General features: G+C 36.2%; 1 protein-coding gene and 1 pseudogene across 1 annotated transcript; both read left to right on the top strand.

Moving 5' to 3' along the window:
• Positions 1-91,920: 91,920 nt before the first annotated feature.
• COL25A1 (collagen type XXV alpha 1 chain) lies at positions 91,921-525,093 on the top strand. The gene is made up of 37 exons (XM_033106318.1): positions 91,921-92,245; positions 93,338-93,407; positions 315,958-316,002; positions 318,243-318,250; positions 346,778-346,795; positions 371,020-371,046; positions 371,192-371,218; positions 404,421-404,480; positions 406,077-406,184; positions 408,825-408,860; positions 423,843-423,869; positions 425,871-425,915; positions 443,037-443,090; positions 445,041-445,067; positions 447,442-447,486; positions 453,979-454,011; positions 454,444-454,479; positions 459,059-459,103; positions 472,429-472,491; positions 476,418-476,486; positions 478,863-478,907; positions 479,832-479,909; positions 485,395-485,418; positions 486,030-486,074; positions 489,503-489,547; positions 491,773-491,853; positions 492,735-492,797; positions 493,419-493,469; positions 495,492-495,518; positions 498,779-498,859; positions 501,388-501,423; positions 503,048-503,101; positions 507,766-507,819; positions 510,301-510,354; positions 513,917-514,003; positions 516,401-516,439; positions 519,993-525,093. The coding sequence occupies exons 1-37, from the start codon at positions 91,949-91,951 to the stop codon at positions 519,993-519,995; spliced, it is 2,007 nt and encodes a 668-aa protein (XP_032962209.1). The 5' UTR covers positions 91,921-91,948; the 3' UTR covers positions 519,996-525,093.
• On the top strand, positions 97,501-99,277 carry LOC117022575 (suppressor of SWI4 1 homolog; annotated as a pseudogene).
• Positions 525,094-527,859: the final 2,766 nt, after the last annotated feature.

Raw genomic sequence — 527,859 nt, 5'->3', positions numbered from 1 at the left:
GACTTCAGAATAGGATCTAGCAAAATGATATTTCTGTTGCGATTAGTCTATTGAATTATGTAAAACACAGTGTGTTGATCATTCTAGAATAATGCAAAGCTTTCCTTTAGTTGTCGCCATGAATCAGTGATCTCTGGTGCTTCAAAATACACCAAATGAACTACAAAAGGATTTCAGTAGTTGGATTTGTATTCTTTGAGTTAGGACTTTCAACAGTACATCATGCTCCCTATACACAAAAAGAGCAAGCCCTTTTCCACAGGCTTTCCAGCTTCTCCCCAGAAACCTAAGCCTTCATGACACAAGGTCACGCTCTGCTTCATCAAGGAGATTACACAATTACAGGTCCCAACACTTCCCAGGAGTCCTTTGAAAACTGGTTCAGAAAAAATCTGGATTAAGGCCTACCATTATGTGCATAAGGGAATAACTGGACAGTTGGCTTTCTGCCCCTGGAATGTATCCTCCTGGGTGTAAGAAGCCCATTGTAATCAGAGTGTGTGGAATGAAGGTGAACCCCATCTCTTTTGGAGAAACTCCTAAAGAGGAGGACCGGAACCGTGTTCTTTAACGGATCTTCCCCACAATCTTTATCACCTAAGCTGTTTCCACATGTCCACTGATTCACCATAGTATTTTTTTCTAGCACGTTTAGAAGAGTCTTTTGAATGACAGATCCTACAAACTTTATGAAAATGTTTTTTCCCTCGATTTCTTTGTATTCCATGACTCCTGTCAGTGAAGAAAAGGAGGAAAAAGATGAAGGATTGAATGCTTACCATGTACCAGTCACTGGTCTAGTCACTTTAGGTATATTTTTTTCCATTTAGTCCTCGCAATAATTCTGGAATTTTTTTTTTCTCTTATCCCCATTTTACCAGTGAGGAAACTAAGGCTTATAGATTTCAAGTAATCTTAGTAAAAATCATGACCCTATAAATAGCAGAACCAAAGATCAAAACAATGTCTATTTAGCTCCAAAATCTTTGCTGTATTCCCTACAAACAGTAGTGGGTTCATTTACATCTTTCTTCATAAAGCTATGCTAATCGTGATGTACTATTTTGCTTATCAAAAGATTTTTAGTTTTACATATTTAGACTATGTTGCACTGTTCTTTAGAATGGTGGATTCTCAGAGTGTTTGAAATGCAAATTCTCAGGTCCCATCCCAGACCGACTGAACACTGGAGGTGGGACCCAACAGCAAGCTCTTCCAGTGATTCTGATGCACAGAAATTTGAAACCTATGGCTTTTAAATAGCAAAGTTAAGCAGAATGGTTGGGATATGATAGTGGGACATAATGGTGCTTTCCTTCAGGGCATTTCTCCGATCTTTGGCTAATCATTAAATGTGATAGTTTGTAGATGTGTGATTATAGTGCCAGGAGTGCCACATGTGATAGTTCCTATGTCAATTTTGGTTGATGAGCAGCGTTGAGGGAAATGCTGAGGCCAAGTTTGTGTTCAATGGGAAAGAGTGCTATTGAAACCAGAGGCCAAGTGAGCCGGGGACTCGTGCTGCCCGACATAGGAGTTGGGCCATAAGATAAATGTTTATTATCAGAGCACTGTGGTCTGAGAAGGCAGCAGGTTAACACCTTCAAAAACTGCCTTCACTTGCAGATTGGGGCAGCCATTATGGAAATCAGTATGGAGGTATCTCAAAACACTGGAAATGGAACTACCTTATGACCCAGGACCCGGGAATTCCACGCTTAGGTATCTATCCAAAGAAATCCAAGATGCCAATTCAAAAAAATATATGCACCCCTATGTTTATTGCATTAGTTAAAACTTTTTTTCGCTATGGGAACAACCAAAATGTCCATCGGTAGACGACTGGATTAAGAAACTGTGGTACATTTACACAATGGAGTGTTACTCAGCTATAAAGAAGAATGAAATCTTAACCATTTGCAACCATATGGATGGACCTAGAGAACATTATGCTAAGTGAAATAAGTCAGACAGAAAGACAAATACCATATGATCTCACTTGTGTGGAATCTAAAGAACTGAGTAAATGAGCTGAGTAAAAGAACTGAGTAAACAGAAACAGTCTTAGAGATATAGAGGGAAAACTGATGGTTGCTAGATAGGAGGTGGGTGGGGATGAGGGAGAAGGGGAAAGGATTAGACAGTACAAATTGGTAACTACAAAATTGCCACAGGGATATGAAAGACAGTTTGGGGAACATAATAAAGATTTTGTAGGGTGTCAGATGGGCACATATCTTATTAGGGAGACCACTTCATAGACAGTGTAGATGCTTAACCACTGCACTGTACACCTGAAGCTGAATAATGTATGTTAACTATAATACATATATAGTCACAGGATGTGGAGTGCAGCATTGGGAATAGAGTCAGTGGAATTGTAATAGATATGTACGATGCCAGAGGGGCAATAGATTGGGGGCAGGGGATTATCACTTTGTGAGCGGTGTACATGTCTGACTGGTACATTGTTTTGTTTAACCTGAAACTAATTTAAAAAAAGAAAAGAAAAATCTGCTTTCACGTTCTCAGACAGGTTTGTGGTATTTACGGAAAAATCTGGGCGTTCCTCCAGAGGCTATGTGAAGGTTCTGGGTGTCTTCATGGAGCCTTCCCTCTGGCAGTGTGATTCTCTGGTGGTGTCAGCAACCCAGGGACAATGATGGTAGTAACCTGGAAAGAATGCTAGACTACAGAGATGGTGATTAATAAGCATAAAAGTATTATGCTCAGAGAACTGCTGAGAATATTCTGAGCTCAAGCCACAGGGGGATGATCTATCCTTAAGCTACAGGTCAAGGAAAGGTGAGGCCAGGATGTTGCAAGGCCTCTGTTACAAGGGTCCCAACCAGCCCTGCTTCACTATCACTGAAATTAACCCTGCCACAGTTGCAGGAGGGACATTTTTCTGAGTGTCAAATTGTGACACGTGTGGTCACCCCCAACTTAAGACTCATATTCTCTATAGCAAGTTGTGGGAGGTTTAGGTGACTGAATGCCTATCTCTATTCAGAAAATGATAGTCCATTTATTTTTCTATTGTAACCTTGCTCCCCATCTTCCTCAGCCAGTTTTTTAATTATCTAGTTTTTAAGTCACATTTGACCTTTGTACAACACCTTTTGTCTTTTAGTGGCATTCCCTCTTAGTCCCTCTCCCAATGAAAAGAAATAATTTTCTTCCTTCTCCTTTTTATGTTATATTTATATATTGCATTTTTAGTTGGACTGGTGTTAGGGATTCAAAGATGAAGAAGATATAATTTGTCCCCAAAGATCCCATGCAGGATCTTTTACGTGTATATTCCTACTGACTTTCTTATATTTGGATTTCTTGATTTTTTCCCCCCACAAATTTGCTATATATTTTTTTCTTCTTGTGAATTTTTGTATTTCATAATGGCAGTCTAAGTTGAGGTCCACGAGTCATAATGATGGGAAGAAATAATTTCACTGACATTTATATTATTTGATTACTGATGCTGATGTCAATTTAAATATCAACTGTCTATGACACAACTAAGATCCTAAAAGAAAAAAAAAAAAGGATGGGATTATTAGGCAAATAATTACCACAGAGCCATAACCACTTAAAGGACATTCTCTCAAGTTCTCACTTAGAATATTTGGCTATTTTAAACATACTGTGATTTCTGTAGTTATCCATTTATCCAGCCTACAGCAGGTTAGAAATAAATCACAAGGCAGGGGAAGGAAATGCTGTTGGTAATAGACACATTGAGAGCCACAATCACCATTAGTTGGCAGAATAAGTACAAAAATGACAAGGTAATTGGGAAAATGGAAAAACTGAAAATGCACAGCAATCTGAGATAGTTAAGTTGAACAACCCTGTATATTCTGCTGGTAATATGATAAACATCCCACAAGTGCCTGCCATCTAAGAATTTCTAGCCTGTTATTCTGAAGGCAGTTGAATGAAGGAAATACTCATTTACTGAGCACCTATTATATAATTTGTAAGCTCTTTAGGACATCACTGTATATATACAGATATTTATAGCTTTGGCTGTCAATTACAAAGAAAAACTAAATTATGCTCTGCACTCTGTTTCAGAAGACAGCAGGTATATACAAACTTTGAAACTTTCACATATGAAACTTTTACAGGTTAGGTTCTCAAAGCTCCATTGTTTAGGAGTCCCAATATTCACAAGTCCAGAGTCAGTGGAAGAGGTTACCCTCCTAGGCCACATCTGCATTTCCACCAAACAGAAAGGTGAGCCAGTACTTTGCAGCTTTAAAACCAAGCTTACTCTTTTTTATTTTCTGCCTCTATAAGTTGTAAAGTGGTGCCTTTCAAACTTTAATGTAAATGTGAGTCACTTGAAGATCTTGTTAAAATGCAGATTCTGATTTGGTAGGTATGGGAAGACCCGAGATTCTGCATTTCCAACAAGTTTCCAGGTGATGCTGCTGGTCTGGTCCATGCACCACACTCTGATTAGCAAGGTTCCCAAGGGCATCTTTTTATTTACAGGTGAAAGTCCATTGAGAAAGAAATGTTCCTTCCCAACCTCTTAGGAGCTGTAGTGTATTCCTCAAACTGGTTACCAGTCAAGTTAATGTGATACAGACTAATATGGGCCTGGCAATTCCCTGGCTTTCTACAGCAGCAGTATTTTCTGAGGTCGTTAAGATATTGAACCACCTCCTAATGGGTAAATAGGAGCTGGATATTGATACTGATACCTTGACACACATTCAACAGTGTTTCTATTTTGTGAATTACTTTTCCTCTTACTGATTATTGTTTGTTGTAGAAAAATGGTGTACTAACTCATGCTGCCATAAACAAAATACTATAGACTGGGTGGCTTAACCAACAGACATTTATTTGCCACAGTTCTGGATACTGGAAGTCCAAGATCAGGGTGCCAGCATGCTTGGGTTCTGGTGAGAGCTGTCCTGACTTGCAGACTTCCGCTTTCTCACTATGACTTCACATGGCAGGGAGAGATTCTCTAGTGCCTTTTCTTATAAGGATGCCACTTCTATCAGATCAGGGCTCCACCCTTATGACCTCATAACCTTAATCACCTCCTTGAAGGTTCTATCTCCAATACAGTCAGATAGAGGTTTAGGGCTTCAACATCAGAATTGCGGGGGAACAGTTTAGTCCATAGCAAACGGCATTTTCTCAATGGCGTAATTCATCCTTTGCCCTTCAGAATTGTTCCTACCTTCAAACGGTTAGTCCTAATTCACTGTATTTTTCATTATCATGAGTTCCCATTTTAAAATCTCTAATTTTGTCATCGTCAAATTCTTTTTACTCAAAATACCTTCAAAATACTCACTGTTCTCTCACTAACATAAATGTTGGGATTAATATTTATAGATAAATTTTAAAAACATAAACTTAGTACAGGTTCCAAATTAATAAGAAGATGACCTAGATCAGAACTTCCCAACCAACATACCAGGGCATGTTATGGGTGGTAGTGCAGTAAAAGATGTGCCAAAATATCAGTCCTCCTCATACCTTGGGACAGCCAGAGGTGGCTTTAGGTGACCCGTAGGCTAGTCTTCTTTGGCTGCCACACCCTTGTTTATTTATTCCACAAAAATAGTCTTATTTTCTAGCTGTGCTATGACATGAAACCGCTGGGAAGCACTCACCTGGACTAAATAAACTTTCTGTGTACAATCTGCAGTGCCATCTGCTGGAAGAAGGGAAAATTGACACGCTGTTGCACCAGACGGCTGATTTACATTTACTTATGAAACTACAGAAGTTAAAACATAAGAAGGGGTGTTTGTGTATTACTGAAGATTGAGTTAATTTTTTTACTAGTTGAGGATAAACTTTAATTACATGGAAAAATCAATGTGCAAAACACAATTCTTTTTTCAAAAATAAGCCAGATCAAAAAAAAATTTGTTGCACATACTAATTCAGACACTTTTTAAAAACCACTGTGATGGCAAGATGTTTAAATGGCTTGTCCTATTAAAAAAAGTCAAAGAATTGGACTACCACAGATAAGATCATGGGAAAATGATAGACTTTTTAAAATATTTGAAAGCTGTCTTCTGAAGAATGATAAGTATGTTGCTTCAGATGGCAAAACAAAGACAAATGAATAAATTTTGATACATGAGCTATGTTAAAGTAGAGGAAGTTGGGGATCCTGGAAAAAATATCCTCACGTTAGGAAGAATGTTTAACTCCCTGTACTCTAAACTTTCTCCCAACTCCAGATTCCATACCCCGTCGTTCAATTTGCCATTTGGATTTTATTTAGTTCAATATTTTCAGTAATTACAAAACCTTTTAGGACTATCCTTAGTCCTTAAAGCAGGGGTGTCCAAACTTTTTTCAACATTTTTCACCAAGGGCCATACGCGGTAAAATACACAAACAGCCGGGCCACTCACTCGAAGTGAAGTACGTATTGCCTCACCTGGTTTATTTAAGTAAACTAAATATATTTTTGGAATTTGCTGCAGGCCAATAAAAAAAAATGGATCACGGGCTGCAGTTGGCCTGCGGGCCGCAGTTTGGACACCCATGCCTTAAAGGTATATCCAACTATAATTCCAATATAACTTAAATCTCTGTTATGGGCTCAATTGTGTCCCTTCATACGAGTATGTGGCAGTCCTAACTCCTAATATTTCAAAATTGACTATATTGGGAGATAGTGCCTTTAAAGAGGTAACTAAGGTCAAATGAGGTCGTATAAGTGGACCCTAATCTAAAATGGCTGGTGTCCTTATAAGAAGAGATTGGGGCACAGATATGTGTGCACAGAGGGAAGACGATATGAGGACACAGTCAGAAGGCAGCCATCTGCAGACCAAGGAGAGAGGCATATGAAGAAACGAAACCTGCTGAAACTTTGATCTTGGACTTCTAGCCTCCATAACAGAAAATTAATTTCTATTGTTTAAGCCACCCCTTCTGTGGTATTTGGTTGTAGCAGCCCTAGCAAACTAATAACATATCTTTCCTGTGGAGTCCTTCCTTTCCTCTATATTTTATTTAAGGATCAAAGTAGATTATTTTTGGTTTAAAATCTCGTTCAGACAGAATTTTTTTCTTGTGATAACTTTCTTCTTCCTAATGAAAAGTAGATATATCACATGGATTCCTGTACCCAGTTGCTATATAATAGGCTAAAACAAGTTCTTATTATACTCTAGCCCTATATTATAGGGCTGGAGCTACAGGAGACCTAATATGGGACAGGGTGATTTTAAACAGGAATTTCTCCTATGAGATTTTCTCCTTTTAAATATAACAAAGTGGGGAAAGTTATTCCCCAGAAATTCTCTATGATAAAATTTATCTTGAAAACAATATTCAGTGAGAGAAAAACATACATTCTAGAGGAGAAGTAGTGTAGGGAGGCCTGTAGCTGTTCTTTACTACAGCTGAGGGGCAGTGACACAAGAGTTGATGGCTTCTCACTTGTACACCATGTGGGAAGAAAGTAGTGAAAAAAGTAGAAGAAAAACTGAGAGAACAACATGTAGGGATTAGGGATAAAAAGAGGAAGAGGAGAATTTTAGTTGTCATGAGTAGGGAACTTTGGAGAGAGGAAAGATATAGAGGTATTGTAGGAAGTTTTAGATTTTATATTTTCTGTGAACAACTTCTATATCACATCTTTAAGAAAATTTATACTAAAGATCTTTATTATTTAGCAAAATTTGTCTCTATCTTTGTTTTTTATTTGCATTTTTACTTATTTTTTTAATTTAAATTTACTGGGGTAACATTGGTTAATAGCATTTTTATATAAGTTTCAGGTGTACAATTCTCTAATACATCATCTGTATGTTGCATTGTGTGCTAACCACTCAGAGTCTAGTCTCCTTCAATTACCATATATTTGACCCCCTTTACCTTCTTTTTCCTCCCCTCACCTCTTTCCCCATTGGAAACAACCATACTGTTGTCTGTGTCTATGAGTTTGTTTGTTTGTTCATTTGTTTCTTTCTGTTTTATATCCCACAGATGGGTGAAATCATATGGTTCTTGTCCTTTTCCACCTGACTTATTTCACTTAAGATTTTACTCTCAAGATTCATCCGTGTTGTCACAAATGACAGTATTTCATTCTTTCTTGTGGCTGAGTAGCATTCCATTGTGTATATGTACCACATCTTCTTTATTCAATCATCTGTTGACGTACACTTAGGTTGTTTCCATGTCTTGACTATTGCGAATAATGCTGCAACGAACATAGGGGTACGTATATCTTTATGAACAAGTGTTTTCAAATTTGGGGGGGCAGATACCCAGAACAAGGATTGCTGAGTCACATGGTAATTCTATTCTTAATATTTTGAGAAACCTCCATACTGCTTTCCTTGTGGCTGTACCAATTTACATTCCCACCTGCAATGTACTGTGTCTCCCCAAAAATAAGACTGGGTCTTATATTAATTTTTGCTCCAAAAACTGCATTAGGGCTTGTGTTCAGGTGATGTCATCCTGAAAAATCATGCTAGGGCTTATTTTCCAGTTAGGTCTTATTTTCGGGGAAACACGGTATGAGGGTTCCCTTTTCTCCAAATCCTCTCCAATTTCGGTCATTTCTTGTTTTGTTGATAATAGCCATCCTAACAGGTGTGGGGTGATACTTCATTGTGGTTTTCATTTGCATTTTCCTAATCGCTAGTGAGGTTGAGCATCTTTTTATATATTTTTTCCATCTGTATGTCTCCTTGAGTAAAGTGTCTGTTCATGACATCTGCCCATTTTTTAAAAAAGATTTTTATTAAAAGTATAGTAAACACACAATATTATATTAGTTTCAGGTATACACAATAGTTATTAAACGTTTATATACCTAAAGAAGTGATCACCATGATAAGTCCAGCAACCGTTTAACACCGTACTGTGCTATCACAATATTACTGACTAATGTATTCCCCATGCTGTACATTACATCCCCATGACTTATCTGTTTTATACCTGGAGATTTGGACCTCTGATTACCCTTCACCTTTCCCCCCTTTTTAATTTTTCAGTTACAGTTGACATTCAATTTATTTTATATTAATTTTAGGTGTACAACATATGGTTAGACATTTATATAATTTAAGAAGTCATTCCTTTGACTAGTCTAGTACCCACAGGCACTATACATAGTTATTACCATATTATTGACTATATTCCCTATGCTTTACTTTACATCCCCATGATTATTTTGTAACTACCAATTTGTACTTCTTAATCCCTTCACCTTTTTCACCTGGACCCCCAACCCTCCTCCCATCTGTTACCCAGATGCAGTACCCTTCTGACACCATACGTAGTTATTACAATATTATTGACATCCCCATGACTACTTTATAACAACTAATTTGTGTTTCTTAATCCCTTCCCCTTTTCACACACCCCCTCAATCCCCCTCCCATCTGGCAACCAGATGAGTCTGTTTCTGTTTTGTTTATTTTGTTCTTTAGATTACAAATATAAGCAAAATCATATTGCATCTGTCTTTCACTGTCTGACATACTCCACTCAGTACAATATACTCCAGATCCATTCATGCTACTATGCTTGAACATCCTTATAACCATTGTTTTGAACTCTGTATCTGGTAGGTTGCTTGCCTCCATTTTGTTTAGCTCTTTTTCTGGAGTTTTCTCCTGTTCTTTCATTTGTGACGTATTTCTTTGTTTTTTCATTTTGACTGCCTCTTTGTGTTTGTTTGTATGTATTATGTAGGGCTGCTATGTCTCCTGGTCTTGCCAGGTGGCCTTATGTAGTATGGGTCCTGTGGGGCCCAGTGGCACAGTCTCCCTGGTCACCTAAGCCAGCTGTTCCAGGAGTGTCCTTTGTGTGGGTGTGTGTGTCCTTCTGTTATAGTTGAACCTTGATTGCTGTTGGCATGTCAGTGGGTGGTATTGACCCTCAGGCTGGCTGGCTGCAGGGTTTGGCCATGTCTACAGTTTATGGACTGTTGTGCAAGGGGCTCCAGGAGACTCTGGTGCCTGTTGAGAATGCTCTTTGCGTGTGCTGCTTGTGGGGCTGATTGCATGGTGCTCTGCTATGGTCTGAAGCTATCCTCCAAGTATGTTGCTCCTTGAGTCTCTTGGGAGGGGCTTCAGTGCAGGCCCAGGTCAGCCACTGCCTACGACTGGCCGGGGAGTACCTGGTAGAGGTTACAAAGTGATCCACAGTTCACAGATCCAGCTGCCTGTGCTGTACCTGGGGACACGTAGAAGCGGCCACGCTTTGAACTGAGAACTGCTGCTACCAGTACCATGTCTGGGATAGCTCCACAAAAAGCCAGAACATTCTGAGGCCTGCTGCCAATTACAGGCCCCTATATGGTTCAGCTGCTGATAAAGCCTCTGGCAGTAGGGAAATTGGGTAAGGCAGGATCTCAGTGAGTCAGCAGGGTGGAGCAGTGGAGCTCACCAGGCCAATCAGATTCAGATTTAGCCTGTGGGGGCGGGCTCAACACAGGAAAGATGGCGTCCACCTGCTGGCTGCATAGGAGAAGGACCCCACATAGGGAAAATGGAAACTGTCCCTCCAGTCCTCACCCTGAAATTACACAACTCAGTTGCTTCCCACACGTCTTCGACACCCCTAGAGTCACTGTCCATCTGCCGAAGCCCAAGGTGAGTGCCTATGGGGCCCTTTAGGAGGATGTCTGGGTTTCCTGCAGCCTTCTGCCCCACCCAGCTAGTCAGAATCCTCACGGTTTTTCACAGCCAGAAGTTGTGAGTGCTCCTCTTCTTGACACCAGTACTCTGGGCTAGGGATCCTGGTGTGGGGCGCTAGTGTCCCTTGCTCCTCCATTGGGAAAATCTGTGGCTGAGCTATCTCTTCCAATTTTTATCTGTTACACGGAGGTTTGGGGCCTCGCCATTTCACGTCTCCGCCCCTCCTAACAGTCTCGATCTGGCTTCTTTGTGTCCTTAGTTGTAAAACATCTGTTCAGCCAGACTTCAGATAGTTCTCCAGGTTGATTGTTCTATAATTTAGCCATAATTTTATGTGTTCACAGGATGAGGCAAGCACAACATTTATCTACTCTGCCACCTTGGACCTCCCTCTGCCCATTTTTTTTTTTAATTTGATTGTTTTTGTTGTTGTTCTTATTGTTGAGTTGTATGAGTTCTTTATATATTTTGGGTATTAGCCCCTTATTGTAGGTGTTGTTTGCAAATATCTTCGCCTATTCCGTTGGTTGCCTCTTTGTTTTGCTGGTGGTTTCTTTTGTTGTGCAGAAGCTTTTATTTGATATAATCCCATTTATTATTTATTTATTTATTTATTTATTCTATAAATTTTATTGGGGAGCAGTGTGTTTCTCCAGGGCCCATCAGCTCCAAGTAGTTGTCCTTCAGTCTAGTTGTGGAGGGTGCAGCTCAGCTCCAATTCCAGTTGCCATTTTCAACCTTTAGTTGCAGGGGCGCAGCCTACCATCCCATGTGGGAATTGAACCGGCAACCTTATTGTTGAGAGCTCGCACTCTAACCAACTGAGCCATCTGGCTGTTCCCTTTGGAAGCTCAGCAGCAGTTCGTTGTCTTCAATCTAGTTGTGGAGGACGCAGCTCAGTGTCCCATGTGGGATTTGAACCACAACCCTGTTGTTCAGAGCTCGCGCTCTAACCAACTGAGCCATCTGGCCGCCCCCCCCCCCCATTCATTTATTTTTGCTTTTACTTCCCTTGCATTTGGGGTCAAGTTCACAATAACCCCTCTGAGACCAAGGTCCATAAGTTTAGTGCCTATTTTTTCTTCAGTGTATTTTATTTTTTCAAGTCTCATGTTTGAATGTTTAATACATTTTTAGTTAATTTTTGTGTATGGTGTCAGATAGCAGTTTAGTTTTATTCTTTTTTTATATGGCTTTCCAATTTTCCCAACACCATTTATTGAAGAGGCTTTCTTTCCTCCATTGTATGTTTTTGGCTCCTTTGTTGAAAATTAGTTGCTCATATATGTGTGAGCTTATTTCTGGGCTCTTAATTTTATTCCATTGGTCTGTGTGTCTATTTTTCTGCCAATACCATGCTGTTTTGATTATTGTCACTCTGTGGTATAATTTGAAATTAGGGAATGTGATACCTCCAGCTTTGTTCATTTTTTCTCAGGATTGCTTTGGCTATTTGGGGTCTTCTGGGGTTTCATACAGATTTGATGATTTTTTGTTTACTTCTTTGAAAAATGCCATTGGGATTTTGATGGGAATTGCATTAAATCTGTATATTGCTGTAGATAATATAACCATTTTAATTCTTCCAATCCATGAACATCTTTTCATTCCTTTGTGTATTCTTCAATTTCTTTCAACAATGTCTTAAAGTTTTCAGTGTATAGGTACTTCACTTCCTCTGTTAAGTTTATTCCTAGATATTTTATCCCTTTTGTTGCAATTGTAAATGGGATTGTTTTCTTCATTTCTTTTTCTGATATTTCATTGCTAGTATATAGGAACACAACAGATTTTTGTGCATGGATTTTATATCCTGCAACTTTACTGTATTTGTTTATTGCTTGTAGTAGACTTTTTGGTGGGGTCTTTAGGGTTTTCTATATCTAGAATCATGTCATCTGCCAAAAGTGGCAGTATTACTTCTTCATTCCCAACTTCGATGCCTTTTAATTCCTTTTCTTGTCTGATTGTTCTGACGAGGATTTCCAGTAATACATTGAACAATAGTAGTGAGAGTGGACATCCTTGTCTTGTTCCTTATCTTAGAGGAAAAGCTTTCAGTTTTTCACAATTAATTATGATATTAGCTGAGGGTTTGTCATATATGGCCTTTATTATGTTCAGGGATTTTCCTTCTCTACTCATTTTATTGAGTGTTTTAATCGTAAATGGGAGTTGTAAATTGTGAAATGCTTTTTGTGCATCTGTCAATACTATCATATGACTTTTATCTTTTATTTTGTTAATGTGGTATATCACATTAATTGATTTGTGTATGTGAACCATCCAAGCATTACTGGAATGAGCCCCACTTGATTGTGATGTATTATCTCTTTAATGTATTGTTGTATTTGATTTGCTAGTATTTTGTTGAGAATTTTTGCATCTGTGTTCATCAGAGATATTGGCCTGTAATTTTCATTTTTTGTGTTGTCCTTGACAGGTTTTGGTATTAAGGTAATGTTGGCCTTGTACAATTATGTAGGAAGTATTCCCTCTTCTTCAGTTTTTTTGGAGGAGTTTGAGAAAGATAAGCATTAAGTCTTCTTTGAATGTTTGGTAGAATTCACCAGTGAAGCCACCTGGTCCTGGCCTTTTGCTTCTTGGAAGGTTTTTGATTACTGTTTCAATTTCCTTACGGTTGATTGATCTATTTGGGTTTTCCAGTACTTTATGGTTCCATCTAGGAAGGTTATATATTTCTAAGAATTTGTCTATTTCTTTCAGGTTATCAAATTTGGTGACATATAGCCTTTCATAGTATTCTTGTATAATCCTTTGTATTTCTATGGTGTCCATTGTAACTTCACCTCTTTCATTTCTGATTTTATTTATTTGTAGTCTCATTATCTTTGAATGAGATTCCCCACAGACACTGGGTTATATGGTGCCCAGTGATAGTTTGCACAAACTTAATTTAAAAGGCCTAGCTCTTCTTATTTGCTAGATCTAGGACATTTATGATATATGAATGAAGTGGGGATAATTCTTAGTCTGTTTTCCATGGAACTCCAGTGGAACTATAAGTTGTATAGGTGAAACCAGGTCATATGATACATGTATTTTCTACATAACGAAGGGCAGAGAAAGTCAGCAAGTCTGGTATCTATTATTTTCCCCCCTGTAATTGAAGTTTGGGAAATATGAGCTTTGAGACACACTCTGGGCTCTGGGCTTAGCTAACCCTTGGGGTGTGTGTGTGTGTGTGTGTGTGTGTGTGTATTTGGTGTGTATTATGCTGTTGTAATCAGCCACCCAGGCTAAAGCAACAAAAAATGGCTGCAAATATACAAGTTCTTTATAGAGAGAATATAGACATTTTTGATAGTTAGTCTGCACATATATAAACAACAGGCAGAGTCATAATTTTATTCCATGATCATTAGGCACAAATGATGAAAATGGTACACAAATTACTACAATTAAGTCACATGTTCACTTTCAAAATAAGGTAAAAGGCAAAAATATCAATTGTTGCCATTTTTTGAGCACCTACTATGTGCCAGGCATTGTTTTAAGTTCATTAATACATTATTTCCAAGAATAATAGGCATTTAAAAATAATTATATAGGGGAGAAATCTGAAAGTCAAATAGATTAAGATCACAATTATCTCAATAATTCAGTGAGAGGGAGGAGAAATGGGAGAGGTCATAGAGAAAGAAGGGAAGGTTCCCTGAAAGACTCCAGAAATCCAGGTGCAAAGGTGGCTGATCCAGTCTCCAGCAGCTGATGATGTCCATTAAGAGGACTTCTTTTGAATGCTTTAGTTCGGTATGAGTTTCAAGTATAAGTTTTCAAGCATATTGAAGAATGCCACTCTCTATTCCTTCTCCAGCAAAAAAGCTTCAATAAGATCACTGAGAAGTTCTTAAAAAAATATCTTAGTGAGCTTTATTCAGGCAATGGTGTTCAGAACCATTTTGTTTCATTAAAAGCATCAACAGAAAATATAATCTAGTGAGATTATTAAAAACACCTGTCATTAACATATCTTTCAAAAAATGTTTTTAAATTGTGCTTTTTTCAAAGTCCAATATCTGAGGCTCTGAAATGTACTAGCCCTCTTGGATTTTACAATTAGGTTTAAAAAGAGATTAGAAAGTCCCACCTTCTTCTTTGTGGTATGAAGTGTCGGTGGGCTTTCACCGCCACCTGGTGGACAACTTGTAGATGTGCTCGGATTTGAGAAAACTGCCCGGCATGGAGAGGAGTGTGATTCATGATAAGTTTCGTAGACATGCAATTAATCTGAAAGGAATGCATGGGAATATAAAAATTAAATGGATAAAGAATAGCTTACTTCTTGGTTATCAGAAAAGGGAACAATTTTTAGGTGTTGGATTACAAACTTGGATGATATGGAACAAAAGTAATGACAATATTTCTTAACTACTTCTGTTAGAATTCTTCAACTCCACATTCTGTAGTATATAACACTTCATAAACAATTCCAGCACCAGGAGCCACTTAAATAAAGATGTTTACCCCACGGTCTTGTTTGAGAGGATAGGAAGTTCTGTATCTACATCCATTTCTATTTCTAGCATCCCACTTCTTCTACACCTAGAATTTGAACATTAAGGATCTATTCCTTTCTGATAAGATTGTCCTATTTCCTTTAATTTTAAAATGCTGATAATCCAAATAAATAAATAAGTAAATAAGAAAGTAAGTAAATAAATAAATAACAGGTAATCCTTATGGGTCTAACACCTCCTTAAAGTGTTGAGGCGGAGATGTTTGAGAATGTGTGTGGCAAAGGAAAAGCAGCCTGTCGTGCTTGGTCACTGAGTAGTTCTTGCTGTCTGTCTTTCAGTATATGGTTAGATTGCACTTGGTGTTTAGAATGGCCATGGGTCCCTTTCTGGTCAATGAATTAAGAGTTCAGTTTATAAAAGTCCACGTGATTCAAGAAAAGTAGTTAATAATTGACAAAAGACAGCAGTGTAGATCAGAAAATTCAGGGTTTTTTTTTTTGTTGTTGTTGTTAATTTCCTTTGTCATTTTTCCATTAGTAAAGCAAATGAGGCATTAAATATACAGCTTATTTAATGCCATCTTCTCCTGTCATAAATATGTGACAAGTGGTATGAGACGTGATAAAATATAATGAAATTAATTTTTTTGTACCAAAACGTATTTAGCTATGTAAATGCTGCCTTTCAAAGCAGTCAGTTTGGGTAATGATGTGCTGTTAGTACACAAAACACACCAGAAATCATAAGCCCCCATGTGTCCCCAGCCACAGTGCCTTCACCTGCTGGCCAGCCTTCACCAATCGGCAGGACACTACTAAGCAAATGCGAGCTGACAAAGAAGCTCCAGCCCGTAAGTGGTCATATCGAATGTGACTAGGCCCTTCATGTCTGCCAAGTCACATCAAACCTGATCCTACCCTATCCATGTTGTATTGCTGACTATTAAATTGAGACCAACCCTATAGTTGTATAGAATCTACCCCTCAGGCCCCACCCCACCCTGACTTGGATTCCTCTTTTTAAACTCTGACCTACGTGGCTCAGGGTAGTGGATAATGTATGAGCCTTCTTCTGTCTAGTTCCATTTAATTTCCTTCCCTTCCTAACCTCCACCCTTACTCCCCCACCCACATAGTCATAGGGATAACTCGCAGCCATGCTTTTGCTACATGACCCTACAGTTGATTGAACTGGGAGTAGGCCGCCAGACACAAACTGGTTGAATCAGAGTTCCTTCACTCTCAATTTGGGACTGAATAAGATCATTCAATGTCACTGTGGAATCTCTGTTGAATGGAATAGCTGCAAATTCTGGAGCTCTAGATAGCCATGTTCAACCTTAGGGAGCGCTTAACAGCATTTGCCTGAACTTCCTTGTAATGTTATCATTGTTATCAGTGAAGAAAGGAGGAAAAGGATGAAGGAATCAATGAAAGATCACAGCAAGGAAAAGGACTGAAGCAGAGAGGAAGGACAGAGAGTCATGTAGAATGTTCCTGCCAGAGATGAAATACCCAGGGCTAACCCATTCCAGAGTTTCAACAGCAGTCCCACTCCTTACAATGAGAATCTCTCCTGCTTTCTATAATATGAGAGCTGATTTGTTTCTTGCAGCCAAATGAGTTTACGCTAACATCCCCATGGTTCTTGCATGCTTTCTGAGAAAGTTATAAGGAAATGTCTTCAGAAGCAGTTCATAAGCCAATCATAAAATCAGTTTTACTATATTATAATCACCGTTTATGAATTTGGTGACATTTAATATAGCAAATATTCAGAAAATTCTTACTCTGTGCAATGCACAGTGCTTGTAAATCACAGGCATGCAAAGATTAGTGAGAGCTAATAGTTACTTTGGGAGAGGAAACAATATACAAAAATAATAACAGGTAATAAATTCCATGACACAGGTATAAGTAAAGTGGTTTGGAACAGAGAAAAGAGAGCAATTTATTTAGATTAAAAAGAAAACTTTATCAAATGCTGAAAGGCTGCCAAGCATGCTGAGAAGTGTGTTATAATCTGGAGATACAATGAAGAATAAAACATAATCTCTCATTTCAAGGAGCTTAGGTTTTATCACAAGGGTAAGTGTAAGTGCGTTTGACATTCAAAGGAGCACCTAACCATGTGTTGGAGGTAGGGTTGGAAAACTGGAGATTTGAGAAGGCATCCAGAAGAGGGGATCGCTACATCGATATTGGAAGGCATAAAGGTGAAATGGGATCTCACAGAAGAAACTGCAAATATAAAAAACGAGTACTTAGACAGTTCTCTTAGCCACATTAGACATTAACACTCAGATTCTGTTACTCTCCACTTTTCTGTTTTTCCTCTTACCTGTTTGGCTCCTTCTCAGTTCCCTTCCCTTCTCTTTCCTCATTCCCTTGCTAGGAGTGTTTTAACTAACCAGTACATATCTTGAGACCTGAGCTGTGGTCAGTGAGTCCGGTTGATCAGCTGGGGTGAGTGTCCTCCACCATGTTTCTCTGTCATCCAGCAGTGGGCTGCTGAGATGTGTGGCCTCCAGCAGTTCCATTGCCACCAGCAGCCACATTTCTCCTTGGAGGTCTGAAAGTCAGCCATGGTGGGGAGATGTCTCCTCAGAATTTCAATATTTCCTTCCTGTTCATTCTCTGTTGGTTTTGGAGGTAGTAGTGGCCATCTGCTGTTGCTATTTCTGTACCTCTTAGAATTCTCTTTTATCTCTTTCAGTAGTTCACCACATTTTACTACTTAGCAATGGTTTATGTTACCCTTTTCTGTTTAAATAGCTGATGTGGTTTCTGTTTCCTGATTGGAACCTGGCTGATATAATGAGGCAGGAGCTGGGAATGACTCTACAAAAAGCACAAATCATAACATAAAGAATTAAATAATTTTATTTCATGAAAATTAAAGACTTCTGTTCATAGAAAGTCATCATTGACTCTGAGTGGTGAACACACAATATGTATAATATGTAGATGATATGTTACAGAATTGTGCACCTGAAATCTGTGTAACTTTACTATTGTCACCCCAATAAACTTTAATTAGAAAAATTAAATTAAAAATCAGTGAAAAAAATTAAAAAGCAAGTCAGTCGAGTAGAAAATACTTGCAATTCATATATCTGACAAAAGAATTGTATATAGAATATACAAAGTATCTCAAAAATAATAAAATTGTGTTAGTCTGCTAGGGTGACCATAGCAGAATACCATAGACTGGGGGGCTTAAACAATTGAAATTAATTTTCTCACAGTTCTGGAGACTAGAAGTCCAATATCAAGATGTCGGCAGGTTTGGTTTCTTCTGAGGCCTCTGTACTTGGCTTGCAGATGGTGCCTTCTCTCTGTGTCCTCTCGTGGTTTTTCCTCTATACACATATGTCTATGTCCAAGACCCTCTTCTTATAAGGACCACCAAGACACCTGCAGTTCGTATGGTCAGAGTATTCTCTCTATTGCAATAGTCCCTCTCCTCCTATTGCAGTAAACCTTTTAAGTAAAGTTGATCCTTACCTATGTCCAGATTTGTTTTTATTTTACATTTCTTTCTTGCCTTCTGTGTGTTCAGGAGTGGGGCAATCTAGTAGGAATTAAGCAAGTAAATAGTCAATTACAAACCAGTAAGGAATGTATTATGTAAGGCCTGCTACATAATTTGAGGAAATCTGTAAAATGAAAATGCCAGGTGCCTTGTTCAAAAGAACAGGGAAAAGGTGTTAATAAAGGTACTAAAACGTTTTCTTTTTTCTTCCATGATCTCTTTGAACTTATTGTAGCATCTTGTATTTTTTATTTAATGTTGTTCTAAATAAAGAAAAACTAAACTTTTTAATTATTAGCATGAATTTTACCATTCATCTTTATATTGTACAAAACCAGTTTAAATGTAAATATAAGAGCATTTAACTTGTGGAATCACCAAACTTATACAATTTGTACTTTAAAAAAGATTTTTATTAAAATAAAGCTAACATATAATATTATATCAGTTTCAGGTATACGCCATAGTTACTCAATATTTATATACCTAAAGAAGTGATCACCGTGATAAGTGCAGGAACCATCTGACACCGTACCACACTGTCACAATATTTTTTGCTATATTCCCCATGCTGTACATTACATCCCCATGACTCACTTGTTTTATACCTGGAAATTTGAACCTCTTGTTCCCCTTCACCTTCTCCCTCCTTTTAAAATTTTTTCAATTAGAGGTGACAGTAAATATTATTTTATATTAATTTCAGGCATTCAGCATAGTGGTTAGATATTTATAAGACATTTAGGTAATTATATAGTAAGTGTCCTGTGGGGCCCCATGCATAGTCTTCCTGGTCACCAGATCCGGGTCCTCTAAGTGTGTCCCTTGTGTGGGTTGTGTGTGTCCTCCTGTTGTAGTTGAGCCTTGGTTGCTGTTTGCATGTCATGGGAAGGGTTGACTCTCGAGCTGATTGATTGTGAGGACTGGCTGTGACTACGATGGAGAAGTTGTGGGGCAGGGCCTGACCCCACAGAGCAGAATTCACTTTAGCAGGGCTCTGGTGCCTGCTGGGTCTGCTCTTTGGGTGTGTCATCCTTGGAGGCAGCCAGATAATTCTCTGGCTTGGTGTGAAGCTCGCCACTGGGTGTGCCAGCTCTGGGACTTCCTGGGAGGGGACTCACTGCAGACCAATTTCAGCTGCAGCCTGTGCCCTGCCCAGGGCCACCTGGAATGAGCCACAAAGAAATTCTGCCTGTGCTGTGCTTGGAGGTGCATTGAGAGACCAACCCATGAAACAAAACCAGCTGTTGCTAGTTTCAGGCTTAGGGATCCACAGCCAGAAGTAGGGGACATGCTGAAGCCAGATGCTGCTTGATTGGGTTTTGTGAACTTTTGAGAGATTTTGGGAAAGTCTTCAGCATGAGCCAGGGCAGGCCTTTGTCCAGAAAAGCCACTGGAAGCATCTTGGGTGTGTTGGAAAAGTTGGGTAGGAGGGGGTCTCAGAATCACCAGGGCAGGGCGAATGAATGGTGTTAGATAGATCGATGGAGACTCAGATATGGTAGCTGCCTGTGTCTGCACGCTGGGAAGGGGAAGGAGTCAACAAAGAAACAATGGCCTCTGCCAGCTCCTTTGTGCAGGAGAAAGCTGCCCCATCCAGCCCTCGTCCTGAAACCAGATAACTCAGTTCCTCTCTGTATGTCCCTGGTGCCTTTCAAGCTGCTTCCCCAACACTGGAGCTCAGAGGGAGTGAGTCCTTCAGTGGCTAAGTCCAAGCATGGGCCCTTTAAGAGGGTCTCCTGTGAGTGCAGCCACCCATCTCACTCAGCCACAAATGCTGCTGGTTTTCACAACCAGAAGTTATGGGGACTTCTTCCCCCAGTACTGAAATCCTGGACTAGGTAGCCTGGTGTGGGGCTGGAATCACCTGCTCTTCCAGGAACCTCTGCAGCTGAGATACCCTCTTGATTTTGAATGGTCTCACATGGGTGTGGGACAAGCTCATTCTGGATCTCCACCCCTCCTACCAGTCTTGAGGTGGCTTCTTCTGCATGTCCTTAGTTGTAGGACTTCAGTTCAGCTAGACTTCAAGCGATTGTCAGTGATGATTGTTCTATAGTTTAGTTGTAATTTTGATGTGGTTGTGAGAGGAGGAAAGCACAGCATTTACTTGCTCTGCCATCTTGACTAGACATCCCCTACAATTTGTACTTTTTAGCTCGTACATGCATATGCATTTTGTTCTTAATAGAAGAGTGAAAATGCTGCACAAAACGGACTCAACTTTTTCGCCAATTATTTATATGTTCAATCCTACCAATAGTCTCTGCTTTCAGTTTCCTGATATATAAGAATGGACTAAAAGGAAAAAGAACTATGGGTCCCCATTTATGTCCCTCTCTTTCTATGTTATCATTTTCAATGTAAGTGATTGCCTAATACCGGGAAGCTATGTGAATAAGAGAGGAGATGGTAGGGTTCCTTAGTTGTTTCTTAGCGTGCCATTGCCTTCTTTCTGCTCTATTTACTTAAAGAAAGTTCTTGTGTGAAAACTGGCTTATTGGGACTATTGCTACCTCCCTCTGCCGAATCACAGCTTAACATACTTACCTTGTACAGGCATTGAGTCTCTCTGAAACTCCATCTCCTCCATTTCACCCCCACCCAAGTGCCAGCTGCCATCTTCTATCAAAAGTGACATCTTTTTCTGTCACTGATATAGTCCTTGCTTATATATACTGAAATAATCTACTGACTAGTCTATCTGCATCCATTCTTGTTTCTGTAATCCATTCTACACACTGCAGCCAGAGTGATCTTCTCAATACCAAATCTGGTCACGTTATCCCCAAATAAAAACCCTTTAATGCTTTGATAATAAAGACAAAACTCTTTTATATGACCTAAATTTCTGCAAATTTTGCTTTTACATTTTTTTCCAGTTTCAGTTTGCAGCATGCTTCACATGTGCACTCCCCGTTCCTGAACACTGACCTTGCAGTTCTTCGATCACCCCATTTCTTTTGACTTTTTCTTTTTCTTAGAGAACTCTTCCCCACCTCTATCCCAGCCTCTCCTTTACCCAGTTAAACTGCACTCATTCTGATTAGAGTTCAAATATCTCTTCCTCAAGGAAGCTATCTCTTAACTCGGACAAGATCAAATCTTCTAATTATTTTTTCATAGAACCACTTACCTCTCCTTGCAACACTCATAACAATTGCAACATTATATTTATTTTTGTGTTTATTTGATTTTTTTCCTATCTTTTCTAGTGCATAAATAAATGAAAGAGAAGAAACTACTTTTCTACATGTCTTTTTTGTTTGTTTTTGTAATAGTTATTGTAGGTGGTGGTTGAGCAATTACTCAGGAGATTACTTGAAACGTGTCTTCCACACAGACCATGTCTGTTTGTTTATTATTCCCACCACCGGGACCTAGAATCTTTCCTGATACATACTAAAGAGTACGTATCAACATACTCATTCAACAACAAATAATCATTGAATGAATGATAGAAAACTTGATCAGACTTTTCCTTCTAAATGCCAAAGAAGTGTTGATTTCAATGAGTGCCAAGTAGCAGTGCAAATAAACATATTTTCCTGATGTCTGAACATTCCCTCCTTTTTTCGTTTTTTAAAATTTTATCTTAGTCTCACAATCGCAACTGCAAGATAGATGCAATCCTCTGTTCCTTTGAGGTGAGAAGTTTGAAGGATTCACACTATCTTGCTTTAATGTGCTTCTCAGCTTATCTCTCTTTATAACCACTCACCTATGGGCCCCTCCTTTTTCTGTCACTGATATAGTCCTTGCTTATATCCCAACTTCCATTTCGTTTTAGGCCAGACTCAGTGTTTCCAACATCTGTTATGGTTTAGAGGGACTCTTGAAATAGAAGTTCTTTCTGGGCCATGATACACAAAATCAAGAGATTGATTTTTTAGTAAAAACAAATGAATGAATATATAGCAAGGAACAACATTTCATAAGGAAGTTGTCCTGGAAGTGGGCTGCTGTTATAAAGTGAGGCATTTGCCTGTTATTTCATCCCCAGAAGCCTGACCACTTCTGCCCAATCAGGACTTCCCATCACATTGTGTGCTTTGCTGTTCCATCCTCCACAGACCGTGTGGGTTACAATGTGTACATTGGCACTTGTTATACAGCAAGTGCAAACAGCTGACTTTCTTGCTGTTCATCCAGCGCCAAGATATTATTCCTCATAAGACCTTTTAACTGCTTTTGCAGTTAGTAACGTCAGTGACTGGGAAATCAAACATTTTATCTAGTGTTTTGTTAACATAAGGCTATTTTCCAGATGTTTTCTAGAACTGTTCTTCCGATGCTGATTTGTGGCAGCGTTGATATTTTCTTTCTATAGCATTTTATTATTTTTGAGCAGTAAAATTTAATTTAGTTAGGGGAAATGTCTTTTCCAAACTCCTTGTTTCTGATGACACACAGTTATTTAGTGCCTCGTGTTAATCCCACGAACTATAGGACTTGGCCCAATTATAGACATAACTAGACAATAGAAGCTTTAGAAAAATCACTGCATCAGACCTTCACATCTATGGTGGCTACCAGATACACTGATGGATGATAGGCCGAGGGAATTTTAGGGCCAGGGGGATTATTTACTCAGATTCCCACTTTATTCATAAAACATAACTGGAACTCATAGACGCTAAGTGATTTTATCCTGGGCCACACATCTGGTTGCTAGTAAAATAAGAACTAGAACCTAGGTCTCCTAGATATTATGGAGGGGAAACCTTTTTACTATGCCTTTCACCTGGAGGTGTATATGCAGATTTGCTTGCCCCTTCAGTGGCCCAGGGATGCTTTATTGGCAAGGAAATCTCTTGACAGCGTTTTGAAGAGGCAGAGCAAACTCATAAGCCAGTCTTCAGGAACCATCGCTCTTTCCCAGTGACCAGTCCTGTGATGTGGCATGCTGCCAGCCCTCTCTTCTTACAGGCTTGTACTGAGTTATCACATGATGGAATGACTTCTGTGCAAAGCCATTTTACCAGGAATCATTTTTGTTTCTCTACTCTGCAATCCCTTCTTTCTCCCCATAAGCTCCTCCTATCATACAAACCTTTAAGGGCCTCTCAAAGGTTTGTGATCATCTGTTTCTCCATCCACAGTGAAAGAAAGAGGGGAACGAATCAAGTTCAGGATGTTGTGAGACCAAAAGTTTTGAGAGTTTGACAGCAGTTTATAAATAACTCAGGATAGATATTGCTGACAATGGGAAGTATATGTGGGAAATGCCATCATAAATAAATGTATTCTTTGAAAATGAAGAGTGACAGCATACAGTCCAAACCTCCCAAACCTTAACAGAAATTCTCATAAAACTGTAAGTAGGCTTACATTATATTACACAAATTTTAAACTCTGGATCATGGCCGAAAACATCACCTGCTTTAGGTCTTCAAATAGACGCTAAAGAGCTACAGAATGATATAATTGACGAGCAAAACAGTTTAAGATTTGCTTGTAATCTATAGACTGTCAACTTGGTGGTAACTGGTAAAGTAATTTGTGGTCCCTTTTTGTCTTTTTTAATTAGTGATATTTCTCTGCAGCTAGCCTTACAGGACAAATTGAAACACAGCTGCTGCATTGTAAATCACAAAGTGAAATAAGCAATGTCCAGTGAATAACAAGAAGGCCCCAGAATAGCTCCTCTAACAATCCTGCTTGATTTCTCGACTGGACTCTTTCCTTGTGGGCTCAACGATGACTCATGCATGGAGGGCTGTGGGGCTTGGGATTCAAAGGCACAATAGGGCAGAGAGGAACCCAAACTTGCTGTTGGGAATTGCACCAGATGAGTCAACAACAACAAAGGAGGCCTGGAATACCAGCTTCAAAATCTGAGTCAAAACTTGAGTTTTGACTTCCAGGTCAGGGAAGGTAAACTGTTGAGTTTCCAGATGTCACCACCCTTTTAGAGGACAATTCCTGTGGATTGTAGACCCGGTATGTCACCTTGTGTGGGCATTGTTGCCAGCACCTCTTTCACTCAATCCCAAACCTCTGACGTTTTTATTCAGATGAAATTCTGTTAAAATAAATACCAAGTAATGACTTCATCAAGAGAACCAACACTGGGACCTTTAATTTATAAGTGGTGTGTGTGTGTGTGTGTGCGTGTGTGTGTGTGTGTGTGTGTGTGTGTGTGTGTGTGTGTGTGTTGGTACAAGGCTGGGGAAAAATTAGAGGGACAATGTCATGGAAAAGCACTATTTAGCCTGAGAGGGCCTGTGGAAACAAGAGGTGATGTTGCCAGACCATTTACCCTTCTTCTTGCACTACTCAGTGATTTTTGGAAAGAATGTAGATAGAAACTTGAACAACATTCTTTACATCTCTCTTTTCCACTGTGTTCTGTCTCCCCTCTAGTTCCAATCATTGTCATCTCGGATCTGGATTATTGTTAATCGTCTCCTGATTTACTTTTCTGCCTCTAGTTCTCCTTCCTCGAATTCATCGAACAACATATCCTTGTCAGACTAATCTCCCCAGAGCATTGGACTGATTGTGCCAATTGCTTAGTCATAAATGTTCAGTCGCATTTATTTAAATTCCCTCTTTTTCCTGTAGTTCAGCACTCAACGCCACCCAGGGTCTCCCTCTAACCTGAGTTTCCTACTGATCTCCCAGCACTTCCTTTATGCACATTCTCCTCCTGTTAAATAGGACTCACTTCTCTCCCAACACCCTCCCCGCCCCCCCACAATGCTTCTATGTCCAGGCTCTTCCACAGCTGGTTGTCCTGTACGACAATGTCACATATTGAAATCATTCCCATCTTTCAAGGCTCAATTTAAAAGCTGCCTTGTCCATGAAATCTTTCTGAAACATCCATCCCTTTGGAAGTGTTATCTGTACCTCTGTTTTTCCACAGCATGTTGCGTTTTTGTTTTTTGCAACACTTCCGTACAACTTTCTATCTTTCGTCATTCTTACTGTGAACCTTAAATGCTCTGGGTCAGCCAGCCTGGATTTTAATCCTAGGTCTGGTCATTCATGGGATCTCGGTTATTAACCTTGTAGAGTCTTGGGATCTTCCTTGGTAAATTGGTAATAATTGTAACTATCTTTTGAGGACGATTAAATGAGACAATGATTGTAATATACTTGGTGCTTCACATACAGTAAATGGTCAAAAAATTATGTTATTTTGTTTATTGTTATTGTTTTAATATCCTTTCCAGACTAACTTCATTGAGGGTTAAATCTCTCTATATAGCAGGCATCAACAAACTTTTTCTGTAAAAGGCCAGACAGTCAATATTTTAGGCTTTGCAGGCAATGCATATATCTGTCACATTGTGAAATAACAGGAAAAATGATATATATCCGTCTCTACCCTGCACCCCCTCCCCACCTTCCTGGCACAGAGCTCCTAACACTCTTACAGTTTCCTAAGAGATAAGAGCACTAGCAGCACTTTGTTCTAAGACTCAGTCTTTGACTTCAGTTCCTGACATGGGCCTGCTAAAACCATTGTACATTCTTGTGTCTATGATAGGAGCAGTTTCTTGTTCTAATGAGGTGACTCTAGGTGGGCCTCTGGAGGGCTCCTGTGTGAGGGCTGGTCACCAGGACAACCAATCACTGATTCGAAGCTTGGAATTTTCAGCTCCCCCACCCCAACCCCATCGTCCAGACAGGAGACCGGGATGGAAATGGAGCTAACAACTGGTTGTGCTGATGTGAGGAAGCCTGCATAAAAGTCCCCAAAGTAGAGGGTTTGGAGAGCTTCCAGGTGGGTGAACACATCCTTGTGACACAACTCCATGGGGACAGAAGCTCCTGCACTGGGGACCCTGCCAGACCTCGCCCTATGTCTCTCTTCAGCTGACAGTTAATCTGCATCCTTTATCATATCCTTTAATTAACTGGTAAATGAAAGTCAGTGTTTCCCTGAGTTCGGTGAGCCACCCTAGCAAGTCAATGAAAGCTGAGGTAGGGATTGTGGGAACTTTTGCTTTGTAGCCAAGTTGGACAGAGGTTGTGGATAACCTGGGGACCTGGGGACCTGGGGACCCACTGCTTATCATTGGCATCCAAAGTGCGGGGTTGTTTCAGGGGACTGAGCCCTTAACCTGTGGGATCGGATGCCATTTCTGGGTAGAGAGTGTCAAAATTGAGTTAAATTGTAGGACACCCAGCCGGTTCTCTACAGAGAACTGCTTGGTGTGGGGAAACCTCCACGCAGAAATGTTATGAGTGTGGTAGTAGTGTGAATGTAACTAAGACTCATAGAAGGAAAGAAATTCGTTTTTCCAAATACACACATTCTTTTCTTTCTGTTTTGTTTCTCTTTTTTCTTCTTTGAAAATGTAAGATTCATCCCTAGCTCACAGGCTGTGCAAAAATAGGCCACAGGCTGGCTATAGTTTGCTGACCTCTGCTATGTAGTCTGCAGTGCCCAGATCAGTGCTTCATGGGTACAGAAGTTCACTGAGAAATGCTGTCTGATTAATTAAATGAGTGATTACATGATTGATCTCTACTGAGTGCCTCTGTTCTTTTTCACCTTTTGCAAATGACTCCATTTTGCTACCTTCACCTCTGCGCCATTCAGAGTCCTGAATATTTCCAGCATGTCTGGTTCTAAGACAAGCTGGATGAAAACCCCAAAGCATGGAGCCAATAGTGAGTTGCCCTTTTACACAGCTCTGACTCTCTGTATTGGCAGATCATCTCTAATCCAATCTAACAGAGAAGCTGTACATACAGTCAGTGAGGTTGAATTATTCTTGGGAGGAGCGTGGTGAGAGTATCAGAACAATATTAAATACTGTTGTATTACATTTAGAAGGGAGCTATTTATGTTTCTCGATGTGTGTGTCAGATCTTCTAACCCATGTTTGTTTTAATTCAATGTCTGACAGATCCAAAAATAAGAATGGTGGTATTAGGGTGGTTTTTAATCCTTGGTAACTGCACTGACATATCAACTCTTGGGATAGTATACATCATTTTTTCCTTTGTGCCTTGGTTTTAGCACAATTGTATCAATTACCTCTATTAGGCATCTTTCCACAGATATACAAGGAAGAAAGTGAGAATGAATGGCTTAACTCTGACAATTTTTATTACTGGCAATTCAGGCATTGGCTCTTCTTCTCTTAAAAATCTATTTTAGACAATAATTAATATGGCATACTACATTTCAAGCACAGACTATATCTTCACATTTGTTTTAAATACTCCTCTCTTTAAATAATAATTGAGGCTGATTATCATTCTTTATGGTAGGAGGACTCTATAAATGTACATGTTTACTTACCAGAGCAATATTAAGACATAGAATCATCAGTAATATCCATACAAATTGCAGTCCTTAAAACAAGACAATTTCATATTTTGAAAGGTAGTGAAAAGATTCTTCACATACAAAAATATCCACTAGGTAGTGCTGTTGTGCACTGAATTAGCCAAAGGAGCCTAAAGAAATACAAAGTAACAATAATTCCACCCACAAATTCATGATCATAATTGTTTAAGCAATTATTATTGGGAAGACAAATAAAAAAAATAAATGGTACATAATTTAGTTTTATATAATTTTGAAGATGATGTCATTTGTAACTTTTATTTCATATATAGAAAGAAAAATAGGAGAGGAGTGAAAAAAAATCAATACTAATTTTTATTTTTTTATAAAACAACCAAAAGGAATATATAAAAATAGGCTATTTAAGGAATGCAAGAAAATCAGAGATAAAATACACATATAGACACTTGACAACGCTATCTTTTAATAATATTACAAAACTTTTGGTTAATACACCAATTAATTATTAATCTGGAAATTTAGTAAAAATTCCATAGCAATCAAGCAAAGTCTTAAAAGAAAGAGAAAAACTTAATTTCGATTCTGGTTCAAAATTCAAGCCCTATTCATTTTATTTCCAGGCTTATAGAAAAGTGATAGCGGCCAAAATAGCAAGCATAAACTATAAATTTTATGAACCATGCTTTCATTTACCTTTTAGGATTGACACATTGAAAGTTCAGTGGTGTTGTTGGTTATGACAATACCCAAGATTAGTTCAAAAAGTCTAGAGGGCAGTGAGATCTTCCCTTCTATGAGTGTGTAGTCGCTATAGTTGTTAGGGAAAGGTAAAGTTGAAACAACGTGTTAAAAGGAATATTTCTCTTTTAACATTAGTTTCCTTTTTTTTTTCAACCTATGGGGGGAAGAGAGTTATCTGAGCTGTACACTGTGTACCTTTTCCCTGCTGGGCAGCAAAGCTCACAAGGAGAGTATTACTGCTTCTCTGGTACTTCGCTCTCATGGAACAAATTTGCAAGGTCTGTGGCAGTGATTCATAGCTCAGGAAAGACACACCTTCCAGGAGCAAAGATGAAGAAAGAAGGATATTATATGTTTAGTCTTTGCTATTTTTATCCTTCTGGTTTTTAGTTAAGCTGTAACTTACAATCGTTTGGTTATGGTGACCCATTAATTCACCAAGCAGAAGTTCCATCTGAGTCAAAGACTCCTTTTTTTTCCAAACTTAAAAGAAAATGAATCTGTATGTTCATATGTTTTCCTGGTGGTGTGTTCCGTCATTTTACTCATGCTCAAAGTCTATCCAACAGTCCTGGACTCGTCTTGAATAAAAATTTAGAGTTTCACATGAATAGAGAAATAGTGTTGAAATGAACCAACATAAAAAGCAAATTAGTTTTTTTTCTCGGCCCTTGTTTATAATATGCACTAAAAGTTATGATTGTTCTTGGGAAATATTTTTAAGATTAAAGCTGACTTTACTGGTACTGAAATATTTGGACCTTCTGGTGTGTCATATGGCAGGAACCTTGTGCCATATAAAAACAACCATTTATATATTTAATTGTGCACATTTTCTTTAACATCTGCCTCTCCTACTGGACCACAAACACCCCTAGGACTGTTTTATAAACAGTGTCTATACAAATAGGTGCTTAAAAATTTTTGTAGAATGAACTAGCATATGAATAAATAAAGATAAACATTGCTGAATTAAACAAATGAAATATCAGCCAAGCATAAATTCAATCTTGGTTCAAAAATAATTTGTGAACTGTGAGTTAACCAGAATATTCCTAAGACTAAGTGCAGCAGTCCACGAGTAAGAGAAGCATTTAGGATCTAAGGAACTTGTCATCTTGATTGTTTCCTAAATTTTCCAGATCCTCAATACTTCTAGAATTTAGTTTTCAGCACCTTGTTGCTTGACTCTTCTATTTCATAGTGATGAATCTACAGTTGGACAACTGACAGCTGCATAGTACTTTCAGGTTTCATCTCTGGCCTCCAGTCACACTAGTTATGCCAAGTCCATGGGAACACCAAGTGATTTAATTAATGCCAGTAAGTATCGAATGCTTTCTTGAGCTTGGTTCTGTGGTATATTCTAAACACCATGGTGATTTATTCCTTTGTGCCTTTGTTAATGGCAATTTTTCTACCTTGAATTTTCTCCCTTTCCTTCATCATCAGTGCAAACACTACACTTTCTTTAAGACTCATCTCAGGCCTCACATACCCCATAGAACATTTCCTGAGCCATAAGCCTCGGGTCCCATAAGATATTATGCACAGCTCTGTTACAGAACTTATTTTATTTTACTACATATGAACTTTATCTGCTTATTATCCATATCCCCCACTAGTGTATGAGCCCCTCAAAGTAAATCAATCAGAAGCAATCTGAAGAGAACTAGCTATTATTTCCACCATCAAATGTACCCCACCTACCCATATCTGCACTCAAATCCTCTGACTTATTTCTTAGTACAATGGATGAACTGCCATTGATTCATCTAAGGCCAGTCTATCTACTTGGACACTTCCTTGCCCTTGATTTACACTTTGTCTTATGTATATAGAATTCTAGTTTGGAAATAATTTTCTTTTAGAATTTTGAAGACATCACTCCATTGTCTTTTTATTTGCAGTGTTGCTGAGAAATCCAAACCATTCTCACTATCCCTTTTTTAAAACTTCTGCATTATAGAAAAATTTAATATCTACAAAGAGAGAATAATATAACGAATCCCCACATATATATCACTCTGCTTCCGCAATTATCAATTCATAGCCATTCCAAGCCCTGAGTGGATTGCAGAGGGTCCTAGGGCAACATGGTTGCAGTTATAGACAAGAGTTCCTCAATGTACAGCTCCGTAACTGGAAAAGGAAGACGTCCTTCCTGACTTAAATTCTGGGATACCACACTGGCCTGTTTAGTTTTTCCTGACCTCACCAGGCACCCAGTTAGAAACAAGCATTTAAGAAATACTTTTTGTAGTGTTTTCTAAATGCCAGGCACTGTTTACGATAACAGCAAACAATAGTGAACAAAACAGACAAGTTTATGTCCTCATGGGACATTTTTCCCTTTGCCTTTGCAAGGCTCATCCTTTTTCTGACCTCTGAATTATGTAGGGCCCCAGGGCATGGTCCTTAGACTTTTTTGTTTTTCCTAAGTGATCTCATTGAGTTTCATGGCTTTGAAAACATAAAGTGGTAACTCCAAATTTATATTTCCAACTCTGATTACTTCCCTGAATTCTAATCTCATATACCATTGTCTGCTCAACCTTATCATTTGAAGTCAGTAGTGGACTGAATTGTGGCCCCACAAAATATGTCTGCTTCTAATCCTCAGACCACATTATTGTTACCTTATTTGGAAAAAGAGTTTTTGTAGCTGTAAGTAAAGATTTTGAGATGAGGAGATCGTCCTGGATTATCTAGATGAAGCCTAAATCCAATGACAAATATCTTTCTAAGGGACACTCAGAGGAGAACATAGACCCCAAAACATGGCAATGTAAAGATGGAGGCAGAGATTGGAATGATGTGACTGCAAGTCAAGGATGCCAAAGAATGCCAAAAGCCACCAGACATTGAAAGAGGGAAGGAACACATTCTTCCCTAAAGACTTCAGAGGGTGTGTGACACCTTGATTTTGACTCTGGCCTCCAGGACTGTGAGAGAATAAATTTCTGTTGTCTTAAGCCACCAAGTTCATGCTAATTTATTATGGCAGCCTCAGGAAACGAATATAATGTCTAATAGACATAAAACACTTAAATATCCAAAACAGAATTTTTTGTGTGTGTTGGCCTTCTTGATCCCAGCTCTTCTTCCTTCTCTGGTTCTTCTTGAATTCTTCTCCATTTGATAAATAGGGTATCCCATCATGACTTTGAAGATTTTATTCCATTGATTTTTAAATAATTTTTGTTTAATATCCAATTTACAGAAAATTTTCAAAAAAGCACAAAGAGGCAAAGACATCATAAGAAAACAACAGATGAATGTCCCTTTTGAATATAGACACAAAAATCCTCCACAAAATAATACCAAACCAAATTCAGAAGTATATAAAAAGGTTATACCATGACCAAGTGGGATTTATACCAGGAATGCAAGGTTATTTCAACATAACAAAAATCAAGCAATGTAATACATCATATCAATAGAATAAAAAACAAAAAATGCATTAATTCTCTCAATATACATGTAGAAAAAGTATTTGACAATATCCAATACCCTTTCATGATAAAAACTCTTAACAAACTAGGACTAGAAGGGAAATTCCTCAACCTGAGAAAAGGCATCTACAAAAACTTACAGCTAAGATCATGTTAATGACGAAAGACTGCTTTTCCCCTAAGATCTGGAACAAGATAAGATTTCTTTTGCCACTCCTCTTCAACATTATGCTGGAGGTTCTAACCAGGGCAGTTAGGCAAGAAAAAGAATGAAAAGTCATCCAGGTTGGAAAGGAAGAAGTAAAGCTATCTCTCTTTGCAGATGCCATGATTGATCTCGTATAAAGAAAATTCTAAGGCAGCTACTAAAAACTGTTGTAATTAATGTAGTACAGGAAAGTTTAGGAAGTTTTTAGTATATAAAATCAATACACAAAAATTATTTCTATTTTTATGTCCTAGTAATAAACATTTTGAAAATGATAGTAGGGAAACAATTCTATTTATAATAATGGCATTGAAAAGAATAAAATACGTAAGTATACATTTAACAAAATAAAGTGCGAGTCATACACTGAAAATTACAAAACATTGTTGAAAGAAAGAGAGTTTGAATAAATGGAAAGACATCCCATGTTCATGATTGGAAGATTTAGTATTTTTAAACTGGCATTATTTCCCAAATTGTTCTACAGATTTAAGACAATCCCAATCAAAATCTTAGCTTTTTTTTTTTTTTTGCATAAAATTGACAGGCTGAGTTTAAATTCATATGGAAATACAAGGGAGCCTGAATAATCAAAACAATATTTAAAAGAAGAAGTAAGTTGGAAGATTAACATTTCCTGATTTCAAAATTTACTGCAAAACTACAGTAATCAAAGCTTGAAATTCTACATATCTATTTCTTGGTCAAGAAATAAATCTCAGTTTGGTTAAAAAATGTTTTTTTGAGACAAAATGTAACAAGTGGGTGTGCTGTGGGACAAAAATAGTGTGTTCCTGTATCTATCTGTCAATTCTCACCAGGTGGGAGCATGCCACATTCTTTCCAGGTGTGCTTAAGTGACAGTTGCTGGTGACAGAGGATTGGAGGGCTGGAATGGATTACTCTGGAGCCAGCAGCTCGAGGTCACTGCCCCTTTGGCAAGCCTACCTGTAATACCCCATTGAATTGTACACTTTAAATGGGTACGTTGTATGGTATGGTGCTTCAGCTCACGAAGCCCATTCCAGGAGGCGGGGTGATGTCACCTTTCGATTTCAGGAGCTGTGATTAAGGTGGAGTGAGTGCATGGGGAACTGGCCTGTGGCTTTCTTTTTCTGCTTTTTTTTTTTTTTTTTTTTTAAAACAACACCCCAAAGACATTTATCTTTCCCATTTCACCTGTATATAAAATTTTAGTTCCTTGGGGACTGAAACACACACACACACACACACACACACACACACACACACATTTTATCAATTTTTAATTTGCAATTGTTTCCTTCCATACTTGCTCTTCGGACAGCTGTGGATGTGAGTGTGTGAGTGCTGGGGCCGGCAGAGGGGTGAGCTGCTTTTCTTCTGTGGAGGCGGCTTCCTTTCTCTCATCCCACCCTAATCTTCCCTTTTCTGTTTGCTGTTCAGAGAACTCAAAGGGAGTTGAAATTCACAGACCAGGGCACATCTTTTGTTTATTTAATTGTGTTGCCCAACAGAACTTGGTTGTAAATAAAGAAGAAATCTGCTATATACTTAAAAAAGAAAAAAGACGTATGGTACTGGTATAAGCATAGACATATATGTTAATGGAATAGAATTCGAAGTCTAGAAATAAACCCTTACATTTATGCTCATTTCAATTTGACAAGGGCCTTAAGACCATTCAATGGGAAAAGAATAGTATTTTCAACAAACGGTGTTAAGAGAACTGGATAGCCACATGGAAAAGAATAATAAAATTTGGACCTTTACCTCTCACCATAAATAAAAATTAACTAAAAATGGAATACTTAAATATAAGAGCTAAACTTATCAAACTCTTGGAATAAAACACTGGAATAAATTCTTGAGACCTTGGGTTTGGCAGCACACAAACAACAAAAGAAAAAGTGGATAAATTGGACTTCATTAAAATTTTAAACTTTTGTGCTTCAAAGACACCATCAAGAAAGTGAAAAGACAATCTATTGGATGGGAGAAATATGTGCAAAACATATCTGACAAGGGAATTATATCCAGAATATATAAAGAACAACTCAATAGTAAAAAGACAAATAACATCTTAAAAATGGGCAAAAGATTTCAACAGCTACTCTGGTAGGCAAAATAAAGGTCCCCCAAATATGCCCCATGTCCTAATCCCTGGAAACTATGAGTATACTAAAAAACATTGAATTGTACACTTTAAATGGGTATGTTGTATGGTCTATGAGTTTGATCTCAATAAAGCTGTTTTTTTACAGAATACTTCAATGAACTCCCATATATATATCATATATATATATATATATATATATATATATATATATATATATATCCCAATCTTACCAATTACTTACATTTGCTTTCATTTGCTTTATCAGATTCTCCCTCTCTCTCTTTCTTTGGATGTACATATATATGTATGCATATACATATATCTTTTCTGGATCCATTTGAAAATCATTTGAGATGATTGTGGAATACTACTTAGAAAAAATGAACTATTGATAACACAGCATTAGATGAATCTCATAATGATTATGCAGAGTGAAAGAAGCCAGACAAAAAAAGAGTATATACTGCATATTTTCATTTACATAAAACTATGGAAAATGCAAACCAATTAATAGTGGCAGAAAGCAGATCTGTTGTCATTTGGGGGATGGGATGGGAGGCTGAGGGGAGCAAGAGAAGGATTGCAAAGGGGCATATCCACCCAAAACACTTTTGGGGGTGATGACTATGTTCATTATTTTGATTGTGGTGATAATTTCACGAGTGTAGACATAGGTATAAGTTTACCAAATTGTATACTTTAACTATGTACAGTTTATTGCATGTCAATTGTACCTTAATAAAGCTGTGAAAACTTTTCAAGTTGTTTGTACACTTTAAATATAAGTAGTTTATTGTACGTCAACTGTATCACAATATAGCTGTTAAGGAGATGAAAGAAAAGTAAAAAAAAAAAGTTTTAAATTTAAGCCAAGAGCTTATAATATAATTGCCTCTTAAACCTAAGAAAAGATATTCAACCTCACTCATAAAAAGAAAATTTCAAATTAAAGCACCACTGACACGACTTTTAAATGGGCAAATGTGCAAACATTTCATAAAACACTGTACTGGCATAAGTTTGGGGAAACAGGTAGTAGTTTCCCCCATAGATGGTGGTAAGTGTATTGACTGGTGAACAGCTAGGAAGGATACTTAGACGATATGTATCTGATTGGTGTATCCTTCTACATAGCTAGACCACTTTTTTCCTATAGGTATACTTGTGTAAGTGCAAAATTACCTATGTTCAATGTTATTCATTGAAGTCGTATTTGTAGTAGTTAAAAGACTGGCAACAATCTGAATGCCTGTCCATAGGAGACAGGTGAAATAGGTAAAAAAAAAAAAAAAAAAAAGAGAGAGGGAGAGAGAGAGAAAGTTCTTTATAAGTATGGATAAAATCAATTAATCTTAAGTGAAAAAAGCAGGGTGCAAAACAGTGTGTATAGCATTCTACTATATGGATTAAAAATAAATCTACAAATGAACACTTGCCACAATCAACATAAGATTGTGTGGAAAGACACACAAGAAACTGGTTAACAACGGTTTCCTCTAGGGAATGGTTTGAGGAAAGATTTGGGAATAAGTCTTTCTTACGTATTTTTTTAATGACTTGAATTTTGAATAATTTGAATGTATTTCCTACATTTTAAAAAAGCCTCTTGATTACTGATACTAATGAACCCTTCTGGGACTGCCAAAGTCTTAGCTCATAAGTGAATTTGGTTTTTTTACAGTTCTACCCCAGTTCTCCCTCCCTCCCCTCATTCTTTTCCCCAGTACTTAAAAAAAAAAGAAGTTTATTTTTAATCCAACATGTCTGGATTTTTGCATCACAAAAACCTTTCTTATTTTCAGATTACATAGTTCATAATAATTGTAGATATTGAAGTTTTCATTATTTCTTAACATGTTTCTGAAGATAACAGCTGGGTGGAAACGGTCTAAACATTTTTAACACTTGGGAAGTATATGGCCAAATTGCTCCTTGAGAGATTAACCAATTTACATTCTCACCTGCAAGTAATGGAAATGCCCCTTTTCTTAAATTCTCATTAACACTTGTGCTGTCATTTTTAAAAATTCCAATTTGATGGGCTAAACTTACATCTCATTATGTTAATTTGCATGTTCTAAGTTGTAATGAGTTGGAACACTTTTTCAAAGTTATACTAGTCATTTGAGTTCTTTTTAATCTTTTTTGTTTTTTCAATTCCATAAGTAAAACATTGATTGCATTTTCATGATACATGATTAAAATCATATTGAAATATACAAATATATGTTAATATATAGTGTTAGGTAAGGACTCTGTATTTTTCCAGTGTTAACAAAAATTTTAAGCAACGATTTATTAAAAATGTACTCTTTCTATATAGATTATAAAAGTGCTTCACTAATTATAAGTCCTTATATATTCTTCGATATATCACAGATTTTAGAATCTGTTTCATTGACTTACACATCTGTTTAGTATCATGCCAGCATTACAATTAGTTATTTATGCTTAAGAGCTTTAATTCCATTTTTTTATCCTTTTATTATATAATTTTGGAACTGAAACTTGAAATGGAGTTGTATTAAATTTATAATGAAATGTAAGAGATTTGAAATTTTAGAATGAATATTCTTCTCATTTGAGAACAAGGTATTTTCCTCCATTTATTAAGAACCACCTTTATATTTCTCAGTAAAATTTTGTATTTCTTTTTATGTCGGCAGTACAAACTTCTTGTGAAGTGTACTCCATTTGGAATTTATAGCCCCTTCCCCAATGATTAGATTACCTTATTGTGCTCTTTCAACTTTCTGTCATATTATATCACTCAGCATCCTTCAGCTCTTGGCAGTTCCCCTGCTGTCAGAGTGGTTGATGGGAGTTTGAATGCCATAGGTCTGATGGATATGATTTATTCTTCTTGTGCTTGAATTGACCACCTCTTAGTCTCCTTTTACAGCCTGTAGAGAGTTTACAGTGACCCACTGCTGGACCAAAGATGAGAATCTGGAGTAGCTCTTCTTCATTTACATAAACAGCTAACTGGTTGCCTGCCAGATTTTTTAGTGCCACCCCACAGAGAGCTCACCACTTGTGCTTCTGATCCCTTCTTGGATATCTGATTCCAGGCACTTCCTTCCTCACAGGGCTTATCCCCACCCAGGGCCCCCTGAACAACCTAGAAAAAAGTCAATTACTTGTTTCCGTTTGAACCCAAGAATCGTTCCTATATTGATTAAATACCTATATGAGCTCACAGAACGTAAAAGAGCCTGGTCCTCAATCAGAACATGTAAAAAAAGAAAGAGTAAATCAAAGACAATAGCCCCTTTCTATCGAAGCTCTCTAGGCCAGGCACTTTCTAAGTTTTTTTAAGGTAAAATAAAATCTTTTATTCAAAACATTTTCTTTTCTATTTTTTTCATTTTTTAAAAATTTGTGGTAAAATACACACAACCAAATTTACCACTTCAAGCAATTTTAAGTGTACCATTCAATAGTGTGAAGTACATGCACGTTGTTGTGCAGTTGATCCCCAGAACATTTTCATCTTGCAAAACTGAAACTCTATAGCCATTAAACAACAACTTCCCGTTTCTCTCACGGCCACCCAACCGCAGCCCCTGGCAACCACTATTCTGCTCTGTTTTTAGGAGTTTGACGGCTCTTGATACTTCATATAAGTGAAATCAGATAGTATTTGTCTTTTGGGGACTGGCTTATTTCATTTAGCTGAATGTCCTCCATGTTTAGCATGTGTCAGAATTTCCTTCTTTTAAAACTGAATAATATACCACCGTATGTACATACCACATTTTGTTTATCCATTCCTCAATTGATGGACACTTGGACTTCTTCTACCTTTTGGCTATTGAGAACAACGCTGCTATGAAAATGCATGTACAGATACTTCTTCAAGACACATGCTTTCAATTACTTTAAGTGTTTTACTAGATTTATCTCTTTGATCCTTACTACAGTTTTATGAATCAGGTACTATTAATATCCCAGCTTTACAGGTGCAGAAACTGAGGTACATAGAGGTTAAGTAACTAAGTAATTGTAATTCTAGAACTCTCATGTTTAATAGCACTCTGTACTGTTTTCTAAAAGAGGCATCTAGGTGTCTTGCATGAGAGAATGGAAAATAAGGAAAATGAAAATCATATTTGCATTGGTAGTCTATAAAGTAAGAGGCAGGTATTAATTTTTACCATTCACTATATTCAAAGAACAATACAATAAAAAAAATAATATTTGGGTTATTTCTGTTCCAACACAATGAATTATAAAGTTGAGAGCTATCCAGGTAATTCAGGAAAACATCCTGCTTTTGAGTTGCCTTTCAAAAAAATTACTCAGCTAATTGCTTTGATATATGAGTAATCTAGTAAGGTTATTTCTTATTTTCATTAGCAAACACATTCTCAATTTTCTGTATTTATAAACACAGCCATAATGAGATAGATAAGATGAAAATTTTAAAAGGTGACTAGTCTGTGAAAATCTTATGAAATGGAGATCCTTTTTTAGATTGTTAATATCCACAAGTATTACTTTCAATGTATATCTTATATACTAAAACGTCCTATGGAATGATTTGAAATATTACTCTAGGAAGGAAAAATGAGCCTGCACAATAGACTCTTCATAGTTAAATAGCCAGTGTGCAGTAATAGAAAAACTGGTGATGGCAGTCATTCTATGATCTGCATTCCTGGTCCTTGATTTGATTATGTCTTGACTTGCATATACCTTATCTAAGCTTTTGCAGTATAAATTCCAAGAGAAAAACAACATGAGAAATGTAAAAATGTTTTGTGCGGAATATTTTTTAATGGGTTATCTATAAAGCAGGAGTGCAAGCCCTGGCGCGCGTGCGTGCGTGTGTGTGTGAGTGTGTGTGTGTGTGTGTGTGTGTGTGTGTGTGTGTGTACTGCATATATCTTGATATTACTTCTTTTTCATTTTTTTCAACTTAGCTGCACATTAAAATCATCCATCTTCCTTGGGTCTCGAAACACTGCTGTGTCCTCAGGATCAGGAAATAAATATGATTTTGTTTCCTGCCCCCCAAATAAATTATTTGAGTTGTTGTTTTAAGCTAAATTTTATTTCACTTCCTTTTAGGCTTTTTTTTTTTTTTAACCTCTGACATTTTTTTCGTTATTGTAAAGTTTATACATAGCAAACACATTTTAAAAATATGTAAAGTCCTTTCTAGAGATAGGAATCATTGAATAATTTTTCCCCCCACAAAATTATCCTCAAGGTAGATGAAGAATGTTTTGGTTGTACAAATATATACACAGTAGTGGATGAATAAAGAAAATATTTGAGGAAATTAAAAAATGGCCTCAATTTAAAAATAAGTAAAACACTATCCTACAATGGAGATATTAGAGTTAAAGTTTTCATCATTGTTACTCTACTTTGATCACTTTTATATGATGGGATTTTAGGGTAAATGTATTGGTATCTCATTATAGGGGAGTACATGGTAATATCATAGTAAATGTAATTGTCAGGATTTTCTTTTTTTTTTTTTTTTTTTTGCTACATGACAGAAAACCAGCTCAAATTTATTGAGATATAAAATATAAAGGTGATTTTAATTGCTCACTGAATCTTAGACAGGGATGAACAGACAAAGCTGGGGCCTGGGCCTCAAGAACTGCTGGAAACTGGCTCTCCAGCTGCCATTATATTGTCTCTTTATCGGCAAGTCTACTTCCTTCTCTTTAGCTGTAGACCAGGCTCCTCCACATGGCAGGAAGCAGAGCCCACTGACAGCTCCCTAAAATCCCAACCATTAACCACTGTACCAGATGCTGTTTCTGCCCTGGCCACGTGTCGCTGGCCCATCTGTGAGGCCTCCTACAATTGGGGAATTGCTTCTCTACCTGTCCCAGGCTTCCTACCTCAAGCACCTGCATCTTTCTGCCTGAGGACAGTGACTAGGGAGTGAGCTGGGATAGCAGGTAGGGATAAGCCAAAAGTGCCAGGTGGTTAATATACCCAGGAATAACTAACCTTCAGCCAAAATGGGATGAGAATTGGTGCATAAATACCTTACTTCCTCCTTCTTTGTTGGAGCTGTGGCAGGCGTGGGGGTGGGGCGTAATTCTGAGTTTTGTTTTATAGGCCTTTTAAAGGGTCCCCAGAAGGACTCAACACCTTTTATTATTGCTTTCTTCCTTTCCCTGTTTCACTTCCAACTCTCATTACTATGCTGCTAGGGATCATCTCTCACATAAACAACTTGTACCCAAATCTTTGTTTCAGAATGTTTTTGGGTGAGAATCCAAACTAAGACAACCACCTAACAGTAACTGATTTTGGTTTCCTTTGTGACCCAGTGCAAACACCATGGAGAGATTTTTTAGATTGGCCCATCTTGGGTCAAATGCTTCCCCATTGGCCAATCAGATGTTAGCCCTGGGGCAAGGATGTGGCAACCATCCCATGGCTAGAATAGGGGTATAGTCAGGGCTAACAGGAGTGAAGGGAAGGAGCAGGTCTAAGACTTAGCAGGATGCTCTTTGCAGAAGATAGGATATGTGTTGGGTGATGCACTTTTGGGTATATAAAACAGTAGCTCTTTACCCATATGGTAGTTAATAGCATGTTTATAACATGCTTGTACTGAGCCAATTTTTTTTGTAACTTTGTTTTAAAATAATTTCAAATTTACAAAAAAGCAACAAGACTTGTATGAAGAGCTATCATATACCTATTGCCCAGATTTACCAATATTTTAAATTTTGTCCCTTTTTTTAGTTTTCATTTTTATTTTCTTTCTTTTTTATTGAGTTATAACTGACATAAAACATTATATTAATTTCAGGTGTACAACATAATGATGTGATATTTATATATGTATGTCCCATTTGGTTTTATAATATTCTCTCTCTGTGTATATATGTATATATCTAATTATATATCCAATTTATCTAATATATATATACATACACACACTGGGGTACCAAAAAAATGTATACAAGTGGACACTGATCAACGTTGCTCAAGCAACAGTTCTCCGTAATCAGAAGTGTCTGGACACTGATGGTAACCACTTTGAGCACCTCTTGTAACTGCGGAAGTCAAACGTGACTTGTATTCATGTTTTGTTATCGGTATATATTGAGTATTACAATATTAATAGTTTTCTCCTTTCTTAAAATGTATATACTTTTTTTGGCACCCTCTGTGTACATCTCTCTCTCTCTCCCTCTCAATAGATAGATACATACATACATACATACATACATACATACATACGTACAGTTGACCCTTGAACAACATAGGTTTGAACTGTGTGGGTCCACTTATATGCAGATGGTTTACGGTAAGTACAATCAGCCCTTTGTGTCTGGGGGTTTCACATCCTCAGATCCAACCAAGTGTGGATGGAAAACAGTATTTTTGCATTTTCAACCATGGATTCCCAGCCATAGATCCCCGACTGCAGATCGAAATTACTGTTTTTGATCAGTGGCTGGTTGAATTGTGGATGCACAGGGCTGACTGTACTTAAGTTTTTGGGGAGTCAAAAGTTATACCTGGATTTCCAACCGTGTTAGGAGGGATGTGGTTAGAGCCCCTAATTCCTGCATTGTTCAAAAGGTCAACTGTATACACATGTACTCATACATATGCCTTTACATGTACGGATACAGTATATGTATATATGTATGAATGTATGTATCATATATTTTTTTCTCTGAATCATTTTAGAGTGTTAGAGGTATCTTGCCCCTATACCCCTAAATACTTCAGTGTGTATATGCTCGGCGCAAGAAAAAGTATCCTCTTACATAATTTAAGTGCAGTCATAAACTCAGGAAATTTATCATTGATTTTACACTGTTATTTAACCTATAGTTCATATTCAAATTTTATCAATTATTTCAATGGTATCCTTTATAGCTACATGTATTTTCTCCCTAGTCTAGGATCCAAGAGCACGTATGGCATTAAACTATCAAGTTTCTTTACTCTCTGTTGATCTGTAATGGTTTCATCAATCTTTCCTTGATCTTGGCATTTTTTGAAAATGACAAGCCAGGTATTCAATAGAATGTCCTTTAGTTATGAAACCAATATATTTTTAACTGGTGGGTATGTGGGAAATAGAGTGAGAAGTGGCAGTGAGCAGAGGCTCCACAGATAGCCTTGACAGTCAGCTCATTAACTTTGAAGTGGTTTCCATTCTACCTTATATTATACTTAGCTCTGGAAAGACTAAATCATCAGAGAGAATGTTCACTGATTTAAGCTAGACAATGCAGTATTATTGGAACATGTAGGAACATGTGGATATAATTAAAGTGTCAGTGATGAATTCCTTAAATCATTCTTTTTTAAAAAGTATAATACTGTTCAAAGGTGGTCTCGAACCAAAACTTCTACATAGTGAGTGGGTATGTTGAATATATCATAGAAATTTATAGCTGAGTGGGGCTAGATATTATTTCGTGCATTTTACAGAACAAGAACTTTAGATTTACTGAGCTTAAGAAATTTGACTATGGTCGTCAGTGGAAAGCCAAGGTTAGATCTCACATCATCCTGATTCCTTGGCCAGAGCTCTTTTCTATTTTGCAGCAAATGATCAAAACTATGCTACTCATTGTAGTTGTCATTATGAATCTCATTTGTGATTGGGTGCTGATCCAATTATTAATGTATTTGATTCATCTCTTTAATAAAACAAATGAAACTTGACCAGGGAAGTCCTCACTTTAAGGGCTACTACTTAAAATTGTCACTAAAATTAGCAATTCTTTTGTACCTCGAAACATTCATTCTGCCAATAGAAATGCTTCCATAGCTAAATGAACAACCATTTTAATACATTAATTTCTGTTGTTTAGAGTTTTATATTTTAGTTATTGTTTCTAAGTAGAAAATGGAATCTCCTCTAACTGTTTTAACAGAGTGTGGACCCCGTCATCTTATTTGTGACAAAAATTTTATACAGAGCTCTCCCTTCAACAGGGAGAAATGGTTGAAAGGCAGTTTAGTGTAGGCTAGAAGAGCATACGTTTTAATCAGTCAAATGGAGTTTCAGATTCTGTGGCAGCCAATTCTTCCGTATTTCCCCTAAAATAGACCGGGTCTTATATTAAGTTTTGCTCCAAAAGACGCATTAGGGCTTATGCCCAGGGGATGTCCTCCTGAAAAATCACGCTAGGGCTTATTTTCCGGTGAGGTCTTATTTTCGGGGAAACACGGTAGCAGTATGGCTTGGGCAAATTCAATAATATTCCTGAGATTCCTCATCTATGTGATGGGAGAAAGAACATCAATTATTGGAGTCTCTGGCATGTCATGACTTATGCGTCAGGATGTCAGAAAATGTCTTTTAAAGTGTCTGATGTGGTGGAAGTGCTCAATCGTGATTATTTTCCACTGGCTCATTACCCAAATCCTGTGCTCTGAGGGGGTACTCAGGAGCATCATTAGAGAGTGAGGAAGTCGATCCTACCAGCTAGAGCTAAAAATAATCCAGGACAGTCATCAGCAGTCCCTACAGTTATCCCTCAGAATTGCTTTGCCCCAGGTTGGAGCCAGTAGTTACCAACAGCTTACCCTGCTTTGTCCCACTTTTCTGGTGAATTAGTTGCATTAAAAGAAATAAAACTTCTTTCATTCTTCAAAGCCGCCCTAGATTTTTATTTCTTCTGGGTTCACTGGCATAAAAATGTTTTGGGGCAGGGGTCTTTATAGCAGGACTTGTTCTGCACTCCTCTCGGGTGTCCATTGCTGTATTTATGTATTCCTTTCGTAATTTGAAAATATGACCCAAGTGTCCATGGTATGTTAATGAAACTAGACTGGTAAAGAGATGTCTTGGAATTTTCAATCATCTCTGTGCTTTTGCTTCTCTATTAGTTTTCTCATCTCTAAAGCAAAGTGGTAAAATACATTTCATAGTCTTTCATAGAAATGTTTCTTCCTTGGTTAAAGTCAGAAATGTCAAGTTAGGCATGAATTACAAAAATCTAAAAATGGAACCTATAACGGAAACTACAACTCAACCATGTAACAACAATATCGCAAATGTGAAGCTGATACAGATTCAGTCACTGCTAGAATGAATTTCCCTGCTTTCAAGTCCCATGGAGTGGATCCTCTCTACTCTTCTCTTCCTGTTTGAACAGAAAAGATACCAACAGTATCAGCAATGATCTGTATGAATCAGCTGCTTTTGAGTTTGACAATTTTCTTGGGAAAACACTTTAAAAGCAATTTGCCCAGCACATGAAGATTACAGGATTGTTAATTTGGGAGGAGCAGGGGCGTCATGGGTCCAGCCTCCAGTTGCAGCAAGCATTCCCTCTGCAGTCGCTCTAACAGATGCCCAACCAGGCTCTTTATCATTCAAAATGATAAAAGAAGTCATTCTAAAGAAAAAGGTGAAGTTCTATATTTTGAGCCCCGCAAACCTTTCCACTTTATTTTAGTCATTGTCTTCCAGGAACAGAAAATATAAAACGAAAGCAAAGTAGAATACTGTATTGAAATGTATCTATACAATTGAAAGAAGACGTGCCTTTTGCTCTTCTTTTTATTACACTAATTTTTATTTTCTAATGGCATACACACAAACAAATTTATGCCAATAAAGAATACACGCACAAAAATATACACATATGCCAGTGAAAAAAACACATGGACACAAACACATACACATTCATATGCTTTATTTCAGGCCACCTCAAATTATTTTTATAAAGAGTATTTAAACTATTACATAAAAAACGTGGTATGAGAGTGCTGAGCCTGATAACGAGGATTGGAACTTCCACAGGCAGGCACGTGCTACACACAACAGTGTCTCAATCCCCAGGTGAGATTTGCTTGCTCTTTCAGGGAGCGCTCAATCATTTGCTGCACTGAGGTCCCTCTCCTGGGGTCTCTATTTAAAAAAGAGCCCAGAAGGGAAAGCTGTAACAGCTGAAAACAGAGCCAAATATGACAAAAAGCACAAGTAGCTTTTTGGTGGCACGTTGTAAGCTTTATTTCTTGGTAGTCTCATGTAGTAGAGAATATTTTTTTCTGCCTGCTCTGTTATCTGTCCCTTGGGAGATGTACTGATGATCAGTCATGGTCTGAGATTGAGCCTTCTGGCCAAACACTACTGCTGACGTTGGGCTGCAGTTTCTGCAAGTGCCTCGTTTTGCACAGGGACGGTGTGAGAGGTGGAGGAATGATGGCAGAGAGCCAGGACGCAACAGCTGTCTGTCACATAGTAAACAGGGACGGCTGCAGATCAAGGCCACGCTGGAACACATGGCAGGCTGTGGGACAGAGCAGAGCTGCTGAAAATTGAATCCTTCCTCCTAGCTCCTGCCCCTATCAAATCACAAAGCAAGAGTTATTCTTTTGGAGTTAGAGTTCCTAAAGTTTATTTTCTCCACACATTTTTGCTTTGATTTTACTCCTAGTAACGAAAATAAGGCCTGAAAAGCAAAGAGATTACTATCTCAGGAGTATGAGGGCAAAAGTCTCCACAAAAACCTCACTATGCTAACTAATAGGCACTCACAGAATTCAGTTATATTTTCCACAGCTTGAGTCTCGTAGTGCCTACCTTTAGAATGCATGTTCTTATGCCATATCTATTATTAGCATTTAGCGTACCTTACAGTAATTACTGTTTATTATCTACCAGTGGGCCATAAAAATGAAAGATTCAGGTCACTATATATTTACTTGCTTTTGAAGATGATTTAAAAACAAACAAACAAACAACTCAGTGACTGCAGAAATGAACTGTTTAGTTATTCCTGAACACTGACTGATGCAGCCAGAGCAACCTGGTTTCAACGTTTTTAGACACTGACTACTTTCAGGACTCAAAAAATTCTGGCGATTCATGCTGGCTTAGGGTTGTCCCACCAACTCACAGGGTGATTCTACCCATCAACCACAGTGTATTAACAGTCCTTCGTGTGCCAGGCCCTCCACTGGGTACTTTGGAGAATTACAAAAGAATAGAAGACACAGTTTAAATTGTAAACTCTTGGGGAGTTTATGATTTAATGAAAGAACCAGAGAAAAACAATAGGTACCTGTAAATATAATAGGCAAAACAAAATTGAGCTAGTGTACTTGGTGCCCTTAGCAATAGATGTGTTAGTCCTACACCAAGGGCACTGATAACACATACTGTTGGGTGTTCAGGAAATAAAAGCCTTCTCAGTATTTTTCCTCTCTTATCCTAAAAGTGGTAAATGGAGTACCATAGTTCCTAATTCATAAGGGATGCAACACAGCTTTGACTGAAAGTAGCAATGTTCTCAAGTATCAAAAATGATGCTTGGACTTGCCAAGGCAGTCAGTCCCAATCATGCAGTGAGCCTGCTCTGCTCTGGAACTAAATGGCTTGAATAGCATATGTGGGATTCTGAGGTTAGACTCGGCGAGTCCATGCATCCAAGCTAGGCTTGTCAATATAGTTCATTCAAAAAACATTTGAGTGTCAACTACCTTCCTAATAGTCTTCTAGACCTTGGGGATTTAATAATGAATAACAAAGATGCCTGTCTCTCAGTGAGCTCATAGTGTAGGTGTGTGTGGGCAGGGGTGGGGGAAGTTTGGGTGGGGAGCAAGTAAGCAGAAAATTGCATTAGCATATGAGTTTTCTCGTTTTGGATTTTGGAGTACAGGCGGTTGGTAGCTGTAGAGCTACTAAAATTTCAGGAGGCGGGGATTGTGAGTGACAGAGCTGTTGCTAGGTATGGGCTTTGAGAGTGATAGAATTAAGAAATAAAATAGAGTGAGGCTTACGGAGGAAATTCTGATATTCTGAGGGTAGTGAGGTTCTCAGGCATGACCATAAAGTGGAAACGAGTCCGTAACAACCACTGTTAGTGCCTGGCCCAATTTCTCTTCACCTTACCACTGTAGAAACCACTGTGGCTGACTTCTGACAGCCTGAAGGTTTTCTTGTAGTCTTCCGGGGGGATAACTCGGAGACTTAACTCACAGAGTTCTAGAGAGAGATTAAACTGGTGAAAGCTTTTAGGTGATCCTAGACAGTTAATAACGGTAATTATATTCATATTAACTCCTCTCCATCCCTCAATCCTCCTTAACCAATCCAATTTTCCTTTCCTCTACTGGATCCAAGCAGGGTAAGAAATTTTCACAGGTGAATGTCCACAGATGAACATGCATGTTCTAAAGGATATCCCACGGATCCCAGCTGAGTAAAGCAGATTTTCAAAATTTTTCACATAATTGGTCAAGGTTTATATCATATAACCTTGCCTTCTTGGCTGTAAATTAGATAGATCTAGAATGGGCCAGTCTATGAGTTGGCCTAAATGAAGCATTCGTTCAAAACATACTTGAGAATATACAGTGTGCCAACCACTATGCTAGGCATTATGAGTGTAGCTATAAATAAGGTACATCTAAATTCATCCTTAATTAGGCTTTGGATGCAACACTTATAGAGATGGCAAGCAGGAAGTGGTGGCAAAAGCTGGGAGGTACACAATGGATGTGTCACAGAAATGCAGAAGCCACAGGAGGGAGAGACTTACGCCCGTTCTCAGTGGGAGAAGTTAAGACACAGAAGCAGAGACAGAGAGTGGCAAAGTCATGGCAATGTTACGACTAGAATTGGCACCCCACAAGCCTGCTGATGAGATGGCGGCAAGGTAACTGGGTTGTAAAAGCTGCATTGGCTTCTAAGGACCACCTCGTTCCCAAACTCCATTTGTCTCTGAAAGCAGGCTCTGCTGGAGGTCCTGTTTGTCCATGTCTTTGGGGTCTAAGATTTTGGTTTCTTATTTACTGGTGCATTATTATTTTTATTATTTTACAGCAAGCCTTCATTAATTAAGGAAACTCGTGATGAATTCCTTTTCATTTTAAAGCTGATTAACACAGAGATGAGAACATGGAATTAAGTTCTCACTTTTAACAGATGAAGGAACCTGAGCTCTGGTGAAGCAAAGTGATTGTTTATGACGAGAAACCCCTGCCTCCAAATTCACATTTTAGATTTGTCAAGAGCAAACACTAATAACCTCACTTATTGTGAGGAGGCTTAGAAACAAAGACGTCTCTTGGGTAGAAAGCATCCTAACCTGGCCTTCTACATAGTTTTCAGATATATTAGACTCATTAAAATCTGTATATTTCACTAAATTTGTGCTGGTCCAACCACACTTATCCGTGTCATTCTCTAATCTTCCTATTTATTCTTTTGATTCGTTTTGTACTACTCCATATATCTTTAGGCCAATAGCATCAGCATCACCTGGGAACTTGTTAAAAACGCAAGGTATTGGGCCCACCCCAACTTACTGAATCAGAAGCTCAGCAGTTTGTTCTGATAAGCCCTTTGGGTGATTCTTATGGCAAGTTAGTGTCTGAGAATCACTGCTTTGGGCTAAGAAAATGCCTGGCTCCACTTGCAGCAAATGTTCAAAGTGTTTCTCCAGATTTCCATGGAAACATTTAGAAAAGAAGAGAGAGTATATCCTTTTAAAAACTCATCTCTCTGTTTGATGCGTATTAGGCTTATTTTGCTGTTGTCATTGTTGTTGATGGTGACGATGTGTCTTTGTATCTGTGTGTGTGTTTCAGTTCTAAGTACATCAATTCCAGTGGTGTGCTGGTAAATGTTTTACAACCAGCAGTCTGAAAAAAGAAAAGGAAAGCCCTCATTAATAGGATTTGCTAATTTCTGTGGTGTAAATACTCCCACCGTGGCCAATTTCAAGATACCAACATGACATCACTGAAAATGGAGCTGGGAAGAGATGAGTGTAGTTGACTCTGATAAGTCAATACTTGCTCAACCCATCAATTTTGCTTCTACACATTGAAGCATAAATCCCAGGACATAACTGTATTTACATGTTTGCTGAATGAATTATGAGAGAGTAAACTAAGGATATAGGGCTAGAATTTTATCTTGTGGGTAAAGACAAATTTAGTGTGATTGAAGACTTTATTTAGCATCTCATATTATTCTTCCTTGATTTTAATGACTCACAAAGGTAACAACAGAAAGAAAACTTAAACATATATTTATGTAAAATATATTCTCTAAATAGCTCTTTTTATTACATACTACAACAAATCAGCCTATTAAAATAGAAGCCATTTTCAACATAGCACTTTATGGCAATAAAATACTTTGCAAATCAATTTTATTGTTCCGCTCTACAGCCTCAAAAGGTAATAGATATGAGTTCCTCATTTTTCAGATGAAGAAAGTAATGCAAAATGAGATCCTCAAACTTTCACATAGTGTGCTAGTAGGAAAACTGGGATTAGGACTCGAGTCCTGGAATTTCCCAGCCTAAATAGTTTATAAGGTTCTATTTTCTAAAATGTAAATAATTTAAAATTAGACTTTAATTGGCTTTGGTCTGCAGGGGTGACTCTGATTTCTGTTGGCACAATGTACCAGACCTAAGATTCACGCTGATACTTGCCATGTCCCTTCTGCCATCCTTGACTTCCCATTGTCCCTGTCAAGAAGGACGTTAGAGGGCCAGCTTTCCTCCACATTCCTAAACCCATCCATCCCCCAAACCATAACTACCTGGGTTAGAGCTGGACACCAGACCTAAGGGTGGCCAATCAATAGGTTGGCCTGTGGCCCAAACAAAATAGGACAGTTGTACTCTTTGTCTCTAGAACTCGGAATAACAAAAGATGCAAAAATTTGCATGGGAACTGAAAGTTAAATGTTATGATATAAACATTTGCAGGAAAGGCCATGGAAGATTGTGGGTAAACTAAAGTTATGAGAAACAAAAATTACTGGTAAGTAGACTATTTGGTTTAGAGAACAAATATAGTGATCAGATAAGGAAGAAAGAAGTTAGAGAAAGGAAAATAAATAAATGTTTAGGAAAAAAAATACACCATGAGAAACAGACTATGTAGCAATTGGGTGAGAGGGAGAGATGGAGAAACCAGCCAGTTTCTGGGGCTGCTCTGGTGATTGGCAGCTTTCCAGCCTCTATCCATGTATATATGTATAAGTTCTACTGCGTGGAACAGGAACTCTGCATTAGTGACTTAGTTCAAAGGGGGTCTGTAGTCTTCACAGAAAACTGTAGTCTGGAGGCAGGCAGTTCAGGGCTGGAGCAGCAGCTCCACACCATGACATACAAGGCTCCTCTAGCTTTATTTGTCACTACTCTTGACAGGTAGTGTTCATCTTTCTATTTGTCATCATATGGCCTCCAGCATCACATCCATTCCACGCCAGAAGAAAGAAATGATAAAGAGGAATGTATTTTCCATATATAAGTATCAGGAATTCAAAACTTCTGTTTTTGTCTTGTTGGCTTGGACGGTAAAATGGACTCCTAGCAACAAAAAAAGGGTAGGGAATATAGTCTTCCTTCCTTCCTTCTTTCCTTCCTTTCTTCCTTCCTTCCTTCCTGCCTTCCTTCCTTCCTTTTTTCCTTCCTCTCCCCCCCTTCCTTTCTAGCTTAGCACATTGCTGCCCAGGACAAAAATGGGAGTCCAGCTAATAAGGAAGAAGGGGAGAACTGGGCAAGCAATTCACAGTGTTTGCCCAGTATCTTATATGTAGGCCTCTACCATTTGGGTAACTTGAGTGAGTCTTGAACTAAATTAGGACCAGCATGGAAGAGCTTGGTTGGCCTATCAGCCATTATAATTCTGCTACCCCCCACCTTAAGTGAATATAGCTGGCCTATCCAGAAGAGTTAAAGCACTTAGAAAAAACCCCCAAACATTAATTGCTAATAACAATATAGATTTGTTAACAAATCATGTCAAACTAACTTTAAAAAAATGTTTTTTAATTAGTTTGAAAAGATTAAGAAACTGTAGACATAGAGTATCTTGCTTTTAGCAGGGCATTTAGTAAATTGTCTTAATGTCATTGCAAAAGAAGATGTTTTACCACCATTTAACTTGCTGGTGGTAGAGTAGCTGAACTTAAAGCTGGTTAAATATATGTACCTAGTATATTGACAAACTGATTAATGTTATGCAGCCAAGAAGTCTTTAGAAGTGAGCCAGTAGACGCTCCCCTTGACTTTGTCTACTTCAATTATTTCTGGTGGTGACTGGAAGAAGAGATAGACGTTCACTGATCCAGAGTTGGAAGGACAGCTATTACAATAGGTGATGGAATAAAAATACATGCACAGAATGGACAGCCTTAGGTTCGGTAGAATCAATCATATAAATATAGCAAAGAGAGAATCTGACTTAATAGCAGTTTGTGGGGGAAAAAACCAAAAGGACTACATTCAGTCCAAGTCAACTGCGATGATCTTCTTGCCCCTCTCTCTCCTTTATCCAACTCAGCAAATCCACAACCCGGGGTAAACCCAACCCTTTCTACCCTACACTTGCACCTGTGCAGCTGAAAGTGGCTGGAAGAAAATACAACCACACTGAAAGTCCTCACTTCAAATTCATGAACAAATAGGCCTTTAATGCTGCTTGGTAGTTATAGAACCATATAAACGCTCCTGGGTGCGCTAGCTAGGACTTTTCACTGGCTTACTGGCCTCTCTCTTCAGATCCTCAGCGTCTCCTCCCTCATCCTCCTTCTCAGCTGATGCTTACGGCTGCTACTTAACGGGAAAAACTGAAGCAGTCAGAAGAGACCTTGCATAGACGCCCTGCCAGCATGTGTACCCGCCCCTCAGTATCTCTACCCACCTGTTCTTGCCAGCAACAGAATACTCTCCAGCACCTGCCTCTATTTGTGCAGTGGATCCCTCCCCTCTTGCCTCCAGAGATATCATCCTAGCAATTCTCCCTTCCTTGTCTGCCTTAATTGTTCCCTCTCTGTGGGCAATTGCCACCAGCATTAAGTCATGTTGTCACTACTCTGTGAACTACTTCTAGTCCTGTGTGATCTGAGAATTGTGCCTCTTCCTCCTTATCTATGGTTCTTTCCTTGGCATCCGGGGGTTTCCTCTTCACAACATGTGCTATGCGGTCCCCAGCTGAAGCTCCTCTAGTGGGATCCCCTGCAGAGTTCCAGAATTTTCTCTCTGTGCTGTTTCTCTCTTCCTCTCTGCTGCTCTGCTCTGTGTGTCCTTGCATTGCTTGTCCTCCCTGAATTCTCAGCTCCGTCTCCTCAACTCAGAAGGACCTCGGAGGTCTGTTTGGTTCCCCCCTCCAGGCTGTGGCCAGAAACTCTATAGGATATAAACTGGTGCAGGGATCACTGACCCGTGTTGCCTATTTTCTAAATCTGAAAACTGTTGTTTCATGTGTTTTGTCCAGTTTTTTAGGCGTCTAAAGTGGGAGGGTAAATCCAGTCTCTACTGCTTCACTATGGCTGGAAGCATAGGAAGGGAGACTGCTGCCCCTAGCATATCCTCTGAACTTCTCTCTTCTGGGTCATCACTGATCTCTAGGGAGTGAAACCCAGTTATCAGTCCCTGCTCTGCTTGGCCTGTAAGCTGCTTGGCTGCATTTGAATGCTCTCTTCCACTTGCTGCATCTCTTCCTTTGGCTTTCAGGACAGCACTTTCCTTCTCTTCCCCATGGTACTGCTTATTTCCTCTCAGTCTCCTTTTCGAGTTCCCTCTTTTCTCCCTTGACCTCTGAATGTTTGAGTCCTGGGACTTAGTCCTTGGGCTCACTCTTCACCCAGTCCACTCTCCCTCCTGGCTGATCTCATCTAATCCATGAGATGTGCCCACATTTATGTCTGTAGCCCAGACTTTCTCCCCTCCTCGAGAGGTGCACACTCAGCTTCTTGCTCTACACCTCCATTTTAGGTTCAGTTATAGCTAAAACTCATCATGCGCTGAGTGGGATGCCTGCTTTTTCTCTCTAAGTTTCTCCGCTAGCAGCCTTCCTCAGCTCTGTGGCAGCAGCTCCAAGCTTCTGACTATCCCCGGAAACTTGCAGTAATTGACTCTTCTTTGTCTCATACCTTCTGTCTCACCCACCAGAAAATCCTATTGACTCCGCCCAGCGCCTGACTACCTCTCATCTCCTTCAGGCTGCCACCCTGGTCTACGCCATCGTAGTCTCTCCCTCAGTAGAGCACCAATCTCCTAATTCGTTTTCTCTTCAGCGAGTTACGAGGGGAAGGAATCTATTTAAGTCTTTTCTCAAATCATGCAGAATGATCTATTTAAAATACAACTCAGATCATTGACCTTTCAAAACTGCAGAGGCTCTGGGTGATCCTCCCCTTCCTCCTTACCTCTGGGGCTTCCTCTATTCCTGCTCTCCCCTCACTCATTGTGCTCCAGCCACGATGGCTTACTTGTGTTCTGGGGACATGCCAGGTGGGTCCCACCTTAAAATCTGTGCATCGCACTGCTGGAACACTCTTTTTCCCGATATACCTCCCCATGGTTAGCGCCCTTGCTTCCAGTCTTTGAGCAAAGAGGTCTCCCCTCAGGAACCTGTTTAGTACAGCATGCTTCCTCACCCCCCACGTCACCAGTCCCTCCACTTGCCCACAGTAGGAACATAATAAATAGTTGCTGAATGGAAGAGTGAATGATGGCTGTTTAGAAAGCAAATGGAGTTTTGGAGTACTTTAGTAGAATCACAAATTCCACACAAGAAATATATAGTCTTATTGTGCTCTGCAATAACGGTAAGTGGTAATTTTGTTTGAGACTTTACTATGTGCATTATAACCATTATTATACCACATATTCACAGCAGTATTTTAAAGTAGTACTCTGTTATGTTGATGAAAAAAATGGGACACAGGAAGGTTAAATGAATTTTCCCATTCACATGGCTAAGAACTGGTAGAGAACCAGGATTCACATTTAGGCAACTGACTCTGGAACCCATTTTTTTAACCACCCACTGCAGCCGGTGTATATCAAGAGTAAAATGACTGAATTCTAGAAAACCTGCTATGTGACAGAAGGCTGAAGGAACTGGCATTTTCCTGAGAAAAGAGAATGCTTGTTGGGGACATGACAATTTTCCAGTGTGTGAAGGGATGAGGTGAAAGAAGGATGAAATTTTTATATTACTACAGAAAGGGAAAACTAGAGCTTGTGATAGAGAAAATACAGAGAAAAAGATTATAGCCTAATATTAAGAACTTAAAAAAGTTAAAACTACTGGAGCTATAAAACATTAATATGATCTACTATTCAAAGTGACTACTTCTCTATCACAAAGTTTATGCTGACCTTGGATGACCATCTCTTGGGGATAACATTCTTTTTTTTTCCTTCTTTTTTCCTTTATAAAATTCTTGACGTAGAAGTTCAGACTTACCTTTCCAACTTGCAGATTTTTTAATTCACCTGTCCTTTATCTGATGTCCTCCTTAGATGTCCAGAGCAGTGTAAGAAAGGGACCCTTGCTGGAGACTAGAACTGCTTCACTAGCATGAGAAAGAGAAGCACTTCCTTTTCATTTACAGCAGCCTGCATTCCACAGGCATCTAGAGGTCGGGGAGGGACCATTTTCTATTTCCTAAATGAAAAATGGTGTTCCCAGTATGAATGCACTGAGATTAAATTCACATAACAATTGTACTTTGCCCTTATTGGGAAGAGGGCATGTGTTAATTGGACTCACAGGAAAACTCATTGCTCAGGATGGAGGAAACTTCATTAAACAAAGCATCCCGCTTAAAGAAAAGAACTCATCCATTCGATGTGTCAAAAGAGGGTGCATCTGGAGGGTGGATGTGTAGTAATGTTTTGGAAGGATGGGGGTGGAGCAAGTATAGGAAGCTTAGAGAAACAAAGCCCCAATTTTTCTATTTCACAAATTTTCCAATGTGTGGGACCTACTTTATTCCTTATTTTTGGTCCAGCAGGGCACTGCCTGCAGTTTGTCTGAGTACCAGTCTGATCTGAGTTCTAATCCTGACTGTCACGCTTAGTTGTGAGACCATGGGCTAGACCGTTCATTAGCCACTGAGTCTGTTTCAGAGTGTCCATTAACAAGTACCTCAGAAGGTTGATTTCAGCATCAGAGGGAAAGAATATAGACAAAACTAAGTTTGGTTTTGTTGCTCAAAAATGTGAGTTCCCTTCGTCTTCTGAATTTAAGGAGGGAAATCCAGAACTGTGTTGTCCAAACAGTAGTTTAGTCTGTTGCTAGTCCATGAACAGTTGTTACCGGTTAGAGATGAAATGAGCAGCTTGAACCAGGGTATAAATCATGTGCACGGCTTCTTTCATTCAGGAGACCTATGCCCCTCCCCCACAAAAACATTGGCTGAACTGAACAGTGCGTTTGGTGACATAGCCATCATGTTCTGCTGTGAGAGCCTCACCTCATTGTGGATCAGTAATAAATATTGCATGACTAGCACTTTGAGTAGCACTGTATGTAGAGACTCTAAAATAAAGATTAAGGACTTAGCAACTAGATCCTACGGCCAGAACTGACTCCTAGGTTCAAACCCTGGTTTCACTGCTCAGTAATTTTGGGCCAGTTACTTACCTCCTTGGTCGTCAGTGAGCTCATCTGCAAAGAGCACATTAATTGAATGTCTGAGTTACTACCTGTGAAACCTTTATAACAGAACCTGGCATAAAGTAAATACCACATAAGATTTTGCTATTGTTATTATCGGAGAATCTTTAAAATTAAGTTTTGGTCTTATAGGCACTAAGGCAGTTTGTTTTCGCTCTATTAGAGATGACTTACCCTTTTGTGGATCTTTGTTTTTTTGTTTTTTCCCTCCCTTCCTCCGTCCTTCCCACTCTCCATCTCCCCTTACTCCTCTTCTTTCTCCCTTTCCCTCTCCTCTTCCCTTTCTCTCTCCCCATCCCTTTCTTTTTACTGTTGAAGTAGATGACATCATGACCTTTTCTGCTAGTGCTAAAGTTATATTCAGCCCTTGATGAATTCACTCAGCAATGTTAATAATATTTTGGAAGCTTGGCTTGTAGTGGGTTGTGACTCAATGTACTTGTCCTGGGGTGAAAAAGATCTCTACATCATTTTTTCAGGGAAGAGAAAGCTTTTGTGGTTTCCCTCAGGGAAGTAGATTTGTTGCCCTGTCTCGTTCCTGTTGATGAGGACAGTGATCTCTGTTCTTTTTTTAAAAAATTTTTTATTAAATTTATTTGGGTGACATTGGTTAGTAAAATTGCATAGGTTTCAAGTGTACAATTCTACAATACATCATCTGTATATTACCTTGTGTGTTCACCACCCAAAGTATGTTCTTCCATCACCATATATTTGACCCCTTTTTCCCTCTTCTACCAGTTCCCCTCCCCCCTTACCCTCTTCTAACCACTAAACTGTGGTCTCTGTCTACGCATTTGTGTTCCTTTGTTTGTTGTCTTGTTCGTTTATTACTTCGATCACGACCACACCAGCATCTTGAATGCATTCCCTTTGCTCCTCTACTTCTGCGCCTTAGTCCAGGTCATTGTTAGCTCCAGTCTGGGTTCTTGCAAATAGCTTCTAATTGGTCTCTCTGCCTTTAATCCTTGCTCCATACTGAGGCAAGAATAATCTTATGAAATGAAAATATGATGACACTAACCTGCTTAAATCCCCTCCCCGCCTTCCTATTGCCTTCAGGGTAAAGACCAAATTCCTTAATTGGCTGAAAAAAGCCCCTCCAGACCTGGCTGCTGTCCATTCCTCCAGTATGGCCACTAACCGCTCTCCTCCTTCTCTTGAGTTCTTTTTTGTTTCTCAAACTCACTTCGCGTTCTCATATACATTTTTTTTTTCTGTCAGGATCATTCTGCCCCTTCTCTTCACCTGTTGAACTATCCCTTCAGGTCTCAGTTTAAATGCTCCTTTGTCATAGAGGCAGACTCTCTGGTTAGATGCCTGGCTATATATAATGCTTTTATGAAATGTTTGTCTTCTCTATTCGACTGTAAGCTTCAGGAGGACTAGGGCCACATCTGCCTTCTTAGCTCCAGAAGTGGTCAACAAATATTTGTTAAGTGAGTGAGTAAAGTGATTAGCTCATCGTCTGGCACATAGTAAGCAGTTAATGAATGGCAACTAGCTACATCTCCAACTAGACCCATACCAATTCACACACACATGTGGCATGGCAATGTTAATAAAATAGTCTTGCTGTATATAAAATAGATTTACAATGAAGACAGTGATAGGAAGGATACAGTCTATTTATTTTTTGAAATTATTGAATGTGTATAAATTGGCTCTCCAACCAAACTGGAAAATAATCTTATAAATAAACATGTTCCCGCTTTGCTAAGACTTAAATTTGAATGAGCTTTCTGTGCCATGGAGGTGGTAGAAAAGTCCACGTGCAGTGAAACGTAAGTAGCCCGTATTATATGAACATACTCAGAGGTTGTGGTGAACACATGTTTCAGTTATTACTATTTAACATGTACGTGTGGCACTGAGTGCTCACGTTGTGCCTGGGTACAGGGTATAATTTAAAAGTAAATGTGCTTCCTTGGCCGGTGGAGTTATGTGTTCTGATTCAGGAGAGGATATAACAGGTTTAGGTTTTGTTAAACCTAAGCCCTACTACAAAGTTCTTCCTGGCTCCCTGCCATGTGTTAGAAGTGCATGGCATTCCAGGTGAAGGCAGTGGTGAAGTGAGAGGCCATGAGCCTGTAAAGTGAGAGGAGATGAGCAGTGTGAATTGAGGGGAATAACTGAAGGGGACTAACCTTCAGCTGCTGGCTTCCAGTTGCTACTTCCTCTCCAAAGGAAACAGTGGTATGCATAACGAAAAACCAATTAGGGAGTCAGAAAAATCACAGCCTGTGACATTTGCATCACTTTCCATGATTGAAATGTTGAGAACCGAAAGTGACTTTCCTAGCCAATTTCTCATTGATAAGCTGATTCAGGAATAGCTAAGCTATATGGAGTCAAAAAATGTAATTGCTTTCCTTCATTACTCTCTCATCTCAGTGTCAGCAGAACAAGAGTATGTGTTCACGAGGCTCTGTGAGTCTTCAGTATGTTTTCTCCAAGGTATACTCACTTTAACCTCTCAAATATGGAAACACATGTTTTCTTTCTTAAAAATTAGAAAGATCTCAAAGATCAAGGTATATCCAAATTGGATAAATACAGTTATTCACTCACTCTCTAGAGCTCAATCAAATCTGTCAATGGACACCATCTCTAAAGATTGTACTCTAAAGGAGGGCGGACTGTGCTCTGTTAAGTGTCTGTTCCCCATGACTCTATGTTATAGTAGTTCTGTGTTAGTATGTATAATACATCTTGATTTAGTCTATTGGCTCTTATTGCTCTTTTGTATTTTAATTATTGCAATGGCATGGCATAAGATCTTTGTTATATGTGGCTTGGGCATGAGCATTGTTAAGAGACGTGAAAAGGATGTCCTTTCGGAAATTGATCTATGTATGATCAAAATTAATAAAATCAGCACCCACAATACCTAACTTGATGAGGTCTTTTGGTTCCTAAGTAAGAGCCATGTGGTGTTGGGAAGTATAGAAATCAATTTTCTTTCTCTTCTCAAATTCTCCATTGAGAGGGTTCGAATACATAACTGTTTTGCAAAGCTGTTTTAAGCAGCAGCAGTAGCACCATCTATTTGCTACAGAGACAGCCATGGAATAAGGAAAGTACTCCGAAATGTGTGATGACTTCCCCACTACGCCCCAACCATGACCCATTTGAAACCTCACATTGTCCGGTTCTGGTTTCTGCAGAGTGGCATTGCATGTTGAGCCACAGCTGGAACCAGGTTGATTCCTCACTCTCCAGTGACACTCTTTAGACCCCAAAGGAATTTTAGGTAAATCCACTCTTCAATTTTAGGCACAAAATTTGAGATTATGTAAAATATCATGATACAGTACTTTTCTTCCAAAGAGCTTAACATTTATTTTGTATGTATGTCATAATCATTTCCTCCTATTAACGATCTGATGAAAAGAGAGACATATTTTCAAATATAATTTGAAAACTGAAACAAAATCCACGAAAGATTTATACATTTTCAAAATATATTTGGTATTAATAGTATGTTAATAAGCATATTATACAAAAATATTTTCTTTTCTACTATAAAAGAAAAAGCCTATACCCATGACATATATAATGATACATATTCACTTTCTATTTATGAGAAATCATCTTAATTTGCTGATATACTGTTTGTATAAATTATATCTGTGAATATCTCTCTCCTCTTATCATTCTCTTTTTTAAGGGGGAGGGGTTTACTTGAAAAATAAAATTCACACCCAATGAATTGAATACAGAAACAATTCCTAAGAATATGTGTCATGGCTGTTCATAGTACTGCACAGCTGTTATTATATTTAAATATCACAATTTTAAAGAGACGCCGTCATCCTGGGACATATGATGCATGCACGGGGTATAGCTGCTCTAGAAAGAGTCAAGGCAAATCCCATTTTTATGGCTTTAGATTTTAAATCCCAGGGAGACTTTACAGAAAGAGACTGACAAGAGGGACAGGTGGATATTGGTTCCAACTTGGTGACAAGTTTTCAACCTCAGCTGCATTCTTACAACAGGGGAGTGAAGAGCAGCTGGCGGCTTGGGAGCCACTGTTCTACAGATGGAATTCTTGTGGCAGAGGGAAGAATGTTCTATCTGGCTCCTCATGCTTTATGAACAAAGAGCACAACTTAAGAGCTTGAAGCTACTGTTTGATCTAAATGGTGGAGCTTTACTCCCCCTTTCTTCCTTCACATCTTTTGTATGATAGGCCTAGTGATTTATGTTTAGAAAAGAGTGTAAAGTTTCCCAATTTATTGTTACTCAATGATTTCTCTGAACTCTAGACGTTCTTCTAAGGCCCACCCCTCACATTTGTGAAGTTTGAGGCAAGAATATAAATAGAGACTCACAGATCACATATCTAAATATTTATAAGTTATAAATCAAGTTAGCAAACCGTTTCGTAGGAAATGTTCTTTCTCCTAACCTGGCGTTCCCACCAGAGCACGGAGATGTGAAGGGAGCTGATCCCTTTCTCTCTCTTCACGGGCTCTGTCCCGCACTGCATGGGGCTTCCCGTGTACATGTGCGGACACCCCAACTCACAGATCCAGGCTCCATCCACACCCCGTTGCTGATAGCTGCCCTTTGGGCACCCTTAGGAAGCAGGTTGAAGATTATTTGGACAAGGAGTTTGGTGGTCATGGATTAGAAAGTAGTGCAGAAGGGAGAGCTCAGGCTTGGAGAGGGCAGGTCCCCCTCACTGGCAACATGGGGACGGGGAGGGCTGGAGGAGGGCCAGAGTGGGATGTTTAGCCGCGGGGCTCAGGACAAGCGTTCTTTTACCTGGGTCTAAGGACAATGCTTTTCTTTCAAACCTCAAAGTGTGCAACCCCTCTATGACCAGAGAGGGAGAGGACTGTGGTTCACTTCTAAGTTCTCCATTTAATTAAGAATGCTTAAAGTCAGTGATTATTTACCTGGTGTTTATGGCCCATCTGCTCTCAAACTAGGAATGATTTCATTGAGGACAAGGTAAACGCTTTAGTGCCGCACGTAAAATGTGAAACGTAGTGGTTCAACATGGAGGTCATTCTGCCCCTGCATTTCTGTAGCCTTGGGAAGGGTGACTGCAAATGTGGAATGGCATCCTTCTAGTTATATTTGACAGGACTTTGGTCTGAAAGGTAAATGGTAACCATTATTCTAATCCTATAAATAAGGGAACTTGGAAAAACCTTTCGCTTTATGGTTACTTCAAATACACAATAAACTAGTGAAGGAGCTTGTAGCTGATGCAAGAGTTTTTACCTGTGCTTAGAAATCAATGAAATACAGGTTGAGATAGAACACAGAACCAAAAAGATCTACATAATATTGCCTCTTGGTATATCTAACAGAATGTAAAAGAAAGAGCAGAAGAAGGAATCCCCATTTGCATTATTCACAGAATTACCCATAAATTAGTGGCATGATGTAGGTGGAAAACCCCACATAGTGTGAGTAGGAAAGCTAATATTACATAGATTTTGACTTTAAGGTCCGGGGGGACCCAGCCAAGTGGAAAAATAGCTGAGTTATGGTGGAAACCAGTCACCTTGTTAAAACTGAACAACCAGGTGTTTAGGAAAAGAATGGTATGAGAGACTGGTTTATTTCTTGCTGAACACAACCATTCACTGTGAATACACAGAAAAGAAATCTTTGTTATAAGATTTTTTTTACAAGAATTACAAGAATCTTTGCTACAAGCATAGAGGAAGATAAAATTTCGTGTATTTGAATGTTTAATAACTAACCTGTTTCACAAGTCCATTTTGGGGTTCACAATGTAGCAAGTAGAGCTACTGTGAGCTGTGCCCTCCACAACTAAATTGAAACACTACTTGACTTGTAGCTGATGGATCCTGGAAAAACACACTTACAATAAATAAAAGTTAAAAAAAAAGGATACAGATCATTCTCATTGCAAAAAACAAACAAACAAATAAACAAAAAAAATCCAGGCGATTATTATGACAGTGGATAAGAGAGGTTTAGAGTACAAAATCATAGATCTTGGCTTAAAAAATAGTATTACCAAAAAATTACAGAAAAATGTAAAGAATATTTACATCCATAAATATAAAATAAATACTCTCAGGTGGCCTCCTGTGGCTTTGGGGATAAAAAGCTGGCATGATCTGGCCTCCCTGCCAATCAGCCTCATTTCCCAAATCTGTCTCTTTGCTCGGTGCTAACCACGTAGGACTTCTCTTTGTTCCTGCAACACCATGCTCCTTTCTCTCATTCACAGTGTGGGATTGTCTTCCCTCTCCTGGCTAATCTCTTCTCCTGCTAGTCTCAGCTTAAATGTTATTTTCCCAGGGATCTTTTTCCAGGTTACCAGACTGGTTACGTCTTCCTATTGAACACTTCCATTAAACCTTTCCTTCTGTGCAGAAATAAAACATTGTATCATAGGATGATCCTAGCCTCTTCCTTCTCAACTGCTAAAGAGTGTGCTTGTTTGTCTATTCCACTCTCCCACCTTCAAGGAGAATTTGGGCATGCTGTGCAGGAAGATAGAAGTGGAGAAGAAACCAGGAGGTGAAAAAGTAGAAATAAAGGGATTGATGTGGCCTCAGGCTAGAGGATGAGATGTTTTGTGGCTCCAAGGAGTGAGGCAAGTGACTGAGGAGATGGACTTGGTGGAAGTGTTACTGAGGATGAGTATTTCCTACTCGTAGTTATGCTGGAATTACCTGTTTGTTCCAGAACTGCTTTCTTTGCAGCAATGCTGAGACTGGATCACATGTGTCCTGGTATTAGAAACACTTCTTGAAATGTACCCCGTTTATAATCGTACAGTTGGTTGTATAATTGTTTCATGCTCTTCTCTTCTTCCTCTCCCCTCAAGACCACAGGCGGGGCTCATATCTGTGTTGTTCAGAGCTAAATCCCGAGTGCAGAGGACAGCTTCTGGCCCATGGTAAACACCCAGTAAGTGATAACTGAAGGGGGTAAATGAATAGAGGAATGTGTCAGTCCATTCTGTTTTAGATTTCTAATCTCTAAATATCACTGTTCTCAGTGACAAAATTATGCTCTCCTCAGACAAAGCTCTCTAGAAGAAGGTGTCCTGAACTGGTTTTTAAATGCCTATAATTAGAAACTTTTAAAATGAGTTATTTTTATTTTGCTTACCACATTCCTATGATTTTAAGAGGTACAAGGATTGAATATTAATATGATTCTTGTAACTGAAATAAAACTCACCACATAAATTATTTTTAAAGTATATTAAAATATTTGCTGAAATAACTGTATTTTTGTTTACATATTAGCTAAGAGTTTCTCTCTGTTAAAGAGAAAGACAAAGCCAGACAGTATATATAATGGCAGCCACTTACTGAGACTTACCGTGGACCTAGCACTGAGGTATTTGCTCTACACAGATTATATCCTTTAAACACATAAACAATATATTTTTAAAGAACTTTTATTGGGCAATATTGGGGAACAGTGTGTTTTTCCAGGAGCCATCAGTTCCAAGTCAAGTTGTTGTCTTCAATCTAGTTGTGGAGGGCGCAGCTCACTGGCCCAATAGCTTGAGGTAGGTATTAGTTCCTGATTTTGCCGATAAGGGAACTAAGGTCGCCTGGGACTGCTCAATTAGGAAATTATGGAGCTGGGGTTCACACCTGGGTCTGCTGAGTCCAGAGCTACTGCTGGTGAGCACAGCATCCATTTTTTAATTTTGAGGAATAAACTGAGAGTTTATTTAACTTATAATTTTAACAGGAAGTCTGAGTTCACAGGCCTGCTCTGCCTTCTCTTTTGCAGAAATCAGCTCCCCTCATCCTGCCTTCAGTTCACACTACCAATTCTGGAACTTGACTGCTATTTACTACAGTGCTAGATACAGACCATGCATAGTTAACGCACTTCACAAGGAGACTTACGGTTGTTGAGTCACTTGACAGAAGTTTAAAACAACATAAAAGAACCCTCTCTCATATAGGAATTCCTAGTTGTCACGTTAGTCCACCAGCTATTGCCAATTCCTCTGGGATGGCAGTTCCAGCTCCATTTTAAAGTGGTTCAGTTTACATTATTTTTTACACGATGTTTTTATCATGGCTCATTCATTCCTTCATTTAATTAGAAACCTTTTTTGTGTACCTACTCGGTTCCAGGCCTTGTGAGGATCCAGCAGAGAAGAAAGACATGGTCTCTTCCCTTACATAATTTAATGTTAGTTTATAAATTGATAATATAAGCTATTTAGTTTAGAATTATGATTGGCTTTATATAACTTAAAAAATACAAATTAACAGTGCTTTAAGCAGGATAGAAATTTATTTCTCCTTCACATGAACAGAGCCTGGATGTAGGTGGCCCAGGGTTGCTATGACAATTCAATGGTCATCAGTGACCCAGGCTTCTTCTATATGACTGCTCTGTCATCTTAGCATGCTGTTTGTGGTCCAAGACAGCTGGTCCAAGTTCCAGGAATCCTGCCTGCATTCCAGCCAACAGAAAGGAAGGAAAGGGAAGGAGAACACTCTTGCCTCATCTTGAGAGGTTCTGTACATTCCACACTTACCTTACATCTCATTTACCAGAATTTAGTTACATGTTTATACCTAACTCCAAAGGAGGCTGGGAAGTACAGTCTGTTAGCTTAGTGGCTACATGCTCAGCCAAAATCCAGTTTCTAGCTCTATTTCCAAGGTAAAAAGAGGAGAAATGTACTTGGGAAGCAATGAGCAAGCTTACACACACATAAAAACATATTTTCTCCTGCCTGTTTTATTGAGAAAAGTGGATATACATTACTATATAAGTTTAAGGTATATAGCATGATTGTTTGATTTATATGTATTGTGAAATGATTAACACAATAGGTTCAGCTAACTTCTGTCTTCATATATATATATATATATATATATATTCATTAACCCCCTTCAGTTATCACTTACTGCATATTTATAATAAGTAATAAGGATACAATGTACAACACGATGTGTATAGCCAGCACTGCTGTAGGACATATGGAAAAGCTGTGTTTATATATATATATATATATATATATATATATATATATATATATATATATATATGTATATATATGTATATAATATACATATATAGATATAATATACATATATATATATATATAAAAGAAAAGAAAAAGGAAACAAATTTCTCCTTGTGATGAGAACTCTTAGGATTTATTCTGTGAACAGCTTTTCTGTATGTCCTACAGCAGTGCTGGCTATATACATCCTGTTGTACATTGTATCCTTATTACTTATTTATCTTATAACTGGAAGTTTGTATCTTTTGACCACCTTCCTCTAACTGCCCCTCCCCCCACCTACTGCCTCTGGTAACCAAAAGTCTGATCTCTTTTTCTACGAGTGTGGTTTGTTTTTAAAAACATTTTCTAACCTCAAATAGCTTTATAAAAGTCAAAGCATATTATTGAATAGAGTTGGATTGTAGCTGCTTTCCTTTGACATTGTCTAATGGTCTTCAGTTTTTTATTGTAGTGATTTTTGTGTTCTTTAGGGCCCTAGGGTTTTTATCTGGTTTCTTCAGCAACTCCAATATCCCTGAATTTAGACTCATCCTCTTTGATGTGTTTTGGAAACAAGAAAGCTAGATGCCTTCATATATATTTTAGCTAAAAAAATTTTATGTAATGTTTTCTTTTGGCATTATACCAAAGTGAAATCATTCAAAATGCCCTCAAGAGGTAAAAATAATATTTTGGAGGATAGTTAAAAACTTAATATTATAAAATTTAAGAAGATTGAAATCATATCAAGCATCTTCTCTGACCACAATGGTATGAAACTACAAATCAATTACAAAAAAAAAAAAAAAAAGAAACTGAGAAATACGCAAACACATGGTGGCTAAATAACATGCTACTAAACAATGAATGGTTTGATGGTTTAACAATGAGACTAAGGAGGAAATCAAAACATTCCTTGAGACAAATGAAAATGAAAACACAATGACTCAAAATCTATGGTACACAACAAAAGCAGTCCTAAGAGGGAAAATTATAGCAATATAGCCTTACCTCAAGAAACAAGAAAAATCTCAAATAAACAATCTAATCTAACACTTAAAGGAACTAGAAAAACAACAGAAAACAAAGCCCAAAGTAAGTAGAAGGAAGGAAATAATAAAGATCAGAGTGGAAATAAATGAAATAGAGTTGTCTAAAAAAACAATAGAAAAGATCAGTGAAACCAAGAGCTGATTATTTGAAAAGATAAACAAAATTAATAAACCTTTTAGCAGACTCATCAAGAAAGAAAGAGAGAGGACCCAAATAAATAAAATCACAAATGAAAGAGAAGTGACAACTGACACCAGAGAAATACAAAGAATTATAAGAAAATATTATGAACAATTATATGCCAATAAATTGGACAATCTGGACAAAATGGATAAATTCCTAGCAACATACAGTCTTCCAAAACTGAATCAAGAAGAAACAGAAAATCTGAACAGATCAATTACTACAAATGAAATCAAATCAGTAATCAAAAAACTCCCAACAAACAAAACTCCCAACCATCAGCTTCACAGGTGAATTTTACGAGACATTCAAAGAATTAACACTTATCCTTATAACTATTCCAAAAAATTCAATTGGAGAGAAAGCTCCCCAACTCATTTTACAAGGCCACCATTACCGTGATGCTAAAACCAGACAAAGACATTACAAAAAAAGAAAATTATAGGTTGATATCCCTGAACATAGATGCAAAAATCCTCAACAAAATATTAGCAGTACATTAAAAAGATCATACACCATGATCAAGTGGGATTTATTCCTGGGATGTAAGTTTGGTTCAATATCCTCAAATTGTTTATGTGATACACCACATAAACAAAATGAAAGATAAAATCATATGATCACGTCAATAGATGCAGAAAATGTATTTGACAAAATCCAGCATCCATTTATGATAAAAACTATCAGCAAAGTGGGAATAGAGGGAATAATGTCAACATAATAAAGGCCATATATGACCAACCAAAGCTAATATTATGCTCAATGGGGAAAAGCTAAAAGCATTCCCCTGAAGATCAGGAACAAGACAAGGATGTCCACTTTCACCACTTTTATTCAACATAGTACTGGAAGTCTTAGCCACAACAATCAGACAAGAAAAAGAAATAAAAGACATCCAAATTGGAAAGGAAGAAGTAAAACTGTCATTATTTGCAGATGACATGATACTATATATACCGTGTTTCCCCGAAAATGAGACTTAGCTGGACAATTAGCTCTAATGCGTCTTTTGGAGCAAACATTAATGTAAGACCTAGTCTTATATTATGTTAGGTAAGACCTGGTCTTATATTACAGTAAAATAAGACCGGGTCTTATATTAATTTTTGCTCTAAAAGATGCATTAGAGTTGATTGTCCAGCTAGGTCTTATTTTCAGGGAAAGATGGTAGAGAACCTTATAGATTCCACCAAAAAACTATTAGAACTGATAAATGAATTCAGTAAACTAGTAGGATACAAAATTAATATTCAGAAATCAGTTGCATTTTTATACACCAATAATGAACTATCCGAAAGAGAAATTAAGAAAACAATCCCATTTACAATTGCATCAAAAAAAAAAGTTAAATACTTAGGAATAAATTTAACCAAAGAAGTAAGACACCTTTACTCGGAAAACTATGACACCGAGAAAAGAAATTGAAGAAGATACAAATAAATGGAAGCATATAGCATATTCATGGATAAGAAGAATTAGCATTGTTAAAATGTCCGTATTACCCAAAGCAATCTATAGATTCAATGCAGTCCCTATCAAAATACCAAGGGCATTTTTCACAGAACTAGAACAAATAATCTTAAAATTAATGTGGAACCACAAAAGACCCTCAATAGCCACAGCAATCTTGAGAAAGAAGAACAAAGCTGGAGGCATCACGCTACCTGATATCAATCTATACTACAAGACTATAGGAATCAAAACAGCATGTATTGGCATGAACACAGACACATAGATCAATGAAATAGAATAGAGAGCCCAGAAATAAACCCATGCCCATATGGTAATTAAACCTATGACAAAAGAGGCAAGAATATACAATGGGGTAAAGGCAATCTATTCAATAAATGGTTTTGGACAGATACATGAAAAAAAAATGAAACTGGACCACCCTCTTATACCATATACAAGAATAAAGTCAAAATTGATTAAAATTTTAAATGTAAGACCTGAATCCATAAGATTCCAGAAGAAAACATAGGCAGTAAACTCACTGACATTACTCATAGTAAATTTTTTTTTTGATATATCTCCTCGGGCAAGGGAAACAAAAGAAAAAATAAACAAATGGAACCATACCAAACTAAAAACTTTTTGCACAGCAAAGAAAACCACCAATAAAACAAAAAGACCACCTACTAAATGAGAGAAAATTGTAGCCAATGATACATCATTAAAACCACAATGAGATATTACGTCACTCCTGTCAGAATGGCTATCATCAATAAATCAACAAACAAAAGTGTTGGCGAAGATGTGGAGAAAAGGGATCCCTTATGACCTGTTGGTGGGATTGCAAATTGGTACAGCCACTATGTGGGACAATAGTATGGAGTTTCCTCAAAAAATTAAAAACAGAACTTATCTTATGACCCTGTAATTCCACTTCTTGGTATTTATGCAAAGAAATCCAAAACACTGATTCGAAAAGATACATGTAATCCTATGTTTATTGTAGCATTATTTACAATAGTCAAGATATGGAAGCAAGCAACCTAAATGCCTATCAATAGATGATTGGATAAAAAAAAAGATTTGGTACACGTATACAATGGAATATTACTTAACCATGAAAAAGAATGAAATTTTGCCATTTGCAACAACATAATGGACCTAGAGGGTATTATGCTAAGTAAAATAAGTCAGTCTGAGAAAGACAAATACCATATGATCTCATTTATATATGGAATCTAAAGAACAAAATAAATGAACACACAAAACAGAAACAGACTCATAGATACAGAGAACAAACCGATGGTTGCCAAAGTGGAGGGAGGGTGGGGGTATGGGTATATAAGGTGGAGGGATTAAGAAATACAAATTGGTAGTTACAAAATAGTCACAGGGATGTAAATTGCAGCATAGAGAATATAGTCAATAATATTGCACGAAGTATATATCATGCTAGGTGGGTACTAGACTAATTGGGGGGATCACTGCATGTTATGTAACTGTCTAACCAGTATAGTGTACACCTGAAACGAATATAAAATAATATTGAATGTCCTCTGTAACTGAAAATAATTAAATAAAAAAAGGGGGGAAAAGTAACATTATAATTAAGATATTTTTAAGAACCTGTATAAAAAAGCTAGAAAAAAAGGAAGCCACTGTTTTGAAAGAAATTGAGTTTTGCACTGTCTACTCAGAAAAGAAATAAGTATTAGGGTACTTTAATTATATAAAAATTTCAGATAAACGGTTCTTTTTCTTTTTTTTTAACCTGTATAATCCAGAGATTGCCTCAAATGACCGTTTTATCATTTGTGCATGTATCAATCAATGTCCTGGTAGATAACACATTCAAAGGTAAGAATTAAAGAAAGTCTAATGGAGGTTTAGACTATTTACAGAGGCATAGGCATGTGTTATGGGTGGAATGTTTGTGTGTCCCTCCGCTCCCCAAACCATTTGTATGTTGAAGCTCTCACTCCCCAATGTGACTTGTCCGGAGATAGGGCCTAGCAGGAGGTAATTAAGGGTAAATGAGATCATAAGGGTTGAGCCCTGATCCTACAGGTTTAGCATCCTTATCTCATTCCCCTGGCCCCCAACTCCAGCAAAATGAAGAGGTTATATGAGCACACAGCAGGATGGCAGCTCAAGGGGAGAGCCCTTACCAGAAACCAAACCCCACTGGATTTTGATCTTGGACTTCCAGTCTCCAGAACTGTGAGAAAATAAATTTCTGCTGTGTAAGCCACTCAGTTTGTGGAATTTTTGTTATGGTAGCCCTAGCAGACGAATACAGCATAGTTAGGAGAACCCACGAGGAAGGGTGACTATCTGGGGCCTAGCTGTCACAGCCCTGAGACCTGAGGGGCAAGTGGAAGAAGTTGTTTTCCCGGACGCTTGTGAGAGCTGTAGCCATGTCATGAGTACCACTCAACAGGAGCTGTGGCCTCACGCAGAGTAATGCAGCCACTGTCAAGCTGGAGCCTGGCAGGGAGGAAGAGGGAGTTGGGCAGGAAGGGATGTGGAATGTATCCCCCAACTTCTCCCTCCTCCAGCTCTCTCTGATCTTCTGGAAGTGCTTCCTATTAGAGAATGGATCTGTAGGGTAAATGAACAACCAACACAATGTGCAAAGGTCATTTGAATACACCCACATGTCAGTCATTCTTACTAATTAGTGCTTCCTGACATCAATATTATGCACTAATTTTCCCAACCTGGCTGCCGTTTAGCTTTTCAAGTGACAATTTCAGATACACGTTTCTAATTTCAGAATTTGTTACCTATTTTCATTGTTCTGATTTTGGCTATACTTGTCCCTGGAAATGCCCACAGTTTTAGAAACTTTCATGCTAATATATACCATCTTTCCCTGAAAATAAGACCGGGTCTTATATTGATTTTTGCTCCAAAAGACGCATTAGGGCTTATGTTCAGGGGATGTCATCCTGAAAAATCATGCGAGGGCTTATTTTCCAGTTAGGTCTTGTTTTCGGGGAAACACGGTAAACTTGGTGGAAGTAGAACAAAACACACCTGATCTCCTCGACTTGACCATTAAGATCAATCAGGTGGGTTTCTAGCTCTGAACCCTTTTTCTATCACGTCAGGATGTTAACGAGGAATTGGTACAATCCGTGATAGATGAATTAGTGCTGTTTCAGAAAATTCTCCAAAATTATCTCTGTCCTCAAAGAGTTCTTCCATCTATTTTTTTGCCACCACCTCCTACTTGATGTGATATTCCCATCATTGGATACCACTCTTTTGGACCAGAAAAATGTAGAAAGAGGCCCAATGATGAGAACTAGGAGAGAGACATATATTTACTTCTCCCATTAGCCAAGGGTTTGGTTTCTTTACATATTCCTTGGTTTTCTTTTGACACACATAATGAAACAAATGCTAAGGAATCTCGGACAAGTAAGTTTTAATGTTTGGTTTACAGAAAATGAGCACAGGCCTGAGCCAAAATGACCCGGCTGTGTGAGTGATCTGGAGAGTCGGAGAAAAGAGGCCCGAGGAGGTATGTTTCACAGGAATTACTTCATTTTTCTTATTTGATCCTCACCGTCACTCAGTGGGTTAGCTAGAAAATAGATGATCTCTTTTAAGAAAAGTTAAAGATTCTAAAACAAACAAAATAAAACTGAGGCCGAGATAGGGTTAAGTAACTTACCGAGGCAATATGGCTCAGCAGGCCAGGCCACGCACAGGAAACCATACATCTTCCCCATACTTATTGTGTGGCTTAGGGTAGACCGCTTTGCTATCTGTGGTTCATTTCCTTTTCCTCCTCGTGGTATAAAAGAGTCTCAGAAATATACAGAGAAAAGTTCTACAAATCCCTATTACAAAACAAAACAACACAAAACAAAAAAGCTTTGCATCAAATATTACTCACCCAGCTTTCTAGTCCTTTAGCTTAAGTCAAGACCCAGTTAAGACTTATTTTCCTTTCTCTCACTCACCCTGGGCGATGACAACAGTGGGAGAGCTGGGGGAAGAGCTGTCGATGAGGGCACTGGGCGCCTGGGCTGGAGTGTGCTTGGACACAGCCTCACAGTCTTCCAAGAATCCCTGCTCTTCCTGGTGCCTGGATTCTGCTGGTGGGATGATCAACCATCCCAGCTTGCCTGGGAGTAGGGGGCTTTCCAGGAAGCAGGACTTTTAGTACTAAAACCAGGAAAGTCCTGAGCAAACCAGCATGAGGTGTGCACCTGAGTCCAGTTTTCTCTCTTTTTTTTTTTTTACATAAGCTATTTTTCAATTTCCCTCCATCTTTAGGAACGATCAGTTTTTCTTCATTAAGAACCACATGCAGGAACCACCATAGCCAGCTTTATTTGTGAAACAAGGCAATACAGGCTGACTTCTCTTAAAAAAAAAAAGAAAAGAACCTGTTTGGCTTGCATTTAGGGGCCATTGTATGAAAAGCATCTATCTTTAAATAATAGGCTCATGCTCAGTCTGGGAGTTCATAGAGGAGAGGCTCATAGCATGAGAAAGTGTCAGGAACAGAATTACGTCCTAGGAAATAGCAGATCCCACTCGGGCTTGAGCTTACATGGGCTGATAAATTCATACAGGACTGGCTGTGGAACTACAGGCCTCCTTTAAATTGGTATTTATCTTTTCACTATTCCCACTCGTTGTTCCATGGGCATGTATAATTAAATTCACATGAATTAAATCCCTCTTCTGAAAGAGGCCTCAGTATATAGAAGACTAATCCAGCAGTTAAAGACCTTAGGGGATGTGGAGAATGGCTCAGCGGTGAGCACTTGTAGAAACAAGTGTGACACAATATAAGATAGGACACTTCAATCACAGTTTTGGCTGAAGCTCCAAAGGCTGAGAATAAAACAGCACATGCCTAGTCACCACTAAGCACCAAGGGATGTGCTGGATTATCTGCCTCTTCATGACATGCTGCATGATGGAGACCAAAGAGGCTGGGAGAGAAGATTCCTTTGGGGTGACTTGTGGTATGGCTAGCCAGTCCTTCCATGAGAGAAGGGAAAGAAGGAGGTAAAGTTAGGAGGGCGAGCAGAAGCTGACCCTTCATATTCCCTCCCACACTGACATACAAAGCCTTCCAGGTCTCATGGGTTTTAAGCTAGGGGACAGGAAAATCTCTATGTTAGCTAAAAGTTAGAAAGTTTGATGATTTCTTGCTACTGGATATTTTAATTACTCAAATATAACTTCTTGGGTCAGAGAGTGATTGTAGTCACCAAGAAAATTCTGGAAAAGTTATAGGACCAGTTCATGATTTTATCCAAGGGATCAGAAGAAACAAATTCTTAGGTTGGATTTAAAGGGACTGTGTGTGTGTGTGTGTGTGAGAGAGAGAGAGAGAGAGAGAGAGAGAGAGAGAGACAGAGAGTCTGCTTAATGATAGATAGCTGGCATTCACACAATGCTTATTCTGTTTCACGTGTTGAGTCCTTTAATGCTTTCAGCAACTCTGTGAAACAGGTACTATTATTACCCTCATTTTACAGATGAGGAAATTGAGTCCCAGAAAGGTTAAGTAATTTCCCAAGGTCACACACCCAATAAGAGAGAAGTTGGCATTTAAACCCAGGCTCAGGAGTTCATATTCCTAATCACACTATGTTTTGCTTGTTTTCTGAGAAAACGTTTACAGAAAGATGCTGTGAGACTTATAGGTGTAGGGTGTTTGAATGAGTTAGTAGAGCAATGGTCTGCAGCAGCAGTTATGTAGTAGGAGGACGCCAGGTGCCAGCATATTGGAACTCCAATTGGAACCTGCGTGCAAGGTTATTCTGGGACTACTGTAGGTTTTCACCCCAGAGGATTCTCACAAGACCTGGGATGGTGAGCTGCCAGTTCTGACCAAAAGAAAAAATATTCTTAGACATGGATCCGTTGATGGTCTCTCTTTTTGAATATTACCTAATCTGTTTTTCCCATTTTTGAATTATTTTGCTTCTGCTCTGGCCCCCATTATCTGGACTTCTTTCTCTTTTGAGTCATCAAAGGGCTAATACTAAAGGCCACTATTTAGTTATGATCCTCCTTCAACTCCAAGACTGAATTTAAAAACATTTCTGATTAAATAAGTATGAAGTACCATATTTCATGCATAATGCTCACCTTTGTATGCAAGGCCTCCAAACGTCACAGATCCAGGATGTGCCCCAAACTATTTCATCTGATTCATTATTCTAATAAAGACTTATTTCCATAATACATTAGACATAATGGAGAATACATTAATTAGAAAAAAGTGTAGATACATTATTGCAGAGTTAAAATTTTCCAACCTTGTCTGTCAGAATATACAAAGTCATAGTTTTCATAAACTCTATTACCCTCTCACACTTTTTATATCACTACAATTTAATGAACGTTATTTTATTGCATGAATGCACAATTTAAGGTCAAAATAATGAAGCTACATTGAGGCTGACAGCAGGAAAACTAAGGAACTTGAGTGCATTTTTCTTCATCCATTCTGGTTATAACACTTATGGTGCCCCGATCCACCCTGCTAGTCAGCTGAGAGAAGGTGGTTGGAAATAGTGAAAAATTGCAGAAAAAAAGATTGGGAAGTCATATTAAAGTCATCTAGAAGGGGGCTGGATTCTCTTCTTTTCTCACTATAACCTCTCACTGTCCAATTTAGGGTTGAGTCCTCAAAAGAGTAAAAGTTGGACAGGTTCAATATGAAATTCAAGTTTTTCTAAATCAATTTTTATTTTTATCAAGTTAATACATGCACATAGTTAAAATGCAAATGATATAAAATCCCACATAGCACTCTAAACTGAGTCCAAAAAAATTCAATTAGGTATAATATGGGGTTGCAGTCTTCTGAAGTTAACAAATAATAAGGGTGAGTCTAGTACAGAGCATAGGAACCAACCACCAGTTCATTCAATTACATTGCAATTCATGTGGTTGTGGGGCGTATAAATGAAAGGGTTTCCCCATAGTTGTACAATTCATAGTTAAAAGCAGCCGTCCTCCCCTTGACCTTCCACACCCCTAGTTCCACTCCCCAGACACAATCTCCTCCAACGTTTTGAGCTGTTCTTGGTGGTATTGACATTTATATTTTTAGATAATATTTTAGGATAAATCAGTAGTATTATATTATTGTAATATCTCAATATTATTCACTGAACAGGTAAGTAACATATGACGATTTTGATTCTTTTCTTGCATTATGGTTTTTCTGAACTTTTATTCTGTTTTTCATATGTTTATCCTCAATTCTTTCCGCACGCACTATCAGATCTATCATGTATCAATTTCATTTTCCAAATACTCAAATGTGAATATCATCTCTTTATAATGTAAAGTTTAAGCTTACCTTCTGAGAAGCAACTACTACCAGGCTTGCTGTTACACCAAAAAAATGAATGAGAAAACAACAGAGACTAGTCAGTTTAGGAGTTTTATTCCATTAAATGATTGAAACAGTCCATGCTTAATGTATATTTTTCAGTACCTCAGACTAATTACTCTATATTTTTAATTTTTGAAAATAGAATAAAAACTAAAATCTAGACTTGAAAGAGACTTCATTCATTCATTCATTCATTCATCATTAATTTTTTAACAGAAGTTTTCAATAGATATTTTTCAACCGTTTTTGACCTACCAAAATGGCAATTTCATGTGATTCGAATTACTGCTATATGTCTGTCACTCTGCAAGGCCCAAAGTCATAGTTGTCCTATTCAGTCCCTCATTTTACAAATGAGAAAGGAAAATGAAGCTGACTTGTAAAGTCCATTGATAAAGCTATTATAAGAACAATAAAGAATAATACATTTCTAAGCGCTAAACAAAAATATGATTGTTAGTAAATGCTTTGGAGGCATAGTTTACTTCCTGCGGATTTGTGGTTCCTAGGGCACAGTTTATTTTCCTGTTACTTTACTGTTCTAAATTTGAACATGTTGCTGAAATCTTATGTCATAGGTACTTAAAAAATGGAAAAAAAACAAAAAAACAAAACCCTCCCTAAAGTGTAAACAAATAAAAACATTATAAAGTGGGAGAGTCTGAAAACATGCCTATTTATTTTCACGTTATGGTGGAAAACTTTTTAGCCTCCTGGGTAAATAGTCATTATCTTAATGTACTTCTGGCTAGTCAAGTCTTCAGGAGGATAAAAAAATAGTCTGTGGGTTAAATATGTTTGCTGGAAACTACAGGGCTGGAATGAAAGCAACATCTGAATTTCACTCTGAAACCAGAAAATCTAATGCAGTAGTAATGATTTAGTCATGCTGCTTTTTCCAGGAATGATCAATAAAAGAGGGGAAGTCAAGTCCTACTTGGAGCACTGGAGCTCAATAAAGAATAAAGTATAAGAGCTGAAAAAGAAATCAGAACTGCATTATTTGGAAGCACACACTGGTAAGGGAAAGTCCAAACAGGAGTGTGAAGAGGAATGGAAAGAAACAAAACTGTTCCATTAAAAAGGTGTTTAAGGGGCTTATTCTCCCTCAGCGTGCATGCATATAAATTCCATTAGTGTTAATGGGACCTAAATGCATGGCTCAAGGGTAGAAGAGAGTGACTTGTGTATATGTAATTAAATGAAGTCTAGGAAAAGTCAATTAAAAACCACAAATGGTAGTTTGGGAGTCTAATAGACTTATAGATATCTATAAGAGAGGCATTTAATTTTAATCGATGGAATAATGCATTTTTCTTTTGCTAAAGACAAAAGTTATAAAAATGGCAAACGGAAAATAAGCCCAAATTGAACTCTCAAAATTATTGCTTAAAGTTAAGGGATATAGTCTTGCATTCCAGATGGTAAAATTGACCCCTTGTGAAAGATTTATAATTTGCATTCAGATTGGAATGTTGAGTTATATAAAGAATTCAAATCCACTGCCCATTTTTCCTAGCTTTCACAGTGAGAAAGAAGAAACAGACAGAAGAGAGAAACAGAGAGAGATGGAGAAAGAGAGAGAGAGAGAGAGAGAGAGAGAGAGAGAGAGAGAGAGAGAGAGAGAGATTTACACAGAAACAAAACTCTGTTCTTTGGTTACTTAGGAAAGGGAGCATAATCAAACCAGATTTTTTTTTTAAGTGCCTAATTGTACAGAAACTAGTAGGTGGGAATCTCTTAATCAAGGAAGAAATTGTTTCTGGAAGAATAATTTGAGATTACCTTGCTGTAGTTCAAGTGAACAATAAAATTCTTTATCAAGAAGAGACAGAAAACCAAGAATGTTTTTCTTTATAGCAAAAAAGTTGGGGGTTATGAATAAAGTCTTTATGAGTATTTATTACTTATGTCTTATAAGCCATACGTTATTTCAAACCAGGCATGTTGTAATCCTCTACTTTATTCCTCATAATTCTATGTGTATTAAATAGGTGCTCAAACATTTAACTAAAGAAGAATACATAAACATGAAGGTAGATTTCAAAAAGAAAACAATGTCTTACCTAAAGTGTTTTCTTTGAAGTGTCTCAGCTATCCTCTGGTTTTGGAAAAGGCTGAATTTAGCACTGAGAAATGCTTTAGAAGGAAATTAAATACGTAAGAATTTATGTGATCTCTTCTCTAGTAAAAGAAACTACATTTAGGAAGAAGAATGTGAGTGAATTCTCCTTTGGCTGACTTTAATAAGAAGCAGATCTTAGAGAGATCTTAGAAGGACTTGATATCATATACTTGCATTAAACTTTAATCCTTTACTCTATGATAGCTCCAGTATTATGGCACTGAAGTCATACTGCTTCCCGTTCACTTTATTTTAATCATTTAAAAGAGTTCTTTACATTTGAGGATCTAACACAGCAATATTTTTGAAATAAAAGGGTTATAAAATTCACACATTCCCAGGACTGGCACCAGGTGTGAGGACACGTCTATGACTGCTCAGATCAACTTGCTCCAAGGTAGGAAAAGTTAAATATGGGTAGTCTGAGAAGAATACATAATGTGCAATGTCATTTCTGTACTGCTGGTGCATATAAGGTCATAGCGGAACCCAAAGGGTGTATTTAGTTTTAATGTAAATGCTAATTAGTGCAGTGACACTGCTGAGATGGAGCTGTCGGGTGCAGGAATAGAGGGTGGAATGGGAACCTGAAAACTGTCTCTATACAGTGAGAACTAGGTGATCTGTGCAGCATCAATGAAAAGGGCTCTGCAATACGAGGTGTTTGGAGGATTTAGAGCAGCTAGAACTCTCAAACATGACTGGTGGTAGTGTAATTGTTGAGACCATTTTGAAAAGCTGTGTGGCAGTATCCACTAAAGCTGAACATTTGCAAATCATATGAACCAGCCATCTCCTAAATATATATGCAGAAGAAATGTGTAGATACTCATTAAAAGCTGAGCAAGTATGTTCATAGCAACAATATCTGTAATAGCCAGAAATTGGATCCATCCTCCAAACCCATCCATAATAAAATGGATAAATTGTGTTATATTTAAGCAAAGAAATACATCCAGTAACAGGAATAAATATGCATATCATTTGCAACAGTATGAATGACTCTTACAAACATAGTATTGAGCAAAGAAGTCCGAGGAAGACAAGTTTGTATTGTTTGATTCCATTTTTAGAAAGTTAAAAAGAAGGAGGTGAATCTGAACTATGTTTAGCTTGTAGTTTTCTAATGGGGAATGGAAGAGGGAGTTGTGATTCTTTCCTAATTTGGGCATGGATTACCCAGGTGTGTTCATTTTGTAAAAATTTATGGAGCTGTACATGTATGATTTGTGCAATTTCTACTTTTGTATGTGGTCTGCAATAAAAAGTTTACCCTCCTCCTCAAATAAATATAGGCCCTGTGAAAGCTTGGAAACTCAAGTCATCAGGGAAGAACTTTAGGCAGAAAGGGTGATGTCAAGCTTCAAACAAGAAAAGTTCGGAGGGTGGTGTGGTCTTTGCATCCAGTCTTTAATCAATTAAGGGGATAGAATTCGAATTTGGGTAAAACTGTAGGTCATAATAAATAACAATATAGACTGACCATTAATATTCAAAGATCTGAAGAGATCCAAGCTTGAGTTGAGTCAGAATAAACACAAATATGGGTTGCAAATGAATAAGACTAGAGACAGGGGCAGGCTGGAATGCCAGAGTTCAGAAAGCATAATCGTTGAGGTATGAGCGGCATACCACACAATAGCTTGGAATGGCCTGCCAAACCCTGCTTGGGTTTCAAGTTCTCTTGCCCATGAATGAGGCCTTGGCAACTTTGTGTGGTTTATATGGAAGGCTAGAGAACAAAATAACATGGCTTACCATTTTATTTATAAATCACTTACTCATATAGTCATGCTCTGTACTTGTAAATTTTCCAGTTTTTCAAGCTATGTTCTGACTTCTACATGTAAAACATGATGTAACAAGTACATCAGCTTTTATCTATTCATTTAATTTCCAGTTGCTCATCAATGCAAGGGTGGAATTAAGATTGGCAAAGACCCAAAGTAAGATACTTACTGATTTCTGGACCCTATGCAAAGTGAATCGTTAAGAAAACAAAATCAGTAACAAAAACATTGAATACTTGCTGTGTACTAGGCACTGTCCTCAGAACTTTGCATATATTGTCTTGTTTAATCCTGACAACTACCCTGAAACTCAGAGAAAAAGGCACATGATGATGAGCACAGAGTGAGGGTTCAAGGCCAGGTTTGTCTGACTTTACACTGTATGCTGTTCTATCTTGTGAACTATATACAAGTATTTAACCATCAGACATAAAAAATGCTTTGAAATCTCAGTGAATGTACCTGTAAGGCTCCCTTAGCTCAGCCCTCACCCGAAAGAGAAGGCTATCTGCATACCCTGCTAGACCCCTTTTTTCAATTACAAGAGCTGGAGCGTATCCACAGGAAATACTCAGAAGGTAATGAAGGCAGTGGGAGATTTTTCTCACGGAAAGACTGGGCGATCAGTTGGCAAAGAAATCAACACAACATAGCTCCTGCCCCCTGGAGTGGTGCCCTCTCTGTGCCGTGGGCCTTCACCTCTCTCCATTCCCACGTGCAAAGTCCAGTTTTCCAGTTATCACTCCTCAAGGCACAAGGTAATCTCTTCTTTCTCGAATAGTCTATGAAAAATAGAGCCCGAGTTTTTTCTTTTTGAGAGAACAATGCGTGGGGAAACTTTAAATACATATCTTGTGGGGACAGGATAAAAACATGGAGGTCATAAACTTAAACACCTCCAGAAAGGATATTTAAATAACTGAAAGTGGTGGTGGTGAGGCCTTTCAGTAAGATTTTTTTATATAGAAAAGTAGGATTAAAATGTGTGTGTTTTCTAATGTGTGTGTGTGTGTGTGTGTGTGTGCATGCATGTAGGAGGCTGTGGATTTGAAGGCCTAAAATTTGCAATTGGAGTTTTCCAAGGAGAAGGGCTGAAAGCTGCATTTATATAGCACTTTCATTAGACTGAGAAAGGGAAACATGCGGGGTGTGAAGGATGGTGGTGGAGAACTGGTGGGAAATATGGTGAACTGAAGAAATTAAGCTCTCCCTAAGGAGGCAGCTTCTACTTAGCTCCAGCTGATGGTTGCCAGTTGGCAATGAAGACAGTTGCCAGATCTTCTGAGTTTTCAGAAGATGGAAATCCAGATTTTTTTTTAAATGGGAAATCTCCTATTTTTAAAACACTGTGTGGGCCAAACCAAACACGTTTGTGGGCTGAATCCAGTCTGTGACCTACCATCTTGAGACATTTGATTTATAGTCCTCACAAAACATGACATTTCTGTTCCAATTTGTAATCTCAGGCTTCTTACTTCCAGCCTCAGTTTATTTTCTGTATTCCACCTTCCTCCTTCGCTTCTTTATTATTTACATGCATGTCTGACACCCCCTCAAGATTATACATTTTTTTGATGGTATAACTGCATCTTTTTCAATTTTGCATCTTCTCCATGGGTTACTCTAGTGCTTAAATAGTGTAACACTCAGTAACTACTGGTTTAACAGGTATTTATTAAATAATGCCTTTTCAAAGCTAGTCACAAGAAAGTTGAATTTCTACTTGGGTCCATTCATTCACTGAATCACAATTTGCCAAAAAACAAATATCTTAAAGTCATTTTGGGATTTCCACTTCCAGGAATAGTCTACTATAATTCAGCCTGACTTTCTTGCAAACTAAACTAGCATATCTTGACAAAATATAGAAAACATTTTATTAATAGCATCAAAGACCTAACAAGATAGTGAGGAATTGCTTTGAGAGAATAGGGAGAGGGTAAGAGCATACGTTGGTGAATTGATATGTATTTTATCCTGGGGCATTTGCCATGCATAGCAGGTGGCAGAGGAGAGAAGGAAGGGTCATAAGTGGGCTAGGACAGCAAAACAAGATGGACACCTTGGAGACTTGGAGACACCTTCTGCCCTTTGGTTGGAACTCTCCCTGTGTCCTTACCTCTCCTGCATCCAACATTCAGTATGTGACCTTTCTGGGGAAATAGCTGAGCAATGCTTTGGGCTTCCGAGGGACAAGAGTAGAAGCTCAGAAACATCTAAGGTCAGAAACCTTATGTAACATACCCTGGAACAGCTTGGTGACTTGACTTTTCCCACTCAGCTTCTTTCTCTTGTAGCTCTTTCTGATAAGGCTAATCTTAAGTGAAATGATTCTTGAATCTGTGGTCAATGGAACTGTTAAAGCTCTATGAAGTGTGCTGAATGTTAGCTTGAGGCAGCGCCACTCTTACTCTCTGACCTCACCTTTTCAGAGCCTCTGTTTGGATCCTCCTGCAGTTAACCCAATCCCTACAGAGTGAAGGGTCCTCTGGGCCAATGGACTATGCCCACCTAGTGCTGGTTCGGTACTGTGTCCCTATCTCCAGCCATGTTCAGGGTACTAGACAGTGAAATTCCTCACCAAATGGTACCAAAGCCCATTCCCCAGGCTTCCATGGGCTTCCTTCTCAGTCCTGTCTGCCAAAGGGCATGCCTTGCCATTGGGGTGTGCATTACTAGGTCCCAAGGGTAACCAAAGGGTAGGTTGTAGGTGTGTGTGTGTGTGTGTGTGTGTGTGTGTGTGTGTGTAATTTGGGGTTGGATGCCCACACGATCCCACATAGTGCTGGGTTATAGATTACTGAAAAGAAATAGTCATTCTAGGAACTTAGTGAAGCTGAGGTTTGTAAGAGTCCCTGAATTGGACTAGTTGCTACGATAACATGAGAGCAGCCAACTCATGTTGACAAAATTGTACTTAACATCAGTCTTGTTGGAAGACTTGGATTCCCAAATCAGGGAAAGCTCTTATTTGGGTGTGAGATGTATAATAGATGCCTATATAATGGGTGGCCTGGAAAATTTAACAAACGAGGTGATTAAAATATTATATATAGCCTGCTTGGATCTTTGCCCTCAGCCTACTGCCAGACCCCTCCTGATGCCACACTCTAACCACTTGCAAAGATTTCCATCTTATACTAACTTCTAGGAATTTACTTAATCACATCTTAGATCCAGACATACTAGTGACAAGAGTAAGAACATGTACATCATGTTAGCAATGAGCTAAAAATCCTATTAATTATAGTAAATGACATCTCAAAGAGTGAGGCCTCAAATATTTTTTGTGGTGTCAACACGTTCCAGAAAAAACTATATACTTTTCACAAATGAGCACTTTTGCCTTTAATAATAATCACTTTTAGGAATGTTGGAACAACATGTCAAATACATCATGTTGGGAGAACTGAATAAAATTTGTTAAAAAAAAATTTCCCCTAAAATGCTATAAACTCTAACTACTTATTCTATTCTACTTCAATTTTTATACATGTCTGTGATGGATATGTTGTATGAACGAGACTCTAAACTTTCATTTTTTTAAAATGTTCTCATTCTGTTGAATATTTGTTTTAATGAAAAGAGAGTTTTAATAGCCAAGTTTTTGTTTTTAAATTGAAATAAATTTTCGAAACTTAAAATTAACCATTTTCAAATGTATGATTCAGTGTCATTTAGTGTATTCACAATGTTATGCAACCATACCTCTCTCTAGTTTCAAAATGTTGTCATCACCCTGGAGAAAAACCTGTATACTCATTATGTAATCATTCACCTTTTCCCTCCCCCGTCTCTGGTAACTACTAATCTGCTCTTGGTCTCTATGGATTTGCCTATTTTGGGTATATCACATAAAACGACTCCTATAATATGCGACCTTTGTGTCTGGCTTCTTTCATTTAACATAGTGTTTTTGAGGTTTATCCAAGTTTTAGCATTTATCAGTACTTTGCTCTTTTTTATGGCAGAATAATATTCCATTGTACGTATACATAACAATTTGTCCATTAATCGGTTGACAGGCATTTGGGTTGCTTTTTCTTTTTGGCTATTACGAATATGCAATAAACGTGTATGTACATGTTTCTGTGTGGATATGTGTTTTCATTCTCTTGGGTACATACCTAAGAGTGGAATTGTTGCATTATATGGTAATTTTATGCTTAACTTTTTGAGGAACTGCTAAAATATAACCAAGTTTTGTATACTCTGATTACCTTTTTTTTTTTTTCAGGAGGGCTTTTCTTTTTTTTTTTTTTTTTTTTTAATTTTATTTTTTAAATTTATTGGGGTGACAATTGTTAGTAAAATTACATAGATTTCAGGTGCGCAATTCTGTATCACATCATCCATAAATCACACTGTGTGTTCACCACCCAGAGTCAGCTCCCCTTCCATCACCATACATTTGATCCCCGTCACCCTCATCCCCCACCCCCCAACCCCCTTACCCTCTGGTAACCACCAAATTACGTTCCCCAGATTAATTTTCAAACCCGTGGCCATCCTGTGATCACCGACGGCCCTCCAATCCCCTCACCCTCCCCCCACCCCCCACCCCTCCCGCTCATCTAGCAACCCTCAGTTTTTCCTCTTTGTCTCCAAAACTGTTTCTGATTAGTTCATTCACTTATTCTTTTCTTTAGATTCCGCAAATAAGTGAGATCATATGGTACTTATCTTTCTCTGTCTGACTTATTTCACTTAACATAATGTTCTCTAGGTCCATCCATGTTGTTGCAAATGGTAAGATTTCTTTCTTCTTTATGGCTGCGTAATACTCCATTGTATAAATGTACCACAGTTTCTTAATCCAGTCATCTACCGATGGGCATTTTGGTTGTTTCCATGTCTTAGCTATTGTGTATAGTGCTGCAATAAACATAGGAGTGCATAAAGATTTTTGAATTGAAGTTTTGGATTTCTCCGGATAGATACCTAGGAGTGGAATTACTGGATCATAGGGTGGTTCCATTTTCAGATTTTTGAGCTACCTCCATACTGTTTTCCATAGTGGCTGCACCAATCTGCAATCCCACTACCTTTGATTTTTAAACATAGTGTATCTTTTCTTTTAACAGCTTTATTGAGACCTAATTCACCCATTTAAAAAGTTCATCCATTTAGAGTATACTATTCAATGGCTTTTAGGATATTCCCAATGTGAATGAACCTTGAAAACATTATACTAAGTGAAAGAAGCCAGTCACAAAAGACCATATACTATACTGTATAACTCCATTTATATGAAATGTCTGGAATAGGCAAATCTGTATATAAAGTAGATTAGTGATTATCTGGGCTTAGGGGTAATGGAGGAGATGAGAGATGACTGCAAAAGAGTACTAAGTGATAAAAATGTTTTAAAATTGTAGTGATGGTTGCACAACGTGGGGGAATATCCTAAAAACCATTGAATAGTATACTCTACAACCATCACTACAATTTTAAAACATTTTTATCACTTAGTACTCTTTTGCAGTCATCTCTCATCTCCTCCATTACCCCTAAGCCCAGATAATCACTAATCTGCTTTATATACAGATTTGCCTATCCTGGACATTTCATATAAATGGAGTCATACAGTATACGGTCTTTTGTGACTGGCTTCTTTTACGTAGTATAATGTTTTCAAGGTTCATCCACATTGTAGCATATATCAAGTACTTTATTCCTTTTATGGCTGAATAATATTTCATTGTGTGACTATACCATATTTTATTTATTCATTCATCAGTTGATGGGCATTTGGGCTGTTTCCACTTATTGGCTATTATGAATAATGTTACTATAAACATCTGTGTACAAGTTTTTGTGCAGATGTATGTTTTCAGTTCTCTTGAGGATATACCTGGGAGTGAAACTGCTGGTTCATATGGTAATTCTGTTTAAGTTTTTGAAGACATTCCAGACTCTTCCAAAGTGGCTGTACTGTTTTGCATTCCCTCCAGAAGTGTGTGAAGGTTTCAATTTCTCCATATCCTTGATAACATTTTTTATTTGTCTTTTTTATTATAGCCATCCTAGTGAGTGTGAAGTGGTATTGTGTTGCAGTTTTGAGTCACGTTTCCTTGATGGCTAATGATGTTGTGCATCTTTTCATGTACTTTTTGGCCATTTGTGTATCTTCTTTGGAAAAATGTTCATTCAGATCCTTTATCTACTTTTTAATTGGGTTATTTTGTCTTTTTATTATTGAGATGTAAAAGTTCTTTGTATTTTGTAAGTGCAAGTACCTTATCAGATGTGCAATTTGCAAATATATTCTCCCAATTTGTGGATTGTCTTTTTACATTCTTGATCTTTGAAACACAAAAGTTTTAAATTTGATGAAACCCAATGTACCTATTTGTTTCTTTTGTTGCTTGTGCTATTGATGTTCTATCTAAGAAGTCATAGCCCAAACCAAAGTCATAAAGATTTACTCTTCTGTTTCTTCTAAGGACTTTATCAATTTAGGTCTTTGATTATTTCAGGTTAATTTTTGTACCATGTGTGAAGTAGAATCCAATTCATCTTTTGTATGAAATTTGGATATCCAGTTGTTCAAGTCATATTACATCTTCATATTACTTTTTCCTAAAAATCTGAGTATGTTTTTCTGTGTGAATATATAATTACACCACATAATTGATTGAAAGTCCATCTTTTTCTCACTACTCTTCAGTGTCATTTCTTTCCCATTTTAATGCCAACATGTGGGTTTGTTTCCAGTCTCTTTATTCTATTAGGTTGGTGCAAAAGTAATTGCAGTTTAAAAGGTTAAAAAGAATTGCAAAATCCACAATTACTTTGCACTAACATAATATTTCTTTAATTTCTTCTGTCCCTGCAATAATCCCAAACTGTCGATTACTATACCTTCATAATATATTCTGGTATCTGACAGAACCAAGTCCTCTTTTTATTCTTCTTTATAAAAAATATCTTAGCCATCTCTAAATGAAAAAAAATTGTTTTTTTTAAATATACAAAATAAGAAACTTGTATATGAATATTCATAGAAACTTTGTTCATATAGCAAAAAACTGGAAACAATTCAAATGTCCACCAACAATTGAATATATAAACAGGTTGTGGTATACAATGGAATATTACTCTGCAATAAAAATAAACAAAACAGTGTTACATACAACACTAAATAAATCTCAAAAACATTATGTTGAGCAAAGGAAGCCAGCTACATAAGAATACATACCATATGCTTCAATTTATATGAAGTTATTGAACAGGCAAAACTAATCTAAGATAACATAAAACCCATCAATGGTTGCCTGGGATAGAGAATTCTTTAAATCATCTAAGAGCTGAAAAGTGGCTCTGACACTATTTTATTTTTGTAAAATGAGATAGGACTAAATCATGATTAGGACACATAGGTGCCTGATAGTATAAGAATGTACCTTTTCTTGCCCTTGAGTACCTATGTATCAGTAGATTGACACTTTTAAAGCAAAAATAATAACAGCACCTGTAAGAGCTAAAATTTATATTGCACTTAATGTTTACTAGGCATTGTAATGCTTTACACATATCATTCCATTTATTCACCCTGAAAAACTTTATGAGTATTATTATCTTTGTTTTATAGATGAAAAAACCGGGGCACAGAAAAGTTAACTAATTTACCCAAAGTCACACAGTTATTAAATGGCAGAGCTGGATTATTAATCTAGGCAGTCTGGCCTCAGAGTCTGTACTTGTAACCATGATCTGAATCAATGCTACAGACACATTCTATCTACATAGCATTACAACAAAATATTAATTTGGTAAGTTCAATGAAGAATTGCGCCTTGTTAGAATTAGCAGTATAATTGGCAAATTTGGGGGAAAATCCAAATGGGGTTATTATCTTGTTACTTAAGATTTGAGAAAAAAAATCACCTCCTCTCTTCAAATAAAACAAATCAGAAACAAAACAACAAACATAAAACTGACTTCGTAGAGAGGAATGGGATTTGGGGGGCTTGTATTATCCAGATTATTGGATCCTACAGTTGTAAACCTCTTGCTTAAACAGGCTTGTGTAAAAGGGATCCGATCCTTGATATGTCTGAAAGAGAATTTCTTCAGCCTGTTACTAAGAGCCAAATCCTTCTCTTCTACTCGTAGAGATACTTATAATCTGTGATTTATTGAAATTCACCTGGCGGTGGGAGAACTGCATCTCTTAAATTCACTTCACTGCCTACTTCATTCTATTTGGAAAACTTTGTCTTCTTAAAAGATGTTCCTCTGAGAACACATTCTCATCTGAAGTTTATGAAATAGCATGCTCCATACAGCACACAGTTCTATAATTTTCTTTATTAAGTGGCTGGTTGTGGGTGTACAAAGATAGCCACAAATCCCCTCAGACATTTGTTTCTGTTTAATAACTTGGGTGGTGAATATTGGTTAAAATTGTGGTTTTAGGAACCTAATTAGCCTCAAAAATTAGTGGTGCTAAAAGATATTTTCTAACCAGACTTAAATATATTTTTCTGTCATGTAATTAATATCTAAAGACAGCATAATATGTTTATCCCAGTTACTTATTTTGGTCAGAGAATCTTTCTAAATACATATGACATTAAAATGTTGAATATGTGCTAGTTCTCCTCTATGTTATTATATAGTTCCTATTGATCAGCCTCTTAGATACATATAGGAGTGGATTATGCCTTTTTAAAACATTAACATTTCTACCTAGTTGAAAAACTCTTTTCGTCTACCTTATTCATTTTTTCTCCTTATCTTGTTTTTCTCCCAGTCACTTTCTTTCTCACTTTAACTTCCTGCCATGTCTCTGTCAGAAGTCTTTGTTTATTTGCCTTTTCCTGGGGCCTGCAGATTGGTAACAGTTGTGCTAGCAGTGATATTGAGTCCCGGGTCAGAATCGTGGCTGGGCCAGCATTAGCTGGGAGGAGAGATGAGAGTGGCTGTACAGCTTGACTGGTTTATTATTTTTGAGTTACACCAATAGGAGACATCAAAGACACAGAACACATTTTATTCAGTTGAATATGCCTCAGTAGAGGGCATCCTAATTTTACATGACATGGGAGAAGGCATATCTCTCCAATTCTTTCCCAATGGGCATGTCAGTGAAACAGGAATGCATAAACATTTCGGAGACAGGGATTGTTATGACAGGGCCTGCTGGAGTTATAGGGCATTACGGTGGTTACAATACTGCTTATGATGCTGTAGCAGATGAAAACCGATTTCTTGTGATTGTGATTCTATTAGTTTCTCATTGCTGTTGTAACAATTACCACAGACTCAGTGACTTAAACAACACAAACTTATTAATTACAGTTCTGATGTTCAGCAGTCCTAAAATGAAAGGGATGGCAAGGCTTCATTTCTTTTGGAGGTTCTTTGGGAGAATTTGTTTCTTGACTTTGTCAGCTTTTAGAAACTGCCCATATTCTTTGGCTTCCATCTTCAAAGCTAGTATTCACATCACTCTGACCTCTGCTTCTGTCATCACATCTTCTCTCTGAGACTCTTATAAGAACCCCTGTGGTTACATTGGGCCCACCCACATAATCGAAGAGAATATCCCCATCTCAAGATCCTTCGCTTAATCACATCTGCAAATCCATTTTATCAAGTAAGGTAACATTCCCCACTTACAGGTTTTGGAGATCACAATGTGGACATCTTTGGGGGTCCATTATTCTTCCCATCACATATGAATACTTGTTTTACAATCAGCTGCCTGCCTTTTACTACTATTGATATCAGTCTTAGATAAATTGGAGTCAGCTGGACTGTACCATTTTTAGTGCTATTTTTACTTTTTTGAATCCTTCTCCATATAAGAACCAACAACTGTGGTGTGCTGAATCTACAGAACTACGTGAGTTCAAATCCCCAGAGCCTTCTTGATCCACGCATTCTCTGGGCTTGATGCAGAGAATCTACTGGGTTTTGAAACCTTAGTGTTAATGACAGTACATTTCTGAGCTATTGTGCCCACTAAACAAATAAAGCAAAATTAATCCTCTGGATAAAGGTACCAAATCCACAAAATTCCAACTCTATCTTTCCACTAAGATCTGACAGTTCTGAAAGCTTGCAGGAGTTGTTAATGTATTTTCTTATGGCCAATTTACACAAAGCATGATACAAAAACATTGTACCATCAAATTAAATCTGTGGCTTACTGTCTGCATCAGTCAGCAGGGAAAAGGGGCTTTCTACTGACATTTGAAGAGAGAAGTGTTTGCCGTGCCCCCAAATTTCTTCATTCTCTTTGTTCCCATACTTTCATTAGAGAAACTGGTGTGGAAAGTGTGAGGGGAAAGATGAGTAATGAGGAAGGAGACATGACAGACACCAGGCGGTGACTTGTAAGCGATATGATTCTGCTCTAAGGACAATAGGCGGTATTGAAGAAATTTAGGTAGATGAGGAGGGCAAGGGAGAAGTCCAGGGTTATTACTGAGTATTTGGCTTGAGGCACCTCCATTTATTGAGGTGGGAAACAAAAGAAGAAGAGCAAGGTTTGGAAGTAAGACAGATTAAGTTGGAACTGCTTAGGGGACATCGAAGGGGAGATGGCAGACTGGCAATTGGCTACACGGGTCTGAGGCTCAGGACAGAGATTTGGGCTTGCAATATGAGTTTAAGACTCATCAGTGTAAGGTGGTAATTGAGAGCACTACTGGAGATAGTGTACACTTAGAAGATGGAGTAAGATAAGAGACCTGAGGAGTGCCAACATTTAGAGGACAGGCAGAGGAAAAGCCTGCAAAGGAGGCTAAGGAATGGTTAGAGACGTAATTGGAAAATCAGAGTTGACATATGAAAAAATTTGTACCTATTCCTTGGGTGCTATTATTGGAAACACATTTAATCACGATTACATGTGACTTGAAAATTGTTTCCTAATATATAAAATGGGACCAATACTTTCATCACAGGCTCATGAGGTTCACATGAGAAAAATGTATTTGAAACTATTTTGTGAAGTGTTACACCAGTGTTCCCAAACATTTCATGTGCATCAAAATCATTAGGAAGACTTTCGAAGACACAGATTGTTGTGTTTCTGATTCAGTAATAGCAGTAGTTGCTGATTCAATAGATCTGTGGGGTGGGGCCCAGAATTTAAATTTTGCATAAATTCTCAGATAATGTAGATGTTTTTGGTCTAGGACCACCCTTTGAGAGCAGAGCAACTGTGTAATACAAATATAAGGAATTCACTTTTGCTTTTATAGCAATATTCACTGAGTTGTCCTCCAATGTTGTATGTTTCATCCCCTAATTGTTTTCATTCCTGTATCTTCCATCAGCAGATGTTGAAACATTTTTACTCTGTTTCATACCTAGCAATATGCGTTGACGTATGTGAAAGATCAGCTTAGTGCAGTATTTTGCTGGTTGTTTACATTAACGAGCAAAACTTGAGGTTAGCTTGATTAAGAAGGATAAGAAAAATATACGGTATTTCTTGTGGGGAGGAGGGCATAAGAAGAAACTCGTTGGAGTAAGAGGTGGGTTTTTTTTTTTCCCCCAAAGTCAATTAGATGTAGAATGCTACTTGTTACCTACTTTCAAAAATCCCATTAGAGAACTCGTAATTTGATCCAGAGGGAACAGCATGAGGAGAGTCAGGTAAGAGGAAAAATTGACCTCATTCTTCAGTCCTTTCCTAAATCCTGAGAAATGTGTACCTCAACACTCCCTTTTTCAATCCCACAAAACAGGGAATCAGGAAAACGCATTAGCACCCTAGTACAGACTAGGAACACGAAGCGGGGAGGAGACTCGGCCCCGTCAAGACAGAAGGAAACTGGGGGAGGGGAGAAAAAACTTCCGTAGGCGGAGAATCTGCAGCGGCCGTGGGAAGAGAAGGGAAGTGGGGAAATGTACCTCGGGCGTCAGCCAGACCCTTTGCCTCTGGGCATGTGGAAAAGTGAAGGAGGCGGGAGAAAGGCTACCCAGAGCGAGATCCCGCCGCTGCTTTGGAGTGAAGATCTGGGGAGCTGGAGCTTTCTGCTCCACTTCTTCCCTCCTGGAGGCCGTTTCCCCAGATTTAACCGCGATAAAGAGAGGGCGCTGGGCCGAGTCAGTCCAAGCCAGAGTTGCCGCCTGGTCCACAACACCCCACTTCGGCCCCTGGCCTGGGCGGGAGAAGTGGCCTTCGGGGACGCTGAAGTTACTCTATGGAGGGGGCGGAGTCGTCAAGCTCCTCTCCAATCACGGCGGCAGCTCGATTTGCATACATTATGCTAATATAGACCTCCTGCTCAGCTCCCCAACCCAAGGGGGTCTGGGGCCGGAGCGGGCCGGGCGAAGGTGAATATATTAGGATAATGAGGCAGGCTCCGGTCGGGCTTAGGCGGGGGACGCGCTGCCGCGGGGCCGCCGGCCCAAAGCCGGGGCGGGAGGGGGCGGAGGCGGGACGTCGGCTCCGGGCGCGCGCGCACTCACACACTCACAGACTAGCATCCCGAAGGGTATTTAAGGCTCGCACGCGCGGGGCTGCGGAGAACCTTGGGGCAGTCGTGACATCGGCTTCGCTGCTTGCTTTTGCTCCTGGGTTATTTCGTTTCCTCTTTCCTCTCTCGCTCAGCCAGCCTTTTAGCGCTGCGCTCCCGCCTTCTCTCAGCGGTTTTGCCTGGAACCGAGTCCAGGTGGGAAACAGGTCGGCGTGCAGAAAAACACCGACTAGGTAGAAATAAGGCGAACTAACAGACGCAACAGGTCCGCACTCCCGGGCGAGGCGAGCGGCGGCCCCAGCAGCTCTCTCGCCCGCTGGCCCCAGGCCCCCTGCGCGGCCGCTCGCGGGGACCTCGGAAGAGGTGTCTTCCTCTTGGGGGGCCAGCAGGGCCATCTGGGTGGGTTTCATTCCGGTTTTTACCTTATTGTCACCAATCCCCGGACTGAGGGTGCTTTTCACCCCTAGCTAGGAGGGAAGAAGGCGCAGGACGGTCCACGACTGCTGTTCTAGGCGCTGAGGAGAGTAGGGGTCCGTCTCCGAGCCCCGGCTCCCACTCTGCCAACTAGTTGTGTGGCCACCGGGACTGAACTTTGGAGGAATCGTCCTTTTTCTTTCCTTTTAAGATTATTGGAAGTGGTAGAGGGTGGGAGGCGAAGCCGAGGCAGCCGACCCCGCCACGATGCTGCTGAAGAAGCCTGCGGGAAAAGGAGGCGCCCTGGAGCCAGGCTCCGAGGACCCGAACCCCGCTGGGCAGCGTTGTGCCCGGACCGTGCCCCCGTGCGCAGCTTTGGCGGCCCTCCTGTCAGTGGTGGCCGTAATGTCTTGTCTGTACCTGGGCGTGAAAACCAACGACCTCCAGGCAAGGATCGCCGCTCTCGAATCCGCCAAAGGGGACCCTTCCATCCATCTGCTTCCTGATTGTCTGGATCAGCTGAAAGCAGTGGTGCAAGAGAAAGTGGAGCGACTTCTGGCTCAGGTGTGAAAGGCTGGGGTATTTTGCATGTGGATAACATTTTGCACAGGGGTTATTCTGTGTACACGACCAGCCTCTACTCTTACTGTCCGCATTCTTGATGTGGCTGTGTGTGCATATGCTAGGCGACCATCTCATTGTATCACACGTTTGTATATGCACATCCTTTGATATTACCCTCTGTCTGTATCATCTTCCCTCACTCTTCTGAATGTTTGCATGTTATGTTTATACAGAAGTCTATCTAAAAGGGGGAAGGGTGGCCAGAATGGCAGGGTGGTATTTTATCTCCTTTTACTTTCCCAGAATCACACGTGAATCTTTTCTAATTTTGTGCAGACCATTCCTCGAATAGATAACATCTGTTATGTCCTTCATATGTTCTAAGAAGGTTAGGGCCATAGGTGTTTTTAACATACAAATGATAACCACTCTTAAAAGTAAAATAACCCTAAATGTGATTTAACTTCAGTCATTTCACACATTGAATGTTTTCATATTAAGTGTTTAAAAAGAAAAAAATAGTAGCTTGATTTTTTTGTCAAAGATGCAGTTCCAGGAGTGTTTATGAATGCAGAGCTATTGGACTTGAGAGTTGAAAGGAATGCGCATTATGTTTATCAAAACCAGGGGCAGCTTTAGATTAGAGTTAGGAGGGAGGTTTTCTGGAACTTGCTCTCCCAATAGAGAGGCTGTTTGGCAGTAGTTGCAGCACAACATGATTAGCAGTTGACCTTCATGTATAAAATATTGACTGTTTCAAAACCCGTAGCTTACCTAGAACTGCAGCATGTTAATGCCAGGTGTTTGCACTGATTGCATAGCTTGAGCTGAGAGAGTGTGAAGGTAGGTAGTTGAAGAAAGATGTTATGTAAGTCCAGCAGGCTTGATATTATGTCAACGGTCATTTTCTTTTTTCAGGGGTTGGGTAATGTTACCTTTCGATTAAAGTCCAAGTACATATGTAAACTTTAGTTATGCAGGTTATCAAATGCTGGTAAATCAAGCGTATGGCCAGAGTCCCTAAAGAACCCATTTTTTTTTTTTTTACCATGCTACTGATGATTCTTAAAACGTCTTTTTTTCCCCCTGCAGAAATCCTATGAACATATGGCTAAAATAAGAATTGCAAGAGAAGCACCTTCAGAATGCAACTGCCCAGCAGGTAAAATGGAACTTATTTAACAAGGTTTGCTCCATAGCAGAACATTTTAAAACAAAAGTCCTGTGTCTGTCAAGTCTACCTGTAATAATAGTAAAGAAACAATGCAGACCCAACTTACTTTAATAAAATCAACATGTCTCAGTCAAAAGAATGGCAAATAAAGCTCCAAATATTATTTTAAGCAACATACCAAGGTCTGTTATGGGAAAGCAAAGGAGAGAGAGATAATCGCCAAGGAAAATAGAGACAAGATGATGTACAAAGATGAAGTTCTTAGATTCACAGATTGAAAAATATTCTTTAATTTTATTCAGTTTTAATGTCTAAGGTGAAAAGGACTGCAGAACACGTTAGATTCCAAAGTCTCTGGTGGCTAATGTTGGATTAGTACAGGTTTCCGTTTGTTCCTTTTGACATATGATTATGTTACTAAACCACCTTAATTTCCTCTCCTGCTTTTATTCTTTTCTATCAAAATACACTGTAGGTTCTCTCTCCTGTCCTATAGCTAAAGGAAATTAGTTTTTTATCTTGAGCTTCCCATTGCAAACTACTGCATTCTCAATGACCTCTCAGAAAAGGCTCTTTTATTTTTACCATTTTTCTGTGCAGCTTAAGTGAACTATATAAATGACAGCATATTAGTAGAAGGATGGAAAAGAGAGACATTAATGAATAAAACCCCTAGGTAATCAATAAGTCTTCCTTCATACCTCTGAGACTTGATAGTCACCTGTAGATCTAACAATTTAGAAGCCCTTGGAATATGTCCATTGAAAAACCTCTAGTGGATTCACTGCTAAAAGCCATGAAAAGCTCCCAGGAGTCGAGACTTTTATTTCGGATAAATGTTAATTTGTGAAAATTTAATTTCTTTTATCATCACTTGTGGAAAATAAAAGAAACTACATTTTCTGTAATGTTCAGGAACATACTTATATATGGAAAGGCTAGTTCCTGTATTTTTTCATATTCTGAAGTATTTTTCTCACAATAACTTGTTTTTTCCTCCCAATAACACAGCTAAACTAGGCACCATGTTTAGACATTTTCAATGTCAACTCCCAGTTGTACATCATAAAAGTTGTACTATTTATCTTCTACATTGCTGATAATAATGGAGCTGTATTTTTTTTTTAAATGAAGCAAGCCCTTTCAATTGAGAAGGCATATACATTAGGTAACAGGAAAACAAAGAGTTAATGTTTGACATTGTAGGTTTCATTCTTGGTTGTTTTAAGCTGGGAAAGACCTCAGAAGTCAAAAATTCAAGGAAGGCACTTTTCTAGCGCAGGAATTAACTGGCAACAACCTCATCAGCTTGTAGGGATTATTTAAATTCCCAGGACAGTTGGTATAGCACTTCACTGATCATACTACATAAGAGTCGAGCATTTTCTCTATACAGTATTCTTGGTAGCTGTGTGAACAATAACTAATGTTTAATAGGATTCTTAGTGAACTTAGTAAAAAATAGAAAAGTGATAACTACGACACTTTTTTTTCTGGATTTAACTGCTTCATGTTTGATGTAGGCTAATTGTTGAGGTCTAATTTGTAATCTGAAAGTTATCACATTTAGAGTTTACCTTATATTATCTTGGAAGGTCAGTTGGAACTATCTTTCTTCTTAACATATTAATTGAATAACAAATGGTGATTTCACCATAATAACGAATAAATTAATAATATTAATGGTGAGTTCCTTGGCTTTTTTGTTGGTTCTCACTAATGGCTGCTTTACTTTCTTGCCACCACTAGAGCTCCACATTACATCAGTTTTCACCAGGTTACTTGAGAGGTAAATATTTGAAGGTGCACATTCAATTCACAGAATCAAACAAGTTTCTTGCAGACAAATCACTATTATAGAAACACTCTCTTCTGCTTGTAGAATAATTAGACATCCTCAAAATAAAGGCGTTATGTTGAAAATAGTATCCTGGGGGAAAACTAGTTATTTTGAATGCTAGTCAGTGGAGTATTGTTTTAGGGAATGAATGGGCTTGCCAAGAGGATTAGAAAGGAGATATAGCACTTCCCACCTGGTTTGGCTCTAACCCTGGTTTGCAGTGACTAAGAGTTGTCACCCAGACATCTGTTTGTAGGGCAGAATGAGACAAGTCTGTGACCTCAGCTTGCTCAGTTCCTGTGGACAGATGCCCACCCCTTGAAGTTGACACTCTTGTTGACAGTCCCCGTCACAGAGCCAAGGACTGATAGCAAAGGACTAATGCTGTGTTGTTTGTGTTCACTTTAATTGCTTTTGATAGAACTCAGTCCCAATAAGGTTTATCCAGGTAGGCTACAAGGAAATCATAGACTTTATAGATTTTTTAAAAACACAGCAAGGAACTTGTGTGGGAGAGGGAGGCAAAAGACTATAATTGAATAGTTTCTAATTGTAGGGGAAGCGCTCTCTCATTTAATCTTCACAACAACCCTGAGAGTTAAATATTAGTGATCTCATTTTATAGGTGAGGTAACTGGACTCAGAGAAGGTGACTAACTTAACATAGTAAATAAAGGCAAGGTCAGGATTCATACCCACATCTGACAGAATCAAAAGCCCAGTCTAATGAAGAATAGAGAATGAGTATAGGCTTTGGAGTTGGACAGTTTTGGATTGGAATTCTGTGTCTGCTACTAAATAACTATGTGACCTTGGTCAAACTAATGAACTCTATGAGGAAACTTCCGGTTTCCTCATCTTCAAAAAAGTAGCTAATAATAACTTCCTCATAGTATGATAATTTAAACAGTCTGGCGTATTGGTGGCTATTCATTAGATGGTAGCAATTACTATTTTTTTTTATTATATTATGTGCTGCTTAACTCTTATCTGGTCTACAGGGACACGTGATATAGGTGGGAAAACCGAGGTCTGGAGATGTGTGTATAACTTGCTCAAAACCCAAAGGCTAGTTAATGGCAGGTTTTGGACTTGAACACTGTGCTTCATTAAACAAATATATCTGTAGATCATTCATGCAGATAATCAATCAAAGAACTCAGTATCTATTGGTGCTACACCAAGATATTTACATTAGTCTACTAAATTATTTTTACCAAAATTGCAGGAAAAACTTTTGACCTTGTAGGTAAACTGTGATTGAAGTAGATAAAACCTGGGCTTATAAGAATGTGGGGATATTTAAGAATGTCTTTACAGTTTTGATACCAGATGTTTGCAAAAAGAAATGCTTTAACTATCTGACTCATTTTCACACTTATTTTTAACAGGTTTCTTGAAGTATAATTTATATATTTACCCAGTTTAAGTGTATAACTTAAAGATTTTAAAAATAAATTTACAGAGTTGGGCACAATCCAATTTTAGAGCACCTTCCTCACCCCTGAAAATTCACATTTACTTTTTTCATATGCTGAAGAAAAGTTCTATTTTTTTGAATATTTGCTTTAAAAAAAACCCCCAAAATAAAATTTAAAAACCATAAAGTTGGAGCTGTGTTTAGCAGAATATTTGATTTAGCAGCAGCTGAACCATAGAAATTCAGGTGGCATATGTGGCTTGGTCTCTGTAAAACTTGACCCTCCTATTTGAGGATAAATTGGCTGTTTGCTCTGGCTGTAGAATTCCATTTTGGGTTCTGTTCTTGGAGTCTTACGTAAAGTATATGTAAACCAGGCATATTTATGGGAGGGTTTCTATGTTCCAATTGATCCAGAACACTGGGAGCCAGGCAGCCAACCAAATGATGTTTAGATCACAAAGATTCGGTGCCTTACTCATCAGTAGTGTTGCCTGCTTAGGGTGTTAGGAATATGAACCTCTGTGGTGTAATGGGCAGAGAATGTGAATGGGCAATAAAGAATCCAGAATTCTCATCCTGTCTTTGTCTTTAACATGTTATACAATCTGGGGCAAGTCATTTCTAAGAATGACTTTTATAGATTCTATTTTCATATCCTCAAAATAGGATTGTTGGACTAGAATGATTTTGAAGGGCATTTGTCAGTTCTCCAGGTATAAAGAGCCTTCAGTGTGCCACATATCAATAGATAGTTGGAATATACTGATGAACAAGGCAGACCTGGTATCTGTCCTCATGGAGCTTACATTTCAATGAGGATGACAGACATTTATTTAAATTTGACAAGAATTTACGGGTGTGACAAGTGCAGCCAAGGAAGAAAACAGTGTGATTTGGAGCACGTGCCCAAAAGTTCTTCCATGTAAATACTAAGGATTTCTTTTTCTTTTCTCTGGGGAAAAAAAGACATTCACAGTAGGAGAAAATCATATGAGAAAACCTGACTTCTGATTACAGATAAAGCTGTAGCAAAGGGGAAAAAGCTAATTGGCATAGCCTTACCTGGCTTTTGGCTTTCCAAGAATTTATGGTCAGGTGAAAGTACATAGACACCTAGTTTACCTGCACTGATACACAACTGAAACAAAAAAAGTGGCTTTAATGTAGGTCTAAGGGGTTGGCCGCAGCACCGGAAGTGGCGGGCAGAAGGGGCTTTGTGGGGAAAATGGCCGCAAGCGTCAGTCGGGGCGGCCCAGGCACCAGAAGCGCTGGCGCACCCCGGTGCAGCTCCACAACCTCAAGGCCTACCTTGCATAGCCCCACTTGTTTTTGTTCACTCTGGGCAGCACGGTTTATGGTGTCTGGCAGCTCAGCCTGGCCTTACGGTGGGTCATAGAGCTGCCACTGCCATCCGCCTGCAAGTATGCAAGAAAAATTCTCTAAAGGACTGTGTAGCAGTGGCTGGGCCCCGTGGGGTCCCACATTTCCTGATCTGGAGCAAAACGGAGACCAATATCTACTTTAAGCTGGTGCACCTCCCAGTAGGCCCCACCTTGATCTTTGGGATCAACAAGTGCACGCTGTGCACGCACCGCATGCATGAGTGGCAGTTCACCCTCTCGCCCGTCTGGTGCTCAGCAGCTTGGCAGCGTGGCCGCCTGGTGTGCACATGAGGCTCATGGCCGCCGTGTTTCAGAACCTGTTCCCCTCCATCAGCATGCACAAGGTGAACCTGAACACCATCAAGGCTGCCTACTCATCAACTACAACCCCAACTCCCAAGAGCTGGACTTCCGCCACTATAGCATCAAAGTTGTTCCCGTGGGAGCAAATCGCGGGATGAAGAAACTTCTCCAGAAGAAGTTCCCCAACATGAGCCGCCTGCAGGACATGAGCGAACTGCTGGCCTCGGGCGCAGGGCTATCGGAGAATGAGGCACAGCCCAATGGCGAACACATTATGGAGCTGTCCCAGGCTGTCGCTGGTCATGGCCCAGCGGAGCACGGTTGGGCTCACTGAGATTGGGCCTCGGATGACGCTGTAGCTTATTAAGATCCAGGAGGGCGTCAGGGAGGGGAACATGCTGTTCCGCAGTTTAGTAAACCGAGATGGAGGAACTGTGGGCTATCCTGGCTGCCAAGGAGGAGAAGCTACAGCTTGAGGCCCAGAGGCAGGCCCAGCAGGTCCAGAATGTCCACTGCAAGCAGGAGCAGCGACAGGCCCACAAGAACAAGAAGCTGGAGAGCATGAAGCGGGCATGGGCAGAGTCTGATGGGGACAGCAATGCCAAGGAGCCTGGGGCCCTCCCAGAGGCAGAGGGGGCAGGTCAACAGGAGAAGGAGGAAGCTGAGTATTTCCTCACCAATGGGTGAGGAGACTGACAAAGACATATTCCTGAAGGCCCAGCGGAGAGGACCCACTGGGCCTCCAAGTAAGAAGGGGCCAGTAAAGGAGCGGAAGTTGGACGGTGGCAGTGATGGGAGGCCTCCACAGCACCAAGGGCAGGTGCTGGGGGCCCAGGCCAAAATAAGGCCTGGAGGGGCTGCTCAGGACAGTGGGCGGGGCCTAGCAGGGCCACCTAAGAGAGTGGCTTGAGGCCATGCCTGAGCAGAGGATGGAATGTCCCAGATTGGAGCTTGAAAAGTGCTGCGCTGGGCTCCTGCCTAGGGGTCTGTTTGCAGCCCTCAGTTTCCTTTCCTAAAGGAACTAGTTCCCCAATCTCCCACTTTAATAAACATTGATTTCCTGTGGGGTAAAATATATGTTGTGACAGACAGGATGTAATTTATTCTTCTACCTTTCTCCTGAAAACAGTGAGATTTGAGTTGAATAAGATTTGAAACTTCTTGCCTGATGGTACTGAACAGTGCCAGTGGACCTGGACCTGGCTTTTCTACATTCACTGATAATGATGAAATGTAGCACAGCTAGTCATCTGCTTGGCAAGTTTGGATAGAGATAAAAAACGATACACCACATAATTTCTGAGGTCCTTATATACCTCCAAGTCTGTGAAAATGTATACGAAATAAGAATAAAAGTAGCCAAGTAAAGTCCGTCTGATTCATAAATGTTAGTGATAATAGCCTCTGGTGACGGGCTTTGTGGCATTTTCTCAATTTGGGGTGGAAATAAATGTTAACTGTATCTTTAAGGTTGTATATCCTTTCCCATTGTATGAGAAGGTCTTTAAATTACCTTGCTAGCATAAATTTATCATGTAAAACTCGTATTACCCACTAACGTGGTTTTTCACTATTGTTGTATATTATTCCTAACCAACAGCACAATGAATGGAAAGAGTACATCTAGTTAGGGTGTAATAATGTGTAGATTTTCAATTATCTGAGATAAACAATAGTCAGAAACGGATTGCAGAAAGAAAGCAAATTAAAATGCTATAAATGTTACTTAAATGAGAATAACAGGCAATCTCCTCTTCTTGTAAGGCTGAACAATACCATGTGACATCCAAGTGCCTCAAAGTGTTCATGGTAAATGGTTTCAGTCATAATAAGTACAACAGTTTGGGTATAACACTTTCAGTTGATCCAGTAGTGACAGCTTGCAAAATGCCCTGCCAGCCAAAGAACCGGGGGAAAATTGCCTCTTGAAGTAGTGTTCTTGTTTCTTACCTTCTCTTTCTCTTGTCTAAAAGTTATTAATAAGCTAATTTTTCAAATATTCTTTTTCTTACCTTATTAATTCTGTTTTTCTATGAGCTGGAAATTATTTAAAAGAAGGGCATAAATTCTGCATAGGTGTTAATTCTTTCTAGCTTGTTGGAAAAATGTATAAGTTCAAATAGCTTCTCAGAGTCATAATATCCCACTGCTTTTGATTGGTTTGTAAATGCAAAATCAACTACATGACATTAACAAAAAACAAAAGCATTTGAAGTCAAAGTTAGGTCTAGGAATGGAGAACGAGGGCATTCTTTTATTAACAAGATTAGGTAAATGGGAGGCTGATGGGGAAATATGCCAGAATCAGGACTGTTTTACCGTCCATGGGGGCATTTTCTGTTGCAAGGGAACCTTACTAGACATTCATCAAAATAACAGCAATCTATGTTACCTTGAGTGGAAACCATCCAAAACATATAATGAAAAAGTGTTTTTTTTCTATCCTTGATGAACATTACTTGGTGCTTTGTTGGAAGCTGAGAATGTGAAAACACTGACTGAGTCAGCCTGGGCTGCAGGCTGTAACCCAGGATGGGACACTAAACATAGAAGCTGCCCTGCCCTCCCTGGTTTGCCAGCCTGGGTGAAGTTCCACACAGTGGTTTAATGCACCATAATAGTTAACGCTTTTTTTTTCCAAATTGTGTTGAAAGTGGTATTTGCATACTGGCATACTGAATTCTTAGACATGTATAGTTACTGTTTCATTTGGAATGTGTCCAGTGGTCTTGCAAAATTAAAAAATATTTTAAAATCCACTTGAAAAAAGGAGGAAATGCACACGAGTGGGAAGCAGAAGTGGAAATCACTTACCAATTAAGACAGAGCACTTTTCATTGGCATCATATATTCCTTCAAATGACTATTCTTAAGTCATTTAAATAGTAGGAATCCCTGAAGAAATGCCACCAGATGGCAGGCACCTTCCCTTGGTGACCACAAGGAGGAGGAACTGAGCTTAATAGTGGGACTTCCTCTGTTCTTCCATATCCTCAATTAAATTCCTAGCTGACCTCTGTTTCTTGACTTCTGCTTGCAGGATTTCTAGAGAAAGCAAGTAATTTCTTCCATCTTATATTTGAAAACTAAAATGTCCTACCTAAGCACCTTTAAGATGTTTAAAACAATTTACTAAATTTTACATTTGTATTAGTCAAAAGGTTTAGTTATTTAGTAGATAAACTCACAGATATGAACTTGAGGCTGGTAGTTCAATAGCTAGAAATAATGAACTAAATGTAATTGAATTTATCAGTTTGGGATTTTGTGCTTACGTTTTGTAATTTCTCAGAATCAAGAAATCATTTGTAATCACTATCATTCTTTTGACATGATTTCATCCGGACTCTCCATTTCAACCTGTTGCCACATAATATGACGGTTGAAATACGTTCTTTATTTTTCTCATGTTGTGTTCTTTAGTCTGATTGCTTTCTGATTTGCCAGGAATGCCAAAAACTGTTTGTTCATTTGGATATTAATAATTTAGATTTTAGGTGCTCTAGGCTTCTGGATTATGTGCACAAAGCTTTTATTATATTTGAAATGTGGTCAGCACATGTTTAATACAATTTTCACATTTAGGCCAAATGGCTGAGTAAACTGTATGACTTGGGGTCAGTTCTAGTTTGTGAGTTATGGTAATATTGAGAGTCTGAATGCATCTAACTAGAAGTAGCCTGGTTGTGAAACCAGAGGGCAACCGAGTCCGGGGCTTGTGCTGCCTGCACCACTCAGCCAGTAGACCAACACAGGAGTTGGGCTATAGAATGAACGTTTATTGTCAAAGCATCGGTGGTCTGAGAAGGCAGCAGGTTAACACCTTCAAAAACTGCCTTCATGTTCTCAAGTCTGGCTTGGGGTATTAAAGGGAAAATCTGGGCGTTCCTTCAGAGGCTACGTGAAAGTTCTAGGGGTCTGCATGGAGCATTCCCTCTGGCAGTGTGGTTCTCCTCTGGCATCAGCAACCCAAGAACAATGATGAGAGTAGCCTGGAAAGAATGCTAGACCACAGAGTTTGTGATCAATAAGCCTAAGGAGCTTTAATCATAAGTTTCAGGGTAATTTTCTAAAAATAGAAACCGGGACAGGGGACATTCCTGTCCCAAGCTGCAGGGGGATGATCTATGGTTAAGTTATAGAAGTAGGTCAAGGAAAGGTGAGGCCGGCATGTCCCGCTGCTGTGAAGCCTCTTCTACGGGGGTCCCAGCTGGGCCCTGCATCAGTGGCAGGGGAAGAATCTGGTTTTCCTTTCTTTACCAAAGGGTTCACATGTAAGGTGAGTAAAAACAGGAGGAAAGAGTCAGCCATGTCCTCTAATCTCTCGGAATCCCATCTCTTTACCATGATACTTAACAAGCCTGGCATTTTAGAGTTCCTATTATAATGGAAATCTGGACAATGGTTTGAGAGTCGGAGGAATTCTCCACTATATCTTTGTCTCCAGCATCCTTTTTGCTCTTGTAGCAGCTAATGGGAGAGAAAGATCTCATAGGTGCCTCTCCTTCAAGTCTATTATGAGGCCAAAATGGTGTCCTTACTTTTGATCCTTAAGATGCTAGAATTAAATATGCCCAGAAAGTTGACAGAGTGATTTTCCAATATTTCTATATCTTAGGTCAATTCTGGCAGCTATGAAAGATAAGTTGTTTGTATTAGCCTTCTAGGAATTATGAAAAACTCTAATGTGTGTCTTTGGGGCTTTAGAATCTAGCTGGCATTTGTTTTAGATGTACATGATATGATCACAAGATGAAACATTTCCACAAACCAACCTTTTGACTTTAAAATCATGCTAGAAATGATGGCAAGTTCTAGGGCTTTGCCAGTGAACTTTGGAATACTAAAAATTGTTTTTTTTGTTGTTTTTTTTTAATTTATTGGGGTGACAATTGTTAGTAAAATTACATAGATTTCAGGTGTACAATTCTGTATTACATCTAAAAATTGTTTTTTTCTGAAAGAATTAGTGCTCAAGGTCAGAGCAGAGGAAGTTTGAATGGAAACAAACTTCTTAAATAACTGCCTTTCTGAGGATGGTTATCAACCTCGTTGGAGGTGGAGTGAGTTAAGTGGTTCAAGGATCAGGTGATCCTCCTGGGCAGATCCTGGTGCTAACTGTTAAGTGTTCTCATGGTATAATTGCATTCTACTTCCTGAGGGAATGGGTTAGGAGTCCAGTCTACCAATCTCATTTACGCATTCCATGGCCGGGTTTCTGGTTTGTATCTGTGTATCTCTAGGGCTTATTATAGAGTTCTCTATAGAAGGTTCTCTATAAAATTCATAATGGTCATAATGAGGATCTGTCAACCTGACTTGGTTGAGAACTTTTTATTGTGGTTTATCTCTTTACATACACAAATAGTCTCATCCCTGTGTTTTTTAAACGTTTTCTCTAAGGACTTTGTGAGCTAAAACACATTAAAACTAAAACAAATCTTGGAGATCAAGTAGTTCAGGCGTTTTCCATCATTTCTTAAAGAGGCTGAACCTTTTTAAAAATGAAATTTTATGAGAAAATCTGGTATAAGAAATCGGAAGCAATGTTAGTTACACACTGATTGACCTTCAGGTTTAGAGGGGACAGAGACCAAAACCCTATATACTCTTTCTTTCTGCTGCCCTCCCCTCTCCCCCTTGATGGCCCCTGAGATATCTCCACAAAGAATTTTAGGACTCCGTAAGCTACTGTTAGAAAATTACTGTAAGTTTAGTCCCCATCATGATCCCAGTTGCTATATCTTGAGATAGCATATATTTGTCAATACAGAAATCATCTCCAAAATTCTGTAACTAGAAACATTACTAGGCATAACGGAAGCAAAATTATTTATTAATATGAGAGGAATCTAGAAATGACTATAGTATAGTATTGTTCTTTAATGAATTGTAGTAGTCCAGCAAAGGAGATGTTATTTAGATGTCATTTAGTCCAGCAAAGGAGATGTAATATTAGTAGTAACACCAGAAATCTGGGAAAATGTACTATGTAACTGAGCAGGGTACTATTCATCAGGAAATCAACCTCAGCCTTTTTCTTAAAGTCACTTATTTATTTTTTATTGGGAATTGGGGAACAGTGTGTTTTTCCAGGACCCATCAGCTCCAAGTCAAGTTGTCGTTTTCAATCTAGTTGTGGAGAGCGCAGCTCACTGGCCCATGTGGGGATCAAACTGGCGACCTGGGTGTTATGAGCACTGCGGTCTAACCAACTGAGCCAACCAGCCACCCGAAAGTCACCTATTTTTTAAGCCTTCAAGTTACAATATAATTCTTGTTTTTAATGACAGTCTTCTGTGTTTTTTTTCAAATTTCTTCCTTCGTATTTTTACTTTTTAATTCTATACATTAATGTGGGGCTTTAACACTAAGTAACATCACTCCATTGCCTTTTAAATATATTTATTTAAAGCAATTGATTTTTAAGTTTAAAAGTAGTTAATACTTAGGTTTGCCAATAGTATATGAAAAACAACTATCCCCAAATTGTATTATTTATAGAAAATTTATATTGTGAGAAAGTTATTAAAGTTGCTTTTAAGATCTTTGAGATTTTCTTACTTGATTTGATTCTTATTTATGTTAAGCTCATGATGTCTATGTATTGAAATTTAAATTGACAGTGCAAAGAGAATATATGAATTGTGCATCTTTGTTTAAATAATAATAGAAAAAATTTCAGGAATTAACATTATTCTAGCCCATCCTGAGTGATATATGTAGTACATTTCAGAGAGAGAGTGTAAATCGGAGTGCAGTCATACTGTAACAAGTACTGCAAATGGAAATTTGAAAGACAATACTCTAGCTCCCATCAAAATGAATGTCCACTGTCATCAGCAGTGCTATTTACTGTTTGAGTAGCTAGTTGTGGACAGTAGTTTGGCCGAGTACAACACCTTCCTCAAGTGTCCTATTGGACAGATAATAGAATGACACAGCAACAGTTCAAGTTATTGAGCTTTGGTGAGCAATTTATTTTCTCCTTAATACACAGCCTCACCCTGTGGACTTCCAGGAAGTCTGGAAGAGAAAAATGACTTTTTTTTTTTTTTAAAGCTACTTTAGTTACTTTGCCTTTTGAGAAAAGGCAATTATCAGTAAAGCAGCGAAGATAGGAAGGCTGACCAAGTACTGAAGGCTGGAAAGGTGGTGTATGCCAGTCAGAGCTATTGTAAGTTGCAAAACAGGTTCAACCAAACCAACTGTATTCCCTAAATTTACTTCCGCAACCCTTCCAGACATACTGACAACTTCCCAGGAGTTTAAGTAGCAAGCTTGACAAGATGGCTTAGTACTACTATACATGTTATACATCTGGAAGTTTTTAATGAAAGAAAAACTCTACCATTGAGAAATTACATCCGTAAAGAAACCAGAGCTTTTATGTTCTTGTATATAGTTTCCTTTTGTGAAAAGTTATTTAATGCTCTAAATTTCAGTTACGTCTGAGGATATGTTCCTGAATATTGGTTTGGTTCTACAATCAAGATTTGTACGAGGAATGCTATGTGTCAAATGTATATTATTTTTAGAATATTAAAAAACTAATTTTTTGTAATGGCAAGAAGTATTCTTGAATTGAGAGGTCTGAGGTATACTTTCTGTTCTCTACATGTGAGCCCAGGACATGAGACTCAGAATGTGTTTTATTCTTTTATGCCTTTATCTGAGCAGAAAACCCATGCTTTCAGCATCCAATTTCAAGAAGAAATTCTAGGCAGAGAGGAAGTTTATAATCAGTCACATTTATCCCCTATGTATGTATATCATACATCATTTTTTTCACATTTTCAATCTTTTACAAGTCTTCACTTTTGTTTAATTGTAATCATAGGCCACTAGCATTTTTTTTTTTTTTTTTACATTTACCAGTTTATTATAAAGAATACATAAAGGATACAGATGAGCAGCCAGATGAAGAGGCACATAGAGGAAGGTCTGGAAGGGTCCTGAGTGCAGGAGCTTCTGTCCCCATGGAGATGGGGTGCACCACCCTCCCAGCATATGGATGTGTTCAACTCAGAAGCTTTCCAACCCTGTTGTTTAGGATTCTATGGAAGTTCCATTACATAGGCAAGATTGACTGAAGCATTGGCCATTGATGATTAACTGAATCTCTGGACCTTCTCATCCTGGAGGTTGGGGGTGGGGCTGAAAGTGCCAAGCCACTAATTAGATGATTTGATTCCTCTGGCCACCAGCCCCCATCCTGAAGCTTTCTAGTCTCCCCCTCCCCCAGTCACCTCATGAGGGTACGATAAAACTTTCTTATCATTCTGGAGAGGCCAAAGGTCTTAGAAGCTCTTACGTCAGGAACCAGGGATGAAGACAAAGTATATACACATTTTTTCTTATATTACAATATTACTAAGTCCTTTGCTCATTTTTAATCAAGTGATTTGTTTTGTTGAATTGTCAGAGTTCTTCATATATTCTTGCTAGTAACACCTTATCAGATACATGAATTGTAAATATTTCCTGAGTTTTCACTCTGTTAAGTGTGTCCTTTGTTGAACCGTCTTTAATTTTGATGTAGTTCAATTTATCAATTTTTTCTTTTATTGCCTGTGCTTTTGGTGTCATAGCTGAGAAATTATTGTCAAATATAATGTCATGAAGTTTTCTAAGTATTCTATAGTGTTAGTTCTTATATAGTGTTAGTTCTTTGACCCATTTTGAGTTAATTTTTGTATATGGTGTAAAGTAAGAGTCCAACTTCATTCTTTTGCACGTAGATATCCAGTTTTCTCCACACCATTTGTTGAAAAGACTGTCCTTTCCCCATTGAATGGTCTTGGCACCCTTGTCAAAAATAACTTGACCATATATGTGAGGGTTTCTTTCTGGGCTCTCTGTCCCATTCCGTTGGTCCACATTTCTGTCTTTATGCCAGTACCACTATTTTGATACCATCGCTTTGAAATTAGGAAGTATGAGATCTCCAACTTTGTTATCTACTGACTGATTTTTTTTACTGTCTCCATAGTTTTGCCTTTTCCAGAATGTCATACAGTTGGAATCATACAGTGTGTAACTGCTAGCATTTTGAACATTCACACGGCATTCACAGTTATAGGATTTGGTAAGATTAATAATGTTCATTGAACTTCTGAAAACGAAGAGTGAACACAGCAAACACACAGATAGAAATGATGCTCTGTCAGGCAGTCAGTCAGTGAGCAAGTATTGTCCTACTGCAATCTGTTACTCGCAAACAGAGTGGACAGGATTGTCTTTGGGATGTAGTCATGTGTTCATGAAACTACGATAATCTTCTGTACTGCTCAAGAAGAACTCTCATTCTAGTCAGACTCTCCTCTCTATACTCCCTCCCCTTCTCTAGTACAAATAGAAACTCTTTTGCCTCCATTCTATTAATGAGAATCTACTTGTCTTACTGTTCACCTCTGATTTGATTAGTCAGGGTCTTTATTATCCTTAGGTCCCCCAAACTCGAGGCCTTTCCAGGGCAATAGCTATACTTATGATTAAACCCAGCAACATAACTAAGAAAACATGACTGGTAAATATCAGTACTTCTCCCAAATTTTAAAAAGTTACTAATTGTTTTCTCAAAAATTACTGATAAAAAATAATTATCAAAAGTAAAATTATGACTTTTATGCAGGTATAAAATGAGCGTGTGTTAAAGATTTTACTGAATCACTAAAGAAGTAATTGGCAAGATGTCATAACCTGTTCAATTGGGAATTTAAAGACAGACATACTTATAGTTGCAGAATATTGAAATCAGTGTATAATGGAGGCAAAACTGGATTTTTCCACAGTGAGGGAGGGAGTCATTTTCACTAAGTCAGAAAGAATTTGCATGTCTATAGATGCCTACAACCTTACCAAGTTTTAAAACAGCTCACAAAGAATCAGAATCAGTTAAGTGGGAAGGGTGCATTCTAGACAATGCATAGTTTTCCATTGGAACACATATTTTCTCCTATATTCCTAAAGCAACTACACCCGGAAAAGTTTTCAGGTAAGAAAAAAAAAATTGCTTTTACTCTTCAATGTAGTAATGGTTGTTATTCTACCTCCTTCCATGTTCCGTGGGGATAGCACTGATTGCCATGCCTGTATTATTGGCATGATTTACATAAAGTGTCCTTTAAAATTATAATACTGAAAATTTGTTTAATGTAGAGACCACTTTGGAAGACTCAGCTTCCTGTGTTTTGATGTCAGTGAATAGTTCCACTAATGTTAAAGACAGAGTGGCTGACCTTGCCCTTGTGGTTTGGGATATTACGCCCAGGCTATTATATTATTTACCCAGGCCACATATGGTTCTGGGATCCTGTGCTATTTTGACAATTCTGGCTTTGACTTTAGAGATCTTATCTACTAGTTTGGCAACTTGGACATTCATCCAATTCCCGTATGTTCATTCTGCTTCAGACAACTTATCTTTAGTCAATACTTCTAAGACTTACTCACCTATTCTTGGTCAGTTACCTTTTCTGGTGACCCCTGCCTTGTTTGATCTCTACCTTTACTGTTACCTAGGCACAATGTTCATTTTACTAGTACTTTAAACAGTTCAGCCCTTCGCCGCCCAGGTATGGATGCTTGTCTTTGCTCCTACTTGTTTCAGTTGCTGCTACCTTTTATCAGAGCCCACTTGGGTTTTGGTAGAAGAATGTCTCACACTAGATATTGGCTAGATATTGGCCCTGCCTATACATCCTACGAAGAAAACATGTCAGAAAGGGGGTGAGGGTGGGTGGGAATATGTTGAAACTGCATAGTGATTGGTGTTTTATTGTAGGGAAATATTTACCTTCTCAGAAGCAGCTTATGTTCTGGTAGCCTCATATTACTATATGGAGGACAGGATTCATTATAAATATTAAATATTTTGGATATTAATGTCTAAAAATTATTTACTGTGGGTGGTAACTTATCTCTGGTATTACCTAACTCAACTCTTGCAAAAATTAAAAAGCCACATGTATAGTAGTCTTTAAAAAATCTTTTTATTCAATTAACTAATAAAGAAATGTATTGCAATTCACTATGGGTAAGACCCTGTGCCATATGCCTTACCGTTTAAAGAAATAAGTAGGCTGCTAAGCTCTTGTGAAGGAATCGTGGTGTCAGATATGCAGACAGAAGACTGCAAGAAAAGTAAAAGCTATAAAAGTATCTCCTGTAGCCAACCGCATCCAATTTTAATGGATTTAAAACTACAGTGATAATTGGTATTTGGAGTCTTAATTCCACTTCATTTACTTTTCATGATTTAAAAAATAGTAACATGTTATTAGAGAAGTTGGTATTTGATTTTTTTCTTTAAAGAAAATGGAAAAGTTCTTTAATGAGTATTACGATACTTTGCAGAAATGCTGGTAACACACCAATTAGATGGTTTTCCTGAAGAAAAATAATCTCTGTCAGTTAGGTCAAGTGTAACATTTTTAACCCCTCCCCAGGCTACCTTTCATGGCAGTTATTTTTAAGGAGCCATGTGGGTTCGCTTTAACATCAGTTCAGAATCTCTGGCCATATTTTTTAGTGAAGATCCTGGCTAGACAGTCTTGGGTAATAAAGAACAGAGATCCTCTCGGGTGGTCTTTAGTAACAGTGGTGCAGGGAATACTCTACTTTGTCACTATTGACATTTTGGGCTGGATACTTCTTTGTTGTGGGAGGCTGTCTTGTGCATTGTAGGTTCAGCAGCATTCTTGGCCTTTACCCACTAGATGCCAGTTGCACCTCTTAATTTCTACAACCAAAAATGTCTCCAGATATCCCCTAGTGGTAAAAATCACCCCTGGTTGAGTACGTTTCTTCTAAGGATACCCAGGGAATAAGGAAGGCAGGAATATCTCCTCTGGGCAGGCTCCCGGAGAAAACAGGAAATGGATGGCAGCCGGAACAATCAGGATGCAGAGTACATCCTGCAGGATGACTGTACTGTCTTCTCAGCAGGAGGCATTCAGTGCCGTGCCCTCTGGGCTTAAGAAGTTTATCTCTGCTTCTGCTTTTGTCAAGCCTCCTCTCCTCTTCTCTCTCACTTGTGGATGCTTCTGTTCGTTGCCTTGGGTCAAGATATTACTCATGGTTGACCCCCTTTTTTGTGTTTGATTATAACATTGTTGTTATAATTATTAAAATAATACATGCATGTGCCACAAATGCAAACATTTGAATGAAAAATGGTAGCTAATATCCCATCTCTCTCCACAGAGGAGTCTAGTGTTAGTAATGTGTTATGTGTCTTCCCAACACAGATTGATTTACATCATTCTTTTTAAAGGCTATAGAATATTCTACTGTATAAATGTACTACCACAGTGGATTCAATAAGAAGGCAGATCACTTTTGCAAGTTCAGATACTGCTTTCCATTTCTGATTTTCCTGTTTCTGGAGGAGGAGATTTCTTTGATTCCTATTTCTATTCCACACATCCTCAAGCTGTACATGTATGTATGGAAGATTAATAAATACATATGGACAAAATATATTACTGATGTCGTGTGCCAATGACAAATATTTTACAACTGTGCTCAAGAGAAGCCCTGACTTGTAGCATCAGGATATAACTCTTCCACAAGGGTTGATTTCAAGTTAACAAAGTGACATTAGGAAGTGTTTGTTAGCTTTGTTTTTAATAGTTTTTTTTATTGTAAATTTATATAATTTGAATTTTAATATTGACTGTGGTCAGCAATGGTCTTACAAAATCCTGAAAATTGAATAGTCAGCTCTTCTGAGTCAGCTTCCAGCACCCACTGGCCCTGATATCCTAATGTCTCTAAGTGGTGATGCTGCTTCGTAGTATTTTATTATCTCAGTGTTGGGAGGATCTTTAAAGCTTATCTAGACTTATGTTGCATCTGATATTTGAATGCTCTCAGTGACATTCTGGTTAAATGGTCATGCAACTTATGATTGTCTCTTGAATAGACCATTCAGTCTTTGGACGGGTTGTTAAAAAGCTTCGTGTTTTTGTGAGGTTTTAATTCATCTCCTATGAACATCTACCATTTGGTTCTTCACACCATCCCCCCTACGTCATAAAAAAATAAATTGAATACCTCTGTACTCTTCAAATGTTTGAACTCACCTGTTATATTTCCTATTGATGTTTTTGTTTTTGGAATAAATGTCCTTAGCTTGTTCCAGTGTTCTACTTTGTCTACTTCTTTCTCAAAGTGCTGTACATTGATTAGAATACAGCTCCAGATGGGGCCTGATAGGAGAGAGTGAGAGAGAGAGAGAGAGAGACTCCCTAGTTCCAGATACTGTACTGCTAACTAATGCAACCTAAAGTTACAGTGATTTTTCTGGGTAATTCTATTGACTGACACTGAGTTTAGTATTGATGAAAACTCCTAAGTATTTTTGTACACGCTACTATTAAGTTCTGTCTTCTTTATCCTTGGTCGTATAGTATTTGTTTTTGTTTTTTTGAAAGGGGAAGATTAATCAAGACTTTATATTTATTTTCATTAAAATTTCACCTATTTTATAGACCCCCCAATTCTAGCTTTTTCAGGAGTTGTTGGGATCACGATTCTTTCAATAAATTTCCAACTCCTCTTGGATTCATATAATTTAGAAATTTGATGAACTGACCTACAGTATTTTCTTTTGATTCTTTGATGAAATGTCTGAGCATGAGAGTACAGGACAGAGCATAGTGGCTTTCTAGTAGTCTTTTCATTTTGGTTGCCATTAATCTGTTTAAGAGCACCTTTGGAATTGTCTTACTACCCGGGATCCTTCCACTCCGTTGTCTTTCCTGTATTACAATGCGTCCAACTGTGTTCCTCAGAACACCATTTCTTTTTCATGTTCACAAATGTTCTGAGGAAGAAAGTTTTCAAGACAAATTAGAGACACACTGGGTTAAACAGATTTATTTACTGTAGGATTTATGTATTTATCACAATACATAATTCACCATTATGTATTGTGACTCTCCAAAATGCGGATTATAATGTATCATGTTTTCTAAGCTTTTTTGTTCATGGAAAACTTTTTTCCTTTTAGATGAAATAATGTGGCTAAGAGCAAATTATTCTGTGGGTTGATAAATGTTTTTCACCGGGGCAAAATATAGAGAAGTAGTTTGGGGGTTTTCTGAACTTTAGGTGAGATCGTCCAGGGTTAATGAGGAACGTGGTTCCCAACTTGCAGAAGTAAAGTTTGATGAGTATGTAGAAAAGAGGAGATGGAGGAGAAGAAAGAGAACAAAATATAGGGTAAATGGGAGCTAAGACTTAAGTCTAAAGCCAGAAGATAAATTCAAATACCAGATGAGTAATGTACAATGTTTGTTAGACTGGGGTGTCCTGTTATCAGATGGGAGATAAGACCGACCTAAAAGCATTCAGATAACTTTTTAAAACACTTTGCCAAATAAAGCAAGTCTTTGGGTGCTATTTAGTCTGGTCAAAATGCTGAACTTCACGATAACAGCTACCTACCTCAACTACACACAGAGGTACTCATTTCATTTTTGGAGAAAAATTGCATAACATGTTTTATATAAACTTTTTTTTTCAGTACCATAATCCTCCCTAGTTAATGCTGTTTAGTTTTGTTTGTGACACATTTCAGAGTATCAGATTGTTCTTAAGCTGATTAAGAATATTGTAATATTTTCCTTTCCTTAAAAGTGATTGTCATCCTTTGTTTCTTCAATGCTGCACCACGAATTGAGCAACAATAATAGAACTTATGTAGTAACTAGACATAAGTTACAATAAGCATTTAAGTTACATCAAAACCTCTTATGTAAAGTCTGAATCAAGTAACCTAATATTATATGGGTCAAATGAATGTTCTAAAGACTTCAAATATATATTGAAAAGACAGCAAACTTAAAATTTTTTTTCTTGTAAAAGTAGAAAAATAGTTTCTTATAATGGCATTATATAGTCATTATAAAACCATGCTAAATCTCTATGTGATAGTCATGTGGATTGCCCATAATTTAACAGTTTCTCTTTTTATATCTCTAGATTATTTTCAATGCTTTTATAAATAACTTTACAGTGAATAATCTGACACGTCTTGGTGTGCGTCGCTGATAATTACCTATAATGATTCCAATTTTATGAACATGTTACAGCCCATGATGCGTACAGTTTACATTAAAAAGTGAATGAAAGTACTGATCTCCTGGCACTCACTGGCATTATAGGGAACTCTTGAAGGGGAGGTGATAAAACCATAATATCAGAAATAAACAAATTATGTTTAGGAATATTTTTAACTGTTCTTGATTCTATAGTTACTTGAAATCTTCTCAGAATTCTTTCCAAAGGGTTTTAATTTTTTACCCTTTGGCTCAAGTCAATAATTTTTGGTGGGTACAGTCTTTTATATATATATATATAGATAGATAGATAGATAGATAGATAGATAGATAGATAAGTAGATAGATATAATATATTGTCTCATATAATTTAACAACTTTAGTTCTTTTCCACTTCTGGCTTATGGTTCAATTTTTGTGCTGTAGAGGGAAAAAATATTGTACTTTTTTCTAAGTACAAAAGAATATTCTAATTATAATAATCATTCTTGAAGCACTTTTGTTGTTCTTGAAGTTTTGTCCTGAAGGCTTTGCAGAAACTGTTTTTGTTCCTCTTATTCTTTGGGGAGCTGGATTAAAAACCTAGCCAAAAATCCATCAACATTCTACTGTATTTTTTGGAGTAGCTGAAGAATTGCTTAGTATGAACTTTAGTGTTCATATAAAAACACGATTTTATTGAGAGATGAACTAGTTTTAAAAACATACGTGAAGCAAAAATATAATTTAACTGCATGTGACATTGTTTCCCCATTAGCTTGGTATTGTGCTGTCTGCAGGATTGCATATTGGCACACCCCACAAGCTTGGCTAGCAGAGTTTATGGTTATATTAATCACAGTACGTTTGACTGTAACTTAGAACAGTCGCTCTTCTTGGGGTTTTCAAGGAACTAGGGGTTTTGAGGAAGAAAGTTCTGGCAGTGTAACTAGCAAAAATACTTATTTTGCTGTAAAATAAAGCTATAACCTTTAAAAGAAGGTTGCACTCTGTTGCACTGTTTGTTTTAGTGTTGCACTTATTAATGGGCTAGATACAGCCTTTTAAACAAGTTTTGTTGGATATAACCAGATTGATAAGCATTTAAGAATGTGGAAGTAGCTTTCTCTGTTTTTGAATTCTATGGTGTTTCCTGCGTGTAAAATATGGTTTTGAGTAAATTATTAGTAGTTAACAACTGTTAAGTTGTCCCTTTAAGTCACAACCAACTCATATCCAGGTGCCTTCTGGAATGGACCACCTGGTCACCTAAACGTTCTAAATCCATTTTGAGGGGTGGAGTGCTAATCCTTTATAAAGTTAGATTTTCTAATGTTTCGTTACAAAAGGAATCTAAAATGTCAAAATAACTGCACTTCCCATACCTCCCACTTTCTAAAAATACCTTACTTATTTGGAATCAAGGTTTTCTTTACCTTTTTTGTAAAGGAGAGGAATTTGAAAAATACAACCAGCTGATTTCGAGGGTTTGTTTAAGATAGAAATTCTCAGAGCATGACAAAGTCAATTCATAGCACCCTCTTATACTCTGTAGTTGCTGGATCGCATTCCTGATAAGGAAAGAAAAGTCAAGCAGCGTCCTGCAAAGTTTTAGTTTTTTTTAGCTTTATTAAGGTACAATTAAAAAAAAAATTGTGTGTATTTAAGTTGCACAAAGTTATTTGTTAAGGTGAACAACATTATGATTTAATATACAGTGTGAAATCATCATCATCAAATTAACAATTTTAGTTTTGATTATAATTTTTTTATTTGTAAACTAGTGAATGGTGACTAGTATGTAATAATTTGTAGTTTACTATATTTAGAAGAGCCCTCTGTACACCAAGTTTGATAAAAGTAGCGCATGTTGTCTTACAGAAAAGTATTGTAAAATGTTTTATTGTACTATCTCAATTAATATTTTTCCTGTTTAATATCTAAATCTAACATTTTCCTATATGTGCTTTCTGTATCTATGTATTTACATCTATATTATATACCTTTATAGTTATGTGTGTGCGTTTTGTTGAACTGTTTGAATGTAAGATGTAGATATTATGATACTTCACCACTAAATATTTCAGCATAAATTTTCTAAGAATAAATATACTGTTATCATACCTAAGAAAATAATTTCCTAATGTCATCTACTATCATATATTATATTTGAATTTCTCCAGTTTTCTTGAGAAATGTCTTTTTTAGAGGTCAAACTTTCTTAATTTTTTAAAAACATTAAATCATTTTTAAAAAATTATAAAAATAGTATATTTTCACTAAACAAAAACATCAGAAATGGAGAAAAATATATGAAAAAACACAAAACAAATAATCCAGAGATAGACTCTTGTATATTAGGCCCATATTTTATATACAGATTTATGCCCCATCCTTTCCTAGTAGTATCATATTATAAGATTATCATTTATTTTAAACTACATTATTCTGTTTTAAGTTTATTATTAACAAATAGTTAATATCACGAAAGTACTATAATTCTTTCAAATGTTTTCTTATTGTTGTATGTTCAGATACAATTTCTAATTTTTCCCTGTTATAAATAATGCCATGATGAACATTGTTCCACATTGAGAATATCTTTTCTAGCTACCATTTTTTCTTCTAACCAAATCAATTCAAGATTTATGCATTGCGTTTGGTTGCTATGTTACTCCAGTTCCTTTTAGGGTAGAAGATTTTCTCTCCTAATTTTTTTTTTTTTTTATGACTAACTTTTTGAAGACACTGGGCCAGTTGTCTTGCAGAATATCTCACGTTCCAAATTTATCTATTTGTGCATGGTGTTATTTCACTCTATTTCTTGTGTTTCCTGTAAACCTTCTCCGCCCCCCCCCCCAAAAAAAAAATAAGATGTTTTATTTGTCACCATTAGAAGTCTCAGTTTTGGACTGGTGGCTCATATCCATCACCTTGTTGAACATTAGCCCCTGTCTTATCCCCAGTAGCTTTTTCAGAATGTCTGCCTTTACCAGGAAGCGCCGTGAGTTTTCCTAATTTGAACTTGGGCTTCTTCAGCTTTTTTACTTTTCTAACAATGACATCATGGAGCCAATAAATAGATTGGCAAGCCTTTTCTACATTTTTTTCCCAATGTTGTCTGGAATCAATTTATTGACCACTCCATTCAGGTCTTTTGTCTGCACCTCTTTCGTCATAATTTCTATCTTGTTCTTCTGATTTTGGCAGAACTGTTGGTGCTGATCATAAGAGGTCTTCTGAATGTGATTGTTCCACTTTTTAGTACAACCAAGACAGAGCAGACAAAATAAATATCAGTAAACAGTCTTCACATTAACATGAGCTTCAATCATGGTCTGCCATTCTTTGACCATAGAGCACATTTTGTCTTGGGTAAGATCCATGCCGTGGAGTTAAGTAGTTTTTTCCCTGACCATCCTCAGTAATTAGTTTGGCTTTTCTAAATGCAACTTCATCATTCTGTAGATCAGCACGGCTCACTTCAAAAACACAACCCTTGTTGCCATCACATGCAACTTTGGTTCCTTGAGTTCTTGTGACGCGTGTTTTCCCAACATTTCTTATATTGAACATAGCTGGTGCTTCCACAGCGTACCAATCTTTCTTAGAAAATGGATCAACCACTTTTTCTTGGCTCCCTTTCTGCTGCCTTTTAAACGTGCTTGTTTTTGCTGACTGCCATGGTGCTGCTCAGAGAGCCAAACAGTGTGTTTCCTGTAAAATCAATAAGATTCAGGTTACACATTTTTGGCAAAAATATTTTATAGGTGATATTGTCTCATCTATTGTTGCTTTAACAGCTGAATAGAATTCCATTGAGTGGATTTGTATTTAAAAAATACTGTCAATGGATCGACATTTGGGTTGTTTCTTGTCTTAAAACCTCTTTTAAACATGCAGTAATGCGCTTTGTTGAAGAGAAGGGAATACTCAAAATATGCTCACGTTTTCATCTTCCTTGTTCAGTCCTGTTCAATCCTTTTGAAGTGCTTAATATTTTTATATTTTCTTAGGTTTATAGACGATATAGAGAATTGGCATTCACTTATGTGAAAGACACCAATTTTAAACCAAGGCAAATACTTGAATCTGAGTGTTAAAAGGATCATCACCATATAGTGAAGTGTTTTCACATTGGCTCTAATCCGAAGGCTTTTGTGAGAACATCCTCTCTCTGAAACTGGGGGTGCAGATCACCTTGCGGAAGAGCTCCAGGAACCCTAGCTTCCTCATAAGATGATGTAGACCCTTTGCTAGATCCTAGACCCTAACCCATCTTTCAATAACCACGGAGATTGGAATTTCTTTATTAGAACAGACTATTCATATTTGTACTCTTAATGTTATGATTTCCAGAACTGGTGTAGTCTGCAGAAAACATGTTTTATAAAATATCTTTTATATTAGGTTATTTGTTTTTATACCCGTTTTATTTTTCAAGAAGTCATAGTTTGCTTCTAATTATGGGAGAGGTATATTTAAAAATATGTAATATTATCTTCTTCATGGCTAAACAGTGAGTCAGTTGAATTCCTTGGTCCTTAACTATGAAAATCTTATAGCCATAATTAAGGCAGAATTTGAAATTGAATGTTAAACCAGTTGTAACAAATTGGAGGATCAGTTTACTTTAAAAAAAAAAAACCACTTGTTGAGAGAATTCTTCAACGAAAATGAACATTTCCAAGTCACCAAATTCTTCATGAACAGAATTGAAGCTGGAAGGTGTTCCATGGGGACACTGTTCTCATTTTAAATACATCATTAACAGAAAGCAATTTCTCACAATTAGTCGGACCTTAGTACTCAGTGTAGCATATTGTAAATTTTCATAAGAAATGCATTTCTCATCTATTTGGCACTATATTTAGTTCTTCAGACTTCTGTAGGAGCTGGTAAATGGCCATTCAGCTCCACAAATATAACTTTCATATGAAAAACAGATAAAATATTTTCCAAGGACTTATAGAACAAAATTCAATAAAAATGAATAGTTTAAGGCATCCAGCCTTTTTCTTTGGTGAAACTGCCAAATATTTCTTATTTTAATATACAATCTCAACATGAGAAAAATGAATGCTAGACAGAGGGTATAATCATTGTACATTTATAAAACTACATAGTTGCATGCTGTCTGAGTAGTAGAGTATATAAGGTTTGAAATTATATAGATCGAGTTATTGTGCTGCAGAGAGGTGGCCTGAATTGATGTGCTAATTCACCTCATGTTCATTGAAATAATAGCACAGATTGCCATTCTAGAAATGAAAAAAAGTATTCACATGCAAGTCATGGTGTAAAATAATCATAATAATAAAAAAAGTAATAATAATGTAATAGATATTAATTGGGCCAGAAAACCCTTAATATTACACTGAAAGGCAGTGTAATCTCCAGATACATGGAGATGATGTACAATCTAACTTATCTGAAAGATTCCCAAGATATTTACCATTGAGTGAAATTTTTCTGTGATCTATATGTTAACATTTTCAACACTCTATTGATTAAAATATATGAAAACACAAGGTTTCTTGGGACATTGTTCTGATATTTACATGCAGGAAAAATCCAAATTAGTTGATAGATACTTTGAAAGAAGAAAGTTTTAAAAATTCTATTTCAAAAATGAGGAAATCAGTATGATTGTCTCCTTTCCCCTGGCCCCACTCCTGGCCTGCCTCTTGTCTTTCAATCAGGCTAATTAGTTGAAGCAACTGCTTATAATCTTGTGCTTTTAAGAAAAGCTCTAAATGAGGATGAATGTGTGGATGATGATGGACAGGGGTTTCCTGTCTGCTTGATTAAACACAGTGGTCACTGAGCAAACAGAGTTCCTAATCCCATTGAAGTTTTCGATCACCTTTCAGGAGCGTGGATGGAGGGATACCAAGGAGAAAGCTGAGGGGGAACATTTAATGGTGCACCAAGAATGCTGTTATGCCTGGAACAAAGTTAGGTAGTATTTCTGCCATGTGATGCACAGTTTGAATCACGCATTCAGTTTTTTGTTTAGTTTTAAAGGAAATATTGAGAAGCTAAAGAAGTTCTAGAGGACAGCAATGAGGATGAAGGGCGTCTAAAATTTACCTTGTAAATTTTAGGAATGACAGAAGAGGAAACTGGGAGCATTTAACTTGAAAAAGACAAGAGCTAGAGATTGTGGTGGTGGTGTTAAGGAAAGCAGGGTAGTTGTCTTCGGATACGTGGTGGGCTATTTCTACTTAGCACTACAGGGCAAAACTTGGAGCCAGGTGTGGAAGTTAACAGGAAACAGGTTTCTGTCATCTGCCAAGCCCCCTCCTGCTTGCCCCGCCCCCAATAAGATTATTTAAAAATGTCTTCCTTTTGATGTGGTAGCTCTCCATCATTGAGAGCTTATCATCTAGTATGAGGATACACACATATAGTAAGAATAATGAAATGTTATAAGTACTATGAGAGCAGCACATGTGGAAGAGAACAGTGAGCTCAGGAAGACTTTATAGAAGAGATTTTCCTTAACATTGAACAATGCATATGTTGGTGTTTGCCCAGTAGAGGAAGGTTGAAAGGAAGGAAAACACTTGCATGACTTCCTGTCAAAGACTTTGTGGGAGGCTTTTGCCATTTTGACATCGGGGTGGCAGGTATGTAACCCCAAGGATATATAATAATTCTACAACTCCACCAAGTGATTGCCTTCTAAAAAAAAGTTTTAGAGAGAAACCTGACATTGTACTCTATCCTTAATTTTGCCTGGGGTTCAATAGAAATTGTCATTTCTATTAATATATCTTGTATAAAGAGTGAAGGAGACAAAACCATTAAAACTCTTTGGGAAAACGCCTGATGGCATTAAAGACAGATTCCAAGTGAAGACAGATTCCCTCTCCAACCCTCTATTCTTCTCCCTCGGGCGCTTCTGCATATTCTGTAGTTGACTACATTCACTGTGTGGCAAGATGCTACAAAGAGGGTCACTCACATCTCTGTCTTGCTTTGTGCCCAGACACACTAATCTTTTTGTTAAGCCATCGTTGGTCACCTCAGACTAACCCCTATGAAACCTCTGGGGAAAGTGGCTTGAGAGGAACTTTTTGTGACAGACAGCTATCAGTTCAAAGCCTATGCAGTGTCAGGGTTGAAGGGAACTCTAATGGTCCATGAGAGGAGGCTCACAGGGGGTCCTTTTTGCAGGGCAGAAGAACGAATGGTTTGCTCCACTTGAGATCATACACAATACACAATAGATTCAAGACTTGTTTCCCTACCATACTTTACGCACTCCTTCTTCACATGGGAACATACACTTTTTATAAACCCAGCGGGGGCACATTTACTCGTTGCTACTGTTCTTTTCAGTTGTTTTGTTGGTAGGCAAAGACTACCCTTTTGTAGTGTGACAAAAAGGGGATTTAGTAAAACATTGACTCCATAAAGAGGGCCATTGTGTATACATGTACCTTCTTAATAAAAACTAATTTTGTATTTTAAACACAATCAGAGGAAAGTTCAACAATTAATAACTCTGGGTCTCAATTATTTGTAGTAAAATATAATCAATGGTTTTTACTATGCTAACACATACTGAAAAGTTTCACAGAGAAGGTAAATCATCTGGGTGTTATATAAGAATATCTACCTTATCGTGTTCCTAGAAAATTTGTAAGTATTATAACCACATATTCTGCACCAAGTACTTAAGTATCCATTATACCAGTTTTACTTGCTAAATTTGGTAATTATTTTCCAGTTATAAATAGAATGTGATTTTTCCATTAATATTTTCAAGTCTTAAGTACCTAAGATTTTAAAAGTTTAAATAAAAAATTAACTTTCAATTTTTTTTGTTTATTTCCCTGAATTCGTAAACTATTTGTTTTAACAGAAATTAATTGGTGAGATAATTTTTAGCATTTTAAGTGATTACTTCTTTCCCCTAGGATATTTTGCCATATTTTCTACATATTCAATGTTATGGAATATTACGTGAAAGGACCTTTATTATGTACTCATTATGTTGAAGGCAATAACATGCTTTTCCATTGTTATCAGCTAATCTGTGGAAATGATTTCTTCCTTGGTAAACCAGTTTAAAGCTAAAAGGAGTAGCTGTTAATTTATTAGAATCTTATTAAATCATTAGAATCTTATTAAATTTCTTTTTATTATATCAAAAATTAGAAATTTGCGATGAAAGTAATCTGTACACAAATTAGGGTATTTTTAATAATGAATCAAAAAAGATTTTTAATTGAGTTTTGATTATCAAGATTTTTTAAATAAAAAAATAGAACATTTGATTGACAGGAAAATCAAATGTGCTTTGAAAAATTTGGAATTGTATAATGTATATACAAAGAAACATAACATAATACGTGATTTTTATAGTGAGTTGTACTGACTGTACGTGCTATGAATTCAGAGGAAAGAAGATTCAGGTCTGTGTGTCAGGTAATCTGCTATTTGCCACATAAAGAAGCAATGCCCTTTAAAAATCCTTTAGTTTATTTTTATGGTTTCGTTTTACAGTTTATAATTAATCTCACATTAATTATGTCGTTTGACCTCTGTAGTAACCTGGAGAGCAGATGTGATAGTCATTACTATCACAATTTGCATGTAAGAAAACTGAGACCCAGAGGCCATGTCACCTGCCCAAGGTGGAGGTGTTAGCCTTTATTTTTCTAATTATTAGGATGCACAGAATGATCTGCTGATGCACAGAATGATTGTTTCCTTAAACTAGGATTGCTGCTGCTGCTCCGAAAAGATGGTGTTTAGAACTTTTGACAATATCGGAAACCATGGGGTCAGGCATAATTGCTTTCAATCAGAAGTAATAATCATATGAAAACATTATTTTGAAAACTTAGCCATTTTATTGTCTTTTGGCAAGCAAGAAATGCAAAAATTACATTCATTTTCTGTATATTAATGATTATTCCACAGCCCAATTTGCTGATGTACGTCAGTGCCAGTTTGGTCCTTCAACAGGACTATATAAGGCTCTGCGTGGCACTTAGTTAATTTGAGTTAAATGAAAAATTTCAATTATTAGCATCTAATTCAATTATTTTTAGTTTAAAAATATTATTACCTTTTATTGGAAGACTTTTGCATAGTAAATCAGACAATGGCCATAATCTTAGTTCTTGTATAAATTGAGAATCTGGTGAGCATGAAGTATTTTAGTGGGCTGATGGGTTACTGGGGTGCTTCAGAGAGGTAGGCAATCCTACATGTGGCCTCTGATCTCTCTTTATCCTCTTTTTCATAGTTCAGATGTCCTCCCTTTCCACTCCTGTTTCCCTCTCCCAGTCGAGCACATATTGAGACATTTCTAAAATGCAAATCTTTTAAAAATATCATATCACATGTTCATTAATTCAACAAATATCTATTGAGCAAATATCTGCTGTGCCAGGTATTGGTGTAGGTAGTGAGGATAAAACAGTGAGTCAGATAAACATTTGATATAAGTCGGGCAGTTTTAAAAGCTACTGGGGGTGATGGTAACATGCTATATCTTGATAGAGGTTTAGGTTACATACAAAGATACATGCATTTGTGAAAACTAGAGTTTAATATTTATTTATAGTTTTTTCCTTTTGATGTACAATGTACATATAATGACATACGCAAGTCTTAAATGTTTGCTGAGTTTTGACAAATTCACAATCATTACGATGCTGCCTCCCTCCATTGTCAGCAATGGATATAACCTTGCCCCCTACTTCACTGAGAAAATAGAAGCCATGAGACAGTCCCCTTCCCTCAATTTATAAATATATCTGCAGTCATATCTATCCTATTTTCCTTCTCTTCTGTTATTGTGGACAACATGTCCCTCCTCCTAGCTGAGCCCAATTCCTTTCCATTTTTTTAAATTTATTTTTCAATTACACTTGACATACGATGTTATGTTATAGTTTCAGGTGTACGACATAGTGATCAGACTTGCGAAGTGATGACCCCAATAAGTCTAGTACCCATCTGACACCACACATATTTCTTACAATATTACTGACTATATTCCCTATGCTGTATTTTACATCTCCATGACTGTTTTTATAACTGCTGATTTGTACTTCTGAATCCCTTCACCTTTTACCCATCCCCTAGCACCCTCCCGTCTGGCGACCAGCAATTTGTTCTCTGTATCTATGGTTTGTTTCTGTTTTGTTTGTTCATTTATAAAATACAAATCTTACGTCATGCTAAAATACTTCCATCATTCCCATTGCTTTGAGGATGGAGCCCCCTTCTCACAGGGCTTAGTATCTGGCCACAGGAAGCCCTCATTCTTTCAGACATGCTGGGTACCTACTGTCTTTGCTTCTGCCAGGAACTTTCTTCATTCTTGTTCCCTGCCCGGTAAATGCCTACCCATCCTTCAAGATGCACTGAAATAGTTAGACTCACTCAAATAGTTAGAAGTTCTATGAGAACTTGATATATCACTCTCGTAGTGATACCTTTGTAGCTCAATTATTTCTGGACCTGCCTATCCTACGCTGTGCCTTCCTCATAGTATATGCTCAATATGCATTTGATAGAAAACATCTTTCAAAGAACTTTATGAAGAATTGGGAAACAAATACAAGTATCAATGAACCCGTATTACGAAGAAGATTATTTGGTTAATCCTAGATAACGCTCTCACAATTACCTCTGTTTCTATGTCCTTTAAATAATAGAGTTAGCTTAAATAATTTCCAAAGTATATTCTTGCTTTAAAATTCGGCCTTGTGAGGGCAGTAACCATTTGGTGTCTTTTAATAATAGCATGCAGAAAGTGGTAGTTCATTTGCACACTGATGCACACATTAATGAAACCTTTATCCCTTTCCATGATTTTATAGTGGTGTAGCTGGAAAGAGACTCCTTGAAACTTCTCAAAAATTTCCAAAAATATACTGCATGCCAAGTTGAGAATTTTCTGAAAAAAGGATTTACAATAAAAACATTGCTAGAATTTTGAAAGGATTTGAGATTTTGTTTTCCCTGCTAATTCTTTGGAAAAGTTTAACATGAATGCTTTAAAAGTTATATGTGCTCTCCCTAGGTTCTCAACCCCATGTTAAAATTTGAAGTAAAAAGTAGTAACTCATTAGTATGAAAAATAACTATGGGTCCAGGGTTGAAGTTTTTTTTATATAAAGAACTCCCTTGAAAGGTGCTGGTCAAATTTCTTTTCTACATAGTTCATAGCATGTAACTGGTACTCAATAATATTTAATATAATTAGTTACAGAGGCTTTGAAAATTTAGGCCTCTGAAGACCAAATCCAAGATGGTAGATGGGATTTTCACATTACTGTGAAGACAAGGTAGAAGTTGATATAGTTGGTCTCCTGGGGGTGCTTCGCCACATAAGTGAAAGAGCTATATTCATCTAATTTATTTTAGCAAGGGAAAAGACTGTTCTCTTTAATAGCCACTTATTTAAGGCCAAAGAGAAAAGAAGGCTAGAGGAAATAATATCATTTTAAACTAGGTAAAATAGAATTTAGTACACTATAAAATTTGGCATTTTTTTCCTATCATCTTTCTTTAACACCCAACATTATTTTCTTTGCCTTTATTAAATTTACATTTTAGTTTTGCTTTTCTATGTTGTTAGGAATTTTGCATTTAAGGGTTTTTTGAGTAAAAATAATAATAAAAAGGAAAAATAGTACTATATTCTAAATCAACACAAAAACCAGTGTTGGTTATTTTCCACTGAGGCAGCATTGGTGTAGCCAGTAGGAGGAGCTCAGGCTTTGGAACTAGACAGAACTGGCCCTATTTCAGGCTCGGCCGCTTACCAACTGTTTGGCCTTGGGCAAATAACTTAAATCCTTCCAGCCTCAGTTTCCTCATTTATAAAATAGAAATATTAACATCCATTAAGAATTAGAAACAATGTACAACAGGCATCTAATAAAACACTGGCACATAGAAAGGTATTCAATAAATGGAATATAATAATTACACTGGCTAAGTCTTAGATAATTATGATCTTTGTTTATTAAAAGCATTATATGCCATAGATCTTTTTAGTGCCGAACACAAGGCCTGACACATGGCAGAGTCTCGATAAATATTTACTGAGTAAATGAACTAGTGTAATTTTGTGCAAAAGGGGCTTGATCACATATACCATTAGTGTCATGTAGCAGAAATATGAAATAGGGATAACTGCAGAGAAACTCAAGAGTGGGAAAGTGGCCTAAAATCCCTGAGCTGTCACATTGTAGTGCTGGACAGCATCCTCCCGGGGCTGCTCCAGGAAAAGACCTGCCCCTCAAGGCTTTATGTACTTCCAGGATGGGTGGAGAGGCAGCGACAGTGAGGTAACTGTGAAGGAGGGAACCGAGGGAAGCCTCCTGGTTTAGGAAGTGGTTTCCATCAAAGGGGACTATTCAGATTTCAGAGGCTGGGCATCATGTCCTGTTGTGCCAGCTCATACCTGTGGAGCCAGCTTTTGGCTGAGCCTTGGGGCATCTGGATTTGTCTTCCTGAGTAGGCGAAGTAGTCTTGTTTAGCAAATATCCGTTATGGTTTATACATATTAGATTGTTGTGATTGGCCTGTCATCTTTTTCTGTTTCATAAACAACAGTATTAAATATGTGCATGTCTTTGGCTCCAAACATTTAATTACAGAATATTTTGTTATTTTTGAATAGGTTACACAGGCTCATTGTACAAGAATAAAAAAGATTGTCTTTTTTCCACCCCATCACTAACTTAAACTTCTCATCTGTTCAGAAGAAATCACAATAATGTATTTATTGTGTATCTTTCCAGTGTTGGTCTATGCATGCAAGTATATTATGTTCCATATGCTTTAAAAACTTCGACAATGGTCACCACTTTCTGACCTCACAACAGCAGTAATTTACAGCATAAAATATACCGTGTTTCCCTGAAAAGAAGACCTAGCCGGACCATCAGCTCTAATGTGTCTTTGGGAGCAAAAATTAATATAAGATCCAGTCTTATATAAGACCCGGTATATCATATCATATCATATCATATCATATCATATCATATCATATCATATTATATTACATTATATTATATTACATTATATTATATATCTGGTCTTATAGTAAAATAAGACTGGGTCTTATATTAATTTTTGCACCCAAAAGCCGCATTAGAGCTGATGGTCTAGCTAGGTCTTATTTTTGGGGAAACATGGTACACAACCACCGTGATTAAATGTGCATAAATACTTGTCCTAATTATAACTGTCTCTTGAAAAGAAAACAAAACAAAGAGAAAAGGACAGTGCTCATAATTGCCGACATCCTTTGGTCATCCAAATGTCTTAATGCATATGCTGTTACGTGTGGTGAAAATAATTGTGCTTTGTTAAAACAATGTTCCCTTTCAGTATATTGTAGATATTCACATCTTTCTTTTAAAAAATGTTCAAAAGTGAGTTTCAATCACTTTGATAATTTACTTGCAGTCCAGATTTTATGGTAAATTAAATTTAGCATTTTAAGTTTTAGATATTCCCCCAAATAATCTTTCTCACAATGCACAATTTTTCCATACTAGTGAAATAATCTTGATGAATGGATGTCATAAGTAAGAAAAGACAGTATGGGCTAAATCCAAACCTCAGATGAAGTCAGATTTGATTAAAGGTCTTTTAGGCGATTTTATACTGTGCTATCCATAAGGGAGATATACAAAACCATATTGACTAAAGGAAAAAAAAAGAAGAGTTAAAATTTCTTGTTTGATTTTTCTACTCAAAACTTACAATGGAATTTTGTTTCATTTGATCAAGGGCATGGAACATTTTCTTTTAATTGGGTGATTTTCTAGTTTCTTTTCTTTCTTAGATCCCTGGATCTTTATTTATATACATATATGAATAGGAAAGAACATGCCATATTTGAATGTGAAAATTTATTTTGTTTACTATCAATTTGGAAAACTTTTATTCAAATAACAGGTAAATATGGGACTTCACCTGATTTATTGGGCCTTATTATTTTGTCAGTTATAGGAATGAAAATTTGTCACCAGTTGTGCTAAATAAATGAGTAGGGGTTTCTGACCGTCTATTTGGAAATGTGACTAAGTTGACCATTTTTAAAAACCCACAGAAAAAACTCTGTAGACTTTTCCCATTTGGTTTTAAGAGCTATAGCTCAGCATTTGGGTTCATTAGCTTCTCCACCACGTGATTTAGGATGATCTCAGAATCAAGTGATGCAATTTAATCTAATTAAGACACAGTGCAGAATAAACTTGGAGGGCAATGGTGAAGGGTCTCCGAGGACTCCCAAAAGGCTGACAGCACAAAAATCATGGGTTGGGTTTATAACTATAATTGCTACTTGGTTTTCTCTTGAAAAAAACATGTAGTTCAACTGTACAGAAAAAGATTTGTATCCACATTTTTTATGTCATTATTTTCCCCACGGTTGGGAATAATCTTTATCTTCTCTTTCTACAGTGAATACTTTTTTTAGAGGGTAGTAAACATTACAAATTGAGGAGGTCATGCTGACCAGTCAGGGGGCAACCATTTATTTATGAAAGCCAGTCCTAGATTATTACTGCGTTCTCCCTTGGCCTGTCTTGGTAACTTTAGTGCCAGCAACATAAACAATCTGTAAAGTATATTTTGGGGTCAATGGGGCCTTTTTAGGATACTGGAAGTTATGTGCTTAAAGCGTAAGCTTGATCTTGGCATTCTTTCTTCACACCACTCCGTTGTTGTGTGAAGATTTCTGAAGATCATTGATCTTCACCTCATTATTTCCAGAGAATGATTGTAGATTGTCCACTTCTCCAGCTGCTCATCCATAGCTTTTCAAGCAAATATAAAAATAATAGCTTATATTCATTATGCTGAGTGCCAAGCATTTTTTTTTTAAGCATTTTTTTTTTAAGCATTTTTTTTCATGCATTTTCCCAGTTAATCCTTACAGCACCCTATTCACCCAATTTTATCGGTGGGACAAATGAGCCCCAAAGAGGTTAAATAACTTCCACAGATCATGTACCTTTGGAAGTAGAGGTTAGCTCAGTCTTAATTCCAGAATTCCAGAATCCAAACTTTTAGCTCCTAACTATTACACCTATTCCTGAAGAGAAGACCCTATTAAAACATCTTTAGCAAAGGAAATGGAGGTAGAATTAGCAGGAAGGATGGGTAGGGAGTAGAACAGTACCAGGGAGAAGAAAAGGACTGTGGGAAAGCATTCCATTAATATGAGAGGAACCAGAGAAAGGGTTGTGTTCATCGATATGGCGTGATTGTAGTTTCTGTTGTTTTAAACAAGTATACCAGTAAAATTTGTTACATTATTTAATTCTTTTTTTTTTTTTTTTAGGTCGACTTTCTAAGTGCTTATTTTTGGGACGTTGCTTGTTTTTAATAGCCATTTAGCAGGTAGATAATCAGAAAAAGCAGATCAAATATTCTGAAAGTAAAATTCAGGAAGGTCTGGTGGTATGTAGCGTAGGGTCTGGTGGTATGTAGCGTAAGGCCACAACAAAGGCTATTCTGGAGAAGAATCCTGACATTGGGATTCTGAAATTGTTATATCTTTCATTCTTTATGTGTTTTAAATGGCACAAAAGCACAAAGACGTCTTGCTTCTCTTTAGTATATACTGTGTTATTACATCAAGAAAACACATGCAAGAACAAGTTCATTTTGATGAAAAAAGTATGAGGAAAATTTCACTATTAATTGAAAAAAAATACTAAAGAGAAAGCATAGTCAGTTTGTTTAAAGAAAGTGGTGCTCTTTAAATTGTCCCTTGGTCTTCATCTCAGTATTATTGCAGATATGATCATTAGTCCAAAGTTTTAGCTCATGCTGAATACTTTGTAGTGTCTCAGTTCTTTAATAGATAGGTTAATAGATTAGGGTAAGAGAGTTGAACCAATATAGCTCATGGTTTGCCCTGAAAACTTGAGGATTTTCTAATTAAATACTAGATGATCAGTGAGCTTTGCTCAGCTTACTAAATCATGAATTTTTCCATCTTAGTGACAGGGTTAAAATTAGAAATGTCAAAAATGTCTGAACAAGAGCATGATTCATGGATTTGAACTTGAACTTGCTTTTAAATTTCTTTATTAGACAAAAGGCATTATAAATAGATTAACCAGAAATTATGGTAAATTAATCTGTCTTTTAGCAAGACTGTGTTTCTAATTTGGAAAACATGTACTTCTTTCAACTAAGGTGATGTTGGTCTCTCAAAAATATATTAAAATTAATTAATTACCAATATCAGAGACAAAAACTACGTGGTTCAAAATAACAGAAGTCAGAACTCACTAGTGTGAATGAGTGGGATTGCTGAAGATGTTTGTGAACCTGGTGCTGCCAATAATACCACATGTTGCTGGGTTTCATTTGAAATCTCCTTAGAGGCATTTAATCAGCAGGCCTGATTTTCAGTTGGGCATCTCAAACTCAAAATGGCTCAGACTGACATTTATCATTCCCCTTTCTCAAGCTACTTTGCTCCTACCTCTGCACGTCTGTCAGTGAATGGTGGTTATTGTCCAAACCAGACACTTGAGAACTATCCTTGACTCCGCCTGCACTCCCTATAATTTTTCATTTACCAAATCCCATCTATTCTCCTAAATTTCTCATGTCTGTCAGCTTTTCTCTGATCTTTCTGCTCCCACTCTAGTCTTGCCCACTAGTTTCTTTCCTTGGGGTTGGTAACAGCCTACTATTCCTTTATTGCTCTTCTCCAAGTCCATTTTCCACACGGTAGCCAGAGTGCTTCTTCTAAAATAAAATTTGATAAATCCTGAAGCATATTTAAACCTACACAGATAACACGGTCTTTGACAGGACCTCCATCAGCCTTCCCAGCCCCCTCTCTCCTCTCCTGGTTGCCCTGGAGCCATAATGCACCATTTCCACTTCTCTCCTGTTGTATTCTTCAGTTGAATTCTTCAATTCCAGCTTAAACTTCTCTTCCATCCTGAAGCTTAAGTTCTCCTGCTTATGCATGTCTGTCTGGATTCCATAGAACTCAGTACTTTTAAAAAAATTGTACTTATACTCCTTTTTTTTGTTATTTCTTGTTAGATGGTTTGTTCCATTAGACTCTAAGGTACCCACAGGAAGGGATTCTCTCTTGCCCATCACTGTATGCCAAGAATTTCTCATGGTGCTTGGTCCATAGAGGACATTTAAAAAATATTTATTTAATGAATGATTGAGGTGTGCTTTTTGTGTTCTGTTTTGTTTTTTGATGGATCAGTATCTCCTATGTTACTCTGCAAAGTATATTCTCAAGGTAGCATGAACGAAGAGAATTTAGAAAATGTAATTAGTAGAGTGCATAGGGCTCAGTGATAGAAAATGAGGCAGGAATATAGTATAAAATTCCAGAGGCAGAGAGGGCTTTGTTTTAAACATTGTTCAGATTATCAATCTATCCATCAACCTCATACCAGTTTCCAGTGGAACAAAGTCTATAGTTTTCCACAGTAGTGCATTGTAGGAGCCAACAAACTTCAAATTAAACAGTTCTTTTTAATAGCTTACATAAACTTGTATTTGTTATAATATAAACTCATTTCCAAACTATGTACATACTTGTGTTATTACCACATTTTTTCTGTTCTCCAAAATCCAAGGTTTTTCCCCCTTTTATATCAATCTTATTTTTCTAATCTTTTAATTATTTTTATTGCTCATATTTGAACCGTTCTGAGTTTGCCACCCTTGAAGTGGCAAACCAGGATTATCAATACTTGATTAGTACTGAATACAGTGAAAAGTGAACCTTATAAAGGCTCATTATTGTGCTCTTTTGAAATATATCTCCAGCAGGTCTCCACATGATATATTGTAAATGATTTAATAGTTTGTGATTAAAAATATTATTGCCCTTAGTCTGAAAGCTTTGATGGACAAATTACCAGAAAATAATTCCTTCAATAAAATATTACTATGCATAAAGAGCTTAAAATCACCTTGTGTGATCCATGGCGATGTTAATACATATCCTTATTTCAGTGTTTTGTCCAGATTGGACTTAATTATGACCCTTTTGTCTAAGAAACTCTAAAGGAAGGAATATGTACTTTGAAAATTGGATGCCACTCTTTTCTTGAAATCAATAACTTTTGCTAATGACCTAAGAGGAATGGCTCTTTCAGGCCTGTAGTGGTTATACGTATGATGCTGTATTATATACTATAATCTTTATTTTTCAATAGGTAAAGTTGGTTATGACTTTAAGATGGGAGAGTTTTAGAGCTTGCATTATATCATGCATTTAAGAATATAGTAGGTAAATGTATGGGATAATGGGGGAAATGCTCTGAAAATGTACAGGTCAGCAGTCAAGCTCATGCTGACCGTAAGGCACATTCTCTTACCACTTATTCTTACACTGAGCACCGGTGCTTTATTATAGGGAACCAAAGGGAAATAACATGGCCCAAGTCTATTTTAAATTACTATATATCAGAATATTAGATGGCTATACTATTATTACCTCAGTCATGATTTGCTCTGAGAGCACCTTGACAGGTGCTTACAGAGCTGCTCACCAGGGCGAATGCTGCTTATTAGGGGGGAACACAATTTCTTTATATTGATAAAAGCGATTTAAATTCAAGAAGTATTTATTTAATACTTATGATGTGTCTAGCATTAAACTGTATACTGTGAAGAATTCTATTAAATTTTTTTTTCTTGTGAGGAGAGGAACTTTTAAGATCTATTCTCTTAGCGACTTTCAAATGTACAGTATACTATTGTTAATGATAGTCACCATCTGGTTTTATATTTTTAAACTAGATTGTCCAATGCGTCCATCATAGATGATCCCCAAATCCTACGTTAACAAACACTGCTTTATTTTTCCCTTTCCCCCTTCCCTAACAAAGCATTCCTCACAGCTACCCATACTGACTTCTTCGTCGGACTCTGGAGGGGCTTATTGACCTCTGATGTAGCCCTGAGTAGTTTGTCTTCTTGCATTCTTCTTTATTTCATGTGGTTAGATCTCATTTCTGAACTAGATTGAACATGCTAGGGAGGAACCCCATGTCTTGAATGATGGTATAGAAATGTACAATAACCATTAAATAATATTGGCATGAGGAATGCTATTTTTGACTTTAAGATGTTAAAGATAATCACATCTCAAAGAAATATAATACTTGAAAATACTATAATTTGAAATAAGGTGGCTTAAACATTTTTATTACCTTCCAGTTTTCGTAGGAAATCTCCCTTAGTTGCTTTATTTTTAAATGATAATAGTAATAATAATAATTTGTGTCATTCTTTGTAACTTACAGATTACATTTAGGAATAGAAATGAGTTGGGCTAGCACTTTACATTTGAACTAAGTTTTGAAAATCTTTTTTTTTTAGTATTGAAAATATACTTATTTTCTTATAGTAATTAGGAATACTCCTCTCCCCTTATAGAGGTAATATAAGCTTGTTGAGGAAAAATATAGAATGTAAGAACTTACAGAAAACATAGTTCTACCAACCCAAGGCAGTGACTGTTCATGTTTAAACGTGTTTCCTTTTTTTTTTTAAATGTTAAATATGGTTTACATAGTTGGGAGTGTATGCTATAGATAAAATTGTATTTTATTTTTCACTTAACATTGTTCAATAAACATTTCCCATGTTATTAAAAATCTTTATGAACATCATTCTCAATATTTACATGGTAAAGATATGCCATGATTTCTACAATACTTCTACCTGTTTACATACATTTTTTTCTTATAATCAGACATTTAATAAATAGTATCGCCTCAAGGTAAGATTTGTGGAAGAAATAAGATATATTAAAAACAATATTGGTTATTTGTATAAGTAGAAGTATTTACTTCCTGTTTAAGTTCCCAAAACTTAGTAGTTCTTCCCCATTTTACCTAATTCTTTTAATTTGATTCAACTATTTTTTTCTCTCTTCACTTTACTATGTAGCTCTCTCCAAATTAAGGAAGCACATTATGAAAAATCTCTCTTCTCTTGCCCCCTGTTACTCAGTACTCATTGAATAAAAAGATATTTCAAAGACTTTACAGTATGATATCCAGTAGTTCAAAGAAAACATCTTAAAAATCTTGATGTGGACAACACAGGCAGCTTTGTAAAAGGAACTGGGTTAAACTCAGGAGAGTTTTCTCGCCTGTTCTCATGTTGTACCTGGTGCAGCTGCACCTTGAGTCATAAATTGGAATTCCAGCTTAGTAAAAATTTCAGAAAGAGTTCATTCATCTCTTGTTAGTCACACACTAACTCTTTATTTATTTTTAAGATTCTCCCTACAGTACATGCAATGAATGAATGATACGGCAGCTTCTCGTTATATTGCTTGTTTTTTCCTTTCTGTTTTTCTTTTGTTGTTGGTTTGAAACTAGGATTAAATGGAGAAAGACGACACAGATAGCTACTATTAAAAATGGAAATGGGTAGTAGCTCTCTGCTTGCACGCATATCAATGATTATTTATATTAATGTAATTACTTAGCAGTATGAACATGAATATATGTCTCATCTGTGAATTCATGCTTTTGGTAATCCTAACTGCCGCCCTTGGGGGGTGTCCAAAAGTCTTGGGAAGATTCTGCTGTTGTACTTTAATGTGTCATTCCTATTCATCACAACTAAGGCAATCCCTTATATAACTGAAATTAATCAACATAACCTTTGGGCCTTCTCCATTAAAGCAAAATAAAGACTCAAGAAAGGAAAATGCCATTAGTCTCAGTGACAGAATCGTAGTTCCTTCCTACAGACTCTTTCTTTTAGTTACTGTGGCAACGAAGCCCCATTTTTCTAGTAATTAGGAAGTCTCAACGGTATTTGGAAGAAACAGATGCTAGTTTGCAGCAAGAGACATCTTAAATGAAAATTGAGTTTTTTGAAACAGGAAAGTTATTTCTTTTTTATTTTATTAAATTTATTGGGGTGACATTGGTTAATGAAATTATATAGGTTTCAAGTGTACAATTCTGTAATACGTCATCTGTGTATTGCATGGTGTGTTCACCACCCAAAGTCATTCTCCTTCCATCATCATATATTTGACCCCCTTTTCCTCTTCCTCCCCTCCCCACTTACCAACTCTGGTAACCACTAAACTGTTGTCTGTGAGTTTTTGTTTGTTTGTTTGTCTGGTTCATTGGTTGCTTTTAATTTTGTATCCCACCTATGAGTGAAATTAGGTGGGACTTTTTTTTCTGACTTAATTCGCTTAGTATTATAATCTCAAGATCTATCCATATTGTCACAAATGGCAGTATTTCATCTTTTCTTATGGCTGAGTAATATTCCATTGTATATATGCACCACTTCTTCTTTATCCAATCATCTATCAAAGGACACTTTAGTGGTTTCCAGGTCTTGGCCACTGTGAATAATGCTGCAGTGAACATAGGGGTACATATATCTTTACAGATAAACATTTTCAGATTTTTTTTGGTAGATACCCAGAAGAAGGATTGCTGGATCATATAGTAGCTCTATTCTTAATTTTCTGAGGAACCTCCATACTGTTTTCCATAGTGGTTGTACCAATTTATATTCCCACCAGCATTGTATGAGGGTTCTTTTTTCTCACAACCTCTCCAACACTTCTTATTATTTATCTTGTTGATAATAGTCATTCTAACAGGTGTGAGGTGGTATCTCATTGTGGTTTAGATTTGAATTGCCCTAATAGCTAGTGTCGTTGAGCATTTTTCATTTATCTGTTGGCCATTTATATGTCTTCTTGGGAGAAGTGCTTGTTCAGGTCCTCTGCCCATTTTTTAATTGGATTGTTTGTTTTTTTGTTGTTGAGTTGTATGAGTTCCTGATATATTTTGGATATTAACCCCTTATTGGAGGCACTGTTTGCAAATATCTTCTCCCATTCATTTGGATGCCTGTTTGTTTTGTGGGTGGTTTCTTTTGCTGTGCAGAAGATTTTTAGTTTGATGCAGTCCCACTCATTTATTTTTGCTTTAACTTCTTTTGCCTTTGAGGTCAAATTCATAAAATCCTCTCTGAACCCAAGGTCCATAAATTTAGTACCTATGCTTTTTTCTATGCAATTTTTTGTTTCAGATCTTATGTTTAAGTCTTTGATCCATTTTGAGTTAATTTTGGTGAATGGTGACAGATAGCAGTCTAATTTCATTCTTTTGCATGTGGCTTTCCAATTTTCTTAGCACCATTTATTGAAGAAGATTTCTTTTCTCTGTTGTGTGTTTTTGGCTCCTTTGTCAAAAATTATTTGCCCACATATATACGTGAGTTTCTTTCTGGGTTCTCAATTCTGTTTCATTGGTCTGAGTGTCTGTCCGTTTTTCTGCCAATACCATGCTGTTTGGATTATTGTTGCTTTGTAGTATAATTCAAGGAAAGTTATTTTATAAAGAAAAACAGGATTTTGTATCTAAACACTTTGATTAAATTTTCTCACCATGAAAATTAATTTGGTTTCTTTCCCAATCACTCTATTGAAACTGCTTGTACATGGGAACCACCGACCTCCCTGCAGGTACCTGTGGGATCTGTTCTTTGTAAGGCATGGTATTAGCATATGCTGAAGTTACTCAGAAGTGTAAGTCCCCATCCCTGCCTTCAAGGGCCTGAGCCAGAGAAATAAAACAAAGGAACTGATATATTTGGAAGTGATTTGTAAACTTTGAAGTAATATAAAAATAGAGTTAGTTATAATTATAACTTAAATTTTAGTAATGATGAATTAATGTGTCACAAAAAAATAAAGAAAAAAGTGCAAATGGAATTCAAAATAGTATACCATAGCCAGTTTGACTGGAAAGCTCAGAGAAGATGACTTGAAAAGGGTGGTAATTAGACTGGATTTTTAATGATTATACTTAAGAAATTGATTATTTGAGAATGGAAGGATCCTTCAGATAGAAAAAATAGTAAGAACACATGCTTGAAATTACAGTTTAGAGGCAGCAATCCAACCAATTCTTTTTAGCATTATAGCATAGTGGTTAAAGCATAACTCTAGAGTCAGATTGCATGCATTCAAATTTTGGTGTCACTACTGCTATTATTTTCATTATTGTTAATAACATGTTGGAGTGTTGTACAATATTTGTCTGAAAAGGTAGTAATAAAACCAATAATTTTACTACAAATTATTAGTAAGACAATAAAAATGATAATGATTGTTAATATATATTGAGCACTTGTTAAACAGTGCAGTAACTGTTTTAAGAGTTTTACATATATTCGTTTTATTGTCAAAATAATTATATGAGGTAAGTATTATTATTTGTTCCCATTTTATACATGATAAACTGAGGCACAGATAGTCTAACTTGCCCAAGATCAAACAGCTAGTATAATGATCATAGAGCTCATAAGTTTAACAGGGGCCATACTAGGGAGCAGTTTATTTATTTATTATTTTTTCAACTCTTTAACTATTTTTTTATTTTTTCCAGTTCTATTGAGATACAATTGACATCAGTTTAAGGTGTACAGTATAATGGAGAGCAGTTAAATATAAGAATGCACGTGGGTAACTGAAAAGACTCTGAGGATGAATATTGTACGGTTAGGAGAAAGCCATTTTGATTTCTGCACAGAAGAGTAATATGCTCAGACAGTATTTTAGGGAGATTAATCCAGAAAGTATGAAGGAGAGGGATTGGAAGCTGTAAGACCAAGCCACTGCAGTTTTCAGCTGTGACATTATAAGGGTCTGAGGTTGGGTGGGGCCAGGAAGAATGGACAGGAAGGGCCTGAAAGGAAGATTCCGTTGGGCTCTGTTACTAATTGGTGAGGGAGAAGAAGGCGTCAATGATGATTTAAGGTGTTTTACTTAGGTTAATGGCGGTATCATTAATAGGTAGTCTGTCCTCATACTTAACCAACTTCTGAATGCCTAACATTCAAGCCACCTTTTGAAGTTCTCTTTCCTTCTTTATTTTGGTGACTATTTTTAAGCCTCGGTTCTCCTCTTACCTAATTCCTCCTTCAGAGTTCTTTCCCGTAGTGCACAGCCTTCGAAGCCTCATTTCTCTTTCTTTTACTGACCCACTTCAGTACAGACGGTGTATGCTGTCCCGTTGCCTTTAATGTGGAGGCAGGGTAACCTCATGAAAGGAGAAAGCTGGGCCTGAATCCCAACTACACATTACTAGCTGTGGAATAACAATTTCTTTGATCTGAGTTTGCTCATTTCTAAATGGGAATGGCACCTACCTTATGGACTTATTATGAGCACTAAGTGAGTCTAGGAAAAAGGCTCAAGACACAGTAGTCCCTTACCTAGTTTTCTTTGCTCCTTTTGTTCCCTTTGCTCCTATTGGAATATTTCCCTTTGGTTCAGGTTGCTTCCCTGATGGGGGCTTTCCTACATTAAGAGGAATAGTCATGATTTTCTGCCAGATGGTACGCTGTACATTATCATCTTTCATGGATAAATAGCACAGCAATTGTCTTTCTGTTTTAAACATGGAATGAGTTAATACTCTAAAAATATAAGATATGAACTACAAAGCGATGTAATAATATACTGGTTTTATGTGAAATTACATTTCAGACCGGGCGTGAAAATGTATCTTCAAATTGGATTCTTAAGTGCGGAAGATAAGCTGTGGAAACATGATATATGAAATATAAAATGTTCTAAACCCCTTACATATCTAGAGAATTTACTTGTACAGATGTTATGAATGATACAATGACTGATCTTTTATGTAGCAATTAGAATAGGGATTTTATTTGATTCAACAGATGCTATTGTGAAGAGAATGTATCTCAGCAAAATACTGACTCATACAAAATGAGAGGAAGCATCTTTTTTATAAATAGATGAGCCAATATAATACTTGCTATGGGTAACTAGTCAAAATGGACAAGTTAGCTAAGTTCTTGTCAGGGATTTGGAAATGACCCTCAGGAGAGGTTTCCCTGATCCATTTAACTTGCAGGGACTCCAATATCTGAAGGGCAATATATTACAAAATAAGAAAATATTAAATATAATCTCAGAACATAGAGGAGGTTTTAGGTTTAATCTAGTGCAACCACTTTGTTTTAGAGAGGAAGAAACTGGGCCTAAAGATTGAAAGAGACTTGCCCAAGACGTCGCATAACAATGGTGACAAGTCAGAGATCAAATTTAGGTCTCTTACCTCCCAGTGTTCTTGCCACTTTGCAACAAAACCCCATGGGCCTCTAAACATTAATTCAACAAAACCCTGGCCTAGAAATGAGGTTTCTGTGAAATTGGAAAAAAATAAATAATAGGACTTGGAACTAAAGCTTCTTTAATCATTATTTCTGATGACTTTCTATTCCATATTTCTGTAAAAATAAATTTAAAACTTTTTTAGATCACAAAGGTTTAGTTATTTTTCAGATATTCACGTGAAATGGATGTTTTAGGAGTATACATCATGTTGGTATGCTGGCACTGACATTCTGCTGGGGGATGTGACCTCGGGTTTGAGAAGATTCCACAAAGGACACTTAATGGCCAAGCTAGTCGTCATTGTACGCATTGCCTCAAGGTGAATTTGATCTGAAGAAAATGAACTGTTTATACATTGTCTAAATGAACAAATCTTACCATGTAACTGTTGGACAAATTTATTTTATTTAGGAAATTATTGGAAATACATTAGCACCACAAAGTATCTGTTTATAGTTTCTCTATGTGACTCCTTTCCAAAAGGCTTCGAGTGAGAAGAGATGAGATTAACGTCGATGAACAGACAATGTGGGAACTAGGTGTGCTCTGTTCTAAAGCCCGGCTGTGACTTTTGGACTGTCTCTTGAAATCTGGAAAATGCTTGTTTTACGTACCTAAGTAAAGATATAGAGCAAAATGGAATAGAAACGTTGATGTGTCCAATACTCAAAGCAAATTGTGTTAGTGTGTACAACAGATGCCGTATTCGGTGTGAGGTAAATATACATGAAATTGTCAGAAGGCGTTAATATTTTGAAGTTAGTATTTTAGTGAGAGGAATTTATTCGTTATTACTACCTTGATTTTTCATCAGCTTCTTACTTCTACTTTCCAGGTTTGAGGGGAAATCAGAAAAAAAGTAAAGAGGTTTTTAAAACAGTCGAGTATATAATAATGACGATTACTTGAATGAATGAGTAAGCAGTGGTTCTCCTTTGGGAGGCGGTATAGTTGCTGGGAGGGAAGGGGCAGCACATGAGAATTATCTAGGTAGCCTGCCCAACCACAAATATTCACCCTCTTTCCCATTCTGAGATACTCTGCCCTGGGGGAGAACCACGGCTTCGGAGCAATGAGTTAAAATATATTTGGAAAGCACCCAAACCATGAAGCCTGTGAGCTTTGCACCAAATTTTCAACTTCAGTGGAGTCTGGGTTTATTTTAGCAATGTGGCAGTTTTTTGGTTTCATGATTTAAGTTTTATTTTTAAATTGAATTGTAGTATAAGTTGAAGTCACACTTGAAATATATGAGTTTAAATCTTCCAAGGATGCTATTTATGAGCAAAATAATTTTTCATTATGGCTAAGCTCAGAATTCTTGAAAAATTGTGGAAGTCATATTCTTATTGTTCCAAGGGAGAGAGCTCTCCCAGCAAGTAAAAAATTCACTGAGAGGAGGTATTGTCCCTCCCAAACAGGATACTTCCTTTTTTAAAGAGTTCAACTGCCAGATTTCATAAACCTTATAGAAAAAGGTAGCATTTTCTTTGCCTATGACTCCGATTCATCCCTAATGGATGAAATTTTGTAAGCCTTATATCTGCATTAGTGTTTTTGGAAAGGAAGAGAATTCTGTGAAAACAGTACAGTTCCCAGTGCATGACAGAAGCTCAAGAAATGCTAATTTTCTTTCTCCCTTTTCTTCCTTCTCAAGAGATATTAAGAGATGTACAGAATTTATTTCAAGAAATTAACATGTTTATTGATTTGGAAACCCTGTTAAAAAATTGAAAACTCTCCCTCTGGGCAACATGTCTCATTTTCAAGCATATGGATCAACATGTAGTAACAGGCAAGCTTATTAAAGGAATTTCATTCAATTGAGCTCAATTTAACCAAATTTTATTTGCTATCTACTATACACAAGGCACTAATATAGACGTTATAGAGAAAGCAAAGATGAGTACAACATTGCTCCTGTGTTCAAGGAGTTTATAATCCAAAGTAGGTGAATGTGAGTGGGCATATATTCAGTACAGCATATACACACACACATTCACACACATATATTCATATAAACATATATACATAGCACCCAGGTCTCCAAACTTCTAACCCATTATTCTTTCCACTATACCACATGCCTCTTCTACTGGATGCCCAGTTCCTCGAGAAAGAAGGTGGGTTTTAGTCTCACCTCCCATTTACTTAGTGTAGCCTGAAAATGATTCAGTATATCTCCAAAACGTTAGCCTTTTCTCACTAAATTAGAACATTTGAAGGAAGCATGCATGAATTAGCAAACTGTATGTATTGTAGATTATTTATAAAGCAGCATACATTTTAAAAGGTTCGAGTACATACACTAACCCAATTTCCTTGGTACAAATGTTTTATTGATAAAGTAAAAATCTCATTGGTCCTGCTTCAAGGAACACATACAACTCTCATTTAATTAATATTCTAAAATACTTAAAAACAGTTCACCTAGAAAGTTTAAGTAGGTCATGCATATTTATGTTAGTAATTTTTTTGTTAAATAGATGCAAAGGTGAGGTTAAATCTTATCTTGATCAAAGTGTAATAAATTCAGTATTATTGGTATTGGAATTATTATTACTGTGTTGCACTTATATATGTAATTTTTAAAATTTATTTTGTCTCTCCTTTTAAGATTGTAAAATTCTTTTTTGTGCTGTAGAGAATAAGACATTGTTTTCTCCCTAAGCGTCTAATCTGTGCTGGGCCAAGGGGGACAGCAGGTAGCTCATTAATATAGTTATTAGGCAAGTAACTGCATTATGAAGATGCAGAGGAATTAAGATGCAGAGGATCTTAATTCTCCTCTGCAGAAGATGCAGAGGAATATCCTGAGGAATATGAAGATGAAGGGGATATTAAGATGACATGACCTTGCTTCTTACTCATTGTCTATTAGGAGATGGTCCATATGAATAATTACCATGTTCCAAAAAAGAGGTCCAAATAGAGTGTTTTGAGAATTTAGAGAAAAGAGTTGTTACTTTTGTCTGGGAGACTGAAAGGACACCTGGCATTTGAGCTGGGCTCTTAAAGGCGAAGCTGGGTTTGAGCAAAAGGGAGATATTTCTGAGCAGTTTCTACCAGTTGTATGAGTTAGTTAAGGTGGTTAAACGATCTGATTCTTATTACAACATCCGGCACCCAGTAGGTGTTCAATAAATTTATGCTGAATAAGTGCATGAACTACACAGTTAATTGTATGCCGCTAGCCAACTGTCTTCCTTATATGAAAGCTGTCAGAAAACTGGAAACTTTTTGCCCACGTGTTGCCTTGAGCAGTGCCTCTGCATTTATCAAGGACTTTAACTGCTTCGTTTCCCTACATTCATCTTCTCAGCAACATTCACCACCTTGCTTTGTCCCTGAAAATGGTGCAGCTGCTTGATGGCTATGTCACCCACCCTTCACTAATCAGCTGTTCACCAGCGAGCTGGATTGACATCTGACACAACAGATGATTGCCTGCAGGGAAGGCGAGGAAGAGTAGCCGGCCACTGGGCGGTGACTGGTGCTCAGGTTTGTTTGGCTTTATTGTAGAGCGTGGGTGGAGACTGGTGGATGCTTATTTGCAAGCCAGTTGTGACGATAGGGAGATGCGGATAATTTTTGTGTGGGACGGCTCTGAAATGCTGTGTTCAGGAAGCCAAGCGGAGTGCGGAAGCTAATGCAATGCCACTGAGGGTTCATGTGCCTTCACTGCTGCTAATCGAATGAGTAGCTGAGGTAGGGGATTGTCCAACACACCTGCCCGGATAACTGATGAAGATTTCGTCCTCCATGGCAGATCAGGATATATTCTGGACACACATGCGAGCGACACAAACTTTTACCATAGTTGAATATCCACGCGTATATTGATAGAAATGATAAGAGTCTGAAAAAAGAAAGTACTAATCATCTTTTTACTAATTATAACTCTGAACAAGCTAGATGAAGAATAAAATGTTTTGAATTACCCTGGCTAAAGACTAGAGATAATAGTAATTATAATCCTAAAAATAATTTTCCATGGGGCTGTGTAGAGGGTAAAACATTCTCACATATTATCTTGACCGTTGAACAAGGTAGCCTGTTCCGCATTCTCATTCTTGTCAACTTTCTTAGCATTTCACCCTGTTGACTACAACTTCTTCTGTAAACTTTCTTGCCCTTGGCATCCATGACAGTCAGCTCTCTTGATTCTCTTCTTTCTTTGCTCTCTTCTAGATCCCCTTATTTCGTCTGCTGGCTAAAAGTACCTCATGATTATTTACTTGGATCTTGTCGCTTATATCTTTACATTTTTTTTCTTGGTGTCATCTGTTCTGGTGAATCCCTTATCTTTACTTTTAACTCTGATCTTTCGAGCTGCAGCCCCATATTTTTACCTGCCTGGTGGTTATCCTACGCAGAATGCCTTCGTTTTACCTCACACTTAGCATGTCCAAGATGAACTTCATCTGCTAAATCTGCTCCTCCTGTTGTCTACCTACTGGTTGTTTGTTCCTGACAACATCTAGGTCTTCCTTTCATGTGTTTCTCCTGTTCATTATTTTGAATGTCCCTGCAATTGTACCTAAACAGTGTTCCCCCTGCCCTAATTCAGGCTCACATTACCACTAATAGTTTTTCAGCTGGTTGTAATTGCCGTTTGCTTTGCTATATAAAACCAATTTACTTCCTTACCTTCATCGTTTCTTACCTGACATTCGGACCCTTCCATGATCAGGCTCCTTTCTACCTTTTCAGGTCTCTCTCTCTTTATTTCCTTTCCTCTGTATCATATGCCCCCCGCCCAATCTGGACACTAAATATCTCAAATATGCAGACATCAAGCCTCTCATTTTAGGGTTTTGATTACATACATTCTTTTATTCCCATCTTTTAGAGCCCATTTCAAATGCAGGTCTCCCAATTTAGAGATAATTCTTCAGCATCTGAACGTTTAGGGCACCAATTCTGTTTCGTTTTAGTGACAGTTGTTATGGTCTGCCTTGCATTCTGGTGCTCATTTCTGTGCATGTTCCATGTAAGCGTCTTGAAACTCACACTCACCTGTGGTTTTATCTTTGTGCCCCTCACACACCCCAGAACAGAGGCCTCTTCCTAGGTAATTGAACACATTTGTAAAATGAATAAATACATAAATGAAAAAGTTTAACAGAGAGAGAATAAATCGGAGAAAGAGGATAGACTTATATATGGAGAAAAATGAGCACAGACGTGTCAACTCTATGGAAGAATTAAATTGAAATACAATTGAATGCCAAAATATTTATAAAATTTTAAGTTTTGTTGAGTGTTTTTTCAGAGATATTTTAATTTAGCTATAGATAAAGATTCAGATATACTAATTTATAATAAATATGTTAAGAAAGTGCACACAGTAAGATCTTAAATCACTCCAGAGAAAACAAGAATGCCTTGAGATATGATGGGGTAATCACTCATCACCAATTAGAGTACCTTTTACTTTTGTTACATTTGTTTGAATATCTAATGATCAGAATTTTAGTGATGTAAATGACAATGATTTAGTCTCAAAAACTTACTTTTACTTTAATGATTTATTTACTGCTAGAATTAGTAGTTCTTTGGCTCTATCATATGCTTACTATATGATTTACCATTTGCATTTAATGTCTGTGCTTGATTTTATAAGAAGAGATGGGTGTTTGTATGCACTATCTTAAGGAAAATCTGAATATCGATCACTATAATCATCACTGTTTTAAAATGTGGCTTCTGAGCAGACTTAGGGAATTTGAGATAGCTGCTTGTGATAGTGTATCTTCCTGCTGAAAAATGAGCTCCTGTCACTTTGGATATCCTTATTGCTGTTAGTATTTTCATTTTGTGTATTACTTACGCTTTTTCAGCAAAATGTTTGTTGTTATTTATTAAAATACAACTAGAGGGTCATCTGTTAAAAAAATCCAGTGGCTGTGAGGTGCAGCCTCTGCCTACCTCCCCACCCCATGGTCTTAGTTCTTAGTACAGGCTTTATCTTCTTTAGGTTTGATCCTTACTTTGTGCTGTAGTTTTGGTAAATGATCATTTGCTTTATTTTTACCCGATACCCTTTGCCGTAACTACCACTGTGCTCTGGTTCCTCAGTCTCTGTAGCCAGGGTTAACATAGTAGGTGTTCATTTAATATTTGTGCAGTGATTGGATGACTGGATCCAGCTCTTGAATTGCAGTCAAACCTGCTGCTTGCTGATTGTGTTCCCTGCTTGTTGGAGTTTTTCCTGTGTTTTCTTTGCCCAGCACTATGGTCTGCCCGTATGGTAGGATTCTTGTGTTATTTCAGGTTGGGCCTCCATAGTTGCTGGCTTCTCTGGAGTGGTCTTTTGATAGATACTTTGACCTTCCAAATAAACTTTCTTTCCACTCCTTCATACCAGTGAATTATCTCCTGCATACCTGTCTCCACACAGAGGGCCGAGTCCCTGGAGACCTTGCAGGCTTCTTTGGCCCTAACACACCAAATCATGTTGCTCTATGATAGGAGTGTCCATGTTTCCAGGTCTGCCTACAACGGTTCTGGGTTTTACCTGCTGTTCTGGTTTGTTTTGATTTATAAATTGTTTTTATGAATAGGTTTGTATTTATTAATAAATTATATAATATGGCCACGTAACCTCTTCCTAAGATATGATAGTAACTGAACTTTTTAAATTTTGTCTTATCTATGTCAGTTTTAGTGTCATAGTGAGAAACTCTGAGCTTTAGTTTTTTTTAAATCAGATCACATAAGGTATCTAGTTTAAGTGATTTTGAATTTATAGCTATTTGAATAGAGATTATAAACTATAAAAATATCAGATGGACAAATCATGACACAATATTTTTCTCAAGGCTCATACCTTTATTGTACATTATATCATCATAGGCTTAAGAATTTTTGGCAAATCAATTTTAAAGGAGTTGTTTCATGCCCTTCATCGAATATTCTGTTAACCAATACACTGCCTAAGACACTTAATCTTGAGTGCCTTTATTGTATCTGTTTACTTATATAAGCTCTTTTGGGGACCATATAGCAAGTGCTATAGTTATTGAATCACTCAAGTGAGGAATGATAACAATTCTAAAAATATAGCATCTCAGGGTATTAAAAAAAAGCGATAATATGCCTTTCATGTGCAGTGGAGCAGAAAATAGCTAGGCCCTGATAATTATTCTCAGGGCTGCTGTCTGTGAGTTAAGGCTTACCTGCCTTGAATTTCAGATGCTCCAGCTCCTTGTCATTCACTTATAAAGTCCCCTAAAACTGTTGCAAATTACTGCAATAGAAAGGGAACAGTGGGCTCTTGTGACTACATTTAAATGAAATATAATCATATTAAGGCCTACAAGATGACTCAGCAATTTTTCTGATCAATTCTGTGAACTTTACAGATATTATTTTGCTTTTCCTAATGTTTTGATGGATAGTAAGAGATTGGAAAAAGGGAAAAGGTCACCCTCAGTGTAGACACTATGTCTTTCCATTGTGCATGGCTAACTTACTTTGACTTAGGGAATTAAGTGTCTATGTTTGGGCTATTTTTCTTGATGAGGAAAAAAAAATCTTCTCTTTTTTCATTTTTTGTATCCTTCTGCCTATTTCAGGATAGGTAAAGATGAGGGTGTTTTTATATGAGTGTTAAGATCAACAAAGGCAGTTTACTGGAGCCTGGGGCTTTTCATGTAAGATCTGAAAATCCTTTATGTAGGAAAGAGTCTCTGTCTCCTAGACCTGTTTTGACTTTGACTTCTAACTTCACTGCCTCTAGTACTTTTTTACATTAGTAATTGTGTATTAAAGGAGAAAAGAACCTGACTCAAAATCATGATTTTACAGGTATAGAAGGGACAGGAGGAGATTTTTCCTTCTACCTTCTGTTAAGCACCCTGACTCCCCCTCCAGGAAGATGGTCATCTAGGTCAGCTTGAAGACTTTTAGAGAGGTTCATCCCTTCCAATATTAGATAACCTCTCTCTCTGAGAAATCTTTCTTAGATCTAACCCAAGTCCTTCATATTGGAATTTAAGGCCATTTCCTTGGGTTCTGTCCTTACTGTAGACAGAGAACAGCTGGTCACTGGAATAACTGATCAAATACCTTAAGAATGTGATTAACTCATCCATCAGTCTTCCCCTCACCAGGCGCAATAATCTCAGCTCCTTTAATCTTTCCCCATAGATATTACTTTCCAACCCTTTAATCATCTTTGTGGCTCTTCTCCACTTTAGTAGAGTTAAATTTGAACCCTACAAATTGGGCACAGGTTTTAGAAAAAACTGTTCCTTTTAGAATAAAGAGTAACTCTCTGGTCCTACAAAGATTTGGCAGAGTTATAGCTGCACCCAGAGGCCCCTTTCATCCCAGAAACAGACATGGTTCCTAGACCTTTTACTTCCATGTTCACAGGACAATTTCTTCCACATGTGTTGATGGCATGATAACTCGTGGTCAAAAAGAGTTGAAGGCTTAATTTTCAGGTGATACGCTTTCTGAGCTCTGAGTTTTCTCCCCTCCTACATGGAATATTTTTTATTTAGTTTATGAATATAACTATTAGTTAAGGGAATATTTTAAGCAGGATAGTTAGTATTTAGAAATAAGTCTTGTCCAGTTCAAGTTCCATCTTATGAACACTAATATTGGCTAGTCTCCCAGAGCATAAAACTACCATTCTTCGTTTGACCTTCAACCCCACCCCCCCACCTCTTGAAAACCTTTGACAAATTATGTGTTGGTGTGTGTGATTATTGCAGGGAGTGAAGTAAAATGCATATGGGTTAAAGACATTCATTATTCCAAGGTTAGAGTTTGCCTTTAAAAAAAATAAATGAGTCAAAAGACTTTCAAGCAGAATTGACTAGAAGAAAAATTGTTGGTGGAATTGTCTTCATGTTACACAAATGTCACAAAGCTGAGGAAACGTGGCTGTGAAACACAACAGCTATTGGAGTGTTTGTAGGAAAAACTGGATGACAAGCTTGCAAGCCTGTGCAAAGCCAGCAGTATTCCATGGCATAAAGGCTCAGGACCCTGATGTCACAGTTAGAGAATGTGGCCGATATGAAAGGTGAAGTTCATCGGCCTTAACGTTTCAGACTCAGGCCCCATAGGTCTTTGTATTCAGCTCCCATTGCAAGTTTGACACAACGTAATGTCACAAGGTAGAAAAATGTTAAGACTTGATATGCTGTCTTTCTGTCAACTTTTTTTTTTTCAGTTTAAGTGCAATAGAAATATATTATATTTGTAATAAAAAAGACTTATGAACACATCAGGAATCTGTTCAAATGAATTAAAGTCATGGAGGTAGTTGTCTGGGGGTAAGGTTGGGGTTACTAGGTTCCACTAACTCTACTTCAACAACAAATTCTAAATGTTTCCTGTGTTATAAATTAGAATCTACTTGTTTTAATTAATACCATATGTATGCTCACAATGACTTGGGGACTAAAGGAGTGCCAAGGTGAAAATGGGTTGTGTTTATCTGAGTCATTTATTCCTCAGGCCAAATATTTTTTGCTACGCGAGTATGAGTTTTCATAGATTTGAGTTAGCATCTGACCTGTTTCCTCTAAAGGTCTCCCATTAAGTGGCTAACAGGTGATTTAATGATAGTGTATTCAGAAACTACTACATAGAAAACCAGACCACCCTCCCCGGTTTGTATATGACTTAATACAATTTTTAACAAAAGATCTTGCTGATTAAAACAAGGTTTCTATTATTTTAGGGATTGGACAGAGAAGGTGAAAATGAAGAAACATGGCACTCCAGGAATACAAACCATATAGATGACATTTTGGAAAGAAAGAGGGCATTTAAGCAAGAAGGCAAGGAATGCTGGCAAAGCTAAAAGGGAATAGCTTCAGCGTAGAGTGAGAATGACTTGGCTCTAATGGATATTAATAGATTTCTAGAATGTGAGAATTAGACATCTTTGAGATTACATAGTTCAATTCTTTAAATGTATAGATTAAAAACAAACAAACAAACAAAACAAACAAAATCAAATTCCTTGGTTGCCGAAATGTGTTTCTTTTGTCTCTGTATTCTTCTACTGAAAGACTGGTGGGGTGAATACTGAGGTAGGAACAGACGTTCAGCCAATAAACCTGGGAGGTTCAAATGAATTAAAGCATTCTGGAAGAATTCATCTCCATTCAGATGAACTAATAACACCAAATTGATTTTAGGAAAAGTAAATAAGTACTCTCAAGGAATTATTTATTTGCACCCTGTGTTGTTCCAGAAAGGATTTATAATTTAATACAGGATAAAAAGATACACAAGTGATCACAGTACAGTAGCAGTGGTGGGACTTAATGGGCTGCCAAACTACTGGGCAGACAAATGTATTATCTCATTAAATTCTTGCGGTGACCTGATGAGGTATTATTTTTGCTGTCCTCCCTATTTTACAGCTTAGGACAGTGAAGCATGGAGAGATTAAATTACTAGCTCAAGTGACAGTGTGAGACTTTGCAGTCAGGTCTGTCTGCAGAGTCTGTTCATGGCTGAGACATCACTGTACCTCTGACGATACAAGGAACGATGCTAGTATACTGCAAGAAAGAGGTACATGGACTTATATGTAGAATTCAAAGATTGGAGAAAATCGTGTGGGCCAAGGTGGACAGCAGAGTTGGAGGTAGATTCTGCTGGAGACAGTGGCCCTGGTAATGGCTTTTGAAAGATGGTGGATTTTAGATAGACATTAGTAAGAAGCATGTTCCTGCAAGTTTAAGGAGGCCATAATTTCTTTTAGCAATGATGGTATGGATTCCAGAATAGTTGGTTCAAAAATGGCCATTTAAACCATTCCTTTACCAGTGTACATTCTGTGCGTTAGTATAAATGGAAATGTGCCAATCTCGGCTTTAAATAAACCTTGGGATCACTCCCTTGTTTATTCATATAATTTTTATTTCTCTTTTTACTGCCCTGATTGAAGGCTTATAGTCCTGTAAATTTTGCATTTGAAAGGTTTCATCTGGGAAAACCCTAATTTTCCCCCAAAATATGTTGAGTGCTGAAAGAGAATTTTTCAAAATGCCTTAGGCATGAGATGCTTTATTCGTCTTCGCTGATGGATGAATTGCCCTTGCTTTCTATTTCCCCAGTTGTACCACTTATTTGAGCAGTCAGGTCTCAGCACTTGTTTCATTTTTTTTTTGTAATGTGTAGATCATCTTAGAAATGTTTTTATATTTCCTTTCTGGTATCCAAGAAGGAGAGCAAAGAGCTGCTACTGGGATGTTGGGATAATGTGTATTAAGAACATTTTTATGAAACAGGGCACATTATAAATTATATCTCTTTACATAATTGATTCATTATACTCACATAGCTTTTTAACATGTTCAACTGATGAACTAGTAGTATAGCTCCTAGTTAAAAAACACCAGATTTTAATTTTACATGTTTCTAAAGCACTTTGAAGCCTTTCCTTCATTTTCAGTGATCATTCTACATAATTTAATGCTATATAACAAAATAACAATGTTTCTAGAAGTTTATTCTTTTTTTACTTAATTTTGCTTTTTTTTTTTGAAGAGCACAACTAGCCCACTGCAGTCTGGCTATCTTCCATATCAATTCCTCTTGGGAAACAAATACTATATAAAGGATTAATATCCCCTATTCACAGCTTTTACAAAGGTCTATAAATTGATATTTAGAAAATGGAAATCATTAGAGAAGAATATTAAATCAAAGAGGATTCTCAAAACAAATAATAAGCTGATTTTAAAGTATTGTAGGACAATAAATAACAAGACATTTCTAAAAATTAGTTATTTGGAGGAGACTCAGAGTTAAAGTGTCTTTCTTGGATTTGGATAACTTTTTCAATATAAATACTATTTAGCAATCACCTGTATTTTGTGCCAGGCTTATCGACTGAACATGATTTATTCATTTCCTGAAATATTGAGTAGGGGGAATGGCCATTTAGGGTTGTACCCACAAGTTTTATGAGAGCTTTTAAGAATGAACTGGAGAAGTTACAGGTGTTTGGGGAATGTCTTTGGGTTTCATCCAATTCAGGACTAATATTCTCTGCCAGGTTCTATTGCTTCTGATGTCTGGCAAAACAGAAAAATCAAAATGGTTCTTATTTATCTATCTTAGTCTCTTATTAAGTGTATCTTGCTTTGTTCAACAGATGTATTCTTGAAAAATTTTGTGTAACAAAGTTTTATAAATTAGATGTTTTAAATACGTACTGGGACTTCTGATTTATTTGATATTACAAAAGTGAAGAAGTCTTTGGCAAAATGAATCATTCTCCAAAGTTACATATACAGGTATATTTAAAATTATATATATTTAAAAAATCCAAAATTTTATACCTTGGTGATTTTTTTCTAGCAGTTATTTTACGATAAGATGGAACTTTTTATCTTCAAGCAATTTTATGAAGAAAACAAATGAAGTAGCTACAAAGTATAAGCAATATATAAGAAATCAGTGTTATATATTAAACAAAAACAATGTATTCACCCCTGTATCCAATCACTGTAGTCTGCACAGATGGTGCCACAGAGAAGGTTATACCTAGAGCTAACTGCCCAATCTGTCAAGTAGGAGGTTATCCTCAGCCATAAATAAATAATTACTACCTTTGCCATAGAGAAGTACACCTGAATCCAACTGCAAAATCTGTGCCACACAAGAGGGTGTGTACTGAGACCTAACTGTATAATCTGTGCCATGGATTGGGTTTCACCTGTACCTTATTATTTGTTTCACGATTTTATGAATGAATTCTGTAAGGTCTGTATTCTTTGTCATATGTTGCCACTGAAGTCTCTGCTCAGCTCAGTGGTCAGCTAATGATCGGGCAGAGATTTCTTTAAATGTGTTGAACCAATAAGTCTTCCTTTATGTTGAAGCAAGTTTCTCTTGAACTACTAGGGCTGCCAGCAACAACTGGGACAATGTGTTTCCTGGTTTTCATCAAGGGACATTTAGGATGGGGGCTAAGGGAGAGAGAGTTGGAGGGGGAGAAAGAAAGAGGGAAGGAGGGTGGGAGGGAGGGAGGCAGGGAGGCAGGAGGGAGGGAGGGAGGGAGGGAGAGAGAGAGAGAGAGAGAGAGAGAGAGAACATTAGTTTCTCTGCGAAAACCAAATTGACCTAGGACAACTCTTTGCTGAAACTAATGTTAATTGCCGGCAAGAGGGGAGGAATTTATCACGGTTGGCTTGATTTAAACATTTGGAAGTGGAATGGATGTTGGAGAATCAACTACACTGGTAGCAGGGTTATTTCTGGAGAATACATAAGGGGAAAGCACAGTCTTGAAGGAGAAAAACAGCTCAGAAAGGGAAGACTGGAGACAATCACTGGGAATTCTTGCCCAAGCCTTGTCTTCAGCTCTTGCCTTCATCCTTGTTTATGCAAAGATGCATTTTGATATGGGAAGAATATTCACTTTAGTCACAGTATGGAATAATGAAAAAAATTGTCTATATGGGCGTCTACTCACCTTTTTCTTTTCTGGTACACAGTAAAACTTTTGGTAAGGTTGTTTCAACAAATCATGTGGGACAATGGACGGGCCATTGAGAAAAAGTTTATAAGGCGTAAGCAGGTAGGAAATCTGAGTATATTTGAAGCTGAGAAGTATCCTATTGTATTTCTGTTATTCAAGTTGGGGACCTTGTTAAGAGTGCATTGTTCTGTTTGGAAGCAGTAGATGATCTGCAGACCATGAAATTATTCAGTAGTGAGAAAAGGGTGATAGAGTTGTACCTAACAGCTTATAATTACCGACTGCAGAACCCTGCAGCAGGAGTATTGGAGCTTCTTATTCTATATGGTAAAATCAGGTGGCTCATTTATTAGTAATTCTTCACAATATCTTTGTGAAGTGGATCCGTATTATAATCATTACCTGTCTCCTCCATGATGACTAAATTGAATCTCACAAATAGGAATCACTTTACTAAAATTCACACATATAGGTTATAGTAAGTTCTGAATCAGTTCTTCCAGTGTTTGTTCAAGGCCCATTCAATGAGATTCCTTCAGCAAATGGACTTCAACATGATTTTCTCCAATAGTGAGGAAAAGGAAAAAATCCACATACTGTCTTTTGATATCATCTGTTCATAAGGTGAGATAGTTTTGGATTAGTTGAACCAGAGTGAATATGGTATCAGGGTACTATAGAGAGTAACTCAAGTGTTATTAACATGGGGGTAAGGAAAGAACAAGAGAACATGCATTTATCAGTCTCAAAATAAAATTATAAGTAATATGTTTATTCAGTACTTAATTTAAAAGTGATTATATTTTCATTGGGCAGCACATTTTTCTGTCTTGCTAAATGGATTGCAATGCTTCATAGCAGATTAGCCTTAAAAAGCTGTGTCTTCTTTAAAGAAATAAAAACAGCCCCAGGTCCTGCAATTCATAATATGTAGGTTAAAGCCATATTTGGTAGGAAGGAAGAAAACAAAATTCATTAAGTACCCAGAAGATAGTTGTTGCTGACGTTTGGTCTAATTCCAACATTTTGGACTTCCTCTTTTCCATTGCAGATAGCAATTATCACTTTTTAATGTGGCTTTGAAATTTTAGAACAGAATCCTTGTGAAGTACACCAAACATTCTTGAACTGTTTTCAGAACATTCTTTTCATGGAGCCAAGGAACCAGCTGCTCTTCTGCCTTAGTCAGTTAGCATTTTGTCATTGATGCTTTTATGAATGTGTGTATAATAAAACAGAATCTGAGACATTGATCCCGCTGCATCTATTTTAAGGAGGCAATTATAGCAAAATGAGACACTGATTTATAATGCATTGTTCCTCTGGTCTAGACCAAATTACGTACATGATTTGTCACAGAGGTCACCTATTATCTCTCAGGAAAAATCATAGTATCGATGTAACTGTAGAACAATTGAATGGATTTTTTTTGTGCGTGTGTGTGTATGTGTTAAAGGAGAATGCAGTTATATGTTAGGGAATTATGGGCTTAGGGCTTTGATGTTTTTCTTGATAATTATACAAATGCATTGAAATGATGACACAACTATTAGGATAATTCAGTCTGAAAGTCTTTCTGTTGAAGACAAAGTTTTATTGACTCTGTATGTTCAAAAAGTGAATCAAAATTTCAACCAAAGTTATTGTTCTTTATCAAAAAATAAAATTTTAAAATAATATTTTAAACTTACTACAAACTTGCATTACGTGTCATGTTTTAATTGAGGTAATTTTTATTTTTTTATTACAACACCATACTTTTGTTACGACTGAACTTTTGTGATATTGTTTATAACTGACCAGTAAAAAAGTCTGATTAAATTTGACATTGTAAAAATGTAAAAAAAAAAAAAAAATTCGTAACTAAGGTGGGCCATAGTGGGAAGTCACATCCTTGACCTGTAGCTTCCTTGACAAAGGTCAGTCTTTACCTTAAGTGAGCCTGTCTGTTATCTTTTTGCATCTAAGATAATATACCCTTGGAATCTCAGAGTAATCTCTCTCTCCAGACCCCCAAGGGGGAACAACCCACCACACTAGAGCAGGAAACTACAAAATCCCTCATTGCTATCTTGTTCCCCAAATACTGTTTCTATGTGCTGTAAACTACTATCCTGTACCCACCAATGTAAAAGAAGTGTGTGTCTCTTCACTTTACTTTTTATCCACTCCCAGAGATTTCCCAGCTTTGCTTTCTCCCGCTCCTTTAATCTACAACCATTGGATTTTATGTAACCTTCCTCCTTTGATTCTAATGTATAAAATAAGTTGCAAAATGGCCATTTTCTGAAGCATTTTCTCAATCTGTTGAGACCTTGCTTCCCAGCAATTGTCGTGTTTGTCTGAAATAAACTCTTACAAGCTTTAAAAAAAAAATACACATATATATATATATATATATATATATATTTCAACCAAAATTATAGGAGTGTTGTTTAGCATCAACACTTTTGATTCAATATCTAAAGTTAACTTGTTATTTTTATTGACTGAAATAGTAATACTTAACTAGCTCATTTCTTTTTCTAAATTGTCAGCATGAATTATGTTTTTTTTCTCACGGTGTAGCTTATTGACAAAGTATTGATATTTGTACTTATGAGTTAAGCACATTTTTCTCTTTTTATCTACTTACTCTACAAATTAATTGTATATAGAACTGGATGTATATAGAATTGTATATAGAACTGAAATCAACGACAATCATATTTGGATTTTTGGTATTATCTGGACTAATGAGAGAAATTGAGGCGATGTCTTCGGAAATCTTTGATATTTTCCTGTGCCAAAGCAATTATATATGACTAAGTTCTATGTTAGATATTATTTATAGTTTAACCTTAGTTTTCACAACACAACCATTTGGTATAAGGATTTAATTTCCTGATTTTGCACATGAGGAAAAAAGCTCAGCAAGTTTCTAATTTGCCTAAGACTGCACATTTAGGAACTTGGAGAGCTGAGGTTTAAACCAGGTCTGTCTGAATTGCAAGCCATGTTTTCCCATTCTGCCATGTTGTTTCTCAGAAACAGAAGAAACATCTCTCTCACTAAACACTAGTAAACCTGTTTTAAAAATCCCATTTAATTTGGGTGATCAGGATAGAATTCATTGTAGGTTAAAAGAAAAAGTAAAGTAAGCAGAGCTACATTTGCTTTTCTAAATAGACTTATTGCATCTCTTACCACACACCTCATGTCATGTAAAAAGAGGCACTCTCTGTCTGCAGTTGTCTTTCCTGGATTTCTCTGTGAATTTTTGCCCTCTTTGATACATAATATCACACACCACAAACAAGAACGTGGTACAGCTTGAGACTGGCTTAAGCTGAGCTAGTCGTCAATAACATCTTACATGTAAATAAGGAAGTTGAACTAAGTCATAGCTAAATCTTGGAAATTCTAAGTTGGAAAATTCCAAGATGTATAGATTAGCTTGTCATATGATATGAGACTTGACTATGAGTATTCGGTTGTTTTCAATACTGAAATGTAATCGGTATGTAATAACAGTAGTTATGTTGAATAACTCTCATGGGCCATGAATAATTTTACTCATTAACTTTTAATTTTTAATCAACAATTTTGAGTTTGTATTTTCAGTACTAGAAATATACTTCAGTATATTTCAACTGACCTCCATTTCTTCTCTGTTCCACTGATTTAAGTAGTCTGTTTGAATGTACTTTTTCCATCTTAAAACACATTTATTTTTTGATTAAGTCCTTTTGAAATAGAACCTTTGGATTAGCATATTGACATTGGCAAAGATGTTCCCCCCTTTGACAACTTAAACAGCCTGTGTGTAGCTATGCACATATCATTGGTAAATTTTATAGCATCTTCTGGGCACTTAAACACTTACAATGTTTAAACACATATGTAATTAGAGAATATTAGGAACTTTTTATGAAATGCAACAACTGTTGATTGTACTGAGGCAGGAAAGATAAATCATTGAAAATGTTAAAATAACACTATTTATGGCACAGTGATATGTTTCACTGCAGTATTATATCACTGGAAAGAGGCCTTAGAAAGTACTGCTACGTGTGTATCAAACCAAAGATAAGGACTTTCACCTTGATCGTTCATTGATTCCATATTTGCACTTCACCTACTTGAAAAAATGTATTTGTAACTCCCCAAATTAATACCTGTGGCACTTTCAGTCATTTGTGGACATGCACAGTGTGCTGAAAAATGTGTTGCCCAAAGCTCACATTTCCAGTTGAGGTCCAACAACAGCCTTCTTGGGTCCACTCTTAAACTGCAAACAAATGTCCCTTTTGCAGTCTACTTAGTGCTACCTTTTTTACATTTCTGTGCTCTTTTGGGTTGTTGCACTGTTTAATATGGCCCCCAGGCATAGTGCTGAAGGCTGTCTAGTATTAGCACAGGAAGGCTGTGATGTGCTTTATGAGAAAGGGTTTTAAGAGAAAACCCTTGTGTTAGATAAGCTTTGTTCAGGCATCAGTGATGCTGCCATGTTTCCCCGAAAATTAGACTGGGTCTTATACTGCGTTTCCCCGAAAATAAGACCGGTCTTATATGAATTTTTGCTCCAAAAGACGCATTAGGGCGTATTTTCAGGGGATGTCTTATTTTTTTATGTTCAACAATCTATATTTATTCAAATACAGTCATGTCATCTTCTTTTCGAACATCGTCATAACATACTAAATGCATCCGTCTGGCTGATGTTCTTAACTGGGGCTTATTTTCGGGGTAGGTCTTATTTTCGTGGAAACATAGTAGTGCTGTTGCCCATTCTATATTCAACGTTAATGAATCAGAAATATCTACTAAATAAGGTATCATTAAACAGGAACATACATAAAGCAAGGTTATGTATTAAACAGTTGACGAAAATGATGTGATCAGAGGCTCACCGGAACCTAACCCTGTATTGTCCTTATGAGCAATGGTTCAGAATTTACTGATTTAATGTTTGTGGTGACTTTATAGAACTTAACTACTGCAAATAACAAGAATAGACGATATTTAGAGTCACAACAAAATGCCTCCAAAATGAGAGGGAAGACTTTTCAAATGTAGCTATTAGAAATCAGTTTTTCTTAGGGAAGGGGGGCGACCCCATAACTTAAAGCTATTTTATGTTCTTGCTGGCTGCCTCTCCTGGGATTTTCCTTAAGATATTAACATTACTCTTGTGCAATTTTGTTCATTCTCACTTTCAGATTTTACTACATCTATACTGTAAATGGCTGTATATTTTTAGAAAAGTGGTGTTTTAGTTAGTTAAGCGGTTGGGCCTTTAAAAAGAGATTTTTGTTTAAAGAGTCATACAGGTAACCCTAAGATACGCTATTCATTAACAAAGGGACAAAATAGTCTTTCCTACATCTTAGTCACTGAACTATCAAGAATGCCAGTGCCAAAAACTTTAGTGGTCCCTGTACCTAAAGGGATGATGGTCCTACCATATTTGGTCTCTGGTTAAGAAAAGGATCTTCAGAGTGCTACAGCAAGTTTTCACATTACAGGAAAAGCCTTGGTGGGATTCACTTTTGCCTGCTCTAATGGCCTAAGAAAGAAGGGAAACCCTGAGGTTTTTCCTTCGGATTGACAGGAGATAAGCCTTGGTTAGTATTGCACATGTTAGCGTAATATGTGTTATAGGGATTGAATGGTGCTTTTCATAAATCTCTGCTAAATTTGGGGGGCAAGTTAATATTAAATATTTATTTTACTGAAAATGGTTCTGTTAAATTAATTAAACAAGGTGGTTCAATACCATGGCAGCTTGTGTAAGCAAACCAAAATCTAAGCCTGTAAATGCCTCAAGGTTATGAAATTGAAACTTAAGGACAAACATCCAAGTAGGCTTTAAGCTAGAGCCAGTCAGTAATGTCCTTGCTTTGCTTCTGTCTTTTTTCTCTGGAAGTCTTTTCCTGAGCTCCCGTTGGTGGGGTGCTGCGAACCCCACTTCCAGTTTGGTTTGATTAGTATTGATTTTTGTTCAAATAAACTTGGAATTTTTAATATGTCTCAGTTTATCTTTTAACAATTCTTTGTGGGTTATTTTTAGAAGCAGTTGTGAGACACCTACTGATGTGGTCATATAATCGGAAAGTTCAACCTTTATGAGAATTGAATGTTGTGTTCCTTAAAGTGTGGTTCCAAAGCCACCGTCATCATGATCAGCTGGAGGATTATGAAGTTTGCAGATTCCCTAGCAACAGTTCACTCCAGAATGATTAAATCAGATTTTCTTGGAGTATGACCCAGGTTATCTGTTTTTTTTTTTTTTTTTTTAAACAAATACCCCAGGTACACTACAGTTTGAGAGGATATCTCTTCTACTGAGTTGGTGGAAAACCAGAATTCCTATCATATTTTAGTCAAGTAATTTACATTCTTTGGCTGAAATAGGTTTGATTTTTTTTAAAATGTCTAAGGAGTATATATATATATATATATATATACACACACACATATATATATGTATTCTCTCTGTCTGTATATCTATATATCTATAATATATCTATATCTATCTATATCCATCCCAAATTAAGTAAACTTACCGAGTTTCCCTGAAAATAAGACCTAGCTGTGCAATCAGCTCTAATGCGTCTTTTGGTGCAACAATTAACATAAGACCCGGTATTATATTATATATTATGTATGTGTGTGTGTATATATATATATAATGTATATATTATATATATAATGTATATATTATATACATTATATATATATAATATATGTATATATATTATATATATATATTATGTATAACCGGTCTTATAGTAAAATAAGACCAGGTCTTATATTAATTTTTGCTCCAAAAGACATATTAGAGCTAATTGTCTGGCTAGGTCTTATTTTGGGGGAAACACAGTAGCATGTGAAAATATAGATAAACTGTAGGATGGGATTTTTATTTATTTTTTAAAATTTTCAATTGCAGTTGGCATTCAATGTTATATTAATTTCAAGTGTACAGCATAGTGGTTAGACATTTATATAACTTATGAAGTGAGCCCCCCAATAAGTCTAGTACCCACCTGGCACCATGCATAGTTATTACAGTATTACTATGTTCTCTATGCTGTACTTTACATCCCTGTGATTATTTTGTAATTGCCAATTTGTACCTGTTAATCCCTTCACCTTTTTCATCTAGTCACCCAACACCCCTCCCATCTGGCAACCATCAATTTGTTCTCTGTATTTGTGAGTTTTTTTCTGTTTTGGTTGTTCATTTATTTTGCTTTTTAGATTCCACATATAAGTGAAATCATATGGTGTTTGTCTTTCTCTGTCTTACTTATTTCACTTAGCATAATACCCTTTAGGTCCGTCCATGTTGTCCTAAGTGTAAGATTTCATTCTTTTTTATGGCTGAGTAATATTCTCTCTCTCTCTCTCTCTCTCTCTCTCTCTCTCTCTCTCTCTCTCTCTCATATAGTGGGCTGACTGACATTTAAACATATATGCCAAACTAGAAATGTAGTCTTAATGCTATCACTCAAAGGACCTTCATCTATGGTTTTACCATATGTCCTTAAGCATTTCCACTCGTACTTGAGTGGGCAATTCCAATGACTTTTTTGGGATTTCCTTGTGGAGTCTTTCAGAACCTGATTGATAGCATCTGTAAATAAGTCTGATGACTTTTTCCTTCTCTTCCTTTCCCATCTTTCTTTTTCAACACAAATGATATTATCCATCAGGTTTGTCACTGTTATCACAAGTCCTGGCTAAGAATAACTGTAACTATTTCTAAAAATCATGTGCACTCTTAAAGGATAAAAAACACTGAGGATATTAAAAATATTTAGAATTCCAAAATGGGAGTTCAGAAAATATTAATAACAATGAAATAACTATCAATATGGTACTTAACGGTGTTTACTTAGAAGAGGATGATATAAATTCTGAGATGTATATTTCAAAATTAGTAGATAAGGTATATTCATAGATATGTAATTCATATATCTTCATTGATATTTATGTCTTATACTCAACACCAGTCAACCACTAGTTTGCATGCTATGCCTGGCTGTAAAAGACATTACTTAGTAATAAACATGGAATATTAATACTTAATCATTTAATACCTGTACTGAGGTGAGGTACAATACATTTTGTTAGGCAGTAGACTTACTAATAGGACTTAACAAGTAAATACAGTAGCCAAGACACAGTTTCCTGTATTCTGTGGAGTTTTGAGTTTAATAAGGAGCTTACAGTGTTATAGGAAGGGAATCATCATCTTTACACAGATAAAGATACAATTTCATTTCCCTCTTAATATCAAGGTGGGAGTGAGAGAGACATGCTCCACTCCCTTTCTCTCAGGACTCTTTCCTAACTTGGTTGTGGATACGACCAGCTGCTGGAAACTCCCATCAGCCAATTCCCCATACTCCTAAATTTTGGGGAGTTAGGGTTCTAAAGTCAGTATTTAGGACACAGAATAATCCTTAGTGCAGTTTTCTAAGTGAACTTGGAGTATAATAACAAAGTCTAATATTCTCATGTAAAAATGCACCCCAAAATTCTAAGGGAAAACTTAAGAAGAAATTGAGGCCTGCCTGGTTACAATTGATATATTAGAATAGTAAATTTATTTTTGGGTAAGGTCTGAAATGGTGGCCTAATAGGCTGATATGGATTGGAAAGATGCAAATGTCTATAGCTATGTAACATTTAAAATTTTATTTCTATAGATGACAGAAAATTAAAAATTATAGCATGAAGAGATTTAGGCTGGGAATAAAGAAGCATTTCCTGATAGCGTATGGACTTAAAGCATTTTAAGAAAAGATAGTGACATATCCCACCTTCAAGAATTAATTCTTGGTCTGTTTGAGTTGGTTTATCTGTAAGATCAACTGAAGGCAGGAGAGTAGCTTCTGTAGTCCCACTTAGCCCTCTGAATACAACACACATATACCTAATACTCACATACACACAAGCACTCATTTCTAAAATTTATTTATTTGTTCTAATCATTTTTATTTAATGAAACAAATCATATGTCTTTTAAGATGTATACAAGACAGAGTGATTGAAACAATAAAGTGGATTTGTAGAGAATCTGTTTAGCCAGGGAGTTATTTAGAACAATGCAAAACAAAACCCAAAAGCAACAATGCAGCTTTTCCACTCAACAATATAGATTTACTTCACTTGAGCTCAGGACTGACAGCCTCCTTTGGGAGTATGTCTGGTTTATAGCTGTGAAGACAACATGACCTTTTAAAACTCTCTTGGGTCAGTGAGGAAATAGTTGACTAGGTGTGTGAAGTAAGGATTCTAAATTCTACATTTAACATTAATATAAAGGGAGATGGAATTTATAAGCTAACATATTAAAATGTTTATCTGTAGAGTAACTATTAAATTATTAAGTAGGTTAATATTATTGAAAACATAAATTCTTTTTTTTAAATTAAAGCTTATTGAGGTGAGAACATAAATTCTTATAAATACTTAGTAGGGGGCTAAAGCTTATAAAAATGAGATTTTAGTTCATCAAGTTTCTCTGATATAAATGTTTCAAATGTTGAGAAGTATTACGATTGAGGTTAAAGAATAAAGAATAATTTGAAATACTATGCTTGAATTATAAAGCATGATAATAAGTATAATTACAAAAATGTGACTTAATGGTTTTTTAAAAAAATTTTATTAGTTTCTCTTGAAGCACTTATGTCCATTATGTTGAGAATTGCACCCACTTTATTTCCCTTCCTTTTAAGGGTTTATAATAGCAGCAACATTGGCTGTTGACTCTGTGCTTATGAGGGTATTTAAAAAGCTTTTTTTGGCATACAACGTCCTTAAAATTTATAACACTGCAGAAGACTGACATAAATATTAACATATAGTTATTGATTAATAAAGTCTTTACGATTCAGATATGATCATGAGCTCATACATTTAGTACGTTGATCAGTGAAAGGAAGGCCAAGGCAGCTAGCTGTTCAGTGCCGTTGGCTTGGAGCCTTTTCTACAGAAGGTATGCATTGGGTCTCCTAACTGTTAACAGCATTGCAGTGTCCTCAATCTGATATTCAAAAAAAATATTGCTTGAAATAATAGAAGTGTTGAAAGAGTTATTTCTTACTCACTTTTTGTTATAACAGATATGAATATATGTTTTTAAGTATTAAAAATGAAGCATTTACATCATGTGTTGTAAGGACGACAGAAGCCTGCTGGGTTCAGATATATTTCGGCAAATTCTTGTAAACTTTAACTGTGAGTTCATCCATTACTATTTCAAACAAGTTTGTAATTTGATGTGATCCCTACAGTTATAGATTTTAAAATCTGGTTTGACACTTTCAGAACTCATCAGAGAAATTTGCATGAATTTTCATTCTACTCTTATTTAATGGAGATTAGTCAAACTTGAAAAGATTTGAAACTGTCTTAGTTTTCAATGTAAATTTATTCACACAAAGGGTAATGTAGTTTTATAAGTTATTCACCACAAATTATTTAGAACTGATATATATAAGACATTGAACTAGGTTGGGAAACTCTTGCTCCCTAGGTCTATCCTTTGGCTCTAAAGAAGCATTCTTACATTCAGTTTGCACATTGTTCAGTCTTGGTTCTATATTTCAGCCATAAAATTTTCTGGAAAAATACTCACACATACTAGTAAGATATTTGTCTATTTTATATTCATTTCAGAAGAATTATAAATGCAGAAAATGCATAAACAACATAACACTAAAAACAGTGTTTAAAAACCAATTGGTTTAAAAACCAATATTACAGGAAATAAATCATATTATGTTTGGTTACTAAAAACAAAGAAAATGGTTTCCTTGTGCCCTAAAGGAATTTGAATGTAGTTTCCAGAATTTAGATTTCAATAAAGTACTTTTGAACTTTTTCTACTATAGTAATCTTAGTGACGTTATCCTAGTGAGATTTGATTTGGTCTTAATAACAAAGCACATTTCTATATACTTATGAAAAAAAATCTACTCAATTTAGATAATACTATGTATATATCAAAAATATTATTACCATACTTGATACTTTGTCCAATTTATTCAGTCTTCAAATCTTCATTAAAAAACAACAGTAGAATTTTCTGCATTCCACTGGGGTAACCACAGGGTGCCTGGTGAAAAACTTTTTAAATAGTCTCTGTGTCTAGTCTGAGTTGCCTTTGTTCATAAAAGTCTATTATGTAGAGTTATTTCTGAATATCTCATCAGTTGAGATAAACCACAAGTACCTAAAGTGAACTGGATGTCTGTTTAATCTCAAGGAATCTTCAGGTTCAGAAATATGGATTCACTGAAGAGCAAAATCAGTTAATCTTTAAAATAAAATGTAATGAACCAATAAAAGAACTACAGTTCAAGTGGCTGACATCATACTAAATGTCTTCCAGAAAACAGAGATTTTCTCATAGTATTATTTTGATGAATTTTTCCCTTATAGAATATACAAAGACTCAATTGACTGAGAACTTGAAACAATTGATGACTATGATATGGGGTCTGTTGATTTTATTAGTTTAGAAGTAAGGCTATAAATCACATATGGTACCTTGTAGCCTACTTCAAATTAGAAAACAAATAATGCATATAGATTTCCCATCACAGTATTGAACATAAATACAAATAAACTTGACTTGTCTTTCAGGAGATTGTAATGGTATAGAAACAATAAACACACAACCATTTTCATTCTAGCGTGACTTTTTGTTTTGTAGGGTACAAAGAAGTTGACTTATTGGAAGCTAAATTGATATTTTGTAATTTTATGTCACATAGGAGGCAATCTCAAGAAGAAACTAAAATTGTAACTATAGTTTGGACATCAAGAAAGTATTAGTCTTTTCCGGCAGGGTAAGCAAAACTAAACTATGCAAAGTCATAGGCAGGCAGCTTTTACTAGGATATACAATTTTCTCTCAAGCTCATTGAGAATGACAGACAGGTATTAATGAAAATAAAGGCATGGCATAGGAGAGCTCAAAAGTAACTAAAAAATCATCTCCAGGTTTATGTTTGCTTTTTGGGGGGATGACATAGAGAGTGGTGGTGCAGGATGCTGGAGGGTGGGCAGGGGAGGGAGAGTGGGAGGAAGAGGCAGGTAACATGGCATGGAGATTGAGGGTAAAAAGTGGTAATTACACGACTTCAATAATTTTTGTCTCAGTACTTTTTTTGATACTTACTTGCTTGCTGTTGACCAGAAGCCCTACCAATAACATGAGCAGTTGATGAACACATATTTTGGGTGTTATATGTATTACATACTCTATTCTTACAATAAAGTAAGCTAGAGAAAAGAAAATATGTTTTTAAGAAAATCACAAGGAAGAGAAAATACATTTATTGAAAAAAATCTGCACGTAACTGGACCCACGTAGTGCACACCTGTGTTGTTCAAGGGTCAACTGTACTGGCTTCTGAGAAGTGAGAAACAGTATGAATTAGTGAATAGTACACTAGAAATAAAAGAACCCAGAAATCTAGTCATGCGTAAATCAAATCTTCTGTGACGTCAATTTTATCACCTACAAATCAATGAATTTATAGATCATCTGTACATTTCCTTCTAGTTTTATCTTATCATGATTTGATAATTCTGTAAGTAAAGCCTTCTGGACTGGCTTCCTTGCTTTTCCAGTTGAATTTCAACTGCTAGTCATAGACAATTTGCCCAGGTAAAGTTTATATTAGCTCATTAATAGAAAATTAAGTTTGTTTGCCTCTGACTAATTTCTGCAATTTATAACTGACTAATCAGATTCCACTTATAACTAGGTTGATAATCTAATGGAGACCCAATAGATTGCAGAAGTCTTGTGAGGCATCCAGAGTCTCACAGAGGTATTCTAACTATGAACCTGCTTTGGTAGCTGATACTATAAAGGAGGAAGAATGATCACTTGGGTCTTAAGTCCAAATGTATTTTTGATTTAAATTTTAGAGATCAGTATGATCTCATTAGAGCAAAAACTCCCATGAAAATGGTGGCTACCAATTTGGTCATTCTTGCTAGGTCAGTACAGAGTTTACATATTCAGGAATACATGTTTAAAAGTGTGAATTTTTTCTGAAGTGAATAAGATGCAAATTAGTGTTGTATATATTAGGTTCAAATCAACAGAAGTTCAAAAGTAGTTCATTGGGTAAGAATATGTACTCGACATCCTGAAGTTAGGAGACTTACGTGGCTTCTGCCATAAGAGAATAAAGCGGAGAGAATAAAGACTGCATAATTTGAACAAGGACATGGCAGAGTGACAAATTATATCACAATCTGAAATGGGTGGAGACAAAAATCTAGACAGAGGCTAGATTGTCCTGAGTTTGGATAGAATTTATAACCTTCACGGGACTTCCCTTGTTTAGCTGCCATGAAGAGTAAGTTTAGTTCTAAAGCCAATAGAAAAAAAAAAAGCAATTGATTCTGCAGGACTTTAGTATTTAGTAACTCTTTCTACTATAGTACAATAATAAATCATGTCTCCTAATCTACAAAGTATTGTGGAGCCTCAAGTCACATTTTGTCAAACAGAGGAACCCATATTACAGGATTGATCCTAAAATGTGTCATCACCATTATTGGCAACTGAAAAATGATTTTACTGTGTAACTTTTAGTTGATCCATGGTACTGTTGTTGATTATTTATATGAGTAAGCCAATTTGGGGAGAAAAACATACCTCCAAAAAAGACATGCATATACAATAGTGCATCAGGTCATAGGCTCTGGAGCCAGGTCACCTAAGAACAAAGCTGGCCCCACCGTTTACTAGCTATGGGAATGGAAGACAGATTACATGTGACTTTCACATGACAAAATTTGTGGCTTATCAGATCCTACCTATAGCCAAGCTGACATACTTGAGATCATTGCATTACACATTTCAAAGCTTGTGTTTCTATCTGCTAAATTAGGATATTAGTAGTATCTCCCTCTTAGGGTTGCTTTGAAGCTTAAAAAATGAATCCACAAGAAAGGGCTTACAAGTGTGTCTAACATATAATAATTGCTTAAAAATATTAGCTATCATATTATTATTATAGCTATGGTATATTTCAAATAAATGTTGTATTAATGGTTAGATAGCCAAAGGAACAAACAGAATTAGCCTTAAAATGTGGTCAAAGAAAATCTAAATTTCATTTGGAAGAAATATAAAGAGCATTGATTGTTACTATTATTTTATGTACAAACCATACAGAATATTACTTTAAAAAAGATCATGGTGGAAAAGTATAGCAAGGAATGCTACTTCCAAGTACAAGAAAGGACTCCACATCAATTGTAGTTACATTGCTTGAAAGAAAACAGTGTTCTTTTGGTAGTAGGCATCTTTTCATGTACTTACTAGCTATATGTATAATGTCTTTGGAGAAATGTCTATTAAAATCCTTTGCCCACTTTTAAATTGGATTATAATTTTATTATCAAATTTTAAAAGTTCTTTACTTTGGATACAAGTCCATTATCAGGTGCATGATTTGCAAATATCTTCTCCCATTCTGTGGGCTGTCTTTTCATTTTTGATGATCCTTGAAGCACAAGTTTTAAATTTTGATATCTGATTTATCTGTTTTTTTCTTTTGTCTTTTGTGCTTTTGGTACCATATTAAAAAACAAAAACAAAAACAAAAAACATTGCCTAATCCAAATTCATGCAGATTTGCTTCTATTTTTTTTCTTCTAAGGTTTTATCGTTTTAACTGTTACATTTAGTTCTATAAGCCATTTTGAATTAAATTTTGTATATGGTTCGAGGTAGGGGTTCAATTCCTTCCTCCCTCCTTCCCCCTCCATCCTTCATATCCCACCCCCTTTCTTTCACATGTGGATATCTAGTTTTCTCAGCATCATTTATTGAAATGACTATCTTTTCCCCAATTGAATGGTCTTGGCAACCTTGTCAAAAATCAGTTGACTAAATGTAAATGCCATATCCTTTAAAAAATCTAGACTTTATCTAATTTGTTCCAGTTGAATGGAAAACTGAATGTGATTTTTCTTAAAGACATTTCATAATAAAATCTCTTTTCCTTTCATTCAGTTGATAAATCATTATAATTGGCAGTTTCTTTGTTATTACTATGCAACTTTTTTTTATGTCTTAGCTCAAACTAATTTTCTTTTATTTCTCTAAGTCAAATAACCTTTGTCCTCCTTGCAGTACATCACTAAATTAACCTTCTATTTAGATGTTATTTAGTATTGTATATTCAGAGGAAAAATATTAATCTGAATGCAATTTTTTTGTAGCTAGAAAAAGGATTTGAATTACAAATCTATTGTGTATCTAGTTCTTTAATTCATATGTAATAAACTAAAAATTTCTACAACTATCAGATTCACTTGAAACAGTGTAGTTTTTGTTAGTTTGAATTCCTAAATCTTTTTTTCTTTACCTGTAACCTTTCCATCTAGTGTATTTTTACTTTTTGACTAATATCTCAGTTACACAGATTATACCCTAACCTCACTCTAAAAGCCCCAAGCTTTTTTAATTGAAGAATTAGTATAGAAGGGTGAAATATTTACTTGTATAGGTATAGGAATAGGTAGTTGAGATGTTGGATTTTGTTAAAAAAAAAAAAAAAAAAACCCAAACAAAAAAGAATAAACAATACCCTCCAACAAACAGCCGCAGTAAACACCTAAAATATACTACCATTAAGATAAAAACCAACAGATTTTTAGTAGCCAAAAGGGTAAATATTGTATAATTGAAGAGACATATGGAATAATTCTAATATTAAGAAAATTTGAGAGAGATTGGGAAAACTTTCATAGCTTCCAGAGGACAATTCGCTTAAAAATCTAGTATAATTTTCAAAAGAGAAGTAAAACTTACATTAAGGAATTCTTTCCTTGACCTTTCTGTAAACCCCAATACACTCGAATTACAGATTTACTATTGTTCCCGAGAATTTCATTTTTATGAGAGATTGTCTTATCTAGGTTCTGCACAGGCTGTAAAACAAGCCACATCTGTTTGATTGACTCATTTGCCAAAATGTTGAAATTACCTTTGCAGTCTCCCACCTCTCCCCCTCTCTTTCTTTCAGGCTTACCAAGACCATTATCAATTACAACCTCTTACTTAACCTCTAACACTTTCATGTCATAACATGCTAATGCTATTGGCAAAGTTTCCATCAAGTATTCAGATTTTGTGTGGACTTGGAGAAAGTCAAAATGAAATGAGAAGGGAAGATAACTTTCTACTTGTTAGAGACATCAGTGAAAAATCCAAATGAAACAAAATTTGCACACTCCCCCACCTGGTTCCTTAGCAGTATCTTGGAACTATTAGATTATATTGGATTTTATTTAACTGATTAAAATTTATTTTGCCAAATACCCTCAATGGATTTGAAGGCACTGGTGATAAAAGTATACTCAAGGACCTCATCAGTTAGAGCTAAATGGGACAGAAACTCTGGTGTCTCACTGTAGTCCCAATTTTCTCTTGATGAACTTATGTTAAATATCTCTTCCACCTGCATTATAAGTCTGATAATAGCTAAGGGACTGGCTTGAACATGTCTCCATTTCATGTTTGTACCTCAGTACCTATAGTAGTGATATTCCTGGAAATCGAAAATTAAATTTTTGTAAATAGAATAATTTTAAATACATAGTGGAGTTTTACCACCCAGAGATTACCATTATAAAGTGAAACATATTTTATAAAGCTAACCACCTCTTGATTTATCTGTTTAAAGATATATTTTAACTTTTTATTTTATTTTATTTTTAAATTAAAAAAGAAATTTTACTACAGTTGACTTTCAATAGCTTTTTATTTTTTTAATTGAAAGAGCAGGGACCAATTATTTTTTACCAAGTAAATAGTTTGAAAAATAATATTTGAATTTATTAAGTTGGGAAACTTTTTAATGATTTAATTGAAAATAACTTTAATGAAGTATAAAATATCTTTGTTAGGGATCTCTTCTTTGAAAAATTCATAATAGCAAACTAGTCGATTTAACAGAATAAGAAAAGTAATAAAAATTAGATACCTTCAATCTGAAGAGTTCTATTCTGTCATCTAAGAGAAAATATTAGCCTATTAATAAGAAGTCCTATTTCTTAAGACCTTAAGAATACAAAATGAAGCATTTGTTAAGCAAACATTGGCATAAAAATTAGATTTTTTTGCTAAGAGAGATCAAGTTAATAAACCAAGAAAAATAATTTTAAGAAAGAATAATTTTCCCTGTTGCTCTTTGAATTTCCTTTTTAAAACTTCTGGTAAATATTTTATTCGTTTTTTATTGCCAGCTTTGGTTAAATATATAGGTAAATGTTTCAGTATCTTTAGATCTTTTACTCCTTTTTTGAGACCCCTTCCTTTCCTTAATATACCAGTTGTATTTGTTTCCTAGGGCTGCTGTAACAAAATACCACAAACTGTGTGGCTTAAAACAACAGAAATTTATTCTCTCACAGTTCTTGAGGATAGAATTCAGAACTCGAGATGTTGGCAGGACCATTCGCCCTCTGAAGTCCCCAGGAGAGGATCCTTTCTTGCCTCTTCCAGCTTTGGGCCCCAGGTGTTCCTTGGCTTATGGCTGCATAATTCCAGTCTCTTCCTCTGTCTTTACATGGCTGTTTTCCCTCTCTGTATGTCTGTGTCTTTTCTTTTTATAAGGACAACAGTCAGATTGGATTAGGGTTCACTCTAATCCAGTATGACCTCATCTTAATTTATATTTCAAAAACCCCATTTTCAAATAAGTTCACTTTCATAGGTACCAGTGATTTAGGACTTAAACTTTTCTTTTTTGGGGACACAATTCAACCCATAACACCCATGTATTATCTTTCATTTCCTAAGCTTTTCTATAGCAGCTTACTGAATTTGTTTTCTGTTATCTTTGGATCTTGTTCCATCCATCCATCCATCCATCCATCCATCCATCCATCCATCCATCCAATGAAATCTGTGTGCCAGGCACTGTCATAGGCACTGGGGGTACAGGACAGAATGAAATAAAATCCCTGCCTCATGTACTTACATTCCATTAGGAGTTGACAGACAATCAAGACATTAACTATATGAAACATCTTTGATAATAACTGTCAACAAAGATGACTAAAGCACAGAAAGAAGATCAAGAGTTACAGGGATAGCTCAGGCATGGCATGTGTGGGAACTACATTTTCAGACAGGATGGTCAGTGCCAGCTATCTACTCTGCTAAACAAACATGTCTGAACCTTTTGCTGGTTATCAATAATCCAATGTACTGACTCACTCATGTAATATATTAAAAAGATCTTCCCAGAAATAATTCCTTAAATCAGAGGAGTGGTGCAGATACAGGTTTGATTTTAGAAGGTAGACAAGATGGCTTTGAGGAATATCTCTTGAAGTCTTCATTCAACTAATATGTGCTAAGTATTTCGTGTGCCAAGAACTGGGCTTGGGGCAGGGGATACAAAATGGTAAGCCAAAAGGGCAGCTTCTGTCCTCACGGGACTGTATGTTATAGGGCTGCCTCTCAAAATTCTGATACAATGCAGAAACATTCTTGGATAACAAAGAGCCAGCAGGTGATTGGTATATTGGTATATTTCCTGCTCCTCTCTAGGCAAAAGAATTGAATGTAATTTCATCAGTTGTTTAAAAGACATTTCCTAAATACTCATAGCGTATTCAGTAAAGGTCATGTATGAGAATTACAGAGAGGTAAGAAAATTTTTAGTATGAGTGTTAATGGCCAATCCCAGGTAAACTATATTTTGTTCTTGATTTAATATGTTTTAGGGTTATTTTTACAGAAATATTATGTTGGAAAATATTATTGCGAGCTACACAGCCCAGATGTGAATTATGAAAGCGGGTATAAGACACATTTTACTTGATGATTTGTTTATTGACTTTTAGAATATAGAATAAAAGAAAATCATGTACTTTCATTTAAGAAAACAAATCTTCAATTTGTAGAGGACAAATCAAAGTTTGCTGAATAGCTCACCTAGAAAACGACTCAAGTTGTTACCCTGATTTCCTGTAGACTGTGTATATCTGCCAGCTATTGTTTTACTAAGATGAATGAATCTCTGCCAAAGGATTTAAAAGCTCTTTTAGAACTATAAAATTCCTTAGCACACAGAAATAAAAGTTGCTGAGCTAAATGTTCATCAAAAGGCAATGCATCAAGCTGAGGAAAAAAAACCTCCAGACACACAGGCAGATTGTATATTTAGCTTTTCTTGTATATCATGTTAAAACAAAATTTATGGAACGCATCTGTTACTAGTCCAAAAACCAGATTAAACCAGAGTGGAACCCGACAAGGTCTTTCTCTCTAGTGCTATGGCAGCCATGCTAAGAGTGAAGGTCAACCTTGGCATTCCCTGAGTGCTTAGTGAAGTTCCTATCTGGCACCTTTGACAGACAAACCATGACCAGTTCTGATGCTCTCCTGGTTTACTGAAGCCGAGGATTAGACGCCTCCTTGCTTCCCTTTTGTGGTGTGTTTTAGCTCATGTTGATACTATTTTTCTCCATTTGGCCCTCCTCCAACATGAAACTTGTTTTACAGATTTTTTTTTTTTTTTATATCCAAGCTGAGACTATCAAAGTCTTGTTGTTAGGAAATAAAATATGTACATTTTAATAATTGTAAAACTACTGTTTATTACTTTTTCTAACAAAGTTGGTAATCTAGAACTTTTCTTAGTCCTACAGGTTTTATACACAAACAATGTAGATTGATTTTGTAGCCACTTCCAGTTTCCTATAAACTATGTAATATGAAATATTAAAGTCAGGGAATGATACTGTCTATATTCCCTCTACAATTTTTGGGTTTACTACAATAGAATCTCATTGTAATGCTATTGTATGAAACAGCCTACTTGATATTATTAAATTTCCAATATATTTTGCTGTTATTATCATTTTTTTGCTTGGGATTAATTTGATTAAAGTGGACCATTTATAAGGCCAATGAAACCGATTTGGTACCTGTGAGTCTGAAATTTTATTGTCTTTCATGGCCACACACTGTCCATTTGATCACAGATCAAAATCTCACCAGTATGTGTCACTGATTGTAGAGGGAATCCAGGCAAAAGGGTAAGGATAGCTTGAGGCTAATCCATCATGACTATAGGACGCCAGCCTCTGATGTGTGACAGCAGGGTCACTTTCAGGGATGAAGGTTATCGTGTATAGGACATTATTTTTTTTCTATTTATGTGATAGAATGTCATACCAGAGTTGTGTTGCATTACTTGTCTGAAAACTAGATCAAACCAGATGTGGGTTAATTAAAATAAGATGTGAGTTCTCATGTTCGATGAAACTCATTATCTTTAATTTATTGGGGAACAAAGGCAGTATTAAAGTAAGTTTACAGTTTGGACAGCTAAGGTTAGGACATTGTTCTGGTTATATATTTTTGTGTAATAAGCTACCTCTCAACTAGCAACAATCATTTCATTTGCTCACATACCTGCCGTTTGGACTGAACTGTCTTTGTTTCATGTGGAGTCAACTGGGATAGCTCAACTGGGGCTTCGGATCTGTTTCTAAGATGATTCACTCACATGTCTGGCAAGTTAGTGCTGACTGTTGGCTGGGAGTGAAACCGGGGCTGTTGACCAGGGTTCTCAGTTCCTTTCCAAATGGGCCTCGCCATTGGGCTGGTTGGGCTTCCTCAACAGCATGGCAGCCAAATTCCAAGAGCAAGTATTCCAGACGACAAGAAATACAAACTTCCAGCATATTAAGCCAGTTTCCATGACTGGAAACTGGCTCAGTATTGCTTGTGCCATATTCTATTGGTCAGTTGCAGAGCCCACTCAGATGTAAGGGGCAGGAACGTAGGCCTCACCCCTTAACGGGAGGAATGTCAAATAATTTGTATCTGTCAATAATCTACAACAGATACTTCTTACAGTGAATGGGGAAGACTATTATTGTCTCAGTGAAAATATAGGTACTTGATCACTTCTGTAATCTTAGATTGGAATCTGTAGGTAACACTCCAAAACAATAGAATCAAGTCAACAGATACCATGATTTGACAGTTAGCTTTTCTGTAGAATTTCCCTGTTGTTAGGTACATACTAGCACATGAATCCCCTGTAGTAAACTTGAAGGCGTCACCACTTCTGGGCAGAAACAAGCCACCCTTTGTCAGTGGTCTCAAAAGGGTTTTGATTATGCATCTCTATTATTATTTGTAAAAAGAAAATATTTCTTCTTTTTATATGGTGAAGAATGTTAAGTGGAGACGTCTATCACAAATTCTCATATTGTATCATTCCAGCAACAGAAAGGCAGGCCTGTGGCCTTTCCCTTTTAACTGTGTTTCCCCGAAAATGAGAACGGGTCTTATATTATTTTTTGCTCCAAAAGACGCATTAGGGCTTATGTTCAGGGGATGACACCCTGAAAAATCATGCTAGGGCTTATTTTCCGGTTAGATCTTAATTTTAGGGAAACACGGCATCAGGACCTCTCATTTTTTTTCTGGCATAATCTCTTATCATCTGTGTGGTATAATAAAAATGAAGTCCTTACCATTCGGTATTGTCCCTTGCTTTTGGAAACAGAAATAGATTCTAGTTTATTCTGACTATGGATGGAGCAGCCTATACACATTGTTTTCTGGGTCATTCTTTATTGCATAGAACTCTCTTAGGCTGTTAAATTTACTTGAACATATTAATAAAAAGTCATCGTGCTTTAACAGTAGATATCTAGTGGAGGAGAATCTGCAAAGAAGCTGCCTTTATTTAACATTCTTTATCCTATACATGGAAGATACAGTCACTGAATATAACCACTAGTGCAATAATAAAATATTTCAGTTAGTTACTATTCATTTTATACCACCTATTTTCCCAGGACAGTGCTAAGCAAGAAGGTAGAAAGTGTAAGAGATACTGTAGTCTGGTTTGCGTTTGTGCATGTAAATGAGAATAGAGAAGATGGAGAGGGAAATGATCGTATTCTGGGCACCTTGTGTCCCCTGTGAGAGGCTTCTGTCACGTGTAGCTCAGCATTAAGGAAATTCAATGTGGTATGATGAAGGAAAGCTGTGCGACTCCTGTATATGTGTGTCTCCTTCTCTCTGAAACGGAAGCAAAAATATTTCAGTTACCACGTTTCCTTCATAGTATGATTCTTTGTAGTGTCTTCAATACAATTAATAGTCTTTTTATAACATAAACCTGAGTATTGGAATTAAAAAAAAATTCTAAAATCATCCACTATGCTGATTAACTTTGAGAAAAATTCCTGTTTTTAAACAACCTCAATGAGATCTAAAAATGTAACTTTTTTCTTATTTACTAAAACCCGGGGGCCAAAAAATGTATACACATGATTTGTATTCATCTTTTGTTATCGGTATATATTGAGTATTACTATTTTAATACAGATTTTTCCTTTCTTAAAATGTATATATATTTTTTTGACACCCTCTGTATTTTCCTTCTTGGAAAAAATAATTTTGCCTGCGTGGGTCTGCAAGTTCTGCTAGGCAGAGTGAGGTAGAGGCTGCAACTCGGTCTGGAACAGTGTCTGCTAAAAAGAGATGCCTCAGTATATGCCTGTTGAATGAATGCATGTGGAACAAATACAACAGTATGCTAAGTGATTTCATTATTTTTGACATAGTGGGTTGCCTGTATTCAGAAGCATAAGACCTAGCTGAAAAGAGCTAGAGGAACCCATTTCTCCAGCCAAAGCAGTTTTACCCAGACTGATATGTCATAGATAAAACGGAAGGTTCATTTCATAGTTGTTATATTTCAGCTATTCTAGTAATGTGATTTTTTTCATATGATTGCATGTTTTATTCTGACGAGCTGAGGGCATGCAGAAAGGGTACATATGTATGTCTCTTTCTTTCCAGAGTGCTCTTTTAAATTGTAAAACATCTAGTTTATGACCACTGGGAAAGTGGTGATTACAAATGGGCCTGCTTTAGAAAGACCAGGCCAGGACTTTCAGTGATTTTGGAAGTCATTTAAGAATGTCTTAACACCTGGTGTCATGGTGTTACATTGAAAAGCAATCCTTTAATAGAGCGTGCTCTGCTGTTGTTATTGGGAGCAGTCTGTAGGTAGCCTGATCTGCAAAATATAACTACATGTCTACTTGGATAAGTTATAAATTAAATATCCACTTTCCTTTGTTTCTAACTTTTTCAACACCTTGAATATTTTGTAATGAGCAATAACAAGTATGGCTTGTAATCACTAACTCATTGTGAAAAATTTCGAACAAGTATTGAATAATGGGGCAATGTTCAATGCTTATTTCAAAACAATTATTAACCTGTTATCTCTGTTTTGTTCCACATTATCTAAACAAATAAGCTGCTCTTTTCTCACTAACATTTGCTTAAGGAAAAACTGTGCAATATTAGAATTTTGAGCAATTTCAATGCAAAGTGACATCCAACCCCTGAGCTACATCTTAAGTGTTTTGTCAGTGATAGAAGCCTCAGGGACAGGATAGAAACATCAGGAGTGAGAATAGAACTGTACAGAGGACCTCGGACAATCCTCTCACAATCCACTCAGACTCTGATATTACCTTACATCACTCTAACTGTGCTCCAGGAAGACTGCCAAGATGTTAAAGCTTCCCCCTCTACCCCCAGAGCTAATTGATGATCTGATATGGGATGCCTGATCCAACTGTATCACATACACACACAGTGAGGTCCACCGGCAGCTGGCATACTCCTTGCTGATTCTTTGTTTGGCAACTTCCTAAAACAGCATGGGGCACCAGAAACACTTGGCACTTCACAGAAAAGTGAAGAAGTCTGTTAGTTAACCCCAGTGTGAGGGCAAACACATGTTAACTAGGGTCACTAATGCATGCATATCAGGTTAACGGATGTAATTTATGGGTTGGATGGATAAAATGCTGGCTTTTTTGTTTGCAGTCATACACTTTTATTTCTAAATTCTCTGCAGAAATTAGGTATCTCAACAGATTTCTGTACACAACTAAGGAATGTCAACTAAAAGAACCCCATTTGGTCAAGTCTGAGGCCAAGTTCAGCTGATTGGACGGGTCCTTGGGGGTCGCTGATGTATTGCAGCAGACAGTAGACATGAGGGAGTTGTCAGACTGCCACTGGGGCTTTCCTTTTCCCACTTATCCCCTCCCTGGTTCTTGCCAAATCTGCTTTGCATTTGAAGTTGATTGAAATGGGTCTCACTGTTAACCTGTCAACCGAAACCCCTGTGATTTAGAGGACTTTTTGTTCATTTCATTGGTGCAAGAAATTGAAGTGAGAAATCTGGATCCTTTTAGAGCCCTGGAGATGACCAAACAGAACGGCATCTGGACTTACCCCCAATTAATGGAAAAGTGTTGTCAGGTGCAGGGGATGAAATTTTTTTTTTTAGAAAGGTGGTCCTTTGGTGCCAAAAGTTTGTTGTGGGTAATGACTTCTCTGGAACTGTTCAGAAAATCCCTGGAAAACATTATAAAGAATTATACCATCTTAGGTTTAGGTGCATTTATTCTTCCTAAGAGCACAAAATGCTTTCATATATAGGTTATCTCATTTATCTTCATAACATCAGCATGAAATAGCTTGTGGCAGGTATAATTATCCCCTTTTATACTGAGAGAAATTGGGTGCCAAGGGAAACTAGAAAGCCATAGAATGTTTATGTTTTGTAGTGCTTTTCTTTCCAAAGAGGTGAAAATACTCTATAAATATCTACACCTATTTTTATCACACGAGGAAACAATTATTATGGGTGAGTTGTGTACAGTGGAAGGATATTAACCATTTTGGGCCATAAGATAACTTTAGGGAAAAAAATGTAAGTGGCTATCTATTAAATCACTTTTCTGATATAGTAAGTCTATTTTTGGTGAGTTGAGAGGGCTATGAATGAAAACGAATCTGTCTGAAAAATGGGTTAAAATAATCTTGTTCTTCCTTCTTGAAAACTGGAAATTTAGCTTGCCTAGCAGTAGTGAAGCAGAACCAGATGTTATTTTCCAGGGCAGAAAGCAGCCTGACATGAGCACCTTGGTCCTGGAATCTGGGGGTTGAGCCAAATTGAAAGCATTGTTACTATATTACATCAGAGATGCTGTGAAGAAAAATGATGAAAAAATTGTGGGACGTGAATTGGACTCCTTAGAAAAAAAAGGTGTTTGGTAAATTAAATATGTTGTCAAGAGCCCCTGAATTATAATTGAGGAAAGTGTTAGGAGGAACTTTATTAGATAGGCTGCAGGTTTTCCTAAGGCAACAGAGAATCTAAAAATATGGTGACAGTCAAAAAAGAAGTAGTTATCCTCTCTTGTAAGTCTGGTAAGTGGTCAGGGTGGTCTGGCAGCCTGACAGTATCAGGAACCCAGGACCCTCTGTCTTCTGTATTCAATGCAAGCCTTTCATTTCATGGTCTAACATGACTGTTCTTGTTTTCCCTTCTCATGTCAGTGTTCCAATCAGTGGGGAAGGGGTGAAGGTCAGTGGAAACCTACCTCTGACTTCTGAGTGCACAAACCAGAAGTCCTTATTATTCCCATTCATGAGGGTAAAGAGATTTTTGGTTGTTACTTCCCTCATTCCTTGGTACAGAAATTTTCAGAATTATTATTCAAGTTATGTTGCAAAACTGATAACATCTGTCAAATTCCAACTGGGAGTAAACCGACCATTTGGGGATTTGCTTTGGGATCCTTTAGGATCAAATGTTTTCCTTTACGTTTTAAAATGATACTAATGTAGGTATATAGTTTTAGAAATCATAATGCTTATGGTAAGATAGGTTTTTTTGACCCCATCCTCTCTCCACCCTTAATTTCTATTTCATAGAAGCAACGACTTGAAACTACTTAGCTTTTTTCAGTTTTGTTATTGATCTCCCTAGGTCTAAATAATATGCACGTAGGACTGTATTTTTATTTTATAAAGTTTGCACACATTTTCTATTGAAATCTGTTTTTTTAAGATGAATATTTTATTCTACTATGCCTACAACTGTTCCCCCCACAACACAAACATATCTTCTCCTGACCCTTTCAACGTAATTGCTTTATTGTTTGTGGTTCAATCGTTATTCAATAATTATTTTATTATGACTATATAGAAATTTGTAACTGCTGAGCTATGTAGTGTTCTATGATTACTTTTTCCTCTTGGCATTAAACATTGCTTTATTTTTGTTTACTTTTCTATGTACTTCTCACTATTCATTTCACCATAAAAACCTTTGCTAAGCTATCATGTTCATCTCACCACGGTAAAAAACAAAAACAAAACAAAACAAAAAACTCAGGCAGCCTACCTGTAGGATTCTTTTTGCTTGTTTTCTTGGTGGCATCCTTCTCAGAGCTCTCAATACTCCTCCCTTCTGGGCTGGTGTTCTTTAGGCCTGGGAAGCTTGTCCTGAAGCTTCTCCTCACCATCATCCTATGCGTAGCCTATGCCTCCTCTCCATCCTCCCTGGATCTCATGTCCTCTTCCTTGGTGAGTCTCTGGGAATGGTGCACTACATCACCATTAATTCCTGACAAAGGGTATATGGGAAGTAACTTGTTGAGACCTTTCATGTTTGAGGGTGTCCTTATTCAGTGGCCATATTTAATTTTTCGTTACTAAAGAATTCTAAGTTGGAAATTATGTTAGCTCAAAAATTTGAGATGTTTGTCTTCTAGTTTCCTTTATTGTAGCTAAGAATTTTAATGCCTTTCTGATTATACTTCATATGTGTCCTACTTTTCTATCTGTAATTTTATAAAGCTTCTCTTTATCTACAGTTTTCTGAAATTTAAGTATGATATGCTTTTATGTGTCTTATTCAGTCATTAATTTGGGTACTTGGGGAAGGCATTTTCAATGTATTATTTCCTTTAGTTTGGGATTTTGGTGGGAAGGGAGTATTATTGCTTTGATTACCCCTGCCCCTCTACTGCCACTTTCCATTCTCATTCTTTCTCATATATATATATATATATATATATATATATATATATATATATATATATATACACACACACACATATATATGGCTATATGGATAGCTGTGTATATCTATATTTGTATATATATGCACAGTTACATGTAAAGATATAGGCATGGATAGATAGATAGATAATGTGTTTTACAAATATCTTATCCCAGTCTGTGGCTTGTCTTTTATTCTCATAACAATGTCTTGAAGAACAAAAGTTTTTAATTTTAATGAAGTCCAATTTGTCAGTATTTTCTTTCATGGATAGTGATGATATTTTAAAAAATATTTATTTTTGTGGTTCTAGAGTTATGGCTGGGAGGAGATATGTATCAAGTAATGGAATAAGCAGAGAATAAGTTGAAGATAGAGTTGTGGAAATCATCTATATGTTAATCACAGTTGAAGCTGTACAAGTTGATTATATTGTTAAGGGAGAGATGGAAAAGAGGTGAAAGATTGGAAAAGGACTCTAAGGAACACTTACACGTAGAGAAATAGGAACCAACAAAGAGACAGAGAAGACTTATGTTAGGGGAAAACCAAAGTGATACAATTTCACAAATATAAGAGGAGGAGGTGCAAGAATCAGGGATGATAGTCAACACTGGATATGAAAGAAAAATTGAAAAAAAATGGGGACCAATAAAAGAGCCATGAATTTGATAATTAGAAGTTCATGGATAGAAGTTTTTCCTTAAAGTATAAGAAGTGGAAGCCAGGATGTATAAAGTAAAATAGGAAATGGAGTCGGTGATCATAGAGTATGCTTTCAGAAATGTTGACAGTGAAGACAAGGGAAAGAAGTTAACTAAAAGGCATAACAAAGTTATAGGATGTATCTCACCAGTAGTGAAGCTTTAGCTTGTCTGACTGCTGTGTGAAAGGAACCACTAGAGAGAGACACTGAAGATAGAAAGGGAATATTAGATAAAATGAGGTTACCATTTAATATATTGCTGCCTCAAAATAAGCCAAAATTTATGAGTATGTGATTGGTTACTGAATGATTCAGATATTTTTAGAAAGCTTAATACTTTAACATATAAAGGGGTATATTAGTTAGTATAGGCTAGGTTCTACAATAATCCACAATCCCCAAATATCAGTAGCTTAAAATAACTGAATTGTGTTTCTTGTTGACACTCCACGTATATCATGTAACGGGTAAGCTGGGGGTTTTGCTGCAGTGCATTCTTACTCTAGGATCCAGGCTAATAGAGCATTCCTTTTCCTGAGCATTGCCAGGTACCCTGGCAGAAGAAAGAGAGATATGGTAAATTATGCACTGGCTTTTAAAGCTTCAAGTGACTTTTAGTCACTTTCACTCACATTTCATTAGCCAAATCAAGGCACATGACCTGCTGTTTTCCCAGGGGTGGGTAAGTACAACATTTACACATTCACGAAGGAGAACTAGCCAGAGAGTATTTGCAAACATCCCTAATGGCTACTATGAGGAGTATACTTACTTGTATTACTACACTGAATTATAGTTATCAAAATATCTAACATTTGTGTTCATTTCTATAAAAAGTTGTGCATTAGGCTTTTCTTCAGGAAAGTAATCTTATATTACAACTTTGCTTCAAAGGGGAAAATATAATTGAATTATAGCTCATTTACATTTATAGTGCCACTTTTAGAAATGTAATTCCCACTAGGTATCATGGTGGTAGAAGCCTGAAAGGAATATATTGGATTTTACCAACTATCACTTTAAAATTAAAGTTAGAAATAAGAAAATTTATTAAATTATTAACAGGCATTTTTTTGGAACTAGTTGACTAAAGATCATTTTCATTCTTTAAAAATTCTGGTTAATTCTTTTAAACAATGTCAAATGCTATAAAGCAAGAAAACATGATGAAACAAAGATCTGAACTTGGCCACTCTGATCAAATTCTCAGGCTAACAGTTCAGCTCTCTCTAACTGTACAGCCATAGTTCAAAACATTCTCTGTGTTCCCAACAGGATATATTTTCTTTGTACAAGTGACTGTGTGCATTTGGCTTAGTATGAATTCAGTCCCCAATTGCAATTTATAAATGCTGTACAAGGATGTATGTAGTGTTCAAATCAAGAGCTGTACTCTATTATCCTAGTTTCAAGTACCAGCATAATCTCATGAATCTGACAAATTCTTCACAAATCTACATGGTAGAAGTCTTCAGGGAAGCATCCTAGACATTTGTGGCATTATTAAGGATTTAAGTTGCAAAGCATTGTAAGTATGGCATGGCAGAAATAGTAATTATACGGATTTTGAAACATTTTTCTCATCACAGCTGAAACAGATTTATCTGTAACACTTTGCTGTGTCTGTTAAAAAGTGAGGCTCCAGTGCCAGCGTAGAATGCAATCAGGGTGTTATTATTGCTGGGTGACATCCATTTTCTTGATGTCCTCTACAGTCTCTCTGCAGGACTTGATTGTTCAGTGAGTTCTACATAGTTATCTATGAACTTAAGAAATAAAAGGAGTCTCTCTGCCATACTATTAGGTTGGTGCAAAAGTAATTGTGGTTTAAAAGGTTACAAATTGCAAAAACTGCAATTACTTTTTCACCAATCTCATAATAAAGTTCCTTTGGAACATGTAAAAAGAGTAAAATCAGATGTCAAAAGCCTGCGAGAGAGATACAGTGTAATGAGTCTTAAACATTGGTGTTCTCCTAATGAAGTGCATAGTATTAATAGCTACACATCAGTTTTGTGGGTGTGTGAATAGGTAGAGTCGGATGTGGTTAATAAAGTTGGTTTTACTATTCAGGGAGCTGAGAAGAGATGAATTATTTCTGAAGAGGACCTTTTTGGCTCTGTTGTGTTGGGCCAAAAATTCTACAAAAGAAGTAAGCATTGGCTAGAGCCACATGCTCATCTTTGAAACAACTGGTGTAAAATAAAATAGAAAAGGTTCAAAGTAAAAGCAAACATTTGATATAAAAGCACAAGAAAGAATTAATTTAATGATATATACAATCCGAGAACAATGAAAAGTCTTGTTATCAAGGATCAAAACTTGTTTAAAATAGATTTTTATTAATGAGAAAACGTATTGGTTGGATATAACCCTAGGAACATGCTAAAGTTTCGTGTGTATTATAAATAATCTTAGTTTATACTAGGGTGGCATTCTACTGATACTTGATAATTATTTTATTTCATGGAATATAAAATGTTTTGACAGATGAATATCTTGTTCATCTGTTGAATCAGTCACTTTGAATCTGTAATAATTACTCAGCATATGGTCAGCATATTAAGTCTGAGAAATTAGTTTCTGGATTAAGGTGTTGACCTGGTATTTTAAATGGAATAAAGGTTTAGAAACCACCTGTATATTATGAGTTTTATGAAAATAATACCAGGTATGCCAAAAAATGTATACATATGACTTGTATTCATCTTTTGTTATCTGTGTATATTGAGTATTACAATTTTAATACAGTTTTTTCTTTTTTAAAAATGTGTATACATTTTTGGCACCCTCTGTGTATAGGCTTTGAATTTAGGTGTTTCAAATTTTAACGTGAAATTAAAAAAATATTTTCATGTGGCTTTCAATATTTAATATTTAAGGATATAGTTTGACTATATGTGATATATATCTATATATATTATATTGCATATTATGTGTGTGTGCGTGTGTGGTTAATAGATTAAATGGACCATGAGTAACAAAAAAATAGCAATACTATTCATCTAAAAGTCTGAATTCTAATAGTACATGATAGTTATGTCTAAGACTAGCCTCTCTAAAATAATTCTGGCACCTGTCAGTATTCACACATTCATAATCAAAATGTCTCAATCAGTCAATTGACTGATTTTCTGTGCTGCTGACAAGAACCGTAACTTTCTTGTTAAATTCACTACAGAGATAGTAGATTTGATGTGTAAGATACGTAAGATGGAGTATGTTTATCTGTTCTTATTTCTATATGCACAGAAGAATGCTTTGAAATGGCTTTTCTATAACCAGAAGCTGCACTACATTTTTACAAATGATAGACTCTGTATTTCTGAGGACAATTGAAAAACAAACAAAACCGAAACAGTCTTCTTCTGAAAGATTTGAAGAGGAGAGTGCTGTCATATTCCTTGTATAGAATCCTGGTAAAGACGCAATTGAAAGTATATGATTTGTGTTTGTGTATACAACCATATTAGGATAAACACATTTAATATATATAAAATATATGTATTATATATGTATGTACACACTACACATACAGATGTATACATATATTATAATACATATGATGTTTTTATACTTTTTATACATTCGAAAAAGAGAAATTTTTTTGTTGTTTAGATAGCTAACTTTAAATAGGCATCCAGACTGTGTACATATCTTTAAATGTTACTTTGGACTTAAAGAATAAAGAAAGGGATCTGAATGAGTTTCCTTTCAATACTGCAGTAGTGATTTGCCAGAGATCTCTTCTCCCTGTAATGGAGGTACATTATGTTCTCTGTAGTGGATCCCAGCAACCTGTGTACAATGACAGAAAATATCATTGTATTAGGCATGGAGCATGAGTCCAAACCCATTACACTAGGAAAGATACATTTACTTTTCGGTGGATTATTTCCTTCACTTCTGTTGCTATTTCAGAGGCAATACAGAGGGTAACACAAGGCTCTCTGTAAATATGAAATTAAAAAGAATAGCTGGAAGTCTGTATGCTGGGAGCCAAGTATACAATACCACATTCACTTCCTTTTTAGAATACAAGAAAATGAAAAACATATGGGGTGACTTGTTGAGTTGATTTTTATTCTTTACTCTATTCTTGTTATGATTTGTTTTCAGAATCAAACATTCTAAGTGCTTCTCGGTGGATGCATGTGGGTTTGAAAACACCACAGCATGTGGGACCCGGTAAAACACGAATTTCATTTATTTTCCTTGGCTTCTGTATGTCATGATCTGTTCAATATGACAGTATGGGAAATAGTAAATTTTAGCAAGGTCTTAAGGCTGAGTCATGAACTTCACTTTGGTCAGAATGAGAAGTCTGGTAACAAGAAATGGACTGGTATTCCACTTGGTTTTTCCATTTATGCAATTCATATTATTATGTTTTAGTTTCTTACTGTTGAGATTGGAACACGTAATTATATGTCCAAGAACATCCTACTACATTTTTATTCCATGTGAAGTGCTTATTCTATTCTATCAGATGAACAGAGCATTAGGATCTATTAAGATAAGTGTATATAAAGTTGTATCAGTCAGTTATTGCTACAGTAATGCTGTGTGACAAGCAGCCACACTATCTCTGTGACATAAAGCGAATAGCATTTATTAAGCTCAGATGTTTGTGCGTCAGATGGATGTCAGCAGTTCTAGACTGGGCTCATCTAAGGGAGAGCTGTCTGGGGCTACTCTGGTTTACATGTCTTTCTTTCTCTTCTTAGGACACTGGCCTAGGCCTTGTATGTTCTTACAGCAATGGTAGAAGTAAGAGGGCAAGCTCTATATGCACGTCAATGGGGGGTGAGGGGTGGGGAGTCACATTATATCCACTAGTACTCTATTGGTCAAAGCAATTCACATGGATAAACTCAAAGTCAAGGAGCAGAGCAATATTCTCATACTCTTTACTGCAGAAATTGCAAATTGGAGGAATTGTGCCATTAAAACAATCTGCCAAAAAGGATATTGCTTATTTTCTACTGTTGATAAGAACAGAGCATGTAGATAGAATAGAGTGAACTCATGGAACCAAAGGAAGCAGTTCATCTCAATCTATTGCTTGATTGGGTATATAACTGTCTGATTATGTAGCTTTCTCCTCCTCTTGCGCGCCTATGTGCTCCATGGAGTAAGAATGATATCTTTTTTAATGATTTTATTCCCAGGGTCTAAAATAGTTCTTTGTATGAAAGCTCAGCATAAATTATTACAATGAATTAGGAAACTTTATCTAAAGCTAAGCTTCTCCTAAAATCAATTGAGGAAACAGGTTAATTGAGATATAACTGACATATAACATACTAGTTTTAGGTGTACACCATAATGATTTGATATATTTATATATTGCAAAATGATTACCACAATAAGTTTAATTAACATTCGTTATCACACATCCTTACAAATATTTTTTCTTGTGACCAGAACTTTTGAGATCTACTTTCTTAGGAACTTTCAAACATACAATACAGTGTTGTTAATGTAATCATCATGCTGTACCTTATATCCCCAGGATTTATTTACCTTATAACTGGAAGTTTGTACTTTTTGACCCCTTTCATCCATTTCACCCACCCCTCGCTTCTGGCAACTACCAGTCTGTTCTCTGCATCTATGAGTTCACTTTTTTTAAAGATTCCACAGATTCGTAAAAGTGACATCATACGGTATTTGTCTTTCTCTGTCTAACTTATTTCACTTAGCATAATGCCTTCAGCTCCAACTGTGTTGTCTGGAATTATAGGATATCCTTTTTTTTTAACAGCTGAATAATATTCCATTGACTGTATATACCACATTTTGTTTATCCATTCATCCATTGGTGGACACTTAGGTTGTTTCCATGTCTTGGCTATTGTAAATAATGTTGCAATGAACATGGGGGTGCTGATATCTTTTTCTGATAGTGATTTTGTTCCCTTTGGATAAATACCCAGAAGTGGGATTGCTGGATCATATGATAGTTCTATTTTTAATATTTTGAGGAACCTCCATGCTGTTTTCCATAGTGGCTGTACCCTTTTACATTCCCACCAACAGTACACAAAAGTTTCCTTTTCTCCACTTCCTTTCTGACACTTATTGCTTGTCTTTTTGATAATAGCTATTCTAACACGTTTCAGGTGATGATAGCTCATTATAGTTTTAATTGCATTTCCTTGATGATTAGTGATGTTGAGCATCTTTTCATATGTGTGTTGGCCATCTGTATGTCTTTGGAAAAACGTCTACTCAGATCCTCTGCCCATTTAAAAAATTATGTTATTTGGTTTTTGCTATTGAGTTCTTTATATATTTCGGGTACTAACCATTTATTAGATATATGATTTGCAGATATTTTCCTCCATTTGGTAGGTTGCCTTTTCATTTTGTTGATGGTTTCCTTTGCTATTCAAAAGCTTTTTAGTTTGATGTAGTCCCACTTGATTATCTTTGCTTTTGACGAAATTCCAAAAATCAATTGCCAAGACGGATGTGAAGGAACTTATCGCCTATGTTTTCTTCTAGGACTTTATGATTTCAGATCTACATTCAAATCTTTATTCTATTTTGAGTTGATTTTTGTGTATGGTATAAGATAGGGGTCTAGCTTCAGTCTTTTGCAGTGGCTGTCTAGTTTTCCCACCAGCATTTATTTAAGAAACTTTTCTTTCCTCATTGTATATTCTTGGCTTTTTTTGTTTTAAATTAATTAACTGTATATGTGTGGGTTTATTTCTGGGCTCTTTATTCTGTTCCATGATCTATGTGTTTGCTTTTATGCCAGTATCATACTGTTTTGATTACTATAGGTTAGTAATATAATGTGAAATTGGGAAGTGTGATGCCTTCTGCTTTGTTCTCCTTTCTCAAGATCCTTTTGGCTCTTTGGGGTCTTTTATGGTTCCATGCAAATTTTGGATTATTTGTTCTATTTCTGTGAAAAATTCCTTTGGAATTTTGATGGGGGTTGCATTGAATCTATAGATTGATTTGGGTAGTATGAACATTTTAACAATATCAATTCTTCCAGTCCATGAGCATAGAATATCTTTTCCATTTATTTGTGTCTTTTTGATTTTATTTCATCACTGTCTTATAGTTTTGCTGTACAGGTTTTTCATCTCCTTGGTTAAATTTATTCTTAGATATTTTATTCTTTTTGATGCAAGTGTAAATGGATTGTTAATTTTCATGATTAATTGATTTGTAACTTTCATTGAGCACTTATAATATGTAACATGCTGTGATTAGCACTGTGTGGGATGACTTTGTAAAACTCATAACCTCTGGCCTCAAAGAGAGGAGATAAGAAACATGAGTAAATATTTACTTTTTACATTGTTTTTTGCCACCACAATCCTCTCTTTACAATTTATGGAAATATCCAGGAGGATGAGCAGTTGTCGCTTTACTGCTAGCAAAATCATTCCCTCTTTCCCAAATATTTGAGATCTTGTCATTAGGAATCTGATAATTAAGCTAACTAGATATACCCTGTTTCCCCAAAAAAAGACCTAGATGGACAATCAGCTCTAATGCGTCTTTTGGAGCAAAAATTAATATAAGACCTGGTATTATACTACATTATATTATATTATATTATATTATATTATATTATATCCAGTCTTATAGTAAAATAAGACTGGGTCTTATATTAATTTTTGCTCCAAAAGACACATTAGAGCTGATTGTCCAGCTAGGTCTTATTTTTGGGGAAACACGGTAGCTAAAATACTTTACCATTTAGTACTTAACCTGCTTGCTTGACACAAATAGTCTAATATTTAAAGAAAAAGAATGGTATTAAATGGCATAAAAGATATCAGTTAATATCTTTGTTCATCAAATTTTTCCTCTTCCCTTTTCAGTGGTTTCCTCCTCTAAATATAAAAAGGCTCAAGTTGATATATTATAAGGCTTTGATCTTCTGACTTGCTAGGGCCATCCCATCTCTCTTCTTTTTGTTGCCAGATTCCTTGAAGGCATGATTTATACTTACAGACTGTTTCTAATTCATTGGTTTCCACCTCCTCTTTTACCTTTTATCTTACAGATCTGACCGCAGTTCTGCCACTGCTCAGTGAGGATCAAATTCCTAACCTAAAGCCTTTCTTAAGGTGTGTCATCCCCCGTCTCTCTGTAGTGGTGGCCAAACATTACTATCTCTTGGACCTTTTTTCATTCTGCTTATAAATTTATTAACGACTCATTATGTCCTCAACACTATGCAAGCTTCCTGGAATAAACAAATGTATAGAACACAGTGTTTAGCATACAAGGATTTCACATACAATTAGTTTATTGGGGCATCACAGCTTTGTGGGAGAACCGACATGAAACTTTCAAAAATTTTCAAGTCACTACCTTCAATCTTCTGTTGAATTTTTATTTTTTCTTAACGATAACTTAAAAAGATACCATAATTTTCTGGTTACATTCATTTATTGAAAATTCAGTCTAGTTTAGAGTTTAAATCTCAAAGTCAATTTAAATCTCATCTCCTCTCCTCTGCCCATGGCTGACTTGACTAGTGACTCCCAGGATATGAAGGGGAAGAGTGGCTGCCACCTGCTTTTTACTCCTTATCCCCCTTCTTCATCTTGGGGTGGTGATGGGAGGATGTGCTCTGAACATTGCCAGCTCCACCCTTCCCTGTCCTGTGGAGCATGCACAGCTCTCATCTTCACTTTGTTGGTGTCACTGTTTTTCTGGTCAATACTGACTGATATTTGATGCCCCCCATGTGGCTAGGATTCAAATGTCGTCTGTCTCTGGGGACAGGTGTGAGTTTATCTCACCACCCCACCTTGAGATGAAGGATCCACATAAATCAGCCTCCTCCATCCTTTGCAGTTCTCATCATCACAGCTCCTTGATGTTAGGTCCCCACGTTTTATGTTGGTGCCCTCACAAAATTGTGACTCCTGAGTAAACTAGTTTTTCATATATGATAAGTGCTATGTTCTATGCATCTGTTTATTCCAGGAAGCTTGCACAGTGGTGAGGATATAATAAGTGGTTAATGAATTTATATGCAGAGTGAAAAAAGGTACAAGGGATGAGGTCCCCTCATCCAGTGGGTAGGCTTATGGAATGGATAGCTCAAGCCCTCCCATCTTTTTCAGTGTCCACTAGACCATAGGAAACTTACACTTCCTTTCCACTCCAGATGGGGAGAGGTCCAGCTGCCCCACTCGCTGGCTGTCATTCTCTGCCCTATCATCTCACTCTAGGTCTCTTCAGTCCTATTTGGACAGGCACAGATGAGGAAGATGGTCAAGTCCACCACCTAAAAGGAATCTAACTGGAGAACATAACACGGTGGCCTTTTATTTATGGCAACCCCAGCCTCATCCTATGAATGGAGGTGGGTAGGGAAGTACTCTCTTCCCTTTCACCACAAACGCTATACTCCCTAATAAGATGGGTGACTTAGCTCTTTCAAATCCCCTCTCCTCCTCATTTCCAGCTTTCAGTTTTTATAATAGGAGAGGTATAGCAGGGCTGGTTCTATAACTTCTGAGTACGACCCAGCGGGAGACATCTAGTTCCCATCGTGGCGATTGTGTAACGTGGTGTACTTAGTGCCTCTTCGGCCTTCTCTATGAGTCTGATCAGGCGCAGCAGGGGACTCCCACTGAGCGTCCCATTACGCAATAACAGGTGAGCAAAAACACTGAAATGTTACAGGTCTCCGACAGAAGTTTGTACGTCGGAAAAACAAAGTATGAAGAAGTGGTGATTCCGTCACTTCTGTATTTGCTGCCATAAAATCAGATGATCTCTGTGGTCGCTTGACCACTCCTTTCTCGTAGACTCTGTCTCTTCACTTTGCCTGTAAGGTTTAGGTGCTTCTCCAATTTTTGTCTTCAATTTTCTATATTTTTCATAAACTTACTGAACAACTTTTCTATTCTTAAAGCCTCAACTTCCACATCCCTCAGGATGACTCCAAAATTTAGCCCTGTCCTGAGCTCCCTTGCTACATTTGTGTTACTTAATTTATACCTTTGTAAAGATGTCTTGTCAGAATTCAAACTTAACATTATTCAAACTCAATTATCATTTTTCCTCAAACCAGTTTCTTCCAGTTTCCTAAATTTCTACTATTTCTTACTCCTTATTTCCTGGCTGCCTGAACTCACATCTTGCCAACTGTTACACCTCTCCCTGCCTCCTCCGAGTTGTTGCTCACTTTCCTGAATTGGTTCTTCCCTCAGTTTCTCATATCTGTGCATTTCTTCTTGTATTACTTTGCTAAGACTGCCATAATAAAGTACCGCACATTTGGTGGCTTAAGCCACAGAAATGTGTTTTTTCACAATTCTGGAGGTTAGAAGTCCGAGATCAAGGTGTTCTTAGGATCGATTTCTCCTGAGGCCTCTCTCCTTGGCTTGTAGGTGGCCGCTTCCTCCCTGTGTCTTTACGTGGTCTTCCCTCTGTACATGTCTGTTTCCAAATTCCTTCCTTTAAAATGATCCAGTCAGATTGGATTAGGGCCCATCCTGATGACCTCATTATCACTTATTTACCTCGTGAAAGACCCCATCTCCGAATACAGTGCCATTCTGAGGTACTGGGAGGTAGGACTTCAGCATGTGAATTTTGGGTAGATGCAATTCAGCCCTTAACACTGGCTTTCCCACTGATAACCTTTAGTCAACGTATTATTAGGTTGGTGCAGAAGTAATTGCGGTTTTTGCAAGTGTTTTTTTAACTTTTTACACCTCAATTATTTTTGCACCAACTGAATACTTCTTGCCTCAGCTATTGCAAAGTCTGTTCTACGACCCCACCCCTCGCCTCAAATATCCTGCTTTTATTTTTTTCACCACTTTACTACCCCTGATCACTGGATTAATCTCTCTGAAGAAAATGTCCTTTTTTTCATCCATGACACCTTGAACACTCTTAGCTTGACATCTATGTGTCTCCACCATGGGGCCACATCTGTCTTTCCAGGTTTGGCTGCCATTGCTCCTCAATATACCCTGTGTTATAGTCAAATGAAATTACTTCTGTGTCCCAAGCAGATTCTGCACTTCCCTTGGCTTTCCCTATTTCTAATCTTGCCCGTCTTTCACGACTCAGCTTAAATGGCGACTTAACTTATGTAGCTCTTCCTGACGCTCTTTGTTGGAATGAATTCCTTTCTGACTGCTACTCCTATTGCACTTAATTTTATTTCTCTTAGAGAAGTTGCCACATTCTCCTTTGATTATGGTAGTTTATATGACTCTTATCGGTGGCTCCAGTGTGTAAATTCCTTTAACACAGGGAGTGAATCTTGTGTTTCCTACAGTGCTTTCATATCGTTGGTAGAATATGAACTCACTTCGATGCTTTTTCAGTAACATTAAGGATTCGATCGTTTGTGGTATGACTTTTAAGAAGCTGCACATGCAAGTGCTTCTCATAGTTCTTATTGCTATCAGCGTTCAATAAATGATTTAAACTATAGCATCCACTTTTTGAACAACAAACATTGGTCTACTAACTGCACATATGTGGAGATGCTTAAGGCTGCACACATTGCTTATGGAAAACAGAGGAGTCCTCAAAGCTGAAGGTGGTTGGGCTGAGTGAGAGGTTTTCAGGAACGTGGGTGAATGCAAGCGGACTACTAAGCCTTCAATCTTTTTGAGCAGCTGCTGAGCTCTCTGTGTTTTGTGTGTCCCTTTCTTGTGGGTGACAAGCACCAAATCTCTAAGGCACGCAAGGGAATGAAAATGAGAGTTTGGGGTTCAGGGCCTCAGCTGTTTGAATTTGTTTCCCTGGTCAAATAGCACGAATTCTCTCCTCCCCTTTGCATTGTCCTTCTCGGTTTCCCACAAGAATGTATTTTCCCCAACCTGACGGGCAAATGCATAATTTATTTCATCACTGAATTTACTGTGAAACCAATTGTTTTCCTAATGTGTGGAACCAATGTAAACAAAACCAAGAAGCATGGTTAGTGGCTTATTTAAAACACTGCTTTCTGTGTCCTGTTCCAGTGAGCTGTCTGCTTTGGGATAGTGATCTGTGTATTAGCGACCTTGCAGGAAAATGCTGAAGCAATTTGCCATTTTTCCTTAAATGTAACACTTCTGTAGCCCAGAAGGGAGTTATGCTTCATGCAACAGATATACAGTAATTTCAAAATCATAAACTAAGGCCATTTTCAAGGTCTTATTTTGGATTATCATTTTCTTCCTTATGTGAAACAGAAGATGAAAGATGCCCCTCTGCTGCTCTAAATGTCAGGTTTGATGTGTGTACTGAATTTTATTACTTAGCTTTAAAAGCGACAGGCTAATAAAAAGAAAAAAGAGATGCAGGTTATGAAACAGTAATGAAAGTGCAAGGCTTAGACTATTTAGGCTTTCCTAAAGAACTGATCAATTCGTATTATATCCATCTATTCCATATCTTCCTTAAGAAGAAGTTGAATCAGCAGATCAGATAATTTCAGACCTGTAAAAACATTATTATTTAAAAATTTCTATCATACTCACTCATACTGTATTTCCTCGAAAATAAGACCTAGCTGTACATTCAACTCGAATGCATCTTTTGGAGCAAAAATTAATATAAGATCTGGTATTATATTATATTAATTATATTATACTGGGTCTTATATTATAGTAAAATAAGACTGGGTCTTGTATTAATTTTTGCTCCAAAAGACGCATTAGAGCTGATTGTCTGGCTAGTTCTTATTTTCAGGGAAACACGGTATCATAATTTCCATCATACTCACTCATAAGTTTGCTAATAATACACATGACTTTGTTTTAGACACTGACCAACCTACTGCCTTACTTACACTTCAGTCTCTTGCATGCCTCGGCCAAAGCTGTATTATTTATGTTCCAGAGAGAATCAGGTGATCCCAATGTTGGAATTGTTTAACTCATAAGGGTGTGGATATGGATTGGTGCTGTATGCATGTATCTATGTATCTTCTTCTTCTCACTTCCTCCCTTCCCTCTTCTTTCTCCATTTTAATACTTAGTTAATATTCCTTATTCTTGTGATTAAAAATATTTGTCATTATGTTTCTTGGCATTGATCTCCTGCCATATATTTTGCCTGAAATGTGATGAGTCCATTTCATTTGAATATCTGTGATTTGTTTCAATCTAAGAAAATTTTTCTTTGATTATATTTTTTATTATTGTTTCCATTCCAATTGTTTTGGTGAAATACCACAATAACTGGCTGTCTTTTTATTCTTTGTATACAAACATGTTATCTTCTCTCATTCATTTTTCATCTACTTGTATTGTTCTGCATTAATAGAGAACGTCTCAAGTTTTTCTTTCATATCACTGGTTACATTTTATAAAGCATAAAATTTGCTCTTTATTGCCTTTATGCTCAATTTGTTTTATACCTGCTTTCTTAGTTTTTTAACATGAAATTTAAAACTACCATTCATTTAAAAAAATACCACAAATGAAATGAAAGGCAAAGGACAAATATTTGGTGGGGGAAAATCCCATCAATGTTAATGATTTATAAACTTAATGCTAAAAACGCTCTTTCACCTGAAACAAATATCAACACCAGTTCTAAAAAACAAAAAACTACATTCAAAACCCAGGCCTTCCTCCAGTGTTTTTCTCCTGTGAGTCTCCTTTACTACTACTCATACAGAACACTTCACTTCTGATACTTCTGATCACCAAATGTGTGGCGGTTTTCTCCTACCAATTAATTATCTGTGACAATTTAACTGAATTCTGACACTATGTACCTGGAGATGACGTCAGATTCCACAGGTGAAGGGTTCAGTCTTACAAGACTGCCCACCCCCCCGCCTTTAGATGCCAATCACAAGTCCAGGTTGTAACCTGTGCTTTTGACTAATCAGCTACAAATCTGGGTTCCCACGACCCCCTCCTCAGGTTTGATTGATTCTTAGAGCAGCTCGCAGGACTCAAGGAAACACTTACTTACATTTACTAGTTAACTGAAGGATATGATAAAGGATGCTGATGAACAACCAGATGAAGAGACACATGGGATAGTTCTGGGAGGGTCCCCAGCACAGGAGCTTCTATCCCTGTGGAGTTGGGTGTGTCGCCTTCCAGCTGTGGATGTGTTCACCAGCCCAGAAGCTCTCTGAGCCTCATACTATCGGGATTTTTATGGAGCCTTCCTCACGTAGCCATGATCAATCATTCGTTCCATTTCCATTGCCTCTCCCTTCTCTGGAGGATGAGGCAGAGGAGAAAATTCCAAACTTCTAATCATGGCTTGGTCTTTCTGGTGACCAGCCCCCATCTAGGAGCCCACCCAGAGTCGCCTCAGAACAGGAGATAGTCCCATCACCCAGGGATTTACAAGGGTTTCGGGAGCTTTCTGTCAGGAATTTGGGTCAAAGACCAAGTATTAGAACAAGACATGCTCCTAGTGTTCTTATCACTTATGAAATTACAAGGGTCTCAGGAGTCTGTGTCATGAATCAGGGGCAGAGACCAATTTATATATATATACATATATATACATATATACATATATATGTGTGTATATATATATATAAATTGGTAATATGTATATATATATGTATATATGTGTATATACGTATATATATACACATATATATATATTTCTATTATTCTGCAACATCATAAGAGAAGAACTATCAGAAGCGATTGTGAGCTATTCGTGGAAGATGACAAATAGACAAATACAGGACAAGTGCTCAACCTAATTAGTAACAATTTTAAACCAACATAATACTTTTAAATATGAAAATTCAAGAGTAAAAAGTAGACACAATGCTGAAGTAGATTTGGATAATCACAGATCATGCTGATAGGAGAGGAAACTTCAACAAACTTCTTGAAACCAATTTGCTGAGATGTATCAAGAATCTTAAAAAGGAGAAAATTCATTGACCCAGCAATCTTACTTGAGAAAATTTATCTTAAAGAAATAATCAAAGATATTTTGAAAATTGTGAGTACAAGGATGCTCATTATGCTTTAAAATTGGAAAATAAAACCCCTAAATATCTAAGAATGCATATATGATATATAATATTATGCATCTTTTAAAAAATCCTTTTTTGAAAGAGAATTTAATGTGTGAAAAACATTCATTTTATTCACTTTAATGTTAACTGAAAAAAGTCAAAATTGTGTATGATCTTCATTGACTAGGTAACCTTCTCTCTCTACACACACAAGTTTCATATATTTATCATTATTACTATTTAGTTAATCCCGTGGTCTTTTAATCATAACCTTTTCTCTTGGGTTTATCTTCTTTCATGTAAGGTATGTTGTCTTGAATCCTCCTATGGAGGATTCTTGTCACAGGTCTGTCATTACTCTCATTTTTTATGATGTGACTTTTCTCCCTTTTGGGTGTGTGTCTCCATAGGTGCTTTCTCCTTAAGTTAGAAGAGATTGCTTCAAGGGCTGCTTAGCAAAATATAATTTTAAGTAGGAAGAAGGAGAAAAGATTTTTTTAACCCTTATATCATTTTTCTTCAATTGATATACTTTACTTGCTATAGTATGAGAGAGAAGGCATCATACCTCTGTAGCATGGGCAAGGGGTACAGCTGATTTTAGCTAAATGATCACATTTCTCCGGTGAAGTTTGCTTTGCCACATTATATCACTATAATCAAATGAAGTTGCCAATCACAGAGGGCAGAGAAAACATGACTACATGGAATTATACAGTAGCTTTATTTTGAAGCTATGCCATGATTTATTAGTATGAATTAGTAATGTTAACTGTTGTAGCTCTTAAAGTGTGGCTACTGTCTTAAATATTTTGTATATATTAACTAATTGAATTCTCCTACCAACTCTATGAGGTAAGCATTCCTTTCAAAATCGTAAAGATTAGGCAACTGAGGCACAGAGAAGTCAAGTAACTTGCCCTAAGTTTTATAGCTGGTAAGTGTCAGAGATAGAGATTGTAACCAGGCAGTGTGGGTCCATATTCTGTGCTTTTAATCATCATGTTAGATGATCAGAAGCCAAATGACTGAACTTTTTAGAAGCCAAATGACTGAACCTTTTATCCTAAAATCCCAAATTCAGATATTTTTGAATGTCATTGAGTATTATATAAGTAAAAAAAAAAACTTGGGGAAAACTTTAACTGAGAAGAAGAAAACATGGGAAAGATTGTTAAATATCCAAATCTATGGAGAGAACACACACACACACACACACACACACACACACACAGAAAGGGGGAGAGAGAGAGAAACACACCCTATACGTCAGTATTAAAAATGGTAGTATCCCACTACAATTATTTCTATAGTTTCTCTTTTTTTCCAAGTATTTTGAAAGTAATTTTAATAATATTGCCTTTTTTGGTATATAAAAATAACGCTAATGATTTCCCAATATTATTCCTTTAAGAGTTTTTCCCTATAGCAATGATAAAATTGCATTGGCTCATTGTATGTTTTTTCATACGACTTTCCATAGACCATCAATAGTTTGAATTTGTGCGATGGATGAACACAGTTTTGATCTAGCTTTTGGCCACAGAAGAGCAAATCATACACTGATGTTAAATTCATGACTTTGGATCTTAGAAACATTCTCTAATCAAATCAGCTCATGAGAGCAGATTATTTACATCTGAAAAGCAAACGTTATGTAAATGCTGCTTCTTCCCACATTTCTTTACATTTTATTTTCTCCTGGGTGTAGTAACTATGTCTCATTTGTCTGTCTATGGAATGAGTTGCCCTTCTGGAAGGGCAACTTGAAAGGACTATCACAGAAGGGTTTCCAGTATCATTGGTGAGCATGTTTGCATTTTCAAGAATCCCTGAACCCACTAGAACATTCTTGGGATGCTTTTGTGAAAAATTGTGTTGGGATGTTTTTTATAGGCATCATGCAATAAAATAAAAGATGTGCTCCAGCATGCATTTATAAACAAAATTAACTTTAAAGCTAGAGATCCTTTTTTTTTCTGTAGATGTCTACCATTTATATCAAGTGTTTCTTCAGATTTTTTACTTTGAAAATCCAAAGAAGAAGCAAATATGTGAGAAAAGACGGAAGTGGAAAAAATATGCAAAAAAGATTAAGAAATGAATATAGATCAGAAGTTTGTTTTCATGCATAGAAGGTAATGGAGTGTTAGAACTGAGATCTCTCAGTTTACTGAGAAGACGGACATCACAAAGAATTGAAGTGATTTCTCTAAGATGACACAGTCAGCAAGTGGGCCATGGGAAGGAGACTTAAGAGTGGTTCTCTTTTGTTCCTCCAGATCATAGTTACTTGAAGGTCGGGAGAGTAATGCAAGGTCCTGGTGAGAGCGATGCCTTATTGTTCTTCTCTCATGTACTGGTAGATTGTGGCAAATGGCAGGATGACCTTGCATTCATCTGCTTGGGCTGCCATAACAAAATCCCGTAGACTGTGTGACTTAAACAACAGAAATTAATTTTCTCTCAGTTCTAGAAGCAAGAAGTCCCAGATCAAGGTCTGGCAGGGTTGGTTTCTGGTGAGTGGTCTCTTCCTGGCTTGCAGACAGCTGCCTTCTTGCTGTATCCTCATATGGTGAAGCGAGAATGAGCTGTCTGGTATCTCTTCTTATAAGGACACTAATCCTGTTAGATTAGAGCCTCACTTTTATGACCTCATTTAAACTTAATTATTTCTTTCGGAGCCTCATCTCCAAATACAGCCACACTAGGGGTTAGGGCTTCAACATATGATTTTGAGAGTGAGGGACACATACATTCAGTCTAGAACAGACCTGTAGTATCTTCTAGTATGCATACTTTTTTTAATGGCTTTAAAAATGACTTTCTTTAACCTTAACAAGATTCTTGACTGCTAATAACACTGTATTTTTTCTCTACAAACCTTTGAATTTCAAAACACCAAACCAGTTTATACCAGTGAAGATTTCCCACTGACTTATCTGGTTCTGGGGGCCCCAGTGGGCAGAATCAGGTCCAAGAGATGGAATTTCCCAGGAAAAAGGTTTAATCTCGACTAAAGAAGGAACGGTGATACAGTTTGAACCATCTGAATAGGACTGTGTTTTCTCATGAGGTGGTGAGTTCGTCATTTCTGATCCAGGACCAGTTGGCAGGAATATTGTGGTAGGGTTTCAAGAAGTAGACAGGAAGCTGCTGTATGTGACTTCAGAGATCTCTTCCACCCTGAAATTCTGTGATTACAGAATGTCACTTACAGGAAGTCTCTCGCTTTAGAAAAGGATGTACAAATGGAAATTACCTCAGTGTCTGGCTTATGCCTTAGAACACAGAATTCTGACTGGCCTCTTCAGGCAGCCCTGGAACTTGAAGTTCTTTCAGATAGTGCCTTAAGTCTTAGGGCTACTGACCATGACTTGGGAACTAAATATAGTCTAGAAAGTACCATTGTGTATCCGACTGTAGGAGCCAGGGCAGCAGACTTGCTTCTTACCTTGGTGTCTAACACTTCATTAAGCTCGGGACACAATCCTTTTGTTAGATGCCAGCACAAGCATTTCATTACAGATTCAGGAAATGATGAAGAGATAAATGTTAAAAAGAATGTTTTCCAAGGAAGATATTAATGGAGTGTTAATGCATCTCATTCTCTTTCCAGAGTAGAATCCTCTAGAGAGTTTTGAATTTATAGGAGCGAGTTAATCCATGCCAATGGAATTTTTAGCTTCATTTAGCAACAAAGTAAATATGAATATTAATTAAAATACCTGGTTTAGCACTTCCTTGTAAGCAAAATTCCTTGAAAACTTCTCTCTGGAACAAAGCCATATGCTTGCTCAGCCATGGAAACCTAGAGCCAAGAAAACTAATCTATGCTTTCCTAGCTCTGAAGTGTAGGACAATAATAACATTGTATTCTCCAAACTGAAGAATTTCAGACAGCAGCATTTTCTTTATGAAGCAGGCTTCAAAGCAGATTTGTGAAAGAACCTTTGAAAGCATTTCCGAAGCTCAATCATTTTTTAAAGCTGCTGTGTATTTTAAAGGTTTTAGTAATAGGCGCTTCATAAATACTTGAAGTTTAAAAATCAATTTATTCTTTACCATTTCAACTTAGACACTGTAAATCACAAATGCTGCTCTGAATATTTTACCTGCCTTATTATGATTTCACTCATATGAGGAATATAAAACTGAAAGCAACAAATGAACAAATAAACAAACAAACAAAAATTCACAGACACAGACAACAGTGTGGTGGTTACCAGAGGGAAAGAGGGGTGGAGTGAGGTAAAAGAAGGTACAGGGAGTCAAATATATGGTGACTGAAAGAGCTGCGACTTGAGGTGTGAATACATAATGCATATACAGATGATGTGTTACAGAATTGTGCACTTGAAACCTATATAATTGTATTAACCAATGTCACCCCAATAAATTTAATAAAATTAAAAAAAATCCTTCGAGGGAAATGTGCATACAGGCATATGTATTGTTCTCTCTTTGAAAATTTTGCTTTTATGTTTTGCATTTCTAATGACAAAGAATACTTTAAAGTACGTAGCCTTTTTTTTTTTTTGCGTTTGAGTTTCAAGTGTTTTCAAGATGCCCTAGAGAATCTGAAATACCTCATTATAGTTCTTGATCAATATAAAGATAAAAAACTTCTTGCTGTATCTCCAAAACATCTTTCAAATGACCTTTTGTATTTGAAGTCACTTGGGGTAGGAGGAAAAGAAGGACAAAAGCACAGAAAAGTGAGGCTTGTAAACTAAACTAAAAGTCTTTGCATTTCTCCCACGAATTACAAAACAGATGCTTGTTTTTTGCTTCTGGGAGTGGAGATGTGGCTGATGAATGGAAACCTATGAACTTGATTTTTTGTTTGCCATTTGGTGTGAGTACAAACTTTTCATCATCAATGTCTCTTTCTCTCACCCTTGCCTTTTATTCTCTTTTCTTTGTTTTCTTTTTAGATTTGTGGCAGGTGGGTATGGGAGCAAAGGATCCGAATCCTTGACATTGTATGATCAGGATGTTGGCGGAGAACAACCTGGTTGTGTTCACTTATTTTACAAGCTCTTTCACTATGCTTGCAGGCCTGGAGTGGTGAGGAGCTTCTCTCTCTGTCACCATGTTACTTAGCTTAATGGCCCTACAAGATTAATACATGATAATTTTAATAATTGCATGCAATGAAAGTAAGTAGGTCAATCTTTGTTTTAAAATTCCTTACACCCAGGTAAAAAGGTTGCAGTATAATAAGCCGGGAAGTGGAGACAAAAAGGATTTTGTTAAAGCTAAGCTGGGTCTGGTGTTTTGGGGGGCTGTGACCTCTATTGTTCTCAGAAAAGCAGCTTGAAGCTTGAAAGGCTAATAGGAAACCTATTCTATATTACAATACAAAAATTTCTCAGGCTGAAAATTTGCCGTCTATCCTAACACCTGCTGGGGCCAGCACCAGGACACTGAATCAGCTTCTGATTCTAATGGCCTTGTGGTGTGTGTGGCCTTAATCACTTGCCCTTAAAGTGAGGGAGCTCTAAATATCTGCAACTCAGGTTTTATTTAATAGAACACTTTTTATAAATTTTATGTAGTGCTAGCTAAATGACTTAGGCTTTTAGCTATTACCTGGCCATTTTAGTACTTTAATACTCTGTTATTCATCCTATAGTTTACCCTTGGGGTTCCTTATATTTCGTGTTGAACAGAACTTACCCTCTTGCCCATAGTTCCTGCTTTGTCCTTTATACAAACAGTTTAAAACAATAACAAAGAGTTTCGAAAGTAGTACTGTATATCCTGTTTGGACATTGAGCAATTGGTCTCTACTTTCAAAAGATAGATAGTAGTATCTTTAGTACAGATAATAATATAATCTAATATCTTGACATCAAAGCTAAATCTATGTTAATTAATTTCAGCTGTATTTCATATGGTAAATGCTGTTTTACTGAATTATTAAATTTAATTTCAGGGTAAAATCAAATAGTCACCATTTGGAGTAGGGACTTCTCTGGGCAGACCTCTGGTCTGTGAAGCCCCTGAAATTGCATATAAAATTTGTGTAGATGAATTTTCTGGGGTGAAGTCTGTAACTTTTTCAGAGAGGTTCTGTCCCCCACCTCCACCCACAGACACATACAAAATTCAAGAATCAGAGGATTAATGAGAAGTAGAAGGGGCTAGCAAAAACTTGGTGGGTTGGTAAAATGATGTCAGGATTTATTTCCAAGATAGCAATGATTTAATGACCTGGAGCTCAGTGAAGAAGTGCTTCCTCGTGTTAGACCTCTAAATTCCTCCAGTACAGACCTTCTGAAAAGCCTTCACTCACGTTGTATAGATGAAGTAATATTAGGAATATGACATTATTTGTTCAATTCTCTTTCCTTCTGAAAACAATATATCTCCAGAAATGTTACAAACATGTGTATCAAGGTATTATTTTAGTAGCCTATTTTACGTATTTAAAAATTAGACAACCGATATTTTAATTTTTCATTGAGAATTTCAGTAACTTGCAAAAACTGCTTTTATTTTCTAAAATTGCAGTGTTTTATGATATTATTTCAAAGGAATCTTTAAATTTCAGAAATACAGAGTTGAAGCTTACTCATATTTTATAAAGTTTGGAGTGGAAACATTTTTAATATAAGGGTTTTTTTGGTTTTGTTTTGTTTTTAATCTTTGAATCCCAAAATCCCTATACCTGAATATAATCACCACCATCGCCAGGCACGTTTCTAAGTACTTCTTCTGTATTAATTCATATGCAGTAGATAATACTATTAGCCCCATTTTACAGATAAGAAAACTGAAGCAAAGAGAGGTTAAGTAACTTGCCCAACATGCTCTCTCTCTAATATTTAAATGAGTGAACAAATGAATGGTTAAATTTCACTATCCTCGTTTTGCTCTCCATCTAATTATCAGAGCTGGAATATTAAAACCTGAATGCTTGTGTGTCTGACTCCTTATCTGGCTTCAAAGTCGAGATTATTTTAGAAATCAGCTTTGTATTTTCAGGCCACTTGGTAGTGTTGCCAAAGGTCTCATGTTATGGTCATTTGTGTCCATTTACTAATTAACTTGAGATCTACAAGCAATTTACGTACATTTTAATCTGTCTCAATTTGCCATTCTCTAAATGACTTCTGAGAGCAAGATATTTAAACACTCTCACTAAAATAAATGAACGCCTTACTCTCACAAAGCATATTCCCACGTTAACATATTTTCGCCCCTAATCATTACGTACACTAAGAGTTAACGTGGTTCCCTAACTCACTGCATAGCAGCATCTATCCTGTGAAAGCCTTAGAACACAACAACTAAAATATGTAAATATCTTCCTAACGGGCTGATTTTACAGTCATTGCTCATGGAAAACCCCACTGATTTCAGATTGGGAAGCATTTTGTCATTAAGTTTTAATTGTTGATTAAATAACAAGAAACAGACAGGAACTTTCTAAACCTCTATTTAAAAAATAAAGCAACAGTCTCTTCCAGTAAGTTTCCAAGTGTCCAAACTCTATAGGAGACTGTACCAACGAAAATACAACCTCAAAAACTTGGTTGTGCAGAAGATCTGAAAAAAATGTATAGGTAGATAACACAGAAAGCAGTAGCTAACAAGCAGGTGTTTCTTAAGTGCTTTTGTGACTGGTTCTTTTAAATAATGAGATTCATAAAACATTGAGGTAAATATTATATATTCACATGGAAGCTACTTTTCTTTAACCCTGTCTTGCAAGGTTTCTAACAAGGAGTTTGGTTTCTGACATTCAAAGAAACTGAAGTGAGGAGCAAATGTTTAGGATCATGAATGCATGTCAGGAGTCTCAGATGACAGCGGTGTCACAGGATGGGATGGGCGCGCATAGCTGACCGGTGCAGGGCTTTGAAATCGACAGCTCTTATGGGAGCTGCCCAAACAGTTGTTGTGTCAGGTGCAGTGGGGGAAGGTAAGGGCAGTTAAGGCAGGTTGCTGAAAGGCTGTTTGTGACTCAGGAGAGGATGTGCCGCTTTTGCCAGTTTGGAGGAATCTCAGGACTCACTGATTTAATAGGGTGGGACACAGGTGGCGACTGTCACCTTGAAGGCCCTCCTGATATTAGTGGCACATGATGTGCTGTGCCTTCAGCATAGGAAGTGAGGATATAGTTTCCTGAATACTTGTCCTTGGTTGCAGATGAAACATGGAAAAGCATTTTAGAACAACTTTTACCCCCCTCCTTTTTAAATGGAAGTCTAAGATTGCTTAAATGGATATATTCCTTAATGTTTCCTGCTTGAATGCTTAATATTCTCCTTTCCTGTGAAGGCCTGTTGTCCCAGAAAAACTCGGTGTTACAATATTCCATTTGACTTGAAGCCCAAAGGTCAGCCAGTTACTATGAAATCCGTTTCTGCTGATGAAGAAACTGAGGCTTAGATTTGTTTGTCCTCACCCTCATCCTAGCGAACGCACACAAAGTCAAACGTAAATCTGATCGTTTGGCTCTACGTTTAGTTCAATGCTCTCTCTACTCTACTAGACTCTGTCTAGATGGTAAGCTTTGGTTATTATTATTTTTCCTTTAACTCCCCAAAATTCAGGCAAAAGGATCATGTCTTAAAAAAAAAACAACTTCTGGGCTCACAGTTAATGAACCCTTAACACAGTTGAGAAAGTTTTTGAGTTTCAATTCCTTAGAAGACAGTTACTTCACAATTCCCTCTTTCAAGGAATGGTTCAGGTATTTAAATTTCTTATACCTTACCTGAGTCATTGGCATGGGGATGTGTACAGGAGGGAACATACATTGCCAGAATAGTAAAAAGAAACTATTTAAATAGATAACTGAATTAGGACCAGAAATTAAAGTCAATTCACCAGAAATTGTATCAATCTGTACGGAAGCCTTCTGTAATGGATGAGAATTGATAGTTTACTTGTGTTTAATTCATTTGTGCATTTTAAAGCACTACATTTGAAACACTACTCAGTTCTTTATAAAGTATCAATCCCTGACAGCGTAGGCCAGCTTTCCCTCCACTGTCTTACATGTCCACGTCGCTGCTCATTTGCATTATTTAGATAGTTAATTTTGATAACAGGTCATTTGTTGTCGCTGATGTTTGCTGTGGAGGCACCCACAGAAGCAGATTTAACTGGAGCCATAATTGCACAGTGAATCACATTATATGGCAAATAATGTTCTGAAGTTTTAAATTATTCAAAAATGTTTTTGTTATGAGTTCTAGTATGTCCTCATTAGCATGGAGCTGGTCAGCCAGGCTGAATCAGTCATGCAGGGAGAATTTGTGTCCTGCCAGGCTTGTCACCTCCTGTTAACTCACAAGATAAACTTGGCCTGGAACTCTTCTTGGCTGGGAAGACTGGAAGGGTGTATTGAGAGCAGATGGTGCCCACTACATTTGGCCTAAAAGTTCAGCATCAAAATGGAGGAATAGGGTCTGAGGATGAAGGTAAGTTCTAGAAGGAAAAAAGTTTTGTAGCCTGCTTTGGTCCTGGGATAAGACAAGATCCTTCATTTAATATTTTTGAGTATAAATTTTACTAACAATCCCCAATTGCGGTTACGGGTGGGTGGTTCTGTAGGCTGCTGTTCAGGTTTTGTTTACACTACATTTTTTACCTCTGACATTTTCTTCCTCAGTCTCACTCACTCTACAGATGATGAAATTGAGGCTGAGAGGAACGTGTCCAAGTGACACAGCTAGGCAGTGACAGATGGGACTTCTGATCTAGGCCAATACAGACTTTTCTATGTTCCATCTCTTGTCACCACAGAGAAGAGTGTTATTTGCCAATTTAGAAACTTGATTTCATTTGTCTCCATATCTGTTTCTGCGATTTGTTGCCAGACTAGAAAATCTATATACAGATACTCCACCTGTAATAGTTTCCTAGGGCTGTTGTAACAAATTACCATAAAGTAGCTTGAAACAAAAATTCCTTCTCTCTTAGTTCTGGAAGCCAGCAATTTAAAATCATGGTTTCATAAGGGCCACACTCTTTCTGAACTCTAGGGGAAAGTCCTTCCTTGCCTCTTACAGCTCTTGGCAGCTCCAGGTATTTTGGGGGGGCTTGTGAAAGCATAACTGCTATCTCTTCCTTCGTCTTTGCATGACCTCTCCCGTGTTTCTTCTCTTCTGTCTGTCTTCTTCTCTTATTATAAGGACAATTGGCATTAGATTCAGGGCTCAACTGGTTAATCCAGGATGATCTCATTTTGAGACCCTTCGTTGACTACATACGCAAACACCTCCTTTCCAAACACGGTCTTATTCACAGATACTGGCTTTAGGACCTGGACATATCTTTTGGGGGGGCTGCAGTTCAACCCGTTGTACCTTAGGGTGTCTTCATTCACACAGCACTTTACTCTCTTTATAGGAACTTTCTCATTTTCACTCTTTTTTTTTTCTTTTCACTCCAATCTGTGTTTATTGATCCTTTCTAATGTCGGGGAGAAACATTATTTATCAGCACTTTCCCTGGATCCTCTATCCTGGTAAGTTTAAGTCCCCTGTCTAGATCCTGTGTGAATTTCTCGAGGACAGGGACTGTATATTTTACCTGTGTAGCCTCAGTGGATTGCCCTGCTAGGTACACAATAAATACTTGTTGAATAGATGCATGACAATTAGTAGAACTTTTCAAACACTTAATGATCTATTGTACTATTCTCTAATACAGTTACTTCAAGCAGCATCTTCAATAGGAATTGACTCTTACTGGAAAAGACATTTGGCAGGTGATGAAATATAAATTAAAAATAACTTAAAATCAGTTAGAAAATACCGATACCATAGGCCCCCTAAAGGATGTAGGAGAAGCTTATTACATGCAGCTGGACGTCTGTAGGTCTTCATTAGACAGGATCTGACCTGTATTTTCAGTTCTACCATGGCGTTTTGTGTGGCCTTAGATATAGCTGTTGAATGGCTAGAAGTTCAATAGATATTGAAGTATTTTATTCTCAGAAAAACAGACTAATTATATGTAAAAATTCTATACATTGGGATAAATAAATAAATAAATAAAACCTCATGTTTTGTGACTACTTGGGTAGATTGTCTTTATGTACCAGTAGGGAACTATTTAAACTTAAAAAGTATGAGGCCAAAAAAAATGTCACATGTTTTTGAGATATAATCACCATTGTGTGTTCTGTATGAAGAACTCTTATTAGAATGTTGTATAGTTCACCAAACTTGTGGTTTAGTTAGATAAGATTCTTCTGAACTTACACTAATATAAACTAGTTAAAGTTGGTCAATAATTATTACTTCAGGGAATGTGTACTGAGTGATAAAGGTTGTTCTCAACGCCCCGATTTTCAAATTAAAATATATTGTTAGCTGCATTAAAATGCAGGTTTGGATTTGGTAGAAACTATTTGCTGTGTAATGCTAGAAACTTGATATCATTTTTTTCATGACTTTGACCATAAGTAGAAGCCGTTTCTCTGGTAATAGAGCTTAATAGTCAACTAAAACGATGGTCTGTATGAATGAAAGCAAGTCTGTGGTTTTGCATGAGAACAGCTAATAACGTTGCTGTTTTAATTGCCTCTTTTTCACTCCATTGGTGAAGGAAGGATTCCTGTCTTAGAGTTAGAGAGATGGCTGAACACACAACACCTGACACTGAACAGATGAGATTAACAGCAGTTTACTAGTCACATACTCTCATAGCTGGAGTAGAAAGACACCACACGCCATGCAGGGCCACAAAGGGGTTGCATAACCAAAGGCTGTGAAAGGCAGGCTTCATAATATCAAAAAGGTGGATTGCCCCTGGTTCCCCAGGAGGATGAAATTCTGTGGACTGACAGGGAACTAACACCCACTGCTTAGGGATAAGCAGGAACTGTGCCTGGTCCCCTTGACAAAAACAGGGTTTTTCTGGAGGGAATTTTATCTCTGGGAGCAGAGGGCAGAAGGGAACATGTAATTAGGCTATTCCAGGCCCTACTGGTTTCAGGTCTCAGGGCAACACATAATATTAGGCCTTAATTTTTCGTCCCTGTACCACACTGTTACTTGTGATTCACAGGCTTTTAGTGTTTTTAGGTATAGAGGTAAATTCATTTCGCATACACTTCGGAGACTCAGAAGGTGATAATTTTTCACTTGTAGTCTAGAGACAGAATTTAGAAAGTGGCTGAAAGGTTATATTTTGCATGTTCTCTCAGCCTTTAGCTTTTAATCCTCATAAACTTAGAAAATATAGCAATACTGAATATCTAAGAATTGTATCTGACAATAATTATATTTTTGAGTTTATGGATCATGTATTTTGAACTTACTGTAATTATGACATATTTTGTAACTAAACTGAGTTCTTTTTGAGAATTTCTATACTTGAATTTCTTCTACATTGGTATTTTTGCCAGCTCAGGCTTGCCGTTTGATGGCTGCGAGAGAAGAAATGCTCATAGAGAAGCTCGTGGAGAAACAATCACTTTAAATTTTTTACTGAGAAAGAGCATAACCACATGTCCTCATATGTACACCTTTAATGCAATTTATTAATACATTCATAATAACATTTCCCATAATATATGTTAGTTAAGATTCAAACTGAAGGACATTTAATTTATAAAAAATGTATTTAGCTCACTGCATGGTTTTTACCATGTTCAATTTTAAGAACCCCAGCAACTTCTAGCAGTACCTTCTTTTTTTCTTTTCCATTTTTTTTTTTTAATTGGGGAATATTGAAGAACAGTGTGTTTCTCCAGGGCCCATCAGCTCCAAGTCATTGTCCCTCAATCCAGTTGTGGAGGGCGCAGCTCAGCTCCAAGTCCTGTCACCATTTTCAATCTTTAGTTGCAAGGGACGCAGCCCACCATCCCATGTGGGAATTGAACCGGCAACCTTGTTGTTGAGAGCTCACACTCTAACCAGCTGAGCCATCTGGCTGTTCCCTCTGGAAGCTCAGCAGCAGCTCGTTGTCTTCAACCTAGTTGTGGAGGGCACAGCTCACTGTCCCATGTGTGATTTGAACCACAACCCTGTTGTTCAGAGCTTGTGCTCTAACCAACTGAGCCATCTGTCCGCTCCTAGCAGTACCTTAAGGATCAAGCTTTTCTACATTGAAAGCTACTAGATCAAATGTTCATCTACCCTAAAATGTTTTAAATGCTTAAGTATAACATTCTTAATGTTTAAGTATTTGCAAAGTATCTTGTATCGGAAGATTGTTGATCAATCATGTTACTGTTTACTCCATAGTGATCGTTCCATGTTGTAGATTTGATTTCTTTTTATATTCAACTTTGATACAGTGAATGCTTGACAGGAGATGTGGCTGGTTTAAAGGCCCCAAAACATTGACTTGCTACTCTCAGCCTCCTGAGACCCTAGGATGCTGTTTACTCAACTGAATTGCATTAAAGAAACATTTGAATTTTGGCCCCAGAGAGGGATTCTGAATTTTAGTGTCCTAATAGAACAAAAAGGAGTCCAGTCATTAGTTGAGTAGTTTGTGGCAAAGTGGTATAATCAAGATGGATTACAATCAAGATGGATTATGGTCCTGCAGGCAGGAGGCAGAAAGGATCAGACTGTGGTCAGGACGTGGATTTACAGAAAGGCTTAAATCAATTAAATTCATCTTCAGGTCCCCACTTAGACATCACCGCCTCAGGGATGCCTGTCTTACCCCTGACTCCCACCCTTTTGGGGCATGTCCTTGCCAAGTACCTTATTCTTCCTCTATTCTATCACGGTTTATTGTATTTGTTTGCTTATATATCTGTTTCCCCTGATAGACTGTGAACTTTATGAGGGCAAAGACTATAATCATAGTATAGTTTATTGTTTTTATCCCCATCCTTTAGCACAGTGCCTCACACATAAATATTTACTGAGCAGTGGGTAAAGGGAGAAGCAAAGGGAGCCTTAAACCAGAGAATATTCTCAGTGAGGTCGGTGAGCAAATTGCTCCTACATAGTCTCAGGCCTCCAGAGTTGGTGGCTCAGGTGAAGAACGTGTGAGGTCTTAAAATGTCTGCAGCTATTATGTCAAGTCCAAATGCCGTCGGGAAAACTATTTTTGTTTTCATTAACTGTACGTAATTACCATTTTGTGATCTATTCTCTTAGCAAATTACAGGTAGACACCACACCACAGTGAGCTATCATCACCATGCTGTACATTAACTCTCCAGAAATTATTGATTTTGCATAACTGAAACTTTGTACCCTTTGATCACCATCACCTCCTTCCCTGCATCCCTTGGAAACAGCAAGACTTCTCACTGAATGTGAGTGTTCAACCACTTAAAAAGATGTGTGAATTGCTTAGCCTACGTTGAACTGTATGCAGTAAATTCAGCTCTGTACTTGAGTTAAACAGAAGAGTTCATGATAAATGTTTATTATAGAATGTTTTTAGAAAGACCTGGTATGGATTTCCTATTTCAAGAACTACACTTTTTAGCATATAAGCAAAATTTTATCTGTAATTTTCATCTTTCCTATTAGGACATGTCTCTTTGCCCGAATGAATGAAATATCAGGCAAATATACATAGGGTACCATTTAATTTCTACCTAACTTTCCTATGAAAAATAAAGTATTCATAAAATAAATGGAGGTTAGTCCATCTATTATATAAATGAATTATATATAAATGAATATATGAAATAACATAGTTTTCAGATAAGTCATGGAATTTTAAATACTGAATTGTGTAACTCTTGTGGTTAATTACACAATACCTGTATAGTGATATGTTGCAAGGAGACATGCTCTGTAATAAGCAAATCTAAAATGTTTTGATTTGTCTCTTTTGTTCTCTGCCCTTTTGGAAACAAAAACAAATATTTATATGACTTTAGAAAAATTTAAATATATAAATCCAAATAAATTAGTTGAAGGAAAGATATACTTCATTATATTATGTGGGAATAAGTTATTATATAGATTAATTTGGACTACTTAGTCTCAATTAAAATCTCTAGAGCTGTGATGGGGTCTGATCAACTTAGCCAGAATGGTTCAACTTAGTCTAAATATGCATTTAGAAAATGTATTGATTCAGCTATCATTGAACACCAGTTAGGTGATATTAAGCATCACGTAGGTGATAGATAGCTGTGGATACAGATATAGACCTATGTGTACACACAAAAGATAGTCAAGACATTTTCTTTGCCCCCAAAGAGTATGAAGGCTACCACAAGTGAAAGAGAAGGGAATATAGACCAATATGAGTAAGTGTCATAACGGAAATGAACAAATTACTGTGACAGTGTTGCTAACCATTCCTGGCTAAATTTAGAGACGGCTGAGTTAGGAAGGTTTCCAGGCAGAAAATGGAGGGAAAAGAAATTATAAGTCAAGTAAGCAGTATGTACAGGACAGGATTCCCTAAGGAGCACAGATGGGCAGAAGTGAGGTATTGCCTGTGGCTGTACACACTGAATGAAGTGGAGTAGTAGCTGAGTATGGAGAGGTGGTTTGGGAGTCAATTTGTATGAGGATATTCATGCCAAATTAAAGAATGAAAATGTGTCCTGTAGAGAGTAGGGAGTATGTGGAGGCTTTTAAACAGGAGGATGACATCATCAGATATTTAGCAAGATAATTTTCAGAACGGTGTGGAGGAGGGAGAAAGCGGTGAGAGTAGACTAGAGACACATGCAGTAGTACAGGTGAGAGATGCCAAGACGGGCTAAGCCCACAGACGTGGGGATGGAGAAGAGCAATTTTGGACATTCCACTGAATTCTCATCAAGAGATTATAAAGACATTTTCATGCATTTAGTTAAAAAGTACTTAATTCTCTCTAGGACGGTTAACATTTCATTTGTTTTATAAGCTTGTGATACTTTCTAAGTAAAATTGTGCAGTAGTTTGAATCACAGCTTGGTTTAGTTTTGTCTGGTTCCAGATTCAACTTTTGGCGCAGCACTGAAATAGTATCCCCAGCAAGGAGACTTGAACATGATATATAACAGCTCCTGAGAGTCATATATGTCAACAGGAACTGGAACTTCAGAGGGTATACTTTGAGTTCAGCAAGGGATATACTATAAATAATGTAAATTTGTGAGTCTTTTATGACTGAGCATTGCTTATGTATATGTGTGTAAAATGCATGTAGTAAAATGCATTGGCATGATGTAATAATTATCTTTTCCTATTTGTAAGTAAAAGAAAGAAATGTAACTCGTCGAGAAGCTGTAAGGCAAATGAAGTATGTTGCATTTCCAAAGTAACGAGCCAAAACTCCCACTCTTTTGCTGGTACTTGCTTTTGATCTCTTCTATTTATTTGGTAGTATTTCTTCAGTCCATGATGGTGAGGTTGCTGTAGTAAATTCACTCCAAATTCTTCAGCATTTTAAAGTCAGAACAGAAAGTAAGACTGTAGAGGAGGAGTTCAGAGGGATAACACTGACATTTCTCATGTCTTGAAAACAGGCCTAGCCAAGGGATTGTCACAGTGCATTTAATTTTTCATCAAGACGCAGAACCTCCTTCAACAGAAACGATGAGCCATTTTGGGAGAGTTGGATTCTCAATTCTTACGATTCTCAATTCTTCGTTCAGCATTCTTTCTTAGGATCCTTGGGACCCTGAAAGCTCAGCTAGTTACTGTGATCCATACGCTCTCTGCCCAAACTTACTGCAGTAAAGGATTAAGGATATATATGAATAGAAGCCAAGTTGAACAACTTTGACTGAATTGTTTCTCTCGTTCCAGAAATCATTAATCAGTCAACTTTCCACCCTCAGCGAGCCGAAATCATTGATAAGTTGTTGTGTCACTATAGATGATCTCCTCCTGTCATTTGCTCCCTAACACCTGTAACTTTTCTTTTTCTTTCACTTTCACCTATTCAATGATGGCCTTTTCTACTAGACTATCAGAGACTATATCCATCTTGTTGACTGGTAGATACAGAGTTTAACCAGTGCCCACCCCCGAGCTAAGGCACATATTAAATATGTCTCAAAAGAAAGGGCAGGGTAGATAGGGGGATAGAGAAAAGAAGGGAAGCTGGTCTTAGAGAATACAGCACAGGGTAAAATCTCATCACTTCAATTACAGTTGCAAATGTAATTATACTGACACTATTCTTAAAAGGTGAAAAACATTTTAATAAGACATTTTAAGAATAGTGGTTGGCACAATATTAATTTTTTCTTGCATGTTCTCAAACTTACTCTTCATCCATTCAGTAAGCAATAGAAAAAAAGACTTTATTTTGTGTCATATAGGTAAAATTAGTGATCGAAAATATAGAGGAGTTATGGGGCATAACTCAGAAAGAACTTGGCTCAATTCTTGATGTGTCCCTTGCCTCACTTTGCAGCCATATATTGCCTAGGATTTGCACACATGTTACCCTGAATGGGACTCTTGAGAGAGAAAGATGAGTTTTATAAAATGTACTTCTGGTTCAATTTCAAGGATTATTTAAACTTACTTAAGATGTTACACAAATTCCTATAGGGTTTCCCCCTCTTACAAGCTTTTGTCTAACAGGGCAAAGTTCTCATTTTCATTCCATTTTATGATATTTAAGAAGAGCATATTTGTTAAAAAGTTACCTAACAAAGACCTCATTGAACATATCCATTTTCTAGAAATATGGTTAAAATTAATTTTCCAAGTTCAGCGGCACCTTATTTACATGATGCTTTTTTACCACCTACAGTGAACTTTCTTTTTGCAGATTTTCCATTCACTAACTAGAATAAAAGAAAATTGTCAGCTATAGCAGATTTAGTAGAAATTTCTAATATCACTGAGCATTACAAAAAAGGAATTCAGACTTCCTGAAAAAGCCATTGGTCACAAGCTATAATTTGCATATTTGATTCATATTCAATGAGTACATTATTTGACATTATTTTCCGGAGACAAAGAACAATGGCAAAGTGCTACATTTAGAACCTTAATAAGACTTATGTTCTCACAGTGCCAGAAATATTTTTGTTGTAAATATGCTTCATTGTAACAAATTACACTGCTCAGTAGAGTGCAAAGCCCAATTCACAAATATTTTGATGTTTAGGCTCTAGGAAGAAATGGCACCTGTTCCAACTCTTAACGCAGAACCCAAATAAACAACAGAGTCACAGCACCACTAGAAGATGTCTTAATTGTTTTTATTTATGAGCCAAAAGTAATAGGGAAGCTTAGAATTCTACACACCAGGTTTGTTGGAAAGCTGATTCAATTGAATTTCCAGCCAAAATGAAAGCAGGAAAATGACACTTACTTGGTTGAGGACATAAAGGGAAAAAAGGAAAAGTGACAGAATAATAGTTAGATTGGCAGAGAGGAGCTAATGAGTCCCAGCTGTATTTAAAAGAAAGCTTTAAGGTTTTTTTTAAGCAGAAGTAGTGATGGAAGGAAGGAGATTGGAGTAATTGATCTAACAGACACGCCAAATGAAATACATTTGTTGTTCAGTAGGGAATCTGGAATACGCCACTGAATACCTTTAGCTAATCTTATAAATTGCAACTCAAAATGTACTTTCACACACATAGGTAACTCGCATTGACATGGACTACACTGATTTGAAATTCGGGTACTACATGGATGACTCTTATTAAAGAGAAAATTTGAACTAATTCTATCCTTTGTGCAAATTTTTTTAAAAGTAAAAATTGAAATCTAAACTTAAAAATGTCAACTTTTTAAAGTAAGGGCTCAAGAAATTAGAAATTTTAATGTGGAAATTCCAGGTACTTGTAGATGCTGAAGATGCTTCAGCTCAAGAAACATTTGTATTGAACACCCCTTCATGCACAAGCCCTCTTCTAGAAACAAATCCTATGTTAACACTCTGTATTATAGTTCCTTTTTTTAAAGTATTTCTAATGTCATGGAAATAGCATAAGCTTAATGTGAATTGTAATTTTTCTCACTGGTTTACACCATCATGACTACTAATCTTCGTTATATTTTTTAACAATGTAGAGTTTCCACAATTCCCTCTAAAGAGCCTTAAAATTTGTAAGTAAGCACTAATTGTAACTTTTCTCCACATTTTCTTTTTTTCATGTTGATGGTTGGAAGTTATTAGAGATGATCCCAATAACTGATTATGGGTCTTGACTTGTTAGATAGAATTGAGAAGTCTTTTCTTCCTCAGCCTAATGCAGAGGGACTTTATGACCATTTTACGTATTCTACTTTAAAGATACAAAATTTTATCTCAAAAATTTAAAAATCACCCTTTCTTGTTTATTAACTATTGAAGTTAACCAAAACTAAGGTTAATGTATATACTTAAATTCCTTTTTTTTTCTTTTTGTTAACTCAGAGAATATATAATCGCATTCTATGAACAGATGATGTTACATGAATATCATCATACCATGTTTCTCGAAAGTAAGACCTAGGCGGACCATCAGCTCTAGTGCGTCTTTTGGAGCAAAAATTAATATAAGACCCGGTCTTATTTTACTATAATAAAAGATCTAAAATAAGACCGGGTCTTATATTAATTTTTGCTCCAAAAGACACATTAGAGCTGATGGTCCGCCTAGGTCTTATTTTCAGGGAAACACCGTATCACCATACCATCATATATTGTTTTCCTGTTTGGAAGTAATGTCTTTTGTTGCAAAGGTTTGAAGGATGGCTCTCTGAGTTCAGGTATGGAGTCTAAAACCACAGAATGATGTGGAACTAAATGGTTCAGGGATCGTATTTCTCTGAGCTATCCAACCAGGCTTACTAATAAGCAAATTATTTTAAAAAGCAGGAAGATGCTGGTATATCAAACTAGATGTAATTGTGATTATTCAGATAGAGACTGGGCTGAGATAGAGAAAGTTTCATATTGCTAATTAATATCATACACCAAATTGTAGAAATGCTTAAAATATTTAATAGAACAAAAGGCATCCTCATACAACTTAGAACCATTCAGAAAAATTGACTTGCATAATTTTATTCAGTCTTATCCATTCATTAAAAGATGATCCCTAAAGACCTGTTGAATAAATGAGGTGAGGTGAATAATCCTTGTTACATAGATGATTAAATGAATGTTGTTAACCTAGTTTGGATTATGAATCTGAAATTGTATTGCACTAGTTAGGGTGGACTCACTGTTTTAATTCCCCCAAATCCCCCAAATCCAGTCTCTTAACATTAAAAAATAAAATAAAATAAAAGAAGCGTGTTTCTTGCTGAGGTCAAATCTAGTATGGGGATGGAGGTGTGAGGTGCAAGGGTTGTCTCTGCTCAGTGCAATCATTCAGGGGTCCAGGATCCTTTCATTGTGTTTCTGGACTAACATCCCTTCAGGTCCTTGTCTCCCTTTCTTATGACAAAGGATAGGAAAAGAGAAAAATCCGGGAGGATTTGCATAGAGGGCTAAAAACTGTCCACGTTACTTCTGCCCACATTCTACTGTGTGCCCAAGAAAAAGGAAACAGTTCGGTGAATACATAGCATTCTCTTCCGCAAACATTTCCTAAAAAAACATTTTGTAATTCATAATTTTCACTAATTAAAACTGAGCCATGCCACTCCTTAATCTATATTACTTAAGTTTTACTACTTGGATTAGGTAATTAGTTAGCAGAAGTGTTGAAGCAATTTGCAATTCTGTGATCATCAACATAGACCAATTGCACATGGGCTGTAAGCTGGAGGGTCAGGAAATCCCCATGAATTATTTATTTTACTTCTATAATTAGAAATGACTCTTTGGTGTATTGCAACAGATCAGAACCAGAAACTGGCCAGATTTGATGAGCAGAGACACAGGTGGCTTCTCATAATGAACCCGATATGAGGAATTTGGAGCAGTTCAAGAGCTGAGCTGGCGTCCAGGTGTTCTTGTTCCCAAAGTCAGACTTAGTTACCTGCCAAAGAAGTAAAGCCTCATTCATCAGAAAACACCTTTAGCCATTTATGCTGTTGAGGTTTCCAAAGGCTCCTGTGTAACACTCGTACAGAATTTCCTGCTATGGGGAAATGGTTGATCTTCTGCAATTAGTCTGCTTCAATTTCCCCATTGCTTCTTTTTTGGATGTTGCTAGCCCACCTCTCTTTCATTCAGTTCCTTCACCTCCCATCTTGCTTATCGTCTAGTCATATAAAACAAAAGACTGGAGACCTGATTGCTACATGGCTGCAGCAAAGGCCACTGTATCTGGTGGAAACAATTTTGAGCTGATGCACTGACAACTTCAAGTCTCTGCCCCCAACTTAATAACTTTGTACACATCTCTAAACCTTGCTGGATTTGCCCAGATAGATTGGGAATCCATACGGCTAAGTGCTTAAGTTACATTTCATTTACTAGGTAGGATAGCTTTTGTCTGCCTGAGATGCCCAAGAAACCGAACCTGAGTGAGAAGCTTCCTGTCAGCAGTTTATTGGGAAGTGCAAGTCCAGAGAAGCAGAAGTGAGGGGGAAAGAGGAGCAAAGCAGGGAGGAAGGAAGATAGGTGCGTAAATACAAGGTGGTCCACTTCTAGCCTGGACACAGCTTTCTAACAAGCTCTCCAGAGGTAGCTCAGTCTCTCTGAGGACAATATCAGAGAGGACAATATCAGAGAGGATGTATGAACTACTTCATTTCAGAATAGTCTCTCAAGGAGAGGAAGAGAGAAGAATTTATCCACTGACTCACTCACGTTAAAATCAGTTAAAATTCCCCCTCCTCCCCAGAGAGGGTGGTAGTAACTCCTGTGCCCTTTTGGGTTGTCACTTGCATCTCTAAGCAGCTGCCAGGATTCCAGTTCCCCATGAGTCCAGTCCAGCCAGTCCCTCAGTGCCTCGCGGGGCCACTGCGTCTGAGTGGGTGCATCAGCTGCAGCACTGGTCTGGCTCCAAGCCCTCAGGATTTGCTGCTGCTGAGGCTGCTCTGGCTAGAAACCAATGTTCCAATGGGGGGTTGGGGGAGGGGTGGGAAAAGACACATAAACTAAGTCCAGAAACTTTGGTTCTTTCCATCTAATTCTTTCTAGCCATACCTATTCTGATTTCTCTAGCTCCCATATTAGTCCAATTCATTTTAAAGTGGTCTCCTTGACTCGAGATATTCCTCGTGGTAATTCAAACTCTTAGGGCACTGAACTTACATTGCGGTTACAGAGACCAACAAAAGTCAAGTGAACAAATAAACGTGATAATTTCAGGGAGTCCTAAGTGCCATGGAGGAAACAAAACCTGCTGATGTATACTAATTGCAGGTGTCCTGAGACTCCGTACAGCTGGGCACTTAGAAGCTCTTCCCAAGTCTTTCCCCTGCTCAGCATTGCCTTGTTAATCTCGACAGATTATCTTCTGATTACTATCCAATATGGTCTCCCTGCTCCAGAATCTTAAAGCTATTTGCAAAGCTCTGAATTTGATTTACTAATTTCTATTTTGGAGCCTTTGTGTATACCAGTTGATGAGTAAAAATGCCCCCACCTCTTCCTAGTTGATTTTTCTCCTTTTTCTCCTTGACAGTGTGATTAAAAACTCGCCTTCTGCAGGAAGCTTTTTCTGATATCCTTTTCCTCTGTTCTATCTTCAGTTGCCTGTATTTATGTCTACTGCACTATATTCCAGGAATTTGAACTGAATTCTATGGTATCTTAAAAATGTTCTCAAGTCTCTCTCAATGCTCTTTATTTAACATTGTTTTCTTGACCCCAAATTCGGAGCCTTGAATGAAAGTGTTGGAATGACGGGCAGAGACCACCCAGGGAACTTATGGGCCCCCAGAGAGAAGATTCATTAAACATTACCTGTTGTCTGAGGTTTGGAGTGAACTACTTCCTCATACATCACACTAGTTAACACAAGATCCCTGCTTAGGTCGCTAACTGGTTCTGTGATCTCGGGCACTTCCCATCTAATTTTCTCATCTATAAAATGAGAGAGTTTTATACGTGAACTGCAACATCTTTTCCAGCTTCCATATGACTTTAAAATATTAATATTAATGTAGTAACTGGAATAATGTATCCATTTTCTTTAAGGAAATAGACCATAATTTCTAGAATTCAAGTGTGGAAAAGAAATACTTTATTATATAAAACAAAGAAAAATGTTTGGCTTTCAAAATTTAGAGTGCAGGAGAAGCAGTAGGTCTTGGGTAGAAATGTAAATTCCCTTCTCCTTTACCTCACAATTCAGATTCTGTGTCAAGTGTTCAGGAAGCTTTTATTTAAACAATTAATCCAGGTAATTCTATTATAGGTATAATCTAATATTACTTGATGTAGATATGTAGGGATAAAGAAAGAATTGATTTACTAGATTAGAAGGCAAATCAGTAACAAGAACTAATTTGATTTTATATCAAGTAGACCAACGTTGGCACTGTCGGTGATTCTTTGTGTCAGAGGCCTGTCCTGTGAATGGCAGGCTGTTTAGCAAAGCCGTTGGACTTTGCCCACCAGCTGCCAGTGGTGCTCTCCAGTCATGAGAATCAGTGTTTCCAGAGATTGTCAAATGTCCCTGAGGGGCAAAATTACCCTGATTGAGAACCACTGACCTAGGACATGCTCAAGTGGAAGTCCGTATACAGAAGTTGAGATGTGTAAAGCATAAATATTTCTTGTATTGTTGTATAAAAGTTCCAGAGTCTAACCATATTCAAATTTATGAGGAAATGATTTACTGTAATGAATGGAAATAAGCCACTTATATAGTATGCAGGATGGTAAAGAGATTTTTGGGGGTGCTTATTTAAAAACTTTATTTTTTGAGAATGAAAAACAGTGAATCCTAATGAGAAGTTTTAGCTCTTTCCTCACTTACAGGTCAGGCCAACAGGTCACTGGTTTCCCCTTGGGGTCAGTGGTTGGGTCACACAGCTCTTCCTGCTGACCTCTAGCTCATTGACTGTCTGTTGGATCAACAATAAACCACTCTTGTCGTAATTAGAGTAAATGTGCTAAATTGTGCAGATGGATATAGGCTAGTCACAAGAGAACATTTAGGTGTTAGTGGCTTATCCATTGATAGACTGAATGAAGCATGGCAAACCTTAGATATAAAAATATAAAATAAGCAAAAGTCTCCTCTGCTTATGTTTACCTTCAATTTAAAGGTAATATGGGTTTATTGCCTTAAAATCAAGTAACAATTTGTGCTAATATTTATTATTTTGGGTTAATTATGGCCAATTTCCAAGACAATTTTACTTTCTTCTTACAGTTTGCTTTATTTACAAACATATCTTAAAATTTTCATCTGACTTCATTTTGCTAATTCAAACATTACTAAAAATGAACCAAACAGATTTTTTTCTTCTTTTCAACTTTAATATGTATAGACACATACTCAGTTTTTAGGGAGCTCTCATCTGAGCAGTGAAATTATATTTTTCTTAGACCTTTATTATTCATGGATGCACCTTGACTGTAAGTTAAGAAAAGCAATATAAATTTTTATAGCGGAACCTAAGTTAGAAAAAGCAACATAGATTTTGCTTCTCGTGTTTAAGCTGTAGTCTTGATTTTATTACACTATTTCTTCCCAAGCATGATGGCTTTTATAGTTTTTCTGTGTACATAGTCTAAGAAAAATTGGTTATATTTCTGTAACCAATTTCTCTTAGAATATATAAAGTTACAAAATTTATAATAAAGTTAATTTTTTGTTACTTTATACTTTGACTTCTTTGAAAGTGCACAATTTTAAATATTTATTTTTTCTATTTATATTTTGTTAATCAATTTTATTTTCTACCTTGCTACCAATCTCTTTGTTCAAACTGCCTTGTTATTTTATGGAGATTATGCTTTTTGTTTCTGATTTCTACCAGTCTACTCACTTAGATACTTTTAACACTCTCAGTTAGCTCATGAATATTTCTTCCGTTCCTGAGGATTTCACTCCTCCATGTCAAGAATTGTAGAAGCCATCCCCAATGTTGATAATACACCAAACCCGCTGTCATTCCAACCCCAAATCCAGAACCCTGTCTTGTAAGGTTAGACCACCTAAAATCAGGGCCTTTTGCTTATTGTTTTCTTCACAATTAATTATTTCCAGAGCTCTATCTCTTTTAATCATCTAGTCTTACTGTATGCCCTGCTTTATCCTATCCAATTACTTAACTGTTAGCCGTGTTTCCCCGAAAATAAGACCGGGTCTTGTATTAATTTTTGCTCCAAAAGATGCATTAGGGCTTATGTTCAGGGGATGTCATCCTGAAAAATCATGCTAGGGCTTGTTTTCTGGTTAGGTCTTATTTTTGGGGAAACACGGTAGTTATTTGGGAGAAAGCCTGAGAGAGGAGCTGGTGCAGTGGAGGCAAAGACCTAGCAAAGGACAGTAGAGTGCTGTGATGGTGAGAGGAATGAGGGTAGAGGAGTCTCAGTCAGATATCAGTGTCCTCTTGCAGGTCTCTGTTAGGAAGAAAAGTGAGAACTGATTCTTCTGCAAATTATCTTTTTTAGTTCCTTAAGAATTTGTCACCAGATTCACCACGCTTAGCATTGGAAACATTTGATTAGATTGTAGCAAGAGCCACCGGAGTGACATATGCAACTGAACCTGTGACAGTAACTTTAGATTTAATTACAGCCTTTGTACTGGAAAATACTTTGTATGGTATTCTTGGCTATTTTCTATTTTCATCCAGAATGTATCTGATATTTACTTGTATTTTGTTCCTATTCATGATCGTCCCTATTTTGGAGTACTATGAGAAATTTTAGTATGTACTAATAGAACTTTTTTACTTGATATTTAGTTACATTGGAAGTCTGTTTTTGTGGATCATTCCATTTACAACAGAGTTGCTTTCTTTTTTTCTTTCAGCTTTATAATTGACAAATAGAAAAGATATTTAAGTACTATACACTGGGATGATTTGATATACGTATACATTGTGAAAGGATTTCTCCCATGTAGTTAGTTAATACAACCAACTACAGAGCTGATGTTAATCATAAAATAAAAAGTATAATACAGCATACATAATGAAATACACTAGATTCATGCAAGTGTCATTGGTAGGCAAAGTCTTATTCATCAGGGAAGGAATATTTGGATGTTATAAGGAACTCCTGTGGTAACATTGCATGTTTATAGGGAGGGCAACTAGGTCAGCAACTAGGTGTGTTTGTTCCCGTTGAATTTTGAACCAGGTGACTATATTAATTATTAACAAGCAGTGTTACAACTTTAGAACTTAGAGTATTCTCGTAGAACTTTAGAATTCTCAAGCGTATTCCCTTGAAGCCTTTCATAAATCATTGAAGCACAACACCATGTGCACACCTCGATTATTCCACTGATTACATGTAATTCCTGTAATTGTCTCCTTAGATCTATGTCTCCTTTGTCGATAGTTGCTCCTAGAATATTGTTAGAACTTAAATAGGTATTTGTTTAATGAGTGAATAAACATCTTGTTTGATTGTCTTTTCTGTTGATTACTACCTATAGTATTTCTGAATAAAATACTATACATAGAGCAGAATGCAGCTTTTGGATAGCATTTCCTAGAAACTTTTAGTGGGGAGAGGTGGATGCATCATTGAGAAAATGCTTTATCTGTTTCTTTTTCATTAACTATAAAACATTGCCATTCATAGAAAGGCACACAGATTGGTAAATAACAAGGATAGTTCTGTCTGCCTTTCTCGACCCACCCCCTACCAGCTTTAAAGCATTTTGATAAGCTAAAACTTACAACAAATTTTCTCTCTCTTTTTCTTCATTTAAATGGTCATGACTTTCTATAGGCTGGATACTACAAAGCATTTAAAATAGAATATGTGCACTGAACAAAATTAAAGAACATTTTCTGAGAGCATGCAGGGGAAAGTAGTGCACAAGTTAATTTATTTTATTCTTGAGTCCAACAGGTGGTTTGTCAACATCCATGTAATTTTATATAGAAGTATTCAGAGGCTTTAGCGCTGCAGATGATGGCATGTCAGTTATGTGCATGCCTTTGATCCATATGTGCTTTGGTGTCGAGCACGGCACAGCCCTCCACGCGGGGCTCGGCAGCCGAGCTGTGAGTCGCGTGCTTGGTGCCAATATGCTGGTTTCTCGTGGCAGCAACCACTCCTCCTGGGCCGGAACAGGCAGCTGTACTTGTAAAAGATGTATTTTTTTAAATATATGAAACAGTTGTCCTGTTACCAATAGCCTTCAGATCTTATCAGACAGGACTGGTGATTTTAAAATAAATATGAAATAAAATTGCAGCAATGATTTTTTTATTTTGCTTCAGCTGATTATAATTCCGAATATATATCAAGAGCAGCAAGAGTGCTTTGGAATTTATTGCCATCTCTCTTTAGGGAAGTTGAAACACATTGTGCATATTGTCTTCAAGTTTCCCTTGAGGCGTTATGAAATAGTAGAGGTGAATATATGGGGGGAACCCCCAGAGGAGCCACCTTATTTTGTTCCCCCAGAGGAAGAACTTATTTTGTTGACTAAATTATGAAATGACTTGACTCTCTGCTCTGCACTCTTGAGGTCGTCTGCCGAGGGTGGTTTCCTAAGCTGAGTTAAAGGGGGAAGGGGGTGGTACATGAGGGCAAAGGGGATCAAATATATGGTGATGGAAGGAGAACGGACTCTGGGTGGTGAACACACAATGGGATTTATAGATGACGTGATACAGAATTGTACACTTGACATCTATTTAACTTTACTAACAATTGTCACCCCAATAAACTTAAAAAAAAAAGAAAAGAAACAAAGAAAATTGTGATGATCTTACTGGAGTATGCTCTTTGGATTTTAGTTGACTTAACTCATATTTTTAAATTGAGACTTGATTTTTAAGATATGGGATTTAAAGAAAAGTCCCAGTAATTTTGGTTGTGTCAAAATCATTTTGTGCACTTTCATCTCAATTTCTTCACCAATTGAGCATATGCATGATACACAGCTCCTCTGTTTTTCTGGTTACTTGGCCCTTCCTGGGAATGCCTTTTAAGTTCTTCACATTCAGGAGCTATATGTAAGGCACTTGATGATCAGCTAAAAACTTGAATGTAGGTGTATGATCTTGCATACTTGCTGACGGAGATGCTTTTGCTTTCGCTTTCTTCAAGCTTAAGTTGAAAATGAAAGAGGTGCTCCAGGTGTTATCACAAGTACCTAGGACCCACATGCAATTTCACGTAAATTTACAACAGTGGCTCTTGACTTTTGTTGGGTCACAGACTCCTTTTGAAACTTAATGAAAGCTATGGTATCTATACACAGAAAAAAGTACATATGCATAAATTTTTGCATGTAATCTTAGGGAGTTAAAAGACTTGCTGGAGTGCAAGGAAAAACCTTTGATGTGTGGTTCACTGCCAACAAGAACTGGATGAAACAGAGGGAATTTGGGTTTTGTTCATTCTGTTTTCTTGTTTCTCTGTGATTTACAGTTTAGATCTTAAATTATCCTTTTCCCCCGCATGTCCTTGCCCTCCTAAATCCCCAACCAGGCCCTAGTTTTTATATCGCAACAGATCACTTTGCTTTGTAGTTGATGTAATACCAACATAGTATAGATTTGGGGCAATTCCAAAAGGAATTGTCAGTGATGGCAAAATGAGATAGGAAGCCTGATTTAAAATCACTCACAGATGAATACTCTTCATTGCTTGCTGTCCGATCACTAAGAATTAAACATTTTTAACTAGCTGATTTTGCTAACATATGTTGTGGTACTCCTCGGTTTTTACAAAGCACACCAGCAAGCATGGAAAGAAAAAAAAAAAGCAAGCCAGTTTTCCATATTGTAGTTGTCCTCATTCTAATCCGTGGAGGCCTACTTCAAATACTGAGTCTCCAAGGTCCTTAGCTTTTATCTAGAACAGACAATGTGCTTGAGAAAGTTCCTTTAGTTGTTTGTTTCAGTTGACATTGACACACTGGGTCAGACTTGTCCCAAAGCACCAAGTCTAAACGGCTTCCTTTCTGTGTTTCTAATTGGGATGCTTTCTCAGGAGGGTCAAATTAGAGCTCCTGTGATTGGAGCTGCAGCACTGGCCGTTGACAGCATCAGCTCAATTCTGCCTCTTGAGACATGTAAGACAGCCACTTAGAGTTTGTTCCTACAGACTTTTGACAAATGGTCCTACTCTGACTGTGTACTTAATAGACATTTTTTGTTTTTCTTCTGGATATGTGCCCAAACCGTGGTTTTCCCCTTAAGCACCTTATTTCTGCTTTGTTCTTTTTGCTTTGTCTTTTGTTTGCCGTGATTCAGTTTATTCAAAAGCATTTGCTGACTTTCTTGTTTATGTATCATATATAGCTTACTTGCGTCATGGAACCTGGCTTAACCAACCTCCTGAACTTATTAACCTCTTAGGAAAATTCATTCTGCTTGAGTGAGTAAAATAGAACTTTGAACACCTGCATCATTCTGTCGGTCTGTTGATGAAGATAATATGTTATAGATCAGGTGGTGATAATTTATATTGGACATTATCACAACCAAAATTAATTGATTGGCAAAGACAGGATGTGATCTAAGACCCCTTCAAAAGATTCATTGATTCACTGACTATTTACCATGTACCAGGACTTTTTAAGATATACGTTTAATTGATTAATTTTAATCTTATTTCTATAGCATTTTGGTACACAGATTTTCTAGGATTCCATTCTGAGTAACTTTGAAAGAGGAAGCATTTATAAAGATTTTAAATTGCCTCATACATCTGAGTTTAGTTACTGGAATTTAAATACCTTACAGTATCCTTTTAGAATCCTATTGTTTTAAAGCCTGAGAAGTAATTTATGACTGAAAATAAGAGTGATAAATTGGAGACCCACGTATTTTTTTCTTTTTTGCCAACAGCCTGAGGGATAACAGGGGAGGTCAGACAACTTAAATCTGTTTCTTTTTCTTGGACTCTGTGGTATTCTTGTAGAAGAAGGAGAGGAATTGTTTCTGAACAGTGAAAGCAAGAGTGCCAAGTGGCTCTTATCTTTAAGTACTGTAAAGTTTGATTGGCATTATGCTCCCTTGACCAGAGTTGCCTAAAAGGGGGAAATTTCACATTATGAATATACTTAACACCATAAACATCTTTCCTGACTTGCTGTGAAATACTTTGAGTGATATCAGAGTTTATTTTGTGGTTAGAGAGATCTACGTACATGGGAGGGAAACATAGAGGCAGAGAGAAGGTACAATAGGATCATCTTTTTTCCCTTCTAGCTAAAGATACATTTGCCAGGCCCTTTTCCCTTATCCACTAAAGAAAGAAGCCAGAGTATTTGGATATTAGAAAGGATTTCTCCTGATTGAAATCTTAAGAGTAGGGAAGTTAAATTAAAAGAAGAGAAACTTTCTATATACTTTTGCTTCAGTTGACACAAACTTTCTAATTCCTCAGGGAAGCATTTCTCATTTTCTGCTGATGATTTCAATTTCCCATGGCTTATTTGCATCTGCTTATTGATAATGACCCTGAGTGTTTTCTTTCCCACTCATGCTCAGAGGTGTTTTCGTGTTATTGCTGATGAGGGAACCGCCTCAGGTATGGAGAGGAACAACTCTCCTGCGGACATCTCCATTAAGTCCACGTATGTCCGTAGTCGTCACACCACATGGTCACTTACCTCGTTCAGATCCACTGTCTTCAGCAATCCCGTCTCTTCCTGGGCTCTGGAAACAATTAAAGTGTGTATGTATTTGTACATGTGTGTGTGGGGGGGTGGGGGATGGGGGAGAAGGGTATGGAGAAAGAGGGAGGGAGGGAGGAGGGAGAGAGAGAAAGAAGGAGAGATTGATTTTGAGAAACAAACTGGATAAACCACAGCAGTTGGGTTAGGGCTGTAATTAAGGCACTGAAAGTGCATACATGTTTAACAGAAATCTGTAGAGTGCTTGAGTGGTGAAGGACCTCAAGAAACGATCTTAGGTAATACTGTACATAAACTTTGTAATACAGATGGTTGTTTCTGTGCTGTATTCTTCAAGATTACCATATGTAGAAATTCCACTGTGTCCCTGGATAGCCTTTCATTGCCACCCACACATAAAATATTATTAATCTAGATTTGATTTACTATAATGATGATAGTCAAAACCCCTGAACTGCTCCTAGTTCACAGATAGATTATTTAAAACATTTTCTTGCTACCACTCTAAAATTTCATTTGCTCAAGTCTGTTGGTTTCTACTCACTTAGGGACAGGGCTGCGTGTTAGTAGTATGGATTCAGGCAGGCCTCCCTCAAACACTGTATGTGCTTCTCAGCAAGCTGCTGACTCCATGTTTCAGCTTCCTCATCTGAAAAGAGGCATAATAACACTGACACACTGACACCATCCCAATAGGGGCATAACAACTGTAACACTGGGTGGTAATACTCTTTAAGGTACAATGGTACACAGCATTTGGTACACAACAGGGCACTTAATAAAAAGTTAACTATTGCTTGCGCTTAACTTTTTTATAAGTTACATAGAGCCTACAACCTTGATGAGCATATGAAAGATAGTGGAAATACATTAATTGAATAATTATTGATTGATAAATATAATTAAACATGCATGAATTCAACAGAGTTAGTACTGAAATCCCTTTTCTGGTATTTTCAAATATTATGTGTTTTCATAAAAATCACCCAAGGAGTATGTTGTTTGTGACTACTAAGTTTTGTTAAGACGAGTAGTAAAACATGTGGTTATTCTTTGGAGGCATATGCATTTTATCATAAAAATTAGAACTAGCTATCTTTGGTGAAATGTTTCCCTTTGCCATAGGACCTAGCTATACAAGTGCTGTTACTCTTGTTTTCCTTTCTTTCATTTTTTGTCTTTTTAAAAAAACATGTATATAGAGTATTATTTATTGTGGTAAAAAATATATACATGTAACATAAATTTTACCATTTAACCATTTTTGTGTATGGTCTGTAGCATTAAGTTGATTCACCATCACCACCAGCCATTTCCAGAACCTTTTTATCTTCCGCAACTGATACTCTGTATGCATTAAACAGTGACTCCCCATTCCCTCCTTCCCTCTTCCCCAGGCCCCTGACAACCATTCTACTTTTGGTCTCTATGAATTTTATTACTCTAGGTCAAGTAGAATCACACAGGGTTTGTTCTTTTGTGACTTGCTTATTACACCTGGCTTGTCTTCAAGGTCATCCATGTTGTATTAGGTTGGTGCAAAAGTAATTGTGGTTTAAAAGGTTAAAACTAATTGCAAAAACTGCAATTACTTTTGCACCAACCTAATGTATGTGTTAAGATTTCCTTCCTTTTTAAGGCTGAATAATATTCCATTAAATGGATATACCACATTTTGTTTATTCATTCATCCATCCATGGACACTTGGGTTGCTTCTACCTTTTGGCTATTGTGAATAATGCTGCTATTTGTTTTGTTTTAATTGCATAATTAGGCACCATTGACACTTCACAAAATGATAATTAAATATATAATACAATTAGCATGGAAATACTGACACTTTTACATTTAATGTTATCAGGGGAGAAAAAAATTTTAAGGAAAAATGTACTGAGTAATCCTAAATATTTCAAAGTACAGGGTACCTTATTTTTCATAGTTGCTGTGACTGAATTTTCCCTGACCAGCTATAATTAAACATATGCTAATGGGTTTGTATAATGTAAACTCATCCGAATTTAAGTATAGATTTTGGACTCTGCTAATTATGTTTTACTAAGTTAAAATTTGCTCCATTTGTTTTATTACAATACATATTAAGGGTTATTAATCTTCTTTTGGGTTTATTGTGGACTGTTTATTAGTGTAGGGGAAATTCCACTTACTTTTGATTAAAGTATGCTTTCTCTTAAAAATTGCCTGTTCATATAGAGAATTGGTAAGCTTGAAATAACAGCTTTTTTATTGCATGTATTTTATCCAGGAACATCATTAGGGATACTGGACTAGATCTAGTCAAACATCCAGTTAAGTGGAAGTTTAGCAAATAGCCTAGAATTCTTAGAATTTTCAGCATAGACAATTCATTGTAATGGATGCCCTTTTGTGCAGGCTAAGTTAGCTTTATTCACTGGTTAGTAAACGTTTCTTTAGTCTTGGCTTATATTGCCTGCTGTAGTCAGATCAGATAAAAGCTTAAGTCATATATCCAGAGCATCTTTAGAAACATAAAACATCTTATTTCTGAGAATCAATGAGAGATTAGCTAGCTTTGGAGCAATTGAAAGATAAGTCAGAAAATGGTGGTTTGTGTAACCCAACAATGAGAGATTTTATTTCCAATATTTCTAGGATTCCTAAGAGTAACCCGGAGGTCTCCTTGGAGGCAGCTGATACTAACTAAAGAATTCTTAATGTTGATGGACCTTAAATTTTGTATTTCAGGAAAAGTAAGAATTTGTTTGAAAATCAGGTTACTAGAAATCAAATAAACAAATAAACTTACATAGATTATTTCTCCACCAAGTAATGCTGAAACTCTAATGGATGTAAAGTACTGTGGTTATTCTGTAACTAATATCTGTTACACTATTATGGGAAAGTTGATGAAGAGAATGCCAGCTAAGTTTAGTATGTCTTAGAAGACACTAAATGGTCAGCCATTTTAGAAGGATTTTATAATTAGGAAGACATTATTTCGTAGAGCATTTGATATTTGTATGTAAATTTCAGCAGGATAGAAATGACCTCCAGTTACATTCATACAGTTTTTTAAATTGAGGTAGGATTCACATAAGATCAAATTAACCATTTCAAACCATATAGTTTAGTGGTATTTTGTACATTCACATTGTTGTGAAAAATATACATTATTTTTTACTAAGTGCTAAATAATATTAATATCTATGACATTCTTAGAAACTACATTTACCAAGTTAAAGAACTTCTAAAAAGATTTAAAATTTCTCTTTTTTGCAGGTTATATCTAGTTAATTTTCAACCAACCAAAACAGAAGTTAGGAAAGCAGGGATTGATAGCTAATAATCATTTTCTTTTGCATTTGGAGAGCTAATGTGATTAAAAATGTTAAATTAATAAGAGAATAGAGAATATAATATACCTTTTCAAAGCTTCAGTCAAGAAATGTACCGTATTTTGCCGTGTGTATAGAATGCACCTCCATGTATAAAGACCACCCACGTTTTTGGCCCAAACTTTCAGGGAAAAAAATTTTTCGTTTTAATTTTTTTTTTGAAAGATAATGGAGTTTATTTTATTTGTTTTTTTTTTTAAATTCAGTTTTTTATTTGTTTACATTTAGGTACTTGTTCTTGTATTATAAAGGAATTTTAGCATTTATTTTTTCACATATTATGGTACAAGAAATTTTATGTAATAAATAATTATAAAACACAAGAACAGATACAAGGTACAAGAAATTTTATATACCGGTAATAAATTTTCGATATTTATGCATCATAGAAGGCCAAGAACTCTTTGTCATTTCGGGTTGGTCCTAAATTCAACAAAACCGATTATCATATTTCAGGGTATTATTTTGCATCCGGATATCATTATTGATTTCTAGAGTTACAGTTTTAACTCATAAACCTAAATAAAAGAATTAAAAACATTTATATAGACATGGAATTAGTACGACCAATGTATAATGTACATCCTTGTTTTACCCTCACAAATTTGGGCAAAAGTGTGCTTTATACATGGCAAAATACAGTAATCTCAAGAGTAAACCTTTTCTTTCTCAAGAAAGTCAATGACAATTTAATGTGTAGATAATCTTGAGATCTAATATTGATCATTCAGATGGTAGAATGGTAAAGAATATAAATGCATATGTACTGTATTCCAGTACTGAGATTTGTGACTAGACATAAGTCCCACTGTCAAGTTTGATTCTCCTAGAAACAGTTGTTTTCCCCACTTTAACTCTAGATGTAATTTTCCTATCTTATGTAACTGTTGATTATATTAATAGTTATTTTTGAAACATGCTGTTAAAATAAATTAGATAGCTGCAAGAAACTTCACCCTGCCCCCAGTCTGAAATAGAGCTTCTTACTCTGTAACATCCCTCGGGTTTATCCAAAGTATAAATTCCCAATTTCTTGACAGTCTAGAAATTATGACCACAGTTTTTACTCATCTCATAAGTCCCCTTAGGAGGTATTACTTGATTAACTAGACAGGAGCGAACTGCCAAAGACCTTAGAAACTTAAGAAGCCTAATAGATTCTCTTTTTAAGAATTGCAATGGGGCTAAGCAGCTTTTAGGAAAAGCACAGAAAAATGGATCAGAATGTGATCATTCATAATATTGCAATGGCCTATTTGTGGTTTTACTTTCTGTATCTCAAAGTAATAGCAACCAACTTGTTTGAAGTAGCTTAGATAAATTAGAGACTCTGTATCTGTGTGTTTATATTACATGTTCATTACACAGTCATATAAAATTATTTCCAGCAGACTATCAATCCAAAAACTTTCATTAAATATGAAAACCAGAAATGGCCTCTTGATCATTCATATGTGTCTACATTATCATCCATCTAATCCTGTAGAACAGCCAGCTATTATATACGTCACATCATTTTTCACAAATATATATATATTACATTCATTAAAAATCGTAATTATTTAAGAAGGAAGCTGCAAATAAAATAAAACACAGGTATCACTGAGCCAGATATTTCACAATGCTCTCAATTCAACATCCATATAGTTGTTTGATTTTCCGTGTTTTGTAGACTCATTTATATTTAGCAACTCCTAACCTCAGTGACATACCATATATTATTCTTGTGGCTTTCAGACAGAACTGTGTATGTTGCCAATGTCATAATTTTTAGATTGTAAATTCCCATGGGCAGGGATTATATTTTATTAATGTTTTTAAAAATCACCTCATTGAACAGCGCTGTCATGCACTTTAGTAGTGTCAATCAATATTTATTGATGAGCATTTAAGAATAGTGTAGTTTTTCAAGTATTTCCATATTTAATTGCTGAAGTTTAATACATGTTAAATTATATTCAATATTGTTCAACTTTTCTTTAATGATGGTAAATGATCCTGTAGGAAATAATTTTTGAAATGGCTCTTGATCATTATCTATTAGCAATTAATGGATTCATTGCCAAAGTGATTCTATTCCACCAACATTCATAGAATACTTACTGTGTGCAAGCACTTTGCTGGAAAGTACGGCTATAAAAGTGAACAAGCAGTTCACAATTTAGGGACTTATGTAGAAGGGGAGAATGAAGATATTTCAGAGAGGCAGATACAACAATACAAATAAAATATAATAATAAACCGTTGTGGAGGAGCAATCAGTTGATTTATTTGGTGTGCTTTTGAAGAAAGATTTAAAGAGGAGGTGAAGTAAAGATGTTTGAAAATATCCAAGGTAGAGAAGGGAGAGAAGGGCAGTGGGTGTGAAGACAATTCCAAGAAGAGGGAGAAGTATAAGCTGAGATATATAGGCATGAACGTTTGCGAAATGGTGAGAAGGCTGGTGCAGCTACACCCCAAAATATTGGTGGAGGAGAGGCAGCAGAGGAAACTGGTCAGAGGTTAAAGCCAGAGTGTGAAAAGTCATTGAACGCCATTCTGAAGGGTGGTGAGAAGAAGCCACCAGAGCTTGGAAAGCAAGGGAGTGACAAGATCAAAACTGTAATGAGAAATAAGTATTGCAACAATATGCATGGAACCAAGCAGGACTGGTGGCAGGGAGCTAGATAGGAGCTCCTGGGAAAGAACAGGGGCTGTGTAAACGGGACCAGGGGACAGACTCAGGAGATGGTCTGTGAGTGCTGTAAACAGTCATCCAAGAGAGTTTCATTTTTCCTAATTTGGGCACCTGGTGAGATGGTACAATGGATGTTTGCTTTGGATAAATGGATCCTGAAGTTCTTTTGTAAAGAACAAGCTATTATTTTTACTAGTTAAGTAATACTTGGAATTAATATGTATAAGTAAAATCAACCTCTGTTAGTATTTTAAAATATTGTTGTTAAATCTCATTTCTGTAAGTTTAATTTCTTTATCTGGAAAATTGTGTGGCTTGGGTTAAGAATTAAACAATCACTAAGCTTCGCTAACGTTCTAAATTCTGTCATTATAAATTTCTGTTGATCTGGTTTGTTTGAGCTGAAACATTCCGGTAGTGGAACAGTAATAGTAAGACACTGGTAGTGAAGTTCAAGTTCTTTATGCTTACCGATACTTTATCTCTACATTATTTATTTTCACTTTAATTTACACTCTCTGAGCCCTTTTAAAACTTCCTAGGAAGTGATGAAGCTTGTCCTAACAACAGAGTTCTGACCTCTAGTAAAGAAAATATTATTCATGACACTATTGTTAAAGAACAATAAGGCAGACTTTATTCAGGGAGACTATCCGCTGGGTATAGGGACACTGCAGTGGGGGAGAGAGACTGGACTCAACTACAAACACAAGTAGGAAAAGTGGGGATTTAGAGCCAAGCGTAGGATGGGGGTCAATGGATGGAAAATTACTAAAAGGAAACCTGAGGTTAATGGGGAGTTCTGCCTAAACCGACCTAACAGGATTCCTGCTGAAGGCAGGGCAGAGTGTTCAGATATCATCTAGGGATGGCGGAAGATGAGAAATTTGAAAAGATACATTGGGTGGGGGATTCTGGCTAAACCAACTTCCCAGGATTCTGCTAAAATTGGACAATGCAGAGATGAACATAAAAGCCCCAAAGTAGAGGCCTAGTTGAAAAAGAGCTCAGAAGAGGCTGACTAAAGTTTGGTCATGGAGAGAATCTTTGTCACCTCTTAGTACAGAGATCCTGGCCCACTGCTATCTACTTCAGTAGAATGATTTTTTTTTCTCTCAACTTGGGTAACCTTTCAAGCAATCCATTGATAGAAGCAACACGTTCTCATTTTAAGGTCGATTTTTAAATATACAAATAGATGTATATTCTACTGTATTGTCAATCAGGCCCAAATAAGAATTAAAAAAAAAATCTTGGTTATAAATACTTTCTGTAAGTAAACATTTCAGAAGTTGTTTCTCCTTAGCTAATTTTCCTGGCCCAGGGGTCGGAGAGTGAGCGGTTGCCTTGGGGTCATGCACAGGCTCAGAGTGAGCAAAGCTAAGCCTCTGTTTATAGTGTTCGTGGGTCTCCGACCGGGAAGCCCAGAGCCTCACGTTAGGTCTCCTTATGTTGGAAAAGAGGAACGGAGTCAATGGTTTAGCGTTAATCTTCACAGATTAAATTGCAAACATGTTTGCAATTTAGAAGTCTGCATCTACATTCTGTTCCTCTTCGGGCATTTTAAATTGGATAACAAACTGAGATGCAAGCCTGGACTACACTGAGGAAAATGCAGGTGAGAAACACACGTGATGTCAAGGCCCTCTAAGTGCTGCGTGTTTGACCCCTTTTCTTGCCATGACCCGTGCTAAGAAAATACTGCGATCCTCTCTAGGTCTGCACAGTTTGGGGTTTTACCCGTATCTTTTTGTGGTCCTTGTTCCAGTCTTTGTGTCAGGCTCCTGTGTGGTATTTCCTTTCAGTTATACTATCTACAGGTTTGGTCTGAAGACATTTGCAGATTCCAGGGATACATTGACTCAACATTCTTAAGCCCAGTAGTTGCGCAAGTATAAAATTTGGAGGTCATTAATTGAAGTGAAATCATGGGAAATGAGAAAAGGAAACCCCATATTCTGCAAGAGTGGAAACCCACTTCTCTGTCTTTAAGGGAAATTGCTGCATCAGACATGGTCTGCATCACCGCTGCCTCTTGACAGGTTCACCTTGGAGAGACACAAATTAAATCCTTTCAGTTGCTGTTTTGAAGCTAAAAGTGTTTGACCGGTTCAGCCCCTGAATGGTGTTTAAGGAATAAAGAGAAAAGAGCAGGAAGTTCTAATTGGCAAATTACTCCTTGTTATTTAGTTTGGCTTCCAAGTTGGAAATTCCAATAATGAGGAGCTTTGTGGGACTTGCCCTTGAGCAGAACCAGGGGGCTTTTTGTTCAATTACTATTTAATGTGAAGCTATTCAAGAAACATATTGTAACATTTAAGCCATCACTTTCTATTATACAAATATTGTCGTGTAATGATTTTTAAATCTCTCTCCATGGATGCTTTTATGATTCTGAACCATCTAATAGTGTAAATTGCCAATAAGACATAAATGAATTTTTCTTGGGAAGTAGTATTTATAGGCGTATTATTATTTAATGATAGTTTCCTAAAATTTTAGAAAATATATGTTTACTTAACAGTTGTCTTAACTTCATCATAGTTATTCTACTTAGAATGTTGATTAGAAAAAAACCCAGAAGATCTTACAAAGCCATTCTAAACTGAATTTACAGCAAGATGGACATTTCCTTCTGATGCTAAAATGTCAGGATGTTAATGGAGAATTTCTTGGATTGTTTGCTTAATAAGTGATAGGTGTTTTTGACATTAATTTTGACTTACACATCTAAATTGGAAAAAATGAGTTTCAATTTGCAGAATTACCTTACAGACAAATTAGTATTACTGTAGCATGGAGAGTTATTTCACATTTGGGGAGATAGAAAACTGGTTAAAAAGAGCATTTTTCACTTTCTATCCTGATGGTACCACTGAACTCAAAATTAGACTGTTGTCAAAGTTATGAAGGAATGAAGTAAAGGACTAGAGTTTTTCTAGATGAAAGGCAATTATAAGGATAAATGATTGTGTATAATTTTTATGAAACTTCACAGAATATAGCTACATCATTTAGATACATAAAAGCTAAGATTTTAGTAGAAAACTTGTGTGTAGATAGGGATGTTGGATTTTAGCAGAAAAGAGATCTTTCCTTTCTTGATTATTGGAACTTTGCATGTTCATTTAACAGTTTACTTGGCTAACGGGTGTTGTGACATACAATATCACGTCAAAGAATCATGCAGTTGAAATGACAGTGAATTAATTACCAGTTTCCGTTTTACAATTAAATGTCTCACACAGGAACAATCCATGTAATACTTTTGGAAATGCTAATGACTCCTGAGGTACTAAGCTTGTCTTGTTTCTGAATACTTACAAAATTGTGTTTCCCCACGGGGCCCTGGACTTAACTTGTGTTGTGAAGTGCGACGCAGAGGTGTCAACCTGGTAAATGGAATGGTGTTCTGATGAGATGTAAGTCTGACATTTTTTCCCAAATGTGTTCGGCTTCACGGATCAAAAAGAATGGAATCGCTTCTTTTTCCCGTAGTATTTTAACTTCTGTAAATTAGAATGTATGTGTGAAAGGAGTGATAACAATCAGAAGTGCTACAACCTCGTGACTCCTTTGCAATGCCTGTAGGACAAACGTACTCATTGATTAGTGGGCTCAGCTCTTTTAATTTGTTGAAAAATTATACTAAGGACACCCAGATTTTTTTGAGATCCTAATAAATTTGAGGTATTGTATCAAGTTGGGATTTGGGAAATGATGGAGAAGAGGCAGGAGTCATGTCACTGAAGTGTGTGTATGACTTGCATAACAGCTCAAATCATTGCCTGTGTTCTGATGGGGCATAATGTGATGAGTCCTCCCTTTTATGATCCCTTTACTGCCCTGCCTCTCCGCCCGCCCCACCTTGTTTTTGGTGGCAATTGGGGAATGGATTGCAAGGGCTTCAGACTCTTAAGTGGGGGAATGATTTGGAGGCTATTACTCTAGGTTGGAGATGACTGAGGCCTCAATTAAGTCAATGAGTCAAGAATCTGAATAGGAAAGGGGTGATGCTACAGTTTTTCAGAAATTAATCAGGTTGATTGTTGACAAATTAATTTGAGAAGTGAGGTGGTCCTTTTATATAGGATAGTGAACTTTCGAACTAGAATTTTGCAGGAGAAATTATTTGCTTACATGTTTATTTTCATTGATGGTTCCAGATTATTCTTTTATGCTTACTGTAACAATTTTACGAATGTCTGAAATTGCAAATGGAACGTATTTAATGTTTTTTCCTGCTTCAAATCCTGTAATTAAATATCATTTCTTTAGGTTAATAATGCTCACCCCAATTCGTTAACCTGGTCTATTAGCTATCTGTTGCTATGTTAGCAAATGACTCCAAAAGTTAGTGGCTGGAAACAATACACTTTATGATCTCACAGATTCTGTGGGTCACATGTCCAGGAGTAGGTGGACAAACACCTACTCTCACAAAGCAGCAGTCAAGGAGCTAACCAGGGCTGCTGTCATGTCAAGGGGCAACTTGGGGAGAATCTGCTTCTAAGCTCATGCACGTGAGCCATAAAGAACATGTGGGCTTCTCCAAAGGACTGCCTCATGGCCTGGTGCTCAGCTTCCCCCAGCGTGAGAGATGGAGGGATGATCCACAGGGAGAAGGAGCACCCAAGACAGAGGCCACAGTTGTTTTCTAAGTCACCTTGGAAGTGACAACCTATCAGTTTAGGGGTACATTATTTGTTAGAAGTGAGGCAGTAAGCCAGCCCACACTCCAGGGGACCTTTGTGTTTTCTCAGAGGCTGTCTACCACACACAGCTTACATCATCTGGACCCTAACTACCCAGCTTTCCAGTTCCATGCCTTGCTAGATTTCCATTCATAGTAGACTCCAGACAAATGAAACTTCTTTCAGTCCCTGAAATGCTCCATGTTCTCTTGCCTCCAGAATTTCTCCTCTTCACTTGGCTAACTCATGTGTGCCCTATAGATTTCAGCTTAAGTATCATTTCCTCAGGAAGCATTTCCTGACTATTTCCTCTCCTAATTCCACAATTACAGTAAGAACTCTTTCTCCTTTTTCAATTTTAGCGTATATCAGACTCTAAGATTATTGCTTTTCATATTCGTGTGCTTTTTGTGACAACTGTAAGTTGTATCCTTAACACTGGGGCTTCTGCCTGGCATAATACTAGACACTTATTAATATTTGTTGAATGAATGGCTAAATGAGTATCAGGATACCTAAGATATGGTCAACAAACTTACGGTTTCATATGTATGGATCTGCCAGAGAGTCACCACATGTAACTTCCTCTGAATATATTTTATTGAACCAGGCCTAAAGTCTGTTGCTTAAAAAAAAAAAAGTCAGTTTTCTGTTTTATAACTTTATTCTATTTTATCCTCTCATTTTTATAACTTAATGCTTAGACCTTTGTTGCAGATTGAATTTGGAGTTTAGAGAATAAGATTAAGAGAAAAGTGCTGCTTAAAAGGAGCTTCATTTGTTTGGTAGAAACCTGTTCTTGTTTTGACTTAAACTGTCCTCACTTGATTTGAAAGTTGGTAGTGGCTTACATTAAGAAGAATAAAAAGAATTTAGTCTGAACATGGTATATTGCTTTCAGTCTAGATAGAGTCTTAGTCAGTATTAAATTTTTGCATTGAAAATGTGGACATAATAATTTGTATTTCCTGGCTTCACAATTGGGGCAACTTTATGTAATCATGCATTTCTTTTTTTGGATGGGGGAGGTGAGGGGATTAGAAAGTACAAATTAGTAGTCACAAAATAGTCACAGAGATATGAAATACAGTTTGGGGAACATAGTCAATAATGTTGTAAAGATTATATAGGGTGCCAGATGGGTACTGGACTTATCAGGGGGATCACATCATAGACTGTGTAGATGCCTGACCACTGCGCTATATACATCTGAAGCTGATGTAGAATAATATGGAATGTCAACTATAATTAAAGGTGTGTGTGTGTGTGTGTGTGTGTGTGTGTGTGTGTGTGTGTGTGTATAGTCATGGGATGTAAAGTACAGCATAGGGAATATAGTCATGGTATTGTAACAGTTATATACGATGTCAAAGGGTTAGTAGATGAGGGGGTTATCACTTTGTGAGAGGTGTAAATGTCTAATTATTACGTTGTTTTGTACACCTGAAACTAATAAAAACTAAACATTTTTAAAAATGAGAACAACTTTTTTTCAGTGAGTAAACACAATGATGAAGCAGTGCAGCAAGAAAGAATGTATATATTTTAAATTCTTCAAAGAGTAGTCTCTTCACTTTGGTCATTTCCTCAATTCCTAACTCACTTCTGAGTCCTATATAATCTGTCTCCATGTCTTCATGGACTTTTTCTGGCAAAGCTCACCGCTACCAGCTTACTGCCCAATGCAGGGCCTCCAGGTGCTCATCTAATTGAACTTTTCTACTGCACTTCACTCTTGAGCACCACCTCTTTTTTGAAACTCTTTCTACTTGAGGGTACCACTCTCCTGGTGGTGGTTCTCCTCCTTCTCCTTCTCCTTTTTCTCCTTAATCCTTCTTTTCCTTTTCCTTCTCCCTCTCCTGTTTCTGTTCTCCTCTTACTCCTTCTTCACCTGTTTTTTTTTTCCATTTTCTTCTTAGCTGTCTTCTTGAGCTCCTCTTTGTCTGCTCCTTAAGGACATTTATCTAGAGATTCTATTTTGACCCTCTGGCTTCCCTTTGGTCTATAAGGGATCCCTTTTCTTGCATGTTACCTGTCATCTATATTCTGATGACTTCAAATCTCCAGCGTAGCATTTCCAAGTCTTAGACTTTTATTTCCAGTCTCTGTTGATCTTTCCACCATGATGTGCTGAGAGCACCTCAGACTACACTTGCTTCTCTGCACCTTATTCCCCCTTCCACTTGATAGCTCTACCATCTATCCAGGTCACATATTGATTTTAGATTCCTTCTTTTCCATCACCTACTCTTTGACGTGATTATTTAATTACCTAGTCCCAGGGATTTTACCTTCTAAATTTATGGTTCTCAACCTTTTCTCCCTCAAACACCTGAGAACTATCACACACTTATAGACACCATTAATATTAGGTCACAGTGTCAGTGATTCCCACTGGAGGTGGGGGTGTGGTCCTTAGGGGAAATCATTTGAGGAAGTGGAGGGCAATTTGAAGCAGGTCTCTACATGGTTCTAATAGACTCCAGAGACTGAGACTGAGAATTGCTGTTGGAAGTATTGTGGGGATCAGATGCTCTCACCCTCGCAGATGCTACTGTTTTAGTTAAGCCTTTATCAATTCCCTACTTGATGGCTGGAACAGCATTTCACCTGCAGTCTAACCTATCTTTTACATAGTCACCAGAGTAATTATCTAATAAATAGTCTGTCGTGTCCTGCTTAAGACTTTTAAAGCCTTCCCATTACCCATAAGAAAACAAAAACGAGCTCTGTGGTTTGGCCTCTGTCTGTCTGCCTTTCATTGATTCCACAACCATGTGGAACTTGGCATTTCTGAGTATCCCTTTCTTTTTCTCATCTTAGCATTTTCCTCTGAGGTATCCTTTTCCTGTTTTTTTGTTTGGCTGACAGTTGTTCATCATTTAATACTCGTTTCTTTCAAGAAACATTTCCTGATGCGCAGCTTTCTCTCCACAGTCCTCCCAAGATATGTTCAATGTGTGCATGTAAAATTTTGTGAAAATTTGTATCATTGCACTTGCCATAGTTTGCTGCTATTATCTGTTTTTTTATTTTCTTTCCACTGACAAAGAGTTTTTGAGTTGAGGATTAGGTCTTACTCATCTTAATCTCTAGTGTCTATATAATATCTCTATATGTTCATAAATGTTTGCTGAAGGAAAAGGTGAATTAATAGATTTAAGCAGTTTATCCATTTCTCCACTTAGAAATATTTATTGTTTACTTACTTTGTGCCAACCACCAGTCTGCACACAGAGTGCTATAGTGATTTTTTAAAAAACATAATAAATTCCTGCCTCCATCGGTCTTACATTATTTTGCTAATACATGTTTATGTAATAACAATTGATATTTACATGAAAATTTTGATAAGAGGAGACTTTCCTTGTAAACACTGAAAAATTTGGGCCCTTTCTTGGTGAATAATTGAGTCTCTACTAATTATTTTTTTAAATTTGTGCTATAGATATTTTTTCTTGTAACATTTTTTCATGGGCAAGTACTTATTAGGTAGAAAAACCCAATAAGTCATAATAGTAAATACCAGACCATATTGGACAACAGTAAGAAGTAATATTAAGATAGGATCCAATGTTTCAGTTAAATTTTTACTTTTATTACTTGGGTCACAGTAGCAAACCTTCCTTTAATGTCCTATAACTACAGAATGTATTCTTTCTCCAACATTTGTACAAATTAAGTTGCAAAATTAGTTTCCTTACAGGTGTTTCATACTAAGTATTATTCAGGAAAGAGAGGAAGTCTATCTTATTTTTGAAACTATGAGTGTGGAATAGACCTGTTGATAGGTTATAGTTCTAGTCTAATGGTAGTAGATGGTGTCCTAATTAATGTTATAAATGGGCTCTATATTAAAAGTTGTCTTTTAAAATAATAATGAATTTAGTTATTTTTAGGAGGAAAAAATCAGCTCCACAAATCAAGTATTTCATTAGAAAAAATGTAAATTAATATGTTAAATCAATTCTCCTGTTTTTTGTGCCATAGTATATCACCACGAAGTTGTCCTCATAGCTCTAAATACTACTGTTTATGTTCAAGTGGAAAAATCAAAACAACACATTTCCACAAAATAAGATCTGACCCTGGAAGGTTTAAAGAATTATATTATTAAAAGAGGCTTTGAAAGATATCCTTTTCATTGTTATATCGCCTAAAAATGAAAAAGTCTGTGTCATTAATTCTTTATCTTCAGAGGATAATGCATAACATCAGAAAATGAATTCCAATATATCAAAAGCTTTATTTTGGTTCAATGTTTTGGTTTAAATTTCCCTAATAGCTAATAGAAATTTATCCTTTTACTTTAAAAGATCCTATTATTAAATTAATGTGATATAATTCATTTAAAATGTGGCTATTGAATCAAATTACTAAACTTTTTGAGATTTTATTTAAATTAAAATTCTTTTACATATTGTCAAGCATAAAAGTGGGAAAAAGCAAATCTGAGATAAGACTCTTATTTCATATCTACCAATTGTCGATCCAGCAGTACGGGGTTCCAAGAAAAGTAAAAGGAAGTTCTTCAAAGGGTGTTGGAAGTAGCCTCTTTGAAAATTTTACTTGAGAATCTAGGTCCAAAATTGCAATTAAAAAAATACATACATACATATACATACATATATATATATATATAATATTTAAAGTCTAATGGCTTTCCCTCCTTGAATGAACACCAACCCCTCTTTCTCTCTGTGACACAGTTTATTGTGTTTATTGATGCATTTGTGACTAGCTATCCCTCTACACCCATTCACTTTTCTTTTTCAAATCTAATACTTTAAACCTTCCTGGCCCTTTTCAGCATCAGAAGTCTCCAGAGCTAGTTGTGATGAACTTACTTAGCAACCTGTATCTCCATCAAAGGATGGTCTTCTTTCCTATCTGACCCCATGGCAGCTTGGTAGCTAGGGGATTGCTGAAGCCTTACTCGGCCTCTAGGCTGTCTTGCACTCAGTGATGCCATTGGTGAGTGGGTTGACATATTCTAGCAGGGGCACATTCTGCCCGTTTGGCGCTGCGGTGTGTCTGGCGGTACAGTGTCACTATTCACGTGCATTGGCTGGGTTCCTGGTGAAGGTGGAGATGAGGACGGCTGGCTTCGGTGATGAGTTTGCCTTGGGATATGCTGCCCTGCCTTTCCGTGTGCGCCACGCTTCCGCTCCTGAGTACAGACGACATCTGGATAATGTTGTATAAGACAAAGGATTTTACTGCCCTTGTTAGCAACATCTTGATCACGTGTTTTTCGTCTCCTTGTACCATACTCGTGGACTTCCCTCATCTTTTTTCCTTATATATTCCCATCGAATACCTGTAAAATATATGGTCTTAAAAAACAAAATTTATACCCTACCTGAGATAATCTGATTAAGTCATGCAGCAGTACAGCAGTTTATAATTTTATTCAGAATAATCTTGCTTTCAATAATCTTTTGCATTTCAGCCTTTTCAGTATCTAGAAGAGCGCTGTCTAATGGAAATAAATATGTTGCTAACCACATATGCAGTTTAAAATTTTCTAATAGCTACACTTAAAGAAGTGAAAAGAAGCAGATGAAATTAATTTTAATAATATATATTATTTAACCCAGTATATCCAAAATATTCTTTTCAAAACACAGTCACAAAAATATTACTAATACATATTTTTCATTCTTTTTCTCATACTGTCTTCAAAAATGGTAGAGCCACCTCTTCTTTATCTCCTCTTAAGAGCACTTTGTCATATAATGTTAAACATTACTCTCTAATTGGATCTTATTGCCAAGTCATCTGAAATAAGCCAAAAGATTGTTAGAAATATAAACTTTTGTTCACTACCGTTATGCTGAAACTCATCCCTAGTAGATATTGTACCTTGAGATATGAACGATGGTATAAAACTATCATGATTAGCAGGATATTTAAAATTATTTATTTTTTATGTCATTCTTTTAATACCTTTAGTTTTGTGTATGAATTATAAACTAATGGTTCAGTAGTATGTAATTTATAAATAAACATAAATATGTTATGAATGTAGGTTCACAATTGAAAGTAATACATGATCAAAATGTTTGATGACCACTGGTTATCAGGATAAAGTTCAAAATTTTCAGGTTAGTTTTTAAGGTCCTTCCTTGCCCACGTATTAACCCCACTGAAGCTGTCAGTACTTTTCCCCATGGTTCCTCTAAATTAAGGCCACCAACAAAAGCCAGATCCTCCTTAACTTATTTATTTGAACCCAATATACTCACTTTTCATATCTGTGATTTTTGCTCAAGCTTATTTTTTTGTTTGCTTCTTTCCTTCATCTTTTCAGCTATAAAAATATTATCCTTCAGGATTCAGCACAATTTCCAACTCCTAGAAATCATCCCTGAATGATCACTTCATCCTATATTTCTAGCATTCTAGCCTGAATCCTTATATTATTTTTTTCTGTGCCATTTATTTCAACATCTTTTTTTTAGACTACCTCTTATTATTTATCCTCTTTTTGGTGTATGCTCTGTTTTCTCAATTAAATTTTAAGTATTTTGAAAGCAAGGACTATGTTTGTCTTTATGTTTGAGCCTTTATGTTTGTCATCTATTGATGTGCATTTCTGTTGTTTCCATATCTTGACTATTGTGAATAGCAGCACTGCAGTAAACATAAGGATGCATATATTTTTTTGAATTAGTGTTTTGGATTGCTTTGGATAAATACCAAGGAGTAGAATTGCTGGGTCATGAGGTAGTTCTATTTTTAATTTTTTGAGGAAACTCCATACTGTATTCCACAGTGGCTGCATCAATTTGCAATCCCACCAAGAGTGCACAAGTGTTCCCTTTTCTCCACATCCTCATGAGTGATTTTTCCCCCCAATATTTTGAAGCTCTTGTCTTTTCTTTCATTTCTGTTATTACCCTCATCTAATTCTTTAATGAATGAAAAAATGAGTTAGGAAAGTGAAAATGTGAAAGGAAGTGAAGAGAGAAGTATGCTGTGAGGTAGTATCCCATAGCTTTAAAAATTAAAATTAACAGGTCATCTTTGATATTTGAAATAAATGTGATAGACATTGTTAGATTGTAAGAGATATGCAGTACAATGTATTTTTTGTCCTTAACACATGAAGAGCAGCTGTACTTTGGAATATTATTAAATTGTGCACTGATTTGAGTTTCTCTTCTAGCATCATTATTCTGTTTTGTTTTTAACTGTCAATACAGGACATGGTGATATGATAATGAAATGGTTTGGAATTCTTTTCTCAAATCAGAGCAGACAAGGTTAGGAAGCCTTTTTTAGTTTCTCATTTCCAGGGATGAACTTAAGATGTAAATCTCATTGTTTGCAAACATGTTCTGATGACTTGAAAGTCTTGATCTAAGAGAAGTGTGTAAAAAATGAATAAATTGGCCTCTAATGACTCAATTTGTCTTGTTTTAGAAAGAATGTCAACAATTATCAGGAAAGTATACTTTTCATTTATGTGCTTTATTTTAGTTGTTTATCACAAGACTTAAGAAAAAATTCTGGATTTTTTTTTAAAACTCTTTTCAATTAGCAAAATAGTGAAATTTTCCCCCATACATTTTTTTTTTTTCCTAAAAAGAACACTACAGCACAACAGAGTACCCAGGAAATAATTATAGAGCTTGGTGAATATGAACAAAACTTTGTGTTGGAATATGAATTGGAGTTATTATTTGTATCTTTTCCCATCTTTTTGTTTCTTTCAAAGGAGGAACTGTTAATAGGTAACATTTTTAAAGTCACAAAATATTATTTACTTAATCTTACCAGAAAAATGGCCAACATTGTTTTTAATTTGATGTTGAAGTCATGTTCAATTACTCATTCTTTCTATGTTTATATCTACTATCAATTGCAATTTTCATCTTATCGGCCCTCTGGGGCTTCAAAGTCAGACAACTGTCATGTATGTTCTACTGGAATTATTCTAGCTCTAGTTTACTCTTTAATGGAGATAGATTACTGATTCCAAGTGTTAAAAATTGATGATGATAACTATAATAATATTAGGTTGGTGCAAAAGTAAGTGCAGTTTAAAAGGTTAAAAATAATTGCAGGGCCGGCCCAGTGGCTCAGGCAGTTAGAGCTCCATGCTCCTAACTCCGAAGGCTGCCGGTTCGATTCCCACATGGGCCAGTGGGCTCTCAACCACAAGGTTGCCAGTTCATTTCCTTGAGTCCTGCAAGGGATGGTAGACATCGCCCCCTGGAACTAAGATTGTACACGGCACCTTGAGCTGAGCTGCCGCTGAGCTCCCGGATGGCTCAGTTGGTTGGAGCGCGTCCTCTCAACCACAAGGTTGCCAGTTCGACTTCCGCAAGGGATGGTGGGCTGTGCCCCTTGCAACGAGCAACGGTAACTGGACCTGGAGCTGAGCTACACCTCCACAACTAAGACTGAAAGGACAACAACTTGAACCTGAATGGCACCCTCCACAACTAAGATTGAAAGGACAACTTGACTTGGAAAAAAAAAAAAGAAGTCCTGGAAGTACACACTGTTCCCCAATAAAGTCCTATTCCCCTTCCCCAATAAAATCTTTAAAAAAAAAAATTACAAAAATCGCAATTACTTTTTCACCAACCTAATATTAATATATCTTTTCTAACAACTACTAGCCTTCTCAGCCAATGAGCATGGGCACAAACACCTTAGGATTAGTAATTTTATAGAGAAATGAAATGGAATATTGACAGTTTTATACTCCGGAAATACTATATTTAAGAAGATGTATTGACATTGCCTAGTTTAGTCTCAATTTTTGAAGATTCATTCAGGATAGCTTTAGACTGGGCATAAAAATATACCCCTGAAAAGAAATCAGGAGTTTAGCGCCCTGCCAGCTGTACTTAGCACAAAGTTTCTGTAATTTAGAAGTAGTCCTTCCTGAGAAAGCTATTTCCCCTTTCACTGCAGATAAATCTGTGTATCGAATAGACTATCTAGATTATAGCACTGCCTCTAAAAAAAAATCTTTGTATACATTAGTGATGTAATGATATCATGGTTTGTTCCCTAAAGGATAGTCTTCTGTCTGTCTCCTTCCACACATACATTGTAGGAATAAAATTTAAGTTTACACATCCCTTTAATAGCTGTTAGGAAAGCAGTTTCCCACCTGTAGACATGGGTTCTATTGCTAAGTAGGGTCTTGTTAGCAGGAATTATATCTCAGAATACTTCTGCTTAGCATGTTGTTATTCGAGGGAAAAATTTGAGGTTTTCTTTGTTTTTAAAAATTATATAAGTATTAAGCAAACATGATAAATGGGCTATTTCAAGCTTTCTGGACGCTCAAAATATCAAGCACAGTTAAATGTATTCATCGAGAAAGTCCCAGGTATAGTAAAAGGGAAAATAAAAATAATATTTTATATTTTTGCTATGTTTTTCTATCCAAAGGCGGTAACAAATTAGTAGAACTGAATTATTTGGCTATAAAAGTCTGGGTAGAAATCTCTGTACGAATTAGGACCATTCAAGTTGAGACCAACCATTTTGCATTTATTGCTCAGTGTCTGCTGTCGAAGGAAAACTTTATTACTTTTCAATTGTTAACACATCTTTTTTTTTTTTTTTTTTAAGGTGTGATAACTATTCATTCTCCATTAGGTATAAAAGATTAGACTCTGGAAAGAAAATAAAGGACACATTTTAATTTTTTCATCTTTCTTTGTGAGCTCATGTTCTTTAGTGATATTCTCTTAAAATTTTTTTTGGAGCAGAAAAATAAAAGGTTTGTGTATCATTAAGGAGAGATTATAGCCAGAATGGAAAATTTCACAAAATCATATATTTTAGATTTTTATTTCAGAGGATGATTATAGCTAATAATGTCTAGCTTCCACTGAGTACTTCGCCACATAATTGCATGGTGTAATTTGACTTTACATTTTAGGACATTAATTAAAACCTTCAATTTAAGTCAGGATCAAATGCTGAGAAATATATGGGAGGGGTTTGAAGCTGAATATCTTGCTGCATAAAATTAAACACTGATTAAGTAAAGAGCAGAGATTGTAAAAAAAAAACCATCTTGCACAAAGTAAAATGCTGGTTTGATATGTTTTAAAGTCAATCTCAATGCCTGAAACAGCTGGATAAAAATGGTCGTAGAAAGTAGTGTTTTCCTTCTTGTATTTCTAGTTTTGCATTTTGTGAATTTCTTTTGCTTCATGCATTGAACATACTCTGAACCTTTAATGTAAAGTCGTCAGTGTAAAATCTGGGCCTGGGGAGAATGGGTTGAAGTTGCATAGAGATTGTATGTATCTGTCCCTCAATTTGTGTAAACTCACCAAGCTGTTTGTTTGCATTTGTGTGTCAGAGGCAGTGAGCAAAGATCAGGAGATGCAGGGGTTTCAAGATGAAGGAGAAATCCTAGGGAGACAGAAGTAATCCATGGTGGCTTTAGGGCCCAGGCGCATGTCCAAGAACAACAGCTGGCCTCATCCAATGCCTTAGAATAATTATAAATATATCATGGTTCTTTACACAAATGTGGAAATAATTTCATTTTTCAATTCCAATATCATCAATAGAATATTTTTTCTTTGTTATTGTGAAATGTCTTATTTCTTAATCTTTGGCCCCGAAATAAATATATGACTACATACATATTTTGTTGGGGAGAAGTTCCCTATACTTTACTATTTGTTTTTCCATGTACTTATTGATTTACCTAAGCCCTATTTTTGCCCTAATTTAATCATAGCAACTAAATCATTTATTTATCCATTCAACAGACATTGTTAAAATGGGCTAAGAACTTGGCTTAATATAGATCAGACTGTGAAAATAAGGAGAAATAGTTTTCATTTAGAAGCACATAGTTAATAGAATGATATAATTTTGTTTTGTTAAGCAAATATCTGTAGATTTAAATTATAATTTAAAGCAAAAGTCTGTGATTTGGGGCAGTAAATCTGGAATCGTGACATTGGATCTTATTCTTCTGCTGTTCTTTTTTTTTTTTTTTTTGAGATGAGAAGGCATCCTTATTAATGTTCTTGTTAACAGAGCAAAGTTGGTTAAACACCCCACACTTCTGTCATTATACTCAACTCTACACTTGAAAGGTATCAAATGTACGCGTATATCACTGGGATCTTTGGGAAGAAGTTCATAACCCTTAAATAGTAGGCTTAATTAGAAGAATCTTGATTCCTCTTGTATAGCCTTAGAGGGTTTGCAGTGGTTAAATTTTAGCTTTTATTCAATAAGCTATTGCAGATAAAACTACCTACAGCACCTGAGTATCATGTACCTGAGTAATGATAAACAGATGTGGTGAAATCTTTCAGACATCTTTGCTGCCCTTCCACTTTTTTACTCTATCCTCTTTCCTTGCAATTGCCTTACTTTTGAGGACTGTCAAAGTATCTGAATAACTCAAGAAGTATACTTCTCCATGTTCATGGTTCACATATTTTTTCATGGAAAGTCATTGGTCAAAAGATTTAATATCAAATATACTTTTTGGTATATCTAAAACTTATATGTATATTTCTTTTTTTCTTTTCCTTGATACACTCACAGCACAAAATGTCTCTCAATTAGAATTATGAATAAATTTAGTTAGAAATTTCATTGGGAATTCTTTACTTCACAGACCCATAATCAAAGTTACTGTAAGTTGTATAAGTAATGTCTTCCTTTTCTAATTCCCATAGCATTTTCTTTGTAGGCACTTCAGCACATCTCATACTTCATCTCCTTTTTGCTGCTGAATTTTTGTTTCTTTTGTTAAATTAACAACATTACTTTATAGAGCTGCTTTAGGTTCACAGCAAAACTGAGTGGAAAATGCAGAGGTTTCCCATGTACTTTTTGTCTATCCGACTACCACTCTTCCCAACCCTTCCTCTCCCATGTTGGGCATCCTGTACCGGAGTGGTACATTTGTTACAAATGATGAACCTACACGGACACATCATTATAATTCAAAGTCCATAGTTGACATTAGGGCTTACTCTTGGTGTTGTACATTTTATGGGTTTTGACATACGTATAATGATATATATTCACCATTGTAATATCATACAGAATAGTTCCATTGCCTTAAAAATCCTCTGTGCTCTGCTTATTCATTCATCCTTTAATCACTAATCTTCATTTTCTCTACAGTTTTGCCTTATCCCAAATGTCATATAGTTGGAACCATACAATATGTAACCAGTTCAGATTGGCTTCTTCTTTTTTGAGTGAGTTTTGACTGCTGAGAGTTTTCATCACGAATTAGTATTGGTTAGTATGCATTTAAGTTTTCTCCATGGCTTCATAATTCATTTCTTTTTAGCCTTGCCTAATATTCCATTGTCAGATTGTACCACACTTTATCCATTCACCTACTGAAGGACATGCTGGATGTTTCCAAATTTTGACAATTATAAATAAAATGGCTTATCAACATCTGTGTGCAGGTTTTTGTGTGGACATAGGACGCATTAAATTTATTTGGGTAAACACCAAGGAGCATGATTTCTGGCTTGTATGGTAATAGTATGCTTAGTTTTGTAAGAAACTGCCAAACTTTCTTCCAAAGTGGCTGTACCATTTTGCATTCCCACCAGCAGGGAATGAGAGTTCCTATTGCTCCACGTCTTCACCAGCATTTATTGTTGTCAGTGTTTTAGGTTTTGGTCATTCTAATAGGTAGTGTAGCAGTATTTCATTGTTGTTTTAATTTTCAATTACCTATTGAGATATGATTTCGTATGCTTATTTGTCATCTATATATCTTTGGTGATATATACTCAGGTTTTTCGCCCATTTTTTAATTGGATTTTTCATTTTCTTATACTTGGTTTTAAGAGTTCGTTTTATATTTTGGATAATAGTCCTTTGTCAGATTTGTCTTTTGCAAATATCTTCTCCTAGTCTGTGGCTTGTCTTCTCATTTGCTTGACTTCTCATCGTCTTTTGCAGCACATACGTTTTTAATTTTAATGAAGTCCAGCATATCAATTATTTCTTTCATGGCTGTGTCTTTGGTGTTGCATCCAAAAAGTCATCACCATACCTAACGTCGCCTAGGTATTCTCCTATGTTATCTTCTAGGAGTTTTGTAGTTTTGCATTTTAAATTTAAATCTATGATCCATTTTGAGTTAATTTTTGTGAAGAGTGTAAAGTCTGAGTCCAGGTTTTTTCTGCATGTGAATATCCAGTTCTTCCAGCACCATTTGTTGAAAAGACTGTCTTTGCTCCATTGTATTGCCTTTTGCTCCTTTGTCAAAGATCAGTTGACTGTATTTATGTGGACCTGTTTTTGGACTCTCTGTTCTGTTTGGATCTGTTCTGTTTCACTGATCTTTCTGTGTATTTTTTCACCAATACTGTCTTGACTACTGTAGTTTTATAATAAGTGTTGAAGTTGGATAGTGTCAAGCATTGTTTTTGCTCAATTTTTAAGTTGGTAGTGTCAACTTCAATACTTACTATAACTTCAAAAATCCTCCAACTTTGTTCTTTACTACTGAGTTGGCTATTCTAGGTCCTTTGACTCTCCACATAAACTTTAGAATTAGTTTGTTGATGTCCACAAAATATTGCTAGAATCTTGATTAGGATTATGTTAAATATATAGGTCAATTTAAGAAGAACTGATATCCTAACATTAGTGAGTCTATTTCTCCATGAACATGGACTATCTCTCTATTTATTTAGTTCTTCTTTGGTATCTTTCATCAGAGTGTTGTAGTTTTCCTCATATAGACCTTGTTGTATTTTGTTAGATTTATGCCTAAGTATTTCAATTTTTTAGGTAAAAATCTAAATGGTAATTTTTCAAAAATTTCAAATTCCATGTGTTAATTGCTTATGTATAATAAATTTATGTGTAATAAATTTGTTCATTTGTTGAATATAATAAAGTGTTTGACTTTTGTATATTCATCTTGTGTTCTCCAACCTTGCTATAATTGTTCCAGGAATCTTTTGTTGTTGTTAATTCTTTTGAATTTTCTACATGAACAATCATGCCATGTGAACAAAGACAATTTTATTTCTTCCTCCATAATCTATATACCTTTCATTTCCTTTTCTTGTCTTATTGCATTAGCTAGAACTTGCAATACGATTCTGAAAAGCAGTGGTGTGAGGAGACAACTTGCCTTTTTCCTGGTCTTAGCAGGAAAGCTTTGGGTTTCTTACCACTGAATATGGTATCAGTAAGATTGTTTGTAGGTGTTTTTTATCACATTGAGGAAGTTCCCCTCTATCCCCAGTCTGCTGAGAGTTTTCATCATGCATTAGTATTGGTTAGTGTGAAAAGCTTTTCACCATCTATTTATTTATATGATCATGTGATTTTGTTCTTTAGCCTATTGATGTAATAGATTGATTACATTAATTGATTTTCAAAGATTGAACCAGACTTTTTATACCTGGGATAAATACTACTTGGCCATAGTTTATAAGTATTTTTATACATGGTTGGAGTCAATTTGCTAACATTCTGTTAAGGATTTTTGCATCTATGTTCACGAGAGAGAGTGGCCTGTAGTTTTCTTGTAACATCATTGTCTAATTTGGTAGTAGGGTAATGCTTGCCTCATGGAATGAGTTAGAAAGCATTCCTTCTGCTTCTATGTTCTGGAAGAGATTGTAGAGAGTTGTTATAATTTCTTCCTTAAATATTTAGTAGAATGCATCAGTGAACCCATATGGGGCTGGTACTTTGTGTTTGGGAAGTTTATTAATTGTGGATTCGATTTTTAAAATAGGTATAAGCCTGTTCAGATTGTGTGTTTCTTTTTGAGTGAGTTTTGACAGTGTGTCTTTCAAAGAATTGGTCCTTTTCACCTAGGTAACCAAATTTGTAGGCATCAATTTTTTTCATAGTATTCTTTTATTAACCTTTTAATGTCCATGGGATATGTAATGATGTCCGCCATCTCATTTTTGGTATTAATTTGTGTCTTCTCTTTTTCTTAACCTGGTTAGAGGCTTATCAATTTTATCGATCTTTTCAAAGAACCAGCTTTTCCTTTTGTTGATTTTCCTCTATTGACTTATTGTTTTCAATTTCATTGATTCCTATTCTAATTTTTATTGTTATTTTTCTTCTGATTACTTTGGATTAAATTTCCTTAGGTGCAAACTTAGATATTTAATTTTATTTGATCTGTCTTCTTTTTTAATATGTGCATTTAATGCCCCAGATTTCCATCTAAGCATTGTTTTTGCTCCATCCCACAAATTTTAATGTTACATTTTAAATTTTGATTTAGTTAAATATTTCTTAGTTTTTCTTGCAATTTTATCTTGGACCCATGTGTTATTAAGAAGTGGTTTTTTTTTTGTTTTTTTTAAATTAAGACTTTATTTTTTTTAGAGAACTTTTGAGTTCACAGCAAAATTGAAAAAGGTACAGAGATTGCCCATATCCTCTGTGCCCTCACACATGCATAGTCTCCCTCATTATCAGCATCCTCCCCCAGAAGGTACATTTGTTACAGTTGATGAACCTACCCTGACACATCATTGTCACCCAATATCCATAGTTTATATTATGGTTCACTCTTGGTGTTATACAGTCTATAGGTTTGGACAAATGTATAATGATATGTATCAATCATTATGGTATCATACAGTGTGATTTCAATGCCTTAAAAAGCCTCTGTGCTCCACCTACTCATTCTTCTCCCCACCCCTGAAACCCTAGCAACTGCTGATCTTTTTATTGTTTCCACAGTTTTGCCTTTCCAGAATATCGTATAGTTGGAATCAAATAGTATCGAAGTGTGCTCTTTAATGTCCTAGTGTTTTGGGATTTTCTAGCTATCTTTCTGTTATTGATTTCTACTTTGATTCCATGTGGTCTGAGCGCAATGTTGTATAAGTTCTATCTTTTAGAATTTATTAATGTATGTTTTATGACCCCAAATTTGATCTATCTTGGCAAATGTTCCATGTGTGTTTGAGAAGAATGCATAATATGGTGTTGTTGGATAAAGTAGTCTATAGATGCTAATTATATCCAGGTGATTGATGGTGTTGTTAAATTCAACTATGTCCTTACTGGTTTTCTTCTTGCTAGATCTGTCCAGTTCTGATAGAGCGGTGTTGAAGTCTCCAGTTACAATAGTGGATTCATCTATTTCTCCTTGCAGTTCTGTCAGGTTTTCCCTCATATGATTTGATGCCCTTTTGTTAGGTGCATACACATTAAGGATTATTATATCTTCTTGGAGCATTTATCCCTTTATTATTTTGTAATACCCCTCTTTATCCCAGATAATATTTCTTGCTCTAAAGTCTGCTCTGACTAAAATTAATATAGCTACTCTATCTTTCTTTAGGTTAGTGTCAACAAGGTATATCTTTCTCTATCCATTTACATTTAATCTATGTGTCTTTTTATTTAAAAGCTGTTTTCTTGTAGGCTTGAATCTTGTTTTATAATCCACTCTGTTTTCAATCCAATCTCTGTCTTTCAATGGTGTTTTTTATACTATTGAAATTTAAAAGGACTGTTGTTATAGTTGGATTAATACCCATAATTTTTATTGCCCTTGTTTTTTGTTCTAATTTTTGTCTTCATACTTTTTCTGCTTTCTTTGGTTTTAATTGAGCATTTTATATCATTCCATTTCCTCTCCTTTCTAAGCATATTAATTATACTTCTTTTTTTTTTTTTACCTTTTTCAGAGTTTCCCCTAGAGTTCATAATGTACATTCACAATTAATGTAAATCCACTTTCAAATAACACTATAGTACTTCATGAGTTGTGCTAATACCTCATAATAACAAAGCAAATAACAAAGCAATCCAAATTCCTTTCTCCCATTCCATGTATCTTTGCTGTCATTCACTGCACTTATTCCTAAGCATGCATATATACTTAATCATACATAATTGAGTACATTGTTATTATTTTGAAGAAGGTGTTATCTGTTAGATCAATTAACAATAAGAAAAATAAAAGTTTCTATTTTACCTTCACTTATTCCTTCTCTGATGCTTTTCCTTTTTTATATATAGGTCCAAGTTTATGAGCTATTTACTTTTTGTTCTCTCTGTAGAGCTTCTTTTACCATTTCTTGCAAGGCAGGTCTACTGGTAACGAATTCCCTCAATTTTTGCTTGTCTGAGATATATTTATTTTTCCGTCACCACAGGATACAGAATTTTTGGTTGATGAATTCAATTTTGAGGATAATTTTATAGGGTATAGAATTCTCGACACCTTACATATTTCACTCCACTCTCTTTTTATTTCCATGTTTTCTGAGAAGTTGGATGTAATTCTTATCTTTGCTCCTATCTTTGTTTCCCTCACTTCCTGGCTTTTTCGATATTTTTTGTTCATATTTCATTTTCTGAAATTTGAATATGATATGCGTAGGTGTAGCTTTTGTTTGTTTGTTTGTTTGTTTTTATCATTTATCTGTTTGGTGTACTTTGAGCTTCCTGGATCTTTGGTTTGGTATCTGACATTAATTTGAGGAAATTCCCAATTTCTTCAATTACTTTGTTACTTTAAATACTGCTTTTTCTTTCTTTCTCTCTTCTATAGTATTCCCATTAGGCTTATGCTGCACTTTTGTAATTTTCCATAGTTCGTTGATATTCTATTTTGCTTTTAAAAAATTTTTATTCTGTTTTCACTTTGTTTTTCAGTTTTGGAAGTTCCTACTGCCGTTTTCTCAATATCAGAGATTTTTTTCCTTAGCCATGTCCGGTCTACTAATGAGGCCATCAAAGGCATTCTTCATTTCTGTTCCAGTGTTTTTTAAATCGCTATTATTTCTTTTTATTCTCCCTTATAATTTCTAATCTCTCTGCTAACATTATCCATCTGTTCTTGTATTGTTGTGTACTTTTTTTATTAAAGTCCTTAGCATATTAATCATAGTTAAAAAAAATTCCTGATCTGATAATTCTAAACATTTCTGCTGTATCTGACTTTGTCTCTGATGTTTGTTCATTCTCTTCAAGCTGTGTTTTTTGTCTTTTAGTATGCCTTGTATTTTTTTGTTAAAAGATGGACATGACGTACGGGGAAAAAGGAAGTGTGATAAATAGACCTTTAATAATATAGCGGTAAGGTACGGGGTGGGGGCGGGAGAGCGCGTGCACATTCTGTAGTTCTGTGATTATGTCTCAGTCTTTTGGTGGACCGTGAATTTCACCAGTGCTTCTCAGATTCCCCTCTCTCTTAGGTAGGACAGGATAATTGGGGGTGGGGGGACTAGATTTGGTATTTTTCTTCCCCCAGGTAAGTAAGTTAGACTCTGATATATAACCACAGCAGGTTTTGCTGTGGTAAAATTGTTTCCCTGAGGGCAGGCCTTTTTTAAAAAAAACGAAAAAAAAAAAAACAAAAACCCACAATGTTCTCATATATTTCAATATGGTTCCTTTCCATCTTCTCCTGCTATAAGCCTGAGGGGATTTTTCTCCAGTATTCACTGTGAGGTCCTGGAGGTAAAACTCCCAGATGTATGGGGACCCTGACATGACTGGGTTTCTCCTGCAGTTTTTAACTCTAAGACTTGCACACACCAAGCTTCCAGCAATTCATCAATTATAGTTTCGACTTCCCTACCCCAGCACTAGTTCAGGTGCTGGTTTCTGCTTGGGGGGTTCTGCTCCAATAAGTTGTGAAAGTTGTGATTCTTTGTGACCTCAGTTCTCTGAAAGATTTAAGAAGAGTTGTTGATGTTTTTCAATTTGTTCCACTTTTTACCTGTGGTTTGGACTGAGTAGTGACTTCTAAGCTCTTTATACGCTGGACTGGAAACTGGAAGTTATGTTTCTTGAAAGCACAGATTATGGTGAGTTCATCTGTATATATCCCCTTACAAAGTTATCATGATGTCTCCCGCATTGCTGCTTCTCAATAAATACTTTCAAATGAATGACTAGATACATGCGTACACTTTATAAATTTTTCTGTGATCCCTTTCTACTGTTGAAATTCCATTTTTTCCCCTTCATCTGTCTTAAAATGTGACACCTTCATTGCTGCAGGTGTGAACACTGAATCTACAATTGAATTATATAACTGGAATTTGTCCCAACTTGAATCAGGGCAACTATCCCTTACCAGTTTTACATGTAACCCAAAGGTCACTTTCTCTATGATACATGTTAAGCACAGGGAGTATTTTATGTGCACTGTGGAGATATCATCTTGGCGGCTGCTTCTCCATATCTCATGTTCCTTTTGCAGATCTAAGTGCTGCTGGGGCTACTTCTCACATTGATATATTAGAAGCCAGAATTCTCAAACGCTTGGCTCCTTGATGCAACGATCCTTACCCTGGCTTCAGTAGAGGGATTATGTAACAAAAGCCACAATTCTTTGTATTGCCTAATTCCTTAACCTTCTTCCTGCTGGACCTTCCTCATATTTCTATGCAACTTTTACAGTTTTCATCAGCTTTATCCAAGGAATGGGGATGATTGATGGAAGTTAGAACATAGACAAAAACAGATATAAAATTGATGTGAATGTTCCTTTAGTTCAAATGAAAAGAGCAAAATAAATGTAAGCCCTGCCTACCTCATTTTCTAGCTTTGTTCTGTGACTCGATGCCTACTCTTTGACTTTTGACAGAACTTCAAAAACCTACAGGTTAACTCTCTACCTGCCTCCACCCAGTCCTACCCAGTAACATTTGGTCCCCTTAGAATTCATCTTCCTTTCTACACAAGAAAATCTTTCAAACGCATGAATCCTATAGCAGCCAGAAATAATTCAGTTTAGCCTGGGAGAGAGACTATGTTGTGAGGTGGTGAAGCTCCAACAGAAGGGGCTAGGGAGCTTTTTTACGTCAGTTCTGGATCTCTTTTAGGTCTCCCTGCTACCATGTTTCCCCCCAAATAAAACCTAGCCAGACAATCAGCTCTAATGAGTCTTTTGGAACAAAAATTAATATAAGACCCAGTCTTATATTTTGTTAGATAAGACCCGGTCTTACAATAAAATAAGACTGGGTCTTATATTAGTTTTTGCTCCAAAAGATGCATTAGAGCTGATTATGACTAGGTCTTATTTTTTGGGAAACACGATAATACAAAGTATTTCTCTTCTTCTTTATTCTTCATGATAGTCAAGTGGACAACTATTGGATCAAGTACATACAAGCACCCACGCACATTCACATATAGACACCCTCCCCAAATACAAAAGTGATTTTTGTGGAAGAGCAGTAGAGATCCATACTAAACAAAGGTCTTTCCCTAAATATAACCAACCCTGCAGATTCCTATGTCTACAACCCCCCTATGACCATTTTGTACTCAGAGGTCAACCTTGCATGAGGCATGCGTCTATTACCATATTCTACCAAAGTAGTAGGCTTATTACCTGCCACCTGGGGGTTGCTCCCTGGTTCTCTTGGCATGGTCTTGAAATTATACTTTTCTGTAGCTTATGCCATCTCAAATTCTGAGTTTAGATGTCACCTACAATAATCTCTGGAAATGGAAAGGAAAAAAATAAGATCTGTTTTCATTCTACTCAAGTAAATCCCCTGGAATTGGGGGTGAGGTGTTCTTTCAGTTGCTGTTTAAAATCTACTGGAGAAGATGATTTATAAGAAATTTTTCTGATGTATGTAATTTTATGATTCTAAGTAATATTACAAGAATGTTATACCTATTTTGACTCTTATTTAAACATATGAATTTGATTTTGGACCAAAACCATTTCAATACATTCTGTGTCTATTTTACAAGTATTTCATTGGATGCCTATATTCATAAATTTTTAATAATATCCTGCTTCCTACTGTTTTAGCGATTAGTGGTCTAGCTATCTAATTTGACTGCTGTTTGATATTGCTTGAACAAATACTTTATTGAAGCTGTTCTTTACTATACTGGCAACTTTTTTATGCCGTAATTATATAGCCACTCCTTCCTTCAGAAGACCAAAAATTAGGGGGTCCTGATGATGTAGTACTACCATAATTTACATTCAAGTGTAATTTTAGCATACAGATTGACACTTTTATTTGTTACCGGCACTGTGCATGCCTTACATAAAGAAAAGACCCTCTTACCTAACATTGGCAACCTCACACTCTAGTACCTGCTGAAAATGAAATTCTCTGTGTCACATTGATATTCTTGCTAAGTGTGTTTGTGTCCTATGCTCCAGCCTTACTGAAGTATTTTGAATTCCCAGGATACTGACTGCTTTCTTATGTCCTCATGACTTTCACGCACTGCTCCCTTAGCCTAGATGTCACATTCCACCTCTTGACCCCACTCTCCATCACCTTCTACATCTGCATAACTCCTTATCTTTTAAAACTTAGCTCGGATGTCACATCCTTTGGGGAGCCTTTTTCAATTCTGCCCCCACCCTCAAGTCTGGATTGACTGTCCCTCCTGCATTCATACTTGCACATAATTGTTGTCTTTGAAAGTACGCACTTTTTTAGATCTTTGTCCTAAATTGTGAGCCTGTTGATCTTAGGTACTATGCCATTTATCTCTATATTGGCAGCACATAGTAGATAGCCATCAATGTTTAATGAACTGATGGCAGCATTGCTTGTAGACACTTATGTGAGTGTTCCTTCTGGTTTTTCTATTCTATCTAGATGATGTATTCAGAGCTTGCTGGTATACCAAGTTACAAATCTTATGGGAAGGGGTTTTTCATTTTTTTGATGTATTTGGATCTTATTCTAGAACTGTTGTCGTTGTTATTTTATTTTTTTGTGAGGGATAGACATTAGCGATTATCGTTCACCTATTGTATGTCAGACTTTTGCTAGGTGCTTAGTATGTTTTCTCATTTAATGCTTATGATGTTCCCTTAAGATTGGTTTTCATCATCTTCATTATGTAATTGAGCAACAGGACACTGGGGAAGTTAAGTAATTTGTTCAATTTCATGTGGCTAAGTGGCAGAGCCAGGATTTGAATTCTAGGTATATCTGTTATTTAGAGCTCTTACTTTTTGTACTACATATATTATATTTATTTAAATGCATATTAAGTGCTTAAGGAAAGTTATTGTAAGAACATTTTCATTTATGGAAATAGCATTAAAACTCAATCACCAGCCCTACTGTATTGCCCAATTTATCATAAATAGCTATTTAGTTTTAAACATGTTTGGCTTTAAAGATCTCCGTTAAACAGAGAGTGAGCTTTTTCAAAATCCATATTGCTATAAAAATAGTCTCCTGAATACTTTAATAATTATAGGAAATTATTAATAACACTTAAACTAAAAATGAAATTACATTTGATCATACACACACACACACACACACACACACACACACAAATCCGTACATCTAAACCATCAAGACAGAGTTTTGTGTTAAAAAAAAATAATGTATTATTAGAGGATCACTTTGGAATTCTCTAAAAATGTGATACTGCAGCTCTGCACAGTGTCCAGGATACAGGATCTGGTTTGCACATTTGTGACAAATCTCTTCCCAAAGCTGCAAAACAATTTGTTTCTGTCATCAGGGGGTTAAAGAAGCAGTTTTCTTCCTGTGCTGTTGAGAGAGGCTTTTTTTCCCCTAAGAGATCCGGGAAATACATCAGAAGAGGAGATTATTCACATTTGCCCCTATGCTACTAAACAGTTGTTTGTTTTTTCTCTCTCTAGTGTAGAAGCCTTTCTGATTCTCTACTTATCAAAGAAAGTGAAGAAGTGCTCCTATGTGCTGCCACCACTGCTGAGTCAGTTCTTTGGTTTTGCCTGTATCAGTCAGATTTTCACTTGACTGTACGAGGGTCTTTAGTTCAAAGCTCAGCTGTATTTGGTGGTCCTTCTTCAAGTCTTTATGGACATTTGCCAATTTTGTAAAACTGCTACAAAGTTCAACAGACTTTTTACATTCTTGGCAAGATTCCAGCTCTAAGAGATCTGGGATAAGAAAGAACACTACACAGAGAATAGAAAAAACTTTTGTGGAAATGTGATGGAGTAGTTTATGTCATATACTTACTCATTTTTTTTCTGCTCTGTAATGATATGAATTTTTCAGGTTATATTAAATGTAAAATTTATTTTCTTTGGTATGACTCTCATTTTTCTTTCTTTTTTGAAGATAAATTTTCTTAATAAGGAAATACTTGTGTATTAGTTTTACTGTAAAAATTTAATATATACTAAGGAGACATATTCAAGGGATAAAAAATAAAATTCAGTTTTTTATATACAACATAGCAAAATAGAAATATTGGCTTTTATAATTTATTCATCCATTTAGGTAAACTTGAAAAGCATCAGGGAAGAAACAATTCTCAAAATTTCATAATTAAATTTATTGATAGTAACAATGACAAAAATAATTAACATTTATTGAGCATTTATTTATAAATAGAAACTGTTCTCATTGTTTTACATATGTCATTTTATTAAATATCCACAGGAATCTTATGAGGATTAATTCTTTTATTATTTACCTTGTACAAAAGAGAAAAATGAAGCACTGGGAAGTTAGGAAACTTTTCTAAGGTCACACAGCATTGCAGTTAGTATCCTTTTGAAGACAAGTAAAGGAGAACAAAACAATAACATTTACTATCTTACTGAACTGTAAATCTAGAGGTAGAGCTACTCTAGGGTTGATGAACTCAATATCATCAAAGACTGATTTTCTTTTCATGTCTTTCTTTCCCTCTTCTTAGCAAATTGTCTTGTCCTCCCAGCTCCCCTCTAAGATGATTGCCATATTTTCAGGCATCACAGGCAGAAAGCTTTGTCATCAGACAGGAAAAAATGGGAGAAGCCCTTTTCTCAGCTCTCTTTTTAAGAAAGAGGAATCTCTTCCAGCAACTGGTTGGGCAGTTTTCTACTGATGTCTCATTGGCCAGAATTGCAGCATATGCTCAGGCTTAAACCAATCACCCAAAAAGGAGAAAAGCACCACCAGATTGGCTTAATTTAATTAAGATTCAGTCCCTGGAGAAGGACAGGGGCATAGCGTCTCCTAGAAATAGACCCTCAGAGGAAGGTGAACAAAATAGGATTTTGTTCATGAAGAAAATGGGGGTGGGGGATATGGCTGTTGGGGCGGTGGCCAACTATGTCTGCTACCTGTAGCTAATGAGTTGTAGCCTGAAATTCAAACCCCAGGAAGTCTGTCTCTTAGCCTGTGCTCTGAGCTACCATGCTATGAAAAGTTTGATGTTATGTTCTAAGGCAGTTTTCTCTAATTTTTTGTAAAATCACATACTCTAAGAAGCAGACAAGCATACTTTTAAACAAGAATTGGAGGTAAAAATGTTTTCACTCCATAACCCACCACATTCATTATGGACAAACGTTAGCTTGGAAAGGATATATGTGCCTTGATGTATGTACCTTAAGAAAAATAAACTGTAGTCATCATCTTTAATCGCATTTACTTCTCTTGAGAAGCAGTAAATCACTACAGAATCGGGCGGGGGGATGGGGAGGAGCCTTGTGCCTCATATAAATATCCGAAGATCTTCCGTAACAACTGAATTTATTATCCATGCCCGTGTTTATTCATAAGAAAATTGAAATAGAGTGTGGTAATTTAATTTGTGCTACTAAATCAATTCAGTCATTCGTTTACTACTTCTTTGATTTACTCAATAAATGTTTATTTAGGGCAAATAAAAACAAGAAGAGAGAGCAAAAGGGACTGAGAGAAAAAACAGGTGAACAGAAACCGAGAGAATAACCAGAAGCCTGGAGGAACTTAATCTTAGTCTCAAAGATTGAAATGATATTCTTCCAAAGTATTTCAACACGTATTTCTTTAGTCTTAAGGGAATACACACTGTACAAAATGACATTGAACAAGATTTTTTTTTAATCATCATGTAATTAAGCATCTATTATATTCCTGACATTATTTGGTATTGTTAATATAAAATATTTGGTATTGTTAATATAAAATAAGCACTACATTCTTCCTTGAAAGAAGTTATTGCCTAATGAGGGAGAAAAATAAACAATGACAACATTATGAAAAGCTATAAAATAGAATCTATTCCAAGACTAGAAGGTCAGGGAAGGCTTCACAAAGGAAGTAATGTTTGAACTGAGACTTAAAGGATGAGGAGAAATTTACAAGTGATGTAGCCACTACCCAACTGGCTTGGGCCAAATCTAGACTGGGAGCACTGGGCTGTACCATAGTGAACATGAGAGAAGTTCCAGAGGAAGGATTCCAAGCCAGATCAGAGAAGACATTTATTGGTTATTTGCACTTGGCCAAAAATAACATAAACAGGTTGTGACAGAGGAGGTGAAAGGTATTGTGGGCTGAAAAATTTGTAAAGCAAGGAAGCAACTATAGACAGAGGATTAAATATAAAAGGAAAGTCAGGAGGATATATTGGCACTTCAAATCCAGAGGAGGCTAAGGATAACTAAAGAGCACTGGGATAGAGCGAGTCCAGGATACATTTTCCCGGACTGAATTCTGACTCTCATTCTTGTTGTAAAGCTGTCAATTTCTGCTGGATGCAGAGAAGTGGAAGGTGAGACATTCCACACAGAACAAAACAGTAGTTGCAAATTATAGTGTAGCACATTTAGGAAACACAATTTATGACTGAGTAAGACTCTACATGTAGGTATACTCATACAAGGAGAGGTTAGAGAAAAATATGGAATGATGATCAGGGAAAGACTTTGAAGGGTCTAATGTGCCACATGGAATTTTGAACTGATTCCACACGTAAGGAATCCTTGGAGAATACATGTTAACAGCTTTGGATTTTAGAAAGCTCACTCTGGAACTGGTATGGAGGTAAATTTCAGGGAGATGGGATTTGAATCATGGAAATAAGGTAGAATGCTACTGCACTAGTGCAGGTAATAGCAGATGAAGATCTAAACTAAGACAGGGCTAGTAGACAGGGAAAGGGGGAAGGGAAATGTATATTGTCTGGACTGTAGGTATGGATGACCTATTAGATGTGTGAGGTGACACAGAAGTAAGGGTCAAGGGTAAATCTCCACGTTCTTGGTAGATGGTGGTACCATTACTCTTGATTGAAATTGAAGGATGAATAGGAGCAGGATAAATTACTGTGTTTCCCTGAAAACAAGACCTAACCCAAAAATCAGCCCCAGTTAACATCGTCAGCCAAACGGACACATTTAGTACGTTGTGACGATGTTCCAGAAGAAGATGACATGACTGTATTTGACATCCCCTGAAAATATACCCTAATGCATCTTTTGGAGCCAAAATTAATATATGACCCGGTCTCATTTTCAGGGAAACATGGTAGGAGAGTATGACTTTGGGACAAGGAAAGGGGAGGAGTGAAGGATTAATTTGAACAATCAGTTTGTGCAAATCACGTTGGAGGCATTTGGGGAATTTGCCCATGGGAAATTGGTACTATTGACCTGGCCATCAGTCCTGGTATATGAATTAAAGCTACAGATTTGGGCATGGATATTTAGGTTGAGCCACAGAGGTTGGTAAACTCCTGCAAGAAAAACAGTTAACAGAAAAGAGTGTAAAGGATATGAACTTTGAGAAACATTAACATTCCAGCGACAGTGAGAAAAGTGGAGTCTATAAATAACGGACTGGGATTATGAAAACCAAGAGTAAACAAGTTTCAAGGAGACTGCAAAAACATACACACTACAGAGAGTAGGTGAGGCTTCCTGGATGAGAACCAGCTGAATATCAACCCTGGGGATACATCACAGATCACTGATTTGGTACTTTTTTGGGAGTACCTGGTTACCTCTAGCCTTGTGATATAATGGTGTTAGGAAGCCTGGCCATATGTTAATATAAAAAGAAACAATAAGTACTATTTTATTTTTAAAAAATCATATTAAAAATTATCTTAATGAAGAATAGAGGAAGGAGAGGGATTATTTATGATATAACAGAAAAGTCTAAAGTTTAATGGTGCTGACAGGTTTTGGTCAACAGAAAATAAGTAGCAAATGACTGTAGGTCGGCAAGAATAGAGAAAGGGAAGCATGGCCTGGGTGCCCAATGGAATTTCTGAGTGCTCCTCCATCCTTTGTGATGGAGGTCCTGACCATACTTTATAGCACAGGCTCATCACTGAATGGTAGAGCAAGGGGTTTGTACCTCACAGGAGGCCATGTGGTATGGTTGGAAGGACAAGAAACATGGAAGACATGGATATAATGTTGATCTCTGGCACTTCTGAAGATCAGTAGCTGCTATCCTCTTCCATCCTGAATGATGATAAATTTATGCTAAACTTTAAAAGAAAAGTTCTTCCCAGCAGTTATTTGTCCTCTGAATCAATGGCACACACTTTCTCCGTGTCTTTTTATATTATTCAAGGTGTGTCTATATCAGAAATAATAATTTGAATGTTTAATACTTATATGCATATATTTAAGTGTTTCTATAATTTTTGCATATATGTTTTGTGGGCTAGAGTGTGCATAGAAATAAATGTAACTTAAACACAACGTTTCATTTCTGTGTTCACAGGCAAAAGTTGACATTTTTTAACATAAAGTGTAAAATTAAAAAAAAAGTTTCCCACCATATGCTATAAATAATTATCTATATTCTCATGTAAGATACACATGAATAAGTTTTTAAGGTATATAGACAGTTTATGCTGAAAGATTTCAGATTTTTTTTTAAGAGCAAAAGAATGCAAAGAGTTGATCACATGGAATTCAAAGTTAAATGGAATTTAAGAAAAAAACGATATACATTGATGCCGTCCTCTGCTCAGTTAAGCTGTGTATCCATGAGACACCTAGTGAGAAAAAGAACAAAGAGCTTGGATTTATTTTTAAGTATGTCATTAAAAAAAAAGTCGTTAGTAGTCATGTTGATGGTCCTCTTTTGTGTGAAGTCTGATATTTGTTGATGTGACTTTAAAATTGTCAGTATTATTCCCTGACAGGGAGGGACTGGTATCTCTGTTTCCTTCATTTATTTTAGGGGAAGTCCCGTGATGAAAGGGAGGAATACCTGACCCTCGTCTGCCTTTTTCCCCCTATGGTTTTTTCTTCTCCCTACACCCAACATTTCTATTTTTCACTTGTCAAAGGTGAAAAAAAAAGTTTATTATCTTACTCAATGACTAATGGTTAGTTTTCTCATTAGAAAGAGATGAAAATTTTTATATTAGCTCAAGGGAACTATAATACATATTATTTCTGAATTGTGTTGAGGTCTACATTTTAAAATATCTCATCATCTTTGAGGATGAAATGGGGGGGGGGAAATCTGTAAATATTGGACTTAGTGGAAAATAACTCTTGAAAGTACATTAAGAATCTAGAAAACAATCTTTCCTTGGGAATTTCATGGAGGCAGGAGAAAAAGTGTTTTTAGTAACTGCCTTGTTTTCTTTAATATCATTTTTTGTCTGTTTTTTTTCCATTGGGAATTCATGGTGGATAATAAATTTATCATTAGGATTTACACTAAACTAAGTTTTAAAAGACCTTTCGTTGGAACATTGATTAAATTTTTAATAGATATTGAGAATTATACATGCATATAGTTTCAAAGTGATTGTTGGGCTGAAATTTTGCTCTATTTTGATGAGAACTTTTCATTGCTCATTTTGATGAGAACTTTTATATCTAATATATCTAATGTTAATAAGATAAATGCGTTTAGCCATACCTTTCCTATACAGAATTTCTTATTTATTGATTTTTCTATGGCTTCTGAGATAGCTGACTACCTCTTCAAGGTATTCATGTGTCATGAATAATACTATAAAGTAGCTATGTGGGAAAAGCATATCAGTCTTTATAGCCAGTCTCTCTTATAAAATAAACCATTTTATAATTTCCTAGATTTTCTTTTTGGGGGGGCACATTTTAAGGTAAAGAAAATACCCTTTGCACTCTCAAAATAAATATAAATGTCAATTTGTTGATTTTAAGTAGGTGTAGTTTGTGCTAAAGTTGAGGAATGAAGAAGAATTGAAATAGAATTTCACAGCCCATCTTTCTCAAATTTTAAACTATATGTCATATGTCACTGTAACAATAATCTGTAATAGGAAATTCTGGGATGGGACTGGGGAGACAGAGAAGAAAGGTAATATTGTATCATTCATTGCTTTGTTAAAAATTGACTTTTTTAAATATGGAGATTAAGAATGTCTCTTCCATGTTCTCATCCCAATTGCATGAGAGATAGCACTCATACTAAAAATGTAGATGGTACAAGCAGTTTATTCATTAAGTGCAGTAGAGGCTCATGTCTGACATCTTAGTAATAGTATATTCTTGAATAAAGTTGGTAATTAGGATTGTTAGAGCAAAGTAGTTTTGACAGAAATTTTACAGCTTCTAGAATTAACCACGTTCAATAAGTGGAAATACAATTGACAGGTTTTATGAAGGGAGCTAAAGTACATTTAAAAGGAAAAGCTGCTGCTTGGTATGTTAAAGTTTGCTGAAAAGGATTTGGGTTTATTTAATATCTTTACCTTCTGTTTGTTTGAGAAAACCAGCCTTAAGGACAAGTACCAGAGCTTTTTCTAGGGTCATTTTACACGTACACCCTTTAAAATAAGGAAAATGGTATATTTCCAAGCAGTAGAGACTTATTTTTATAGTCCATTTTACCTTTTCATAGCTCTCCATTTTACATTGTTACATATTGTGAAATTACCACAAGTAAAATTGTGTAATGAGTTTCTTTCATTTTTTAACCATTTAGTTTAAATAAAAAGAAAAACAGAATTTTTAAAATAATTTTTTTTATCATAGACAATTACAAGCAAATCCAAAAGTATTGAGAATAGATTAATGAAATTAATTTGTCTTCAACCGGCCTGAACAATGATCAACATATGGCTTCCATTCCTACCCCTTACTCCAATGCCAGGATTATTTTGAAGAAAATCTGAGATAAAATATTTCATATGAAGATATTTCAGAATTTATTTCTAAAAATTTAGGACTTTTTCTTTGCCATAATCACAGTATCATTCTCATACCCAATAAATAGCAATAATTTCTTAATATCACCAAATATCTACACAATATTTTCATTTCCCCGAGGATTGTAAATTTCTAATATTTTTTTGGTATGAAGCAGGGTGCAAACTTCTTAAAATTGATTGAAATGATTAAATTTTCTTTCATCTATAGGTTGCTTCTCTATTTCTTATTTTCTTTGTTGCTGGTGGTGAAGAAATTAGGTATTTTTTTCCTACAGTTTCCAAAGTCTGGATTTTGTTATTGGATTCCCAAAGGTGTCTTTTAATGTGTCCCTCTATTCCCTGTATTTCCTTCAAATTAGTAGTTAGAGCTAGAAGCTTGATCAAAATTAACTTCATGTTTTGGCAAGACTGTCATAATGGGAGTTTGGGGCTTCTGTTAGTAAGTAATGTCTGACTCTTGCTCCCTTTCATTATCTGGCTTTGATGAAAAGTCACTGGAACCATTAATTCATTTGGTGTTGCAAAAAAAGTGAATTTTTAAATTTAGTATTCTTTTTTTCACGCATTAATTGGATATTTCTATAAAGAGGAACGTCCTGTCATTATCTGTTTGAGTTACACTGAGTTACGGTTTCTATAGAAAAGGAAGGATTCATGCCTAATTCTTGCCCTTTATTTATCTATGTTCAAATCATGGACTGGTTCCTAGCATCTGCCAAAAGTCATCACTATATGTGTGTGTTTTAATATCATAAAAACTCATTAATTTAATGTGTCAATACTTTGTAGTTATTCTTATTAGTGCTTAAAGTGCCCCATTTTCTCCAACTTGGCTCCCGAGCCCTTGAACAGAACTCTGGTAGTCTTGATAGCATCCTTGCTACCTAGTGTGACAAAATGCCTCAGGTTCCGCTTGATCACTTCAGTATTAACATGATTGTAAGTATTTACTTAATATATAGCAAAAAGTGGTAGACTTAAACCCAAGCGTATGATAATGACATTAAATGTAAATAGTCTAAACACTCCCAGTTAAACGGCAGATATTGTCATATTGGGTAAACAGCAAGACTCAATCATATGAATGTTCAGAAATTCACTACAAATATAAAGAAAGCTGAGTGGCTATATTAATGTCAGGCAAAGTAGATTTCAAACGAGGAAGATTACCAGGGAGTAGAGGGATATTTCATAATGATAAAGAAGTCAATTCATTAAAAGGACATAGCAGTCCTAAAAGTATATACAATTAGTAAAAGAACTTCTAAATATATGAAGCAAAAATTGGTAGAACTACAAAGAGAAAATAAAAAGTTCTATAGTTGTAAAGAACTTAATAACTCCTTCATAATTGATAGAACAAATAAGGAAATAGAAGGTCTGAAAAACACTATTGACCAACTTGACTTTATTGATATTTCTAGTACATTCTACCCAGAGAATGAACAGCAGAACATTCTCCATTGTGTATTCACCAGCTAGCCTGAATTCTGAGCCATTAAACAATGTTCAAACAAATTTAAGAGGATTGAAACGATACAGAATATATTATTTGACCATAATGAAATTAAATCAGAAATTGATAAAAGAAAAATATCTGAAAATTAGACAATACACAACTAAATTGCACAAAGGTTGAGAAAACAAATCACAAAGTAGTTAAATATGTTTATCTACCTGTGTGAATGATTGTATATATATATATATATATAAAACTATATAATATCGCATTTTATTACATATAAATTTATCGCATATAAACACACATGTAAACGCATTTCAAGTTGAAAGTTTCATATATGTTTGAGTTTATTTGAAATGAATGGAATTAAAATTGTTGAGTGTGGATTTCTATAGGGCAAACAGGGTAATCATGCTTGGTATGATGGAAAGTGCTCCTCATAAGGAACTGCATTCCCAAGGGAACAAAATATCACAAAAATATAAATGTGATGCATTTCATATGACCCTTTAAGCTTTTATAATAATGATAGCCTGGATAATGGACAATTTATTTATACAATGAAGTTCACTGAACTCTTGGGTGTGGGTTTTCTTAGGGGAGGAGGAAGAATATTTCAGCAGTAGCTTCAAGCAGTTCAGGGTGTGTGAAGGGGAAACTAAGAGAAGTATTGAAACGGTCTCAGCTTTGTGAAAGACACAGCCAGATGTCAGCCTAAAGAGGAGCCTTTGTCTGCTTTCTGTGCTGGGTAGAGAATGTCATGAAAGGATAATAACATATGGAATAAATTACTGGGAAAGGCAATAGGAGAAGAGCACAGATGAGTTTCAGAGACACCTAGACTTATTTCTGGAATAAGGAAAGTAATGCCTATTATGGCAAAGCAGGAGGGTTGTGTTAGCCTCTATGGATTTTTTTCCCTTTTGTTCAGTTTTTACATTTTTTACTATTTTGATTTGTACATTTTACATATTTTGAAATCTCCGTTCTAATATCCTTTCCAAACCACACTCTTCTTTTACAAATAATTTCTTTTCAACTTTATCTTCCATGAGGCCAGATAAGCTTAGGTTTGGGACATCAAGAACTATTCACTGTAGTTATTTAGCAAACTTCGCTGCTACTGACTACAGCTTTTATTCATTAACCTAACCTTGCTCTTACCTGTAGTCACTGAGAGTTTGGCTTTACCTGCTCATTCCTCCTCAACTTCTACCTTTCCTTTTCCAATCACTATTATGGCTAAATCACACAATGTTTGACAAATATGTTGAATATTTATGGTTCTTCCCGACTCCCTTTAAATCCTATTTTGAAGTATTTTCAGATTGTCTGGGCACAATTCTGTGATCTAAACAATATACTCTCATCCCACTTTAAAAGGGATAGTTATGCATTGTTTCCCATTCCTCTAATGTCCCCCTGAGATCTTCATTGAGTCTCCTTTGAAGTAGCCACTTTTTAATTTCCTTGCAATGCTCACTCTAGAATCCTGAGACCAGAGCTAGGTATTAGTAAACTTATATTAAATTGTCAGAGAAAACCAATCTAAGTGTGAGTGAGGGAATCTTTCATAGCTATCACTGTGCGGTCTTCTACCTTCAGTTCTGAGGGCTCATTATAAAGCAATTGGCAGTATTTCACTGGCATTGCAGTGAAATGCACACGACATCCTTCTCCGTATTACATCCCAAACTCTGCACGCTGTAAGACAGGTCTTCCAGGTTGTTGTATGGAAATTCTTGATTAGCAATAATTATTAGAGGTTAACATTATTCTCTGGAGAAGATAAACATGGTGTTAAAGGTTAAGAGATTTTTACCAAAAAAAAAAAAAGAGAGAGATTTTTACAAATATTTTATTCTTTAGGTTAGAAATGCTATGGGGAAAATATGTACATATGTATATATTTCTCTTTATGTAAAATATTTAGATAATATAAACAAGATTAACAAGTAGAAAATAACAATTTCCTTTATTTCAATTGCCCAAAGAAAGCTGTTGTTAACTTTTAAATCTGTTTCCAGTCTTTTTTTTTTGTAATTGTAACTGGCTTTAGTTTCATTTAACATTATTTTTAAAACAGTTTCCGTATCCTTAATTGGCATTCTAATTTGTAATTTTTAATGAGCACTAGTGTTCTTAGAAAATTTACTTAATTATGCTCATTGTTGAATACTTAGTGGTTCTCCTGTGTTATGACTACGTGTTTTACTGACAAATCCTGCAGACAAATCCTTGAGTACATCCATAATTATTTCCGTAGGTTGAATTACTAAAATAATATATCAAAGAGTATGCACATGTTGCTAAACTGCCCTTCAGAAAAATTGCACTGAATTTTACTCCCATTAACAATATAAAAGGGCCCAGTTTCCTGTATATTTGTGTTATCATTTTTAATCTGAAAATTTGGTGAGAAAAAATAGTATCACTTTGTTATTTTAATTGATTAAATGATATTATCTAAATATTAGCAGTTCAAATAGTTTTAAAAATATGTCGGTCTTTTTATTTTTTGTAAATTAACTCGTCATGTCTTTGTCCACTTTTCTATTTATGTTTTCATCAGAACTTTTTATATATTAATTATATATATATTTTTCTGTCAGGGTATTGATCTTTCATATTTATTTATAGTGTTTTTAGATATGTAGAACATATAACTTTCATGTATTCAAATGTATTATTCTTTTCCTTATGATTTTTTAATGTTTGAGAGAACTTATTTTTAAGTTTTTCCATCCCGTTTTATGTCTAATATTCAATTATTGATTTCACAAGTGTTTATTAAATACCTACTCTACATCAGTTACTGTTTTTAATATTATAAATATGTTGGTGAGCAAGATAGATATGTATGTGGAAGTGAGGTGTTTTGTCAGAATCTTTAGCTATTGAACACGTCCTTATTTCTACTGATCTAGAAAGAAACGCTCACCGATGCCAGAACTATGTGTCATGAAGACATGGGACAAATTAGACTTAAAGAACAGTGGACCTGTGGGCTGCGTTCTTAGGGCACAGGGTTCAGTGTCTCGTTATATTATTTTCCAAATGACTTAAAAGTATTTCTGACATTTTCCCAGTCTTTAAATAAAAGTTTTTGAATTGAGAGAAGGGTGACATGTAAGAAATTATCTGAAAGCACTTAGAAACTCAGGCAGATTTTATGGGTGAGATTAGGGTTCAAGACTAAAGGTTAGAATTAACGTGTAGTCAACATTCTCTAATGGATTATATTTAATAAAAAATGCATGAGAAAGACAAAACATGAGTATAAATAGTGGTAGGTGTTAAATATGTTATGGTAGGAATGGAAACAAGAGGAATTATAACTGTGTTTAGTACAAGATTTTGTTAACATATATAATGAATTTAAAGTTGACCGAGGAAACTTTAAAACAATATTGAAGGATGAAAGTGGCTGCATATAATTTAAATCAACTTAAAATTTATTGTGCATAGCCTTTGCCTTCATAAATATGATTATATAAGCTGCATTTTCCCTCCAAAATAATTCCTTTGTTACCTTGCATGTTTCTTTTATGCTGTCATAACTTCTTGAGTTTTGTCTCACCATTTATTTATAGTATTACATATACATATGCCATTGACAATATAACCAAAGCATCACTTTCACTTTCTTCCTCCTTCATTTTTATATCACTACTTCCTTTGAAGTAGCTTATTTTATCATAGCCATTTACAGATAAGGAGACTGAGTTTTCACAGGTTGTGTAACCTATCCAAGCTCACAAAGCTGGTAACTGCAGAAGCCAGAAATGAATTAAGACAGTCTTGATTTCAAAATTCATACTTTTAATCACTACCTAATATGGCTTTGTCATTATTTCAGTCAATTTTCTAATCTCTCAGTTATGCAATTGCCAGTGATAATATAAATCTCTTGTGTTTGAAGTAGGTTGGGAGGTAGGGGTTATTTTATTATTTATCTTCTTGATGAATTATATTTGTTATTATCAGGTGAAATTATTAGACCCAGATAGTAAAGTGAATTTAAATTAGTAAAGCAAACTAATGTAAGTAAAAAGGCCTGATGGAGACTTACTTACTAATGATGTAAGATTGAAGTTTTGTTGTTGTTGTTGTCTTCTGAGAATAGAAAAGTATATCACTCAGAGAGTGGAAATGATTCATAAGAACAAGATACTTGAATTATACTTAAAAAGAATTGCATCTGCCACACAGGAAAATACTTAACTAAATAGACAGGTTGCTTTATCATCTTATCCAAAGCCTTACATGGATTATGGGTTCCTTACTTAAAGCAAGTGCTAGTATCACCAGTACAAACATCCACTTGTCCAGAGGTATGGACTCTCGTTTCCCTGTCTCTCAGCTCTGCTTAACCATCACATTGTGCATCAGTTTACCCAGGGCCTTTCTCTGGCTCATAGATGCTTACATGTGAGACAGTTTGGGTCTTAGAAACTGGACATCAGCTTACACAATTTAGCACTTCTGTGTCAGTTTAAAGAAAAATAGCACCCCAAAAATCAAGACAATTTTTAGGAAGTATATTGATGAAGGACCACAAAAGTGCTGCCTAGAGCAACAAAAAGGCCCTCGGGTATGCACATTCACATAGTGATGGAAGTGAAAATAGTTACTGAAGGAGAGGCCTTCACAAAATTGATATACCATTTGTCCTCAGTGAATGGTATCACTTCATTATGTCAATTGATTGTTATTTACACCTTAAAAAGTGAAATTTGCTGTTTACCTGAGATGACATAATTTCAATTAACACAGTTCACCTATCAGCATCTGTCCTGTATCGGATAGGAGAAATCACTGTTCGTTATGAGCTCAGTGGCTGAATGCCATTTTAGGACAGGCCAGTTTTTTGGTTGGTGTGTTTCTATGAGATCAAAAACAAAAGAAGCTAAACTTGTAAAAAAGTTTATAGTAGGTTAACTAGTTGACAAGTGGAATTTTAAATCTACAGAACTTTAATAATAATAATAATAATAATAATAATAATAAAGCAAGTCTTAGTAGTGAACTGTAGAAGAAAAAGTTTTATTCTTTGCTGAGAAAATTATGCTAATAGAGCAAAATACATTTGCAGTCAGTACACCATTTTGTTATCCATGAGGAAAACATGCATTAAATTCCAAGTGATAATGACAGTGTTCATTTGACTACCGTGCCACCAGACCCATTGTTTCTATCACATCTAACCCTACATTACAGTTCCAAACACTTTCACTCATTTCAGTTTCCTAAAGCTCCACTCAGTTCATGAATTCATCTTCAAAATCTGCACAAATCTAACGCTTGTGTATGCAAAGAGCAAATTTGTAGTTTTGGTAAACAATTACTATTGCTACCTTTACATGATTCATTCTGTGAATGGGGGTATGCCCATTCGGGGCTGCCAGGAGTAATATGACAGCTTGATCTCTTCTTATTTCTTGGTAAGAGCCTCTGGGAAGTCAGCAGATCACCTTATTAAGTCCAATTAGGCCTTGTGTTACAAATACCCTGGTCTTCCATCCCATTTACTGTTGTCTGATCCAGAATAATACTTTCACAGGCTTCTTACCATGTTTCCCTGAAAATAAGACCTAGCCAGACAATCAGCTCTAAAGCATCTTTTGGAGCAAAAATTAGTATAAGTATATTATAGTAAAATAAGACCAGGTCAATGTAATATAATGCAATGTAATACAATACAATACAATACAATAATAATATAATTATAATATGTACAATACCGGGTCTTATATTAAGTTTTGCTCCAAAAGACGCATTAGAGCTCATTGCCCGGCTAGGTCTTATTTTCGGGGAAACAAGCTAGAAGTTCAGCTGCTTTTCAAGTAATGTGCACTGGAGAAAGTGAGTCAAAGAGAACCCTCAGTCTCTGTCGATTTTCTAGCATATTGGTTTTGCATTGTTATGCCACCTTCCAATAAAGAAGAATGAGGAGAGTTTCCTTTGTTCCCCAGAGCATGTCTGAGCAGCAAATTTTCACTATTTCTAGGTAAAACAAAAACACACAAACAAAAAAACTCACCAGCATAATTTTAGAAAAGAAACATATACATCATCTACTTTGTTCTAAGGGAAGCTGAGTCCTTAGAAAGTGTGCCATCTTTGGCGTTCTGGAAGATGTAAAATGGAATTACTTCTCAGTGCACACTAGAATCGCTTATTAGTTAGTATCAACATAATGATAGGATGTCTTTTCACTATCATTTAAAGAATTAGGATGTAAGAAATATTGGGAATTTTAATTTATCCCTTTGGATATTTAAGTGACACATTTTGTTACATGCGCTTGAAATTTCCAGTGTATTGCAACAGTATTCAAGCTGAAAACATTTTATTGGGGATAATGTTTTGCCACATTAACAACAAATGGTGGTTGATTATATGGGAGTAAAGTGAATGGTATTCTTTTTAAAACCTGGAGAAATTACACTAGGAAAAATATGGGCTAATGATTCAAGTGCATGATTAGTATATATTTAAACTGATTTGTTCGTGTCTAATCTTTAGAAGGTTCTCTTTCAACTGTAGTTTTTGAAAAGCTATTTTCAAATGTTGTCTTTATAATTCATCAGATGATTCAAAGAAGGCTTATTTTGACTTTCAGAAGGGGATTTGCAAACTAATCAACAATCCACATTTCCACTGATAAATGTCTTAAAGCCTAGTTTTCAGACGTGAGGCATGGAGTATATTGCCAGAATGTAGTATCTGAATGCTGTGTGATGTAAATGATTTGATTAAGTTGACAGTCAGCTACCAAACATAAGAACCTTATGTCAAATACGAGGTATGAGTATGAATCAAGCTAAGTCCAAAAGAAAGTTTTGGCAAGTAAAGGAACAGAAGATTCCTATGTTAGTAAATATAAAGCCTCACATTATTTTTGAGGAATCATTTGTAAAATTTATTTAAAAAAAGGAAGGAAAGAAAAAAAATAACCGTGGTACAAAGTGAACTTGAATGTTCAAGAGGATTATGGTGATATATTTAATGGTTCTCTTCTGATGAAGTTGAGTGTCTGTGCCAAGCAAAAGTAATGGAAATGAGAAAAATTAAATTCAAGAGTTTGCCTCGTGAAACCCCAGTTCTTCTGGCAGGATGTGAATGAGGACTTGTTTGACTAGTCAGCCCTAAATACTATCTCTTATCCAACATGTGCCTGTGGTTTGGATTGATTTCCTTTGTATTTTTATGCAACTGTCAACGGAGAAAGGAAGAGCTCACTGGCCCCCACTGGAAGTCTACTTTACATACATAGAAAGGTTTACAGAACCCTGAAGACAAACTTTAGTCATTCATTCACTGATTCATTATTTCTTTTATTTATTGTTTCATTTATTCAACAGACATTTATTGAAGCATTTATAGACACTATGCTGAATTTGACTAGATACATAAAAAACAGGGCCTTTGAAATTATGGCTTTTTCGATTTGTTATGGTTATTTTCCAACTTAAATGTCTTAAGTAGTTAAAAACATTTTTGTAGTGAGAACTACTGAAAGAAGTCATCAAGAGTTGATATAGATTTAGAGAAAGCTAAGTCTTCTGATGAAAATGTTGACATAACCAGAATTTATATTCATATTATGTTAATATGTTATATTTATATTATAAATATGTGCTATTTAGATGTTTGGTCCCAGTATGCTTTGCCTCAGATATTATTTCACAGGATTGTCATTAGTTCTGGAAAATTTTCACACAGTTCTTAGAACACAGCATTTTATTTTTAAACCTATCTTTTGGCTGTGTGTATTTTTTAAGAGGAAGAATTAAATTAGTTGTGATGTCAAAGGATTTTTGGTTGTAATCCCCAAAAGGGTGGTGAACGGTGATGTGATTTTTCATTTTAGTTTGTCTTTTTCAAAGTATTATTAAAGTTTCCTTTTCTCATAGTTTCCTTTTAATTTATCATCTGAAGTGTACATGGAAGATGACTAAGTCTCATGTAGAAGATCTCTACATGGAAGATGACTAAGTCTAAGATTTCTTGTTTTGAAATCTAGAGTAGGAAATTTGACCATTACTCAGTGTAACTTCCCCCAGTGAGTTAAAAAAGTGACTGTCATTTGACATTAATTTGTAAAGTGGTTGTCAGAGTTACCATTTTTTTCTAACATTCTATTTAACCTTCAACCCTCTAAACCTCTTATGAACATGAATTATTGTCACCTCCTTCCTATAGATGAGGATCTGGGGCTCCACATAGATTGAGGGAGCTATTCAAGGTCACGCAACTTCAGTTGAGGTGAGACGCAAACTAGAGCTTCTCATGCCGAGTTGTATCCTCTTTTTCATTACAACGTAGCTACCTCCAGCAATCCTTGGGGATTAATAACAAATGCTACGAATAGAGGAGGCACGAGAGTAGTCTTATGAACATTGTTGTTTACCTATAGTTGTCAAAGTCACACTTTCGTTTTTGATTGACAGTAAGGTAAGCAAGTTTTAGCAGCTTTGTTTTATACATCATTTAATATAAGTACCTTGAAATAAAAGGGAGCTTCTAAAAGAGTTAGAAGGAATGGGAATGAATTTTGAGAATTGCCCCAAAGCAAGTCTATTCTTTGTTGAAAGCAATATTTATTCCAGTGTGTGTGTAAGTGTGTGTGTGGCGTGATGTGTTATATGTATGCGTGCATGTGTGCGTTTTAACTTCTTTTCAGGTTGTGTGCCTCTGTTTCAGATCTCACTGTGGACCAGTGGTAGTGGCCCTTTTCTTATGGTCACTTTGCCTGGGTCACAAATAGCTTACTTTATTGCATTAAAGGGCTATAAATTTTTCGTGATCCCAAGCTGAGTTTTAAGCAGTTACCTCAAGGTGAAAAGCTCAGTATCGCATTACTGTTTCCTCGGGCTGTCATCCATTGCCCCTGACCAACATGTCATAAATGTGTTAAGAGTTTGAAGCTCTTTCAGCTCCCGGCTTGGTTCTAATCTGAGGTACACAGAACAGGCTCACATATCAGTGAATCTTGGAAAACTTGCTCCTTCACTTGTGTGTTCAGGCAGAGCAGCCAGACTCTTCAAAATAAGTGGTGATGTGTGCTGGCCTACTTCAGATTAAAATGGATTCTTTCTGAGTCTGGTGTTAAGGACAAAAGTATTGCACAGGGCTTTTTTCACCCAAAGAGTTATTAGTCAAATATATAAGCTACTACACAGGAAAGGGAAGAATTGTCCTGGAAATGCTTTGACGGGCTTCTGAAAGAGCTCTCAGGAAATGAGATACGCTCTTGAGCACTCTATCGTGAATTTGGTGTTAAGTGATGTAGATATGCGTAGAAGCATAGGACAGACACACATATAGAGGCAATTTGGATTAAAATAGCTTTTTCAACAACAACATAGGACATCTCAGAAAGAAATGTACGATAATTGAGAATTGAACTGTATAGACAACTGCTGTAGGGTTTTAAGGGCAGAGGGAGTCGTTTTCACTCAGGAAGATTTCCTGAGAGAAATGAAATGAGTTTGAGCTGCATCTTACAGAGTGATGGGATTTGGAGGGACAAAAACTATTCATGAGCAAAAACACAGCGGGGCGGGGGGTGGGGGTGCGGACCTGTGAAAGCCTTTTAGAGGAGTAGGCAAGTGTATCTAATTCTATGCCAGGCTAAGGACTGAACTTCATCCTGAAGCATTTCAAAAAATGCTTCCACCAACTTCCCATTCAACTATTTCTATGATTCTTTGTCTTCCAGGGGGTGTTGCCAAATTAATATTTTACCCTTCACAGTGCGGGGCTGGGAGAAGGAACCCAGAAAATTTAGATTCTATTCCTGTACATAAAAAGAAATGCAATTTTTGCTGAAGACAGTAGTACCTTCCTCAGACTATTTCACTTAAAAAAAAAATTGTCTCTTTGTTCAATCCAGACTGTAAAAATTAGCAACCTTGATTTACCTTCGGTGATGTGCATTCATCCTTTACAGATGTCAATCACTAATGCTGAGTCCAAAAGACAGTTTGCTTTGTTGTTACATCATATCAGGTAGGACTCACTATAGTTCTCAATGATGTTAATTCAGAAAATAAACATTCAAGTGGGATTTAAAACTGATGTGTTCTACTTTGCATTCTGACCAAGAGTAAGTATATGAAACCTAAGGAGTAAAGTAGGTTTGTTTCTGTTTTCTTTAAATAGTACTTACTTATAAGTATATTATTTTTAATAAGACATTTAGACATAACATAACTACATGTCAGCACTTGCAAGCAATTTGTTTAGTTCTGGTTGCTATAAGTTCTAGAACTGTATATTTTAAATTTAGTTTCTGAAAACACTTTCAGGGTTTCCTAACAGCTTTTTGAATTTTTGATAAATGCAGTGAGATGACTGATGATAGATATCTTCCTCCATGTTTAATTGAGATGCAAAGCCATTTATCAAAGGGAAAAAAATTACTATGTGAAGATAGAATGTACAAGAAAAATAAAGAAAACCTGTTAACAAGGAAATAGAAGATGAAGATGAAGATTAAACTTTCATGGATAAAAATTATCAAAGGTTTGTTATAGAAAGAATTATGTAAAATTATCAGCTCTCTATGCTTTTTATAGTTCAAATGCACTAATTTGGACTTAAACTCTATTTAGAGAAAACAGCAACTTGATTAAAAAATAACTTCACTTTATTCTGAAATAGAAACATTTAATATTTATATATATTTTAACTGAAATAGGAATGTTTTACATTTGTATATAATGAATTTTGTAAGCCTAAACTTTCTGCATAATATAGAGTTTCAGATTTATGTCACTTCGGTTAAATCTTTTTAAAAAATTTACCTATTCAGCAAATATGGTTCTAAAGTATATTCATATAAGTCACATGACAGATACAACTGTCCTAAATGCTCAAGTAGATCTGATCTCATTATTTATGATCAGTCAAATAAAAACTGAGCTGCACTTTAGCTTTGCATTTTTTAATGAAAGAACAGAGTAAATAAAATCAGTACAAATATATATATATATATACATATATATATGTATATATATGTAATTATTTCCAAGCACTTTTGAATTCTCTACTTTGTAGAAAGAAAGAGAAATTAATATTTATTAAAAAGAGTTTTTGCCATGTACTTCCTCACACCCTGTGAGGTAGGCATTTTAGTAAAGATATTGAAGATCAGAAACAACACTGAGCTGCCCAAAGTGGATTAAAGTCATTTTGTTGGAAGAATTGTTCATTCCTGGGTTTTTTTATAGGCATGACTCTGTTATCTTCTACTATTGCATTTTGCCATGGAGAAGGATGAGTGCAATCTCATGTTTTTTTTTTTTCTTTCTTTCTCTCTCTATTGGAAATGACTTGGTTTTTCTGCCAGGATGATTAAACGATTCTTTATCTGTAACTTTTTAAGATTAGGTCTCCAATTTGATTGTTCTGTGTCAGTTTTTCCTAGGATATGTAATGACTCTTTCAATTCAGATGTTTTCTTTAAGACACCCTTGAACTACACCTTCCAAGTTTGCCACTGTTTGTCCAACCCTCTTCTTCAGGTGCCAGGCAAGTTCAGGCACAAGTCCATTTCCAGTCTTCTCTGAAATCTTTTATTAATAAAGAGTTATTAAGTTTCATGAGACCAAGTTGAATGAGACCAAGTACCTGCTCTCCAGAAGTTTACAGATTTGTGGGGGAACCAGACACATAAATCAGCCATTTTAGAACAGGATGACTCTTGTGATGGGAGAAGTACCAAGTGGGCTCACTGAAAGAACAAACATCTCAATTCTAGTCTTTGAATATCCTGAGGAGTTTTTTAAAAGAACTAGGGAGAGATACTATTGTTTTTATAGTCGACTTAATTTTTGTAAGTTCTGTACAAATGAGATGAAAGAGAACTGTTCTAATATTTTACACATTTTGAGTACTAATATGTCTGTTATTCTATTATAGAAAGCATGGCACAAAGCAAGCATGTTATTAGGAACTGGGAAGACAACAATTAAGGACAAATGTCAATACCTAAGAAACTGAGAATTATTAGAAAATAACAATTATCACATCTGTCGGGTCATGAAGAAGATACGTACTGAGTGCTTTGGGAACACCCATGTTGACCATTCCTTGCCAACTTGTTCAATGATATAATGTGTGCAGCTGCATCGGTGGGTTGGTTGACATTTTCAATGCGTTATGCAAAATAAATAAATGTTACTTATTACTTCCTGTGGTAGGCACAATTTTTAAAGTTACCCCTAATGACCCACACCCTTGTACAACCCTTTACTGTGGGCAGGATGTGTAACTTTTTTCTAACCAATAGGATGTAACAAAGCTGATAGGATACCACTGCTGTGATGATGTTACATTATATGACAAAGGTGAAGAGATTTCTCAGATGGAATTAAGTTCTCTAATCAGTTGTTTCTAAGTAAATCAAAAGGCATTTTTGCTGGTTGGATCTTATCTAATCTGTGAGCCCTATGAAAGTATCTAGGGACCAGAGATGGAGGAACTTCGAGACTTTCTCTCTCACACTGGTCTTTAATAAGCAAGTCAAGATAAGTTCTATAAATGCAAGTTCTATATATTCCGACGTCCATGTGAGATTTGAATGGGATCACATTCAACACATTGATCGCCACATTGCTAGATTGTGAGCAGAGAACCCAGTTAAGCTGTTTCTGAACTCCTGACCATGAAATAATAAATGTATACTGTTTTAGAGAGAGAGAGAGAGAGAGAGAGAGAGAGAGAGAGAGAGAGAGAGAGAGAGAGAGAGAACTGGATTCTATTCTTGGGCCTGCCCCCAAGTTCTAAAGTGATACATTTTCTGGAAGTATATTCTTATTTTTAACATGGGGATAAGATACTTGGTCTGTCCTAATTTGTGGGATTATGCCAAAGTTAAAATGAGGCATTTTATAAATAACTCATACCCTTAAAATGTACCTTAATGCTTTCTTATCATTAGATTCATCATTGTTTTTGTTTCTAGTGGGTAGGGGAGACTGAGTTGGCACACATTTTGTGATCTCTATAGATAATGCATATGAAACATCACAATGCCTGGAACATAACGAACAATAAATATGAACTATTATAAAATATACTAACAGTAGTAGTGTTTTCACGAAATGGCAAAATTATTTACCATTTATGCCTTTCATGTTTGTCCTCCGCATAGAATCTGACAATGCAAAGTTTTCTCATTTATGCAGTTTTGGATCAGTAAAATTGGAAAAATAAAATTTCATCTTGTTTAATAATTTCTATATACCAGGTGCCAAAAAAATGCATACAAGTAGACACTTTGGTCAACGTTGCTCAAGCAGTAGTTCACGGTAATCAGAAGTGTCTGGGTGCTGATGGTAACCACTTTGAGCACCTCTTGTAATTGCAGAAGTCAAACGTGACTTGTATTCATCTTTTGTTACCAGTATATATTGAGTATTACAATTTTAATACAGTTTTTCTTTCTTAAATGTGTATACATTTCTTTGGCACCCTCTGTCTAAAGTATGGAGCTGGTAAGAATTATAACACCTTATATTCATTATGAATCATATTCAGTGTGAAGTCTTTTTTAGCAAGCTGGGAATTGTCTCATATATGTGGATTCAAAATAATTCAGCCCTCTTACTACTAGAAAGTTTTGAGAATTTACGGTTTCATGCGGACTTTTAAAATTTGAGCTTGTTCTTGCAACTTGTATGGGATTAAGAGCTCAGAACCACTGATTTGAACCTTGGTTCAGTTTTGCCACAGTTGGCAACAGAACCTGAAGTTGTGCTCCCTGACTGACATTCATTGTGGAGCTATAATTATTCTAATTCTTAACAAATTCAGAATTATTCTTCTCATCTAGTGATAGTAGAAAGAGTCATACAGCTGAGAAAATAAAAGATGTTTTCCATTTACTCTTATTTATATTTAACTCTCATTTGGGTAATTCAAATTAAATTTATACCTAGGCAGATTAGGAAAAAAAAACACCAATGTATATCTATTGCCTGTTTTTGAAACTTAGAGAATGATGAGGTTACAAAGTCTACAAAACAAAGTCACAGATATTACCCCTAACTTTGACAATTATGGATTACATAAAATGCTTCTGACACTTTTGCTAAATTTCATGATACATATATCATTGCTCCAAATGTCTTTTAATAGGTGTTTTTATGAGTCAATAGCTAAGACAAAAGGTTTTCTTTCAAAGGTATCTTCTCTAGTTTATAAATCCTCTTCTCTTTATATCTGCAGAATAGTGTTTTGGTGAACACCTGTGCAGAGCACTGTATAAGATGCTTTTCAGAAATTAAACTTAACTGAGACAGCCCCTCAATTGTTTTAACTAACATTCTCAAGTGTCAGATAAGATAAATAAGATTAACACAAAGCATTTATCTAATACATACGATGATCAACATAAAATATGTCTTTCCTTGTATGTTGATTATTTAAAAATATTATTTCAAGTGTTCAATATGTTTTTTGTATAAATGTATTTTCAAGTTAACAAAAAGGAAACTTAGAGTCTATTCATTACACCAGAAGCTTGAGAGTATTAAATAACTCCTCTACTAACTTTTGGGATGCTAGTCAAGTTGTGTGTTGTTTTTAAAATATAATGATATGAATAGTGTATAGAATAAGGCTTAAATAATAATCAGAGAACAGTGTATATCTTAGTCCACTGCAGCTACCTGACCCAGTATTTAGCTATGGGAATTCTAATTATTCAAGAAAAAGTACTGGTAACACATGCAGAAAGCAATAAATTTTTGAGTAATATGTATCCTAATATCCTGTGTGTGTGTGTGTGTGTGTGTGTGTGTGTGTGTGTGTGTATATATATATGTATATATATATATCTGAATGTCTGTATTTCATAACAGAGCTTATTAAAATAAAGAAGGGAAAATAAAAGTAACATGCCTTCTTAGGGGTGTAGCAAGCAATCAGTAATGTATTAAATGATCTTAATAAACCTGAAGTGATCAAAAAGAGCAGAGAGCCACTGAGTATGAAACAAGGATCTTGTACATTAGAGATGAGTCTGTTTCGTGGTCTGTGCATGCAAGATAGATAGAGTCTATCTTTCAGGCAAGGGTGGTAGGTATTCGGATCATGTCAGAGAAGTCCATTAGACTTCAAGGCATAGATAGGTTAAGCAGTGGTGTTTCTATGCCTGGTGCTATTTCAGTGTGTTGGGGTGGACAGTTAGAAGGGAGAGGTTGGGGGATGAGTAGTGGGGTACAGCTGCAGAATACCTTTATTGCTCCGTTCAATCCAAAGGCTTTATGTAATCCCAAGGATGCTAAGGTACCATCTACATGATTTATGACTGCTCGTGTTGACCTTAATCATCCTGTATATGCTGTTTCCCTCAAAGAGAGTTTTTGGTTCTGTTTTATTTTTACTCAAATAAAAATAATGCCACAGCACGAATGCTAGCAGTAGTAATATGGCTCTTGGATTACTTGAATGTTGTGTCTCCATCAGATTCTTGGAACATTTTGCCCACACACTGGGTGGTTGATAGGCAGGTCATATTCAGCCCTCATACTATTCACACTCTGAATAGGATTCCACACAGACTAGGTGACAGCAGGAGTCCCATTATTCTCTGTTTGTTAGACCTCTTTCTTGTCCTCCCTGCCCGCCCCCCCATGCTGCTGAACCATAATACAGCACCCTATGTCAGAGGTCCTATCAGTGAATTTATTTGTGATATTTTGGTTTAATGAATAGGCTTTATGTTTAGAACAGTTTTAGATTTACAGAACAATTGAGCATATACTTGTGAGAGTTTCATAGAACTCACCCCCACTCCACAGGTTCCCCTGTCAGTAACATCTTACATTAGTGTGGTACATTTGTTACACTTAATGAACTGATATTGATTCAGTAATATTAACTAGAGCAACATTAATTAAAGTAACTTTACTGACATTTCCTTGTTTTTATCTAATGTCCTTTTTCTGTTCCAGGTTCCCATCCATGATACCATATTACATTTAGTTATGAGGCCTCTTTCAGCTAGTTTTGTCTCTGGCAGTTTCTCAGACTTTCCTTGTTTTTGATAACTTTGACTCATTTGAGGATTACCTCCTGGCCAGATAGAATGTCCTTCAGTCCTTTAGTTGGGATTTTTCTGATGTTTTTCTCATAGTTAGACTGGGGTTATGGATTCGGAGAAGGAACACCACTAAGGTAAAGTACCAATTTCATCACATGATATCAAACGTACATGCTATCTACATGATTTCTTTTTTAATTGGGAAATATTGGGGAACAGTGTGTTTCTCTAGGACCCATCATCTCCAAGTCGTTGCCCTTCAATCTAGTTGTGGAGGATGCAGCTCACCTCCAAGTTCAGTCGCTGTTTTCAATCTTTAGTTGCAGGGGGCGCAGCCCACCATCCCATGTGGGATTTGAACCGGCAACCCTGTTGTTCAGAGCTCGTGCTCTAACCAACTGATCCATCTGGCCGCCCCTCCACATGATTTTTGACTGTTGATGTTGAGTTTAATCACCTGGCTGAAATACTGTTTGAATTCTTCCTATTTGTGATATTTTGATAATGCTCTGAGCACTTTTAAGAGACATTCAACTAACTCCTTTAAAGGTGTGTAAAGGGAGCCTGTTCATTAAAAAAGCAGCTCTCCTAGGCTCCTACAAGTAAGGGGGAACTCTTCCAAGAAGAGTTAACAAGAATTTTATTTGCATAGCCAGGTACAGATGGTGCCTAATTATTAAGAGTTAGGCAATAATTCTAATGGTCCAGCATAGGACTGGGTATAACATTGATTTCTTACTTAGAAGCCTTAAGAACTCTACCTATAATGACAGAATCAAGAATACCAGTTGGAAAACAGTTCACACAGCTTCTCTATTTATTTTTGAATTTATGTTTTATGTTACATGGATCAAATCCTGTTATAAAGATCACATCACAAAACATCTCTCAAAGCAAGGATAAGAGAGAGATTATCTGTAATATAGTCATTTAAAGGCTGATTTTCCCCACTCTCTTCCAACTTTATCATTGTTATTAAACAAATTGGCTTCTCTCCCTTCAGTTTTATGGATATTGAAGTCAAACATGCAACATATGTTTTATTTTACCAAGTAAGATTCCATTTTTGTTTTGGTACCAGAGTGTTTTTGAGTTGAACATTTAGCATCCTTGGGCTAGTGTGTTAATTATATATTATTCATAGTGAAAGGTTCACATTTGTTATGCTGCAACTGTTCAGTCCTTGACAAATGACTCGGATAGGTTACACCCATTTTTAAGTAAATACGGAACAGCAGGAACTGAATTTCTTCTCAAAAATGTGTAGTACTGGGAGCTGCTTTGGCAAGTTACCATTTGCTCTTTTACTTTAAGTCTAGAAAACTCATGTGCTTTCCAGCGGAGCTAATAATATTTTTTAGGGGGAGGGTCCTCCTGGGGCTTCCTTAGTAGCTTCCACTCCCATTACTCCTGTGCCTTACGCTACTCTCCATATTTAGTAAAGTTTATACCGTGTTTCCCCCCAAATAAGACCTAACCAGAAAATAAGCCCTAGCATGGTTTTTCAGGATGATACCCTCTGAACATAAGCCCGAATGCATCTTTTGGAGCAAAAATTAGTATAAGATCTGGTCTTATTTTCGGGGAAACACGATAGTAACTGACACCTCATCCTTGCAAGCTATATTGGGTATGTTTTCAGTGCAAAAAACTCTTACGTGCTACCATTTATTCTCTTCACAAATATTTATTGGGCATTTTCATGTGGTCGGCAGTGTGCTTGGTGCTAGCAGTACACAGATGGGCATCCTTACATGAAACACAAAGACTTAGTGAGTTAGTTTCGCTGAAATGCCCAATACCCAAGGCAACAGAGGGAGATGAGATTAGAAAAGTGGCAGGCATTGCAGAGGACCCTGAATGCTAGACTAAAGTTTTTGCATTCTATCCCTTGATGGCTTTTTGTGCAGTGGAAATATATAATCTGAGATGTCCTTATGGAAGGTTATACTAAGAAGAGTAGGTTTATTGTATTGGAAAGGGAAAAGACTGCAAGCTAGGCATTCACTTGGAATTTTACAATTGAAATCATTTTACAATGATTTCAGGTGAATAAAATCGAAGACCTAACGTGAGGTGGAGTAAGCAGAATCAGAAGAAAGAATGGGTGTGAGATACATTGAATAGACAAGGGAGAAAGAGAATCGTCAGTTTGTAACATTGGAACCTAAGGGTCTGTAGTACAGTATCAGCTCTTCACAGAGATGAGATCCAAGGGGTACATCTAAAGGGAAGATAAGTTTGTTTCAAAAATTTTCTATTTGAGGAGCTTGAAGTTTGTATAGTTGCACATATAAGACAATTGGAAAGACAGGCTTTCATCTTGTATAGGGCCCAGGGCTGACACATCAATGCGAGACAAGGTCAAGTAGATAAGAGAGTAGATAGAAAAGACAGTGGGACAAGGACAAAATCATGGCGAAGGCACACTGATATCAAAGAGAACTGAGAAACAATGGCCAGAAGAGTGGAATGAGAACAGGATAATGTGGTGTCGCAGGAACCAAATGTTGCTGTGAAGTCTGAGATTGGTGACTGAAAAAAAAAAAATCTGAGTTTGGAAAATTATTGTTGAATTTTGAGAGAGTTCTTTTAGAATTATTAAGGACAAAAATAAAAGAAAATGCTAGAAAGAGTAAGGCATATATGAAAATATTCTTGCAATTACTATTTGAGAAAATAGAGGAGCACTAAATAGTATGTCCCAGAAAACAAAGCAAGACGAAATGAAACAATCTGAAAACCGACCAGGTAGCTTTCAGTTGTGAAAACTGCAGATTTATACCAAGTGAGAGATTGGCATTGCGTTATAAGTGAACCATGATGGGCCCACAGAACATAATGGACTATGGGCTTGGATACTGGACACGAAAACCTGGTATGTGGTTCTTGGTGTAGCATTGCTTATATAATAACATACCAGAATAAATTCTCAAGGAATTCAATTTAACGTAAAAAGTGGTTTAAACTCCCCTGTTGTGTTAGAAGGAGTAAGTGTGTGATATGAAAATAAACATGCTTCAGCCATCTGGGTCACCAGGAATTATCATATCTTGAGAATTTGCAGTAGAAAATGCTTTTTCTATTTTATGTTGCAGATTTTGTTTTTCTTTTAAAGAAATAATTTGTAAGCAGCTTCCTTCATTACAGTTTTGGTTTCTAAACTTCAACTTTGCAAGAATAATATTAATACAAGAATAATATTAATATTATTAATAATAAATTATAATTTATTCTTTTTTTTTTCATTTATTATTTTTTTCTTCCACAAACATTAGTTAATGAAGTCCCTTCCAAACTCTGTATTAGGCATCAAAGAATCAAAGGTGAATAAGACATCTCCCTTGCCCTTAAAGAACTACCAGTCCCATAGTGGAAACAGATGAAACCATCAATGCAGTAATTGGTCGTAGCCCCTAAGACAAGTGTACACGATTTCAAGAGGACACAAAACAAGGGAACTCTAAGTTCTTCTTGAAATGAAGCAGTCTGGAATGTATGGAATAATACAAATGGTTATACTTCTTTTTAGAGTTGGTTTTCAAATTTTAGGATTTCTTTTTTTATTAGGTTGGTGCAAAAGTTATTGCGGTTTAAAAGATTAAAAATAATTGCAAAAACCACAATTACTTTTGCACCAACCTAATAGCTTGTCACAATCAAATTTTTTTTTTGACATTTAGAGACAGTAACTAAGCGAACTAATTTATATCAGTAAATCAAATACCTTACTACTATGGAGTTAACAATATCAAAAATTCTTAGACTAGACTTCTTAGGCAAATACTTGAATCTATTTCTCAAAATGTCCTGAAGTACATGTATGCTTCTTTGTTTGGAAGTCCTATTAAATTTTTATTATACTATCAGATATTTAAAACTGCTTGTTTCCTTTAGAAAGTTTTATTTTAGAAATGGCTATATTACACTTGTCTGATATATAGTTTACATAAATTTCCTTCTCTCTTCATACTGTATTTCTCATCCAATAATATTCCATGAGAAATTCTTTTCTTTAGGAAAAAACATTTTATTGAAAATATTAATCCAGAAACATGGTACAGTTAGATCAGTTTGGGATCATTATTAATGCTTACTAAAATTTATAACAGGAAGAAATGAAAACAAATGGAATTTATTTTATCTCAGTCTTTCACACTTACAGACATTTACTCAAATTTTTATATGTTCCTCTCCTTTTTTTCTGAATAATGATTCAGAACATATTTATTTGATACGATGCAATAAAATTCTGGTGAGTAATAGATTATTCGAAGTTAAGCCATAATGGGATAGTAGATTGGAAGGAGCTTGTGCATTTTTACAATGATGCACCAGATGTATATTAATCAATTCATATGTATGAGACAGGCAAGATGCACAGTAAATTTAGATAGTATCTTGGGAAAAATATGGAACATACATGAAATGGCTTTCAGTTCACCCAACTGTACTGCTTACCTGCAGTGTGACCGTGGGCAAGTTACTTAATCTCTGAAACTTTTTCTTATCTGTTCAGTGTGGATCCTACTCCTCTACTTAGAACTTTTATGAGGATCAAATGAGAGAAATATATCATGTTTCTAGCTCAACGAATGACGTATAGTAGGAGTTCAGTAATGTAAGAGAATCGATTGCAATAATTCAAGTGAGAGAAGAAAGTTGAAAATAGAACATTGTCATTGAGAATGGGAAGGAAGGTATATATTTAGGAAATATTCATAAAATTGAAGAGAGAAAATCTAATAGGAGTACAGTTGTGAAACAATAGTAATAAATAGGAGGCAGTTTGAATCTGAGAAGCCTAAAGAATATAATACATGTAGAAATCCTATATGGTACTCATTAAATACCCTGGGTTCAACATCGTTTGATAGTTACATTAAAAATATAGCTGCTCATCACTGTCCTTAAGGTAAATTTAATGAATAACATATTTAAAAAATGTAAAAATTGGGTTTATTTAAAATGGTGAGAGAAACAGAAGAGGTTTTGGAGAAGAACTCGTCAATTTTTGTAGTGGGAATTTTTTGTGAAAGTATATCACAGACTTAGGGAGTCCTAGAGGTGACTTATCCCTTACTTCTTGTGTATACCTAACTTTTTTCTCTATTAGGATTATCTCTCTTAGGTATTATATTACTGTTTTTGTCTTTATTGTGTTTTAAAATATATAGAGAAGCAGTTTAGTATAGTGGTTAAGACCTAAGACTTGGGAATCAGACTGCCTGGGTTCTTTCCTCAGCTCTACTTACTAAATAGTTAAAAAGTTACCAAAATTCCCTATGCCTCAGTTTTCTTATCTGTAAAATGGGGATAACAATAGCACCTATCCCATAAAGTTGAGGTGAGGATTCAGTGAGTCAATATTTGTAATAGAACCGTGCCTAGCAGAGTGGTTTTGCTGTATATGTGTCAGTTGTTAATGTGGCGGTGATGATGATGATGGTAATGACAACATAATTCAGTGGTGACGATGTCCAAACAGAAGCTGGCACAGTCCGCTGATCTTAAATAAAGCAAGCAGTCACTCGCTGTATTAACCGCTGTATTGATTGAATCTATACTGACTGGAAAGAAAGCCATTTACCGCATATCCTATTTCTACACCTTTTGCCATATGAGTTTGGATTCCATATCATTGCTCCGTTTTCTCTAGTGATTTCAGTAGATGTGACCGAATTCTCAAAACTACCAGCTTTCACTCACTTCAACTCTCTGGAATGTAAAATAAGACTTTTTTTTTTTTTTTTTTTTTTTAAAGGGGGATTAGAAATATGTGATACAAAAATTAGCGTGTCAACTCCAAAATGCAGAAAACTCTGCCCTTAATAAATAAAAATATTTTATCTTATTTTTTGCAGGGAAAAGACATGCACTTTTCCCAGCTGCTGTCCATCGACGAATGAACTCATTGTGTGCACTTTCTAGCTCTCTGACCTTGAACTTATTATGGGTCTTATCATCATCTTATCATTGTAGTTATTTGTACACCTCCATCTACGTACTGGAATCCTCCTACAGATAAGGGCAGTGTGTTATTTTTCTGCTTTTCATTCCCGGGGCTTAGCAAAGTACCTAGCCCAGAAAGTGCCAAAAGTTTGTTGTGGTTATTGAATGAATGAATATATGAATCAATCCAAAATGATTGCCCAAAAAATTACAAAGAGTTTTCAGTTATGCTAAACACTACCCTATCCAGTTAAAGGGGGTTCATACTGAATAATGGAGAATGTTCTTCAGTAGAACAATGAGCGCATTCAAGTGACTAGCAGGAGAATCTGTCTGGACAGCAAGAACAAATGAAAACACATGAAAATCTTAGGTAGAAGAAAATCCACCTAAAAGATTGTGAGACTTGGCTTTTTAATTCAATCTGAATCTCAGGATTATTATGAAACTGTGTTTCAGAATGATCTGTCTTACTTAGTGCCATTCTTTCATTCACCTCCTGAAGAAAAACAACAAAAACAAACAAACAAACAAAACAAAAACAAGAAACCACAGTAACCTAGATCATCAGCCTGTTTCCAGGAGTGTCAGCAGAAATGGTCAGATTCCTCTGCCCACGAGGCTCTGTAAGCTTGCCAGTGAAAACATGCATGTTGTTCTTCTAGCCTTCTGTATTTGGTGTGCCATGTAGTAAGCGGAAACAAGATTCAGGCTGCTCTTCCCCCAACACTCACACTGAGAAGTATCCCAGGGCACCAGTGTGCTGCAGTGGCTGACCACACCAGGGAAGTGTGCAGGATTCACGACAAGGGCAGGCAGGAAGAACCCCCCAGGATTTCAGCACCAGGTCTCACACGACAGTGACCTGTGAGGCTGAGTTGCAGTACTCGACAGTGTTGCAGGCATTTGAGGCACTTCCTCAAATGCCTCAAATGGAAGTGTAGGCACTTCCATCACTACATAGTCCACACTATTCTCCTGGTTTGTGAATCTTCTGGTTTTTTGCCCCAATGGGTTTTTCACCTTTCACCCAGAAATAACTCTCCTACATGTTATTAGCTCTACTTATGCATTTCAATGGGCTTGTGGCAAATTGTCTTTTTTCCCCACAGTCTGCTTGAATCTTTATCCACTGTTTCAATACATGTGCATTTTTAATCTGATGCTACAAAGCTATGGAAAGCAACTGTACAATAAGTACTTTGTAAAAAACATGCTTCATTTTTTGAGAAAAGCTTGCTTGACAGTTCTGATGATGCAAATGTTTCACGTCTTTTTGCAGATTTTAGATTATCTGGCAACATATGATAAATAAATAACCCCGGAAATTAGATTAAGTAATGCTAACATTCTCCAAACCAGCATGATTGATTTAATTGCACTATGATAAATGTTGTAATGGAGCATCAGAAATATCAGAGGCAACTTTTACAAGATCCCTGAGTCTTGTTTTAAAAGCCAAGCAAAACATAAACTTCCATATCGTTCTAGGAAATGAGTTATAGGTGATATTATTCCAGTGTTTCTTTGAGTTCTAGAAGGTATGGGAAAATTTGTGGTAAATTAGTTTAATAGAGAAACTCAAGCATTGCAAAAAGCTTCTTCAAAAGATAAGTCAAGAGTCTCTGTGGATAGACCCTATAATGGTGACCTCCCAGGATAAATCAAGAAGAAATGACAAGTAAACCCCCTACCAGCATTATATTAAGAGGAGACCTCCTCCATGCTCTCTACCTCCCAGAATTACCCTTTCTGGGTGATGGCCAAAGAGTTGAATGTATAGCCATCACACTAGTCTAAATGTGAAAATTTCAGTCACCTTGAAACACAGTGAGTGGGTAGACGACCCTGTCAGAGTTATAAATGACTTCCTTACATTGCAGATTTTGCTTTCTCCTCCAGTCTTATCCTTAGGCACTTGATCTTAGTACAGCTTTCAACACCACTGATTATGATATAGTTTGAAAATGCTTGAGGGAGTTTGCCTTTTTGTCTGTTTCCGTTTTTAAATGGTTTCATTCTTACCCTTCAGACAGTTGACATCATGTATCAATGGCCGCCCATTGTTCTGGGGCTGAAGTGCTGGAGGCTGGTACTCAGAGGCCTAACATGGGCCTACGGCTGTTGAAAACCCTCAGGCTGCCGTTAGGCCTAGCCTGCTAGACACAATAATGGCAGTCAGTGTTAGCTGAACTGTTTAAAGATACTGCTGCCACTTTTGTTCTTTGGTGGGAGCTGGGGGAAGAGGCAAAAAGTGGGAGGCTAGTTTTGTTTTTAATGGAATTATGGAAATACAGGTTTGGAGAGAAATCCCACAAGCTGATAGTTTATCCCATGTTCCCTAGAGCAATGGCTTGGCCTTGTACTTAAGTATTGCCACATAGGGATAGAGATAGAGATAGAGATAGATAGAGAGAGGTAGAGCTATCTGTCTATCTAGTATCTGTTCTACAATCTTCACTTGTTTACTAGATTTCTGTTCTAAAAGTTTATTGTTTAAAAACTTTCCTTTATAGAACTATGTTTCCTGATTTGGTTTTCCATTTTCATTTGCCCATGTTTACTTATCAGACTGTTCGTTTAGTATGTAATGTACCAATGAGTTTACTTGATGATTTATTTTAAACATAGTACTAGTGATCACTACAGGACTCTCTGTTCTACTTATTAGCATAGCAAGTATTCTTATTAGGAATGCTATGAAAAATTGTGTCATTTTTCTTAATTAGGAGTCTACAGAACACCAAGGTGAGGCACATAATAAGCACTCAAAACTGCTAAATTGTTTAATAAATGAATAAGTTACCAGGATTATTAAAAGTTGACAGTGAGGCTAGAAAGCAAGTTTTACTTAAAGAAAAAGTTATAATTTTATTGCAAATTACAAAGCAGGCATTGCTTACCAAGTTTAAAACACCCCCAAAATAATATCTACATGTCCCTTCCATCTAGAGCGTTCTGCTAAATGCTTAGAATATAGATATATTTATTGTGAGTGTTTAAGCATTTAAATTTTACATTGTCAGTTAGAACTCCCAGTGATGTTTTGGCATTTATATGGGCTTTCAAGTGAACCTATAAGATCATGCAGTTGTTGATTTGACTAAGTCTGAATGGGTTATATGGAAAGTAAAAATATACACAGAAAGTGAAATACTCCTTAAAATTCTTAGTGCATTTTTTTTTTTTCATATTGTGTCAACTATTTTTCCTTTGGGGCTATGTTTTTTTCAATGTTAATGGAAGTCTTTGAGGGGAAAATATAATTAAAAATGTGTGCTGTCCTACAATTTTATGAGATTTAATACATGAAAAAATGAGGTTTTAATATTACTTTTATCTTTTTCCTATTTTGTCATTCTTTCTTTTTCAGATCACATAATAGCAACTTTTATGACCAATTATTATGTTTCTCCTTCAAACATGATTCTGGTCATGTCTTGACTTTAGTCCCAAATTTATGGAATAATTTAAATTCTTCTTTATTTGTTAGTATATACACCTATTTCCTAAATGTTTCCTGTTTTAAACTACATATAGACAACTACTCTAGCAATGACGTATGTTATTATAATAAGATACAAGCATGTGTATAAATCACTTGAAAATTAAAATTTAAAGAACAAAAAAAATGCAACTAATAATGATATTCCGTTCTGGTTATTGAGAATGTCACCACAGATACTAGCAATTCAGTAAATGTTGGTGTTTTCTGGATTTTGAATTAACGTTTGACTATCATATTCCCATCATAAAACTATGGGATGATATTGCCATCTGGGGAATGTTACCAGCCTTTAGCAGACTCATCTGTATATCTGTTACTGAGAACCTCAATCACTTATTTTAGTGAAATCACATTTTCTTTATCTTTTTCCTTTTTTGTTAGGGATACAGATAAGAAAAAGACCACCTTACTTTAGTATTTTGTTTTAGGGTAACTTGTTTTGGGTAGAAATGTATGCGTTGGAGTCACTAATTTTTTTAGTCATGTGCATAGTCCTCTCAGCCTTATTAAGAAAGCAACTGTGTGCTTTATTTACTAGGGTCTGAGTATTGATGGCACTCTAGTAACTTTTAAAAATGTACTGAAACAAGATCAATTTTCTTAAATGAAACATCTGTGATTTTCTTGAAATACAAGTTTCCATTGAATGCCTAAATTGTGGCACTATTGTAGTGTAAATCATTTAATCATATTCTCATAATTAATGAGAGTAATCCACAGAACTCTCTTTGGAGCTTATGTTAATTTCATTACTTAAGCTAAATCACATCATCAGGCATCCATCCGCCTATAAGTGAGATTTTGATGCAGTTTAGGAAGCTTGGGAGAACACTTTGGATTTTGTTTAACATTTTGTATCATTTGGCACATTTATGTTGTACGCTTTGTTTTCTATGACAGCAACAGAAAATTTTAGTAGTAGTTGCTTATTTCCTCTTCAAAGCAAAAAATGCCAGTAATATTGTGTGTGTATTGGGGAAGGGAGCTAGAATTGGTCATATTCTCTGGAGCCACTTTGATTTGTTTTTCAAACAGCCACATAAATACTGACTGTTGACCCTGCCTATATAATCTACATCTTACATTTTTGTGCACTGAATGATTATAGACTGGGCAAAAGGACATTGATTTGGTTTTATATATATATATATATATATATATATATATATATATATATATATATACATATTTTAAGCTATTTTCAGTTGTGGCCATTGTGTCATGGAAATGACACTGAACAATTAGAATCCAAGGGTGAACAGCAAAACAGTAAAGGCTTGAAGATATAATCTATGAGAAGATATTAAAGACTTCATGGCAGCCTTGTAGGAAAACAACCAGGAAAGATATGCTAACATCTTAAAGTCTGTAAGTTAATGCTAAAATGAGTAGAAAAATATTGATTATCAGTGGACCACAAAAACAGATAAAACTGGAGTATTCCAAAGGATATATTGTTTTGTGGTTCAGAGCTAAACCTTAGATATCTAGCAATCAACAATGAAATGCTATATTATTAAACCAAAATTCCAGGTATACTTATTAAGGAAGATCTGCTGCAACTGTGTTATTCTTTTTGAATAAATATACACCAGGTGGAGGAACCAGCTCAAAGGGTGCAAATGAGTTTTGTGCTTATGGAATCTCTGGTCCAATAGCTCTCAGTGTTCTCAGGATGTACATGATGGAGGTTCTCTCGAGAGTCATTTCCAAACCCTAGAGGGATTTTAATAGAAGATCAGCAGCAGAAGTTATGTTCAGGAATTAAAAGATGTTTAAGGTGTTTGTTTATTGAGATAAGAGGCCAAGGTCTTGGTTTCTTACCTTCCAACACCACCCGTCCCCTTCTGCCATCCGCCCAACACACACACACACACACACTGAGACTGTTATACACAGATTGTGTGTATAACAGTACAGTGATCCTATCTAGACACATAGTGAATAGTGGTAAATCTGTCCTCAGAGAAAAGCCTCAACCTGAAAAGCCTCAACCCAGGACACAGGGGAGAAATGGAATAAGCCATTAAATCCTGTACTGTGTTGCAGAGTCAGGGAAGCTCATGTTGGTGGTTGGAATGGGGTGGTGCTGAGCAGTTTAAGTTTATGTGGGCCCCCTATAGAGTTATGTAACTGATTTAGCACATCTGGGTAAAGAATAGCTTGGCAGCTATCGTGCTGATTGCAACATTTATTATTGAGAAATAAGACATCTTGGTGAGGTTGGGGATGTGCAATGGTCTTGGTGCCTGTCATTTCAGAGTAATCAAAAGGTTTCAGAAAGAAGACAGAAACATTGCACAGGGTTCAAGCTGAAGAGTGTGGGTGGGTCTATATTAGAGACTTTAGGAATGGCAGAAATGATGAAATCACTGTCAACCACCAGATTTCAGAGACCCGTATTGATCCTATAATTGCAGGAGGAGCAAAGTTCCAAAATCTGGGACCCGTACAATATGCCTAGGTATGCTGCAGACTGGAAGGAAAACTTCGGTGATAATAGTAACCTAAAATAACAATTTTCAAAATAATGCAAAGAACTCATTGTTTTCCTCTCAAAACTCACCCTTACAAAAGACATAAACTGGATTTATAAAAGAGGAAATGTAACTAGTAAGTACAAAATGTTCACCCCTAATGAGTAAAAAAATAAGTGCGAGTTAAATTGAAGTAACCTCTTTCTTCGATTAACTTAGAAATTTCAAAATTAATTAAATTATCCAGTACTGGTGTAGATATGGAGACTGGAACTATCATATATTTCTGGTCAATTTCCACAAAAAGGATCTTTGACTCTCTTAGCTCAGCAGTCATATTTCTGAAACTGCATTACAAGGAAATAATCTCTATTAAGGAAAACAAAAACAAAAACACCTGCTTTCGTTTATACAAGCTGCTATAACAAAATACCATAGACTGGGTAACTTATGAAAAACAGGAGTTTATTTTTCACAGTCTGGAGATTGGAAGTCCAAGGTCACGGCTCCGGCATGGTTGGGTTCTGATGAAGGCCCTCCTCAGGATGGCAGACTGCTACCTTCTCACTGTGTCCTCATGGTGGACGGGGCCGGGGTTCTCTCTAAAGCCTCTTTTATAAGGGCAGTCATGCCATTCATGAAGACTCCTCCCCCATGGCCTAATTACCTGCCAAAGGCCCCACCTCCTAATACCATCACCTTGCCAATTAGGATTTCAACATATACATTTTAGGGAGATACAAACATTCAGACCATGGCAAGCCATATGCGCAAAAATGTTCATTGTGATGTGGTTAACACTCGTCAAAATGTGTGGGAAACCAACATGTTCAACAGAATCAAGGATTAAGTAATTTACTGTAAAATGAGACATCTTTTTAACTAAATATGATTAAAGATAATGATTATGAAGACTGCTGCAATATGGGAAATGCTTATTGTGTGAGATTAAGTAACAAAAGATTTTAAAATGTTATGTACATAAAACAAGCATGTACTAAAGTCACAATATCTGTGTTAGGGAAATGGGGGTTTTTAAATTGCCTTTCTTAACTTTCTAAATTTTCTATTACATAGTTGTCCTGCTTTTATTTCTCAAAATTGTATCTTTTAAAATTTAGTTATCTAAGGTAAGTAGCATTATGCCAAGTTTACAATGAACAAATGAAATGAATTTTCATATGTTTAAAAGCCAGCAGCTTCCACATCTAGGTAATCCCAGTTCTCTTTTTTCCTCCAAGAAAACAGAGCCATAGATAGATGTGAGCATTTCATTTATGTAGAGCCCAGAAAGTGTGCTTGTTTTGGTTTGCACAGAGTACCCTGATCCATTCCCACTCCTTCCCTCCCTCCTTTTCTCTCACTTTCTCTCCCTCCCTTTTACTCATCTGTCAAAAATGATAAATCTGTTGCATGTGCACCAGGGCCTTAGACTAAATAGCCTACTTACCCATGACTAGTGTTTCTTCATCGCTTTTATTTTTCCTTCAAATATAATGATCCAAATGCTGTGTTGAGTTTGGGGAGGCCTATAATATGTCATTAGGAAGACCTTGATAAAAGAAGGGCAGGTGTCCCACCTGTGAAAAAGCAATAATAGAGGGGATTCGTTTTCCAAGTTCAGCATGGGGCTTACTCCACTGGCCAGCTTCCAAGCTACTGAAGATATGCACAGCTGGTCTTAGAGGAGCTTCCGAAAGCAGCAGCACATGCCCCAGTGGACTTCTGGGTGTTTCATAGGATAGGACCTAAACTTAGACAAGTTTTAAGTTTTAGCTGATTGTTAGACTCTTTCACATTCTTTTGGTGTATCGGGAAAAAGAATATCCAGTATTGTTTACCTGATGGAGATACTGTCTCAGTGTCTTTGGTTTCATTTGAGATCTGAACCTCCTCTCCATTTCCTAAGACAGACTTTAATTGAGTTGAATTGGACTGGGAAAAGTATCACCTCTCTAATCCCTTTTCTTCCATCTTTTCCTCCTATTCCATTGCTTCTTTCCCTCTTTAAATCATTACCATAATCTTGGCCTCAAAAAATCAGCATAAGCCAAAGGCAGTCTCATGAGGGAAATATTACTTTCATGTGTGGCCTAAACATAGCACATAAACTACTCCCTGGAAAAGAAAACAAAACTTGTTCACCAGAAGAATGAGAATATATTCTGCTGTAAAGAGACTTTTCCACTGTGCTTCCTGATATCCTAAACGGTCCCCAATGTTATGAAACAAAATTTGGGTTCCGTCTGGCACCAAAGCATTAAGATAAAAACGTTTTCAGTATTTTTTTTCTTCCTGAAAGTCAAAGAGTTACCCTGTGTTTAGATGAGGAGGCCGCCCATTCAGGCAGGGGAGGAGGGCTCATGGGGTGCAGTAGGGTCTCTTAGGAATTGTACACATTCAGAAAGTATGGATATTTGGAGAACACACGTTCTAAAGATGATTTCTATAGTGAGTCAGAAGAAAGAGGTTTTTAAATTTTTTTTATATTTTTATACTCATATGTTGGTCTCTTACAAACCTTATTACACTTCCTGGAAAGTTACAGAAGAGAGATAAAAAGCACAACTCAAAAGAGTTAGCTCTTGGGATTTTTAGTTTATCATTACTCTCTCTCTGTGTGAAAGCCAAAGAAAATTTAAAGGTCACATGTGTCTACAGGAAAATCCTTATAAGAAATCACAGATACTATATGAGAATGAGAATGATTTTATCCGTAAAGTTTATACTCTCAAAGTGACATGATGAAATTTGATTTTTATAGCTCATTCATTCATAAATTCACCAAACATCTGTTAATACTATATCATTTTTTAAGGCACTAACGCTCAAAGATGAATCAGCCTACTCCCCTGCTCTCAGGTGCTTGAGGATAGTAGATGGAAGCTGACTCGTGCAGGAATAATTACAATACACTTACTACGTAAGTGCTATGAGGACGGTGGGAGTGAGCAAGGTGGTATTCAAACTATTGATCAAGCAGCATGGGACGGGGGGCCGACAAATCCAAACAGAGGGGCCGACAAATCCAAACAGATAGCAGCCTCAACGCTGGGAAAGATTTTGAGAGATCTCCTGCTGGGTTAGGTCTTTTCTCCTTTAGTGTGGTGACCCAGGGGGTTTCAAGAAGGAGTCTGGATGGTCAGAGTGGCTTGGTAGGGAGCGGGGGAGGAGGGTAGTGCCTTCAGAATTGGCCAATAGTCAGTGTGGTAGTGCTGATGTGTACCAGTTGCATATCAGCTCTGCATTTGGAGAGTTATAATTCACTTAAAAACGAATGTTCAGATATTTCCATCACGATTATTCTAGATTACTGTCTATTTTAAATTCATTGAGTACATTTCTGCAGCTGTCACTAAGCTTTGCTTCAAATATTATATGTATCACCCTCCGGCAGGTGTGGCCTGTAAAGACTTTGATGGGACTCTGCTCAGCTTGGGGTTCTGGATTTAAATGACTGATAGCATGTGTGGGTTCACCAAAGCTATGACAATTACAAAAGGGTAGTTATGTTCTACCTTTAATCTGACCGTATTGCATTTCATCATTGGGTGCTGCACTGAAATGAAAAACCTTGCCATATAGTGAATACTTTAATCTATTGTCATAAAGAAGGCCTTGTCAATCTTGGCTCGAAAATCTAGGCTTAAGGACCAAACTGGAGCTAAATAACAATAGAGGTTATTCAGTAATTATCTTTGTATTTCCTCTCAATTAATATTCAATATTTTTGGTTATTTCATCCAATAAAATAGAAGTTAAGGAATAAAACTGAGAAGAAACTTATTCTTTAAACACACACATGTTGCGGGTGGCCAGTTAGCTCAGTTGGTTAGAGCATGGTGCTGCTAAACACGCACACACACATCCATAAAACGCACAAAGGCACTTACAAGCCACTTGGCTTTATTTGGGTTACTGCATCCATATTTTATAGTACCAACAATACAACAAAATGTTCTGTGAGGTGGTTATAGAAGGCAGTTCTCTACATTCTTCTGGAATGCAGAACTTGATCTGGTTAAATTATAAGTGACAAAGCTGAACAAAGACTGGCCACTGATTTATTACAACTTGTGATGCAATTGAATGGAAGTGTTCCTACTTCCGAACATTTCTTCACAAGGGAGCCAGCGTGTGTAGCAAGATCAAACAACTGTGCTTCATGGCTGTGTGTATTCAGGCAGAATGGTTAGGACTCCAGAGGGATTTGTGTGCCTGCATCATGCCCTGGGCACTTCCCGTCCTCAATCCCTGTGGAATTTCTCAGCTGCAGCCATCAGTCCTCGGGGTTAGATGTGCCTGAAAGAAGCAGACCACATTGCTCTCATTTGTTACCACTGCCTAGTTCTTACCACAGTTCTGAAAAGCCAATGAACTGGGGGCCTGGCTGACCTCCCTACCATTGCATTTGATATAGCATCCCTCTATCTCTACCTTCTCAAGGCAGGACGTCCACACTCGAGACAGAAAAATATGGCAGTGGCTGCTATTATTGTACCTGCTTAATGATTTATCTGCCTTGTTGATGTGACATCAATTGACTAGACTGGCATTCTTGCATTTACTTTGGGGGACCTAGAGTTACTACTTTTGTAGGTACTAGAGAGCACGTGTGGCTATTAGTTAGGAAATGAATTATTTTCTTTTGTTTCTCACAAAGAACATATTATTATTGGTAGGAGCTCTAGTACAGTCTTTTCATGTTACAGATGAGAAGTCTAAGATTCTGCAAAGCAAGGCATAGGAGGTCTCTGGTTCTCAACCCATTAATCCTGCTGTCTCCTATTTCAGGGGTGATTCAAATAAATATTCCACTGATGGAAATCCAGAATTAAGTCAGTGTATGTGAGAGGGAATATTGGAAGGAATTTCACAGATTTGAAAGGGAATCAGTAGAAAGATACAAATAACCCTAATAGGTTTGGCCTCGTTTTGAGATTTGTTGTTACAGATTCTGTAATATCATCAAGTTACCCGTTTCACTTGGCTGGTACTTTGTAATTTTGTCTGTGAAACTGACCCTGAATGCTATAGATGTTCAAATACAACAGCAATGGTTTCCAAGTTTTGAGGCTTGCACCTTCTATTGTAAAGGTCTGTGGAACATATCTTGAAAGAAGAAATGCAGGCTCTGGAGAGAACTTCATTCATATTAACATGCCAATATTCTGGTACTATTTCCAATGCCTAAGGTTGACGTCTGACTATTGTGTTAATGATACGGGGACTTTTTGTTTTTATCTACCCAACATATATAAATAGTACCACCAATTTTTTATTCAATAAGGCTCAACTCCTTGGAGCCGCCTGTGACTTTCAACTTCTCCTATTTATCTCCTATATCAAGTTAAGCATCCAAGTTTGATTCTTCTTATCAAAATTATTTTTTTGTATCTAATTTTTGTCCCCATTGCCACTTTATGCCTTAGCTTTTGGAAGAGACTCATAAATGACTTTGATGACTTCTGCCAAGTTAGTCCTCCTACAATGCCACTTTCTTTATGTCATTATCTTACTACTCAGTCTATAATGGCTTCCTATTACCTTATTACCTGTTGGGGAATTTCCTAACTTCTTCTGTCATTTGAGGCCTTCTATAATCTAGACCTACTTTACTTATCCAACCTTGTTTCAAACAAAAATTCAAATTCCAGGGAGGGTGGTCTCTTGGTTAGCTGCAGTTCACATGGCTAGCTGTATTTATTCATGACTTACTCAATACCCTCCCTTATCCTCTTTTATCTAGTCTTTTAAGTCAAGCTAAAGTTTCAGCTCTCTGAGAAGCTTCTACCAATTTTCCTGTCTGAGCTTCTGTGGTATAACAAATGCCATATATAGTATAATACTATATTATACTGGCTAACATGACTCTTTAATTGTTTTTGTTTTGTTTTTGGTCTTGTATCTCTAAAAAGGTCATGAGATCTTTTCAGAAGAAACCATCCATACACAGTGTTGGTAGCATATAGCATTCTTGCTTATTCTTTGAATTTAAATATTTTAAAAGTCAACAACTGTTTTAGATATGCCCTCCTTTATCTCAACATAAAATATTCAGAGAACAATCAAGTTTAATCAGGTATCTAAGGGATTTATTTTATTTATAGAAATCCTTTTTCATACTGAGTATTAATAACTAACTTCAAAGCTACCAGTAGCATTTAATAATTTCTTAATAATGATTGTGTAATGAGGGGGCTGAATATGGAGGATGATTAATGACGCATGAACTGACTAAGTCATACATATTCAGAAATACGGTAGAATATAGGTAGTGTAAAAATGGATTAAGAACCTAATTTTCCTCATTTTTGTTCATACTCAAATGCAAATATGGAGAATCACTATAAATGAAAATTTATTTCATTGAACACTACACAAAGCTCTTTGTGTAAGAAATTTATTTTACTTATATTGTGAAATTGTCTTATTCAAAACCCCTTCTTTTGTGTTTTGAAAGACACCTAATGAGCCCATTTATTGGCATATTAAAAGTATGAGAGCTGCCTGTTAGCTCAGTTGGTTAGCACGCAGCGCTCTTAACAACAAGGTTGCCAGTTCGATCCCCACATGGGCCACTGTGAGCTGCGCCCTCCACAACTAGATTGAAACAACTACGTGACTTGGAGCTGATGAGTCCTGGAAAAACACAGTTAAATAAAGAAAAGCTCAAAAAATATATATGAGTCATTTTACTAAGGAGCATAAGATAGATTTTTGTAGAACCAATTCCATTTCTGAGTATCATGGTTCCTTTGTAAAGTTTATATTTTCCTTGAAGAATTTCATTTTAATGTTATCCTTGTATCATAATAAAGTGCCATATTTTAAACTATTCTATTTTATGAAAAACTCTTAATGATAACAAGTTGCAAAATAAGAGAACTCAAATTCTACTTTGAAATTACCCTATAACTCTTGAACTTTCACCCCTGGTTGTTAGTTCTAGAGTTCCTGGTCTACTTTATCTTTCATAAGTCCTTTAAGGATGATTGGCATTTGTCGTCAGGCTTTAGACATATTACTTATTGGCCTCTGACACACATCCAAACCTTGGCAAGCTTCAAGGATCCCCTTTTAGTTAGAACAAAGGATGCTTGATAGAAAGCCAAGAAGATTTCGGTGTGTATTTTCTTTATTATTTAAGTCTCTTAAGAGAGTAGGTCTACCGAAGGAAAAGACTTAATTTTTTTTTTTTTTTGTAACTTTGTGTTAGTTCCTATACAACATAGAAAAGAAACTCAACCCCAAAGTTAAAATCGTTCATCTTGGATTGGTTCTTCTGCAGTTTCATTGGAAAATGTTTGTTTGCAGTGTGATGGATATAGCAGCAATGAAATGCCAGAATATTATGAAATCATATGTGGAAGCATTTTATTCGTAGAAATCTACTCATAATGTTTTGTATTCTAGGGAATTTGCCTGTCAGGATGAATCTGAGACTTAACTGTAAGAAACAACTGTGTTTATGTTGAAGGAGGCAAGGAAACTGTGGAGTGGTTGGGAGATTTCAAGTATCTTTTTTAATGGCCAAATGGGACTTGATTTTCTAGTGAAGATCACCCATGCTAGCATTTCTATGGGAGGCCAACCATTATCCTAACTTGCACTGTATTTTGTTCTAGTTAGTTTAACAAGATTATTTGACATTTTGTAGATTACTTTTCATATGTATGACATCTCAAATACATCATAGCATTGAGCAAATTAGTTCCTTATATAGGCAAATAGCAGCTTCTCCTTAACCAGTGGTTTGAAGTATAAAATGTCATTCCTATTCCTATTTAGGAAACTAAGAATAATGGTAAAAAATGTGTGGTTTTACTTAGCAACTCTTAAAATGTTTATTAAACTGGTAGTGATATTACAACAAGGCAGAATTTGTATCACTTCATAGGTATACTGGAAAAAAAGATTGGAGGAGAAAAAATGAGCCACATATATGGAGAGGGAGAAAGCATTGCCAGTCCTATGTTATATCTTCTTGAAATTAAAATTAAGTAAGGAGAGGACAAGAATAATGAAATACCAGAGATTGGGCAAAAGAGACTCTTGTACGTAACATGGACATTTGGGGTTGAGAAATACTGGGACTAGGTTTTCCTAATGGGAAAATCTTGTAAGGACTGCATCCCATATTTAATGGAAGCTTATTGATGAGGGGAATTACATGATGAAAATACATTAAAATGATTACCCTAGTAATTGTATCTAGGTGAATTTGAGCGAGACCAGTAAGAATTCAGAGCTGAATAGCAAAGACCTAAACTGTCTCAGGTCGATGTTATCTACATTTTGTAGATGTAGGTTAATCTGCCCAAAATTACACAGGCAATGTGTTGAAGAATCAGATTCAAACATATGTCCACATGGCTGATTTCAAAACTTGTACTCTGCTGTATTATCATTTTTTAACCAGAATAAATACTACAGAAGTGTTATTTGTTCAGCTGTTTAAAAAATAGTCATCCATTTAACTAACATTTCATTATGTGCCAGGCACTGAGAATACAATAGTGAATAAGACAGACACTACTCCTCATTTCTAAAAGATCAATATTTTTATTTGTCTCATTCTAAACTTATATATAACAGACTTGTTAAAACTGATGTGTAGGCTATAGTCAAGAATACTGTATTGTACACTTCAAATTTTGTTAAGAGGGTAGAGCTCATGTCCACTGTTCTTACCATCAATAAAATAAAATAAATTGGCATGCATGGGTTAAGAGTACATTAACTGAGCATGTACATAAATATGTGCTAATCACAACCCCCTAGGCTAACCATGAGTGTTTTTAGTATGTGAAGAGAGAATAATTCTTCCTTGAGCTTTGTAAAATAAAATTTTACTAACTTATGGCCAATAATTTCTCAGGATTATTTTACATTTATAATGAGAAGCTAAAAATAAGCCTATAAACTAGACTTGTCAACAGAGGCCTTCAGAAATGCTCATGAACCTATTCTTTCTCAGTTTATTTAAAGCTCCTATTTTTCTTAATGGCAGCTCTGTGTGTTTGTATCAGAAAATAGAGTGATCCATAGAGTGCTCAGTAAAAAGTAAGTCCATAACTTTAGAATTTACGATTCAGGAGTCAGACTGTCTGGGTATAAATCCCCAGCCCACCTCTTACTTGATGTGTGATGCTGACCAAGTCACTTAACCTCTCTATGTTATCACCTTCCAAAATTATATTGCGATTACACAGCTAGTGTAAATAAGTGAAATGATGCATGCGTGGTGCTTACCAAATGCGAGATGGGTGGTGAACACTCATAAATATTGACAGTCCTCATTATCCCTTTTATTATGGTCAAGTATTTTGTGGGGATTTTTGCCCATGACACTGTGTGGTCATCAGACTCGCCGGCTTCCCTGGGCAGCCTTGTTCTATCACTCCTGCTCTACTTGCTATAGCGCACTGATGCCTTCACACTAGTTTCGTCAGGTCTAGTTTCCATGGTGCCGTTTGCCTCTGAAGCACTCCTCCTTCTATTCTGGTGGTTTCATCTAGACATTTTGTTTACTCATTCTCCATCACTAATTGTCAGTGTTAAACTACTCCTGTTATGATTATTTTTCCTACTGGTGACTAATTTCTGCTATGGGCATATTAAATAATTCATTTAACACCAACTTAAAGACTTGTGGGCCATTTACATGTGTGTAAATTGTGTATGTGCTGCTGCCATATGAATTAATCTATCAGCAATTTGGCAAAAGCCCGTGACATTGCAAAGCCATTAATGAAAACAAATCCCAGTTTCCATTAGCCCACTTTTTTTTTCCATTTCCCAAAAGGAAGATTGTCTCAATCTCTGATAAATTGCGAATTAACATTATTTAATTTATTGAGCATGTGACAAACTATATTCAACAATAATTTTTTTTTCTGTTAGTCTAAAAATTCTGTTTATCTTTAAAAGATCTTTTTACCACTCTACATTCCATTGGAAACATGGAATCTAGAGAGCTCATTTAAATTTTTCTACAAGATTGGGAGCTCAACTTTTTGAAAAAGTGAATATATTGCCTTGTATATATAATAACCACTCTTGTTATATAGCATATAATCGCACAAAGAAACATATATTTCCTATTTCCCAACCCCTACTCTCTGACATCTTGCAGCCCCCTCCCCTGCAAATAGAAATAACAAAAGCTGTCATGACAAATCCCCTGTAGGATCATGGGGTAAAACATTCTATACCATAATAATGAAACACTTTATGTGTGGGAGAAGAATGATAGAAATAACAACCGTGCCACATCAGAACTCATTAAAGTCAGTGCACTACAACACTGGGCTTTGTGTTCTCTTGAACAGTTTCTATTGAATATTCTACTATATTATCTAAATACTGAAAACAGAAATAAAGACAACTCTTCATTTGCTGGAATTCCATTTCTGGAAACAAACCATCTACATAAAGCCTGGAAATGTTTCTTTGCACTTGGTTTGGAAATTCGTTTCTTTTATTAAGTACAGTGGTTTTTCAGTATGTTCTTGTGAGAGTCTCCAATTGTCTTGTAAACATGGTCATTTTCCCCTAGTTGTAAAATTTACAAATCAATTTCTTGGGTAAACTTGAAATGCTTTATTTAAACTTAGCACCAGCTGGAACTGAACTTACATTGAAATAACTGGGAAGAAGGGTTACAAGGCAAAGGCAGTTTTTGCCTATTGGCCTTTTTCCACGAGGAATAGAAACTCAACCAGTTAAAAATAACTCTAATGATCAAGTAGTGTTGAGAATTAGATGTACCACAATTCTGATGTAAGTTACTTGTGTTTATTTAAAAACGTTCCATAGCAATTGCTAAAATTGGAAAAATGCAGAAATAGATAAAATAGGTGTCCTGCTCTCAATGTATTTCATGAGAAAGATGAAAACATACTTTGCCAGAAGATCTTGCCTTGTTGCTTAAGTACTCTCCTCATGAGAAGTATATTTTGGAATAACTAGCCCAGTTTCTTCTAAATCAGTGGCTTTTAAACCATTTTGGCTACTACCCCAAGGAAGCATTGCCATTTTTCATTTAAACCAGCGCACACAGTCATATCCACCCAGTTGGCGTAGGTGGCGTACTGTGTACACTGTTAATGCCCTCATGTTCATTAGCCACTGAAGGGAGTTTTTTGTTTTGTTTTGTTTTTTTATACCTTCCATAAGTTACATTGTTTTATTGAACACAATTTCTGCACATACTTTATGTTTCAGAAGTTTTACTTAAAGTTGTGAAAAAAATTCCTGGTATAAAACCTAGAAAATAAGCATATTTATGAAGGAAATATTTATAAAATTAATTTGAAGATTTGGTAGTTTTATTTGATTTTTAAAATTCCCTCTAGAAATTTGACAAAACAACTAATTACTAATCTTAGGGGGCCAGTACGTTATAGATATTTATAGCCTTTGTAAAGTTATGATATGTCCTGTTTAGGACATACAAATAAATGTAACAACTTAGGTTTTGTGGTTTATTACTAACATAATAATAAACTATTTTTCTAAAAAACTATTAATTTTTATAGTTTTATTAGTCTACTAACGTGTAAGAATAGAATTTGAAACATTTGTTAGCATGTCTCTTGTGTTGTTAAAAAAAGGGAGAAATACTTTCACAACTTTTCAATTGAACTTATTGCCTTTAAAATAAATACTGTATATCTGAATAATACTCTATAGTGAGAATTTTGGAGCATGGCTGTTGTAAACTTAATACCTATTATTTATTAGGATTAACTTTCTTTTATAAACTGACATTCCATTTCCAGGAACTTTAAAACAAACGCACACACATAAAGGATATTTAAAACAAACAAGCCTGTTTTATATATAGTGGAGTACATGCTGATTTAAAATATCTTGGGAAATAAATCTCGAATAAAAAAAGTTATTTCTTTTAAAAATGATCATGGTATGAAATAATGTTGGCATGCTGCAAATAGCCCATAGGCGGTATTCCTTTTAAGGCTCATCAGGTGATAAGCCCTGAGCCTGTTGCTAGAGATATAAGGATGAATGAGAGAATTCCTCTCCTCAAGAGCTCACAGTCTAGTGGGAGTCTGTAATAGGTAATAATATACTTATATATTTGCCTAAGTAGCCATGTTATTAAAATATGAGGCAGTTCACTGATAAAATAAAGCAGTTTGGAAAGTTTGTGCTGTGTGTAGTCTCTCAGTCTATGGAGTGTGAGTTCAAAAGGGAGAGGCAGCGTGGTAAGGCAAAGAGCATTGAACTTGTATGGGGACAGAGCCAGGAGTGCAGTTTCCAGGCTCTAGGCCTCACGTGGAAAGGTGCTGGCTCAGGTAGTAAATGGCCATCAATCGGATGGCCATCAGCTGTGGCTAGTTGGCCGTCAGCTGTAACCAGTGAGCCATTGACCACTAAAATAACTGCTGTGGCTAGGCTAGCAGAAACGTGGTGGCTAGCAAGAAGACGGTGGCTGAGTTAGCAAGAGCAGATTGCATTTAGCATGGCTGATTGCAGATCGTGTGGATCCTGCTTCCTGTGTCTCCGGCCCGGCCGCCAGTGAGAATATGGTAGTATGATTCCCCTATCTGTGGCTCCATGGGTGTTCCTTTTTGGCCTCACCATGTCCTGTATTCCTATGTGGGGAGCGGGACCAGAGACCCCGCATGGCTGCCTGCATGACAACTTGGCTGGAATCAGGAACCTGGTGTCTGCTGTGTGGGACCTTCAGCAGGTTGTTTTCACCTCGATTTTATATTTGCAGAAATATGAATCATTGATTTATAACCTTGTTTTAGCCAATGAACTTTTACTGCAAATGGTTGTAACTCGATATGACAAATTGGAGCTGCCCTGACGGTCCACCATGAAGCATATTGTGAAAAACTGTGGGCTGTATCACTTCCTGGGTATATTGTAGTAGAGACGTGTTGTGAGTATGGAGAAAACACATTTTAGCTGATATTAGACTTCTCCCAGTTATTGGCTGTTGAAGCTTTTTTTGCTTCTAATTGTGGAATGAAAGGCTTTGGTCTATATCGAAAGAATTTCAGGCATTCAGCAAGCAAGCAGGTGGGAGGACTTTGGGGAACGCTCTGAAATGAACCTTGTAATGCTTGTAAGGTTAATCTAGATCTGAAGGTAAACCTGGTTTAATCTATTGAAAGTAGCTGGAGGATGGATGGGGTGGATGGTTCAAAAAGGATGATCCGGCTCTCCTCTGTGCACAGCAGGTTCCTCCCTCCCTAGAGCCATCCGCAGCTGTTGGAGACCTATTCCTGGGGTCTGCTGGGTGGAGGGGTCATCCTAGGTTTGCATGCATCTCTCCTCTAGGCCTCCCTATCCCAGCATGCATCTCACCGTGGGGCTTGCTCATCTGCTCGCTGCTCGGACTCACTCTTTCCCTCCCTGACCACAAGCTCAGCCTCCTGCTCTTTCGTCTGCCTTCAGAATTCTGGATAAGAGTGTTTGCTTTTTGAAATATTTACCATTGTTTGAGGTATTTTGTAGTATTTTCTCTGATGTCCTTCAAGAATATCTATACTTCTAGAGATGAAACTTATAAGAAGTTTCAGCTTTTTGTGAGGATGTGTCAAATTGTTTAGCAGTCTTACTATTTTTATTGACAAAGATGACAGTAATATATCATGAAAATAGTTTATAAGCCTTGCTGAATTAATGAAAAATAAAGGAAACGTTCCTTTAACATAATATATGGCACTTTACAGTTTTCATCAGCAGTCATAAATGTGGTAGTTAGTTCTAGTCACCAGATCTTTTGGCAGACGAAAACTAAAGAGGTTAATTGGAAGTTGGCTTAATGTACACAGTAGTGAAAACCTTTTAACTCTGTTCCATGTTCTTTTCATTATACTGAATTTCCTCTTTGAATAGAAGGTAGTGCTGATCTCTCACACTTTTTTTATTCACACACATATTCAGTGTTTCTTATCAAATGCTCAAATATATTATGATCACTTAATGACTAAATATAAAAAGAAAATAAAAATAGAGCAAAAGAAGGGAGACCAGTATTTACTGAGCTCCTAGTTTGTGCTTTTACATGCGTTCATTACCTCCACAGAAATTCAGTCAGGAATTAATTCCCTAATGACCCGTGTCATTAATGACCTTGAGGTCATTTGTTTAATGATGTAGCTACATTTCTCTCTGTCCTCAGGTTTTTATGACAACATACCTATGTGCAATCACCAAGCGCTGACCCTTCTCTTTCTTTGTTTTAAATCACTTTATTAAAATATGATTGACATGGAAAAAGCTGTATATATCTAATATTTACAACTCAATGAGTTTGGGATAAGTATACATCCATGAAATCATCACCGTCATCAAGGCCATACACATATTCATCACCTCCCAAAATTTCTTTCTGTACCATTATTATTAAGAAAGCTTAACATAAGATCTACCCTCTTAGCAAATTTTAGGTGTAAAGTACTATGTTGTTTGCTATAGGCATAGACTATGCTGGACGGTAGAGCTCCAGAATTTATTTATCTTATATAATTAAAACTTTGTACACTGTGACCATCACCTCTCCATTTCCCCCACCCCCAGCTCCTGACAGTGACCATTCGACTCTCTGCTTCTGTGAATTTGACTATTTTTGATGCCACATATAAATGAGATCATACAGTATTTGTCTTTCTGTATCTGGCTTATTTCACTTAGCATAATGTCCTCCAGGTCCATCCATGTTATTGCAAATGGCAGAATTTCCTTCTTTTTAAAGGCTGAATTATAGTCCACTGTATATATCTATCTATCTATATCTATATCTATATATCACATTTTCTTTGTCCATTCATCTGTTGACCGGCTTTGTTTCCATATCTTGGCTATTGTGGAAAATGCCGCAATGAACCTGGGAGTACAAGTATCTCTTTGAGGTCCTGATTTCAATACCTTTGGCTAGATACCCAAAGGTGCAATTGCTGGATCATTTGGTAGTTCTGTTTTTAATTTTTAAAGGAACCTCCATACTATTTTCCATAGTGGCTACACCAATTTACATTCCCACCAACAGTGTATCTAGATTCTATTTTCTCTACTTATCTTCTTTTTAAAAAAATAACCTAGCAGGTGTGCGGTGATAGCTCATTGTGGTTTTGATTTATATTTCTCTGATGATCAGTGATGTTGAGCAACTTTTCATATACCTGTTGGCCATTTGTATGTCTTCTTTGGAAAAAATGTCTATTTAGGTTTTTTGCCCATTTTTTAGTTGGGTTATTTGATTTTTTGCTATTAATTTGTAGGACTTCCTTATATATTTTAGGTATTAACCCTTTATTGCATGTATCATTTGCAAATATCTCCTTCCATTCTGGAGGTTGAGTTTTTATTTTGTTGATCTTTTCTATGGATGTGCAGAAACTTTTTAGTTTGATATAATCCCACTTGTTTATTTTGCTTTTGTTGCCTGTGTTTTTGACGTCATATCTAAAAAGTCATTGCCAAAACCAATATCAAGGAACTTTGTCCCTATGTTTTCTACTTTTATGGTTTCAGTTCTTTAAATCTTTAATTCATTTTGAGTTGATTTCTCCCTTTTGTTTCTATCCACATTATTTCTTCTCTCCAAAAAGCAGCCACGGTCAGAAAAGTATGTTGACATAGAGAGAGATGTAAAACAAAATACCCATCCAATTATGAATTTTGAAACTTTTCTCAAACACTTCCTGTGTGTTTAATGCTTATAGGACATAAAAATATTTTTAAATACAAATAAAATCCCCATAAAAAATAATTTCTTCTCCGAGTACCCAGAAAGGTTATATTTAAGCTCAGCTTAAAATACTAATAGGACTGGAGAAGAGTGATCAGATCCGAATAATAGGAGTAGAATTGACAAGGTATTGGTAATTTATCTGATAAACCAGATAAGGCTATTCCAGATACCTGCAATGACCGCCTACCCCCAAGACCATGGAAAGGCCCATCTATGTAGGTATATGTTTATTTCTAGGCACATATCTAATCTTAGAAAAGAGCCTTATCACAGATAGGTATATCATTAGTGAGGAGTAGAGTGCTCCAGCAATATTAGTTGTGGGCCAAAGAAACTGGTTTGGCTTAAGACACATTGCGATGATGTGATTTAATGATCTGTCTGCAGTTGGGTTTTTCTAACACTGGTTTTTAAAGTATTACCATCATGGCTAATTTTTACTAATTTCTGTCTCATACTGACAGTTTGCATTATCTTTCAAGCAAAAACTTTTTGAAGCATGAACAGTACTGGTTATCATGAAATTTCTTACCATGAAGAGCAATCTGTTTTTATAGCCTCCCTCTGTTTTCTATAATTCATTCTTCATTTCATGAATTCTCTGCTTGTAAGTTTTCACTTCCTCTGTTGCTGATAGCTTCTGCTTTTCCTCTTCTCATTCATATTCTTGAATCAGTTTCTTTTGCAGAGTCATGCCTTTCTGCTGATAGAATGTACTGAGAATTTCTACTGCAAGGATCTGGCCAAATTCAGTGAATAAGAGTCAGGTTCCAGCTTCTATATTTGTTCTTACAGCTCATGCCTGGCTGACACTTCATCACTCAGTTTGGAATGGAAATGGCCACTATCTTTTTCAACTATTGTTAACATCGGTTTTGTCTGGGAAACAGCCATCATTTGTCTTTTTTGATTTTTCATATTCTCACTCTGGTGATCTGCCAGCTGTCCATTGTCAATTTTATCCCGTCCATGTAATTTTTTATTATTTTACTCTTAAATTCAGAAGCGATATCAAATTGTCTCATTTGCATAGCAGACATCTTCAAAACTTCTGTTTATTCTTTCTGTAAGCAAGATCTTTATGTCTTACTGAGAGTTCTGTATAATTTATTAGCTCAGTATAATACCCACTCCAGTCTTCTGTTTCTTCTAGTAATTGTGACTCGCTCTTCTCAAATCTAGTATTTTCTCTGTAAATCCAGTAGAGTTTAGATTCCCATCCTTTCATAACTTAGGTTAGCTTCCTTCATTTTCTCTCTCAAATATTATGAAATTCTTTGTAAAACCTTACCATATTTAATAGATGTTTGTCTTGTCATATATCTTTTTACTTTTCTTAGATTCTCTTTTTCTCAATTCTCAATATAGTCAGGTTTCCCATAGTATTTGATTCATTTTGCTAAGCCTTCTGTTTGAATAACAGAACATGGCAGACGTGTTCAGAAGCATTCTAACTTTGTTTCTTGATTTTTTAAAAAAATACTATTGCTTCTTTGCTAATTTTTTCATAGTCTGATTTCTTTTAAATATAATTTTTTAAAAGTTTATTTCATGCTATTTTAAATATTTGTGCATTCTATTGTTTTTACATAATGAATTCTAAAGAGGAGTGATAAACTAATTCCAATAAACAAATATAATCATAGGCCCTAACACTTGTCATAAAAATCAGGACTGGGCCCTTTGGCACTTATTGTGGGTGAGATAGCAGTCAGGCTAAGTACCTCCCTAAGTAATTTTCCCTCTGGTAGTTCCTAGCATTTTCTCTTTATCCTTGAATATTCTGAAGTTTCTCCTTCTATGTGCTTAACTGTGATTTATTTTCACTTGCCACTTGGAGTATAAGTTCAATCTTAGGACTCCTATATTCAGTTCTGGAAAATTCTCATCTATTATCTCTTAAACAAAGGCTCCTTTATCATTTCTTTTGGATTCTCTTATTGATCTAAGTAATATCGTACTTCTTAACATAGATAGATACATAGATACATAGATCGATAGTGTCTTAGTCTGTTTGGGCTGCTTTACAGACTGGGTGGCTTCTAAACAACAGACATTTATTTCTCTCAGTTCTCGAAGCTGGAAAGTCTAAGATCAAGGTGGCAGCAGGGTTGCCCTCTTTAGAGGCCCCCTTCCTGCTTTATAACAGGTGCCTTCTCACTGTATCCTCACAGAGTGGAAGGGACTAGGAAGCTCTGTGGGGTCTCTTATGAGGCACTAATCCCATTCATGAAGGCTCCAGCCGTGGGGCTTAAGCACCTGCCAAAAGCCCCCACCTCCTAATTCCATCATCTTTGGGGGTGAGAATTTCCCCATATAAATTTTGAGGGTATGCATTCTGTATCTTCCACATCATTTCTTTCTTCAACCATATGCAGTCTAGCACTTAATTGGTTTATGTTTTTCTTTTTTAATTTCGATGACTTTATTTTTCATTTTTAAGATTTCTAAAGGATTCTTTTTCAAATCCCCTTTACTTTTTTCCCCTTTGTTCATATTTAAAAATCCCTGCTCTTTAATGGATGTTACTTCTTCATTTATTTCTTAAAGCTTAATTAAAATACCAACTGTTGTCTGATGGTTTCTTAAAATTAATTTTATCTGTAAAGAATTCATAGCCTTATTATTGAGTGCTGTCTTTCTTAGCATTAGATGTCTTCATATGTTTTTGGAATTTTATTTTGTATATTCATTACGAATAGTAGGGTTTTGTTGTTGTTGTTTTTGGTGTAGTTTTCTCCCTGTGTTTGTCTGCCTTTCTTTTCTCTGTGCTCACCCTTTCTTACCTAACCATTTTGTTTGTGTTTATCTGACCTCCCAGCCTTCTAGACCAGACTTGTCTTAAAATGGCATTTTAGGTCTCTGTCCCAGATTTATGTTGGGGATATCACAGAATTAGGCATCATATCAGCAGCTGCTTACTTCATTTTCTGATTGAGCAATTATATCTATACATTCGTCATCCTTTAAGTGAGAGACCTAGGTGTTTTTTCAGTGTTTCTTTAGCATTTTCAAACCCCTGGCTTTAAGTAGTGATTCTGGCTCTGGTTAGAGAACTTATGAGCATTTATTCCTCAAGAATAGAGTTCGTGGCCACCATTCCCACTTCTAGAACTGGAACCCAGCAGGCTCATGATTTTTTTCCCTGCTCTCCACTTTGCATTTCTGGACTGTGAACATGTCCATTTCTTTTTTAATACAAATAATTCTAAAATGTTTTTCTTTTTACAATTGACCATATTTTTGGAATAGAAGGAACAAATCAGAGTATAAACTCATTGTACCATCTTTACATAATTCTGCTAATGAAATTTTTATGTGTATATTTTAATATTTTCAACTTCTTTGCCTTTTCAGGGAAGATATATATCTTATTTATGACCTATAACTCCTACTATGCAGATCACAGACAATCATAAGTATATAGTAGTTTTGCTAAAAACTTCTTACTTTAATTGATTTTGTAATAGAAAAGTATCTGATTTTTAATCTTAAGGATACTATAAATATCAGAATATGTCAGTATATATCTGTGTATATGTGTGTGTGAGTGTGTGTATAAATGTATATTTTTCATCCCTATTAGGGTCCCATTGGATTTATTTACCTGTTTACATGATTCTCCCTTTACTTCTAATCTGGCCATGAATATCCTGAATATGATAAAATCTTCTTTTTATGCTAGTATACAGAAAGAAAACTGAAATTTCTCATGACAATTTTGGACTCTGCTATAAAGCTGTTTCTCCTAAAATTTTCCATTGATTTTATTGCTTGATTGTTGTTAACCTCTTACAAAACACAGATGGCCAGACTTATTCTGTGTAAGGGCTTGAGGGGAAACTAACTGGCCCACTGATGTTCTTATTTCTCATCATAGTGTTTCCATGTGGAAGTCAGTAGCTCAGGATCACATTAAGAGTCGGCTGGATGCTAAGGCCTCTACTGCTTGTGTCTTGAACTTTCGAATTTGGAAGTCATCAGTCCAACTTAGCAGCTCATTCTTTAAAACCAGGAAGTTCTGTATTTTCCTTGGCCTCTTTCTTCCAGCAAATGTTACACGACCTCAATTCTCATTGTGGGCTAATTATTCTCTTCTATTTGCTGGAATCATAATTCAGTGGGAGCTATTCCTACTCAAAGAAATGAGGGGAGAAATTATGTAATTGAAAATAATGATTTGAAAGCCATGAGAAGCTAGAATCCTGTGCTAAGTCTGATGCATACTACCTTGGTGGTCTTCATAGGCAACTCATTGAGAAAAAAACAAGTTTTTCTCCATTTTTAAAATGGGATCATCATACAGACTAAATATTTATTGAATGACAATAATGAGCTAGCCCCTTAGAAGCATGAGACCTATAGTTACTACCTAAGCACTTTACAGTTAAAACAGTTGTGACCTTAACTTACCTGGTTCTCAGAGAAATGCCAATATAGGAACATTCACATTTAATAGAAATATTTTTAAGATTATTTTCATTAACATATAAGTTTAACTAACTGCCAACTAAATATTTTTAAGAGAATCGTGATGGACCCGACTGAAGAGAAACCATAATCATTTGTACTTAGTACTTTTACTTATTAATATCCTGAAACCTTCTGAAAAGAAATTTTCCTAAGCAACATGAAATCTCACCACCATCAATTTGCTTAGCAAAGCCTTTATTGATGACACCAAGACAGGACGAACAAAAATTCTGAATCTTTTATGTTCCTATGTTGCACTAGATGGTAAGAGATCAAGTACAACTTTTAGCACTAAATGAAGCTTAAAAGTTATGTTGAAATACCAACAATAGAGCTGGCCTTTACACATGTCTGGTCCCTTTCTTGAAGTTCTTAGTTAAAAAGAGTGATAAAATATATAGAAATTATTTACTGGCCATTTTGGAACCAAAATTCAAAAAACTGTTCTTTGTATTTCAGGCCCTCCAGGAAAACGAGGTAAGAGGGGCCGAAGAGGAGAATCTGGTAAGTCTCTCTTTCAGCTGCTCTGTGTCATTCATATTCTGCTTAGGTTCCTGCATCTGTTCTTCCTAATTCAGATTATATTGTCTTGTTAGAGGCCGTGCGGGTGTGTGTAATTACCACTGACACCCAATTTGGCTGATTTACTGTGTCGAGTCTGACTTTTCAGTGTATAGTGAGCGTTTCTTAGCAGCACACACTGTGGCAACATCACCTATGCGTCCATCTTCATAGCTGGTCAGTAAATGCAGTTTCTCTATGAAAACATATGCCTTGGGATACCAGGGCACATGTCTTGGAAAGCTTTATTATTATTTTATCCAAGTGGTACAATTTTGTCATGCTTTTACTCTCATTCTTTTCAAAGTTTGAGAATTTTTATTCCTCTTGTATAACCATAGAAATTTCGTGATGACAGGAGCCTTAGTAATCAATCCAGCATTTTCATTTTGTAGTTGAGGAAACAGAGGCCCAGAACAGTCAGGTGATTTGGCCAAGGCCATGCAAGTTTTTATAAGCAGAACTTGAAATACAACCAATTGTCCTGACGCCCACTTCAGTGAGTTTTTGCTTTCAGGCCAAATCCCTGTACGTAAAGTGAAACAGAAGAGTCAAATAAAAACTTTTTTTTTTTTTGAAAGCAAGATATCCGAGTGAGTGAGTTCATGTACTGTTTTACTTGTTCTATAAAGTCTATGACTCTGAAAACATAAATGAAGTCTTATCAGGCTATCAATTCTTCCTTGGAAGATAAGAGGAAGGTAATTTAAGGTCTGATTCTAGTGTTTGCTAAGAAATGTTATTTTCTGTATTTCTTGGTATTAAAAACAATTAGTTACTGAGGTTTGAAAGAGTCGAAATACTAGTCTATCAAAAATAGGAGAGAAGATTGATTTTTTTGTCTCATTTTCTCTTCATTTTGGAAAAAAGATGTCAAAGTTTTGGAGACAAAGAGGAAAAATTGAGGGTTGCTGGATGGGCGGGAGGGGTGGGGGGTGTGGGGGTGGGTGAGGGGATTGGAGGGCAGTTGGTGCCCACAGGATGGCCACGGGTTTGAAAATTAATCTGGGGAACGTAATTTGGTGGTTACCAGAGGGTAAGGGGGTTGGGGGGTGGGGGATGAGGGTGAGGGGGATCAGGTGTATGGTGATGGAAGGGGAGCTGACTCTGGGTGGTGAACACATGGTGTGATTTATGGATGATGTGATACAGAATTGCATACCTGAAATCTATGTAATTTTACTAACTATTGTAACCCCAATAAATTAAAAAATAAAATAAAGAAAAAAAAAGGGTTTATGAAAATTCAATAATTTGGATAGTGTACTCTTACTTTAAGAGTATTCTCACAACTTGTCATTAAACCTCACTGAATCTAAATAATTGGAAACTTGTCTAGGTATTCTCTTCACAAAGTACAAAGTTTTGTAATGGAGGATGCTTTATGAATTTGTTTTGAGGAAAAAGAAATGATAAAACATCGGTAAAGTCAAATAATCACTGATTTGATCTTTGTGTCAAATAAAAGAAAAAGGATTGAGGGAAAAGAGTGAAAATTTATGTTTATACACAGTTTTATAGAAAATATAAAAGTCAATTCCGAACTTTCTGGTTACTTAGAACTGGTATTTTAATTGAGCATACAGTGTGTGAAATATTGAAATTTTCTTAGACTTTGCCAGTGTTTTGATGAGAATGTATAGTTTTAAAGAAACTTATATAAATATCAGAGTTTATTCTTTTATATATTGGCAATACCACTGAATAAAACACATTCTTAGAACAAATAATGAGTACATTTTTAATTTAGCCATTTTACCAATCTCAAGAAAGTTATTTATATCAATTCTCTATAACTGGTCTATCATAAATGACCAAAGATCCTCCTGATTCATATTGTATCTACATTTTTTGATATATAAATTAGACAGTCTTTGCTTAAGATATATGAATATCTTAATAATTCATAAAGAGGTCTCAGGGAATCCAAACATTCCTTGAAATTTTATGAAAAATTTTTTGTACACATAGATGTAAATGTATTTTTCTGATATGGTGTCAAAAGGTTCGTGATCTACAAAAGAGATTAAGAATCATTGAATTCTAAGTGACTTCTGTGTCTCTTGTATTGTGCTGATAATTATGATGATGCTTTAATCTTTTATTTAATCTTAATATTTTGCATATTCACTAATTTGTGTCTCCCTTTTTCTTACCTTCTCTATCCACTCCCCACTGTATAGGTCCTCCTGTAAGTATCTTTGCTGGATTTTGGCTGTTCTACATTAATCAGGATCACGTATGTTAAAACTTGGTTGTAACATCAAAATATAGTCTATATTTCAATTAGAAAAATGTGACTGACCTTTTAAGAGTACTTAATTTGGGGAAATTATTTTTTAAGTGCACTATTTTGTGACCATGTGATGTATTGGAGTGCAATGTGTCAACTGAAAAAACTTTTATTAATAAGTATCATCACAAACCAATTACTCTCTTGGTACTTTGGAAACAACTTACGAAGTTCCTGATATTAAACGCTTTTCCTGGAATTCTGAGGGTTTTTGCAAGCAAATCTCCAAGCTCTTTCACACTTCTTTTTTCATCTGTTTAACCTTGTATCTCAAGTATTTGCATTTGCCCGTGCACCAAATGTAGAATGGCAACATGATCATGGAAATGATACCCCCCATGGGCTCGGTCCAACACTCCTCCTTAGGCAACACTCCCTTTGAAGTCCGCTGGAGTTTTGCCTGCATAAAGAGCATGAGATGGAGCCCTTGGAGAGTTGCACTTTCTTTTTTCTTTGCTTGAGTAGGTCATAGCGGCAGCATTCCAGTCTGCTTTGCACTCACAGGAACAGATTATCTTGTCAGCTTTGAGCTAGATGTGTTTTTGAGTAATATCCTGGATATCTGTTGTCTGACCCCAGTGTTTGTGCTGTGCACTGTACATTTACGGTAGCAATGATCATTGGCCTTAAGATACTTTCTCATCCCGAATAGCCATTTTGCTCCAGGGTTCACAGACTCCACATTGGCAACTTATCTAACAGGCCAGCATGGTCCAGGGAGAGGGGCTTAGCTTATACTCGTTTACTTTATTCAGAGGAAGCATTGGCTTCCAAATATCTTTTGCAGTCTTCCTGCCACATTCAAGGATGGAACATAAATCATGTTAGAAATGACTGTGCTTCTGTAACTGACTTTCAGTTCTTGCTTAATACTAGGCAGATGGCATGCCCCAGGCCTAGGAGCCTGATTCTTTGGCTTCTTATTTAATCCTCTGCCTTTAAAACTAGAAACAAACCACTACTACCCAGAGGAAACTCCGGAGATTACAGCCAAAATAGAGTGTTCAAGGCTTTTTTTTTGGTGGATGTAAGTATTACACAGACCAAGAGGTAGTTAAATCTCATTTCTGCCTTATGGTGACTTTCAGGATTCCAGAATTTCCTCTTTGGCTCTGCGCAAATTTAGGCAGACATGTAGCTCTTGCTTTCTGGGAGCTATCTGTTAGTCCAGGTTCTCTACCTAAGGATTTCAATTGTTCTTCCTTTTGTTATTATATAAAAAGAGGACTCACATGTTTTAAGCCCCTGGTAGATGGCAGGCAATATTCTAGGCACATAACCCTCATACTTTTCATTTTATCTCAAAACTGTTCTCTGATATTACCATTCCTATTGTTCAGTGTAGAAACAAAGGGTCATAGAGCTTAATTATCAATGGTTGCACAGCCAGAGAAGGTTTGCAAAGCTGGAATTCAATTAGATATGTCTGATTTTAAACATGTTCTGACTACCACCGTATCCCAATTCCTTACGAATGATAGATGTGTTATAACATGAATGATTGGTACATAGGTTTGGAAGACCATGGATCAAATAATATTCCTTGATATAAATAATTACATAAATAAAAGCATGACCAAAAAAAATGTAAAATAGCTAATACATAAGACAAATATTAATACTGCCCCATCTCAACTGCATCTTAAAGAACTTATACTGTGTTTAAGCAAATTACATCAAATTCAACAAATAAGGTATAATTACAAGTTTTCATACTGACTAAGAGATCATTCAGGTTGCTCACATTTGACAAAATGAAAAACCACTGATTTTGAAAAAGATAATATATATATATATACATATATATATATACACACACGTATATATATGTGTGTGTGTGTGTGTGTGTGTGTGTGTGTATATATATATATATATATATATATATATATATATATATATAATACGCTATCTTTACTAATACAGTGGAGTCTTGCCATAGTACTTGGGACCCCATAACATGAGGACCCTTATGGGTGAAGTACCTTGTAATGAAATCCTCTTGAGCCTCCAATTCTTAAACCCCCCTCACGTATGAGTTTCAAGAAGTATTTTTTTTCCATCAAATTTTGCTTTAGACTAAGTGACTTTATGAAATCTTTCCATTATCTTTCTTGCAACTGAATAAAAGTTAATGAACAGTGACATTATAATGATTAGATATATTGATAAATTTTATATTTATTTACACACAATATTTAATTATTGACAATTGTAACATGCAGTTAACATACTCTTCCTGTTCTTAGCATCATTTAATTTTGTGTATTTTTCCTTCTACTCTTTTCATAAACTGAAATCTAAAAGTTTCTATAATTTTATTTTTAGAAAATTTTATTTCCCTAGTTTTATATTTTAAAAAAATTATTTCACTATCTCCACAAATAAGAATTTGTACATAACATCAAGGATTACATTACCATTTTAATGGCAATTGCCCACACTTCCATTCTGTAAATTAAATGTAAATCACAAAGGTAGTCTGAGAAGTTAAATAGTCTTGCTTTAGATAAACAATCCTTGGAACAAAGCCTGTATCAAGTATGTCCCTCCAACTTCCTTCTGGCCATGAGCTTCTGTGGTCCTGTGGCTTATGCTGAGGTATAACCTGATCCTGATGTGTGTTTTCTTGTCATTTACTTTCAATAGTGTCCAGCAGTGCAGAAGACAGCATTAGGGCACTCATTAAAACAAACAAACAAATAGAAGATTGGTTCACCTGACAGACAATGGCAGATTTTTTTTGTATCTGAGTTACCATTTTTCATTGCCCTCCTAAAGTAATACTCTCAAGGAAGATTTAAAAAAACCAAAAAAAAAAAAAAAAACAATGATAAAATTTAATTTAGGAACCTTATTTTACATCTTCATTTGATGTAGTTTGCAAAACTTGGCTTTATCACACTAGAATAATGTGTAGCTAAAGCATTTCTCTTGTCAGTTTCTGTATCTTGCATATTGAGATCATTTATAATTTAAAACTTGAAATACAATTTGAATTAGATCCCTCATATCAATTTACTCTTTAGGAAGCTTGTGTGGTTTATTATCCAACCTTATCTGTTTTGACAAACATATATTGCTACCACAAGAGTCCCTGCTGTAAAAGATTGCAATAGAGCAATTTTATGATAATGTATGTAATTTATTTTTATGCGCATATCACATAATTTTTTCCGTTTTCTTTCTCATAAAGGTAACATGTATGAAAACATTGTTCTAAAGGAATCCATGCAAGTGCTTGGAGTACTTAGCTCAGATACATAAATGTATTTGCTAGAATGATTTACCTGACCATTGTGTTACCTGACTCCAGATGACATGAGATGGTACCTTGTATTTTGGATCAAATGGATTTGTGTTTCAATAAGAAGCAAAGAGTATGATCAAATTTACAAAATTACTTCAGGGTTTTCAAATGTAGCAAATTTTGCACTAGTTTTGACCATTTTTAGAGTCAATGGGGGATGTAGTTTCTCTGTCCTTTTGTCCCAAGAGTAGGAGCAATTCTAATATTCACAGGTAACAAATTCAAACAAGTCCTATAACTGTAGCCAGAAAAGTCAGGAGACCTGTTTTAAGTGGCTTTTTTAGTTGTATCAGTCTATCAAGTCTTATTATTGTGCTTGGCTGACAGATCTGTGATGTTCCTGTTGGTAGCATAAACCCTCTGATGTGTGAATATGACGCTGTTGTGCAGCCTGTCTGGTCCACCCAATTTCAATCATTGTCAACTTGATATGAAACCCAGAATGTTGTTGACAGATGAATGAAGCAGACTTAGCTACGTTAAGCTTATGGTACTCTTTTGGCCAATGTGGTAGATGAATTAGAAAAAGAAATCTCTATAGAACTTTTAAATGAGAAACTCTGGTATCCTTACTTCGTATTGAAAAAACAATGACTTTTAAGTCAACAGTAGATCTTTTCCAGATATGCTAATAACTACAATTTATCGTAACTACCTACCGTGTGTGACACCAATTCTCATACCAGCCCTGTGAATAAGAGATTTATTGTACCCATTTTACACAGGAGGAAACTGAGGGTTGAGTAAGGCAAGTAATCATCCCAAGGACTTATATTGAGCGGAGGCAAAACCAGAATTTGAATCCAAGCCTAGCTCTCTTCAAAGCTCATTTCCCCCTGTATTTCTACAAGATGTTTTTCAGTTAAGTAAGGTTTAAGTGTTACCACCTTTTTTGCAAGTATCTTTGTTGTTGTAACTAATCCTACCATCTGTTATCTATGGTTCATTTTAAGCTTTTCTTAGCTGTCTCTAGATTTTACATCTTTTATGTGCTCTTTCATATGGACAATTACTCAAAGCAAACTTATTAATCATCTAATTCTCATCTAGTGTGGAAGTAAGTTGTGTGGAGGTATAAGCTTTGACCCTTGAGTCAAGAAAACAATATAAAATTGTCATGGTGTTTTCAGCAAATTTTTCTTTAACGACTTCAATTGTTGTATTCCTATTATATTCAATTGTTAATTATTAAAAATATTTTGATTTCAATTAGTGTTCAAAGAGTGTGCTTTTGAATGCATAGTGACTATTATTTTTTCTATAATAATGGGATATTATTTTTAATAGTTGGAGCAAGCCATCTATCTTTGTAGGAAGCAGTATTGCTACAAAATACCAGGATGGCTAGATAAATTCTGATATAGTCACCATAACAAACCAAAGAAACAAACCAAACAAACCTGGAGAATTAATTTGTGTTTAAAGGCTGTTTGGGGCAGAATTATAATAGAATGACTTTAGGCTGTCAGAGATGGGTAGCTCATTTTGGGACCCTGAACACTGGTTTGTCTCTTGGAACAGAAAGTAGAAAAAGAGAATATAACTGTGATTCTAACATAAAATGGACTCCCCACTGTCTTTTATATCTTCTGTTTTGAGTGGTTAAAGCTGCCATGTTTGAAGAGGGAACAGTGTTCAGTGGCAATTTGTTTTGATGCTTCCTCTGATGTTGTTTATGTAGTTTTAGTGCCAGATTAAACAGAAGTTTGGAATTCTTGAAGGGGAAAGATAATGGGTCAAGAGCCCACAAAATGAAATAAATAGGAGTGTTAAGTTAAAGAATGAAGATGAGGAGGAGGAAATAGACATACAAAAATATTGACAATATTTTTCTTTGCGACATTATTTTTTCTTGTGGTCTATTTCTAGATATCATCTGTTTTATAATAACTTTAGCTGTTATAGCAGACAACCCCTGATATGTTAGTGGCTTACCACAATAGAAATTTATTTCTTATACGTGGTGAGGGCAATGCTTCTTGTAGGGACCCAGATTTGTGGAGTTTCTACCATCTTTTGTATGTGTGTTCCCTGGCTGTAGACATATAGCCATCAGATAAGATAAAGAAGGAAAAAGAACGGAGGGTCAGAGGGGAGGTGTTTTTTTTGTTGTTGTTTTTTTGCCAACACCAGAGGTACAGGATTTTATGGTTTATGTCACTTCTGACCATATTTCTCTGGCAAGAGTCAAGTCACATTTTCACATCTAAAAGCATGGAAAGGAGAGAAATGTACTTGTGAGTTCAGAAGTAAAAGTAAACAAATTTGGTGACCAGCCAATCTTTGCTGCCCTGTCTGGAAATAATTCCTGGAAGAAATAGAAAGAACCAGAAATCTCCAGAAAGATATACATAGGTATGTCACTTGGGTAATAATGTGACCTGTTTTATTATAACATTTTAGTGAAGAAAAACTACATCAAAACTATTTTCTATCACCAGAACTTAAACAGAAAAAGAAATATAAAAGGGAGAGAGTTTTTTTTTTTTTTTTTTTAAAGAGAAACATAAAAGTTGGGGGTGCTTTGTAAGAAGAATAGGATATTACTGCCAGGCCTTGAGCCTTAGGCCCCTCCAGGTTACTTCATAACTTCATTGATAAGGAGGGCTTCTTATTTTTAAGGACTTACAAAATCTTCAAGCACCAACAGTTATAGCCTTCTCTTTTTTTCTCCTTATTGTTTGTCATTGTCACTGAGCGACTTCATTACCTTATTTTGGGTCCGGAGTGACTTCTTCAACTGCAAATAATTCTGTTTATCTATTTTATTTTCTATTCCCAATGGTTTCAGGTGAAAGTTCAATTTTTAGCAATACTTCTCTGAAAAAATGACTAACACTTTTAGAGTCACTTTTATGAGGTTTGAAGAATGAGCAACTGCCATTCTTATAGTGAAAAACATGATTAAAACAAAAATGTGAGAGTTTAAGGATGTATCTTCTCTCTCCCAAAGATAGTTGGTAGATGAAATAAGAGAGAACTGGGCGAGTGTTTTTTGTTTGTTTGCTTTGTTTTTAGCTTAAAAAAGTAAAACAGGTAGCACAAAACAGTCAGAATTATTAGAAACTAACCTTTCAGTTTTAAAGTCTGCTTCAGGTTGTTCATTAGCCACCTGCATACCTTTCTAATATCTAGCCTACAAACAAACAAAGGGGATGGCATGCTACTTCTTCTTGTTTGATTTTCTTATGACCAAATACTTTGTCATGTTTCTGAATTCCTAGGGTTGTCTGCCTATGCAGAACTGTAAATATCTTATGGGACAAATTAGGGAAGTAATTATATGACTTCTGTGGATTTGTGAGGCAATAACTAGCCATAGATAGCAGGAGAGCCATTCTAAAATAACATGCTGGTAGAAAGCAGTTTGGATACATTTTTTGAATGCTAATATTTTGAACAAGGTCAAATGAATGAGTTAAGAGTACATTATTGTTTTCTCATGAATGGCCAAACATTGAATAATCTTTGCTCAATGTCCTTATTCTTCCAAACTACCTACTTAAAATGCTGTGATTTCCTCTTATACAAAGAGTGTCGCCTGTTTAATTTCAGATCATGTGGACACCATGAAGTTGGCCTTCATTTGGCCTAAGTTCACTAAGTGGCCTGTTGGATCTGAATTGGGTCCTGGGCTATAATATAGAAAGAATTCCCTCCTTTTGTTGTTAAGTGAACGTTAGTTCTTGCTTTGGCAATTAAAAAGACATCAAGCCATGGAACCTAAAGTATCCCAAATCACCTAAATGTTCTTAGGGGTGTTTTTTAGTCATTATGAATGATATTTTTAATGCACCTTTTATTTTCATAAGTCTTCGTGGTTTCTTAAGATTTGCTTAGGCTTAAATAAAGTAACACTTTTTCTTGTTTTCTTACTTGTATATATATGTGTGTGTATATATATATACACACACACACACACAGTTGCATATGTGTGTGTGTGTGTGTGTGTGTGTGTGTGTGTGTAGAGAGACAGAGACAGAGAGAGAAACACCAAAAAAGTGTATACACATTTTAAGAAAAGAAAACTATATTAAAAGCGTAATACTCAATATATACCAATAACAAAAGATGACTACAGGTCATATTTGACTTCTGCAATTACAAGAGGTGCTCAAAGTGGTCACCATCAGCATCCAGACACTTCTGATTACAGTGAACTACTGCTTGAGCAACGTTGACCAGTGTCCACTTGTATACATTTTTTTGGCACCTCTGGTACAGTGCCCATTCATTCATGATTCATTCATCAAGCTCATAGTGAGTGCCTAATATGTGCCCTGCCCTCTGCTATATATGATGGAGATAAAATAGCAAATAAGACGGAGCCACTGTCTTCAAGGAACTTAGAGTCTAGTGAGAACAAAATAAAACGAAACAAAAACACAGCAATATTATGTGACAGGTATCCTCAGGATATGTCAAGGTACATTGATAGAACAGTAGAGAAGTAGGTCATCCAGATTTGGGTGGGAAAGGAATGCCTCTGGATCTGAGATCAGTCAGGCATTGTCAGAGTGGAAAATCTAAGTAGTGCCATGTTTGCAGGCAGATGAGCATTTTCAAAGCCTTTCAGACACAAGAAAGAATGGCATTTTGGGAAACTGTATATATTAAATAAGGTTGGAATGTAAAGTTCAAGGAGGAAGTTAGGGAGGAAACAGAACAGAGATTGGAGTAAGATGAGGCTGTGAAGGACCTTGCCTACCTTGTTAAGTAATGATCCTAAAAGTATACAGAGTCTGAAAGATTTAAGAAAGGGTGTGGCATGGTCAAACATTTGAGAAAGATAACTCTTGCTGAAGAATTGGAGGACAAAAGAGAAAAGAGAGATATTAAGGTATTGGTGGTTATTTAGAAATAAAATGGCCTAGAGAGATATAAAGAATGGAATATATACAGGTGGTAGTAATGAGGTAGAAATGGCAGACATGGGTGACTAGATGTAGGGGTGAGGAGGAAGGAGGAGTAGAGGTGATTCTCAGGTTTTGCTTTGGGGAATAATAGTGTGGGCCACTGGAATAGAGAGTAAAGAAGGAAAATCAAGTTTGGGTAGGGAATGATGCTGAGGTCTGATGTGGAGTTGTTGAGTTTTAGATGCATGTGGGACATCCATATGGAAACATCTAGTAGCCAATTGGCTCAGGGGAGAGGTCTGAGCTAAAGTAAGAGCTTTAGGAATAATCAAAGTATAGCTGGTTGTTGAAGTGATTGAAGTAGATCATTTTACTCAGCTCATGAAAATGAAACACCCCCGCCCCCTAAGAGTTTATCATTTAAGAAATAGGTGGAAACATTGGAACCCTGAAAGGAGACTGAGATGGAGTGTGTAGAGAGGTGGAAGGAGAATGAAGACATACTGCTGTCATGGAAGACACAAAGGAAAAATTCTCAAAATGAAGAGAGTGTTAAACAGTGTCAGGGACTTTAAAATGGCAAATAGGGTAAAAATTGAAAAGTATACACTGTGTTTACCAATACAAAAGGCTTTGGTGCTGCTTTTCAGAACACCTCATGCATATTAATTATTATCGCTTTGTTCCCTTACTATGGTCTATACCTATAAGCCTCTTTATCCAGGATGGGTAAAATGGATGGAATACAAATCAACCACAGCTGGAAAACCCATGAATCCTCAGGACAGCACATTTTATTAAAATGTCTCTTTTGATTATTCCCACAGTGTGAATAAAATAAGACATATAGCATTTGGTTGGAAGATACATACACCCAGTGCCAAATTGTACCTCACAACTTACGAGCACAAAGGGAGATCTCCTGTTTAGTCCCTCCCTCTCTCCTTCTTTCATTCCTTAAATTATCTTTTAAATATAGTCCCTGTCTCAGACAGCTTTGTATCTGGTTGAAAAGTTTCCACCTATGTTTACTGTTTATTAATAATACAAGTCATTTTGTGCTTAAATGGCAAAAGAATGAGCCAGATAGTCACAGCAATAGTTCAGAAAGAAGAACTTTCATTAAGCACATGAATGGCCAGGAGAATTGGAACTTGAGCTGAGACTTGAAAGATGGGATCAGTGAAGTGGAAGAGGGTAGCCTGAGAGGTGGTAATGAGCCATTGGAGAGGCTGAGGTGTCTAGAGCAGATGGCTGCTGATAGAAGTAGTAGAGTTATCCTAGGGGGATTGGTCAGACTTCACATGCAGAGCTTTGCATGCCAGACTTAGCAGTTTGAATTTTAAATGCTAACAGAAGAAGCTGTGGGCCGTTAATTAGCAATAAACGAAAGCCTGTTGAGAATGACTGGTCTGAGAGTGATTTTCAGGATAGCTGCTGGAAGCAACCTGAAGAAAGTCTGGACTGGGTTAAAGGTATTCATAGGGTGGAGTCTACCAGAGAAAGTTACCAAGGAAGAATCTAAGATCTATAGAATGGATATGAGGAGAGTGGGACAGAGCCAGGAGTGCAGTTTCCAGGCTCTCGGCCTCACGTGGAAAGGTGCTGGCTCGGGTAGTAAATGGCCATCAACTGTGATTGGATGGCCATTAGCTGTGGCTAGTTGGCCATCAGCTGTAACCAGTGAGCCACTGGCCACTAATATAACTGCCGTGGCTATGCTAGCAGCAGATGGTGGCTGGCAAGTGCGGATTGCCATGAGCACAGTAGATTGCAGTTAGCAAGGGGTTGGTTGGCAGGCAGAAAAGTGGACGGCAGATTGCAGATTGTGTGGATCCTACTGCCTATGTGCGTCTTGTCTGGCTTCCAGAGAGACTGGGGTACAGGAACATCCCTGTTGGGGTACTGGCGGATGTTTGCTTCCTGTGTCTCCAACCCAGCCACCGGCGAGAATATAGTGGTATGACTCCCCTATCTATGGCTCCGTGGGTGTTCCTTTTTGGCCTCACCATATCCTGCGTTCTTATATGGGGAGCGGGAGCTGAGACCCTGTCTGACACCCTGCATGACAAGGAATCAGACAGAGGAGAAGTGACACAGTGTAGGACACTGCAGGAGCAACAACTCAATAAAAGGAGCCTTTTATTGGGGGGGGAGATTTCAGTGTTGAGTATTTTGAGTTTGAGTTATTGGTAAGATATTTGGAGATATTTATTGACTTTGAAAGATACCAAACTCCTTTCATTGTGACCAAAAATGATCATTCACTTGGGGTTATATTCTCTGTATGCTGTATTGCCGGCATGGTTGGAGTGCAGATGCTCCTGCTAACTGGCAAACAAACAAAGACTGAGAAGAATCCACAGGGTTTTCCAATACAGATGGCCTTAGTGTTTGTATCAGCCGGGGTCCTCCAGAGCAATAGAACTGATAGAATAGCTCTCTCTCTCACATATATATATATATGATTTATTTTAGGGAATTGGCTCATGCAATTTTGGGGCCTGGTAAGTCCAAAAACTGTAGGCAGGCCAGCAGGATGGAAACTGAGACATGGTTTCTATGTTATAGTCTTGAGGTAAAATTACTTCTCTGGGAAACCTTAATTTTTGTTCCTAAGGCCTTTGACTGATTAGACAAAGCCTACCCATATTATCAAGGGTAATCTGCATTACTTGAAGTCAACTGATTGTAAATGTCAATCACATTTATAAAATATCTTCACAGCAACATCTAGACTAATGTTTGATCAAACCAGGCACCACAGCTTAGTCATATTGACACAGAAGTAGTCATTACAGTAATGTTTTCAAATAAACATCTCTTCTAGCCATACTTCTTCAGATTCCCTCCAAGCATGCAGGGTATACCCTCACACTTGTCCTTTCTTGCTGTCTTCTCTGGAAATCTTCCCTCCTCCTTCCTCCTGCCCTTTCCATGATTCAGCTTTCATATTCCATGTGCTTAGCCTTATAACTTTGGTGGCAATGTGTAAATATACAGTCTTCACTTGACAAACATTCTTCACTATTAATTATGGTAATACATTTAATTGGAAGCTAGAGATCAAAGCCCTTTCATAAAGATCATTTGATGCTACAACCCTGTGAAGTAGGTAGAGCTGATTCTATTGCTCTATTTTATTTATTACCCATAAGTGGGGCTCAGAGAAGGGGAGTCATATACTTGGGCTGCACATGGCTCATAAGAGCATGTGGACAGCACTTAGCTCTAGAATGTTTATGTGTGATCTTTCTGTAGCATAAAAATGCAGACCTCCCAACTATTTAGAGAAAGGCAACAGGAGAGTCTCTCCTGCTTGACAGAGTTGCGGATGAAACACTTGATGAAAACTGGCCTTTGGAATCTATGTAAAAGAATGCAATTGGTGATAGCATTTCTGCTGCCCAGAGCTCACGTCCAGATTCAGGAAAAGAACAAAAATGGAGCAGCAGGGGCTGGCCAGGGACTGAGGTGAGCATGAGTTGGGAGGTCCAAGGGATGCAGACCAAGCCAGAGAGCAAGGGGCTTGCTCTTTCTAGTCACACCCCCGCCGCGCTCTCTCTTCCGCCTGACTTTTGACCGGTCACATCTTACAGTGTTCCGTGGAAGGCGAGTAGAGATGGGAAAACTAGGGCATCTTCACAAAGTGACTGAATCACCACTTCCTTCTATGAATAAACAGATGAAATCCATATTTGTGTAGCTAACCCGCTGAAAAAGAAGGAGAATGTTTGGCAGGCACAGTAGAAACCCAATCTGGAAGCTACAAATTTAAAAACAATTATTTTAAATTTCATATCACAAACTTCCTTTTGGAGGCTTCCATGAGCTACATCTATGTTAGGATATTCTTCTGGGAGTAGAAATTTAAGCACCCCAGAGTTTGTGCGGCCCAGAGCCATGGATTTGATAGGACACATGAAAGCATACTTTAGTCCTGTACTGCAGACATGGTCTTTTGTTCTGATATATAATTTCATTCAACAGTAGTAGACACGCATACTTTGTCTCTTGATTTGCAGTTTTGGGAACAATTTCAAGTTGTTCCCTTCCAGAGCACATTATTAACAACCAATTGGCATACAGTTTCAGTCTTTTTCACAGGTGAGAGTGAAAATTGAAAGAGTGGATTAGAGAGTTCTCTGCAGGCACCCGGGATAATTTATCGCCCTTCTGTTGTAATGGCTGAATGTATATATCTTTCACCATATGTAGCCTTCCATTTAGACTTCTAATCAATGGTAAAGAATAAGAACTGGTTTTTAAAAACCATCCCTTCGAGTGGAATTAATCAGCTTGTGGTTTCCTTTCAGGTACTCTGACCATTATCCAATATGCCCTATATATCCTAAGACAGGAAATGACCTAAACTTCCATTTCCAGTTGTGGGGTTATTTATACTGATGCCCCCCTCTAAGTCCACCAAACCCTCTATTTTGCATATTAAAGTTAAGCCTCTAATCATTGATTGATTCTTCATGTCCGTCTGGAAAGTTGATCTGGCCTTGCAATTACATACAAACTTACTTTGTACATTATGTGGCATGAGTTGAAAAGAAATTATTTTTAAATTCTTGTATTGTTTACCAGTTTGAAAGTTGTGTGAAAGATGAGGATTTATTCCTTCGCTTGACTAGATCCCCTGGGTTTTATTTGTTAAGAATGTTATTTTCCCATGGGCATTAACTGCCCTATTTAGAGGGGGAAAAGTTCCCTATTTTGTCTTTAGTTTGGTGATGTTAGTAGAGTTTGGGAGGAGAGCATAAAAAAACTGATGGCAACCTCAGATCATTGGAACATTTTGAACAAAATGAAAATGCTTGACCTTGTATCAAATATCATAATTAAAAAAAAACCTCACTATAGAAATTACATATTCCCTATAATATGAAGTTTTCTATGTGCATATAAATAATCAAATTTATATGCACAAGGCAAATGAGTTTTGAGGGAAACCACCTCCTATTCATCATTGTGAAAAGGGGAAGCTTTTATTTTGTCATTAAAAAGTGTCATTAAGTAGGCAGTTTCTTTTATTCCTGTTCATTTCTAGAAGTTTCCAGTACTTTCTAGAAACTCTACTAACTAAAGCACCTCAGTAATTTTCTAGGCTTGTGTTCTGTTAAATAGAAAGCTTTCATTCATGCAAATTATTACTGAAAATTGACCTGTCTTCTCTCTGTGTGGGAACTCAGTCTATTGCCCTAAAGTACAGAGATTACCAAGATGTAACCTACTTTAGTTCTTTCAGTGATTTGTAATATCCTTATCATATTGTCAATAAATTGGACGCCATGGATAATACAGGCATTCCCTTTGGGAAGAGTTTTGATAACACACAAACGGGGGGGATGGCTTACATTAGAATGTTTCTTGTTTGGGGGCTGGAAGTCAGCATCATTTCAGGTGAGAAATGTTTCCTTGCTGTATCCTGCTTTTGTTCGCTGACCGTAGCTAGAGCAGTGGCGTACTATTAAAATCAATATGATAAATCTCTTCGACAAAGACATCTCTTTTGTTACATATTTGTTCTCACCTTGTCTCACTCTATGCTAGCTCGCCTTTTGAATATATTAGGATACCAAGATCCTAAACTACAGATCTTCAAACTTCTTACTTTTAAACTATAACCAAAACGAGGTAAAGGTTGTTTGGCTTATCCATTAAAGGCATCATATGAAGCCCAGCAATATAAATATATGTACTTATGTAAAACTAGCTCCTTGTCTAACATTCAATTTTATATGTTGATAGGACACAAATGCCCCATAGTGGAATGCTAAGTTCTAATATTGGTATTTAAAGTCTTTTAGTTTCTTTTTAACAAGTTTAGAAATGATGCAAGTTTAACAAGTTTAGAAATCTGTAGCAATTGACCAAGATATTGACTCTTCAGTCAGAATGGCTTATAAATCAAACTTTTCTGCTAAGTAGAAACAAAATAATTTTAAAAAGAGGATCTTTTTCTGAGATTTTTATCTTCAAATCCTGGAAAGCTTCAGAGTACATAAATATGAAAAGTATAAAATTTTAGTTGACGGGAACTTTGGAGATTGAGTCCAAGTTTTCTCTTCATTTTTTAAATTAATGAACTAAGAATAGAGCCCAAACAGGAATTTTAAGGAAGACATTGTCAAACTGACATAGAATTACCGTGTTTCCCTGAAAATAAGACCTAGCCAGACAATCAGCTCTAATGCATCTTTTGGAGCAAAAATTAATATAAGACCCAGTCTTATTTTACTATAAGAGCGGGTCTTTATAATATAATATAATATAATATAATATAATATAATATAATATAATATAATATAATATAAGGACCGGGTCTTATATTAATTTTTGCTCCAAAAGACGCATTAGAGCTGATTGTCCAGCTAGTCTTATTTTCGGGGAAACACGGTAATGAAAGTGGACATACAGGGCGTGACAATTAAGTTCGCTATCTTGTTGCAACGATGTTGCTAACCTTTTTTGATATTAGAGGGATTATTCATTATGAATTTGTAACAATTGGACAGTTAACCAAGTTTATTAATTGGAAGTGCTGAAAAGGCTGCGTGAAAAAGATGAAAACGGCCTGAACTTTTTGCCAACAATTCATGGCTCTTACATCACAACAATGCATCAGCTCACACGGCACTGTCTGTGAGGGAGTTTTTAGCCAGTAAACAACTAACTGTATTGGAACACCCTCCCTACTCACCTGATCTGGCCCCCAATGACTTCTTTCCTTACCTGAAGATAAAGGAAATAGTGAAAGGAAGACATTTTGATGACATTCAGGACATCAAGGGTAATATGATGACAGCTCTGATGGCCATTCCAGAAAAAGAGTTCCAAAATTGCTTTGAAGGGTGGACTAGGCACTGGCATCGGTGCATAATTTTCCAAGGGGAGTACTTCGAAGGTGACGTTAGTGATATTCAGCAATGAGGTACGTAGCAGTTTTTCTAGGATGAATTTGCAAGCTTAATTGTCAGACCTCGTATAAATAATGGTATATAGTATGTTTTATCTAAATTAATTTATTTCTAAGGGAATATTTTTAAAATGCTCCATATTTTAAAACATTCAATTCATCAAAGTCATCATATCACATCTGTTACAAAGATTCCTCTCTTGCTGAACTACAGCCAACTAATTTTCCAGAAATGACATTTTTCACAGTTTCTTGTGTTCTCATCATCATGACATAAACCACATCAAGTGTATTTCTTGAGTGGTGCTCAAGATGAATTAGCCATGTGCATTCTGTTTCTACACATGGAGTTTCAGTTTCTTAAGAAAAATAAGGACTTTCAGATAAAGATGTCTTTCAGGTTTCAGTCAGCCATAAAATTTTACATTTTTGTTTTATCAATACTTGTGTGATTAAGAAATAGAATAGTACCATGAAGGAAATCTGTTTCCTACTTTTAAGTGTTATCCTTTAATTACTTTAGTTAAAACTCTACTTTGTTCATCTTTAATTGCTTATGTTTTCTCTTGCTTTAAGTGTAAATAGAGTTAAGAGAAAGTTTGGGGATCTATTTACTATTGAATTGAATTAAAATATTTTAATAATTTAGCATTATTTATAAACTTTCATTTTATTGGTTTGGAGTCAAATCTTATTTAAGCAAAATTAATATTTGTGCAAGCGAAAGAATAAAAATGTGTTATAAAATGATATAAGATTGAATGATATGTATGTTTGTTGAAAAGGATATTGCTGCAAAAGCAAATTATGTTTTTTTTCCAACAACGTCTAGAAGAAAATGGATTCTACAGCATTGTTAAATGGGTTTGATATTTTTCATTATTTACCTACTATGGGCTCTTCATGAAAGGGAAAGAAAAATTTCGAATCCTGGGAAATTTCTACACCAGGAAAAAGGCAGATTAAACTCTGTTCTCTAAGATCAAAAAGCAAAGAGTTTTCAAATTTATTGTTTCCTTCAAAAATTTGAAAATCTGAATCCTGGTTTGGTTGAATTGACGTCTGTCTTCCGATTGGGACTGCTTTTCATTGTTCTTGCCTGCAATCGCAATATGGCTGTACAAATAAGGAGACCAGATTCCATTGTACGCAGATTGTTCATGTGGGAATACATACAAGAGCTAAAGGAACCCGGAACTGCACTACACCTGCCCTCTGACATCAGTGAAAAATCCTCCCTCTTCTTAATGGCAGAACCAGGTCCCTTGACTTCCTTTGTGAATAAGGACAGTACTACATAACTCTCATGTCCTAGTTCATGCCTCATACACCTATACATTCTGTGTGCGTGTGTGCGCATGTGTGCATGTGTGTGAACTGAACTGAAACTTCTCCTTGAATTCTCCTTTCAATGAGGAAAAAAAATGGCTGAGGTTTGCAGTTTGTCAAAAGCTTTGAAAAGATTGCTTTAGCAGACTTTATTCCTGGAGTTTTGTACCGCCTCTCCACCCCTTTAGGAAGGGCCTGGTGGGATAGACTAATTTACTTCATGTATACCAATTATTAATACAAACGAGTACCTTGCCTACTTCCTTTCACTTATACAATTTCAGGGATGGTCAGTCAGCCATGCTCCAGGCAAGACATAGAACCATTCATGCATGGGAGCTTGTGCTTTATTCTCTCCCCAGTAGGCTCTGAGCACGCTGTGGCTACGGCCCACCAAAGGGTATCTTTTATCCCTCGGCAGTTATTTCGAATCATTCCGAAAGAACCTGCAGAGTCTCATCAATAGATGTAATTTAGCTAGTGGCTCTAAAATGCTAAGTTATACTTCCTGTCTCAACTGAGCACATTTATACTATAGAAGAAATGAAATGTATTCAGTATTCTTTTGAAGATTACATTACAGTATCTAATTTAGTCCCAGCATCATTAACTATATAACGACCTGTTAAATTAAGGTGGTTTACTGTTCAATACAATTAATTTTATTGCAGTGAGAAAAGAGAATTATAACTAGTTTTCACAATTTGAGCCTTTGTCAAAGGTCTTCCAGTTGCTTGGGAAGAAAAAGCCCAATAAAGTATGGAAATCTGAGAATGTATTAGCTTTTAAGAATTGTTTCTGTGATTATAAATTCCCCTGTTGAAAGGTCCATGCCTTGTGTTTTCCTTGTTCCTCTAACACTACCACAGTGCCTGAAATTTCATAGGTTGGTTGAATAAAAATTCATATAAGGGTGAATTTTTTAAAAAATCAAAAATTTATTGTATGTGTTTCACTGTCCAAGGTGCAGTATAGCATAATTGTTAAAATGTAGGTTCTGGAATCTGATAGAACTGAATTTATATCTTCATCTTTCCACATACTAGTTGTGTGATCTCAGGCAAGTCCCTTAACCTCTCCCTGCCTCAGTTTCCACAACTGTGAAATGGGCTAATAATGGTACCCATAATGTCCACAAAACAAACAGCACAGTGCCTGGCATATTGTCCCAGCACCATACGTCTTAGCTGTTCAAGGAGCATACCATTTAATAGGAGAGAGAAGATATCGATAGCTATACTGTTAGGCAGAATGTAATGTCATGAAAGTATTAAGAAAACCATCTATGGATATTCAGAAGAAATCAAGTTTCCATCTGCTATAGGAAAGCAGGCAAATCTTTTGGAAGGGGTGAATGCTTTAAAGCTTGGATGGGATTTTGACAAATGGAATGAATGGTCATCTTAGCAAGAGCAAGGGTGAACCAGGGGAAGAAAGCCTGTAACAATTGGAGGGAAGTCTCAGGGCCAAAGGGCTCTCCAGAGGCTGCCAAGGGCTTTGACTGCCAGGTCTGAGCCTTGATTTGGTTAAAAAGAGATGTCGTTACCTTTGAAAGAGTGAAAGTAGGGTTTTACAATTTGGTCAGTCCATCCTGCTGGAACTGCCCGAGTGTTCTGAGTGCCATATTTCTTCCTCTGGCATTTCAGTGGCACTGTGTTTACATAGCCACTGTAACCCTTAAAGTTTTATGACTTGGTTAGTACAGTTTCTTTGGCCTTGTTACAGAAAATGTAGAAATGGGTGATTTATATAAATTCTATGGTAGCTCATCATCAACAATGTGTAAAGACAATAAGAATTGTAGGAAAATTTAGAGTGTTTTAGGCAACATTTTGCATGATTATACTTCCAATGATTTTTGAGTCCTTATTGAATAAATAGATATAATACTATCTTTATTATTGCTGTACTATGTTTTTGAGACTATATTTTTACAATTAAGCCTTAAGAAATATAAATATAAAATAGCTAACAAATTAAAAACATGTTTTAAAAAACTGTTAAAACAGTAGTGGTAAAAACTATAATAATAGAACAGCACATCAGATGTGCTAATTGATAAAAGCATTGATACAGTTGAACTTATTAAATATAGTTTAGTGGGAATATCACAAAAGTAATGCAGAAGGAATAACAAATATATCTGACAAAGAAATGGAAACCACTATCCCACATGTCTCCCACCTCCCAAAGCCTTACTCACTTCTTCCCTCCTTAACAGATTACCGTATTTTGCAGTGTATAATGCGCACTTTTTTGGCCCAAATTTGTGAGGGAAAAATGAGGATGCACATTATACATGTGTAGTACTATTTCTGTATCTATGTACATGTTTTTAATTCTTTTATTTATGCTTGTGAGTTAAAAGTGTAACTTGAGAGATTGGTAACAATATCCATATGAAAAAGAATACCCTGGAGTACGATAATCAGTTTTGTTGAACTTATGATGAACGTGCAACAATGAAGAGTTCTTAGCCTTCTGTGATGCTGAAATATCGTAAATTTGTTACCAGTACATAAAATGTCTTGTACCTTGTATCTGTTCTTGTGTTTTGTAATTATATGTTACATAAAATTTCTTGTACCACAATGTTAAAAAATAAATGCTCAAATTCCTTTATAATACATAAAGCAAGTACCTAAATGTAAACAAATAAAAATTGAAATAAAAAAATTGGAAGATTTTTTTCCCCTGAAAGTTTGGGCCCAAAACGTGGGTGTGCATTATAAACAGCAAAATATGGTAGATGCCATGGTCCACCATTATAATCATGCTCTTGTATACACCTGAAGTCTCCTCTCTCTCTCCCTCTGGTCTGACCCAGGGAAACCCCAAGCCTAATTACATACAACTCACCCTATACTCTGCACCTGTACCCACATCCTGAATACAGGGGAAGAAAAGTAACCCTGTTAACTGGTTTCATTTTCAATTCAACCACTAATCTCAAGAGGATGCATTCTTTCTGTTTACTTTGGGTTTTGTTGTTTCTTTTTCTAGTGACTTTAGGTGTAGAGTTAGATTGTTTATTTGTGATTTTTCTTGTTTCTTCAGGTAGTCCTACAAAGCTTTGAACTTCCCTTTCAAGACTCTGTGCCGTCCTCATTTAAGTTTCTTTTTGAAATTCTCTTAAATCCTGGCTTCTTTAACTCGAGTTTGTTGTTGTTGTTCTTAATTCTTTTCCTTCTCATTCTTTTCCTCCTCATTCCTCCAATTTCCTTTTGGGATACTCTTCCTTTGTTACTCCTGAAATGTTTGTATTTCTCTACCCAGGGGATCTTAACGTAGAGTGAAACATTCACTAGAGAATCCATGGATAGACTTCAGGGTGTGTGTGTGTGCGCGCGCAAAATTTTAAGTGTTTAATGTGTGTATATTTCTAAGTAGAGCAGCTACAGCTTTTATCTAATTCAAAAAAGAGTTAAGAATCACTCCTACTTGCTTCTCCTGGGTAACCTCACCTAAGCCCATGGGTTCAGCCACCAACATGATGCAAATGAGAATAGAACAGTGTTCAAGTCAGACAAATCCATGTTCATATTTCAGTTTCCCCTTCTAGAAACTGTGTGTCTCTGGGAATGTTACCTTACCTCTCTGAAACTTGCTTTGTTCAACTACAAAGTGGGAGAATTGACGCCTAATTTGCAGTTATTGTATCACAAACCTCTTGGTAGTTTTTATGATGCAGCCTCAAACATCTCGGTCCCTAAAGCACATAAGCTTGTCAGCTTGAAGAGCTGCTCCTTTCTCCCTAATTTTAAAATAGGTTTCTGCTTTTGGGGTTCTGTCTCACTGGAGCAATAAGCATTATGTAGCTCATGAATTATGAATTTATTGGCTCTAACACACATTTATTAACACAAACTAAGACAGACAGCTGCAGAGAGCAGTCAGGTCTATTGTTTTGTACAATATTTAGAAAAATGAAATTGGGCACTTATATAAATTAATCATACTGAGAGATGTTTATACATTGGCTTCCAGTATTTATTTGGAGCAATAAAGTAACATACTTATAAAGATGTTGATAAACATTGAAGAAACCAAATTATTCATTATATACAATGCAATAAAAATTGGCAGGATAGTAAAAATTGCCTGTGCATTCTTTTAGAAGGCATGTGTTTTTAAAACTATGGAAGCTGATTAGGTGTCTCTTCTCACATGTATTCCATATGTTTATTGTATCCTATTAAAATATATGTTTATAAAACTTTTCATTTATTTATACCTTGTTAGCCTTTTCTGATTCCATGCTCGTTGGTGAAAAGACTTGGATATGTACAGTAGTTCCTCCTTATCTGTGGTTTCACTTTCCACAGTTTCAGTTACCTATGGTCAACTGTGGTCTGAAAATATTAAATGGAACATTCCAGAAATAAACAATTCATAAGTTTTAAATTGCCCAGCACTCTGAGTAACGTGATGATATTTCAAGCCATCCTGCTCTACCCTGCCTGGGACATGAATCATCCCTTTGTCCAGTGTCTCCACCTCACTTTATGTCATCACATAGGCATTGCATCATCTCACATCATCACAAGAAGGGTGAGTACAGTACAAAAAATATTTTGAGAGAAGATGAAATAGTGCCATTTGCAACAACATGGATGGATCTTGAGATTATTATGCTAAGCGAAATAAGACAGACAGAAAACGTCAAGAACCATATGATATCACTGATATGTGGTATATAAAACTGAAAGCAACAAAGGAACAAGACAAACAAATAAAAACTCATAGACATAGACAATAGTTTAGTGGTTACCAGAGGGTAAGGGGGTAGAGGGGTGGTAGATGAGGGTAAACGAGACCAAATATATGGTGATGGCAGGAGAACTGACTTGGGATGGTAAACACACAATGCGTTATATAGATGATGTATTACAGAATTGTACACTTGAAACCTTTGTAACTTTACTAACCATTGTCACCCCAATAAACTTTAATAAAAATATTTTGAGAGAGACCACATTCACATAACTTTTATTATAGCATATTGTTATAATTGATCTATAGTTATTATTACTGTTATTATATTATTATTACTGTGCCTTATTTATAAATTAAACTTTGTTGTAGGCATATGTATAGGGAAAATCATAGTATATATAGGGTTCCATACTGTCTGTAGTTTTGGGGGGGTTGTCTCAGAAGATATCTCCTGTAGATAAGGGGGGACTAGTCAATCATGTTTTAGGAGTTTGCTAAACATTTATAGCCAAAATCATAAATTCGTTAAATAACTCCATGAAATAATACAGCTGAATCCCCAAATCAAAATATTTGGTACAAAACAGCAAAGTTTCCAACAAGCTGCCTAGCAGGGAGCCATGACCTCCTATCATAATTGGTGCTTGCCTCTGGAACTCTCTTGCCCCTTTCTCTACTACTAATCTACTCTTAAAAGTGATATGGGGCATACACAAAAAGTGAATTAAAAACCTTTACTTATTGAACTTTGAAGAATAGTTTTATAAATTTTGCAACATTCTTTCAAGTAATTAAAAAATACCCTGAAATTAGAAAAAGTTGGAAAATGGTATTTGGAATCACTGACATAGATCTTTTTTTTTTTTTTTAATTTATTGGGGTGACAATTGTTAGTAAAATTACATAGATTTCAGGTGTACAATTCTGTAATGCATCATCTATAAATCCCATTGTGTGTTCACCACCCAGAGTCAGTTCTCCTTCCATCACCATATATTTGATCCCCTTTACCCTCATTTCCCACACCCCACCCCCCCTTACCCTCTGGTAACCACTAAGCTATTGTCTGTGTCTATGAGTTTTTGTTTCTCATTTGTGTGTCTTGTTCTTTTGTTGTTTTTGGTTTATATACCACATATCGAAAAAAAAAAAAGCAGAGAACCATATGATTTCACTGACATAGATCTTTAAGTGAATGAATCCTAGTGTGAAAAAAAATTAACAAGATTCTGTTTAAAAGTTTTCTGCAGTGAATTAGGTATCATGTGATAAATATTTTTATATCAAGACATGGGACTAGTAAAATTTTGAGAAATATAGAAAACTCTAAATATAGAAATAATTACCCATAACTCCAACACTCAGAGATAACTACTATTTTTGTATACTTTCCCTCCCTCCTCTCTCTCTCCTTTCTTCTTTCTTCTCTTCACATAGGTAGATTTACAAATATGTTTCAGAGTAAATATATATATATATGTATATAAAATTATATATATAAAATTATATATATTATATATATGTAAAATTATATCCTAGAAAATGTATAAGCTGTATTCTGTATACTATAATATAAAGAAATAAAGTATATAAATTTCATAATTGGAATAACACTGCATTTTCAGTGTTGAATCATAAGGAAGTAATCAGGGATATAGTCAAATGTTTATAAGAAAGATATAGACATCATTTATAATAGCAAAAATTTGAATTGACCTCAGTGGGACATTAGGGATTCAATAAATTTTAATGTCAGTTAATTCATAAATAACAGTCTTTTTCTTATGTTCTATGTGAGCAATTTTTAATGACAAAAAAAACATATAAAATTATTTTCTTGTTTCCATTATGAACATTTAATTACAGGAAAGAAAAATATGGTATTGCATTAGAAAATATAATAATGTTTTTTAATTATTGTGGGAAGGACTTGTTAACCTGTTTAAGTATAAGACTAAATCTTTAAATATAGTTATTTATTTATGAAAGGCAAACATGGAAGAAATCTTCCAAGTTTTGTATCAATTTTTATTTTCTTTACGTGAACCCAACAAAACCATTTACATGTTTGTTCTTGCTCTATTTGTTTGTCTCTCAAATTTTAAAAATGAAATATCCTCCAGGCTTGAGACTATAGCTGTTTATTTTCCTCGAGTTTAGAATATGGCTTCTTATTCTACGGAATGAAAACCAGTGAGGCTTAAGTATTTTTCAAAAAAAAAATCTTAAATTGAAATACCCTTATCTAAGTAATATTATGTGACTGTAGCTAAGGTGAAAATTACTAATATCCTGTAGGGTAGCACATTAAGCAATATAAATTATGAATAACGTTTATTTCAGTGAAGCATGTGGGAGTCCTTGGAAGCATGAGCAGCTTATACATTGCGAGATTATGCAGTCTTTGCAAAGCCATTTTTAAATTAATACACATAATCCTTAATGCTTTACTTCAATTGCTCTTCTCTATAGTATACCATTTGCATATTAATTGGTTTTTAAGATTTATAGACTTTTTATCTAAATTTGAATTAGTTGAATAAATTGTTGGTATTGGATATATAGCCAACTTTAAGTTGCCATGCTAAATTTTATAGCATTTTATAATTATCAAAGTAATTTGATGTAATAGCCTCATATTAATTGGATATGGGAGCTTAATTAAACTAGACAGTGATTTTTTCTTCAGGATAGACTTCTCATGCTTTTTGTTTTGTGCCACATGTAAAGGACTGAAATCCTGTGAAGCCTCTGTAGTCTTTGCCTGCCTCCATTCCATCTCTATTATCTGAATACAATTCCAGTGAGTGGGGAGACTTCCTCTTTGGCATGGAGGTGTTTATTGTGCAATGACCAGAATTCAAGAGCCCCCTTTCTAAATTATTGGATTGAGAAACCACATTTTAAAATATAAGCCTATAATGTAAGAATAGTAAACTTTCTAACAGTTCTATAAAAACATAGCAAACCATCTTTGGACCATTCAAAATATTCTCACCTTTCACCCATTCAACAATTGTTTCTGAAACACCTTGTAACTTGGGCACTGGGATATTGGGCATTAAATGTGAACACATTCACGGTGCAGGGAGAATAGGCAAGATGCCTGCTTCCTGGTGCTGCAAGTGTAGAGTGCATGTGTTCCACTTACTGAAACAGATTCTACTTCAAACTGCGACTCTTGAGATGTTAAGGATCCCAATGAGGAGGTGATTCCATGGTAGGATTCCTATTGCTCCTCCAAACCTCCTGCCACAAGGACAATCCTGTTGCCAGAGTTCCTACGATGTTCTAAAGCTTTACCTGGATGCCCACTTCAGGTGCTATTTTCACCTGAGGGAAAAATACACTTGACATACAAATGTGTGGATTTGAGATACTTCACGAGACAATGAAATTGATCAACTTAAAATGCTCTTTTTAGGCAGTAAGAGTTCCAAAATGCAAAACATAGAAATTATTCTTTTGAAGTATTTTCTTTCAATTCAAAAGAATCAAATAAATCTGAATTGAGGGTGGGTACTAATGGTGGTCATCAAGGTTGGGTTTCTTAATGAAGAGTTTCTAAGTTATTGAAGTAATTTCTTTCAAATTACCTTGAAGCAGAGGTAGCACCTATTAAAGTTGCATGACCAATACTAATATTCCCTCAAGATTTTGTAAATGAAAGGGTTTTTTTTTATTTCAACTATATCATAGTAACAGTATACATGGTTCTGTTATCCTAATCAGTATTTCAAAGTAAGATTGTACTTTGTAAGCGCCAATTTTGTCTGCCTATCTGTACATGTGTTAATGGAAAAACAGCACTTGTCCAATCTGAAAAGGAATGACACAGTGTTATCATACATAAAAACGTATCATGTAGTGAAACTAATTGCCTCAGTCAGGAATCTAAATGACTTTGTCAATTTAGAGAAGAGTGTTAGCACTTTCTGGCAACCATAATTGTGATAACAGTCTAACAAAGAATGGTTAATATTGCTCTTTAATTGCCTAATGTAACAATACATACTCCAGTGATATGTCGTCTCATTTATCATGTTCCATTGTGGTTTACTTGCCTCACAAAACTTTCAACTTGCTTTGAACACTTTTCTGTCAGGCATCAGCTACTGGCTAATTGCTTCCCACCATGCTGTTCTGATTACCACTTTTTAAAGTCAGTTCCTCCTGCTGTTTCTTTTTCTTCACGCTGGTGCCTTAGCTGCCTGGAGGGCATTGCGTTGAGCTGTTGACTCAGAGCATTGAGCATTCTCCATCTTTACATGTGTGTTGGTTCCAAACTTCAGTATTTCTGTGATTTAACTTTTTCCCTTGGCATAGTTCTTGATTATACTAGATTCAGGTTTTTTGTGGTTTTTTTTTATAGAAGCAGTTTGGTGATTTGCTTGGGGAAAAGGTCCTTTTCAGGAATTCCATTTTTAAAAATGCATCTTCAGTTGTATTTTGTGAGCCTTAGTCATAATTTATAACTTCTAATTTAGAGCGCATTTTAGAAAACCAAAAGAAATTAGCATTCACATTTGATTCTTAGTAATATTCCTTATCTATACATTAGAATAGATTAGAAAAATGTCCACTAATGAAGGAAGATCATTGTAGTTCTCAATGAACTGCTCAGAAGCAACTTGAAGAAATTCTGAAATATTTCTTTTGGCAATTTTTCTATGAAGAAGGCTTTATCACCCAGTGCCCTCAGTGACAGGGAGTTTCTGAGTGGGCTTCACTCTTGAGCTCTTTTCTGTTCTCTGTGCTCTGCACTCCCACAGGGAGGAGGGCACTGCCCTGCCCACTGCCACCTCTCTGATCACTTCCCTCGCTTGGCCAGATGGCTCTATTACCATGACTACAAGACTTCAGCTGCTAGACTGTTTTCTTGCGGGTACTTTAGGTGTCTGCTAGTGAGTTGTTTGTTACATCACATTGAGTGTAGGCAGTCCTAGAATCTTGGGTAAGATTTGTAAGGCTTGCATTGTGTAATCCATGTTTCAGGGAGAATTACTGAATGTGTTGTTTAGTATACATCGTTTTTCTGAAAAGCCTTCCTACCAACCCATTTCCATTCCTCTTTTTCATATTCCTCACCCTTCCTACACACACACACACACACACATACACGCACACCATAGACACCTGAAATTCATATCACATGTGAGGGTAATCTGAGTTTCCTGATGCTATATGCTTTCCAATGCTCATGTGAAAATCAATTTTTTCATTTTACCATCATTTACCAATTGTTCTCACTGTCACTAACATAAAAATCCATAACACAATGTATATTTGTGTATAATAACATATAAATGTATGCACACATGCTAAAATTATTTGTTTAGTATAATGGCAGAAATGCCACATTTTAATGATAGACAGGAAAAACGTCATGTGTAGAACAACCATAGGAATTAAAGAATCTCAGCAACAATGCTAAAATATATTCTTTTGAAGAAATCTTTCTAATTTTAGAGAATCCTACATTTTAATTTTCACAAAAAATCATATAAGAAGTGTAATGTATTCTGAGGTTCTAGAAAGATACATGTTCACATTTCTAACTTTGCCGTAGTTTTAAACTTCAGAAAGATCAGAAGCTAAGAGCATCCGGAGTGAGAGCTATAGTGAAGGTGAGAGTGAGCACCTGCAATTTTCTTCATTTCGTGGATCTGGGAAGATCCATATTTACATGTAGGTGGAGAGCCCCGCCCGTGTAGGTTCTCCACGTTTCGAGCTAATATTAGGGCTGTCTGTTGCCCTCAAGAACTTTGCTGACCTGGTTTCTGTACCGGTATCAGGTAACAGGCTATTGCCTGCTGGTCCGAGGTCTGTATCTGGAAGCAGAGATTCACTCTGTTCCAGCCGGGGAGTGGTGGGGAAGTTTAGAGCATCCACTCACTTGAAGAGTACTCTGGTGTCACTGTTGATCTGAGCAAGTCTTAACACAGCTGTGAGTTTAAACTTCCAGAGTGAAAGTCAGAATGACCTGATGGAAAATGCATGAATTTCAGGATCAGATTGGGGTTTGAATTCTGGCTTTTCCGCCAATAGACTGTGTGATTTTTAGCTTCTTTCTGTGAGCCTCCATTTCCTCATTTGTAAAATGCAGGGCAGTTATAAGTAGTAAAAGGAATAACATATCCCAAAGTGCCTGGTACTCGGTAAGGAATTAATGTTATTCTCTTTCTCTCTCCCCAACACGAAAGAGAACAGGAGTGGAGTGAGTAACTTCCACAGCAGCTTGATTTAATTATGTAAAATCTAGCCAACCACATTTCAGACAAAGATTTTGCAAATCATCTGTTCCATCCCCAGTTAGTTAGAGAACAAGTACCTAAAGAAATTCCAAGCTTGGAGAGGGGCTAAAAGAGAGAGAGCCTCTCTGGGAGTTGTGTTAGCTCCATGCTTTCCTGTATAATACCTTTGGCATACAGAGGATGCAATGAGATTATGCATTATTAATTTGTTTTTAAAGGTTTCCCTAACTCAGTATGAACTTTTTCTTTCATCTTACACAAAACTCAGCTGGAGATTTTAAGGTGATAGGTAATCAATACTTTTATTCACAGGTGATTTTCTCTTACTGAGAAGCATTTACAAATTATGCTACTTTGAAATTTTTACCAGTTTAAGTAACAAGAAAGTGACATTCAAAATGAATTAGATTGGCAGGAGGTTACATAATATATTGATGGTGTGAAGAGTTATGATGCACGTTAATTGAGCCAAAGACCTCTCATATCCTTTTAAAATGCCCTCTGCTTAGATTATGCAGAGTGAGAGAGATGTTTATTTAAAAAGATTAACGTAAAGTATTATTGCAGCAATGAGAAATTCAAAGACTTAGTGAGTTCTAGAACTAAAATATCTGCCTCTTTTTTTCTTAACTCTGTGCCATCTTTGAAGATGTAGCTCATAGAAATAGTCTGTGCTAGCAGACCCTCCCTTTAACTAACCCGTTCATTTTGATCATGTGAGGTATACTTCACCTTTTGCCTTCTCTTTCTCCAGTTTAATTCTAGAGCATACTAAAATCCTTGAGTCATTTGGGAGTTAATGTAACAGACCATAACATTAAGATTTTACATAAATACCATAGAGTAAAAATATTAAGGTGCGAAGGTGTAATAGGATTTTTTTAAACCACAAAGTGAAGTTTGTCCGTAGTTAGGTATTATCTTCGAAAATATTTTGAAAGGATTTTCAGAACTAGTTTAAGTTTTAGTGGTGAAATATTTCCTTAAGAAAACAATTTTGTAACTATTTCCCTTTTTTTCTTTTTTTTTCAATTTCAGGGTCAGGCTGGTCCTCAGGTAAGTGACCTCTTTTTTAGCAAATGAATTCCAATTCAGGATTTTTCCAGTGTGCAGGTTTCACTGTAACTCTTTCCAAATGATATTTTAAAAAGCTATGAGCCAGTAATCATGACACCGCACAGTAGACCAAATATTTCCCAGGAGTAAAGCTATGGGGCCTCTTCAGGGTTGTATGAGCCACGTCAGCTGTTGGACCAGATGGCAAGTTTAACAATGTACTATCATACAAAGCAAAACTCTTAACTGATATGAAACAGACCCATGGGACTTGAATGCAAGACAAAATGACTTAGTAGACGTCGGGTCTGAACTGGTTCACATTAAGTACTGATTAATCATGTACTAATAATGTCACTGTAAATCCGCACAGACTCTGATTATGTGGACTGTGATCCTACCAGCTACTTTTGATTCATTATAGGTAGATATTGAATTCATTCTCCATTTTTAATATAAACCAACTGCTGAAGACATGATTTATAATTAAATGTGAATGCAGTCAACAGAAAATCTTGTGAGCCCTAACTCATATTGAAGAAAAAAAGGAAATTTTAGGAAGGGGAGGAATGTGTAGAAAGATGAAAGTGAAAACAAAGGGAGTTGTCAGAAATGAAGAGTGAGTAAAACCCAACAAATTAAAGATTAACACTTATTGTAGTCCATAGGAAGCTATATAGAGAAGGAAATGCCATTATTGTTTTACCTTTAGCACCATAATACCTGTAAATAACATAATTATTTCTTGATGTAACATAGAAATAACATAATTATTTCTACTGTAATGCATTACTTTCCCAGCCCTTAATCTACTCTTGGAATTTTTTTAAAATAAAAAGTGGACTTTAAATAGGCTTTTAACTCCAAGAACAAATTTATCTGTCTAAAAATATCTCTTTCCCCTTGATATGCTGAACACTGCTGCTGTCCTATATTGTTTCATAAGTGAACAATTTTCACGATATTTTTGTTAGTATCATAAATTGTGTATTGTGTTAATCCTCATACTAGATCATGAGAATGTTATTTATAGTTTTTATGAGCTCTGTGTATTAAGGATGTCTAACAAAACAAACAAAAAACTCCACGTGCTTTAGTAGAGGAGTCTTTTTCATATGACACTCATGAGAAAAATGTTGATGTGTAATTAATTTATATTCATATCAGAGAATACTCTCATTATTTGTGATTTTCATTCTTATATGCTTGGCTCAAGGTGATTATTAGAAAGAAAATATCCATAAAAGAAAGTTGTGGCTTATTCTCTAAATTTAAAACTGCCACATTATAATGGGATGAAGACAAAGTAAGAGGTGCTTTGTGTGCTTTATTTTATTTTATGCTTACAATAGCCCTGCAAAGTATATATATAATCAGAACAGATAAATGACTCACCTGGGGTGACGCCATAAAACTGGGAGCAGAAGTCAAGTTTGTTTCTAAAACCTTCATACCCCCTGTAGCTCTCAAGAGAAGAGAAGAGGTGAGATAACAGATGATAAAAGCAGTTCGAGTGTTGGTTTTGAGAGAAGATGATAATATTCAACATATTTTCAGTTTTCATAGGACCTCTGTCTTAGCCTGCATCACCTCCCCTATCCCAAAGCAGTTCTTCAGATAAGGATTTGGGCATAAGTAGTTCATTTGGGAATGATCCCAGGAAGCATTGTGAGAGAATGGGAGAATCACACAGGGAGGGCAAGAAAACCAGAAAATGGATACATTAATGAACAGCTGTGCACTGCTGTGGATAACTGGGGCTCCATCCTCCTGATAATCTGTAGGAGACTGTGTAGAGCTTGCCTCAGAATCGTCCCACCGTGGGGTAGGGAAATTGATGTATTAACCCACTCATTTCTCACCCTTGATTGTTGAGAGTCGTGCCTGGCTGTTAACTCGCTGGCACTTCTGACCTGCACCCAGAAGGGCTAGCCCACTCCAGCTGCTAGAGGAATGCAGGGAGCCATAGGGACATATGGGACCTGTATTCTAACACCGTCTTCGAAGAAGGCAGTGGTGTGTGTTGACACCTGCATCTGCTACAACATCAAAAGCAACTGTCCTACAGACAAAACAGAGAGTGGAAATTAAGATTTGGAAATTGGACAAAAAGACAGCTTTAAAAGCATATTAGTTAATGAGATGTTAAAAAGAATAACTGTAAAAAGAAGAACATGGTCATAATAAATCTTGAGTGTACAGCCACAGTCAATGAGTAGAAGAAAGCACAAGCACAGGCAGCCAAGAATGGACAGAACCTGGAACATTCTGGATCACTCTAGCTAAGATTTGAAAGTATATCATGGCACTTCAGGATACCTTCACATCAGGTCTTATATTTACTATGGCTCTTCAGAAAAATAAAATCTGTCTAACTGCCTATACTTGAAAATTTTGGAAACTTTGAAGGAGGATAGGACTGGCATTTTCAAATGGTGACCTACTTTGGTTTTCCTTCATTCTGGCTATCAGTTTGCATTTGATGGACACTCAAATCACATGATCATTTCATTCAAAATGCCTTCCTCATGACACAGCCAAAGGAAAGCAATGAATTCAGGGAGGATAGGGATGAGGGGAAATGCGAAGCCAAGGAATATCCTCACGTTATCTTTCTAAGGCATGAAAAATAGGTAGTTTGGTTGCTATGTCACCCGGGATAAGTCTGCCTTCCCTCTTATGACTGCATCATTATAATATTTTTCAGAAGAAACTTCCATTTTTAGATTTTAAATGAAATGATTCTTAATGTTCTTCATTTAGTACTTGATTATTAACTTTGCTCAGATTTTTATAAATTACACATGAATTTTTATATATAGGCTCCTTTTCATCTATAATTTTAATTTTCTTTGTTACCTACTGTAATGCATTACTTTCCCAGCCCGAAATCTACTCTTGGAATTTTTTAAAAATAAAAAGTGGACTTTAAATAGGCTTTTAACTCCAAGAACAAATTTTATCTGTCTAAAAATATGAACACTTAGAAATGAACTATGTAGTAGGTGTAATTCAATCGGTGCAGCAGTTATAGTATTTTGTACAATTATATCTCACATTAACACCTTATCGTGAATCCACTTTGTCCTTGAGTAAATTTACATAAACTATACATTAAATCTGTTTAATAGAGACTCATAAGGTGCATACAGAGAAAAAGCAAACAATGTACATTTAAAACCTAAATTAGGAAATTATAATAGCTTCTTAAATGATTGAAAGGTTTCTTTTATTTGATCAAATTTCTCTTAAAATGTCCATAATTTATTTGGGTCACTAAAATGGATTTTATTCACATACAGTGTATATAATAACTAACATAATTTGAGGTATGCATTCCTTTTTTTTTCTTTATCCTTTTGGTGACTTAAAACAATATCTACTTTTTTCTTAAAATGTCAACTTTTTCAGTTTCCCTGGCTTTGTAAGATTTCAGAGCTAAAACTCTTCATAACTTATTTATATATATACGTATATATATGTGTGTGTGTATATATATATACACACACACATATATATACGTATATATATGATACAACATAATGAATCTATCTACATTCCTTCCCTCCTGATCCTGCTCCTCCCTCATCCTTGTATCTGTCTTCTCAGCATATATAGTTAGTTACCTGTGGGGAAAGCGTAAGGCACAGAAACTGCAAAACTGTCTCTTTACCTTCTCACCCCATCTCCTTTTGCAATTAGTTAAGGGAGGAAAAGGAAGTGGTCAGTTTGCCAACTAAACAAGCTTTCTCTAAACAAGATTCCTTAACTAGTTCTCAAACCCAAGTTTCCTACCCCCTCCCTGAGCCATAACCATGTCACCCAGTGATGACCCTTAGCTAGACTAACTGTTGAAAATTCACATTTCCTGTGACTGGGTACCATTGTGAGAGATACATTTCTAAAATTCCAAATGCCAACTTTCAGTGGATTCCCCATTGAAAAAGTATTATCAATACTGTTTCTATTGTACAATAAGAACTTTTTTTAATACATTAGGAATAGGCTTTTGTGGGTTGGGCTGGGAGCATCAGCTGTATTTATATTATGATTTCTGTGGGAACTTGCGATCAGATTTCCAAACAACTAAATTCCAAAAAAAAAAAGAGTTGTAAATGCTTGAGTTGGGAGGCTCCACATCCTTTCACGTTTATTAAAAGATTTGGACAGAATTACAATTGGCAACTTGTTCTTCACGTGCACATGTTTATGTCAGCGAGAGTTTTCTTGCAGTCTCATCCCCAGTATTATTTATTATACAGCACAAAACTCTTCCTCAGAGAGGGAAAATCTCAATTTTGCTTCTTCGCTATCACACTTCTTTAGTAAGGCCTTCCAGAATAATAAGGTTTTATTTTGCAGATCAGTGACAAAAAGGGAAAATGTGTATTATTCAAGGCGTTCTTCTGATCATCTTCCTAACGTTGAAGCCGGCTTAGATGGGTTTAGCGTAGATTTTTCCACAGTTGGGAAGACTGGAGTGCTAAATGACAGTGAACCCAGTTGCAATGATCATGTGAAATTGAATACGAAAATAGGCCTTGGGGAAGAGAGGTGAGTCTTTGCATTTACTTAAATGGGTGAGAAAATGGGTCTTGACAAGGGAAATGAGATGGTGAAAGGGTATGAGAAAGAGAAAAGGCAATCGCAGCAGCTGTGGTTAAGACGGGGAAAGAGGCAGGGAAATGAATGGAGAGGATGTTGCCGTGAATCTACTGAAACAAAGGAGATCAAATTCTTAGAGAGGAAAAGGGACGGGACAGAGTAAATAAGGTCATGGAGACCTGAAAAAATTGTTGGATAAAAAGAAAAAATAATAGCAAGTGATAGCAGAGAGTAACTAAGGGAAGATAGAAGGAAAGAAAATTAGAAAAAAAAACAGATGAGCATTTGTATTTCACACTAGAGGTAATAAGAATCTTTGGGGGTGGGGCAAAAATAATCTATTGAAATAAAATTCACCCTGATATTTGTTCATTAATTCATATTAACATAATGCAATTTAATTGCTCAAGTATTTATTTAGCTCCTGCAACACACAAGGTACAATGATGAGGCTGTGAAACTGTGGTGAACAAAACAGCCTCAACTTCGGTTCTTTTGATAAATCTTTGAGTATTAATAGTCAAATAGAGTGTGGAAGTCCTGTCAATTCTTGCAGACCCACCGTGGGAGAATGACGACTGCACCTGCTAGTCCTGCCCTAGAGCTGCACGTCTGGGAAATCCTCAGGTTCAGTGGGGACCTTAAACATGAGGCATTTAAGGAGGACATTTGCCAATATGCAGGTGACCAAGGATCAGTGCCATTGCTCTAAGTGTGGTCCTAGTGCCCTGCCTTAGTTCTACTAATTGGGTTACTGCCTAGATCCAGGCACTGTTATTCTCGTAACTGAGTCCTTTCCTGCCTCCCCACTCCTACATTCCCTGTCTATGTTACTCTCTCCCTCCCAGGCCTTCCTTTTCCTTTCCCCTCTACGCCCAGGTCTTAGAGTCATGGTTCTCATGCTCTGTGTGACCTTGCTAATGGCTGCCAGAACAATTAAATCCCTGTAGCTCACTGCCCACCTGACAGGATTTTACATTTCTTTTTCTTTTTCTTTTTTTTTTTCACCCTGGCTTCCCTATTGCCGTTCTGCACACTGTGAAGACCTGCTTGTCTGTCCAGTCATGGCTACAAGGGAAGTGAGTCAGGAAAGAAAGCGTTTAGCTTTTTCCTATCTCTATGATGAAGACATCGAGTGTGGGGATTGAGTAAAGCATCAAACAATATCATCCTATATGTATCTACCAGATAAAGGTTTTCTGTCATGGTTCTGATTATGTCATTCTTCTGACCCCAAAGCTTTGAGTCTCAATGTGATTACCATTTAGAGTGGAATACAGCGTAGCTCTTTGCCTGAGATTCAAATCCTTTGATTTGGCCTGTTTTTCTGGACCCAATCGCCTGCTAATTTTTCATTAATGCTCTTTCTGGACACTATGCTTCTTTCAAACCAAATCAAACCATTTGCTTTTTTTCCCTTCAAATCTCTTTTTCTTCATTTGTCTTTTCTTCGAATAGTCTTTTCTCCAGAACTGCTTTCTTCCCAGCCCCTAGAGACTCTCAGTTTCCACACATCCAAATATGATCACCTTTCATACTTACATGCCAGCTCTTCCATCAAGATGTCTTTTTTCTTCCTTAGCTGAATGTAATTTCTCCCTTTTGCTGAATTCCTACAGCACTTTATCTGTACAGCTTTTTATATTACTTTAAACTTAAAATAGAAGGGCATAGATAGCAAAGGCAGACAGATCATAATTGAAATCCTAGCTCTTCCACTAACAAGCTTTGTGATCTTGGGCAACTTACTCAATTACTCTGAGTCTCATTTTCCTACCTGTAAAGCAGAGATAATAATGTTTTATCTCAACAGATGGTGTGGAGATTAAAGTAATATATGTATAACTTCTAATGTGGTACCTAGTACATAGCGTGCACTCAGTAAATAATTCCCTCCTTCTCTTTTCCTCTGCCTACTGTATTATAGTTATTCATAAACATCTTTTCTCCCTTTATTACTAACTTTTATGACCTTTAAGAGTGGGATCTATGTTTTCTGTTATCTTTAATATCCTCTACAACACTTAGTTCCTTGTACATAATAGTTCAACAAATGTTACTGAGTTTCGAGTGGAAACAAGAGCTTAAGGAAAAGGAAGCTGAAGAAGAGAGAAAACTCTCAGCTTCTCATAATTCTAAATACCCCACTCAAATACCAGGTGTCATCATTAATGCCATTTAAAACAGTTCTCTAAGGTTTCTAAGCTCTGAAATTTTATTGAACTTAATTAATTTTAATATTTCACTTTCAGATGGTTTGGAGAGTTTGGATGCCTTTGTTTCCTTACATTGCATAGTTTATTTATAATGATATTTAATTTTTGGTGAAAATAAACAGATAAAATTAACCCAGGGCCATACTAATGATGTATTATTTATTTTGTAACAATTTATTTGTAGGATTCAAGGCTTGACTTTGATTTTTAATAATCAAGACAATAATAGAAAGTAGTTCATGGTAGTTGTGTGTAATGCCACCTTGCTTAAACAATAATATTATCCCACTAACAAATAATTTAAAACAAGTTGTAGAAACTAGTTTTTTAAAAAGACCTTCTCAGAATTCTATCTCATATACTTTAGAAAGATACGTTGGTCTTCTTTTTCACCCAAAATTACTCCATCAGTATATTCAATAGAGGATCTTGAAAGAGTGGAAGCATTGTTATTAAGTGAAAGATACCCCTTCCATACCAAGGAGATTTATTTTGCACAAAGTAACTCACCTTTGGAGTTGCACGTGAACATAAAGGAGATATAATTCCCTCAGGAATTTGGAGTACCAAAGCTGCGTGCATGTTGTAATTCTGTATTACTCAGTGAGAAAAAAATGTAAGAGAAAACCACAAGCAAATACCATCAGGCAACTGCACATGGAGGCGTGTGGCTTCCATTTGTATTTCTTTTAGATGCACTTGAAAAACGTGGTAGATGTCACTTTACCTTTTTTTCCCCCAAAACCCTTTTTGCTTTTTTTGTTGTTGTTCTGGCATTGTCATTGCCATTTCACATATTACTAAAATTTATAAAAATCAAGCTGTATGTGCCTTGTAAGGAATTATTTCTGATATTTTGGGACAGTATTTAACTTTCTATTCATATGTTTTTAATTATATACTAAGATCCTTCTAACCTAACACTTTAGCAATTCCCATATTTTATGTTTGTGTTCCAGTCCAACCTTTTTCCGATCCATATAGTCTGACTTGGGGGCAAGGGAAGGACAGCTACATTCTCCAAGCAATTTAGAAAGCATATGCGTGTGTGTATGTGTGTATGTGTGTGTGTGTGTGTGTATAGAAAGTCTTTATTTTGCTCACTACATAATAGAACTGTTTATTAAACTACATCAATCATGCTAGATTTGATGATTATTATCATTTCCCATTATCTATAGTTTAGGTAGTGTCTAGATGATAAAGAGAATTATTATCTTAACATTTTAAATTTTGGGGGCATTTTATTAAATAAATGGTTAATATGATATGAAGGACTCCATTGTACTCCAAATAGCTTATATCTTTAAGAATACACATAGCATAATAGCTTTTTTATTGTATTAGAATCCATATATTTTATTTTTACATGCTCATTTGTGTATTGAAATGGTATACCATCATTCTCGAAGTTTAATTTCAGCTTAGAATTTTTTGCCACTGAAATTAATTAAAGAACTTTTATTGCCAACTTTATGCTTTGTTTTCTATCAAATCATATTCCTTTTAATTCTGTCTGAATAAAGGTGAATAACACGTAGCTTTTCATGAATGATTAAGTCAATCCAATGTTGATTTGCATATGAGGAAGCTTTTATTATTTCATGAACTTCTTACTCATTTTTGTATCTCAATTTCTTTATATAGTGTTGATATATAGTATAGAAGGCACAATAAATTTCTGTTAAATAAGTACATACATTTAACAATTCAAATTTAAAGATAATAATCATTTGATGATGAAATGACTGAAGCGACTGAAAATATCAGCTTTTAGCAGTCTGTTTTTAAAGCAGTATATGGAATACATTGACTAAGGTTCAGCGATGGCTTCATGGGCAGACTTGGGTTTAAATCTTGGTCTACCACTTACGAACTGTATAACTTCAGGCAAGTTATCTTTTCATTCAGTTTTTCAATGTAAAATAAGGGTGGTTGGTTTGATTTAATACATAACTTAATGAAGCTCTTAGGACAGATTATGACACACATAAGTGTTATTATTAGAGGCCCTACTTATGCACAAACCTTCTCACATAAGCGCTCACACAGAGCGCATGTTACCCTTACAGTGGTACTTCAGCTGATGGATAAATGTCCAACAAAATGATGGCCTCAGAGCATATAGAGGTTTAGGATAGGTAATTCAATCTTAAAATTAAAAAATTCATGAAAAGTGATTATCACTGTTAGATATGGTTATAATATAGGATTCTCTATGTATGACAAACATTTATGTGCTCATTTGTCAGTGTGTCTAATTCTTTCTAACGACAGTAAAAGTTTTAGTTAGAAATATTCTTCAGTGAAAATTAATTCAGCTTGAAATATTTTAAACTTTAAATTTTTATTTATAAATGTTCTCAAGTATATTATATATGTATATATAATTTCAATGTACATTTTCATGGGTTCCTTTGATAATTTTGATATCATAACCAAAATTCTTAATAGACTAAATTTATTTTCTTATTAAATATCTCCAGTCATATTCAACTGATACCACATTTTTCATATAGAATATATTTCTTGGATCATGTGAAGATTAAAATGGAGGAATGCTATAAGATAGTAGGTAAAATGATAGCTCCAGAAACATTTTACTCCATCTTCTCTTTTTGATCGGCCACATTAAAACTTATTTTAAATAATGACTATAGGATATTCTACTGTCTCCCTAAGCTAATAAACCTGAAGTGATACTTTACACCTAAGATTTATTTTTTTTTCAAATGGTCAGTATATTCAATGTTAATTGTTTAAGATCTTAGATCAGCAGAATGTATCATAGTAATTCACATTCCATAAATATGGTTTTTTAATAAAAAATACATGGAATTGATTTGTATTTCCCTGATGATTAGTGATGTGAGCATGTTTTCATGCGTCTGTTAGCCATCTGTACGTCCTCTTTGGAGAAATGTCTACTCAGATCCCCTGCCCATTTTTTAATTGGAGTGTTTATTTTTTTGGTGTTAAGTTCTATGAATTTCTTATGTATTTTGGATATTAACCACATATCAAATATATAATTTGTGAATACCCTCACACTTGTCAGAATGGCTATCATCAAAAAAATTAACAAATTAACATGTTTTGGTGATGATGTGGAGAAAAAGGTACCCTTGTACACTCTTGGTGGGATTGCAGAGGGGTGCAGCTACTGTGTAAAACAGTATGGAAATTCCTCAAAAAATAGAGCTGCCATACAACCCACCAATACGACTTCTGGGTATTTATCTGAAAAAATTCAAAACATGAATTCAAAAAGATATGTACCCCCCTCTATTCATTGTAGCATTATTTATAATAGCCAAGATATGGAAGCAATCTAGGTGTCCATCTATAAATGAAGATGTGATATATATATATATTTAATCTCCAAAAAATATATACACAATTTAAGAAAGGAAAAATCTGTATTAAAATTGTAACAATATATAGTGATAACAACAGATGAATACAAGTCACGTTTGACTTCTGCAGTTAGAAGAGGTGCTCAAAGTGGTTACCATCAGTGTCCAGACACTTCTGATTACAGTGAACTACTATTTGAGCAATGTTGACAAAAGTGTCCACCTGTATACATTTTATTGGCACCCCGGTGTGTGTGTGTATATACACACACACACATATTGGGGGTGCCAAAAATATGTATATACATGACTTGTATTCATCTTTTGTTATTGGCATGTATTGAGTATTACAATTTTAATACAGTTTTTTCCCCTCTTAAAATTTGTATGCCTTTTTTTGGCACCCTCTGCATATGTATATATTATACATACACATACACACACATATATATACACACACACACATATATACATATATACACACACATATACACACATATACATAATATGTACATATATATACACACACACAATGGAGCAATAAAAAAGAATGAAATCTTTCCATTTGTGACAACATGGATGGACCTAGAGGGTATTATGCTAAGTGAAATAAGTCAGTCAGAGAAAGACAAATACCATATGATTTCACTTATATGTGGAATCTGAAAAGCAAAACAAATGAACAAACAAAACAAAACAGAAACAGACCCATAGCAAGCTGATGGCTGCCAAAGGAGAGGGGAGTGGGGGATGGGTAAAAAAATAAATAAAATATCTGTCTGTTCTTTAAAAAAAGTATAGAGTTGAAGATAAATCAAAGGTGTTGCATCCTCAGTTGACATAGTTGAATAAATATCAATTATTATTTTGCTTTGAATAGTTATGGCACACCTTCCTTGAACCTTCTTGAGAACCGGAACTATGGAGTTATTTGGACAACAATAAACATAGTGGGATTTTGAGTTTCTGTAAGAAATTTTGCTCCTTGCAATAAACTCAGGGTCACCATTTACATTTGTGCAAGTTGTGCACTGCACAAGGCTGCTCAGGAAAAGGGCAGGTCAGTCTGAAATCCAGCTCCAACCATGTTTCCCCGAAAATAAGAACGGGTCTTATATTAAGTTTTGCTCCAAAAGACGCGGTAAGGCTTATGTTCAGGGGATGTCATCCTGAAAAATCATGCTAAGGCTTATTTTCCGGTTAGGTCTTATATTCAGGGAAACACGGTATTTCACTTACCAAGCTCTGCGCCCTGGCATAGGGCTGCATCTGTCTGGAGGAAAGATTACTTATCTAAATCATATGAAGTCTCAATTTGGGCCATGAGGACACTGAAGGAAGTGTATAAACTTACTTCTACAAAAACAAAACAAAACAAACAAAAAGAACACTAACCAGAGTCTTAGTGGTGGGCATTGTGATCTTAAGGTGCAATGGATCCAGGAAGAAAGATAGAGTAGGCTGTAGGTGTCACCCTAGTGGGAAGCCACTGCTGGGTCTGGAGTAAATTAAGTAGTAGCTGAAACTGTGGCAGTGAGTGAGATGCCCAGAAAGTGTATAGAATGTGTAGAGGGGAAGAGAAGAAGTCATGGTGGGGGAAGGGTTTATTATAAAGTACGGAAAAGCCCATCAGACAGTAAAAGACCCAGAAAAAGGAACTGACAGAGACGCTGAAAGAGGAAGGACCAGCCACGTGAAGTATTGTCAATAGGCTTGCAATTAGGAGTCATTGAGTCACTTTAGTAACCTACTGATTTTCAAAGCAGTGTCACCCTGGTTTTAGGAGTGAGTCTGTATTGAAAATGTGCTGAGAGTGAAATAGAATAATCTTTCTAAAAGTTTGAAGTCACAGGAAGGAGACCGGAGTCAAAAATACCTGTCTGTGTTTGAGATCTGAGGAAGAAAATCTTTTGTTGGATAGAGCTCATTTCATCCTCAAGAACTGTGTAGTTGTTTTATTCGTTTTGCTGTTAGTCTTAACTTTTGTGATCTGGATTCATGAGTCAACAAATGAGAAACTGTAGTGACCCGAAAGGCACAGTTTCTAGCTGAAATCAAATATATCCTCATAAGCATTAATTGGAAGCAGAATGGACATACAAATACCTGTGATTTCCTGATTGTCAACAGTCTTTTCAGGGAACACTAATTTTTGCCCTGATGTCTTGTTAAAGACCTCTGTTGCAGAAAGTCTGCTAATATATTTATTAGATACTTATCATGTACAAGGTACAAGGCTAGACACTTGAACTAGAAAGAGAAAAGGAGAAGGGAAATAATATTTGTGGAAGACCATATGTTCTTTTAATGACTTCCTACAACTTCCATATGAGGTGATTATTATTTGTTCCGTCTTATAGTAGATGTGGATATCAAGGCTCAGAGAGGTTGAGTGATATGCCCAGGTCATGTGGTGGTACATATCAAAGCTTCCAGAGTCATGTTTGTTACATTTCCCCATATACCTTCTTTCTGTGCGTAAGGGCCCTGATAGTTTAGTGTGGAAGCACAAATGTTATACCCTGCAGGGTGATCTACGTTTTATAAGTGAGTCACAAGTGCTTTAGGAGTTCAAATACAGGGAAAGATGATTTCCAAAAGAGGGTCAGGTAAAGTCAGGGAAGAGAGGTCAATGAGAGGAGCCATCAATGACTGGCTATAATGATAGTGCGATTGTAGAAGAGGTGGAGAGGGGACTTTTGCTGCAAGGACTAACATTTCTTTTAGAAACTCAAATTTCTACTGTTTATTTTTTCCCCCAAGGCACTGCATTGCTCAGATTTCCAGATAACACATTTCAAGGAAGGAGGGCTGTAGTTATTCCAAGTAGAATGATAAGTGTTGATGTTTATTCAGCAGAAAGAATGAGATAAACAAAGATACAGAGAGTGACAAGTTGAGGGGCCTTCTGAGAATAGCTGGTATTCAACACTGACTGGAGGAGAAGGTCCTTATGGCAGGATGGAAGGGGGCATCAAGCAGAAAAGGAATGTTAGGAGCAGAGTGAGAGGACTTTGCACATAGGCAGAAGTTAACATTTTATTTGGTAGGAATCTGAAGGGTCATTTAAGATAAAACTTTAAATTATATAACTACTTCTTTTGGAAATTTTCGAACATTCTGAAGAGGCAGAGAAAATACTATCATAAATTGCCGTAGACCCATCACCCAGCTTCAAGAATTATCAATGGCTAAGCTTGTTTTATGCGTCCCTTTCCTTCATCTCTTCTGTTTTTGCTGATGTGCTTGAAAGGGAAACCTAGATATCATGTCATTGCATTAGCAAGTACTGATTTAGGAATCTGTAACTGACAGGGCCTTGCTAAAACATAACCATTATTTCATTATCAACCCTAATGAAATGAACAATAATTCCTCAATATCATCATACCCAATAATATTCAAATTTCCCTAATTATCTCAAAAATGTCTCTTTATAGATGGTTCATGTGAATCAAGACCCTAAACTCACACTTGGAATTTAATTTCTATAATTCTTTAATCTCTTTCACACTACAGTTGTCTTTCTTCTCTCTTTTTTTTTTCATGACGTCAATTTTTTCCAAGACATTCTTCCTATATGTAGAATGCCCCACATTCTGAACTGGTCTAATGACTTTCTCGTGGTGCTGTTCAGCTTATTCCCCTATCTTCAGTATTTTTTATAAATTGTGAGTTCCGTTTAGAGATTTGATTAGGCTCTGGTTCAGTTTTCAGGAAGGCTCTCGTATAAAGGCGTGTTATATCCTAGTTCACCATATCAAGAGACATGTAGTGTTTGGTTGGTCAGCAGGTTAAGTGGGATTGGCCGGATTCCCCACACCTGTCACCTCCTTTGCATCCAAGGAGGATTGTTTCCTATAATAGTTTTTCATGATGGATTACAAATGTACCCTTGATGTTTTTTGAGCTAAGGAATATGTTCAGAAATGTGCTTTCGAAAGCATAATCTGACAAAAGTGTGTAGGATGGAGTAGAGTAAAGGAAGACCAGGAGAGGCTTGTAGACTAGTCCTGTTTTCCAGAAACAAGGGTGCCAGCAACAAACATGAAAAGATAGATTCAGATTTGTGGAGAATGAAATCTGTAGGACTTAGCAATAGAGTCCATTAACTCAATCGAACAGAACACTGAGTGTTTAGGCATGGAGAAGTAGTGGTCTGTTTAACAAAAATAGGGAAGTCTGGAGTCATGACTGGCTTGAAACAGAAATTGAGAAGCTTGGTTTGAGAATGTTGAGTTGAGCTGATGATGGCATATCTTAGCTTAGACATCTGGTGAGCAGTTGGGAATGCAGGATTGCAGCCTGGAAAAGAATTTGGAACATAAGTCAGGTAATAGTTAAAGCCTTGAGGGTTTATTTGATAGCTGATGAAGGGAGTAAAGTGAAAAGACAAAAGGTTTAGACACAAATTTGGGCAATCCTGACATTTATGAAATTTATCAACCCTTCCTCCCCAAAGCTCCCGCTTATTTAGTTTTAGTTTAGCCCAGGGTAACTCCTTTCCAGGCCCTGAGGACAAGCTCAGCAGTTTCCTTTCCCATAGCTTTGGTTTCTTCTTCCTAAGGGAAAGAAATGCCCCAAGACCCATGTGTATTTCAGCTCTTGTTACTTTATCTTTCCCAAAACCAGACTGTAAAAATATGACGTCTACACTGCTACCCCCTCTCTTTCCTCAAGTCCAATTTCTATTCTTTCCATGACCAATCTATTATTTAGGGAAGTTTGGTAGAAATAGTAAGAATAAGGTAGGACTTTACAATGAAGGAATAGGAGGCGAAGGCAGTGTTTCTTCCTCCTGACTTTGGGAGAGGGTGAATGAATGTGTGTGGAGACCAAGGGGAAGAATCCGAGGGAGCCGTGATGGTGGAAGATACAAGCGAGAGTCACATAAAGAGCAGGGCAAGGCTGGGGAGGAGACAGGTACAATGTGATCTTCACCCCGTAGAGAGAAGAGCATGAAGATACAGAAAAATCTGGAGCCTGAGAGCCCGGTAATTACAGAAGCTTACATTAAAGGCCTTTAAGCTTTTTAGTCATCAGCTGAAAATGAGGGAGATTGGGCTTCTAATTTACATTGGAAGCTTGAGAATCATAGACAAGCCCTGGGTTCAGGCTCTCCTAGCCTCATCTGACAGTTGTTGTTGTTGTTTTTTTCATTCCTCTGCATATCTTCTTAGACTCAAAGGGACAGCCTACCCTTGCCTCTGTGTTGTGCTCAGTTGCCTTTCACAAAACCAGTATCATTCTATAAGAAACTACAAATGAAGCAAAGACTCAAACTGAACTTCAGAGCAGGTTTTCTTTAAGTAGCTTGGGCAAAATGATGCAGGGACAGTATTTGTGAAACCTGCTGAAATAGGCAATGATAAATTCCACCCAAGGTTTAAAGACGCATGTACCTCTGAATATATTTGAATTATACTGAGGACACTGAGAGTATTGTAGGATAGTTTACACGATTAGCTGTAAAATCACAGGGCTACTGTGGACATTTGGAGAGCAAGTTGATACTTTCTTTCCACAAAAGGAATGTTTAGGATTCCAAGTCTTTCACCATGGAGTTCATTTTATTTGACCTCTTAAAAATAAGTTAAAAATGCAAAGTTAAACAAAAAAGTTTGAGCAATCCCTTAAAACATTTAGAGGCAAGGAATGACGCAGGGAAGGAGGGCCCCCTTGGTTTTGATTGGCAGGAGCGGTAATTTGGCTGTATTTAATTTGTATTGTGTTAGAAAAGAAAGCCAGAGTGAGCTTCCCCGATTCCTGCTGTTTTATAAGCCCTTAACTCCATTGAGCTACATCAGTCTTACTTTTGAGAGTCCTTTTTTTAATGTTTGGTTTTTCTAAATTTTCTTTTAGTGCTAGACCCCATTAATTGTTTCCTTATGGCAGCTGCTTGTGATTTAAGACTGATCGTGGGCACGTAGAGTCCCTTGTTCAGGACTCACACTGACACCACAAAAGAACTTATAGTTACGATCTCACTACAGAAAATGCCCAGAAAATAATAGATGTAAAAATTAGTTTTGCAAGCAGTGGGGCTGGTTTTGGTATTTTAAATTTCTGTTTATACGTACTCCTTTTCTGCTTGGTCTCTTTTAATCATCAATGCAAAATGAAAGGTGTAAAGTCTGAAGCTATAAATCCGTTTATAGCTGTAATTCCCTTCCCTGACTTAACGGAGTTTGACACTTTAATAAACACGGTTCTTCTGCAGCAACACTGAATCTGGTTCTAGTATAATTCTTTATGTGTTGCTGCTTTGAACAGAGTTTTATTGCATTCTTTTCTTTCTGGTGTTTCAAGTCAACAAGAATTGATTGAGCACCTACTATATGCTAGGAGTGACTAGGTAGTTCTAAGGCCTGAAGTTTAAGTTGGTTTGGTCATTAAAGTAATGTGGTAAAAACTACAATGAAGTATTTTTGTTTTGGTTTGTTTGGTTTGGTAATAGTTCCTGAACATGGAGGTAAAGTACAGTAAACCTGCATATTCTCCCAATGTTTTCACCATCCACCTAACACATTTCTCACCACATTGACTTTTGACTTTAGGAAATCAGTATGTTTACTTTCTTCACATTCAGGTCAACTATATGAAAAAGAAATTTTATTTTGTTTGCCATGATTAACATATTAAAAATATTGAGTGTGTACTTAATAATCACTTTCATTGGTAAATCAGGCATTCTACAAATTGCTTGGCAGTTTCATTGTAGTCAAACAGTAAGCATTGTTTTCCCCATTTTATAGACATAGAAACTGAGGCTCACAGAGGTCAATTAACCTGCCAAAGGTCACATAGGTCATCATCTGTTTGACTCTAAACCTTGAGCTCTTAACACCAAGATACTTTATTTTATGTATACTTTATTTTAAAATCTCCCCAAATTATACTTTTACTTTTTATGTTTTCCTTTTTTCTGAGGTACTTAAACAGAAATTATATACAAGCATAGACACGCAGATCTATACTTAGACACATTGATCTATACTTAATACAGAGGAACTTCTACATTTTCACATCAGGTTTTCCATAAAAAGTTTAAAATTTGCAAGTTACTAGCTGAAGTTATTTGCCAACCTGGAAGTCTATAAAACAAATAAACAAACAAATAGTGATTTGAGAAGGAAATGTCCCTAAAAAATATATTATGCTAGTAATACAGAAAACTATTCACCTATGAATTCAAGGTTGAGGAATGTACTTGGAAGAACACATGTTCACATTTTAGTTAGAGGTGAACCTGTGCTAACTGCATAAAACACTTTATTCAGATGTAAGGAAGATTTATCCACATGCAAATAGGTAGGGCCCTTATTTTTGAAGCAAACGCTAGATATTTCCATTGTTAATACTATTTGCAATATGATTTTCCCAGTTTCAGATACCTGCAGTTTCAGATACCGTGGTGCCAAATTCTATTTCTTCGTGAATGTATGGCTTACAAGTATCTACCTCATTGTCACAATGGCTGAGTTAATGACGCAGTCAGAGAACAGGCAGAGGTCTTATCCTCAGTAGCACTGAGGCTCCTATCCTACTTAAACCAGGGAAGACTGGACATCCCCTGTGTCCCTCCTCCCTGGGAGACTGCACATTGATAGAGTCATGTCTGCGGGAGCGCCTGAGCACACACACATCAAACGCACGGTGACCACTGAGAGTGTCCTGTGTGCCTAAAGAATGGGCAGTGCAGCAGACTCTGTCTTCTGTGTCCTTAAAAGACTAGGGAAATTGTAGCTTTTAAAATACAGTAAGCCCATGTTCAGTTTGCAGTCTAAACAGTGGAGGAAGGGAAATATCATAAAGGTGCACTTTATTCCTAAGTTAACACAGAAAAAGGATGTCCTTTGCCTGGTAGCACCACAGGGCAGCCATCATGTATTGTCTGTGCTCCTTTTACCAGCAGTGACGATAGAGGATTCTCTCTCTCTCAGTGATTTCTGATTGGGTCAGCCAAAGCTGGATTTGAAATACACCCCTGAAACCAGATTTAAAACTCTGTATTGTTCACTTGGCTCTGGAGCTGCTGTGTTTAATAGGGTTGAACCAGCTTAGGGCAACACTTTTATGCAAATGCATTAATTTGTGAGACTTCAAATGAGTAGGACTTCTTAGACTACGTTGATGATCTGTTCATGGCCCGCATGTCCAGTCAGTTAACTGATCTTGTCGGTTCTCCCTCAGACATATCTTCTGAATCTAGAACTTTCCCTAGTTTCCCACTGTCATGATGTTAATTCAGATCTTTACCAATCTCTCGTCCTGGACCAAGGTAACAGCTTCCTAAAAAGAATCACATTCCATGTTCTGAGAGTTCCACCCATCACACTTGATCTTGCTACTCTCTTGTTAAACTGATGACAGAATCTAGCTGAGGGACCTGGGTTTTGTTAGCCAGCCTTCCCAGATCTCTCTTTCCTACTATTCCCCATCTCCACTCCCACACGAGTGTTCTTACCAGTTGAACTCCTCATCTTTCTCTGATAGCACGAGGTCCTCTCACACTTATTTATGTTCTTCCCTACTGCCCACAAATTCTATTTCTTCGTGAATGTATGGCTTACAAGTATCTACCTCATTGTCACAATGGCTGAGTTAATGACGCAGTCAGAGAACAGGCAGAGGTCTTATCCTCAGTAGCACTGAGGCTCCTATCCTACTTAAACCAGGGAAGACTGGACATCCCCTGTGTCCCTCCTCCCTGGGAGACTGCACATTGATAGAGTCATGTCTGTGGGAGCGCCTGAGCACACACACATCAACCCCTGCCCAGTCCCCCTTATCTCTGGCCAACTTTCAAGAGCCAGTTCCAATGTCATCTTTTTCACTCCAGCTTGCCTAGCTTCTTTCCTCTCTGGACTCCCACAACACAGTGTTTATTCCACTGTATAATTAAATTTATGTGTCCCTCCTCCAGACTCGGACCATGTCGCCTGGCTAATAGTTGGCCATAAATGCTTAGAAAATGAAACTTGCTTGTTCTCATAACTCTATAATAATAAAAAGATTAATCAGAAAAAGGTTTGTCATATTTCAAAAATAAAAATGGCCTACAATTTTCTGGGATAGAAATCTAACCCCATTCTTGTTCCAATGTCTTCAGCTGCCAAGAATTTTCAGAGTTTGCTCCTTTTCCATTTTTTTTCTACTGCTAGCAGAATCTAATTTTATTTTCATGATTGCCATCTTTTAAAGTCATTCCCTCTTCAACTGTTGCCAGTTCAAAGTAGGCAAAATTTACAATTGTAGTGAATGAAAAGTCTTTATCGGGACATCCAGCCCCTATGAATGTATCACCTATATTTTTTTCAGCTATTTTTCAATTACTTTTATGCAAATTGAAATCCAATTTTTCCTGAATCTCATTTGTTGTGCCTCTTATTCACTGTTCTTTTAGTTTGGCTTTATCATTTAATTGAAATAGATAACAGAGCATGGAAAAGAAACTAAAATCTTAGTTACTTGAATAGAAGCAGATTTTGGGAGACTGAAATTGGTATAAGCCAAGACCCACATTAAAGGCTCGGTACAAATAAAAACATTGTTACCATAAAGTCATTTGAATAGCAGCTAATTTGAAGTTTGCCACTGAAATTTTTAAATATGTTGGTAGTAAATTAATAATATTCTAAGAACACTCTAAGAGAAATGTTCCAACTACTAAGTAAAAGCACTAATAATAAAAATTTTGTTGGCACCTGTAAAATTTACGTAAATAGAGCTGGTTACATAAAACTGATTAGAAAGATTATTTCAAATATTTTTATTTATCTAAGTGGACATTATAGAAGATCTGACTCTAACATATTAGACCAGGTGAGAAGAACAGGAATTCCAAAAGAAATCTTATATAAACCTGTGACTCACTATTCACTTATTTATGACCACTAATTTTACCATATTTACTTTCCATTGATCTTAACCATGTTTTAGTGACAAAGTTTTATCTTCAAATAATTACCAACCAGTCACTGATACTGAAACTTGCACAATAAATATATTGGTGTAGTTGGAAGCAAGAAAATGCAATTGAGAAATAGTCTAATTCAAATAATTCATTAATTAGTGTTGCTGGCAGTCATTTAGTTAATATCAGTGAGTTTTTCTTTTACTCTAAAGACAAACAAAATAGCTTAAATAATGACCCAGCTTTAATTTTTAAAGTTAGTAATCAAGGAAACCATTCTTTTATTTGTAATGTTTTGACTTAGAAAAGAACCATGGTTCTAAAATTTTGAAATACTACCTGTGTTTATTAAGGTAGCCCATGTTTTTATTTCTTCAAAGTCAGTCATATGTACAGTGAAGAGGGTCCAATTCAGAAAGAAGAGTGGGATTTCTGTCAAGCAGAAAAAAAACACCTGCCATTAATCCCAAGAGCACAAGTGGGTCTGGAGTGTCCAAAGCAGCCACCACAGCTGTGAATGGAGGTTGACCTCTGCTTCAGTTCTGTCTTGAGCTGGCAGGTGCCAGGACGCCATTCTGTCTGCTCTGAACCAGCCCCTTTTGTAGCAGCGGTATTTATTGCTCTGTTGTGAATGCAGATTTTCTTGTGTTCATGAATTAAGCAGCCTTGCTTATGGCAAGCTGTCTAAAGAGTTCTAATTGACACAAGTGGCTTTGGCATTAGTAATTGAACTTTGGGAAACAGTCATCTCTGTCCTCCAGTATAAAATGATTTCAGAAAAGCTTTAACCTCAAATATGCCATATAACCTGTCAAAGTGACTTTAGAAGACTGGTACAATGAGAAGCGTGGCCTCTGAAATCTCACCAGCAAAAGCAAATAGAACTTTAAAGAGGATCAACTTTTGGGAAGGAAAGGGTGAAAGCTGGGGAGAGCTCCCCAGTAACTGTAAGTGACCTTAGAGTAGCTGGATTTTCTACAGGTGATTTTCCTTAATGCTAGTATACGGAAAGTGTTTGATTGTAGCACAGGCTTTTCTAGAACAAACTATTTTGCTTTGCTAATTAGCTTCTCCCGCCATATTCTCCACTAGTGCTTAGAACATTGTAAAACTCTCTACAAGCATTCAACAAATGTACATAAAAATCAAAATGGAGTTAAAAAGCATGCTATTTAAATCGAGACTAAAATCTTCATTATATTTCTTAAACTTGGTGGCAGGTATACTCTCACTCTTTTCTTTGGGTTGCCCTTGGCCAAACCAAAGATAAAATTCTATTGATAGGTATTAGTGAGCATTTTGTGTGTGTTTAAAGTGACCTAGTACATTCCTTAAACTTAATTTTACAGAGGTAGGCACACAGACTGTACTAATTACTCACTACTTGATTCACTGAAAACATTGATAAAAACATTAAAAATTTACTGAAAACATTAAGAAAAATAATTTTCTTAGCCTCCCTCTTTTAATGGCAAAATTATTTTCTAAGTAAGAGATAAAAGACTTTGTCAAGTTGATTCTATTATCTCAGCCCCCTCTCCCCATCCCTGATCCTCTATAATTTCTCTTTCTCTCATTTTGAACTTGAGATCTTGGGCTACTGTCCCCAACCCTAGAGGGAATGCAGTTGGGAGGCATTTCAGAAGGTACCTGTTGAAGGCAGACACATGGTCATCATTCTCTCTGAGAATCTCGTGCTAGAGCTGAGTCCTAGCACTTAGCGACCCATACTGCATTTAAAGTCCCAAAGACTTGGTTAAAGTCCTGGCTAACTCGCTTACAAGAAGCTTACCCTTGATGTTGTTTCTTTAATTTTAGACATCTATACAAGTATTAATACTTTCTTCATTGGGTTGGGAGAAGATTAAATGCTGTAACAGGTTCTTTGTTGATGGTAAAATATACAAAATATAAGACATGATGTTATTGTTATTACTAATTTTATAATAACCTCTTAACTATGACCGTGTTTCCCCAAAAATAAGACCTAGCCAGACAATCAACTCTAATGCGTCCTTTGGAGCAAAAATTAATATAAGACCCAGTCTTATATTATATTATGTAGACCCGGTCTTATAGTAAAATAATACCGGGTTTTATATTAATTTTTGCTCCAAAAGGTGCATTAGAGCTGATTGTTGACTAGGTCTTATTTTCAGGGAAACACAGTACCAGAAGTGCGACAGCTGAGAATGGGAATTCAGTACAGTTCCTCTTTCGCTGATACTTAGCAGCAGATATCTTGGTAGGCAGAGCATTTCCACATGCCCGCCTGAAGAGACAGTGGTCTCCACTGGGACTTAAGAAGGGTACTTGGCTAGAACCTTGGTTTTATCTTCAGTCTAGACTTCTCCTTGTCTCTCAGCCCTACTGAAGGTCAACGTGAGAGATTGAGGGTAACTCTGAAATACTCCAGTTCCTCAGGTAGGCAGAGCCCAAAACATGACTTTATTTTTAAGAGCTATGGAAAAAAAAGTATTGATGACCTAGAATTAGTATTTCCTGCTAGTATTTTTGTTCAAAGGTAAAGAAAATCTTAGTGTGGCTCAAGAATAGACAGATGCCTAACAAAACAGAAATTCCTAAAAATATCCACATACATTTAGTCATCTAATTTATGCCAAAGACGATGATGTACTACAATGGGGAAAAGATGCATTTTTTTAAAAAGATTTTTTAAAAAAATGGTGTTGGGTTAATTTGATATCTACATGGAGGGAAAAGGCCTCTTGACTTTGACCTCACATCAGACACAAAATCAATTTTCTGTGAATTCAGATCTAAAGATGAAAGATAAAGAGTAAAGCTCTTAGATTTTAGAATAAACAGAAGAACATCTTCATGATGTTGGAGTAGGCAAAGACATTAAATGGAACAAAAAAAGAGATACCTATAAACAGAAAAAAGTGTTAAATTGAGTTTTATTAAAATTAAGAACTGTTCACCAAAAACACCTTTAAGAGAATAAAAACACAATATGCAGAGTGGGAAAATGTATTTGCGTGCTCTCTCTTATATACATATTATGTACATAATATGTACGTATATATGTGTGTATGTATATATGTATGTATATATATGTATGTATGTAATATATGGTATTACAGTATAATGTATAGTATAATATATAAAGAACTCTAACAAATCAATAGTGCAACTCAATAGAAAAAGGGCGAAAGTTGTAAACACTTTATGGAAGAGGATGCAAAATGGCCAATACCTGCATTAAGAGAAGTTAAACATAATCAATCACTAAAGAAATACAAATTAGACTGCAATATGAAACTACTACACCTCCCACCAGAATGTTTACAGTGTGAAAAAGATGGAAAATACCAAGTATTGGTGATGCTATAGGGGAACTGAAGTTCTCATTGCTGATGGGCGTGTAAATTGTTAGAACCACACTGAACCTAACAATTCCACTTCTAGATACATACCCAACATAAATGCATAAAAATATCATTTGCTAAAATGTTACCCTATCAAAAAAAGACAGGAATGTATACAATTTTTAAGCAAAGGATGCTTATAGCAACACTATTCGTAATAGTCAAGACCTAGAAACTCCTGGAAACAAATGGTCCTCAACAGTAGAATAAGTAAATAAATTATGTTTTATTCTCACAATGGAGTATTGCAAAGCAGTAAGAAAAATGATCTACAACTGTACACAAAAATTATGTATGAATTTCACACATATTGAACAAAAGAGGACAGACACATACTGTATGATTCCATTTACGTGAAGCACATGAACTATTCTGTCAGAGGTGAAAAATAGTGGTTACCATTGGTAGAACAGTGACAAGAAAATGTCATACGCGCTTCTGGGTTTCTTTAGCTAGTTCTACTTGTATAGATAGGTGTGTTCAGTGTGTGAAAATTTATTCAGCATGTAATATACTGATGACATAAGTACTTCTCTGTGTGTGTGTATATATACCATCATACCATAAATAATTTTTATATTCTAACCGTATTATAGTTTACAACCCAAAATTTCTTGAGAAACTTCATTGACAGCAATATCTCTGTGCCCTTTGCATGAACCTTGCAACTAACCCTAGCTCATCTTTCAAGTTACAATTTTTAAAAAATTTATATTCATTTTTCTCTTTCTTCTTTCAGGGCCCTCCTGGTCCAAAAGGTGATAAGGTAAGAAAATGAATAGCAGAAACAAATTAAGTTAGTGGAAATCCATATTGACATGACCTATACTGTTTTACTTTTATCTTTTGAACGAGCATCACATACAGACTTCATGCTAAGACTGTCTATCATCTCATTTCCTACTCTACAGGGAGAACAAGGTGATCAGGGACCTCGGGTAAGTTGTATTCTTCCAATCCTGGACAGAAAATTAGCTTTCAGCTCCAAACTTATTGAATAAAAGTAGCCCTGGCTTCATAACTGCCTATGTGTCACATAGCTTAGCAATGGCTGGCAAAAATACCATACCTCTCATAAGTGTAATAGTCTTGATAATAACTAGTGTGTATATCTCCTGTTGTGTTATCTTAATTTGATACCTGTGAATAGAATACTCTAGAATAGCCCTACCGATTAAGGGCCAGAATCCCTACTAAAAGTCAACAACACCTTTCCAATGGCTATTGGGTCCTTCAGATTTGCATACACTGTTTTGCAATATAAAGGCCATATGGATTCCTATTGAATTTGGCCTTTTTCTGCAGTTAAACGTTATGTGCTATTGCATAAATATGTTATATTATAGATGAAAATATTAATGCATTTTGTATTTGTATTCTTCATCATGTTTGAATAATACTTATTCGAATTTCTTATGTTTTATAGATTTTTAAGCAGACAAAAGGTGTAATATAATTTAGCATTCCAGGGAGGAAGGGCATTCTTTTATTCTTCTTGAATGTGGCTCTTTTAACCAATATAACACAATGGTGAATGCTTTGTTGTTACCTTGGTAGTGCCAAGTCCTCTGCTTCACATCTGTGCCTTATTACCCAAATGTTCAGACATACTGTTCCAATGATGTAGTGGCTCCGTTCAGACATACCTCTCAATTTTCTCAAGTCACTACGCACAAAAGCGAGTATTTGGTTGAAGAGAGTCATTTTTTACAGTGGAAAAGCACATTTAAAACTTTCAGGTTGAAAACACAATTGTGTAGGATTTTTTTGTCGCTGTGTAACTATTGAATTCATGTATACTGAAGTAGGATATTTATTGCAAAAGATGTAGCTAATGAAAACTTCGAAAGTTTGTAGTCTTATCTCCTCATGTTTATTAAACTAGATAAAATAATTTACTTTCCTTTCTGCAGCTATTCTTCATGTAGAGATAATGATTATGCCTCAGAGCATTTCGTTTCTCATGGCAGTTATTCTAGCTGATGACTAGCTTCAAGCTAAAAGCTCATGTTATGGTCGAGGAGATTAAACATCATGATATATGGATGTGGATGGAATAAAATTCTCATAACCTTAAATGATTAGAGTATAGCCACTTGCTCTGTATGTGGTGATTATTTCACATGGCATGTTTCCATGTATTGAGTATCATTTCTTTCTACACGCAATATCAAAATCACTCAACTTGCCCTTTCCAGGTAAGAGGGAGACTGTTTCCATTTTGAGAAATCTTCTTTTGGCAGAGGAAGTGAAGGGGTGGTTCACAGCTTAGCTGTCATCAGTATGCATGCAGTCCTCATTTTCAAAAAGGTGTGTTGGCTTTCATCGTTCCAAAAAGTGATGATTGATTATAAAGCTAGGCCAAATTTTCAGGATGAAACCTGAAACCATGTGAAATTCACCTGGTTTCATGTTGCATTACAAACTAAGACTTGGACCAGGTTTCTTGGAAGTTTGGCCAAAGTTCATGAACTACTTTGACGAACCCAGACTGCCTTTCATACAGATTTCAGCCAGTTTTCACACTGACTGGGGCCAAGTTTCACACGATTCAGGGGCCATTTAGCATTTCAGGTGGAAAGTGGCAAAAAATGATACTATTTTCCTTTGTATTGAGGAATTTGGATTGAATTAATAATGCAAGATAAATCTAAATGTCCTGGGAAGTATATGTGAAAGAAAATGAGAACCTACCGAACTGCCTGTCTTTCCTCAGATTCCTAATTTAGAGACAAGGCATGTCACATTTAGCGTGGTTAGAATTTTATAAACATTTCTTTCTAGTAAGATAGTTTTAGCTACTTATTAGAAATTTATTATATCAAGATAATAAAATGAAGGTTTTATATTTCCAGAAAAATCAAAGTAAGTTAGAACTAGGAAAGTCTTCAACTTCATGAAAATTAATTTTACCAACATCCTGTATTCCAGCACACTATTCTAGCTGATGCTGAAGGAGACTCTCTTCTTTTTAAATGTAGATCTTTGTATTTGAGCACCCTGATCATTTTTATCCTATCAAAAATTTTGAATTCTGATTTTTACCATTTGTTTCAAGTAATTTATTTCTTTCCATAATTAACAATATGGCCCTCCATCATTTCAATTCTTTGTTACTGATTTTCCACTGTGAGATCTATACTGTTTACTTGAATATGAAGTTCTTTTTTTTCTCTTTGGCTTCCTGAGTGTTAAACAAGACGATATTGAGGTATAATATGTGAATCAAAGGAAAAAAGTGAAGATAATATAGAAATTAAGAAGGTGAATTATCTCGAAACTCTTGGACATATATTTAGCAATACATACTGAGCATACTGTATTTCCCCGAAAATAAGAGCTAGCCAGACCATCAGTTATAATGCGTTTTTTGGAGCAAAATTAATATAAGACCCAGTCTTATTTTAATATAATATAAGATCGAGTCTATATTATATTATATAAGAGTCTTATATAATATAAGACTCGATCTTATATTAATTTTTGCTCCAAAAGATGCATTAGAGCTGATGGTCTGGCTAGGTCTTATTTTGGGGGAAACATGATATACCATGTTCAAGATACTATGCTTAATTTATAGAGACTATATACCTATGTCTCCACTTCTCCCTCTTTCTTTCTCTCTCTCTCTCTCTCTCTCTCTCTCTCTCTCTCTCTCTCTCTCTCTCTCTCTCTCTCTCTTTCTCTCTCTTGCTACCATCAAATTCAACCTACTATCATCTCATATTCTTGATTACTTTGGTAGTCTTCCAATGAATTTTGCTTTCACTCTTGAGCCTGTATAATCCATTTTCTACACAGCAGCCAGAGAGATCATTTTACATTGTAAATTAGATAGTGTTACTCCCTGTTTTAAACCTTAGAATAAAATTCAAACCACTTTGCTTGGCCTACACAGACTTTCAAGATTGGGTCCTTGCCCCGCTCTGTAACCTCGCTCACACTAGTCTTCCCCTCCACCCACTGTGCTCCAGCCATACTGCCTTCCATGTGTTCCTCAAACACACCACACTCACTCCTAACTTGATAATGAGTTTCCATTTGCTCTCTTCTGGTCTTCTTGGGATGGGGTTCTTCTTATTATTGAGATTTCATCACAAATACCTCCTCAGGGAGAACTTCCCTAACTATCGAATCTAAATCTGAAATTATCCTATTTTGCTTTCTTTATTTACTTGCTTGTTGTCTGTAAATGACACCCCTCCTTGAAACATAAACTCTAAGTACCTGGTCTGCCTCGTTCATACCACCATCACCTAGGGTAGTAAGGATTCGATACATATTTATTGAATGTTAGAATAAAATATTATTATATCATTACTTCCCTCAAGGATCTGATTATCTCACGGATGCCTGAATAAGAAAACTATGTGGTTGTATGTTAATGTACCTTAAAGAACTATGCCAGGAGGTGCTAGAAAAGTGAACATTCTTACATTTTAAATAATCACTAGAGACTTTGGGAGAGCTGTCACTTGAGCTAGGACCTAATGCATGGGTAATCTTTAGAAGATAAGATTAAGAGCAAAACATTACACATTCCAGGAAGAAGAAATAGTACAAACAATATTACACAAATACTAAATGAAAGCATTCATTTAAGGAACAATAATATTTTATTTGCCAAGGAAATAGGTTAAAAGTAGAAAAATTATATCATGTAAGGTTGAAAATTTGTATCGAGGTTATATTATGGAGCATTTCGAGTGTCCAGTGTGGTAAGGAATGGGAAGCTATCTAAGATTTTTGGTAACATCATTTGATGTCTATTGCCACCAGACTATTTGGTGTTATTACCAAATGTTCTTTATGGAAATATATTTGGTTGTTGATGTAAGAAATGTTCACATCTACAGATAATTTTTATAAGAGTTTATTTGAGCCAAACTCACAACATACCAGGAAGCAAGATCTCAAATGCTCCACAGAATGACAGTTTTGCAGTTCTTTTTATACATTTGGAAATAAGGAGCGAACATCAGTAAGATTACATGATGTGAAAGAAAGTAAGGTAGGGAAATCTTGATTGAATTACAGAATAGTTACCAAGGTTATGTGCTCCTTTGAGGGTGGTTATGCCAGGCCACCCCACCAAGGGGTCTAAAAAAAGAGGATTACTCTGGTATTTCAAAGGTGTGTTAATATAGATACACAAGAACAATGGACAGCGCTTGCTTAAAGCAAAGATAAACTTTTTATAGGCCTGGGGTGTGACTACCCCCTTGACCTGCCCAGTTAGGGATTTATTATTAGATCACCCTGTGAGGTCGTTATCCTGCAAGATTTATTACAGAGCCCTTTTTTGTCCACATAGTGATAGCAACCAGTATGAAAAGGAATCGGAAGAGACTGAAAGCAGGAAACAACGTAGACCAAGAAACTAAGTCAGTCATCAGGACAAGATAGATTATAAGAATCTGGTCTATAAGGATAATGTGTAGTCCTCAGCAGAGAGATGAGCAGAGGGGGTAGGCTGGCCCAATCTGGAACATTAGATATCATTGGAGGTCAGGAGCCAGCCATACTGAGCAGAGAGTGCAGTGTCAGAATGAGCAGCTCAGTAGTGGGGAGGGCCTAAGTTGGTGAGCCAAATGAGAGATTCCAAAGGAGTCACCAAAATATCAGAGAAAGCTCCATGTTTTCTATGGGAGTTTAAATATGAGTTTACTTTTCTCACATAATGAGAAATTCAGAGAAGACAGTTGATGATATTATTTACACGTATGTAATTCAATGTTGTTACTATGGAAGTCTCTGTGAATCTAATGGTCTTTCTTTCATAATTACAAGAAAGACTTCAAATTCAACCATCACATCTATACCTGTATCTGCAGGGAAGATAATGGGAGAAGAATCTGTATCAAGAAAACAGAATTTTTCCCATGAATTTCATAATACACTTCTGCTCATGTCTCATTGGCCAGACTTTTCACATAGTTAGATCAAAGCTGGAAGTGAACCAAGAAGAATGCGGTTGAAAAGGAAATTTGGGTCATCTCATCAGTAGGGTTTGTCATAAGTGCCAAACAAAAATGTGGGGAAACAAAGAGGGAAAACCAGAGATGACACTAGTAGAGGAGAAATTGGTAAGAGAGAAGTCTTGAAGTGGAAGATGGAAGATGAATTTAATCAGTATTTACATCCAGGATCTGGCCATGGGTGGAACTATGGCAAAGTTAGGGTTTAAAAAAAAAATTTAAGCAGCTAGGGAATAAAATTGAAGGATACCGAGGTGAAAATTCAACACAAGTCTTAGAGTTAATTGGATGTAGGGGCTGAAATTGAAAAAGAAGATAAAGATATGTCAAGTTTCTGGCTTTGCTTGATAAACTCGGTCAGAAGAAAGTAGAGAGGATGAATAAGTTGAATTTTAGTTATGTTGAACTTGTGATCTTGATAGATTTTTTTCACTTGAATAATGTAACAAACAGTTGGAAACATGAGACTAGAACTCTAAGATGGTGTCATAACGGGACGTAAGGTCACATAGCTGAATGTCACAGAGTGAGCACTGAAACCGTAGGAGTAGAAAATGATAGGTGAAAGGGTGAAGCAAGAACCACTTTAGAAATCTCCGCAGTTAGGGAGTGGGACGAGGAGGGGAGTCAACAAAAGAGTGAGCTTTCAAAGAAACACCAGGACACATTTGAGCACTAAAGGAAAAACTACTTAAAAAGGGGTGGGAGAGGCAACAAAATGTTCTTAATAAAAAGAAAAACACAGGGATGAAACCTATAAAAAGCTTTTGGACTTGGTGTTCTGGAGTTGTGGGATATTAAGGAAGTGCCTTTTGTCAAATAGTGAAAGTGAAAGATTGCAAGAAGTTGAAAAGGTAAATGGTAGGAAAGTTGACTATCTTTGAATACTGTTCATGGCATATGATTTAATGCAGAGGAAAGTGGGCTAACTTTTTTGACATGAGCTTTCTGTCAGTATACATTAAACCAATTTCAAGCTTACGATTTTAGGCATACTGTAACAACCATAGATATCATTTGGTTTTATTCTATAAGACACTGAATGTTAGATTTCCATATATGAATGCACCCTGACATTAGAATTGCACTTCCCTCCTTGCTTCTTGGTGAGATGTCATTACAGATTTGTCATTAATCTTCAGTTCATTTTTACAGTCAAACATTTTGCTTCAGCAGTTAAGCCTTTAGGCTGTATGGTCAGGATGGTGCTTTCTCTATGCTGTCAGGCACCCTGAGCCCATGCTCATTTTTCTTCATTTCATCCTCTTAGGTTTGTGTTACAGAATATTGAGGCTGTGCCTTTACCCTATATTCAAGCAGAGGTTGGAGACCTGCTTGTAAGGGAGTTGTAGGGGCATTCCTAGACTGAATGAATGTTGGATGAGGAAATAATACTTTACATAACAATTATAATAGCTAATTACTTAGAGTCTTACAACTTGCTGAACACCTTTCTGGGTAAGTTTCCCATATGATCTCTAAGCCTTATTCAGTTTAGCAAGGTAGGTTATCAGGAAAAAAATAAGAGGAAAAGAAATGCAGTATGATGATTGTATCTGTGTGGGCTGGGGTAAGGCTGGACAGGTATCAAATTCTAACTCTGTCTCTATGGTTATGATAAGATTAAATAAAATAACCTATGAAAAATCTATAATAAGTCCTCAGCAGATCATAGCTGATGATTCTCCTCAAATTTCACATGAGGAATCTGGGATAAAGTAACTTCCCTAGGTTCATGTAATTTGTAAGTGGTAGAATTGGAGTTCAAACTCAATTCTATCACCCTCTAGATTGTGCTGTTCCCAGTGGATCAGCAGCTTCCCTATCAGTAAGATAGTCCTTATGGTCATCAACCTCCATGTAGAACAATAGGGGTTGTAGAAATATCTGTGGCTTAAATAATAGCAATAATAATGGTAAATAATTTTATTGAGTTCTTAAAATATGCCAAATACTCTATGAAGCTTTATCTTGTTTCAAGAACCCTGTGAAATACTTATCTTTATGACTTCCATGTAATGAAGAAACCAAGATTTAGAAAGTTTAAACATTTTTTCCAACTTAACCGTGCCAGTCAGTGCCACAGCTGGGATTTCAGCATAGGAATTTATGGATTACATTTTTTCAGGTGTTCTTTCATTTACCCTTAAAAGTAACTTTGTGAATTAGTAGCACAAATATTAATATGACATTTCTTTTTTTTTTTTTTTTTTGGTGATGATGATTGAGCTCAAACATGTTAAGTGACTTGTGCACATTCTTTAACATACATTTAACAAAAGGCAATTGGGGGACACCAACCCCAATTTCAAGAGCTGCTCTCTTTCCAAATGCCAAGCTAGCTCCACATGGCTGCTAGGACCTTTCCAACTTTGATTCCATGCCTCTGTGATTTAAAAAAATTGAAAAATACTTTAAACCATTGAAAAAGCTGAGGAACACAAATACAAATAGGTGCATCATTTTTCTTTGCAATCAGGATAATCGTAGCATGACAATCCATGCACTGTCAATCTTCCAAAAAACAAATGAATGAATGCTACATAGTAATACCTCAGAACATGTCTGCATGGAGCACAGGGAGGCAGGGCAATGCTGACGCCCAACCAAGAGCCGTCAGAGTACCCAATTACCTTGTTATAATACAATTGTGCTTCTCAACTCAATGGCACCATTTTGAAAATTGTATAAATCAAGATCCTGGTATATTTGCTATTAGTGATTTTTTTTTCCTATAGGATAACCAGATGACTTAAGTCTGTTCTCTGCTGTTCATAATGCTGTGTTTGTATGTTTTACAAGGTTGTTTGTTGATTCTGTTTTTAGTTGAGCCTCTCTTTTCAAAAGATTGAATTATATTTCTTGATCTGTAACAGAACCTGAAGTCAAGTGTAAAAGTCTCAAGACTTTTATGGGTTCTCCCCTTGTCGTCTGTACCCACTACAACTACCACTGTCTCTCTTCATTATCAAAGAGGAGTTCTTGCTTGCCCAGTTCATAAGGCCTCTGCCCTCATCTTGAACCACAGCCCTGGGAATCACACTGGTACCCCAGGCTTTGATGTTAATGGCTCATATTTCTTTTCTATATCTTCATAACTTAAAAACATAGCTTTAAAAATAAGCAAAGCTATTTTAATGTTTAATATCATCTTTTTAAATTAGGGTATTATGTTCTGAAATTGTGGTAAATATATTAATCAAACTTAGGCCATAAAATGAGCAAATACCATGAAGTTATCTTGTGACTATATGTTACTATTCTAATCGGTTGGCTACCATCACCTTGCCAAATAGCACAGAGCCCTGATAAAGAAAAGATTTAGTGGTTATTGGTCTCAACATCATCAGCCAACAGCTGGTTTTAAATGAGTCCTGGGCTCTCACAGTTTCAATAAGCCACCCAGGAGCTCTGCTAAACTATTTTCATAAAATTCTTTTCTCTTCCCAGTGTATTCAAGTAAATTTTCATAACAGCTGGGACTATGTAAAACTGATAGCATCTTAAAAACATCTTCAGCAAGACAGATTAAGTTCCAAAAAGGAAAGCAGTTAGAAGTTTATTTTATTATCTTAACCTTTGTTGACTTGAATGATTAAACAGATTCTTTGGCTCTGCTAAAGCATTTAGGCCTGGATATTAATTTGATGTTCTTATTTACTTAACCCTTGCCTTTCTCTTTAGTCCTAATGAGTACACTACTCATTTGATACTGAATGTATTGCCTGTGAAAAAGGAATTGATATAACACAATGGAAAGAAATAAATTGTGAGAAAATTATTTTAATGCTTTCCAGATTCAGAAGAAGTTGGCATGGAAACAGCAAGCTCATTAAAATTTGCAAACGTTCTTATTATATTTTATAATCAAAGTTCTCTTTTGAGTGTTCTCTGTCATACTTTAAACCATTAAGAGCTGGTATATTGAACTAAGTCCAGGAACATTTGTAAATTTGTCCCAGTGTGGGTCAATTAAAAAAAATAAATTATCTTTGCAAACAATTGTTAATGTACAAACAATATTTCCCTTGGAAATATTGTAAATTATGTCTCAGTTATTGGTTGTATAGCTGAGCTCATCAAGTAAGAAAAAGAAAAATATATTTGGAAAGTGTGAGGAATAATTACCTATTTTACATGACTTCAGATTTGATGCATTACTGTCTAATGTAAAAGATTATATAAGTAAACCTATAAATATAGCAATCCAGTGGGGTAAACTTTTATATAAAATATTTGGAAGTAAAAGTGGACATTTTGCAAAATCATACATTAAAACAACAAATAGTGGAAAGCCTGAGATTTGAGCCCTTAACTGAAAATTCTGTTAATGACTGCAGATGTGTTCAGACAAAACCAAAATCCAATCCTAAGCATATCCTCTGATAAGGAATTCTGGAGAATGATGCCAACCAATTTAAAGAGCCATTGGATTTCTTTCAGTGTTTTTAATGCAGTGACCTTCATAATAAAATAATTGGTCATTCCATTTTATAAAGAAAAAGAAAGATTTCATTTGTCTGCACTTTTGTACTCGTTGCTTTTATCAACTTCAATATTCTTCATTTTACTCTTTTATATGATTTATATATCTGGACATATACCTTATAGTCTTTTCAGGCTAATGTGCACCATTTCATATTTTTCTTGAAAATGAGTGAAATGAAAGATTTTAGCTGAAAGAGAATAAGTGTATATATCTTTAATATTATGCATTTATATTTCCTTTGTTTGAATATTTGCAAGTGCCACTTTCTGTAAAATATTTTTAAGAATACTTGATACATTAATAACCTCTCAAGCAAAACTATGCAGAAGATTTTCTTTGTCTCATATTTACGCAAGTTAATTTTCTCTTTAATTAAAACACAAGTCTTATGTTTATTAATCCATATAAAGTGGAGCTATGCTTTGCATTAATGCCTGCAACTGAAGCATATAATAAAAGGTGGAGGGAAAGATAGATTTGGGGTGGATGACTTTCGATATTATATAAGGAAGAGAAAGTAAGCCTTTAGGTAAATATGTTAAAATCTGTATGTGACGTGGACAAAAAAATCGAACATACTGTAGTTGATAGTATCAATGAATAATGAACATACTGCAGATAGGAAAATCAGCAATTTATAAGCAGTATACACTAACAAAATCCAATATAATTACCAGCATTCTTTTTCCATCACTCCCAAATGCAGAATTATAATTGCAACAAAAATGTTAGTGAAGTGGATTAACCAAATGGAAATCAAGAAATTATGAAACAGCAGATTTTTAATGGTGCGTCAGGATTTGCAGAAGGGACTAGAATGTGAGACTATATTTTTGATTCTTCCCTTCAGAATGGGTGGAATAATGGCTTATGCATTGACAGATTGTGTTTAGGGAGAACAGTTCCTGTAGTTCTGAATGAGATGGGTCTCTGGAAAGTCATTTAGTGCCAGACAGCAGCGTCTTTCATAAGCGTACCTGCACTAATGTGTCCAGCAGCTTCTCACAGCAGACGCAGCCTGTAAATCACAAGTGGCAAACAGGACTGGCTTTGTAGGGAAAGGATGTTAGTTGCGAGGTCCTACTTCAAATGCAATTCTTTAGCGACTTTGGAGGGAGTCGAGAAGCTTTGATTCTCATCTCTTAGAAGTCAGTTAAATTTTGTTTGAAAAATATTGATATTAACAGAAACCCTTACAGACCACTAGTTGTTTTGTAGTAGCACAAATAAACTTATAATTTAATGCATACACAAATAATAGTAGTAGTAATAATAATAAGAAGAACAACAATAGTGATAATGTAACGTTACTGTTTTCATAGTTCCATGTGCCAAGAAAACTTCTGGGCATTCTTATCATGCTACTAGCTTGTGAGTCTGGCATGAATCTGTTGATAAAGGAGCCTTAGTGATGGAAAAGGTGATATCAAAATCATCCAATGTAGCATTCAAAACATCAGGGAACTAGTAACACAGAACAGTCTTTCCAGGACAGGAACTTTAACTAGGTAAAAGCCTGAAGGATTTCATTATAATTAAGAATTAAGATAGGAAACTGATGCTGAAGAAGCAGGCGGAGAGAGAAATTGGCATGGCTGAGTGTACGCAGTTCTGGCTTGAAGCCTGTGTGATGTGTTCAAGGGAACTGCAGATGGTAATTGCTGCCTGTCACTATTTCTTCAAAAGAACATGTCAGCCCGAACGTTCTGAGTTTATTAGCAGGTGAGGAAAAAGGTAAAGGAGACACCACCAAAGTTTTAATCAAGAAAACATTCAATGTTTTTAAAAATATTTGTATTCCTTGGGCCTTTAAACAGGCTTATTTTTAGAAGTTGAGTTAATCTTTTTATCTAGACTATTAAAATTGTGGGCCAACCTGGCAATATCTCACCCACGTCTTGACTGACCCTACTGTGACTTAGGGGAGGTCATCATGGTGTGAGATTTCCAGACCTGGAGAAGGGAAGTTCTTCCACTGGTGAAGTAGGAAGCATGGAATGAAGGATGTGACTGAGGCAGCCTTGCCCAAACCCAGGACACACACAGAATCTGCTGAAACACGCCTAGTGCTAAGTTGCATATGCTGTGGTATTTTGTCTTTTTGCAAGGTTTATAAGTTGTTTCTCATATTACGAATTATCAAACACTTGCCTTTCTCACAACCTATCATTTAAATTATTATACTGTATATCATTATGTATGTGGGTGTTTGTACGTATATTAATTCTTATTAACAGACATTTTTCATCTATAGAGATATTTTGTATACACATATGTGTGTGTGAATATTTCTGTAAAATTGCAGTTGTCTATACTGTCTTTATGAAACAGAGTTTCCACAAGTAGAGATTACTAGTCACGTACACAAGATCTAAATAACACATACAAATGTCAACCTACTTTTGTTTATACTCTAATTCCTATTACGAAAAGATAGGCAAATTCAAAGCAACCTGGGAAATTTTTGGGGGGTTAAATTGATATAACTTCCTTAACTGTTTGTTTTAAAAGCATTTTTTCTATTCAATGTGATATTTCAGAAGTGCTTAACGAGAATGTAAATTTACTATTAATAATTGAATGCTTAAATTTTCTTCTTGCGTGCTTGGACTGCAAGGAACTTCATTCTCAATGTTCCTTTGCAAAGTTAGATGAAAACGATGATGGTGACAGTTCTTAACTATCTCATCAAACATCGGCTCTGACTTCGCAGGGGGTGGTCCACTGACTGAGCTTCTTCGCAAAAATCCTTAAGGGACAAATACTTGCCTTGACTTGGATGTCAGAGAAAAGTTTGAGATATAGTTCAGAATTCAGTTGCTGTTGCTTAACTGTCTTATTTCTTTATATTTCTTAGTGGTCAAAGAAGTCAAAAGTTCCTACAATGTCAGCACCAGAATATTCTTTTAGGAATATAAACTTTTTGATATGGAAGGAACTCGAACACATTCTTTGCATTGATTGCATTAACATAAGTTACAGCAGCACCTTGTATTTTTCAGCCTTGATTCTTCTTTACTCTCAATTTATTTTTATCCTATTGTACTGTTCTTTGAGAAGGTAAAATATTGGAAAGATTGTATAGTTAGCATAGTTTTTCAAATGTTTTGAAAATCAGAAACTATTTTGTCTTCATCAGCATGGCTGGTATCCATCATATGGCAAAAAGCCACTAGCTAAAATTTAATCATCTTTATGGTTAATTTTTTTTTACATTTATTTGATATTAGATTTTTATTGTTTAAAGAACTTGTAATCCATATGACAATCACTATTATTTTGATGAAAACAATAGTAAGGAATATCTTACTTTTTAATAATATGTTGTTCTTCCTCTGTAACTATTATGTTTAAATGAAGACCTTTACCCCCTACACACACCACTTTCATTTTCTGGCAAAGATAAAGATACGTTATTTCTACTTTAACAAAATTAAGTTTCTAAAAAATCTTCATTGTTAATGGATATTCTAGAATACAGCATTATAAAGCCATTTTATTTTTGTTCCCTGTTTTGGTCAGTACAATATTACTTTTCAGTCTTACAATCTTCTGTTTAGTAGTCATTCACAATTATTCAATAATGTCATAAAAGGAAATGAATTTTGAGGAGTTACAGGAAAGAGGGAATATCTGGAGATCTATTAGACGTTTTAGATTTGTTCATAAAATTAATGTAGAGATTTACAACTTCACCCTTCATTTTACACTTTTAGGCAGAAAAGTCAAACAAAATCGAAATGGAGAAAGCTTGCTATGTCACCAGGACAATGTTGAATGTTAATGGTGTAACTCTACACTGGTCTGTGGTATTACTTCCACTTTGGAGCCATGTAGTTGTAATAAAATGTGTCAGAGAAGAATGCAAAGTTTGAGTCATGATATCTACCCAGAATTTTATATAGTAACTGTTACAATAACTCAAGATTTTTAGAATGTGTCAAACGAAATGGCATGTGCCAACAGGGTTTGTAGCTTGAGAAACTGTCACAGCTTATATGGGATATCTTTTTAGGGTGGAGAATAAAACCTTGGTTGTAGCAGGAGGAGGCAATTTTAATGTCTTTATTTTTCCTTATTTGAAATATGTACACTATTTTATGCAATCTTTCCTCTATGTTTTGAATTAATAATTCTCATGAGGCATGTTAGAGGCTACAAACTGGTGGCCTGTGGACCATATTCTGATAGTAGATAAATTTTATTTGGCTTTCCAAAATTAGTTGCTAACATTTTAATATTGACCAATTTCATGTAAAATCTTATTTTTTATTTCTCTTGGAAAATTAGAAGGTCTGGCACCACTGGGTACACATTTAGCTTCACTTGGCTGAAGCTGAATGGAGTCTATCTGGAGCATACATTCTGCTTTATATATCATGACACGCAGCCTATTTCATTTATTTACATATATGTACATGGTTCCTGTTGGCGTTGGAGTTGCAATACCTGAATTAGATCATTAAGATGATTTTGCTTCTGATATTATGATGACAAAGTTCACAAAAATATGCAGATACACAAGTAACAAAACAACTAATGACAAATCATTTATTTTCTAGGAAAAATGCTGCATTATTGCCTCTAATTTAATTTACATACCATTTGTTTTTAAATTAATTAGAGTTTTTCTTACATTGGTGATTGTCAACCTATGGTACTATAGAATTTTTAATTAGTATACTAAGTCTGTTAAAAGGTTAAAATGAGTACTAGTTCAAACTTGGTAGTTTTATATCAAGATACCAGTATAATTTATGCTATCTGGAAGAATTTTGCTGAAATATGCATTATAGAATAACAGAAATTTAAAAAAAAATAACCACAGTTCTATATAAAATAGAATAATAATTAAACAACATGCAAATAATTTTAAAAAGGTAAATATTAGTCCTTTAGTTATATCTGGTTAAAGTTAAAAACAACACAGACTTTGATAGCTTGCACTTCAGAGTCATTCCTTTGAGGAAAATGTGGCCCCAAATTAAAAATTTCCTCTAGGTTTGTCTTAAAAGTCTATATGTATGTTTATTACTTAAGCTGATATAACTCAGACATCTATATAGGTTGCAGCTAATGTTCATAGATATTTAGAATCATAGTATGAATTTAGTTGCACTTTTTTATTTGACCCAAATAATTTTTGTTATAATACGAGATAGTGTACATATAGAAACATTCATGTTTTCAGGCACTTTATTGTTTTCCGGTTTTTGTTTTTTGTTTTTTTTTTTTACAATTTATTAGAGTGGCTTTCATTAGTAAAGTTATATGTTTCAAGTGTACAATTCTATAATACATCATCTATATATCACATTGTGTGCTTACCACCCAGAGTCAGTTCTCCTTCCATCACCATATATTTGATCCCCCTTTCCCTCTTCTACCACCTCCCCCTCCCCTCTTACCCTCTGGTAACCACTAAACTGTTGTCGGTATCTACAAGGTTTTTTTTCTTTGTTTGTTTGTCTTTTTCCTTTGTTGTTTTCAGTTTTATATCTCACATACGAGTGAAGTCAAATGGTTCTTGACTTGTTCTGTCTGACTTATTTCGCTTAGCATAATAATCTCAAGATCCATCCATGTTGTTGCATGCAAATGGCACAATTTCATCTTTTCTTATAGCCGAGTAGTATGCCATTGTGTATATGTACCACATCTTCTTTATCTATCGAAGGACACTTTGGTTGTTTCCATGTCTTGGCAACTGTAAACGATGATGCAGTGAACATCAAGGTGCATAAATCTTTATGGATAAATGTTTTCAGATTTTTTGGGTAGATACCCAGGAGAGGGATTGCTGGGTCATATGATAATTCTATTCTTAATTTTTTGAGGAGCCTCCATACTGTTTTCCATAGCAGCTGCATCAATTTACATTCCCACCAACAGTATGTAAGTGTTCCTTTTTCTCCATAGCCTCTACAACATTTGTTATTATTTGTCTTGATAGCCATTGATGATAGTCATTCTAACAAGTACAAAGTGATATCTCATTGTGGTTTTGATTTGCATTTCCCTAATAGCTAGTGAAGTTGAGCATTTTTCATATATCTGTTGACCATTTGTATGTCTTCTTGGGAGAAGTATCTGTTCATCTCCGCTGCCTATTTTTTAATTGGATTGTTTTTTTGTTGTTGAATTGTATGAGTTCTTTATATATTTTGGATATCAGCCCCTTATTGGAGGCATTGTTGACAAATACAGAAGGTGCCAAAAAAATGTACACACATTTTAAGAAAGAAAAGCTGTATTAAAATTTTAATACTCGATATACAAATAACAAAAGATGAATACAAGTCACGTTTGACTTCTGCAATTATAAGAGGTGCTCAAAGTGGTTACCATCAGTGTTCAGACACTTCGGATTACGGCGAACTACTGCTTGAGCAACATTGACCAAAGTGTCCACTTTCACACATTTTTTTGGCCCTCCTGGTATATTCTCCCGTTCAGTTGGATTTCCTCTTTGTTTTTTTGATGGTTTCTTTTGCTGTGCAGAAGCTTATTAGATTGATATAGTCCCAATTCATTTATTTTTGCTTTTACTATCTTTGCCTTTGAGGTCAAATTCATAAAATCCTCTTTGAGCCCAAGGTGTACCTGTGTTTTCTTCTATGCAGTTCATTGTTTCAGGTCTTATTTTTAGGTCTTTGATCTATTTTGAGTTAATTTTTGTATATGGTGACAGATAGTCTTGTTTCATTCTTTTGCATGTGGCTTTCCAATTTCTCAGCACCACTTATTGAAGAAGATTTCTTTTTTCCATTGTATATTTTTGGCTCCTTTGTCAAACATTATCTGCCCATATATATGTGGATTTATTTCTGGGTTTTTAATTCTATTCCATTGGTCCTTATATCTGTTTTTCTGCCAATTGTTGTTGCTGTTTTAATTATTGTCACTTTGTAGTACAAATTGAAGTCTAGGAGTATGATACCCCAGCCTTGGTCTTTTTTTCTTAGGATTGCTTTGACTATTTAGGGTCTTTTGTAATTCCATACAAATCTGATTTTTTTGTTCTATTTGTTTAAAAAATGCCATTGGGATTTTGATGGTGATTGCATTAAATCTATATATTGCTTTGGGTAATATGGCCATTTTAACTATGTTGATTCTTCCAATCCATGAAAATGTAATGTCTTTCTATTTCTTTGTGTCTTCTTCAATTTCTTTTAAGAATCTCTTATAGTTTCAGTACATAAGGTCCTTCACATTCTTTGTTAAGTTTATTCCTAGGTATTTTATTCTTTTTGTTGCTATTGCAAAAGCAATTGTTTTATGGGTTTTTTTTTTCATTTCTTTTTCTGAAATTTCATAGTTAGAATATAGACTGCAATGGATTTTTGTATGTTGATTTTGTATCTTGCACCTTTACTGTAGTCGTTTATTGTTTCTAATAGCTTTTTGGTGGAGTCTTTAGGGTTTTCTATATAAAGAATAGTCATCTGCAAAAAATGACAATTTAACTTCTTCATTCCCAATTTGGATGCCTTTTATTTTTTTTCTCTTGCCTGATTGCTCTGGCTAGGAATTCCAACACTATGTTGAATAACAGTGGTAACAGGGTGCAACTCTATCTTGTTCCTGAACGTAGAGCAAAAGGCTTTAGTTTTTCACCATGAAGTGTGAGACTAGTTGAGGTTTTGTCATTAAATGGCCTTTATTATGTTGAGGTACTTTTCTTCTATAGCTATTTTATGAAGTGTTTAAATCATAAGTGGATATTGTATCTTGTCAAATGCTTTTCTGCATCTATTGATATAATCATATTATTTTTGTCCTTTATTTTGTTTATGTGGTGTATTACATTGATCAATTTGCATATGTTGAGCCATCCTGTGCCCCCGGAATGAACCCCATTTGATCGTCATGTATAATCTTCTTAATGTATTGTTGTATTCAATTTGGTAGAATTTTGTTCAGGATTTTTGCATCTATATTCATCAGAGATATGGTCTTTAGTTTTCTTTTTTTATGTTATTTTTTCCAGGTTTTCATATCAGGGTAATGTTGGCCTCATAAAATGAGTTAGGAAGTATTGAAGAGGCATTACATTCTCTTTGAATTTTTGGTAGAATTCACTAGTGAAGCCATCTGGTCCTGGACTTTTGCTTAGGAGAAGGTTTCGGATGATTGTTTCAATTTTCTTACTGTTGATCAGTTTATTTAGATTTTCCAGTTCTTTGTGATTTAGTCTAGTAAGACTATATGTTTCTAAGAACTTGTCCATGTCTTTTAGGTTAGGTTTTTGTTATTCTGATTGTATAGTTGGATTAATAGAAACATTTCCCCTATGTTTCCAACAAAATTGCCCTAGGGGGCACCAATAAAAAACAAGTTCACAAATTGTTTGAATCCCTTTATAACTATGCTGACAAATCTTAAGAAAAATAACTAATTTGAATCAGTATTATTTGATCCTTTTTTCCGTGTGTCCTCCTTGATATAAGAATAAATTAAAACTCGATTTGTCTGAGTGTAATGAATACAGAATTTGAAGGTGTGGTACAACGGATTAAAAACAAAAACATGGCAGAAAAAGGATCTTACAGGGTAGATTATATATTTATGGAAGAGAATGGTATGCATTTGAAACATTTTTTTTCTTATAGTGGTTTTAACTGTTGGATAATATAGGAAGTAAAAATTGCCTTTTTATTAGAATTATAAATCTTTTTAGCAATGTCAGAAAGGGTTTCTCAATAAATCTTGATTGTCCTTTTTTAAAAGGGTGGTGAGGGAATAGATAATATGGACAGGATAAATTAACTTTTTGTTGTGAAATTCAAATTTTCTCTTATAACTGCAAAATAAACCCATTTCACAGCTAGCCAATTGCTTACAATCTTATATAGTGTAGCCTAAGCTCATGGTTCCTGATTTTTATTCAAATACCTCTGGTGGCAAGGAGGTCACTCTCTTACAAAGCAGACTATTCTAATAGTTCTAAATATTACAACTGTTTTAACCATTCATTCAAAAAATATTTATTGTTCCTTCTTTTGAATCAGTATCTGCTCTTCTCTACTTCCTGTATGTTTAGTTTTAGTCCTGCTTTATGAAATAATTCCTCTTCCACACGACAACCCATAAGTGATTTTATGGAAACACTGAATGAAGCTCAAGGTTAGAATGAACCCCAAAGCTCTTCTAGTCCAAACCCTCATTTGCTATATCCCTCAATTAGTACTGGCCTAGCGTAAGCCTGAATATACCCTGTGATGGTGGTGGTGGTGATGCTCTACATGCAGTTCTGAGCTTATTTAAAATCGCTTTAATATTCTATCTCATCTGCTCCTGCTCCAACCCCAACTCCTTCATCCACTCCTCAAGGCACAGTTTTGTGTCTTCTTACACTCCTGGTTGTTCTGCACAGGTGTATATTCCCGACTGTCTATGTCCTCCCTAAAGGTTAATGCACAGAAATTAAACACATTAATTCAGGTACAGCCTGGCTCAAGTGGGATTTCACCTACCTGCTTATGTTTCTGTTTTTGTTAATACAGCCTGGAATTAGATTACCTTAAACAACATTGGCAGTCATGCCACATAGTGATATATATATGTTTTTTGTCAACTTAAATTCTAAAGTTTTTTTTTCCACTGTTAATAACCCTCAGATCCCCAGTTGTGTTTTTATGTAGATTGTTTATTGGATCCAAACACTGTTTCTTACTTTTATTCCCATATTGTTAGTGTACTCTATCCTATTGAGATCCTCTCTGGAGTGTGATTCTGCCATCCAATAAATATGACATCTCTTCTTCTGCCCCATTTTTCTGGATATCTGAGATATAACTATAGAAACAGATATACATATATAGAGAAAAATCATTCCCAGACCCAAAGTTTGAGAAAACTAATCTAATTCATTAATATAAATGTTTAATAGAGCACGACTGAGAGCATGAACTGCTTAGTATTACATAAGTAAATTGTTCAACCAGTTATAAATCCATTATTTTTCATTGGTTTCAGTTCACTTTTCTTAATTTAGTATCTAAGAATAATATACGAAACTTAGACATACCTCTTGCTGTAATCTGGTTATATATGTACATCCATCTACTAATAACCCTTTTTAAAAAGGAAATAAAGAGCGTATTTTAAACTGTACTTTTTCCCAAGCTTTCACTAATAACCCTTTTAATAATCTATTCTTATTTTGACTTAAGTCAATAAAATTTTACCAATCTGTCTATATTTTGCAGGATTATCTTCATTTTTTTCTTCTCTTATTTCTTTTACTTTCTACAGTTCCTGAAAAATTGTCTGAATGGTTTGATTTTTTTTTTTCTTTTTTGCACATGTTGAGTATTTTGAAAGTCATTTCTTCAGACTGATTTAGTTTCCCAAAGTTTTTACTTACAGGTTCTTTACTTTTCTTGGCATTTTATACTACCAATATTTGTACCAAGTTTTAGTCCAAATATTTATATGTTTCTGTTTGACAGAATTGGAAGCTAAATAGGAACTGGCTGCTATTGATTTCTTCTGTAAATTAACATTTTACTCTCAGTTAACTGAAGGGAAAAAAAGGCTTATTCCTTTATTATTATTCTTTTTAATTCTAACTAAAAATTCTCTTTTTGCCCTTTGTATTTTTCCCCAAACCCAATGGGTTCTTAGTACTCCTGACAGATATTTTTTAAAATTCAAATTTATTGGGGTGATGATCGTTAGTAAAATTACATAGGTTTCAAGTGTACAATTCTGTAATACATCGTCTATATACGTATCACATTGTGTGTTCACCACCCAGAGTCAGTTCTCCTTCCATCACCATATATTTGATCCCCTTTTCCCTCTTCTACCACTCCCCACCCCCTTACCCTCTGGTAACCACTAAACTGTTGTCTGTGTCTGTATGTTTTTGTTTCTTTATTTGTTTGTCTTGTTCTTTTGTTGCTTTAAGTTGTATATCCCACATATCAGTGAAGTCATATGGTTCTCGACTTTTTCTGTCTGACTTATTTCACTTAGCATGAGAATCTCACAGTCCATCCATGTTGTCGCAAATGGCACTATATCATATTTTCTTATGGCAGAGTAGTATTCCATCATATATATATATACCACATCTTCTTTATCCAGTCATCTATCGAAGGACACTTTGATTATTTCCATGTCTTGGCCACTGTGAATAAGACTTCAGTGAACATGGGAGCACATATATCTTTACAGATAAATGTTTTCAGATTTTTTTGGGTAGATACCCAGGAGAGAGATTGCTGGGTCATATGGTAATTCTATTCTTAATTTTTTGAGGAATCTTCACACTGCCTTCCATAACGGCTGCACCAGTCTGCATTCCCACCAAGAGTGTAAGGAGGGTTCCTTTTTCTCCACAGACTCTCCAACACTTGTTATTATTTGTCTTTTTGATATTAACCATTCTACAGGTGTGAAATGATAGCTCATTGTGATTTTTATTTGCATTTCTCTGATGATTAGTGATGTTGAGCATCTTTACACATGTCTATTAGCCATTTGTATGTCCTCTTTGGAGAAATGTGTATTCAGGTCCTCTGCCCATTTTTAATTGGATTATTTGTTTTTTTGTTGTTGAGTTGTATGAGTTCCTTATATATTTTGGATACTAGCCCCTTATTGGAGGCATTGTTTGCAAATATCTTCTTCCATTTGGTTCCTTGCCTCTTTATTTTGTTGATGGTTTCTTTTGCTGTGCAGAAGCTTTTTAATTTGATGTAGTCCCATTCATTTATTTTAGCTATCTTAATGTCCCATACCACTCTGTTATATTAATCCTTAGTTTGACTTTCACTTCCTTTTTCCTTTCCCTCCTTATGTCTCATTATGACAGTCATAACAAGGAAAACCTACAAATAATAAGAGAGTGGAAGGGAAATTAAAGACCTAAAAATTCACAAATTGTATAATGATTCCTTATACACAATTTGACTCTGGCAGTTCCTTTGAAAATAATTTTTTTCTTAGTCACATTTGTTTCATGCCACTTTCCCAACATTTACTAATTTCCCCATACATTTCACAAGTCAAGAAACAGACAACTGTACTATCCATGTTTATGAAGCTTTATCCCAGTTCTGGAAAACGATAAATTATTCTTCCTCACTTTTGTGTTCTCTAATTGCTAATATTCTGTATCACACAAGGAGAAAGGTTGACAGTGCCTTATGTGTAACTAAGTAATTCAATTTCAATAATGATAGCATAGGCATACATCTTGTAATTTTTTTAGCCACATACGGGAATCATAAAAGTTGTAGCTGATGAGGTAGTAAAATAGGTTACTAATCTGAGTATACCAGACCCACCTGGTTTTCAAAATGTAAACTTTGTTCCATATGGGTGACGAAATTGAAGATGCACTGAAGAAAAAAATAAGACCTATGAAACATGTCTGTATTTTGGAAATGGGGCTATTCCTGTTTGATCTTTTATGATATCAGAGAAATATATTTTCCTTGGTCTTACTTATACATATGCACATACATATACATATACATCATGTCACGTGTTCAAATGCAAAAAACAGTTATTTACTGTTTTTTTCCTTTACTAGTACATAAGGCAAACATTTCATTTAATATTTACTAAATTAAAAGACCATGTTACACTTTGAATTAATTCTTGTAATTATAAGGAAAGAATATTGTTTCTGTTATATGTGGCAAAGTTTTTTAATAAATGGATTATTAAGTACATTTAAATCAAGAGAGAATTTTATCAGGAATTGCAGCCATGGCTTATTTTGAGTCCTTCTTTTCAGTAACTTTCCAAACAAGTTCTTCTTTACTCTTCACATTTTTGGCTGGCTTATTGTTCTAAATATTTGAAATTGGGAGGTATAAAAGGAAATTTGAAGTAAAAAAGAATTTGAATATTAGCATTGTAGTTATTTCAAGTAAATTATATGTGCAAATAAACATCACTTTTAAAAATTAAATACGATAAACATTATAGTGTATTACAACTTAATATTAAAAATGCAGTACTACATTGCATTAAAAAACATCATCTACCATAGCCAGGAAATTACCACCAAAAATTAGAAACTTCATGTTATGATTTCTAATATCTATATTATTCTAAAATTTAGATTTAACTTCACAGGAATCAGGAAATTCTGTTCTGAGATTCCCAAAGAAACCGTAACTCTCACATAGAAGACAACAGCCTCTTTCATAAGGAGCTCAAATCATGGCACCCCTCATGAAAGGATCCATCACTATGGGATGTAGTCTTTCTTTTTCTAAGAGGAATTACACCTCGTTCTGTTCTTCCTCCTAGAGATCCTGTATAACAATCACATGTTGAAGTTCTTATGATTTAAGAACTAGTGTTCTGAATTACAACGTGTGATTGATGCAATGAGAACTTGTAACCATTTCTTCAAAAGCTGATGCAATGAAGTAAAGTTCCTTCAAAGGCTAATGTATTATTTCCTTTCTGAAGCAAACACTAGTCTTGTTTTTCATTCAGTATTCAAAAATACTAGATCAGAGATCTTTAACCGGTGGTCTGTGGGCCAAATCCTCCTGTCAAATGTATTTTTGTTTGGACTATAGAATGTTTTAAAGTAAATTTGAATTGCTAACAAACATTGGAAATCTGAAGCAGTCATTAAAAAGAAACCCTTGGATTTCTGGCTTTTCTTGAAATATGTAAAGATGTAGCAGCATAAGGTTGGCTTTACTTTGTGGAGCCATTATTTCCTTTTAGTCCTGGCTTGGCTTACCATTCAGGTAATCCCCCCACTCTGTTTTGTCTTAAACCTGCTCTCTTATTATTTATTTTAATCCAAGTATAATTGACATATAATATTATATTAGTTTCAGGTGTACAACATAGTAATTCTACATACATTTACAATGTCATCATCACAATAAGTCTATTAACCATGTGTCACCATAAAAAGTTATTACGATATTATTGACTATCTCTCTTGTGCTGTGCATTATATCCCTGTGACTTATTTATTTTATAACTGGAAGTTTGTATCTCTTATTCCTCTTCACCTTTTTCACCCATCCCTTCACCCGTCTCCCCTCTGGCAACCATCAGTTTGTTTTGTAAGTTTGTTTTGGTTTGTTTTTTTTTTCAGACTCCACATATAAGTAAATTTGTATGATATTTGTCTTTCTCTGTCTGACTTATTTCACTAAACATAATATCTTCTAGGTCCATCCATGTTGTTGCAAATGGCAAGAATTCATTCTTTGTTATTGCTGAGTAATATTCCATCTATACCACGTCTTCTTTATCCATCCATCTATTGATGGACACCTAGGTTGCTTCCGTTTCTTGACTGTTATCTGTCTAGTCCTTAAAGTCATTTGAATTTACTCCATATGCATAAGTGATATCAAATATAAAGATAATAATAGGGCACTGAAACGTGTCCTGTATTGTAGTCAACATTTTAGTCCTATATGGAAACATGCAAATTTCAGGTATGCTTTCAAACCACAGATATTTTAGTTTTGTATAATTGAACAAACCCTGGGAAAACACGAAAAATTTAGGATGTGGACCAAAGGAGGATGCAGTATTAGAGAATGGGACCAGCTAGCTAGTGGCGGAAGGTCCCTAGAGTAGTACTGCTCCAAGTGCTAGTGAACCCTTTCAAGCACTCCGTTATCTTAGTGTTGCTAAGGTCATTTTTGAAGAGTTCCACTATTGCAGAGGGCTATCAAGCATTTACTGTGGGTTCACGTTTATTTATGAGGGACGGTGAATATCAGAGGTGGAGTAGGAAGTACAGGGATAACTGTGCACCCGTACAGCTGGCTGTTTTACAGGCTGGCTTCCAGCCATCTACCTCTTCTGTTGGAAGAAGAAAAGAGGCTGCCATCCAGGGAGCATGCCCAGGGAATTTTACAGTCAAGTCAATCTAGTATCATACAAAGGAAGTTTAGCACATATCCATGAAGCCAGATACTAAACAGAGTGTCTAGGGAACAACAGGACCCTTTTGCTTTCTCTCCCAGAATGAAGAATGCAAAAAAAGTTGAATTTTTCTCACAGGCTACTGGAGAAATGCCTATTTTCCAGTCAGTATAAGGTGCCCCGTCAGCTAATGAATCTCCTGCTTTCTGGCACTGCTCTTTCCTGATCCTGCTGTGCCTGCTCTCCCAGAGGTAGACTGTTTCCTTTCAGAAAATGGATAGGGTGCATTCAAGTTGAGGGGAGCCCTTGACCTGGCAACCTCAACTAGAAAGCACCGTCGGTTTTATTGAAGAGTAGATGCAAAATACTGTATTGCACCCTGCATGGTACTGTACCATCTTAGAGGGAAGAGTCCTGGAGAATTAAAAGAGTGTTAGTTTGGGCTCCATAATTCAGATTTGTATTTCAAATGCAAATTGCATAAAATTCAGGTGGGGTGGAATTAAAGCTTGCTTTTGCACTATTTATTTTTTTGAAGAGGGAGTTTTTAAGAAAATTATTATGCATTGTTTGGTAGTCAAATTGATCTTCTAAACAAGACTTCTGGAGGTGTTTTTTGTTTGTTTGTTTGTTTAATTTCCTAAAAGAACAAAATTTTCGCAGGTCTTTCTTTGCATTTACTTGCAAAACATATATGCTAATTATAATGTGCTTATTCATTAAAAGTTAATTAAAAGATGTGACTATATAAAAATTGATCAGGATAGTTCTGATTGAAAATTAAATTGAAATTATAAAGGTAAATTTATCTTTAATTACTATAAACTGGTGTAAATCATAATGTGTAATTCAGATTATCATGTATTTAGATAGGCATTTCCTAGACTAACCTATATTAACGAATTTTATTGTTCAAAACTTAAATAATTGCCTAACCTTCAAACCTTACTGCTCTTTCTATAATCTTTAATTCTGCTAACGGGATCTTTCTTGTCAAGTGTGAAACAAGCTCACAATCCTTTCTTGAAACTCTCAGAGTCAAATGCATTTCAGAATGTAGAGCTTTTAGGCCTTAGAAAGTTGATATCGTTCAAACACCGCATATTGTCTAGCACCCTTAGAGAGCCAGAGGCACCTGTAATCAAACCATCAATTTCTGCAGTAAGACATATGCATGTTCTCACGAAGAAGGATTATTAGTGACCACAAATGGCCTCACGTCTCTTCAAATAAGTGCCACCAAATGAGTTTACTGCGAACTTTAGAAAACTTCAGTTTAAACTTATGAAGACATATTTTATTTGGGGGGGGGGGTGGGATCTTTGGATTCAGAAATTACAGATAAGGCATAGAGGACTACATCTTGATTTTTAAATCTACTCTTCGTAATTGTGCCAGGGTTGTCTTCCTCAGACTTCCTCTTGGCATGGAACCTTCATTGTATAAAAATCTTCATAGCTTCCCACTACTTCCCTCTTTAAGCTTCTTTTAAGACATCCCACATCTATAGCCTTTTCCAAGCTCTTCCCTAAAAAGTGTGTGCTTCACCCCCAACCAAACTCCACTTACCAGCAATCCCAGAGTGCACCGTCCACATCTTTGCTCAGTGCCCTGCAGACTGCAGTACCTTGTAACAGAGGCGGAAGTTCACAACCCACCTCAGATACTGTCATTCTAGTCATCTTCTCTCTCCTGTCTCAAATCCCACCTTTACAGGAGCCTTACTCCATTCCCTAGTCAGAACGTGCTTTAGTAGAATACTGCCTGCTCTTCTAGTTATAGCACTAAGTTAGCATGTTTTCCTAATCACTGCCATTGCCCTTATCCTAACCTTCCCCATACAGAGAACAGGATCGAGATCTCAAGGGAGTACCTGGAACAAGACAGAATCTTTGTGTTCCAAGTGTAGGTTCAGTATTACTTTGGAAAAGAAAAATATATTTTCTCTTTGGGTCTATTATTCAACGTGATGATACTATCAGGAAGGAAAGGTTCCAGTGCCCGTGAACGTGGCCAGGCACCGCAGGCCCATAGGGCTGCTCTGTTCTGTAGGTCTCAAGGTAAATATCACTTCCTTGGAGAAGTCCTTCCTGACCGGCCAACCTGGGTTAGGTACCCTTTCTGTGCACTCATAGCTTTTGTTTTGTTTATAGTCATTATATTCACTTTTGGGGTATGAATCTCAGGCCAAAAACTGATATCAGTAAGAAATAGGACTCTATTTCTACACTTATTCTTAGCCAATAGGCCGAGAAGCGATCGATTTTCTATAAACATTTGATTTCTGAATCTGAGCCTCCATTCTTCTGAGCTGACCAAAAAAAGAAAAAAAAAAGAAAAAACTGTCAGTCTTCTTGGGATCTCCATACTTGCCTCCTCCATTAGGCCTCTTTCACACTTCTGGGGTCTTACAGCATCAAGAGACCTGGCGGTGGGAATGAGAGGCCCCGGGTCTTCAGTCATCAGTCCATACAGTTTGCTGCTGAGAAGACAGCAGGGCTGGACTGACCTGCATGGCCCTTGGTGTAGAGTGTGTCACCGCTGCATCGTGGGCGTAGGAAACTTTCTACTGTCTGTGCCCCGCCTCAGATAGGGGACTCTTTTGCAAGGCTTCCTGTGTTGCCCTGCATCTAGACATGTCACATAGCCATTCTTTTTTGAGGTATTGTTGCCTTCCTGGAAGTGCTGCTGGGAAGCAGGGCTAAGATCCCTTCTGCTCTTGGGGACCATGGGTCTTCCACTCTTCCAGTTTGGGGGAGTATCTTCCTAGATATTCTTGATTTCCAGAAATATTGATAGACAAATTTTGTTTTCCACCCCGTCTCCTCATACTTCTTCTAAGGCAATAACAGATGGCCAACTAAGAGCCTGATGGCGGAGCAAAGGAAATAGAAAAAATTAAGAGAAAAAGAGCATCGATAAAATATCAAAAGAGATCTCAGTCACATTTGTAGTTGCTTGTTTGACGTCTCCCTTTCTTGGTTATACTCTGAGCTCCATTAAGCCCAGGATAAAGCTTTCTAATCCTAATGTCCAAGTACTGCCTTGTTTATAGCAGGATCCTATTAAATTCTTGAATAAATGGGAATGAAATTCAGAAACTGGATTTATGGAAAGTATAATGGCTAAGAGGATAGACTCAGGAGAAGAAGGTCTGGGTGTGAATCTTGGCTCTCTTCCTTACAGTTAGGTGGGCAAAACCCTTAACCTCTTCATGCCTCAAGTTCCTCATTTGTCAGATGGTTGTGAGGATTAAGAGTTAATGTTTTTAAAGCTCCTAGACTAATACCTGGCACATACTATGTATCAAGTGAATGTTGACCGCTATTGTTACCATCATGCTCATTATGATGAGAAACCCTCAGACAGGACAGTTCCCTTAATGTCCTAACAGAAAGAACAGCTCTGATCCAACGATAACAAATTTTGTTTTTGTGCGATTTCCCAGACTTCTAGGCTGTTTTATTTTTCTCCCATGTATCCTGTGTCTACACTACTCTGGTTCCCACAGGACCATGCTTCTTTGGGAATCTGACCTCTTTCCATCTCCTGCTGTCCTTTCTTAGCTATATGTCCTTAGGAAACATCACAACCTGGAATCCCTTATTAGATCATATATGACAGCTAGAGCCTTTCACAGTAGTGTTTAGGCAGTTTTTAAAAGTTTCACACTTGCCAGTGTTGAAAGTTATCTGCCGTCTTTCTGCTTATTCACAGATCTTTTGCAGTTTGTCTTTACTTAGCATTTTAGTAACTATAGTACTTAATCATATTTGTCAATGTAAAGATTGCATTTTTCTTTCTCTTCTAAATAATTTGTAAATTTATACTTATTTACAAATAAACAGGTAGTTCCTGGAGTGACTAGGATAAACATTTATGATAGCATACAATAATAGAACGAAACTTAGAGTATCTATAAAAAACAAAGGATAACATTTTGAGTCAATATTGTACAATTCAACTACAGAAAGCTAGTTCTTTCCATCATTAGCATTTCCATAAGGCAATTTTTTCAGTCAATTATAAATTCTGATTTTCATTGGCCTAAATGCTCATATTACGGCTTTTCAAAGGACTCCTTTAGCTATTTAGAGTTTCATATAGTTAATTTTTCTACTCAGAAAGATTAGACCGTCTACTCCAATAGAGAATGATTTGGCAGCGTGTTTCTTTTTCTTAATTTCTTTTCTTTCCTTATTTAGCCTTCTAACAGTTCCTGCTGTTAAACTAACGTTATTCTTTCACCTAAATATTTTTGCATTCTATTATAATATTTTCCCATCTGGTCTCTCTTAGCTAGAAATCATTTTATCAACTTGTAGGAATATTTATCTTTATTTAGGCTGCACACATAGCCACTGTAATGGTTGTCTTGTAATGCATGTTACATTTGGGGAAAACAGAATCTTGATACTATTTACATTATGGAAAACCTCAGGGATTCTCATTTCTCAACATAACACATTTTTTTTCTTCCAATATGATTTGCTATTATGGCCCCTTAAATACCTTTACAGTTAAAATAATTGTTTGTTTTCTCTTCCAAAGCTCTACAGCCTCAGGTATACATACTCCCTGTGCTTATCAGTGAACACTAACTGTCAGTGACATTGGCCGTTGTTAGCTTATTCTTACTGTGGGTCATTTATGTACATTTGCACAGCACAATTAATGATGCAGTAAACAGTGAAGTCAAGTATGCATGTCTATCGTTTTGAGTCACTTGCCTGTGTAGAAGAGAATTAGCATTCCTCCTGCTTCTACAATCACTTCATAGTAATCCTCTTTGTAGTTGCCTCTTCCTCTGCTTAGCCCTTAAACCAGTCTTTCCAAGTGTTCTTTCCTGGATATGTTCTGTCTACAACCTCCCTACATGATTTCCACAGCCCTATGCCTCGTAATTCCCATCTGTCTCCTGACTGTTTTATGTGCATATCCCACCTGTACCTCGAGGCTGTCCACAGACACCTCGAATTCAGCAAGTCCCTAACTGAATTCATTATCTGTAACCACCTACCTGCCCAGAGAACTCAGTCTCCTACTGTCCCCTCTAGACCAAGGACCATTCTCCTTTCCTCTTTCTCCTATACTCTCAGCCAAGCAACAAGTGCTGCAAATTCAACCTTCTTAATAACACTTGAAACTATCAGTTTGTCCCTCCCCTAGTTCTAGGACACAGTCCCTTCACTAGACTATGGCAACGTTTTCCTAAACAGTCTCTGTGTTCAGTTTTCCTCTTGCTCTGCCAACCCACATCCCCTCATTCACTCGGCTGGGGAAGTCTTCTACGGCTCCTCAAACCTGGCGTTAGGGGCACATGTTACTTCCTTCAGAGCCCCTCTCCTTGTCGATCATAATAGCTGTCACTCCATATGATGACTGCTTGCTTACTTTTCCTCATTTCCCCACTAGATGTTACACCCTATGAGCTTAGGGTCTCACTCACCATTCAATCCCCAGGGCCTAATACAGCGAATGCTGCACAGAAGGCATTCAACAAATACTTCTTCAATATTGTACAATGTGAGTCAATTTTGAAGCTTTCTAATGCTTAAACTATAAATAAAGTAGACAGAAATTAGAAACACATAAATTACATGATGACAAAGTCTGGAATTAGAACTCCTGAATTGAATTTCTGGCTCTATCATTGCCTTGAATACTTTTGACAAAACACAAAGTTTTCTCACTATAGTGTAAGCATATAACACATAACACTCATCATTACTGAGTACTCGATAAAAATGACTATAGCATCTTGAATTTATGGCTTCTAAGTAGTGAGAAGCATTTCTTATGAATTATTTATTTGTTCAACATCCCTTTGGGGTAGGCTTGCATCTTTCCTCCTAGAAGGTAATGAAGGGAGAGAGAGCTCCTCCTTTAATGCTGTCAAAACCCTGGTCCTGAGATGATGGCTACCTACTTCACAGCACGTCAGGAACATTCACTAAGCAGTTTGAGTCTTTATGCTCTCAGGAAGAAAATGGGTTGTATAAGGTAGTTTTGTGCTCTTGTAAATCCCATTTCTTAAAAATTTAAAATATTTTGGGGTGAAATTTGTACAAATTATTTCAGTATTTCCGCTTATTCCTGGACTCTTTCTCCATGTTTTTCTGGAGACACATTTTTTTTTCCATGCCCATTCGAACCATCTGTGTACCAGGCAAGTTTTCTGAGATGTAAAACCAAGTAAAATATCTGAATTCCATTTATTTAGAAAGAACGATGACTAATGATACTGTGGGAAAATGGCACATTTAATGCAAAGGTATACTTTCTGTGTGAAGAGGGAGGGAAGCCCGGAAGTCATGGCTACACAAAGCCATGACCTACAGATAAGATTCAGCACCAGTGCTTTTCACACTTACCCTCCAGAGACCACCTGCAGGAAACGGAGAGTCAGCTCATTGTCTGTGTGTGATCTGGAGATAACCACCAAGGAGAACAACTTCTCTACCACTGTCAAACAGTAAAATTTTTTAAATGTGTGCAAATTTTACATTCTACCCCAAATTATGTCCATGTTTGCTTTATATAAAAATGTTTAAAATGATTTACCATTAATTAAAATTGACTCTTAAGAAAAATGTACAATGTTTATTATTGCTTTTAAGTGCTCCCAGGACACTGGCTTGTACCCTTCAAGCATTAACCCCCATTCGAAACGCACAGGGTCCCAGGGCATTGCAGCCCAGGCCCTGGGATTTTTGTTAAAATTTAAAAGAATTCCTCCACATGTCCCCTTTCGATCTTGCTACATGTAAACTCCTGAAGTCCTTTTGCCTAGATCACTAATGAAATCTTTAAAATGGAGCTCTAAGTACCTAACTGGTAGCATGTCCACAGTTAAGATGATTGAGGAACATAAAATCAGCTTCATCAGACATTTTCTGTTTGAGGAAAAGGTCTGTTCAAGGTGGGAAATAGCTACCTACTTCCTTTTTAGATCTGGTTAATGCTAGAAGCCAAACTAAGAAGTTCTAAAACTTAATGCTTTTTTTTTTCTTTAGCATTTAGCAAATATGATCAAAGAGCAAGCTGATCATGCTCAGATATGAGTACAAGAAGTGACTTATTTATACATTCAAATTTCAAAACATTTGTAAGGCCTGCCATGTGTGCTGTTAAAAGCTTTTTAATTTTAAATTATTTTTGTTAGATAATCCCGTTTAAAGTGACATTATGATTTATCGCCACTAATCAAGATTCTGATCCCTCATAGACTTCTTGTTTGTATCTGTTTTTGTTCTTTGTTACATAAATATGAGGTTTATATATAAAATTCTGACTGTGTAATATAGGGCTAATGAGTCACAGATGGAAGGATGCTGGCACATTACCATCTAATAACATTTTAAACTCATATTCTATAGTAAAACAAAAGCAAATTGTACACATCTGTTTTCCAACTTGTACCATTTCTGAATTTGTGTAGAGTCTATGCTTAAAGGACTTTTACTTAGGGGGAAGAAAAAGAGGATACAGGTCACCTTGAAACTACCCAGCTACTTAATAACCTTATCAGAAAGGATTTGGCAAAAGGGATACAATTTCCTCTGCTTTGCTTCCTGAGAAGGCTCAGCTCTAAAGAATGAGAATCAAAGACATTAGGGCTGAAGTGATGTCACACTACAAACATAATTTTATTGGCTTTCTTAAAAAGAAAAAACTATATTCTTAATAAGGGGAAAATAAGGGAGAAAATATACCAAAATGGTCAAATTAAAAAACTAAAAATTTTCTGCCCTTACCTAAAAATATCCCTAAAATAGATTTGGGTGGGAAGAGGAGAAGACAGTAAGGAGGAGAGAACATAGAAAGGCAGCCGGCAGACACTTGAGGCCATGTATTGCTGTAGTTGTTGTTTGTTTTATTTGTATGTTAAACATGTTCTGTGTGAAAAAAAAATGGAATAAATGGGTCCAATATCACATGTTGTTAGAAAAGAAATAGAACATAGAACAAAGGCAAAATTTCTCTCTCAGACCTACCCAATTCATAATGCCTGAGAGGATGAGTTCATACAGTTAGTGAAGTACAGGACCCTAAAACATATCTCCCCATTCTCCTTGGGTTAAGGAATTCAAAACCACTTTTCTGCTTCAAGGGGTGTGTGAACTGTCAAGTTCTTTTGGAAAAGTTATGTGACAGAAGTAATTACCACAGAGTGTGACCATAACTCCTTCTGACATGAAATACGCATATTATAAGAGACAGATTTCCATCTACCACCTCTGCCGGAATTTCTGAAACAGGAAAAACCTGAGAATCATATGATTGGAGAGAGAAATTTTGATATGTGGGTGGTAAGACTATATTTTATGAGGCATACTGCATTTATTCCGAGAAATACTTCTGATCTGACTGCAAAATTCTGCTCATGGTTGTCCAAAAAAGAATCAATACACATATTGTCTGCCCTGAATTGTAGAGTCAACAGAATATCAATAGGGGGAAATTGCAGTGTTGTTTTCATAACAGTGTCTGTAATTATCTCCATTTTGTACTAACACTTTTGTACATAAGATTCCAGACATGTTAAGACGATATACACAGATCTTACTGTACGTGCCACAAGAAGCAGTTGCAAATTCTCAGTCGGGCCATTCCCTTTAAGAAACGGTTCATTTGCGAGCCTTGTGTGTCTGATTTTATTTATGGTATGTCAAACAAGGCAAGACTTAGAGCTGGGACAGGGTGGTATTAGGTACATGTTTGTTTTGTTTGTCCACCAGTGAAATGTCTGTGTGACGTTTTGTGTCGTGTTTTGGTACTGTGCCATGTCCATAGGGTCTGCCAGGCTTCCCCACAGTTGCTGCTCTGCACAGTAATCAGATCCTCACCGTCAAGGTTTGTGGTTGGCATCCATACCTGCTCGGTCAGAGCCTACAATCAGCATAAGAGTGAGCAAGAACAGCTAAACTGGCTTGCCGAGTCCCCTGCTCCCTTTAATCACGCACATCAGGTTATTGGGACCTACGGACCTCACCTACATCAATGAGGTCAAATATATTAAGAAGGAGAATCTTGAGCTTGTAAGAGAGGAAGGTATTGAAGATGAGCAGGGACAGTGAATAGAGGCAGACATGACTCTAGGACTGTGCCATGCCTCAATGGTTTAATTTTCATTCATTGCACAGCTCTGTGATATGTCAATTAAATAATCCTAAATACTCTGGACTTCGGCATCCATAAAATGGCAGTTGTGTTCATGCTACATTATGCTGGTTGACAAGTCTGACGGAAATTGAACTGGCGCTTTGTCTATGGACTTTCTGCTCAGAGCACAGAATGCAGGTGACTCGCGCTTACCTGCTTCTTTAATATACTGTGTTACAAAGGCCCAACACCCACAGCAAAATGATGGGATACAAAACAAAAAAGCAAAAAAGGTTCATTTCTAATAAAACTCTGGTCTCACCGTCCTGTTTCAGGGTTATATTTCTTTCAAGGAGAGCCAGAAGGTCTAATCTCAGACACAAGTGCCAGTTCTGTTTTATTTAATAGTCACTATAAGTCTAATGTGTGTATCTTTATTTCTTTCTTGGGGCCTTCTGATGTCTATTCTTCAACTCTCTCATCTCTGAACTTCAACCTTTGACCTCACCTGACTGATCAGATGGTGTTTCCTAAAATCAATCATGGGTTTCTCTCTGCTGATCAGCAGCTCATTAAACGCCGCCTGATTAAGGTAGTGCTTATTCTGGCTCAAGTCTGATTTCTTCTTTGCATTCAGTTATTGCTCTGTATACTGTTGCTTTGCCATTTATCTCTCATGGGTGGGATGGGGATGGGGGCGGTTACTTGGAAATACCTTGGAACAAAATTATGTTCAATGAGCTGCATTTGTTTGAATGTATATGATGTACCAAATGTATATGAAAGTACCAAAATAAACATATAGAGAGAGCCTAACTAGTTCTTTCTTAATTAAAAAAAGAAAGACAGCTTAAGATATAATAGTAATGGACCCCGTTTCTAAGGTCTCTAGCTTTGGTAATGTATACATTATTATACATCATGACAAGAGCTTTGTATGCTTAATGTTATAGGTTATGAAAAAGTAAACACATTTGCCCAACTTCAAATGCAGCCATTTTATTAAACAATGTGGCTATAACTGATGCAGCATTATCATGAATGAAGTTATGCAAAAGTTTTGTCCCAGCTCTGAATATAGTGATAATAGACATACCACTTCCAAGAGCTGAGAGTGCTGGTTCCTGAGCTGCTTTGATTTTAATAGCTCTACTCTGCTCACCCAGCATGAATATTTATTTGATCCCTGCTGGCAGGCAAATTGCCTACAGGCTTCATGTTTCTGGTTGCTCTGGTTTTTTCATAGTATAAATGTGGATTAGATAATATAAATTTAAAGTGTTGGAAAGGAGACCTGAGTCTTCATCTTTCCTAGTCATGGTTGTTCTGTCCCCTTCTCCATTGTAGGGTGACCAAGGACAGGCTGGGCCTCCAGGGCCCCCAGGCCCTCCAGGCCCAAGAGGACCTCCTGGGGACACAGGAAAAGATGGCCCCCGTGGAATGCCCGGAGTGCCCGTGAGTTGCTTTGTGGATCAGTTGTTCTCACAAGTTTTGTTTTGTTTTAAGGGCTAAGAATTGGGATGGAATGGGGTTGGGAGGGGCTGTAGGGTTAGGGGGTTGAGTGAGTGGAGTGGGTTGAGGGAAATTGGATGCTAGAAAAGTCCCCAAGGAAAGAAGCACTGCCAGTAGGATTCAGCTGTACCACTCAATCCACGGGGAACCCACACACACTACTGAGAGAGACCTGGCGACAGCCACTAAGCTGGTTTTCAGGTAAGCCTCCAGAAGCCTGTGATTGGAGATGTCTGATGTCACTTGTGTCCTGACTATCATGGAGTGCATCAATGCCTTTGGTTTAAATGGGAGACAAGTTTGAAAAACTAGCATGGGGAGTAATAATATTTCCCAAAGATCAATGGCAGAGATAAGAAACTCCCATAGGATTTATGAAAAGCAAAGAAATCAAATCTTTCTAATACTAAATCCCCTGTAAATAACTTTACCCAAAAAGAATTGCTAATAAAACAACAAAATATCAGTGAGTATGGTTTGAATATCTTTTGTACTTCATATGTGAAGCTGATTAATAGAAATGATTTAAAAGTGATCTCCATTAACCCAAAAAATTTTATAAAAAATAAAAGTGATTTCAATACGTAGATCTAAGTACTAAGTTACTAAGTAGTTAGTTGTTAAGATTAATCAAGTGTCAATAATATAGTGGCACAGGACACTAGATAAATAGTTTGGTTTGGTAGACACAATCCAGAAATTGAAAGAACTACATGGAAAAGGTGAAAAAATTTTACACTTATATTATGAAGTTAGGATATGAAATTCAGGTTCATTGATGAATTGAATTGATTAATGTATTGCTTTAACTTCAAATATTTTCATTAGTGTTTTCATAGCGCAAAAATAATGATGAAAATATTTATCCACAGAGTAGAAAATTTTGAAAATAAAGACAACCAAAAAGAAAAAAATATGCAGCCACGGTCATTAATGTTTTAGTATATTTTATTTTTATATTCATATATTGTATTTTTTTTTCAAAGAATGATTCACATAGGGTACTTTAAAACTTTTCTGAGACAACCTTCCATAAGCCCCATTTATCTTTCTGAAATCTGCTGCTAGTTGTCATATGAAATGAGGAATTAACTTGGAACATATGATTTGCTGGTTGTTGGGACTGCTCTCACTGAACCATCAGAGATAGTGGTTTCATTCTAAAATGTCTCCCCTTTTCTTGGGAGGATATCCCAAAAGATAGAGAAAGCCGCAGCTTTAGGGATATTTAAAGCTCTCCAGTTGATTGCTGGTTGCCAACAAAGATACAATGAGTGTCTCTTCAAATAAGAGGAATAGTTAAAACCATTTTGATCATACAGAATGAATCAGATCATCGGGTATTGTATACTCTACAGAAAATTCAAGGTATAAATTGCTTCCAAGAAACAAGATAAAGTTAAGGAATGACAAACTGTAAACCATCCAAATATTATGTCATCCTTTAGATGACTGTAGTCTATTCATCTAAGTAAGAAATGGAGCTTTTTATACAAAGGTACGAGTATTTTTTTAATTTCACAAATACAATTTGTACTGGATTTATAGTCTCAGAGTTAATTTTTATATATTATCATAACCGCTGGAAAAATATTTTATAAAGATAAACTGAGAGGTACTTATTTTTAAAGTCCAGCAACATCTATATACATAAGGTGCCCAAAAAATGTATTCACATTTTAAGAAAGGAAAAAAGCTGCATTAAAATTGTAATGCTCAATATATATATCAATAACAAAAGATGAATACAAGTCATGTTTGACTTCTTTCATCACAGGAGGTGCTCAAAGTGGTTACCATCAGCGTAATTTTAATTCAGTTTTTTCCTTTCTTAAAACGTGTATATATATATTTCTGGCACCCTCTGTATATTGGCATTACAAGCATGGTTTTTCCAGAAAACACATGTACCCAATGACTGTCATTATAATAGTATAATAAAACATGATAAGGAATTCTGTATAAATCTGAATATTAGAAAGTTATGATAGTATGATAGTGGTATGATATGGCAGAAAATTTTATTTTACTATATGCTGTCACTTTTAACAAAGCATGTTACCTTCAGCCATCATTGATTGAAAATAACCCAAATTCAAAATCAATCTCTACTCCTTTTTTTATTTAATTCCTGCACTAAGAACAATTGTCTCTCTGCTCTATATATAGAAGTGCTGAGTTCTCATAAAAAGGATCATGTCATTATCTTGTGTCATTATAAACAGGACGTAACAAATGAGTTATTACTGTATTGTAATTAAATATTTTTCTAGGACCATTTATTGACTTACAGTATAATTGCTCTTATTAATTTTATTTAGAATACATTCTGGCATAATCTTAAATCTCTGCTATAATCTAGACTCCTTTTATTAAATACTCAAATGTTTATAAAATGCGTTTGGAGAAAGAATATTGGCTCCTTTTTGTATTGCATTGTGTTTGCATTCCTCAATTTAGCCTGAGAAGTATATTTGACATTCATGCGTCCCAGTCGGTGCTATGAAAAAGAAAAAAAAAAAAGATTGAAAAAATTTTTTAATGTTCATAGCATTAATAAAATTGTCATTATTCTTTTTTAAGGGTGAACCAGGGAAGCCAGGTGAACAAGGCTTCATGGCAAGTATCGCAATTTATCTTTTTTGTTAAATTCTGTAAATTTCCATACAATTTCTAGAAAAATAATGGAAGTCCAACAAGTTATTCAAAGCTATGGTCAAGATTATATGTAACAAATGTATCTGTCTTATGTATATAACAAAAAGGGTGAAAATTAGTAAAAGTTTAAAAGTATTATGGCCTATTATATAGTAAGGGTTACAAGACAACACATCTACAGAGCTGACCCAAGAGAAAAAGAGAGGGAGATTCCGGGTGGGAGGAGGGACAGAGAAACTCTTAGGAAGATCACAGGAGAGAATTTTCTTTATGTAGCTCTGCTACAAGGGAGATTAAATTCAGGAATATGCTCATTTGCTTAAATAAAATGTTTTCAAGGACATCAGGTGTGAGTAACTGTGAATTAGTATAGGAAAGCTTCCACAGTGATTCAAGGAGTTTTTCTTTTGTGGAAGGGTTCTACCCAGAGAGAAACAGTTGTGCCCACTTGATCTCTGTCATTAAAAAAGGTCATGAAATGATTCCACATGGACTTGCTCATAGACAGGCAGGTCCCAGTTTCTCCTGATTGTTTATGTTTTGCCAGTTAGAGAAGTGGGGGCAGCTTACTGAGCCCTGAAGAGTACAGACCCTTCACCCTGGCCTCTCGCTGTGTCTCTTCCCTGTCACCAGAGCTGCCTTTTTGATCTATTTCATGACATGAGCAATATTGGGAAACACAAGGTGACACTCTAATAACCCTAATTCCACAGGACAGCTCCGTTTCGTACTCATCCTGGATGCAGGGATCACATACGCTTGATCATGTCTATTCCACATAATATGTGACATGCAGCGTGCAGGTGTTCAGGGTAAAATATTTATGTTTTAAAAAATAGCTAAATCCTAGTGAAACTGATGCACAGGAACACGACAGTTGGTTAGGAATTAAAACAAATGTGTGGCTGGGTTGAAGGTCAAAGTCTTCTTCCTTCACAGGATGCCTTCTACAGCCCTCCTGGGGCGAAACTCACCAAGTTGTAATCATAGCTATAGTATAGCTGCCTTTGAAACATTACTGGTGAAGTGAAAGCACCCTAGGACCAAATTTGACCCTTCGCCTGGCAATTCTCTCTTCCTGACCTATAATACCAAGATAGGTATTTGGTAATACCAATAGATAATGGGGGGTTTGGGGGGTGGGATACTGTAGTGGATTCTTTTTAAAGAGAATAAAATGAAACAACAATAACAAAAAAGACCATATGTAAAAATTAAACGAAACATCTGTCATCAGTGGTAGCTTTGCATACAAGAGCAGCATTAGCTGTCAGGGTTATAGGGTCACAGGGGGCGAAGGATTCTTGGAAAACTACAGTATAAATTTTGAAATTGCTTTAGGCAATTGAATGCACCTGTGATTTCTATCCTGGATAATGGGCAAAACATATTCCTCCCAGACATTCTTACATTGAAGGCTACTTGGGGCCCTTAGGAGCTCTTGTTTGTTCCCACATATTTACATCCAGCTCCAGTTTTTATTACCGTTGGTGTTCTACCCTGATGCCCATTGCAGCACCCTAATGTACACAGTGCTAAAACACAAATGGATATTTTTTAAACCGCAATCTTATCTCCCTTAAATTCATATATTCTCTCTAGAGTATACTGTGTGAATAACAACTTAATTCCATTTCCCTACAGTTCCTAGCTTAATATCATTAAATACAAATGTTGTACCTAGTCTTAAATGAATTATGCTATTATCTTAATGTGCTCCAATTTTCCATTTCTTATAGCAACTTTTGAGGTGAAGATGATCCTGGCTATTTTTCCTATAAACTTTTTCTTCTGTCTTTAAACTCTTCAGATTTAGTTCATACTCTCATTTTAAAAATACAGCTAAGAAACTTAATTGAAATCACAAATTAAGTTCAAAGTGTAATATAGTGATCTTCTAATGTGCATTGTACTGTTTTTTTAAAATGTAAAATCCTTTTTTAAAAGAAAACTTCTATAATATATATAAAGAAAAGTAGACAAATCATAAGTCTACATCTCAGTGAAGTTTCACAGTGACGTAACTATGCAACCAAAAGCTAGGTCAGGAAATAGAATATTATCATATCTCAGCAAACCCTCCTAGCCCCCCCTAGCCTCCAGTCACCACCCCCTCTTATCAAAGTTTACCCCTATTCTTCCTTCTGCCACCATGGATTAATTTCACCTGCATTTGAATTTTACATTAATAGACTCATACAGTATGTACACTTTTGTGTCTGGCTTCTTTCGTTCAGCATTATATTTGTGAGATCATCCACCTCTGTTTTAATAGCCTTCACAGCTGCTTAAAAAAAAATTAGGAGGAAGAATCTTACTTCCTTGACTACCCCGTTAAAACTCCATCACTCAAACAGCAGTGAATGAATGAATAGTCTGTCTGACCTTGGGCAAGTCACTTAACCTCTCACTTTCTCATCTGTAAAGAAAGGATAATAATACCCTCTCTGCCTCCTTATAAGGTTGCCAAAGACATGCAATAAATTAGGGGAAGCACTTTAAAATATGTAACGAAGAACTATATGAGTATGTTATTATTATTATCACTCAATTGTTCCCTCTAGAGTAAATTACAGGTGAGCGTGGATTTATATAACAGATGTATTCCTGTAAAGTTCTGTATGAATCAGATTTTCATAAATCAACATATCTTAAATATGCTGGGGAATTTTGCTATTTAAAGCAATCCAATTCAGAGTCTTTTTGTAAAAAAGTAATATAATCCCCTAATTCTTCTTCCCAGCAAACTGAATTTTTATATCTTATATTTGCTTAAAGTGAAAGATTTCTATGATTTAAAAAGCTATCATTTTTAAAAACCACTGTTTGTGTTTGTTAAGTTAAATAGCACCTGTATATATTAACCAATCTCAAAGAGAGAAGAGGAGACTGGAAATATAATAGCAGTTTTCATGAGGAGAAAGATTTCCTTAGAAAGTTTCTCTTTTCTTTTAAATCGTGTGTGTGTGTGTGTGTGTGTGTGTGTGTGTTTGTTGATTCAAAGTCTGGTAGGGAGAAAACTATATTATACTACAAGTAGTTCTGGCGTCAGAACTACTTAGGGGTATAATATGACTATAGTTGGAGATCCTTTTTCCTGTTCTATAGTATGTGGGCAAATTCCTATTTTACCTATCTCTCTGGGTTATGGTGAGAAGCAAGTGAAGTCATAATAATACAAAAATGCTTTATGAACTACAAAGAGTTCATAAATGAGAAGTACTGTAGTTAAAACAAAACTCTGGTGGCACAACTTGGCATACGGAAAGACCACACTGTGAAATGTAAGGGCCCAGAACATAGTGGTCACAGCCATGAAGTTACAGTGTGTCGGATACTGCAATGATAGTGCAACTTACTCCTTTTGTGCTGTTTGTCATTGTTTTTAGCCTTCTTCTATACATCACATCATCTTACATTATCAATTTTTCGTAACACTTTTCATAACACATCTTTCCAAAAGCCCCCACATTTGTTGGTTTGTGTAGGGAGGAGTGTTTGCGTACATGACGGTCTTGAGAGTCACTGGAGAATTCTTCAAAATTTAAAATGTCCCTGTTGATGAAATGAAAAAAAAAAACTAGAAACAATCTAAAATTAGCCCTTAAAAAACTGTTTATGAGTGTGTCAGGTGGGGAATTCGTTTTTCTAATCCAGGATATGTATTTTATATTGCAAAAGTAACCATCAGAAGACTAACAGCATCTCTGATAGAATGAAGACATGCTGCTCAAACAGTTCCACATGTATTTAATCTTGCTGTGCATCTATTCTGTAAATATGACCTTTGGGTTTTCTAAGAAGTTCAGGGTGAGGTTTTAAAAGACAGAATCTTGAGCTAAAATAAATTGGACTCCATCTACATAAAAAGAGAACTGTTCTAGCTCATAAAACCTGGCCCGAACATCAAAGCAAGGACTGACCACAGTTGGAAGTGCTAAAGTTCTGAACCCTAGCATGAGTGATCTTTATTTTTCAGTTCTTCAGGTATTTAAATCCTTGTTAAAATAGTATTTTTGAAGGTGTCTTCCTTTTGGTATTCTCACTATTTATTTTTTTGATAAATGTAATAGTTCTCAAAAGCATAAAAGATAGATAGTACACACACACACACACACACACACACACAACTAGTCCCAGTTTCCCGGAAATTATTTTTTGATACGAAATGTGTCTAATCCAGGGTTTCAAAAACCAAATTACTTTCCCTACTCTGAAACTTGCTCTTCATTCCTCTCTCTCCCTCCTATTATATGCAAACTCGTATATACGTTCTGAATTATAGGAGTATTTAAAATGTCATTCATTGGGCCTGATGTTGTCTGAGAGTTTAAAACCCAGAAAAATTTTGCTGTTATTGTGCCTTAAAGTGAAGTTTGGACTGTGTCAAAGAGACCACAGATATTTTCAGTTTATTTTAATTTTGCCTGTAAACACATTTAATACATTTGGATCGAGTGAACACATATGATGCTTTTTAGTAGGTTAATAACATAAGCATAAATAAGTGCTTCTGCTTCATTTAAAATAAAATTGAAATAACCAATATATGAAGATTTCCTTTCAATACACTCAGTTATAATGCATTTCTATCCCTCAGATCTGAGAAGACTCATCATTTTACTTAATTGTCCTTGCTCTGTCAGCTCTCTTGATCAGCAGTCTGGCAGACATCAGAGACAACAGCAGGCATGCTTCTCTTCCTGATTTTCATCTGGCAGAGAAAGCAAAGCCTCAAACCTTCAAATCACAAATAATAAAAACGACCCAATCATCTTAGCCTATTTAGTTATTAGACTAGATCTTCACATTAAAATCTTGTTTGGTAAAAGTATGTGTACTTTAGTTGTACACACTGCCTGCTGGGATGGCTTAGCACCGTTCTAATGCTTTATTATCCTCACTGAATCTGATTGTCCATGAAGTGCATGTAAATGCCACACCAACGGAGCCCTTCCCATCTCCTTGGTACTTTTGTCCAGGGCCTATAATGCTTGGTTTTCCAAATGGGCAGAGAGAAAGTAGACAAATAATGCCTTCTCCTTCTGGTGCTATCCCACTGCCCCATCCGGGTGCCCGGCTGCAGGGAACTCACTCTGGGTGAATTCCTGTATGCTGGACTTGTATAGAGGTGTCTAAAGCTCCCTTTGGCATGGTAATAGACGGGAACATTTAACTTTGCTTTAAAGTAGGTTTGGTCTCCTAGAAACAAAAAGTCCACTTTTGGGGAAACATTTTCCATAGTGATTTAAGAACACAGTCAAGTAACATGAACATGAAAAGATAGTCTAAAAGGCTGAAGAGATGACTGTCTATATTCTTCTCTATCTCATTTTGTTTTTCTTAACTCCTGGACTGTGGATCAGCTCTAGTTTTAATAGCTTGCACAGTTCCGGTTAAAGGTCTAATAGAGTCTATCATAACGAACGAATTAAGATATCTGTGCCTTAAATTTCTCCTCTATAAAAATGGTGAGACTAAGTGATACCTGAGTCCACTTCCAGCTCTGAAGTCCTGTCATCCTACTATGTTGTCATTATTAATGCAGAAGACACGTATTAATAGTCATTTATCTATGTTATATATGTACACCTATACATTCTATAAATAATTAGATACAGTGAACAACAGTCGTATATTATGTTTTAAAAAAAAAAATTTCTCCTTCAAAGCCTATAATCAACTTCTCTAGTTATCATTTCTTTTAACTTGAGAATCTAACCTACTGTAGCTAAACTGATGCAAAATATGTTACTCTTATATGAGGGTATTAATGAAATTATAATTAATCTCTTTTACCAAATCCTCACACCTTATCATTAGATTAAGAAAAAACTTCAAAATAAAGTTGGGTCCGTGTAAGGCCTGTGCCTTACATCTGCAGATTAGAGGCAAATGTACAAATATTAGGGCAAGAGTATAAATGGAAACCCTTGCACAATATGTCTAAATATTGGAAAGGTATAAACCAAACTAATAAACTAGTAAGTATGTTCTGTCCTCTAACCTTCATGGATATAGTTCCATAATGACTTGGAAAGTTCACGTACAGAATTGTTGCTCTCCTTGGAGATCCAAGCCAGAATGTGGCGGTGATGCTGGATGAGGACACCTATAACACAGCCCCACCCCTGGCCCCGGCCTGCTCCCTTTCTCTCCCACACCTCTCTCCATCCCTCCATTTGATGAGACTCTAGCTCTCACATGTAGACATTCTGGGGTGCTCACAGGATCAAACTCCACGCACACACCTCAAAATCCCCACTTCTTTGCCCCCTCCTTCAGTTTATTATTGTGCACACCAGTAGTGCAGTTCACCTGTGGAAGTACAGACCTGAGAAAGAGGGAACTCACAGCCTTTGAAGTGTGCTCCAGGGTTCTTCCTACCCAAAGCCTAAGGTCAGGGGTCAACCACCAAGTGAGGAGGAATGAACCAGAAAAGAGCACTCTAAAGTGACAGCCCAGGGCGAAGGGCAGTACAGAGTCCCCATGTCTGCTTTGGGCACCTTCTTTGGGAAAACTTCACACACACACACACACACACACACACACACACACACACACTCACTCACACACACACATTCACACTCCCCCAAACTAGGTTAGAAGCTGTCTTCTCCTTCATAGCATTTATCACATCATATAATAACTGTGCTTGGTACTGAGTGTATTCAATAAACTGAGAGACTAAATGATATGAATCAGTGAACCGGTAAATCAGGTATTGATACAAAGGAATCAGAGTTATATATTTCTCCCAAGCAGTATCATTGCACTCCAGGAGTAGGATTAGGAAGGGTAAAGCCAACAGAATACTATAAAACTGCTATTTCTCCAGAATCTTCTTATATTCACTCAAATATTACAGATTATTTGGATTACAGATTATTGTGTTCATGAATGTGCATGGTGTAGCTAAAAGACTGATTTTCATGAGGACAGTAGTATTATATCAATTTCTAGTCACCATGGGGCTATTTTTATAGTGTAACAGACAGAAGAAATCTTAGGAATGGTCGAGTTTCTCACTTTGCAGATAAAGAAACATTATCAGAGTGAATAAATTATTTGACAAAGGTACAAAGTAGTCAGTGGCAGAACTAGAGTCCAGTTCACCTGATTGCAGTCTATGCATTTTACAGTCTAGTTCTGCCAGATCTGTGCTTTCCAATTCAGTAGCCACTAGCCACATGTGGCTATTTAAATTTAAATTAGGTTAAATAAAATTTAAAATCCAGTTCCCAATAATTGCACTAACCGCATTTCAGTAGCCACATGTGTTTAATGGCTACTGTACTGGATAGAGCAATCTTGACCATTTCATCATTCCGGAAAGTTCTGTTGGACAGTGCTGATCTAGATAGAAAACAGATCTCACTAGTAAACGAATATATATTATACCCCTAAATTTAAGTCCTCCTTCCGCGGATCATGGGATATTTAAATTTCAGCAGCTAGTGTTTCTCAGCATTGTTGATTTAAAATCGGAAAAGCACTTATAACTGACTAAAAATACTTTTTACTGAGTGTAGTGTAGGGTGATAGGCCTTCGTGAACCATAAATTTGTTTCCTTTATGGTACACTGGGGAAGTATGCTTAATCACTGAGGGCAGAGGAAGCCTGTTAATTTTTTCTTTCTTTCCGGGTCATTTCCATCTTGGGTTTAACAATGAGAAACAATTTATTCAATATTTAGAAGGGATGGAGTGAGCTAATTTCAGCCCTGGATATATGGTGAGAGGTGATAGTCTCTGTTTTGGAACCTAATCAGAACCTGGATTCTCAAATACCTAGATCTGTCTTTAATCTGCTGGTGATAGTTAATGCTAAACATTTAGTCTTGGGTCCTAGTTTTGTCACGTAGTGAGAAAAATGTATTCTTTAATTTCCTGAGCTTTAAGAGACCTCCCTTACAGAGGTCACAGCTTCACGATTTTGAGAAATACCAGTAAATGAGTCATCCTGGTTTAATATTTCCCCAAAACAATCAGCACATAAAGTAGAAAAGTCAGAAATAATTTATTTTAAAAAATAATTACTCCATTTAAAAGTGTTTTTCATCAAATATTTATGAATTAATGTAATGACGTGCCATCTCATTGACAAGACCTAAATGAGACCTGTTTTAGAGGAACTTCTTCAAATAATAGAAATTATGGAGTGCTATTGTTGAAACAAAAATGCCAGATCCTTACACAGAAACAACTGCCTCCAAACTGGTAAATTTTTCCAGTGAGGTAGGCATGATAGTTTGAGCAGTAAAATAATGGAGGAAATCTGATAAATGGAATTTAATATTTTTTATGTTCGTTAATGCATTGTTTCAGTTGAGTCAGTAATTATTTTTTTGCTACGCACTGACCTAAGTGCTGAGGATGTAAAATATATGGCCTGAGGAATTTGCTGCCCAGCCGAGTATATTTTATAAATATGTAAATATGTTAAAATACAGACAGTTAAAATGTGCTCGAGAAGCACCGAGGATAAAAACAAACTCTGTCTGGGTGCATTGGGAAAGGCTCACAAAGGAAGTGAATTATGACCGCTAAACCTAGAAGAATGATTAAGAACTTCACATGAAGGCCAATAGGAGGCTGCTTGAGAAAATACAAATGATTAAGTGGGATGGAAGACAGAGTCCATGAAAGACTCAAAACAAGAGATGAGGCTCTCCCATGTCAGCACCATCCCGCTCTTTTCTTGTTTATGCTGCGTTCCTTCATACCCAGTTCAACTAAATCATTCATTGGCTTTTACACTGAAAACATTTCAGCACACTCTCTTATATTCTAAACATTTCCCAGTAGTTTCTAGTTTGGCACTTCCACACACTTAAGCTATGAAATCTGAATCTTGTAAAATATCGCTTGAATTATACTCCAGACATACATATAATTGTGGCTAGGGTTTATGTTTCTTGACCTTCCCTCATCAAACATCCAAGTAGAACATGGAATTTTATAGAAGTACATCTTAAGTGAATCTTGTTCAGGACAAATTTCCATTATTTATTTCAAATTTCCTCTTACTCTTTATAAACCAAGTTTATAGATTTTCTGATCTTGTGATGCATTTGACCAGATTAATATCTTTCAAAAAGGTATAATTAAAGTCTGCTGCATCAAACCCTTGAGAGAGTCTGATACTAATATTTTATGACTCTATAAGTTAGATTATACGTGTTATCATTCTTCCCTACGGAACCAGATTTTTAAAAGTATTTTCTTCATTTTATTATATTAAATCATGGAAAATATCTTAACTCGAAAAGGAAATACTTTTAAATGGCTCAATCGTTTGAGGCTTTTATCCTTCCCTTCACAGGTGGACCACCTCTTTCTGGTTCCCTGTGTTTTTTATTACAGAAGCTGGTTGTATATTCTTGTATCTAGAAATGGCCAGCAGCTTTCAGAGCTTCAGCTTTCACTGTCAGCCATCAGGGACAGAACAGGAACTGTGTCCGCCCCCTGCTCACACACAACATCATTTCCTAATAGCAGACAACCAGCACTGGCCTTCAAACACCTCCCAAGAGGCATCCTAAAGCACATCATTTAGAAACTCTGCATCCTGTTTAAATAATTAATACCTCAATCAAATTCGTGCTAACATCGATAGTGTCAGAAAAATTCATTAATTCTTCCCATTCCATCACCTACAAGCAAAGGATTTTTCAAATTAAAATTTAAAAAAAATGTTTATGAACTGGAAAGTACAGTAAGTGCATGATGGTTATAGAAACATCCTTTTCTTAACCACGGACTTTGAAGCTTCACTTTGGTGGATGCTTCTACCTTCTGTTTGCACGATGGCTTTCTGAAGTACATTAGAGACCTTACACCTACATCCGCACCCACAACACTCTGGGTGTTAATGAGATCGTGGAACTAAGATGGTTTCGGCTTTGCTGTTTGAGTATGGAAGCCACGAACTGAAATCCTCCATTCACTCTTGCGCTTAGAGGTGATCTACCGGCTGTTAGCAAAGGCCACAGTGTTAGAAAGACTCTGGTGAACACAGGGTGAAAACTCTTGACATTCCTGTCTGGAGACACTATTTTGTCTAAGGTATAAGAAAAAGCTTGATTTACTTTGTGCATGCATTCATGCCTTCATTTTTATGATGTTTATGACATTCAAAGTAAATACCATTGTCCTTGTCATCACCCACAAGGCCATACAAATATGTTCTCCCTTCCTTACCCATGTCCCCATCTTTTGCTCCTACCTACGGCCTCCCTGTTGTTCTTTGAACACACTTAGCATGTGCCCACCTCTTGGCCTTTGACCTTGCTGTTCCCACAGCTAGGGCACCCTTCTCCCTCTGTATGCCTGGCTCCCTGCCTGACCTCTTTCACAGCTCCATCCAGTAGTCTCTTTATCACTGAGGCCTTCACTGACCACCCCCTCCCCCAATTTAAAGACTACTGCATCTACACCTCCTTTTCCCAATCCTCCTGTTTGCTTTAACACTTACCACCCCATACAACTTTATATTTCACTTGCTTATTTGTTTACTGTCTTTCTCTAGTCACTAGAATATGAAGTCCAGGGGGGCATGCATTTTTCTTTAGTTAGTTCACTGCTGTATCCCCGGTGCCTACAACATTGCCTGACACTCAATGGGCATTCGAAAACTATCAAATGGATGAATTAATGAATGAACTCAAAAGGGTTCACTGAGCAAGTACTACATGCCAACTACTGTGTGTGACAAAAGACATTTAGAGTGAAGAAAGAAGTAATCAGACAATTACATACTGTTGGTAACATCTATGAAAGAAGTGCTCTCATAGGGGTGCTTGGAAGCACAAAAGAAGGGGACATAACCCCATAACTCAGAGCTCAGGGTGGGGATACTGAGCTCTGAATTATGGAATAGGTGGAAGAGAGAGGACCAGAGAGAAAAAAGCCCATTATAGAAACCAACAGCCAGAGGTGTAGAGATACGAAAGCATGACTTACGTGGTGAACTGCTATTGCAAAAGCTTGGACTTCTCTCGAAAGCTATGGAAAGCCACTGAAGGATTTTTCAGCAGAGGAAAGATATGAACCCATTAGCCTTTTACAAACCTCACTCAGGCAGCACTGAGCAGAAAGGACGGAAGGAGACTGAGAGCAGAGTGGACCGTAGGTGGATGTCACATCAGCTAGTGAGTGAGAAGCAGGTTTGAACAAGAGCAAAACAATGCAGGTGAACAAGAGGCTGGACCAGAGAGATATTCTTGAGTAAATATCTGTTGGACTTGGTACAGAAGGAGAAAAGGATCCTCTCAGGCCTGATTAACATACTTTTGGCAAAGACAATCACTAAATGGGCACTATCACATTTCTTTAACTTACTTGCTCACCATATTCTACACAACATTTTACATAATCTTTAGAAATGGAATCTAGCAGGGGTGGGGGATATAGGAAAGAAAATCATGTGCACAATGTAAATTTCTTACTCATTTATAAGTTTTAACTGCATAGCTCTCCATGGCCTCTTCTGAAAGATCATGAAAACTTTGGTGTAAAAGTTCATTTGCAGACAAGTGATATTGTTGCTTCACACTTAGAAGTTTTCAGTGACTTATCGTTTGAATAAAGATATGTCCATTATACAAAATCTTTCAATGAAAAACGATTATATATTTTACAATACCCAGAACCCATATTGAAAGGAGCTTATTTTAAAGTTCAAATTATATTTTAACACTTAACATGGGTTACATTTAAAGAAAATAGCTTAATATGTTGAGGTTCTATATGTTACACAGTGTATAATCTTGAGACATATATAAAGAAATTATTTTTGAAAAGTGAAAGAGACGAGATTATTCCCGTCTACTTGGTTGTATACAAAGTATATGGAAATATAAAGGCGCCTGCCAAGAAAATATCTAAGAAAGGAACAACTCACTGATTAATAAAAATGGACTAAAAAGATTGACTCTTTGGCTTGGAAAACTGTTTGATCCAAACTTATTAAGTCATGGGGATAACAGTAATGTAATTATTTTAGAAATCTTAGAACACACAAAAAAGTGACTTTAATTTTAGGAATCATAAGAAGCACTAGTTAGACTAGTAAGTAATGAACTTATGACATTCTTTATCCAAGTCATTATCATAAGGATTTTTGAAGCAGGCTGAAAATATAAATAACATAAAAGGTTAGATAGATAAGTTAATGAATGGTTCTATGGCATTTGTCCATACTTTATATATTTATATTTGTACTAGAAACCAGAAAACTACTCAAATGTAGAAATCTTAATCTACTGGTAGCAATATACCCTAACTTCAAAATCAATTTTTGAGTGGTGAAACTTTCATTTGTAAGTTCAAATTTTATGACTACAATATCATAAATATAAAATGGTGTTATTAATCTAAGGATAATCAAAGCATATACATAAAAGCAAAGTCTTTATCGGTAAAATAACTGTTTGACGTCTATGTGTGCGTGTGCACAGGTCTATACTTACTCAAATGTATGTCTGTGCCTTATATTCAACTCTGCTTTATTCGCAGTCCCCTCCTAGTAACGGATGACACTCTCCTTGGCTTGCTATCATTTTTCCTGCCAGTGAGATCAAAGGAGAATGTGCACATTTTGGGTAGTTGAGAATATATCCTCAGCAAATAGCTGTGAATAATCCACAAGACATGTATTCACAATTCAAAATAGATGTTGTATCCTAGACACTGCTTTTATTTTTTGAGTTTAGTAAAAATAGTAGTAGTTTCCTAAAGTGAAGAAAAACATATTTATTTTCATTTTAGCAATCCTGTGACTTGCATTACATAGTCCTAAAATATTCAATTAATATAATTTTATGGATTTCAGAGTTATAAGTAGTCTTTCTAAATCTCTGATCTAATGTGATCATGCAACAGAGACCAAATTAGAAAATACCAAATATGTTAGTCTTAGTTAAAATCGCTTGATTTAACATTTGCACTTATTTTTGTATAAAGTATTCCCTTCTAGGGTTATACATTAGTGTAATGAAGTATCCAATTTTAGTGAACAATATTGTTTCAAGTGGCAAAGTTTGGTTTATAATAGGAAACAAACCTTTTTTAATTGAACATATACATTCTCAGTCTAAACATTGAATTAATGTACTTTTTGTTATATGATTTCCTTTCTAACATCAACATTTTAAGAAGTGAAATACTCTGGAGACGCTTGGAAAAATGGAATCACAGACAGTGATAAAACCCAAGTCCTTTCTTCACTCTCAGATCTCCTATCACTACTCACTACAGCTTCCAAATTCTGCCTTTACTTAGCACTAACATTCCCTTCCCAAACAATTTACCCAAGTGAGGAAATGATTAAACATGTTTATGTGCTAAGGGGAAGGAACTAGTGGAAAGCAGGAGGCTCTGATACGGATGCGGGGATAATTGATTTTCTCAAATCCCAGAGGGCGGAGGCAAGGATGGATTCCAGAGTCTACACAGTGCGTTCGCCTTGCATAGGAGTCTCTTCTTCCTCTGACACAGGAGGGAGGTCCAATGGGTTTGAATTGATGAGAGACATGATGTTGAGGGAATTTACACCTGATAGTCTCTATTTGCTGTGCAAAATCTAAAACAGAGAGAATTTTAAATAGAAGGAGTGCGCAGGGTGGGGAGAATGTCTGACCACACAGATATGTCAGATAGCAAACTCATTAAGAAGTTGGTTGGTTGAATAATCTAAAAGGAACATATATATACATGATAGTGTACAGTGTACCTTCAATAATCTAAAGCTGAGGAAATTATAGGAGATTATTAGTCTTGTGAGGATTACAAAATAATTTAGGAGGAGCAGATTCTTTGAATGTTCCTAAACATTGTGTATTTTTAATAAAAAAAATTATGCATGATCAGTTTTTCCTCTAGTGACCACTCTAGTGCTCTATTTAATGTTTCAGAGTATGAATGTAAGATGCTGATCAACTGAAATATCTGTCACTCATTGAAAATAAGCTACCCATTAGTTAAGTGTAATGGAATAAAGAGCTTTTTATATAAAATGATAGCGTATCTATAACGTTGTTAAAGTATACTAAAATTAAAATTACTTTTTTAAAAATTGGAAGAAAATGCTTACAGTTTTTATTTTAAAAAATAGACATGAATAGTTAGAATTGTAACTGTATTTCTTTGTGCTCTTCTCCACTGTCCCAAAGCCATGCCTTGTTCTAAATAAAGCCAACTGAACCCCAACACTGACTTTGTGATTGAAAACTTGCTAAATCTCAGAACTGCCACATTTCCATTTTATATGTAAATATTTCCATTCATCTTCCTAAATATTATATTTCTTCCTCCCTCACTCCACCCCTTAATATTATAGTTTATGCAACAGCTGACCACATCTTTTGTTCCCTTTTGTGGTACACACTAGATGCCACAACTCACTGTGTCATCCCCTAGTTTGTAAACAAATGTTTGTGCCGATCAGTTGGCCACATTTCATAAGAGGAAGAATAGAATAAAATACGTTCATTTGTAATGCTGTTCAATTATTTCCTTTACAAATCTGCTGAGTAAAGTTTTGAAGATGCAGAAGTCATATAAGGTGTTCATTCACTGGGGAAGGGAACTGCACTACATTTTAACTTTTTCTAGCAGCAACATCTCAATCTTCTTAAATGAGACTGGTGTGATAGATTTGCTGGTATTTGAAGAAACAGATGCGCTGGGATAACAAAGATTATTTCTTTTTTAAAGGAAAAAAAATCAGAATCTTACTGCATATGCTTAATGTTCTTCAAAGAGAACACAAGAGAAGAAAAGATTTCTTGTGTACTTCCAAATGAAATTTTTCATTTTCCTTGATGTAAAAACATGAGCATATTTCATCACGGCTAAGAGAACCTTATAGCATAGCACAGTTTTAATTGGTCATTTAAGTTTAAATGGTTACAGTATTATGTTAATTGAATTTTTTTTTAGGGTCCCCTGGGGCCTCCAGGACAAAAGGTAGAGTATAATAAATGATACTGTGAAAGTAATTATGCTCCTGTTGCCTAATGGCTAAGCGTGAGAAGTGAATGACATTAGCCACTGTAAACTATGCTGAAACCCTCTGGTTTGTGCAGTCTGCTTTCTAAAAAATATAATCATATAGCATGAACCGTTAGCTTTCTAATCAACTCCATTACAGAAAATCCAGTAAATCCAGAGCAGACTTCTTTAAAGCTGTCTGCCAAACTTGTGGGTTATTGAATTTTTAATTCAAATACTGGTAAAACACAGCAAAACTTTGAATGTGAAGTTTCATAGGACATTGAAAATTGAATGCGAAGCCTTGCTCTAATATTTGATTGCCAAATGACCAAACAAAGGATGTACTTGTTCCTTGGTGACTGTATTGGAATGGCCCACTAGTGTTTTCTTTTGCTGAGGTAACCTACAAAGTGACTTCCTGACTGTCATTTCAACGTTATCCACAGTCATCAGAATTGACCATTATATTCTGCTGGAAAGGGTCTAAAACTTCTAAAATTAATCAGTACTGCAGTAATAAACAGCAATAACAGGCAAATGGCCCTTTGCCAAAAAAATATAACTAAGTCCTCATTCCTCTTTACACCTCCCACCCTGCAAGGGGAGGGAAAAAAAGGATATTTAACCTGCAGAAAACTAAATAAAACAATTGTATGACAACAGGTGGAAAAGTGATTATCTTTATCTTTGGAATCCATCAAAGATGGAGACTTTTTATCCTTAAGCATTGGGCATGTGGCATCTGTTGAAACATAATCCTCCAAACCAAGTAAAAGCCAACAAGTTGTGAGACAATTTGTGTATAGGAACACTTTGTCCTCTGCAATAATGTCTCTATTAAGCTTGGTGTGAAATTGTAAAGCTACCCTAATCCACATGCAACCAGGATAAAATTACTGCCTCAGGCTTTGGGAAGTCCTTTAATGATGTACTCAATACAATCATGGAAAGCACCAAGGAACTTGCCATCTCTATTTGTTTTGTATGTAATGTCTATCTTTTAATAGACTCTATTTATCAGAGCAGTTTTAGATATATAATGAGTATTTTTAAAACTTTAGCTCATTATTGTTAAGAAATCTAATATTATACATCTACTAAGAAAAAGCTATTTTCTAGTGCTAAGCAAAGAATAAGCACATTGTCTTTAAAAAAAAAAAATGGTTTCTCCAGAGCATAAAAGGGAGGTGTCTGGAGGGAAATAACATCGCTATTTGAAAACATTTGCTAATGTTACTGTAATCAGGTAAATGTCATAGATTTTCCTCCGGTAACAATTAGCTCTTATTCTCAGTTCACCCCACCTCTGTCCAACCACTGGCATTCACCCCGGCATGCATGTGCACTTTAATATTTAGTGTACAGAAGTCATGTTGTTTCTAGTGAATACTTAACATTTGTAACAACTTTTCTAGTCTGCTTTGCAAGCCATGTTCATACTCATGTGTCCTAAATGTATTCCCTGAAAGTCCGGGGGGGAATGCTGCAAATACAACGAATTTGAGTTTACAACACAGATCCCTTATTTGACTAATTGTTGAACAAGTGGTTATTATTTCAATTACTTTTTGCTTTATGGTATTTAAACTCATGAAATACAAGAGTTACTGCTACTGCTAAGCTTTTTCCAGGTGGAACTAAGCCTATTTATTTCCTAAAAGAACTCAAATTTAGAGCCATGTGGCCTTGTGATAGCCACGGATCTCAATTTATGATGTGACTTTCTTTAAAAATCATATTACAGTTAAGTGGATAATTAGAAACATGGCTAAATTTAACTCCATAGTTTCTGGGAAAGCTTGATGAATCTGCTTACATTATGGTATGTTTAAACACAGTAGATAAGAACTGAAAAATATAGCCTCCCAGATATGATTGAGTAAGGTAGAGTTATGACTGACATAACTAATACAGTATAAATTTAGAATTGAAATATTTGTGATATCAATTTAATTTAATGATGTGTCCCCATAGGGTTCTGTTGGAGCACCTGGAATTCCAGGGATAAACGGGCAAAAGGTGAGTTCTACAGAATATGTTATTCTATAGATTTTTGATCATTTGGAGATGATTATAATTCGAAAATTATTCCAGTCCTGTAATGTTAGTAATAAGTTATGTGCTTATTAAACCTCTACGTATACTTTTGAAATATAGGGAAATTATGGTGCAAATGATCAAAGTAGTTTAAATTTTAAAGATGCATTAAACAGTCAGAAACTCAGAAAATTTTCCATTTTATTTTGATAAGTTATATGAAATACAACTATATCTTTCTTATAAATATGTATGGAGTCCAGAAAATACTTTGTTTAACATAAATTGTGATAAACAAAATGCATTCTAGTTCATTCTTGTCATACCAAAAGCAATATATATTATTTCTTTCATTAACAAAAGTTAATCTTACAGAGGGAATCTATTGGAATCTTCTGAATCCAGAAGCAAGTTCTTTTTAATGTAAAGCAAAATTGAGAATTAAGTAGACTTCCCAAGCTCTGGTAGCACACTTTTATTGTACTGTTAATAATAAGGGGGGGAAATAAAATGAGAAAAAAAAAGAAACTCTCACAGGTCTACATAGATATATCTATGTACATGGGTACTTTTATCCTGGCAACATACTTACTAGTTGGAAAAAACACCTAGCTTTATCCACAGGTAGGTCTGGTATTTTGTGCTCCCCAACACACTGACTGGCTCTTGAATCTGGAACCTCTACAGAGACCAGGAAAGCCGTGATGGCAGCTAATAAAGCCACTAGCTAGGCCAGTGTACTAGGAGCCAGGAAGCTGAGCTAGGGACTTTCCTGTCTCCCTCATAGGTTTTGGCCTGGCTCTGTGAAATCCTGTGATCCATCAGCTGGTCTTCCCAGAGGATTTTAAATCCATGCATTGAATTCTGAAATTATAAGGAGCCCAACCCTTACAGACAGAATAAACCCCCTCATGACCTTCTCCATCTTGTCCATCTTTTCTTCTCTAATAAGACACCAATAATCACAATTTAAAGCCTACTGAGTGGCTTACGAGCATGAGTCTGCCTCTTAGAGACCGTGAATTTTGGCAAAATCTATGAATTCTCTGGTCTCAGTTTTCTCATCTGGAAAAAGGGAGAGAATAGCAATTCCTACCTAATAGGGTTATGGGAAAACCCTATGACAGTGTTTGATGTTACTATTAATACTAAACGGTTTCCTTCATTTCATTTCAGTGAAATTCTGGAAATTTCATTGATTGCTGTTTTCAAAGAGGCTCTCTGTTTCCAGAATTCCTCAATTCCCAAGTGAAATTAATGTTATCAGCCAAGACTCACGGTATCTTTTAGTCCACCAACCAAACAGTGCACAGTCACCAGAAGTGAACTGCCCATTCCACAGCTGGTTTCCTTTTAGTAAAATGCATATCCATTTGTTTCACAAATCCTGGTAGAGATTAACTTCTGTTTAGAAATTGCAGAGCATGGAGGAAGACATAAGCAAAAACGTGAAAGTGTATTCATTAGAAGATGGATTTGAAAATTACATAACTCAGGATAATATTTAGAAAGGACAAAATACGTATATAGCATAAGCATTGTTTCTAATATTGGTGAAAAACAAGACTTGTATACCTAAGGTTGATGTTTTCCTTTTTCTTCTTCGTTTCTTTCCTTTTTTCAACTTTGAGACAATCACGAAAATTTATAGAAGTCTTTAACCTGAAACAAAACAACTTTAAAATTTTCACATGTATGCTTATGAAGACTGCATATTCTTTGTTTTTGCAAAGGAAATACGCAATTTCCTTAGCAAGAGAAAGGAATGTGACATTTTCTTGTCCTAGTTACCAAGTTTAAATTATATTTCAACTACATAGACAGTTAATATTGTAGTTTTATGTCTTGCTATACATCTTTCTGGCTTTTAAAGTGTTTTCTATAAGACCTAGGGAAGCTAAATGATTTTACACTTTTATAATGGTATCGGCAAAATATAGTTTAAATTTGTTTTTCCTACTCCATAGAACTTAACTTAAAATTTTGTGTGTGGAATTTCTGTTAATCCTAGTCATTATGTGACATTTGTAATATTTGGTGTATCATCTTTAGGAAAATAAAGTGCAAAAAAGAGTCCCCTTCACTGAAACAGCAGGTCATTTACACAGTAAAAACAAAGTTCTAAATAGAGTAATAGTTCTATACTTAGAAAATATGAAATAAGTCTTGGATCTCTAGAATTTGCTTCTCTTAAGAAGAGAGCTTACAATGACATAATTTTTTAAAGCACCTCAATGTCCTTAAACTGTCTTGAGAAAACATCTTTTCCACATTACAATTTTACTTTTTCCAAAGACATACTTTTAATGTTTAGAAAATAGTTTTCAGACAATGGTTAAGGAAGGATATGCTTTTTAAGCCATCAGAAAAATATGGCAAATAACCATAAAATAAAACGATTTTTCTCCTATAAAAAAGAAAGAAAACTAGGAAATATTTTGTTTTCCACCGGAACATTTTCCATCCATTCAAATTAAGAAAATTGGTGATTGGCTTTGGCTACTGAACTTGGTGGTAACTTTTTTGTTTGTTTGTTTTTTACTTTCCATTTTTTTACTCCTGTCCTTTAAATTTTGGTCACCTTGATTGCTAATCTGAGTATTTCTTATTTTTGTAATGGTCTTCCAGTTCTTCAGATCATATTAGGAAAAAAGACTGATATAAGCAGTAACATGGCGTTAAACTCCAACCTTGCTCCTTGCATCATGATCTACGACGGGCTACTAAGCACCTTTCTGTGAAAAGTGGGAGGCTGTGTTGGATGAGGGATGGACTCTGCACTGAGAGAGAGAAGGTTTCCAGCCTCTCTCCTCGACTGGGCAAGTTACTGAACATTTCTAAGGCTCGAGTGTAAACCACACACACAGACCTTGCACGATTAACTAGATAACGCCTCTCAAGTGACTGTAATGTAATAGGTACTCAGTAAATGTTATCAAGTATCTTAGCAGTATTCTCACACTTTAAGAGTATCAGCAAATAAACCTTAGGCTTACTCTCAAGGGGGGAGCAGAAGCCAATTGACTTCATGATACAGAGAAAATGAATATGCAAAATTACACACAAATGTAATGTACAAAATATACATATAAACTAGTTCTCTGTCCCTTGGCTCCCCCCGACCCCACATGCTGCATACCAGGTCGTTAGTTGGGATGCAGGGACTATAGATAAGGGAAAGAGAAAGACACGTCTCGTCTAGTTATCTGAAAGCCCAGCCACCAGCATGGGGTAGTGTGGGAGCCTGTCCTGGGGTCCGGACACGCTGTGCTCTTCCACCTCTCATGCGGCCTTTGAAAGGCCCTTTTCCTCTCTGGGTCAAGCGGCTTCATTTGGAACATGAGAGAGGGTGCTGCACTGATTTATCTCTAAGGCCCTAAGTGATACTGTGCGCCGACAAAAAAATCACCTGTATCACATTTCCAATTCCACCAACTTGGAACATCCTCTGTTCCCAGTTCTGAAACCTGTCATTTCCATAATTTGGATTTCTTTCTAACAGCTGAAGGTTAGGGCAGATTTCATGGTGTCTTACATAAAAACATGAAAAGCTGCTCTCTTCTCCCCCTGCTAATGGTACACAAAAAATTTTGTGATTCTTATGAATAGATCTTGTTGGTAAAGGTATAATCAATATTTTATTTGTGCTCCATGATGTCTTCTCTCTCTCTCTCTCTCTCTCTCTCTCTCTCTCTCTCTCTCTCTCTCCTGTCTCTCTCTCTCCTGTCTCTCTCTCTCTCATACACACACACACGCACACACACACAGATATATATCTCAATATTTGTCAATTAAATCCTACTTCTCAGATATACTGGAGAAGTTGGGCTTTTAAAAATAATTTTGTGGTATATATATGTATGTATATATGTATGTAACTACTAAATTTCAATCTTTAATCAGTATTATTAGAACCCTGTCCTTTTCTACTCTTTCTACATTTTCACATTAATTGGCATCCATAAGAATAAATCATCATAATGACAATTTATTTGATTAGCAGGCAATTCCCAGTGCTATGTAAATACCATAGCAGAGGAGGTCTGGGGAGAGATATAGGCTATATTAGAAATCTGATTTGTGCATCTCTTAGTACACGTCCTTGGCACTATGAAAATAACGTTAGGGTTTCAGGATTATAAACAAAGTATTTTGTCTAAGCAAGCTGGAATTGTTCTGAGGCCACAGCGTCATAGGAATCATTTCCAAAGCAAAAGATAAATATCAGATGATCTTGTTTCATGTATTTTTCAAGTGTTTTCTAGACTTTATTTTTAAAACTTCAAAATATAATATAAATAAAAAATTGCTATTAGTGCATCATCTATGAATCCATCCCAAGATAGATAGCTGTGTGATTTTTAAGTCACATTAAATTTTAATTAGTTTATAGTTACGGTATTTAGAGTTCCTTTTCATCTCTTATCCATGGGTCTCACAGTTCTTCACTGACATTCATGCTCACAGCATACTTCTAATGACATTTTTATTGTAAGTATATTTAGAGAGAAGATAAATTTAAGCTCTCAGGCTTCCAAAGGTCAAGCTGTTTATTCAAGTCTATACAGTGTGGGCTATGCAATGAACTCAATATTTTTTATTCTTGATTTACTTACTGTAACCACTAAATACATTTTTTTTTTGCTACCTTACCTCTATCATTGAACAGTTTGAATTAAATTCCTGAAGGATTTGAATATGTTATAGTGCTGTATGTTTTCTAGTTAGTTAGCTTAAAATTTTCCAGTAGTGGAATTTACTCTGTGATCTATTACCCAACACATTTATGACTATTTTATTTCAGAGTTTATTTTAAGTGAAGATGTTTAGAGTAAATGAAGTGATTAATTTCTGATTCCAGAATAAGTAATAGTTCAGGAAAAGTACTTTACAGCAATTTAGCCCTTTTGCATGTTAAAGTTGAGAATTAATTCATTTTTATTAATATTTCTATCTTTTAATGTTAGCAGTTGTGTACTTTAGAATATGAAGAATACATGACTGTTTTTCCTCTAGTAACTATGTATAATAGAATGTGTTCTTTCTTTTTAAAGAAACATCATTTTTATCTGTTACAGGATATTCATATTGTCAAACCCCTCATCCCTGAGTGTGATTCATACATTCTGAAGCATTTTTATAATAAGCTTACTTTTAAAGAGACATTTCACTCAATTTTACTTAAGTGGCACAAACAATATTTCTATTCTTTATGTGATTTAAGTTCCTTTAGAGAGGAATAAAAAGTTAGTTGAAAGAGATAATTTAATGCTGGCTTGAAATAAAGCAGCGACAGTAAGTGTTTTTTTTAAAAACCATGGTCCCCCTGAACGTTATTTAGGAGTGTTACTATCAAATTTGATACCAGTTATCATTCTACTAAATCAAAATATTGGGGGGGGAGGATAAAAAGTTGCCGAGTGGGACAGATGGGGTGAGGTGGATGAGAAGAAAAGAAGCTGCTCACTGGCTGTCACAAAACAAAGAAACAACAAAGCAACTCTGTCTGAATGGATTTTCAAGTCCATTTATTTTCCATTTTAATTCAAAAGACACTATATATATTACTAATTTACTAGAAAATACTGATTTACTAGAACTGATTAAATTGTGTACATAATTTTCAAAAGCTTTTTTTTTTTTAAACTTCCCTTAAGTGTGTCCATTGATTCACTTATTGATTTCTTCAAGCATCCATTCAGCCCTAACTACTAAGTACCAGGCACCATCAGAGCACTGACATAAAAGCTGTCTCTGCCCTCATGGAATTTCCAGCCTGATTGGGGATGGGAACATTCAATGAACATTTACACTAAAAATCTGCTGAAGTACAAAGCTGTTAAGTACTGTGGTGGAGAAGCCCAGGGCAGCCTGGCCTGGATCACAGGGGCAAGGAATGTTTTCCTGAAAAAGTGACCTCAGGGGAGACTTAAAAGATGCACAGCATTTGGCAAAGGGAAGAGTAGCTATCACTGAGTTGCAGTACTTCCAAATTCAATTACAGACAAGCTTGGTCTTAGAATTCTAAGATACCATATTGTCACCCACAATAGGGGTGTCATGGACTACCTTTTTTCATCATAGACTATCTTTTCTCTAAGTTTCTGACCACTAACATATTAAGTCAGTATAACCCACAAAGCCTGTTTGTATATCATTAGATCTGACCTCTCAATGATACTCTTGATTTTGAAGCTTGTATTAAAAATCAAGCTGCAATGAAATAATTTGTTGTAACCATTGTAAGAGGTTAGCATCCACCCAATTCCATCTCTTTGGTACTAGACTACATTGCCAAGGGGATAGTATCCCTTATCCAACTGTGAAACAGCTTCTATCAATCAGGATTAACTTACGAGGAATTAAATTTCTTCCGGGGTACTCTTCTCTGTCTTCTCTGTCTGATGCAGAGAATAGAAGAGTGCATTATATCCTAATTACTAACACTTATTCAAGTACTTACTAGCTTAGCTCACTTATTCCTCATAGCAATGCTAGGAGGTGAGTATAGTATTATCTCAATTTTATTAATGAGAAACTGAGGCACAGGAAGGACAAATACTTTGCCCAGCATCACCCAGATATTTGTTGTAGAGCTCAGCTGCAAAGCCAGGAGGTCTGCCCCCAGACTTAAGAGTGAGGATTTTAAATTCAGAATGTCTCAGCTCTGCTCTTCAGTATTTGTATGACCTTAGATAAGTTACTTACCTTCTGTGAGCCTTAGTTTCTTCATTTGCCAAATAAGGATTATAATATTTACTCAAAGTTTAATCAGAAAAAGTAAAGGAAGTAATAAATGTAACTGTTTATTCAAATGGATTATTACGTAACACATTAATAACTTCCTGACTCAGAAACCTCTTAGGTGTATAAGTGAATGTTAGTAAGAACTGTTATCTCTTTCTACTGATCTTTAGAAATTTTCTAGTTGGACATAATCATTTAACATTTCCACTAATAATTAGGCACATTGTCTTCCCAGGAGAAAAGAATCATTTATCAATCATTTAAGCTATATATAGATTTGTTATTAAGAACTATACTTTAGGAAAGAAGGAATTCGCTGGGTTTTTAAACTTAAAATGGATATACAGAGGGTGCCAAAAAAAATGTATACACATTTTAAGAAAGGAAAAAACTGTATTAAAATTGTAATAATATATACCGATAACAAAAGATGAATACAAGTCACGTTTGACTTCTGCAATTACAAGAGATGCTCAGCGTCCAGACACTTCTGATTACGGTGAACTACTGCTTGAGCAACGTTGCCCAAAGTGTCCACTTGTACACATTTTTTTGGCACCATCGGTATTATCAAGGTCACATTATGTTGCAAGTCATAGAATACGTACCAGAACCAGTTTTTAAAATAAAGGTCGTGTAACTTGGAAGTGCAGCACTAATGTAGGCTTCAGCTTGACCTTGCTCGGTAGCTAAGCCTAATCACTAAGAAGGCACCCTGTCTCCCCGTTGCTGCCTTCATCCCAGGTCCTGCTCTCATGGTTGTTCAGAGGCTGCCAGTCAGTCCTGGGGCTTCATTCTTTCCTATCTACCTACAGAGAGTGAGTGCGTGTCTTTCCCCAAACAACCAAAAAACTTTTGCGTCTCTTTGTGATTGGACACACATAGCCCACAGCCTCTCCCTCAGTCCCTTGCTAGGGGAAGGTGAGATGCTGATTATTTACTGCCACTGTAATTTGTTTTCTAGGAGCCTCAGTCGCACGGAAAGTTGCAATAAACACTAATTGTCTAATTTAGAAGACATTCGTGTCGCACAGGGAGCTGAACCCACTCACTGTGCTGTAGGAGGCTTCTCCCAGTCCTAGCAAATTCTCCCACTTCACGTAACTCCCTTCACTCATTTTGACATGTTGTTTTCCTAACACTGGCCTTTGTTCTTAATCCTTTTTTCCCCCATAAGAGTACACACAGAGAACAATGTTTTTTGTATGCAGAAAAGAGTACCCCTCTGTGGCATCATGCTCTCTGGCTGGTTTTTGCTCACTTTTGCATCTTTCATATGCTATTTAAAAAGGAGGTATTGGAGAGTTTTTCCCTTAGACCCAGGCAAGTGGTGTTCCTCATCTAGCGCCCCTGTCCCTCTGGTGGTGTGACCCTTCCCATGGGGTGAGGAGTCCACAAGGCCAAGGAGACATGCCTACTCAAAGCCCAGTCTCCCTACTTCTAGATCACATGCCATGTACCCAGAAAGCAAGAATTCCTCCTCAACTGTCCTGAGTCTGTTTCCAGTGCCTGGGTTGGCTTTGTCCCTAGGTCCATATCTCCAAGGGGGGAGCTACACAGGTAGAGTGTACACCCCTTAACTTGTGGGTGGCTTTGGAGCAGATATCGCTGGGGATCTGTGGAAAGAGCTTGCAGGTTGGGGCATTTACACACAACCCCCAAGGCTCTGCCTGGAGAACAGTAGAGCTGGGTCTGGGAAGAGAAGGGAGGACATTAGCCTCATAGGGTGGGTAGGAGTCATCCATGTGGACTCCTGCCCAGACCTTCAAATTTTAGGGGTATGCTCAAGGCAGAAATTCTTCTCATTTGTATACATTTCACCCAAATAAACTCAACTTAGCCACTTTCTGTGACCCCCCTAAATTCTTAGCTCTCTCTTTGCATTTGAACTTCTTTGTTCAAGTTATATTTTGTACATTTTTCTCTACAGTCACAGTATAGAAAACTAAAATAAAAAGTGCTAACCAGCAGACTTATTTCTGAAATAGTCCATACCATAATATTAATGATACAACTAATCATGTTTTCTTATTTTACATTTTTAGACATTTGTCCTTTCTTTAAAAAAGGATAATGAAGGCTTGATTACTGGGTTCACTGTAGTTATGATTTTAATCAGTTTAAGACTCATTTCAGTATATTATCTGAAATGGTAGACCTGTCTACTTTTCTACTCATGAGTGTTCATATTACCAGTGTGGACAAAGAGACTCTAATTTTAGGGAGGGAGTTTGCTGATTAGAGAAACAAGACAAAGTTCCCTACAGGGATGGCAGAGCTCTGAGGCATAACAAAAACCTAACTGCCCAGGCTAAGGGTTTTCTGGTTTTTTTACTCTCTCCGTGTTACAAAGCCTCCTCTGCCTCCAGGAAAGACGCAGAAAAACAATTAGGGATTGGGTATGCTCAGAGAAGCTTTTTCAGAATTATCAAATCACTTCACATAAGAGAGAGTGATGCTGAATTTCCAGGATGGTCTGGGAAGGTGAGATGGGAAGGGGAGAAAGGAGAAGCCAGGGAGATGGAGAAAAACAACATGCTCTGTGATGTGACAGCTTCCCAAACACCAAGTATTCAATCCTGAACTCACAAAAGGCCCAGGGAAAGTGGGGTTCTTGAAGCAACTGGTGAAGAACTGCTGACCCATCTGAATGGGTCTGGGGCAAAACAGAGATGCAGGACCTTGAGCAGAGGGACCCGGAGAGCAGGCCTTGACTTTCATAACCTGTGAAACTGGGACTTCAGCCAAGTTTAATCAGATGTCTGAGGAATAAAGAGCCACCAGTGACATCTTTAGTCCAATGACAGCAGCAAATAATAAAACTAAATCTTAATCCTTTAGAGCTAGGGGAAAGCAAATATTCAATATACTCCCGCACACTGACTGCATAGAAGAAAAGCTGAGCCCCACAGAGGCTCACGCAATTTGCTCTACATGCCAGGACCAGCCGTGGAGAACATGGCACTAGACTGGAGGCTTCCTAAAATAGGGAAGTTCAAAACAAGTCCCTATTTTATGCTAAAATTAAAGAGATAAGCGTAACAAAAATGAATGATTTTTTTTTTTTCCCTGACACAAGTTGTTCAAATAGAAGTAATACAGGGTGGGGAGTCAGAAGACCTAGGTTCTAATCTCACATCTGCTTGTTTGCATCTATTTACCTCTGGAGAAGTTACTTCCCTTCTCTGAATGTGTTTCTTCATCTGTTAAGAATGACTGGCTTGGATCCTTTCAACGAAAATATTTCTCTATTTTGTGAGTACTTCTGCTTAGGGAAAAGCAGATGTTAGCGTTAGTTCATGAGGTAAATGATGACATGTGGGTACGTTTGGTCTTTTGGGGACTTTAGATAACATGATAATTTATATAACCAGCATTGCCCCAGCTGTTTCTCACCCTTCGCCTGAGGCATATGGGGTGAGGGGAAGGAGCAGATGGAAGAGGGTAGATAACCGAATATATGGAAGTATTTCTAATGGCCCAGTCTCTGTACCCACAGGCAGAATTGTGGGAGCCGTTAGTCCTTCTAGGCCACCACGTTTCCACTGCCAGAGTCCTGGAGGGGCTCAGGGCTTTTCCTGGAAAGCTCATTCCTGGCATTCTGTCCTTCATGGGACTCCTCCGCACACTCACTCCCACCCTTCACTCTGACCCCATTCTCTTCCTCTGTTCTTCAGTCTTCCTATTCCAGATGGAGCTTCATGACTTGGAGGGGTCCCACTGGGTTCACATCTCTCCCATCTTTTTCCTGGGTCCTGCTGGAGCTGAGACAAAGAGCCATCTCTTGCCACCATGGTTATAGGTCTTTTCTAGTTTCCCAGTGGAGAAATGGCTATCAGGGCTTCATATCTTCACGTGATTAATGTGTTTGCTTCTCCTATAGTCACTCATTCCTCCAACGTATGTGTCCTGAACTATATTATGTGTAAGGAACAGTTTCTAGGCCCGATGGAAAGAATAGTGAACAAAATAGACAATGTTTATATTCTAGTGGTGATGATGGGATGGGGGAGGGAAACTGAGTCATCATATGAAATATAGAATGCCCAATTAAATTTAAATTTCAGATAAACAATCATAATTTTTAATATGACTGCCCCACGTAATCTTTGGGATATACTTTACTAAAAAATTATTTGCTATTTATCTGAAATTCAAATTTAACTGGGTGCCTTATATTTTTATTTCCCAAATCTGGCGATCCTTGAGGAAGACAAAAAAGGAACAAAAAATTATACCTTAGGTAGTAACTGGTGCAATAGAGAAAATAAAGTAAGGCAATGGGCATAGGGAGTGGTAGCTATGATGGGGATTCCAGGGCCACCCCTGTAACAAGGGGACATCTGAGTCAAGCTGAAGGAGGGGAGAGATTAAATCCGGGAATATCTGAGGGAAGGGGATCCATGAGTGAGAACCCCAAGTTGGCTCCCGCTTAGCATCTCGAAACAAAGAGGTCAGTGTGGCTGGTGCGTGAGATGGAAGCAGCAGAGGGGAGGTCAGACGCAGCAGGGCCAGACTATGTGGACCCCTTGCAAGGATTTTGGCTCTTATTTTCAGTACAGTGGGGTGGGCATGGCAAGAACTAAGCAAAGCAGCTATATGACTGACTTGTTTTTAGGAAAATGTTGGGGGCAGGTGGCTGGCCAAGAGGTAGGTCAGGAGGTCGCTAGAGTCAGCTTCTAACCCCTGGCCAATGGCACAGGCTGCACAGAGGCTGACTGGGGCTGCCACACCACACACAGGGCCTCGCTCTCCCGGAGCCCTCAGCAGCCTCTGCTCCGAGCGCTCCTGTGTGTGTGCTGGATCCCACACCCACTGCCCTATCGACAGACTTCGGTGGTGGATTTAGACTCTACACACAGTGAAGCCTGTCTCCTGAATTTTTGCTGTATGTAGATTTGCTTGAATACTGATTGGGCTCCTTCCCTGCTTTTTAAAGGCTTTTGGTTTATTACGTCTTCTCATAATTAAAGAATTATATAGTTTAACTACTGCTGTTCAACAGAAATATAATGCAAGCCCCAAATACAAACCACGTATGTAAATTTGCATTTTCTAGGAACCACGTTAAGAAAAGTAAAAAGAAACAGGTTAATACTAATTTTAATAATAGACTTTATTTAACTCAATATATCTAACACTTATTTCAGCATCATTTAAATTAATATTTCAAGATTAATAATATTTCATTATGAATGAGATATTTTGCGTTCTTTTCTTTTCCTACTAAGTCTTCAAAAATCGTGTTTTACACTTCGTCACATATCAGGACTGGCCACATTTCTAGTGATCAGTAGCCACATGTGGTTAGTGGTGCATATTGGACAACACATGTTTAAACTCTGCTCATTCACAAGGATTAGTCCATATCACAGTCTTTATGGCATGAGAACAGGGGGTCAGCAGTTCTAGACTGAAAGTGGGAAAATTATCCAGGAAACAAATTGGATCAAATACTGTGGGACCAAGAACACTTTTCCATTTGGATTCTAAATACATTGGTGCTAGACATCTATGAAATGGTGTATATACCCCACAACAAGTAAATGACTGATTTTATGTTAATTCCGTTTATGTGCCGTGTGTAAGAATCTAACATGGACTACTCTGATTTCAGTATGGGTGTGTGGCTCAGTTTTTGATCTCAGCTTCTCCTGCTACTTCGTGCTGTTGAGTACTAGATTGTACATTTCTAAATGTGTTTGTTTTAACTATAATGTCACCAAAGATTTTGCTTCTCATTGAGTGCAATGATTTGCAATCTCCAATATACAAGCAGACTGTGTTTCAGATTTCACATATGTATAGATAGCGTATATAGAAGAATTGTTTCCAGGGATGGATAGTTCAACAGGCCAACCCACACAAACTTATTAAAAAGATAGTGGAGCTAAACTGTATGTTATTCGCGTCAACTTTATCTATCTCCCTTATGTCCAGCTTCTTCAGCTAGGGGTGTGTATCCCTGGGAGCTCACAGACACGTGCAGGAGTACAAAAACACCAAGGATTCTTCTAGAGCATTAATAACACTTGAAGGTTGGCGCTAGGATTCTTACTTAATATAATTATGTGGTAAAATGCTACATATCTATAAATTTCAAGGTAAAATACATTGGTTGTTTTGTACCTCCTACCTTCCCCCAAGTTTATGTTCATACTCATTTGCCATTAGGGGACTAGAATGAAAAGCTAAATTAAACCAGAGATAGAGAATACATATAAATGGAGAGCAGAAACCTCATTGTCCTGACGCTTCCCACTTCTTTTGCTGCCGGTCCATGTTTCTTGTTGTTATTTTCCTCTTCTGTTTGGATGAGTTCTTTAAGAAAATGTAGTACATGAAGGAAACAAATCTGTTTTTGACAAGTGAATGTAAAATTATATTGTGCTAAAAATTCTAAGCTATGACTCATTCTAAGTTCCCATTGCCAGAATGGAAAACAATGTGATTGAGTGATGGCGAGCAATGTCACTGCTAAATGACCCATTTCCCTTTAGCACTCAAGACCATGAAAGAACTGCATTCTTTGTATCTTTCAGTATTCTTTCAACTTGCCCCTGAATGGCAGTACCTGAAATAATTGTAAAAGGCTTGAGTGATGTTTCACATTAGAGTTCTAAACAGTATTTAGTTTGGGGGCCGGGGGAGAGAGGAAAGGAAGGGAAGGGAAGGGAAGGGAAGGGAAGGGAAGGGAAGGGAAGGGAAAGGAAGGGAAGGGAAGGGAAGGAAAGGGAAAACAAAGCAGCAAGCCATCCTTCTTAAAAGTCAGTCCAACTTATTTTTAGCTTCAATACTCAAATTGTGATTTGGTAGTAATACGCTGGGAACAGTCTTAGAATTTAAGGTATAGTAGAGAAAACCCCATCAAACTACCTGCAGTTAAGATATTAGCTGCTGTTTTTCTTTATTTTACTATCTTTGGAATGTCTTTCAGTACCGGTGAATGTGAAATGCATTCAGAAATAGATGGATAGATTACCCAACAAACAAGACTAGCTCTTTACACACACACAAAACCTAATTCCCCTTTTTTTTCTGTACTTTTGTGATATATTTTTCTGCATATGTACATTTTTACTACATTATGTAATAATATAATACCATTGTCACTTTATTTGAAGAGGCTTCATGGCAATTATATTTTGTCATATATCAGAAAATACGAATATACTCTATGGCATATGGTTCATTATTAAGACTTATCTGATTCTATTTATTATACCTCTTTACTTCATGAACTACAATCAAACTTTGCTCAAAAAAAAAGTTCTATGATTTCAATTAGATGTCCTCAGTTATTTTTGTATGTATCTTTTTTTCTCATTCAAAAATAAGCTCTTCTGGTACAGGCATGTCCTGTCTGTTTTATATATATATATATGCCCCATGAAATACTCAGCCCAGAGTAGAACATATAATAAATTTTCACTAAACTCAGTGTTAGTTAAGTGAATTAATGCCTTCAGTATTCCGCAGTTTGGCCTTGGTACTCAGAGTTGTACAGCATTTATCCTTAACATTCCTTTCTCACCACCTGGGAAACTAAGTTTGGATAATAACAGAACGCTCCATAACCTCTGAATCTAAGTCTGAATATATTTTTCTTGATATAATTTATTAGAAAGGTAAAATACTATAAATCATTTTTCCTTCTTTTCATCCTCGTCTGATTCGTTCAGGAAACAGCTTATTCACTTTTTAGCTTTAAAATTTTGTGAGATATCTATTTAAATTATAAACACATGAAAAATATTTAATATTACAAGTGATAAATGTAAAATTGAGCAGCAGTAAACTCTTGTTTGTGCTTTTAAAATAGCCACAAAAATAATTAATACTGTAACATCTAGTGGTGATGAAATTGTGGAAAAGTAATACAGAGTGGGTGCCTACACAAGCAGAAAAACTCAGAACCCTTTTGGAAAGCAATTAAGAAATATTTCGAGGGTGTTTAGTTTATCTTTAATAACAAAAATTGGAAACAACCTAAGTATTCAACAATTTGGGACAGATTAAACAAAAGATCACACCTAACTTTGATAGATGATAATCAAACTACTCATAAGACAATCATGAATACTGTGTGAAAACAAATATGTGGTATAAAATAATATGAAACCGAAATGTCAAACTATGTAGTCAGCTTACAGTTGCTTAAAAATATGTAAGCATTCTTAAAAAAATACTAGAAGGAAATAGGACAAAATGAAAACAATTATTATAGGGTGATGGAATTATGGGTGCAATTTTTTTTTATGTTAAAAAATTATTTTAACAATATATAAAATCAAAGAAGAAAGGGATTAAGTTTTAGTCCCTCAATGTTCATAAATTAAGGAAGATGTTATGCAGATACCTAAGCAACGTTTCTCCTCCTTGTTTCAAAATTTCAGCATGTATTTTGTTCGGTTCCAGGGGCTTAACCATTTATTATTATTCTGGCTACCACGGTTATTCTTTGAAAGTCTAAACAAAGTTTGTATTGTATCTTGGCAGCATCTCTTGTTTGCATCAAATCATGAGTTATGACATGAGTGCATCCTGTTGGAGAGTCTTTGAAGAAAGCAGACTTGATAGCTCTTTTTCTGGTTGCAGAGTAAAATGATAGTCCTCTTTTGGGGTATATTCTATTTCCAATTCTGTTTCCGTTCTTACCCTTTGTGATGTACAAATGGCCAATCAAAATTTTCCAATAAGGCCATCTTTATTCTTAGTCAACATTTTTGCCATTTCACCAAGGGAAGTGCAAGAATTACCAGTATAGTGAACTTTATATAGGAAGCAGAATTTCTTCCAGAAAGTCAAGACTTTTACAATTTTAATAATTCAGTATAATAGTAAAACATTTTTTGCTCTTCTAGAAAGACATCATGAGCTTCATATTGCTTAGTTTATCTGGTAGGTGTACATAGATCATCTTTATATGTAATGTTCAATTCAGGTTTCTATACATTCTGAAAGGTCATTTATAAATGAGTATAAACCAAATGATAATGAGGATAGAAATACTCATCATTTACTCTCTCCCAATTTCTAGATGCATTCATTCATTCATTCATTCATTCATTCATTCATTCAGCAATGCATCATATCGTTAAGAGCACAACCTCTTAAGCCAGATCATGAGAGTTCAAATTTTGGCTACAGTTGTGTAGCTAAAAAATCTGGAAAAATTACTTAACTTTTTGGTGCGTTAATTTCTTCATCTGTTAAGTAGAGATGTTACCTCATAGAAATTTGTGAGATTTAAGTGAGTTAATTAATGTAAAGTTCCTGGCACTTAAAAATGTTACTATCATTATACACTACTACATTTGTGCTGAGAGCACAAATGTAAAAATAGCACAATCCCTGCCCTCCAAGTGATTTAGAAAACATGGTTAAAAATCAACTAAGTTTGTGAACCTAAAGCTAATCTAATAATTAAATCTGTTTGCTTGTTTGTTTTTTAAACCAACTAAGGAGCAACTTTACTATCTTCAGTGAAAGACGGAAGTTGTCCAGTAGTTAGAAAACACAGTAAAAAGCTTTGGAATGTTTTAAAAAGAAAATGAAATTCTAGTTAATAGGTTGAGCCATGTGGAAGCATTGAGAGCCAGAGGATCTCTCCTTTGCTTCTGGGCCCTTCAAGGTACTTCTCCTCTTTGGAAAACAATGGCTGGTTCAGACTCTAGAAAGACAGGTATACATCACCATCCTTCTGAAATGGGACACTCTCTAACCTAATAGCCATCATCTTTTTCACAAATGCCTATCACTCAATATGACAATGAGAGCCCCAAGTTTGAATATTTTATTCTAATTATTTTTACAGTGAAATTGGAATGAGAAAACAAGGCCACTTTTACTTTTCATTTTTGTGTCAAATGTGTCTAAATGAATTAAGTAGGTATTCAAAGATGAGTATGTTCTTCAAGATTTAGATTTGGAAATGCACCTTTGATTAAGTCTAATCAATATAATGATTTTGTCTATATTTTCCTGAGCTGATGAATCACTTGAAAATTCTCCATCAAGAAGTCTTGTGTTTTCATATGTCTTTTACTTATTTAACAAATATTATTCGATGCCTACAATGTACCCAGCATCACGTTAGATATTCATTTCATATTAGTAAGTTGTTTCAGCTTTCTTAATGGAGAAAAGACTGAACAAAGGAAATGAGCCCTGTTTTATCTTTGGTGCCCAGCACATAGAATTTTGAACCAAACAAGCTAACTTGTATTTCCACTGGTAGACACTTAGTTTCTGTCAACTTCTAGAGCAGTACTGGATGCCCGTATCTTCTAATGATCTATATAATGTATTGACTTTGTCTGTTTCATTAAGTAGTACCTTTTTTTTTTTTTTCAGGGTGAGCCCGGGTTGCCTGGAACAGTAGGACAGGATGGGATACCAGGGCCAAAGGTTAGTACAACTAAAACCCAGCAGAATCATTTGAGATACGACTTTAAATGAAATCGTAAGCTATTACACAATTTTTAATATCCCACTAGTTTTACCTGGATGGAATTTTTTGTTAATAGTATAATATGCTACAGTACAGAGCTTTGTGACTAATGAATAAATTATGTTTGTGATTCTTCTTAGCATTCCAAATGCAGACAAACAAATACAGGAGATGACTGTTTAAAATCTGTATTCTGAGATACTCGAATAACATGAGAAAAACCATGTTTCAAATGTGACTTGTCGTTTGCCCCTTAATATGGGCATATCAAAATGTATGCCATATACATACTGCCTACAATTTGCATAATAGTTACAAAACTTTAAAGATGATTTACACAGTGCCGCTATGGCTTTCCTTTAAGATTTGGCCACCTCCAGCACTTATAAAACAGAACTAATTAATCAAATGAAGAGCAGAATAAAGCTATGGCATGTTCAAAATTTTAAAAATTGATGTAGTCAATTACTAAACAGGGAAAAAATGTAATGAAGAATTCTTTTTGGATTGCAAGTTTTCTTTGTTTCTTGAAGAACAAATGAATCTGTTAAATATAAAAAGATTGGTGTCAGTTTAGTTTAAACCAAACAGGCAGACAAATCCCAAATCCTTTGATGAGTGAACATCCCTTGAAGTACAAAACTAACGTCTAATCCCGTCAGCTGTGCTGGTATTTATCCATACCCACAGATGCCTGTCAGCTGATTTTACAGATCACATTGCTATTGACAGGCGCCTAGGATGGACCTAAAATTTATAGACCTGTCCTTTGTCCTGCAGGAGAGGAAAGAAAATATTCCTTCTGGTACTACAACCATTGTCCTGTCTTTCCTCTCTCTTGTTCCATGCTAAAAAAACAAATGATAGGAGTTAATGCTTAATGCATGTTCTCAGTGCTATTCTTCTGTTGCCTAGCGACCATCCGGATGGATGTTGAACACTGAAAGATGGTCAGAAATTCAGAAAGCCAAAGGGTCAGGCTGACTTCCAGCAAATGAAAAGAATCTTGCCTCCAAACTGACTCCAAAGTGGGTTATAATTTTTAAAAGCACAATAATCACCTTAAACCATTTTTTCAGTAGTTGATCTCATGGCAACATTTATTCATGTTTTTCACAAAGGGAATATTATCATAACCTGTAATTTGCTTAAGAACTCTCCCACTCCATCCCCTGTCCCTTCCTGCATAAAGTGAAAATGAGATTATTTTCAGAACACAATTTTTCATTTTAGTCCTCATACTGTCCTAGTCCTCATTTGGAGTAAAGACATTCTCCTAAACTCCCTTTGCTTCTGCCCCGTGCTAATGTCTTTCCTGAAGGTATTGATGCCTCCTAAAACACACCTGATTGAGAACATGCCAGTTGCCAGTAAGCTAAAGAGAGTTCATGACATTGTGAAGGCCCCAAGTTCAGGACTGTGTTTGTGGTCCTGTTAAGGGAGGGCAGTTTGGGGAACTACAGTGGGACTCCAGACTCCTGAAATAATCCACGTACCAGGGGCTGCTTTGAATCAAGACTTCATGGAAGGATGTGCTAGCCCACCTTTCTGATTCTGGGTTTAGACAGAACAAAATGTCCTAGACTAAGAAGCCACCCAAGATGGTAAATTGCCACCACATTGTTCCCCTTAGAGTCCCAAAAGCTAGTTTAAGAATGATAATCTTAAATATCTTTCTTTAGTCCTCTCAAAGCAGAGAATTAAGATTACATTTGACATTGATATCTATACCCAATTCTCCAGGAAACTCATCTTGCCATTTGTTTTCATATAGCAACTATATATTGCTATATAAAGAAAGGGTCACATATGATTTACCTACTATGTTCAGTATCTGACTTTGTTTGGTGTTGCTTAATTAGGTTTTATAATTTAACATGTCAATCAATCTTTGTTCTTTTGCCCAGGGAGAACCTGGAGAACAAGGAGAAAAGGTGAGAATGATTCTTCCTGCATTTACTGGTATATTCCCCCCACCCCAGAAAAGGTACCGACTGAACTGTATATAAGTATGAAAAGATAGATATAGATAAATAGTTATCGATATTATGACCACTGTTTTTTTTCAAACAATTAATTAGCGGAAGGAGAAAATAGTGTAATTCTTATGTATAGACAGAAGGTTTAAAGAAAGGAAAGAAAAGGAGCAAATTTAAATATTCTATTATCTGTCTTTTAAATGGCTTTCAAAAACCCCTGGGCCTGCAAAATTTCTGTTCTCCCTACTCGCTAATGCCACTTCGGTACCTTTCTAAGCATCCACATCTCTCTACTGCTACATAGGTCACTAAGTTAAAGGAATACAGATGTTTACCTGCAGCAAATATACAGAGTTGCCCCACAAAGAATTCCTATGAAAACCAAAAAGAGAAACAAAAGAAGGAGAGTGCCATATGTTAAATTTCTCCTAGACATCCTCCCTTACTACCTTTGGGTTGTCCTGATTATTTTTAGACCCTCTACATATTGTAGTGCTAGTGTTCTTGGTTCCCATACTATTTACTTTAATAGTGTTTGAGCAGTGTGTCATCTGCGTAGGAAACTACCACCGTACTATGTAATGCTCTTCAAAAGCGATCCGATGTTTCTGAAAAATCAGTATTATCACCTCTGATCCCAAAGAAGTACATCTAAAGACCCAGCAGTTTTCTTGAATGTAAGTGTAATTTTTGGCATTGTTAAAAAAAAGAAAAAAACATTTATTTCAATGGAAGGAAAGCAAAAGACCAGGTCAGTCAGTCCTTTCGTTGTATGACCACTTTGAGCCAGTCTTTCTAATAGGAAAGTTTGTTTCATTTATTTTGCTTTTTTAATGAAAGGATTTCTAAGCAACTTTTTTAAAAGTATGCTAATAGATTGCCTAACAGAGTTCCCTTACAATAGATTATCAGTACATTTACTTGGCATCCAACCAGTTCATGGTAATTAACTTAAAATTAATTAGTCATCAGATGACTCTTGTTTAGAAATTAAGGAGGGAAAAGGAGTAGTGCCAGCACCTTTCCGGAATTCATCAGAAAAAGCGGTTCAGGCTCCCCAGGCTGCTGTGGGTTGTCCATCACCAGAGATAAATGCCTGAGCAGGTTAGCTTCATGCTTATTGAAACAAGAAAAGCAAATAGGAATAAGTAAATGTCTTCCTCCCTTGCTGTGCCTCCTTCTCCCAGGGAAACCATTATCAGTAGTTTCTCTCTTACGTTAAGGAAATTTTTAAACGATAGAAAAGTGACCTTTAACGAAGCGAGACGGAAGGGCATGCCAGCTTATGGAATGGAAGAACAATAGTGCATTATTGTTGCTACTGGCTATCATTAGCAGCTTCTGTGTCAGATACTGTCCTAGTTGCTTTACACACAGTATATTGTTTATCTCTGAGGACCCCATAAGGTATTCTTGCCCTTACACGTGAGAAATTGGATGCAAAGAGAATTTTGCCCAGTAGGTGCTGGAGCTGGGCTTGGTCTCTCTGGCTCCAAATCCATGATGCTTCTACCACAACATGCTGTAAGATTTAAATGAAAGAATTCCAAATTTAAGGAAGCAAAGCATGGGTAATAAACAAATGATTTTTTTTCCCTTAATGCATCACTTTCTGTGCAGAAAGCACATGTCAGGAAGGGAATAGACATAGGAAATCTCAAAAATCACCAACGAAGCATAAACTCCCCAATTTGTTTTACTATGGTTAAAAAAAAGCAGTTTTCTAATAAAATATAAAACATTCATTTCACAAATGCCCAACATGCTGGCACAGATAAATTAAATACTCAGGGCACAGGTTTTGAGGACCAGATCATACATTTTGAGGCTCTGGAGATTTGAGGTGGTCTTGAAGACAAGAGTAATAGGATTTATATAGATCGAAGGGAAAGGAGAGGCAGGGGTCCAGGTGGCAGGAATGGCCTGAGGAAGGACACAGAGGTGGTGAGGCACAGGGCACATGGAGGGAGTGGTCAGGAGAAAGTCTGTGACAGTGGAGCTTTGAGCAGAGGCGTAAGGAGATGGCGTTAAGGAGGCTTTAAGTGCCAGGATAAGCTGTTAGAAATCAGAGAAATTGCTGCTCTCTGTCAATAAGATGGAGTAGTTTAAAACTGTTCAGCCACGTTCACTGTAATAAAATGTGTTTGGACCAGTGACATCAGGCAGCTGCTCAGGTAAAAGTACGTTAGCTCTGTACAACACTTACAACAGATTTTAATATATATATATACCAGTAGTGCTTTTGAAAGAAAACTTAAGATAATGGGTAATATTCTTTGCTTAATGTCACCAACATATTTCACATCTATCACTCTTTTCCCCCTCTTAGGGAGATGCTGGAGAGAGCGGCCCCAAAGGTGACACAGGCGAAAAGGTACAAGTATTGTGAAATATGGAAGAGTATGTATATGAGCAGAAATATCATTTTGTATATATGAAAATGGGAGATTTTGAGAAAAGTAAGTCAATGGTAGTATTTTAATATGACAAGATCAGAGATGATTTTACAAGTTTAGAAAATGTTTAAATATTTAATTTATAAAAGGTGATTATTGCACAAGCTCCTAGCTACAAATTTAAATATTTGAAACATAAATGGTATGTCACAAATTCTAGAAAATGTGTAGCTAGGCTTACAGTAATATGGCTTTCAAGAATAAAAACTCTTATTCATGTATAAGTGGGACACTTCCTTTATATGCAGAGATATAAAAATAGAGTTCTTAAAGTGATTCCATTTGTCCCAATTTTAGGAGAGGACATGTCAGAGGATTGGGATGAGACTTAAAAGTTTGAAAGTAAATGTCACTTGATTAGAGCAGCCTTGAAGATTTGCCTCAACTTGAAATCTGCTAAATCCAGATATTTTGTCATTATTTTTTATCTTTTAAACCATCATTTATATTACAGTGGTCTCGTGGTTCATTTTCCTATCTCCTCTTTTTTCCCCAGTCTATCATTACAGCTTTTGCTTAGATTCATGCTTACAGACATATCTGATATGAGAAGGATATTTTACTTCACTTGTGCTATATGTTAAGAATTAAGAAAAAGATCTTTTAAGAAACTGAAAATAAAATAGTCAGATTTTAATTTAAATCAGGCTAAGTAATTGAGTAATGAAAAAAAGAATTGAATTATTCATTTAGGCTTATAGTTCAGAATAAGAATATTCTACTTTAAAAATTATTACCGTACAGATGGATAATGGTTACTCAAAGAAACATACTTATAAAATAAACAGAAATTTATCTTTCTCATTCTTGTAAATATTAATATAAATATGGTATGGTGGTGGAATGAATTGGTATCATCAAGTAGCAATTGTGTTTGTATACAAGGAGCAGTCTAGAAATTAGAGTAGACTCTCAGTTTCTTGTAGACCAGGGTTTCCCCACCTCAGCCTTATTGATATATAGGACCAGACAGTTGTTGTGGGGACTGTTGGATGTTTATCATCATTCCTGGCCTTTGTCTACTCCGTGCCACTAGCACCCTTGAGTTGTGACAACTAAACCCATCTCATGACATTGCCAAATGGCCCCTGAGGGGTAAAATTACCCCTAATTGAGAACCGCTTCTATTTACCTGTTAAATTTAAGTATCATGATATAATCAAATGTGGCATGAATATGTTTAATATTAATGAGACCAATGATATATCTCAATTATACCCAGAGTCAAAATTTCAAACCCCCGATACATAAATGTGGGTGTTATGTTTAACTTTCTTGTTTTGCTTAGAAGCATAAGTTAACACACTTTTCTTGTGAAGGGCCAGAAAATAAATATTTTAGGTTTTGTAGGCCATATGCTGTCTGTCACAATTGCTCAACTCTGTCATTGCAGCATGAAAGCACCCGTAGACAGTATGTACACAACTGAGTGTGGCTGTGCCCTATAAAACTTTATTTTTGGATACTGAAATTTTAATTTCATGTAATTTTTATGTGTCATGAAATATTATTATTCCTTTGGTATTTTTTTAACCATGTAAAAAGGTAAAACCCATTCTTAGCTCATGGGCCACACAAAAACAGGTGGGTAGGTGATTTCGCCCCACGGACCATAGTTGCCAACCTCTGCTTAGAGAAAGGAAATCTAAATAGAGAATAGTTTCTTCAAGTAAGAAAAAGCTTTATGCCAAGTCTGAACTATGCCTATGTGAACTTATGTAGAGAATTTTATGCTTCAGAAGCTGTATTTTCAAAGCTTCGTTTTTGCAATGTAGGCCAATAATTGTTTCTTTAGTCATACATTTTTTTAATTTAATTTTCCAATAGTAAAGCAACCTTTTTGCTTTGAAAAGACCAAGTTCATCTCAAAGGAATACTGTTCTTATTTTTGTATTAATGCAAATCATTTGCCATACTGACTCACACATAGTAAACTCTCAATAAATGTTAGCTTTCCTACCACATGGAAATTGAAATCAACTAGATTGGTTGTTTTTCTTTTTTATCAAAAAGTTTTATTAGTCAACTGAAATTAAGTACAAGAAATGCTTCAGTTAAAACGGAAATCATTTCTATAAACTTTCAATGGGTCTAAACAGGGAATTGTAAATAGGAATCTGTAACATATAATATGTAATCTGACCTGTAGCATTCATCCCCGAGAATGCTGTAATTGGAATATAATTTTTGATGTGTTTTTTTAAACATTTCCTGCTTCTGTCACATAATTTGTTTCCAGCATGTTGCAAACAGTCTTCTCATGGCCTTGGTTTCAGTATGTGAAACTCATTCATCATTTACCAAGTTTGAGATGTAAAATCAAAAAATGCTTCTTTTCTGCCATTGATGTAATAAATTACGTCAGTGACTGATTCACTTTAATAGGATTTTTTTTCCTTTTGATCCAACTCAGTGCCTTTGGATGGTAAAGCAATCTAAGCCTTTCCAGACTGGTCATCTGGAAACACTGTGGAACTGTAAAAACCACTAGGCTGGGCTTCTCCGTGCCTAGCCAGTACAGTGCACTCTAGCTTTAAGAATGACCTGCCAGAGACTGATTCCAATTGTGTGTGGAGTCACTATGGAAGGGTGTGTTCTGCTCTTTGGAGTATTGATTCCACCAACAAACATAAAAATGGATTTCTTATCTGTTATCCCCCACTTGAAAGTAGGTGTTTTTGCAGCACACTGAATGATCATGCCACTCTATTCACAATTTTATCTGTTGATTCAGATGCTCCATCTTCACTATTACCTGCCTGTGCCTTCATTTTCTTTGCTCCCCCATCTCCATTCCTATAAATAGACTGTCTTCTTAGTTTATGCCTTATATCATCTTTGATTTGCATCCTCTGAGCCTTTGCGGAAGCCACACCCATATTTGCAACCACCAATTAAATTGTATTCTTTTCTTAAAATCACCATGAAGAGCTAGCTATCTCAGTGGGCACGCCCACCACAATCAGTGCAGAGCCATCTCTAAATTAACAACGTATGATTGATTCCCTTAACTTAGAACACTCTTGCTCTCTATCCACCTCCACCTCCATCTTCTAATCCTATTCCTTGGTCCACTCAAATCTAAATTTATGTCATTTCCCTGGGGCAGCCTTTCAGCCTCCTCTGAATTGGTTAGGTTACCTACTGTATGCTCCACAGCCCTCTTTATGATCCCTTTCATAGCTGTATCACGATTATAATTCTGTAATCCTTTGTTTATTGGACATCCAGCTCACTGAAAAAGAAAAAACAAACAAATGAACACAAAACTATATGATACCAACCGTTAAATTTCAAGCACCAATCCAAGTTCCTGGCACGTAGTTGGAAGATAAGAAATATTTGTTGAATGAACAACCATTAGTTTTTTGTGTTTTTTTTTACTTTCAACTTTTTCTCATTTTCATTTAATGGCAGAACTTTTTCCGGTACCATTCATTTGCTTGTCATGTCTTCTGTGGAGATGCAGAATTTTCCAAATATGAGAATCTCTTCTTAGCCCAGATTTTTTTTAATGAAAAGAAAGTCTCTTTCATGCTTTCAATCAGTAATACTTTTGTACACGTGTATAAGTAAATGATTATCATATGCACAGGACAAAGATGGGAGTGGCAACTGTGTCTCCCAGCTCCTAGCACATCTCTGCATCCAGAACATGGCTGGCATATAATTGGTGCTCAATAAATATTTATTGAAAAAATTATTGAATGATAGAAATGTGCCCACACTCACTTCATATAGCCACATAGATGTTATTAACACACATATATAATTATATAATGAGTTTTGTATTTGAAAATAATTAAACCAAATACAAGACTCTGTGTGCTTCAATGATAAATAATAAAGTCAAATTCATTTACCTCAAGCATCTTCTCAAAGTATTTCCCCCATTTATGATTTGCCCTTTGAAAACTGTTATTTCCAAAGCAACTGATTTATAAAGCTAGGAATATACTTAAGGCACAGTGGGGTTTTTCCAACTTTAATACTGTCTTCATTTTCACGGGGAGAGGAATGAGGATTATAAACACTGACTGGTAGATTTCCACCATTTGCAGCATTATCCTTTAAAATGTTTAACTTATGAATGTCTTCCAGCAGACGCCTTATCACTTGAAAATTATAAAAATCTTTGAGATTTCACAGTTCTAATTTTTTAAACAGAGAATTAAAATATCACTCAAAGTTGTCCATCATATGAAACTGCTCCAATATCTACAAATAGATAATTGCCTTTATCTATTTTGCCTTTCAGAAAATTGCCTTTTTTTTCCATCCACTTTCTATGAGAACTAAATCTAGTCTTTATTCTCCTTAGTGAATGGATTATATTCACTAGAAACGGATTTAACTATCCGTTAAAACACTAGAAAACATTTTAAATTACAATTAATACAAGGAACTTCCTTTTATTTACAAGTTTACTACAGCCTTTATGTCTCGTTGTCAAAATGAAATAAACCAATAATTGTTTTCTTAGTCCAATAAAAAAGAACATGGCAATAGAATTTAGGAAGTCCAAAATTCACTTAGCCTCTAGTTGTTGCAATTCCCTCATCTATTAAATGAAAATAGTAATATCTGCCTCATCTCCTGGGAGTTTTGTGATGTATACGTTAGATGAAAAAAGGGACTTAGCCAAGTCAAAATTGCTTTTATGAATACAAAGGTCTTATTGTGCAAAATACTGTGAACCTGATTCATTGGCGTTGATGACTATTATTTTATTAGTCACATTTATTTCACTTCCCATGCAGAACTCAATTGAATGTTAATGATTGGTAAGAGAAATCAGTATCATTCTACAGTAAGACAGTATTTGGGGTCCTCTTCTTTAAATTTCATCATGTTTTAGTTTTTCCTTGGGAACTAGTAATTACAGATGTCAAAGAATCTTACATATATATCCTTAATAAGCTAATTTATGTCCTTCTCCTTCTTAAGCTTTTTTTTTCTTATTTTTGCTTTCTAAAGATGTTTTCATTTTGATTCTGGACTTCTGACTTGCTTAAAACATTCTTTTTGAGATTTGTTCATTCATTCACCATATATATGCATCGAGCATATACTATGGGCCAGGCCCTGAATAAAAATAGATACTAAATCTGTCTAATGGAGGGACAGACAATGAATAGGCAGAAAACATAATTACTAAGTGAGCTATGCTGCACAGTATGTGGTGTGTGTGAGAGGGATGTTTCTAGGTTGGCTGGTGAAGGGTTATTTGAGGCAAAACCACTAGAGCTGAGACCCAAAGAAAGAGAAGGTGCCAGCCATGGGAAGAAGAAAGAGGAGAGAGGACTCGAGGGAGGGGCATGTATACGGAGGCCTGAGGCCTTATCCCTCTCTCTCTAAGAGAGATTGATGAGTAGCTTTCCAAATCTACAAGGAAATAGACCCCTAGAGCTCCTTGAGCCCTTGCACCGATATGAGAACTGAGAAAATCCTAATATGTGCCTTCCTTCTTGTGGCTGTTTCTATTTTCTTGACAATCTCAAACAATCAAGTCTTCTCCCTTTATTTTCCTTATAGCACGTTCATGAGACAGAAGGCTAGAAGGAGCTTGGAAATGTACACCCTTTGCTGGCCTCATTTCAGAAATAAGCAGCATTCTCAGCTATCCTCCATATTCTTTTCCATTAGTCCCTATCTGCTTATTCGTAACACATTTGCTCTCAAAATGTAGTCACCCTGTATGAAATCCGGATGGAAAACAGTGCCTTTTAGAAAACCAGATTCCATCTCAAGATTTTCTCTCAGATTTACATGTGTCCCTGTCACCCACAAGTCATTCATCATCCTGTAAGTTTCCGGTGACTCTGTTACAATGAAATAAGTGTAAAGCTAAAAAAAAAAAAAAAAAAAAAACATGCCGGGCATAACTGTGACAGTGCTGCATGAGGAAGACAGTCTGACCTGCTACATGGCTTTTTCGAACTCAACATCATTAACCCTTGACTTCATCTGTTGAACCCTGACTTTCTGAGGACTGAAAGGGTCAGGGAACTCCCACTAAATGGTAGTCACTGACATTAATAAATTCCAGAAATAGAGAAAACCAAAATTCCAGATCCCCAAATTATAATTTATTGCTTTAAAATACAATTTTAGCACTATGTACAGGGAAAGATCTGTATTTATATGTTTCTATTTATTTCAAGGAATGTAGTCCTTATGTATTTTGCATGCAAAGTAGACCCATGTTTTTAGAAAAGCCCAGTGTTTATCTTGGAAATTGTTGCCATCTTAACAGCTGACATATTGATACGAAGTGTTACCGAGCCTGGTTAGGCCCATTAGTCATGGGGTGCCTGTCACGCGTGCCCCTGTCGATAATGGCTCTCTGCGTGTTTGTGTGTTTCCTATTCCCTTGACTGTGGAATAATCTCTCATGGGTTTCATTTTAGGGTGACCCAGGATCATCTGCTGCAGGAATTAAGGTAACGATAGCCTTGCAAGTGTTTGTACCTCAGGAGTTACAGTGTTGATTTTTATAAGCCTCTGCTTTCTCTTCTCTTTTAACACCTTTAATGGTTATAACTCTGTTCCTATTCTCCAGCAATAATCAGCTTCCAAATGCAACAGAGAGTATCTTCTGGAAATCTGATAAAGACTTAAATAAGACATCTTGCCTTCTCTTGCCTTTCTGATTGATTGGTTTTTATGGAAATATGGATTTGTATGTGAGCTTTAATCACAGCAAAAAAAAAAAAAATTCCTGTGTCTAGTGACACAGAGAGTAACAGAATGAAACAAATGAAATGTATGTGATCCAGGAGGCTGGGCCATCTCTTTGAGAGTGTCCAGAGGCCTAATGTTTTGGAAAAATTCTTGTAAGACTGTCCTTTTCATCTTTGGCTTTCTTTGACCAGGGAGAACCAGGAGAATCGGGTCGTCCAGGGCAAAAGGTAATATCTCTATTCTGGTGTGCTCTTTGTACTGTCTTGTATTCACCATGTTATACCTACTGTCCACTGTGTAATACAAAAACAGTTATTGCAAAGTGTTGTAGTTTTTTCGCTTTGCATGCCAAGTGTTATTGATTTGCATTTTAAAAGGGTTGAAGCTGACCACAGCAAAAGTGAAAACATACTCTGTACATATAAAACAAAGCTTTAGGAACTAAAGTCTGCATGTACTGACCTGTTTGAGACTAACAAAGATAAGTTGGGTTGGAATGCAACAACTTACCTTGCATGTTTAGAGATACTCTACCTGTTTCTATCTTTCATGAGAAGAAATGAATATTTACTAAACTGACTCAGTAGAGAATGATGTACAGTTTTTTAAAAATTATATTCCTTTCATTTCAAATACTTCCCTAACTGATAATTTTTTATGTGAATAACATCTCTCTGTACTGAATGTCATACAAAGAGGTTTGTTCATAAAGTGAAATTTAATTAGAGACACTAACCAAACCACTTGAACCAGTCTATAGATACATATTCATTTATTTCATCATTTGTGCTTCACTTCAGTGATAAATTAGAGGACATGTAGTGAATGTGTTTAGATTCATATTCTCATTTCAGTCTGAGGCAGGAAACAACTGTTAGCAGTTTATCGTCTGAGCATCTGGATATCAATGCCCAGTGCAGTCAGATTTGAGATAACAGATGTATTATAGCTAACAAGTAAATGGGAACTCCATATTAGGTTAAATCTCTGAAGATCATGAGTCTGCCTTTGTCTAGCTGATGTTGTAGAAAAAGAAAAAACAACATGAATAGAAACAAAATTTACCTCATCAGTGTAAAGGGAAAGAGAATAAATTCCCTCGTATTAGTTTGGAACCTTAAAACATAATAAAATAAAGTTTCCACATTCTTGAAATCTGAGAGGATCATTGCTTTGTTTTAAACACTTTGGATTAAAGTAATTTTTGAGGCAGTCTTTCACCTTCTTTCAATGTTTCTCTAATTTAAAATTAGATTTTGCTCTTGAAACTAAGAATCTAAGAGTAGTAATGATTCATGAAGCACAGTTTCTGGTAAAGTTGAGACTTTTCCAAAGAGCCCAGCAAAACTCTGAAACTTTTGCTATTCAATTCCTAAGATTTCCTACTGATTCTTTATTTGAGAAACTTAAAATTAGCGATATCATCACAGATCCATGGGCTGCTTTGGTTTGAAAAAGCAATTAATCTTCTCACATGGTCTAATTTTAGGTCTCCTAGTTTTTAAAAATTAAAGGCTAAATTTAAACTGCTCTTCAATTCTGTGCTAAAAGAAATGTTTGCAAGACTGTTACATCCTTTTTAAAAAAAAAACAAAACAAATCTGCCAAAATCTCATATAGGTTCCACTGTTTTCAGAGTGGAAGATCCAAATTGATTTTCAATCGCTTAATAAAACATTGCCTTATGATTATTTAGAAATACAGTTTAGATTCATTTCTGGAAGTTTATAGGTTTACATATGGAAACATTGAATTTCTTTTGTATTTCATTAAACACCTGTTTTAAATTATATTGAGAGAAGCTTAAACCAATCTGAATGAACATGTGCCCCGAAATGAGCAGCATCTTTTTCATTAATATTGAGGCCAGATTCTACCCTTTGACGCAATCTCACTTTCCCACAATATTTATGACTTCCTTTGTCTAATATCTGGATTTGGCAATACTTACCCAAGCATTGATTTAAAAGTAGAGTATTTCCATGCTTGCTGCTTACTTAGATTAGAAAATGACAAACAGAAGTGAGTATAGAATCAATTCAAGAGGTCTTCTGTGGCATTTTTCTCACCACTGCAAAACTATGTTGTGGGTTCACTGGTACTTAAGCTCCTGCATTAGGGACATTCCCAGAAAAGTAGAGGATATCATGACAGAAGGAAAAGCCCTTTGATTAGCTTTCCACTGTCTGGTATTTTGCAATTGGAAAGTTTGTTCTTTAGACTAACGTTCAGAATGTAGGAAGGATTTCACTATAGCTTTTTTTTCCTTTCACAGACTCAACAACAATGTGTATGATTGATACATGAGTTAGGGTGTTTATATGTTGGTAAAGTGAGTGTGTAGATTTATAAAACAGGTATTATGTTTCATTACATAATCCTTACCTTATTAAATTTCGAAGGGATATTTCGAAATGTCACACATGGATATTGCGGGAAAGCAGGTTCCACCTTTGACAGCAGACAAGGATCTCCTATAATGGAGAATAAAGAGTGAAAGGGAAAGAAAAGCAGAGGATAATATATCTGTATGAAGTTTAATCTTCTTGGACAAGTATTCTCCAAATGGAATAACAAAGCAATCTTAATTATGACCCAGATCTGACCTTGGGCTGTGTATGACCAAGAACTCAACTCAGAGAAGTTCCTGAGTGAAGGAACAGGAAGAATGGAGCAATTAAATAACTATCGCTTAATTAAAAGCTAAGCCTTCATGGTATAAAGATAGAAAATTTATAGAGGAAGAAATGTCTTCCTAAAAATATTAAGAGATGTTCCCACAAAGGGTAACATTAAATATTTTATAACTTTTCATTATGTCAACTTTTAAGTAAACATAAATTTGGAAAGGTCAAATTTATAAAAATACTAGAGTATCAAATAATAATTCCTGAAACATTTGTTCATTAATAAGTACATTTATAACCTCTATACATACATATATACATATATACACATACGTATGATATAGGGAACAGCTTAATGCTCAAAGTCTCTGTAAGTAGTCAATCTGCATTAGAAAATATCCCATACATCTTTCTCATTGTTAGAAAACATGGGAGCGTGTCTATGTATGCATGTGTATATAAATACCTTTCTTCAAATTGGTCATATGATCCTTTTAATTTTGTGAGAGGAAAGGGTGTAGTGAGAACTGCTGGGAAACGGTGTTACAACCTATACATTTCCACACATGTTTCAAATAGGATGTCCTGAGTTTTAGGGGACTTTTATAAAACAATACAAAACAATAGATTTGTCACCAATATGTTTACTTTTGTTTGTTGCATACTCTACTGCAATTTAGTGTTTTTCAAGGCCTTATACTTTTTTTAAAAAAGTACATGAGAATCTTCAGTAAAATATGGATACAAACCCTTTTTCCTAAATTTTCCTAAATTTATTGATTGAAGAATGAAAGAGGAAGAAAAAGTAAAATAAAATGTATAATGTTGTGTCTGTAGAAAGTTTAATCTACTTGGACATACATTCTTTGAATGGAATATCACATTGTTCATATTCATCCTTTCTTCTCTGGCTTAATCTCATCTTAGTGTTATTGTTCACAGTGCAAACTTTCATTTGTAGTTTCAGACAGAATAGCTTTTCTTTTGCATTCCTGAAGCACCTTTGCCCTAAACCATCAGGGAAGTCATTGTCCTTTTTATGTCTATCCATACAGCTTAATAAACAGTATATGAACCCATTTTGTGATATTACCAGAGCAAGTTATGACTTCATAATTTGAAAGTAATAATACTAAACATGAAGTATTTGATTGTTCTTAGTAGGTTTTCTTTGGAATGAGGGTTGTTAAAGCATTTAGATTAAAAGAAGTGCCTCCCTCTCCTACTTTAATGGTTAGTTTGATGCTCCTATCTCTTTTAGGATAGCTGTCATCCCACTGATTGACCATCATGAAAATGTGTGACCCTTTTACCTTCAAATGTTATTTCCACAAATAGTCACCTCAGTCAAACACAGGATGGGCTTTCATTTTCTCCAGCAATTCCATTATGTTTCTTTAGTGGAATTTGGGAGATTTTCTAAGTAATGTAACCTCTTGTCACTATACTTTGTACTTAAAATAACGTGAACCATTCTGTGAAAATGAGAAGGTTTATTGTGACTCCAGCATGCTCACCCAAAATGTACCACTTAATCTCAAACCTGTATTCAGGAACAGCTGCATGGTACCATTAGCCCTAAATTGCTAACCAGGGTTACCCAGACTCAACAATTGTCAGAAATATGGGCTGGAGTTAAGTATAATATTAACCATGCATTTATCTTCTCATCATTCAGGAATGGAAAAGAAATCTTACTATACTTTTAAGTGAGCAAGACTTTTAATGTATATTGTTTTTATGTAACCATCTGTTCATACAGCCAACTCTTGATTATCTGAGGTAAGAGAGCACTGAACTAGGAGGCATTAGTTAGATACATGCATAATCCTCATTTCAGCAAAGAGCTTCAGCTTCCCCAACAAATCATTTACCAGGAAGTAGTAAAACATGGGAGTTTCTTCTCCTTTTACTTCTCTTTCTTGCCTTCTGGTAGAGATGCCAGTGAGCCATGAAGTGGCAGGAAAAGGGAAAAAACCCTGAAATATCTGCAGAAATGGTCAACCAATCCCTGAATCAAGAGTTGACTGAACTGTATAATTTCACCAAACTTCTTGAAAAGAGACCATGTATATATAGATAGATGGCAAGTATTCAGCTAGGAACATTTGCCATGCTTTTCTCCAGGGACTGACTGAGTGGATATTGTTCTGTAATCCTGTGTGATTTTCCTATGTAGGGTGAACCAGGGCTTCCTGGGCTTCCTGGACTTCCGGGGATAAAGGTAAATACTGCACGGACAGTCTTGGTTTCATAGAACTGCAACTGTGAGAGTCAACAAAAGTTGGAAGAAAATAGGGAAAAAATGTATAGTGCTGTTCTTTAAATACTCACCAGCCATCTCAACCAATTAAATTTTGAATTAAAAATTAAGCACAGGTATTTCTAAAGTTTTCCATTGCTATCGGGACTGTATATTCTGCTATGTAACCTACTATGCCCCTTAAGCAAATGTAAGCAAATGTACATTTGCCATTAAGCAAATATAAAAGCCACTTCATTTGAAGTCATAGGAATTCTTTAAAGTCTAGAATGTCTACCTTCACATTTTATTCTTAAGAGCCTATCAAATTTTGACCAGAATTAGAGTCTTTACTTCCACATAAATCTAACATTTAGGCAGCTGTTTTTGTGATTCACCCATTATAATAATCCCCCCCAAATGTTTTGTGTTTCCACTTCCTGTCAATAATTCTCACGGAGAAGTACAAATCATTTCATTAAACTATTTTAACCCATATACTTTTTCTGTATCTCTTGAAATAATTGCTTCAAGCTTAATTTGAAACATTGTTTTACATGTTTTTAAGCCATCTAAAAATGTGAAGAAATATATTTTTTTAATTGTTTAAAATTTTTCACATGGCAACTGACAAGGCTTAAAAGTTCTACTGCGTTAGATGTAGTTACTCCTTTAAAATCAGCTTCTTATTTTAAAGTTCTTTTCTAAATTCTATAATTTTTTGATAGGGTAGCATAATGCAAGTAGATTTTTCCTTACGTTATTCTCACCTTATAGAGTTTTGTATTGCTCTCTACTATACATTAGACCATTCTAAAATTAATATTCTTAGTTTCAGTGTAAGGTTGTATATACTGTTTCATGAATGTTGTATTTGAAGTGTGTTATATGGAATAATATGATTTTAGAAAAAATGTCAAATTATTGAGTTCCCAGACATCATCTGGTATCATATATAATATTGTATGAACATATTTGGTATAATTATCAGACATGAAAGCTGTCTTCCAGGTTGGCACTCAAATTTTTGTTCTGCTTTTTGTTTGATGGTTCCAGATTAGTGTTATAGAATTCAGATGTGTGTTTTTAATATATTTTTAGTTTTTGGCTTCTTCAGTGAAAAAATACACTCTATGACAATAGTTTATTAAAGAGTCAAAATTATTTTCTCATCATTTGGTATATAGCAAAAACAACTTAATAAAACAATATGTGATTTTGTATTGTAGAGTAAATTTATGGCAGTTCCTTTGTAATTCCCACACATTTAAAAAAGAGTTGTTAAAAAATGATTAGAGGATCACAGATTTTTAAAATAAATTTAAGAAAGTCATATTCATCATGATTTATAAAGAACGTGGTAGCATTATAAATAAAGGGAAAGCCTTTAAAGGAGGGGGGCATTTTGGAAGGACTCGGGGGTTTCCTATAGCACGTGTCTGTAGGTCAGCAGGGCTGTGCTGCCAACACCAAGTCACATGACAGGAACCTCAGTGCTGTGCTGAAATCGTTGTGCACTTCCTTGTTGAGAGAGAATAACATATAGGGTAAAGGTATTTGTTTTTTTCCCCTCTAACACAAACAAACAAAAAACAATTTCAATTACTACTATTCTGTATCATTACCTTTAAGTTATTTTATGTCCTCCACCATGAAAAATATCCCAGGGCATTTTTCCAGTTATCTGTGGACTAATCTGAAAGTTTTGAACTTTTTCAAGTTGGGAAGGATGTTGATGATATGCCACCTCCAGTAAATGCTCTTGTTGCTAGGGTCTTAGTCAAATTTTTTGCCAGACAAATTTTGTTGAGATCACATAGCTGAAATTTTCCTTTGCTTTTCTAACTTTTCTAACTTTGACTAGTGATTATAGCGATAAGAAGCTATCAATTGACAAAAACCTTTTTATCTCTCACTTTTCTGTGTAATTACCAAGTACTGTTGGATAACTACCTAGTATGTTATTTAAATCACGAATTCTATTTTTGGATGAATAAGCTTTGTCTTCTTGCTCTAGTTCAAGATGTGAATGATAAGCTTTCCTCATAATGTAGTAAATGCTCAGTATCAATAAGTAATTTTGTAAAGGAAACATTTTAAGAACATATCATAGTCCCTAGTAGTCATTGGGTGTTTATAAATGTAGAGTTAATAGTTTATAATTTTATGATATAGCTTCATTACTTGGGATATTCTTTATTCCTTTAATATATGTTGCTTCAATTAGGTAGCTAACCACAGGAGAGTTAAGCATGATTTTATAGTTTGAAAGCATAACAATATTTAAAAGATGAAACCACCGTGTGTGGATTTTGAAAGCGTGGTAGCAAGAACATTAGTCATAACCTCCCTAGACTTGTGTTTGTTTATGCTTTGGAAATACTTCCTGTTGCTATTCATCTCCTTCTTATCTGCTGGTACTACAGAGAGCATGCAAATGCCATCCATTATTTCCAAGACGTTGAGGAAAGCAGCCATGACATACCGGGGAGCTTTGATTTGCCACCTGTTGCTCTCGGGGAATGGCTGGAAACTTAATGAGCATCCAAATGCCTTCCACACAGCTCTCAGGAAATGAGCAAAGAGCCTAAAGACAGACAGCAGACTTGTCTATCTATCACTTCAGGGTCCCACTCAGAGAATAGTGCTAATACCTTAGGCATACATAATAAAAGTCACTTAGAACAGGCATAACTTAATTTCAAATTACACTTAAGCTTCCGGCACAAGTACTGGAAAGTCCTCTCACCATGTGGAAGACATTTGAAATTCCTATTTCATGCATTCATGGTTCATATAGTGTCAAGATGTTCAATTGGGAAAATTAAATTATGCACAATGTACCATGCAGACTAATCTTCTGGAATAAGATTTGAGCTCAGAAAATTATTTTTATAAACAAGCCTTCAGATGTATTTTTCATGGGCAAAACTTATTGTAACTAGCTTTCCTGGTATTACATAAAAGAGTAAGATTTAAAATTCCTATTTTAAAAAGCTTTTCTCTCTATGCTTATTTTGAAAAATGTAGATACATTACTTAGCCCTCAGGTGATTATATGACCCTAGTAATTAAGGAGAAATAGAACAGGGATGAAGAGTCCTGAATGTAGAACCAAATCACCAACTCCAGGTCCTGGTCCGACCCCTCAGCAGTTTCTGAATCTATAGCCTGATGTTAGACAAGTTTCATAACCTCTCTGCACTCCAATTTCCTTCTAAAATGAGAATCATTACTGTCCATAACTCAGAGGGTTGTTGTGAGGATTAAATGAATTAATATATGTGGAGCTCCTAAAATATTGCCAAGCATAAAGTAAATGCTATACGAATTTTAGCTATTGTTCTTTCTTCCTCTTGGAGCAGCTCAGAATATTGGAAACATTGGTTATACACCTACCTATTCAATATAGTTTTTCCTCATGTGAGTAATTTTAACCTAAAGAACATAAAGCCATTATACTCCACAGGTTAATGGATGTAAATTCTTTTGCAGTGACAGGTGAATGCTAAGAGCAGTAAGGTAACATGCTTTCTCTTGAACCACGACATCACAGTATTCTCCTTTTCCTATAACCCAAATGTACTCCAGGAGCAAAAGCTGAGGGAACACACCGTTCTGGGCATAAGATATGGTATTGTCCAAGTTCTCTTCCCCGACCCTATTCACACAAAAAGCAAAAGGAAAACGACATTTAATAAGGAAATTCTCTAGGCCCCAGTCGAGGTGTTGCCTAGTCCAAGACATTTTTTTACAAATATTGATTTTCAGTGCTTGCCTTTCTCCTTTCAATGTAGACCACCAGTTTATCTCATCACATTCAAAAAGTAAATTGGAAAAAAAATATATAGCATAGTAAAATTAATACAGTAGGGAGACCTAATACATCAAAAATTACATCAAATCAGGAAAAAAACATACAAATCATTTAATTGGCAAAGAAATTTTTATGGTATTTTTCCCTCAAAGCTTGATATTGTTGTTCTGGCTTCTCCATTGGTGAAAATTTGACATTTAGATCAAGAACTTGAGGATTGGAAGGGTATGAGACAGTAACTAACTCTTTGTACCTCATTATATGAAATCATCCTTGACACCAAGGCATATAAAGACTAACTTTTACAGGTGGCAGGAACACTTACTTTGGCATTCTTAGGATCCACTGAAAATGAGTTTCCTTCCTCCGAAACATCAACTCACGTTTTACAAATAGCAGAGGAAAGTTTTTGGAAGTAACATAGAATATGAAATAAATTCCTAAGAGAAAGAAGAAAAGGAAGAAATACTGGTTAAAAGGATAGTGTTGTGTTATTGTTACTTATAATTATTTCGTGCTCGCACAAAGTGCATCTGAGCAATTGAATAATTTAAGAGTCCAATTAAGAAATTCATACAACCAGAAATCAGAGATTGCTTAGCAGCCAGAATGAAACCTCCAATAAATACACCAAATGTGCTTTTATGATGTAATCCTGTTAAGAAAAAAAAAAAAGCAGAAAGGTATGTTTTCTGGGTTTTAAATAAACCTGCTATTGTAGTTCATTTCCATCATAACCACCAAGATGTTTTAATTTATACTCAAATTTGATCCTTAAGGGAAATAAGTGTTTTGGGGACAGAGTCTACTTTCTTTTTTTTTTCCCCTCAATAATTTTACAAATCAATCATTATCAAAACTGGCTGCCTGGAGGTTCTTATTACAACAAATGTTCTTGCTGTAATCCTCAAAAGCAGGTATCAAGCTGACTTGAATTCTAATTAGCCTTTAAGCAAGAATAATATTGTATGGCTAATGCATTCATTGTCAAGACACATTAATCAAAATTATTGGTGATGCTTTTAGCAACCAGGCAAATCACCACATATTTTTCAAGCCCTGTTGTACTGTTTTTTTTGGGCAATGAAAATTGGATCTGCTTGGGGATAATAAATATCATGGAAAACATGACTTGGTTTAAGCTGGTATATTAGAGGGTTTTTTTAGACAGGTTAAAAAATGATATCTTTTATTCCTTTAATTGATAATGACTTATAAAAATAAAACAAATGGTATTAAATGAAAAACCAGAGATTTTTCTATGGGCAAGAGCTAATCAGTTAGGACTTTCTGGCCACCCTTCCATTTAACAGATGGTAAGTTCTGGAAGTTTATAGGGAAACATCTGGTAAGCCATTCTGTATGAATGAAGCTCTCTCTTCCTTTTTCACCTTGACTAACAAGTCCATCTCTGAATTTGTTGAGTCCTCTTATCTATACGAAGGGCATCCTTTATGTAAACTTGAAAAAAAAAGTGTTAGGTGAACTGTCCCAATAGCCATTTAAAAGATAAAGGTCATCTGAAATACTTCCTTGCTATGTATTAAAGGTGAGTTTGAAGAAAAATCAGACTCAGATTGTGTTACAAAATTCTAAGACTTAATGAGACTATTGGTGGTCATTGTTAGATTTCAGAAAAAGGTCATGTTCTTAAGGCATTTCCTAGCTTTCCCTGGCCTTTATGTAATAGAGAAGGCCAGGTTTTGTTGCCCTCTTGTTTTATAAAGATAGTAATTGTTTGCATTGTTTGGGGGGATTTTTGTTTTGTTTTGGAGTTTTGGGGGGTACAGAATACACAGAATTTAAGCTATCTCAATAGATTGTTTACATTTTTAAAAAGTAATACCAAATGAGTTGAGCAAAAGTGGCTTCAGTCAAAATCTTATATTTGTGGTATCTTCTTTTAATCTTACAGAGTGAATAGATACCACCTTCTTATAGCTAAATCTGTACGTATTGCCAACTTATGAAAGAAAGCAGAGAGCGAGAGAGCACGCGAAAGAGAGAGAGAGAGAGAGTTCTAATACTGACACTCTAATCAGCAAGGGAACCTTTTGTTTGGTGAGAAAATAGAATATTATTTCAAATATAGTACCTATTAGTTACTGTGACTTATTTTTATTGAGCTTCATACTACAAGATCAAAGTTGTGTTACCGAACTCAAGGGTTCATTTGCCTGCACACATCAAAGCCAATGGAGACAGGAGCAGGAGATTGCAGCAAAGCAAGTAGAGGTTTATTTCAGGAAATGCACGGAACCCAGAAAGACAGGTAAGCTAGTGCTGAAAGACCTGGCTCCCCGATGGCTTGTAGGTTACAGGTATATGGAGCAAAATCACAAGACACCAAGGGTTAGGGGTTCGAAGTCGTGCTGGGAGCTGATTGGTTGGAGGTGAGAGAAGGGTAATGAATCACTTCAGGTCTTGAGGACAGTTCTGAGGGCTTTTCTGGAGTTCCTCTGTTGGTCTCATTGGAAAGTTGCCAGGGCTCAGGAACTGAAACATAGCTTAGATCAAGATGTTATCTTAGCCTGCCGGAGGTCCTGACCACGTGACCATTAGTCAGGTCTGGGCTACTGTCTTCCACTGTCTCAGGGGTTGCTGGTTATCAGGGAAAGGCTAGATCTCTGAAGGGCACATTGAGAGAGAGAGAGAGAGAGAGAGAGAGAGAGAGAGAGAGAGAGAGAGAGAGAGAGAGAGAGAGATTTCTAGAGCTAGGATTTAAAACGAAATAGAATCAAAGTCACAGGGACCCCGGGTTCAGTTGTGGCTGCTGAAATGGTTAGCTACAGTTGGAAAGATCAATGTGAGACCATTAGGCTCATGGTCATGTGGAGATCCACCTTTGATCTCAGCTATAGCTATTCTCCACAGACTTTGTTCTGCATCTTTATGTGCCCTGGTTGTTTAAAGCTTTCATTCAAATTAGCAACGTGTGTGAGATTTTTCAGATGGGTCCGCTCGCCCTTGCAGCTGCTTCCAGCAGTTTACTGCTAGGTCTGCACTGTGCTTCCTCCTGAATTCATAGCATCTCTAGTGCCCAACCTGAGTCCCAGTTTAGTTTTCAAAACTACAGCTACTTGATTATTCATCTTTTCTACCAGCTCAACACAGGGAAATGTGTTACAGTCTTGGTTTTGAAATCTAGGTTATAAACTTATTGGTGGTGAGCTATGTAATTAATGTTAACTATAAACAAAAGACAAAACTCATGAAACAACTCAGGAAGAAATCAGATACAATATCCGGGACAAGACCAGCAAATTTAACCAAATTTTTCTTCATTTTGAGATTTGATGCTGCATTAGTGCCATATTACAATAGCACTAACAGGGCTGAGATTTCTCTGTCTCTGACAACCATTTAAATCACTGGTTAACATGTGGTTTGTGTAGCAAAATATGGTGCCGGCTATATTTTAGCGATTAACATTTTGGATTATGTTAAGGGTTCTGATAAATAGTGTTGTATATATTTTATCTACAGGCTTTCGTTAAATCATAGCTTTGTGTTTAAGAGTTAAACGTGATATTGTTTATATTTTTCTATGTTTGTCCCAAGGGTAGATCTAGTTGGACGTTTCCAGACCAGTGAAAACAATACAAAAACAACAACAGATTAAACCTGGATTCAATTGTTATAGCCATGATAGAGGAACAGAAAATTTGAGATGCTTCTTCCTCTCTGTTTTTTTTTTGCCCCATCTTCCTCCTGTCTCCACCCCCTGCACTCCTCTACTATTCTTCTCCTCCTTCTTTTTACTTTTCTCTCTTTCTGTAGTTAGGCACTAACTTTGCAAGCAGTGGCATTTTAAGATCGGTCAGTTGGTTGCCATCATTCTTTTAATTCCCTTCCACACACAATCAGCAGCACCAATATGAATAGAATCCCAATTGACTTTGTGATTTTGTTCTCACTGATAACAAAAGTGAACACTTAAAATGCTACCTCACTAGAAATGGTGAGTAAATAGATAGATGGAGGAAAATTTAGACTATATATATAAAATGAGAGAAAAGTGTGTGTGTGTGGGTGTGTGTGTGTATGTATGAAACTTGAGAGAAAAAAAGTGGCTCTGAAGTATTAATAATTAGTGCTCTTCGTAATGTATGCTATTCATTGGTGCCCCGGTGTTCATGATAAACCAGTGCTTACAGCCTTTGCCTTTTCCTCATTTTTCTTAGACTTTTTTTGTTATCATTAAAAAAAAAATCAATGAACATATCATAAACTAAAAAGGTTAATATTGCTCCAGAAAATACCGTATTTTATTCTTTTCACGTCAGTTGTGGAACTATTTTATTTTCTGTTTACCTCTGTAAATCCGTGTTTCCCTGAATATGACAGCCAGCATCTGCCCTTTTCAGAGGATCTCTGCCGTATGTTTCCCATGTTATTCCTAAAATAACTCACTGAAATTATAATTTGGATTTTCTAGTTCAGGTAATTTTTTTGTAAAAAAACAAAAAAAAAAAAAGAAAAAAGAAAAAAAGCCTCTAGCTTTAGTTGTTTCTTCATTAAAAGTAATGTAAGAGCTTAATTTCATTGTAGTGCCAGTTTCCTGTATTGGATCTCACTCCCACCTGTCTACTCAGATGAACACATGTGAATAATTTTCAATGTAGCAATCTCCTATTTCTCCTTAATTAAATGAGATTAGATATGTAAAAAACAGCTCTGAGAATCATTTTATAGTTATTCTCCTGTTTATTGCCCTGAAAACTTACATAACCTCATTTTTGTGTTTGTTTTACTCCAAAGAGGATTTCCCCAAATTGTTTTGTGTTTGAATCATGTTTCAGTTGCTTTCCCCTACCTTTCCCTGATCCAGTCTTCCTCTATTGTGGTTCACTGGAATTGTGACTACAGTAGAATAATCACTAGCTTTTTTTTTTAATCACGTTAATATATTATCACATAGAACAATATATTGTCATAGCCTTTCTACTAGACATTTTAGGAGATTGTAGAAATTTTGAACTCTACATCAGCCTTTATCAAAAAGGCAAGTTTTTTTTTTTTAAAGGATTGCATTTATTTAGGAAAATTCAATAGGTATGACTATTTTCTCCTTTCCCTTCCTTAGTCATAGTAAACCTGTCACTTCTCTACAATTTTCGTTTTGCAATCCTAAATGCTCTAGCAATTGGATGTTATATCATAAATTGATGATATAGTCACCTGTGAAAATACAGGGTTACTTCTTAAAAGAAGTTGAAGGGGTATTGGGTATAGCCCCATCCAGGTTGTAAAGAAACAAGAAGTCACCTTTATATTACCAATTAGTTGGGGAGATATAATACTTCTATTACTATTACTACTAATAATAATGATAGCTAACATTTTTGAGCCAATAGATAAAGACAGTGATAATAACAAACATTTATTGTTTACTTACTTTATTCTAGAGACCATGCTAAGTGCTTTGCTTGCATTATCTTATAATAATATGTCTTAACTAAACCACCCCTAACAATGCCAGAATCTTCCATTATTTTGCACCTCTAGATTCCAGCTTGCAAAGCTAGGCTTTAACTCAATTCTGTACCAACCATTCTAAAATATTTTGGTCTCAAAACCCTTTCACACACTTAAAAATGAGGATTGAGAGTTGCTTATGTAGGTTATATTTATTGACATTTCTGTATTAGAAATTAAAACTCAGAAATTAAAAAAAACCATCCTGTGTTAATTAAATAACATGTTTAATGAAATATAGCTGAATCTTCAGTAAGAAAAGTGGCATTTACTTTTTTATTTATTTTTTATTTTTTGCAAATCTCTTTAATGTCTGGCTTAATAGAAAGCTGCTGGATTCTCATACCTGCATTCCATCTGTTGGAATTTGTTGTTTTGGGTTGAAATATATGAAGAAAAACCAGCCTTGTACAGATATGTAATTGGATAAGGGTAGATTATTTTAATAAAGTCTCTCCATAAAATTATAGATATTCTTCTTTGATCCTACCTCAAACTCTACAAGTGGTGGTTTCTTAAAGGTTAGGTGACGTGGAATCTGAAACCATATCAATTAACTTTCCCTTCTCTGCACACTAATAAGGACAAGTGAAAAGGCACTTTGAGAACCTCTGGTATAAGCTTAGGAAGGTGAGAAACTGTTCAACAGACTCAATCAGGACCATGAATCCACACATTTATGCCTTATTTACTTCCACAATTGTCTTTCAAGCCTGAGACGAAAAAAGAGACCAATGATTATTTCCTCCCCATCCTGCGAAGGTATAGAAAGGATGGAGCTAATGTTTCTAAAGTGATTGAAAGTTCTGGAATTAAATAAACATAAAACTGTGACCCTAAAGTTAAGTATGCTATTTTTCTCCTTGAATAAATTGAAATAAATAAATATCATATATGGATATGATGAAAAAAAGTTTCTTCGAGTGGCGGGATAAGGTATAATCATACTCAAAGTCTTTAGAATTAGCCAATATTAATTGTGCTAAATTTGTTGTGGTTGTCAAATGCATTGCTTACTTTATATCTTGAAAAAAAAAATTTCCCCTCAACATTCTGTTTAAAAGAACTTTCTGTGCATTTACTCAGGAGAATTTATGTTCTGTTTTTTAAAAGAAAAAAAAAACCACTTTTGTCTGACCACTGAGATCACAAAGCCTTATTTGTTTGTTTGTGAACTATGAAACTGCATGCTTCGTCTTTTTATAAACTAAGCACTAACATGAATAAGAAATACATTTTTGCAACATTTGCTGTTTTTTCCTCTCTTTTATTAGTATGCTTTAATAGTGCTTCTATTTGCTTTGCTAAACATTAAATCATTTTATTTCTACTTGAAGATATGCAAGAGTCTTGTCTACATATGAACTTTCGACCTATTAACTTGCATTATATTTCCATGACAGTAAGTTATTACTAATGATAGACATTGACTTTAATACAATTTTGTTCTTGAGGGTGGAGATGGAATATTTATATATTTACATATATAATTGTATTGGGAGAAATATCTTACTTGTAAATAAATGTATTCCTTATGATTTTTTTTTGTTTAAAATAACAAGTTAAACTCCTTCACAAGAAGTAGCATAGTCATCATTGCTTTCTATGAATAGAATTGATTTTCATTTTAGACCATTAAGAGATCCACCCAAAATTAGTTGTTCAGATTCTCCTTTCCAATATGTGCGAGGGCATGGGCACAGCTAGAACAGAGTTAGAGAAATTTCACAAATAAACCTAAAGCATTAGTTCCCGTCTACCTTTTCCCCCTTAAACAAGTACCATGAGCATCAGAGCTACAGATAAATCCATTTGTGTTATATATCAATATGATACATTTTGTGGTGGTGATACCAATTTGTTTCCCACCCAATACCCAAGATTTTATACAGCATATTTTAAAAGCTCACTTGTTTCAAAAATATTTGATGACATTTTAACATTTCTTATAAAACATCCTCTCTGTATCTTCCTTCTTACTCAACTCCAAGTATCAAAAAACAAATGTTAAAATATCGCTACCTTAGAAAAAAATCAAATGGATCAACAATATTAGCAACTGCTCTAGAAATAATCCAACAGGGGCTGGGAAAAAAATGAAAAAACAGGAAATATGGGAACAGAACCATTGCATTTCTTGCTTCATTATAGATTTCAGGAAGTTAAGCGCTTACATTTGAGTTCACATTTTTAAAAAGAAAATAAAACTATGGATAGTATAGTCAGGAAAATGTGAACACTGGTCTCAGGTGTTTCCTGACACCAAATAGCAGTGTCTTTTCCAACACTGATTATCCAACTCTGATTCTCTGACATCAACTGTGTGTCCTATAATTCAATCCTACTGTGACACTAACTACTCAGAATTAGCATTAGACTCCACAGATTTAAGGGCTCAGTCCCACAAGACTGCCCTCACTTCAGCCGAAAATCACAAATACTGGGTCCCCTGGTTACCTGCCCTTCTGTCTAACTCAGCTACAAATTCAGGGGTACTCACAACCACCCACTCCTACCCCCACTCAAGTTTGCTAGAACAACTCGTAGAACTCAGGAAAATGCCATACTTACTACTACAGTTTATTATAAAAGATAAAAATGAACAGCCATATAAAGAGGTACACAGGGTGAAGATCAGAAGGGCCTCGAGCACAGTGCCATCTGTCCCCATGGAGTTGGGGTACAATATCCTGCCAGCCCGTGGATGTGTTCACCAACTCCAATCCGCATTGTTTAGGAGGTTTTATGGAGGTTCCATTGTAGGCATGATGCATTCAATTCTTGGCCACTGGTGATTGAACTTAGTCTCCAGCCCCTTTCCCCTCTCTGGAGATGGTGAGAGCAGGGAAGGGCTGGACGTTTTCACCTTCTTATCACAGCCACCATCCTACAGCCATCTAGGGGCCACCAAGAGTCACTTCATTAGCATAAACTCAGGTATGTTTGAAAGGGGCTTGTTAAGAATAACAAAAGATTCTTCTATTACTCTTATCACTTAGGAAATTCCAAGGTCTTTAGGAGCTCTGTGCAAGGAACCAGGAACAAGACCAAATATAGTTTTTACTATACCACAACTGGGTTTCCTCCAGATAGTGAAGAGGTTATGGAGGTATGGCAAAGAGAGAGATTTTTCCTTTCGTGCTGAACATTCTGAATCTTTTCCCTAGCCACGTCCATTATTCAGGTATCTATTGCTGTATACCATATCACCCCCCAAACTGGAGTGGCTTAAAACAAGAATTATCTCACATCTCACAATTTCGGAGGAATAGGAATTTGTGCATAGCTCAGCTGGATACCCCTGGATCGATGTCTCCCGTGAGGATTCAGTCAAGCTGTCAGGCAGGGCTGTGTTCTCACCTGAAGACACTACTCTGGTGGAACATCTGCTCCCAAGTCCACACATGTGGCGGTTGGAAGACCTCGGACCTCACTATGTGGACCTCTTTATTGGGCTGCTCACAGCATGGCAGCTTGCTTTCCCCAAAGCAAATAATCCAAGTGAGAGAGCACAAGAAAGAGCCCCCAAGATGGAAGCCATAATGTTTCTATAACTTAATCTCAGAAGTGGTGTCCCATTACTTCTGCCATATTCTGTTCATTAGATATGAGTCAGTAAATCCAGTCTACACCCAAGCAGAGGGCATTACACAAGGGCGTGAACACCAGGAGGTGGAATCATTTATGCCTATCTTAGAGGCCACCTACCACAGCTGCCCAGGCATAACTGGATTTGGTAAATGGGTAAGAAGCACTGGATTACAGGTGACAAAGGAAATTATAAAGACATCTATGTGGTTGCTTTGCCACTTTTGCCTTCTAAAGTTTCTCCAAAGCTTTGCTCCAACTATTTTCATTGATCAAAACCTAATCTGATTAATTTTATAGTCAGTAGCTGGATCTCAGCAAGAAAACTGTATACAATCAAAGGAGTAAAATCCCAGTAGAAAGAAATCAGTTTACTTACTTATTATCAAGTGAATAATTATCTCATATGCCCATCTTTTTAAAGGGAGAACCAGGTTTCATTGGTCCTCAGGGGGAGCCAGGCTTACCGGGGTTACCAGGAACAAAGGTGAGTGGAGTCTTTTTCCCTTCATTTCTTTCTGAATTTTTTTGTCATGTTTTCAGTCCATTATATTCCAAGAAATGTGGGGTAACTTTACTATTTAGGTGACCATATGTTTTTGCCTCGTAGAAAACTAAAGCAGCCTACCACCCGTTCCTAACACTTCTGATGGGGATACCATATTAAGTAGAGAAATAGGCAATTAATTTTAGAAAGCTTTAGTCAAGACAAACGTGGAATATATTAGTTGTTCTAATTGTCCCCCAAGTTGCTCCTAAATTGATGTGCTGCTGTTAGCTTCCTGGTCATCTGGAAAAGGGGGGAAACTCTGAGGACGTGAGCTAGAACCCATTAGCTCCTGCTCTTTATCGTTGATTTTAGTGTAGACTTGTAAATCAGACATTATTATTATTCCTGCATCACTTCCTAGATGTCAGGGAGTGCTGATGTTATGTAGAATCCTAAGTGCCTCGTCCCAAAAGGCTCCATCCTGAATAACGTCTGTAGAAAGATTCTGTAATGAAAACCATCTCAGGATCTTCCACTTGGCAACCCTAGAGAGAGCGCTAAAAGCACAATCTATATACCACCATATAAAAAAAATTATGTTGCTGTGGATACAGCCAGGCCTGTAGTTCTCTTTTTAACTGCACACTACAACATAAAATGGTACAGTTCTGAGGATGGAACCTGACTCATGACAGACTCATGAATCAAAGAAAGGGCAAAATTAGATCAAACTACATGCTTTTATTTTTAAACCATAGCAGTCTTTGCCTTAATATGTGTTGCATTCACCAGAAATCAGCCAGGATGATTTCCAGGAGCTAGAGAAATGTGTTCATGGTCTGTTCTGACAGAGGAGTCCTCATTCCCACTGGTCAAAAGAAAATAACTCTAATCCTAGTAAATGGAAACTGTGTGGCCTAAGGGGAACTGAGACTCGATCAAATTTAAGCAAAATTGCTGTTTGTTCGAGCAATTTCTTTTTCACATAATGAGCTGTCAGGCTTATTAACAAAATATGAGGAATGCCTGTTTTAGCCTGAACAGATTCACACAAGAAACACACTTTCTGGAATAAAAAGAGAAAGAGAGCAAGAGAATAATGAGCATTCTGTGTTCATATAAGAACTGTTGTACTTACTCAGACTTGCAGCCTCAGAGAAGGAAGGCGCCCTCATGGATAGATACAAATAGTGGAAACCTGGTCAGTCCCACCGACAGCCAGGAATGAACTATACCTCTAAATGTTTGCGGCATTTGGTTTGCTAAACAAGGGAAAATAGAAGAAACACAGGCAGTACAGAGTGGAGTTTATCCCTAAATATCTTTTCTTTAGTTCACTGATTTTAAACTATTCCACAGTTCCCAAATAACCCAGATGGAGAGCCATAAAATCAACATTAATTACTGTTCATGAAGAACCCAGCCTGATTTTGCAGACCAAATAATTTTATAGTAGATACTACTCTGAATTCCCAGTAAAAGTAAAGAATGTGCTGTACCTGTTTTGTATTTTTCACAGGAAGGGATGTGGATAGGAAATTCATTTTATTAATAATATTGTGAAGTTTATTTTCACCTAAATTGCCTATTTAACATGAATTTGGTATCACAACGAAAAAGGTCATGATTATTTAAAAATCTCATCCAGCCAAACACTAGTTTTTTTTTTTCAGTTGTGTCGGCAGTTTGCATTTGTACCACTCAATTCAGATTAAAAAAATAAACTAATCCTGCATTTTTTACCCCCAACATAGTAGAGAAACCATAATGAAGGAAGATGTATAATGGCATCTAAACATCTGTTTCTACACTGCTGTAGCCTCAGCTTTACCTCAGTCCTGGGAGAGACCTACATTAGTGTAAAGAAATGGGGCCTATTCCCAATAATTTAGAATACTTTGAATAATACTGTTTATTCATTAGATCAGTTGTTTTGTTGTTGTTTTTTTGCTTTTGTTTTTGCCAGACATTCTGCTAGTATTTGAGAATAGAGAGTAAATGCAGCAAAAACAGTCTCTACTCTCCTGAAGCTTACATTCCATTATGTGTGAGGGAGGGTGGGAGGAGAGAAAGAAGTAAACAAACAAATAATATAAGTCCAGTGATGATAACCAACTCATTAGGGGCACTGAAATTAAAAAGGGTTTCTAGGCAAAGATATATAGACTCTACTCCTATGTTGTACTAGAGATAAACGATTTTCAAAGGTTTTTGTTTTCCCCTAAAATAAGCTTATGGTTACTATTTTAGAACTCTTCTGTAAAATATTAAGAGGAACACCAAATATGTACTTTTTAAAAATAAGACTTCCATATATAAACAGAAGGGCTTCTGTCTCTAATCTGGAAAATCCCTCTGGAGCGTCTTTTCCATCTCCTGCATCCAATCAAGTCTTTTGCTTTTCTCCCACCTTGTCCATTTTTGCACTCTCTTCCATTCATGCTGGGAAACCCACTGAGTCTTCTTTCATCCTTGCCCAACCCTATCCCACCTCCCCTGTAAAACCACAAAGGCTTCCCAGAGAGGGAACGATACAGATGGAATTTAAAGCCCTACATCACCCATCACAGATCCAATCCTACTTTCTTCTCCTTTTCAAGATGTTCAGTTCCTTCAGTGAGGAGGGTGCCATTCTCATCCATAAACATTCTGTCACCCGTCTGAATTCAGAATCTGTTTGATTATTGAAATTCCACCCATCATGCAGGAAGCCAGACACGCTACTCTGTTCTCAGGGAGTATAAATCAGCACCGTCTTCCTGGAGGGTGATTTGACAAACTTCTAAAATGTTCTTACTTTATGACACAGAAATTCCCCAACTATGAATTTATCCTAAGAAAAGGACCAGTGATGCTCTAAAGATTAACATACGAAAATACTTATACAAAAATTGAAGATTGAGCACAATCCATTTTAAAGACAGCTCTCTTTTTTAAAAGCTTTGTGACTTTGGAAATGTTACTTAACCTTTCTGAGCCTTAGTTTCCTCATCTGTAGACTCTAAATACTAACACGTTTCTCATTGGTTCTGAGAACTGAATAGGATAATGCGTGTAAAGTGGTTTGTGCAGCAGTTCCTGCACTCATTAATAGCATGGTCATAAACAACAAAAATTATAAAATACATCTTCTCATCCTTCAGGACATGGTTCACGTCTCACCTTCAGGGTGCCAGTCTGGATTACTGAAAACCCTATAGGGTTTCCTCTTCTCTCACATATGGCCCTGCATTACTCCTGAATTCTTAATTATTTTGTTCATATGGATTTTATCTAGCTTGTTGGGGGCAGTGACCAGGTTCATACTTCACAGAGATGTGAACAGAAGAAAAAGCTGTAACACCGCTGTGTTTTGTACCATGCTGAGCACTTTATAAGTTATGAGATCAGTTCTACACTTTTCTACATTTTACAAATGAAACTGAGGCTTTCAGAACTTAACTAAGTTGCCCCAAAACAGAGAACTGGTAAATAACAGAGCCAGGGTTAAGACCCAGAATGTGAGATTACAAAGCCTGACAAGTTGAGGCCATTATACAGCTTCAACCACTTCGTCATGCTTCTTCCCTGTAGGACTTAGAAAGTGGCTACAGAACGAAATATGTGTCTATTTCTGATTGGAGGTATTGTGACAGCCCTTATCAAGTCCTTTTAAAGGTCTTCCTATTTACCAACATTGGTATCTGACAGGCATTTACCAACCCAGTTCCTTATCTAGCAAATGGGAATAATACAGTTGATTGAACAATTGTTTTATTAAATGAGATAATTCATGCTGAGATTAATACAGTGCTGGGTACGTGACAAAGAAATGGCAACTCTCCGCTTTCTTTGGTTTTGTTCAACTTCCTTATTAATCTGCCAGCTGTGGGTGAGGGGAGGGGAGGGGGATTGCCATTTACCTGCTTTGCAATGTGTGACAGGGTGAACGAGGGGAGGCAGGGCCTCCTGGAAGAGGTGAGCGAGGGGAGCCTGGAACCCCTGGACAAAAGGTCAGTTATTCTTATGTTGGAAAACAACATTCTTTGGTTTGGGAATGTGTGCCATTTGCTTTGCAAAATGAAAGTAAAATTTAAAAGTTCCTCAACAGATATTAATATAGCCAAAATCACAAATAATTTATTGAAGTAGATACAAATGGGTTCTTTTCAAAAGGGATGTTACAGTTCAACTTTTCCAGGTTTCTCTGTTCTTTTCAATGAACAGATTTAATAACACATCCGACTGTAAAGAGGGCGGTACTGTCATTAACACATTACCACTCACTGGGTATTAAAACACTGAGAAAGTATTGCTATGTGTTGTGTAAGTTTCGGTGGTAACTTGATGGTCACACCTTGAAAACATTAGAGCGAAGGATTTATTTGACTGTTTAATCTTTATTCCTCTAAACTCCTTGTAAACTAATATGGTAACACTTTATTTTAATAACCCATCCTAGAGACACAGGAAATGATTTAGTCTTTGATGAAAAGGAAATCTATGCAAACACTGTTAAGACTAATGAGAATTAGTCACAGAGCTCTTCCTATCCACTGGTGGGAGGGAAATCTTCACTTATAATGGAATGAAAGTTGATAGGGAGACCAGAGAATGAACCAATGATACAGTGTTGACACTTACGCTAAGTGTTTTAATAGCCACCATTACATGGAGCCAGATATTGTGGCAGTTAAATAAAGTGTTTCCATTCTTCGTTGTTCTGAGTCACTGTTAATTTCTTTTTTCTGTTCTTATCTCCTGTGTGTTTTTCTCTTGTTCATCTTCATATGCTCCTATAATAGGGAAAACCAGGTGAATCAGGAGCTAGAGGCCCAAAGGGGTCAAAGGTCAGTAACCGGATAATCATTTTAATGTAACGTGAGGCTTTTAAGAGCTGTGCTCCTTGCTTCTTGCACAGAGAATCATGTTTTAGATTAAAGTCCTTCACACACTGGAACTGCAATAATTTCATCCTTATGATGATATCTCAAACAATTGGTTTGTTTCATCTTGTTCGGTTTGGTGTGTTCTGTGTGCTTCAGACTGTTCTTTAAGAGAAGTTGTATTTCCTATTTCATAAGAATAGTTTCTTTGGAAAAAATTAAGTAATTCACTTAATTTATGAATGATAACATCTTATTTTTCATTTCTTGGCTCTATTTGTGATATATGTTCAAGTTATATTTTGCTTTTAAGTTAGTTGACTCCTTTCATTGCATTAAAATGTCACCCCCAGTTGAAATTCTTTCCTTTTCCATGCTCTCTATGGTATTTACAATTATCTATATACTGTTAGCAGAATGAGGTTATTTAAGATGCTATTAGCTAATAACATGGTAAAATGAACGCAAAATGAGGAAAAGAGCAGAAATTATTAATTCTCCATTTATAGAAATTTTAATTATTATCATCAATGTTGTTAGCATAATGTGGATGGATAAAAACTATAATCCTTTTTCCTGCTTATCTTCGTTGGTCCTTACCCGGGTTATAGGAATATGTAGAAAGCCATATCAAAATGTTTTGAATTCCATTTAGAAAAAGATCTGTATAAATTTGAGGCTGTTTTAAAGGACCTACAAATCTACACAGGTTCAAGTCTTTTCTTCAATGTTCCTGTTTAGATTTCTGAGAATTTTGAGTGTTCTCAGAGTGATGTGTGTACAGTCTGAGGCTTGGACTATTCCTGGTGTCTCTCCAGGTGGGGTAATAACACCATAAATGGAAGTTCGGAGATTTTCTGTATTGCACTGAAAATAAAGAGAAAGCTGAGTTTGCCCTGCCCCGACCTTCAGCCATGCCCACTCGTCCCAGCTAGCTGCTGTCCACTTCAGCACCTTCTGAGTGTTAAAATGCCTGTACCTACAGAAAAACTTTTCCTTCGATTCCAACATCATCAGAAGCAGACTTAGCTGGTGAACTTTTCCTCCTGATTCTCCCTAGAATGAGCTCTCCATTCCTTCCCTGTCTTGATTATTTACACTTTTCTTCTCAGAGGACAGACAGTTGAAGTGGTTAGCTGTTTTTCCCTTTGTCCCAAATCTTTTCTTATAAAGGCAAGAATATGGTTCAATCTGAGAGGTACAAGCATACTTTGGGTGTCATGGAAACCACCTGCTTTTGAAGATCCCTAGTGAGAGAGCTAACATATATATTGTTGTTCCAACATATTTTACTATCTGGAAGGGAATTCTAATTTACTTCAAGGTGCATGTTAAAGAAGCATTTGCAATGTCAGTGGTTATTGTTCTTCCAGTTATTTCCACTTCTGAAGTTTGTATTAAGGGTGATGCTATATAGTATTAAATACATTCTTAGATCTGAGATACTTCTAGACTGCTTGCCCAACTACTAATTAGGTTTTTTTCTTTTTTCACTGGGGAAAGGGTGACCGTGGAGACAAAGGAGACGCTGGAACCCTGGGACCAAGGGTGAGTGTGTCTCTCATGTAAGTTTTTGCCTCCTATAAACCTAGATTTGAAGTATATGTCTATGTGGCTTTTCATAAGGCACCTGACTAACAGTAACAAATAATAGCACTGGAGGTACACTACCATAATTATTGCTGCTACCCCCCCATTTCCTATTATTTTTAATTCTAGTAACCAAGAGCAGTGAGGATATAGATTTAAACACAAAAATTAGCTCACGAGAAGGTCTAAAGAACTCTCAATCTATTTTCCCTCTGCTACATAAGCAACAGGAAGCCCATAGCCATCCAACTAGTATAATTTTTCAGTTAACCCAATTATAAAGAAAACGATGATCCATACTTTCAGAGCCTTTTTGAAACACAGGCAGGGAATTAGGACATGACTAATGGAAATTCATTGGCAGAGCTAGTGAATAGGGCAGACGGCTTAAAAATATATGTATTCTTCTTTGTGTTCCCTATTTGGTTTCACTTTAATGGAATGCTATTCCTGTTGGGAACACCAGACATTTCCAAAAACTGTGTTTTATCTTCTTAAAGAATGAAGAAGCGATGTACGAGTTATAGAAAATGTTAGGGGTTGCTTTAATGAATATGGATAAAGCCAATAAGTGTTTGCAAGTCAACTCAGATTAGCCTACAGTTTATAATTCTCAGAAAACAGTTTCAGAGATTGAATCATATCTTTATTTTTTAAGATTTCATATCTTTAACATACCACAGACAGGAAATTAGAAATGGTTTGTCTCCTTTGAAATAAGGACAAAATTCTAACATGATTATGTATCCTAAAGTACAGTTGTGCCTTAGTCGGGAATTATGGTCAAAGAGAGCTGCAAGCTGTTATTTCTGTTTTTGCCATGGTCCTCTCTATATCCTAGCCTAACCCCCAGGATTTTCTCTTGGTTGGTCTTTTTCATAGGGGCCACCTGGTCAGAAGGGGGATCAAGGAGCCACCGAGATCATAGACTATAACGGCAACCTTCACGAAGCCTTGCAGGCAAGTGACAGCTCCCTGACCTGACACAGACAGTGACACCAGTGGGTACCATGTAATGTGTGTGAATATCAGCTTCCACACCCCTTGCATCCCGGAGGGCTCTACTGCTCAAAGCACTCTCTCCCTGTGCTGAACCCATCCCCTTCTTCCTGCCCCAGTTTATCCTCTTTATTTCTTAGCATTTTTCAATCTTTCAATCTTTCCTCTCCCCTCTACCTTCAGATCTGCTTAAGTCTTACCTGCCTCAGGTTTAAACCATGTGTCAGTTTCACCAACGTTTGTCTCCTTACTTGAAACGTAAAGCTATCAAAGCAATGTAGAGCCCCGTGCCTCTAGAGTTGAAGCTGCCAGGGTTCAAATCTCAGCTCTCTTGCTTACTAAATGCATAACCTAGGGCAAGTTGTTTTGCTTTTTTGTGCCTCAGTTTTCTCGTTTGTAACTCCCTCATAGGTTTGTTACAAGCAATGGCTGAATACCTGGCACATAACTAGTCCTCCTATAGGCATTTCTTATTCCTGTCACTATTCAATTCTTTATCTTCCATTAAGTAAAAACATAGACTGCGTGGCTTGTTCCACTACCTATGCTTCCTATTTATCCGTTTCATGCTTAGACTCCTGCATTGTAGCCTGCATCATCATTCTGTTGTAATTTCTCTTGTAAGGGTCACTAATGAATGACCTCCAGGCCAAGCCCATTGTGCAAATGGCCCTTGACTTTTCTGTGACATTTTCCTGGTATACTAGCCCATCTTCCTTTTGAAACTTTTTCTGTCCGGTTTCTCTGATCCTCTACTCTTAATGTCTTCCAGATTTTCTTCTTTGATGGATCCACTCTATTTTAGTATTTCCCGTTTGTACATTACCTAAGTTTTAGTATCCTCAAGTCTCTGGTCTTTTCTTGGTACAATCGCTCCATGTTCTTCCATGTTATGGCTACTTCCAAATCTTTCATCGCCAGGTCTGATCTGTGTGTACCTCCAGCTGTCTAGGAATGTTTCTCGTGTGGACGCACCATTGCCTTATTAACTTCCACCAGTACACACAATTAAACTGGATACCTTTCCCACTAGCAAATGAGTCCCTTTTTTAACTAACCAGTTTCTGTTCAAGATACCAAAAGTCTTTGAATTTCCTGAGATAGAAACTTCAGAGTCATTTTAAAACTATTCTTTGTCCTTCATCCATTATATCTCATCAGATGCTACTGTTTCCTTTTTCAAAGTATCTCTTGAAGTTGCCCCCATTCTATCCATTTCCAACTAGGTCCCCATCCTGTTTATTTCAGGTCTAGTATTGCAACAAGCCCTCACCCAGTTCCTCTGCCATAGTGCCTCCTCGCCCTTTTCATCTATCCTGTCTATCACTCCAAAACTAATTTTTCTTAATTATCACTATTTGGAAGGCTCCAATCTCTTCAGAAACCTAAATGGACCTTTTCATCTACTCTATCAAGCTCAAACTTCTCTATCTGACTTTTAAGGCTCTATAGTTTTGCCTTTCCTGTACAGAATTTTCTGTTTCTCCACAACAGACATTTTCCTCTGAAGTGCTCGTATTTATCATAGCCGTAAAAATCCCCCTCTTTTTGCCTAGTTCATCCCATTCTTCTTTCCTTTCTTTGATCCATCTAAATCCTTTCCAACAGTCCACTGCCACCATCCAGATGAGTTCCTCCTCTTAATCCTTTTAAACATTAGCAGTCAGGGCCCAGTTGTTTAACATTTAATTATTCTCACATTGCATAATTTATTTTAGTCTTGCCACTTACTGGACTCGAAGTTATTTGGTGACTTCCAGGGAACGTATCTTATGCTCACTCTGTATGCTGCAACCTGCCTGACTGTACAGGTCTGGGTGTAAATATCAAACAAACTTATTGGTTGACTAAGGTACTACACTTAGCTCATATGTACAATCCATTTGTTTGCTTGAAAGCCAAATCAGTTGTTTGAAATATTTGCTGTTTTGTACTTGCTTGGTTTTTTTCCCATCCTTATGACTTCACTAACATTCTCTAATGATGGTAAACATATATTTCTATGGGTCCTTTGCTACCATTTTTAACTCGTAGAGTAATAAATAGTTTTTACAGAATCTATCTTCAGCTCAGCCTCCTTTTCTGTTCTTTTCCTTCTTTTTCTTCTGGTAAAATACAAAGAGAAGCATGCTTACTGCTTAAAGAAATGCTGCTGGGTCAGTATGTTCAGGAAAGAGCCTGAATTCGTGTTCTTCAGTCCAAGTGGTTACACACGAGTAGTAGCCTCTGGGCTATTTTGAAGTTCTAGAACCAGATTTCTAAATTGTTCCCTTTTCGCAAAAGTTGATAACAACATATGTAACAAAAGAGAGAAGCAGAACAAGACATTTAGGTGTACCTACTAAGTTTTCAAAGTTCTTATAAAACATCGGGACACATTTTTTTTTAACTTTATTAGCAGTGTTATAAATTTCCCTTAAACTGCTTCCAATGTCACCATATTTTTTTTTTACCATAATTCTTACTACCATCTTTAAGAGATATCCATTCTCTTACCTTTCAAGGAAAGCTCCAATATTATTGACCATTTTCTGAAAAAAATTGTGAAAGAGTCTATTTAAAGCAGGCTGTGCATGAACAGGACCTGGTATGGAGCAAGCTACTCTTAGCCTAAAACCGAAAGCTGTTTCGAGCTCCCTTCTGCTACTAACTAGCTAAGTCATTTTGGGGAAGTCCCTTAATGTAGCTATACTTCATTGATCTGATCTGGAAAATGAGGATATTTTGGAATAGATTTAAGAGTCTATAAAATCAGATGTTATGTTTAGAATTATTTTTCAGGAGCTCCTGAGCACTCTTTGTTGTGTTTCTAAACACACTACTTTATTAAAATTCTGACATCTGCATCTTGACATGAAAGGATATTTGTGCTCAGTTTCTTTTTCTCACCTTGCATTCTATATGACTGTAAAAAAGTCAATATTCATCATAGTCAACTAGTTCATGTTTATATCTCAACCTAAAGATTTATCATTCTTAGGGGCTGATCAGGACAAGTATAGGTATATATGCTGTGCTTATAAATAGCTTATAGTTAGTTTCTTCACTTCAAAACTATTTATTTGTTTCCTAATAAGGTACTCTAGTGGATTAAAAGTCCCTAATAAAATGAACCAACCTAAAATAGCTATTAGATTGAGAGGAAGTAGTCAACATTGATTTTTCTAATTCTCTAGTCAGTGATGAATTTTCACAGCATTGCTGATTTCATTAGGCTATTGCTTCCTCTCCAAAAAAAATCTGCAAAAAAACTAAGACAATTAGATAAACAGGAGTGTATTACAGTTGTAAAAATATCAAATTAGAAATATAAAGTTTTACTGTTGCCTCTATTGAAAGTTATTTACATGAACATTTGCCATAAGCCATTTATTTTGACTTTTATTTCAGGCAATTACGTTTCCACAATTAGCGGTAAAATCTCTCCATTTCCTAACTGAAGCTTTTAAAATTCCTCAACACCATTTAAACTAAACCTGTTCTGTAGTATAAATCACAATTTTAAGCTTGCATTTTGATGAGAAATGAAAGAAAAAACCTTTAATTCTAAAGAGATTCACATAAGCATCTCAGGGAATAAATCACAAAGCAACCTGCTAGCCTTCGTCAGTGGACAGTCACTCTAGCTCATGCCTCCCATTTCACTTCATTCCTCACGAGAGAATGGCATGCCTTTCCTTATCACTACCCAAAATTCTGGTTTTCAAGTCATTACTGAACAACTTCAAGAGAGAATCCTGCTGAGTTTATGTAGCTTTAACTTGGAGGAACCAGATACAAGAAGTCCAAAGTGAGCAAACAGCCTTACTCTATGTGTCTGCACACTGGTGCTTCAAGATAGTAGTAATAAAGCTCTGTTTTTGAGAAATTAATTTAGTTTTCTGTTATTTGTTCTATTAATTCAATGGAACCTCCCCTAAATAATTTTCAATTCTCAGAGGTATAGTTTTTTAACAAGATGCTTTAAATCCCATCTGTTAGATAGTTCAGTTACCATTAATAATATTCTTTTATTATGTACCTCATCATAAAATATGTTGTTATCCTTAAATTTAAAAGAAAAAAAAAAGAAGACAAACTAGTTTAGATGGAGAATGAATCATATATGGAGCATGTTGAAAAAACTCCAAGAGGTCAAATTTTAAACTCCCTTCCCTTTTTAAGGTCTTAGGATTCTGCTTTCTAGTTAAAATTGTACTATGTAATTGGAAGGCAATGATAAACAAATTATTTCTACTCTATAATTTTCTAATAGCCTTTTTTAAATGATTCATCTACTTATAGGAGCAAAGACGTAGCTTTTTGGAACCATAAATCCAGCTCTTGCTTTAGGTGAATCCCCTAAGAATAAATTAAGTGGTGTCTTACGTTACACGGATATGATGGTATAAAAATCATGGTCATTTTGCCTTTATCTTAGAAGCACTCCTATGTTTTCTCTGAAGCTGTAATGACTATAACTGATTTTATCATAGAGTACAAAGCTGAACTATTTGTACACATGCATCCATATATTTTTTTCTAAGGAGTAATGACACCATGTCACTAGAGACTCAATTAATTGTTTGAAATAAGATAATGTTAAGATTATTTTTTAAAACAACAATAATAAAAAACAGCAACAACAACCTGAATTAGAAATTGGAATGGAGCAGTTGGAAACAAAAGGATGGTGTTAAACCAGTTTTCACAAGTTGACATGTAATTGGATGATATTTATGACTGGAGCCCCTCATGGACAATGTTTTCCCCTCTATGATTCATGAAGTGGTTATAGGTCCTGTAGAATATTTAACACCAGACTTAGACTAGAAAAGATTAATACCAAAACGATTCATGGATTAGGGGTTGGATGTTTTGGAGATTCATACTTTTAAGAGAATATATTTTGTTACAGCACTTTACATTAAAAAACTAGATGAATCCCATGTCAGCTCCTGTCTTTAGTCATGTGTGTAGCGCGTGCACACACACACACACACACACACACACAGACACAAACATACAGCTGATTATAATGCAACAAATGCACTACAGACTAAAAGAGAAAAAATATCACTTACACAATTAGATACTTCGGTTGGTTTTCTCTGATCAAAGTGCTCTAGAAAAGAACTCTTAAGAATAGCGAAATTTCTCAGGTCACAAACCTCTAGGGCATACTGTTTGACTACATAATATTTTTAAATCAGGTGAATTAAAATTCTGACACTTGCTTTTTTCCTTATCCATAGATTTTTAAAATAAACTTCTAAAAATAATTTTTAAAAGAAACTTTACAATATATTGTATTCCTTTGAAGATAATATGCTCTCAGTATCTTGTCAATTCCGATGACATCAGTCTTGCAAAAACATGTTCAAAAAGTTGATTGTTTCAGAAATGTATTATTGTACTTTGGCACACAAGATAGGTAACTGTCTTTATCAATGCATTTTCCCAACAGAGGATTACCACCTTAACTGTCACGGTAACTCCTATTGCATGATTTCTGTGGTTTGTGGCTTTGTATTTAATGTTGATGCATGCTGCCTATAATGGTACTAATGTAGCAATTATTTTTATCTGATGTTTAACTTTATGTTTTCTTATGCTAATAACCTTTTACAACATTTGCCCCAGTTGAATCACTCTGTGTGCTTCATGAAAAATGTCAAGAAAAAAGGAGCTGTTTTTCTTAAAATCTTTAGCCTTATCTTAATAATACAGCTTTGTTCTTTGGTGTTCGGGAAATCAAAGCCTTTGGAGGGGGAGAGGAGAAATGTCTAGAAACTCAGATAATATTAGCAAGCAAATTTAACCCAACAAAATGAATGTGGGACAGCAATTTTACACTGTCTTATGAATCAACTCAAAAGCATCTTCAGTATTATTTTGGCCTAAATGTTTGTTGATGTTTTTGTGTGTAAGCAGGTAGTATTTATAATTCTGTAACTGGTGAAATTTTTCATCATTGTAAATCAATATTGGGGGACATTTGATTATGATAAAATTAGGAAGGTATATAGTGTACTTATTTAAAGCATAAAATTTAATGCATGCGCTTGGTTACTTTTTAAACTTTGTCTCTTCTGGATTTAGGGTCCCCCTGGACCACCAGGACCTCAAGGACTACAGGGGCCAAAGGTTATTCTTATTTTACTTGTTTCCATTTATCACATGTGGTGCAGAGAATCCCATACTAAATAAGTGTATCTTTGAAAATGAATCTTACAAAATGTTAGAGAAGCTGAGATCAACAATATTACTTATAAGAGCTAAGAATAGAAATTCATGTTTGGCCTAAAGGAAGAGGGATCAGAACAAAAGCAAAATTAGGAAGTAAAGTAGAGAAATAGGAATGGCATTAAATTTAGAAGAAGGACATTCAGAAAAACAGAATATTAGACAAGGGAAGAACAAGTTTTACAGAAATTGTAAATGTAAAAAACACTAATTGTAGTATATGAAGAAAGGAAAATATTTAAATAGAGGAGGATCGAAGGAACATTTACTCTGACGCTAAAAAATACTCTTCCCTCCAATCCTTTGGAGGGAAGCTCTAGCATTATGCATCCACAAATGACAATTTTAGGAGTTATTTTTGAGTCATTTTTTATAACATATCCTGTTATACATATTCAGACATTCTGCCATTTACATCTTATCTAATGAAACATACCAGCAATGAACTGTAGAAACCTAGAATTACTTGATTATATCTGAAATTTGTTGGTGGCGTTAAATTTTTCCCTCCAATCTAAAGCTTAGTTATACAAGCACATTTGATCAATTAACACGAGGCCAGTCACTCTAGCTTTTCAGAACTGAGTTACATGTGTTGAAATATGACTTTCGTCATTGAATTTTTGTAGTCGATTCAAGTAGTTTAGAAATCCATTTTTTGTTTATGCCTCTTAAAGCAGTTTATTTGCTAAGTCTATCATACACACACACACACACACACACACACACACACACCAGCTTTTGTACACTTACCTTTCAAGATACTTAAAAACAGAGAAAGCTAGCATAAAAATGTAATTTTTTTCTATTAAAAAAAGGAGTATAAAGTAAAATATTACTGAGTTCTTTGGCTATGTGAGATATATTTGAACATAGATCTTAATTTCAAACAGATTTCCTGTATAGCAATGTAAGTTTGGCATTTTTAACTTTCTATTTCTCCACCACATTCTGGTCCCTGAGAGATGTAACACACACACACACACACACACACACACACACACACACACACACACACACACACATTCACACACTCACACAAATGCTCCAGTCACACACAATCTTTATTCCTGGTGAGCAAGTCGGTCTGGATTCTTATCTTAAATATATTGATGAGCTGGAGTAGACAACCTACGAGGAGATATACAGATTCCTTTTTTCTTTGTGTAGAGTCAACCAAGGTCTGAATTTCTGGTTCATCTCTTCACTTGGCTAAGTCTCCAGAACCAAAATTCTCCCCAGTGCTAAATACGTACCTCATTCCCTACAAACCTGAACAACATCCGGGACTTTACTCTCCTTTACACCCCAAAGGCCTACAAAAGCCCAAAAGGTACCCATCCGTTGACCCAAAGGGGCAAAAAGGACGACCTAGCCAAAATCCACATCCCCCTTGTTTTATAATCCAATTGCTATTCACTTTTTAATTCAGTTAGTCAATAAGTAATTTTTGAGCCTCTACTCTGTGATAAATACTAATATCTAGTAAAGATACCAAAGTATATTAAGGAGTTTCAATAAGGTGCTTACAGCCTGGGGAGGAAGTAAAGTAATATTGCAAGTAAAGCAATAATTATCTACAAATAGAATAAATGTTTTGATTAAAATCAAAATGGGAAAACCCATCTCTGCCTTGGGAATCAAGGATGGCTTCAAGCTGATATTTAAAGATGGGGAAATTGGCCAAATGAATGTCTAGACAAGTGGGGTACATGGAAGCGGTTATTCTTCCCCTCTTAACTCTTACTGCTGCCACCCTTCCACTGTGCTGTCACTCTGTCCCACCCCTCACACCTCACAATGGTCTTGTATTTGAGATCTTAAGTTAGTTGACATAGTCCTTTATGCTTTCCATGATCTCTCCTTGAGAAAGTTGGGATAATTAGGGTGAAATGCAGATGGCAATGAGCCACAAATACAACCAGAGTCAAATATAAAACCCATTCTCACTCAGGACTCAGCTTCAGAATGAATGGGAATCTATTCAATTACCATTTCTCCTTCCTTTATCAAACGGGGAGTGTTCAACCTCTTGCCCATCCAATAACTTTACAAACTACTCTCGATGGCTGAAGGATAAATGAATAACTCATGAATTATGTTTTTCTTTTAAATATTCATGGGTCACATTTTAAAGGTAAAAGTTTAGCAAAGCAATCATTATTGGACCCAGAGTGCTGACAAGTATTCAGACGGAATGAAACTAAGGCTAGCCAGTTGCATTCAACCTCAGCAGGCTTGTTTGTGGCAAAATAAACTTTGCTGCTACCACAAAGAGCAGGAAATCTGAAATAAGGAAATGTCTTTCTTTTCTTTTTTCATTTGTTTGTCATGCCTTCTTAAACACTGGGAAGCTCAAATTTCATGCTGTGGCCAATAGCTCTTAAAGTTTTTACCAGGGAAAAGAGCTCTAGCCATTCCAATACCGTGGTTTATAACATTACCAAACAAGCCTTTCTAGAAAAATACAGCCTCAAGTCAGCTCCCTTGAAAATCTGTCTGTGAGGCAGGCCACTCACCCTCAAAAGACCTGTTTTTACAAAGTTTCCACAATGTGGAAAGCAGGGATATTTATAATGGAATCCAAATACGTAATTCATTGATATAAAATATCTTGCCTTTCAAATAATTTTTTCAGTACCTTTCCAGCCGAAAGGTGACTGGACATTTGTTGTTTGAATAAATCTCTAGCACATTGTTTAAGTTTGTTTTTAATAGAAGATCCTCAGTTAAGAAAACATAAATCTATATATTTTGGGTTTGTCAAGGGTTCTAATAAATCATAATATAAATATTAAATTTAGTTCATTCCTAGCATAGTAGAGGAAATTGAATTGATCCAAAAGCAATTTTATGTGGATTAAGATATTATCTGATTTATTATGTCCTTCAGTGAGGCTTATCTGAAAGTAACACATTTGCAATCATTATGAATTTGTGTCCATGGTTCAAACAATCATAAAGTCTGTTTCAGAAGAAAAAAAATTAACAAACTGAGGCCTATAGGTTGTTGCTGTAGAATATGGTAAGCCATCAAACGATCTCTATCAGTTTTCTTTCACTAATTCTTTTTTTTAGCCAGCATCTCACATGGGAAAAAAAGAATAAAAACATTGGATCTCAACTACATATAAGTATTGTTGTACATGATATTCAAGAAAATGTTATTTCACTTAGTTTAGATATGTGGTATGATGTAAGAGTATTCTTGGATTATGATGCATTTGCTGAAAGTCAAATTGTGCTGTTACCAACTAGCAACATATTTATTTAGTTTAGTATGCTACCAATGATAAATGGAAGGAAGCCATCAATTTTTATCTTAACAGGGAGAGCCAGGATCTCCAGGAATCCCAGGAGTTGATGGAGAGCAGGTAATTTTCAAAGAATACATACTGTCATTTAAAGCATCATTATTGATCACTACTTTTATTATAGGTTTAAGCCAAAAAGGCATGAGTGTTGATACATGATATCCTCTCTTTTTTTCACCATCTGTTCTGGAGACTACATTAACTTTAAAAAGAAATTTAAAACAAAAGAAAAGAAATTAGTTTTAGACAGGTTTTTTTTGGTTGTTTGTTTTTTTGCAGAAACATACGAGTACAAGCTACCATATGATGCTTTCGTTTTTGTCTTACTACTTCTTGTCAATCTACCAGTGGTACCTTTGTAAACTTTCAATAGACTTGTAAAATTATTACCAATTTAGTAAGAATAGCCTAATTTTTGTCAGTGAATACAAATAATTCAAGATGAAAATTAGTGACCATAGTTTCCACAAAATTAGATATTGCTTGTGTTATTTTGACAATGTTTTCTTTTCGCAAAAAAGATTATACCTAATTTTCTAGAGCATTAGAAAAGACAGAAACAAGCAGCACTTTAGTAGCTTTGCAGAATGTGGTGGTTTCTCCAAGGGTTTCCCCCAAAACAGAGGTTGGCAAACTTTTCCTATAATTGATCAGATAGTAAGTAAATGTTTTAGGCTTTGCAGGGCACATACAGTCTTTGTCACTTTTTTTTTTTTTAACAACCCTTAAATTTTTAAAAAACATCCAGCATGTGCCAAAACAAGCCCTGGGCTGGCTTTGGCTGATAAGCCAAAAAGAATCTGGCCAGGAGACTGTGAACAGTATTCAAAATTCAGAATCGAATCACAGGATTAGTTTTAAGCTATTTGGTTTTTCTGAGCTCCCATTATTTACCTAAGAAATAGCTAAAATCAAGTAGATCATAAGAAATCAAGGGGATTCTTGATGCAGTTAGTGAAATGTACTTCCTAGAAGACAGTATTAGATAAGGAAATTAAGTTTAAGAGAAGAGTTATTTTAATATCAGAGATGTATGTTGAAATTACATGATATCACGTTAAGTAAACGTTGTAGTTAAAGAGACTTTAGATGATTGCTATGTCAATTAGAGATCACATTAGAATTTTAAAACCTGCTTGTATATTACCTTTCCCATTGTTAGTCATTATAAATAAATTGACATATGTAACAACATAACCCATGGTCCCTAAATATCCAATAGCTGGATTTTTTTTTTCTTATAGGCCTTACAAGGTCTTCTCCTGCTACTAAGTGCAGTAGGTTGGCTAGTCTTCTGCTATCACTAGATTCCTAAAATCAACCAGGGTCTGACTTACCAATAAGATTCATTTATCCACTGAGACACCTACCTACCCTCTCACCCACCTAGTGAGTGATTCTTCAGTAGGTGCTATGAAATAGGTATAAGTAACAAGAAGAGACACATTTCTATCCACAGTGGTTTTAGTATAGAAAAGATGAATAGGTTGTATAGCCCTGGAGCCCCTTGCTATGATTATCTCCACTGAAGAATGGGTCATCTGGTCATATCACATTGAGTTCTCTTTGATGAAAACACTTAACAACATAAATTAATTTCAGTATTAGTATCGCAAAATTCAGATTTGTTAGCATTCAAAATACAGATTTATCTATTTCCTCACTGTAAAAAGGCGAATAAAAATAACAACTTGGATCACCTCAAAGAGATTTCATAAGAACAAAATAAGAACATTGTGGAAAAGCTGAAGTATTTCTAAGCATGGATTGATCAAAAGTGTGCAGTGAGTGATTTACCTGTCTGTAGATTGGACCATTGAAAACTGATGGTGTGGGAACTTCTGCCTGCTTTTAAGGGGAGTACAGTGGGTGAAGATAGGAGAAATTTATTTGGACCTTTGTTATTATAACACTAGGTCCGGTTCAAATGTATATTGTACTCTTGAGAATTAAATCCATTAAATTGTTTTCAGGACTGGTGATGTAGAATTAGCTGCCAGGTAAAACTATGGAATCAAGAGAAATGATGTCAACACCTAAGTTCATATGTTCCATACTTAAATGGCCTAAGTCATAGAATTTAATCACTTTTATTATATAGGTAAATAGTATTGATTCAGTGTAGAAGGTTGCTCCAAGAAATAACTCTACCTAAAAATGAAAATGAGGATCGTCTCTGTGTAGGACCTATCTATTGACAAAATTGATCTAGAATTCTGTGTTCCCTAGGATGTAACTATCAAGGGTCAGTATGATTCTTAAATGCAAACCATGTCACTTTGTAGGGACTCAAAGGTTCAAAGGGAGATGTGGGGGACCCAGGTATGCCAGGTGAAAAAGGAGGAATCGGACTTCCTGGATTACCGGTATGTTTATACTTTTTGTGATGTGTTCACATTAAAAAAGCTATCAGGAGAATTGTATTATAAGCTGCAGTATCATCTAATGGTTCATATGATAGTCTTAGTTTTAAATAATTGGAGTATTATTGATTAATCACTACAGCTGGGTTTCTAAAACAAATTTTAAAGCATCTAAGCCAATGAATTATAAAAAAAACTTCATGTTTTCCTGAATTATTTTCACTAGAATGCAGTAAAATAAAGTTGGTCACTTTCATTTAGCATGAATAAGATGGTGATAACTGATCATTTAAAAATAAACCATGATAAAAAAAATTAACTGAACAACGTAAAACAATTAAAAAACAAATCACTCTGGAATGTGTTCTTTATGTGTATGATACTATGGGATGGTGTTTTTATGGGTTTTTGTCACTCATAATATTTACTGAAAATTGGGAGGGGAAACTGCAAAAAAAAAAAAAAAAGTAGGACGAAAAATAGAAAACCTCACTGCCCTTGATCTTTTTTAAAAACAAGGAAATGTATAAATAAGTGTCAATGACAACAGTTAAAAGACTGACCTTTGCCTTAGAAAGTGAGCGTCATCATAAAAAATATAACGTTTATAATCTGATATATTAAGCAAATATATAAGTTTAACCAATCAAACCTAACTTTGTGTTTACTTTATATTTTATTTCACATATTACGCACAGTCCTGGGGCTTGAGGAAGCTTGCTGTTTAAGGCTAAAACGCAGGGAGATAAATCCTTCTTTTACTTATCATACGTGTAATATTATAAAAATATCAAGAGTATGATGGGTTTGGGGAGAAATTTCAGCTGTTTCTTACACTTTGGAAATAACTTGACTAGCTCAACTCTCTTAATGGTTATTTGTAGGGTGCCAATGGAATGAAAGGGGACAAAGGAGACTCTGGATTGCCAGGTCCTCAGGGCCCTTCCGTAAGTCTATATGGCTAACCTTCCATGGTTTCTGAAAAACTCTGAAACGGGCCTATTATTCATCTAGTTCAACCTGTGTCAGATGGCTTATCAAAAATGGAAAGACCGTCAACCCATTGGTTTGTCAAACTGTAGAAGAAATATCTGTTGGCCTTGTACAATGAGAGACACAATGTCCCAGAGGCAATTTTTCAGAAGACTGTCTAATCCTGGGGAGAAAATCAATGGTTTTCCCACAACGCTTGTTGTTGTGAATATAGAGCTTTGTGAATATAGAACATACATTCTTTTTTCTTTAGAACCCTGTTGTTACTTAGTGAAATATATGAAAGTTTAATAGTGGTTATGGCACTATAGCATTTCTTGGTAATCAGTTGCTTCCTTTTCTTTTAATGTAGTTTTGATTTATTCTGGCTGTTGTGAAACAACTGTATTTTTTTCTAAGTTTTTGTTCTCGTGAAGAAATTTCTAAACCTAGAGAATCAAACACATCACTTCTTCCAGTATCCTTCTTTCTCTGCAACTATTAGTGGCCTTAGCAGAACCCCGGCAAAAGATTCAAGCCAAACCACCTTGTCTAAATGAAGTAACCAAATCCATGTTTATTTTTTGGACATACAGATCATAGGCCCACCAGGCCCACCAGGGCCCCATGGCCCACCAGGCCCCATGGTAAGTCTCTCTTCTCTCCAAAATGTAATCACTTATTTATGAGCATGCTACTATAGAAAACATGAATGCATTCCTCCAAACAGCCAGATTGTATTTTGTACTGCTCTCATGGAATGGATAGAAAATACGAGTTGCTTTGAGATATACTGACTTTACAGTATTGTCATTTACTCCCCCAAACACATCCATTGGGAAGAGATAGTTTTGTGATAGGAAAGTTGAAGACAGACAGATTTGGCAAGCTTTCCTCCAACCTTATGACATCAACATCGGAAAATCATTTTAACCAATCACTGTTCTAGGCCATTAGTAGCAAAATATCTGTAGCCATTAATGAATGTTTCTAACCTTTAATGAAATGTTCAGTAAGAACATTTATAAAATAATATGATAAAAATTGAAGCTCAGTTCTACAGACGACATATATTATGGAATCTTTTCCTTTGTACGTTTATGGTACTTTGGTGGATACAATGTTTACTGCAAGTATCCATCACTGACCAATGGAGACAATGACCATGCCCTCATAGAACGTCTGTCCAGTGAGGAAGGCAGCCATTAAACCAGTGTAATTTTCCAAATGTCTACCTAATGACAGCTTTGTTAAGACTGGAACATGGAATGCAGAGTGTTTTGAATGCTTTTGACTGGGGCAGAATGGAGACAAGTGTGGCAGTTTCTAAGGTCACATTCAGGTCTAAGGTTTAACTAATCATATGGATTAAATAAACTGTGGGCCACTCTTTCCTCCTACTGCTCTATGAAAGAGCATCATTGCAGTGATCTGAGCCACAGAGAGTAGCCCCAGATCCAATCATCTGTTTATTACTAATTGTCATTTCTATTTTATCCACAAAACAATTATAATTAAACTTATTTTCTTAAAATTAAACAGTTTGTTAAGAATTAAGTAAATAGCATGCTTTTGGCTTTTTTATACTCTGTGTTAAGTTAGAAGATTGAATTTCAAAACATGATATCCTGTTCTATCATAAAATTAATTAGTTCAAAGGAATTTTAAATCATTACTAAAATGAGATAAGAATATTTGATAAAATATCATTTTCTGAAAATACTTATCCACAACTTATCTGAAGAGAAAATATTATTCCAATGTAGACATACCTAACAAATATCTATGCATTGCTCGATAAAACAATTTTCCTACTGTTTTATGATTTCACTGATGGGTATTTAAATACTCCTCTCTAATGGCTTGTTTAAATCACTTGGAAGTTTAAAGCAATTCACAGTAACCTTTAGTTAATTTAGATTGGGTATTTAGTCTCTATATTTAGATTTTTCCACAAAATACAGGGGAAAAGCCCTGATTCATGCATGCAATATGACTTCCTTCCATTGGTAAATATTGGTTATAAGAACCTTGAAGAATTCATTTTTGTAAAAATAAAAGCATTCTAAATAATAATGCTTACCACTACTGTATTATAATCCTTTCATTAGTCATAAATTAAATAACTGATACAACAGGGTTCCAGACTTGATTATCATCTTTCATTTCTTTTCTACTTTAGATTCCTCAACACCTGAGTCTAGAGCAGTTAGAAATGGAAAAGGTCCTCTTTTAACTGGTACTTAAAATCTGGGACTTTTCTTTGGCAAATTTCTCTTTTAAGAGCTATCTGTATTCCATATAAACTTATAAAGTATTTCATATATTCCAGCTAGATTTTTTTTTCAGATGGGAATTTGAGAAATTGGAGTAGTGTGGGTTCACAATACTTTGTTTTCTATTTTTTAATTCCATGTAACCCTTTCAGATTCCTCCCTCCCTCTCACAGGTGTTTAACAGAAAGAATTGCTATTAATGATTTTCCTATTACTGAACAATCCAGGAGCTGGAATGAACTTTCACCAGTGATAACATCCACTGGCCTACCTCTCGCTGTGTCTTAAACAATGAGATTCTTGTTTTATACCTCTTTTGTTATTTTATGTAATCACTTCTGCTGGGAAACAGTGAATCAGTTCTTAATTAAAAGTTGTGTTTTTCATTTTCAGGGACCCCATGGACTTCCTGGACCAAAGGTAATGTAACAAATCCCTTGATTATTTGATTTCTGTTTCCTTGTTAATCATGGAGAAGCATGATGGAAGCATGTCTGTCCTGTCTTATTTACTTGTCAAGTAATGTTGATAATCTTTAAGCCTTTAAGTATCCAGATGTTTAAATCTCATAAAACAGAATGACTTAGAACAAATTTAAGTGACATCACCTGGAGATGAATTATTCCCCATTTTGCCTTTTTCCCTTTTCACTATATAAGTTCTTAAATCACTAACCATAACATACTCAAAATCAACCATTTAGAAGTAAATCTGACAAGGTTCTCAGACTAGTCCACATGCTTTCTCATTATAGTAACTTTAGTTGCACATTTAGTCGTACATGTTATTGATATTTCTTGTCATATATCAGTATTGCAACTCAAGTTTTGACTATCCAGTATCTTAATTTTGTTCTCCCCCAGAGGTCACGAGTCTAGAATGGAGGGGGTGTATGAGGTATGCTATATTAAGGAGAAGATTGCATCACATTCATATATTCTATACTCTGGATTAACGAGAGAGCAATAGAGAGTATCCCCTCCTTGTCAGCATTAGTGCAGCTTATATTGTGAAGATGGTTTCCACCTGTTCTCTGCCTTTGTGTAGACCAAGAGGGCACCTTAGAGAATAAAAGTGAGCCCTGAAAGACAATCTTCTTCCAGGGAGCACATGTGATGCAGACCTATGTTGGAATCTCAGCTTTGCCCCTGACAGGCTGTTACCTTGGGCAGATTATTTACTCCCTCTGATCCTTCATTTACTCAACTAGGCAACCTACCATATAGGGTTGTGCTGATTGAATGAGGTATGATTATAAAACTCTTAGCAAAATATCCGGTGCAGTTGTTGATAAACACCCAAGAAATGTCAGTTGTTATCCTGTGATTTGATGCTTTGTTCTGAACAGAAAATTTTAGCTAGTCCTCACGGCTGCTTGAGAGAAGGTTCAAGTACTCCTGAAAGCTCCTCAGTAGTGAGTTGGTGCATTTAAATGGTGCGGGTGGGGGAGCACATGAATGTTGGCACTAGGCATCAGAAAGGCAGCCCACTCTCTTCTCTGGGGATTCCCTCTGGCCCACCCAGCTTTCGGAGTGGCAGAGGTATTGGTCTGACTGCAGAAATCTGAGTTTCCTCAGGCAAATGACTCGCCCCACCATGGGAAGAGTTTATGCCTCTTTAGTCTTCTTTACCTTACCTTCTGATAAGACCCATGAGTGACCGTGTCTCAAAAGCATGGATTATAGTTTGGGGTAAGAGCACCATTCTGGTGGTGAGAGAGAGAACCCATCTATCAGCTTTATGGTCTTAGTAGTTCTCTAACCTCTCTGCGCCTCTTTCCGCACTCTTGGCTTCTCCTTGGATGATAAGGCACCTCTAAAGACCAGCCAAATTGTAATGCCTCGGACTAAAGTCACCAAGACTGTGTTTTTAATTCCATGAGTGATTCAGATATCCCATCACCATTAGATGAATACATGCCCAAGATTCTTTTGCTATCTAAAATGCAATGATTTTTTTTTTTTTTGCCTACACTTTAATCATGCTTAAAACATAGATTTCAGAGAATGTTTATAAAGTTTCAAAGACCTCACAGATTATCTGTGTTTGTTCCTTGATTTTATAGATGGTACACTATAGGACCAGGAAATTTTGGTTATTTACCCTAAATTACACTGCTCATTAAATGACAGATCTGGAACTAGAATTTAGGTCCAGCATTGAAATTTAGTCTTCTTGCCAATGAATTTGATTATTTATAAACTCATCTTCTCAATTAATGCCCACTCCTAGGTATCACCTGATTCCTCAGTAAAGAATTTCACAGACTACCAAGGCTTTCCTGCCAATTCATCATCTCAAGACCACTTGCTGGAAGGCCACACACATGCAAAGTCGTGTACCTCAAGTTTAGACCAGTTAACTGAGTTGACTATTGAGCCTTGGCCTTAACCTTACATTACCTCTAGCTCTGTGACACTCCCAGGATCGTACTTTACCAACCACAGCACATTTGGATTTCCTATAATGGCAGCACTGTGATCATCCTATCTGTAGAATCCCAAAATTTCACTAGGTGTGTCCAAATGCATTCATCACTTTGTGACCCCTTTGAAAGTTCAAATATATAGCATGTTTCCAAGGATAAGCTGGGTCCCAGAATTTATTGATGAAAAGAATTACCTGGAAGGCTTATTAAAAATACACATTTCCTCTCCTACTAAGGTCTAGGTGGGGCCCTGGATTTTTTATATTTAGCAAGCTATGCACTGATTTTCATCATCAGGCAAATGGGGAAAATACTGCCCTTCTGCTATGTAAACATAACCTCTCCCTCTTCCCACTCCAGCCAGAAAGTCTCTACAGGACATTTGAGACTGAAATCATCTTCCTTTCATAAATCTTTCAAGATTTTCTTGATGAAATTAATGTCTGTGCTTAAAAGTTGAAAAGGAACAGGTCAGAATTCTATTTCTAACATACTACTGATAGAAAATAGGTGTACTGTATTCTTAGATTTTTTAAAAAAACAGAGTCAACAGAATTTATCACTTCTCACAGCTTTTTAAAATTTCACCCTAAGTTAAATTCAAACCTGCTTTACTCTAACACTGGGCACATGGACAGTTAGTAAAACAGCGTGTGAGTTCTGTGATCTTCATATTCTCTTCTGGAATTGGCTATTTGTTGTCTACTGCATTGCATAATCCATGTAGGGATCTGACATGGCAATGTCAGTGAATGAGGACTCACTCACTAAATGACATTACTTCAAACATCGGCTGCTATATTTTCAGTGCATTACCCTGGGCAAAATGCTTAAAGGCTTAAAATGACTGTATTTAACACTGTCCTGCATATTCCAGTTTTCCATTGCAGCAGAGTGGGTTTCTCTACTGAACCCCCTCCCACGTCCTGCACCCTGATTGTCTTTGATTTGCTTGGTCAGAACAGTGTAGCATGACACCAATTTCTCGAGATGTAACTGAAAAACTCAGGAACTTAGTTGTATATATTTTGATTGTAAGGATCTTTTGCTTCTTAGAATATTATTGAATTGTCAATTTCAGCTTATTTTTAATTTTTTAAAAGTTAATTTTGAACTGATACAAGACAAATCTAGCCTGACTCAGCTGTTACCTAAAACTGGAATCTGCAATCATTTCAGAGACTGGCTCTCTTCTCTCACAGTTGAAATGCCCGTGATAGCAACCAAAATTGGCATTTGCTTTTGCATTTAGGGTGAACCAGGGTTAAATGGTGTTAAAGGATTGAAGGGTGAACCAGGTCAAAAGGGTGACAGAGGACCCCTTGGTCTTCCAGTAAGTAAAGAAAACTTTCCATTTCAGTGCAAATCTCAGACTTTCCTTTCTCCCCTAAGCAACAACTCTGGTTTACTCGGTGACTATCTTACAGTTAAGATTTCTGTAATTGGAGAGCACGTTATGTTAGTGCAGAGCTCAGCCCAGTTGTGTTCCCTGATGTCTGCTCTTTGTCAGAGGAATACCCCATAACACACAATGCCATAAGTGTTCTGTCCTTCAATTACATACGTGCCAACCTTCCTCTTTTAAAACTGACACTTCTTCACCCATCACTCTCCTCTTTCAAAAAGGATTGTGCTGATTATTTCATAATTTCTCCCAACAGTTTTTATAATTTAGTGCAGTTCAAAATTCTCCCTCAATTTATTTTTCTCCTTTAATACCCATACTGTAGCCCTCTGTTGGTGGCAGGTATGCAATTGGCCATTGCTGATGGCGTGAGGTCAGTGCTGCGGCCCCTTATATTAATCAACTATATCGTGGTCTAAATGTTGTATGTTGTTTGTTTTGGAAATGCTGTCTTATGAGGTTCTTGTGGTAATAATGGATAGGATGGAAGAAGTATTTTGCAGTTGTTTAGAGATTTTTATTTTTAACAACAAGAAGGGGGGCAGGAGATTTTTACCTTTCGGGCACTTTATGCCAGTCTTCTTTCTACAACAATTAAAAAAAAAAAGATTTAAAAAAAAATTTTTTTTAATGATTATTGAATATGAGGTTTTAGTTTCAAGCTTTTAACATTCTGTCTATTCAGTGAATGCAGATAAAAATCAATAAAGAACATTATAGATTACATTATTAAAATAGGACATGAAATTGATAATAGAAAATAGTTTATACACATAATTTACATATAAAAAGGTTACTGACTACCTGTTTTACTTTTTCCTGTGGGTACTATCTCTTAATAGCCAGTGCCTTATATATATAAGTCCTGTAGTAGATACTCAGTATATATTCATTTATTGAATGAATGATATAAGCCTTGTATTAGAGCATAGGTTAAATCACACCCATTTAATGAACCCCAGGCATAAAACCTCTATAACATATATGAGTCATTAATTCACATCCCAGGTAATTGTAATATTATCAGTGCAAAAATTTTACCATCTCCCTATTTATTTTTAAATGTTATAATAATGGTGACTCTGAAGAAAGTAAATACGAAAAGGCAAAAGGAAGTTTGGATTTCTATTTTATTTAAACCCTCAATCTGATCTCTTTAAAATATTCCCTAATTTCAAATTTAGGGCTAGTGATATTTTTTATATAACATTTAGCCAAAAGTTCTACATATGCTAGCATTAAACAAACAAATGAACAAAGAACACCAATTTTTTAAAATTCCAATCATTGCTAACTAAAGATGTATTTTGCAGTTACAGTCTGATTCATAACAAAATTATACAGAATGAATTGTAAAATAAAAATCTAAAATTACCTAAAATATATATGGTATAGCCTCATTGATAGAGTTCTCAGCTGGAATAATTTTTTTCTTTCATTGGGTATTATTAATTACGTCTGAAGCATACAATAGGGAAATAGTTCTGCAGACTTGCCAAGTGAATTTATGGGGCTAGTGCATTGTTCTTCTTAAATACTCCTTGATCTAATCAATATTTTAAAGGACTATAAATACATATTTGAGTTTTGAGATACAAAAGCCATTTCAAAGAAGTAATGTGCTTTTTCTTGAAACAAGCATTGAAAATGTCATATTTTCATTATAGCCTAGAATTCAAGGTAAACAGATGCAGACATTGCCTGAGAATAACATTAAATTTTTAAAGCATTTTTCATTCAGATTTTGATGCAATGATTATTGGAAGCAAATTGAGGAATGATTTTGTTTAGGACAGTTCTTTTTTTTGTTTTGACTCATGAAAATCTCCTGGCTTTTCCTGTTCCTATAAGTCCCTCTAGTGGTGACTAATTTGAACACAGTAAGAACAGCCCAGAAAACAATGACTATTGTTCATATCAAATCCACAAAGAGTCATCCTGGCAGGTTCAAGTTTTGCTTTCGTTCCTCATAAATGCTGTTTTAACAAGTAAAACTAGAGCTCTTTCTTCATCTCTGAAATGCTAGCCCTGATTATTATAATGAGCCCTTTAGGAGATTGGCCATTATTTTTCTTCAGAATCTAAAGAAAAATATTGCAAATAGTATAGTCTGTAGGAAATGAATTTCATATGGATATTAGCAGCCTGGGATGGTTACCAGTAACCTCTTTAAAGCCCACTTTATAAACCTCATTAACTTGATTTCTAAATAAATAAGAATTTGTCAAATGGAAATGTCATTAAAATGCCATCATCTGTGGGGGTGTTTATTGTCCTGTGTTTTTTGTTTTTTTTTTAACTAACAATTTGTAGCAATGTGATATTCATCCCAGAATCCTGTGACTGCGTATTATGTTGTTTGAAGTGTTACATTTGTTCATCGGTACCTCATACTAATCTCTGTTTTTGTCATTCGTGTTACACCCACCAACCGTGCTATCAACCAAATCACACAGGGAGCATCTGGCTTAGACGGAAAGCCAGGAGCCCGGGTGAGTCAGTACCTCGTCTTGCTCCAACGCGTTTGTGGTTATGAATTTTGTGCTTCAGGACAGACCCTTTTGGCTCATGTACTCTCATCAAATGATGAGGGTACCTAGGACTGGGGTGAAAGGAAAAGTGGACAAAGAAAAGGGAAAGGTGGACAGAGCTTGGATGGCAGCTCTACTGGACACACAGCCGACATTGTAGAACATCTTTCTGAAGCCTGGGCTCAAGTCTGAATAACACGCTAGGTGGGAAGAATGACCAGTCTAATTGATGTCGTTGTCTTAGAATCCCAGACAAATATTTCTACAACCAATGGACATTTCCTGTAATTACATGAGAGACGCCCTCTGAAGGGATTAAAATAATGTAAATTTATTTTAACTTGCTTTTCCTTTTTATGTTTATGTCCATATTAGAAATGTAACTTCTTCATTGGAGCTAACTTTCAAATCTCTGTTCATCCAAATTACTTGTCTGTCTTCTGTCATTTGTCACTTTTCTTTGGTTTTTAACATCTCTTAAATTTCAGCCACAGATACTCAGTATTTAGAAGTCTTCTGAAGATGGACTTTGAGTATAAGCAGTAAGAAAAAGATCAGTTTAAGATGATGAGAACTCATTAGAATAAATTTAGAATTTATTAAAATAAATGTAAAACCCCAAATTATTTCATATTGTAAGGCTCTAATAGAATAAACAGGAACAGTAGACCAGAAATAGGAATGCTATAAAAAACTGTGTCAGAAGGATTCCATTTGCAAATATTATAATAAATTCTTTGCACATATAAGGATAGTGTTCCTGAAAATGAACAACTATACTTGAAGTCCTTGATACATTTATAACAATCAAAAAGACATTTCAGCTCTTCAGTTCTAAAAACCTTCTTCAGGCAATCATAATTTCCCTGGACCTCAGTATTCCTATATTCATTCAGATATGATCTTATCCGCCACAGAAATCCTAATCCAGAACCAGGGGGTCAGAGGGCAGTTATACCATTAAATCCTTTTCTGCCTGGTTTGCACTTTATAATCCTAGTGCCTTCAGCAAGGGCAGCAGAACCTCCAAGAATAATTCCTTCCTTCTAAGCCCCCTGCTGCTCCCAACAAAGCTGAAGAAAGTTTGGTTTGAATAGTTATACACTGTTCTTATCTATTTAATATTTTTTCACTTGTATAACTGTTCAAGCTTTTTAAACTTGAACAAGGATGCAGAGCATTCGTGGCCAAGGAAAGTGGGAGTGACAGTGGGAGTGGAGAATGAATGTGAACAGGAGATAATGTGAAGGAAAAACAATTACATTTTTTTTCTTAAGATTATGGGGGCAAAGTGAAGCTGTTCCGTTTAGTCAGGGAGGAAATATATAATTAAATATGATATACAGCTTTTTGTGTATGCCCTTCATTGAAATCTGCAGTTATATAATTCAGCACTTTTGCATGAGCTTCTTGAAAACTACTGGCCTGAAAGAATTAACTATAAAGCACTTTGAAAGGAGATGAGTTGTCTCACTGATATTCTAAGGCATCATTCACCCAGGAAGAGTCCAGGATAAATTATAACTGCATTTCTTATAGCCCTTGGGATATGTCTCATATTATCTTATTTTTATCTTTTTTTTAGGGTACAGATGGCCCTATGGGACCCCATGGCCCTGCAGGTCCCAAAGGAGAAAGAGTAAGTTGCTCCTGAGGTTATTAAGCTGTGACCCAAACAAAACAGTGTGTCTTTTCTATTTTATTTGAACTGACCAGTTCTTTTCCCAGAAAAAACAAAGAGCTATCTAATATTAAATGAAAATAGATACCATCTTAAGTTCTATTCAAAGTTCTCACACTGAGAGCAGAGAACAACAGAGTATTAACATAGACTATGGCTGCCTTAATAATAATAATAGTAATAATAAAAAAAAACAATGCATACATTTTCCTGGCTAAAATAAATAGCTCAGACCATTCCTTCTTAACACATAAGGAAGATATTTTTATTTGGCCTTAACCCAGTAAATTGAAGCCAATGGGGCCAGCATTTCCAGGTCTACATATTCTTGTTGATAATCTTTTATATAAAGCTACTGTATTCATTGAGAGTAAGGTATGGCTTTTTTTTAAGGAAAATTACAAAACCTAAGCACTCTCTTCCACACAGTTACACATGCTGCTTTAAAAAAAGAAGAAAAAGAATAGCCTGTCTTTCCTTCACCATAAGGAAATAATTTCAGTGCATTATAAAACAAAAACCTTTCACTAACCTCTCTATGGCTAGGCCATGTTTCCATATCCTTGGGAAAAAAAAAAAAGACAGCATAGAAGATAAATATCTGACACAAAAAAATGTACTGGCACATCAGCAGCTGGTCATCTGTCTGGAACTTCTCTCCTTCTTTCTCTGTTTTTTTCCTACTTTTTCTTTTCCTCACCTTGGAAAACTTAGTAGTGTTTTTGTGTGTCGGTGTGGAATTGTGTCATCAGTTTCCCCACCATCCAGGACAGGAGATAAAGAAAGTATCCTAATAGTAAGGGGTTCAAAATGTGGGAACACTTCATTGTGCAAGTTTGTGGTCTTTTGAAAACTAGGTAGAATTTCATCAGTCTGGGATAATTTGCTTTAAAATAGAAGACCACATAGTGATTTCTTTGGCACACATCCCGATTCCATGTTCTAGAAAGTGAATTCATTCATTCAGTAAATATTTATCACATGTTATGATGTACAAAACACCGTGTACTTCTAGTGTGAAATGGGAACACTCTCCTCCCTTTTATGTAAAGTCTATTTTGCTATCTGCTCCACTGAATTGAATAATAAATACCAGTATAATTAATTCATCATCCTATAATCTTTTACTAATACACTATATATATTTATTCAGTACTGTAAAGGAAATAGCTATTTTCCCTGATCTAGAAGAGTTTACAACCTAATTGCAGAAGAAAAAAAAGATCTGTGAAAAATAACCAAATAATGAGGCCAAAGTGAACACAAATAGTAGTATGAGGAAGGTTGGCTTTATCCAAGAATGCTTCTAAAAATTAGAGGCAAGTCCCAAAGGAATGAATAATCTGAATCTGCAATTATCTTTATATGATCTTATTTCGAAGATCAAGCCAACAACTTATACAGATCATCCTAATTAAAAATATTTAAAAGCTAAGTGCCTCCCTCTGCTGAACCATTCAAGCACCGTATCAAGAAATGCAGTACGTGTACTAAAAATGGAGCAGCAGATCTCAAGTAGCCTTTTGGCAGAATGCCCTGGGGCTCAAGAGGGTTTACCATTTGGTAAATCAGCTGCTACTTCCGATAGCTTCACCGTGTCACAAGAGTATCAGGTCTCCTCGCTGGGGCAGAATTAACCAGGAGAGCAAATGAAATCTCTAAGAATTTTTGAAAGCATAGTTTAAGTCAAATGGTGTGCAGTGTAAAGTGTTACACTTGTATTTACTCAGCATGTTAACTATCTTAACTGGATCATATATCAATACTCTCCAAGTGCCCCTCACCCAAAGTGCTAAACTGGAGTGTGATTCTCAGAGTTAATTGATGGAGGCGCCATCTGGACTCTCTTGAAAACATTTCAAATTTTAAAGGGAGGAATCAGGAAAGAGGGCCATTCTAGAATAATCCCTTAGTGGAGACGTGCAAATTACAGAGCCTGAATGAAATTAGACCCGCCTAAAAGAAACCGGGCATTTGACAGACAACATTGTTCAGAAATCGTCAACTACATATGACTGAAAGCGCTGGTTTTCAGCTCTTCAAGCACCCGATGGTCCCTGCCTGCAGTTGATTTCTTCATCTGGCCTTGTCCTTGCTTAGGAACTCTGTAGAGGATGTTAAATTTGAGTGGTTCAAAAGCTCTTTTGGCATTATTTAATTCAAGAAAAGAAGATACCCATTCCAACCCGTGTTAATATTTCATTCCTAAAAGTTTTCAAGCTGGGACCATTAGAATGCTTTTGGCTCTAAGTGATAGAACCCCAACTCAAAATGCCTTGAGCAATAAAGAAATTTCTTATTTTATATAACCAAATATATAGAGTCCAAAGGAGGGACTCTGGCTTTGCTTCTGTGCCCTTTCCGTGTGCTGGCTTTGTCTTCTGACCACAGGCAAACTGGTCGTGGTGGTTCTACACCTCTCGTCCAGTGAGGCAGCAGCAGGGGACACACATGGAGTCCTTCTCTTCCTGGGCCTCTTCCTGAGCAGTGAGGAACCCCTCCCCGTAGCTTCCCAGCTGACTCCCCCAGACACCTCATTGGCCAGAATTGGGTCATGTGTCCACTTCTGACATAGTCACTGACGAGTGAAATGGAATTGTCATTATTAGCTTAAATTGTTGGAGTCATTATAATAATTATTTGAGTTGGGCAATTCTATAAAAGGAGTTCCAAAGACAAATATTTTAGTGACAACCCAATTCAAAAAAGCCATGGTATATTCATTTTAAAAACAAAATAAAGCCGAGACGCTCAATCAGAGGAGGGAGAGGGAAGTAGGTATATCAAAATGATCTGTGGAGATTTTTCAAATGAAATCTACTCTAATCTGTTGAGTTTTTTAAAACTAGACCCACGCCAGGTTATGTGAACTCCCCTTTTAAGCCCCCACCTCCCACCACACACACACACACACACACACACACACACACACACACCATCACGATCACCACCATTTTTTATTAAAATCATAAATAACATTGTCAGCTCAAACTGAAATAAATTTATTTTGAATTAATGGTCATTGGGTTGCCAAGCCCTTTTTATTACCAAAAAAGACCTCTAATTATATAATAATAATGATGGCTACTATTTATAGGATATATTATTTGGCTACATTGAGTTTCATATTTTATAACCACATTTATCTTCAGAAAAATTCTTGTAGAATATCTATTAATATTCTTATTTTACAGCCAATGAAACTCAGGTACTGAAAGGTTAAGAAATTTACCTAAGGCCACACAGCCAGCAAGTGCCAGAACTGGAATTCAAATTTAAATGCTTCATTTCAAAGCCTGGCCATTTTACTGAATTCAATTGCTGCTCCTTCCATAATAAACATAAAGTAATAATGAATAAAAGTTCAAGTTTTTATCATATTCATTTTCAGTAATCTCCCTGTACTATATGTGCTTCTAGGTGACATTGCCAATTAGCTCCACCACCACTCCCCCCCCAAGTTTAAATTAAAGAAGAATGTTAACAGTGGTTTGAAATTTGCTCAAATGGGAATCTGGAGTATAGGGAAACACAGCAAAATACTTGGATTTGCATGCACAGTTATCAGCTGAACTTGGCATTTGACCTATGAAAAAGATTTGCTAACCTTTAAACTTCTTCAGGGGTGTGTGATATAAGAAGGTAACATTTTCTGTTTGGCCACTCATGTAAACATCACGGTGACTCCTGGAAGTTTTCATGCTAAATATTCACAAACGCACTAAATTTGGAGATGGCAGCAGACAAAAACACTATTTGAAATGCAGAACAACTCTTTCTTTATTGTCACAATTATTTCATATTCATGGGACCACCTCCAATTACACTTATGCTTTGTAGGCACTCAAAATGATCATTTAATCCAGGCAAGCTATACTATTTCAATAGGCACCTGGTGAGAGATTGATGAAGGTAGTACATACCGACTTTATCAGGCGTTTAGTAGAAGGCATAAATGTTTTTAAACCCTTTTCAGAAAGGAAGCAAAACAGGTAAATGATTGTATTAATTTGATTTGATTCATTAATTCAGTAAATATGTACTGATATGCCAGACACTGTTGTGAGCCTTGGGGGTGCAGCAGGGAACAAAGGCAGAGACCCTGGCACCCTAATTTGCATATTTCCCATCATGGGCTAGGCAGAGAATAAACAGGTTATAACCTGTATGTGTCTCCCGGTGTGTGACTGCCCTGTGCAGCTCAGTAAAGGGCTGGAGTGGCCAAGGAAGGCCTTGCTGACGAAGAGACATTTGATAGAAAGAAAAAAAGGCATTTTATTCTTACGTTTTTTTAAACAGTAGTAACTTAAAATAACTAGTAACAAATAAATGCTTCACATTAACGTCAAAGAAACCCAAGTATAGCACCCTAGATGTGCCAGTTCTTTTCCAAAACCGGGCAGCAGCAGTCTGACTTACTGCCCTTCTTTCAAAGGTCATTTAGTAAAATAGTCTAATTTGGATTACGTTTACTATATCATTAGCAGTGACTGGAAGAGTCTGAATCTTTGGATTTTTGATAGAATGATACTTCAAATAGAGACTTTAATCATAAATCATTAGGGAAAGTGTTTGCCTATAGGTGTTTGTGTATGATTTGAATTTTCCACCTTTCATTTTAGGGTGAAAAAGGAGCTGTGGGAGAGCCCGGACCCAGAGGACCCTATGGTCTGCCTGTGAGTTCTCTGTCATGTGTGATACCTCCCCCGTCAGCATGCATAGATCACCTGTCACTGGCCCAGTTACCCCTCCCTCGTGGCGCCAACTAATCACATTCTAGGAGTAAATAACAATGCAGTAATTCTCTACAACCCCCGTGTCACTGTGTCCTCCAGAGCTAGGTCATATTTGTGTCATACTCTCCCACTCACGTATAGACACACACCCACACACTTCACGAGATTGAGAGGATCAGACCTTGTCCATGAGATGAATGGTACTGACCGGAAAGCTGAATTTCCACTGTCAGATGACGCCTTCCTTCTGCCGTCTGACTGGACGCCCATAATTGGCACTTCTTTGAAAGGGCACTGTACCAAACGGGGGTATAGACGCTTTATTTAAAACAACTTCCTGCAGACTTCATCTGCTCACATAGGTTACTTACTAAAACTTCTCTTGCTAATAAAAGTTAGTTCTCAAGTTGTTGTTTATGAGGACGTGGATGTCTCTGATACCTCTAAGTTACTGTGATGACAAGGGCTCGTCAGAACAGAGAAAATTGATAGTGTTCAGTCTTCTAAAGATTCTCAATTACACAGATCTCAAATTGAGACCTCAGGTTTGCTTCCAAATTATCTTTGGGCTAATCATAAATGATTCCATGGGGTAGGGGCGGACCACAATAGAAGCATATGCTGTATTCAGGTTTTTAACCCCTCGTACCTTCCATATACCTTGTACCTTCCAATTTTTATTAACTGAAATAATAAACTGAAACCATGATTATTTCAGTGCTAAAAGAGGCTGATTTTAAAATAGAGTTCAAAGGAAGGCTGATTTCGAAGGAGATTTCAATTGACAGAATCAACGCAACCTCTCAGTAACTTTGGGTGGATTTGCTGTGTGACACAATAGGGCACGGCCCTGATAACCTGTACTATGGGAGTGAACGTATCATCCTTGCACAACAGTCTTATGACTCCTTTTACATTTGGGGAGCATTCATTTACAAAGTTTACCTAAAAACAGTGTTGCAGTTGTGACCTTCATACCCTCAGTATTTATAGACAAGGTGCACGTCTAGCCAAATTAAAACCATACTTAACAATAAACAGTTTCCACATTTTTTACTTACTTATGAGCTAACGACTTTGTTATCAAATTAAAACAGCATTGATTTACATACTCTAGTAGTGCCGGTGTGTTTTTCAATCAACTAAACACTATTTTTGCTTGCAACTTACTCCTGGATTGATAACTTGGACACCAAGCATTCAACTTCAGCAAAATAACAGACTCTTTAACCCAATATGGAAGAAAACAAGTTTCATCACCCTCAGCGACAACATTAACCGTCGCTTTACTTGATTGAGTAAAAGAAATTTGTATTACTAATCAATCAAGAATCTTTTTCACGTCTCTGAAATAGGTCTAATACTGGTGTTGCATGTCCAGGCAGCCTTAAATAAAACAATAACTCCTCATGAAACTCAGGAACACTAACGTAGCTACTATGGTTCTTTGACAGGGGAAAGATGGAGAGCCTGGTCTTGATGTAAGTAATACACACACAGTAAACATCTTCCTGTTATCACACATGCTGATGGTCTCCATCATCAATAGCAGCAAGAATACTTCTTATGTTTTTCAGTGTACATAGTTTTATGCATATGGCTGTGTATGTAGACAGCAATATAAAAAACACAACTAGTGTCTGCATAAGATAAACATAAAAAAGAAACAAACGATTATCCGGTATGAAATGCATGATCGACAGTTGATAGTGCCTCTTCAAAATACTTTCCCAAATTAGGGATACTCTCAACATCTGCAGTTGAACCATTTATTTTCAAATATACATAAAATTGAAGTACCTTTCATATGCTACCCTTAGGGAATGAATGGTATATCTATTCTCAAAGCTGTTATGCAATATTATCCTTTTAGCATGAAGTCCCTATGTAGCTTATAATTCTGGAAGTATAAAGAATCTCAAAACTGAACCCTCTTGAAATGAGCACTGCTCAGCCTGTATTATGGAAATAATAACAATAACAAAAGTAATAATTATTGTTTATTGAGCACCTGTTATGTACAGACGTAATTCTGGTACTGTATATCACCACATTTAATGCTCACAGCAACAGTTGTATAGTAGATGTCATTAACCCATTTGATGGACAAGACACTAAAATGCTGAGGTAAGTGATTTGCCCAAAGCAGTGAACTTGCCAGGATTCAAACTTGGATCTTGATATTCTCTCCACTGTATGTTTCCTCGGGAAAGAAAGCAAGAAACCTGTTGTATATAGATAATTGAAATGTTGGTAAACTATTATTTCTAAGTGCTACTTTATCTAAGTTTTGAGATTGTTGGACATGCCATTTTTTTATATATCTGTATTCAGAAACATGAAATCTTAAATTTATTTTTTCAATATGATTTTGCCACAGTTACATTAATAGATTTCTTTGGTTTGCTTTTTATCCTGTAGGGCTTCCCTGGTCCACGAGGCGAGAAGGGTGATGTAGGAGAAAAGGGAGAAAAGGTGACCTCTCCATCCCAGCATGGGCCTGTTTGATTTTTCTCATGCTGTCTGCTTTGCTGTTCAGCCTGTGCAGTTTTTTCATACATCTAATCTTTCTCTATCCTGTGCTCCAAAAACACGCCAACACCTGATCTAAAAAACCAGGTCTTCACAGAGGAATGAAGAAAGCTACACCACTAGAAATAAGGACACTGTCTAGTATAGAAGAAAATTATAATCCCCAGATAGCCAGGCTACAATTTTTCAACTACCTGACACCAGTGTGTTGAAAGATGTAATGTTCAGGGACTCTTGAAAATGAAAAAAAAAAAAACAAAACAAAAAACCGAGGCATTTATTACATTAAAGTAAACTGAAATAGCACAAATGTGCAGTGATCTTCTGGCAGAGCTCACCTAACCCTGTAAAGCCCACACCTCAGTTTTCTTCACAATATTCCCAGAAGAGAGACAGAAGGTTTGTTCATGTGTCTTGATTTTTTGACTGGAAAATGGAAGACAAGCAGTGTGACTGATAAACCCCAGTGGGTCCATTAGGCAGGGACTAGGACTTACTGCTTTTAGACCCTGCAGGTATTTTTAAATAAAGATATTGGTGTATTTTCTGAGGTTGTGTTTAGGTTCTATCTCAGGACCATCAGCCCCAGAATATATAGGAGCCAGAATCAGGCAAAATCGTTTTATATGTGAAAGCAAAATTTGGATTATGGATTTTTAAAATCATGTTTTCATTTCCTCTTCCCTTTGCTTGGATCTTTGAAGAATAATTTTCTACTCTGGACACAGCAAAAGACGCAAACAAAAACTCATCACTTCAATAGAATAGTGACAATCTTAAAGTGGCTGAAATTGCACTTTCACAGTTCAAATGTAAACCAATTACATTTCTCAGATTAATTCATGTCCTGATCTACTTAACAACATACTGTATTCAAAACCCTATAAATTCTCTTTTATAGTGAGGTTCATAACTGTTGAAAAGCAAGGCCAAATGCGAGTTGTCAAAGAACGAAGAGTATTAAGCTTGCTGTGCGTTCTTTAGGCCTTAAACATGACGTAGTTTCCCATTGGTAAGAGAGCTCATGGGAGTGGTTATGTAATAGCACCACCACCACCGTCATCTTAATGTCATTGAGCACTTCTGTGTTTTCCCAAATGCTCTACATGAAATAAGTCTTTCAATCCTCATAACAACCACCTGAGGTTGGTGCTATTTCATCCCATTTCACAGACAAGGAAACTGAGGCATAAAAATAGTTATTTTATTCTGAATGATAAATTCTAACTATAAAATATGCATGTTTTGAGATCAATTCTGTATTTTAGCTCAAGATGTATATGTTTTAAAGATTATAGGCATTTATATTTACCTAATGGGTTGTATGAGTCTAAAATCTTCCTCAAAAGTATGTCACCATTATGAGGATACTTATTTTAATTATCTTTCTTTCAAACAAAGAAAAAATACCAGTGTTATAACTTATGAAAACATTAAGCTACACGTTTAATCCTCAGAGTAATGTTAATCACCCATAGAAAATACTTCCATATTTCAGATTCCATGTATAGACGTTTTATATTTAGGAAAATTCAGTTCTAAATGTGCATACTTTATGTATATCATTCTTTGACATGGAAGATAAGTATTAGCAGGATCCCTTATGCGCTCATACCCACAATGACAGACGGTTTTGTGTTACATAGGGAATCCCTAACTGTTACAAAAGTATGTTGATTAATAATAATTCTGATATATCTTTCTTTGTACAATAGTCTCTGTTTTCCATAAAGCTTGAAATTCACGAAAATATTACTGAAAAATGATTCCCATAGCCTGATCAGTCAGCATTCATATGACAACACTTTTCTGTTGAGTTATTAATCTGAGTTGATTTACCAATCAAACAATGAAGTGGATTCTAAATTAATAATACTCAACATACCTGTTGTCAGTCACACCTACATGAAGAAGAGTCCACTGTCTCCTGGGAGAAAAGAGCTCACTCAAACAAGTTTAAATGAATTGTATGTCATGACACTGAAGTGATTTGTTGAGGTGGGATGTTCATTCATCTTGCCTGAGTGAGCAATTTACTCCCAAATGCTCCTCCCGTCTTACTTCCTGTCACACCTGCTCTCCTTTCACCCTGGCTTCTCAGGTCTTTGTCTTTGATTATGATCAACGAAACCACACAGAATTTCTCTTTCCCCAGTATTAAAGAAACCCAAATGTTTTTGATTCTGAGCCTTCTGATGCAATCTTTTTGGCACACAGGAGATAAATGAGGAGCTTTCGTTCATTCAGTCAAAATGAATACATTAATTTGAATGCATAGCATATATTTCTGTTTTATATATATGTCTTTTCACCTTTGAATATTCATGTTGTTTTGCTTCTGAAATTATTCGGTTTTATCGTAACTCCCATCCTGATTGCAGAATGAATACACTAATTTAAATATGTATTGTATTTTGTATTCTGTACTCACCAACGTCTTGTCTATAAATATGCAGACATATTTATGTTAATGTGAAACAGCTGAGGTGCATTCCTACCTTCTCCTCCTTTTGCCTCCTTTCCTTAATTCCTCCATCCCTATGATCCATGCAGATTTCCACAACCTTTACCTTGATTCCTAAATACTAATTTCCATGGCTACATTCCCACTATGTAATTATCCTGCCTACCTCATTTTCAGTGTTAGCTCAACTGAGTCCAAACTGCTTTTCCTCTCTTGAACAGAATTTTTTTTTTGGCTTTCGTTACATTCTAAGCTGGAAACCCATTTACCATTGTGAACACCTGGCATGCGATCAATAAGAGTGAATTAAAGAAGATTCTGGGTTTGTAAATAAGTCCGTTTGTCCAACTGGCATTGCTGAGAAGTATTAGCACATTTTAAACTTATTTACCTGACTTAATAAGGAAAGTATTTGCTCTTAGTTTCCTGAAAAGGAATGTTAAAAGAAATAGAAGTATATTTTTAATCCATTGAATATTTTCTAATGAGAGCTACAAAAATTTCATAAAATAGGATGTATTTCAAAAAGATAGAAGCTGCTAATGTTCTTTTCTTTTTCTCTGGCTCAGTGTAGCTTTCATCTACTATAGGATTATAAAAAAAAAACAACAAGTTGACAGGTATGGAAAATTGGGTGAAGTATCCGTTATTCCTCTGAACTTCACCTGCCACTGGCTGACTTCAGTACAATTAGGAGCCATCACCCCCAGATCCATTGCAGAAACACCCCATTCACGGGAGGCTACTGCACTGGGCCCTAAGTCAGCACTGATCCTCCTGTCTGTTATGTGGGCCTTTTAGGTCTCCTGTCTTCTTACTGAGTATCGCAAACAAAATCCCACATATCGTTGCCCAGAATCCATTGTCACACTGTTATTTTTATAATATCATGCCATACGTACATAAACCAGAGAACAGTGGTAAATGCCCTTCCAGACTCTTATTGGCTAAACCATCTTTTGAATCACTGTTATTCTCCTCCCCGTCCCCCTCCCCCCACCAAATAAAACCTGTCTTTTATTTAAACCCTTGTATCCACAGGGGGAAAAGGGAAAGAAAGGCAAAAAGGGGCCTAAAGGGGAGAAAGGAGAACAGGGTGCCCCTGGATTAGATGCACCTTGCCCATTGGTATGTCTGACTCATGGAACTCTGTCTCCAGATGTCATGTGTGAAGGGATAAGCTGGGAGAAGAGCAAGCTGGAGGGACCTGTAACAGCAGGGGTTCTGGTTACGGTCATTTAACCCAGATTTCCAGGTACCAGAAATATCTATTTGGGTTATCCTGATATGTGTCACACCTTGTCTCTGGACACCAGCTCTGCCTGGTTTCTTAACCCTCAAGTAGTGACCTGCAACTGGAACCTCAAAGTAGGATCTGAAGAGGAACCAGCGCTATTCTGTATTTCTCAAAAGAGGTCACGGTTCCCAGACAAGCCCTCATTGTAGGAATATGTCAAGCTCTGTTTTATTTCATCCAAAATACTTCACTGAATGTTACTTTTCACTTCAGAGTTGCTCCTCTCCCAGCCTTTTGTTATTATGGTTATTTCTTTAGCAGAATTTGTGCGTAAGTGATTTCTTGTGTTAGTAACATTATGAGTTAATCTTTACAAACAGGGATTCCGTGGCGTTAAGGGGGAAAAAGGGGAGCCAGGTCAGCCTGGCCTGGATGGGCTGGATGCCCCTTGCCAATTGGTACAGTATTTCTCTTTCCTACTACCCTGCATGCAGTTCCCTTTGTTTATTATATATGTATCTCTATCAGTGTAAAGTGGTGCTTCCGGAGCAAGCTTTACATGATAAACACACTACAAGCATGTGCATGAATAGCTCCTTCAGAGACTCTGCAGAGTGAAGAGAGCACGCATGCATTTCTATCAATGACTGCAAATTAATATCCTGACACTGTTCTCACAACTGACAGGACCACCAGTTCTGCGTTCTGGGGAATATTAATTTATTCAATAAATATTTAAAGATTACATTAAAATTGCATAAAAGACTTCTATGTAAAGGCACAGTAAGGCCATAACTTTGGGATTTTACCCCTAAATTGAACCCTTTTTCTTTTCCTCTAAAGGAAATAAAGGCATTTTTGCCTCTTCCACTTAATTTTCCGTAAGGCTGTAAATAAGGCCGAACCTACAGAGTTAAGCTTTTGTGGTCAAAAGTTAGCCCAGTTGAGGGAATGCTGTTAAGAGACCGTAGGAAAGAAAGCCAAACTTCTCTGAGCTTCTAAAGATGATAATAGTCTGCAGCCCAAACCCTCTTCTTTGTCACATAACCTTTCCAATTTAATGGTCTCTCCTTTTGAAACTCACTTTCCTAAAGTATACAGAACTCCCCTATCTCCATTGGCATGAACTCAAAATCCTCTTCATACTAAAATCTAAAATTCTACTGGGTGATCCTTCTCCTTGTACCAATCTGGCATTACCGAATTTTTCCCAAATATCTTATAAAGCTATTTCAAAGTGTTGTTGTTTTTTTCACATTTATAAAAAGTATATTCATATTTTCTGAGGTATAAAGGGAAACATTTTATGGTTGTGTTGATGGTTATACTTGATCTGCATGTTCTTATGTTATTCTTTAGTGCGAAGCATGATGCTGTAAAGATAGATTTGTTTCTCAAGTCTTTCAAGAGATTGTATTTATAGAAAAAATTTTTATTCAGTCTATAATTGCAATTAGAAAATATCAGTATGAAGTGCCCAGTCTTTTATTTTGTTTGCCTGGTATTGATAGTAAATAATATTTCACAATCATTTTGTTGGGAGAAAACACAAGCATGCCTCATAATATACCAAGTCTCCCTGCCTTATTTGTATCATTTGTATCTGAAGAGTGCTTACACTTTAAGTGAAAATAAATTTTGCAACATTTAGGAATCCCTTGTTTATTTGGAATTTATTGACTGGCTTCTGAAGAATTTTAATAGAAAAACTAATAAATGCTATGGATATTTTACTATAAAGATAGACGGGCTGCCTATCTTTTAATTCAATTAATTAAATATGTTCTCTATCTGTTTTCAATATAGAAAAGTGAAAGATAGCATGTAAAGAACTATAAACTTCAGATAGAAATGGTTCATCACTGATTATTCACCATTGTCATGCATTCAACCATAGACCATAGTGACCAGGAAATGAAATTATTTCAGTTTATTTAATGAAGATAATTGTGAAATGTGTTTTAATGAAATTAAGAGGAATACTACAGTTCTACTAAAGGTGGAACTGAATAGACCACTATGCTTTGTAAATTACCTTTTCAAAATTAGGCGTAATTTTTTCTATACTTTATGTATTTTCAAAATGTGTACTCTAGAAAACATTTGAATTTTCTTCATTTTAATTAATGTTGGCTATGGGAGTTAATTATTATTATTAGAAAAGGATGCCTATGACTAAAGCTACCTAATGACTAGAAATCCATCTTTTAAGCCTCTGAGCATGTGAATTATGGAGTAGGATCACTTTTGAGAAGTCTGAGGAATTCTTGTTCTTCTCTTTAAAACAGGGACCAGATGGATTACCCATGCCTGGATGCTGGCAAAAGGTAGGCTTTATGGAATAATTTCTAAAAAAGCACTCTCCCTTTCTCTTCACCTGGCCTAGCCTTTTCCATTAGAAAAGACCTTTTGAATTTGACATTGCTGAAAGCTGTTTGGATATTAAATTCCTTTTGATTAATACTCGTATGTTTACAGCTGATTTCTTCCTAAACTGAGGAGTGAAAACAGTTCCTAGCAAACACTGTAATTTGGAACCTTCCCTATCTAATCCTTTCTTTGGAATGGAAAGGGGCAGGCAGTGCACCCTCGTAATGGTTGTCTCTCAATAAACTCCCTGTCTTCTTACTGTCTAACACTACTCTCAATTGTGATTCTTTTCCTATTTATACTCAATTACTTAGGCAAACATTCCAGTACATGGTAGAACCCTGTGAATATTAGTCACAAAGCTGAGAAAGCAGAAAATGTAAGCATGATCTTTTTTTTTTTTCAAAATCTGGTCATAGATTTTTTCAAAATCTGGCCTTGAGAATCTGGTCATATTTAAGTTGGTGTCTTTTATGGTATTAGTTTATTCTAGCGTCTTCATGTGGCTACCCATGGTCGCTGTGTAGGGAAGGGAACTTATCTCTAACCTTCTGTGTGCTAAGCCCTTTCACATAAGTGGCATCATTTTATTGAATCCTCACAATAACCCTATAGGGTGTTAGTATACTCATGGATGCCGTTGAGGAAGCTGAAATTCAGAGAGGTTAAGTAACTTCCAAGGCACTGGGCTTGTAAGTACAGAATTAGAAGTGGTGAGCACACGATGTGATATATAGATGGTGCATTACAGAATTGTACACTTGAAACCTATGTCATTTTACTAACCATTGTCGCCCCAATAAATTTAATTAAAAAAAAAAAGAAGTAGATGGTGGAAAGCGGTGGCAGAACTTTAAGCAAGGAAGAGCTGTGGGTGTGCTCTGCTACCAAACCTTTACACAAAAATGGTGTGAACTTAACTATAAAAGACTGCATATGTGCTTCTGAAGGATAAAGGAATTCCACTGATGTAAAAATGAGCTAGGGGGAAGTATACATGCTGTTTTGATCATTTTGAAATTTTTTCTCTAATACCCTGTGGCTTATTCAGTAATTTTTGACAGGCATGGTATACAAAACTATGTAGGATTACAGAAAGATGAAGAGAAACTTGACTCGCCTGGTTTCGTCGTAGCTCAACTACATTGGTGAGATCCTGTGTAACTCACTCTCTTGCTTAACTACTGTCACTCCACTTGACCAGGGAAAGAAACACCTTCCTTCTCTCTCAGCAACGTCATTTATTTGGTAGCTTCCCAAACTCCACTATCAGACTGTCAGATAACTATCCCAATCACATCTGAGGTGAAGGGGTTCTCAGGAAGATGGACCTACCATTGTATTATTCTTTGCCTGAGAAAAGTATCCTTTCATCATCATAATCCCTGTTCTCGGAATTTTTAATACCATCCTGAGCTGGAATTACCATTTACTCTTTAACCTTTGACCTATAATCTGATACTATCATGGTTTTTTAATACAGTTATTGGCACACCTTACATAGAGGGAGATGTGAAAGGCTTGCTTTGTCAGCCTTCTGACACTACTCAGAACTGGGGTCACATCATTTTCAGCCACTTCTAAATCAGTTTCTTTTTGAGAGGGCATAATAATGGCTACAAGCAAAGCACTCATCATCTTTTGGGTTCATGAAAATGCCAAACCTAGTGGTAATATGAGTAGCATCAGAAAATCAGAAATTTCCCTTTTAAGTACTCATTTTTCCACAGAATAGATACTATAGTCTACATAAGATTAAGAATCTCTTAACTCTAGCATCTTGTATAAAGAAGAATCACTCAGCGGTAAAACTGTGTATTGCTTACCACACTGTTCCCCCACACAAATGCAAATCATTGTAATCAACCGCTCCCCAAAAAGAAGAAACAATTAGAAAAATGGAATGTTCTAAAATCTCTTATGTGGTCAACATAGCTATCTCAAATACATTGTTAGTCAAATTATTTTTTAAATTATATTTTGAAAAGACAGCCAGTAGATTCCTTTTTGTTGGTCCCATTTTATGTGGATCACCCTTTTAAACATTGTTGTTTATTTGCCTCTGGAGCTTAGTGGTGAATGTTTGACTGAAAATTCAGATTTGGCCAGCAGTATAAATCACTGTAATTAATGAACAAGTCCCCTTGGTCATGCTACTCTCTATAATAATTTTTTTCCATGCAAAACAGGTTGATCTTTGTTTAAAATATTTTCCTTTCTAGATACAGTTCAGTTTTCTAAATTTTGAAGAATAGCGATGTACCACTTCATAGTGTAATCAGTACAGTAAGTAAATGGCAGAATTTATGGTTAAGAAAATACTTACAGACTATTAGTGTTGTCATCCATCCCCATCCAGAGATTAAAACTAATAGGAAAAATACCTATAGCCTTCGTATTTTTCAATGTTTCACTAAACCTTATTTTTCCATGTAGGGCTGAAAGGTTTTCAGCAGAAACTTCCTAAAACAAGGTGACAGATTTTTAAATTAAGTTTTAAAGTCTGGGGGTGGGAAAGAATCTTTAAAATTCTGTATATTGTTTACAAAACATTGGTACTCAAAAAATACATCTGTTTGAAACTTGAGATAAGTGAGAGTTTGGAGAAAGGAGTACTTCCTGTAGGCACATTCTCTGGCGTGGACACAGGATGCGTAAACACGGAGTGAACTCCATCTCTAAAAATCACAAAATTCTCCGCCTCTTAAACATATCTAATATAGCGTCTATTTTTCTTGGAGAGAGAAAAATAAATGTTTTTAATTAATGAACTGGACTTTATACTTTTCTCGTTGAATTTTACTTTTGAGTAAAAGTCAACATCTCCAAGATCTGCTTTATGAATGTATACCTCAAAGACCATTGTTCCTCAGTTCTCCAGACTGAACTTTTGTTCTCGGAAAACTTTAATAATTATGGCTGTTGAAACTATAGATGTAAGGAACCAGAGATTTATGGTACCTTAGATCACAATAGAACCTATAATACTACTTGAAGACCAGATAGCAGGCAGGTTTATCTTGCACACCATCCACAGCTGGGCAGGACTAGTGAAACAAAAGATGAAACAAGAATGGAAGTAGAGTGTTATAGTCAGGTGTTGGTGAAATAAACAGTGCAACTGAGGTCAGAATCCTCAGCCTTTTCCACGGTGTGTTTTAATGCTTGGAGGAGATTACGTAAGTTATAAATAGGACATGTACTTTAACTATGGCACACATATATTAAAATCCTAATTTTCTGCTTTCCCAGAATAGTTACTGAAGCAAACACCACAAACTTTTTGGCAGCAAAAGGAAAATGTGGGTTGAAGCTAGGATGGAAATTTTGATAACTGGAGTTTTAGAAAAGTAATGTATAGGACATGTATTGATTGACTCATTGATTGGAAAAAAAAAAAAACTCTATTCAGGGTTCTACCAGTTTTCTTAAAATAAATGTTAATTTGGAATTTTTATCCTAGACCACTAATTTTATATATTTGTCTTTTTGTTGTTTGTTTTTCTGCAGTGATGAATCTAACCTTCCGAGCATGAAGTTGTATATATAATGGTCCACTTTTTATATTTATAGTTGAAAATTGAATTGCAGATTTTGCAAGTCTGACATATGTTTACATATAGCTGCTTCTTCCCGTTTGCAGTAGTACACATGTCCATCTTTTCTTCGCTTACATCTGAAATTGGGCGATCTGTGAAACTAGTGAGAAGCCTGCAAAAAATATAGATCAGTATCTTATCTCTTTATCTTATGTAAAAATATGTGTTTATATGGACAAATCATTGATAGAGAATGATTGTCCTTGTTATTTTCTTACTTTGGGCTTGTTAATTGCATGGACAAAAGGTGCCATGAAATAGTTTACAAGAAATTGTGACCAAATATGGACTCACAACTAAGAATATGTACTATACTGACTGATTTTAGAGTTTATCGTCACATCCCTACTCACCTTCACTATGACCATTGATTCCACACTACCCCCTGAAACTGACTAAAAAAGCATGACTGTGTGCCAAACCTGCTTGTTTTTGTGCATCATCAGATGCTAGCATGCCACTTGATGAATCCTTTGATCACAACTGAGCTTTTATTTCTTTTGTCATCTCAAGGGGGTTACACCATGGCTTATTGCCAAAAAGAGATAAGGTGGCGGAGAGTACTCACACAAATGGTCTTGTATTTTGAGGGAGTTGCAGTCCCAACTGCAGATCTACAGCTTCCAATATTGTGGGCTCACGTGGCCACCTTGGTTGAAATATCAAGGGTTTGAGCTGGTTGTGCCGCCAGTTTTCCTTGGGCTGCTCTTGGCAGTGAAGACCAGGAAAGAGGACCGGTTCAGCATCCTGTGCTGCCTCTCGTGTGACCAAGTAGGAAAGAGGTTTACAAATGCAGGCACCCAGAACAGCAGACTTTTAAAAAAATGAACTGAATTCCAGCAGCTGTGACCATGGGTGCCTTTGGAAAATGACAGAGACATACAGCACTTCTTTCGGGTGGAAGATTGTTGGAATGGCAGCCCCTGTTTTTGAGGATGAAGGGTGTTCCATCAAAGTTCAGTTTGCGGAAGAAATCACATATCCTGAGAAGGGATTGCTCGAAATAATCTCTCCTGAAGATATAAGAAGGCTCATCCCGCAATTTCTACCAAAGCTAATGTGACAGCTTCCCTTCTCTCCAAGAGCCAACCCATTTCAAACATTTTCTACAAAGTTCTAGAAACAGAAAGATACTTTCTATTCTTTTTAATACTTTCTCTTTTCTTTCTTAGTCCAAGGAATACTAAGAAAAGATTTGTTGCAGCTTTTGTCATATTGCTTTGAACAATTGTTTTTAAAGAAAAGTGTTGAAATCCTAATAACTTGGTACCAACAGCCACGATGACCTTTTACTAACTTCTTACTGTCTTGTTCTGAATAATTGAAAAGAATATAAAAGAAACTCCACTTTCAGTTCAGTCATTGTAAAGTATCAAAGTTGAACAATTTTTTCAGTACTTTTTGACATTTTTTTTCATATGAGGACTATAACATAGTGATTATCAATTAAGATAAAATCAAGATTTGGTCACATTTGATAATATTAACTCATTTCTGTTTTTTGTAGTTCTATTTAGATCTAAGTTTTGTCTATATTTAGATTTCTTCATCTATTTTTTTTTTACATTTCTAAATGTTTGTCTTATGCGCAGACCAAATCTGAGATCTCAGAAAGCTGTGAACTACAGTTGCCAAAAAGAGTATTTTTTCATCTACTTACTCAAAAGTTACCTAACTGTATCAGAGTGAGTAATTCTTTGCACAGTAAGGTGTTGGTAACATGTTTTGAAATAGCTTATTCTAAGTCGAGTTCCATTAGGAGAAACATCATCAATGAGGAGTAGTTACTCTTTCAGCCCATGGATAATATGATTTTTCTCCTGACTTAATGCCATTTTGTGGGAAATTTTCTAGTTTCATGCATAGGTTTTCACCACCAGAGAGGAAATTTGTTCATCATTGGCTTATGGGAACAACAGTTAAGATTATAAGACAGGTATCCTAAGATCCTTATGATCTCTTTCATGTTATATAACCAAATGCTCAATTATAGAAAATGCCTTCTTTTATTTCCATTAAGATTTCATGATTGGAAAGATTGGAAACTATTAGATCAATCTAATCAGTCACATTTCTAGTAACATTCCACACTCTGAAGCCAATTTGGCATTTTTAAAACAACAGAAGGCATTTTTCTAACCATCTCTGGTATGACATGGTTAGGATAAGGTATTGTTCAATATCTGAAACAATTGTCTTAAATGGATTGGAAAAATGAGCTAAAATGGGTAGAAGTACAGTTTCTTCAGGAAAACAAACAGTAGCGTCTTGAGAAAAATCTGGCGGCTGTATTTCCTCCTACCTATCTTTCCTTCTACTCCTCTAGAACAACCGGTATTAAGATGGATCACTATTTAAACGTGCACAGCTTCAAAAGAGAATACCTCAAAAGATAATCATTTTATGTACAAAAAAAAAATGTGTTTTTTTTAAATACAGCCCTTTAAGAATACTGTGCTGTCCTATGTGTATATTGGGTTTTTTGCTTTGACTTGACCACATTGACTTTTATTCCATGATTAAAGGAAGCTGTAAACTTCCATTGCGTTTATTTCCTTGGGGGAAACAAAGGGATGATAGCACTCCTTTTTGTTCGGTGGAATTACTAGGTCTTAACCACTATGGATAATCTTAAACTTTTGGTTACTAAAATATTTTCAACCATCCATTTTGTCATCAATATAGAGATTCCTCACATAATTGCCAAATGAACTAGTAAGTTATGTCTGCTGATATATGTGTTGGCAGCTACCTACTTTTCTTAGATTTCTTTTTTTTATTTTTTATTATTGAATAGAGGATTGAGAAAAAAATACATGAAAAACACATTGGAAATAAGTCAAGATTAGGTCATTTCTGATAAGCATCTTTTAAGGATACCAAATTGGTATGTGTTTTAGCTTTAAAATTGTCTTTCATTCATGTTGGTGCTGATGTATTTCTTTTCTTTTTCTTTATGGACAGTGCAACTCTACTATGGATAATTTCATTTCTCTGTTTAATAGCATTCCTAAACTGTTAGTGTGTTATTATATTTTTAAAGTTTATGAATTCGCTATAATTGTGGTTCAATGGCCAGTCTTTCTTAACGTAAAACAAAACAAAACATTGTACCTATAGATAATGTGTCTTCACTTGGATCATGGATCCTCTAATTTCATGTTCTTTTCATATACCATATGCCTTTTATCAGCTTTCATTCTCATCTTTTAGCTTATATGATGTGGTTAAGTGTGACGAAACCAGAGTTGGGCAAGTCTGCATACATTCATAGTGTACCTAACACACATATATGCCTAAATTTTTCTTCTAGTTTTCATTTGTATTATGAAAAGCAGTCTTGGAGAATTTTTCTTATTTGATTTTATAAAAAACATGAGAATATCTTGAATTTCTATCCCCAGAAAATTCTGTTCTCGAATTTACTTTCTGTGCATGATGTTCTGATGGAACAGTAAGAACTTATGCATCCAGAATTTGTTCTACATAATGTCCTTTGCTATTTTGGAAAATGATTGAATCAGCATGTCAGTACCTATGGAAAAATTGTCTTTGGTATCTTATATTTTTATCACTTAGAAAATGAGTTTAATTTTCCAAAGTTTTTATGTTTTTTAATGTTTCTATGGTAGCATAAAATCTTAACACCACTTTTTTCCCCCCATATATATTATCTTGCCCAGAAGTAAGTTATGCTTGTGTGGTGGGTGGTGTTTTAATATCTTCTATTAAGTAATCATAGGAATTAGAAAATATTGATGTTTTCTCTATTTCTTGATAAGCAAGTTATATTAATAATTAACATCACCAAAAATAAACTTTTCTAACTTCTGCCAAAACAAAAACCCTGCTATCGCTAGAAAGTCAAGTCCATAGCAACCTAATCTTATATTCTCATAAATAACAAGTAAGAACAATTATATGTGTTTTATTCTGGCTATTAATTCATTCCTAGTGGAAGGGACATGTTTGACCAATTAGGATTCCACTGACCTTTACTCCCTACTTTTTTCCATTTTTGTTGAAATATGTTCATATTGGCTAAATTTACTATATGCCATAGCAGAGATAACGCTTCCAACTTAAATTGTTAGTGGATTTAGTTTTTGCTGATCCAATATGGAAATGTCTGATTTTTAAAAATGCATTTAAATGAATAAGATTCCCTGTGCTGCTTGTTGACAGAACTGTCCTTTTGGCAATAGGAAGACTTTTTCAACCTGTTCTGATTTGTTGATTTATTGATAACAAAGAAAGTACCATCATTTCTCAAAATGCAGGATATTTTCACATGTCTCAGAAATATTAATAAATTGGATTCACAAAAGAATGTCTTACATATTGACATTTCTGTGAATATTCTTTATACTGTTGTAAATGTTTCATGCAACTTAACATTTTTAAAAGATGTATGTATCTGATTTTCCTTTAGAAAATATATTTTTATTTGTATTTTTTACATTTTAAAGTTCATCTCTATGTGCAGCTATTTTTATATTGCCAAAAAAATCACATAAATATAAAATAAGAGGAAAATGCAAAAAAAAAAATATTTTGGCAAGCATTATGCTGCGTATTTTTCTTAATGTTTTGTGGGCCAGTCTCATGTAATTGATTATTCTAAGAATATGTTGTGTCTTATCACTGTAAATATGGCACAAACCTGTTTTTCTCAGTAGTGTAAATAATTGAAAGATTGAATTCTTTCTGTTTGATTTCTTATTTGAATTTCATTATAATTTCTTCAGCTGACATTGCTGAATCAGAAGATGCGTGTGGTTTTCAATTTCCAGTTTGGAGATAATTGCATTGTGTTCAATTTCTAATTTGTTTTTATTTGTTTTTTTAACTTGTTTACAGTGTTCCTAGTTTGTGAGAAGTTGATCTTCAGAATTATTTTTACACTATTTATGACTTATTTTCATAATGTAAAAAGTGTGTAATTATTACAATATTAATCCAAACAATGTTAATGAATTGTATTGTTATAAAGTTTTATTGATGTTCATGAACACTTTAGCCTGTTTTCTTGATTTAAACACAGTCCTAAATAATTTTATTCTACTTTCCTACCATATTGCAATGCCACCATTCAACTTAGTGCACATGCCTAGCTATGATGATTTAAAAAAAATAATAATAATAATACTTTGTTTATCAAGTAGTAATGCCTCCAGACTGAGCTTCCCCTCCAAATTCACTTTTCTTCCAGAATTCTCCATCTTGATGAATTAAACTTCCTTACACCCCATTGACTCTTAACTCCACTACATCAAATCAGTCATCATTATGCAATTAGAATGTAGTACATAGTGATCGCTTAAATGTATTGAATAATGAATGAATGAATGAATGCCTCCATTCAAGTCACCAGTTATTTACAAGTTCTGACTAAAAGCACTCACTTTTCAGTCCTCATCTTTCTCTTAACAGCAGCATTAGATGCAGTTGACCACTGCACCCTCCTAGACATGCTTCCTTTCAGTTCCTATGGCCCTACATTCTTGTTTTCTCCTGCTTTTCTTTCTCATTTTCCTTTGCCTGTTCTTTTTACTCCACCTGATAATTATGATTGTCCTCAGGACTCTGAGCCACATGCTTCTCTTGCATTTGCTCTTTTCCACCACTTTCTTATTCAGTCTCACGAAGACCAAGTTTCTATTTCATTGCACATTTTCTTCTAACTTCCAGACCAACTGATACAGGCATGTCCACCTGGATGTTCCATATCATCTTCATCTTCATACCCGGTTCTCTTGCAGACTTCTATATTGTACTGAACATACCATCACCACCTGCCCTCCAAAGAACAAGACAGACACTTCAGAATCGTTCTGGACGCTGCCCACCTGTCACCACCCACCCATTCCCTTACATATGCAGCATCTGCTCCATTACCAATTCTCTCCCATTCTACCTCCTAAATATCTCTCAGATCACCTCTCATCCCTATTACTATTGCCTTAGTTTAGACTCCCCCATTTCACAATTGGACTTTTAGAAGACCCTTCTAACTGACCTCCCTCTGATAGCCACCTCCCCTCCACCGTATATTCTATATCACTCTGAGGGTGATGATTCAAAGAAAGCAAATATGGCTGTGTCTTATTTATGAATTCATCTTCCCATTTCATTTTACATAGAACTTCCGGCAAATTAAAAGGACCACATACAGAAATTAAAATATGTAAGTTTAAAAATAACGAAGAATAACATATATAAACAAAATTCAAGACCACAAAGAAAGTTATAATGAAAAGATACGACATAAAATTGTATAGCTCTGAGCTTCTTTGTGTCTGTAACAAAAAGAAAGAAATCAATAACATGTTTACTTCATCCATAATGTGATGGATGAAAAAAATCAAAACTGATAGATAAGAAAGTTGTGATGTGAGATTTCTTATAGAGGGCACTGTATTTTAGGGCATCCCTACAATGAATACAACATCAAGTTTTTATAATGTTCCTCAGTATAAGCCAAGGGCATGTGCCAAAACCAACTTCACCGAAAACAGTTCTTCAGGGAAATTTAATCATGCCATTCTCTTGTTTAAAATCCTCCAGTAGACCCCCATTATCACTGAGATCCTTTGGTATAAAGTACTCAGCTTTTTATGATCCCATTCTACCTAGCATCATGTCTTACTGGTCACCCTCACCCAAAGGTCTTCCCATGTTAAACCATTTATGGATCCCTTTGGCTGTTTTCTATGCTTGACGTGGTTTCCATTCCCATCTCCACCATCCATTTAAAGAATTCTTGCTCTTCCAAGACTCAATACATGTGTCAACTTACTAAACACCCCTTCCTGCCAAGTTTAGATGCTCCATCTTCTCTGCTCCAATAATTTATTTGTCACTGCTATAACATTTAACTAAATGTCAATAATTGTATCTTTGCCTATCTCCTCCACTAGGTGTTTTTAACCAAGCATGAACCCAACTCATAGTAGGTTCCCAATAAATGAGTAAGTGAATGACAAAAATTGAAATAACAAAATTCACTTGGACTTACCAATTTTATTAATGTACCTAATGGGTAAAGCAATTCACACAGCTAGTTCTTAGAAATCCAAGTAGTTCTTGAACTAAAGGAAGATGTTCTATGAACTTTATCAAGTCTAAATTAAGGATACGTTTTGTATGAAGTAGGATGCAATGTCACCTAACAAGTGACCAAAGAGGATTAAAAGTTTAAAGAAAGTGGAGAGGATTTGAATTACCCCTATGGAGAACAGGAACAAGCAGTAGGAAACACATTGTGATTGTTGAGCAGCCCAGTGAAGGTGAGAACCATGATTTTGTTATGAGACTATCTGCACTTTTATGCAGTATGCATGGTGTTGTCATCCATTTAAACATCAAATGCTTATCTTCTAAATCTTCTTTCTCTCAATCTGTGTTTTCTTTTCACTACCCCTCCATGTTAGGAAGTTAGATCTAATCCAGGAATCCTCAAACTTCAGTATTCATCCAAATTACCTGCAAAGTTTCCAAAAACACACACTGCTGGGGCCACACCATGAATTTCTGATTCAATAGGTGCTAGATAGGACTTGAGAATTTATACATCTAACAAGCTCCTTGGTGGTGATAATGCATTTGGTCCAGGGTCCACTCTTTGAGAAGTGCTGTTAGTCTAGTTTATCTAATGAAATGTTAGTGGCATTAACACAAGGGTGGCAACCTTCTTTTTACTGTGAATAGCTTTCAAGGAATTTTCTCTATGAGGTATTATCTAAAACTCTGAGCTCACTGTTTGGCAACTCTCTCAA

The sequence above is a fragment of the Rhinolophus ferrumequinum genome, chromosome 5, assembly GCF_004115265.2.
Source record: "Rhinolophus ferrumequinum isolate MPI-CBG mRhiFer1 chromosome 5, mRhiFer1_v1.p, whole genome shotgun sequence".
Classification (NCBI taxonomy): Eukaryota; Metazoa; Chordata; class Mammalia; order Chiroptera; family Rhinolophidae; genus Rhinolophus; species Rhinolophus ferrumequinum.
This window is presented reverse-complemented; position numbering and strand designations above follow the sequence as displayed.

What these genes read in the sequence shown, in the direction of transcription:
- COL25A1 (XM_033106318.1), top strand. Translation starts at nt 91,949, where the DNA reads ATGCTGCTGAAGAAGCCTGCGGGAAAAGGAGGCGCCCTGGAGCCAGGC. An exon ending in TGGGGCCTCCAGGACAAAAG is followed by an intron (nt 423,870 to 425,870) that starts GTAGAGTATAAT and finishes GTGTCCCCATAG; the next exon opens with GGTTCTGTTGGAGCACCTGG. An exon ending in AAGGACTACAGGGGCCAAAG is followed by an intron (nt 486,075 to 489,502) that starts GTTATTCTTATT and finishes TTATCTTAACAG; the next exon opens with GGAGAGCCAGGATCTCCAGG.